General features: G+C 43.8%; 2 protein-coding genes across 7 annotated transcripts; one reads left to right on the forward strand and one right to left on the reverse strand.

Annotated features, from left to right (window-relative positions):
- Positions 1 to 134,307: 134,307 nt before the first annotated feature.
- Positions 134,308 to 224,044, reverse strand: apip (APAF1 interacting protein). Of its 4 annotated transcripts, none has more exons than XM_068045923.1 (7): positions 223,870 to 224,044; positions 216,320 to 216,520; positions 198,272 to 198,372; positions 149,965 to 150,082; positions 139,312 to 139,447; positions 134,750 to 134,917; positions 134,308 to 134,658 (listed from the first exon to the last, which is right to left on the reverse strand). In XM_068045923.1, the coding sequence occupies exons 2-7, from the start codon at positions 216,360 to 216,362 to the stop codon at positions 134,559 to 134,561; spliced, it is 666 nt and encodes a 221-aa protein (XP_067902024.1). In that variant the 5' UTR covers positions 216,363 to 216,520; positions 223,870 to 224,044; the 3' UTR covers positions 134,308 to 134,558. The 4 variants fall into 4 exon arrangements, with proteins under 4 accessions (XP_067902024.1, XP_067902023.1, XP_067902021.1 ...); XM_068045922.1 differs by having other exon boundaries at positions 216,320 to 216,530; XM_068045920.1 differs by lacking the exon at positions 216,320 to 216,520 and adding an exon at positions 157,885 to 157,933 and having other exon boundaries at positions 223,831 to 224,041.
- On the forward strand, positions 223,969 to 481,675 carry pdhx (pyruvate dehydrogenase complex component X). 3 transcript variants are annotated; one of them, XM_068045918.1, is made up of 11 exons: positions 223,969 to 224,130; positions 255,416 to 255,499; positions 271,651 to 271,751; positions 329,717 to 329,916; positions 330,417 to 330,515; positions 385,055 to 385,223; positions 410,606 to 410,753; positions 435,178 to 435,236; positions 440,286 to 440,444; positions 479,988 to 480,052; positions 481,282 to 481,464. In XM_068045918.1, exons 1-11 carry the CDS (start codon positions 223,989 to 223,991, stop codon positions 481,370 to 481,372), a joined length of 1,317 nt encoding a protein of 438 aa, XP_067902019.1. In that variant the 5' UTR covers positions 223,969 to 223,988; the 3' UTR covers positions 481,373 to 481,464. The 3 variants fall into 3 exon arrangements, with proteins under 3 accessions (XP_067902019.1, XP_067902018.1, XP_067902020.1); XM_068045917.1 differs by having other exon boundaries at positions 223,970 to 224,130; positions 481,221 to 481,675; XM_068045919.1 differs by lacking the exons at positions 223,969 to 224,130; positions 255,416 to 255,499; positions 271,651 to 271,751 and adding an exon at positions 326,153 to 326,235 and having other exon boundaries at positions 481,221 to 481,675.
- Positions 481,676 to 576,716: the final 95,041 nt, after the last annotated feature.

The raw sequence follows: 576,716 nt of genomic DNA on the forward strand, positions 1-576,716 counted from the left end.
CTATCTCCCTGTGACCATGGTTTCTCCTTTCTCTCTGTGACTCTGGTTTCTCCTATCTCTTTGTGACCTTGGTTTCTCCAATCTCTCTGTGACCATGGTGTCTCCTCTTTCTCTGTGACCATGGTTTATCCTATCTCCCTGTGAACATGATTTCACCCATCTCACTGTGACCATGGTTTCTCCTGTCTCTCTGTGACCATGGTTTCTCCTATCGCTCTGTGACTATGGTTTCTCCTATCTCTCTGTGACCTTGGTTTCTCCTATCTCTCTGTGACCTTGGTTTCTCCAAGCTCTCTGTGACCATGGTTTCTCCTATCTCTCTGTGACCATGGTTTATCCTATCACCCTGTGACCTTGGTTTCTCCTATCTCTCTGTGACTATGGCTTCCCCTATCTCTCTGTGACCTTGGTTTCTCCAATCTCTCTGTAACCATAGTTTCTCCTTTCTCTCTGTGACTATGGTTTCTCCTTTCTCTCTGTGACCTTGGTTTCTCCAATCTCTCTGTGACCATAGTTTCTCCTATCTCTCTGTGTCCATATTTTCTCCTATCTCTCTGTAACCATGGTTTTCTCTTTCTCTCTGTGACCTTGCTTTTCCCTTTCTCTCTGTGACCATGGTTTCTCAAATCTCTCTGTGACCATGGTTTCTCCTATCTCCCTGTGACCATGGTTTCTCCTATCTCTCTGTGACTCTGGTTTCTCCTATCTCTTTGTGACCTTGGTTTCTCCAATCTCTCTGTGACCATGGTTTCTCCTATCTCTCTGTGACCATGGTTTATCCTATCTCCCTGTGACCTTGGTTTCTCCTATCTCTCTGTGACCATGGTTTCTCAAATCTCTCTGTGACCATGGTTTCTCCTTTCTCACTGTGACCATGATTTCTCCTTTCTCTCTGTGACCATGGTTTCCCCTATCTCGCCGTGACCATGGTTTCTCCTATCTCTCTTTGACCATGGTTTCTCCTATCTCTCTTTGACCATGGTTTCTCCTATCTCTCTGTGACCATGGTTATCTCCTTTCTCTCTGTGACCATGGTTTCTCCTATCTCACTGTGACCATATTTTCTCCTATCTTTCTGTGACCATTGTTTCTCCTTTCTCTCTGTGACCATGGTTTCTCCTATCTCTGTCTGACCATGGTTTCTCCTATTTCTCTGTGACCATGGATTCCCCTTTCTCTCTCTGACCATGGTTTCTCCTATCTCTCTGTGACCATACTTTGTCCAATCTCTCTGTGACCATGGTTTCTCCTATCTCTCTGTGAACATGGTTTCTCCTGTCTCTCTTTGACCATGGTTTCTCCTTTGTCTCTGTCAACATGATTTTTCCTATCTGTTTGTGACCATGGTTTCTACTTTCTCTCTGTGACCATACGTTCTCCTATCTCTCTGTGACCATGGTTTCTCCTATCTCTCTGTGACTATCGTTTCTCCTATCTCTCTGTGACCATGGTTTCTCCTATCTCTCTGTGAACATAGTTTCTCCTATCACTCTGTGACCTTGGTTTCTCCTATATCTCTGTTACCTTGGTTTCTCCTATCTCTCTGTGACTATTGTTTCTCCGATCTCTCTGTGACCTTGGTTTCTCCAATCTCTCTGTGACCATCGTGTCTCCCATGTCTCTCTGACCATGGTTTCTCCTTTCTCTCTGTGACCATAGTTTAACCTATCTCTCTGTGACCATGATTTCTCCTATCTCTCTGTGACCATGGTTTCTCCTATCACCCTGTGACCTTGGTTTCTCCTATCTCTCTGTGACCATGGTTTCTCAAATCTCTCTGTGACCATGGTTTCTCCTATCTCACTGTGACCATGATTTCTCCTTTCTCTCTGTGACCATGGTTTCCCCTATCTCGCCGTGACCATGGTTTCTCCTATCTCTCTTTGACCATGGTTTCTCCTATCTCTCTTTGACCATGGTTTCTCCTATCTCTCTGTGATCATGGTTATCTACTATCTCTCTGTGACCATGGTTTATCCTATCTCCCTGTGACCTTGGTTTCTCCTATCTCTCTGTGACTATGGTTTCCCCAATCTCTCTGTGAACTTGGTTTCTCCAATCTCTCTGTGACCATAGTTTCTCCTGTCTCTCTGTGACTATTGTTTCTCCTATCTCTCTGTGACCTTGGTTTCTCCAATCTCTCTGTGACCATCGTTTCTCCCATCTCTCTCTGACCATGGTTTCTCCTATCTCTCTGTGAACATTGTTTTTCATATCTCACTGTGACCATGGTTTCTCCTTTCTCTCTGTGACCATAGTTTCTCCTATCTCTCTGTGACCATGATTTCTCCTATCTCTCTGTGACCATGGTTTCTCCTATCTCACTGTGACCATCGTTTCTCCTATTTCTCTCTGCCCATGGTTTCTCCTATCTCTCTGTGACCATGGTTTCTCCGATCTCTCTGTGAACATGATTTCTCCCATCTCACTGTGACCATGATTTCTCCTTTCTCTCTGTGACCATCGTTTCCCCTATCTCGCCGTGACCATGGTTTCTCCTATCTCTCTTTGACCATGGTTTCTCCTATCTCTCTTTGACCATGGTTTCTCCTATCTCTCTGTGACCATGGTTATCTCCTTTCTCTCTGTGACCATGGTTTCTCCTATCTCACTGTGACCATATTTTCTCCTATCTTTCTGTGACCATTGTTTCTCCTTTCTCTCTGTGACCATGGTTTCTCCTATCTCTGTCTGACCATGGTTTCTCCTATCTCTCTGTGACCATGGATTCCCCTTTCTCTCTGTGACCATGGTTTCTCCTATCTCTCTGTGACCATACTTTGTCCAATCTCTCTGTGACCATGGTTTCTCCTATCTCTCTGTGAACATGGTTTCTCCTATCTCTCTTTGACCATGGTTTCTCCTTTGTCTCTGTCAACATGGTTTTTCCTATCTGTTTGTGACCATGGTTTCTACTTTCTCTCTGTGACCATACGTTCTCCTATCTCTCTGTGACCATGGTTTCTCCTATCTCTCTGTGACCATGGTTTCTCCTATCTCACTGTGACCATCGTTTCTCCTATCTCTCTGTGAACATAGTTTCTCCTATCTCTCTGTGACCTTGGTTTCTCCTATCTCTCTGTTACCATGGTTTCTCCTATCTCTCTGTGACTATGGTTTCCCCTATCTCTCTCTGACCTTGGTTTCTCCTATCTCTCTGTGACTATGGTTTCTCCTATCTCTCTGTGACCTTGGTTTCTCCTATCTCTCTGTGACCTTGGTTTCTCCAATCTCTCTGTGACCATGGTTTCTCCTATCTCTCTGTGACCATGGTTTATCCTATCACCCTGTGACCTTGGTTTCTCCTATCTCTCTGTGACTATGGCTTCCCCTATCTCTCTGTGACCTTGGTTTCTCCAATCTCTCTGTAACCATAGTTTCTCCTTTCTCTCTGTGACTATGGTTTCTCCTTTCTCTCTGTGACCTTGGTTTCTCCAATCTCTCTGTGACCATAGTTTCTCCTATCTCTCTGTGTCCATATTTTCTCCTATCTCTCTGTAACCATGGTTTTCTCTTTCTCTCTGTGACCTTGCTTTTCCCTTTCTCTCTGTGACCATGGTTTCTCAAATCTCTCTGTGACCATGGTTTCTCCTATCTCCCTGTGACCATGGTTTCTCCTATCTCTCTGTGACTCTGGTTTCTCCTATCTCTTTGTGACCTTGGTTTCTCCAATCTCTCTGTGACCATGGTTTCTCCTATCTCTCTGTGACCATGGTTTATCCTATCTCCCTGTGACCTTGGTTTCTCCTATCTCTCTGTGACCATGGTTTCTCAAATCTCTCTGTGACCATGGTTTCTCCTTTCTCACTGTGACCATGATTTCTCCTTTCTCTCTGTGACCATGGTTTCCCCTATCTCGCCGTGACCATGGTTTCTCCTATCTCTCTTTGACCATGGTTTCTCCTATCTCTCTTTGACCATGGTTTCTCCTATCTCTCTGTGACCATGGTTATCTCCTTTCTCTCTGTGACCATGGTTTCTCCTATCTCACTGTGACCATATTTTCTCCTATCTTTCTGTGACCATTGTTTCTCCTTTCTCTCTGTGACCATGGTTTCTCCTATCTCTGTCTGACCATGGTTTCTCCTATTTCTCTGTGACCATGGATTCCCCTTTCTCTCTGTGACCATGGTTTCTCCTATCTCTCTGTGACCATACTTTGTCCAATCTCTCTGTGACCATGGTTTCTCCTATCTCTCTGTGAACATGGTTTCTCCTGTCTCTCTTTGACCATGGTTTCTCCTTTGTCTCTGTCAACATGATTTTTCCTATCTGTTTGTGACCATGGTTTCTACTTTCTCTCTGTGACCATACGTTCTCCTATCTCTCTGTGACCATGGTTTCTCCTATCTCTCTGTGACCATCGTTTCTCCTATCTCTCTGTGACCATGGTTTCTCCTATCTCTCTGTGAACATAGTTTCTCCTATCACTCTGTGACCTTGGTTTCTCCTATATCTCTGTTACCTTGGTTTCTCCTATCTCTCTGTGACTATTGTTTCTCCGATCTCTCTGTGACCTTGGTTTCTCCAATCTCTCTGTGACCATCGTGTCTCCCATGTCTCTCTGACCATGGTTTCTCCTATCTCTCTGTGAACATGGTTTTTCATATCTCACTGTGACCATGGTTTCTCCTTTCTCTCTGTGACCATAGTTTAACCTATCTCTCTGTGACCATGATTTCTCCTATCTCTCTGTGACCATGGTTTCTCCTATCACCCTGTGACCTTGGTTTCTCCTATCTCTCTGTGACCATGGTTTCTCAAATCTCTCTGTGACCATGGTTTCTCCTATCTCACTGTGACCATGATTTCTCCTTTCTCTCTGTGACCATGGTTTCCCCTATCTCGCCGTGACCATGGTTTCTCCTATCTCTCTTTGACCATGGTTTCTCCTATCTCTCTTTGACCATGGTTTCTCCTATCTCTCTGTGATCATGGTTATCTACTATCTCTCTGTGACCATGGTTTATCCTATCTCCCTGTGACCTTGGTTTCTCCTATCTCTCTGTGACTATGGTTTCCCCAATCTCTCTGTGAACTTGGTTTCTCCAATCTCTCTGTGACCATAGTTTCTCCTGTCTCTCTGTGACTATTGTTTCTCCTATCTCTCTGTGACCTTGGTTTCTCCAATCTCTCTGTGACCATCGTTTCTCCCATCTCTCTCTGACCATGGTTTCTCCTATCTCTCTGTGAACATTGTTTTTCATATCTCACTGTGACCATGGTTTCTCCTTTCTCTCTGTGACCATAGTTTCTCCTATCTCTCTGTGACCATGATTTCTCCTATCTCTCTGTGACCATGGTTTCTCCTATCTCACTGTGACCATCGTTTCTCCTATTTCTCTCTGCCCATGGTTTCTCCTATCTCTCTGTGACCATGGTTTCTCCGATCTCTCTGTGAACATGATTTCTCCCATCTCACTGTGACCATGGTTTCTCCTTTCTCTCTGTGACCATAGTTTCCCCTATCTCGCCGTGACCATGGTTTCTCCTATCTCTCTTTGACCATGGTTTCTCCTATCTCTCTTTGACCATGGTTTCTCCTATCTCTCTGTGACCATGGTTATCTCCTTTCTCTCTGTGACCATGGTTTCTCCTATCTCACTGTGACCATATTTTCTCCTATCTTTCTGTGACCATTGTTTCTCCTTTCTCTCTGTGACCATGGTTTCTCCTATCTCTGTCTGACCATGGTTTCTCCTATCTCTCTGTGACCATGGATTCCCCTTTCTCTCTGTGACCATGGTTTCTCCTATCTCTCTGTGACCATACTTTGTCCAATCTCTCTGTGACCATGGTTTCTCCTATCTCTCTGTGAACATGGTTTCTCCTATCTCTCTTTGACCATGGTTTCTCCTTTGTCTCTGTCAACATGGTTTTTCCTATCTGTTTGTGACCATGGTTTCTACTTTCTCTCTGTGACCATACGTTCTCCTATCTCTCTGTGACCATGGTTTCTCCTATCTCTCTGTGACCATGGTTTCTCCTATCTCACTGTGACCATCGTTTCTCCTATCTCTCTGTGAACATAGTTTCTCCTATCTCTCTGTGACCTTGGTTTCTCCTATCTCTCTGTTACCATGGTTTCTCCTATCTCTCTGTGACTATGGTTTCCCCTATCTCTCTCTGACCTTGGTTTCTCCTATCTCTCTGTGACTATGGTTTCTCCTATCTCTCTGTGACCTTGGTTTCTCCTATCTCTCTGTGACCTTGGTTTCTCCAATCTCTCTGTGACCATGGTTTCTCCTATCTCTCTGTGACCATGGTTTATCCTATCACCCTGTGACCTTGGTTTCTCCTATCTCTCTGTGACTATGGCTTCCCCTATCTCTCTGTGACCTTGGTTTCTCCAATCTCTCTGTAACCATAGTTTCTCCTATCTCTCTGTGTCCATATTTTCTCCTATCTCTCTGTAACCATGGTTTTCTCTTTCTCTCTGTGACCTTGCTTTTCCCTTTCTCTCTGTGACCATGGTTTCTCAAATCTCTCTGTGACCATGGTTTCTCCTATCTCCCTGTGACCATGGTTTCTCCTATCTCTCTGTGACTCTGGTTTCTCCTATCTCTTTGTGACCTTGGTTTCTCCAATCTCTCTGTGACCATGGTTTCTCCTATCTCTCTGTGACCATGGTTTATCCTATCTCCCTGTGACCTTGGTTTCTCCTATCTCTCTGTGACCATGCTTTCTCAAATCTCTCTGTGACCATGGTTTCTCCTTTCTCACTGTGACCATGATTTCTCCTTTCTCTCTGTGACCATGGTTTCCCCTATCTCGCCGTGACCATGGTTTCTCCTATCTCTCTTTGACCATGGTTTCTCCTATCTCTCTTTGACCATGGTTTCTCCTATCTCTCTGTGACCATGGTTATCTCCTTTCTCTCTGTGACCATGGTTTCTCCTATCTCACTGTGACCATATTTTCTCCTATCTTTCTGTGACCATTGTTTCTCCTTTCTCTCTGTGACCATGGTTTCTCCTATCTCTGTCTGACCATGGTTTCTCCTATTTCTCTGTGACCATGGATTCCCCTTTCTCTCTGTGACCATGGTTTCTCCTATCTCTCTGTGACCATACTTTGTCCAATCTCTCTGTGACCATGGTTTCTCCTATCTCTCTGTGAACATGGTTTCTCCTGTCTCTCTTTGACCATGGTTTCTCCTTTGTCTCTGTCAACATGATTTTTCCTATCTGTTTGTGACCATGGTTTCTACTTTCTCTCTGTGACCATACGTTCTCCTATCTCTCTGTGACCATGGTTTCTCCTATCTCTCTGTGACCATCGTTTCTCCTATCTCTCTGTGACCATGGTTTCTCCTATCTCTCTGTGAACATAGTTTCTCCTATCACTCTGTGACCTTGGTTTCTCCTATATCTCTGTTACCTTGGTTTCTCCTATCTCTCTGTGACTATTGTTTCTCCGATCTCTCTGTGACCTTGGTTTCTCCAATCTCTCTGTGACCATCGTGTCTCCCATGTCTCTCTGACCATGGTTTCTCCTATCTCTCTGTGAACATGGTTTTTCATATCTCACTGTGACCATGGTTTCTCCTTTCTCTCTGTGACCATAGTTTAACCTATCTCTCTGTGACCATGATTTCTCCTATCTCTCTGTGACCATGGTTTCTCCTATCACCCTGTGACCTTGGTTTCTCCTATCTCTCTGTGACCATGGTTTCTCAAATCTCTCTGTGACCATGGTTTCTCCTATCTCACTGTGACCATGATTTCTCCTTTCTCTCTGTGACCATGGTTTCCCCTATCTCGCCGTGACCATGGTTTCTCCTATCTCTCTTTGACCATGGTTTCTCCTATCTCTCTTTGACCATGGTTTCTCCTATCTCTCTGTGATCATGGTTATCTACTATCTCTCTGTGACCATGGTTTATCCTATCTCCCTGTGACCTTGGTTTCTCCTATCTCTCTGTGACTATGGTTTCCCCAATCTCTCTGTGAACTTGGTTTCTCCAATCTCTCTGTGACCATAGTTTCTCCTGTCTCTCTGTGACTATTGTTTCTCCTATCTCTCTGTGACCTTGGTTTCTCCAATCTCTCTGTGACCATCGTTTCTCCCATCTCTCTCTGACCATGGTTTCTCCTATCTCTCTGTGAACATTGTTTTTCATATCTCACTGTGACCATGGTTTCTCCTTTCTCTCTGTGACCATAGTTTCTCCTATCTCTCTGTGACCATGATTTCTCCTATCTCTCTGTGACCATGGTTTCTCCTATCTCACTGTGACCATCGTTTCTCCTATTTCTCTCTGCCCATGGTTTCTCCTATCTCTCTGTGACCATGGTTTCTCCGATCTCTCTGTGAACATGATTTCTCCCATCTCACTGTGACCATGATTTCTCCTTTCTCTCTGTGACCATCGTTTCCCCTATCTCGCCGTGACCATGGTTTCTCCTATCTCTCTTTGACCATGGTTTCTCCTATCTCTCTTTGACCATGGTTTCTCCTATCTCTCTGTGACCATGGTTATCTCCTTTCTCTCTGTGACCATGGTTTCTCCTATCTCACTGTGACCATATTTTCTCCTATCTTTCTGTGACCATTGTTTCTCCTTTCTCTCTGTGACCATGGTTTCTCCTATCTCTGTCTGACCATGGTTTCTCCTATCTCTCTGTGACCATGGATTCCCCTTTCTCTCTGTGACCATGGTTTCTCCTATCTCTCTGTGACCATACTTTGTCCAATCTCTCTGTGACCATGGTTTCTCCTATCTCTCTGTGAACATGGTTTCTCCTATCTCTCTTTGACCATGGTTTCTCATTTGTCTCTGTCAACATGGTTTTTCCTATCTGTTTGTGACCATGGTTTCTACTTTCTCTCTGTGACCATACGTTCTCCTATCTCTCTGTGACCATGGTTTCTCCTATCTCTCTGTGACCATGGTTTCTCCTATCTCACTGTGACCATCGTTTCTCCTATCTCTCTGTGACCATGGTTTCTCCTATCTCTCTGTGAACATAGTTTCTCCTATCTCTCTGTGACCTTGGTTTCTCCTATCTCTCTGTTACCATGGTTTCTCCTATCTCTCTGTGACTATGGTTTCCCCTATCTCTCTCTGACCTTGGTTTCTCCTATCTCTCTGTGACTATGGTTTCACCTACCTCTCTGTGATCTTGGTTTCTCCTATCTCTCTGAAACCATGGTTTTCCCTTTCCCTCTGTGACTATGGTTTCTCAAATCTCTCTGTGACCATGGTTTCCCCTATCTGCCTGTGACCTTGGTTTCTCCTATCTCTCTGTGACTATTGTTTCTCCAATCTCTCTGTGACCTTGGTTTCTCCAATCTCTCTGTGACCATCGTTTCTCCCATCTCTCTCTGACCATGGTTTCTCCTATCTCTCTGTGAACATGGTTTTTCATATCTCACTGTGACCATGGTTTCTCCTTTCTCTCTGTGACCATAGTTTCTCAAATGTCTCTGTGACCATGGTTCCTCCTATCTCACTGTGACCATGGTTTCTCCTATCTCTCTGTGACTATGGTTTCCCCTATCTCTCTCTGACCTTGGTTTCTCCTATCTCTCTGTGACTATGGTTTCACCTACCTCTCTGTGATCTTGGTTTCTCCTATCTCTCTGAAACCATGGTTTTCCCTTTCCCTCTGTGACCATGGTTTCTCAAATCTCTCTGTGACCATGGTTTCCCCTATCTGCCTGTGACCTTGGTTTCTCCTATCTCTCTGTGACTATTGTTTCTCCAATCTCTCAGTGACCTTGGTTTCTCCAATCTCTCTGTGACCATCGTTTCTCCCATCTCTCTCTGACCATGGTTTCTCCTATCTCTCTGTGAACATGGTTTTTCATATCTCACTGTGACCATGGTTTCTCCTTTCTCTCTGTGACCATAGTTTCTCCTATCTCTCTGTGACCATGATTTCTCCTATCTCTCTGTGACCATGGTTTCTCCTATCTCCCTGTGACCTTGGTTTCTCCTATCTCTCTGTGACCATGGTTTCTCAAATCTCTCTGTGACCATGGTTTCTCCTATCTCACTGTGACCATGATTTCTCCTTTCTCTCTGTGACCATGGTTTCCCCTATCTCGCCGTGACCATGGTTTCTCCTATCTCTCTTTGACCATGGTTTCTCCTATCTCTCTTTGACCATGGTTTCTCCTATCTCTCTGTGACCATGGTTATCTCCTATCTCTCTTTGACCATGGTTTATCCTATCTCCCTGTGACCTTGGTTTCTCCTATCTCTCTGTGACTATGGTTTCCCCAATCTCTCTGTGAACTTGGTTTCTCCAATCTCTCTGTGACCATAGTTTCTCCTATCTCTCTGTGACTATTGTTTCTCCGATCTCTCTGTGACCTTGGTTTCTCCAATCTCTCTGTGACCATCGTTTCTCCCATCTCTCTCTGACCATGGTTTCTCCTATCTCTCTGTGAACATGGTTTTTCATATCTCACTGTGACCATGGTTTCTCCTTTCTCTCTGTGACCATAGTTTCTCCTATCTCTCTGTGACCATGATTTCTCCTATCTCTCTGTGACCATGGTTTCTCCTATCTCACTGTGACCATCGTTTCTCCTATTTCTCTCTGCCCATGGTTTTTCCTATCTCTCTGTGACCATGGTTTCTCCGATCTCTCTGTGAACATGATTTCTCCCATCTCACTGTGACCATGGTTTCTCCTGTCTCTCTGTGACCATGGTTTCTCCTATCTCTCTGTGACCATACTTTGTCCAATCTCTCTGTGACCATGGTTTCTCCTATCTCTCTGTGAACATGGTTTCTCCTATCTCTCTTTGACCATGGTTTCTCCTTTGTCTCTGTCAACATGGTTTTTCCTATCTGTTTGTGACCATGGTTTCTACTTTCTCTCTGTGACCATACGTTCTCCTATCTCTCTGTGACCATGGTTTCTCCTATCTCTCTGTGACCATGGTTTCTCCTATCTCACTGTGACCATCGTTTCTCCTATCTCTCTGTGAACATAGTTTCTCCTATCTCTCTGTGACCTTGGTTTCTCCTATCTCTCTGTTACCATGGTTTCTCCTATCTCTCTGTGACTATGGTTTCCCCTATCTCTCTCTGACCTTGGTTTCTCCTATCTCTCTGTGACTATGGTTTCTCCTATCTCTCTGTGACCTTGGTTTCTCCTATCTCTCTGTGACCTTGGTTTCTCCAATCTCTCTGTGACCATGGTTTCTCCTATCTCTCTGTGACCATGGTTTATCCTATCACCCTGTGACCTTGGTTTCTCCTATCTCTCTGTGACTATGGCTTCCCCTATCTCTCTGTGACCTTGGTTTCTCCAATCTCTCTGTAACCATAGTTTCTCCTTTCTCTCTGTGACTATGGTTTCTCCTTTCTCTCTGTGACCTTGGTTTCTCCAATCTCTCTGTGACCATAGTTTCTCCTATCTCTCTGTGTCCATATTTTCTCCTATCTCTCTGTAACCATGGTTTTCTCTTTCTCTCTGTGACCTTGCTTTTCCCTTTCTCTCTGTGACCATGGTTTCTCAAATCTCTCTGTGACCATGGTTTCTCCTATCTCCCTGTGACCATGGTTTCTCCTATCTCTCTGTGACTCTGGTTTCTCCTATCTCTTTGTGACCTTGGTTTCTCCAATCTCTCTGTGACCATGGTTTCTCCTATCTCTCTGTGACCATGGTTTATCCTATCTCCCTGTGACCTTGGTTTCTCCTATCTCTCTGTGACCATGGTTTCTCAAATCTCTCTGTGACCATGGTTTCTCCTTTCTCACTGTGACCATGATTTCTCCTTTCTCTCTGTGACCATGGTTTCCCCTATCTCGCCGTGACCATGGTTTCTCCTATCTCTCTTTGACCATGGTTTCTCCTATCTCTCTTTGACCATGGTTTCTCCTATCTCTCTGTGACCATGGTTATCTCCTTTCTCTCTGTGACCATGGTTTCTCCTATCTCACTGTGACCATATTTTCTCCTATCTTTCTGTGACCATTGTTTCTCCTTTCTCTCTGTGACCATGGTTTCTCCTATCTCTGTCTGACCATGGTTTCTCCTATTTCTCTGTGACCATGGATTCCCCTTTCTCTCTGTGACCATGGTTTCTCCTATCTCTCTGTGACCATACTTTGTCCAATCTCTCTGTGACCATGGTTTCTCCTATCTCTCTGTGAACATGGTTTCTCCTGTCTCTCTTTGACCATGGTTTCTCCTTTGTCTCTGTCAACATGATTTTTCCTATCTGTTTGTGACCATGGTTTCTACTTTCTCTCTGTGACCATACGTTCTCCTATCTCTCTGTGACCATGGTTTCTCCTATCTCTCTGTGACCATCGTTTCTCCTATCTCTCTGTGACCATGGTTTCTCCTATCTCTCTGTGAACATAGTTTCTCCTATCACTCTGTGACCTTGGTTTCTCCTATATCTCTGTTACCTTGGTTTCTCCTATCTCTCTGTGACTATTGTTTCTCCGATCTCTCTGTGACCTTGGTTTCTCCAATCTCTCTGTGACCATCGTGTCTCCCATGTCTCTCTGACCATGGTTTCTCCTATCTCTCTGTGAACATGGTTTTTCATATCTCACTGTGACCATGGTTTCTCCTTTCTCTCTGTGACCATAGTTTAACCTATCTCTCTGTGACCATGATTTCTCCTATCTCTCTGTGACCATGGTTTCTCCTATCACCCTGTGACCTTGGTTTCTCCTATCTCTCTGTGACCATGGTTTCTCAAATCTCTCTGTGACCATGGTTTCTCCTATCTCACTGTGACCATGATTTCTCCTTTCTCTCTGTGACCATGGTTTCCCCTATCTCGCCGTGACCATGGTTTCTCCTATCTCTCTTTGACCATGGTTTCTCCTATCTCTCTTTGACCATGGTTTCTCCTATCTCTCTGTGATCATGGTTATCTACTATCTCTCTGTGACCATGGTTTATCCTATCTCCCTGTGACCTTGGTTTCTCCTATCTCTCTGTGACTATGGTTTCCCCAATCTCTCTGTGAACTTGGTTTCTCCAATCTCTCTGTGACCATAGTTTCTCCTGTCTCTCTGTGACTATTGTTTCTCCTATCTCTCTGTGACCTTGGTTTCTCCAATCTCTCTGTGACCATCGTTTCTCCCATCTCTCTCTGACCATGGTTTCTCCTATCTCTCTGTGAACATTGTTTTTCATATCTCACTGTGACCATGGTTTCTCCTTTCTCTCTGTGACCATAGTTTCTCCTATCTCTCTGTGACCATGATTTCTCCTATCTCTCTGTGACCATGGTTTCTCCTATCTCACTGTGACCATCGTTTCTCCTATTTCTCTCTGCCCATGGTTTCTCCTATCTCTCTGTGACCATGGTTTCTCCGATCTCTCTGTGAACATGATTTCTCCCATCTCACTGTGACCATGATTTCTCCTTTCTCTCTGTGACCATCGTTTCCCCTATCTCGCCGTGACCATGGTTTCTCCTATCTCTCTTTGACCATGGTTTCTCCTATCTCTCTTTGACCATGGTTTCTCCTATCTCTCTGTGACCATGGTTATCTCCTTTCTCTCTGTGACCATGGTTTCTCCTATCTCACTGTGACCATATTTTCTCCTATCTTTCTGTGACCATTGTTTCTCCTTTCTCTCTGTGACCATGGTTTCTCCTATCTCTGTCTGACCATGGTTTCTCCTATCTCTCTGTGACCATGGATTCCCCTTTCTCTCTGTGACCATGGTTTCTCCTATCTCTCTGTGACCATACTTTGTCCAATCTCTCTGTGACCATGGTTTCTCCTATCTCTCTGTGAACATGGTTTCTCCTATCTCTCTTTGACCATGGTTTCTCATTTGTCTCTGTCAACATGGTTTTTCCTATCTGTTTGTGACCATGGTTTCTACTTTCTCTCTGTGACCATACGTTCTCCTATCTCTCTGTGACCATGGTTTCTCCTATCTCTCTGTGACCATGGTTTCTCCTATCTCACTGTGACCATCGTTTCTCCTATCTCTCTGTGACCATGGTTTCTCCTATCTCTCTGTGAACATAGTTTCTCCTATCTCTCTGTGACCTTGGTTTCTCCTATCTCTCTGTTACCATGGTTTCTCCTATCTCTCTGTGACTATGGTTTCCCCTATCTCTCTCTGACCTTGGTTTCTCCTATCTCTCTGTGACTATGGTTTCACCTACCTCTCTGTGATCTTGGTTTCTCCTATCTCTCTGAAACCATGGTTTTCCCTTTCCCTCTGTGACCATGGTTTCTCAAATCTCTCTGTGACCATGGTTTCCCCTATCTGCCTGTGACCTTGGTTTCTCCTATCTCTCTGTGACTATTGTTTCTCCAATCTCTCTGTGACCTTGGTTTCTCCAATCTCTCTGTGACCATCGTTTCTCCCATCTCTCTCTGACCATGGTTTCTCCTATCTCTCTGTGAACATGGTTTTTCATATCTCACTGTGACCATGGTTTCTCCTTTCTCTCTGTGACCATAGTTTCTCAAATGTCTCTGTGACCATGGTTTCTCCTATCTCACTGTGACCATGGTTTCTCCTATCTCTCTGTGACTATGGTTTCCCCTATCTCTCTCTGACCTTGGTTTCTCCTATCTCTCTGTGACTATGGTTTCACCTACCTCTCTGTGATCTTGGTTTCTCCTATCTCTCTGAAACCATGGTTTTCCCTTTCCCTCTGTGACCATGGTTTCTCAAATCTCTCTGTGACCATGGTTTCCCCTATCTGCCTGTGACCTTGGTTTCTCCTATCTCTCTGTGACTATTGTTTCTCCAATCTCTCAGTGACCTTGGTTTCTCCAATCTCTCTGTGACCATCGTTTCTCCCATCTCTCTCTGACCATGGTTTCTCCTATCTCTCTGTGAACATGGTTTTTCATATCTCACTGTGACCATGGTTTCTCCTTTCTCTCTGTGACCATAGTTTCTCCTATCTCTCTGTGACCATGATTTCTCCTATCTCTCTGTGACCATGGTTTCTCCTATCTCCCTGTGACCTTGGTTTCTCCTATCTCTCTGTGACCATGGTTTCTCAAATCTCTCTGTGACCATGGTTTCTCCTATCTCACTGTGACCATGATTTCTCCTTTCTCTCTGTGACCATGGTTTCCCCTATCTCGCCGTGACCATGGTTTCTCCTATCTCTCTTTGACCATGGTTTCTCCTATCTCTCTTTGACCATGGTTTCTCCTATCTCTCTGTGACCATGGTTATCTCCTATCTCTCTTTGACCATGGTTTATCCTATCTCCCTGTGACCTTGGTTTCTCCTATCTCTCTGTGACTATGGTTTCCCCAATCTCTCTGTGAACTTGGTTTCTCCAATCTCTCTGTGACCATAGTTTCTCCTATCTCTCTGTGACTATTGTTTCTCCGATCTCTCTGTGACCTTGGTTTCTCCAATCTCTCTGTGACCATCGTTTCTCCCATCTCTCTCTGACCATGGTTTCTCCTATCTCTCTGTGAACATGGTTTTTCATATCTCACTGTGACCATGGTTTCTCCTTTCTCTCTGTGACCATAGTTTCTCCTATCTCTCTGTGACCATGATTTCTCCTATCTCTCTGTGACCATGGTTTCTCCTATCTCACTGTGACCATCGTTTCTCCTATTTCTCTCTGCCCATGGTTTTTCCTATCTCTCTGTGACCATGGTTTCTCCGATCTCTCTGTGAACATGATTTCTCCCATCTCACTGTGACCATGGTTTCTCCTGTCTCTCTGTGACCATGGTTTCTCCTATCTCTCTGTGACTATGGTTTCTCCTTTCTCTCTGTGACCTTGGTTTCTCCTATCTCTCTGTGACATTGGTTTCTGCTATCTCTCTGTGACTATGGTTTCGCCTACCTCTCTGTGATCTTGGTTTCTCCTATCTCTCTGTAGCCATGGTTTTCCCTTTCTCTCTGTGACCTTGGTTTTCCCTTTCCCTCTGTGACCATGGTTTCTTAAATCTCTCTGTGACCATGGTTTCTCCTATCTCCCTGTGACCATGGTTTCTCCTTTCTCTCTGTGACTCTGGTATCTCCTATCTCTTTGTGACCTTGGTTTCTCCAATCTCTCTGTGACCATGGTTTCTCCTATCTCACTGTGACCATGGCTTATCCTATCTCCCTGTGAACATGATTTCTCCCATCTCACTGTGACCATGGTTTCTCCTGTCTCTCTGTGACCATGGTTTCTCCTATCTCTCTGTGACGATGGTTTCTCCTATCTCTCTGTGACCTTGGTTTCTCCTGTCTCTCTGTGACCATGGTTTCTCCTATCTCTCTGTGACCTTGGTTTCTCCTATCTCTCTGTGACCTTGGTTTCTCCAATCTCTCTGTGATCATGGTTTCTCCTATCTCTCTGTGACCATGGTTTATCCTATCTCCCTGTGACCTTGGTTTCTCCTATCTCTCTGTGACTATGGTTTCCCCTATCTCTCTGTGACCTTGGTTTCTCCTATCTCTCTGTGACCATAGTTTCTCCTTTCTCTCTGTGACTATGGTTTCTCCTATCTCTCTGTGACCTTGGTTTCTCCAATCTCTCTGTGACCATAGTTTCTCCCATCTCTGTGTGTCCATATTTTCTCCTATCTCTCTGTAACCATGGTTTTCCCTTTCTCTCTGTGACCTTTCTTTTCCCTTTCTCTCTGTGACCATAGTTTCTCAAAGCTCTCTGTGACCATGGTTTCTCCTATCTCCCTGTGACCATGGTTTCTCCTATCTCTCTGTGAATCTGTTTTCTCCTATCTCGTTGTGACCTTGGTTTCTACAATCTCTCTGTGACCATGGTTTCTCCTATCTCTCTCTGACCATGGTTTCTCCTTTCTCTCTGTGAACATGGTTTTTCATATCTCACTGTGACTATGGTTTCTCCTTTCTCTCTGTGACCATTGTTTCAGCTATCTCTCTGTGACCATGATTTCTCCTATCTCTCTGTGACCATGGTTTCTCCTATCTCCCTGTGACCTTGGTTTCTCCTATCTCTCTGTGACCATGGTTTCTCAAATCTCTCTGTGACCATGGTTTCTCCTATCTCACTGTGACCATGATTTCTCCTTTCTCTCTGTGACCATGGTTTCCCCTATCTCGCCGTGACCATGGTTTCTCCTATCTCTCTTTGACCATGGTTTCTCCTATCTCTCTTTGACCATGGTTTCTCCTATCTCTCTGTGACCATGGTTATCTCCTTTCTCTCTGTGACCATGGTTTCTCCTATCTCACTGTGACCATATTTTCTCCTATCTTTCTGTGACCATTGTTTCTCCTTTCTCTCTGTGACCATGGTTTCTCCTATCTCTGTCTGACCATGGTTTCTCCTATCTCTCTGTGACCATGGATTCCCCTTTCTCTCTGTGACCATGGTTTCTCCTATCTCTCTGAGACCATACTTTGTCCAATCTCTCTGTGACCATGGTTTCTCCTATCTCTCTGTGAACATGGTTTCTCCTGTCTCTCTTTGACCATGGTTTCTCCTTTGTCTCTGTCAACATGGTTTTTCCTATCTGTTTGTGACCATGGTTTCTACTTTCTCTCTGTGACCATACGTTCTCCTATCTCTCTGTGACCATGGTTTCTCCTATCTCTCTGGGACCATGGTTTCTCCTATCTCACTGTGACCATCGTTTCTCCTATCTCTCTGTGACCATGGTTTCTCCTATCTCTCTGTGAACATAGTTTCTCCTATCTCTCTGTGACCTTGGTTTCTCCTATCTCTCTGTGACCATGGTTTCTCCTATTTCTCTGTGACTATGGTTTCCCCTATCTCTCTCTGACCTTGGTTTCTCCTATCTCTCTGTGACTATGGTTTCTCCTACCTCTCTGTGATCTTGGTTTCTCCTATCTCTCTGAAACCATGGTTTTCCCTTTCCCTCTGTGACCATGGTTTCTCAAATCCATCTGTGACCATGGTTTCCCCTATCTGCCTGTGACCTTGGTTTCTCCTATCTCTCTGTGACTATTGTTTCTCCGATCTCTCTGTGACCTTGGTTTCTCCAATCTCTCTGTGACCATCGTTTCTCCCATCTCTCTCTGACCATGGTTTCTCCTATCTCTCTGTGAACATGGTTTTTCATATCTCACTGTGACCATGGTTTCTCCTTTCTCACTGTGACCATAGTTTCTCCTATCTCTCTGTGACCATGATTTCTCCTATCTCTCTGTGACCATGGTTTCTCCTATTTCCCTCTGACCTTGGTTTCTCCTATCTCTCTGTGACCATGGTTTCTCAAATCTCTCTGTGACCATGGTTTCTCCTATCTCACTGTGACCTTGGTTTCTCCAATCTCTCTGTGACCATGGTTTCTCCTATTTCTCTGTGACCATGGTTTATCCTATCTCCCTGTGAACATGATTTCACCCATCTCACTGTGACCATGGTTTCTCCTGTCTCTCTGTGACCATGGTTTCTCCTATCGCTCTGTGACTATGGTTTCTCCTATCTCTCTGTGACCTTGGTTTCTCCTATCTCTCTGTGACCTTGGTTTCTCCAATCTCTCTGTGACCATGGTTTCTCCTATCTCTCTGTGACCATGGTTTATCCTATCTCCCTGTGACCTTGGTTTCTCCTATCTCTCTGTGACTATGGCTTCCCCTATCTCTCTGTGACCTTGGTTTCTCCAATCTCTCTGTGACCATAGTTTCTCCTTTCTCTCTGTGACTATGGTTTCTCCTTTCTCTCTGTGACCTTGGTTTCTCCAATCTCTCTGTGACCATAGTTTCTCCTATCTCTCTGTGTCCATATTTTCTCCTATCTCTCTGTAACCGTGGTTTTCCCTTTCTCTCTGTGACCTTGCTTTTCCCTTTCTCTCTGTGACCATGGTTTCTCAAATCTCTCTGTGACCATGGTTTCTCCTATCTCCCTGTGACCATGGTTTCTCCTATCTCTCTGTGACTCTGGTTTCTCCTATCTCTTTGTGACCTTGGTTTCTCCAATCTCTCTGTGACCATGGTTTCTCAAATCTCTCTGTGACCATGGTTTCTCCTATCTCACTGTGACCATGATTTCTCCTTTCTCTCTGTGACCATGGTTTCCCCTATCTCGCCGTGACCATGGTTTCTCCTATCTCTCTTTGACCATGGTTTCTCCTATGTCTCTTTGACCATGGTTTCTCCTATCTCTCTGTGACCATGGTTATCTCCTTTCTCTCTGTGACCATGGTTTCTCCTATCTCACTGTGACCATATTTTCTCCTATCTTTCTGTGACCATTGTTTCTCCTTTCTCTCTGTGACCATGGTTTCTCCTATCTCTGTCTGACCATGGTTTCTCCTATTTCTCTGTGACCATGGATTCCCCTTTCTCTCTGTGACCATGGTTTCTCCTATCTCTCTGTGACCATACTTTGTCCAATCTCTCTGTGACCATGGTTTCTCCTATCTCTCTGTGAACATGGTTTCTCCTGTCTCTCTTTGACCATGGTTTCTCCTTTGTCTCTGTCAACATGGTTTTTCCTATCTGTTTGTGACCATGGTTTCTACTTTCTCTCTGTGACCATACGTTCTCCTATCTCTCTGTGACCATGGTTTCTCCTATCTCTCTGTGACCATCGTTTCTCCTATCTCTCTGTGACCATGGTTTCTCCCATCTCTCTGTGAACATAGTTTCTCCTATCACTCTGTGACCTTGGTTTCTCCTATATCTCTGTTACCTTGGTTTCTCCTATCTCTCTGTGACTATTGTTTCTCCGATCTCTCTGTGACCTTGGTTTCTCCAATCTCTCTGTGACCATCGTTTCTCCCATGTCTCTCTGACCATGGTTTCTCCTATCTCTCTGTGAACATGGTTTTTCATATCTCACTGTGACCATGGTTTCTCCTTTCTCTCTGTGACCATAGTTTAACCTATCTCTCTGTGACCATGATTTCTCCTATCTCTCTGTGACCATGGTTTCTCCTATCTCCCTGTGACCTTGGTTTCTCCTATCTCTCTGTGACCATGGTTTCTCAAATCTCTCTGTGACCATGGTTTCTCCTATCTCACTGTGACCATGATTTCTCCTTTCTCTCTGTGACCATGGTTTCCCCTATCTCGCCGTGACCATGGTTTCTCCTATCTCTCTTTGACCATGGTTTCTCCTATCTCTCTTTGACCATGGTTTCTCCTATCTCTCTGTGACCATGGTTATCTACTATCTCTCTGTGACCATGGTTTATCCTATCTCCCTGTGACCTTGGTTTCTCCTATCTCTCTGTGACTATGGTTTCCCCAATCTCTCTGTGAACTTGGTTTCTCCAATCTCTCTGTGACCATAGTTTCTCCTGTCTCTCTGTGACTATTGTTTCTCCTATCTCTCTGTGACCTTGGTTTCTCCAATCTCTCTGTGACCATCGTTTCTCCCATCTCTCTCTGACCATGGTTTCTCCTATCTCTCTGTGAACATTGTTTTTCATATCTCACTGTGACCATGGTTTCTCCTTTCTCTCTGTGACCATAGTTTCTCCTATCTCTCTGTGACCATGATTTCTCCTATCTCTCTGTGACCATGGTTTCTCCTATCTCACTGTGACCATCGTTTCTCCTATTTCTCTCTGCCCATGGTTTCTCCTATCTCTCTGTGACCATGGTTTCTCCGATCTCTCTGTGAACATGATTTCTCCCATCTCACTGTGACCTTGATTTCTCCTTTCTCTCTGTGACCATGGTTTCCCCTATCTCGCCGTGAGCATGGTTTCTCCTATCTCTCTTTGACCATGGTTTCTCCTATCTCTCTTTGACCATGGTTTCTCCTATCTCTCTGTGACCATGGTTATCTCCTTTCTCTCTGTGACCATGGTTTCTCCTATCTCACTGTGACCATATTTTCTCCTATCTTTCTGTGACCATTGTTTCTCCTTTCTCTCTGTGACCATGGTTTCTCCTATCTCTGTCTGACCATGGTTTCTCCTATCTCTCTGTGACCATGGATTCCCCTTTCTCTCTGTGACCATGGTTTCTCCTATCTCTCTGTGACCATACTTTGTCCAATCTCTCTGTGACCATGGTTTCTCCTATCTCTCTGTGAACATGGTTTCTCCTATCTCTCTTTGACCATGGTTTCTCCTTTGTCTCTGTCAACGTGGTTTTTCCTATCTGTTTGTGACCATGGTTTCTACTTTCTCTCTGTGACCATACGTTCTCCTATATCTCTGTGATCATGGTTTCTCCTATCTCTCTGTGACCATGGTTTCTCCTATCTCACTGTGACCATCGTTTCTCCTATCTCTCTGTGACCATGGTTTCTCCTATCTCTCTGTGAACATAGTTTCTCCTATCTCTCTGTGACCTTGGTTTCTCCTATCTCTCTGTTACCATGGTTTCTCCTATCTCTCTGTGACTATGGTTTCCCCTATCTCTCTCTGACCTTGGTTTCTCCTATCTCTCTGTGACTATGGTTTCACCTACCTCTCTGTGATCTTGGTTTCTCCTATCTCTCTGAAACCATGGTTTTCCCTTTCCCTCTGTGACCATGGTTTCTCAAATCTCTCTGTGACCATGGTTTCCCCTATCTGCCTGTGACCTTGGTTTCTCCTATCTCTCTGTGACTATTGTTTCTCCAATCTCTCTGTGACCTTGGTTTCTCCAATCTCTCTGTGACCATCGTTTCTCCCATCTCTCTCTGACCATGGTTTCTCCTATCTCTCTGTGAACATGGTTTTTCATATCTCACTGTGACCATGGTTTCTCCTTTCTCTCTGTGACCATAGTTTCTCAAATGTCTCTGTGACCATGGTTTCTCCTATCTCACTGTGACCATGGTTTCTCCTATCTCTCTGTGACTATGGTTTCCCCTATCTCTCTCTGACCTTGGTTTCTCCTATCTCTCTGTGACTATGGTTTCACCTACCTCTCTGTGATCTTGGTTTCTCCGATCTCTCTGAAACCATGGTTTTCCCTTTCCCTCTGTGACCATGGTTTCTCAAATCTCTCTGTGACCATGGTTTCCCCTATCTGCCTGTGACCTTGGTTTCTCCTATCTCTCTGTGACTATTGTTTCTCCAATCTCTCAGTGACCTTGGTTTCTCCAATCTCTCTGTGACCATCGTTTCTCCCATCTCTCTCTGACCATGGTTTCTCCTATCTCTCTGTGAACATGGTTTTTCATATCTCACTGTGACCATGGTTTCTCCTTTCTCTCTGTGACCATAGTTTCTCCTATCTCTCTGTGACCATGATTTCTCCTATCTCTCTGTGACCATGGTTTCTCCTATCTCCCTGTGACCTTGGTTTCTCCTATCTCTCTGTGACCATGGTTTCTCAAATCTCTCTGTGACCATGGTTTCTCCTATCTCACTGTGACCATGATTTCTCCTTTCTCTCTGTGACCATGGTTTCCCCTATCTCGCCGTGACCATGGTTTCTCCTATCTCTCTTTGACCATGGTTTCTCCTATCTCTCTTTGACCATGGTTTCTCCTATCTCTCTGTGACCATGGTTATCTCCTATCTCTCTTTGACCATGGTTTATCCTATCTCCCTGTGACCTTGGTTTCTCCTATCTCTCTGTGACTATGGTTTCCCCAATCGCTCTGTGAACTTGGTTTCTGCAATCTCTCTGTGACCATAGTTTCTCCTATCTCTCTGTGACTATTGTTTCTCCGATCTCTCTGTGACCTTGGTTTCTCCAATCTCTCTGTGACCATCGTTTCTCCCATCTCTCTCTGAACATGGTTTCTCCTATCTCTCTGTGAACATGGTTTTTCATATCTCACTGTGACCATGGTTTCTCCTTTCTCTCTGTGACCATAGTTTCTCCTATCTCTCTGTGACCATGATTTCTCCTATCTCTCTGTGACCATGGTTTCTCCTATCTCACTGTGACCATCGTTTCTCCTATTTCTCTCTGCCCATGGTTTTTCCTATCTCTCTGTGACCATGGTTTCTCCGATCTCTCTGTGAACATGATTTCTCCCATCTCACTGTGACCATGGTTTCTCCTGTCTCTCTGTGACCATGGTTTCTCCTATCTCTCTGTGACTATGGTTTCTCCTTTCTCTCTGTGACCTTGGTTTCTCCTATCTCTCTGTGACATTGGTTTCTGCTATCTCTCTGTGACTATGGTTTCGCCTACCTCTCTGTGATCTTGGTTTCTCCTATCTCTCTGTAGCCATGGTTTTCCCTTTCTCTCTGTGACCTTGGTTTTCCCTTTCCCTCTGTGACCATGGTTTCTTAAATCTCTCTGTGACCATGGTTTCTCCTATCTCCCTGTGACCATGGTTTCTCCTTTCTCTCTGTGACTCTGGTTTCTCCTATCTCTTTGTGACCTTGGTTTCTCCAATCTCTCTGTGACCATGGTTTCTCCTATCTCACTGTGACCATGGTTTATTCTATCTCCCTGTGAACATGATTTCTCCCATCTCACTGTGACCATGGTTTCTCCTATCTCTCTGTGACCATGGTTATCTCCTTTCTCTCTGTGACCATGGTTTCTCCTATCTCACTGTGACCATATTTTCTCCTATCTTTCTGTGACCATTGTTTCTCCTTTCTCTCTGTGACCATGGTTTCTCCTATCTCTGTCTGACCATGGTTTCTCCTATCTCTCTGTGACCATGGATTCCCCTTTCTCTCTGTGACCATGGTTTCTCCTATCTCTCTGAGACCATACTTTGTCCAATCTCTCTGTGACCATGGTTTCTCCTATCTCTCTGTGAACATGGTTTCTCCTGTCTCTCTTTGACCATGGTTTCTCCTTTGTCTCTGTCAACATGGTTTTTCCTATCTGTTTGTGACCATGGTTTCTACTTTCACTCTGTGACCATACGTTCTCCTATCTCTCTGTGACCATGGTTTCTCCTATCTCTCTGGGACCATGGTTTCTCCTATCTCACTGTGACCATCGTTTCTCCTATCTCTCTGTGACCATGGTTTCTCCTATCTCTCTGTGACTATGGTTTCTCCTACCTCTCTGTGACCTTGGTTTCTCCTATCTCTCTGTTACCATGGTTTCTCCTATTTCTCTGTGACTATGGTTTCCCCTATCTCTCTCTGACCTTGGTTTCTCCTATCTCTCTGTGACTATGGTTTCTCCTACCTCTCTGTGATCTTGGTTTCTCCTATCTCTCTGAAACCATGGTTTTCCCTTTCCCTCTGTGACCATGGTTTCTCAAATCCATCTGTGACCATGGTTTCCCCTATCTGCCTGTGACCTTGGTTTCTCCTATCTCTCTGTGACTATTGTTTCTCCGATCTCTCTGTGACCATGGTTTCTCCAATCTCTCTGTGACCATCGTTTCTCCCATCTCTCTCTGACCATGGTTTCTCCTATCTCTCTGTGAACATGGTTTTTCATATCTCACTGTGACCATGGTTTCTCCTTTCTCTCTGTGACCATGATTTCTCCTATCTCTCTGTGACCATGGTTTCTCCTATTTCCCTCTGACCTTGGTTTCTCCTATCTCTCTGTGACCATGGTTTCTCAAATCTCTCTGTGACCATGGTTTCTCCTATCTCACTGTGACCTTGGTTTCTCCAATCTCTCTGTGACCATGGTTTCTCCTATTTCTCTGTGACTATGGTTTATCCTATCTCCCTGTGAACATGATTTCACCCATCTCACTGTGACCATGGTTTCTCCTATCTCTCTGTGACCATGGTTTCTCCTATCGCTCTGTGGCTATGGTTTCTCCTATCTCTCTGTGACCTTGGTTTCTCCTATCTCTCTGTGACCTTGGTTTCTCCAATCTCTCTGTGACCATGGTTTCTCCTATCTCTCTGTGACCATGGTTTATCCTATCTCCCTGTGACTATGGTTTCTCCTATCTCTCTGTGACTATGGCTTCCCCTATCTCTCTGTTACCTTGGTTTCTCCAATCTCTCTGTGACCATAGTTTCTCCTTTCTCTCTGTGACTATGGTTTCTCCTTTCTCTCTGTGACCTTGGTTTCTCCAATCTCTCTGTGACCATAGTTTCTCCTATCTCTCTGTGTCCATATTTTCTCCTATCTCTCTGTAACCGTGGTTTTCCCTTTCTCTCTGTGACCTTGCTTTTCCCTTTCTCTCTGTGACCATGGTTTCTCAAATCTCTCTGTGACCATGGTTTCTCCTATCTCCCTGTGACCATGGTTTCTCCTATCTCTCTGTGCCTCTGGTTGCTCCTATCTCTTTGTGACCTTGGTTTCTCCAATCTCTCTGTGACCATGGTTTCTCAAATCTCTCTGTGACCATGGTTTCTCCTATCTCACTGTGACCATGATTTCTCCTTTCTCTCTGTGACCATGGTTTCCCCTATCTCGCCGTGACCATGGTTTCTCCTATCTCTCTTTGACCATGGTTTCTCCTATGTCTCTTTGACCATGGTTTCTCCTATCTCTCTGTGACCATGGTTATCTCCTTTCTCTCCGTGACCATGGTTTCTCCTATCTCACTGTGACCATATTTTCTCCTATCTTTCTGTGACCATTGTTTCTCCTTTCTCTCTGTGACCATGGTTTCTCCTATCTCTGTCTGACCATGGTTTCTCCTATTTCTCTGTGACCATGGATTCCCCTTTCTCTCTGTGACCATGGTTTCTCCTATCTCTCTGTGACCATACTTTGTCCAATCTCTCTGTGACCATGGTTTCTCCTATCTCTCTGTGAACATGGTTTCTCCTGTCTCTCTTTGACCATGGTTTCTCCTTTGTCTCTGTCAACATGGTTTTTCCTATCTGTTTGTGACCATGGTTTCTACTTTCTCTCTGTGACCAGACGTTCTCCTATCTCTCTGTGACCATGGTTTCTCCTATCTCTCTGTGACCATCGTTTCTCCTATCTCTCTGTGACCATGGTTTCTCCCATCTCTCTGTGAACATAGTTTCTCCTATCACTCTGTGACCTTGGTTTCTCCTATATCTCTGTTACCTTGGTTTCTCCTATCTCTCTGTGACTATTGTCTCTCCGATCTCTCTGTGACCTTGGTTTCTCCAATCTCTCTGTGACCATCGTTTCTCCCATGTCTCTCTGACCATGGTTTCTCCTATCTCTCTGTGAACATGGTTTTTCATATCTCACTGTGACCATGGTTTCTCCTTTCTCTCTGTGACCATAGTTTAACCTATCTCTCTGTGACCATGATTTCTCCTATCTCTCTGTGACCATGGTTTCTCCTATCTCCCTGTGACCTTGGTTTCTCCTATCTCTCTGTGACCATGGTTTCTCAAATCTCTCTGTGACCATGGTTTCTCCTATCTCACTGTGACCATGATTTCTCCTTTCTCTCTGTGACCATGGTTTCCCCTATCTCGCCGTGACCATGGTTTCTCCTATCTCTCTTTGACCATGGTTTCTCCTATCTCTCTTTGACCATGGTTTCTCCTATCTCTCTGTGACCATGGTTATCTACTATCTCTCTGTGACCATGGTTTATCCTATCTCCCTGTGACCTTGGTTTCTCCAATCTCTCTGTGACCATGGTTTCTCCTATCTCTCTGTGACCATGGTTTATCCTATCTCCCTGTGACTATGGTTTCTCCTATCTCTCTGTGACTATGGCTTCCCCTATCTCTCTGTGACCTTGGTTTCTCCAATCTCTCTGTGACCATAGTTTCTCCTTTCTCTCTGTGACTATGGTTTCTCCTTTCTCTCTGTGACCTTGGTTTCTCCAATCTCTCTGTGACCATAGTTTCTCCTATCTCTCTGTGTCCGTATTTTCTCCTATCTCTCTGTAACCGTGGTTTTCCCTTTCTCTCTGTGACCTTGCTTTTCCCTTTCTCTCTGTGACCATGGTTTCTCAAATCTCTCTGTGACCATGGTTTCTCCTATCTCCCTGTGACCATGGTTTCTCCTATCTCTCTGTGACTCTGGTTTCTCCTATCTCTTTGTGACCTTGGTTTCTCCAATCTCTCTGTGACCATGGTTTCTCAAATCTCTCTGTGACCATGGTTTCTCCTATCTCACTGTGACCATGATTTCTCCTTTCTCTCTGTGACCATGGTTTCCCCTATCTCGCCGTGACCATGGTTTCTCCTATCTCTCTTTGACCATGGTTTCTCCTATGTCTCTTTGACCATGGTTTCTCCTATCTCTCTGTGACCATGGTTATCTCCTTTCTCTCTGTGACCATGGTTTCTCCTATCTCACTGTGACCATATTTTCTCCTATCTTTCTGTGACCATTGTTTCTCCTTTCTCTCTGTGACCATGGTTTCTCCTATCTCTGTCTGACCATGGTTTCTCCTATTTCTCTGTGACCATGGATTCCCCTTTCTCTCTGTGACCATGGTTTCTCCTATCTCTCTGTGACCATACTTTGTCCAATCTCTCTGTGACCATGGTTTCTCCTATCTCTCTGTGAACATGGTTTCTCCTGTCTCTCTTTGACCATGGTTTCTCCTTTGTCTCTGTCAACATGGTTTTTCCTATCTGTTTGTGACCATGGTTTCTACTTTCTCTCTGTGACCATACGTTCTCCTATCTCTCTGTGACCATGGTTTCTCCTATCTCTCTGCGACCATCGTTTCTCCTATCTCTCTGTGACCATGGTTTCTCCAATCTCTCTGTGAACATAGTTTCTCCTATCACTCTGTGACCTTGGTTTCTCCTATATCTCTGTTACCTTGGTTTCTCCTATCTCTCTGTGACTATTGTTTCTCCGATCTCTCTGTGACCTTGGTTTCTCCAATCTCTCTGTGACCATCGTTTCTCCCATGTCTCTCTGACCATGGTTTCTCCTATCTCTCTGTGAACATGGTTTTTCATATCTCACTGTGACCATGGTTTCTCCTTTCTCTCTGTGACCATAGTTTAACCTATCTCTCTGTGACCATGATTTCTCCTATCTCTCTGTGACCATGGTTTCTCCTATCTCCCTGTGACCTTGGTTTCTCCTATCTCTCTGTGACCATGGTTTCTCAAATCTCTCTGTGACCATGGTTTCTCCTATCTCACTGTGACCATGATTTCTCCTTTCTCTCTGTGACCATGGTTTCCCCTATCTCGCCGTGACCATGGTTTCTCCTATCTCTCTTTGACCATGGTTTCTCCTATCTCTCTTTGACCATGGTTTCTCCTATCTCTCTGTGACCATGGTTATCTACTATCTCTCTGTGACCATGGTTTATCCTATCTCCCTGTGACCTTGGTTTCTCCTATCTCTCTGTGACTATGGTTTCCCCAATCTCTCTGTGAACTTGGTTTCTCCAATCTCTCTGTGACCATAGTTTCTCCTGTCTCTCTGTGACTATTGTTTCTCCTATCTCTCTGTGACCTTGGTTTCTCCAATCTCTCTGTGACCATCGTTTCTCCCATCTCTCTCTGACCATGGTTTCTCCTATCTCTCTGTGAACATTGTTTTTCATATCTCACTGTGACCATGGTTTCTCCTTTCTCTCTGTGACCATAGTTTCTCCAATCTCTCTGTGACCATGATTTCTCCTATCTCTCTGTGACCATGGTTTCTCCTATCTCACTGTGACCATCGTTTCTCCTATTTCTCTCTGCCCATGGTTTCTCCTATCTCTCTGTGACCATGGTTTCTCCGATCTCTCTGTGAACATGATTTCTCCCATCTCACTGTGACCATGATTTCTCCTTTCTCTCTGTGACCATGGTTTCCCCTATCTCGCCGTGAGCATGGTTTCTCCTATCTCTCTTTGACCATGGTTTCTCCTATCTCTCTTTGACCATGGTTTCTCCTATCTCTCTGTGACCATGGTTATCTCCTTTCTCTCTGTGACCATGGTTTCTCCTATCTCACTGTGACCATATTTTCTCCTATCTTTCTGTGACCATTGTTTCTCCTTTCTCTCTGTGACCATGGTTTCTCCTATCTCTGTCTGACCATGGTTTCTCCTATCTCTCTGTGACCATGGATTCCCCTTTCTCTCTGTGACCATGGTTTCTCCTATCTCTCTGTGACCATACTTTGTCCAATCTCTCTGTGACCATGGTTTCTCCTATCTCTCTGTGAACATGGTTTCTCCTATCTCTCTTTGACCATGGTTTCTCCTTTGTCTCTGTCAACATGGTTTTTCCTATCTGTTTGTGACCATGGTTTCTACTTTCTCTCTGTGACCATACGTTCTCCTATATCTCTGTGACCATGGTTTCTCCTATCTCTCTGTGACCATGGTTTCTCCTATCTCACTGTGACCATCGTTTCTCCTATCTCTCTGTGACCATGGTTTCTCCTATCTCTCTGTGAACATAGTTTCTCCTATCTCTCTGTGACCTTGGTTTCTCCTGTCTCTCTGTGACTATGGTTTCCCCTATCTCTCTCTGACCTTGGTTTCTCCTATCTCTCTGTGACTATGGTTTCACCTACCTCTCTGTGATCTTGGTTTCTCCTATCTCTCTGAAACCATGGTTTTCCCTTTCCCTCTGTGACCATGGTTTCTCAAATCTCTCTGTGACCATGGTTTCCCCTATCTGCCTGTGACCTTGGTTTCTCCTATCTCTCTGTGACTATTGTTTCTCCAATCTCTCTGTGACCTTGGTTTCTCCAATCTCTCTGTGACCATCGTTTCTCCCATCTCTCTCTGACCATGGTTTCTCCTATCTCTCTGTGAACATGGTTTTTCATATCTCACTGTGACCATGGTTTCTCCTTTCTCTCTGTGACCATAGTTTCTCAAATGTCTCTGTGACCATGGTTTCTCCTATCTCACTGTGACCATGGTTTCTCCTATCTCTCTGTGACTATGGTTTCCCCTATCTCTCTCTGACCTTGGTTTCTCCTATCTCTCTGTGACTATGGTTTCACCTACCTCTCTGTGATCTTGGTTTCTCCTATCTCTCTGAAACCATGGTTTTCCCTTTCCCTCTGTGACCATGGTTTCTCAAATCTCTCTGTGACCATGGTTTCCCCTATCTGCCTGTGACCTTGGTTTCTCCTATCTCTCTGTGACTATTGTTTCTCCAATCTCTCAGTGACCTTGGTTTCTCCAATCTCTCTGTGACCATCGTTTCTCCCATCTCTCTCTGACCATGGTTTCTCCTATCTCTCTGTGAACATGGTTTTTCATATCTCACTGTGACCATGGTTTCTCCTTTCTCTCTGTGACCATAGTTTCTCCTATCTCTCTGTGACCATGATTTCTCCTATCTCTCTGTGACCATGGTTTCTCCTATCTCCCTGTGACCTTGGTTTCTCCTATCTCTCTGTGACCATGGTTTCTCAAATCTCTCTGTGACCATGGTTTCTCCTATCTCACTGTGACCATGATTTCTCCTTTCTCTCTGTGACCATGGTTTCCCCTATCTCGCCGTGACCATGGTTTCTCCTATCTCTCTTTGACCATGGTTTCTCCTATCTCTCTTTGACCATGGTTTCTCCTATCTCTCTGTGACCATGGTTATCTCCTATCTCTCTTTGACCATGGTTTATCCTATCTCCCTGTGACCTTGGTTTCTCCTATCTCTCTGTGACTATGGTTTCCCCAATCTCTCTGTGAACTTGGTTTCTCCAATCTCTCTGTGACCATAGTTTCTCCTATCTCTCTGTGACTATTGTTTCTCCGATCTCTCTGTGACCTTGGTTTCTCCAATCTCTCTGTGACCATCGTTTCTCCCATCTCTCTCTGACCATGGTTTCTCCTATCTCTCTGTGAACATGGTTTTTCATATCTCACTGTGACCATGGTTTCTCCTTTCTCTCTGTGACCATAGTTTCTCCTATCTCTCTGTGACCATGATTTCTCCTATCTCTCTGTGACCATGGTTTCTCCTATCTCACTGTGACCATCGTTTCTCCTATTTCTCTCTGCCCATGGTTTTTCCTATCTCTCTGTGACCATGGTTTCTCCGATCTCTCTGTGAACATGATTTCTCCCATCTCACTGTGACCATGGTTTCTCCTGTCTCTCTGTGACCATGGTTTCTCCTATCTCTCTGTGACTATGGTTTCTCCTTTCTCTCTGTGACCTTGGTTTCTCCTATCTCTCTGTGACATTGGTTTCTGCTATCTCTCTGTGACTATGGTTTCGCCTACCTCTCTGTGATCTTGGTTTCTCCTATCTCTCTGTAGCCATGGTTTTCCCTTTCTCTCTGTGACCTTGGTTTTCCCTTTCCCTCTGTGACCATGGTTTCTTAAATCTCTCTGTGACCATGGTTTCTCCTATCTCCCTGTGACCATGGTTTCTCCTTTCTCTCTGTGACTCTGGTTTCTCCTATCTCTTTGTGACCTTGGTTTCTCCAATCTCTCTGTGACCATGGTTTCTCCTATCTCACTGTGACCATGGTTTATCCTATCTCCCTGTGAACATGATTTCTCCCATCTCACTGTGACCATGGTTTCTCCTGTCTCTCTGTGACCATGGTTTCTCCTATCTCTCTGTGACGATGGTTTCTCCTATCTCTATGTGACCTTGGTTTCTCCTGTCTCTCTGTGACCATGGTTTCTCCTATCTCTCTGTGACCTTGGTTTCTCCTATCTCTCTGTGACTATGGTTTCTCCAATCTCCCTGTGATCATGGTTTCTCCTATCTCTCTGTGACCATGGTTTATCCTATCTCCCTGTGACCTTGGTTTCTCCTATCTCTCTGTGACTATGGTTTCCCCTATCTCTCTGTGACCTTGGTTTCTCCTATCTCACTGTGACCATAGTTTCTCCTTTCTCTCTGTGACTATGGTTTCTCCTATCTCTCTGTGACCTTGGTTTCTCCAATCTCTCTGTGACCATAGTTTCTCCCATCTCTCTGTGTCCATATTTTCTCCTATCTCTCTGTAACCATGGTTTTCCCTTTCTCTCTGTGACCTTTCTTTTCCCTTTCTCTCTGTGACCATAGTTTCTCAAAGCTCTCTGTGACCATGGTTTCTCCTATCTCCCTGTGACCATGGTTTCTCCTATCTCTCTGTGAATCTGTTTTCTCCTATCTCTTTGTGACCTTGGTTTCTCCAATCTCTCTGTGACCATGGTTTCTCCTATCTCTCTCTGACCATGGTTTCTCCTATCTCTCTGTGAACATGGTTTTTCATATCTCACTGTGACCATGGTTTCTCCTTTCTCTCTGTGACCATAGTTTCTCCTATCTCTCTGTTACCATGGTTTCTCCTATCTCTCTGTGACCATGGTTTCTCCTATCTCCCTGTGACCTTGTTTTCTCCTATCTCTCTGTGACCATGGTTTCTCAAATCTCTCTGTGACCATGGTTTCTCCTATCTCACTGTGACCATGATTTCTCCTTTCTCTCTGTGACCATGGTTTCCCCTATCTCGCCGTGACCATGGTTTCTCCTATCTCTCTTTGACCATAGTTTCTCCTATCTCTCTTTGACCATGGTTTCTCCTATCTCTCTGTGACCATGGTTATCTCCTTTCTCTCTGTGACCATGGTTTCTCCTATCTCACTGTGACCATGTTTTCTCCTATCTTTCTGTGACCATTGTTTCTCCTTTCTCTCTGTGACCATGGTTTCTCCTATCTCTGTCTGACCATGGTTTCTCCTATCTCTCTGTGACCATGGATTCCCCTTTCTCTCTGTGACCATGGTTTCTCCTATTTCTCTGTGACCATACTTTGTCCAATCTCTCTGTGACCATGGTTTCTCCTATCTCACTGTGAACATGGTTTCTCCTGTCTCTCTTTGACAATGGTTTCTCCTTTGTCTCTGTCAACATGGTTTTTCCTATCTGTTTGTGACCATGGTTTCTACTTTCTCTCTGTGACCATACATTCTCCTATCTCTCTGTGACCATGGTTTCTCCTATCTCTCTGTAACCATGGTTTCTCCTATCTCACTGTGACCATCGTTTCTCCTATCTCTCTGTGACCATGGTTTCTCCTATCTCTCTGTGAACATAGTTTCTCCTATCTCTCTGTGACCTTGGTTTCTCCTATCTCTCTGTTACCATGGTTTCTCCTATCTCTCTGTGACTCTGGTTTCCCCTATCTCTCTCTGACCTTGGTTTCTCCTATCTCTCTGTGACTATGGTTTCTCCTACCTCTCTGTGATCTTGGTTTCTCCTATCTCTCTGAAACCATGGTTTTCCCTTTCCCTCTGTGACCATGGTTTCTCAAATCTCTCTGTGACCATGGTTTCCCCTATCTGCCTGTGACCTTGGTTTCTCCTATTTCTCTGTGACTATTGTTTCTCCGATCTCTCTGTGACCATGGTTTCTCCAATCTCTCTGTGACCATCGTTTCTCCCATCTCTCTCTGACCATGGTTTCTCCTATCTCTCTGTGAACATGGTTTTTCATATCTCACTGTGACCATGGTTTCTCCTTTCTCTCTGTGACCATAGTTTCTCCTATCTCTCTGTTACCATGGTTTCTCCTATCTCTCTGTGACCATGGTTTCTCCTATCTCTCTGTGACCATGGTTTCTCAATTCTCTGTGACCATGGTTTCTCCTATCTCACTGTGACCATGATTTCTCCTTTCTCTCTGTGACCATGGTTTCCCCTATCTCGCCGTGACCATGGTTTCTCCTATCTCTCTTTGACCATAGTTTCTCCTATCTCTCTTTGACCATCGTTTCTCCTATCTCTCTGTGACCATGGTTATCTCCTTTCTCTCTGTGACCATGGTTTCTCCTATCTCACTGTGACCATATTTTCTCCTATCTTTCTGTGACCATTGTTTCTCCTTTCTCTCTGTGACCATGGTTTCTCCTATCTCTGTCTGACCATGGTTTCTCCTATCTCTCTGTGACCATGGATTCCCCTTTCTCTCTGTGACCATGGTTTCTCCTATCTCTCTGTGACCATACTTTGTTCAATCTCTCTGAGACCATGGTTTCTCCTATCTCACTGTGAACATGGTTTCTCCTGTCTCTCTTTGACCATGGTTTCTCCTTTGTCTCTGTCAACATGGTTATTCCTATCTGTTTGTGACCATAGTTTCTACTTTCTCTCTGTGACCATACGTTCTCCTATCTCTCTGTGACCATGGTTTCTCCTATCTCTCTGTGACCATGGTTTCTCCTATCTCTCTGTGAACATAGTTTCTCCTATCTCTCTGTGACCTTGGTTTCTCCTATCTCTCTGTTACCATGGTTTCTCCTATCTCTCTGTGACCATGGTTTCTCCTATCTCCCTGTGACCTTGGTTTCTCCTATGTCTCTGTGACCATGGTTTCTCAAATCTCTCTGTGACCATGGTTTCTCCTATCTCACTGTGACCATGATTTCTCCTTTCTCTCTGTGACCATGGTTTCCCCTATCTTGCCGTGACCATGGTTTCTCCTATCTCTCTTTGACCATAGTTTCTCCTATCTCTCTTTGACCATCGTTTCTCCTATCTCTCTGTGACCATGGTTATCTCCTTTCTCTCTGTGACCATGGTTTCTCCTATCTCACTGTGACCATATTTTCTCCTATCTTTCTGTGACCATTGTTTCTCCTTTCTCTCTGTGACCATGGTTTCTCCTATCTCTGTCTGACCATGGTTTCTCCTATCTCTCTGTGACCATGGATTCCCCTTTCTCTCTGTGACCATGGTTTCTCCTATCTCTCTGTGACCATACTTTGTTCAATCTCTCTGTGACCATGGTTTCTCCTATCTCACTGTGAACATGGTTTCTCCTGTCTCTCTTTGACCATGGTTTCTCCTTTGTCTCTGTCAACATGGTTTTTCCTATCTGTTTGTGACCATAGTTTCTACTTTCTCTCTGTGACCATACGTTCTCCTATCTCACTGTGACCATGGTTTCTCCTATCTCTCTGTGACCATGGTTTCTCCTATCTCTCTGTGAACATAGTTTCTCCTATCTCTCTGTGACCTTGGTTTCTCCTATCTCTCTGTTACCATGTTTTCTCCTATCTCTCTGTGACCATGGTTTCTCCTATCTCCCTGTGACCTTGGTTTCTCCTATGTCTCTGTGACCATGGTTTCTCAAATCTCTCTGTGACCATGGTTTCTCCTGTCTCACTGTGACCATGGTTTCTCCTATCTCACAGTGACCATGATTTCTCCTTTCTCTCTGTGACCATGGTTTCCCCTATCTCGCCGTGACCATGGTTTCTCCTATCTCTCTTTGACCATGGTTTCTCCTATCTCTCTTTGACCATGGTTTCTCCTATCTCTCTGTGACCATTGTTAGCTCCTATCTCTCTGTGACCATGGTTTATCCTATCTCCCTGTGACCTTGGTTTCTCCTATCTCTCTGTGACTATGGTTTCCCCAATCTCTCTGTGAACTTGGTTTCTCCAATCTCTCTGTGACCATAGTTTCTCCTATCTCTCTGTGACTATTGTTTCTCCGATCTCTCTGTGACCTTGGTTTCTCCAATCTCTCTGTGACCATCGTTTCTCCCATCTCTCTCTGACCATGGTTTCTCCTATCTCTCTGTGAACATGGTTTTTCATATCTCACTGTGACCATGGTTTCTCCTTTCTCTCTGTGACCATAGTTTCTCCTATCTCACTGTGACCATGGTTTCTCCTATCTCCCTGTGACCTTGGTTTCTCCTATCTCTCTGTGACCATGGTTTCTCCTATCTCTCTTTGACATTGGTTTCTCCTATCTCGCCGTGACCATGGTTTCTCCTATCTCTCTTTGACCATGGTTTCTCCTATCTCTCTTTGACCATGGTTTCTCCTATCTCTCTGTGACCATGGTTATCTCCTATCTCTCTGTGACCATGGTTTATCCTATCTCCCTGTGACCTTGGTTTCTCCTATCTCTCTGTGACTATGGTTTCCCCAATCTCTCTGTGAACTTGGTTTCTCCAATCTCTCTGTGACCATAGTTTCTCCTATCTCTCTGTGACTATTGTTTCTCCTATCTCTCTGTGACCTTGGTTTCTCCAATCTCTCTGTGACCATCGTTTCTCCCATCTCTCTCTGACCATGGTTTCTCCTATCTCTCTGTGAACATGGTTTTTCATATCTCACTGTGACCATGGTTTCTCCTTTCTCTCTGTGACCATAGTTTCCCCTATTTCTCTGTGACCATGATTTCTCCTATCTCTCTGTGACCATGGTTTCTCCTATCTCACTCTGACCATCGTTTCTCCTATTTCTCTCTGCCCATGGTTTTTCCTATCTCTCTGTGACCATGGTTTCTCCGATCTCTCTGTGAACATGATTTCTCCCATCTCACTGTGACCATGGTTTCTCCTGTCTCTCTGTGACCATCGTTTCTCCTATCTCTCTGTGACTATGGTTTCTCCTTTCTCTCTGTGACCTTGGTTTCTCCTATCTCTCTGTGACATTGGTTTCTGCTATCTCTCTGTGACTATGGTTTCGCCTACCTCTCTGTGATCTTGGTTTCTCCTATCTCTCTGTAGCCATGGTTTTCCCTTTCTCTCTGTGACCTTGGTTTTCCCTTTCCCTCTGTGACCATGGTTTCTTAAATCTCTCTGTGACCATGGTTTCTCCTATCTCCCTGTGACCATGGTTTCTCCTTTCTCTCTGTGACTCTGGTTTCTGCTATCTCTTTGTGACCTTGGTTTCTCCAATCTCTCTGTGACCATGGTTTCTCCTATCTCACTGTGACCATGGTTTATCCTATCTCCCTGTGAACATGATTTCTCCCATCTCACTGTGACCATGGTTTCTCCTGTCTCTCTGTGACCATGGTTTCTCCTATCTCTCTGTGACGATGGTTTCTCCTATCTCTCTGTGACCTTGGTTTCTCCTGTCTCTCTGTGACCATGGTTTCTCCTATCTCTCTGTGACCTTGGTTTCTCCTATCTCTCTGTGACCTTGGTTTCTCCAATCTCTCTGTGATCATGGTTTCTCCTATCTCTCTGTGACCATGGTTTATCCTATCTCCCTGTGACCTTGGTTTCTCCTATCTCTCTGTGACTATGGTTTCCCCTATCTCTCTGTGACCTTGGTTTCTCCTATCTCTCTGTGACCATAGTTTCTCCTTTCTCTCTGTGACTATGGTTTCTCCTATCTCTCTGTGACCTTGGTTTCTCCAATCTCTCTGTGACCACAGTTTCTCCCATCTCTCTGTGTCCATATTTTCTCCTATCTCTCTGTAACCATGGTTTTCCCTTTCTCTCTGTGACCTTTCTTTTCCGTTTCTCTCTGTGACCATGGTTTCTCCTATCTCCCTGTGACCATGGTTTCTCCTATCTCTCTGTGAATCTGTTTTCTCCTATCTCTTTGTGACCTTGGTTTCTCCAATCTCTCTGTGACCATGGTTTCTCCTATCTCTCTCTGACCATGGTTTCTCCTATCTCTCTGTGAACATGGTTTTTCATATCTCACTGTGACCATGGTTTCTCCTTTCTCTCTGTGACCATAGTTTCTCCTATCTCTCTGTGACCATGGTTTCTCCTATCTCTCTGTGACCATGGTTTCTCCTATCTCCCTGTGACCTTGGTTTCTCCTATCTCTCTGTGACCATGGTTTCTCAAATCTCTCTGTGACCATGGTTTCTCCTATCTCACTGTGACCATGATTTCTCCTTTCTCTCTGTGACCATGGTTTCCCCTATCTCGCCGTGACCATGGTTTCTCCTATCTCTCTTTGACCATAGTTTCTCCTATCTCTCTTTGACCATGGTTTCTCCTATCTCTCTGTGACCATGGTTATCTCCTTTCTCTCTGTGACCATGGTTTCTCCTATCTCACTGTGACCATATTTTCTCCTATCTTTCTGTGACCATTGTTTCTCCTTTCTCTCTGTGACCATGGTTTCTCCTATCTCTGTCTGACCATGGTTTCTCCTATCTCTCTGTGACCATGGATTCCCCTTTCTCTCTGTGACCATGGTTTCCCTATTTCTCTGTGACCATACTTTGTCCAATCTCTCTGTGACCATGGTTTCTCCTATCTCTCTGTGAACATGGTTTCTCCTGTCTCTCTTTGACAATGGTTTCTCCTTTGTCTCTGTCAACATGGTTTTTCCTATCTGTTTGTGACCATGGTTTCTACTTTCTCTCTGTGAACATACATTCTCCTATCTCTCTGTAACCATGGTTTCTCCTATCTCACTGTGACCATCGTTTCTCCTATCTCTCTGTGACCATGGTTTCTCCTAACTCTCTGTGAACATAGTTTCTCCTATCTCTCTGTGACCTTGGTTTCTCCTATCTCTCTGTTACCATGGTTTCTCCTATCTCTCTGTGACTCTGGTTTCCCCTATCTCTCTCTGACCTTGGTTTCTCCTATCTCTCTGTGACTATGGTTTCTCCTACCTCTCTGTGATCTTGGTTCTCCTATCGCTCTGAAACCATGGTTTTCCCTTTCCCTCTGTGACCTTGGTTTCTCAAATCTCTCTGTGACCATGGTTTCCCCTATCTGCCTGTGACCTTGGTTTCTCCTATTTCTCTGTGACTATTGTTTCTCCGATCTCTCTGTGACCATGGTTTCTCCAATCTCTCTGTGACCATCGTTTCTCCCATCTCTCTCTGACCATGGTTTCTCCTATCTCTCTGTGAACATGGTTTTTCATATCTCACCGTGACCATGGTTTCACCTTTCTCTCTGTGACCATAGTTTCTCCTATCTCTCTGTTACCATGGTTTCTCCTATCTCTCTGTGACCATGGTTTCTCCTATCTCTCTGTGACCATTGTTTCTCAAATCTCTCTGTGACCATGGTTTCTTCTATCTCACTGTGACCATGATTTCTCCTTTCTCTCTGTGACCATGGTTTCTCCTATCTCACTGTGACCATGATTTCTCCTTTCTCTCTGTGACCATGGTTTCCCCTATCTCGCCGTGACCATGGTTTCTCCTATCTCTCTTTGACCATAGTTTCTCCTATCTCTCTTTGACCATCGTTTCTCCTATCTCTCTGTGACCATGGTTATCTCCTTTCTCTCTGTGACCATGGTTTCTCCTATCTCACTGTGACCATATTTTCTCCTATCTTTCTGTGACCATTGTTTCTCCTTTCTCTCTGTGACCATGGTTTCTCCTATCTCTGTCTGACCATGGTTTCTCCTATCTCTCTGTGACCATGGATTCCCCTTTCTCTCTGTGACCATGGTTTCTCCTATCTCTCTGTGACCATACTTTGTTCAATCTCTCTGTGACCATGGTTTCTCCTATCTCACTGTGAACATGGTTTCTCCTGTCTCTCTTTGACCATGGTTTCTCCTTTGTCTCTGTCAACATGGTTTTTCCTATCTGTTTCTGACCATAGTTTCTACTTTCTCTCTGTGACCATACGTTCTCCTATCTCTCTGTGACCATGGTTTCTCCTATCTCTCTGTGACCATGGTTTCTCCTATCTCTCTGTGAACATAGTTTCTCCTATCTCTCTGTGACCTTGGTTTCTCCTATCTCTCTGTTACCATGGTTTCTCCTATCTCTCTGTGACCATGGTTTCTCCTATCTCCCTGTGACCTTGGTTTCTCCTATCTCTCTGTGACCATGGTTTCTCAAATCTCTCTGTGACCATGGTTATCTCCTATCTCTCTGTGACCATGGTTTATCCTATCTCCCTGTGACCTTGGTTTCTCCTATCTCTCTGTGACTATGGTTTCCCCAATCTCTCTGTGAACTTGGTTTCTCCAATCTCTCTGTGACCATAGTTTCTCCTATCTCTCTGTGACTATTGTTTCTCCTATCTCTCTGTGACCTTGGTTTCTCCAATCTCTCTGTGACCATCGTTTCTCCCATCTCTCTCTGACCATGGTTTCTCCTATCTCTCTGTGAACATGGTTTTTCATATCTCACTGTGACCATGGTTTCTCCTTTCTCTCTGTGACCATAGTTTCTCCTATCTCTCTGTGACCATGATTTCTCCTATCTCTCTGTGACCATGGTTTCTCCTATCTCACTGTGACCATCGTTTCTCCTATTTCTCTCTGCCCATGGTTTTTCCTATCTCTCTGTGACCATGGTTTCTCCGATCTCTCTGTGAACATGATTTCTCCCATCTCACTGTGACCATGGTTTCTCCTGTCTCTCTGTGACCATGGTTTCTCCTATCTCTCTGTGACTATGGTTTCTCCTATCTCTCTGTGACCTTGGTTTCTCCTATCTCTCTGTGACATTGGTTTCTGCTATCTCTCTGTGACTATGGTTTCGCCTACCTCTCTGTGATCTTGGTTTCTCCTATCTCTCTGTAGCCATGGTTTTCCCTTTCTCTCTGTGACCTTGGTTTTCCCTTTCTCTCTGTGACCATGGTTTCTTAAATCTCTCTGTGACCATGGTTTCTCCTATCTCCCTGTGACCATGGTTTCTCCTTTCTCTCTGTGACTCTGGTTTCCCCTATCTCTCTCTGACCTTGGTTTCTCCTATCTCTCTGTGACTATGGTTTCTCCTACCTCTCTGTGATCTTGGTTTCTCCTATCTCTCTGAAACCATGGTTTTCCCTTTCCCTCTGTGACCATGGTTTCTCAAATCTCTCTGTGACCATGGTTTCCCCTATCTGCCTGTGACCTTGGTTTCTCCTATTTCTCTGTGACTATTGTTTCTCCGATCTCTCTGTGACCTTGGTTTCTCCAATCTCTCTGTGACCATCGTTTCTCCCATCTCTCTCTGACCATGGTTTCTCCTATCTCTCTGTGAACATGGTTTTTCATATCTCACTGTGACCATGGTTTCTCCTTTCTCTCTGTGACCATAGTTTCTCCTATCTCTCTGTGACCATGATTTCTCCTATCTCTCTGTGACCATGGTTTCTCCTATCTCTCTGTGACCATGATTTCTCCTTTCTCTCTGTGACCATGGTTTCCCCTATCTCGCCGTGACCATGGTTTCTCCTATCTCTCTTTGACCATGGTTTCTCCTATCTCTCTTTGACCATGGTTTCTCCTATCTCTCTGTGACCATGGTTATCTCCTTTCTCTCTGTGACCATGGTTTCTCCTAACTCACTGTGACCATATTTTCTCCTATCTTTCTGTGACCATTGTTTCTCCTTTCTCTCTGTGACCATGGTTTCTCCTATCTCTGTCTGACCATGGTTTCTCCTATCTCTCTGTGACCATGGATTCCCCTTTCTCTCTGTGACCATGGTTTCTCCTAACTCTCTGTGACCATACTTTGTCCAATCTCTCTGTGACCATGGTTTCTCCTATCTCTCTGTGAACATGGTTTCTCCTATCTCTCTTTGACCATGGTTTCTCCTTTGTCTCTGTCAACATGGTTTTTCCTATCTGTTTGTGACCATGGTTTCTACTTTCTCTCTGTGAACATAGTTTCTCCTATCTCTCTGTGACCTTGGTTTCTCCTATCTCTCTGTTACCATGGTTTCTCCTATCTCTCTGTGACCATGGTTTCTCCTATCTCCCTGTGACCTTGGTTTCTCCTATCTCTCTGTGACCATGGTTTCTCAAATCTCTCTGTGACCATGGTTTCTCCTATCTCACTGTGACCATGATTTCTCCTTTCTCTCTGTGACCATGGTTTCCCCTATCTCGCTGTGACCATAGTTTCTCCTATCTCTCATTGACCATGGTTTCCCCTATCTCGCCGTGACCATGGTTTCTCCTATCTCTCTTTGACCATGGTTTCTCCTATCTCTCTTTGACCATGGTTTCTCCTATCTCTCTGTGACCATTGTTAGCTCCTATCTCTCTGTGACCATGGTTTATCCTATCTCCCTGTGACCTTGGTTTCTCCTATCTCTCTGTGACTATGGTTTCCCCAATCTCTCTGTGAACTTGGTTTCTCCAATCTCTCTGTGACCATAGTTTCTCCTATCTCTCTGTGACTATTGTTTCTCCGATCTCTCTGTGACCTTGGCTTCTCCAATCTCTCTGTGACCATCGTTTCTCCCATCACTCTCTGACCATGGTTTCTCCTATCTCTCTGTGAACATGGTTTTTCATATCTCACTGTGACCATGGTTTCTCCTGTCTCTCTGTGACCATAGTTTCTCCTATCTCTCTGTGACCATGGTTTCTCCTATCTCCCTGTGACCTTGGTTTCTCCTATCTCTCTGTGACCATGGTTTCTCCTATCTCTCTTTGACCATGGTTTCTCCTATCTCGCCGTGACCATGGTTTCTCCTATCTCTCTTTGACCATGGTTTCTCCTATCTCTCTTTGACCATGGTTTCTCCTATCTCTCTGTGACCATGGTTATCTCCTATCTCTCTGTGACCATGGTTTATCCTATCTCCCTGTGACCTTGGTTTCTCCTATCTCTCTGTGACTATGGTTTCCCCAATCTCTCTGTGAACTTGGTTTCTCCAATCTCTCTGTGACCATAGTTTCTCCTATCTCTCTGTGACTATTGTTTCTCCTATCTCTCTGTGACCTTGGTTTCTCCAATCTCTCTGTGACCATCGTTTCTCCCATCTCTCTCTGACCATGGTTTCTCCTATCTCTCTGTGAACATGGTTTTTCATATCTCACTGTGACCATGGTTTCTCCTTTCTCTCTGTGACCATAGTTTCTCCTATCTCTCTGTGACCATGATTTCTCCTATCTCTCTGTGACCATGGTTTCTCCTATCTCACTGTGACCATCGTTTCTCCTATTTCTCTCTGCCCATGGTTTTTCCTATCTCTCTGTGACCATGGTTTCTCCGATCTCTCTGTGAACATGATTTCTCCCATCTCACTGTGACCATGGTTTCTCCTGTCTCTCTGTGACCATGGTTTCTCCTATCTCTCTGTGACTATGGTTTCTCCTATCTCTCTGTGACCTTGGTTTCTCCTATCTCTCTGTGACATTGGTTTCTGCTATCTCTCTGTGACTATGGTTTCGCCTACCTCTCTGTGATCTTGGTTTCTCCTTTGTCTCTGTAGCCATGGTTTTCCCTTTCTCTCTGTGACCTTGGTTTTCCCTTTCTCTCTGTGACCATGGTTTCTTAAATCTCTCTGTGACCATGGTTTCTCCTATCTCCCTGTGACCATGGTTTCTCCTTTCTCTCTGAGACTCTGGTTTCCCCTATCTCTCTCTGACCTTGGTTTCTCCTATCTCTCTGTGACCATGGTTTCCCCTATCTCGCCGTGACCATTGTTTCTCCTATCTCTCTTTGACCATGGTTTCTCCTATCTCTCTGTGACCATGGTTATCTCCTATCTCTCTGTGACCATCGTTTCTCCCATCTCTCTCTGACCATGGTTTCTCATATCTCTCTGTGAACATGGTTTTCCCTTTCTCTCTGTGACCATGGTTTCTTAAATCTCTCTGTGACCATGGTTTCTCCTATCTCCCTGTGACCATGGTTTCTCCTTTCTCTCTGTGACTCTGGTTTCCCCTATCTCTCTCTGACCTTGGTTTCTCCTATCTCTCTGTGACTATGGTTTCTCCTACCTCTCTGTGATCTTGGTTTCTCCTATCTCTCTGAAACCATGGTTTTCCCTTTCCCTCTGTGACCATGGTTTCTCAAATCTCTCTGTGACCATGGTTTCCCCTATCTGCCTGTGACCTTGGTTTCTCCTATTTCTCTGTGACTATTGTTTCTCCGATCTCTCTGTGACCTTGGTTTCTCCAATCTCTCTGTGACCATCGTTTCTCCCATCTCTCTCTGACCATGGTTTCTCCTATCTCTCTGTGAACATGGTTTTTCATATCTCACTGTGACCATGGTTTCTCCTTTCTCTCTGTGACCATAGTTTCTCCTATCTCTCTGTGACCATGATTTCTCCTATCTCTCTGTGACCATGGTTTCTCCTATCTCTCTGTGACCATGGTTTCTCAAATCTCTCTGTGACCATGGTTTCTCCTATCTCACTGTGACCATGATTTCTCCTTTCTCTCTGTGACCATGGTTTCCCCTATCTCGCCGTGACCATGGTTTCTCCTATCTCTCTTTGACCATGGTTTCTCCTATCTCTCTTTGACCATGGTTTCTCCTATCTCTCTGTGACCATGGTTATCTCCTTTCTCTCTGTGACCATGGTTTCTCCTATCTCACTGTGACCATATTTTCTCCTATCTTTCTGTGACCATTGTTTCTCCTTTCTCTCTGTGACCATGGTTTCTCCTATCTCTGTCTGACCATGGTTTCTCCTATCTCTCTGTGACCATGGATTCCCCTTTCTCTCTGTGACCATGGTTTCTCCTAACTTTCTGTGACCATACTTTGTCCAATCTCTCTGTGACCATGGTTTCTCCTATCTCTCTGTGAACATGGTTTCTCCTATCTCTCTTTGACCATGGTTTCTCCTTTGTCTCTGTCAACATGGTTTTTCCTATCTGTTTGTGACCATGGTTTCTACTTTCTCTCTGTGAACATAGTTTCTCCTATCTCTCTGTGACCTTGGTTTATCCTATCTCTCTGTTACCATGGTTTCTCCTATCTCTCTGTGACCATGGTTTCTCCTATCTCCCTGTGACCTTGGTTTCTCCTATCTCTCTGTGACCATGGTTTCTCAAATCTCTCTGTGACCATGGTTTCTCCTATCTCACTGTGACCATGATTTCTCCTTTCTCTCTGTGACCATGGTTTCCCCTATCTCGCCGTGACCATGGTTTCTCCTATCTCTCATTGACCATGGTTTCTCCTATCTCGCCGTGACCATGGTTTCTCCTATCTCTCTTTGACCATGGTTTCTCCTATCTCTCTTTGACCATGGTTTCTCCTATCTCTCTGTGACCATTGTTAGCTCCTATCTCTCTGTGACCATGGTTTATCCTATCTCCCTGTGACCTTGGTTTCTCCTATCTCTCTGTGACTATGGTTTCCCCAATCTCTCTGTGAACTTGGTTTCTCCAATCTCTCTGTGACCATAGTTTCTCCTATCTCTCTGTGACTATTGTTTCTCCGATCTCTCTGTAACCTTGGTTTCTCCAATCTCTTTGTGACCATCGTTTCTCCCATCTCTCTCTGACCATGGTTTCTCCTATCTCTCTGTGAACATGGTTTTTCATATCTCACTGTGACCATGGTTTCTCCTTTCTCTCTGTGACCATAGTTTCTCCTATCTCTCTGTGACCATGATTTCTCCTATCCATCTGTGACCATGGTTTCTCCTATCTCACTGTGACCATGGTTTCTCCTATCTCTCTGTGACCATGGTTTCTCAAATCTCTCTGTGACCATGGTTTCTCCTATCTCACTGTGACCATGATTTCTCCTTTCTCTCTGTGACCATGGTTTCCCCTATCTCGCCGTGACCATGGTTTCTCCTATCTCTCTTTGACCATGGTTTCTCCTATCTCTCTTTGACCATGGTTTCTCCTATCTCTCTGTGACCATGGTTATCTCCTTTCTCTCTGTGACCATGGTTTCTCCTATCTCACTGTGACCATATTTTCTCCTATCTTTCTGTGACCATTGTTTCTCCTTTCTCTCTGTGACCATGGTTTCTCCTATCTCTGTCTGACCATGGTTTCTCCTATCTCTCTGTGACCATGGATTCCCCTTTCTCTCTGTGACCATGGTTTCTCCTAACTTTCTGTGACCATACTTTGTCCAATCTCTCTGTGACCATGGTTTCTCCTATCTCTCTGTGAACATGGTTTCTCCTATCTCTCTTTGACCATGGTTTCTCCTTTGTCTCTGTCAACATGGTTTTTCCTATCTGTTTGTGACCATGGTTTCTACTTTCTCTCTGTGAACATAGTTTCTCCTATCTCTCTGTGACCTTGGTTTATCCTATCTCTCTGTTACCATGGTTTCTCCTATCTCTCTGTGACCATGGTTTCTCCTATCTCCCTGTGACCTTGGTTTCTCCTATCTCTCTGTGACCATGGTTTCTCAAATCTCTCTGTGACCATGGTTTCTCCTATCTCACTGTGACCATGATTTCTCCTTTCTCTCTGTGACCATGGTTTCCCCTATCTCGCCGTGACCATGGTTTCTCCTATCTCTCATTGACCATGGTTTCTCCTATCTCGCCGTGACCATGGTTTCTCCTATCTCTCTTTGACCATGGTTTCTCCTATCTCTCTTTGACCATGGTTTCTCCTATCTCTCTGTGACCATTGTTAGCTCCTATCTCTCTGTGACCATGGTTTATCCTATCTCCCTGTGACCTTGGTTTCTCCTATCTCTCTGTGACTATGGTTTCCCCAATCTCTCTGTGAACTTGGTTTCTCCAATCTCTCTGTGACCATAGTTTCTCCTATCTCTCTGTGACTATTGTTTCTCCGATCTCTCTGTAACCTTGGTTTCTCCAATCTCTTTGTGACCATCGTTTCTCCCATCTCTCTCTGACCATGGTTTCTCCTATCTCTCTGTGAACATGGTTTTTCATATCTCACTGTGACCATGGTTTCTCCTTTCTCTCTGTGACCATAGTTTCTCCTATCTCTCTGTGACCATGATTTCTGCTATCCATCTGTGACCATGGTTTCTCCTATCTCACTGTGACCATGGTTTCTCCTATCTCTCTGTGACCATGGTTTCTCAAATCTCTCTGTGACCATGGTTTCTCCTATCTCACTGTGACCATGATTTCTCCTTTCTCTCTGTGACCATGGTTTCCCCTATCTCGCCGTGACCATGGTTTCTCCTATCTCTCTTTGACCATGGTTTCTCCTATCTCGCCGTGACCATGGTTTCTCCTATCTCTCTTTGACCATGGTTTCTCCTATCTCTCTGTGACCATGGTTATCTCCTATCTCTCTGTGACCATGGTTTATCCTATCTCCCTGTGACCTTGGTTTCTCCTATCTCTCTGTGACTATGGTTTCCCCAATCTCTCTGTGAACTTGGTTTCTCCAATCTCTCTGTGACCATAGTTTCTCCTATCTCTCTGTGACTATTGTTTCTCCGATCTCTCTGTGACCTTGGTTTCTCCAATCTCTCTGTGACCATCGTTTCTCCCATCTCTCTCTGACCATGGTTTCTCCTATCTCTCTGTGAACATGGTTTTTCATATCTCACTGTGACCATGGTTTCTCCTTTCTCTCTGTGACCATAGTTTCTCCTATCTCTCTGTGACCATGATTTCTCCTATCTCTCTGTGACCATGGTTTCTCCTATCTCACTGTGACCATCGTTTCTCCTATTTCTCTCTGCCCATGGTTTTTCCTATCTCTCTGTGACCATGGTTTCTCCGATCTCTCTGTGAACATGATTTCTCCCATCTCACTGTGACCATGGTTTCTCCTGTCTCTCTGTGACCATGGTTTCTCCTATCTCTCTGTGACCATGGTTTCTCCTATCTCTCTGTGGCCTTGGTTTCTCCTATCTCTCTGTGACATTGGTTTCTGCTATCTCTCTGTGACTATGGTTTCGCCTACCTCTCTGTGATCTTGGTTTCTCCTATCTCTCTGTAGCCATGGTTTTCCCTTTCTCTCTGTGACCTTGGTTTTCCCTTTCTCTCTGTGATCATGGTTTCTTAAATCTCTCTGTGACCATGGTTTCTCCTATCTCCCTGTGACCATGGTTTCTCCTTTCTCTCTGTGACTCTGGTTTCCCCTATCTCTCTCTGACCTTGGTTTCTCCTACCTCTCTGTGATCTTGGTTTCTCCTATCTCTCTGAAACCATGGTTTTCCCTTTCCCTCTGTGACCATCGTTTCTCAAATCTCTCTGTGACCATGGTTTCCCCTATCTGCCTGTGACCTTGGTTTCTCCTATCTCTCTGTGACTATTGTTTCTCCGATCTCTCTGTGACCTTGGTTTCTCCAATCTCTCTGTGACCATCGTTTCTCCCATCTCTCTCTGACCATGGTTTCTCCTATCTCTCTGTGACTATGGTTTCTCCTACCTCTCTGTGATCTTGGTTTCTCCTATCTCTCTGAAACCATGGTTTTCCCTTTCCCTCTGTGACCATGGTTTCTCAAATCTCTCTGTGACCATGGTTTCCCCTATCTGCCTGTGACCTTGGTTTCTCCTATTTCTCTGTGACTATTGTTTCTCCGATCTCTCTGAGACCTTGGTTTCTCCAATCTCTCTGTGACCATGGTTTCTCCCATCTCTCTCTGACCATGGTTTCTCCTATCTCTCTGTGAACATGGTTTCTCCTATCTCTCTGTGACCTTGGTTTCTCCTATCTCTCTGTGACATTGGTTTCTGCTATCTCTCTGTGACTATGGTTTCGCCTACCTCTCTGTGATCTTGGTTTCTCCTATCTCTCTGTAGCCATGGTTTTCCCTTTCTCTCTGTGACCTTGGTTTTCCCTTTCTCTCTGTGACCATGGTTTCTTAAATCTCTCTGTGACCATGGTTTCTCCTATCTCCCTGTGACCATGGTTTCTCCTTTCTCTCTGTGACTCTGGTTTCCCCTATCTCTCTCTGACCTTGGTTTCTCCTATCTCTCTGTGACTATGGTTTCTCCTACCTCTCTGTGATCTTGGTTTCTCCTATCTCTCTGAAACCATGGTTTTCCCTTTCCCTCTGTGACCATGGTTTCTCAAATCTCTCTGTGACCATGGTTTCCCCTATCTGCCTGTGACCTTGGTTTCTCCTATTTCTCTGTGACTATTGTTTCTCCGATCTCTCTGTGACCTTGGTTTCTCCAATCTCTCTGTGACCATCGTTTCTCCCATCTCTCTCTGACGATGGTTTCTCCTATCTCTCTGTGAACATGGTTTTTCATATCTCACTGTGACCATGGTTTCTCCTTTCTCTCTGTGACCATAGTTTCTCCTATCTCTCTGTGACCATGATTTCTCCTATCTCTCTGTGACCATGGTTTCTCCTATCTCTCTGTGACCATGGTTTCTCAAATCTCTCTGTGACCATGGTTTCTCCTATCTCACTGTGACCATGATTTCTCCTTTCTCTCTGTGACCATGGTTTCCCCTATCTCGCCGTGACCATGGTTTCTCCTATCTCTCTTTGACCATGGTTTCTCCTATCTCTCTTTGACCATGGTTTCTCCTATCTCTCTGTGACCATGGTTATCTCCTTTCTCTCTGTGACCATGGTTTCCCCTATCTCACTGTGACCATATTTTCTCCTATCTTTCTGTGACCATTGTTTCTCCTTTCTCTCTGTGACCATGGTTTCTCCTATCTCTGTCTGACCATGGTTTCTCCTATCTCTCTGTGACCATGGATTCCCCTTTCTCTCTGTGACCATGGTTTCTCCTAACTCTCTGTGACCATACTTTGTCCAATCTCTCTGTGACCATGGTTTCTCCTATCTCTCAGTGAACATGGTTTCTCCTATCTCTCTTTGACCATGGTTTCTCCTTTGTCTCTGTCAACATGGTTTTTCCTATCTGTTTGTGACCATGGTTTCTACTTTCTCTCTGTGAACATAGTTTCTCCTATCTCTCTGTGACCTTGGTTTCTCCTATCTCTCTGTTACCATGGTTTCTCCTATCTCTCTGTGACCATCGTTTCTCCTATCTCCCTGTGACCTTGGTTTCTCCTATCTCTCTGGGACGATGGTTTCACCAATCTCTCTGTGAACTTGGTTTCTCCAATCTCTCTGTGACCATAGTTTCTCCTATCTCTCTGTGACTATTGTTTCTCCTATCTCTCTGTGACCTTGGTTTCTCCAATCTCTCTGTGACCATCGTTTCTCCCATCTCTCTCTGACCATGGTTTCTCCTATCTCTCTGTGAACATGGTTTTTCATATCTCACTGTGACCATGGTTTCTCCTTTCTCTCTGTGACCATAGTTTCTCCTATCTCTCTGTGACCATGATTTCTCCTATCTCTCTGTGACCATGGTTTCTCCTATCTCCCTGTGACCTTGGTTTCTCCTATCTCTCTGTGACCATGGTTTCTCAAATCTCTCTGTGACCATGGTTTCTCCTATCTCACTGTGACCATGATTTCTCCTTTCTCTCTGTGACCATGGTTTCCCCTATCTCGCCGTGACCATTGTTTCTCCTATCTCTCTTTGACCATGGTTTCTCCTATCTCTCTGTGACCATGGTTATCTCCTATCTCTCTGTGACCATCGTTTCTCCCATCTCTCTCTGACCATGGTTTCTCATATCTCTCTGTGAACATGGTTTTCCCTTTCTCTCTGTGACCATGGTTTCTTAAATCTCTCTGTGACCATGGTTTCTCCTATCTCCCTGTGACCATGGTTTCTCCTTTCTCTCTGTGACTCTGGTTTCCCCTATCTCTCTCTGACCTTGGTTTCTCCTATCTCTCTGTGACTATGGTTTCTCCTACCTCTCTGTGATCTTGGTTTCTCCTATCTCTCTGAAACCATGGTTTTCCCTTTCCCTCTGTGACCATGGTTTCTCAAATCTCTCTGTGACCATGGTTTCCCCTATCTGCCTGTGACCTTGGTTTCTCCTATTTCTCTGTGACTATTGTTTCTCCGATCTCTCTGTGACCTTGGTTTCTCCAATCTCTCTGTGACCATCGTTTCTCCCATCTCTCTCTGACCATGGTTTCTCCTATCTCTCTGTGAACATGGTTTTTCATATCTCACTGTGACCATGGTTTCTCCTTTCTCTCTGTGACCATAGTTTCTCCTATCTCTCTGTGACCATGATTTCTCCTATCTCTCTGTGACCATGGTTTCTCCTATCTCTCTGTGACCATGGTTTCTCAAATCTCTCTGTGACCATGGTTTCTCCTATCTCACTGTGACCATGATTTCTCCTTTCTCTCTGTGACCATGGTTTCCCCTATCTCGCCGTGACCATGGTTTCTCCTATCTCTCTTTGACCATGGTTTCTCCTATCTCTCTTTGACCATGGTTTCTCCTATCTCTCTGTGACCATGGTTATCTCCTTTCTCTCTGTGACCATGGTTTCTCCTATCTCACTGTGACCATATTTTCTCCTATCTTTCTGTGACCATTGTTTCTCCTTTCTCTCTGTGACCATGGTTTCTCCTATCTCTGTCTGACCATGGTTTCTCCTATCTCTCTGTGACCATGGATTCCCCTTTCTCTCTGTGACCATGGTTTCTCCTAACTCTCTGTGACCATACTTTGTCCAATCTCTCTGTGACCATGGTTTCTCCTATCTCTCTGTGAACATGGTTTCTCCTATCTCTCTTTGACCATGGTTTCTCCTTTGTCTCTGTCAACATGGTTTTTCCTATCTGTTTGTGACCATGGTTTCTACTTTCTCTCTGTGAACATAGTTTCTCCTATCTCTCTGTGACCTTGGTTTCTCCTATCTCTCTGTTACCATGGTTTCTCCTATCTCTCTGTGACCATCGTTTCTCCTATCTCCCTGTGACCTTGGTTTCTCCTATCTCTCTGTGACTATGGTTTCACCAATCTCTCTGTGAACTTGGTTTCTCCAATCTCTCTGTGACCATAGTTTCTCCTATCTCTCTGTGACTATTGTTTCTCCTATCTCTCTGTGACCTTGGTTTCTCCAATCTCTCTGTGACCATCGTTTCTCCCATCTCTCTCTGACCATGGTTTCTCCTATCTCTCTGTGAACATGGTTTTTCATATCTCACTGTGACCATGGTTTCTCCTTTCTCTCTGTGACCATAGTTTCTCCTATCTCTCTGTGACCATGATTTCTCCTATCTCTCTGTGACCATGGTTTCTCCTATCTCCCTGTGACCTTGGTTTCTCCTATCTCTCTGTGACCATGGTTTCTCAAATCTCTCTGTGACCATGGTTTCTCCTATCTCACTGTGACCATGATTTCTCCTTTCTCTCTGTGACCATGGTTTCCCCTATCTCGCCGTGACCATTGTTTCTCCTATCTCTCTTTGACCATGGTTTCTCCTATCTCTCTGTGACCATCGTTATCTCCTATCTCTCTGTGACCATCGTTTCTCCCATCTCTCTCTGACCATGGTTTCTCATATCTCTCTGTGAACATGGTTTTTCATATCTCACTGTGACCATGGTTTCTCCTTTCTCTCTGTGACCATAGTTTCTCCTATCTCTCTGTGACCATGATTTCACCTATCTCTCTGTGACCATGATTTCTCCTATCTCTCTGTGACCATGATTTCACCTATCTCTCTGTGACCATGATTTCTCCTATCTCTCTGTGACCATGGTTTCTCCTATCTCTCTGTGACCATGGTTTTTCCTATCTCTCTGTGACCATGGTTTCTCCGATCTCTCTGTGAACATGATTTCTCCCATCTCACTGTGACCATGGTTTCTCCTGTCTCTCTGTGACCATGGTTTCTCCTATCTCTCTGTGACTATGGTTTCTCCTATCTCTCTGTGACCTTGGTTTCTCCTATCACTCTGTGACATTGGTTTCTGCTATCTCTCTGTGACTCTGGTTTCGCCTACCTCTCTGTGATCTTGGTTTCTCCTATCTCTCTGTAGCCATGGTTTTCCCTTTCTCTCTGTGACCTTGGTTTTCCCTTTCTCTCTGTGACCATGGTTTCTTAAATCTCTCTGTGACCATGGTTTCTCCTATCTCCCTGTGACCATGGTTTCTCCTTTCTCTCTGTGACTCTGGTTTCTCCTATCTCTTTGTGACCTTGGTTTCTCCAATCTCTCTGTGACCATGGTTTCTCCTATCTCTCTGTGACCATGGTTTATCCTATCTCCCTGTGAACATGATTTCTCCCATCTTACTGTGACCATGGTTTCTCCTGTCTCTCTGTGACCATGGTTTCTCCTATCTCTCTGTGACTATGGTTTCTCCTATCTCTCTGTGACCTTGGTTTCTCCTGTCTCTCTGTGACCATGGTTTCTCCTATCTCTCTGTGACTATGGTTTCTCCTATCTCTCTTTGACATTGTTTTCTCCTATCTCTCTGTGACCTTGGTTTCTCCAATCTCTCTGTGACCATGGTTTCTCCTATCTCTCTGTGACCATGGTTTGTCCTATCTCCCTGTGATCTTGGTTTCTCCTATCTCTCAGTGACTATGGTTTCCCCTATCTCTCTGTGACCTTGGTTTCTCCAATCTCTCTGTGACCATAGTTTCTCCTTTCTCTCTGTGACTATGGTTTCTCCTATCTCTCTGTGACCTTGGTTTCTCCAATCTCTCTGTGACCATAGTTTCTCCCATCTCTCTGTGTCCATATTTTCTCCTATCTCTCTGTAACCATGGTTTTCCCTTTCTCTCTGTGACCTTTCTTTTCACTTTCTCTCTGTGACCATGGTTTCTCAAATCTCTCTGTGACCATGGTTTCTCCTATCTCCCTGTGACCATGGTTTCTCCTTTCTCTCTGTGACTATGGTTTCTCCTATCTCCCTGTGACCATGGTTTCTCCGATCTCTCTGTGAACATGATTTCTCCCATCTCACTGTGACCATGGTTTCTCCTGTCTCTCTGTGACCATGGTTTCTCCTATCTCTCTGTGACTATGGTTTCTCCTATCTCTCTGTGACCTTGGTTTCTCCTATCTCTCTGTGACATTGGTTTCTGCTATCTCTCTGTGACTCTGGTTTCGCCTACCTCTCTGTGATCTTGGTTTCTCCTATCTCTCTGTAGCCATGGTTTTCCCTTTCTCTCTGTGACCTTGGTTTTCCCTTTCTCTCTGTGACCATGGTTTCTTAAATCTCTCTGTGACCATGGTTTCTCCTATCTCCCTGTGACCATGGTTTCTCCTTTCTCTCTGTGACTCTGGTTTCTCCTATCTCTTTGTGACCTTGGTTTCTCCAATCTCTCTGTGACCATGGTTTCTCCTATCTCTCTGTGACCATGGTTTATCCTATCTCCCTGTGAACATGATTTCTCCCATCTTACTGTGACCATGGTTTCTCCTGTCTCTCTGTGACCATGGTTTCTCCTATCTCTCTGTGACTATGCTTTCTCCTATCTCTCTGTGACCTTGGTTTCTCCTGTCTCTCTGTGACCATGGTTTCTCCTATCTCTCTGTGACTATGGTTTCTCCTATCTCTCTTTGACATTGGTTTCTCCTATCTCTCTGTGACCTTGGTTTCTCCAATCTCTCTGTGACCATGGTTTCTCCTATCTCTCTGTGACCATGGTTTGTCCTATCTCCCTGTGATCTTGGTTTCTCCTATCTCTCTGTGACTATGGTTTCCCCTATCTCTCTGTGACCTTGGTTTCTCCAATCTCTCTGTGACCATAGTTTCTCCTTTCTCTCTGTGACTATGGTTTCTCCTATCTCTCTGTGACCTTGGTTTCTCCAATCTCTCTGTGACCATAGTTTCTCCTATCTCTCTGTGACCATTGTTAGCTCCTATCTCTCTGTGACCATGGTTTATCCTATCTCCCTTTGACCTTGGTTTCTCCTATCTCTCTGTGACTATGGTTTCACCAATCTCTCTGTGAACCTGGTTTCTCCAATCTCTCTGTGACCATAGTTTCTCCTATCTCTCTGTGACTATTGTTTCTCCTATCTCTATGTGACCTTGGTTTCTCCAATCTCTCTGTGACCATCGTTTCTCCCATCTCTCTCTGACCATGGTTTCTCCTATCTCTCTGTGAACATGGTTTTTCATATCTCACTGTGACCATGGTTTCTCCTTTCTCTCTGTGACCATAGTTTCTCCTATCTCTCTGTGACCATGATTTCTCCTATCTCTCTGTGACCATGGTTTCTCCTATCTCCCTGTGACCTTGGTTTCTCCTATCTCTCTGTGACCATGGTTTCTCAAATCTCTCTGTGACCATGGTTTCTCCTATCTCACTGTGACCATGATTTCTCCTTTCTCTCTTTGACCATGGTTTCCCCTATCTCGCCGTGACCATGGTTTCTCCTATCTCTCTTTGACCATGGTTTCTCCTATCTCTCTTTGACCATGGTTTCTCCTATCTCTCTGTGACCATGGTTATCTCCAATCTCTCTGTGACCATCGTTTCTCCCATCTCTCTCTGACCATGGTTTCTCCTATCTCTCTGTGAACATGGTTTTTCATATCTCACTGTGACCATGGTTTCTCCTTTCTCTCTGTGACCATAGTTTCTCCTATCTCTCTGTGACCATGATTTCTCCTATCTCTCTGTGACCATGGTTTCTCCTATCTCTCTGTGACCATGGTTTCTCCTATCTCACTGTGACCATCGTTTCTCCTATTTCTCTCTGCCCATGGTTTTTCCTATCTCTCTGTGACCATGGTTTCTCCGATCTCTCTGTGAACATGATTTCTCCCATCTCACTGTGACCATGGTTTCTCCTGTCTCTCTGTGACCATGGTTTCTCCTATCTCTCTGTGACCATGGTTTCTCCTATCTCTCTGTGACCTTGGTTTCTCCTATCTCTCTGTGACATTGGTTTCTGCTATCTCTCTGTGACTATGGTTTCGCCTACCTCTCTGTGATCTTGGTTTCTCCTATCTCTCTGTAGCCATGGTTTTCCGTTTCTCTCTGTGACCTTGGTTTTCCCTTTCTCTCTGTGACCATGGTTTCTTAAATCTCTCTGTGACCATGGTTTCTCCTATCTCCCTGTGACCATGGTTTCTCCTATCTCTTTGTGACCTTGGTTTCTCCAATCTCTCTGTGACCATGGTTTCTCCTATCTCTCTGTGACCATGGTTTATCCTATCTCCCTGTGAACATGATTTCTCCCATCTCACTGTGACCATGGTTTCTCCTGTCTCTCTGTGACCATGGTTTCTCCTATCTCTCTGTGACTATGGTTTCTCCTATCTCTCTGTGACCTTGGTTTCTCCTGTCTCTCTGTGACCATGGTTTCTCCTATCTCTCTGTGACTATGGTTTCTCCTATCTCTCTTTGACATTGGTTTCTCCTATCTCTCTGTGACCTTGGTTTCTCCAATCTCTCTGTGACCATGGTTTCTCCTATCTCTCTGCGACCATGGTTTCTCCTATCTCTCTGTGACTCTGTTTTCTCCTATCTCTTTGTGACCTTGGTTTCTCCAATCTCTCTGCGACCATGGTTTCTCCTATCTCTCTGTGACCATGGTTTATCCTATCTCCCTGTGACCTTGGTTTCTCCTATCTCTCTGTGACCATGGTTTCTCAAATCTCTCTGTGACCATTGTTTCCCCTATCTCGCAATGACCATGGTTTCTCCTATCTCTCTTTGACCATGGTTTCTCCTATCTCTCTTTGACCATGGTTTCTCCTATCTCTCTGTGACCATGGTTATCTCCTTTCTCTCTGTGACCATGGTTTCCCCTATCTCGCCGTGACCATGGTTTCTCCTATCTCTCTTTGACCATGGTTTCTCCTATCTCTCTTTGACCATGGTTTCTCCTATCTCTCTGTGACCATGGTTATCTCCTTTCTCTCTGTGACCATGGTTTCTCCTATCTCACTGTGACCATATTTTCTCCTATCTCTCTGTGACCATGGATTCCACTTTCTCTCTGTGACCATGGTTTCTCCTATCTCTCTGTGACCATACTTTGTCCAATCTCTCTGTGACCATGGTTTCTCCTATCTCTCTGTGAACATGGTTTCTCCTGTCTCTCTTTGACCATGGTTTCTCCTTTGTCTCTGTCAACATGGTTTTTCCTATCTGTTTGTGAACATTGTTTTCTACTTTCTCTCTGTGACCATACGTTCTCCTATCTCTCTGTGACCATGGTTTCTCCTATCTCTCTGTGACCATGGTTTCTCCTATCTCACTGTGACCATCGTATCTCCTATCTCTCTGTGACCATGGTTTCTCCTATCTCTCTGTGAACATAGTTTCTCCTATCTCTCTGTGACCTTGGTTTCTCCTATCTCTCTGTTACCATGGTTTCTCCTATCTCTCTGTGACTCTGGTTTCCCCTATCTCTCTCTGACCTTGGTTTCTCCTATCTCTCTGTGACTATGGTTTCTCCTACCTCTCTGTGATCTTGGTTTCTCCTATCTCTCTGAAACCATGGTTTTCCCTTTCCCTCTGTGACCATGGTTTCTCAAATCTCTCTGTGACCATGGTTTCCCCTATCTGCCTGTGACCTTGGTTTCTCCAATCTCTCTGTGACCATCGTTTCTCCCATCTCTCTGTGACCTTGGTTTCTCCTATCTCTCTGTGAACATGGTTTTTCATATCTCACTGTGACCATGGTTTCTCCTTTCTCTCTGTGACCATAGTTTCTCCTATCTCTCTGTGACCACGATTTCTCCTATCTCTCTGTGACCATGGTTTCTCCTATCTCCCTGTGACCTTGGTTTCTCCTATCTCTCTGTGACCATGGTTTCTCAAATCTCTCTGTGACCATGGTTTCTCCTATCTCACTGTGACCATGATTTCCACTTTCTCTCTGTGACCATGGTTTCCCCTATCTCGCCGTGACCATGGTTTCTCCTATCTCTCTTTGACCATGGTTTCTCCTATCTCTCTTTGACCATGGTTTCTCCTATCTCTCTGTGACCATGGTTATCTCCTTTCTCTCTGTGACCATGGTTTCTCCTATCTCACTGTGACCATATTTTCTCCTATCTTTCTGTGACCATTGTTTCTCCTTTCTCTCTGTGACCATGGTTTCTCCTATCTCTGTCTGACCATGGTTTCTCCTATCTCTCTGTGACCATGGATTCCCCTTTCTCTCTGTGACCATGGTTTCTCCTAACTCTCTGTGACCATATTTTGTCCAATCTCTCTGTGACCATGGTTTCTCCTATCTCTCTGTGAACATGGTTTCTCCTATCTCTCTTTGACCATGGTTTCTCCGTTGTCTCTGTCAACATGGTTTTTCCTATCTGTTTGTGACCATGGTTTCTACTTTCTCTCTGTGACCATACGTTCTCCTATCTCTCTGTGACCATGGTTTCTCCTATCTCACTGTGACCATCGTTTCTCCTATCTCTCTGTGACCATGGTTTCTCCTATCTCTCTGTGACTATGGTTTCCCCTATCTCTCTCTGACCTTGGTTTCTCCTATCTCTCTGTGACTATGGTTTCTCCTACCTCTCTGTGATCTTGGTTTCTCCTATCTCTCTGAAACCATGGTTTTCCCTTTCCCTCTGTGACCATGGTTTCTCAAATCTCTCTGTGACCATGGTTTTCCCTATCTGCCTGTGACCTTGGTTTCTCCTATCTCTCTGTGAATATTGTTTCTCCGATCTCTCTGTGACCATCATTTCTCCCATCTCTCTCTGACCATGGTTTCTCCTATCTCTCTGTGAACATGGTTTTTCATATCTCACTGTGACCATGGTTTCTCCTATTTCCCTCTGACCATGGTTTCTCCTATCTCTCTGTGACCATGGTTTCTCAAATCTCTCTGTGACCATGGTTTCTCCTATCTCACAGTGACCATGATTTCTCCTTTCTCTCTGTGACCATGGTTTCCCCTATCTCGCCGTGACCATGGTTTCTCCTATCTCTCTTTGACCATGGTTTCTCCTATCTCTCTTTGACCATGGTTTCTCCTATCTCTCTGTGACCATGGTTATCTCCTTTCTCTCTGTGACCATGGTTTCTCCTATCTCACTGTGACCATATTTTCTCCTATCTTTCTGTGACCATTGTTTCTCCTTTCTCTCTGTGACCATGGTTTCTCCTATCTCTGTCTGACCATGGTTTCTCCTATCTCTCTGTGACCATGGATTCCCCTTTCTCTCTGTGACCATGGTTTCTCCTAACTCTCTGTGACCATATTTTGTCCAATCTCTCTGTGACCATGGTTTCTCCTATCTCTCTGTGAACATGGTTTCTCCTATCTCTCTTTGACCATGGTTTCTCCGTTGTCTCTGTCAACATGGTTTTTCCTATCTGTTTGTGACCATGGTTTCTACTTTCTCTCTGTGACCATTCGTTCTCCTATCTCTCTGTGACCATGGTTTCTCCTATCTCACTGTGACCATCGTTTCTCCTATCTCTCTGTGACCATGGTTTCTCCTATCTCTCTGTGACTATGGTTTCCCCTATCTCTCTCTGACCTTGGTTTCTCCTATCTCTCTGTGACTATGGTTTCTCCTACCTCTCTGTGATCTTGGTTTCTCCTATCTCTCTGAAACCATGGTTTTCCCTTTCCCTCTGTGACCATGGTTTCTCAAATCTCTCTGTGACCATGGTTTTCCCTATCTGCCTGTGACCTTGGTTTCTCCTATCTCTCTGTGAATATTGTTTCTCCGATCTCTCTGTGACCATCATTTCTCCCATCTCTCTCTGACCAAGGTTTCTCCTATCTCTCTGTGAACATGGTTTTTCATATCTCACTGTGACCATGGTTTCTCCTATTTCCCTCTGACCATGGTTTCTCCTATCTCTCTGTGACCATGGTTTCTCAAATCTCTCTGTGACCATGGTTTCTCCTATCTCACAGTGACCATGATTTCTCCTTTCTCTCTGTGACCATGGTTTCCCCTATCTCGCCGTGACCATGGTTTCTCCAATCTCTCAGTGACCATCGTTTCTCCTATCTCTCTGTGAACATGGTTTTTCATATCTCACTGTGACCATGGTTTCTCCTTTCTCACTGTGACCATAGTTTCTCCTATCTCTCTGTGACCATGATTTCTCCTATCTCTCTGTGACCATGGTTTCTCCTATCTCACTGTGACCATCGTTTCTCCTATCTCTCTCTGCCCTTGGTTTCTCCTATCTCTCTGTGACCATGGTTTCTCCGATCTCTCTGTGAACATGATTTCTCCCATCTCACAGTGACCATGGTTTCTCCTATCTCTCTGTGACCATGGTTTCTCCTATCTCTCTGTGACTATGGTTTCTCCTATCTCTCTGTGACCTTGGTTTCTCCTATCTCTCTGTGACATTGGTTTCTGCTATCTCTCTGTGACTATGGTTTCGCCTACCTCTCTGTGATCTTGGTTTCTCCTATCTCTCTGTTGCCATGGTTTTCCCTTTCTCTCTGTGACCTTGGTTTTCCCTTTCTCTCTGTGACCATGGTTTCTTAAATCTCTCTGTGAACATGATTTCTCCTATCTCCCTGTGAACATGGTTTCTCCTTTCTCTCTGTGACTCTGGTTTCTCCTATCTCTTTGTGACCTTGGTTTCTCCAATCTCTCTGTGACCATGGTTTCTCCTATCTCTCTGTGACCATGGTTTATCCTATCTCCCTGTGAACATGATTTCTCCCATCTCACTGTGACCATGGTTTCTCCTGTCTCTCTGTGACCATGGTTTCTCCTATCTCTCTGTGACTATGGTTTCCCCTATCTCTGTGTGACCTTGGTTTCTCCTATCTCTCTGTGACCTTGGTATCTCCAATCTCTCTGTGACCATGGTTTCCCCTATCTCTCTGTGACCATGGTTTATCCTATCTCCCTGTGACCTTGGTTTCTCCTATCTCTCTGTGACTATGGTTTCCCCTATCTCTCTGTGACCTTGGTTTCTCCAATCTCTCTGTGACCATAGTTTCTCCATTCTCTCTGTGACTATGGTTTCTCCTATCTCTCTGTGACCTTGGTTTCTCCAATCTCTCTCTGACCATAGTTTCTCCTATCTCTCTGTGTCCATATTTTCTCCTATCTCTCTGTAACCATGGTTTTCCCTTTCTCTCTGTGACCTTGCTTTTCCCTTTCTCTCTGTGACCATGGTTTCTCAAATCTCTCTGTGACCATGGTTTCTCCTATCTCCCTGTGACCATGGTTTCTCCTATCTCTCTGTGACTCTGGTTTCTCCTATCTCTTTGTGACCATGGTTTCTCCTATCTCACTGTGACCATGATTTCTCCTTTCTCTCTGTGACCATGGTTTCCCCTATCTCGCCGTGACCATGGTTTCTCCTATCTCTCTTTGACCATGGTTTCTCCTATCTCTCTGTGACCATGGTTATCTCCTTTCTCTCTGTGACCATGGTTTCTCCTATCTCACTGTGACCATATTTTCTCCTATCTTTCTGTGACCATTGTTTCTCCTTTCTCTCTGTGACCATGGTTTCTCCTATCTCTGTCTGACCATGGTTTCTCCTATTTCTCTGTGACCATGGATTCCCCTTTCTCTCTGTGACCATGGTTTCTCCTATCTCTCTGTGACCATACTTTGTCCAATCTCTCTGTGAACATGGTTTCTCCTATCTCTCTGTGAACATGGTTTCTCCTGTCTCTCTTTGACCATGGTTTCTCCTTTGTCTCTGTCAACATGGTTTTTCCTATCTGTTTGTGACCATGGTTTCTACTTTCTCTCTGTGACCATACGTTCTCCTATCTCTCTGTGACCATGGTTTCTCCTATCTCTCTGTGAACATAGTTTCTCCTATCTCTCTGTGACCTTGGTTTCTCCTATCTCTCTGTTACCTTGGTTTCTCCTATCTCTCTGTGACTATTGTTTCTCCGATCTCTCTGTGACCTTGGTTTCTCCAATCTCTCTGTGACCATCGTTTCTCCCATCTCTCTCTGACCATGGTTTCTCCTATCTCTCTGTGAACATGGTTTTTCAGATCTCACTGTGACCATGGTTTCTCCTTTCTCTCTGTGACCATAGTTTAACCTATCTCTCTGTGACCATGATTTCTCCTATCTCTCTGTGACCATGGTTTCTCCTATCTCCCTGTGACCTTGGTTTCTCCTATCTCTCTGTGACCATGGTTTCTCAAATCTCTCTGTGACCATGGTTTCTCCTATCTCACTGTGACCATGATTTCTCCTTTCTCTCTGTGACCATGGTTTCCCCTATCTCGCCGTGACCATGGTTTCTCCTATCTCTCTTTGACCATGGTTTCTCCTATCTCTCTGTGACCATGGTTATCTCCTTTCTCTCTGTGACCATGGTTTCTCCTATCTCTGTCTGGCCATGGTTTCTCCTATCTCTCTGTGACCATGGATTCCCCTTTCTCTCTGTGACCATGGTTTCTCCTATCTCTCTGTGACCATACTTTGTCCAATCTCTCTGTGACCATGGTTTCTCCTATCTCTCTGTGAACATGGTTTCTCCTATCTCTCTTTGACCATGGTTTCTCCTTTGTCTCTGTCAACATGGTTTTTCCTATCTGTTTGTGACCATGGTTTCTGCTTTCTCTCTGTGACCATACGTTCTCCTATCTCTCTGTGACCATGGTTTCTCCTATCTCTCTGTGACCATGGTTTCTCCTATCTCACTGTGACCATCGTTTCTCCTATCTCTCTGTGACCATGGTTTCTCCTATCTCTCTGTGAACATAGTTTCTCCTATCTCTCTGTGACCTTGGTTTCTCCTATCTCTCTGTTACCATGGTTTCTCCTATCTCTCTGTGACTATGGTTTCCCCTATCTCTCTCTGACCTTGGTTTCTCCTATCTCTCTGTGACTATGGTTTCTCCTGCCTCTCTGTGATCTTGGTTTCTCCTATCTCTCTGAAACCATGGTTTTCCCTTTCCCTCTGTGACCATGGTTTCTCAAATCTCTCTGTGACCATGGTTTCCCCGATCTGCCTGTGACCTTGGTTTCTCCTATCTCTCTGTGACTATTGTTTCTCCGATCTCTCTGTGACCTTGGTTTCTCCAATCTCTCTGTGACCATCGTTTCTCCCATCTCTCTGTGACCATGGTTTCTCCTATCTCTCTGTGAACATGGTTTTTCATATCTCACTGTGACCATGGTTTCTCCTTTCTCTCTGTGACCATAGTTTCTCCTATCTCTCTGTGACCTTGGTTTCTGCAATCTCTCTGTGACCATAGTTTCTCCTATCTCTCTGTGTCCATATTTTCTCCTATCTCTCTGTAACCATGGTTTTCCCTTTCTCTCTGTGACCTTGCTTTTCCCTTTCTCTCTGTGACCATGGTTTCTCAAATCTCTCTGTGACCATGGTTTCTCCTATCTCCCTGTGACCATGGTTTCTCCTATCTCTCTGTGACTCTGGTTTCTCCTATCTCTTTGTGACCTTGGTTTCTCCAATCTCTCTGTGACCATGGTTTCTCCTATCTCTCTGTGACCATGGTTTATCCTATCTCCCTGTGACCTTGGTTTCTCCTATCTCTCTGTGACCATGGTTTCTCAAATCTCTCTGTGACCATGATTTCTCCTTTCTCTCTGTGACCATGGTTTCCCCTATCTCGCCGTGACCATGGTTTCTCCTATCTCTCTTTGACCATGGATTCTCCTATCTCTCTGTGACCATGGTTATCTCCTTTCTCTCTGTGACCATGGTTTCTCCTATCTCACTGTGACCATATTTTCTCCTATCTTTCTGTGACCATTGTTTCTCCTTTCTCTCTGTGACCATGGTTTCTCCTATCTCTGTCTGACCATGGTTTCTCCTATTTCTCTGTGACCATGGATTCCCCTTTCTCTCTGTGACCATGGTTTCTCCTATCTCTCTGTGACCATACTTTGTCCAATCTCTCTGTGAACATGGTTTCTCCTATCTCTCTGTGAACATGGTTTCTCCTGTCTCTCTTTGACCATGGTTTCTCCTTTGTCTCTGTCAACATGGTTTTTCCTATCTGTTTGTGACCATGGTTTCTACTTTCTCTCTGTGACCATACGTTCTCCTATCTCTCTGTGACCATGGTTTCTCCTATCTCTCTGTGAACATAGTTTCTCCTATCTCTCTGTGACCTTGGTTTCTCCTATCTCTCTGTTACCTTGGTTTCTCCAATCTCTCTGTGACCATCGTTTCTCCCATCTCTCTCTGACCATGGTTTCTCCTATCTCTCTGTGAACATGGTTTTTCAGATCTCACTGTGACCATGGTTTCTCCTTTCTCTCTGTGACCATAGTTTAACCTATCTCTCTGTGACCATGATTTCTCCTATCTCTCTGTGACCATGGTTTCTCCTATCTCCCTGTGACCTTGGTTTCTCCTATCTCTCTGTGACCATGGTTTCTCAAATCTCTCTGTGACCATGGTTTCTCCTATCTCACTGTGACCATGATTTCTCCTTTCTCTCTGTGACCATGGTTTCACCTATCTCGCCGTGACCATGGTTTCTCCTATCTCTCTTTGACCATGGTTTTTCCTATCTCTCTGTGACCATGGTTATCTCCTTTCTCTCTGTGACCATGGTTTCTCCTATCTCACTGTGACCATATTTTCTCCTATCTTTCTGTGACCATTGTTTCTCCTTTCTCTCTGTGACCATGGTTTCTCCTATCTCTGTCTGGCCATGGTTTCTCCTATCTCTCTGTGACCATGGATTCCCCTTTCTCTCTGTGACCATGGTTTCTCCTATCTCTCTGTGACCATACTTTGTCCAATCTCTCTGTGACCATGGTTTCTCCTATCTCTCTGTGAACATGGTTTCTCCTATCTCTCTTTGACCATGGTTTCTCCTTTGTCTCTGTCAACATGGTTTTTCCTATCTGTTTGTGACCATGGTTTCTGCTTTCTCTCTGTGACCATACGTTCTCCTATCTCTCTGTGACCATGGTTTCTCCTATCTCTCTGTGACCATGGTTTCTCCTATCTCACTGTGACCATCGTTTCTCCTATCTCTCTGTGACCATGGTTTCTCCTATCTCTCTGTGAACATAGTTTCTCCTATCTCTCTGTGACCTTGGTTTCTCCTATCTCTCTGTTACCATGGTTTCTCCTATCTCTCTGTGACTATGGTTTCCCCTATCTCTCTCTGACCTTGGTTTCTCCTATCTCTCTGTGACTATGGTTTCTCCTGCCTCTCTGTGATCTTGGTTTCTCCTATCTCTCTGAAACCATGGTTTTCCCTTTCCCTCTGTGACCATGGTTTCTCAAATCTCTCTGTGACCATGGTTTCCCCTATCTGCCTGTGACCTTGGTTTCTCCTATCTCTCTGTGACTATTGTTTCTCCGAACTCTCTGTGACCTTGCTTTCTCCAATCTCTCTGTGACCATCGTTTCTCCCATCTCTCTGTGACCATGGTTTCTCCTATCTCTCTGTGACCATAGTTTCTCCTATCTCTCTGTGACCATGATTTCTCCTATCTCTCTGTGACCATGGTTTCTCCTAACTCCCTGTGACCTTGGTTTCTCCTATCTCTCTGTGACCATGGTTTCTCCTATCTCTCTGTGACTATTGTTTCTCCGATCTCTCTGTGACCTTGGTTTCTCCAATCTCTCTGTGACCATCGTTTCTCCCATCTCTCTGTGACCATGGTTTCTCCTATCTCTCTGTGAACATGGTTTTTCATATCTCACTGTGACCATGGTTTCTCCTTTCTCTCTGTGACCATAGTTTCTCCTATCTCTCTGTGACCATGATTTCTCCTATCTCTCTGTGACCATGGTTATCTCCTTTCTCTCTGTGACCATAGTTTCTCCTATCTCTCTGTGACCATGATTTCTCCTATCTCTCTGTGACCATGGTTATCTCCTTTCTCACTGTGACCATATTTTCTCCTATCTTTCTGTGACCATTGTTTCTCCTTTCTCTCTGTGACCATGGTTTCTCCTATCTCTGTCTGACCATGGTTTCTCCTATCTCTCTGTGACCATGGATTCCCCTTTCTCTCTGTGACCATGGTTTCTCCTATCTCTCTGTGACCATACTTTGTCCAATCTCTCTGTGACCATGGTTTCTCCTATCTCTCTGTGAACATGGTTTCTCCTATCTCTCTTTGACCATGGTTTCTCCTTTGTCTCTGTCAACATGGTTTTTCCTATCTGTTTGTGACCATGGTTTCTACTTTCTCTCTGTGACCATACGTTCTCCTATCTCTCTGTGACCATGGTTTCTCCTATCTCTCTGTGACCATGGTTTCTCCTATCTCACTGTGACCATCGTTTCTCCTATCTCTCTGTGACCATGGTTTCTCCTATCTCTCTGTGAACATAGTTTCTCCTATCTCTCTGTGACCTTGGTTTCTCCTATCTCTCTGTTACCATGGTTTCTCCTATCTCTCTGTGACTATGGTTTCCCCTATCTCTCTCTGACCTTGGTTTCTCCTATCTCTCTGTGACTATGGTTTCTCCTACCTCTCTGTGATCTTGGTTTCTCCTGTCTCTCTGAAACCATGGTTTTCCCTTTCCCTCTGTGACCATGGTTTCTCAAATCTCTCTGTGACCATGGTTTCCCCTATCTGCCTGTGACCTTGGTTTCTCCTATCTCTCTGTGACTATTGTTTCTCCGATCTCTCTGTGACCTTGGTTTCTCCAATCTCTCTGTGACCATCGTTTCTCCCATCTCTCTCTGACCATGGTTTCTCCTACCTCTCTGTGACCATACTTTGTCCAATCTCTCTGTGACCATGGTTTCTCCTATCTCTCTGTGAACATGGTTTCTCCTATCTCTCTTTGACCATGGTTTCTCCTTTGTCTCTGTCAACATGGTTTTTCCTATCTGTTTGTGACCATGGTTTCCACTTTCTCTCTGTGACCATACGTTCTCCTATCTCTCTGTGACCATGGTTTCTCCTATCTCTCTGTGACCATGGTTTCTCCTATCTCACTGTGACCATCGTTTCTCCTATCTCTCTGTGACCATGGTTTCTCCTATCTCTCTGTGAACATAGTTTCTCCTATCTCTCTGTGACCTTGGTTTCTCCTATCTCTCTGTTACCATGGTTTCTCCTATCTCTCTGTGACTATGGTTTCCCCTATCTCTCTCTGACCTTGGTTTCTCCTATCTCTCTGAAACCATGGTTTTCCCTTTCCCTCGGTGACCATGGTTTCTCAAATCTCTCTGTGACCATGGTTTCCCCTATCTGCCTATGACCTTGGTTTCTCCTATCTCTCTGTGACTATTGTTTCTCCGATCTCGCTGTGACCTTGGTTTCTCCAATCTCTCTGTGACCATCGTTTCTCCCATCTCTCTCTGCCCATGGTTTCTCCTATCTCTCTGTGACCATGGTTTCTCCGATCTCTCTGTGAACATGATTTCTCCCATCTCACTGTGACCATGGTTTCTCCTGTCTCTCTGTGACCATGGTTTCTCCTATCTCTCTGTGACTATGGTTTCTCCTATCTCTCTGTGACCTTGGTTTCTCCTATCTCTCTGTGACATTGGTTTCTGCTATCTCTCTGTGACTATGGTTTCGCCTACCTCTCTGTGATCTTGGTTTCTCCTATATCTCTGTAGCCATGGTTTTCCCTTTCTCTCTGTGACCTTGGTTTTCCCTTTCTCTCTGTGACCATGGTTTCTCCAAACTCTCTGTGACCATGGTTTCTCCTATCTCTCTGTGACCATGGTTTATCCTATCTCCCTGCGAACATGATTTCTCCCATCTCACTGTGACCATGGTTTCTCCTGTCTCTCTGTGACCATGGTTTCTCCTATCTCTCTGTGACTATGGTTTCTCCTATCTCTCTGTGACCTTGGTTTCTCCTATCTCTCTGTGACCTTGGTTTCTCCAATCTCTCTGTGACCATGGTTTCTCCTATCTCTCTGTGACCATCGTTTCTCCCATCTCTCTCTGCCCATGGTTTCTCCTATCTCTCTGTGACCATGGTTTCTCCGATCTCTCTGTGAACATGATTTCTCCCCTCTCACTGTGACCATGGTTTCTCCTGTCTCTCTGTGACCATGGTTTCTCCTATCTCTCTGTGACTATGGTTTCTCCTATCTCTCTGTGACCTTGGTTTCTCCTATCTCTCTGTGACATTGGTTTCTGCTATCTCTCTGTGACTATGGTTTCGCCTACCTCTCTGTGATCTTGGTTTCTCCTATCTCTCTGTAGCCATGGTTTTCCCTTTCTCTCTGTGACCTTGGTTTTCCCTTTCTCTCTGTGACCATGGTTTCTCAAATCTCTCTGTGACCATGGTTTCTCCTATCTCCCTGTAACCATGGTTTCTCCTTTCTCTCTGAGACTCTGGTTTCTCCTATCTCTTTGTGACCTTGGTTTCTCCAAACTCTCTGTGACCATGGTTTCTCCTATCTCTCTGTGACCATGGTTTATCCTATCTCCCTGTGAACATGATTTCTCCCATCTCACTGTGACCATGGTTTCTCCTGTCTCTCTGTGACCATGGTTTCTCCTATCTCTCTGTGACTATGGTTTCTCCTATCTCTCTGTGACCTTGGTTTCTCCTATCTCTCTGTGACCTTGGTTTCTCCAATCTCTCTGTGACCATGGTTTCTCCTATCTCTCTGTGACCATGGTTTATCCTATCTCCCTATGACCTTGGTTTCTCCTATCTCTCTGTGACTATGGTTTCCCCTATCTCTCTGTGACCTTGGTTTCTCCAATCTCTCTGTGACCATAGTTTCTCCTTTCTCTCTGTGACTATGGTTTCTCCTATCTCTCTGTGACCTTGGTTTCTCCAATCTCTCTGTGACCATAGTTTCTCCTATCTCTCTGTGTCCATATTTTCTCCTATCTCTCTGTGACCATGGATTCCCCTTTCTCTCTGTGACCATGGTTTCTCCTAACTCTCTGTGACCATACTTTGTCCAATCTCTCTGTGACCATGGTTTCTCCTATCTCTCTGTGAACATGGTTTCTCCTATCTCTCTTTGACCATGGTTTCTCCGTTGTCTCTGTCAACATGGTTTTTCCTATCTGTTTGTGACCATGGTTTCTACTTTCTCTCTGTGACCATACGTTCTCCTATCTCTCTGTGACCATGGTTTCTCCTATCTCACTGTGACCATCGTTTCTCCTATCTCTCTGTGACCATGGTTTCTCCTATCTCTCTGTGAACACAGTTTCTCCTATCTCTCTGTGACCTTGGTTTCTCCTATCTCTCTGTTCCCATGGTTTCTCCTATCTCTCTGTGACTATGGTTTCCCCTATCTCTCTCTGACCTTGGTTTCTCCTATCTCTCTGTGACTATGGTTTCTCCTACCTTTCTGTGATCTTGGTTTCTCCTATCTCTCTGAAACCATGGTTTTCCCTTTCCCTCTGTGACCATGGTTTCTCAAATCTCTCTGTGACCATGGTTTCCCCTATCTGCCTGTGACCTTGGTTTCTCCTATCTCTCTGTGAATATTGTTTCTCCGATCTCTCTGTGACCATCATTTCTCCCATCTCTCTCTGACCATGGTTTCTCCTATCTCTCTGTGAACATGGTTTTTCATATCTCACTGTGACCATGGTTTCTCCTATTTCCCTCTGACCATGGTTTCTCCTATCTCTCTGTGACCATGGTTTCTCAAATCTCTCTGTGACCATGGTTTCTCCTATCTCACAGTGACCATGATTTCTCCTTTCTCTCTGTGACCATGGTTTCCCCTATCTCGCCGTGACCATGGTTTCTCCTATCTCTCTTTGACCATGGTTTCTCCTATCTCTCTTTAACCATGGTTTCTCCTATCTCTCTGTGACCATGGTTATCTCCTATCTCTCTGTGACCATGGTTTTTCCTATCTCCCTGTGACCTTGGTTTCTCCTATCTCTCTGTGACGATGGTTTCCCCAATCTCTCTGTGCCCTTGGTTTCTCCAATCTCTCTGTGACAATAGTTTCTCCTATCTCTCTGCGACTATTGTTTCTCCTATCTCTCTGTGACCTTGGTTTCTCCAATCTCTCAGTGACCATCGTTTCTCCTATCTCTCTGTGAACATGGTTTTTCATATCTCACTGTGACCATGGTTTCTCCTTTCTCTCTGTGACCATAGTTTCTCCTATCTCTCTGTGACCATGGTTTCTCCTATCTCACTGTGACCATCGTTTCTCCTATCTCTCTCTGCCCATGGTTTCTCCTATCTCTCTGTGACCATGGTTTCTCCGATCTCTCTGTGAACATGATTTCTCCCATCTCACTGTGACCATAGTTTCTCCTATCTCTCTGTGACCATGGTTTCTCCTATCTCTCTGTGACTATGGTTTCTCCTATCTCTCTGTGACCTTGGTTTCTCCTATCTCTCTGTGACATTGGTTTCTGCTATCTCTCTGTGACTATGGTTTCGCATACCTCTCTGTGATCTTGGTTTCTCCTATCTCTCTGTTGCCATGGTTTTCCCTTTCTCTCTGTGACCTTGGTTTTCCCTTTCTCTCTGTGACCATGGTTTCTTAAATCTCTCTGTGAACATGATTTATCCTATCTCCCTGTGAACATGGTTTCTCCTTTCTCTCTGTGACTCTGGTTTCTCGTATCTCTTTGTGACCTTGGTTTCTCCAATCTCTCTGTGACCATGGTTTCTCCTATCTCTCTGTGACCATGGTTTATCCTATCTCCCTGTGAACATGATTTCTCCCATCTCACTGTGACCATGGTTTCTCCTGTCTCTCTGTGAACATGGTTTCTCCTATCTCTCTGTGACTATGGTTTCCCCTATCTCTGTGTGACCTTGGTTTCTCCTATCTCTCTGTGACCTTGGTTTCTCCAATCTCTCTGTGACCATGGTTTCCCCTATCTCTCTGTGACCATGGTTTATCCTATCTCCCTGTGACCTTGGTTTCTCCTATCTCTCTGTGACTATGGTTTCCCCTATCTCTCTGTGACCTTGGTTTCTCCAATCTCTCTGTGACCATAGTTTCTCCATTCTCTCTGTGACTATGCTTTCTCCTATCTCTCTGTGACCTTGGTTTCTCCAATCTCTCTGTGACCATAGTTTCTCCTATCTCTCTGTGTCCATATTTTCTCCTATCTCTCTGTACCCATGGTTTTCCCTTTCTCTCTGTGACCTTGCTTTTCCCTTTCTCTCTGTGACCATGGTTTCTCAAATCTCTCTGTGAGCATGGTTTCTCCTATCTCCCTGTGACCATGGTTTCTCCTATCTCTCTGTGACTCTGGTTTCTCCTATCTCTTTGTGACCTTGGTTTCTCCAATCTCTCTGTGACCATGGTTTCTCCTATCTCTCTGTGACCATGGTTTATCCTATCTCCCTGTGACCTTGGTTTCTCCTATCTCTCTGTGACCATGGTTTCTCAAATCTCTCTGTGACCATGGTTTCTCCTATCTCACTGTGACCATGATATCTCCTTTCTCTCTGTGACCATGGTTTCCCCTATCTCGCCCTGACCATGGTTTCTCCTATCTCTCTTTGACCATGGTTTCTCCTATCTCTCTGTGACCATGGTTATCTCCTTTCTCTCTGTGACCATGGTTTCTCCTATCTCACTGTGACCATATTTTCTCCTATCTTTCTGTGACCATTGTTTCTCCTTTCTCTCTGTGACCATGGTTTCTCCTATCTCTGTCTGACCATGGTTTCTCCTATTTCTCTGTGACCATGGATTCCCCTTTCTCTCTGTGACCATGGTTTCTCCTATCTCTCTGTGACCATACTTTGTCCAATCTCTCTGTGACCATGGTTTCTCCTATCTCTCTGTGAACATGGTTTCTCCTGTCTCTCTTTGACCATGGTTTCTCCTTTGTCTCTGTCAACATGGTTTTTCCTATCTGTTTGTGACCATGGTTTCTACTTTCTCTCTGTGACCATACGTTCTCCTATCTCTCTGTGACCATGGTTTCTCCTATCTCTCTGTGAACATAGTTTCTCCTATCTCTCTGTGACCTTGGTTTCTCCTATCTCTCTGTTACCTTGGTTTCTCCTATCTCTCTGTGACTATTGTTTCTCCGATCTCTCTGTGACCTTGGTTTCTCCAATCTCTCTGTGACCATCGTTTCTCCCATCTCTCTCTGACCATGGTTTCTCCTATCTCTCTGTGAACATGGTTTTTCAGATCTCACTGTGACCATGGTTTCTCCTTTCTCTCTGTGACCATAGTTTAACCTATCTCTCTGTGACCATGATTTCTCCTATCTCTCTGTGACCATGGTTTCTCCTATCTCCCTGTGACCTTGGTTTCTCCTATCTCTCTGTGACCATGGTTTCTCAAATCTCTCTGTGACCATGGTTTCTCCTATCTCACTGTGACCATGATTTCTCCTTTCTCTCTGTGACCATGGTTTCCCCTATCTCGCCGTGACCATGGTTTCTCCTATCTCTCTTTGACCATGGTTTCTCCTTTGTCTCTGTCAACATGGTTTTTCCTATCTGTTTGTGACCATGGTTTCTACTTTCTCTCTGTGACCATACGTTCTCCTATCTCTCTGTGACCATGGTTTCTCCTATCTCTCTGTGACCATAGTTTAACCTATCTCTCTGTGACCATGATTTCTCCTATCTCTCTGTGACCATGGTTTCTCCTATCTCCCTGTGACCTTGGTTTCTCCTATCTCTCTGTGACCATGGTTTCTCAAATCTCTCTGTGACCATGGTTTCTCCTATCTCACTGTGACCATGATTTCTCCTTTCTCTCTGTGACCATGGTTTCCCCTATCTCGCCGTGACCATGGTTTCTCCTATCTCTCTTTGACCATGGTTTCTCCTATCTCTCTGTGACCATGGTTATCTCCTTTCTCTCTGTGACCATAGTTTCTCCTCTCTCACTGTGACCATATTTTCTCCTATCTTTCTGTGACCATTGTTTCTCCTTTCTCTCTGTGACCATGGTTTCTCCTATCTCTGTCTGGCCATGGTTTCTCCTATCTCTCTGTGACCATGGATTCCCCTTTCTCTCTGTGACCATGGTTTCTCCTATCTCTCTGTGACCATACTTTGTCCAATCTCTCTGTGACCATGGTTTCTCCGATCTCTCTGTGAACATGGTTTCTCCTATCTCTCTTTGACCATGGTTTCTCCTTTGTCTCTGTCAACATGGTTTTTCCTATCTGTTTGTGACCATGGTTTCTGCTTTCTCTCTGTGACCATACGTTCTCCTATCTCTCTGTGACCATGGTTTCTCCTATCTCTCTGTGACCATGGTTTCTCCTATCTCACTGTGACCATCGTTTCTCCTATCTCTCTGTGACCATGGTTTCTCCTATCTCTCTGTGAACATAGTTTCTCCTATCTCTCTGTGACCTTGGTTTCTCCTATCTCTCTGTTACCATGGTTTCTCCTATCTCTCTGTGACTATGGTTTCCCCTATCTCTCTCTGACCTTGGTTTCTCCTATCTCTCTGTGACTATGGTTTCTCCTGCCTCTCTGTGATCTTGGTTTCTCCTATCTCTCTGAAACCATGGTTTTCCCTTTCCCTCTGTGACCATGGTTTCTCAAATCTCTCTGTGACCATGGTTTCCCCTATCTGCCTGTGACCTTGGTTTCTCCTATCTCTCTGTGACTATTGTTTCTCCGATCTCTCTGTGACCTTGGTTTCTCCAATCTCTCTGTGACCATCGTTTCTCCCATCTCTCTGTGACCATGGTTTCTCCTATCTCTCTGTGAACATGGTTTTTCATATCTCACTGTGACCATGGTTTCTCCTTTCTCTCTGTGACCATAGTTTCTCCTATCTCTCTGTGACCTTGGTTTCTCCAATCTCTCTGTGACCATAGTTTCTCCTATCTCTCTGTGTCCATATTTTCTCCTATCTCTCTGTAACCATGGTTTTCCCTTTCTCTCTGTGACCTTGCTTTTCCCTTTCTCCCTGTGACCATGGTTTCTCAAATCTCTCTGTGACCATGGTTTCTCCTATCTCCCTGTGACCATGGTTTCTCCTATCTCTCTGTGACTCTGGTTTCTCCTATCTCTTTGTGACCTTGGTTTCTCCAATCTCTCTGTGACCATGGTTTCTCAAATCTCTCTGTGACCATGGTTTCTCCTATCTCCCTGTGACCTTGGTTTCTCCTATCTCTCTGTGACCATGGTTTCTCAAATCTCTCTGTGACCATGGTTTCTCCTATCTCACTGTGACCATGATTTCTCCTTTCTCTCTGTGACCATGGTTTCCCCTATCTCGCCGTGACCATGGTTTCTCCTATCTCTCTTTGACCATGGTTTCTCCTATCTCTCTGTGACCATGGTTATCTCCTTTCTCTCTGTGACCATGGTTTCTCCTATCTCACTGTGACCATATTTTCTCCTATCTTTCTGTGACCATTGTTTCTCCTTTCTCTCTGTGACCATGGTTTCTCCTATCTCTGTCTGACCATGGTTTCTCCTATTTCTCTGTCAACATGGTTTTTCCTATCTGTTTGTGACCATGGTTTCTACTTTCTCTCTGTGACCATACGTTCTCCTATCTCTCTGTGACCATGGTTTCTCCTATCTCTCTGTGACCATAGTTTAACCTATCTCTCTGTGACCATGATTTCTCCTATCTCTCTGTGACCATGGTTTCTCCTATCTCCCTGTGACCTTGGTTTCTCCTATCTCTCTGTGACCATGGTTTCTCAAATCTCTCTGTGACCATGGTTTCTCCTATCTCTCTGTGACCATGGTTATCTCCTTTCTCTCTGTGACCATGGTTTCTCCTATCTCACTGTGACCATATTTTCTCCTATCTTTCTGTGACCATTGTTTCTCCTTTCTCTCTGTGACCATGGTTTCTCCTATCTCTGTCTGTTCATGGTTTCTCCTATCTCTCTGTGACCATGGATTCCCCTTTCTCTCTGTGACCATGGTTTCTCCTATCTCTCTGTGACCATACTTTGTCCAATCTCTCTGTGACCATGGTTTCTCCTATCTCTCTGTGAACATGGTTTCTCCTATCTCTCTTTGACCATGGTTTCTCCTTTGTCTCTGTCAACATGGTTTTTCCTATCTGTTTGTGACCATGGTTTCTGCTTTCTCTCTGTGACCATACGTTCTCCTATCTCTCTGTGACCATGGTTTCTCCTATCTCTCTGTGACCATGGTTTCTCCTATCTCACTGTGACCATCGTTTCTCCTATCTCTCTGTGACCATGGTTTCTCCTATCTCTCTGTGAACATAGTTTCTCCTATCTCTCTGTGACCTTGGTTTCTCCTATCTCTCTGTTACCATGGTTTCTCCTATCTCTCTGTGACTATGGTTTCCCCTATCTCTCTCAGACCTTGGTTTCTCCTATCTCTCTGTGACTATGGTTTCTCCTGCCTCTCTGTGATCTTGGTTTCTCCTATCTCTCTGAAACCATGGTTTTCCCTTTCCCTCTGTGACCATGGTTTCTCAAATCTCTCTGTGACCATGGTTTCCCCTATCTGCCTGTGACCATGGTTTCTCCTATCTCTCTGTGACTATTGTTTCTCCGATCTCTCTGTGACCTTGGTTTCTCCAATCTCTCTGTGACCATCGTTTCTCCCATCTCTCTCTGACCATGGTTTCTCCTAACTCCCTGTGACCTTGGTTTCTCCTATCTCTCTGTGACCATGGTTTCTACTATCTCTCTGTGACTATTGTTTCTCCGATCTCTCTGTGACCTTGGTTTCTCCAATCTCTCTGTGACCATCGTTTCTCCCATCTCTCTGTGACCATGGTTTCTCCTATCTCTCTGAAACCATGGTTTTCCCTTTCCCTCTGTGACCATGGTTTCTCAAATCTCTCTGTGACCATGGTTTCCCCTATCTGCCTGTGACCTTGGTTTCTCCTATCTCTCTGTGACTATTGTTTCTCCGATCTCGCTGTGACCTTGGTTTCTCCAATCTCTCTGTGACCATCGTTTCTCCCATCTCTCTCTGCCCATGGTTTCTCCTATCTCTCTGTGACCATGGTTTCTCCGATCTCTCTGTGAACATGATTTCTCCCATCTCACTGTGACCATGGTTTCTCCTGTCTCTCTGTGACCATGGTTTCTCCTATCTCTCTGTGACTATGGTTTCTCCTATCTCTCTGTGACCTTGGTTTCTCCTAACTCTCTGTGACATTGGTTTCTGCTATCTCTCTGTGACTATGGTTTCGCCTACCTCTCTGTGATCTTGGTTTCTCCTATCTCTCTGTAGCCATGGTTTTCCCTTTCTCTCTGTGACCTTGGTTTTCCCTTTCTCTCTGTGACCATGGTTTCTCAAATCTCTCTGTGACCATGGTTTCTCCTATCTCCCTGTAACCATGGTTTCTCCTTTCTCTCTGAGACTCTGGTATCTCCTATCTCTTTGTGACCTTGGTTTCTCCAAACTCTCTGTGACCATGGTTTCTCCTATCTCTCTGTGACCATGATTTATCCTATCTCCCTGTGAACATGATTTCTCCCATCTCACTGTGACCATGGTTTCTCCTGTCTCTCTGTGACCATGGTTTCTCCTATTTCTCTGTGACTATGGTTTCTCCTATCTCTCTGTGACCTTGGTTTCTCCTATCTCTCTGTGACCTTGGTTTCTCCAATCTCTCTGTGACCATGGTTTCTCCTATCTCTCTGTGACCATGGTTTATCCTATCTCCCTGTGACCTTGGTTTCTCCTATCTCTCTGTGACTATGGTTTCCCCTATCTCTCTGTGACCTTGGTTTCTCCAATCTCTCTGTGACCATAGTTTCTCCTTTCTCTCTGTGACTATGGTTTCTCCTATCTCTCTGTGACCTTGGTTTCTCCAATCTCTCTGTGACCATAGTTTCTCCTATCTCTCTGTGTCCATATTTTCTCCTATCTCTCTGTAACCATGGTTTCTCCTATCTCTCTGTGAACATGGTTTCTCCTATCTCTCTTTGACCATGGTTTCTCCTTTGTCTCTGTCAACATGGTTTTTCCTATCTGTTTGTGACCATGGTTTCTACTTTCTCTCTGTGACCATACGTTCTCCTATCTCTCTGTGACCATGGTTTCTCCTATCTCTCTGTGACCATCGTTTCTCCTGTCTCTCTTTGACCATGGTTTCTCCTTTGTCTCTGTCAACATGGTTTTTCCTATCTGTTTGTGACCATGGTTTCTACTTTCTCTCTGTGACCATACGTTCTCCTATCTCTCTGTGACCATGGTTTCTCCTATCTCACTGTGACCATCGTTTCTCCTATCTCTCCGTGACCATGGTTTCTCCTATCTCTCTGTGAACATAGTTTCTCCTATCTCTCTGTGACCTTGGTTTCTCCTATCTCTCTGTTACCATGGTTTCTCCTATCTCCCTGTGACTATGGTTTCCCGTATATCTCTCTGACCTTGGTTTCTCTTATCTCTCTGTGACTATGGTTTCTCCTACCACTCTGTGATCTTGGTTTCTCCCATCTCTCTCTGACCATGGTTTCTCCTATCTCTCTGTGAACATGGTTTTTCATATCTCACTGTGACCATGGTTTCTCCTTTCTCTCTGTGACCATAGTTTCTCCTATCTCTCTGTGACCATGATTTCTCCTATCTCTCTGTGACCATGGTTTCTCCTATCTCACTGTGACCATCATTTCTCCTATCTCACTGTGACCATCGTTTCTCCTATCTCTCTCTGCCCATGGTTTCTCCTATCTCTCTCTGCCCATGGTTTCTCCTGTCTCTCTGTGACCATGGTTTCTCCGATCTCTCAGTGAACATGATTTCTCCCATCTCACTGTGACCATGGTTTCTCCTTTGTCTCTGTCAACATGGTTTTTCCTATCTGTTTGTGACCATGGTTTCTACTTTCTCTCTGTGACCATACGTTCTCCTATCTCTCTGTGACCATGGTTTCTCCTATCTCTCTGTGACCATCGTTTCTCCTGTCTCTCTTTGACCATGGTTTCTCCTATCTCTCTGTGACCATGGTTTATCCTATCTCCCTGTGACCTTGGTTTCTCCTATCTCTCTGTGACTATGGTTTCCCCTATCTCTCTGTGACCTTGGTTTCTCCAATCTCTCTGTGAACATGATTTCTCCCATCTCACTGTGACCATGGTTTCTCCTGTCTCTCTGTGACCATGGTTTCTCCTATCTCTCTGTGACTATGGTTTTTCCTATCTCTCTGTGACCTTGGTTTCTCCTATCTCTCTGTGACATTGGTTTCTGCTATCTCTCTGTGACTATGGTTTCGCCTACCTCTCTGTGCTCTTGGTTTCTCCTATCTCTCTGTAGCCATGGTTTTCCCTTTCTCTCTGTGACCTTGGTTTTCCCTTTCTCTCTGTGACCATGGTTTCTCAAATCTCTCTGTGACCATGGTTTCTCCTATCTCCCTGTGACCATGGTTTCTCCTTTCTCTCTGTGACTCTGGTTTCTCCTATCTCTTTGTGACCTTGGTTTTTTCAATCACTCTGTGACCATGGTTTCTCCTATCTCTCTGTGACCATGGTTTACCCTATCTCCCTGTGAACATGATTTCTCCCATCTCACTGTGACCATGGTTTCTCCTGTCTCTCTGTGACCATGGTTTCTCCGATCTGTCTGTGACCTTGGTTTCCCCTATCTCTCTGTGACCATGGTTTCTCCTGTCTCTCGGTGACCATGGTTTATCCTATCTCCCTGTGACCTTGGTTTCTCCTATCTCTCTGTAACTCTGGTTTCTCCTATCTCTCTGTGACCATGTTTTCTCAAATCTCTCTGTGACCATGGTTTCTCCTATCTCACTGTGACCATGATTTCTCCTTTCTCTCTGTGACCATGGTTTCCCCTATCTCGCCGTGACCATGGTTTCTCCTATCTCTCTTTGACCATGGTTTCTCCTATCTCTCTTTGACCATGGTTTCTCCTATCTCTCTGTGACCATGGTTATCTCCTTTCTCTCTGTGACCATGGTTTCTCCTATCTCACTGTGACCATATTTTCTCCTATCTTTCTGTGACCATTGTTTCTCCTTTCTCTCTGTGACCATGGTTTCTCCTATCTCTGTCTGACCATGGTTTCTCCTATCTCTCTGTGACCATGGATTCCCCTTTCTCTCTGTGACCATGGTTTCTCCTATCTCTCTGTGACCATACTTTGTCCAATCTCTCTGTGACCATGGTTTCTCCGATCTCTCTGTGAACATGGTTTCTCCGATCTCTCTTTGACCATGGTTTCTCCTTTGTCTCTGTCAACATGGTTTTTCCTATCTGTTTGTGACCATGGTTTCTACTTTCTCTCTGTGCCCATACGTTCTCCTATCTCTCTGTGACCATGGTTTCTCCTATCTCTCTGTGACCATGGTTTCTCCTATCTCACTGTGACCATCGTTTCTCCTATCTCTCTGTGACCAGGGTTTCTCCTATCTCTCTGTGAACATAGTTTCTCCTATCTCTCTGTGACCTTGGTTTCTCCTATCTCTCTGTTACCATGGTTTCTCCTATCTCTCTGTGACTATGGTTTCCCCTATCTCTCTCTGACCTTGGTTTCTCCTATCTCTCTGTGACTATGGTTTCTCCTACCTCTCTGTGATCTTGGTTTCTCCTATCTCTCTGAAACCATGGTTTTCCCTTTCCCTCTGTGACCATGGTTTCTCAAATCTCTCTGTGACCATGGTTTCCCCTATCTGCCTGTGACCTTGGTTTCTCCTATCTCTCTGTGACTATTGTTTCTCCGATCTCTCTGTGACCTTGGTTTCTCCAATCTCTCTGTGACCATCGTTTCTCCCATCTCTCTCTGACCATGGTTTCTCCTATCTCTCTGTGACCATACTTTGTCCAATCTCTCTGTGACCATGGTTTCTCCTATCTCTCTGTGAACATGGTTTCTCCTATCTCTCTTTGACCATGGTTTCTCCTTTGTCTCTGTCAACATGGTTTTTCCTATCTGTTTGTGACAATGGTTTCTACTTTCTCTCTGTGACCATACGTTCTCCTATCTCTCTGTGACCATGGTTTCTCCTATCTCTCTGTGACCATGGTTTCTCCTATCTCACTGTGACCATCGTTTCTCCTATCTCTCTGTGACCATGGTTTCTCCTATCTCTCTGTGAACATAGTTTCTCCTATCTCTCTGTGACCTTGGTTTCTCCTATCTCTCTGTTACCATGGTTTCTCCTATCTCTCTGTGACTATAGTTTCCCCTATCTCTCTCTGACCTTGGTTTCTCCTATCTCTCTGTGACTATGGTTTCTCCTACCTCTCTGTGATCTTGGTTTCTCCTATCTCTCTGAAACCATGGTTTTCCCTTTCCCTCTGTGACCATGGTTTCTCAAATCTCTCTGTGACCATGGTTTCCCCTATCTGCCTGTGACCTTGGTTTCTCCTATCTCTCTGTGACTATTGCTTCTCCGATCTCTCTGTGACCTTGGTTTCTCCAATCTCTCTGTGACCATCGTTTCTCCCATCTCTCTGTGACCATGGTTTCTCCTATCTCTCTGTGAACATGGTTTTTCATATCTCACTGTGACCATTGTTTCTCCTATCTCTCTCTGCCCATGGTTTCTCCTATCTCTCTGTGACCATGGTTTCTCCGATCTCTCTGTGAACATGATTTCTCACATCTCACCGTGACCATGGTTTCTCCTGTCTCTCCGTGACCATGGTTTCTCCTATCTCTCTGTGACTATGGTTTCTCCTATCTCTCTGTGACCTTGGTTTCTCCTATCTCTCTGTGACATTGGTTTCTGCTATCTCTCTGTGACTATGGTTTCGCCTACCTCTCTGTGATCTTGGTTTCTCCTATCTCTCTGTAGCCATGGTTTTCCCTTTCTCTCTGTGACCTTGGTTTTCCCTTTCTCTCTGTGACCATGGTTTCTCAAATCTCTCTGTGACCATGGTTTCTCCTATCTCCCTGTAACCATGGTTTCTCCTTTCTCTCTGTGACTCTGGTTTCTCCTATCTCTTTGTGACCTTGGTTTCTCCAAACTCTCTGTGACCATGGTTTCTCCTATCTCTCTGTGACCATGGTTTATCCTATCTCCCTGTGAACATGATTTCTCCCATCTCACTGTGACCATGGTTTCTCCTGTCTCTCTGTGACCATGGTTTCTCCTATCTCCCTGTGACTATGGTTTCTCCTATCTCTCTGTGACCTTGGTTTCTCCTATCTCTCTGTGACCTTGGTTTCTCCAATCTCTCTGTGACCATGGTTTCTCCTATCTCTCTGTGACCATGGTTTATCCTATCTCCCTGTGACCTTGGTTTCTCCTATCTCTCTTTGACCATGGTTTCTCCTTTGTCTCTGTCAACATGGTTTTTCCTATCTGTTTGTGACCATGGTTTCTACTTTCTCTCTGTGCCCATACGTTCTCCTATCTCTCTGTGACCATGGTTTCTCCTATCTCTCTGTGACCATGGTTTCTCCTATCTCACTGTGACCATCGTTTCTCCTATCTCTCTGTGACCATGGTTTCTCCTATCTCTCTGTGAACATAGTTTCTCCTATCTCTCTGTGACCTTGGTTTCTCCTATCTCTCTGTTACCATGGTTTCTCCTATCTCTCTGTGACTATGGTTTCCCCTATCTCTCTCTGACCTTGGTTTCTCCTATCTCTCTGTGACTATGGTTTCTCCTACCTCTCTGTGATCTTGGTTTCTCCTATCTCTCTGAAACCATGGTTTTCCCTTTCCCTCTGTGACCATGGTTTCTCAAATCTCTCTGTGACCATGGTTTCCCCTATCTGCCTGTGACCTTGGTTTCTCCTATCTCTCTGTGACTATTGTTTCTCCGATCTCTCTGTGACCTTGGTTTCTCCAATCTCTCTGTGACCATCGTTTCTCCCATCTCTCTCTGACCATGGTTTCTCCTATCTCTCTGTGACCATACTTTGTCCAATCTCTCTGTGATCATGGTTTCTCCTATCTCTCTGTGAACATGGTTTCTCCTATCTCTCTTTGACCATGGTTTCTCCTTTGTCTCTGTCAACATGGTTTTTCCTATCTGTTTGTGACAATGGTTTCTACTTTCTCTCTGTGACCATACGTTCTCCTATCTCTCTGTGACCATGGTTTCTCCTATCTCTCTGTGACCATGGTTTCTCCTATCTCACTGTGACCATCGTTTCTCCTATCTCTCTGTGACCATGGTTTCTCCTATCTCTCTGTGAACATAGTTTCTCCTATCTCTCTGTGACCTTGGTTTCTCCTATCTCTCTGTTACCATGGTTTCTCCTATCTCTCTGTGACTATAGTTTCCCCTATCTCTCTCTGACCTTGGTTTCTCCTATCTCTCTGTGACTATGGTTTCTCCTACCTCTCTGTGATCTTGGTTTCTCCTATCTCTCTGAAACCATGGTTTTCCCTTTCCCTCTGTGACCATGGTTTCTCAAATCTCTCTGTGACCATGGTTTCCCCTATCTGCCTGTGACCTTGGTTTCTCCTATCTCTCTGTGACTATTGCTTCTCCGATCTCTCTGTGACCTTGGTTTCTCCAATCTCTCTGTGACCATCGTTTCTCCCATCTCTCTGTGACCATGGTTTCTCCTATCTCTCTGTGAACATGGTTTTTCATATCTCACTGTGACCATTGTTTCTCCTATCTCTCTCTGCCCATGGTTTCTCCTATCTCTCTGTGACCATGGCTTCTCCGATCTCTCTGTGAACATGATTTCTCCCATCTCACTGTGACCATGGTTTCTCCTGTCTCTCTGTGACCATGGTTTCTCCTATCTCTCTGTGACTATGGTTTCTCCTATCTCTCTGTGACCTTGGTTTCTCCTATCTCTCTGTGACATTGGTTTCTGCTATCTCTCTGTGACTATGGTTTCGCCTACCTCTCTGTGATCTTGGTTTCTCCTATCTCTCTGTAGCCATGGTTTTCCCTTTCTCTCTGTGACCTTGGTTTTCCCTTTCTCTCTGTGACCATGGTTTCTCAAATCTCTCTGTGACCATGGTTTCTCCTATCTCCCTGTAACCATGGTTTCTCCTTTCTCTCTGTGACTCTGGTTTCTCCTATCTCTTTGTGACCTTGGTTTCTCCAAACTCTCTGTGACCATGGTTTCTCCTATCTCTCTGTGACCATGGTTTATCCTATCTCCCTGTGAACATGATTTCTCCCATCTCACTGTGACCATGGTTTCTCCTGTCTCTCTGTGACCATGGTTTCTCCTATCTCCCTGTGACTATGGTTTCTCCTATCTCTCTGTGACCTTGGTTTCTCCTATCTCTCTGTGACCTTGGTTTCTCCAATCTCTCTGTGACCATGGTTTCTCCTATCTCTCTGTGACCATGGTTTATCCTATCTCCCTGTGACCTTGGTTTCTCCTATCTCTCTTTGACCATGGTTTCTCCTATCTCTCTGTGACCATGGTTATCTCCTTTCTCTCTGTGACCATGGTTTCTCCTATCTCACTGTGACCATATTTTCTCCTATCTTTCTGTGACCATTGTTTCTCCTTTGTCTCTGTGACCATGGTTTCTCCTATCTCTGTCTGACCATGGTTTCTCCTATCTCTCTGTGACCATGGATTCCCCTTTCTCTCTGTGACCATGGTTTCTCCTATCTCTCTGTGACCATACTTTGTCCAATCTCTCTGTGACCATGGTTTCTCCTATCTCTCTGTGAACATGGTTTCTCCTATCTCTCTTTGACCATGGTTTCTCCTTTGTCTCTGTCAACTTGGTTTTTCCTATCTGTTTGTGACCATGGTTTCGACTTTCTCTCTGTGACCATACGTTCTCCTATCTCTCTGTGACCATGGTTTCTCCTATCTCTCTGTGAGCATGGTTTCTCCCATCTCACTGTGAACATCGTTTCTCCTATCTCTCTGTGACCATGGTTTCTCCTATCTCTCTGTGAACATAGTTTCTCCTATCTCTCTGTGACCTTGGTTTCTCCTATCTCTCTGTTACCATGGTTTCTCCTATCTCTCTGTGACTATGGTTTCCCCTATCTCTCTCTGACCTTGGTTTCTCCTATCTCTCTGTGACTATGGTTTCTCCTACCTCTCTGTGATCTTGGTTTCTCCTATCTCTCTGAAACCATGGTTTTCCCTTTCCCTCTGTGACCATGGTTTCTCAAATCTCTCTGTGACCATGGTTTCCCCTATCTGCCTGTGACCTTGGTTTCTCCTATCTCTCTGTGACTATTGTTTCTCCGATCTCTCTGTGACCTTGGTTTCTCCAATCTCTCTGTGACCATCGTTTCTCCCATCTCTCTCTGACCATGGTTTCTCCTATCTCTCTGTGACCATACTTTGTCCAATCTCTCTGTGACCATGGTTTCTCCTATCTCTCTGTGAACATGGTTTCTCCTATCTCTCTTTGACCATGGTTTCTCCTTTGTCTCTGTCAACATGGTTTTTCCTATCTGTTTGTGACCATGGTTTCTACTTTCTCTCTGTGACCATACGTTCTCCTATCTCTCTGTGACCATGGTTTCTCCTATCTCTCTGTGACTATTGTTTCTCCGATCTCTCTGTGACCTTGGTTTCTCCAATCTCTCTGTGACCATCGTTTCTCTCATCTCTCTCTGACCATGGTTTCTCCTATCTCTCTGTGAACATGGTTTTTCATATCCCACTGTGACCATGTTTTCTCCTATCTCTCTGTGACCATGGTTTCTCCGATCTCTCTGTGAACATGATTTCTCCCATCTCACTGTGACCATGGTTTCTCCTGTCTCTCTGTGACCATGCTTTCTCCTATCTCTCTGTGACTATGGTTTCTCCTATCTCTCTGTGACCTTGGTTTCTCCTATCTCTCTGTGACATTGGTTTCTGCTATCTCTCTGTGACTATGGTTTCGCCTACCTCTCTGTGATCTTGGTTTCTCCTATCTCTCTGTAGCCATGGTTTTCCCTTTCTCTCTGTGACCTTGGTTTTCCCTTTCTCTCTGTGACCATGGTTTCTCAAATCTCTCTGTGACCATGGTTTCTCCTATCTCCCTGTAACCATGGTTTCTCCTTTCTCTCTGTGACTCTGGTTTCTCCTATCTCTTTGTGACCTTGGTTTCTCCAAACTCTCTGTGACCATGGTTTCTCCTATCTCTCTGTGACCTTGGTTTATCCTATCTCCCTGTCAACATGATTTCTCCCATCTCACTGTGACCATGGTTTCTCCTGTCTCTCTGTGACCATGGTTTCTCCTATCTCTCTGTGACCTTGGTTTCTCCTATCTCTCTGTGACCTTGGTTTCTCCAATCTCTCTGTGACCATGGTTTCTCCTATCTCTCTCTGACCATGGTTTATCCTATCTCCCTGTGACCTTGGTTTCTCCTATCTCTCTGTGACTATGGTTTCCCCTATCTCTCTGTGACCTTGGTTTCTCCAATCTCTCTGTGACCATAGTTTCTCCTATCTCTCTGTGACCATGGTTATCTCCTATCTCTCTGTGACCTTGGTTTCTCCAATCTCTCTGTGTCCATATTTTCTCCTATCTCTCTGTGACCATGGTTATCTCCTATCTCTCTGTGACCATGGTTTATCCTATCTCCCTGTGACCTTGGTTTCTACTATCTCTCTGTGACTATAGTTTCCCCAATCTCTCTGTGACCTTGGTTTCTCCAATCTCTCTGTGTCCATATTTTCTCCTATCTCTCTGTGACCATGGTTATCTCCTATCTCTCTGTGACCATGGTTTATCCTATCTCCCTGTGACCTTGGTTTCTACTATCTCTCTGTGACTATAGTTTCCCCAATCTCTCTGTGACCATGGTTTCTCAAATCTCTCTGTGACCATGGTTTCTCCTATCTCCCTGTAACCATGGTTTCTCCTTTCTCTCTGTGACTCTGGTTTCTCCTATCTCTTTGTGACCTTGGTTTCTCCAATCTCTCTGTGACCTTGGTTTATCCTATCTCCCTGTCAACATGATTTCTCCCATCTCACTGTGACCATGGTTTCTCCTGTCTCTCTGTGACCATGGTTTCTCCTATCTCTCTGTGACCTTGGTTTCTCCTATCTCTCTGTGACCTTGGTTTCTCCAATCTCTCTGTGACCATGGTTTCTCCTATCTCTCTGTGACCATGGTTTATCCTATCTCCCTGTGACCTTGGTTTCTCCTATCTCTCTGTGACTATGGTTTCCCCTATCTCTCTGTGACCTTGGTTTCTCCAATCTCTCTGTGACCATAGTTTCTCCTATCTCTCTGTGACCATGGTTATCTCCTATCTCTCTGTGACCTTGGTTTCTCCAATCTCTCTGTGTCCATATTTTCTCCTATCTCTCTGTGACCATGGTTATCTCCTATCTCTCTGTGACCATGGTTTATCCTATCTCCCTGTGACCTTGGTTTCTACTATCTCTCTGTGACTATAGTTTCCCCAATCTCTCTGTGACCTTGGTTTCTCCAATCTCTCTGTGACCATAGTTTCTCCTATCTCTCTGTGACCTTGGTTTCTCCAATCTCTCTGTGACCATAGTTTCTCCTATCTCTCTGTGTCCATATTTTCCCCTATCTCTCTGTGACCATATTTTCTCCTATCTCTCTGTAACCATATTTTCTCCTTTCTCGATGTGATCATGGTTTTCTATATCTCTCTGTGACCATGATTTCTCCCATCTCTTTGTGACCATGGTTTCTCCTATTTCTCTGTGACCATGGTTTCTCCTATCTCTCTGTCACCATGATTTCTCCTATCTCACTGTGACCATGATTTATCCTTTCTCTCTGTGACCATGGTTCCTCCTATCTCTCTGTGACCATGGTTTCTCCTATCTCTCTGTGACCATGGTTTCTCCTTTCTCTCTGTGACCATGGTTTCTCCTATCTCACTGTGACCATATTTTCTCCTATCTTTCTGTGACCATTGTTTCTCCTTTCTCTCTGTGACCATGGTTTCTCCATCTCTGTCTGACCATGGTTTCTCCTATCTCACTCTGACCATGTTTTCCCCTTTCTCTCTGTGACCATGGTTTCTCCTTTCTCCCAGTGACCATGGTTTCTCCTATCTCTCTGTGACCATTGTTTCTACTTTCTCTCTGTGACCATGGTTTCTCGTATCTCTCTGTGACCATACTTTGTCCAATCTCTCTGTGGCCATGGTTTCTCCTATCTCTCTGTGAACATGGTTTCTCCTATCTCTCTGTGAACATGGTTTCTCCTTTGTCTCTGTGAACATGGATTTTCCTATCTCTTTGTGACCATGGTATCTCCTATCTCCCTGTGACCATGGTTTCTCCTTTCTCTCTGTGACCATGTTTTCTCCTATCTCGCTGTGACCATGGTTTCTGCTTTCTCTCTGTGACCATGTTTTCTCCTATCTCTCTGTGACCATACTTTGTCCAATCTCTCTGTGACCTTGGTTTCTCCTTTCTCTCTGTGAACATGGTTTCTCCTGTCTCTCTGTGACCATGATTTCTCCTTTCTCTCTGTGACCATGGTTTCTCCTATCTCTCTGTGACCTTGGTTTCTCCTATCTCTCTGTGACCTTGGTTTCTCCAATCTCTCTGTGACCTTGGTTTCTCCAATCTCTCTGTGTCCATATTTTCTCCTATCTCTCTGTGACCATGGTTATCTCCTATCTCTCTGTACCCATGGTTTTCCCTTTCTCTCTGTGACCTTGCTTTTCCCTTTCTCTCTGTGACCATGGTTTCTCAAATCTCTCTGTGACCATCGTTTCTCCTATCTCCCTGTGACCATGGTTTCTCCTATCTCTCTGTGACTCTGGTTTCTCCTATCTCTTTGTGACCTTGGTTTCTCCAATCTCTCTGTGACCATGGTTTCTCCTATCTCTCTGTGACCATGGTTTATCCTATCTCCCTGTGACCTTGGTTTCTCCTATCTCTCTGTGACCATGGTTTCTCAAATCTCTCTGTGACCATGGTTTCTCCTATCTCACTGTGACCATGATATCTCCTTTCTCTCTGTGACCATGGTTTCCCCTATCTCGCCCTGACCATGGTTTCTCCTATCTCTCTTTGACCATGGTTTCTCCTATCTCTCTGTGACCATGGTTATCTCCTTTCTCTCTGTGACCATGGTTTCTCCTATCTCACTGTGACCATATTTTCTCCTATCTTTCTGTGACCATTGTTTCTCCTTTCTCTCTGTGACCATGGTTTCTCCTATCTCTGTCTGACCATGGTTTCTCCTATTTCTCTGTGACCATGGATTCCCCTTTCTCTCTGTGACCATGGTTTCTCCTATCTCTCTGTGACCATACTTTGTCCAATCTCTCTGTGACCATGGTTTCTCCTATCTCTCTGTGAACATGGTTTCTCCTGTCTCTCTTTGACCATGGTTTCTCCTTTGTCTCTGTCAACATGGTTTTTCCTATCTGTTTGTGACCATGGTTTCTACTTTCTCTCTGTGACCATACGTTCTCCTATCTCTCTGTGACCATGGTTTCTCCTATCTCTCTGTGAACATAGTTTCTCCTATCTCTCTGTGACCTTGGTTTCTCCTATCTCTCTGTTACCTTGGTTTCTCCTATCTCTCTGTGACTATTGTTTCTCCGATCTCTCTGTGACCTTGGTTTCTCCAATCTCTCTGTGACCATCGTTTCTCCCATCTCTCTCTGACCATGGTTTCTCCTATCTCTCTGTGAACATGGTTTTTCAGATCTCACTGTGACCATGGTTTCTCCTTTCTCTCTGTGACCATAGTTTAACCTATCTCTCTGTGACCATGATTTCTCATATCTCTCTGTGACCATGGTTTCTCCTATCTCCCTGTGACCTTGGTTTCTCCTATCTCTCTGTGACCATGGTTTCTCAAATCTCTCTGTGACCATGGTTTCTCCTATCTCACTGTGACCATGATTTCTCCTTTCTCTCTGTGACCATGGTTTCCCCTATCTCGCCGTGACCATGGTTTCTCCTATCTCTCTTTGACCATGGTTTCTCCTTTGTCTCTGTCAACATGGTTTTTCCTATCTGTTTGTGACCATGGTTTCTACTTTCTCTCTGTGACCATACGTTCTCCTATCTCTCTGTGACCATGGTTTCTCCTATCTCTCTGTGACCATAGTTTAACCTATCTCTCTGTGACCATGATTTCTCCTATCTCTCTGTGACCATGGTTTCTCCTATCTCCCTGTGACCTTGGTTTCTCCTATCTCTCTGTGACCATGGTTTCTCAAATCTCTCTGTGACCATGGTTTCTCCTATCTCACTGTGACCATGATTTCTCCTTTCTCTCTGTGACCATGGTTTCCCCTATCTCGCCGTGACCATGGTTTCTCCTATCTCTCTTTGACCATGGTTTCTCCTATCTCTCTGTGACCATGGTTATCTCCTTTCTCTCTGTGACCATGGTTTCTCCTCTCTCACTGTGACCATATTTTCTCCTATCTTTCTGTGACCATTGTTTCTCCTTTCTCTCTGTGACCATGGTTTCTCCTATCTCTGTCTGGCCATGGTTTCTCCTATCTCTCTGTGACCATGGATTCCCCTTTCTCTCTGTGACCATGGTTTCTCCTATCTCTCTGTGACCATACTTTGTCCAATCTCTCTGTGACCATGGTTTCTCCGATCTCTCTGTGAACATGGTTTCTCCTATCTCTCTTTGACCATGGTTTCTCCTTTGTCTCTGTCAACATGGTTTTTCCTATCTGTTTGTGACCATGGTTTCTGCTTTGTCTCTGTGACCATACGTTCTCCTATCTCTCTGTGACCATGGTTTCTCCTATCTCTCTGTGACCATGGTTTCTCCTATCTCACTGTGACCATCGTTTCTCCTATCTCTCTGTGACCATGGTTTCTCCTATCTCTCTGTGAACATAGTTTCTCCTATCTCTCTGTGACCTTGGTTTCTCCTATCTCTCTGTTACCATGGTTTCTCCTATCTCTCTGTGACTATGGTTTCCCCTATCTCTCTCTGACCTTGGTTTCTCCTATCTCTCTGTGACTATGGTTTCTCCTGCCTCTCTGTGATCTTGGTTTCTCCTATCTCTCTGAAACCATGGTTTTCCCTTTCCCTCTGTGACCATGGTTTCTCAAATCTCTCTGTGACCATGGTTTCCCCTATCTGCCTGTGACCTTGGTTTCTCCTATCTCTCTGTGACTATTGTTTCTCCGATCTCTCTGTGACCTTGGTTTCTCCAATCTCTCTGTGACCATCGTTTCTCCCATCTCTCTGTGACCATGGTTTCTCCTATCTCTCTGTGAACATGGTTTTTCATATCTCACTGTGACCATGGTTTCTCCTTTCTCTCTGTGACCATAGTTTCTCCTATCTCTCTGTGACCTTGGTTTCTCCAATCTCTCTGTGACCATAGTTTCTCCTATCTCTCTGTGTCCATATTTTCTCCTATATCTCTGTAACCATGGTTTTCCCTTTCTCTCTGTGACCTTGCTTTTCCCTTTCTCCCTGTGACCATGGTTTCTCAAATCTCTCTGTGACCATGGTTTCTCCTATCTCCCTGTGACCATGGTTTCTCCTATCTCTCTGTGACTCTGGTTTCTCCTATCTCTTTGTGACCTTGGTTTCTCCAATCTCTCTGTGACCATGGTTTCTCAAATCTCTCTGTGACCATGGTTTCTCCTATCTCCCTGTGACCTTGGTTTCTCCTATCTCTCTGTGACCATGGTTTCTCAAATCTCTCTGTGACCATGGTTTCTCCTATCTCACTGTGACCATGATTTCTCCTTTCTCTCTGTGACCATGGTTTCCCCTATCTCGCCGTGACCATGGTTTCTCCTATCTCTCTTTGACCATGGTTTCTCCTATCTCTCTGTGACCATGGTTATCTCCTTTCTCTCTGTGACCATGGTTTCTCCTATCTCACTGTGACCATATTTTCTCCTATCTTTCTGTGACCATTGTTTCTCCTTTCTCTCTGTGACCATGGTTTCTCCTATCTCTGTCTGACCATGGTTTCTCCTATTTCTCTGTCAACATGGTTTTTCCTATCTGTTTGTGACCATGGTTTCTACTTTCTCTCTGTGACCATACGTTCTCCTATCTCTCTGTGACCATGGTTTCTCCTATCTCTCTGTGAACATAGTTTCTCCTATCTCTCTGTGACCTTGGTTTCTCCTATCTCTCTGTTACCTTGGTTTCTCCTATCTCTCTGTGACTATTGTTTCTCCGATCTCTCTGTGACCTTGGTTTCTCCAATCTCTCTGTGACCATCGTTTCTCCCATCTCTCTCTGACCATGGTTTCTCCTATCTCTCTGTGAACATGGTTTTTCAGATCTCACTGTGACCATGGTTTCTCCTTTCTCTCTGTGACCATAGTTTAACCTATCTCTCTGTGACCATGATTTCTCCTATCTTTCTGTGACCATGGTTTCTCCTATCTCCCTGTGACCTTGGTTTCTCCTATCTCTCTGTGACCATGGTTTCTCAAATCTCTCTGTGACCATGGTTTCTCCTATCTCACTGTGACCATGATTTCTCCTTTCTCTCTGTGACCATGGTTTCCCCTATCTCGCCGTGACCATGGTTTCTCCTATCTCTCTTTGACCATGGTTTCTCCTATCTCTCTGTGACCATGGTTATCTCCTTTCTCTCTGTGACCATGGTTTCTCCTATCTCACTGTGACCATATTTTCTCCTATCTTTCTGTGACCATTGTTTCTCCTTTCTCTCTGTGACCATGGTTTCTCCTATCTCTGTCTGGCCATGGTTTCTCCTATCTCTCTGTGACCATGGATTCCCCTTTCTCTCTGTGACCATGGTTTCTCCTATCTCTCTGTGACCATACTTTGTCCAATCTCTCTGTGACCATGGTTTCTCCTATCTCTCTGTGAACATGGTTTCTCCTATCTCTCTTTGACCATGGTTTCTCCTTTGTCTCTGTCAACATGGTTTTTCCTATCTGTTTGTGACCATGGTTTCTGCTTTCTCTCTGTGACCATACGTTCTCCTATCTCTCTGTGACCATGGTTTCTCCTATCTCTCTGTGACCATGGTTTCTCCTATCTCACTGTGACCATCGTTTCTCCTATCTCTCTGTGACCATGGTTTCTCCTATCTCTCTGTGAACATAGTTTCTCCTATCTCTCTGTGACCTTGGTTTCTCCTATCTCTCTGTTACCATGGTTTCTCCTATCTCTCTGTGACTATGGTTTCCCCTATCTCTCTCTGACCTTGGTTTCTCCTATCTCTCTGTGACTATGGTTTCTCCTGCCTCTCTGTGATCTTGGTTTCTCCTATCTCTTTGAAACCATGGTTTTCCCTTTCCCTCTGTGACCATGGTTTCTCAAATCTCTCTGTGACCATGGTTTCCCCTATCTGCCTGTGACCTTGGTTTCTCCTATCTCTCTGTGACTATTGTTTCTCCGATCTCTCTGTGACCTTGGTTTCTCCAATCTCTCTGTGACCATCGTTTCTCCCATCTCTCTGTGACCATGGTTTCTCCTATCTCTCTGTGAACATGGTTTTTCATATCTCACTGTGACCATGGTTTCTCCTTTCTCTCTGTGACCATAGTTTCTCCTATCTCTCTGTGACCTTGGTTTCTCCAATCTCTCTGTGACCATAGTTTCTCCTATCTCTCTGTGTCCATATTTTCTCCGATCTCTCTGTAACCATGGTTTTCCCTTTCTCTCTGTGACCTTGCTTTTCCCTTTCTCTCTGTGACCATGGTTTCTCAAATCTCTCTGTGACCATGGTTTCTCCTATCTCCCTGTGACCATGGTTTCTCCTATCTCTCTGTGACTCTGGTTTCTCCTATCTCTTTGTGACCTTGGTTTCTCCAATCTCTCTGTGACCATGGTTTCTCCTATCTCTCTGTGACCATGGTTTATCCTATCTCCCTGTGACCTTGGTTTCTCCTATCTCTCTGTGACCATGGTTTCTCAAATCTCTCTGTGACCATGGTTTCTCCTATCTCACTGTGACCATGATTTCTCCTTTCTCTCTGTGACCATGGTTTCCCCTATCTCGCCGTGACCATGGTTTCTCCTATCTCTCTTTGACCATGGTTTCTCCTATCTCTCTGTGACCATGGTTATCTCCTTTCTCTCTGTGACCATGGTTTCTCCTATCTCACTGTGACCATATTTTCTCCTATCTTTCTGTGACCATTGTTTCTCCTTTCTCTCTGTGACCATGGTTTCTCCTATCTCTGTCTGACCATGGTTTCTCCTATTTCTCTGTGACCATGGATTCCCCTTTCTCTCTGTGACCATGGTTTCTCCTATCTCTCTGTGACCATACTTTGTCCAATCTCTCTGTGAACATGGTTTCTCCTTTCTCTCTGTGAACATGGTTTCTCCTGTCTCTCTTTGACCATGGTTTCTCCTTTGTCTCTGTCAACATGGTTTTTCCTATCTGTTTGTGACCATGGTTTCTACTTTCTCTCTGTGACCATACGTTCTCCTATCTCTCTGTGACCATGGTTTCTCCTATCTCTCTGTGAACATAGTTTCTCCTATCTCTCTGTGACCTTGGTTTCTCCTATCTCTCTGTTACCTTGGTTTCTCCTATCTCTCTGTGACTATTGTTTCTCCGATCTCTCTGTGACCTTGGTTTCTCCAATCTCTCTGTGACCATCGTTTCTCCCATCTCTCTCTGACCATGGTTTCTCCTATCTCTCTGTGAACATGGTTTTTCAGATCTCACTGTGACCATGGTTTCTCCTTTCTCTCTGTGACCATAGTTTAACCTATCTCTCTGTGACCATGATTTCTCCTATCTCTCTGTGACCATGGTTTCTCCTATCTCCCTGTGACCTTGGTTTCTCCTATCTCTCTGTGACCATGGTTTCTCAAATCCCTCTGTGACCATGGTTTCTCCTATCTCACTGTGACCATGATTTCTCCTTTCTCTCTGTGACCATGGTTTCCCCTATCTCGCCGTGACCATGGTTTCTCCTATCTCTCTTTGACCATGGTTTCTCCTATCTCTCTGTGACCATGGTTATCTCCTTTCTCTCTGTGACCATGGTTTCTCCTATCTCACTGTGACCATATTTTCTCCTATCTTTCTGTGACCATTGTTTCTCCTTTCTCTCTGTGACCATGGTTTCTCCTATCTCTGTCTGTTCATGGTTTCTCCTATCTCTCTGTGACCATGGATTCCCCTTTCTCTCTGTGACCATGGTTTCTCCTATCTCTCTGTGACCATACTTTGTCCAATCTCTCTGTGACCATGGTTTCTCCTATCTCTCTGTGAACATGGTTTCTCCTATCTCTCTTTGACCATGGTTTCTCCTTTGTCTCTGTCAACATGGTTTTTCCTATCTGTTTGTGACCATGGTTTCTGCTTTCTCTCTGTGACCATACGTTCTCCTATCTCTCTGTGACCATGGTTTCTCCTATCTCTCTGTGACCATGGTTTCTCCTATCTCACTGTGACCATCGTTTCTCCTATCTCTCTGTGACCATGGTTTCTCCTATCTCTCTGTGAACATAGTTTCTCCTATCTCTCTGTGACCTTGGTTTCTCCTATCTCTCTGTTACCATGGTTTCTCCTATCTCTCTGTGACTATGGTTTCCCCTATCTCTCTCAGACCTTGGTTTCTCCTATCTCTCTGTGACTATGGTTTCTCCTGCCTCTCTGTGATCTTGGTTTCTCCTATCTCTCTGAAACCATGGTTTTCCCTTTCCCTCTGTGACCATGGTTTCTCAAATCTCTCTGTGACCATGGTTTCCCCTATCTGCCTGTGACCATGGTTTCTCCTATCTCTCTGTGACTATTGTTTCTCCGATCTCTCTGTGACCTTGGTTTCTCCAATCTCTCTGTGACCATCGTTTCTCCCATCTCTCTCTGACCATGGTTTCTCCTAACTCCCTGTGACCTTGGTTTCTCCTATCTCTCTGTGACCATGGTTTCTACTATCTCTCTGTGACTATTGTTTCTCCGATCTCTCTGTGACCTTGGTTTCTCCAATCTCTCTGTGACCATCGTTTCTCCCATCTCTCTGTGACCATGGTTTCTCCTATCTCTCTGAAACCATGGTTTTCCCTTTCCCTCTGTGACCATGGTTTCTCAAATCTCTCTGTGACCATGGTTTCCCCTATCTGCCTGTGACCTTGGTTTCTCCTATCTCTCTGTGACTATTGTTTCTCCGATCTCGCTGTGACCTTGGTTTCTCCAATCTCTCTGTGACCATCGTTTCTCCCATCTCTCTCTGCCCATGGTTTCTCCTATCTCTCTGTGACCATGGTTTCTCCGATCTCTCTGTGAACATGATTTCTCCCATCTCACTGTGACCATGGTTTCTCCTGTCTCTCTGTGACCATGGTTTCTCCTATCTCTCTGTGACTATGGTTTCTCCTATCTCTCTGTGACCTTGGTTTCTCCTAACTCTCTGTGACATTGGTTTCTGCTATCTCTCTGTGACTATGGTTTCGCCTACCTCTCTGTGATCTTGGTTTCTCCTATCTCTCTGTAGCCATGGTTTTCCCTATCTCTCTGTGACCTTGGTTTTCCCTTTCTCTCTGTGACCATGGTTTCTCAAATCTCTCTGTGACCATGGTTTCTCCTATCTCCCTGTAACCATGGTTTCTCCTTTCTCTCTGAGACTCTGGTATCTCCTATCTCTTTGTGACCTTGGTTTCTCCAAACTCTCTGTGACCATGGTTTCTCCTATCTCTCTGTGACCATGATTTATCCTATCTCCCTGTGAACATGATTTCTCCCATCTCACTGTGACCATGGTTTCTCCTGTCTCTCTGTGACCATGGTTTCTCCTATCTCTCTGTGACTATGGTTTCTCCTATCTCTCTGTGACCTTGGTTTCTCCTATCTCTCTGTGACCTTGGTTTCTCCAATCTCTCTGTGACCATGGTTTCTCCTATCTCTCTGTGACCATGGTTTATCCTATCTCCCTGTGACCTTGGTTTCTCCTATCTCTCTGTGACTATGGTTTCCCCTATCTCTCTGTGACCTTGGTTTCTCCAATCTCTCTGTGACCATAGTTTCTCCTTTCTCTCTGTGACTATGGTTTCTCCTATCTCTCTGTGACCTTGGTTTCTCCAATCTCTCTGTGACCATAGTTTCTCCTATCTCTCTGTGTCCATATTTTCTCCTATCTCTCTGTAACCATGGTTTCTCCTATCTCTCTGTGAACATGGTTTCTCCTATCTCTCTTTGACCATGGTTTCTCCTTTGTCTCTGTCAACATGGTTTTTCCTATCTGTTTGTGACCATGGTTTCTACTTTCTCTCTGTGACCATACGTTCTCCTATCTCTCTGTGACCATGGTTTCTCCTATCTCTCTGTGACCATCGTTTCTCCTGTCTCTCTTTGACCATGGTTTCTCCTTTGTCTCTGTCAACATGGTTTTTCCTATCTGTTTGTGACCATGGTTTCTACTTTCTCTCTGTGACCATACGTTCTCCTATCTCTCTGTGACCATGGTTTCTCCTATCTCACTGTGACCATCGTTTCTCCTATCTCTCCGTGACCATGGTTTCTCCTATCTCTCTGTGAACATAGTTTCTCCTATCTCTCTGTGACCTTGGTTTCTCCTATCTCTCTGTTACCATGGTTTCTCCTATCTCTCTGTGACTATGGTTTCCCCTATATCTCTCTGACCTTGGTTTCTCCTATCTCTCTGTGACTATGGTTTCTCCTACCACTCTGTGATCTTGGTTTCTCCCATCTCTCTCTGACCATGGTTTCTCCTATCTCTCTGTGAACATGGTTTTTCATATCTCACTGTGACCATGGTTTCTCCTTTCTCTCTGTGACCATAGTTTCTCCTATCTCTCTGTGACCATGATTTCTCCTATCTCTCTGTGACCATGGTTTCTCCTATCTCACTGTGACCATCATTTCTCCTATCTCACTGTGACCATCGTTTCTCCTATCTCTCTCTGCCCATGGTTTCTCCTATCTCTCTCTGCCCATGGTTTCTCCTGTCTCTCTGTGACCATGGTTTCTCCGATCTCTCAGTGAACATGATTTCTCCCATCTCACTGTGACCATGGTTTCTCCTGTCTCTCTGTGACCATGGTTTCTCCTATCTCTCTGTGACTATGGTTTCTCCTATCTCTCTGTGACCTTGGTTTCTCCTATCTCTCTGTGACATTGGTTTCTGCTATCTCTCTGTGACTATGGTTTCGCCTACCTCTCTGTGCTCTTGGTTTCTCCTATCTCTCTGTAGCCATGGTTTTCCCTTTCTCTCTGTGACCTTGGTTTTCCCTTTCTCTCTGTGACCATGGTTTCTCAAATCTCTCTGTGACCATGGTTTCTCCTATCTCCCTGTGACCATGGTTTCTCCTTTCTCTCTGTGACTCTGGTTTCTCCTATCTCTTTGTGACCTTGGTTTCTCCAATCACTCTGTGACCATGGTTTCTCCTATCTCTCTGTGACCATGGTTTACCCTATCTCCCTGTGAACATGATTTCTCCCATCTCACTGTGACCATGGTTTCTCCTGTCTCTCTGTGACCATGGTTTCTCCGATCTGTCTGTGACCTTGGTTTCCCCTATCTCTCTGTGACCATGGTTTCTCCTGTCTCTCGGTGACCATGGTTTATCCTATCTCCCTGTGACCTTGGTTTCTCCTATCTCTCTGTAACTCTGGTTTCTCCTATCTCTCTGTGACCATGTTTTCTCAAATCTCTCTGTGACCATGGTTTCTCCTATCTCACTGTGACCATGATTTCTCCTTTCTCTCTGTGACCATGGTTTCCCCTATCTCGCCGTGACCATGGTTTCTCCTATCTCTCTTTGACCATGGTTTCTCCTATCTCTCTTTGACCATGGTTTCTCCTATCTCTCTGTGACCATGGTTATCTCCTTTCTCTCTGTGACCATGGTTTCTCCTATCTCACTGTGACCATATTTTCTCCTATCTTTCTGTGACCATTGTTTCTCCTTTGTCTCTGTGACCATGGTTTCTCCTATCTCTGTCTGACCATGGTTTCTCCTATCTCTCTGTGACCATGGATTCCCCTTTCTCTCTGTGACCATGGTTTCTCCTATCTCTCTGTGACCATACTTTGTCCAATCTCTCTGTGACCATGGTTTCTCCGATCTCTCTGTGAACATGGTTTCTCCGATCTCTCTTTGACCATGGTTTCTCCTTTGTCTCTGTCAACATGGTTTTTCCTATCTGTTTGTGACCATGGTTTCTACTTTCTCTCTGTGCCCATACGTTCTCCTATCTCTCTGTGACCATGGTTTCTCCTATCTCTCTGTGACCATGGTTTCTCCTATCTCACTGTGACCATCGTTTCTCCTATCTCTCTGTGACCATGGTTTCTCCTATCTCTCTGTGAACATAGTTTCTCCTATCTCTCTGTGACCTTGGTTTCTCCTATCTCTCTGTTACCATGGTTTCTCCTATCTCTCTGTGACTATGGTTTCCCCTATCTCTCTCTGACCTTGGTTTCTCCTATCTCTCTGTGACTATGGTTTCTCCTACCTCTCTGTGATCTTGGTTTCTCCTATCTCTCTGAAACCATGGTTTTCCCTTTCCCTCTGTGACCATGGTTTCTCAAATCTCTCTGTGACCATGGTTTCCCCTATCTGCCTGTGACCTTGGTTTCTCCTATCTCTCTGTGACTATTGTTTCTCCGATCTCTCTGTGACCTTGGTTTCTCCAATCTCTCTGTGACCATCGTTTCTCCCATCTCTCTCTGACCATGGTTTCTCCTATCTCTCTGTGACCATACTTTGTCCAATCTCTCTGTGACCATGGTTTCTCCTATCTCTCTGTGAACATGGTTTCTCCTATCTCTCTTTGACCATGGTTTCTCCTTTGTCTCTGTCAACATGGTTTTTCCTATCTGTTTGTGACAATGGTTTCTACTTTCTCTCTGTGACCATACGTTCTCCTATCTCTCTGTGACCATGGTTTCTCCTATCTCTCTGTGACCATGGTTTCTCCTATCTCACTGTGACCATCGTTTCTCCTATCTCTCTGTGACCATGGTTTCTCCTATCTCTCTGTGAACATAGTTTCTCCTATCTCTCTGTGACCTTGGTTTCTCCTATCTCTCTGTTACCATGGTTTCTCCTATCTCTCTGTGACTATAGTTTCCCCTATCTCTCTCTGACCTTGGTTTCTCCTATCTCTCTGTGACTATGGTTTCTCCTACCTCTCTGTGATCTTGGTTTCTCCTATCTCTCTGAAACCATGGTTTTCCCTTTCCCTCTGTGACCATGGTTTCTCAAATCTCTCTGTGACCATGGTTTCCCCTATCTGCCTGTGACCTTGGTTTCTCCTATCTCTCTGTGACTATTGCTTCTCCGATCTCTCTGTGACCTTGGTTTCTCCAATCTCTCTGTGACCATCGTTTCTCCCATCTCTCTGTGACCATGGTTTCTCCTATCTCTCTGTGAACATGGTTTTTCATATCTCACTGTGACCATTGTTTCTCCTATCTCTCTCTGCCCATGGTTTCTCCTATCTCTCTGTGACCATGGTTTCTCCGATCTCTCTGTGAACATGATTTCTCCCATCTCACTGTGACCATGGTTTCTCCTGTCTCTCTGTGACCATGGTTTCTCCTATCTCTCTGTGACTATGGTTTCTCCTATCTCTCTGTGACCTTGGTTTCTCCTATCTCTCTGTGACATTGGTTTCTGCTATCTCTCTGTGACTATGGTTTCGCCTACCTCTCTGTGATCTTGGTTTCTCCTATCTCTCTGTAGCCATGGTTTTCCCTTTCTCTCTGTGACCTTGGTTTTCCCTTTCTCTCTGTGACCATGGTTTCTCAAATCTCTCTGTGACCATGGTTTCTCCTATCTCCCTGTAACCATGGTTTCTCCTTTCTCTCTGTGACTCTGGTTTCTCCTATCTCTTTGTGACCTTGGTTTCTCCAAACTCTCTGTGACCATGGTTTCTCCTATCTCTCTGTGACCATGGTTTATCCTATCTCCCTGTGAACATGATTTCTCCCATCTCACTGTGACCATGGTTTCTCCTGTCTCTCTGTGACCATGGTTTCTCCTATCTCCCTGTGACTATGGTTTCTCCTATCTCGCTGTGACCTTGGTTTCTCCTATCTCTCTGTGACCTTGGTTTCTCCAATCTCTCTGTGACCATGGTTTCTCCTATCTCTCTGTGACCATGGTTTATCCTATCTCCCTGTGACCTTGGTTTCTCCTATCTCTCTTTGACCATGGTTTCTCCTTTGTCTCTGTCAACATGGTTTTTCCTATCTGTTTGTGACCATGGTTTCTACTTTCTCTCTGTGCCCATACGTTCTCCTATCTCTCTGTGACCATGGTTTCTCCTATCTCTCTGTGACCATGGTTTCTCCTATCTCACTGTGACCATCGTTTCTCCTATCTCTCTGTGACCATGGATTCCCCTTTCTCTCTGTGACCATGGTTTCTCCTATCTCTCTGTGACCATACTTTGTCCAATCTCTCTGTGACCATGGTTTCTCCGATCTCTCTGTGAACATGGTTTCTCCGATCTCTCTTTGACCATGGTTTCTCCTTTGTCTCTGTCAACATGGTTTTTCCTATCTGTTTGTGACCATGGTTTCTACTTTCTCTCTGTGCCCATACGTTCTCCTATCTCTCTGTGACCATGGTTTCTCCTATCTCTCTGTGACCATGGTTTCTCCTATCTCACTGTGACCATCGTTTCTCCTATCTCTCTGTGACCATGGTTTCTCCTATCTCTCTGTGAACATAGTTTCTCCTATCTCTCTGTGACCTTGGTTTCTCCTATCTCTCTGTTACCATGGTTTCTCCTATCTCTCTGTGACTATGGTTTCCCCTATCTCTCTCTGACCTTGGTTTCTCCTATCTCTCTGTGACTATGGTTTCTCCTACCTCTCTGTGATCTTGGTTTCTCCTATCTCTCTGAAACCATGGTTTTCCCTTTCCCTCTGTGACCATGGTTTCTCAAATCTCTCTGTGACCATGGTTTCCCCTATCTGCCTGTGACCTTGGTTTCTCCTATCTCTCTGTGACTATTGTTTCTCCGATCTCTCTGTGACCTTGGTTTCTCCAATCTCTCTGTGACCATCGTTTCTCCCATCTCTCTCTGACCATGGTTTCTCCTATCTCTCTGTGACCATACTTTGTCCAATCTCTCTGTGACCATGGTTTCTCCTATCTCTCTGTGAACATGGTTTCTCCTATCTCTCTTTGACCATGGTTTCTCCTTTGTCTCTGTCAACATGGTTTTTCCTATCTGTTTGTGACAATGGTTTCTACTTTCTCTCTGTGACCATACGTTCTCCTATCTCTCTGTGACCATGGTTTCTCCTATCTCTCTGTGACCATGGTTTCTCCTATCTCACTGTGACCATCGTTTCTCCTATCTCTCTGTGACCATGGTTTCTCCTATCTCTCTGTGAACATAGTTTCTCCTATCTCTCTGTGACCTTGGTTTCTCCTATCTCTCTGTTACCATGGTTTCTCCTATCTCTCTGTGACTATAGTTTCCCCTATCTCTCTCTGACCTTGGTTTCTCCTATCTCTCTGTGACTATGGTTTCTCCTACCTCTCTGTGATCTTGGTTTCTCCTATCTCTCTGAAACCATGGTTTTCCCTTTCCCTCTGTGACCATGGTTTCTCAAATCTCTCTGTGACCATGGTTTCCCCTATCTGCCTGTGACCTTGGTTTCTCCTATCTCTCTGTGACTATTGCTTCTCCGATCTCTCTGTGACCTTGGTTTCTCCAATCTCTCTGTGACCATCGTTTCTCCCATCTCTCTGTGACCATGGTTTCTCCTATCTCTCTGTGAACATGGTTTTTCATATCTCACTGTGACCATTGTTTCTCCTATCTCTCTCTGCCCATGGTTTCTCCTATCTCTCTGTGACCATGGTTTCTCCGATCTCTCTGTGAACATGATTTCTCCCATCTCACTGTGACCATGGTTTCTCCTGTCTCTCTGTGACCATGGTTTCTCCTATCTCTCTGTGACTATGGTTTCTCCTATCTCTCTGTGACCTTGGTTTCTCCTATCTCTCTGTGACATTGGTTTCTGCTATCTCTCTGTGACTATGGTTTCGCCTACCTCTCTGTGATCTTGGTTTCTCCTATCTCTCTGTAGCCATGGTTTTCCCTTTCTCTCTGTGACCTTGGTTTTCCCTTTCTCTCTGTGACCATGGTTTCTCAAATCTCTCTGTGACCATGGTTTCTACTATCTCCCTGTAACCATGGTTTCTCCTTTCTCTCTGTGACTCTGGTTTCTCCTATCTCTTTGTGACCTTGGTTTCTCCAAACTCTCTGTGACCATGGTTTCTCCTATCTCTCTGTGACCATGGTTTATCCTATCTCCCTGTGAACATGATTTCTCCCATCTCACTGTGACCATGGTTTCTCCTGTCTCTCTGTGACCATGGTTTCTCCTATCTCCCTGTGACTATGGTTTCTCCTATCTCTCTGTGACCTTCGTTTCTCCTATCTCTCTGTGACCTTGGTTTCTCCAATCTCTCTGTGACCATGGTTTCTCCTATCTCTCTGTGACCATGGTTTATCCTATCTCCCTGTGACCTTGGTTTCTCCTATCTCTCTTTGACCATGGTTTCTCCTATCTCTCTGTGACCATGGTTATCTCCTTTCTCTCTGTGACCATGGTTTCTCCTATCTCACTGTGACCATATTTTCTCCTATCTTTCTGTGACCATTGTTTCTCCTTTGTCTCTGTGACCATGGTTTCTCCTATCTCTGTCTGACCATGGTTTCTCCTATCTCTCTGTGACCATGGATTCCCCTTTCTCTCTGTGACCATGGTTTCTCCTATCTCTCTGTGACCATACTTTGTCCAATCTCTCTGTGACCATGGTTTCTCCTATCTCTCTGTGAACATGGTTTCTCCTATCTCTCTTTGACCATGGTTTCTCCTTTGTCTCTGTCAACTTGGTTTTTCCTATCTGTTTGTGACCATGGTTTCGACTTTCTCTCTGTGACCATACGTTCTCCTATCTCTCTGTGACCATGGTTTCTCCTATCACTCTGTGAGCATGGTTTCTCCCATCTCACTGTGAACATCGTTTCTCCTATCTCTCTGTGACCATGGTTTCTCCTATCTCTCTGTGAACATAGTTTCTCCTATCTCTCTGTGACCTTGGTTTCTCCTATCTCTCTGTTACCATGGTTTCTCCTATCTCTCTGTGACTATGGTTTCCCCTATCTCTCTCTGACCTTGGTTTCTCCTATCTCTCTGTGACTATGGTTTCTCCTACCTCTCTGTGATCTTGGTTTCTCCTATCTCTCTGAAACCATGGTTTTCCCTTTCCCTCTGTGACCATGGTTTCTCAAATCTCTCTGTGACCATGGTTTCCCCTATCTGCCTGTGACCTTGGTTTCTCCTATCTCTCTGTGACTATTGTTTCTCCGATCTCTCTGTGACCTTGGTTTCTCCAATCTCTCTGTGACCATCGTTTCTCCCATCTCTCTCTGACCATGGTTTCTCCTATCTCTCTGTGACCATACTTTGTCCAATCTCTCTGTGACCATGGTTTCTCCTATCTCTCTGTGAACATGGTTTCTCCTATCTCTCTTTGACCATGGTTTCTCCTTTGTCTCTGTCAACATGGTTTTTCCTATCTGTTTGTGACCATGGTTTCTACTTTCTCTCTGTGACCATACGTTCTCCTATCTCTCTGTGACCATGGTTTCTCCTATCTCTCTGTGACTATTGTTTCTCCGATCTCTCTGTGACCTTGGTTTCTCCAATCTCTCTGTGACCATCGTTTCTCCCATCTCTCTCTGACCATGGTTTCTCCTATCTCTCTGTGAACATGGTTTTTCATATCCCACTGTGACCATGTTTTCTCCTATCTCTCTGTGACCATGGTTTCTCCGATCTCTCTGTGAACATGATTTCTCCCATCTCACTGTGACCATGGTTTCTCCTGTCTCTCTGTGACCATGGTTTCTCCTATCTCTCTGTGACTATGGTTTCTCCTATCTCTCTGTGACCTTGGTTTCTCCTATCTCTCTGTGACATTGGTTTCTGCTATCTCTCTGTGACTATGGTTTCGCCTACCTCTCTGTGATCTTGGTTTCTCCTATCTCTCTGTAGCCATGGTTTTCCCTTTCTCTCTGTGACCTTGGTTTTCCCTTTCTCTCTGTGACCATGGTTTCTCAAATCTCTCTGTGACCATGGTTTCTCCTATCTCCCTGTAACCATGGTTTCTCCTTTCTCTCTGTGACTCTGGTTTCTCCTATCTCTTTGTGACCTTGGTTTCTCCAAACTCTCTGAAACCATGGTTTCTCCTATCTCTCTGTGACCTTGGTTTATCCTATCTCCCTGTCAACATGATTTCTCCCATCTCACTGTGACCATGGTTTCTCCTGTCTCTCTGTGACCATGGTTTCTCCTATCTCTCTGTGACCTTGGTTTCTCCTATCTCTCTGTGACCTTGGTTTCTCCAATCTCTCTGTGACCATGGTTTCTCCTATCTCTCTGTGACCATGGTTTATCCTATCTCCCTGTGACCTTGGTTTCTCCTATCTCTCTGTGACTATGGTTTCCCCTATCTCTCTGTGACCTTGGTTTCTCCAATCTCTCTGTGACCATAGTTTCTCCTATCTCTCTGTGACCATGGTTATCTCCTATCTCTCTGTGACCTTGGTTTCTCCAATCTCTCTGTGTCCATATTTTCTCCTATCTCTCTGTGACCATGGTTATCTCCTATCTCTCTGTGACCATGGTTTATCCTATCTCCCTGTGACCTTGGTTTCTACTATCTCTCTGTGACTATAGTTTCCCCAATCTCTCTGTGACCTTGGTTTCTCCAATCTCTCTGTGTCCATATTTTCTCCTATCTCTCTGTGACCATGGTTATCTCCTATCTCTCTGTGACCATGGTTTATCCTATCTCCCTGTGACCTTGGTTTCTACTATCTCTCTGTGACTATAGTTTCCCCAATCTCTCTGTGACCATGGTTTCTCAAATCTCTCTGTGACCATGGTTTCTCATATCTCCCTGTAACCATGGTTTCTCCTTTCTCTCTGTGACTCTGGTTTCTCCTATCTCTTTGTGACCTTGGTTTCTCCAATCTCTCTGTGACCTTGGTTTATCCTATCTCCCTGTCAACATGATTTCTCCCATCTCACTGTGACCATGGTTTCTCCTGTCTCTCTGTGACCATGGTTTCTCCTATCTCTCTGTGACCTTGGTTTCTCCTATCTCTCTGTGACCTTGGTTTCTCCAATCTCTCTGTGACCATGGTTTCTCCTATCTCTCTGTGACCATGGTTTATCCTATCTCCCTGTGACCTTGGTTTCTCCTATCTCTCTGTGACTATGGTTTCCCCTATCTCTCTGTGACCTTGGTTTCTCCAATCTCTCTGTGACCATAGTTTCTCCTATCTCTCTGTGACCATGGTTATCTCCTATCTCTCTGTGACCTTGGTTTCTCCAATCTCTCTGTGTCCATATTTTCTCCTATCTCTCTGTGACCATGGTTATCTCCTATCTCTCTGTGACCATGGTTTATCCTATCTCCCTGTGACCTTGGTTTCTACTATCTCTCTGTGACTATAGTTTCCCCAATCTCTCTGTGACCTTGGTTTCTCCAATCTCTCTGTGACCATAGTTTCTCCTATCTCTCTGTGACCTTGGTTTCTCCAATCTCTCTGTGACCATAGTTTCTCCTATCTCTCTGTGTCCATATTTTCCCCTATCTCTCTGTGACCATATTTTCTCCTATCTCTCTGTAACCATATTTTCTCCTTTCTCGATGTGATCATGGTTTTCTATATCTCTCTGTGACCATGATTTCTCCCATCTCTTTGTGACCATGGTTTCTCCTATTTCTCTGTGACCATGGTTTCTCCTATCTCTCTGTCACCATGATTTCTCCTATCTCACTGTGACCATGATTTATCCTTTCTCTCTGTGACCATGGTTCCTCCTATCTCTCTGTGACCATGGTTTCTCCTATCTCTCTGTGACCATGGTTTCTCCTTTCTCTCTGTGACCATGGTTTCTCCTATCTCACTGTGACCATATTTTCTCCTATCTTTCTGTGACCATTGTTTCTCCTTTCTCTCTGTGACCATGGTTTCTCCTATCTCTGTCTGACCATGGTTTCTCCTATCTCACTCTGACCATGTTTTCCCCTTTCTCTCTGTGACCATGGTTTCTCCTTTCTCCCAGTGACCATGGTTTCTCCTATCTCTCTGTGACCATTGTTTCTACTTTCTCTCTGTGACCATGGTTTCTCCTATCTCTCTGTGACCATACTTTGTCCAATCTCTCTGTGGCCATGGTTTCTCCTATCTCTCTGTGAACATGGTTTCTCCTATCTCTCTGTGAACATGGTTTCTCCTTTGTCTCTGTGAACATGGATTTTCCTATCTCTTTGTGACCATGGTATCTCCTATCTCCCTGTGACCATGGTTTCTCCTTTCTCTCTGTGACCATGTTTTCTCCTATCTCGCTGTGACCATGGTTTCTGCTTTCTCTCTGTGACCATGTTTTCTCCTATCTCTCTGTGACCATACTTTGTCCAATCTCTCTGTGACCTTGGTTTCTCCTTTCTCTCTGTGAACATGGTTTCTCCTGTCTCTCTGTGACCATGATTTCTCCTTTCTCTCTGTGACCATGGTTTCCCCTATCTCGCCGTGACCATGGTTTCTCCTATCTCTCTTTGACCATGGTTTCTCCTATCTCTCTTTGACCATGGTTTCTCCTATCTCTCTGTGACCATGGTTATCTCCTTTCTCTCTGTGACCATAGTTTCTCCTATCTTTCTGTGACCATTGTTTCTCCTTTCTCTCTGTGACCATGGTTTCTCCTATCTCTGTCTGACCATGGTTTCTCCTATCTCTCTGTGACCATGGATTCCCCTTTCTCTCTATGACCATGGTTTCTCCAATCTCTCTGTGACCATACTTTGTCCAATCTCTCTGTGACCATGGTTTCTCCTATCTCTCTGTGAACATGGTTTCTCCTATCTCTCTTTGACCATGGTTTCTCCTTTGTCTCTGTCAACATGGTTTTTTCTATCTGTTTGTGACCATGGTTTCTACTTTCTCTCTGTGACCATACGTTCTCCTATCTCTCTGTGACCATGGTTTCTCCTATCTCTCTGTGACCATGGTTTCTCCTATCTCACTGTGACCATCGTTTCTCCTATCTCACTGTGACCATGGTTTCTCCTATCTCTCTGTGAACATAGTTTCTCCTATCTCTCTGTGACCTTGGTTTCTCCTATCTCTCTGTTACCATGGTTTCTCCTATCTCTCTGTGACTATGGTTTCCCCTATATCTCTCTGACCTTGGTTTCTCCTATCTCTCTGTGACTATGGTTTCTCCTACCTCTCTGTGATCTTGGTTTCTCCTATCTCTCTGAAACCATGGTTTTCCCTTTCCCTCTGTGACCATGGTTTCCCCTATCTGCCTGTGACCTTGGTTTCTCCTATCTCTCTGTGACTATTGTTTCTCCGATCTCTCTGTGACCTTGGTTTCTCCAATCTCTCTGTGACCATCGTTTCTCCCATCTCTCTCTGACCATGGTTTCTCCTATCTCTCTGTGAACATGGTTTTTCATATCTCACTGTGACCATGGTTTCTCCTTTCTCTCTGTGACCATAGTTTCTCCTATCTCTCTGTGACCATGATTTCTCCTATCTCTCTGTGACCATGGTTTCTCCTATCTCACTGTGACCATCATTTCTCCTATCTCACTGTGACCATCGTTTCTCCTATCTCTCACTGCCCATGGTTTCTCCTATCTCTCTGTGACCATGGTTTCTCCGATCTCTCTGTGAACATGATTTCTCCCATCTCACTGTGACCATGGTTTCTCCTGTCTCTCTGTGACCATGGTTTCTCCTATCTCTCTGTGACTATGGTTTCTCCTATCTCTCTGTGACCTTGGTTTCTCCTATCTCTCTGTGACATTGGTTTCTGCTATCTCTCTGTGACTATGGTTTCGCCTACCTCTCTGTGATCTTGGTTTCTCCTATCTCTCTGTAGCCATGGTTTTCCCTTTCTCTCTGTGACCTTGGTTTTCCCTTCCTCTCTGTGACCATGGTTTCTCAAATCTCTCTGTGACCTTGGTTTCTCCTATCTCCCTGTGACCATGGTTTCTCCTTTCTCTCTGTGACTCTGGTTTCTCCTATCTCTTTGTGACCTTGGTTTCTCCAATCTCTCTGTGACCATGGTTTCTCCTATCTCTCTGTCACCATGGTTTCTCCTATCTCACTGTGACCATGATTTCTCCTTTCTCTCTGTGACCATGGTTCCTCCTATCTCTCTGTGACCATGGTTTCACCTATCTCTCTGTGACCATGGTTTCTCCTTTCTCTCTGTGACCATGGTTTCTCCTATCTCACTGTGACCATATTTTCTCCTATCATTCTGTGACCATTGTTTCTCCTTTCTCTCTGTGACCATGGTTTCTCCTATCTCTGTCTGACCATGGTTTCTCCTATCTCACTCTGACCATGTTTTCCCCTTTCTCTCTGTGACCATGGTTTCTCCTTTCTCCCAGTGACCATGGTTTCTCCTATCTCTCTGTGACCATTGTTTCTACTTTCTCTCTGTGACCATGGTTTCTCCTATCTCTCTGTGACCATACTTTGTCCAATCTCTCTGTGGCCATGGTTTCTCCTATCTCTCTGTGAACATGGTTTCTCCTATCTCTCTGTGACCTTTGTTTCTCCAATCTCTCTGTGACCATAGTTTCTCCTTTTTCTCTGTGACTATGGTTTCTCCGATCTGTCTGTGACCTTGGTTTCTCCTATCTCTCTGTGACCATGGTTTCTCCTGTCTCTCGGTGACCATGGTTTATCCTATCTCCCTGTGACCTTGGTTTCTCCTATCTCTCTGTAACTCTGGTTTCTCCTTTCTCTCTGTGACTATGGTTTCTCCTTTCTCCCTGTGACCCTGGTTTCTCCTGTCTCTCTGTGACCATGGTTTCGCCAATCTCTCTGTGGCCATGGTTTTTCCGATCTCCCTGTGACCTTGATTTCTCCTATCTCTCTGTGACCTTGGTTTCTCCTATCTCTATGTGACTATGGTTTCTCCTTTCTCTGTGTGAACATGGTTTCTCCAATCTCTCTGTGACCATGTTTTCTCTTTTCTCTCTGTGACCATGGTTTCCCCTTTCTCTCTGTGACCATGGTTTCTCCTTTCTCCCAGTCACCATGGTTTCTCCTTTCTCTCTGTGACCATGGTTTCTCCTATCTCTCTGTGACCATGGTTTCTGCTTTCTCTCTGTGACTATGCTTTCTCCTATCTCTCTGTGACCATACTTTGTCCAATCTCTCTGTGGCCATGATTTCTCCTATCTCTCTGTGAACATGGTTTCTCCTATCTCTCTGTGACCATGGTTTCTCCTATCTCTCTGTGACCATACTTTGTCCAATCTCTCTGTAACCATGATTTCTCCTATCTCTCTGTGAACATGGTTTCTCCTATCTCTCTGTGACCATGGTTTCTCCTATCTCTCTGTGAACATGGTTGCTCCTTTGTCTCTGTGAACATGGATTTTCCTATCTCTCTGTGACCATGGTTTCTCCTATCTCTCTGTGACCATGGTTTCTCCTATCTCTCTGTGAACATGGTTGCTCCTTTGTCTCTGTGAACATGGTTTTTCCTATCTCTCTCTGACCATGGTTTCTCCTATCTCTCTGTGAACATGGTTTTTCCTATCTCACTGTGACCATGGTTTCTCCTTTCTCTCTATGACCATAGTTTCTCCTATCTCTCTGTGACCATGGTTTCTCCTATCTCTCTGTGACCATGGTTTCTCCTATCTCACTGTGACCATCGTTTCTCCTATCTCTCTCTGACCATGGTTTCTCCTATCTCTCTGTGACCATGGTTTCTCCGATCTCTCTGTGAACATGATTTCTCCCATCTCACTGTGACCATGGTTTCTCCTGTCTCTCTGTGACCATGGTTTCTCCTATCTCTCTGTGACCTTGGTTTCTCCTATGTCTCTGTGATCTTGGTTTCTCCTATCTCTCTGTAATCATGGTTTTCCCTTTCTCTCTGTGACCTTGGTTTTCCCTATCTCTTTGTGACCTTGGTTTCTCCAATCTCCGTGTGACCATGGCTTCTCCTATCTCTCTGTGACCATGGTTTCTCCTGTCTCTCTGTGACCATGGTTTCTCCTATCTCTCTGTGACCTTGGTTTCTCCTATGTCTCTGTGATCTTGGTTTCTCCTATCTCTCTGTAATCATGGTTTTCCCTTTCTCTCTGTGACCTTGGTTTTCCCTATCTCTTTGTGACCTTGGTTTCTCCAATCTCCCAGTGACCATGGCTTCTCCTATCTCTCTGTGACCATGGTTTATCCTATCTCCCTATGACCTTGGTTTCTCCTATCTCTCTGTGACTATGGTTTCTCCTATCTCTCTGTGACCTTGGTTTCTCCAATCTCTCTGTGACCATAGTTTCTCCTTTCTCTCTGTGACTATGGCTTCTCCAATCTCTCTGTGACCATAGTTTCTCCTATCTCTCTGTGTCCATATTTTCCCCTATCTCTCTGTGACCATATTTTCTCCTATCTCTCTGTAACCATATTTTCTCCTTTCTCTCTGTGACCATGGTTTTCTATGTCTCTCTGTGACCATGGTTTCTCCCATTTCTCTGTGACCATGGTTTCTCCGATCTCTCTGTGACCATGGTTTTTCCGATCTCCCTGTGACCTTGATTTCTCCTATCTCTCTGTGACCTTGGTTTCTCCTATCTCTATGTGACTATGGTTTCTCCTTTCTCTGTGTGAACATGGTTTCTCCAATCTCTCTGTGACCATGGTTTCCCCTTTCTCTCTGTGACCATGGTTTCTCCTTTCTCCCAGTCACCATGGTTTCTCCTTTCTCTCTGTGACCATGGTTTCTCCTATCTCTCTGTGACCATGGTTTCTGCTTTCTCTCTGTGACTATGCTTTCTCCTATCTCTCTGTGACCATACTTTGTCCAATCTCTCTGTGGCCATGATTTCTCCTATCTCTCTGTGAACATGGTTTCTCCTATCTCTCTGTGACCATGGTTTCTCCTATCTCTCTGTGACCATACTTTGTCCAATCTCTCTGTAACCATGATTTCTCCTATCTCTCTGTGAACATGGTTTCTCCTGTCTCTCTGTGACCATGGTTTCTCCTATCTCTCTGTGACTATGGTTTCTCCTATCTCTCTGTGACCTTGGTTTCTCCTATCTCTCTGTGACATTGGTTTCTGCTATCTCTCTGTGACTATGGTTTCGCCTACCTCTCTGTGCTCTTGGTTTCTCCTATCTCTCTGTAGCCATGGTTTTCCCTTTCTCTCTGTGACCTTGGTTTTCCCTTCCTCTCTGTGACCATGGTTTCTCAAATCTCTCTGTGACCATGGTTTCTCCTATCTCCCTGTGACCATGGTTTCTCCTTTCTCTCTGTGACTCTGGTTTCTCCTATCTCTTTGTGACCTTGGTTTCTCCAATCTCTCTGTGACCATGGTTTCTCCTATCTCTCTGTCACCATGGTTTCTCCTATCTCACTGTGACCATGATTTCTCCTTTCTCTCTGTGACCATGGTTCCTCCTATCTCTCTGTGACCATGGTTTCACCTATCTCTCTGTGACCATGGTTTCTCCTTTCTCTCTGTGACCATGGTTTCTCCTATCTCACTGTGACCATATTTTCTCCTATCATTCTGTGACCATTGTTTCTCCTTTCTCTCTGTGACCATGGTTTCTCCTATCTCTGTCTGACCATGGTTTCTCCTATCTCACTCTGACCATGTTTTCCCCTTTCTCTCTGTGACCATGGTTTCTCCTTTCTCCCAGTGACCATGGTTTCTCCTATCTCTCTGTGACCATTGTTTCTACTTTCTCTCTGTGACCATGGTTTCTCCTATCTCTCTGTGACCATACTTTGTCCAATCTCTCTGTGGCCATGGTTTCTCCTATCTCTCTGTGAACATGGTTTCTCCTATCTCTCTGTGACCTTTGTTTCTCCAATCTCTCTGTGACCATAGTTTCTCCTTTTTCTCTGTGACTATGGTTTCTCCGATCTGTCTGTGACCTTGGTTTCTCCTATCTCTCTGTGACCATGGTTTCTCCTGTCTCTCGGTGACCATGGTTTATCCTATCTCCCTGTGACCTTGGTTTCTCCTATCTCTCTGTAACTCTGGTTTCTCCTTTCTCTCTGTGACTATGGTTTCTCCTTTCTCCCTGTGACCCTGGTTTCTCCTGTCTCTCTGTGACCATGGTTTCGCCAATCTCTCTGTGGCCATGGTTTTTCCGATCTCCCTGTGACCTTGATTTCTCCTATCTCTCTGTGACCTTGGTTTCTCCTATCTCTATGTGACTATGGTTTCTCCTTTCTCTGTGTGAACATGGTTTCTCCAATCTCTCTGTGACCAAGTTTTCTCTTTTCTCTCTGTGACCATGGTTTCCCCTTTCTCTCTGTGACCATGGTTTCTCCTTTCTCCCAGTCACCATTGTTTCTCCTTTCTCTCTGTGACCATGGTTTCTCCTATCTCTCTGTGACCATGGTTTCTGCTTTCTCTCTGTGACTATGCTTTCTCCTATCTCTCTGTGACCATACTTTGTCCAATCTCTCTGTGGCCATGATTTCTCCTATCTCTCTGTGAACATGGTTTCTCCTATCTCTCTGTGACCATGGTTTCTCCTATCTCTCTGTGACCATACTTTGTCCAATCTCTCTGTAACCATGATTTCTCCTATCTCTCTGTGAACATGGTTTCTCCTATCTCTCTGTGACCATGGTTTCTCCTATCTCTCTGTGAACATGGTTGCTCCTTTGTCTCTGTGAACATGGATTTTCCTATCTCTCTGTGACCATGGTTTCTCCTATCTCTCTGTGACCATGGTTTCTCCTATCTCTCTGTGAACATGGTTGCTCCTTTGTCTCTGTGAACATGGTTTTTCCTATCTCTCTCTGACCATGGTTTCTCCTATCTCTCTGTGAACATGGTTTTTCCTATCTCACTGTGACCATGGTTTCTCCTTTCTCTCTATGACCATAGTTTCTCCTATCTCTCTGTGACCATGGTTTCTCCTATCTCTCTGTGACCATGGTTTCTCCTATCTCACTGTGACCATCGTTTCTCCTATCTCTCTCTGACCATGGTTTCTCCTATCTCTCTGTGACCATGGTTTCTCCGATCTCTCTGTGAACATGATTTCTCCCATCTCACTGTGACCATGGTTTCTCCTGTCTCTCTGTGACCATGGTTTCTCCTATCTCTCTGTGACCTTGGTTTCTCCTATGTCTCTGTGATCTTGGTTTCTCCTATCTCTCTGTAATCATGGTTTTCCCTTTCTCTCTGTGACCTTGGTTTTCCCTATCTCTTTGTGACCTTGGTTTCTCCAATCTCCGTGTGACCATGGCTTCTCCTATCTCTCTGTGACCATGGTTTCTCCTGTCTCTCTGTGACCATGGTTTCTCCTATCTCTCTGTGACCTTGGATTCTCCTATGTCTCTGTGATCTTGGTTTCTCCTATCTCTCTGTAATCATGGTTTTCCCTTTCTCTCTGTGACCTTGGTTTTCCCTATCTCTTTGTGACCTTGGTTTCTCCAATCTCCCAGTGACCATGGCTTCTCCTATCTCTCTGTGACCATGCTTTATCCTATCTCCCTATGACCTTGGTTTCTCCTATCTCTCTGTGACTATGGTTTCTCCTATCTCTCTGTGACCTTGGTTTCTCCAATCTCTCTGTGACCATAGTTTCTCCTTTCTCTCTGTGACTATGGCTTCTCCAATCTCTCTGTGACCATAGTTTCTCCTATCTCTCTGTGTCCATATTTTCCCCTATCTCTCTGTGACCATATTTTCTCCTATCTCTCTGTAACCATATTTTCTCCTTTCTCTCTGTGACCATGGTTTTCTATGTCTCTCTGTGACCATGGTTTCTCCCATTTCTCTGTGACCATGGTTTCTCCGATCTCTCTGTGACCATGGTTTTTCCGATCTCCCTGTGACCTTGATTTCTCCTATCTCTCTGTGACCTTGGTTTCTCCTATCTCTATGTGACTATGGTTTCTCCTTTCTCTGTGTGAACATGGTTTCTCCAATCTCTCTGTGACCATGTTTTCTCTTTTCTCTCTGTGACCATGGTTTCCCCTTTCTCTCTGTGACCATGGTTTCTCCTTTCTCCCAGTCACCATGGTTTCTCCTTTCTCTCTGTGACCATGGTTTCTCCTATCTCTCTGTGACCATGGTTTCTGCTTTCTCTCTGTGACTATGCTTTCTCCTAGCTCTCTGTGACCATACTTTGTCCAATCTCTCTGTGGCCATGATTTCTCCTATCTCTCTGTGAACATGGTTTCTCCTATCTCTCTGTGACCATGGTTTCTCCTATCTCTCTGTGACCATACTTTGTCCAATCTCTCTGTAACCATGATTTCTCCTATCTCTCTGTGAACATGGTTTCTCCTATCTCTCTGTGACCATGGTTTCTCCTATCTCTCTGTGAACATGGTTGCTCCTTTGTCTCTGTGAACATGGATTTTCCTATCTCTCTGTGACCATGGTTTCTCCTATCTCTCTGTGACCATGGTTTCTCCTATCTCTCTGTGAACATGGTTGCTCCTTTGTCTCTGTGAACATGGTTTTTCCTATCTCTCTCTGACCATGGTTTCTCCTATCTCTCTGTGAACATGGTTTTTCCTATCTCACTGTGACCATGGTTTCTCCTTTCTCTCTATGACCATAGTTTCTCCTATCTCTCTGTGACCATGGTTTCTCCTATCTCTCTGTGACCATGGTTTCTCCTATCTCACTGTGACCATCGTTTCTCCTATCTCTCTCTGACCATGGTTTCTCCTATCTCTCTGTGACCATGGTTTCTCCGATCTCTCTGTGAACATGATTTCTCCCATCTCACTGTGACCATGGTTTCTCCTGTCTCTCTGTGACCATGGTTTCTCCTATCTCTCTGTGACCTTGGTTTCTCCTATGTCTCTGTGATCTTGGTTTCTCCTATCTCTCTGTAATCATGGTTTTCCCTTTCTCTCTGTGACCTTGGTTTTCCCTATCTCTTTGTGACCTTGGTTTCTCCAATCTCCGTGTGACCATGGCTTCTCCTATCTCTCTGTGACCATGGTTTCTCCTGTCTCTCTGTGACCATGGTTTGTCCTATCTCTCTGTGACCTTGGTTTCTCCTATGTCTCTGTGATCTTGGTTTCTCCTATCTCTCTGTAATCATGGTTTTCCCTTTCTCTCTGTGACCTTGGTTTTCCCTATCTCTTTGTGACCTTGGTTTCTCCAATCTCCCAGTGACCATGGCTTCTCCTATCTCTCTGTGACCATGGTTTATCCTATCTCCCTATGACCTTGGTTTCTCCTATCTCTCTGTGACTATGGTTTCTCCTATCTCTCTGTGACTTTGGTTTCTCCAATCTCTCTGTGACCATAGTTTCTCCTTTCTCTCTGTGACTATGGCTTCTCCAATCTCTCTGTGACCATAGTTTCTCCTATCTCTCTGTGTCCATATTTTCCCCTATCTCTCTGTGACCATATTTTCTCCTATCTCTCTGGAACCATATTTTCTCCTTTCTCTCTGTGACCATGGTTTTCTATGTCTCTCTGTGACCATGGTTTCTCCCATTTCTCTGTGACCATGGTTTCTCCGATCTCTCTGTGACCATATTTTCCCCAATCTCTCTGTGACCATGATTTCTCCTATCTCTTTGTGACCATGGTTTCTCCTAACTCTCAGTGACCATGGTTTCTCCTATCTCTCTGTGACCATGGTTTCTCCTATCTCACTGTGACCGTGATTTCTCCTTTCTCTCTGTGACTATGGTTTCTCCTATCTCTCTGTGACCTTGGTTTCTCCAATCTCTCTGTGACCATGGTTTCTCCTATCTCTCTGTGACCATGGTTTATCCTATCTCCCTGTGACCTTGGTTTCTCCTATCTCTCTGTGACTATGGTTTCTCCTATCTCTCTGTGACCTTTGTTTCTCCAATCTCTCTGTGACCATAGTTTCGCCTTTCTCTCTGTGACTATGGTTTCTCCGATCTGTCTGTGACCTTGGTTTCTCCTATCTCTCTGTGACCATGGTTTCTCCTGTCTCTCGGTGACCATGGTTTATCCTATCTCCCTGTGACCTTGGTTTCTCCTATCTCTCTGTAACTCTGGTTTCTCCTTTCTCTCTGTGACTATGGTTTCTCCTTTCTCCCTGTGACCCTGGTTTCTCCTGTCTCTCTGTGACCATGGTTTTGCCAATCTCTCTGTGGCCATGGTTTTTCCTATCTCCCTGTGACCTTGATTTCTCCTATCTCTCTGTGACCCTGGTTTCTCCTATCTCTATGTGACTATGGTTTCTCCTTTCTCTCTGTGAACATGGTTTCTCCAATCTCTCTGTGACCATGTTTTCTCTTTTCTCTCTGTGACCATCATTTCTCCTATCTTTCTGTGACTATGGTTTCTCCAGCTCTCTGTGACCATGGTTTCTCCTATCTCTCTGTGACCATGGTTTCTCCTATCGCTCTGTGACTCTGGTTTCTCCTATCTCTCGGTGACCATGGTTTTCCCTTTCTGTCTGTGACCATGGTTTCTCCTATCTGTCTGTGACCATGGTTTACTGTCTCCCTGTGACCATATTTTCTCCTATGTCTCTGTGACCGTGGTTTCTTGTATCTCTCTGTGACTATGGTTTCCCTGTCTCTCTCTGACCATGGTTTCTCCTATCTCTCTGTGACCATGGTTTCTCCTATCTCTCTGTGACCATGGTTTCCCCTATCTCTCTGTGACCATGGTTTCTCCTATCTCTCTGTGACCATGGTTTCTCCAATCGCTCTGTGACTATGGTTTCTCCTATCTCTCTGTGACCATCGTTTTCCCTTTCTGTCTGTGACCATGGTTTCTCCTATCTCTCTGTGACCATGGTTTCTCCAATCGCTCTGTGACTATGGTTTCTCCTATCTCTCTGTGACCATCGTTTTCCCTTTCTGTCTGTGACCATGGTTTCTCCTATCTCCCTGTGACTATATTTTCTCCTATCTCTGTGACCATGGTTTCTCCTATCTGTCTGTGACCATTGTTTACTGTCTCCCTGTGACCATATTTTCTCCTATGTCTCTGTGACCGTGATTTCTTCTATCTCTCTGTGACCATGGTTTCTCCTATCTCTCTGTGACCATGGTTTCTCCTATCTCTCTGTGACTATGGTTTCCCTGTCTCTCTGTGACTATGGTTTCTCCCATCTCTCTGTGACCATGGTTTCTCCTATCTCTCTGTGACCATGGTTTCTCCTATCTCTCTCTGACCATGGTTTCTCCTATCTCTCTGTGACTATGGTTTCCCTGTCTCTCTGTGACTATGGTTTCTCCCATCTCTCTGTGACCATGGTTTCTCCTATCTCTCTGTGACCATTGTTTCTCCTATCTCTCTGTGACCATGGTTTCTCCTATCTGTCTGTGACCATGGTTTGTCCTGTCTCCCTGTGACCATATTTTCTCCTATCTCTCTGTGACCATGGTTTCTTCTATCTCTCTGTGACTATGGTTTCCCTGTCTCTCTGTGACTATGGTTTCTCCCATCTCTCTGTGACCATGGTTTCTCCTATCTGTCTGTGACCATGGTTTCTTCTCTCTCCCTGTGACTATATTTTCTCCTATCTCTCTGTGACCATGGTTTCTTCTATCTCTCTGTGACCATGGTTTCTCCCATCTCTCTGTGTCCATGGTTTCTCCTATCTCTCTGTGACCATGGTTTCTCCTATCTCTCTGTGACCATTGTTTCTCCTATCTCTCTGTGTCCATATTTTCCCCTATCTCTCTGTGACCATTGTTTCTCCTATCTCTCTGTGTCCATATTTTCCCCTATCTCTCTGTTATCATATTTTCTCCTTTCTCTCTGTGACCATGGTTTTCTAGATCTCTCTGTGACCATGGTTTCTCCCATGTCTCTGTGACCATGGTTTCTCCGATCTCTCTGTGACCATATTTTCCCCATCCCTCTGTGACCATGATTTCTCCTATCTGTCTGTGACCATATTTCTCCAATCTGTCTGACCATGTCTGCATTTATCATTTAACTGAAATGTACTGTTTAAAAAACTGTTTAACTTCCTTTAAGCCTGAGGCACCACTAGTAGGCTCTCTGCTGGACAGCGGCTGTAATTATTTAATTAGGTAGCTACTTTAATTTGGTTTCTGTAACTGCACTAGTGCTGACTCTTCTCTGAGTCCCTGTAGTATAACTAGAGGGGTCGGAGTGCAGCTTCGTCTGAGTGAGAAGCTGGGAGTTTGATGGGATGAGGGAGTCGGGGGAAGGAGGTGTTCCTTTCTTTTTCTCCCTGTTCACCATCCAGTATTCGGTTCTTACTCCAGGGAAAGAAGCTGAAATGTGAGAAACCAGTAAGTATTATTCTTACAATAAATGATTTGTAAAGTTAAGATATGGCAGAGCAGCTCGGCCGAGTGGAATGTGCATCCTGTGGCATGTGGGAATTCATGGATGCACCATGTTTCCTGGATAGAATCATCTCAGGAAGCGTCACCAATTGCAGAAGCTTGAGCTCTGGGTTTTGGAACTTGAGTGGTGGCTGGAGTCACTGCGCTGTATCCGCAAGGCAGAGAACTATGTGGATATCACTTTCAGGGAGGTGGTCACACTGCAGGTTAGGAGCATGCAGGCAGAATGACCACCGGGCAGTCTAAGAGAACCAGGCAGATAGTGCAGGAGTCTCCTGAACTGATTTCGCTCACTCACTGGTTTTCCATTTTGTATATTGGTGAGGAAGATAGTTCCTCAGAGGAGTGCAGCCACAGCCAAATCCATGGCACCACTGGTGGCTCAACTGCACAGGAGTCATAGAGTCGTACAGCGTAGAAACAGGCCCTTCGACCCACCGCATCCATGCCAACCATAATGCCTTTCTATACTAATCCCACCTGACTGCATTAATTCCATATCCCTCTATGTCTTGCTCATTCAAGTACCTGTCCAGATGTCTCTTAAATGTTGCTACTGTTCCTGCCTCCACCACCTCCTCAGGCAGATCATTCCAGATACCCACTATTCTTTGTGTGAAAAATTTACCCCTTTGATCCCCTTTAAACCTCCTCCCTCTCACCTTAAATCTATGCCCTCTAGTTTTGGTCACCCCTACCATGGGAAACAGACACTGGCTATCTAGGAGAAGAGGAAGAAGATTGGAAGAGCAATAGTGATAGGGGATTGATTAGTTAGGGGAACAGCCAGACACTTCTTTGGTGGAAGATGTGACCCCAGGATGGTATGTTGCTTCCCTGGTACCAGGGTTAGGATGTCACAGAGCAGCTGCAGAATGTTCTTCTGGGGGCAAGAGGGTGGGGGGTGGTGGTGGAGGTGGATGAACAGCCAGAGGTTGTGGTACACATTGGCATGAATGACATAGGTCGGAAGAGGAATGAGGTCCTGAAAGCAGATTTTAGGCAGCTAGGAAAGGGATTAAAAAGGAGGATAAAAGCAAAATACTGCAGATGCTGGAAATCTGAAATAAAAACAAGAAATGCTGGAAATACTCAGCAGGTCTGGCAGCATCTGTGGAGAGAGAAGCAGAGTTAACGTTTCAGGTCAGTGACCCTTCTTCAGAACTAGTTCTGAAGTGACTGAGCACATGACTGAAGAATTGATGTAGGAGGGAGGGCATCAGATTTCTGAGGTAATGGGACTAGTTCTGGGGCAGGTGGGATCTGTACAAGATGGAGGGGTTGCACCTCAGCAGGACCGGGACTAGCATCCTTGCAGGGAGATTTGCTAGTGTTGTTGGGGAGGGTTTAAACTAGATTGGCAGGGGGATGTGACCCTGAGATGGAGCTCAGATTGGAGGGAAGCAAAACTGGTAACTGCAATTAGAAAAGTAGTAAGCAAAATTAGAAGACAGACGACGTGAAGGCAAGCATGAAATAGGATCAGAATGCAGAATAATGTTAAAAAGACACAGTTAAGTGTACTCTGTCTGAATGCACAAATCATTCACATCGAGGTAGATGATTTGACGGCACAAACAGAAGTAAATGGGTATGATTTAATTGCCATGACAGAGATATGGTTACTGGGTGACCAGGACTGGGAACTGAATATTCAAGGATATTCGTCACTTAGGAAGGATATGCAAAAGGGAAAAGGAGGTGGGTTAGCACTCTGACGAGATCAGTACATTAATGAGAGAGGATATTAGATTTAAGGCTCAAGATGTAAAATCAGTTTGAGTGGAGTTAAGAAACAGCAAGGGGCAACAAATATTGATGGGAGTTGTTTATAGGCCAACAAACAGTAGTAGCAATGCTAGGCATGGTATAAATCAGGAAATTAGAGGTGCAAGTGACATGGGTAATACAGTAATAATGGGTGACATCAATTTACATGTAGACTGGGTAAACCTAATCAGCACTAATGCTCTGGAGAATGAATTCCTGGAATGCGTACGAGATGGGTTTCTGGAGCAGTACATTGAAGAACCAACTAGGGATTTTGCTCTTTTAGATTTTGTATTATGTAATGAGAAAAGGATAATTAATAACCTTGCTGTAAAGGAGCCTTTGGGAAATAGTGACAATAATGATAGAATTTTCCCCTAAGTTTGAAAGTGATATAGTTCATTCTGACACTAACCATAGAAAAAGTACAGCACAGAAGGAGGCCATTCAGCCTGTTGTGTCTGCGCCGGCTGAAAAAACTAGCAGCCCAATCTAATCCCGCTTTCCAGCACCTGGTCCATAGCCTTGCCGGCCACAGCACTTCAGGTGCATGTCCATGTACCTTTCAAAAGAATTGAGGGTTTCTGCCTCCACCACTGTTCCTGGCAGTGAATTACACACATCCACTACCCTCTGGGTGAAAAAGTTTTTCCTCATGTCCCCTCTAATCCTTCTACCAATCACCTTAAATCTGTACCCCCTGGCAATTGACCTCTCCACCAGGGGAAATAGGTCCTTCCTGTCTGCTCTATCTAGGCCCCTCATAATTTAGTACACCTCTATTAAGTCACCCCTCTTTGATGCTCGACAAACTATCCTTCTAAGGAAGAAAAAGCAGATATATCGAATTCGCTGGAATGTTCAAGACGAGACAAAGTATATTGAGTTGATGGTTGTTAACGACCACTTTATGTTTAAAAAACATCATTTATCAGTGGGCCTCACAAACAACGATGCAAAATTAATTGTGAACATGGCAGATATGATATTCAAAGAACAGCTTAACACCAGAATTGTACTAGTTGCTATGGAAACTGGTCAGTTGACAACAAGTTCACCATTAATTGGAACCCTCAGGTAACTCTATGAGAGTTTATGAAGTACAGGAGAGATTTCGTTAAAGAGAAGTGATGCCATTCATCTATTTTCAGGAACTTCATTTAAAAGGAGCCAGAGTGGAACAGCATACGTTGCGGGAATTTGCACACAATCTAAAGGTGGCCGAGTGAACGAGTTTGGATGTGTTGCAGAAATGGCTGTCACACTTGCTCAGAGCCTGGCCCAGAACCTTGGCATGTTTTCAGATAAGAAAGGAATGAATGGTGATTGCAAGTGTGAAGATAAATAGGCTGGGTGCATAATAGAAGATTCCGGGTATTATCTTGGAAGGAAAGTTTCAAAATGCAACATAGAAGAATACCAGGAATTTTTGAACAATGGTGGTGTTAACTGTCTGTTCAATAAACCTACCTGCCTTCTTGATGCTCCGGAGTGTGGCAATGGATTTGTACAGGCAGGAGATGAAGGTGACTGTGGCTCACCAACTGAATGACACTAGGGCCTTAAATCTGAACAAAGGAAACTATGAAGGTATGAGGAGCAAGTTGGCGAAGGTGTATTGGAAAAATACACTAAAAGATTTGATGGTAGACAGGCATTGGCTAGTACATAAAGAAGTATTACCTGGTCTACAACAAATACACATTCCTCTAAGATACACAAACCCAACAGGAAAGATGTATCATCCATGGCTAACAAAAGAAGTTAAAGATTGCATTAGATTGAAGGTAGTGGCTTATAAGGTTGCCAGAAAAAGTGGTAAGCCCGAAGATTGGGAGCAATTCAGAATCCAGCAAAGGATGACCAAGAAACTGATAAAGAAAGGGAAAACAGAATATGAATTCAAGCTAGCGAGAAAGATAAAGGCAGACTGTATAAGGTTCGTAGGTATGTGAAAAGGAAAAGATTAGCAAGGACAAATGTGGATCCATTGCAGGCAGAGACAGGAGAATTTATAATGGAGAATAGGGAAATGGCAGAGAAACTAACCAATTAATTTGTCTGTCTTCATGGAGGAAGACACAGAAAATCCCCCAGAAATACTAGGGAACCAAGGGACTTGCAAAAACGAGGAACTGAAAGAAATTAGTTTTAATAAAGAGGAAGTACTCAAAAAATTAACTGGATTGAGGTCAATAAATCCCCTGGACCAAATGGGTTACATCCCAGAGTATTGAAGGAGGTGGCTATAGAGATAGTGGATGCATTGGTAGTTATCTTTCAAAATTCTATAGATTCTGGAAAGGTTCTTGCAGACTGGAAAGTAGCAAATGTAAGCGCACTATTGAAGAAGGGAGGGAGAGAGAAACTGAAGAACTACAAACCTGTTAGTTTGACGTCAGTAGTATGGAAAATGTTAGAATCAATTATAAAGGATGTGATAACTAGACACTTAGAAAATAATGAAATGATTGGGCAGAGTCAACATGGATTTATGAAAGGGAAATCACATTTGACAAACCTGTTTGAGTTTTTTGAGGATGTTAGTTGTATCTTAGATAAGGGGGAACCAGTGAATATGGTGTATTTGGATTTTCAGAAGGCTTTTGATAAGGTCCCATACAGGAGGTTAGTAAACAAAATTAGAGCACATGGGATTGGGGGTAATATACTGATATGGATTGAAAATTGGTTAACAGACAGAAAACAGAGAGTAGGAATAAAAGGGTCATTCTCAGGAATGGCAAGCTGTTACTAGTTGGGTATCGCAAAGATTAGTGCACAATCTATATAAATGATTTTGATATGGGGCCAAAATGTAATATTTACAAATTTGCTGATGACACAAAACTAGGTGGGAACATAAGTTATGAGGAGGATGCAAGGAGGCTTCAAGAGAACTTGGACGGGCTCAGTGAGTGGACAAGAACATGACAGATCGAATATAATGTGAATGACTGTGAATTTATCCACTTCAGTAGAAAAAAACCAGAAAAGTAGAGTCTTTCTTAAATGGTGAGAGGTTAGGAAGTATTGATGTCCAAAGAGATCTGGATGTCCTTGTTCATTAGTAGTATCACTGAGACCCAACCTACCCCACCTATGCACCTTCTTACCATATCCCTCAACCCCACTTACCCACCATTTTTCTCAACCCTGCACCCACCTTCTCACCATGATCACTCAATTTCAACTCACCATATTTTTCAATCCCATCTTTCTAGCATGCCCCTCACCCTCACCTATTTACCTTCTCTCCACATCCCTCAACACAATTTACACCATTACATCACTAAACCCCCCACACCTTCTCATTATCAGATCAACCAAACCAACCTACTTGTCTTCTCACTACGTTCAACAATGCCAGTTAACTATCTTCCCACTGTAACACTGAATCCCACCTTACTATCATATCCCTCAACTGCACCAACCAATTTTGTCACTATATCACTCGACCCCAATTACACTCCTTTGATCCATATTAACTCAACCCCAGACAACTGCTTTTTCACCATATCCCTCAACTCAATATCAGCCTTCTCACCATAACCTTCAATCCCAGATACCTGCCTTCTCACCATAACCCACAATCTCAGATATCTGCCTTCTCACCATATCCCTCAACTCCTGGTACCTGCCTTTTCACCAGATCCCACTAGATACCTGCCTTCTCACCATATCCCTCAACTCCTGATACCTGCCTTCTCACCATATCCCTCAACTCCCGATACCTGCCTTCTCACCATATCCCTCAACTCCTAATACCTGCCTTCTCACGATATCCCTCAATCCCAGATACCTGCTTTACCATATCCAATAACCTTTCTACCTGCCATCTCATCATCTCGACCCCACTCACCTCTCTTCATCTTCTTACCATATCCCTCAACTCCACCTAGACCCACAGAGCTGCTAACTCACCATATGCTTAATTCCTTCCTCAAAAATGTATATAAATGTCTCTTGAACCCATTCATTCTATTGATTTCAGTGTCCTTTAACTGGTAATTTATTCCACAAATCTTAGTTTAGTTTAGTTTAGAGATACAGCACTGAAACAGGCCCTTCGGCCCACCGAGTCTGTGCCGACCATCAACCACCCATTCATACTAATCCTACACTAATCCCATATTCCTATCACATCCCCACCTGTCCCTATATATTTCCCTACCACCTACCTATACTAGGGGCAATTTATAATGGCCAATTAACCTATCAACCTGCAAGTCTTTGGCATGTGGGAGGAAACCGGAGCACCCGGAGGAAACCCACGTAGACACAGGGAGAACTTGCAAACTCCACACAGGCAGCACCCAGAATCGAACCCAGGTTCCTGGAGCTGTGAGGCTGCGGTGCTAACCACTGCGCCACTCTTTGGGCGATAGTTCTGGTCAAGTCACTTCTTATTCCTAACTTCCTCATTTTAACTTGTGTCCTTTGACAACCAGGAAAACTAAGTCGTCTAAAAGTTTCCTCTTGTGTAAAGTAAACATCACAACTTTCCTAATCCCTCCTTAAAATTGAAATAAAAGATTGTCGGATGCTGTTCAGATAGCTGATGCCCATTTTTCAGTGCTGAAGCAGAACAAAAAGGTTGAAGAAAGTGAAAATATAACAGGGCAAACAAACCCCATGCCACAAAGGTTGTGCAGTTGCAAATCCATCAGTCACTGTAGAAAATTTTTTCTCAGACATTGCAACAGAGCTTTTGAAACAGATGGTTCCTGTTTCTTCTGGGAATTGAAGTTGCCAAACCCCCAACATGTTGGCATTGCTATTCAACTACATGATCCTTGATCATACTAAATAACACCCCACTGAAAGTGGTTAGCAAATTCTGCTACCTTGGGTCCTTGGTGACAATCTGTCCCTTGATGGAGAGCTCAATACACACAAAAGGAAAGTAGCTACCAACTCAACAAACGCAGATGGGATAACACCAAGCCGACCCTTAGGAACAAGCTTATGGTTTATAAGGCCTGTGTTCTCAGGCGAGGTAGCCGGGGCCAGATGACCCAGTGGGGCACCTAAAGTTCCACTTCAAGGATGCTTGCAAGCGTGACATGAAGGCCCTAAATGTTGACTATCACACCTGGGCGTCATGAGCTGGCGAAAGAGAGAAATGGTGACACATCCTGTGGACTGGTATGCACTACCATGACGACCAGCGGCTACAGCAGCTTGGCAACTGGCACCAACATCAAAAACAACTCACACCCTCACTTGGCAGCTTCTTATGTGGCACTTGTGGCAGAAGCTGCCTCTCAAGGATTGGCCTTCACAGCCATCAGCAAAAGTGCATTAACAGAAGACGACCCACCTAAATGGATTGTTTGCTACGTGTCCATCATCTTTCATAGCTACATGCTCCTTACAAATTAACAGCTGTTTATTAAATGGCATTAAGAAGCTGTCATTTCAGGAACTTTATTCTAACCTTACCCTTTTCCTTTCATCTGCACCATGAATAGCACCTTTGTTTCAGAATCATATTAATTGTAAGCTGCTTTTCTCAAGTTTAATTTTCCCTCTGGCAAATGTGTCACAAGTAAATTATTCGGGTGTGGAAGGCAGTCTAAGACCAGTGTTAACCCACATTATTGGTGAAACGTAATTTCTTGTGGAATAAAAACAAGAAATGCTGGAACCACTCAGCAGGTCTGGCATCATCTGTGGAAAGAGAAGTAGAGTTAACGTTTCGGGTCAGTGACCCTTCTTCAGAACTGACAAATATTAAAAATGTCACAGGTTATAAGCAAGTGAGGTGGGGGTGGGGCAAGAGATAACAAAGGAGGTGTAGATTGGACAAGGCCATATAGCTGACCAAAAGGTCATGTAGCAAAGGCAAACAGTATGTTAATGCTGTGTTGAAAGACAAAGCATTAGTACAGATAAGGTGTTAATGGACTGAATATTGAACAGCAGCAAGTGCTGTTTTTTTCATGTTTGCACTTGCTGCTGACTTTTTTAGATTCACTTGAACATTTATTCCAATCCAGATTCTGTTTATCCTCAAAATCCTGACATGAATGTGACTGTTGCATACATATGCTGGCAAAACACTTAATCAAACCACTAAGAAAATGGGCACCTTGTCCTATCCATGGAATGTTAGGAAAGCGGCCACCTTGCATTGTGCAAATTGGAAATTTGTATCTATGATGATCCTTCAGATAGCCCTGAAAACAGATGAGACTGATGGATATACAGAGCAACAAAAATATATTACTTATATCATTCTCCAGTGAGAGCAGGAACAGTTATGCATCTGATTTAGAAAAGCTGACATTAATTTGACTGTCCTCGGATTGGTCTGATATAAACATATATGGTAGCCTTGTGGTCATTTTACTGCAATAGTAATCCAGCGGCCTGGACTAATAATCCTGTAGAATGTGAGTTCAAATCCCACCATGGAAGTTTGAAAATCTGAATTCAGTTTAAAAGACTGGTTTCAGTGAACATGAAACTGTAAAAACCCAACTGGTTCCTGCCATCCTGGTCTATACATGGCTACAGACCTACACCAAGGTGGTTGAATCTTATCTGCCTTCTGAAGTAGCCTAGCAAGCCACTCAGTTGTATCAAAACAACAGTTCAAGAAAGTGGCCCACCACCACCTTCTCTATATGTCATAAAGGTCTGCTTGGGTCTGCAAGATAAAACCCGACCCGAGCCTGACAGAACCACATCAGACCTGGCCCAAATCCTTCCATTTTTTCCTGCATCCGACCTGACCATCAGTTAACTTACCTTCCGTTTTTCACTTTGTTGCTGATCTGCACAAGATTAAAATAACTGTAACAAAACCACCTTTCTAGTCCAAAAATTAAATTAACAATGGAGCCACTTACTTGTGATAGAACGTGTCCGACCTGGCCCAACCCGAGCCCGAATGTTGGACCTGGAAGTGCAATCAGACCCGACATGTTGTCGGGTTCAGGTCGGCTAGCCTGCCTTTAATATGTCAGCCATGTCAGTGATGATTACCACCCGAAAATGCAAAAATATATAAACAGCATACCCCTTCATTATTTTAAAATCTTAGATTCTAAGCTGATCTGATGTTTTTTGTTCAATTTTTATACTCAGAAAAGCGATGAAGAATGGAATGCCTTTCCTCATATTCAGTGCAGGCAAGGAGAAAATGCAGATACAAAAGCAAGATACTGCAGGTGCTGGTATTTCTGAAATAAAAACAGAAAATGCTGGAACTACTCAACAGGTCAGGCAGCATCTGTGGAGACAACAACAGAGTGAATGTTTCAGGTCGATGACCACAGATGCTGCCAGACCTGCTCAGTATTTTCTGTTTCTATTATAGGAAGAACACAGGGCTGGGACAGCACAAGTCAGATACAAAGTAAAGATTGCTTTAGCCTGGCTTCAGTAATGTGTTTTCTACCCCTGCCATAAAAAAGAAGAGTGCAGCTAAAGTAGACATTGGTCCCTTAGAGGCAGAGGCAGGAGAAATCATCATGCGGAATGAGGAAATGGCAGGGTCATTGAACAAATATTTTGTGTCTGTCTTCACACTGGAAGACACAAGTTCCATACCAGAAATAGGCAGTAACCTAGGGGCTAAAAAGAGTGAGGAAATAATGTCAGCTGAGAAAGAGTATTAGAGAAACTTGAGGGACTAAAATTTGACAAGTCCCCGGGACCAGATGGCCTACACCCTAAGGTTCGAAAGGAGATAGCTGCAGAGATAGTGGATGTGCTAGCTATGATTTTCCAGAATTCCTTAGATTCAGGAATGATCTCGTCAGATTGGAAGTTGGCAAGAAAGGCAGTAGAGAGAAAACAGGGAACTACAGGCCAGTTAGCCTAACATCAGTCATTGGGACGATGCTGGAAACTATTATTAAAGTCTTAACATTGCACTTCGAAAAGCATATTATGATTAGAACAAATCAGCATGGTTTTACTAAAGGGAAATCCTGTTTGACAAATTTATTAGAATTTTTTGAGGATGTAACTAGTAGGGTAGATAAAGGGGAACCAGGAGATGCAATATACCTGGATTTCCAAAAGGCCTTTGATATGGTGCCATATAAAAGATTAATAGGCAAGATAAGGTCTCATGGTGTTGAGGGCAATATATTAGCATGGATAGAGGATTGGTTAACAGACAGGAAGCAGAGAGTGGGCATTAATGGAGCATTTTTAAATTGGTGAGCAGTGAATAGTGGGGTGCTACAAAGATCAGTTTTGGGGCCTGAGCTATTTACACTTTATATTAATAACTTGGATGAAGAGACAGAGAGTAATGCACCTCAGTTTGCTGACAATACAAAGCTTGGTGGAAAGGTAAGCTGTGGGGACGACATAGAGAGGCTGCAAAGAGATATGGATGGGATAAGTGATTGAGCAACATGATGGCAAATGGAGTATAATGTAGGGAAGTGTGAAGTTGTTCACTTTGGTTGTAAAAAATAGAAAAGCAGAATTTTTTAAAAAGGTGTGAAACTGGTAAGTGTTGATGCTCAGAGAGACTTGCGTGTACTTGTCCAAGGAACGCAGAAAGTTAACGTGCAGGTGCAGCAGGCTATTAGGAAGGCAAATGGCAAGTTGACCTTTATTGCAAGGGGATTGGAGTACAGGAATAAAGAAGTCTTACTAAAATTGTACAGAGCTTTGGTGAGACCGCACCTGGAATATTATGGGCAGTTTTGTCTGCACATTTAAGGATATACTTGCACTGGAGGCAGTGCAGCAAAGATTTACTAAATTGGCCCCTAGGATGAGGGGGTTGTCCTATAATGACAGGCTGAGTAAATTGGGCCTATATTCTCTGGAGTTCAGAAGAATAAGAAGTGATCTATTTGAGACATACAAGATTCTGAAAGGGCTTGATAGGGTAGAAGCTGAGAGATTGTTTCCACTGGTCAGGGAATCTAGAACATGGGGACACAGTCTCAGGATAAGGGGTCAATCATTCAGGACTGAGATGAGGAGAAATTACTTCACTCAAAGGGTTGTGAATCTTTGGAATTCTCTACCCCATAGGGTTGTGGACGCTCCATCGTTGAATACATTTAAGGCTGAGATAGAAAGATTTTTGGTCTCACAGCGAATCACAGGATATGGGGAGCGGGCAGGAAAGTGGAATTGAAGCCCAAGATCAGCCATGATTGTATTGAATGGCAGAGCAGGCTCGATGGGCCGTATTGTCTACTTCTGCTCCTATTTCTTTTGTTCTTGTTATATCATTAACTGCAAAATGGAACAAGTACCAGACATCCTTCCATCTCTTTTCAACATAGGATACAGTCTCCATAAACTATTACATGTGTTAAAATCAGACAGCTTCAGTATCAGGAACACAGGCAGACCCAGTACCACCGTATTGGCAGCAAGGTGCAAGACCAGTTACACAGTGCTATTAGAAACACGGCCAGACCCAGTACCATCATGCCATAAGGAACACAGCAAGACCCATGTAATCCCAAGCTATCAGGAACAAATAACAGACCCAATAACATCACGACTGCAAGAAGGTGCCAGAACAGTAACACTGCTGTAGTAATATTGTGTTGTCAGGAAGGTTACAGTTCTAGTAATACCAGCGCCAGTAATATTGTGTCATCAGGAAGTGTCAGCTCCAGTGGTACCACACCATCAGGAACACTACCAGCTCCAGGAATACTGCACATTAGAGAGATATCCAGCCTGAGTCAAATCATGTGTTGTTTTAATTTTATTTGATTATAATCAGACTTAGTGGGATGAATCTTACAAAATAAGTCCAAAATATGGCTGCTGGAACCCAATGACGTGAGGTATGCACCATTTTGGGGTGTGTGCCTCATTTCATTATGAAGGGCCAGGTATCAGCACTGCTCATGCTTGTAATTGGCAGCTCACCTATTTAGGAGGTGGAGGGTGGGAGGGAAAGCTGGTGGAGTTCTCACGATTCATAAGCAACCAGCACCTCTTAAAGGGGATGTGACTTTGCATCATGCTGCCTTTGATCTACTACTAAAGCCACAACACCCTCACTTCTCTAATGGTGCCATGGAGGTCTTGGTGGTAGAAGTAACCAAGGGGAAAGAGGTCTTCTTGCCGACAAACCCGAGCTTCAGGTGTCTGTATTCATACTGACAACATCAGTATTAATTTCTTCCTCACTGACCCATTCTGTAACCAAAGGGTATTATTAGTATTACATCATGACCATTTACAACCCCAGCCCACTCCCACTAATTGCAGTCCAGTTAATTGTTTTGGATTCCACAAAGTCTAACAAAGGGTGCCTTGAACCTTCACTGCAATCATGGTGTGCAAGTATATCTGTGTCCATTACCAGTCTGTCAGTGCCCTCTGGAAGGGATTTTTAAAATCACTATAAAATATGCAAACTCAGTCAAACAGGCAGTTCCTGCCCAGTCATTTTCCTGGAGTTTTCATCCTCCACTCAAATTTTTATGGATAGTTCTCTTGCTGCGCAGAATTTTCTTGATTTGGGAGAGACCTCCAACTCAAAACCTCACGGCCAGGGGAAGATTTCTTATGTTTTCCATTTGCAGGATAATCATAAACTCATTCTTCATACTTAAGGTTGTAACTTTGCCATAAGTAATGAACAGAGGAACATTCCCTCTAGACTTCAGCCACTCTTGATTTGGATCCTTAGTATGCACGATTCACCTACTGGTTTTCCTTTGTGCCTGCTTGGTGAGCTGGTAGGGATCAGCAACTCAACATTTGAGAAGAAACTGCCCAAGTGAACCTATGAAATCGAATAATACAGTGCAGTCTCACTCCCCTCCTCTTTCCCCATAGCCCTGCAAATTATTCTTTTTCAGGTATATAATTAATGTCCATTTGAAAGCTACTGTTGAATCTGCCTTCACCTTTTTTTCAGGCAATGTAACAATTCACTGCATAAAATATTGTCCATCTTTATTCCCTGAATTATTTATCAATGATCTTTAATCAGCATCCTCTGGTTACCAATCCTCTTGCTAGTGGAAAGAGCTTCCTCTCATCTGCTCTATCAAACCCTCACCCCACCCCATAATTTTGAACACTTCTATCAAATCTAATTTTCTCTGCTCTAAGGAAAACAATCCGAGCTTCTCTAGTCTCTCCATGTAACTGAAGTTCCTCAGCCCTGGTACCATTCTGACAAATCTCCTTCGCATCCTCTCCAAGGCCTTAACATTCTTTGCAACATAAAGACAGGATGGGTAAAAAATGTTGACAGGGAGTAGATTTCTGAACCCTTTCTACATCCACAGAACAAATCTACCACTGTTGCAGAGAACAATATTAGCAAGACACGAATACAAAAGCCATATACTCTGGTTCTGACAAAAGTTCATCGACCTGAAACACAGATGCTGCTTGACCTGTTGAATATTTCCAGCATTTTCTGTTTTAATTGACAAAACTCACTGAGCTTCTTTAATAAACACCTGCAGCTTAAAGAGACCTCAAAGGAATGTGCCCAAGTGATCGGTCAATACAAACAGCCATAAATGACTTGGCATTTTTTTTATTGCTATATATCTTCCGGAACAGCTGGCTTTTAAAGAATGCACTGTGAGTTAGGGAGAGAATGCGTGTCGTCAGTACATAGTACCTTCCCCTCCTGAGATTCTTGTACAAAGTGTATGTTTTTTGGGAGGAGAAAGCATGGCTCCTTCTAACGTTTTTGTTCTGTTTTCTCCTTGGTTTATTCCTTCCATTGAAGTGCAGTCTGGAAGCCAGGTGGCCTGCTCCCAGGCCCTGCACAATGTTGATTTGGAAACAGTTTATGGGTATGTGTAAGTACAGTCCAAGGGCTAGACAATCTGATTTCATCCATCTGTTTCTATTCATTGAATCCTCACAGCAGCATTACTGTGATCAAAATCTTGGTGTATGGCAGACAGCGGGTGTGAAGCTGTGGGGCACCACTCTGCACTGCTTCACAATTAAACTTTCTGAAATACAGGTCTGCTATGAAAGCACTTTCCCTCCAAAAAAACCCAATGACAAGAGACAGCAGATTTCAGGTTGCATTGGTACAGGCCCTGAGAGCAAGTTTCCGCCTGCCTTCTGGATTGAGAGTGGGTTGAGAGCATCAAACAAGGGGAAAGATGATGGAATAATTTCAGAAACAGTCATGCTTTACTGCTTTAGGTTTCAACCATGGCTCATTTGGCAGAACTCTTGTTTCTGTGTAGGTTGTGGGTCCAAGTCCCACTCTAGAGAACAATCTATGCTGTTACTCCAGTGCAGTGGTGAGCGAGTGCTGCATTGTTGGAGGTGCTGCCTTTCGGGTGAGACATTAAACTAACATCCTGTCTTCCCACGCAGATGGTCATAAAAGACCCACTGGCACTATTCTGAAGAAAAGGATTTCTGTCTAGTGTCCTGGCCAATATTTATCCCTCAATCAACATCACTGAACCAAATTATCTGGTCATTACCACATTGCTGTTTGTGGGATCTTGCTATAGGAAAATTGGGTATTACGTTTTCTACATTACAAGCACATGTTTTTGTTATCGGGTGTGGGCATCACTTGCAAGACCATCATTTATTCCCTATCCCAAACTGCCCTTGGGAAGCTGGTGGTGAGCCACTTTCTTGAATACAACTGAGTAGCTTGCTAGGCCATGTCAAATACAGTTAAGAGTCAACCACATTGCTGTGGGTCTGGAGTCACCCAGACTGGGTAAGGAGAGCAGATTTCCTTCCCTGAAGAACATTATTGAACCAGATAGGTTTTTACAACAATGTGGCAGTTTCATGGTCACCATTACTGATACTAGCCTTTTATTCCAGATCTACTTAATTAACTGAATTTAAATTCCTAGCTGCTGGGGTAGGATTTGAACTTACATCTCCATATCATTAGTCTGGGCCTCTGGATTACTAGTTCAGTAGCCTAACCACCATGCTATTGCACCCCTAAAAAAAGCTATAAAATGCTCTGGGACGTCCTAAGATCCTGAAAGGCACTACACAAATTCAAGTCTTTCTTTTTAACCTGCCCAAAAAGCTGCACACTTTCTGCAAGACACCTAAGAAGTGGAAAGGCTCCTTGACATCGGTGAAAGCCCCATTAATGAGGAATAGTTGGTCTATTTCCTGTTCAGTACTCATGGGGCGTGTCAGTCATTGCCTAATCCAGTGGCAGCTGAACAGATAGAGTTACAACTACCTTTGAAACGGTGTAATGATGAGATTCCAATCCTGCACATACTGAGACTATCTAGCTGATGAAGACATGTGGTGGTTTCTGCTGGTATCCAGGTTTTGTTATCCATTAATTTCATCGAATTAATGTTCATGTCATCACTATCAGGGGGTAATAACTTCAATACAACAGGAACGTTATTTACAAAGCAAAATACTGCAGATGCTGGAAATGTGAAATAAAAACAGAAAATGCTGGAAAAGTTCAAATACTCAGCAGGTCAGGCAGCATCTGTGGAGACAGAAACAGAGTTCACGTTTCAGGTCGACAAATTTTTGTCTGAAAAGGAAAATGTTGGAGCTGTAACAGATTGTAAGCAAGTGCAGAGGCAGGGAAAGTTGGGGGGTGGTAGAACAAAAGAGAAGGTAGGAGAGATTAAGTGACAAAACAGACAATGGTGCAAGGCAAAAGGAGATGGTAATGGACAAGTAAAAAAGCAAAAGATGGGTCTAGAGGAGGTGTAAACGGCAATAGCAAAATATTTACCAACAGCTGCTGTCCAAAAAAAGGGGCAGAGATTATGATCCGAAATTAGTGAACTCAATGTTGGTTGAGTCCCGAGGGTGGTAAAATGCCAAATCAAAAAATTAGGTGCTGCTCCTTGAGGTCATGTTGAGCTTCATTGGAACATTGCAGGAGGCCGAGGAGAGAGTGGGAGAGGGGCAGAGAATTAAAATGACAGGCAACTGGAATCTCGGGATCATGTTTGTGGATTTTTTTGTTTGTATTCATTCACAGGATGTGGGAAAGGTTGGCAAGGCCAGCGTTATTTGCCCATCCCTAATTTCCCTTAAGAAGCTGATACATACGAATTTGGAGCAGTAGGCCACTCAGCCCCTTGAGTCTGCTCTGCCATTCAATAAGATCATGGCTGATCTGATTGTAACCTCAACTCCACATTCCCACCTACTCCCAATAACCTTTCACCCTGTTGCTTATCAATAATCTATCCACCTCGGCCTTAAAAATATTCAAAGACTCTGCTTCCACTGCCTTTTGAGGGAGAGTTCCAAAGACTCACAACCCTCTGAGAGAAAAAATTTCTCCTCATCTCTGTCTTAAATGAGCCGTCTTTTTGAACCGCTGCAGGCAATCTGGTGAAGATACTCCCACAGTGCTGTTGGGTAGGGAGCTTCAAAATTTTGACCTAGCAACAATAGAGGAACACAATATATTTTCAAGTCAGGATGGTGTGTGACATGGAGGGGAACATGTAGGTGGTGATGTTTCCATGTGCCTGCTGCTCTTGTCTTTTTAGGTGGCAGAGGTCCAGAGCTTGGAAGGTGCTATCAAAGAAACTCTGGCAAGTTGCTGCAGTGCACCTTGTAGATGGTACTGTGTGCCATTGGTAGTGCGAGTGAATGCTTAAGCTGGTGCATGGGGTATCAATCAAGCAGTCTACTTTGTCCTAGATGGTGTTGAGCTTTTGAGTGTTGTTGGAGCTGCACTCATCCAGGCAAGTGGAGAGTACTCCATCACACTCCTGGCTTGTGTCTTGTAGATGGTAGAAAGGCTCTTTGGAGTCAGGAGGTGAGTCTGAACTGAACAGAGGTGTTTCAGAAATCTTTGATCAAAATTAATGTTGCAAAAATATATTTTTCATCTAGCTGTTGGTGCTCATCAGTTGCTGTGCTTGAAGGGGTGACTGGGACCCGGCTGCCAGATTGCTGTGTTAGTGGGTTGGGTTTTATGGCTCAGCAGGCTGATTCATATCCTCATTTCCCATTCTGCTGCTGGTTACTGTAGTATCTGCTTCAGCTCCTGCTCCTTGTTTCCTCTCTTTGTCTGAAACAGCAAATTTATAGCTCAATGCCATTTCTCTGAAGTTTTGGTGCTTTTATAAAAATTGCTGCCTTTTCAGATAAGGCATTGAACTGAGGCCTTATGACCCCTTTCTGGTGAAGGAAAAAGATCCTATGCCACTATTTGAAGAGGAGCCAGGGTGGGCTGGGGTTCTCCTCAGTGTCCTGGTCAATATTTATCTCTTAATCAATGTCAGCAACACAGATTATCTCATTGTTGCTTGTGGGAGCTTGTTGTGCACAAATTAGCTGTCATGCTTCCTACATTACAACAGTGATTACACGTCAAAAGTATTTCACTGGCTGTACAATGCTTTCAGCAATCCTGACATTGTGAAAGGCGTTATATAAATGTAAGTTCTTTCTTTACACATTTCTGAAGATGCAAATATGTGTATACCACTTGATATTGTGTTGCAGAATCTACATTCTCTTGCTGCAGAATTTGGGCTCGCTTATTGCTGAAACTGACTTTGAGGTGCTGCATGTGTACAATACAAGTGGATTGAGGACAGAAATATCTAGGAGAATCCTTGAACAGCCTTGAGGGGCTGAATAGCCTTCTGTTATTCCTATGAGGACACTTGGTGGAAGTGACAGATTGTTGGCACCACCAGCAGACAACTCAGTAATACTACAGCCATTTTATAAAATCCAGGACATATAATATCTGCAAATTTATTTCAAATGATATTAAAAGTATTAAATCCAGGACTAGAAAAGGGTCTCACCATGCATCATAACAGTTCAGGTTGGTTCAGTGTTTGTATGTATGAAGCTACAACTGAATTTCCAGTTAAGTCACAGCTTAGTGTTAGACCCACTTATAACTGATCACAGCAGGATATATATTGATTTCAAGTTAGCTGTAGAAATGACCTTGTAGAATTCAATAACTCACTGATTACTTCCTTTCAGGAGTGCACTTGTAATAAGTGATCTGCAAGATGATTGAATGTTATTGTGCCTAATGAGAGTTTGGCAGTCACTTAGAGCACAGTCCTTGCAAAGGCTATTCTGATTAATAACAAAACACTTAAACTAATTTTGTTGAGTGATGTTCGTGATTAAGAGACCATTGCATACGATTACATAAAACAATCCACACATGGGTATCTGCCGTCCAGTATGAACATTCACTCTTACTGTGGTTCAGCTCTGCTCACACAGTCAGCCAGGTTCTAAAGTCCATGCAGCAAAGAGTGATCAAAGGCACTTGTATCATGTACACAGGCCTTTAGATTTACAGTATAGCCCTGCCTACGATGGGCCAAAGGTATTTCCTGCGGCAGGATCTTAGACAATGCCCTTTTCTTCCACTGGGTGGTGAGATGGGTCGAGGCCGCATTGCTTCATTTGCACGGCAATATCAAACAGATAATCGTAGCACTCGCACCTACAGAGGGAGGAGGGAGACACAGAAGTGAATAGGTTTAATGGACAGTGCTTGGGGACAGAATAACGTAACTCACACAAACTGCACTCACATTGTTTTAGCATTTTGCCACGTCTTCCCCCACACGTAGATGCCATGGCGCCGAACCAGTACAGCACAGGAGTCTGGGTACTCTTCCATAGCACGAGCCATTCGTTCCTTCAGGTCTTTCTCTTCTGGTGTATTCTCTATAATGGGGACCACCAGCAGATCATCATACCTGGCAAATGCAAAACATTACATTTTTATAAAACAAGACAATTTTCCTTGTATTTGAATTTGTGCAATGTCCTGTCAAATACCTTCAACAAGATACAGAAAATTTACGATGCCTACATCCCAAGAATGCGCTTTTAAAAAACTGACAACCTCAAAGATCCAAAAATAACAAGATTATTCTAATTTTAAACAGCATTGACCCCCATTTTCTATAATTCCAAAGAACATCCCAAAACAAGAATAAAGAACTGAGCTTTCAATTCCTATTGCTGATGTGTAGCTATATTGATTGTCTTTCTATTTACAACTTCAGCACTCTTTTGGCTGGGTGTGTGTAACTAGGATAAAATGAACACTGCTCTCGTGCTGAGGCCTGTGATCTTCACCAAATTCAGGCCAACATTCCCTCTGCACAGAGTGTTTACGATGTACTAGATACTTTTGGCCAGCTAGTGGGGGACAAATGAAAGCTAAAATGGCATTAATCAGTTATAGTCATAGAGTTACAGAGCACAGAAACAGGCCCTTCAGTCCACCGTGCCTGTGCCGAGCATCAAGCCTATCTTTTCTAATCCCATTTTCCAGCACTTGGCCCATAGCCTTGTATGCTATGGCGTTTCAAGTGCTCATCTAAATACTTCTTAAATGTTGTGAGGATTCCTGCCTCTACCACCCCTTCAGGCAGTGTGTTCCAGATTCCAATCACCTCTGGGTGAACGATTTTTTCCTCAAATCCCCTCTAAACCTCCTGCCCCTTACCTTAAATCTATGCCCCCTGGTTATTGACACCTCCGCTAAGGGAAAAAGTTTCTTCCTGACTACCCGATCTATCCCCTTCATAATTTTGTATACCTCAATCATGTCCCCCCTCAGCCTTCTTTGTTCCAAGGAAAACAACCCCAGCCTATCCAGTCTCTCTTCATAGCTGAAATGCTCCAGCCCAGGCAACATCCTGGTGAATCTCCTCTGCACCCTCTCCAGTGCAATCACATCCTTCCTATAGTGTGGTGCCCAGAACTGGTACCCATATGCCTTCCTAACCACCTTATCTATCTGTGCCACTGCTTTCAGTGATCTATGGACAAGTACACCAAGGTCCCTCTGACCCTCTGTACTTCCTATAGTCCTACCATCCATTGCATATTCCCTTGCCTTATTAGTCCTCCCAAAATGCATCACCTCACACTTCTCAGGATTAAACTCTATTTGCCACTGCTCTGCCTATCTTACCAGGCCATCTATATCGTCCTGTAATCTAAGGCTTTCCTCCTCATTATTTACGACACCATCAATTTTCGTGTCATCTGCAAACTTACTGATCATACCTCCTATATTCACATTAATATCATATTAATAATCATTAATATAAACTACAAATAGCAAGGGTCCCAGCACCGATCCCTGTGGAACACTACTGGTCACAGGCTTCGAATCGCAACAACAACCCTCGACCATCACCCTCTACCTCCTGTCACTAAGCCAATTTTGGATCCAATTTGCCAAATTGCCCTGGATCCCATGGGCTCTTACCTTCTTGACCAAACTCCCATACGGGACCTTATCACAAGCCTTACTGAAGTCCATGTCGACTACATCAATTGCTTTACCCTATTCTACACACCTAGTCACCTCCTCGAAAAATTCAATCAAATTTGTTAGACATGATCTCCCCCTGACAAAGCCCTGCCTCTCCAAGTGGAGATTAATCCTGTCCCTCAGAATTTTTTCCAATAGTTTCCCTACCACTGATGTTAGACTCACTAGCCTGTAATTACCTGGTTTATCCCTGCTACCCTTCTTAAATAATGGTACCATATTCGCTGTCCTCCAACCCTCTGGTACTTCTCCTGTGGCCAGAGAGGATTTGAAAATTTGTGTCAGAGCCCCTGCAATCTCCTCCCTTGCCTCATATAGCAGCCTGGGATACATCTCATCTGGGCCTGGGGATTTATCCACTTTTAAGTCCACTAAAACTGCTAATACCTTCTCCCTTTCAATGCTAATTTGTTCAAATATATCACAATCCCCCTCCCTGATCTCTACACCTACATTGTCCTTCTCCATAGTGAACACAGATGAAAGGTAATCATTTAAAACCGCACCTCTGTCCTCTGGCTCCAGACACAGATTGCCACTTTGGTCCCTAATGGGCCCTACTCTTTCCCTGGTTATCCTCTTGCCTTTAATATACTTATAAAACTTGGTATTTTCCTTTATCTTGCCCTCCAGTGTTTTTTCATGCCCCCTCTTTGCTCCCCTAATTACTTTTTTAAGTACCCCCCCTACACTTTCTATACTCCTCTAGTGCCTCCGCTGTTTTCAGCACTCTGAATCTGCCAAAAGCCTCCTTCCTTTTCCTTATCCAACCCTCTCTCCCCTGACATCCAGGATTCCCTGGACTTAGTCCTACCCTTCACCTTTATGGGAACATGTTGGACCTAAACTCTCACTATTTCCTTTTTGAATGACTCCCACTGGTCTGATGTAGACTTTCCTACAAGTAGCTGCTCCCAGTCCACTTTGATCAAATCCTGTTTTATCATATTGAAATCGGCCTTCCCCTAATTCAGTACCTTTATTTCCGGTCCATCTTTGCCCTTTTCCATAACAACTTAAAATCTTACAGAGTTATGGTCACTATCCCCGAAATGTTCCCCCACTGACACTTCTACCACTTGTCCAGCTTCATTCCTTAAGATTAGGTCCAGTACTGCCCCTTCTCTAGTAGGACTTTTTACGTGCTGGTTCAAAAAGCTCTCCTGGATGCACTTCAAGAATTCTGCCCACTTTAAGCCTTTTGCATAAGTCTATCTCAGTTAATATTGGGGAAGTTGAAATCCCCTATTATTATTACCCTATTACTTTTACACCTCTCTGAGATTTGCTTACATATCTGCTCTTCTATCTCTCCCTGACTATTTGGAGGCCTGTAGTACACTTCCAGTGTATAGTACAGTACAGTGCAGTACGTTTCTCTGTCAATATAATGGGCTGAAAATTTCCAGCATGCCACCAATGTTGGCGGCGAGCTGCAGAGATGGCGGGGTGCACGTGTGGGATTTGCTCCGCGGAGCCGCTGCGATATTCAGCACAGCGGCTCATTTACATGGCCGAGGCAGAGCACCCCCCCCCCCACCCCCACCCCCACTGCATGGGTGCTGGCACCATTGTTAAAGGGCTTCAAGCCCTTACATTGAATTTGATATTTTAAAGTGAGAGGTATTATAAATTTAAAGTAAAAACTTCAATGAAAGTTTCAAGCCCCTCTCCCATCCCCTCAATGACTAAATAATTTATTACTTGCTTTCCACCCCCCCGCAAAAATTTATCTTATGATCCCGACCTTCCCCCCACCAAAGTTTATTGACTTTCACCTTCAAGCCCTTCCCACCATCCCCTCTACCAATTGCAATAGTTTTCCCCGCTCCCCCACCCCACCCCACCCCCCCGCCTTGAAAACCTACCTGCTCCCCACTCCCAACCAGTATGCCACCTTGGATCTCCGAATGGAGATCCGAAGTCATGGGAGTCCCAGCAACCAACCAGAATATGGCAACAGGATGGCCGACAGGAGCAGGTAGGCCATTAATTAACATCAATTTAAATATTTTAATCCTGCTCCTGTAGCCGAGTGGTGGGGAGGTGGGGGGGGGGCAGTGGGCCGCCATGCTGCCACCGGTAATATGGGGCGAGGTCTTCCCGATGTCGAGAGCTGTGGCGGGCCTCTCCCGGAGGCATTTTCCAGGCTCCCCCCTGCCACGACCCCTGACGTCGGAGGGGGGGGGGGGCTGGTAAAATTCACCCCAGTGTTTTATTAGGCTTGCAGCAGTTCCTGTTGACTTTAGAGGCTGCCATTGCTTTGCAGCCAGTGCCTGCCCAAGCCTTCTTTCACTCTTAGGTGTCCGTGCCAATTTGCTTCACCTCTTCTAACTCTTGACTGTGCAATAGTTATTGGCTTATGCTTCTTCATTGTGCTAAAGGCATTGTCTAAATAACTAACATGTCCTTGACATTCTAGAAATGCAGCTTTTCTAAGCCTTTCTTGCATTCCTGTTACTCCCATTTCACTTCTAAATAAAAATTGTTTGCATTTAGCCTGCAATAAAAATGCTCAACGTAACGGCTGCAATGTGACTGTCAATGCTTTACCAATGAGTGGTCACTGGATTATCACCAGGAAAGGGGTAAAGCTCTGCTCATCCTATCACTTTACGCATGATTTGAATATCGGACAGGTTTGGATGAAAATAAATCTTCCTACCCACTATACCATACGCAAATTACGACTGCAAGTTTAAAAGGAAATAAATATGATACTGCTTGGTTAATTAGCAGGATTCAGTGAAACGCCACTGGATTTGTGTTCAGAGTGACACTCATTGAAGAGTACAATACCTGTAATAGCCTCCGGATTGGCATTTACTGATTCCTTTTATCATTTCTTGGTGTGTAATTTGAAACTCCTTTCCTGGGAAGAGAAGGGTTGCCATGACAGCAGCTTTGGAATGCGTGTGTATGACTGCTCCAGATCCTGTAGAAAAATAATCAGCACTTCATGCATACTCCCAAATACATGGAACTGAACCATCAGCACAACATCTTAGAGAAATGCACAGAACTGGTGTTGATAAATCACTATAGCTGTGATGGCCAGCAATGCCTCAAATTTAAAATTCTCATGTTCATGGCCAAATTGCTCCAGGACCTCTAATTCTGGCCTCTTGCACATCCCTGATTTCCTTTGCCCCACCATTGGTAGCTGTGCCTACAGCTACTAAGGCCCAACGCTCTGGAACTCCCATTCGAAATCTCTCCTTGCTCTCCATTCTTCTCCTTCTTTAAAGTGCACCTTAGAACCATAGAAAAAGGTAATTCAGCCCGTCATGTCCGTGCCGGCCGAGAAAAAAAAGAAAATAGAAACTAGTCGCTCAATCTAATCTCACCTTCCAGCACCTGGTCCATAGCCTTCAGGTGCATGTCCATGTACCTTTTAAAATAATTGAGGGTTTCTGCCTCCACTACCATCCTGGCAGTGAATTCCACACACCCACCACCCTCTGGGTGAAAATATTTTACCTCCTGTCCCCTCTAATCCTTCTACCAATCACCTTAAAATCTGTGCCCCCTGATAATTGACCTCTCCGCTGGGGAAACAGGTCCTTCCTGTCTACTCTATCTAGGCCCCTCATAATTTTGTACACCTCAATTAAGTCACCCCTCAGCCTTCTCTGTTCTAAGAAAAACAACCCTAGCCGATTCAATCTTTCCTCATAGCTGCAACTTTCGAGCCCTGGCAACATTCTTGTAAATCTCCTCTGTACTCTCTCCAGTGCAATTATGTCCTCTCTGTAATGTGGTGACCAGAACTGTATTCAAACAGTGGCCTAACCAGCCTTTTATACAGTTCCAGCATTACATCCCTGCTTTTGAATTCTATACCTCAGCCAATAAAGGATAGCATTCCATATGCCTTATTCACCACTCTATCTACCTGTCCTGCCACCTTCAGGGACCTGTGGACATACTCTACAAGGTCTCTCACTTCTTCTACCCTTCTCAATATCTTCCCATTTATTGTGTATTCCCTCCCTTTATTTGGCCTCCCCAAATGCATTACATCACACGTATCTGGATTGAATTCCATTTGCCACTTTTCCACCCACTGAACCAAACCATTGATATAATTCTGGAGTCCACAGTTATTCTCTTCACTATCAACTACACGATCAATTTTTGTGTCATCAGCAAATTTCCCAATCATGCCTCCCACATTTAAGTCTAAATCATTAATATATACCACAAACTGCAAGGGACCCAACACTGAGCCCTGTGGAACGCCACTGGAAACCGCTTTCCAATCACAAAAACATCTGTCGACAACTACCCTTTGTTTCCTGTCCCTGAACCAATTCCGTATCCAACATGCCACATTGCCCTGTATTCCATGGGCTTTCATTTTACTGACCAGTCTGCCATGTGGGACCTTGTCAGATGCTTTACAGATGCCATATAGACCACATCCATTGCACTACCCTCATCAATCCTTCTTGTTACTTCCTCAAAAAACTCCATTAAGTTAGGAAGACATGACCTTCCCTTAACAAATCCATGCTGACCATCCATGATTAATCCGTGCCTCTCTAAGTGGCAGTTTATCCTGTCCCTTAGAATAGATTCTAACAATTTACCCACCACCTATCTCAGACTGACCAGCCTATAATTATTTGGCCTATCCTTCGCACCCTTTTTAAACAATGGTACAACATTCGCAGACCTCCAGTCGTCTGGTACTTCTCTTGTAAACAGTGAGGATTTGAAGATGATCCTCAGGGATTTTTTTCTCCTATTTCCTCCCTGGCTTCTTTTAATAATCTGGGATGCAATCCATCCGGCCCTGGCGATTTATCCACTTTCAAGAGTGTCAGACCCTCTAGTATTTCCTCTCTCATTATGTTTATCGTCTCTAATATTTACACTGTTCCTCTTTAACTACAAAGTCTACATCAACCCTCTCCTTTGTGAAGACAGAGACAAAAAATTCATTAAGAACCCTGCCCACATCTTCTGCATCCACACATAAGTTCCCTTGTACATCTCTGATGGGCCCTACCCTTTCCTTAGTTATCCTCTTGCTCTTAATGTACTGATAAAACATCGTCGGGTTTTCATTGATTTTACTTGCCAATAATTTTTCATGTCCTCTCTTTGCTTTTCTAATTTCCTCTTTTACTTCACCCCTACACATTCAATACTCCTCTAGGCTTTCTGAAGTATTAAGATTTTTGTGATCATCATAAGCTTTCTTTTTCTGCTTCTCAATATGGCAGTACCACCCTTTATCTTAGTGGGAACATGTCTATACTGTGCCTTTGATTTGCCACTGATTTTCCCTCAAGTAGCTGGATCCTGTCCAAATTCGCCAGGTCGCCTTTCAGTTTCTTAAAATTTGCCTTCCCCCAATTTAGAACTTTTACTCCTGTTTTATCTTTGCCCTTTTCCATGATTATGCTAAAACTTACTGTATTATGGTCACTATCTCCAAAATGCTCACCCACTGCTACTTCCTCCACTTACCCAGCTTCATTACCGAAGACTAAATCTAGAATTGCACCCCCTCTCGTTGAGCTTGTTACGCGCTGGCTAAAAAAGTTCTCTTGAATGCAGTTCAAGAATTTTGTCCTCTCTGTGCTCTTCACACTGTTTGCATCCCAGTTGATATTGGGGTAGCTGAAATCCCCAACTATTACCGCCCCATAGTTTTTGCGCTCAGAAATTTGCCACATATTTGTCGTCTATCTCCCTCTCACTATTTGGGGGTCTATAGTACACTCCTAGTAGTGTGGCTGCCCCTTTTTTATTTCTGAGCTCCACCCATATGGCCTCGTTTAATGATTCATTTAGCATATCATCCCTCCTCAAAGCTGTTATTGATTCCTTAACGAATAATACTACACCCCATCCTTTCTTATCTCCCTCTCTAAAACCTATATCCAGGGGTGTTGAGCTGCCATCCTTGCCCCTCTCTGAGCCAAGTTTCCGTTATAGCAACGATATTGTGATGCCATGTGTCTATCTGTGCCCTCAGCTCATCGGCTTTATTTACTGTACTCCTTGCATTTAAATAAATACCCTTTAACACTGCCAAATTCCTGTGCTGCACACTTTTGAACCTTTGCTTCTTCTGTCTTTCAGAGTCATTCGCGAATTTAATGGCTCCTGTTTCCTGCCCTGAAACTGTCCTATCTAAGACTGCGCTCAGGTTCCCATCCCCCTGCCAAGCTAGTTTAAACTATCCCCAACAACACTAGCAAAGCTTCCTGCAAGGATAATTGTCCCAGTCCTGTTCAGGTGCAGACCGTCCGGCTTGTACAGGTCCCACCTTCCCCAGAACCGGTCCCAATGCTCCAGAAATCTGAAGCCCTCCCTCCTGCACCATCTCTCCAGCCATGCATTCATCTGGTATATTTTTCTATTCCTTAAAACCTACCTCCTTGACCAAGCTTTTTGGTCACCTTTTCTGATGTCTCATTATGTGGCTTGGTGTCAAATTTTGTCTGATTACATTCCTGTGAAACAGCATGGAATGTCTTACGTTAAAGGTGCTATATAAATGAGAGTTGCTGTTTCCTTCCCATGATGACCTGCATACATAAGCAGGTTGACATCGGCTGCACAGTTTTATTGTCTTGGCTGCAGCAGTTCTGTAACACCCAAGTTTATCTAATGCTGCCAGCAATCACAGTTCACTGCCCTTCTTCCCTTTACTGTCTTGGTTCAAGAATTGTACTACATCAATAATGTTCCTTTATGAAAGGAAAACTTGCATTTACACCAGAGACAGGCAGAGTGAGAGAGAGGAGCACGGTGAGAGTGGAGGTTTAAAAAGCATGCCAAAAACCCAGAGTCAGAGACAGGAGACAGACAGAGCAAGAGAAAGGAGCACGGCGGGAGCAGAGGTTTAAAAAGCGCGCCAAAAGCCCAGAGTCAGACACCAGAGATAGAGTGAGAGAGAGAGGAGCACGGCGAGAGCGGAGGAGGGATAAATTGAAAAGAAACATCAGAGTGACGTCAGAATCGACAATGAGGGCAGGGAAACAGACAGCTGCTGGGCTGAGTATACAGGTAAGCTTTTAATTTAATTTAAATCAAACACAGCATAACACTTGATCGATTTATCAGTATATATAAATTAAAAACTAAAGCAAATTTTATAATTTATAATAGAGTGAGAGAGAGACCAGCAGTGAGTGTATTAGTTCAAATTAGGACAACTTAATACATAAGCTGTATTAAATATTATTAGGATTTATCAGTATTTATAAGGTTTACTGATAGTAGTAAGGTTTATTAGTATTGGCAAAGCTTTATTATTATTGGTAATGTCTATTAGACCCACAGAGTGCAGATTAAAAGCTGAGTGTGGAGATTCGAGTTTGGTGAGTGCCGAATTTTGTCAAGGGTGCAGAGGTGCTCCATTTTTCCTTTTTTTTAGTACTCTTTTAACCCTCCAGTATTTGGTTCTTGCTTTGGTGCAGTGGAAGGAGATGTTTGGTGAGTACCTGGTAAGCTGTGACATCACAGGCAAGCAGGTAGGTGATTGGTTTGGGAAGAAGCTACCTGTTTAGTGAGCATTTGGTGAGTGATTAAGGTCCATTCTAATCCTAACGTTTAAAATAGTAAAGGAACTAGTGGTAGGCTTAATGAAATATATAAAAAAAGGAAAATAAAATAAATAATTGAATAAAATTATTTAGTAGTTAATTAAAACACATTAAAGATGGCAGGACAGGTGATGTGTCATGGCTGCAGCATGTGGGAGCTTCTGGATGCCAGTCTGATCCAGGACAAACACGTCTGCAGTAAGTGTTTGTGGCTGGAAGCGCTTCGACTCAGAGTCATTGAACTGGAGCAGCAGATACTGCGACACATCAAGGAAGGGGAAAGTTACCTGGACACTTCATATCAGGAGGCGGTCACACCCCTTAGGATAGGGTCTTCTGATTTGGTCAGTGGTCAGGGACAGGAGAGTGTGGCTGCAGCTGAGGCAGGTAAGGGGACCCAGAGGGCAGGAGTGCAGGAGCCTCAGTCTTTGCGAGTGTCCAACAGGTCTGAGGTTCTTGCAGCTTGTCTGGATGAGAGTGGGGGCTGCAGGGTGGATGAGCAACCTGACCATGGCACCGTGTTACAGGAAGCCATTCAAGTAGCGGGAGAAAAAAGGAATGCAGTGGTAGCAGGGGGCAGTATAGTTAGCGGGATTGACACTGTTCTCTGCAGCAAAGAGCAAGAGTCCAGATGGCTGTGTTGTCTGCCCGGTGCCAGGGTTCTGGACATCTGCTCAGGGCTGGAGAGGAACGTACAGTGGGAGGGGGAGAATCCAGTCGTTGTGGTCTATGTAAGTACCAACGACATAGGCATGACAAGGAAAGTGGTTCTGCATAGTCAATATGAGGAACTAGGCACCAAATTAAGAAGCAAAACCTCAAAGGTAATAAACTCTGGATTGCTACCCGAGCCACGTGCAAATTATCATAGGGCAAATAAGGTTAGAGAAATTAATGCGTGGCTCAAAGCCTGGTGTGGTAGAATGGGGAAATTAACGGCTGTACCGTTGGGACAGTCTACACCTCAACTGTGCTGGGGCCGGTGTTCTAGCAAGCTGCATAACTAGGGAAGTAGAGAGGGTTTTAAACTCGGCGTAAGGGATCAAATTTGGGAAGGTATGGTAAATCAAGGAGCAGAGACAAGGCAAGAGAGAAAGGTATTAAGGTGGGAAATTATAAACAACTGTAACAGGAAATGACACAGCGTACAAATCTAAGAGTAAATCAACAGATAAGGCTAGAGGTTTCAAAAATAATAAAAGGACAAAACTGAAGGCTCTGTATCTGAATGCATGTGCAAATAGAAATAAAGAAGTACGATCTGACAGCCATTACAGAGACATGGCTGCAGGATGGCATAGATTGAGACCTGAATATTGACGGGTACATGAAGGATAGGAAGCTAGGAAAAGGTGGAGGGGTAGCTCTGTTAATTAATGATCATATTAGCTCAATAGAGAAGGATGACCTAAGTTTAGAAGACCAGGATGTAGAAGCAGGTGGGCAGAGATGAGAAATCATAAAGGCAAGAAGTCACTTGTGGGAGTGGTGTACAGGTCACCTAACATTAACCACATTGTAGGAAGGGGTATAAAGGAAGAAATAGTGGCAGCTTGTCAGAAAGGTACCGTGATAATTATGGAGGATTTTCATTTATATATAGACTGGAAAAATCAGATGGGCAGAGGTAGCCTAGGTGAGGAGTACATAGAATGTTTTCGGGGTAATTTCTTGGAACAATACGTTCTGGAGCCAACCAGGTTATACTAGACCTGGTATTGTGCAACAAGATAGGATGAATTAATGACATTATACTTAAGGCACTCCTAGGTAGCAGTGATCATAATATGATTGAATTTTACATTCAGTTTGAGGGAAAGAAGAGTGGGCGCAAGACTAATATTTTAACCTTAAATAAGTGGAATTATGAGGGCAAGAAAGCAGAGCTAGCTAAAGTGAACTGGCAAATCAAGTTAAGGGATAGGTCAATAGAGATGTAGTGGCAGACATTTAAGGGGATATTTCAGAATACACAGAATGGATACAATTCAGCGAGAAGAAAAAATTCCAAGGGTGGGACCCGCCATCCGTGGTTAACTAAAACAGTTAAAGATAGTATCAAACTTAAAGAAAAAGCCTAGATGGGAGGCAGGTCAGAAGATTGGATAGAATATAAAAAACAGCAAAGAATGACTAAAAGATTGATAAGGAAGGTAAAATTTGAGTACGAGAGAAAGCTAGCTAGAAATATAAAGACTGATAGTAAAAGCTTCTATAGATATTTAAAAAAGAAAAGTTAACAAAGTGAGCGTTGGTCCTAAAGAAAGTGAGTCTGGGGAATTAATAATGGATAATAGGGAGATGGCAGATGAATTGGATAGATATTTTGCATCGGTCTTCACTATTGAGGATACAAGCAACATCACAGTATTAGCTGTAAGTTAGGAAATGGAAAGGAGGGAGGAACTCAAGAAAATTACGATCACCAGAGAAATGGTACTGAACAAATTGTTGGAGCTGCGGACTGACAAGTCCCCCGGTCCTGACAGACTTCATCCTAGGGTGTTAAAAGAAGAGGCTAGTGAGAAAGTTGATGTATTAGTTTTAATTTTCCAAAATTCTCTAGATTCGGGGAAGGTTTCGTTAGATTGGAAAATAGTGAATGTAACTCTTTTATTCAAAAAGACAGGGAGACAGAATGTAGGAAACTCCAGGCCAGTTAGCTTAACATCTGTCTTAGGAAAATGTTAGAAGCTATTATTAAAGATGTTATAGCAGGGCATTTAGAAAAATTCAAGGTTATCAGGCAGAGTCAACATGGATTTGTGAAAGGGAAATCATGTTTAACCAATTTATTGGAGTTCTTTGAGGGAGTTACATGTGCTGTGGATAAAGGGGAAACGGTGGATGTATTGTATTTAGATTTCCAGAAGGCATTTGATAAGGTGCTACATCGTTTATCATGAGGGGAATTGAATACAAAAGTAGGGAGATTATGCTTCAGCTATAGAGGGCATTGGTGAGACCACATCTGGAGTACTGTATATAGAACTGGTCTCCTTATTTAAGGAAGGATGTAAACGCGTTGGATGCAGTACAGAGGTGGTTTACTAGGCTAATACCTGGAATGGGCGGGCTGTCTTACGAGGTAAGATTGGACAGGCGAGGCTTATATCCACTGGAATTTAGAAGAGTAAGAGGTGCCTTGATTGAAACATATAAGATCCTGAGGGGTCTTGACAGGGTGGATGTGGAAAGGATGTTTCCCCTTGTGGAATAATCTAGAACTAGGGGTCACTGTTAAAAAATAAGGGGTCACAGAGGGTCGTGAGTCTTTGGAATTCTTTTCCTCGAAAGGCGGTGGAAGCAGAGTCTTTGAATATTTTTGAGGCAGAGGTAGATAGATTCTTGATAAGCAAGGGGGTGGAAGGTTATCAGGGCTAGGTGAAAATGTGGAGTAATCAGTTCAGCCATGAATTTATTGAATGGCGGAGCAGACTCGAAGGGTCGAGTGGCCTACTCCTGCTCCTAATTCGTATGTTTGTACGTATGTTCGTATGTAACACTTTTAGTATAATACTGTAAATGTCTCAAGTCAGGAGGAAAAGTTTAGGAAAGCTAGATAGAAGAGATGAATTTGAAATGAATAGGAAGTAACTGAAGTAGTAGACAGGAGAATAACTATGGGTAATATTAGCTAAAATCAAAGCGCGTGGAATTGAAGGCAAAGTATTGACCTGGTTAGGTGATTGGTTAGGAGATAGAAGACAGAGAGTTGCGATCATGGATATGTACTCAAATTGGAAGCAAGGGCCTAATGGTGTCCCACAAGAACCATCGCTGGGGTTTCAATTATTCACTACATTTATGAATGACATGAGTAACACAATAGAAGGCTGGATACTGAAGTTTACCGAACACAAAATAGTTTAGAGAGGAACCTAAAATTACAAAGAAACATCGACAGATTAAGCGAATGGGCAAAATTGTGGAGTAAGTGTGAAGTCATCCATTTTGGACCAAAAATGGCAAGACCCAAGTATTATTTCAATAGTAAAAAGCTAGGAACAGTGGACGTCCAAAGAGATTTATGGGTCCATGGATATAGATCACTAAAATATAGTGGTCAGGCGCAAAAAAATGAAAAAGGTTAATGGAATGACAGGCTGGAATATAAACGGGAGAAAGTTTTTCTGCACCTGTACAGACCACATCTGGTGTGCTTGTACAGCTCTGGGCCCTCAGAACGGATATATTGGCCTTGGGATAAAATGCAGCACAGATTCACCAGAATGCTATCAGGGCTCCGAGTGAAATTATTCCGAAAGATTACATAAACTGGGCATTATTCCCTGGAATATAGGTAGTTAAGGGTTTTAGGATTTTGAAAGGTGGATAGAAAGAAACCTTTTCCCCTGGTAGGGGAGTCCAGGACAAGGGGACATAACCTTAAGTCAGAGACAGGCCATTCAGAAAGGAATTTAGGAAACACTTCTTCATGTAAACGATGGTAGAAATGCAGAACTCCATCCCAAAAAAAGGAATAGCTGTTAGCTCAATTAATGATATTAAAACTGAAATCGATCGATTTTTGCTAGGTAAGATTATAAAAGGATATGAAGCCAAAGCAGGTTGATGGAGTTAAAAAAAGATCAGCTATGATCTTATTAAGAGGTAGAACAGGCTAGATGGGCTGAATGGTCTACTTCTAATACTATAAAATGTTCTTAATAGAGAGGAACAGAGGAGATTTCAAAGAGTAGGACCAAGATAGCTGACGGGTAGAAAGGAAGCGGATGCAGAGAAGGACAGTGAGAGGAACAGAGTCTTCAGGGATCATGAAGAGCTAGAGTATTGGAGGAGATTGTATAGGTACGAGATAGCGGAGAAAAGCCAGGCAAGGATTTGCATTTGAGGTCATGGATTTGAACTGAATGTGTTCGTGAATAGGGAGGAGTCAATGCAGGTCAGTGAAATCAAGGGTGATGGGCAAGCAGAACTTGGTGTCAGACTGGATATGTGTGGCAGATTTGGACAAGTTGGAGTTACGAGAATGGACTTTGTGAAGTTAGCAAGGAGAGTATTGAGCAGTCAACCCTGTAGATGAAGAATGTGTAAGGGTTTCTGCAGCTGAGGGTTTGAGGAGGAGGCAGCGGCAATCAATGTTGTGAAATTGGAAATAAAGCCGTCTTGGGGATAGATAGGATGTGGAGCGCAGGGTTGGACAGAATGGTAGGATGTGGGCTGGGGACAAAAAGAGGAAGAAGAAGCTGCATAAATGGTTTTGATCCTAGAGACAAAAACCTGTGTGCTGTTAGAATTAAGCATGAAAGAAGGGGTGGCAGCTGATCAGTGAAAATGGAACCAGGTTTGCATAAGTTTGATAGACTATTATATTAATTTTCACATTCTTGCACCAGCGCAAACTGAACCTGATGGGATTTGCTGCCTGGACTAGGTTGTATGTCTCTGTCAGCAAAATTGTTTCAACATTGAAGGGGAGTCTGCATTTGCTGCATTATAGTTGGTGCCTTAATGGTGTGTGAAACATAATACTGTTGGGATTTGCATATTGCTTTGCATATAAAATTATTCTCAAAATATATTCATTATATATTAGACCACCTTCAACTTGACTAACTGGTCAGAGATGGAGAAGCTGAATTGTTTAGGCTGTTACACCAAAGTGGGGGCATTCTATCTCCAAGGGACTGGGCTGGAGGACAGCATGTACACTCCAATTCAGAGCGTGTCCGCTCCAATTCAGAGGCAGCATGTACTAGCTCACATGTTTTATACATTGAAAACAAGAGGCAGCATGAACTCTCTCATGGCATATGCAAACCAAATGAGAGAAAGCATGTCCTCCCACACAATGTGTACATTCCAATTCAGAAGCAGCACGTAACACAAGTATTCTGAAGGAAGTTGTGTATGGACTTCTTACCTCGCATGGTGTATGCATTCATAAAGAGAGGTGTGCATTGACTTTTCTTTAGCTTCTTTGACGGTGGAGGGCCAGAGATGTCACATCCTTTGATGTCACAGACAAACATATCATCACGCTGCAAGGGAGTCAGTGGAATTTAGGAGCACTGAATTGAACAGAGACTGTTAAGCACCATCACTTAGGACAGAGAACAGTGAGAGTTAATTCTGATCTAGTACTAACTGCCAGCCTGCCTGCTGGGCTGGTGTCTCAGAGTGGTAGGAGCTGAACTCTTACCAACAATATACATTCTGTGCTTTATGGTTACTGATTCCTCCCACACAGTTTTACATTTTTCAACAAAAGGAAAGAGCAAGTCAGAGGCTTTAACTTCATTCAGTTATGGAGCAGTAATTTGCTGAATTAGTAACCCTACAACCATCATAATAGTCATTCACTGTAAAAAACACAGCAGTGCAACAGTTGGGACCTAAAAGGCTTTGCAGGATTTCTGCCACTATTAGTGCCTAATTGCTTAAAAAATAAGCAAATTACTTAAATGAAACATGCTCTTAGGAGTATATGACAGACCGATGTGGAGAGAAATGCTCAATCTCCCTCAGTTTGGATTTTTGATCACCTGTGTTCACCAATCACCAATGCAGAACAACTTTAAACAAACATAAACCATTGAGATTTGGACTGGCAGACTTTTCAAATTATCTGAAGCTGATTCACATTAATCATGATCTCAGTGGCAGATTGGACTAAGTGCCCCGCACTTGAAGCTGGCAGTTATTTAACCCACACAATGTCAACAGTATATGAGTGTAAAATGCTGCATATAACTAACCAAACAGTGTCATAAAGTATCAGCTCTTCACTCTGCTATTAACAGATGATAGTTTATGAAGTAGGAAAAGGAAATTATTTTAAAATATATTTCAATATTTGATTATTGCAGATGACAACATTCACTTAGAGAAGGGACCTGTTAACAGAACTGGTTAGATATACATTGATGCAGATTTTGCAGTATAAATGACAGTAAGGCTATCAACACAAACCATTATTAAAGCATAGCTCAGACAGCAACTTCTGGTACCGCACATTTGCAGTTAAACTGCTGTATATAATTATATCAGCGATTATCAGGAAGATTCTGTCCAAGTTGCCCTGCTCCTCCAGAAGCTTCGCTATATCACAGAATCACTGAATTATTACAGTGCAGAAGGAGGCCATTTGGCCCATCATGTCTGTATCAGCTCTTTGAAAGAGCAATTCACTCAGTTCCATTCCCCTGCCTTCTCCCCCTAACCCTGCACATTCTTCCTTTTCATGTAACAGACTAATTCCCTTTTGGATGCTTCAATTGAACCTGCCTCCACCACACTCTCAGGCAGTGCATTCCAGAACTTAACCACTCGCTGCGTGAAAGTTTTTCTTCATGTCACTTTTGCTTCTCTTACAAAATACTTCAAATCTGTGCTGTCTCCTTCTCGATCCTTTCATGAGTGGGAACAGCTATAATAGTATCTCGCCAAGAGACCTGGCATTGAAATATATGGAAAGGCATGAAGTGGTGATACTTATATGGTAAATAACACTAAACTTGCCACGAAAAGTCAGGATTTGCCCATTCTAGTGTAAGTAAATTTTTAATGGTGTGATAAGTCTTAAATACTGCCAAACAATCTTTCTGGCAATGAAAATTAACTTTTACAAGTGTTGGGTCTCATTTCTTCAGAATTTAATCATTGTCGGAGACTTCATCCAATCTTTCTTTCTCTCTCTTTTTAATTTTCTTTCAGTACCTGATTTGATATTGAATTCATTATGCCACTTCTCACCTCCTGGTTCAGACTATTTTCTGCTCAGTAAGGATTCTTCCATCTGATTGGTTAAGGAGATGCACAATTGCTTGGCCTGTTCATACAGGTCCTAGATCCCCTGTAGAGGTTGCTGCACTGAAATAGCTCTCCAATTACATGTTCCAGTGCAAAATCTCACAGAAAGTCTGTGGGCAATTCCAAGTATAACAAATGGCTGGCACTGTTCATTTACCACTGACCTTAAAATCCAGGCTATAGTTACTTCCTTCCCAGAAGCAAGAGTGCTACTACTGAGTCAAGAGATGTTGTTTGTAAATCCATCGCTGCTTTTGAGCTGAAATATTTTAATGGCTCACTGTCCTTGTTCCCCGCCTCCCTCTGAAGCAAAAATATATTGTGCAACAGAAAAGAAGCATCGTGAACCAATCAGTACTGGTGCCACTCAGATATATTTCACTGTGTTGCTTTTCCGCACCCCAGAGTTTATTGATGATACATCCCAAATCCCAAAAGGCCAGAATATACCAGTTTCTCTCCTCACTGCACTGTTATCCTCTGCTAGATTAATAGATTGCCTCTGACTCCACTCCTACCCCAGTTTATTAATTGTCTCCTCCCCCTGATGTGCCTCCTTGGCTGTTGGCTGTTATTCCTTTTGTAGCCACCTGCTTCCCTGTCATCATCAAATTCCTCCCCACTGAGAAACTTTTCTGATCTTGTCTCAGATTAGCAGAAATGGTTACTGTGTAGTCACCAGAACTGAATACAGTACTCCCAAGTAGAAAGTCTCGGTATAAACTCTATAGGTCTGTACTCTTGTTCTCACTGTATCCCAAAATCCTTAATGTTGTTTTAAAATTGTTTTGCCATATTGAAATTGACAAGTCAAAGCATTATTCCCAAGACTATTTCTAAACCTCCCTCTGTCAGTTTAATCCCATTTGTTGGATGCTTATGCCCCACATCTTTCTGATCTTTGTATCAGCTTTAAATCCAGTTTGGGTATTCTCTGCCCAGTTGTATGAGGACCTAAATCTTTTGACTACAAGTTTGACTCTACTGATCTTTCTATGTTAGTGTCATCAGAATACTTGACTAGTGTTGACTTATTTTTGGTATCTGGGTTATGCATACAGATGATAAATGACAGGAACCCAAGTAATCTTGCCAACTGAAGGCTCTTTAATCTCTCATGAAGTTTCTCTCCAGCAATAGGCCTGTCTTAAACAGTATTACAGAAAGGTAGTAAGTGGTGTGTATGGCTTCCGCTTTGCACCTCTCAACTGACTGCAAATTGTGTTTTGTTAAAAATGGTGTTTAGTCCCTGAGTGTTTAAGGGTCAAATAAACAGACAAACAACAGGTTTTGCCGTAAGATAAAAAAAATAACTATTTTTAAACAATTCCCGAAATGGTCACAACCTTACCCACGCATGCATTCACACACACATGCACCCACAAGAATAGATAGATAGAGAGAAAAGGGTAGGATGCAATTAAAGTCTGAATTACTGTACAAGAGTCCGTTGCTTGAACAAAAACCTTCAGATTTTCTTTCGGGAGGAAATTTATAATGGTGTTGTAGGCCTGAATGCTCCTTGTATTGGAATTGATGAAGTGTTATAGTCTTCTGTGGTTAAAACTCAGCCCAAATGTGTTGGTGTGAATCCTGGTTTACTTTCACAGATGGAGAGTCCCAAAGTCACCTTGTAATTTCTCTGCTGCAGTGATTGTTCAAGTTGTTATTCAGCAGGTTCTTCTCCTTAGCTGGACCGTATCTCACAGTGTTTGGCTGGAACTGGTTACTGTGGTCTTTTGTTGATTTCCCCTCTCTCCAGTGATCTACCTTTTAAGGTAAAACCTCATCACGCTTGAGTGTCTGTCAGGTGACAAAGGGCCCTCTCCTCTCGTGTGACCATACAATGGTCCAGGATATGGAAACCATTGCTATCCTTTGACATCTGGATGGGGACCATTCTGTTTGAGTGATGCTACTTCAACTCTATTTATCTTGGTTTGGGCTATGGAGTCAGTCTGTCTACAGAACCTTTGTGAGTCCCATTTCGGTAGGTAGCGATCATTAACATGAAATGGTTTACATTCTATTTCAGTAATGTATCTTCCCCAAAGCTAATTCAGACACAAAAATAAAAGCAAAATAATGCGGATGCTGGAAATCTGAAATAAAAACAAGAAATGCTGGAAATACTCAGCAGGTCTAGCAGCATCTGTGGAGAGAGAAGCAGAGTTAAAGTTTCAGGTCAGTGCCCCTTCTTTAGAACTGGCAAATATTAGAAATGTAAAAGGTTATAAGCAAGTAAAGCAGGGGTGGGGCAAGAGATAACAAAGGAGAAGGTGTAGAAAGGACAAGGTCACAGGATAGCTGACCAGAAGGTCGTGGAGCAAAGGCAAACAATATGTTAATGGTGTGTTGAAAGACAAAGCATTAGTACAGATAGGGTGTTAACGGACTGAAAATTGAACAGCCGCAAGTATAAACATGAAAAAAAACAGTGCTTAAGTAAACTGAACAAACTAAGATGAAATAAAATCAAATAAACACAAAAAAAAATTTTTAAAAAGGAAAAAGAAAAAAATAACCTAAAATAAAAGTAAAATGGGGGGCCCGTCATGCTCTGAAATTACTGAACTCAATGTTCAGTCTGGCAGGCTGTAGTGTGCCTAATCGGTAAATGAGATGCTGTTCCTCGAGCTTGTGTTGATGTTCACTGGAACACTGCAGCTATCCCAGGACAGAGATGTGAGCATGTGAGCAGGAGGGAGTGTTGAAATGGCAAGAAAATGGCAAGCAACCGGAAGCTCGGGGTCCTGCTTGCGGACTGAGTGGAGGTGTTCCGCAAAGCGGTCACCCAGTCTGCATTTGGTCTCCCCAGTGTAGAGGAGACCACATTGTGAGCAGCGAATACAGTATACTACATTGAAAGAAGTACAAGTAAATCGCTGCTTCACCTGAAAGGAGTGTTTGGGGCCTGGGATAGTGAGGAGAGAGGAGGCAAATGGGCAGGTATTACACCTCCTGCTATTGCAGGGGAAGGTGCCATGGGAAGGGGACGAGTGGTGGGGGTGATGGAGGAGTGGATCAGGGTCTGTCTCCACCTCCATCCCACACCAGGGCGGTCTGAGGGCTCTCCGCTTCTTCCTTGAACAGAGGCCCAACCAGTCCCCATCCGCCACCACCCTCCTCCGCCTGGCTGAACTTGTTCTCACATTGAACAACTTCTCCTTCAACTCCACTCACTTCCTTCAAGTAAAAGGTGTTGCTATGGGTACCCACATTTAGATTTTTAGATTTAGAGATACAGCACTGAAACAGGCCCTTCGGCCCACCGAGTCTGTGCCGACCATTAAATATCCATTTATACTAATCCTACACTAATCCCATATTCCTACCACATCCTCATCTGTCCCTATATTCCCCTACCACCTACCTATACTAGGGGCAATTTATAATGGCCAATTTACCTATCAACCTGCAAGTCTTTTGGCTGTGGGAGGAAACCGGAGCACCCGGAGGAAACCCACGCAGACACAGGGAGAACTTGCAAACTCCACACAGGCAGTACCCAGAATTGAACCCAGGTTGCTGGAGCTGTGAGGCTGCGGTGCTAACCACGAGGCCACTGTGCCGCATGGGTCCTAGTTATCCCTTTTTGTGGGATATGTCGAACATTCCTTGTTCCAGTCCTACTCAGGCCCCCTCTCCCAACTCTTTTTCCGGTACACTGATGACTGTATCGGTGCCATTTCCTGCTCCCACCCCAAACTGGAAAACTTTATCAACTTTGCTTCTAATTTCCACCCTTCTCTCACCTTTAGAGGTCCATCTCTGACACTTCTCTTCCCTTTCTTGACTTCTCTATCGCAATCTCTGGGGATAGGCTGTCTACTAATATCCATTATAAGCCCACCAACTCCCACAGCTACCTCGACTACACTTCTTCACACCCTGCCTCCTGTAAGGACTCCATTCCATTCTCCCAGTTTCTCTGTCTCCGACACATCCGCTCTGATGATGCTACCTTCCATATCAGCGCTTCTGATATGTCTTCCTTTTTCCTCAACCGAGGATTCCCCCCCACTGTGGTTGACAGGGCCCTCAACTGTGTCTGGCCCATTTCCCGCACCTCTACCCTCACCCCTTCCCCTCCCTCCCAGAACCGTGACAGGGTTCCTCTTGTCCTCACTTTCCACCCCATCAGCCTCCATATCCAAGGAATCATCCTCCGTCATTTCCGCCACCTCCAGCGTGATGCCACTACCAAACGCATCTTCCCCTCCCTTCCCCTGTCAGCATTCCAAAGGGATCGTTCCCTCCATGACACCTTGGTCCACTCCTCCATTACCCCCACCACCTCGGCCCCTTCCCATGGCACCTTCCCCTGCAATCGCAGGAGGTGTAATACCTGTCCATTTACCTCCTCTCTCCTCACTATCCCAGGCCCCAAACACTCCTTTCAGGTAAAGCAGCCATTTACTTGTACTTCTTTCAATGTAGTATACTGTATTCGCTGCTCACAATGTGGTCTCCTCTACATTGGGGAGACCAAATGCAGACTGGGTGACTGCTTTGCGGAACACCTCCACTCAGTCCGCAAGCAGGACCCTGAGCTTCCGGTTGTTTGCCATCTCAACATTCCCTCCCGCTCTCATGCTCACATCTCTGTCCTGGGATTGCTGCAGTGTCCCAGTGAACATCAACGCAAGCTCGAGTAACAGCATCTCATTTACCGAATCGGCAAACTACAGCCTGCCAGACTGAACATTGAGTTCAATAATTTCAGAGCATGACGGGCCCCCCATTTTACTTTTATTTCAGGTTATTTTTTTATTTTTCCTTTAAAAAAATTTTTTTTGTGTTTATTTTATTTTATTTCATCTTAGTTTGTTCAGTTTGCTTACCTACTGTTTTTTTTCATGTTTGTACTTGCGGCTGTTCAATTTTCAGTCCGTTAACACACTATCTGTACTAATGCTTTGTCTTTCAACACACCATTAACATATTGTCTGCCTTTGCTCCACGACCTTCTGGTCAGCTATCCTGTGACCTTGTCCTATCTACACCTTCTCCTTTGTTATCTCTTTCCCCACCTCCACTTTACTTGCTTATAACCTTTTACATTTCTAATAGTTCTGAAGAAGGGGCACTGACCTGAAACGTTAACTCTGCTTCTCTCTCCACAGATGCTGCCAGATCTACTGAGTATTTCCAGCATTTCTTATTTCTAATTCAGTCACAGTTAATGAATTTTGTCTTTGCAGACAGGCTTGCTAATTGACAGTACAAGAGGGATCACCTGACCACTACTCTATTTTGTCTGTGGTACAAATGTGCCCATTTTCTTGTGGTTCAGTTCAACAGTTGATTTTTATCTCATAATTCCTCCAGTTCATTGTTTATTTCATCACAGCTACTTCTGAGCATAGCAATAACCACTACCATACTACTACCTAAGGGGAAAATTCCTACAGCAAAATTTGAGAACTGCAGATAAATATTAATGGCTAATGTTACCAGCCATGGTTCAGTTGGTAGCACTCTTGCCTCTGAGTCAGAAGGTTGTGGGTTCAAGTCCCATTCTGGAGACTTGAGGACATAATTTGGGCTGACATTTTATCGCAGTTCTGAGGGCATGCTGCACTGCAAGAGGTGCTATCTTTCAGATGACATATTAAAACAAGGCCCATTCAGGTGGATTTAAAAGATCCCATGGCACTAGTCAAAGAGAGCAGGTGTGTTCTCCCTGGTGTTCTTGCCAATATTTATTCCTCAACTGGTAATGCGAAAACATGAAATAAAAACAGAAAATGCAGAAAATATACAGTCGGTTTGGCAGCATCCGTTGACATGGAAAAAGAGCTAACTTTTGAGGTCTATGACCTTTCATAAGAAGTCTTTTTCGTGAAACTGGTCATTATCACCTTGTTGTTTGCGGACCTTGCTGCGTGGACATTGGGTGCTACTTTCCCAACATTACAACAGTGCCTACACTTCAGAAGCACGTTTGGACATCCTGAAATCATGAAAGTTATGACATAAATGCAAGCCTTTCTTTCTTTTTCTTTACCACAACAAATTCATTATATACCTGGATCCTCTCCTTCTGAACACCCGATGGAGCAATGTAGATTTCATTCCTGAAAAGGAAAATATTTAGTTTCAGACTTCAAAGAAACAAGTACTTAACACAGATTCAGTGCATAGCACAGAGACAGAATAGGTAAAAACAAGTGCCAGCAACAGAGCTTAACACAGAAAGAGAGAGAATAAAAGATCCTTATTGTCTTAATCCTAAAAAATCAAGAATTCAAGCTGTGATTTTATCTGGTTTTACAGGCTCTTTTTGCATGGGATAATCCTCAACAAAGTATAACAGGTCTTGGGCTATATAAAAAAACTACTGAGGAACAGCAGATCTCAGTCAGGCCAGTTCAGGATCCAAATCACTGAATTTTGTCAGAGCAGTTTTAGAATCCTGACAGTGTGCTGTGATGAACACATAAACTAACTGGTTGAAATCTGTTGGAAGGAAACAGGTTTCGTTGCCATTTCTCCTTTCAATCTATGATCCTCACAGGGCAATTTTATTTTATTAGTATCTGCACCAGAGAACATGAAACCCTGTGGAACAGAATATTCTAAGCTGCCAATCTTAATTATTCAAATGCAAAGTTCTAAATCAGGGAGTGATATTGTTCGGCACACTGCACAAATAGCTCATAGCTGGTTCAATACCCAGTATAATTTAAAGGATACAGACCAGCAGGCTGACAGATGGCATCTCCATGCTACAGCCCATTCACTACAACACTGCAGAGAAGTGGGTGCACTGTTAGTCTTCTATAAGATCCATCTGGAGCAGCACAGTGAGAATGGGCAGACCTGAATTTCTAGGCCATAGAAGAAAAAAAGCTTGGTAAATCTTTATAAATACTGATTAGGCCTTAGCTAGAGTATTGCATCCTATTCTGGGCACCACACTTCAGAAACGACATCAATGCCTTAGAGAGTGCAGAGGAGATTTACCAGATGCCAGAGATGAAGGACTTCAGTTCTGTAGAGAGACTAGAAAAGTGGAGATTGTTCTCCTTACAGTGGAGATGGTTAAGGGGAGATTTGATATAGGTGTAAAAAATTGTGAGGGATTTTGATAGAGTAAGGAGGAACTGTTTCTGCTGGCAGAAGGCCCGATAACTAGAGGTCACAGATTTAATATAATTGGCAAAAGAACCATAGGTGAGAGGAGACGACTTTTACTATTACATAGCAAGTTACTGTGATCTGGAATGCACTGCCTGAAAGTATGGTGGAAGCAGATTCGATAATAACTTTCAAAAGGGAATTGTGTAAATACTTGAAGTGGGAAAAAATTGCAGGAATTTGGGGAAAGAGCAGGTGAGTGGGATTAATTGGATAGCTCTTTCAAAAAGCTGCCAAAAATATGATAGGCTGAATGGCCTTCTTCCGTGCTGTATGATTCTATGATTAGACAATGTCCCAGACACTACCATCACCATCCTCGGGTAAGGACAGACCCAGCAGAGGTGGCGGCACAGTGGTATACGGTCGAGAGGCAGTTGCCCTGGGAGTCCTCAACATCGACTCCGGACCCCATGAAGTCTCATAGCATCAAGTCAAACATGGGCAAGGAAACATCTTGCTGATTACCACCTACCACCTGCGGCACAGTGGCGCAGTGGTTAGCACCGCAGCCTCACAGCTCCAGGGACCCGGGTTCGATTCTGGGTACTGCCTGTGCGGAGTTTGCAAGTTCTCCCTGTGCCTGCGTGGGTTTCCTCCGGGTGCTCCGGTTTCCTCCCACATGCCAAAGACTTGCAGGTTGATAGGTTAATTGGCCATTATAAATTGCCCCTAGTATAGGTAGGTGGTAGGGAAATATATAGGGACAGGTGGGGATGTGATAGGAATATGGGATTAGTGTAAGATTAGTATAAATGGGTGGTTGATGGTCGGCACAGACTCGGTGGGCCGAAGGGCCTGTTTCAGTGCTGTATCTCTAAAACTAAAAACCCTCCCTCAGCTGATGAATCGGTACTCTTCCATGTTGAACAACACTTGGAGGATGCACTGAGGGTGGCAAGGGCACAGAATGTACTCTGGGTGGGGGACTTCAATGTCCATCACCAACAGTGGCTCGGTTGCACCACTATTGACCGAGCTGGCCGAGTCCTAAAGGACATAGCTGCTAGACTGGGTCGGCAGCAGGTGGCGAGGGAACCAACATGGGGAAAAAACATACTTGACCTCGTCATCACCAATCTGCCTGCTGCAGATCCATCTGTGAGTGGCCACCACACAGTCCCTGTGGGGACGAATCCCGCCTTCACATTGAGGATACCCTCCGTCGTGTTGTGTATGGCTAGTACAGATGGCCTGTACCGGATCAGGATCCCAAGAAAACTGGGCAGTGAGAGTTCTACTTTGGATTACGTGTCATCTTTAGTGCGAGTAAGCTCTCTGGTTGAGTCTCACTTCTCTGATGTAATCACTGTTAACACAGATGTGTCTGGAAATATAATCGGTGTTTCCAATTTAACTGTTCCTGGGTCCTGCAATGGAGTGGAGGTGGAAGATGTGGATCTGGAAGTATTTAACACAACTGTGCAACTAATGCAGCCAGTTTAAATGGGATAGATTTCGAACAGATCTATCAATGCAAAACTGGGCATCCATGAGGCACTGTGGGCCATCAGCAGCAGAAAAATTGTACTCAACCACAATCTGTAACCTCATGGCCCAGCATATCCCCCATTCTACCATTACCATCAAGCCAGGAGACCAACTCTGGTTCAATGAAGAGTGCAGGAAAGTATGCCAGGAGCAGCACCAGGCATACCTCAAAATGAGGTGTCAACCTGGTGAAGCTACAACCTAGTTCCACTTGTATGCCAAACTGTGTAAGCAATATGTGATGGACAGAGCTAAGCGATCCAATAACCAATGGATCAGATCTAAGCTCTGCAGTCCTGCCACATCCAATCATGAATGGTGGTGGACAATTAAACAACTGGAGGAGGTGGCTCCACAAATATCCCCATTCACAATGATGGAGGAGTTGAGCACATCAGTGCATAATATAAGGCAGAAGCATTTGCAACAATCTTCAGCCAGAAGTGCCGAGTTGACGATCCATCTTGGCCTCCTCCTGAAGTGCCCTGCATCACAGACACTCGTCTTCAGCCAATTCAATTCACTCCACGTGATATCAAGAAACGACTGAAGGCACTGGATACTGCAAAGTCTATGGGCCCTGACAATATTCCGGCAATAGTACTGAAGACCTCCAGAACATGCCGCGCCCCTAACCAAGCTGTTCCAGTACAGCTACAACACTGGCAACTACCCGGCAATGTGGAAAATTGCCCAGTATATCCTATACACAAAAAGCAGGACAAGTCCAATCTGGCCTAATTACCGCCCCATCAGTCTACTCTCAATCATCAGTAAAGTGATGGAGGTGTTGTCGACAGAACTATAAAGCAGCACTTGCTTAGCAATAACCTGCTCACTGTTGCTCAGTTTGGGTTCTGCCAGAACCACTCAGCTCCTGACCTCATTACAGCCTTAGTTAAAACATGGACAAAAGAGCTGAACTCAAGATGTGAGGTGAAAATGACTGCCTTTGACATCAAGGCAACATTTGACCGAGTATGGCATCAAGGAGCCATGGCAAAACTGGAGTTAATGGGAATCGGAGGAAAACTCTCCACTGGTTGGAGTCATACCTAGCACAAAGGAAGATGGTTGTGGTTGTTGGAGGTCAATCATCTCAGCTCCAGGACATCACTGCAGGAGTTCTTCAGGGTACTGTCCTAGGCCCAACCATCTTCAGCTGCTTCATCAATGACCTTCCTTCAATCATAAGGTCAGAAGTGGGGATGCTCACTGATGACTGTACAATGTTCAGCACCATTCACGACTCTTCAGATAATGAAGCAGTCTGTGTAGAAATACAGCAAGACCTGGACAACATCCAGGTATGGGCTGATAAGTGGCAAGTAACATTCGTGCCACACAAGTGCCAGGCAATGATCATCTCCAACAAGAGAGAATCTAACCATCTCCCCTGAACATTCAATGGCATTATCATCGCTGAATTCCCCACTATCAACATTCTGGGGGTTACCATTGACCAGAAACTCAACTGGAGTAGCCATATAAATACTGTGGCTACAAGAGCAGGTAAAAGGCTAGGGGTTCTGCTGCGAGTAACTCACCTCCTGACTCCCAAAGCCTGTCCACCATCTACAAGGCACAAGTCAGGAGTGTGATGGAATCCTCTGCAATTGCCTGGATGGGTGCAGCTCCAACAACACTCAAGAAGTTCGACACCATCCAGGACAAAGCAGCCCGCTTGATTGGCACCCCATCTACAAACATTCACTCCCTCCACCACCGACGCACAGTGGCAGCAGTGTGTAACATCTATAAGATGCACTGCAGCAACACACCAAGGCTCCTCAGACAGCACCTTCCAAACCCTCGACCTCTACCACCTAGAAGGACAAGCGCAGCAAACGAATGGGAACACCACCACCTGCAAGTTCCCCTCCTAGCCACACACCACCCTGACTTGGGACTATATCCTTGTTCCTTCACTGTGGCTGGGTCAAAATCCTGGAACTCCCTTCCTAACAGCACTGTGGGTGTACCTACCTCACATGGACTGCAGCGGTTTAAGAAGGCAGCTCACCACCACCTTCCCAAGAGCGATTAGTGTTGTGCAATAAATGCTGGCCTAGCCAGTGATGCCCACATCCCATGAATGAATAAAAAAAACAAAGTGACTCCTGACAACGCAGCGGCCTGCTGACGTCTTCAGATTGCTCCAAACTGCGCACATGCGCAGCTACATCTTGCCAGGACGAAGTGGCACATGCGCGTGATGACATCATCACACAGCGCCAACGTCATTGCTTATCCGTGCCTGGTCCATCTTTGCGCATGCACGATAAAGCGTCATCGGGTATCCAGACCCCCCACTCGGCTGGAGGAAGCGGCTGAATGGGAGGCTTTGAGGCTGGAGCTCTCCCTCCTCGGCAACTTGCTCCAGGCCTCGACGCTTCCTCCCCTCAGCCGCTCGCTCTAGACCTCGCTGCTCCCCACCACTCCCCTAGCCGATTCCGGCTGCTCGCTCCCCCCCACCCCGGTTGAGGGGGGGAAGCATCCGGTGGGGAGGAGGGGGAGAAAGCGAGTTGTCGAGGGGGGGACGCGGCCAGTGGGGAGGAGGAGGAGAAAGCGAATTGCCAGTGGGGCGGGAGCGAATAGCTGCGTTCGGGTGAAATCAGTCCTGGTTAGTATAAACGAATCACATAACGAATTGGCAGCACATTTTATACTCTGCCCGATTTTCTTTTCCATCTATCAGGGCGCCAATTCACTATCTTCCAATGGAAATTCAATCATAAAAAATAGGATTACTGGAATATTAAATGGATCTGAGGATTACAGTTAGTATCCTATAACTGCATAGCATATTACAGGGCTTCCATCCAATTTAATGTAAGGTTAGTTTGCTAGAACGATCTAGCCATAAGCATTTCCTGTGATAAACTGAGCCGCGCCATCTTTAATCTTGGCAGCTGCCAGAATGTCGCAGACACTGACGTTCCAGTTGAAGAGCTTGCATCTGCACATGTGCAAGTACTGCACCACCTAATGGTTGCGTTGTCAGCAAATGCAGCCTAAAAATTATATAACGAGCACAAAGTTGAAGTGTGAACATGAAATGTAAAGTGGGAGCACAAAATATAGGGACATGAACGAAATAGCGGTTCAAAATATGGAAAATAAAAGTACTGGCGCAAATAAATGTAAATAAGGATGAAACCAGTTACATAGAATATACAGCACAAAAATAGGCCATTCAGACCAACAAATTCATGCATATGATTAGGCTCCTCTTGAGCTTCCCCTCAACCTTCTTCACCTAGCTCTATCAACAAAACCCTTTATTCCCCTCTTCCGCTTATGCTTATCTAGCTTCCCCTTGAATGCATCGATACAAATTACTTCAATTACTCCCAAGTTCCACATTCTCACCACACTCTGGGTAAATAAGCTTCTGAATTCCCTATTTGATTTCTTGGTGACTAACCTATATTAATGGCCTCCAGTTATGCTCTTGCCACAACTGGAAACACTCTATGTCTACTCTGTAAAAACCTTTCAGAATTTGAAAAACTTCTACTAAGTCACCCCTCAACCTTCTCTTTTCAAGAGAAGACACCTAGACTATTCATCCTTTAGGCATAACCTCGCAACTCTTATATCATCCTTGTAAACCTATTTGTGCCCTCACCCTCTCCACTGCCTTTTTATAATGTGAAAGCCAGGGGGGTGCACAGTATTCCAAATGTTGTTTAACCGAGGTTCGACATAAATTTAGCATAACTTCTTTACTTTTCAATTCTCCTCCTCTAGAAATAAACCCTGTTGCTTGGTTTGCTTTGGTTATGACCTTATTGACCAGCGTTGTAACTTTCAGTGATTTGTGCATATGCACTCCAAGATTCCTATGCTCCTCTACACCATTTAAATGCTTATTTTCCAAATAATATGTGGCCTGCTTATTTTTGTTTTCAGAATATAATACCTCACAGTCATCTATGTTGAAATTCAATTGCCATTCAAATGACATATTAGAAGTAAAAACAGCATGGTGATGTAAATTAGACCATGGCAAAGAGAGATACCACAGGAAAGAATTCATCTGGACCAAATCATCATGTCTCAATTCCTTCCTCTCCATTATCCTCCATAAATGTGTAAATCTGCATGATTTTTCATGACTGGCTTTAACAGCTTAAATTTGGCCATTTATAAATATTTTGCCAATGTTCATGAAACATTTTTAGATAAGAGAAATTAATTTAAACTTATTTTATATGTTTCTACATAGCTGCCTTTTGAGATCTCCGTTCATTACATTATTTATATTCATCTGGTATTCGTCACACTATACTGGTACCTCACTGATAGACTCGGTACTGAAATCATTGAAAGGGGTGTGAAGTTGAGGTACTTACCCACTAGTTAACTAATAAACACTGCAAAAAAAGTTGGGGTTGGTGTATTTAGATGCATGTAAAGTTTTAATAGTGTGATCAGTCATAATTACTGCCAATCTACTTCCTTGGCACTGAAAATTTATTTTTACAAGTGTGGAGTCCCAGAGCTTCAGAATTTAAGTAGTGTTGCAGATGCAAATTAAAAAAAAACTTTTACTTTTTCTGTCTCTTTTCTCTCTCCTAATCCTATCTTTTGTTCCCTTTCTTTATTTTGCTGTCTGTACATAATTTAAATGTAATCTATACTTCCTGGTTCATATTTTTTTGATTTAGACTTTGCAGGGGGAATGTTATGTTGTCTGTCACAGAGGATTTGGTGGCATGCGGGGTGATATAAGGGAGGTTTTTTTCGGAATCCTGACAGTGGGACATTTCAGAGGAATTAAGTTGGCAATGGGTTTGCAGCATTCCAGGTTCCCCCAGCACGGTAGCGGATTGCAGCTTTGCATTCATTTAAATAATATGAATACTCATTACCCTACATATAGTTATGATTTAGTCCTACCTGTTACTTTGTTAATTGTGTATCAATTGTTTGATTACATGCAGGTGGAGGGTTTTAATTGGGGTCTTGCTTGAGCACTTATAAGCAGACACTTACTGAAACTGGCGGGGGGTTTTGAGTGAGCAGCTACATGTTTGTAATCCTTCTCCTCTGTGGAATAAATGTGAAACTGAGTAAAGATAGGCTCCAGCATTATCCTTCCGGAATTAGCTTTCTGGAGTTTAACATGGTAGCAGAGGATGGTTGTCTAAAGCTGAAGGTTGGAAACTAGGAATTTTTTTTATGTAGAAAACTAAAATCTCACGGGCTATTGTGGAAAATATGGCAGAAAGCAAGTGTAAATTGTCAAGGTATGATTACTTGTCGATGTTCTCAGAGTCTGAACCATATGACCAGTGGAAGAATGAAATGGATGTCTGGACACTGGTTATATCTCCACCAAAGAGGAAACAAGGTATGGCCTTGGTGTTGTCACTTCCTACCAAAAATAAAATCACAAGTGTTTTGTGAACTGGATGCTCATCAGTTGGATATTGAAGAAGAGTTGGATCTTCTGTTAGAATTATTCGATGAAATTTGCAAGAAAGATGACCTATTCAATGCGTATAATGCATGGTCAGACTTTGATAGATTTCGAAAAACAGATGGTTATTCAGTGGAGGAATATATCATGGACGTTAACAGACTATAGAAGATTGAGGAAACTAAATTTGGAGATCCCTGATTCAGTGTTCGCATTTAAATTGCTAGATTGTGCTAGGATGTCGCATTTGGGCAGGCTCCTGCTTCTAACTGGGGTTCGGTTCTTCGACAAAGACTCCCTGTTGGATCAAATGTCTGCTGCCCTAAAGAAATTCCCGGGGAAAGTCATTTCCTGCAGCCCTGGTAGAACAAATAGGGAATCCTGTGGTGACACTAAGAATGGAGGACTCAATGTTTACTAGATTTTGAAATAATCCAGATACTGGAATCAGAAACAGGAAGAGTTAAAGACAGGAGGATTGAGGATGAAAGCACTTTTAGCAGGTCTGACAATTACAGTGGAAGACAGAATTGGAACAGCAATCATAGGCGAATGAATCCCAGGAATGCCCAAGAAGCAGTTAATAGGTGCCTCAGATATGATTCAAAGTATCATTACCTGCCCTAAGTGGAGGGACAGAGTCCTTGAAATAACACACGACCCAGAGAATTCTGAGGCAGAAGAGGAAGATACTGATGAATCTGAACAAATTGTACTAGTCACAAAGAGTTTTAGTCCTGTGATGAATATGACAGTTGTTGATTTGTTCAACTGTGCTATACTGGATGGTGCTTGTACATCGACAGTATATGGAACTGATCGGTTACAATGTTATCTGGATTCACTTAGTAATGAGAATCAACGCAAGGTTAAGGAGTATAAAAGTACTACCAGCTTTAGGTTTGGTGATGACAACACATTGAAGTCACTGAAGAGAGTAGTAATTCCATGTAAAATAGCTGGAGTAAGCCACTTTATCAGTACTGATGTAGTCTCTTGTGAGGTACCTTTACCATTGAGTAAGCCTTCAATACAAAAGGCACAAATGAAACTTGATATGGAGCATGATAAGGCAATTATTTTTGGAAAGTCAGTGAATTGCTGTTTATCCAGTCAGGGCATTATTGTAACCTGTTAACAAAACCTGATATTTCTACTCAGTGTTAGAACAGTATTAATGGCATCAGGTGATAAGAACCATAGGGATAAAAAGCAAATTGTCTTAAAGTTACACAAACAATTTGCTTATCCTTCTTGTCAGAGACTAAAAACCGTGCTAAAGGATGCAGGTGCAATTGATGAAGAGTATACGAGGATAATAGATGAGTGAAAAGTGTGAAACCTGTGATAAGTACCAGGGGACACCATCACATCCTACTGTCAGCCTTCCATTGGCACATGGCTTTAATGAGGTAGTTGCCAAATTGCCATGGATTTAAAGGACAAAGACAAGAATATTTTCATTCTACATTTTATAGACCTAGAAACTAGATTTAGTCTTTCTACAATAATAAATAGCAAGGACAAAAGGATGATTATAGACAAAATTATGGAGAAATGGATAGGGACTGGACGTGGGGCACCAGCTAAGTCTCTGACTGATAATGAAGGGGAATTTACCAATGACGAGTTCAGAGACATCTGTGAAAACATGAACATTATGGTGATGAATACTGCAGCTGAAAGTCCTTTCAGCATTGGGCTCTGTGAAAGGAATCACATAGTGGTCAATGAAATGTTACATAAAATCTTAGCTGACCAACCGAACTGCAGGTTGACAATTGCCCTGGCGTGGGCGGTTTGTACGAAGATTTTGCTTCAAATGGTTGGAGGATTTAGTCCCTATCAATTGGTTTACCGGTGGAATTCCAAATTCCCTTCTGTACCATGCGACAGTCCTCCTGCTCTAGAAGGTACTACAATTAGTTCCATTTTTTCAGCACATTTGAATGCTTTACATGTGGGGAGATGAGCTTTCATCAAGGCTGAATTCTCTGAGAAAATTCAGAGAGCTCTAAGGCATCGTATAAGGCCATCTGAGGTGGAATTTAATTCAGGAAATTTGGTGTATTATAAAAGAGAAGTTCATGAATGGAAGGGCCCTGGTAAGGTCATTGGTCGTGATAGTAAGAGAGTAGTTATCAAGCATGAAAATCTAACTGTTAAGGTTCATTCCTCGTGAATGATTGGGGTTGATTACAAAATCTCAGAATCTGAGCATTTGATAGAGGGAAACGATGCACGTCGTACCTCAAGTGCTCATGTTTTGTGATGAAGGTGCTGAGGAACAAAATGAGGTAGATCAAGGGTTGGATAGTAATGTGAGGGAGCATGACGTTCAATAAAGGACTATCGCATTCAAATGACAATTGCCCCAAGTAGGTACTCAAGTGACATTGTTACATAAGTGCTTCTGTCTTTCTTTGTAAAATATGTTTTAAGAAATTATAGTTGAATTTTGGACATTGAATCATCTGGAGATTGCTGAACTTTGTGGGTGCTTTTCTTACAAGAAAGGTCAACAGAAGGTTGAGCAGTAAACACGTTCTTACTGGAAGGCACATGTTTGTAAAGAACCTAGCAAGGGCTTGCCCTGAAGAGCAATTTGCTTATTGACAAGTCAGGATTTATGGCTGTCACAGGATTTGCCTCCGGAAAAGGTTGGTTTCATTTTGAACTGTTAAAGCCAGTTGGTTTGGCTAAAAAAGACAGTTGGAGTTTGATTATTGACCTGCCAGGAGAACAGAAGAAAAGCCAGCCCATCTTTTTCTCTTGAAAAGCAAATCCTGCATCAAGTTGTACTGTTGCCTCCTGTATTTGAAGAAATTCTGAATGTTTGCAGAAAACCTTGCATTTTTAAAGAAGTTTGCATCGAAAGTGTGAGAATTGAAAACTTTGTTGCTGCACACCTGAGAAGTCTTCTGTAGCTGAATCTCTTTGAATGCCTACCCAAACAGACCATCAACATCGCCTGGAAAGAACTGTTCTAGGAAGATTCATGGCAGCCACCTATTTGCCTTTGGGTCACGTTGCCAAAACAAAGGACTTCCATATCTTCCCTTCAGGATAAGTTTTTTTTATTACTTCTCTTTCTTTGTAACAGCTGTAAACAAAAATCCCTTTATTTGTTGCTAGTTAATGGGTTGTGTATGTGAGTGTCTGTGTGAGGGCTGAGATAAAGTAAGGGGCTTTAATATTTCCATTTGTGCGTATGTTTTACTTCATTATTGGTTAAGACTTGGTTTATAACAAAGGGATAATTTAGTTGTTTATGAAAGAAACCTGGCTCGTGTGCTTTATTCTGGGGACAAATAGAGTATCTGATTGACTGTTTCGGTAAGTGGGAAAATTTAAATATATGTTGTCACCTGTGGAGAAGTGAGACTGAATTAACAGTGCACTCCTCCTGCCTCGGTCGTAACAGCATATATTCCAGAGGGGTCTAATAGATGGAGGGATGCAACAATGGTGAGGCATGCAGGAAAATCTACAGGCAAGTTTAAATATTGGTTAAATGTTCAAGATGATGGCCAAGAAGCAAGGTCCATAAACTGGCAAAATGGGGTGAAAGAGTGGAGGGTAAGAAAGCGCGCTGTAAGTTCCAACAGTGGGTCTGGAAGTGACTCTTGCATTAAGGAAGCGATCACGCAAAGGAGAAGGAGCCTCTGATAATGTACAAGGGAGATCCTCTAGCAGTAGTCCCCAAAGATATCAAAGTGCTGTTACGACCGAGGCGGGAGCAATGCACTGTCAATTCAGTCCAATTGCTCCACAGGCATATTATTAAAGTTTCCCACCTACCGGAAATTAGCCAAATTAAACATTTTTATTAACCCCCAGAATAAACATACCAAACCAGGTATCTTTAAACAACAAATTAACTATTTATTAATAAACCAAATCTTAAACAATACTGAAATAAATCTATGTCTGAAAAGCCTTTAAAACTTCTTATCCCTCCTAAGCCTCATGTTCATACACAAAATTCAAAAACCAATGGTCAACCAGTTTTAAAAATGATGTTTTAAATTAGAGCTGTTTCTTAGGAATAAATAAATAGCTGGGTTGTAAGTCCTGGTGGGTTGTTTCCTGGATCAGTGAGATGTCCCAGAGTCGAATAGTCAAATGCCACTCGAAGTCTCCAGGCAAGTTTGATGAATAATCTGTAATGGACAGGCATTCACAGCACTTCAGCTGCAGTAGGCGTCACACAGCTCTTTCAACAAGGAGTAGAACAACAGACCTATTTAGATTTTTGAATTCGCAGTTTATCAGTAGAAACTTTACTGAGTTTCCCGAACTCCCAGAAACACAAAAGACAACAGAAAGTCACTCCTGAGGCAGAGACCTCTTAAAGACTGGAAGTAAAAAGGAATTTGCCACCTCCAATAATGCAAAGATTCCTTTCCAGGGGTCTTTTCCTCTTCAGGCGAAACACAGCCTGTAGGCTAATGTAGATTTTCTGCTGAGACAAAAATCTTTCTTGCAAGGAGAGCATGCTTTGCTGGTCTGCCAGATCAAGCTGGTTCTAGCCAGTCTTTACACACAGACAAACTGATATAATATGGCATGTGACCTCTCTCTTGCTGTTGCCCAGGAAACAGGCTTGCAGCTCGCACGCACTGTTCCCAGAAGAACAAACAACTCTCAGTCTTAAAGGCACACAGACTCCCTTTAGTTTCTTTTTAAAAAAAACTTCAATTTTTTTATTCGTTCAAAGGCCAGCACTTATTGCCCATTCCAAATTGCCCTTGAACTGAGTAGGTATGATTTCATTTTCATTTTGTTCATCCATTTGGAAGTTGAACAAATTGACGACCTGCTGACTGCAGGGTGGGAAAACCAAAAGCTGTAGGCTGCAGATATGGAACCTTGTGGTCAGTCCTGGAAAATTGGCTGGGTGAGGTGGGAGAAGCTAAAATTGAGGCCCAGGTCAGTCAGTAAAGCAGCAGGAAGGAAGGCTGCAAAAGTATACAAGACTGCAGAATCAGCTGCGATTAAATAAATCCTCCACCGTCGACTGAACAGATAGCCAAGTGAATCTAAGGGTCGAGGATAAGGAACAGTATCTCCAAGTGGATTTGTTTTTTTTAATATTCATTCATGGGATATGGGCAAAGCTGGCAAGGACAGCATTTATTGCCCATCTCTTATTGCCTTTCCGAAGATGTTGGTGAGCCACCTTCTTGAACTGCTGCAGTCTATGTGGTGTAGGTACATCCAGAGTGCTGTTACGGAGGGAGTTCCAAGATTTTGACCCAGTGACAGTGAAGGATCGATGATATAGTTTCAAGTCAGGATGGTGTGTGACTTGCAGGGGAACTTGCAGGTCCTTTTTGCCCACTGCCCTTGTTTGTTTAGGCAGTATAGTGGGTTTGGAAGGCGCTGTCGAAGGATCCTTGGTGAGTTGCTCCAATGCTTCTTGTAGATGGTCCACACTGCAGCCTCTGTGTGCTGGTGGTGGAGGGAGTGAATGTTTAAAGTGGTGGATGGGGTGCCAATTAAGTGGGCTGTTTTGTCCTGCATGGTGTTGAGCTTCCTTAGTGTTGCTGGAGCTGCATCCATCCAAGTAAGTTGAGAGTATTCCATTACACTACTGACTTGTACCTTGTAGTTGATGAAAAGGCTTTGGAGAGTCAGGAGGTGAAATAACCACCACCAAATTCCCAGCCTCTGACCTGCTCTTGTAGCCACAATATTTATGTGGCTAGTTCAGTTAAGTTTCTGGTCAATGGTAACCCCACTGATGGTGGGAGATTCAGCGATGGCAATGCTGTTTACTGTCAAGTGGGTAGTTAGACTCTCTCTTGTTGGTCATTGCTTGGCACTTGTATGGCATGAATGTTACTTGGCACAATCAGCCCAAGCCTGAATACTGTCCAGGTCTTACTAAGCAGTCCTGGGAGAGAAAGAAAACCAGGAACACAGGGGGCCCTCTTCTAGTCAATAAGGAAGGTGTTGTGAGCAACAGCGAGACCCGGAGATCTGTGTGTTTCCATTGTACTAAAGCAGGGCATTTAAGAGCTGACTGCTGGAAATTAAAGGGAAAACCCACTCAGTGAAGACAGGGAGTTGATGGAAAGCACAACAGAACAAGCTGTGGCTTTAACTGCACTAAGAGTGAGACCCAGGAAGTCTACCGCTGTAAGTGCAGGAGAATTTATTAGGGTTTCTGAGGGTTCTCAGGGTTGTGTCTGAAGGGAGACCGTAGGGATTGTCCCACGTTTGCCTGTAAATAGGGTTGACCTGCTCCTCGGTAATGATCTGGCGGGGGTGAAGGTGGTAGCCCCCCCAGTAATGAAAGAAAGACCACAGGAGGTCAGAGAAACAGGGCAGCGGCAGGAGACAGACCCCTGCAGTTTCCCTGAATGTGTACTGGATCAGGCCATGATCAAATCAGCTCCTCCAGAGGAGACTGCATTGACACTGCAGGCAGATGACCATGAGGTCTGCCTGTTCGAGACTTTCTTCAGAAAGTTAGGAGGCCCAGGGAATGAATTAAATGGACTTTCCCTAGCTGAGGCTCAGCGAGCCGACTGAATATTGAGGGAGTTCGCAGAGGCTGCCCAGTCTGAAAGTGAAGCAGAGGGAGTCCCTGATTGATACTATTTAAAGAATGAGGTACTGATGAGGAAATGAGTTCTCCTCACAGACCTGTGAGCAAGGAGTGGGCAGTAGTTCACCAGTTAGTGGTGCCGCAGAGAAATATTAAGAAGGGACCATGAGACGACAATGGCTGTACATGCCGGTATACGGAAGACCAAAGCCTCCATAAGACAGCAGTCTGACTGGCCAAAACGCCACAAATATGTGGTGGAGTACTGCAGGAGTTGCCACATGTGCCAGGTTGAGGGGAAACCCCAGGCTACAGTGAAACCTGCATCCCTAAGTCCTGTACCCGTGTTAGGAGGGCCCTCCAGCAGACGGCTGATGAACAGGAAGGGACCTCCACTGAGAACAAAGAAGGGACAGGTAGGTACAAGGCTGGCAAAAGGTTAGACAGAGAAGGGGAAAAAGGGACCAAGAGGGCAGGTTAACGGAAGTCCAGTAGGAATCCCGGAAGAAAACCCCTACTGTCCGGTTAGCCAACCCCGAAAAATGTGACAAGTTAGACCCCACATCCTCCTACGTAAATGCAGACACTTGACGCACCCCACTAGAATTGCTAACAGCATTTACAGGAACCTGCAGAGACAAAGAAAGACTTCTTGGGGGGCAGAGAAACCGTGAGGGTGATGACTCACTTAGTCAAAGTCCCACAGGGGAGTGCAGTAGAGTCTGCACAAATACCTGCAGGCAGGAGTGTCCTCTGGGACAAAGGGGAGATTAGCAAAGAATCCACACCCACAGTCAGAAAAAAAACAAACCACCCATTCCTGAAGTGAAAAGCCTTTGCATGACTCACCAAAGCACTGAAAAACAGTTGAAGATAAACCCACCCATTGCTACTCTCTTTAAAAAAAAAACTCTACCTCAACAGGAACAAAGACCTGAGGCAGCCATGAAAATGGGCACACAGAATAGAAACTTCCCAAAGCAAAGCACATGTTTATTGGGATGCCAAAAAAGGAGCAATTAACCCAGCACTGTTTGTTTGAGTTCGTACACACAGTTTGGGCAAAAAGCAGAATGGTCCTGGACTGAGATCTCTCTGGGCTGGTTCGCCACAGCCTCTCCTGTCTGCCTGCTCCCATCTCTTTCTTGCAAGCCTCTGAATGCACTGAAGACACATGAATCCCAAGAGAGAAAAGTCTTCTACAGCAAACAAGGATTAAGCAGAATACTGGGCCCCAACGAAAAGCAAGATCTACTTACAATCAAGGACTCTACAGTGAGCTCGAAGAACTGTAACAAAAACTCTTCAGATATTGCCTCAAACTTTTCCACTTTATTTTTCTTCTGCTCTTTTCTGTCTCTATTTGCATGTGTATATCACGTATGCATGCTAGCGTGGGCGCATCGTGTAGCTGTAGGCGTCAACCAAATTAGAGTCTAAGTTTAATAAATTTCAGCTTTTCTTCTTCAAACCTAAGAAAGCCTGTTTGTACTGCTTTCTTTGACTTATAATTGGCAACAGTGAACAAGGATTCACCAAGGGGGAGCTAAAAAAAACGTGGTGTATTTAAAATTAAACTCTGTTATAGTTAGACCAGGTGAAGGCTGAGAGGGCCCCTTGGACACCTTTCTCACCTGGTTGTAACATTATTAATAAGATTAGGGCAGAATTTAAAATTGGGAGCCGGGCATATGGGACCTTTAAATATATCAGTTTAGATATTAAGCAGACTAAGTCTGGAATAATGTAAAATCAACAATCCCATTTAGAGAGTGTTACTCCCATCCCGATTAATCGTGTTAGGTCATCACAGAAACACGATGATATATCTAAAAGAGACTTAGCAATTGTGAAGTTTGATTGGTCAATTAAACTCGCAATGCTCTCAGATTAGGCCTGATGCTAGTTTTGATTTGCTGGAGTTAAGCACAATGATGAAAGATCCAAAAGTTGAGAATGTTTTAATGGCAAATAAAACATTAAAAAAATTAAATCTGGAGAATGTGTACTAAAGTTCCCATCCTTAGGTGACCCAAAGAACATGAAGCTAACAATTTTTAGTGATGCTTCATATGCTAATCTTGCTGATGGGTATTTGAGTGCAGCTGGTTTCATAATATTTCTGATGGGTGAAAATGGGAAATGTTGTCCTTTAGCTCGAGAGGTTAAGAAAATAAAACAGGCCGTTAAAAGCACTTTAGCTGCAGAAACACTGGGTCTTGTGGAGGCAATGGATATGCGGTTCTATTTGTCAAATATTTTGGGCAAAATTCTGAACAAGGGACATACTAAAGATAGGATACCCATTGAATGTTAAGTGGATAATCGATCTTTGTGGGACAATATACACTCAACAAAAGGTGTGAGTGAGAAAAGACTATGTATTGACTTTGCTGGATTGAAACAAATGGTGGAGAGAAAGGAAATCTCCAAATTTAAATGGGTAGATGCAAGTCCTCAGCTATCCGATTATTTCACAAAAGGAAATGCTAGTACAAAGAAATTGTTCAGGGTGCTAGAGGAGGGGTGTCTCACAACATAATACGTTGTAACCAATATGGAATTTATTCTGAAATGTTCTTTGAGTATGTCAATAATTTGTACATAATATGGAATTTATTTTGAACTGTTGTTTGAGCATATTAATCCACATTGTATTATAAAAGAAAGAAGGGAATCTGTTAATGTGTTAATTGTGTATCAATTAACAGGGATAAACCAGGTAATTATAAGCCTGTGAGTCTAACGTCAGTGGTAGGGAAATTATTGGAAAAAATTCTGACAGACAGGATTAATCGCCACTTGTAGAGACAGGGACTGATCAGGGATAGTCAGCATGGCTTTGTCAGGGGGAAATTGCGTCTAACAAATTTGACTGAATTTTTCGAGGAGGTGACTAGATGTGTAGATGAGGGTAAAGCAGTTGATGTAGTCTACATGGACTTCAGTAAGGCTTTTGATAAGGTCCAGCATGGGAGATTGGTTAAGAAAGTAAGAGCCCATGGGATCCAGGGTAATTTGGTAAATTGGATTCAAAATTAGCTTAGTGGAAGGAGGAAAAGGGTGCTGGCCAAGGGTTGTTTTTGCGAATGGAGGCCTGTAACCAGTGGGATACCGCAAGGATTGGTGCTGGGACCCTTACTGTTTGTAGTATACATTAATGATTTAGACGTGAATATAGGAGGTATGATCAGTAAATTCGCAGACGACACGAAAATTGGTGGTGACGTAAATAGTGAGGAGGAGAGCCTTAGATTACAGGGCGATATAGATGGGCTGCTAAAATGGGCAGAACTGTGGCAAATGGAGTTTAATCCTGAGAAGTGTGAGGTGATGCACTTTGGGAGGTTTAACAAGGAAATGGAATATACGATGGATGGTAGGACCCTAAGGAGTACAGAGGGTCAGAGGGACCTTGGGGTGCTTGTCCATAGATCACTGAAGGCAGCAGCACAGGCAGATAAGGTGGTTAGGAAGGCATACGGGATACTTGCCTTTACTAGCCAAGGCATAGAATATAAGAGCAGGGAGGTTATGATGGAGCTGCATAAAACACTGGTTAGGCCACAGCTGGAGTACTGTGTATAGTTCTGGTCACCACACTATAGGAAGGATGTGATTGCAATGGAGAGGGTGCAGAGGAGATTCACCAGGATGTTGCCCGGGCTGGAGCATTTCAGTAATGAAGACAGACTGGATAGGCTGGGGTTGTTTTTCTTGGAGTGGAGAAGGCTGAAGTGGGGCCTGATTGAGGTAGACAAAATTATGAGGGGCACTGACAGGATAGGAAGAAACCTTTTCCCTTAGCGGAGAGGTCAATAACCAGGGGGCATAGATTTAAGGTAAGGGGCAGGAGGTTTTGAGGGGAGGAAAAAAATTTTCACCCAGAGGGCGGTTGGAATCTGGAACACACTGCCTGAAGTGGTGGTAGCTGCAGGAACGCTCACGACATTTAAGAAGTATTTAGATGAGCACTTGAAACGCCATAACATACAAGGCTACTAGCCAAGTGCAAGGAAATGGGATTAGTTTGGATGGGTGCTTGATGGTCGGCGCAGGCGTGTTGGGCCGAAGGGCCTGTTTATGTGCTGTAAAACCCTGACCCTAATTGTTTCATTATATGCAGGTGGAGACTGTAAATTGGGATTTTACTTGAGCATTTATAAGCAGACACTTACTGAGACTTGTGGAGGGTTTTGAGTGAGAAGCTACATGTTTGTAATTCTTTTACTCTGTACAATAAATCTGAAATAGAGTAAAGATAGGCTCCAGCATTATCCTTCCGTAACAAGCTTTCTGGAGTTTAACACGACCCGCCAGATTAAATGAATGGCGAGCGATATTCCAATGACACTGCTCACGAACGTTTCTACGTAGCGTGCAACAGTCGGATTTCTGTCGTTGAGTCTCGGGACTGTGCTTTTCTCTTTTTAACTCATCTGCTAAACTAACGCCAGCATTGGAATGGAATTTTCCTCCAGGCTCGGCACCAGCAAGGGTGAATCATCTCGGGATGGCGCTGATGGCATGGGTGGGGGCTTATTTGGAGCAGCAGGTGAGGGTAGTCAGGGAGGGAAAGGTGGGGCTGATCGGGTGCATGAAGGAGCAGGGGAAGGTAGTCAGGGAGGGAAGGGTGGGACTTATCTGGTGCATTGAGGAGCAGGGGAGGGTAGTTGGGTCGGGAAGGGTGGAGTTGATCGGGTGCATCGAGGAGCAGGGGAAGGTGGAGTGGAGTGTCCAGATTGTCGAATGGTTGATGTTGATGGTGAAGATGCATTTTGTCGGCTGCAGGGGTGATGGGTGGATTACATCAGTACAGTGCAAAGATACACGACAAGGGCCTAAATGGAAGGATGAATGCTGTTGACGTTGGGGGCAAATTGAGGGTACTGCCTAGCAGAGGGAATGCTCACAGTCAATGGGGGCAAACGGATTCTGTGGGGGGGGGGGGGGGGGGAGGTCAAGACTAATGGGTAGGTATTTGACAGCTTCATATGGAGGGGAATGGGACTCGGCAACAATGGTCAGTTCGATGTGAGGAGGTTCAAGGATAAGAGTCAGCAATGGGGGCATGAGGTCTTATTCATCTCAGCAATCTTAACGAAGCATTGCTGCACTTTCATGTGATTGGCATTTGAAATCATCTATGGGCTATGATGAATGCGACTACACACCACCGCAAGCAGCATTAAGTTATGACTGTAGAAATCAAAAGTAAGGCATGACAGTATTGGAAAAAGTTAATGATCATCAATAGTAAAACAGCCATCATTGAAGAGAGAAGGCTCAAATTCCAGTGAGATATGGACACTGGACATCTCTTAAGATGCTTTGCAAGCATCACTGCGTTCCTGCCATAGACCTCCAAAAAAAATCTGTATTTCCATCTGTAAACAAGCAAAACATGACTAAATATTGACCAAAATTTGCATGAAATAAACATTTTTGATAAATCTTTGCAATCGTGACAACTTGTACAGTGCCCATGCCACCTTCATGATCAAAACAGTTTCAATTTCCTTTTTCTCCCACTATGTTTAGGTGCTATTACGACATTAGCAGCTGCGGTGGAGGCAGTCTGCTCAGTGCACTGCCCCATTGCTGTGGAAGACCGTGGCGGGCGTCCTCTGGTGCAGCGGGGCCTTGATGGCTCCATCCTACTGGGGGTGTGCAGCAATGGTGCTTAAATATCCCCTGTGTGCTCACCTGCTGGAGATAAGGGGGTCAATGTCAAGGGGGAGGCTGAGACGCCACTTACCCAGGGGGTGCCCTGTGAGAAAGGCCCCAGGGCAGCTGGCACACGCACCTCCTCCATCTGTGTGCACAATGATGCCTGCCTGTCTCCCTGAGGGGAAAGGGCACCTGGAGGAGGTCCAGGCTCCTCATCCCCCCTCTTGCTTAGACTCTGCTGCATGAAGCCCATTTTAACAGCGATGAAGAGTAGGTCAGATCGCATATGGCTCAAGTGCTAAACCAGACTCATGACAGAGTTTGCCACACTCTTGACTGAGGAAGCCTATGCTCAAATTCCTGGGACATGGCAGACGTCATGGCTTGCATGCACTCCTCCATGGCACGTGCAAAGCCATGCATGACCTCAGGCATCTCTGATATATTTTCCACATGGCTTTGCTACACATCCAGCAGACTTCTTGTAGCAATAAACAGAGGATCATCATGAGCGTGAAGCTGAGCAGGGGCCTGGTCCCCAGCAGTCCTCCAATTGTCAGGGGACCCGGCTGGCACATACTCCCTCAGCTGCTGGCACGTGCACACCAGATTGTGACCCAGATTATAATCTTAAACCCTCGCAGACTGTGTGGATGTATTTGCGCTGGCGAAGGTGGAAGAAGAGGCAGGTGACAGTGCACCCTCTGGGACACTGGCTTCTTATTCCTCGCCAGAGGAGGAATCTTGGACCACGTGGCATTCTGTAACTCAAGTGTGGGCACGTGCAGTGGAGACACAAACAGAGGCAATTTAAGCATGTGCTTCACATGAGTTCACACAAATTACTTCAGTTTCCACATATGGCTGCAAGAGCAGAGATGACACTTCTTCCTTACGCCTTGTAGCTCCAGCCTCGCCATTTCTGCTCGCCCTGCCTCCGTCCTCTCTCATGATCTCCGAGGCCTCCTCCTGAGACATGGTCAGCAGCCTTATGCCAGGGACCCCTCTGCCCGTTCTAGCACATTCACTTTGGTTGTGGCTTCGTTTATCCTGCAACAGACACTGCTGATTTAATGACGTGGCAAATGATGTATCACAATTATTGCATAAATCCAGCAACATCACTCACTCTGCATTAGCTTTCGCATGACACATCCAATCTCACAACCCATGCCAATTGTTATCATTTAGTGAATGGCACCAAGGATGCTCGTGCATCCACTGCATTCCTTGCATATCCTCTGCCTTAAAGACACGAAGCCATGGGAGAAAACAATGGAGCAGTCTCGCCAGGACCATTTACTCTCGCTGATCTGAGCAAGACATTGATTCGCTTGCAGCACTGCAGCCATGTTGTACAACTTACCCCATGGTACGAGACCTCCTCTGCTCCCTCCATCCAGGCTGCCTAGGTGAGGTGGGAGGGTCTTCCGCCTTTCCCTGATGGCCTGGAAGAGAACCTGCAGGGAGGCATCACTGAACCATGGGGCAGGACGCTGCCTACTCGCCGCAATGAGATTCACTTTGGCTGTACGGAAAATAAATGATATGAAGTTGATGGTGACTTTCACAAAATAAGAGAAGGAAAAACATTTTGATTTAAGTAAAAGCTTCCGTTTAAGTAAGTCTGAAGATACTTACATGACAGGAAGGCTGCTGCTCCTTGAGGCTGCAAGACAGAATGTTTTATGTCTGTGGCAATCATGGTGCTTGAGGCACTGACGGTTGGTTCCAACAATGAAAGGTTGCCCCCACTGCATGATCCCACATGTTCCCCATGCCCTTTACCACATGGCTAATTTAAATACAAAATTGCATGGGAAAAAGAATTTGCGGCGGGAGCGGAAGTTACAACAACTTCCAGTCCCGCTATCAGGAACGCCGGGCACTCATAAGATTCCACCCTGCATGTCTCAGTGAAGATTCTTCAAACTGCCTGGTTGATGAGCCATGTTGTTGCTTGCCCTGCTCAGACATCACTGATCCCCTGTAGATGGCATAGCAAAGGATCAGACACTCAATGACAGCAAGTTATCCTCAACAGCCCAGAGAAATTCTGTGGGCGGCTGAGCACTGTTCCTTCAGCACTGACTGCAAACTCTGGGCCTTTATCTTTACAACACCACTTATTGGTGCGGTGCCTTTCGAATCTTGTGATCACTCAATTTTTTTTTACAGTATGTAGATTGTAATCGCAGTTGAATCATATTTTTAAATTCAGTTTAGTATTAATCACTCCAGTTATCCATGGAACTCTATTTTTTTGATGCACCACCTTTTTGTCTTAAATAAATATATTGACCTCATATTTGAAGATTCCCAACTGCAGATCCATTGCTCTTTTTGCTAGCTTTTCTGCTTAGATAATCTGGGGCAGAATCCTTTTTACCTCACTCTACTTTGAACTTTGCCCTTTCCCAGTCCAACACTGTTATCCTTGACTCTTCATTACGTCTTTCGATTCTTACATTCAATCTAATTATGTTGTGGTTCTCCTACTCTCGCACCAGTTATTTACTTCACTTAATTTCTGAGAACTAAATCAAGCAATGATTCTTTTCTTGTTGTACTGGAAACATATTGGTCTAAGCAGCAGCCTTGGATGTCATGTTGACCACTTTGACCACAGATATTATCCTGATCACAGGCGATCTTGGGATAGTTAAAAATCACCCAGTATTATTGTCTCTGTTCTTGCATGTCTCTATGAACTGACTACAGCTCTGTCCCTCTATCTCATCTCCACTGTTTGAAGACATGCAGTGCACACTGAAAATTGTACAATTCCCCTTTATATTCCTTAACTTCACTCGTATGGATTCTACCTTAACACAACCTTAGAACTAAAGAGATTGTGCACATTAATAAATAGCTGACAAGAAATGCCAATAATTCAACTTTATATTTTGTTGATAGCCATGGTCTGCGAATATTTCTCACTGAATTACAGCCTATAAACTTACTGCCGGCGCTCCTTAATTAGAATAGAAAAGGAAAGGACTTGCATTTATATTACACCCTTCATGATGTCAGGATGTCCCAAAGAATTTTACAGTCAATTAAGTACTTTTGAAGTGGAATTACTGTTGTAATGTAGACAACGCAACAACCAATTTGATCACTGCAAGATCCCACAAACAGCAACTTGTTATCACAATGCTGGTTATATTGGCCAGGGCACTGGAGAGAACCACCTTGCTCTTCTTTGAAATTAATCCATGGGATCTTTTACATCAAGCTGAGAGGGCATACAGAGCCTTGGTTTAACATCTCATCCAAAAGATTACACTTCCCACAGTGAAGCACTCCCTCAGTATGAACTGGAGTGTCAGCCTGGGATTACATGCTCAAGAACATAAGAACATAAGAAAAAGGAGCAGGAGTAGGCTATTCGGCCCCTCAAGCCTGCCCAGCCATTCAATAAGATGATGGCTGATCTTCCCCAGACCTCAACTCCTCAAATCTTTAGAGTGGGGCTCGAAACATGACCATCTGACTCAGAAGGGAGCTTCTTACCACTGAGGCACAGCTGTCACATTCTTGTATACTTATATTATGTACAAATATACACATATGGCTCTGGCATATATCATGAGTCACACTGTGTAACCAAAAGTATATAAGGCAAGATTTAGGTTGCTTGAATGGTAAAATATATAATCTCTTATTAGCATCATGTCCAGTCTGAGACTCTTGATAAATGAGCTACTGATGCAAAAATTATACCTGGCCCCTCCATCTGATCCTGTCAGGATCATGTGACTTTTACCACTTCACAAATACCTGTACCGTGCAAACTTACTGGGAGCAGTTTATATTTTTAAATTACAAAAATTCAGATTGTCAATTGGTTTGGCATTCAGATAAAGAAAGCCGCCCTGAATACTGTGTGCAGTACCATGGGAGCAATTTGCATCAAGTCGAAGCTTGTTAAACTTCTTAATAATACAGCACTGGTAATCACGCAGTTATTTACGAGAGATGAACTTAGATGCAACCCTGTTATGTGATAGTCTTTTATAAGTCCCTTTAACCCTACTGCACTGAACATACAGGAACTCTAAAACAGTCACACGCCAAACATTTAAATTCCTGAGCTTTAAGGGAATTAACAAAAACACAATGCTGATAGAAGTGCAATTCAAAGTACCCATAACATACAGAAAATAAAGGGGTTTGTAACATAAAGTAAAAGTGTATTGACTCAAGTTGCCATGTAATGTAACAGGTGATATCAATACTTTTTTAAATTCATTCTTGGGATGTGTCACTGGCAAGGCCAGCATTTGTTGCCCATCCCTAATTTCCCTTAAAAAGGTGGTTTTTCTGTAGCAGTTTAACACAACTGAGTGGCTTGCTAGGCTATTTCAGAGGCCAATTCAGAGCCAACCAAATTGCTGTGCTTCTGGAGTCACATATAGGCCAAACTGAGGAAAGAGCAGATTTCCACCCCCTGATGGACATTAGTGAGTCAGACAGGTTTTTATGACAATCCTGTAGTTTCATGATTATTATTAATGAGACTAGCATTTTATTTCCAGATTTATTAATTAAAAGAAATTAAAATCCCCCAGCTGCCTGTGCAGGCTGCCATTTTTGTTTGCTTGCTGTCACTCAAGACGGCGGGAATGTTAAATCCAGCCTGCTGTATCTTCTACATGAATTCCAATATCCACCTTTACATAAGCAGAACTAAAACAGGGCGAGCTGAGGTGGGATTTATATTTATGTCCCAAGGATGTATCTCAAAAACAGCTTTTACGAACAAAAAACTGAATATATTTAAATTAAATTTGCATGGTTATGGGGAAAAGCAGGGTAATAGGATGCATTGGATAGCTCTTTCAAAGGGTTGACTCAGGAATGATGGGAAGAATGGCCTCGTTCTGTGCTGTATCGCTCTATAACATGGCATGTCATTAAAATACACTCTAAACTTGTTAGCTGCGATTTCCTTGGCTGAATAGCTGACTGTTGCATTCTTCAATGATCCATTTACCAAGTGAGGAAGATACCTGTGACCTTTCATTTAATCCATTGTCCTGCTGGCATCCACTTCACCATATGTGTCAGTGCACTTCCTGCTACTGTTCAGCCTCAAATAATAAGATTTTTCTATTCTAGGTTCTGGTGCTGTATAGCTTAATGTGAGAGTAATTCTCATAACATAGTCATCAGTGGGATATGGGAGGATGGAGTAAGACCTTGACTTTTGACTGGGAAGCAGCATTACTGAGCATCAGAGTAATAATCATTTGTCCCAGTTTAATCAGGACTGCTCTTAGATGTAGAGCCAATCATTCTGAGTCAGGATCACTGGAAGCACAAATTGTAATTCTGACTGAAAATGAACCTCTCGAAATTCCTGTTGAGCTTTGAATCAGTTTACATCCAAGATTGACAAGTAAAGATCTCAAGAGACAATAAACAGGGGAAAACATGAAAAAAGGAAAATAAATTAAAAGGAAAGAGAAAAGAGCCTGAGGAAAGTGGGAAACCATAAAAAGCATCACAACTTGTAATTGGTATTGGTGCCAGTGACAAACTCAGGACTCTCTGTCTTCTTTATAGATTAGTCCTGAATAAATAAACAATCACATCTCTTTTCACTCCCATTCAGTCCAGTCACAGGCCTGATACAGTACAGTCCTTCCTACAAAACATAGGGCTTTAAACTAAAAAACTGGGAGATGGAAGGGGTCAGGTGAGGGGAATTTTAGAAATGTCAAGGCCATGGAGCAGTGTAGCTATTTGGGTAAAGATAAGCAGTGTGTGACAGGAAGGGACAGAGAGTTTAATGGTAAATAGTGCATCAGTAAATAAAGTCAAAACGGAATAATGGCAAAAAATTAAAATTAAAGGCACTTTAGCTGAATGCATGAAGCATTCATAATGAGATAGACAAACTAATGGCACAAAATAAAGATAATTGTGTTTGATCCAATAGCCATGACAGAGATGTGGCTGCATGACTAAGGTTGGAAACTAAATGGTCCATTTCGAAAAGACAGGCAGAATGGAAAAGGGAGATGACATAAGGACAGTAGTGAGGAAGGATCTTGGCTCAGAATGTTAGGAAGTAGAATCAGTACGAGTGAAGATAAGGAAAAAACGAGGGACAGACAACACTGGTGGGAGCAGTTTACAGGCCTGCTATCCGTAGTTACACTGTTGGACAGAGTGCTAATCAAGAAATAACAGGAGCATGTTACAAAGGTAATGCAATAATCATGGGGGACTTTAATCTTCATATAGGCCAGACAAATCAAATTGGCAAAGGTAGTATGGAGAACAAGTTCACCAAACGCATTTGAGATAGTTTCTGAGAACTGTCCAACCCTGAAACCAACCAGGGATAAGGTTATTTTAGATCTTGTATTATAGCACAGAAGGCCATTCAGCCCCTCGAGTCCATGATGACTCTGTAGAACAATCCAGTCAGTCCCATTCCCCTGCTCTATCCTTGTAGTCCTGCAGGTTTATTTCCCTCATGCGCCTAACCAGCGAGTTCCAGGTCAGTGCCACTCACAGCGTAAAAAAATTCTTCCTTACATCTCCCTGTATCTCTTGTCCAAGACCTTAAATCTGTGTCCCATCTTGAAATCCTTTTAGCTCTTCTGGGTACATATTCATGGCAGCATAGATAAATCGATATAAAAGCTGCGTTGCTGCAGGGTGATAATTTTCAGGGAGAAAAATATTTCTGAAACCAGCCAATGAGGGACAGATGCAGAAGGAAACTATGTGTTACAACCAGGTGAGAAAGAGGTCTAGGGTTCCTTTTCAGCCTTCAGCTGGTCTTACTGTAACAGGGTTAGATTTTTAAACAGTGTTTTTAGCTTCCCCTTGGTGAATCCTTGTTCACTGCTTTCCAATTATAAGGCAAAGGCTTTGTTAGGTTTAAAGAAGGAAGATTGAAATTTATTAAAACTTAAACTCTAATTCGGTTGACGTATACGGATACACAACGCGCCTTCACTAGCATGCATATGCAATATACACATGCAAATAGAGACAGAAAAGAGCAGAAGAAAGGTTTGAGGCAATACCTGAAGAGTTTTTGTTATGGTCTTCAAGCTCACGGTATAGTCCTTGATTGTAGGTATTTCTTGCTTTTTGTTGGGGCCCTGTATTCTCCTTAAACCTTGTTCACTGTAGCAGACTTCTCTCTCATGGGGTTCATGGGTCTTCAGTCGGTTTTTGGAGATCTGTGAGAAAGAGATGGCAACAGACAGGAGAGGCTGTGGTGATCCAGCCACGAGAGATCTTCTCAGTCCAGGAGCAAATAGCTTTCTGCCAGTTCAAACACTGTCTCTCCAATTTAAAATCTCAGTTCAAACTCTGCAACAGCCAATTAACCATGTGAATAAACTGGTCAGACCCCATCTGTTTGTGGATTGAATTGAAGCAGGGAGTAGATCCTTTGTCTACAAGCACTCTGTCTGTAAATATGCAAAAATGTCTTTCTCGCCAGGGCTCTGGCAACCCTTGTAACAGGCGTTCTCTTTTCCCAGCAACAATCTGAAATTTAATGTACATGTGGCAAAATTAATATGCCTCATTCTTGGCAGGTGGGGGCCTGCAAGATATATGGAACCAAACAAATGCACCTGAATGATGCTTCCAGAGTACGGTATTTTTCGGTGAGATCTGTTTTGCTGAAAATAGGTTGCTTTCAACTGAAAGCAGATTCCACAATGTTTTATGGGTAATTTAAAGAAAAACTTTCAGGCATTTTCATGATGCATGTTGAGGATTTCTTATGAGGTGGTCGTGCAAAATCTGAAAAATGTGTTATTAATAAGATTAGAGTAGAATTTAAAATTGAGAGTCAGGCTTCTGAGGCTTTTAAGTATATTGGTTTAGATATCATGCCGAGTAGGTCTGGAATAACTTAAAATAAACAATCCTATTTAGACAGTGTTACTCCCATCCCAGTTATACACGCTAGGTCATCACAGAAAGATGATGCTTTATCTAAAGAAGAGATAGAGCAATTGTGAAGCCTGACTGATCTGCTGAAGTAACTGGGCATTCAGACTGGACCAGATGCAAGTTTTGATGTGTTGGAGTTACTATGATGAATCATCCTAAAGCAAAGAATGTTTTAAGGGCAAATAAAACATTAAAATAAAAAATCTGGAGAAATGTGTACTTCAGTTCCCATCCTTAGGTGACCCAAAGAACATGAAACTAGTGATTTTTACAATGCTTCATACGCTAATCTTCCTGATGGGTATTCTAGTGCAGTTGGCTTCACAATATTTCTGACGAGTGAAAAAGAGAAATGTTGTCCTTTAGAAAATAAAAAATATAAAATGGGTCATTAAAAGTACTTGTTGAATTAGAAAACTGATAGTAAAGGATCCTATGGAGAATATGACAGAATTTCACATTAAATTTGAGAATGGCAAAGGTCTTAAATTTAAATGAAGCCAATTATGAGGAGTGAGTTGGTTAAGGTTTTTTGGAAAATAGATTAAAAGATATGGAGGTGAATAAGCAGTGGCAAACATTTAAAGAAATAATTCAAAATTCCCACCAAAAATACATTCCATTGAAAAACAAAAATTCCATGGGAAATGTGATCCATATGTGGCTTGCTAAGAAGTTAAGATCAGTATTAGATCAAAACAGTATTAGATCAGACTTATAATGTTGCGAACAAGTAGTAAGCCTGAAGCTTGGAAGAATTTTAGAAATCAGCAAAGGACATCTAAAGAATTGATAAAATGGAAAAAAAATAGAACGAGTAAACTACCAAGAAATATAAAAATAGATTGCAAGAGCTTCTACAAGTATGTGAAAAAGAATAGAACAGCCTGTTGTTCCCACAGAGGCTGAGACAGGAGAAATTATAATGGAGAATAAGGAAATAGCAGAAATGTTAAACAAATATTTTGTAATTGTCTTTACAGTAGAAGACACAATAAGCATAACAAAAATTGTGGGGAAGACGTTCAAAGAGACCGTTTTCCGACCACCCCCCACCACCCCCCCACCGCCGCCCTACATAAAGGGCGGCGGAGGCGGGAGCGGGTTGGGAAAGCCTCCTGGAGCCTCCCCTTCCATTTTATGCCATCCCCCCACCACCATCCCATTCTTTGGGGTGTCGCAAAATTCTGGCCACACATAAAGTCACATTTAGTTTAGAAAGCATGGTTCTGATCGCTGTACTACTTGGTTAAATCAATGAGATTCTTCTTTGTTTCTGTATACAATAATGAGACTAGTTTTAGGCAATAAATGTTGTGTTCCCAAAGTCATCTATGCCCTGAAAACAAATGGTAATAAAGGTAATCAGGTGAGCAAGAAGTTATTAAAATATAACATATAATATAGTTCTGATCCAGTTCTGATGAAGGGTCACTGACTTGAAACGTTAACTCTTCTCTCTCCACAGATGCTGCCGGACCTGCATTTCTTGTTTTTAATTCAGATTTCCAGCATCTGCAGTATCTTCCTTTTATTTTAGAGCTATAAGTTATTGTTACGGTTAGATTTGCACCTGTCAGGCAAACTCCCCATCTGCCAAGACTGAGGCACACATTATTTCGCCACATGAACAAAAACTTAAAATTGCAAGCCCTGGCTGCAAGGACATTTGCATAGTTCCAGACAATGTTGAAACAATGGGGACCCAGTAGTTGCTTCCCCAATACACAGAAATGGTCAGACCAGTTTTTGTCACATGATTAACTGGCTGTTGCAGAGTTTTGAACTGAGAGTTTTAAATTGGAGAAAACAGGAACTGAGACAAAGCCATGTGCTCATGGAGTAAAGATCTCTCCTGGAACTGAGGCAAGAAGACCTCTCCCCTGCCTGCTTCCATCTCCTTCCCACAGAACTGAATCTTGTGAAAACACATGAAACTCAAAGAGAGAAAGGTTTCCTACGTGAACAAGGTTTTAAGAAGACCACTAGGTGCCAACGCAAAGCAAGATTACTTACTAAAGGACTACAGTGAGCTTGAAGCACCGTAACAAGATATTGGCTCAAACTGTTCCACCTTATCTTTTCTTCTCTTTTCTGTTCCTATTTGCAAGTGTGTATCGCATGTGCACCCCAGCATGGGTGCGTTGTATATCCGTAGGCGTGAACCATATTAGAGTTTAAGTTTTATGTTTCAATAAAATTTCATCTTTCTTCTTTAAACCTGAGAAATCCTGTGTGAATTGGTTTATTTGTCTTATAATTGGAAAACTGTGAACAAGGATTCACAAAGTGGCAGCTCAAAAAACAGTGTGTTTAAAATTAAACCCTGTTATAATAAGACCAGGTGAAGATAGTAACAGACCCCTCGACACCTTTCGCACCTGGTCATGACAGAAATTGGGTGCTAGCGTCCGGATTGTTACCCACAGACGAACGAGTGAAATTGGAAGTGGGAAGCCAAATTGTTCCCAATCAAAAAGAGCAAATCAGTACAGGTTTTCTTGTGGTTGTGTGTGATTGAATACTAACATGTCTGTAACTGAAGCTAGTGGCTCCCCAAGCCAGGGTGAAGTAACTTGGGATAGGTTAAAAGCACCGTCTATGGAGGAGTTGAGAAAAATGGCTGAGCAGTGTGGGATCACTGTACGTGGCAAGGCTAGGAAGTCTGAACTCCTAAGGCTAGTGGTCAACCATTTTTCCCTTGAGTATGAAGAAGCAGAGGCAGTGTTAGAAGTAGACACAGAGAGGGGACTGCTAGCAAAGATACAATTGGAGCAAAGGAAATTTGAATTATAAGACAGGGAAAGAGGAAGAGAGAGAGACAGGAGAGGGAGAAAGAAAGAGCCTTTCAAAAGGAATGTGAAGAAAATGAAAGGCAGGAGAGAGAGAGAGAGAGAGAAAGACAGGAGAAGGAACGAGAGAGAGGGAAAGAATATTCTGGAAGGAATGCGAAGAGAGTTACAGTGGCTTGAGTTAACTAGGGGGTGACCGAGTAACCTTAGTGAAAGCATGGCCAATATGGAGGAGCAGAATTCAGGGCTGGATACAAAATTGCTAAAACTCGCTCAATTAATTCCAAAGTTCAATAAGGAAGATGTGAAAGTATTTTTCGTGTCTTTCGAGAAACTGGCAAGGCAGCTAAAATGGCCAGCTGAGACCTGGTCTCTTTTACTGCAAAGCAAACTAACCAGAAAAGCTCATGAGGTTTATTCCCTGTTGCCAGATGAGAGCTCATCCAATTATGAACTGACCAAAAATGCTATCCTCAAGGCATATAACTTAGTACTTAAAGCCTATCGCCAAAAGTTTAGAACCCTCAAAAAGCAAGCCAATCAAACTTATCTGGAGTTTGAAAGAAGTAAGCAGCTGGCTTTTGACTAATGGCTGAGGGCTTTAAAAATACAGCTCAGCTATGAGACTCTCAGAGAAGTAATTATGTTAGAGGAATTTAAAAACTCTCTCCCATTCTCAATAAAAACCCACGTAGAGGAGCAGCGGGTTCAGGGAGCCCGGCAAGTGGCCGTTCGGGCTGATGAGTTTGCTTTAATTTATATGTCTGTTTCCCAGGGGAGAACCTTTCCTAATCACCCCCACAAATCTGAAAAGGACAAAAGGTAGGAAGGTGATATACGCCCAGGCAGTCCTGGAAGAGAAAGGAAAGCAGGAGACACAGGGGGCCGTCCTCCAGCCAAAGAGGAAGATGCTGTGAGCAAGAGTGAGACCCGGAGACCTGCGTAGTTTCATTGTAATAAAGCAGGGCATTTAAAAGCTGACTACTGGAAACTAAAGGGGAAAAAAACCAGTAGGGTTAATCAAGGCACACCCACTCAGTGAAGACGGGACCCTGATGAAAAACTCGCTCAAGCTGTGGCTTTAACTGCAGTACGAGTGCAACCCAGGAAGCTTACTACAGCCAGTGCAGGAAAAGTTAATAGGATTCTGGAAGGTTATCAAGGTTTTGTCTTTGATGGGGAAAAAAACCCATTACCCTCAAGTGGGGCAAACAAGCCCATAGTGACTCTCAGGGACACAGGGACAACTAGATCCCTTTTACTGGGTAAAGGCCTGACCTTTCCCCCAGAGAGTGCAGTGAACATCAAAATGGTGGTGAATGGCATTTGAGGGCAGTGTATGCCTGTACCGGTACACCAGGTGCACCTGGAGTGCGACCTAGCTTCGGGGCTGGTGACTGTGGAGGTTGTCCCTAGTTTGCCAGTGGATGGGGCTGACCTGCTCCTGGGTTATGATCTGACAAGAGTGAAGGTGGTAGCCCCCCCAGTAGTGAAAGAAAGACCACAGGAGGTCAGAGAGATAGGGCGGTGGCAGGAGATAGCCTCCTGCAGAGTCCTTGAATGTGTAGTGGATCAGGCCATGATCAAACCAGCTCCCCAAGAGGAGAGTGCATTGGCACTGCAGGTAAATGACCATGAGGTCTGCCTGTCCAAGACTTTCTTTGGAAAGTTAGGAGACCCAGGGAATGAATTAAATGGATTTGCCCTAGGTGAGGCTCAGCGAGCCGACTCAGTATTGCAAGAGATAGTACAGGTTGCCCAGTCTGAAAGTGAAGCAGAAGGAGTCCCTGATTGATACTATTTAAAGAATGAGGTACTGATGAGGAAATGGAGTTCTCCTCACAGACCTGAGAGCAAGGAGTGAACAGCAGTTCAACAGTTAGTGGTGCCACAGAGGTACCGGGGAGAAATAGTAAGAAGGGCCCACGCAGTTTGACTGGCCAAAACTCCACAAGGATGTGGAGGAGTAGTGCAGGAGTTGCCACATGTGCCAGGTTAAGGGGAAACCCCAAACTACCGTGAAACCTGCACCCCTAAGTCCTGTACCAGTGTTAGGAGGACCCTCCAGTAGAGGGCTGGTGAACTATAAAGGCAGGTTAAAGGAAGTCCGGGAAGAATCCCGGATGAAAACACCTACTGTCTGGTCAAGCAACCCGCAAAATGTGAAAAGTTAGACCCCACATCCTCCTATGTGAATGCAGACCCTAGAAGCACCCCACCAGAGTTGCTAATAGCATTTACAGGAACCTGCAGAGTCAAAGAGAGACCTCTTGGGGGCAGAGAAACCATGAGGGTGATGCCTCATCGAGTCGAAGTGTCACAGGAGAATGCAGTTAAGTCTGCATAAATACCTGCAGGTAGGAATGTCCCAGAGAACAAACGGGAGAGTAACAAAGACTCTTCCCCACAGTCAGAGTAAAAGGGAACCATCCATCCCCTGAAGCCAGAAGTCTTTGCATGGATCAGGGAGTTCAGGATAGACCCAACCCCCCTACGAACTCTCCTGAGAAAAAAAAGAAATTAAAGCAGCCCTGGCACCCAGAACAGACCATTTTTTAATGAGTTTTAAGATTGTGAATGAATGGAAATGAATGAGAGGAATGCATGGTTTTCTTTCTGTATCTTACATTTCTCTCAAACTCTGTAATGAAATGCGCTGTTTTTCTTCAAATCGCATTTCATTCGCCTGGGTGTGGAGGTGTCAGGCAAACTCCCCCACCTGCCAAGACTGAGGCACACATTATTTCACCACATGAACAAAAACTTAAAATTGCAAGCCCTGACTGCAAGGACATTTGCATAGTACCAGACAATGTTGAAACAATGGGGACCCAGTAATTGCTTCCCCAATACACAGAAGTGGTCAGACCAGTTTTTGTCACATGACTAACTGGCTGTTGCAGAGTTTTGAACTGAGAGTTTTAAATTGGAGAAAACAGGAACTGAGACAAAGCCAAGTGCTCATGGAGTAAAGATGTCTCCTGGAACCGAAGCAAGAAGACCTCTCCCCTGCCTGCTTCCATCTCCTTCCCACAGAACTGAATCTTGTGAAAACACGTGAAACTCAAAGACAGAAAGGTTTCTTACGTGAACAAGGTTTTAAGACAACTACTGGGCCCCAACGAAAAGCAAGACTACTTACAAAAGGACTACAGTGAACTTGAAGCAATTAACAAGATATTGGCTCAAACTGTTCCACCTTATCTTTTCTTCTTCTCTTTTCTGTCCCTATTTGCATGTGTGTATCGTGTGTGCATGCTAGCGTGGGTGCGTTGTATATCTGTAGGTGTGTTGTATATCCGTAGGCGTGAACCGTATTATAAGTTTTAAGTTTTAATAAAATTCCATCTTTCTTCTTTAAACCTGAGAAAGTTTGTGTGAATTGGTTTCTTTGTCTTATAATTGGAAAACTGTGAACAAGGATCCACAAAGGGGGAGCTCAGAAACCAGTGTGTTTAAAATTAAACCTTGTTAATATAATAAGACCAGGTGAAGATAGTAACAGACCACTAGACACCTTTCGCAAATGGTTGTAACACACCTAAGAATAAATTACAGGCTCAAATTTAATCAAGGGATTCAAATGGTTGATATATAGAATATCGGACACTTGGGACTGAGTTACAGGCTGAAATCTATTTAAGGGATTCAAATTGTTTATTTGGGAGTGAGTTACAGGCTGGACACTAATTGTGGAGTTCAGGTTGTTTACGTATAGAATAAGAGGTACCGATGAGTGAGTTATAGGCTGGAATCTAATTGATGGGTTCAGATAGTTTATATATAGAACTGGTGGATTTCCTGTGGTGTTGCCCAAAGATAGTCAGGATAAAGCTAATTTCCCTCTGTGTATTAGTGAAGCAGCTAGTATGGATATGGATAACTCTGAGTGCTAATGAAGCTCTATCTAGTAGTGAAAGTGTGCAATTGCAGGAACAACTTTGTATTACAGTAATGATGCTCAAATGAGTGTGTGGCATGCGTAACAAATCTATTAGATAATGGTCTGGATTTTCCACTAAGTGGCAAATGAATGGTATTAGCTATTCATTACATCTACACTTGTCCACAGACTTACTGTGGGTTTGTTCAATGCGATTTAGAGTTATTAGAGAACCAAAAGACAGCAACGCCCTCTATAGGGTATCTGGGACCTCTGAACAGGGCAAGAAAAGTGTGTCTCCTTAACCAATCAGATTGAAGAATCCTTACTGAGACATGCGGAGTCTAAGCCAGGAACTGTAAGTTAGAATATTAAATTCAATGCCAAAACATGTACAGAAAGCAAAATAAAGAGAAGGTAAGAATTATAGGTTAAGAGAAAGAGATAACAAATACAAAATTAAAAAGTTTAATTTTTAAATTTAAAAAAAACTCCAACAATAATTAAAATCTGAAGGAAAGGTACTCCAAATTTCTGTGCCAAAGAGGTTCTTTGGTTATAATTAAGATTAATCACTCTGTTAAAAATCCACATGAATGGACAAGCCCCAACTTTTTCTGACATGTTTACTGGATATCAAGTGGGTAAATACTGCAGCTTCACGTGCTTCATGTATATGATAGAATCTCTCCCACCCTCCGCCCTACCACAGACCTTCCTTTTTGTTCTTCTTCCCCCCTTCCATTACCTCAAAATCTATTACATTTCTAGCCTTTGCCAGTTCTGATGAAAAGTCATCGACCTGAACTGTTAACTTTCTTTCTCTCTCCACAGATGCTGCCAGACCTGCTGAGTATTTCCAGCTCTTCCTGTTTTTATTTCTGATCGAGTAGTTGGGCTTCTGGTGTAAAGCATGACAATACAGCTTCCATGTAAATTTTGAAGACTTATGCTCCAGAACTAGTCATGCCCTTAGCCAAGCTGTTCCAGCACAGCTACAACATTGGCATCTATTGACAATGTGGAAAATGGCCCAGGGATATCCTGTCCACAAAAGGCAAGACAAATCCAATCCGGCCAATTATCGTCCCATCAGTCTACTCTCAATCATTAGCAAAGTGATGGAAGGTGTCATCGACAGTGCTATCAAGTGGAACTTAGCAATAAACTGCTCACTAACGCTCAGTTTGGGTTCCGCCAGGATCACTTGGTTTCAGACCTCTTCACAGCCTTGGTTCAAACATGGGCAAAAGAGCTAAATTCCAGAGGTGAGGTGGAATTACAGCCCTTGATATCAAGGCAGCATTTGACCAAGTGTGGCATCAAGGAGCCCTAGCAAAATTGAAGTTAATGGGAATCAGGGGGAAAACTCTCAACTGGTCAGATTCATAACCAGCACAAAGGAAGATGGTTGTGGTTGTTGGAGGCCAATCATCTCAGCCCCAGGGTATTGTTGCAGGAGTTTATTTTTATTCGTTCATGGGATGTGGGCGTCGCTGACTAGGCCAGCATTTATTGCCCATCCCTAATTGCCCCTGAACTGAATGGCCATTTCAAAGGGCATTTCAAGAGTCAACCACATTGTCACATGTAGGCCAGATCAGGTAAGGATGGCAGATTTCCATCCCTAAAGGACATTAGTGAACCAGATGGGTTTTTACAACAATTGACAATGGTTTCATGGTTACACTAGACTAGCTTTTTAATTCCAGATTTTATTAATTGAATTCAAATTTCACCATCTGCCGTTGGTGGGATTCGAACCCACGCCCCCAGAGCATTAGCCTGGACTTCTGGGCTACCAATCCAGTGACATTACCACTACGCCACTGCCTCCCCCACACAGTAATGTCCTAGGCCCAAGCATCTTTAGCTGTTTCATCAATGACCATACCTCTAACATAAGGTCAGAAGTGTGGATGTTCACTGACGATTGTACAGTGTTCAGTACCATTCACAACTCCTCAAACACTGAAGCTGTCCATGCCCACATGCAGTAAGACCTGGACAACATTCAGGCTTGGGCTGATAAGTAGCAAGTAACATTCGTGCCACACAAGTACCAGGTAATGACCATCTCCAACAAGAAAGAATCTAACCATCTCTGCTTGACACTCAATGGCATTACCATTGCTGAATCCCCTCACCATCAACATCCTGGGGGTTACCACTAACCAGAAACATAACTGGACCATCCATATATATACTGTGGCTACAAGAGCAGGTCAAAGAATGGGAATTCTGCAGTGAGTAACTCACAACTCACCTCCTGACTCCCCAAAGCCTGTCGATCATCTACATGCACCTGTCAAGAATATGGTGGAATGCTGACCACTTGCCTGAATGAGTGCAGCTCCAACAACACTCAAGAAACTTGATACCATCAAGGACAAAGCAGCCTGTTTGATCAGGGCCCCATCCACCACCTTAATCATTCACTCCCTCCAACACTGGTGCACAGTAGCTGCAATGTGCATCATCTATAAGATGCACTGCAGCAACTCGCCACGGCTCCTTCGAAAGCACCTTCCAAACCCATGACCTCTACTACCTAGAAGGACATGGGCAGCAGATGCTTGGGAATACCACCACCACCACCTGCAAATTTCCCTCCAAGCTGCACACCATTCTGACTTGGAATTATACCACCACTCCTTCACTATTGCTGTGTCAAAATCCTGGAACTCCCTCCCTAAAAACACTGTGGGTGTACTTAAACCACGTGAACTGCAGTGGTTCAAGAGGGCAGCTCACCACTACCTACTGAAGGGAAATTAGGGATGGGTAACAAATGCTGGCCTTGCCAGGGATGCTCACATCACATGAATGAATATAAAAAAAAAATTTGGCATTGATTTTTACACAGTCATCTCTGGGGTTATCCTGCAAATACATTTTGATAATCAATTTACTTAATATATTGAGATGTAAGGATGTATTCACTAAAGGTTTAACATGTTTTTGAAATCTTGATGACATGACTCACTTTTAAACCAATGATATATATCCAATGAAGCAGAAAAGCAACAAACACTAGATGGTGCTCAAAGGCTGTAACTTCAGTACAGCTGAACGCAATGATCCAAATCAGCCCAATTATGTGTCACGGATGTCACAACATCACATTAAAAAGAACTCCTGGGAAATTGACAAATACACTAATTCTCTCAGTCAGCGGAAAGGCCTTTGAATCGTACGTGACATAGGGCACAATCAAGCCATGTCGGTCTTTTGGGGGTGCAAGCTATGATCCCCATCAGTGATGCCATGCCAATGAACCAGCTTGTTCAGGCTGGCACTAGGCAAAACTTATCATTAAAAATGTTTCCTAACTAAAAACGTGAATATCTACTGCCTAAATATCTGAGTCATATCTTGAAAGCTAGTTAATGCTGCACTGTTTTATATGAATGTGTCTAACTCATTCATTATGGTTCTAAAAATTAAAAAAAATTAAAATTCTGGTGGACAAGGAGATCAGAGGATGAGTCAACCCACGCAGATCTGAACACTTCCATATGACAGATTTTCAAGACATTTTTCAGAAAGTCTCAACCTTTTCTTTTTAAAATAATGAGAACGATTGAAATGATATGATTGAAGCAAGCAACTTGGAAATGAGCACAGGACTTGAGGGCATAAATATAAAATTCACAAGCCTGAATTAAGGTTACTGGTTAGCTAGACTCGGAGTGAGAGAAACACGCTCTCAGAGAAATTAGGTGGTTCAGGTCAAATGATATCTTCAAAGGGATGCTGAATTTATGTCTGTTGAGAAGAAACATTTGAGATTAACTGCTTGTTTTTTTTGCTCCAGGAAGTAACATATTGTTCATTACAAAAAGATTATCAGGTGGGGTAGGCATTTAGTGCATTATAAAATCACACAGGGATTTTGGATGGAGTGGGCTTGATGAGTGAATGGCATTGCAGCATTCTACACTTTATTATTTTCTCATCTGGCAGAATAGTGCCTGCTGCCAGGGGAGAGAGGAGAGAAGAGGAAAACAGGAAATGTGTTTACAACCCAGAGATATTTAGCAAGTTATTTTCCTTTCCTACAGAAAATACATCCAATTCATGACATTGACCTAATTGTTATGGTTCAGGACTTTTCCCGACACTGTATTTGTGTTCACATCATTAAGAGCTTCTACTGGCAGATCTGCTTCTCCAATGATTCAAAGCTTATAACCTCATGCACAGAGCAAATGGGTTTAGTGCGCCTCAAGGTCTCTATCCTTTTATCAATGCATTTTGCATTGAAAGTCACACATGTTGCCACCATGCCCTCTTGTCCTCTGATAACAAAGGACAAGGTTAAGAATACTTCAATAGCCCAAAAGAATGAAACTTATTTTTGCAGAATTGGTTTCCTACATAGTACAACAAACTGCAAGATTTCCTAATATGCCTTTGAGACATCTAAAACTGACCAGAACTCAAGAAATGACTTACACCCTGCAGGATATATCTCAGTCGAAACAATCAAGTCAGATCTAAGGTGACCTTCCGAACTCAAAATGTTCCTTTGAAGCAGCCTCTGATTGTCTCCAGTAATAATATTTTCATCTATCACCCAAATGAACGTGTACAGTATTGGTCTCCGTATTTAAGGAAAGATGTAACTGCTTTGGAAGCAGTTCAGAGAAGGATAACTAGACTAATACCTGGAATGGGCGGATTGTCTTATGAGGGAAGATTGGACAGGCTAGGATTGTATCTGCTGGAGTTTAGAAGACTAAGAGGTGACTTGATTGAAACAGATAAGATCCTGAGGAGTCTTGACAGGGTGGATGTGGAAAGGATGTTTCCTCTTGTGGCAGAATCTAGAACTAGGGGTCACTGTTTGAAAATAAGGGGTCACCCATTTAAGACAAAGATGAGGAAAAAAATTTTCTCTCAGAGGGTTGAGAGTCTTTGGAATTCTCTTCCTCAAAAGGTGGTGGAAGCAGAGTTTTTGAATATTTTTAAGGCAGAGGTAGATAGATTCTTAATAAGCAAGGGGGTGAAAGGTTATTGGGGGCAGGCAGGAATGTGGAGTTGAGGTTACAATCAGATCAGCCATGATCTTGTTGAATGGCAGAGAAGGCTTGAGGGGACGAGTGGCCTACTCCTGCTCCTAATTCGTATGCTCATATGTATAATCAGAGGTGGGTTACCTTCCCTTGATGCTGGAAGCTACTTTTCAGACAGAAGTTGTCTACTTGTCTCACTTTCCCCTTCTACAGAGACAAAATAAATCTTTCCAAACTGGTGCTAGCAGAGAGCCTGTTTACATTCTTAACATCTGGCCTAATATCCATATGAAAAGATGTAATACAGAAATGTGACAGTCTGAAGCAAGATTAAATTGTTTCTGCCATACTAATGAAACACAAGTACAGAATTGTATTTACATTTCATAGAGTCTGTTGTGAGGAGGAATACTTTTCATAACCACCCTTCAATGCTGTGTATAGTATGTACAGAAACTTCCATAGGTTCTCTGGACAACCCTCTCTCTCCCTTCAAACTCACCCATACTTCAGGCTGATACCTCCACCAGTCCCGGTTACCCAGCCCAAAAGATAGAACTGCTTGCAGAGCTCTGGAATCAGGTTCCGTGGATGTTCTTTGTCCTAAAGAAACAATTGAAGATCTTTTAGTTTCTGGAATTATCCAGTTAAAAGGCTGTGTGGTGTAGTTAAAGATAATAGGCGGAAGCCCAGTTGAAGGAAGCTGCATGAATACTAACATATGTATTTATGAATGCTATAAAATTACTATAAAATGCTATAAAATAAAAGTGCTTTATTTTGGGCATCACCATTCCCCCCCATGCCTCCACATAGCACCTTGATGGGACTTCCCATTCTTAAATGAGCAGTGATGAGCTGTTACAGTCCCAATCTGCCAGAAGCTCCACTTCGGCTATTGGATGAAGCATTGGAGCCAAGATTCCCAAAACACACCCGGCTTACAGAGATTCAGGGACTCCACAACCCCATAATGCAACACATCTTACAGCCTTACTGCCTGGATATTGGAGGTAAGCTTAAAAATTTATTAAATACTGTATTTTTATATGTGATAACTTTTTCACAACTTCATTTTGACAAGATCAGCTCTCCAGGACTGGCCTGATTCATGTCAGGCATGTCTCCTGCTTGAATTGGTTTTTCCCATGGGATTTATGCGTTGATAATTTGTTTGGCTATCCAATTGATTTAAAATTATTTTAAAACTATTTCTTCATGCTTCAATTCACTTTATATATAGAGTATATATTTTGAATTTCAATACATATTGAATGCTGCTCATTTCCAATTAATTTTAACATTTACTTTAACATTTTCCCCAGGTCTATTTGATTACTGACTTAATATTTTACTACTGACTAAAATTTTATATTTTACCATTGATTCCCTAGCCAGCGGAAAAGCCCCTGGGAAGGACAGCATTACCCCTGAAATAATCAAGAGTGCCAAGCCTGCTATACTCTCAGCACTACATGAACTGCTATGCCTGTGCTGGGACGAGGGAGCAGTACCCCAGGACATGCGCGATGCCAACATCATCACCCTCTATAAAAACAAAGGTGACCGCGGTGACTGCAACAACTACCGTGGAATCTCCCTGCTCAGCATAGTGGGGAAAGTCTTTGCTCGAGTCGCTCTGAACAGGCTCCAGAAGCTGGCCGAGCGCGTCTACCCTGAGGCACAGTGTGGCTTTCGTGCAGAGAGATCGACTATTGACATGCTGTTCTCCCTTCGTCAGATACAGGAGAAATGCCGTGAACAACAGATGCCCCTCTACATTGCTTTCATTGATCTCACCAAAGCCTTTGACCTCGTCAGCAGACGTGGTCTCTTCAGACTACTAGAAAAGATCGGATGTCCACCAAAGCTACTAAGTATCATCACCTCATTCCATGACAATATGAAAGGCACAATTCAACATGGTGGCTCCTCATCAGAGCCCTTTCCTATCCTGAGTGGTGTGAAACAGGGCTGTGTTCTCGCACCCACACTTTTTGGGATTTTCTTCTCCCTGCTGCTTTCACATGTGTTCAAATCCTCTGAAGAAGGAATTTTCCTCCACACAAGATCAGGGGGCAGGTTGTTCAACCTTGCCCGTCTAAGAGCGAAGTCCAAAGTACGGAAAGTCCTCATCAGAGAACTCCTCTTTGCTGACGATGCTGCTTTAACATCTCACACTGAAGAATGCCTGCAGAGTCTCATCGACAGGTTTGCGTCTGCCTGCAATGAATTTGGCCTAACCATCAGCCTCAAGAAAACGAACATCATGGGGCAGGATGTCAGAAATGCTCCATCCATCAATATTGGCGACCACGCTCTGGAAGTGGTTCAAGAGTTCACCTACCTAGGCTCAACTATCACCAGTAACCTGTCTCTAGATGCAGAAATCAACAAGCGCATGGGTAAGGCTTCCACTGCTATGTTCAGACTGGCCAAGAGAGTGTGGGAAAATGGCGCACTGACACGGAACACAAAAGTCCGAGTGTATCAGGCCTGTGTCCTCAGTACCTTGCTCTACGGCAGCGAGGCCTGGACAACGTATGCCAGCCAAGAGCGACGTCTCAATTCATTCCATCTTCGCTGCCTTCGGAGAATACTTGGCATCAGGTGGCAGGACTATATCTCCAACACAGAAGTCCTTGAAGCGGCCAACATCCCCAGCTTATACACACTACTGAGTCAGCGGCGCTTGAGATGGCTTGGCCATGTGAGCCGCATGGAAGATGGCAGGATCCCCAAAGACACATTGTACAGCGAGCTCGCCACTGGTATCAGACCCACCGGCCGTCCATGTCTCCGTTATAAAGACGTCTGCAAACGCGACATGAAATCGTGTGACATTGATCACAAGTCGTGGGAGTCAGTTGCCAGCATTCGCCAGAGCTGGCGGGCAGCCATAAAGACAGGGCTAAATTGTGGCGAGTCGAAGAGACTTAGTAGTTGGCAGGAAAAAAGACAGAGGCGCAAGGGGAGAGCCAACTGTGCAACAGCCCCAACAAACAAATTTCTCTGCAGCACCTGTGGAAGAGCCTGTCACTCCAGAATTGGCCTTTATAGCCACTCCAGGCGCTGCTTCACAAACCACTGACCACCTCCAGGCGCGTATCCATTGTCTCTCGAGATAAGGAGGCCCAAAAGACTTTACATTTATCATTTCCATTTTAAACTCCATTAAACAGTATTAATATGATTTTTATGATTTCAGTGAGGTTATCTAATTTATTGATTTTTCATTGATTATTTGATCTAGATGGCATCTTTCATTAATTGTATCATTTTAGAATCTTGCTAATTATCGGTTAAGTGCATTTCAGATAACAAGAGCAATGTCATGAGCGAATAACACTATGATACTTTTGCACAGGATATAATGCAAGCATACTGAACTATCATCAGCAGCTTCACCAGGACATCCGCTATCAACCTCACGAGAACGCAGCAAGGCCGAGAAAGCGGAGGTCCTCCCGAATTTATTTATTTATTCGTTCATCGGATGTGGGCATCGCCCATCCCTAATTGCCCTTGAACTGAGTAGCAGGATTTAATTTTCATTTTGTTCCTCCATTTCCCATTTGGGAGTTCGACAAATTGACAACCTGCTGGCTGCAGGGTGGGAAAACCAAGAGCTGTAGGCTGCAAACAGGGACCCTTGGGGTTGGTCCTGGAAAATTGGCTGGGTGGCGTGGGGGAAATTAAAATTGAGGCTCAGGTCAGTCAGTAAAGCAGCAGGAAGGAAGGCTGCAAAAGTATACAAGACTGCAGAATCAGCTGCGACGAAGAAATAAATCCTCCACCGTCGACTGGACAGATAGCCAAGTGAATCTAAGGGTCTAGGATAAAGAACAGTCTTTCCAAGTGGATTTGTTTTTTTTATATTCATTCATGGGATATGAGCAAAGCTGGCAAGGACAGCATTTATTGCCCATCTCTTATTGCCTTTCCGAAGATGTTGGTGAGCCACCTTCTTGAACTGCTGCAGTCTATGTGGTGTAGGTACATCCAGAGTGCTGTTACGGAGGGAGTTCCAGGATTTTGACCCAGTGACAGTGAAGGATTGGTGATATAGTTTCAAGTCAGGATGGTGTGTGACTTGCAGGTCCTATATACCTACTGCCCTTGTTTGTTTAGGCAGTATAGTGGGTTTGGAAGATGCTGTCGAAAGATCCTTGGTGACTTGCTGCAATGCGTCTTGTAGATGGTCCACACTGCAGCCTCTGTGCGCTGGTGGTGGAGGGACTGAATGTTTAAAGTGGTGGATGCGGTGTCAATTAAGTGGCCTGCTTTGTCCTGCATGGTGTTGAGCTTCCTGAGTGTTGTTGGAGCTGCATTCATCCAAGTAAGTTGAGAGTATTCCATTACACTACTGACTTGTACCTTATAGTTGATGAAAATGCTTTGGGGAGTCAGGAGGTGAGTTAACCACCACCGAATACCCAGCCTCTGACCTACTCTTGTAGCCACAATATTTATGTGGCTGGCTCAGTTAAGTTTCTGGTCAATAGTAACCCCATTGATGGTGGGAGATTCAGTGATGACAATGCTGTTTACCGTCAAAAGGGTAGTTAGACTCTCTCTTGTTGGTCATTGCCTGGCACTTGTGTGGCATGAATGTTACTTGACACAATCAGCCTAAGCTTGAATACTGTTCAGGTCTTACTACACGTGGGCACGGACTGCTTCATTATTTGAGGAGTTGCAAATGGAATTATCAGCTAACAGCCCCATTTCTGCCCTTACAATGGAAGGAAGGTCACTAATGAACCAACTGCAGATGGTTGAGCCTTAGACACTATCCTGAGGAATTCCTGCAATCATGTCTTGGGACTGAGATGATTGGTCTCCAACAACCACAACCATCTTCCTTTGTGTTAGTTAAGACTCCAGCCAGTGATTCCCTTTGACTTCAATTTTACTAGGGCTCCTTGATTGCCACACGCAGTCTAATGCTGCTTTGATGTCAAACACAGTCACTTTCACCTCACCTCTGGAATTCAGCTCTTTTATCCATGTTTGGACCAAGGCTATAATGAAGTCTGGCAGATCCCAAACTGAGCTTTGGTGAGCAGCTTGTTGGTGGGTAAGTGTCGCTTGATAGCACTGTTGATGGCACCTTCCATTACTTTGCTGATGGTTGAGAGCAGACTGATGAGTGCTAACAGGCTGGATTGAATTTGTCCTGCTTTTTGTGAACAGGACTCACCTGGGCAATTTCCACTTTGATGGGCAGAATCCAATGTTGTAGCATACTGGAACTTAGCTAGGAGTGTGGCTAGTTCTGGAACACAAGTCTTCAGCACTACAGTCGGAATGTTGTCAGCGCCCAAAACTTTTGCTGTATCCAGTGCACTCAGCCGTTTCCTGATATTATGTGGAGTGAATTCAATTGGCTGAAGATTACATGGGTACGACCATACGAACTAATAGCAGGAGTAGGCCATTCAGCCCCTCGAGCCTGATCTGCCATTCTATAAGATCATGGCTGACTGGACTCAACTCCACTTTCCGGCCTATCCCCGATTGGCATCTGTAATGGAGGGGGACTTCAGCAGAGGGTCTTTATTAGTGATTTGTTAGTGTATGTGTGTTTTCTTCATCTTTGCAATGGTGCACAACAGAAGTTGAACTGAGTATGTGGAGGTCATGTGGCATATCTGGGGCTGAATTTTACAGAATCCCTTGAGATGGGTTTGGAGGTGCAGGGGGGCCCATAGAATTGCGACAGGAGGCGGAAGGACCATCGCCTCCCCATTGCAACGCAATTTTGTCAGGAACTGGATAGGCCGAAGACGGCCTTCCCGCTCAGCCAATTGAGGCCCTTAAGTGGCCTATTACCAGCCACTAAAGGGCCTCGTCCTGTCGCCGCTGCCCTCGCCAGGCAAACCTGCACCTCCCTCCCCCTGCACTAAATGCCCACCCTCCCCCCCACAACTTGCCAGGGCCTGCTGCTCTGGCCCAAGCGACCCCACCTCATTCACCTAGGGTCCATGCTCCAGAGCTGGGTTTGGATCCACGGCCTCTTGCAGTACCAATAACTCCCAGTGGCGCTGCTGATACTACTGAGCTGCCAGCCCTGTGAGTGGCCAGCAGCTCTTGGAAGCAGGACCCCCGTCTTTAAAGGGACGGGGATCCTGGTGTTGGGCACTTCTATGCTAGAGTGTCGGTAGATCGCACCAGGGGGCCACTGAAAAGCCAAGGCAGGGTTCCTCTCGCCTTTTTGGTCCAGTGCCATGGCGCCCTGCCGAGGGGACAAAATCCAGCCCCTATTGTTCTGTACGTTTTACCTAATGTGGAATGATGTAGCTTACAAATCAAACCAAACAATATTAACTCAGTCTGCCTTTGGAGAGATTAAAGGAGTACACTTGTTTAAGACATGGAGATCCCCTCTAATTGCAAGGGTGTTTCAGTATTCTGTTTCCAGGTGCTGCTACATTGCTAGCAGACAGGGCAGTGGGAATCAAATACCATAGAAAAGCAGGCATGCAACCCACCAAAAGCAACGACTAAATGCCACTGAACTGGAGTAGATACTTGCGGCAGACCTGAGTTTGTAACACCCCACCTCATGTGCACACATGGAATTGAACTGATGAACAAGACAGTTCCAGTGGTAGGAAACAGGACGTACCATATATAACAACAGGTGTCTCATGTTTTGATGCTCTCTAAATAAGCAGGAGTGATTTGTAGAGTTTTTTTGAGCTGAAGTAGCAACCATTATAGGTCAGAAAAGGACAGCAAGAAAGAACTGGGAGCTTGTCCAGCTATTGAACACTGCAAAAAAGCTGGCTTATTCTGGTTTGGTTATATTAAGAGGATAATTGTGAAAAAGGTAATCTATCTGTTTGTATTGGATGTCAGCTAAAGAATTGGAGAATCCACAGGATTCCCAACGATAGAATGAGAGTGCAGAGGAGAAAATGGAGCAACGCACTCCAGCTCCAAAAATAATAGGAGGTAATACTTAGGACAGCGTGTTCAGTTTCAGCCATGCTTCATCGGGTCATGTTGGTGACCCTGCAATCAGGGAATGCTGCTCTGAGTCAGTTCTTGAAGAAAATCAGGCCTCACTGAATGCCAAGGCGGTGCAGAATCCATCAGAGTGACAGCAGCATCAAGTCTACTGATTATCACATGTCTGGAATTATTAAAAATTCTTTCAAGGGATGCAGAGAAGTGTGAAGTGAATCATTTTGACAGGAAGAACATGGAGAGACAATATAAAATAAAGGGCGCAATTTCAAAGGGGGTGCAGTAGCAGAGAGACCTGGGTATGTACGTGCATAAAATCATTGAAGGTGGCAGGAAAGGTTAAGAGAGTGGTTAATAGAGCATACAGTATCCTAGGCATAGAGTACAAAAGCAGGGAAGTTATGTTAAACTTGTACAGTATACTGGTTCGGCCTCAACTGGAGTATTGTGTTCCGTTCTGGGCGTCACACTTTAGGAAAGATGTGAAGGCATTGGAGAGAGTACAGAAAAGGTTCACAAGAACGGTTCTGGGAATGAGGAACTTCAGGTATGTGGATAGATTGGAGAGGTTGGGACAGTTTTCTTTGGAGAAGGTTGAGAGGAGATTTGATAGAGGTGTTCAAAATTAGGGGGGATCTGGACAGGGTAGATAAGGAAAAACCAGCCCCATTGGTGGAGGGATCGCGAGAACAAGAGTACAGATTTAAGGTAATTGGCAAAAGAAACAATAGCGACATGAGGAAAAACTTTTTCACACAGTGCGTGGTTTGGACATGGAATGCTCTGCCTGAGAGTGTGGTGGAGGCAGATTCAATCGAAGCTTCAAGAAGGAATTGGATTGCTATCTGAAAAGGAAGAATGTGCAGCGTTACAGAGAGAAGGCAGGAGAGTGGCACTAGGTAAACTGCTCTTTTGAAGAGTTGGCGTAGACACAACAGGCCAAATGGCATCCTTCTGCGCTGTAAGTATTCTGTGATTCTATGGGGGCGTCAGTGATAAGGCCAGCATTTGTTGCCCATCCCTAATTTTCCTTGCGAAGGTGAAGGCGAGCAGTTGAAGACATAGAAACATAGAAAATAGGAGGAGTAGCCCATTCGGCCCTTCGAGCCTGCTCAGCCATTCATTATGATCATGGCTGATCATCCAACTCAGTAACCTGTTCAAGCTTTTGCCCCATACCCTTTAGTCCCTTTAGACCCAAGAGCTATATCTAACCCCTTCTTGATAACATACAAAGTTTTGGCCTCAACTGCTTTCTGTGGTAGCAAATTCCACAGGCTCACTACTCTCTGGGTGAAGAAATTTCTCCTCACCTCAGTCCTGAAAGGTTTACCCCGTATCCTTAGACTATAACCCCTGGTTCTGGACTCCCCCACCATCGGGAACATCCTTCCTGCATCTACCCTGTCAAGAATTTTATATGTTTCTATGAGATCCCCCCTCACTCTTCTGAACTCCAGCAAATATAATCCTAACCGACTCAATTTCTCCTCATGTGTCAGTCCCGCCATCCCAGGAATCAGTCCGGGAAATCTTTGCTGCACTCCCTCTTTAGCAAGAACATTCTTCCTCAGATAAGGAGACCAAAACTGCACACAATATTCCAGGTGTGGCCTCACCAAAGCCCTGTATAATTGCAGCAAGACATCCCTGCTTCTGTATTCGAATCCTCTCACTATGAAGGCCAACATACCATTTGCCTTTTTTACCGCCTGTTGCACCTCCATGCTTACCTTCAGTGACTGGTGTACGAGAACACCCAGGTCTCGCTGCATATTCCCCTCTCTCAGTTTATAGTCGTTCAGATAATAATCTGCCTTCCTGTTTTTGCTACCAAAATGGAGAACCTCACATTGATACACATTATACTGCATCTGCCATGCATTTGCCCACTCACTCAACTTGTCCAAATCACCCTGAAGCCTCTCTGCATCCTCCTCACAACGCACCCTCCCACCCAGTTTTGTGTCATCTTCAAATCTGGAGATATTACATTTAGTTCCCTCATCTAAATCATTAATGTATATTGTGAATAGCTGGGGTCCTAGCACCGATCCCTGTGGTACCCTACTAGTCACTGACTGCCATTCGGAAAAAAAAACATTTATCCCTACTCTTTGTTTCCTGTCCGCCAACCAATTTTCTACCCATCGCAATACACTACGCCCAATCCCATGCGCTTTAATTTTACATGCTAATCTCTAACATGGGACTTTGTTGAAAGCCTTCTGAAAGTCCAAATAAACCACATCCACTGGCTCCCCCTCATCAACTCTGCTAGTTTCATGCTCGAAGAATTCTTGTAGATTTATCAAGGATGATTTCCCTTTCATAAATCCGTGCTAACTCTGTCCGATTCTACCACTGTTCTCCAACTGTTCTGCTATAAAATCTTTGATAATGGACTCTAGAATTTTCCCCACTACCGACATCAGGCTGACTGGTCTATAATTCCCTGCTTTCCCTCTACCTCCCTTTTTAAATAGTGGAGTTATATTAGCTACCCTCCAATCTGTAGGAACTGTTCCAGAGTCTATGGAATCTTGGAACATGACCACCAATGCATCCACTATTTCTAGGGCCACTTCCTTAAGTACTCTGGGATGCAGACCATCAGGCCCTGGGGATTTATCAGCGTTCAATCCCATCAATTTCCCCAACATCATTTCTCTACTAATACTGATTTCTTTCAGCTCCTCTGTCTCACTAAGCCCTGTGTTCCCCAACAGTTCCCCAACATTGATACTTACACAAGTCAAAGAGCATCCCAACACAGCAGAGTGCCACCCGTTATTTGAAACTGAACAAGTGCAGATAGTTGCCTATATCAAAAAGGTGGCATTTTTACTTCACAATCTTACACATTTGAACAGTGACACAAATTCCATTTATGCAATGTAGTGGAGTTGAAACAAAATGTGGCAGTGACGAGCAGTAATTCATCCAACTATCCAACCTAATCCCTTTGGATCAAAGAGTTGTTCATTAACCATGTCTAGGAATGATGCCAGAAAGAAGCAGCATGCAGATGAGGAAGAGGTGGAGAAAGCAACAGATGCTTGAGGGACTCTCATGGTCATAGTGTGAGATTGAGGAGAAAAATCATTGGTAGAGGAGCTCTGGCCATGATCAGGTATGTAAGACTGGAAGCAAGCAAGGGCAATTCCCCTGAATTGGGCAATGTAGGATTTGGAGGATGATGGTGGTCAACCAGCTTAAGGGCTGCAGAGATGGCAAGGATAATGCTCACGGTCACAGAAAAGGTTTTTCTGACTTTGAATGAGCCATTTTGATGCTGTAGAAGGGTGGTAACTTGATTAAAAACATGGAATTGCAGGAAAGTTGGCTAAGATCCGGGAGCTAAAAACACATTCAAGGACATTGAAGCAGAAAGGGAGGTTGAAGATTGCATGATAGTTAATGAAAATAGAGAGATCAAGAATATGTTTTTGAGAGAGTGCTGAAGACAGGAGTTTTGAAAGGGAGAGGACAGGAAATCATTAATGATGATAGCTAGCAGTCATGGACTTGAATGGGAGTTGCATGATCTGCAGTTTTTGGGAATGGGGTTGAGGGAGTAGGAGGTGGATCTCATGGATGAGATGCAATTGGAGAGGGCATGAGGAGATGGAAGAGTGAGGGGTTAAAGACTAGGATAGGAAGGGAGTAAGCAATATGGTAACAGGGGAGAAGGAGGGGAAACAGAATAAGCTGCTTAACTAATGGTCTTTAACTTGCTGAAAAAGAAATTTATGAGCTCCTTGGTGTTAGAGGTGAGGGTGGAGGGGCAGGGAAGAGAGGTTTAAGGAGATGATTGGCAATGGTGGAAAGGAGCCCCAGATTAACAAGGCTCCCCAGGATGAATGAAACAACAAGCAGTCCTGGTAGAGGAATGTGGGGCCTGGAGTGATCTGGCAGTGGATGGCTAAGCTAGTCTTGAGTCATTTATATTTTTATTTATATAAATGACTTAGATGAAGGGACCGAAGGTATGCTTGCTACATTTGCTGATGACACAAAGATAGGTAGGAAAGTAAGTTTTGAAGAGGACATAAGGAGGCTACAAAGGGATATAGATAGGTTAGGTGAGTAGGCAAAGACCTGGCAAATGAAGTATAATGTGGAAAAATATGAAATTGTCCATTTTGGCAGGAAGAATTAAAAAGAAGCATATTATCTAAATGGTGAGAGATTGCAGAGCTCTGAGATACAGAGGGATCTGGATGTCCTACAGCATGAATCTCAAAAGGTTAGTATGCAGGTACAGCACGTAATTAGGAAAGCTGATAGAATGTTATCGTTTATCGCGAGGGGAATTGAATACAAAAGTAGGCAGGTTATGCTTTAGTTATACAGGGCATTGGTGAGACCACATCTGGAGTGCTGTGTGCAGTACTGGTCTCCTTACTTAAGGAAGGATGTAGATGCATTGGAAGCAGTTCAGAGAAAGTTTATTAGACTGATACCTGGAATGGGTGAGCTATCTTATGAGAAAAGATTGGACAGGCTAGGCTTGTATCCACTGGAATTTAGAAGAGTGATTGAAACATATAAGATCCTGAGGGGTCTTGACAGGGTGGATGTGGAAAGGATGTTTTCCCTTGTGGGAGAATCTAGAACTAGAGGTCACTGTTTAATGAGGAGTAATTTTTTCTCTCAGAGGGTCGTGAGTCTTTGGAATTCTCTTCCTTAAAAGGCGGTGGATGCAGAGTCTTTGAATATGTTTAAGGCAGAGTTAGATAGATTCTTGATAAGCAAGGGGGTGAAAGGTTATCGGGGAGAGGTGGGAATGTGGAGTAATCAGTTCAGCCATGAACTTACTGAATGGCGGAGCAGGCTCGAGGGGCCTATTCCTGCTCCTAATTTGTATATTTGTAAGAGTCTGCACCCTTTGGACTTGAGGGAGTGAAGTTTGAGGGTGAGAAATTTGGGTCTGAAACTAGTGTCTTAAACTAAATTAAAGGTAATTACAAAGGTATGACGATGAGAGTTGGCTACAGTAGACTAGGAAAAATAGGTTAAAAGGTAATATGGTAGATAAGCAGTGGCAGACATTTAAGGAGATATTTCATAACTCTCAACAAAGATAATATACCATTGTTATGAATGCTGGACTTAGTAGCATGATTATGTTTTAAAAACTGTGATTTTTAATGTAGTTTAAGATGGAGTCAGAGAAGTCAGATGACCTCACATCAACTCTGCTTAAAGATCTTGGTTACCAAGACAACAGAGAACCCAGATCCAAGACCTTTTTGGAAAACAGATACCGCAGGGTTTAACACATGAAGAACAATGGGTTTCACCTTCTCAGACTTTCAGATCGCAAACAAGGAGTCAGTGGTTTTGAAAATCTAAGCATGAATTGCAGTTGCTAACACCTGGAAACAACGAAAAGCCCGATGGCTCTGCTGTAGCCAGACTTGTGACCTCTGCATTTTGGAAAAGACAACTGGCTATTGCGTTTTGATTCCAGATAAAATCAACAGATTTTCAGGAGGCAGGCAGCAGTAAGGAAGACTAGAGGAAGAACAGCAGTGGTAGCCTCAGAGAGGAGAATCATAGAAATCATACAAAGTTTAAGGCACAGAAAGAGGCCACTTGGCCCATTGTATCTGTGCCGGCCAGAAAACGATCCACCTATTCGAATCCCACCTTCCAGGATTTGATCCGTAGCCCTGCAGCTTACGGCACTTGAGGTACATATCCAGACTCCTTTTGAATGAGTTGAGGGTCTCTGCCTCAACTACCCTTTCAGGCACTGAAAGTGAAAAAGTTTTTCCTCATCTCCCCTCTAATTTTTCTACCAATCACTTTAAATCTGTGACCTCTCTGCTAAGGCCCCTCAAAATTTTATACATTTCAATCAGATCTCCCCTCAGCCTTCTCTATTCCAAGGAGAACAACCCCAGCCTATCCAATCTTTCCTCATAGCTGCATTTTTCCTGTCCTGGCAACATCCTCATAAATCTCCTCTGTATCCTCTCTATTGCAATTACATCCTTTCTGTAATGAGGTGACCAGTACTCAAGTTGTGGCCTAGGTTCCAGCACAATCTCCCTGCTCTTGTATTCTATACCTCGACTAATAAAGGAAAGGATTCCATATGACTCCTTAACCACCTTATCGACTTGTCCTGCTACCTTCAGGGATCTGTGGACATTCACTCCAAAGTCCCTTACTTTCTCTACACTTCTCAGTATTTTCCCATTAATCGTGTATTCCTTTGCCTTGTTTGACCCCCCCAAATGCATCATCTCATACTTCTCCAGGTTGAATTCCATTTGCTACTTTTCTGTCCATCTGACCAGACCATCAGTATCTTCCTGCAGCCGAGAGCTATCCTCCTCGTTATCTACCACACGGCCAATCTTTCTGTCGTCCGCAAATATCTTGATCATGGCCCTACATTTACGTCCAAATCGTTGATATACACCACATAAATCAGGGGACCCAGTACTGAGCCCTGCGGAAGGAACGCTACTGGAAACAGCCCTCCAGTTGCTAAAACAATCAACAATTACCCTTTGTTTCCAACCACTGAGCCAATCCCACGGGATTGTATTTTTTTAACCAGTCTGCCATGTGGGCCCTTGTCAAAAGCCTTGCTAAAATCCATGGAGACCACATCAACTGCAATACCCTCATCTATCATCCTTGTTACTTCTTCAAAATATTCGATCAAGTTAGTCAAACAAGATCTTCCCTTAACAAATCCATGCTATCCTTGATTAACCTGTGCCTAAGTGAAAGCTTATCCTGTCTCTCAGAATAGTTTCCAATAATTTGCCCACCACTAAGGTTAGACTGACTGGCCTGTAATTATTCGGTCTATCCTTCGCTCCCTTTTTAAAACAGAGGCACAACGATAGCAATTTTCCAATCCTCCAGCACCACACCTGCATCCAGTGAGGACTGGAAAATGATGGTCAGACCCTCTGCTATTTCCTCTCTTGCTTCTTTTAACTGCCTAAGATATACTTCATCTGGCTCTGGTGATTTATCAACTTTCAAGGATGCTAATCCCATTAATACTTCCTCTCTCCCTATGTTTATCACATCCTTCACACTCTTCCTCCTTAACTACAATATCTGCATCGTCCCTCTCTTTTGGGAAGATAGACACAAAGTATCCATTAAGAACCATACTAATATCTTCTGCTCCTACACATAGGTTACCGTTTTGATCTTTTATTGGCTCTACTCTAGCCTTAGTTATCCTCTTACTCTTAATGTATTGATAAAATATCTTTGGGTTCACCTTGATTTTGCTTGCCAATATTCTTTGATGCCCTCTCTTTGCTTTCCTAATTTCCTTTTTGATTTCACCCCTCCACTTTCTATACTCCTCTTGGCGTTTTGCAATATTGAGTTCTCGGTGTTGGACATAAGCTGTCCTTTTCTGCCTTATCTTACCCTATAGGCGACTTGACATCCTCGATGTGGCCGTCTCAACCTTTTACTTTCTGGGAACATGTTTACCTTGAACCCCCTGAATCTCCCCTTTGAATGCCTCCCACTGTTCTGACACTGATTTACCTTCAAATAGCTTTTCCAGTCCACTTTCACTAAATCAGTCCTCAGTTTAGTAAAATTGGCCTTGCCCCAGTTGAGAACTCTAACTCCTGTACTATCGCTGTCCTTTTCCATAATTATGTTAAAACTGACTGAATTATGTTGAGGAAGGGAAAACCTGCTCTCAGAAGACTGATACAATGAAAGGCTGCAAAGAACTGATCCCGTTTCGAAAGTTGAGATTTGCGGAGAAGTAAAATACCAACAGGATCATCGGAGGTCACCTTATTCATGGAAGTCATGTCAAAACAGCTCAGGAGAAATGAGAAAAGAGGACATTAACTTTGAGAACGTTCTGGGAGGTCTAATCCATTGCAACTGGGAAGAGTTTGGAACTTTTAGCTGCAAAGGTTTTCCCATCAAGGGGGACTGTGTAGCGTATAAGTGTGCTGTGAGGTTTTCAAGTGTTTACTAAGAGAAACAAATACCTTTCCCTGTAACTTTTCAATCTGCTGGGACCTTTCCAGGATCTTGGGAATTTTTTAAGATTACAACCAATGCATCCACTATCCACACAGCAACTTCTTTTAAGGCCTTAGGATGCAGGCCATCGGGTCCAGGGGACTTGTCAGCTTTTAGTCCCATTAGTTTTCCTGTTTAGTTTAGTTTAGAGATACAGCACTGAAACAGGCCCTTCGGCCCACCGAGTCTGTGCCGACCATCAACCACCCATTTATACTAATCCTACACTAATCCCATATTCCTATCACATCCTCACCTGTCCCTATATTCCCCTACCACCTACCTATACTAGTGGCAATTTATAATGGCCAATTTACCTACCAACCTGCAAGTCTTTTGGCTTGTGGGAGGAAACCGGAGCACCCGGAGAAAACCCACACAGACACAGGGAGAACTTGCAAACTCCACACAGGCAGTACCCAGAATTGAACTCGGGTCACTGGAGCTGTGAGGCTGCGGTGCTAACCACTGCGCCACTGTGCTTTTACTTTACCTGATACTTTACCTCTAGTACTATTTAGTTAATGGGGATTTCTTTCTAGTTTAGTTGTTAGAATAAAAGTCTTTAATACGTGAAATTGTGTGTAATTCTTTAAATTAGTCTGGAGAGTTCATATCTCTTTTTTAACGTTAACGGTCTCACTGAGGTCAGAACACCATTAAGAAAGACTCTACAAGAAGGCTGCACCATCCATGGCTAACTAAGGAAGTTAAGGATGGTATCAAGTTGAAAGAAAAGACATACAATGCTGGGAAGATTAGTGGTAGGCCAGAAGATTGGGAAATTTTAGAAACCAGCAAAAGACTGAAAAATCGAGGGAAAAATTAGAATATGAGAGTAAACTAGCAAGAAATATAAAAACAGTAAGAGCTTCTACAAGTATAAAAAACAGAATAGAGTAGCTGAAGTAAATGTTGGTCCCTTAGAGCATGAGACTGGGGCATTAAGAATGGGAAGCGAGGAAATGGCAGAGACTTTGAACAAGTATTTTGTATCTGTCTTGACAGAAGATTACACAAAAAAGTCCCAAGAATTGTAGAAAATCAAGGGACAAAAGGGAGAGAGGAACTTAAAATGATCACTTTCACAAGAAAGTACCAGGAAAACTAATGGGAATAATGGCTGACAAGTCCCCAGGACCTGGCGGCCTGCATCCTGGGGTTTTAAAAGAAGTGGTTGCAGAGATAGTGGATGCATTGGATGTAGCCTTCCAAAATTCCCAAGATCCTGGAAAGGGCCAGCAGATTGGAAAACCACAAATGTAACATCCCTATTTGATAAAGGAGACAGAAAGCAGGAAACTATCGGCCAGTTAGCCTAACAACTGTTACTGGGAAAATGCTGGAATCCAGGATGAAGGAAGTAGAAAATCACAATGTAATCGAGCAGAGTCAACATGGTTTTGTGAAAGTTAAATTGTGTTTGACAAATTTATTGGAATTATGAATGGGCCTAATGCTATCTTTTTCAGCCCTGAAAAATGCCCAGTCTACCTCAAATTACCCTGAAAGGGTAATGTATCCCAAAAATTTAAGTAACAGGTGAAGCTAGCTATTTCACGCCGCTACTTCGCAGTAGCAACACGTGGTGTTCACCGCTAACAGGATGCTGCCGTCAATCCAAAAAGACGTTCTGCCTATCATACAAATGAGTAATGTGATATATGAATTTCAATGCCAGTGTGATGCTAGGTATATAGGTTGTATCAAACAACATGTCCCTTCCGCTGTTCACAACGGGTAAGGTACAGGCCATACCCAACCAGCCCGTGCTTGCACAATTCAAAACACAGCGCCCAGCAATAGACGTGACTCCACAATTGGACAACATTTGCTAAATAATCCAGTGCTCTAAGAATTACGCTGACAACCAATTTAAGATTGTCAGTAGGGCTCGCAGTGTGGTGCATTTGCGTATACTGGAAGCTGCATATATTAGTACACAGAGCCCTGTTCTTTGCAGAGAGAAAGAACATGTACAAACATTGTGCCTGTTTCAGCTGAACAAAATAAGTGACTGCCATTCACTGGTTCATTCCTCAGGGCAATACCTTGAACAGAGTCAAGCTGCCTGGTTTAAATTTCAAATAAGGCTTGGCAGTTAACCGTCAGTCACTGTAAACTGGTGCATTCTCCATGGCAATGCCTCTACCAGAGCTCACTTGTCAACCAATCTGCATTTTCTTCTCATGCAATATAAGTAGTTGTTTTCCCTTACATTGGTTATTCTTGTACATTGTCCTGCAGAGTGCAAGATGAAAAGCTTCGACAACATGTCCCTATTTTCAGCAATACTCTTCATGTGTCAGTGGATCAAGATTGGGAACCTTGGCAGATTTTCTGGTGACACCCAGGCTAATTATAAGCTGCTTCAATACTATGCAAGGGCTTTGCTAGCATCACTGGTTCCCCATTCACTTATTTTGCTTAGCATTCTGCAACCTGAAGCTAAACCTGTCAGATCTGTTATGGTCAGCTGCAAAGACAACCCAGGTCTCCTGCCCTTAGTGAATTCTGGCAAGTTTACCTGTGAATGGCAGATGGCTATGTGGGATCTCTGCTTTGAGAACTGGCAATACTGGCAGTTACCATATATAAAGTTATAATGTCCCCACTGCTGTCAAAGTCCCGTCTTCACATCGAGAATACCCTCCATCTTGTTGTGTGGCACTACCACCGTGCTAATTGGGATAGATTTCAAATAATCTAGCAACTCAAAACTGGGCATCCATGAGGCGCTGTGGGTCATAAGCAGTAGAATTGTATTGAACCACAATCTGTAAGCTCAATGGCCCAGCATGTTCCACTCTACCATTACCATCAAGTTGGGGGATCAACCCTGGTTCAATGAAGAATGCAGAAAGGCATGCCAGGAGCAGCACCAGGCATAACTAAAAATGCGGTGTCAATCCATGAAGCTACATCATGCCAAACAGCAGAAGCAGCATGCGATGGACAGAGCTAAGCGATCCCACAATCAACGGATCAGATATTAGCTCTGCAGTCCTGCCACATCCAGTTGTGAATGATGGAGAAAGGTACTGGATGCTGCAAAGGCTATGGGCCCTGACAACATTCCAGCAATAGTACTGAAGACGTGTTCTCCAGAACTTTCCGTGCCCCAAGCCAAGTTATTCCAGCACAGCTACAACACTGGCATCTATACGACAATCTGGAAAACTGCCAAGGTATGTCCTGTACACAAAAAGCAGGACAAATCCAATCCAGTCAATTACCGCCCCATCAGTCTACTCTCCATCATCAGCAATGTGATAGAAGGTGTCATCGACAGTGCTATCAAGTCGCACTTACCTGCTCACTGATGCTCAGTTTGGGTTCCACCAGGGCCACTCTGCTCCTGACCTCATTACAAACTTGAGCCAAACATCCAAACAAAAGAGCTGTACTCAAGAGGTGAAGTGAGAGTGGCTGCTCTTGACATCAAGGCAGCATTTGACTGAGTACAGCATCAAGGAACCCTCACAAAACTGGAGTTAATGCGAATTGGGGGAAAACTCTCCACTGGTTGGAGTCATACCTAGCACAAAGGAAGATGGTTGTGGTAGTTGGAGGTCAATCATCTCAGTCCCAGGACTTCACTGCAGGAGTTCCTCAGGGTAGTGTCCTCGGTCCAACCATCTTCAGCTGCTTCATCAATGACCTTCCCTCCATCATAAGGTCAGAAGTGGGGATGTTCGCTGATGATTGTGGAATGTTCAGATTCGCGACTCCTAAGACACTGAAGCAGCCTGTGTTAGATGCAACTTGGACAGATAAGTGAGAAGTTACATTCGCAACACACAAGTGGCAGGCAATAACCATCTCCAACAAGACAGAATCCAACCATCTCCCCTCGACATTCAATGGCATTACCATCGCTGAATCCCCCACTATCAACATCCTGGGGGTTACATTGACCAGAAACTAAACTGGACCAGCCCTATAAATACTGTGGCTACAAGAGCAGGTCAGAGGCTGGGAATTCTGCAGCAAATAACTCATCTCCTCACTCCCCAAAGCTTGTCCACCATCTACAAGACACAAGTCAGGAGTGTGATGGAACACTCCCCACTTGCGTGGATGAGCACAGCTCCAACAACACTGAAGAAGCTCAACACCATACAGGACAAAGCAGCCCACTTCAATATTCACTCCCTCCACCACTGATGCACAGTGGCAGCAGTGTGTGCCAACTATAAGATGCACTGCTGCAACCCACCAAGGCTCCTTCGACAGCACTTCCAGACCTGCAGCCTATACCATCTCGAAGGACAACGGCAGCAGATGCATGGGAACACCACCACCTGCAAGTGCCCCTCTAAGCCACACACAATCCTGACTAAGAACTATACCATCATTTCTTCACTGTCGCTGGGTCAAAATCTTGGAACTCGCTTCCCAATAGCACTTTGGGTGTACCTACACCACATGGACAGCAGCGGTTCAAAAAGGCAACTCACCACCACTTTCTCAAGGGCAAATAGGGATGGTAATAATTGCTGGCCAGCAACACCCACATCCGATGAAAGAATAAATATTTTAAAAAAGCGCTACATTAGTTGAGGTCAGGTAATTCAGCACAGACAAGGAATACAACTTGGGGCATCTGTGCTTATGTAGTAGCCATTTGCAATCTAGAACTGATTAATGTTCACACAGGGAACTCTACATTCACAGTAACTAATTACATGCTTTCATTTGTTGTATAGGAGATACGTACAACTCCCAAGGAGTTACAGATTTCAACTTTAACAGAACCAATTTTAAGAATAAATTTACATTTGAGTTTCTAACTGCAAGGATCCATAATTCCTACCTGTCACATTTTATAACAAACACTTTAATAATGGAGCCATTCCACCCCATCTTAAAATAGCTGTCAGCACAACCGAACAAAGACACAGATGTACTTTTGCCAACATTATTCTTGAAGCAGCTCATTTTCCCTCTTCCTTTTTCAAGAACATGGCATATGGCATAATTGTACACTGCCCTGTCCCCTGGGTCTCAACACACACTTTCTGAATCTCACAACTGTCAATTGTAACGATAATTTTTTGAAGGGAGTACGTCGCTCCTACAGATCAATTACTATGTGTCACGGTGCTAAAACATTTCTTGCAATTATCCTCTTGCGTTATTACAGCAATTACAGCTCTGCACTCAGAGCACTGAAATGCTAAAAGTTGATTCAAAGGAGTTGTAACACCTGCCACTGGCAGGCTGTGCAGAATCGGCAGCACAACAACTTATCTTCCCAATAGCATGACTTAATTGGGCCACAATTCTGCAACAGAAACCTGTAATAATCATCCTAATAATAATAATGATCCAGCACTTCTTTTTTTTTTAAATCACTGTTGTTATGCAATCCAACTGTTTTGATAAACTTTCTGATAAATTGTTTGTTTGCTAGAAAGCTGATGCTGAAGCTGCACAGCTCAGTTTCCCGCCTTCCTGTGGTGGTGCCGTCAATACCTGCATGGAACTGACATTTCCAAGCTTCCCACCGCTTTGCATCTCCGAGGCCTCCTTGAAGTGCACCATTAGAAGAAAGGCTACATTGTGAATTCTGCCAAAGTCCAGTTTGGACTTAATGAAAGGTGATAACTCTTATCCCAGTTGGAGCTACATTATTTTATAATAACCATCCTCTAAAAAAATTAATGACCCTGTTTTGATTAAAAGTCTTAGGAACACAACAACAAAATGTCCGTGTGGTCTTGATTTCATCAAATGCTGTGCTTCTACATCAATCAGAGTTCTAAATCTCCTGGGAATTTGCTGCTGAAAACAAAACTCAGTGAAACAGTAATTATATGAGCACAGAAACAGCAGAAGACCTGACAGTCCCTCGAGCTTATTCAGCCGTGACTGATCTGTATCTTAACTCCAACCACCTGCCTTGGCTCCACAACCTTTTATATCCTTGTCCAGCAAAAATCTATCAGTCTCAGATTTAAAATTGTTAATTAATCTTGCACCTACTGCTTTTTGTGGAAGAGCTTCACCTTTTCTGTGAAGAAGTTTTTCCTAATTTCTGTCCTGAACGGCCTGATGCTGATTTTAAGGTTATGTCCCCTTGTCCGAGACTCCCAAAAAGCAGAAATGTTTCTATCCACCTTATCAATTCATTTCAAAATCCTAAAAAACCTCAATCAAACTATCTCTTAGCCATTTATATTTCAGGGAATACAAGCCTAGTTAGTACAATCGCTCCTCATAATTTAACCCATCGAGTACGGGCAACATACTGGTGAATCTGCGCTGCACTCCTTCCAAGGCTAATATATCCCTTCTAAGGTGCAGTGCAGTGCTTCAGATGTGGTCTAACGAGGGCTTAGTATAGCCGTAGCAAAACGTTCTCCCCTTCATATTCTAGCCCTCTAGTTATAAAGGCTAACATTTAATTAGCCCTTTTGATTTTTTTTGCACCTAACTATATTTTAGTGATCTGTGTACATGGACCCTGACTCTCTTTGGACTTCCACTGTTCCAAGCATTTCATCATTTAAAAAATTACTCAGATTTATCCTTTCTCAGTCCAAAATGGATGCCCTCACACTTAGTGCAGACAAATCCATCCAACACAGTTTTGCCTACTCACTTAATCTACCAAAGTCTTTTTGTAATTTTATATTCCCATCTACACTACATACTGCACCACCAATCTTTGTGGCATTGGCAAACTTGGATATATGGCTGTCTAATGTGTTATCTAAGTCGTTAATAAATATAGTGAATAGCTGAGGGCCCAGCACAGATCCCTGTGGGAAACACTAGTCCCTGCTTTCTAATTCAAGTATATGCCCCTTAACACTGCTCTCTGTCTTCTATTGCCTAACCAGGTTGATAATTTGCTTTCAATTCCATGAGCTTTGATTTCAGCTAATCTTCTTCTTCTTCTTTGGCCTCCTTATCTCGAGAGACAATGGATACGCGCCTGGAGGTGGTCAGTGGTTTGTGGAGCAGCGCCTGGAGTGGCTATAAAGGCCAATATTAGAGTGACAGACTCTTCCACAGGTGCTGCAGAAAAAATTGTTTGTCGGGGCTGTTACACAGTTGGCTCCCCCCTTGCGCTTCTGTCTTTTTTCCTGCCAACTGCTAAGTCTCTTCAACTCGCCACACTTAAGCCCCGCCTTTATGGCTGCCCGCCAGCTCTGGCAATCACTGGCAACTGACTCCCACGACTTGTGATCAATGTCACAGGATTTCATGTCGCGTTTGCAGACGTCTTTAAAGCGGAGACATGGACGGCCGGTGGGTCTGATACCAGTGGTGAGCTCGCTGTACAATGTGTCTTCGGGGATCCTGCCATCTTCCATGCGGCTCACATGGCCAAGCCATCTCAGGCGCCTCTGACTCAGTAGTGTGTATAAGCTGGGGATGTTGGCCGCCTCGAGGACTTCTGTGTTGGAGATACGGTCCTGCCACGTGATGCCAAGTATTCTCCGGAGGCAGCGAAGATGGAATGAATTGAGACGTCGCTCTTGGCTGACATACGTTGTCCAGGCCTCGCTGCCATAGAGCAAGGTACTGAGGACACAGGCTTGATACACTCAGACTTTTGTGTTCCGTGTCAGTGCGCCATTTTCCCACACCCTCTTGGACGGTCTGGACATAGCAGTGGAAGCCTTTCCCATGTGCTTGTTGATTTCTGCATCTAGAGACAGGTTACTGGTGATAGTTGAGCCTAGGTAGGTGAACTCTTGAACCACTTCCAGAGCGTGGTCACCAATATTGATGGATGGAGCATTTCTGATGTCCTGCCCCATGATGTTTGTTTTCTTGAGGCTGATGGTTAGGCCACATTCATTGCAGGCAGCCGCAAACCTGTCGACGAGACTCTGCAGGCACTCTTCAGTGTGAGATGTTAAAGCAGCATCGTCAGCAAAGAGGAGTTCCCTGATGAGGACTTTCCGTACTTTGGTCTTCGCTCTTAGACAGGCAAGGTTGAACAACCTGCCCCCTGATCTTGTGTGGAGGAAAATTCCTTCCTCAGAGTACTTAAACGCATGTGAAAGCAGCAGGGAGAAGAAAATCCCAAAAAGTGTGGGTGCGAGAACACAGCCCTGTTTCACGCCACTCAGGATAGGAAAGGGGTCTGATGAGGAGCCACCATGTTGAATTGTGCCTTTCATTTTGTCATGGAATGAGGTGATGATACATAGTAGCTTTGGTGGGCATCCAATTTTTTCTAGTAGTCTGAAGAGACCACGTCTGCTGACAAGGTCAAAGGCTTTGGTGAGATCAATGAAAGCAATGTAGAGGGGCATCTGTTGTTCACAGCATTTCTCCTGTATCTGACGAAGGGAGAACAGCATGTCAACGGTCGATCTCACTGCACGAAAGCCACACTGTGCCTCAGGGTAGACGTGCTCGGTCAGCTTCTGGAGCCTGTTTAGAGCGACTCGAGCAAAGACTTTCCCCATTATGCTGAGCAGGGAGATTCCACGGTAGTTGTTTCAGTCACCGCGGTCACCTTTGCTTTTATAGAGGGTGATGATATTGGCATTGCGCATGTCCTGAGGTACTGCTCCCTCGTCCCAGCACAGGCAAAGCAGTTCATGGAGTGCTGAGAGTATAGCAGGCTTGGCACTCTTGATTATTTCAGGGGCAATGCCGTCCTTCCCAGGGGCTTTTCCGCTGGCTAGAGAATCAATGGCATCACTGAGTTCCGATTTTGTTGGCTGTACGTCCAGCTCATCCATGACTGGTAGAGGCTGGGCTGCATTGAGGGCGGTCTCAGTAACAACATTCTCCCTGGAGTACAGTTCTAGGTAGTGCTCAACCCAGCGGTCCATTTGCTTGCGTTGGTCAGTGATTGTGTCCCCTGATTTAGATTTGAGGGGGGGCGATCTTCTTGATGGTTGGCCCAAAAGCTCTCTTAATGCCATCATACATTCCTCTGATGTTTCCGGTATCTGAGGCCAGCTGAATATGACTGCATAGGTGTTGCCAGTAGTCATTTGCGCAGCGCCTGGCTGTTATTTGTGCAGTGCTTCTGGCTGCTTTAAGTGCTACGGATGTTAACTTGCTGGGGGTTTTCTTGTAGTTCAGCAGTGCATTGCGCTTAGCGGCTATGACAGGTTCCAGCTCTTCAAAATGAGATTGAAACCAGTCTGCATTTCTCTTCACACGTTTGCCATAGATGGTCAAAGCTGACTCATAGTTGGCGTCTCTGATGTGGGCCCACTTGGTCTCTGCATCCCCTGTGGGAGTGTTTTGAAGGGCTTTTACAAGTGAATTTAGAAATTTTTGTAACAGCTGTGGATAGGAAATTCTGCTCGTGTTGATGCGTGGGTGGCCCTTCTGCTTGGAGTGATGCAGCTTCTTTGGTTTTAGCCTGAACCGATTGTAGATTTCTCTCTTCGTTGAAAATTCAGTTGAAGACAGTGGATCACTTCGAATTCATTGCTGTATAAAATGTAGACGCAGAATTCTACAGCATGGCCCATCCCCTCTGGTTTGCTGGAAACAAGCTTCTTAGTGTCTCTCTTTCTCTCTCGGCTGCCTTTCAAGGTAAAGATGTGTTACATGTCGCCTCCTGGTAGCAGTAGTTCTGGTCTCTCCCTCATGTTGATCGCACAATGGCCCAGGACGTGACTACTTCACACCTTCTTTGTTTCAGAAGAACTATTCAATTCAAAAGGGTCTCTTGATGGGTTGAGGATGAGAATAATCCTGCTACGATGTCTCCACTTCACACTTTCTTTGTTTCAGAAGAACCCATTCAATTCTGGAATATTTTAGGATGGGTGCAATTGACACCTCTTATCTTTGAAGATTTCCCTTTGTCCATCTCAGACAGTTTGAACATACTAAGGCCAAGTCCTTTTCCTTCAACTGCCATTTCGGAGCACAATAGTCACTTCTTTTAAACGGTCCATTTTTGAAAAAAAACAAGTCAGTTTCATAACTCTTCAGGTTTTGTCCATAATTTTTCATCGTGACAAAAGCAAAACTATAAGGACGTTTGCCAAGATTTTTAATTTAAGCAGGATTATTTTCTAACAGTATTCCCGGAAGAAATTGCTGCAGCTCCAACCTGGATACAGTCACCTTTCACTGGTATTTGGCAGAATCCTTGATGTCACCTCTTTTAATGGCACATTTCAAAGAGGTCTCGGGGATAATATAGTGTGGGGAAGCTTGGAAATGTCAGTTCTGTGCTAGCACCGCAGGAAGGAAGGAAGGCAGAAAACAGCTCATCCAACACATAATGGCAGAATTGAAAAAAGTCACCTGGATTATAGATAATTGGGAAGCACAATTAAAAAGGACTTGCATTTATATGTTGCTTTTCATGACCGCTGGATGTCTCAAAAGCACTTTACAGCCAATGAAGTACTTTTGAAGCGTAGTCACTGTTGTAATGTCGGAAATGCGGCAGCCAAATTGCACACTGCAAACTCCCGCAAACAGCAATGTGATAATGACCAAATAATGTTTTTTTCTGCAATGTTGATTGAGGAATAAATATTGGCCAGGACACCAAAGATAACTTCCCGATAACTTCTTCATCGAAATAGGTGAATGGGATCTTCTACATCTATCTGAGAGCAGCTGGGGCTCAGTTTAACGTCTCATCTGGGAGACAGCACCTTTAACAGTGCAGCACTCCCTCAGGGTCAGCCTGACTTTTGTGCTCAAGTCCGGCAGTGGGACTTGAACCCACAACCTTAGAACTCAGAGAAAGCTACCAACTGAGACATGACTGACATTCACAGAGATAACAGCAAACTTTAAAAGCTGTTTTCTACACTGTTTAATACAATAGTGTGTGGGTGACCGAGCAGTGCGAGTATAGACAGGCCTCCTGCTGGCTGTGTGCTTCAGGCGGTGAAACTGCAGCCCAAGGCCGGGGCCTTCACCCCCTCCCCTCGCTGTCCGACACTCTCTGTCAAGACTCGGTGCCGTCAAATCCTGTCCCACTTTACTGTTGCCATTTGTGGGTTTTTATTTTGAGTGAGCCACCTAGATAATTCTAAAATACAAACCGACTCAATGTGACTGAGATTAGACAGGCAACTTCAGCATACAGCCTACCTGCTGTAGGCCCAAACCCAGACCCTGCCCCGGCCTCACCTCCAGTTCCATCCACTTTACTCTATGAAGTTGTCTTTGTAAATTGTATCCAGAGAGGCAGCTGCGGGCTCCGGGGACAGTAAAGGACCCGCCTCTCCGTCCCGCCCCGCCCCGTCACTATGACACTTTCCGTCATGGCCGCTTCCTTGCTCGGCTCCCTCCGTGTCCTTGGCGCGGCCCTTTCGCCCCGAAACCTCCCCATCGCTGCCGCCCCGCGCCTTGGCCGCTGCCGGTACCTGGGATCCAGCCGCCAGTTGCTTGGTGAGTGTCAGCGCTTGAGGGGATCCGGGAGGGGGACGGGGGACAGAGTGAGGATGGGGGAGATGGAGGGGGACATGGGGAGGGGGACGATGGGGAGGGGATGGAGCACAGTGGGGAAGGGATTGGGGACAAGGGGATGGAGGACAATGGCAGGGGATGGGGGACAAGGGGATGGGGACATGGGAGAGGAGAAGGGGATGGAGCACAGAGGGAAAGGGAATGGGGAAGGGATTGGGGACAAGGGAATGGAGGACAATGGCAGGGCATGGGGGACAAGGGGATGGGGACATGAAGGGGAAGGAGACGGGGGGTGGGGGAGAGGACATGGAGGGGAGAGGGGGACAGGGTCATCGTCATACAGTATAGAAACAGGCCCTTCGGCCCATTGTGTCTGTGCTGGCCATCAAGCATCTATCTATTCGAATCCCAATTTCCAGCACTTGGCCCGTAGCCTTGTGTGCTATGGCATTTCAAGTGCTCATCTGAATATTTCTTAAATGTCGTGAGGGTTCCTGCCTCTACCACCCCTTCAGGCAGTGTGTTCCAGATTCCAACCATCCTCTGGGTGAACATTTTTTTCCTCAAATCCCCTTTACACCTCCTGCTCCTTCCCTTAAATTTATGCCCCCTGGTTATTGACACCTCCGCTAAGAGAAAACGTCTCTTCCCATCTACCCTATCCAGGCCCCTCATAATTTTGTATACCTCAATCAGGTCCCCCCTCAGCCTTCTCTGCTCCAAGGAAAACAACCCCAGCCTATCCAGTCTCTTTTTATAGCTGAAATGCTCCAGCCCAGGCAACATCCTGGTGAATCGCCTCTGCACCCTCTCCAGTGCAATCACATCCTTCCTATAGTGTGGTGCCCAGAACTGGTACCCATATGCCTTCCTAACCACCTTATCTACCTATGCTGCTGCCTTCAGTGAGCTATGGACAAGTACACCAAGGTCCCTCTGTACTCCCTAGGGTCCTACCATCCTTCGTACATTCCCTTGCCCTGTTAGCCTCCAAAAATGCATCACATCACACTTCTCAGGATTAAATTTGTTTTGCCACTGCTCTGCCCATCTTACCAGCCCATCTATATCATCCTGTAGCCTAAGGCTTTCCTCCACTCTGTTTACAACACCACCAATTTTCATGTCATCTGCAAACTTATTGATCATACCACCTATATTCACATCTAAATCATTAATGTACACTATAAACAGCAAGGGTCCCAGCACCGTCCCTGCGGTACACCACTGGTCACAGGCTTCCAATCGCAAAAACAACCCTCGACCATCACCCTCTGCCTCCTGCCACTAGGATCCAATTTGCCAAATTGCCCTGGATCCCATGGGCTCTTACCTTCTTGACCAATCTCCCATTCTGGACCATATCAAAAGCCTTACTGAAGTCCATGTAGACTACATCAACTGCTTTACCCTATTCTACACACCTAGTCGACTCCTTGAAAAATTCAATCAAATTTGTTAGATGTGATCTCCCCCTGACAAAGCTATGCTGACTATCTCTGATTAATCCCTGCCTCTCCAAGTGGAGATTAATCCTGTCCCTCAGAATTTTTTCCAGTAGTTTCCCTACCAATGATTAGATTAGATTAGAGATACAGCACTGAAACAGGCCCTTCGGCCCACCGAGTCTGTGCCGAACATCAACCACCCATTTATACTAATCCTACACTAATCCCATATTCCTACCAAACATCCCCACCTGTCCCTATATTTCCCTACCACCTACCTATACTAGTGACAATTTATAATGGCCAATTTACCTATCAACCTGTGTTCGACTCACTAGCGTGTAATTACCTGGTTTATCCCTACTACCCTTCTTGAATAATGGTACCACATTCGTGATCCTCCAGTCCTCTGGCACCTCTCCTATGGCCGGAGAGGATTTGAAAATTTGTGCCATAGTCCCTGCTATCTCCTCCCTCGCCTCAAATAGCAGCCTGGGATACATCTCACCTGGGCCTGGGGATTTATCCACTTTTAAGCCTGCTAAAACTGCTAGTAGCTCCTCCCTTTCAATGTTAATTTGTTCAAGTATATCACAATCCCCCTCCCTGATCTACACCTACATCGTCCTTCTCCATAGTGAACACAGATGAAAAGTAATCATTCAAAACCTCACCTACGTCCTCTGGCTCCAGACACAGATTGCCTCTTTGGTCCCTAATGGGCCCTACTCTTTCTTTGGTTATCCTCTTGCCCTTAATATACTTATAAAACGCCTTGGGATTTTCCCTTATCATGCCCGCCAGTGTTTTTACATGCCCCCTCTTCGCTCTCCTAATTACTTTTTAAAGTACCCCACCCTACACTTTCTATACTCCTCCATGGCCTGCGCTGTTTACAGCACTCTAAGTCTGCGATAAGCCTCCTTTTTTTTTTCTTTATCCAATCCTCTATATCCCTTGACATCCAGGGTTCACTGGACTTATTGGTCCTACCCTTCACCTTTACAGGAACATGTTGGTCCTGAACACTCACTATTTCCTTTTTGAATGACTCCCACTGGTCTAATGTAGACTTTCCTACAAGTAGCTGCTCCCAGTCTACTTTGGCCAGATCCTGTTTTATCATATTGAAATCAGCCTTTCCCCAATTCAGTACCTTTATTTTCAGTCCATCTTTGTCCTTTTCCAGAACTCCCTTAAATCTTAGAGTTATGGTCACTATCCCCGAAATGTTCCCCCACTGACACTTCTACCACTTGTCTGGCTTCATTCCCTCGGATTAGGTCCAGTACAGCCCATTCTCTTGTAGGACTCTCTATGTGCTGGCTCAAAAAGCTCTCCTGTATGCATTTTAAGAATTACGTCCCCTTTAAGCCTTTTGCACTAAGACTATTCCAGTTAATATTGGGGTAATTGAAATCCCCTACTATTATTACCCTATTATTTTTACACCTCTGAGATTTGCCTACATATCTGCTCCTCTATCTCTTCCTGACTGTTTGGAGGCCTGTAGTACACTCCCAGCCTAGTGATTACCTCCTTTTTTGTTTTTAAGTTCTACCCATATGGCCTCATTTGGGGGGGAAGGGAACGGGGGGTAGGGGCGAAGGGGACGGGTAGGGGTGTGGGGGACGGGAACGGGGGGTAGGGGCGAAGGGGACGGGTAGGGGTGTGGGGGACGGGAACGGGGGGTAGGGGCGAAGGGGACGGGTAGGGGTGTGGGGGACGGGAACGGGGGGTAGGGGCGAAGGGGACGGGTAGGGGTGTGGGGGACGGGAACGGGGGGTAGGGGCGAAGGGGACGGGTAGGGGTGTGGGGGACGGGAACGGGGGGTAGGGGCGAAGGGGACGGGTGGGGGGGGACAGGTATGGGTTTGGGGGACGGGAACGGGGGGTAGGGGTGAAGGGGACGGGTGGGGGGCAAGGGGGAGGAGGACAAGTGGGGCGAAGGGGACAGGTAGGGGACGGGTGGGGGTCAAGGGGGAGGAGGACAAGTGGGGCGAAGGGGGCAGGTAGGGGATGGGGTGGGGGTGAAGGGGTGAGGGGGGCAGGAGGGAAGTGGGAGAGGTGGGTGGGGGTGAAGGGGGGCCGGGTATTGGGTTGAAGGGGACAGGTAAGCGGGGGATGAAGGTAGATAGGAGTGATGGTTTAGAAAGGGGAGGAGGATGGGGATAAAGAGGGGGAGGGGGATGGGGGTGAAGGGGGAACAGGGAGAAAGTGGGGTTGGAAGAGAGAGGAGGTGGACGGGGGTAGGGAGAGGGGGGTCGGGAAGGGGGCAGTGTGGTGGGGTGAGGGGGGCCGGGAAGGGGGCAGTATGGTGGGGAGAGGGGGGCGGGGTGGGGGAGGGGCAAGGGGGCAGGTGGGTGGCGGATGACGGAATGGGGGTGGGGTGCAGGAGCTGGGAGACGGGGAAGGAGGAACGGGGAGAGGAGGGGACGGGGAGAAGTGGGGGGAGGGGGCACGGGGAGAAGTGGGGGGAGGGGGCACGGGGAGAAGTGGGGGGAGAGGGCACGGGGAGAAGTGGGGGGAGGGGGCACGGGGAGAAGTGGGGGGAGAGGGGACGGGGAGAAGTGGGATTGGGAACAGGGAGAAGTGGGGGAAGGGAGACAGGGAGAAGTGGGGGAAGGGAGACAGGGAGAAGTGGGGTGAGGGTGGTATAGAGGGAGGTCGGGGGAAGGCAGAGAAGTGGGGGAAGCTTGTGGGGAGTAGGGTACAGGGAGAAGTGGGGTGGGCATGGAGAACTGGGAGGTGGGGGAGAAGTGCGGTGCGGGAGGAGGGGGAGAAGTGGGGGAAGGGGGTCAGGGAGAAGTTGGGTACGGGGGGACAGAGAAGGGGGGCCGGGGGAAGGGGAGGGAGAATTGGAGGGAGGGGGAGAGGCAGGGCGATGCGGGGAAGGGGTCAGGGAGAAGATGGAGAGGGGGAGGGAGACAGGGTGAAGGGTGGGCGGGGGGCGCGGAGAAGGGGAGGGAGAATTAGGCAGGGAGAATGGGGCTGGGGAGAGGTGAGAGTGGGGGCAGGGGAAAGGGGGCAGGGGAAAGGGGACAGCAAGAATGGGGGTAGGGCAGACTCGAAGGTACAGGGAGAATGGGGGGAAGGGAAAGGGAGCAGGGAGAATGGCAGTAGGGAGGCAGTGCGATTGGGGGCAATTGGCAAGTGGGGGGAAGGGACAGGGAAAATAGGGGAGTTAGCAGTGGGAAGGAGTCAGGGAGATTGGGGCCAGTTGGCATGGGTTAAAGGACAGGGAGAATGGGGGGAGTGGGAAGGGCAGGAGGGGACAGGGAGAATGGGGGGAGTGGGAAGGGCAGGAGGGGACAGGGAGAATTGGGGGAGTGGGAAGGGCAGGAGGGGACAGGGAGAATGGGGGGAGTGGGAAGGGCAGGAGGGGACAGGGGGAGTGGGGAGGGGTTGGGAGAATGGCAGCACAGGGAGAGTACGGGTGGGGAAGGCCTAAGACAATTTGGGGGTGAGGTACAGGCACCCTCGGAGGGTGGGACTGGGGGAGATGGGATGAGGGAGTTACAAATGCTCTTGGTTGGTGGGGCGAAAAGGAAGGAACAAATGCTCTTGGGGGGGGTGGGGGGAGGGAGGGATAAGCACCCTCGGGTGGGGTTGGTGGATGTTAACCTTTCTCAGACACAGACCCTAAGTAATCTGTTGAAATAGAATTATGGGTGCCTTCTTCAATTTCAGTATAGTCCTGTTGATGTTCCAGGTTGTGTATTATATGTGGCCAAACAGTTCTCCTAAAACATTGCTCAGAAAGGCCATTCTTCAATCTGTACAAAGTCCAGGACGAGGTTACGATGTGGATTGATGGCAAAAATGGAAAACAGATGCAGAGAGGGAGAACGCCACTGATCTAGAGGCAGAGCCAGCCTCACAGTGGATCCTTGCTTTACCAAAGTCCTTCAGATGAGGACCTAAATTAAGCAGGCAGGCATCAGAAACCCTGGTACACAGCATTGTACTTGGGTGATGAGAACATGAGGATAGCTTCTACTTGCACAGCTGTTCTAACATGCTGGAGGCTGATAAGGAAACTGAGATTTTAGATGAGAGTTGCTGGAAGGTGTTAACTGCAAGCTTGGTTTGAGAACACGATATCTAGGATTCAGTATCTGCCTTGATTAGGTTGCAGAGAGAGAAACAGCTGCTGCTGAAGCTCCAAACCTCTAACTGGAGCAATAAAAGCAAAATACTGCAGACGCTGGAAATCTGAAATAAAAACAAAAATGCTGGCGATAGCAGGTCTGGCAGCATCTGTGGAGAGAGAAGCAGAGTTAACGCCTCAGGTCAGTGACCTTTCATCAGAACCTTTGCCAGTCCTGATGACAGGTCACTGACCTGAAACATTAACTCGGCTTCTCACTCCACAGATGCTACCAGACCTGCTGAGTATTTCCAGCATTTTTTGTTTTTATCTACAACTGGAGCAACCAGCTTTCAACAGATTATGTATGATGTGTGTTTTTGTTGTGGCCAGGAGCTTGCTGGCACTGGACTCAGATTTAATGGTGAATTGAATTACCTTTATCAAAGCTTTGGTTAGGCTCCAGCTGGAGTACTGCATCCAGTTCTGGTCACCACGCTTCAGGAAGGCTGTGAGGGTCCTTCAGAGGGTGCAGAGGAGATTTACCAGAAAGATTCCAGGGATGGAGGATTTGTAAACCGTGGCGCGGAGTCAACTCCCCCTTGGCCCCTTTATTCCCTTCACCCACTTGATCCTGGCCGTCACGTGGGACTAAGTCCTCTTAATTCAGGCTCAGGCTGGGTGTTTGGAATATTGGGGTTACGGGAGGGCCTCCACCTAATCCACCGGCTACGGTTAATGGCTTAGTACAAAGAGGAGGAAACTCAGTCCTTTCTTTAACTATCAATTTAGTTTATTCACGTTGTTGTACAGTGTAAGAATAAGGCTTATACACTTCGTTAGACAAAAGCATGCAACTCAAACTGGGTTATACAGTTAATAACAAAGCTAACAAGAATTGATAAGCACACCCACTAGGTTCCTCTGACCTTTCCCTGACCTAGTCACAGAAAACAAAGGATAATACCCGAAAAAGGGGAGAGCTGACGCTGGTCTGGCGTTCCGTTCTCTCTCACCTTTACGTCGTCGCCGCGTTGCTCACGCAGGGTCTTCCACTTCCGCGATGGTTGGTCTCTGGAGTTTCTCGCTGGCTCTATGCCTGAGATTCTCCATACTTATTCTCTTTCTTATCTATTTTTATTTTAGAGATACAGCACTGAAACAGGCCCTTCGGCCCACCGAGTCTGTGCCGACAAACAACCACCCGTTTTATACTAACCCTGCAGTAATCCCAAATTCCCTACCACCTACCTACACTAGGGGCAATTTACAATGGCCAATTTACCTATCAACCTGCAAGTCTTTGGCTGTGGGAGGAAACCGGAGCACCCGGCAAAAACCCATGCAGTCACAGGGAGAACTTGGAAACTCCACACAGGCAGTACCCAGAATCGAACCCGGGTCCCTGGAGCTGTGAGGCTGCGGTGCTAACCACTGCGCCGCCCCTATGTCTGTGTCTCTTCAAAACTGTGCCGTCTCTTTCCTGTTGGTTTAGGCCTGCTCACCTCGTTCGTATCTTCTCCTTATTGGCCCAGGCCCAAAGACCCCGGTATCACACCGTGTCCAAATAAGCTCTATTCCTGTGATCTCTCCCTTGTCTGTCACATAAATTAATTAGTTCAAACTGCTTTTTACCAGCACAGGCCAGTGGCTGAACTCAGGTTACTTTAGTTCACAAGCAATCCAACAGTGTCTGAGCTCAGGTTACTTTAGTTCACAAGTAATCCAACAGTGTCTGAGCTCAGGTTACTTTAGTTCATGAGCTATGCAACAGTTTGGAACAGACTCTGTACTTTTTGCTGCCCCTGGCCAACAGATTTTAGTTACAAGGTTAGGTTGGAAAAGCTAAATTTGTTCTTTTTAGAACAAAGGAGATTGAGGGGAGGTTTAATAGTGCACAAGATTATGATAGACTTAGATAAGTTAGACGAGGAAAAACTGTTCCCATTGACAAATGCTACAAGGTCTTGGGGACACAGATTGAAAGTTTTGGTCAAAAGATACAGGGGGAATATGAGGAAGCGCTTTTTTTTACACAGCAGGTGTTAATGACCTGGAACTCGCTGTCCACAAGGGTGGTGGAAGTGAAGACGATCAATGACTTCAAGAGGAAGTTGGATGACCCCAGAGAAATAGACTTGCAGGGCTACGGGGATCGGGGTGGGGAGTGGGACTGACTGCATAGCTCTGTGGAGAGCTGGCATGGACTCGATGGACCAAATGGCCTCCTTCTGTGCCGTAAGATGACTCTATGCATTGCTCACCTCGCTGCCCGTGAGAAGTGCTAGATACCTGCTCTCCACTGAGCGAGAACTCAGACCTGTTCTTGTAAGTTGTATAATGATGAGCTAATTGCTATTTTCCTTGGAAGCTGGGGAGGCAAGTGGGGTCTTTTTGGTCTGAGTTGGCTCTTAGACTTGACTCCCTGTGTACATCAACATCGGATTAGTAGTCTTATTTATATTGGAGTACATCAGAGACCAAAAATAATTTAGTTGTGTATGTATTGTGTGTGTGTATATAAAGCAACAGAAATCAAAGTTGACAAGGCTATTCAACCCAAATCAAATCTCTTCAGTCCCCTAGTTGTTGCTTTGTAGCATCCAAGTGCATTTAGGACATCGCTGTTACCTTTGTGTCTGCCATTTACCTGGATGATCATTCTAAACATCCTTCACTCTTCAAAGGGGAAACAAGCTCTTACTGGTTTCAGGTTTTCATTCGTTTAAATTTATGTCCTCTAACCCTAACTTCATGACTCACTTTTGAAATCATATTCTGGGTTCATCTTGTTATTATTTGACAAACCTCAGGTTTTCCCCATTCGTTCTCGACAGTCGAACTCGAGTTTCTCAAATCTTTTCTCAAAGTTTCTCCTCTTTACACTTGGAAAGGAAGAGGAACAAGAATAATCCTTATAGATGTATAGCATATCTGTTTTTTGTTGTGTGGTGGCAGCATGATCTGACCAGTGTACTGTAAAATCTCATTATAACCAATAAATATTTGTATCCTGTTTAATGACAGGATGGGGGCATGGTTGCATGGCGAGGAGAGTCTAGGCTTCAGACTAGATAGAGTAGGATAGCAGAATTAATAAAACTGATGGAATAAAAGCACCAGGCTTAGCAGAAACGATGAGAAAATATTACCAAAAAGTTAGTGAGCGATTTAAAAAAAACTGTTGTAGAAGCTTCTAGGAATATCTAAAGTTAAATGGGAAAACTAAGAAAAAGAATAAAGCTCAACATTAAAAATCATTGAAAATCAAGTGATAGGTGTGTGAATTTACAAAGTATTTCAACCAAAACTGGAGTTCAAAGCACTAATAACATAGTAGCAGACTTCACAAGGATCTATACAGACTGGTGAAATGGGGCAGGCATGGTAAATGAAATCTAGTGCAGTGATTCATTTTAACGGGAAGAATGTGGTGAGGCAGTATAAAATAAATGGTACAATTTTAAAGCGTGTGCAGTAACAGAGACCTGGGAATTTACATACACAAGTCTTTGAAGGTGGCAGGATAAGTTGAGAAGGCTGTTTTTTTTTCAAAAAAGCATGGGATCCGTGACTTTATAATAGAGGCATAGAGTACAAAATCAAAGATGATATGCTAACACTTTATGAAACATCGGCCCAGCTGGAGTATGGTGGCCAATTCTGGGCACCACACTTTAGGAAAGATATTATGGCCTTAGAGAGGGTGCAAAGGAAATGTACTAGAATGGTACCAGGGAATGACTTCAGTTGCCTGGAGTCTAGAGAACTGGGCGATGTTCTTCTTGGAGCAGAGAAGGTTAAGGGGAGATTTAATAGAGGTGTTCAAAATCATAAAGTGTTTAGGTACAGTAAATAAGGAGAAACTTTCCCGTGGTAGAAGGAATGGCAACCAGAGAACACAGATTTAAGGTAATTGACAAAAGAACCAGAGGCGACATGAGGAAAAACATTTATGCAGCAAGTTATGAAGTGGAATGCACTGCCTGAAAGTGTGGTAGAAACAGATTCAATAATAACTTTTAAAGGGAATTTGGATAAATACTAGAAGTGGAAACATTTCAGGTTTATGGGGTAAGAGCTGGAACAGGCATGATGGGACAAGTGGCCTCTTTCTGTACTTATCGTTCTGTGGTTCTAACTATGAGGATAATGATACAGCAGCTGTTACAGGAACTTGGCTTAAGTTTGGACAGGACTGGAAAAACATTTCCTGGAGTTGCACAGTTGTGTTGGCTGTATTGGTAAAGTATTCTATCTGAGTATGCTGGGACATTATAGGGGTTGTGTTAAGGCTAAATTCATATAGAGTGTAGGAGTAAGAATGGAAATGGTACATTTACTGGCCACCCAGCAGTGACAATGTGATAGAGAGTGAGATTTGTGGACAGTTTAGCAACATGTACAAGAACAGGACAATAATATTAGGTGTTTTTTTTAGATTATCCCTGAACATAGTGTTGTAAAGGCAACGTATGTTGTCAAAATGGGAATACTATAGAATGCATCCAGGACTACTCCTGGATTGGACTGTTTCTAATCCAACAACAAAAGGAGCATTGCTTGATTTAGTTCGAGGATATTAGTGGCATAAATGAATAATAAGCTTCAATTGCAGGAAACTGAAACTAGGACAGAAAGTCCTTGAGCAGGCATCGTGTCAATTGGCATCTATGGAGAATCATAGCGTCACAGAGAGATACAGCACCGAAACAGGCCCTTCGGCCCACCAAGTCCGTGCGGACAATCACCCATCCATTTTATACTAATCCTACATTAATCCCATTTCCCTCCCACATCCTCACCTCCTCTCAATTCTCCTACCACCTGCCTACACTAGGAGCAATTTACAAAGGCCAATTTACCTATCAACCCGCAAGTCTTTGGCACGTGGGAGGAAACCGGAGCACCAGGAGGAAACCCACGCGGTCACAGGGAGAACTTGCAAACTCCGCACAGGCAGTACCCAGAACCGAACCCGGGTCGCTGGAGCTGTGAGGCTGCAGTGGTAACCACTGCAGAGAGAACAGATAGGGCAACATTTCTGAAGAAGTGAGCTTTTAGATAGAACCAGAAGAGGAGGAAGGGAAAGGCAAGAACAATAAACAAAATGGAAAGACAGTATTGATAGATTGGCTATTAAACAATGTACCAGATTATCATTGTCAGGAGGTAGAAGTAGTGTTAAGGAAATTGGAGATATTAACTAAAGAAAAAATCCATGAATTGCTAAGGCAGTGAGAGGCGGATCTTTGGAAAGGTGAGAAAACCGGACAAGTTGAAAGCTAAAGCCTGCAGATCAGGTCTGAAATTAAAGCAAAGTGCTGACACAGCACAATGTGTCTGCCACTCCCAAAACGATTAAAAGCACAGGCCTACACTGAAATTGTAGTCCCCTTCCCACCGTTACCAATACTGTGTTCTAATGAAGGATCTCCATCCCGTACATTAACCTCCTTCCATTCCCCAAGGCACCAACAATTCCCCTGCTGTGCAGAAACCAGAGGATATAGTTAAAGTCCCGTTACTAAATGTAATGTTTAAACCAGCGGATTGCTAAGTGCCCAGAACAGATATAAGATGCTGTTCCTGAATCTTGTGTTCAGCTTTGTTGGAACAATGCAAGAGACCAAATTTGGACTGAGAAATCAGAATGGGATTAAAGGAGGGGACAGTGTTAAAGTGGGAACCACAGGGAAGACTGCATCACACATGCCAACATGGGTGAGATTCTAAACGAGTACTTTGCATCGGTATTCACCGAGGAGAGGGACATGACGGATGTTGAGGTTAGGAACAGATGTTTGATTACTCTAGGTCAAGTCGGCATAAGGAGGGAGGAAGTGTTGGGTATTCTAAAGGGCATTAAGGTGGACAAGTCCCCAGGTCCGGATGGGATCTATCCCAGGCTACTGAGGGAAGCGAGAGAGGAAATAGCTGGGGCCTTAACAGATATCTTTGCAGCATCCTTAAACACGGGTGAGGTCCCAGAGGACTGGAGAATTGCTAATGTTGTCCCCTTGTTTAAGAAGGCTAGCAGGGATAATCCAGGTAATTATAGACCGGTGAGCCTGACGTCAGTGGTAGGGAAGCTGCTGGAGAAGATACTGAGGGATAGGATCTATTCCCATTTGGAAGCAAATGGGCTCATCAGTGATAGGCAACATGGTTTTGTGCAGGGAAGGTCATGTTTTACCAACTTAATAGAATTCTTTGAGGAAGTGACAAAGTTGATTGATGAGGGAAGGGCTGTCGATGTCATATACATGGACTTCAGTAAGGCGTTTGATAAGGTTCCCCATGGCAGGCTGATGGAGAAAGTGAAGGCGCTTGGGGTCCAAGGTGTACTAGCTAGATGGATAAAGAACTGGCTGGGCAACAGGAGACAGAGAGTAGCAGTGGAAGGGAGTTTCTCAAAATGGAGACGTGTGACCAGTGGTGTTCCACAGGGATCCGTGCTGGGACCACTGTTGTTTGTGATATACATTAATTATTTGGAGGAAAGTATAGGTGGACTGATTAGCAAGTTTGCAGACGACACTAAGATTGGTGGAGTAGCAGATAGTGAAGGGGACTGTCAGAGAATACAGCAGAATATAGATAGATTGGAGAGTTGGGCAGAGAAATGGCAGATGGAGTTCAATCAGGGCAAATGCGAGGTGATGCATTTTGGAAGATCCAATTCAAGAGTGAACTATACAGTAAATGGAAAAGTCCTGGGGAAAATTGATGTCCAGAGAGATTTGGGTGTTCAGGTCCACTGTTCCCTGAAGGTGGCAACGCAGGTAAATAGAGTGGTCAAGAAGGCATACGGCATGCTTTCCTTCATCGGACGGGGCATTGAGTACAAGAGTTGGCAGGTCATGTTACAGTTGTATAGGACTTTGGTTCGGCCACATTTGGAATACTGCGTACAGTTCTGGTCGCCACATTATCAAAAGGATGTGGATGCTTTGGAGAGGGTGCAGAGGAGGTTCACCAGGATGTTGCCTGGTATGGAGGGCGCTAGCTATGAAGAGAGGTTGAGTAGATTAGGATTATTTTCATTAGAAAGACGGAGGTTGAGGGGGGACCTGATTGAGGTGTACAAAATCATGAGAGGTATAGACAGGGTGGATAGCAAGAGGCTTTTTCCCAGAGTGGGGGTTTCAATTACTAGAGGACACGAGTTCAAAGTGAAAGGGGAAAAGTTTAGGGGGGATATGCGTGGAAAGTTCTTTACGCAGAGGGTGGTGGGCACCTGGAACGCATTGCCAGCGGAGGTGGTAGATGCGGGCACGATGGAGTCTTTTAAGATGTATCTAGACAGATACATGAATGGGCAGGAAGAAAAGAGATACAGAACCTTAGAAAATAGGCGACATGTTTAGAGAGAGGATCTGGATCGGCGCAGGCTTGGAGGGCCGAAGGGCCTGTTCCTGTGCTGTAATTATCTTTGTTCTTTGTTGTTCTTTGTATAAGAGTTATTTGGCAAACAGGTCACCGAATCTGTATTTGGTCATCTCAATGTAGCGGAGACTGCACCATGAGTGGTGAATATACTGTAGTAAAGTAGAGGAAGTACATGTGAATTGCTGTCTCGTATGGAAGGAGTGTTAAAAGTCCTGATTGGCGCAGTAGAAAATAAATGATCAGGTGTTGTCTCCTCTGTATTTGCATGGGAATATGCCGGGGCAAGGACCTGTGGAAATTGGGGTGGTAGAAGGGTGAATCATTATGCAATAAAATGAAACAGCTATTTGAGGGAAAGAGATATGTTGGGTAGTGGGAATGTGCTATAGGTGGCAGTAATAACAGAAGACAATTGTATGAGGAGACACTTGAGATCCTGGGACTATTTCCACGAGAACAAAGATGGTTAAGAGGAAATATAATGGAGATTTTTTAAAATTATCTATGATCTTGATAGGGTGAATAGGGAAAGACTGTTCAGTTGGGTCTGTGACAAAGGGTTACCAATGTAAAATTGTCAGATTATGAGGAGAGAGGTGAGGAGAAAATTTCTTGTACATACAGGGTTGTTGGAAAAGGAAGAACTTTACCATAAAAGCAGAGACCGCCTTTGCAACTCTTAACTGAAAAATGAATAAACATTTGAACGGAAATGGGGAGAGACCAAGGGAGTTATATTAGTTTTGGATTGCTGTAGCAAAGCACCAACACAGACATAATAGGTGAAATGACCTTACAACAAGACAAGAAAGATGGGCAGGAAAAGATTTACTGCTTCATCTGGCCTGCCCCCGACAGTTGCGATGCGTTATCCATTATAATGCATATACTTACCATCTGACCCAGAGCCAGGAAATCTCCTGGGAGAGGTGAAAAAACAGATAAATTCCACAAGTTCCATCTTGTAAAGTAGCCTCTAATGTGATGCCTTACCAAAAGCTTTCTGAAAGTAGACAATATCTGCTGGATTTCCCTCATCTGTGACCTGGTAATTCCTTAAAATAAAATCAAAATGGCAAAACACTACGTTTTTGGAAACTGTGTTGGGTAGCCCAGATGTGATTCTTTCAGTCTAAATAATCGTATAGTGTATCCCTAAGAGCATCTTACCTATTACTGATGTCAGGCTAATGAACCTATAGTTGGTCTGCCTCATTGCCGAATAGCATAAGTTTATTCAAGGAGAGGCTAGATAAACATGAGGGAGAAAAGAATAGAAGGTTATGCTGCTAAATTTAGATAAAGGAGGAAGGAGGCTTGTGTAGAGCGTAAATGCCAATATCAACTAGTTGCACTGTATGACCTGTTTCTGTGCTGTCCATTCTATGTAATTCTTTACTAAACTCTAGCCTATATGTTGTGCCTGTTACAATTATGCTAATTTTTAATCTGTTTATTTGTCTATTACATTTAGTGGTGAGTTCCCTGTTGTGTTATGTTGTTTGGAGTTTGCTTTGTTCTTCATGTAACAGAAATGGGAAGGGGTAGTTGGAAGATGTCTGCTGCAGTCGTGAGATGCAGCAACAGTAGTGGAATTCTTAGCTGTTGAAACCTCCCAATGAATAATGCCACTTGAAAATTTATTTTGTTACTTTTGAGATTGCTGTCATGCCTCAGATGAAATGTGCTAAATGGTGTGACAAGTAAAGTATAATCTTTGTTGTACTTAAAAGGCTCTTCAAACTTGTATGTACATTAAATAAGGAAAACACTTTCTATGGAGGGATAATTTTTCAGAGTATTGTTTTATCTGGATGTCTTGTCGTCAATGGGTATGTTGCTTGATTTCAGAATATAGTGGTTATGAAAGTTCTCAATAGGTTTGTTATAAATAGTCATTTTCATGATAGAAGAGATGAGATCATGGGGTCAGCTCTATCACATAACTTTGGCCAAGATGGGCTATTTCCAGTTCCCAGGAATAAAATCTTATTATTTATTTATTGATACAGCACTGAAACAGGCCCTTCGGCCCACCGAGTCTGTGCCGACCAACAACCACCCATTTATACAAACTCTACAGTAATCCCATATTCCCTATCACCTACCTACACTAGGGGCAATTTATAATGGCCAATTTACCTATCACCTGCAAGTCTTTGGATGTGGGAGGAGACCGGAGCACCCGGAGAAAACCCACGCAGACACAGGGAGAAGTTGCAAACTCCGCACAGGCAGTACCCAGAATTGAACCCGGGTCCCTGGAGCTGTGAGGCTGCGGTGCTAACCACTGCGCCGCCCCAGCCATGTTAAATTGTTAGCTTTCAGTGACTTATTGACAAGGACACCCAGGTTCCTTTGTACATCTACACTGTCTAATCTCTTCCCATTTAAGAAATATTCTGCACATCTGTTCCTCCTACCAAAGTGGATAACCTCACATTTTTCCACATTATATTCCAAGTTATTAGGTAACTTGTGTTTAATACCTTTATATTTCAAAACCATATGCATTCAAGTAGTGGACTACATCATCTGTGATACTACAGTGTCTAACATAGACATAGGAACATAGGAGCAGGAGTAGGCCATTCAGCCCATCAAGCCTGCTCCACCATTCAGTATGATCATGGCTGATCATCCACTTCAATGCCTTTTTCCCACATTATCCTCTTGTGTCATTTGTATTTAGAAATCTGTCAATCTCTGCTTTAAATATACTCAGTGACTGAGTTTCCACAGCCCTCTGGGGTTGAGAATTCCAAAAATTCACAACCCTCTGAGTAAAGAAATTTCTCCTCATCCCTGCCCCCTTATTTTGAAATTGTGTCCCCTGGTTCCAGACTCCCCAACCAGGGGAAACATCTTACCTGCATCTACCCTGTCTATCCCTTTAAGTATTTTGTAGGTTTCAATGAGATCACCTCTCATTCTTCGAAACGCTAGAGAATACAGGCCCAGTTTTCCCAATCTGTTTTCATAGGACAGTCCCGCCATCCCGGGAACAAGTCTGGTGGACCTTCATTGCACTCCCTCTATGGCAATAATATCCATCCTAAGGTAAGGGGACCAAAACTGCACACCATACTCCAGGTGCAGTCTAACCAAGGTTCTATACAATGGAAGCAAGACTTCACTACTCCTGTACTCAAATCCTCTTGCGATAAGACTACCGTTAGCCTTCTTAATTGCTTGCTGCACCTGCATGTTAGCTTTCAGTGACTTATTGACAAGGACACCCAGGTTCCTTTGTACATCTACACTGTCTAATCTCTTCCCATTTAAGAAATACTCTGCACATCTGTTCCTCCTACCAAAGTGGATAAACTCACATTTTTCCACATTATATTCCATCTGCCACGTTCTTGCCCACTCACTAAATCTTTCCAAAGCTCCTTGAAGCTGTTTTGCATCTTCCTCACAACACACATTCCCACCTAGTTTTGTGTCATCCGTGAACTTGGAAATATTACTTTTGGTTCCCACGTCCAAATCATTAATATATATTGTGAGCAGCTGGCACCCAAGCACTGATCCCTGCGGTATCCCACTAGTCACAGCCTGCCATTGCGAGAATGACCCATTTATTCCTACTCTGTTTTCTGCCTGTTAACTAATCCTTAATCCATGCCAATATATTACCTCCTATCCCATGTGCTTTAATTTTGCCAACCAACCTCTCGTGGGGGACTTTATCAAAAGCCTTTTGAAAATCCAAGTATACCACGTCCACCAATTCCCCTTTATCAATTCTGTTCGTAACATCCTCAAAAAACTCCAACAGGTTCGTCAAACATGATTTCCCATTCATAAATTCATGTTGACTATGCCCAATCAGATCATTATTATCCAAGTGTCCATTTATCACATCCTTTAGAATAGATTCTAGCATTTTCCCAACGACTGATGTAAGGCTAACAGGTCTGTAATTCCTTGCGACCTTCTAATCTGCAGGAATCGTTGCAGAATCTATAGAATTTTGGAGGATGATCAACACATCCATTTTCTCCATAGCTACCTCTTTCAACACTCTGGAATGTAGAATATCAGGTCCTGGGGACTTATCAACCTTCAGTCCATGAATTTCTCCAATACAACCTTCTTACTAATACTAATTTCCTTCAGTTCCTCATTTCACATGGCAGCCAGTCTGCTTGCATTTCCCTGTGTAAGGAATGACTAGAAAATCAAGAAAGGCAGGACTAGGTTGCAAAGTTCAGTTGAAGCTCCTTGCCTTAACTCAATTCTCAAATGGCAGGCCTGACACAGAGAAAATCAACATGTCAACTTATTTCATTGTTCTTTATTTAAAAAAAAATATTTCTGATCAATATTCAATTTTTAATAAACTTCCCTGGATGTCAGTCTCTTACATCTTTACTTGCTGTTGAATCTGCTCAGATGATGATGTGGAGGTGGAAGTAGTCAGTCTTGATGCACATCGCTGGGAAACACCAGTTGTCACATTTTGCCAATCGGACGGCATTCCCTTTTCCCAACTGTCTGTTTCCTACCTCCGAACTAATCACCAACCCCTTTCACAATATTCTCTCCAGTTCTTTGTGCTTATATTTTTGCTCCTCTCTTTTGGGAAACCTTATTAAATGCTTTCTGGCAGTCCATGTAATTGAAAATACAAAGCTCAGCGTGTACCAGGCTTGTGTTCTCAACATTCTCCTTTACCAAAGTGAAGCAAGGACAACTTATGCAGATCAAGAAAAGCTGCTGAACAGCTTCCACCTCCACTGCCTCAGACGAGTATTGGGCATATCCTGACAGGACAGAGTGCTGAATACAGAAGTACACCAACGCGCAGGGATCCCTAGCATGTTTGCACTCTGAGTCAACGGTGACTCCGTTGGCTGGGTCGTGTGCACCAAATGGATGATGGCCACATCCCCAAAGACATGCTGTATGGCCAGTTTGCTATCTGCATGTCTGCATGAGACCAACATGTTGCCCACGTCTGTGGTACAAGGATGTCTACAAGCGAAGCCTCAAGTTGACCGGGATTGGAGTCGATGCACGAAAGTCCTTGTTGCTAACGGGAGTGCCTGGAGACAAGCAGTCAGGAAGGGTGTGGAAAAAGCAGAGGACAAACGAAACAACCAGGTAGCAGTAAAGAGAGCCTGGTGGACGGAAAAAGCATCACTCGACGTCGGGCCAATGCCATTCATCTGTGCCAGCTGCGGAAGGCATTGCCACTCACAAGCCGGCTTCTACAGCCACAACAGACTATGTTCAATCCAGAAGTGACATAACCGGGCACAGTCCATCATCTTCTGAAACGACAGATGCCATCATCTTCTTCAGTCGATGTAGACAACATCCATAGACAGTCCCCTGTCTGCCGCCTCCAATCTGATTCTTCTATCCATGCCTAACATTTTCAGTTCCACTCATGGGAACTTGATCATGTCCATTCTGAGACTTTAATTATGGGGGATATTTTAACCTCTACACTGTCCTCCACCCATCCTGTCTCCCCACCTCCAGGACTAGTGGGACGGTGTTTATAGCGGCAGAGGGTTAAATTGTTAAAAAGGAAAAGCTGACCCAACCCATCGCGAACACGTCTACATTCGGTTTAACTTAGGTGGATTTGGTGTCAGTCGAGTAACCCTGCTCTTGTATGTGGGTTGGTAGTTATAATATTTAAAAGAGCCTCTATGCCTCAGATTTTTGCCTCCAGAATGGATTTCCCAGGACTCGGGAGCTAAACGGAGCTACCAAATCCTGCAGCCAAGTGCTTCTCCAGCACTGCTTGTGGGCCAGGACAATCAGGAGTGCTTCCCCCACTCCTCAGGCAAACCTGATGCACTCTTCTGACCAGCCCCAGGGTCTTCACACCACTGCATCCCCTTCCCACTTTCCTTCAACCACCGCCCCCCCCCCCCACCCCCCGCCACCACTGAGATTTCTCCCTCCGCTGCACTCTGAAAACCCGCAACCCCCCCACACAAAACAACCACAACCCATGTTTCTCTTGATTGCTGGAGACTGTCCCTGGCTGCTGTCTTGTACTGGAGGCTTTCTTGCCCATTAGCTGGCCAGCCTCTTAATCTGGCAGGCTGTTGTGCAAGAAACCAGGTTTTAAAAAAGTTTTAAATTCTGCAGCACCTTGGTATTTGCAGCATTGCCAGGTTTTCTGATCGTTGACAGGAGCCCCTGCTCTTCCCCGCGCCCCCCCCCAGCTTCCCCATAAATATTAGGGACCTTATCTATGTTTAGCTGATTATACCTATTTTCTTTGTTTCTGAATTGGTTGTATTGTACCTGGAGAATGTTACTATGTTAAACAACTATTTGCTTCTAATATCATTTATAAAACACGCCAATAATTATCAAAATGTACTGCCCTGAAACAGCAAGTTAAATTCACACCTCCGTTTCAGTACAACTGTAGGGAGAATACGTCTGCTGTGGTTGGGTGAGAGATGTCTCTATCAGCTGTGATGGTGATTGAGAGGTAATTAGGTTAGTTTGACTCAGTGCGCCTGTGAGCTGTGTGATAATAACTGGGCAGTCTTATTGTTTCTGATATTATTTGTACAGACCTGTTGAGCTCCATGATTGTAATGGATAATTTCTGTTTGGACTCACGTCCTCTTTTACACATTGACAGGTTGGAGTAATTTACTCAATTCTGTTTTGAGACCCAAATAATAACTAAGTAGGATTTAATTAACAATATTGTCACACAAGTGCAAAAAGATTTTTTCACAGCAGATGATGGAAATGGTACCTTGTAAGCAATTTGAACATAAACCGGCAGTGCAATATCCTGCATTTACGGGAGACTTGACCAAGAAACCAAAATTGCTGCACTCATTCCTTTGTAAATAATGTAAAAAAAAAAGCAAGACTTGCATTTCCATAGCGCCTTTCACAATCTTAGGAGGTTCCAAAGTGCTTTACAACTAATGAACTGCTTTTGAGGTGTACTCACTGTTGCAGTGTTGGAAATGTGGCATGCACACAGCAAGGTCCCCAAAACAGCAGTGTGATAATAGTCAGATAATCTGCTTTTTTTTTAGTGATATTGGTTGAGAGATAAGTATTGTCAGGACACGAGGAAGACCTCCCCCTGTCCTCTTCGAAAAGGGATCTTTTATGCCCATCTGCGAGCTTAATATCGCAACTGAAAGACATCGGCTGGAATTTTATGTTGAGGCGTAGGCCCCGCCCACCAGCTAAACAGTTGGAGGCGAGCCCACGTTCACCGGGCCTGGAAGACGCGCTGCAATTTTACGTGGCTTTAGGCCCTTAATTGCCTTGGTTGGGCCTTCCATCCCTCTGAGGCAGGAAGTCCTGCCTCCCTAGAGCTGCTGACCAATCAGAGGACCAACAGCTCTTCAGTCCCAGCTGGCCGCCGGGAACGGTGGCTACTGCTGGGATTTTACCCAGCAAGAGGATCAGCATGGATGCTGGCCCCGAAAAAGATGATTAACGTTTTGGGCCTCGCTGGGGACAATCGGCTGGGCCCCGGCAAGGGGGGTCGGGGTCGATTGAGAGGGCGGTGGAGAGGTTTTCCAACAGGGGCAGCTTGTGCCGCTTGGGGTTGGGGGAGGCCCTCCATGCGACACAGTGCCCCGATCAGGAGGGCACCCTCCCCAGCCGGCAAGGCGGTCGCCAGGTTTAACCGGGTGGCCTACCCAGGTTGCAAAGTGCCTATCCGCTGCTGGTAATATACCAGAGGCGGCGGGAGGACGCTCTTAAGTGGAAATTAATTGGCCACTTAAGGGCCTCAATTGGCCTGGGGTGGGTGGGCTGTTTGTCATCTCCCCTGCTGCTGGTAAAATGGTAGCGGTGTGGGTAAGCGACAGGAATGACAGCGCCCACCCCCACCCACACAATTTTATGCCCATCCCCGCTCCCAGCTTGCTCCTCGGGTGAGGGGAGGGTGTAAAATTCCAGCCATCATTTCTGAAAGCACAGCACTCCCTCTACTGCACTGAAGAGTCAGCCTAGAGTGTGTGCTCAGGCTGTTCTAGAAGGAACTAGTTTAGTTTAGTTTAGAGATACAGCACTGAAACAGGCCCTTCGGCCCACCGAGTCTGTGCCGACCATCAACCACCCATTTATACTAATCCTACACTAATCCCATATTCCTACCACATCCCCACCTGTCCCTATATATTTCCCTACCACCTACCTATACTAGGGGCAATTTATAATGGCCAATTAACCTATCAACCTGCAAGTCTTTGGCATGTGGGAGGAAACCGGAGCACCCGGAGGAAACCCACGCAGACACAGGGAGAACTTGCAAACTCCGCACAGGCAGTACCCAGAATCGAACCCGGGTCCCTGGAGCTGTGAGGCTGCGGCGCTAACCACTGCGCCACCCCACTAATGTAGGTCATATGATTGTGCAGGTTCTGTGCTGGAATGGACAACTGATTCAACCGTAAAGGTGAAGAGTAGAACCAACAAATCTAGGGAGCCCTGGATGTCAAGGGATATAGAGGATTGGATAAAGAAAAAAAAGGAGGCTTATGGCAGATTCAGAGTGCTGTAAACAGTGGAGGCACTAGAGGAGTATAGAAAGTGTAGGGGGTACTTAAAAAAAATAATTAAGAGAGTGAAGAGGGGACACGAAAAATCACTGGCAGACAAGATAAAGAAAAATCCCAAGGCATTTTATAAGTATGTTAAGGGAAAGAGGATAACCAGGGAAAAAGTGGGGCCCACTGGGATCAGAGAGGCAATCTGTATGTGGAGCTGGAGGACATAGGTAAGGCTTTGATTACTTTTCATCTGTGTTCACTATCGAGAGGGATGATGTAGGTGTAGTGATCAGGGAGGGAGATTGTGATATACTTCATCAAATTAGCATTGAAAAGGAGGAAGTATTAGCTGTATTAGCGGGCTTTAAGGTGGATAAATCCCCAGGTGAAGATGAGATGTATCCCAGGCTGTTATGTGAGGCAAGGGAGGAGATAGCAGGGGCTCTGACACAAATTTTCAAGTCCTCTCTGGCCACAGGAGAGGTACCAGAGGATTGGAGGTCACCGAATGTGGTACCATTATTTAAGAAAGGTAGCAGGGATAAACCAGATAAGCAGGCCAGTGAGTCTGACATGAGTGGTTGGGAAACTATTGGAAAAAATTCTGAGGGACAGGATTAATCTCCACTTGGAGAGGCAGGGATTAATCAGGGATAGTCAGCATGGCTTTGTCAGGGGGAGATCGTGTCTAACAAATTTGAGTGAATTTTTCAAGGAGGTGACGAGATGTGTAGATGAGGGTAAAAGCAATTGATGTGGTCGACATGGACTTCAGTAGGCTTTTGATAAGGTCCCGCAAGGGAGATTGGTCAAGAAGGTAAGAGCCCATGGGATCCAGGGTAACTTGGCAAATTGGATCCAAAATTGGCTTAGTGGCAGGAGACAGAGGGTGATGGTCGAGGGTTGTTTTTGCGAATGGAGGCCTGTGACCAGTGGGATACCGCAGGGATTGGTGCTGGGACCCTTACTGTTTGTAGTGTACATTAATGATTTAGACATGAATATAGGAGGTATGATCAGTAAGTTCACATACAACATGAAAATTGGTGGTGTCGTAAATAGTGTGGAGGAAAGCCTTAGATTACAGGACGATATAAATGGGCTGGCTGGTAAGATGGGTGGAACAGTGGCAGATGGAGCTTAATCCTGAAAAGTGTGAGGTGATGCACTTTGGTAGGACTAACAAGGCAATGGAATATACAATGGATGGTAGGACTGTAGGGAGTACAGAGGGTCAGAGGGACCTTGGGTTGTTTGTCCATAGATCACTGAAGGCAGCAGCACATGTTGATAAGGTGGTTAGGAAGGCATATGGGACACTTGCCTTTATTAGCTGAGGCATAGAATATAGGAGCAGGAAGATTATGATGGAGCTGTATAAAATGCTAGTTAGGCCACAGCTGGAGTCTTTGTTTTATTCATTCATGGGATGTGGGCATCGCTGGCCAGGCCAGCATTTATTGCCCATCCCTAATTGCCCTTGAGAAGGTGGTGGTGAGCTGCCTTCTTGAACCGCTGCAGTCCATGTGGGGTAGATACACCCACATTGCTGTTAGGAAGGGAGTTCCAGGATTTTGACCCAACGACAGTGGAAGAATGGCGATATAGTTCCAAGTCTGGATGATGTGTGACTTGGAGGGGAACTTGCAGGTGGTGGTGTTCCCATGCATTTGCTGCCCTTGTCCTTCTAGTTGGTAGAGGTCGCGGATTTGGAAGGTGCTGTCTAAGGAGCCTTGGTGCATTGGTGGAATGCATCTTGTAGATGGTACACACTGCTGCCACTATGCGTTGGTGGTGGAGGGAGTGAATGTTTGTGGATGGGGTGCCAAACAAGCGGGCTGCTTTGTTCTGGATGGTGTCGAGCTTCTTGAGTGTTGTTGGAGCTGCACCCATTCAGGCAAGTGGAGAGTATTTCATCACACACCTGACTTGTGCCTTGTAGATGGTGGACAGGCTTTGGTGGTCAGGAGGTGAGTTATTCGCCGCAGGATTCCTAGCCTCTGACCTGCTCTTGTAGCCACGGTATTTATATGGCTACTCCAGTTCAATTTCTGGTCAATGGTAGCCCCTAGGATGTTGATTGTGGGGGATTCAGCGATGGTAATGCCATTGAATGTGAAGGGGAGATGGTTAGGTTCTCTCTTGTTGGAGATGGTCATTGCCTGGCACTTGTACAGTCTGTTTACAGTTCTGGTCACCACATTATAGGAAGGATGTGATTGCACTGGAGAGGGTGCAGAGGAGATTCACCAGGATGTTGCCTGGGCTGGAGCATTTCAGTTATGAAGAGAGACTGGATAGGCTCGGGTTTTTTTCCTTGGCGAGGAGAAGGCTGAGAGGGGACCTGATTGAGGTAGACAAAATTAAGAGGGGCATTGATAGGATAGATCGGAAGGAACTTTTTCCCTTAGTGGAGGTGTCAATAACCAGGGGGCATAGATTTAAGGTAAGGGGCAGGAGGTTTAGAGGGGATTTGAGGAAAAAATCTTTCACCCAGAGGTGGTTGGAATCTGGAACACACTGCCTGGAGGGGTGGCACAGGCAGGAACCCTCTCAACATTTAAGAAGTATTTAGATGATCACTTGAAATGCCATAGCATACAAGGCTACGGGCCAAGTGCTGGAAAATGGGATTAGATTGTATGGGTGCTTGATGGTCGGTGCAGGCGCGTTGGGCCTGTTTCTGTGCTGTATAACTCTATGACTCTATGACTCTATTATCTCATGCTGAACCACAGTATCGAAGATAGGAATAGAGAACTTCTAGGACAAGGGCTTTCATCTACTCAAGGTGTCGTGTTCCAGAATAGGATCTTTGAGAAATTAAATTGGCTCTCGGTCAGTATGAGTAGATCACTTGTACTACATTCTGAGTGACATGAAAGTGTTGAATGTGGGAGCAATGTCAGGCTGTTCCAGCCAGTTACGTCCAAACACGTGATGCTAAAAGTCTATCTCCCAATTGTTGTGTTTGTTTTCTGAAGGAATCTGTTAGATGATGTGAACTATTAATAATGATTCACTGCAGTTAGTTATCATGAATAGTGAAGTATCAGTTCACTGTAAATGATGCTAACACCCATGGGCTGATGGTGGATTTCGCAATTCTGAGATTTCTAAGAATAATTCTATCTTCTAGATTTTTAAAAACATCTTTGTGAATTTTGTACTCACACAAGTGAGAAATCTTAGAGCTGGCACATGGAGTACTTCTGACATATAATACTCCAAGCTCAGCTGTAGCAGGGTTACATTCAGGCTAAAGTTTTGCTTACCCTAGCTTCCGAAGAGCACCCTTTTGTCCCCAAACTTTTCCACTTCCCACCTCAGGCATCCTCCAGCCTCTTTGAGCAGGGCTGTTAATCAGTGCTGGATTAGGTGAAGTCTTGTAGTGTGGATCCAGGCCTTCCACAAACTGGATTGTGAGCGTTCAAATTTATTTCACATGGCCAGACCCTTACAGCTAACAAAGGAGGCCTTCATCCATCAGCCTGCATTTGAACTCTAGTCTTAGATGTGAAAAGTCAGTGCTTGACCCTTTGCACCACTTACCCTCCTCTTCCATAATACTTTTATTGTGAACACTGGACTTTGTAACATGACGATGCTTTAAAAAAGTTGTGATTTTTAAAAAGTTGAAGATGGAGTTTATGAAGTCGGGTGAGCCCACATCCACTCTGCTAAGGACAAGACAGAAATCTTGACTACCAGGTCAATGGAGAACACAGATCAAAGAATTTATTTTTGGAAAAAAAAGGTGTAGAACACCTAAAGAACAATGGATTTCACTCTTCCAGACTTTCGGATTGTAAACAAGGAGTCTGAGATTCTGAGGATGCAAATGTACTAGGCACCTGTTAATGCCTGGAAACAATGGAAGGCTCAGATGGCTCTGTGAAACCAGACTTCTGGACTTTGCATATTAGAAAAGGGCAATGAACTATTGACGTTTGGTTCCAGATAAAGTGAATGGATTTTCTGAAGGCAGGAAAGGAAAGCAAGCAGGAGTGGCAGCCTCAAGAGAAAGTGAGGGAATGCCTGCTCTCCACAATCTTTCGCTGTCTCAGTATTCTCGAAGACTTGAACTTGTTTTGAAAGTTGAAGTTTACAGAGAAGTAAAAACCCAACAGGATGACCAGGAATCGCCTTATGCATGGACGTCCATGTTGAAAGTGCTCAGAGAAATGAGCAAAGAGGACATTGACTTTGAAAAAAGTTTGGGAGAGCAGTTGGGAGGTGTTTGGGACTTTTAACCACAAAGATTTCACCATCAAAAAGGACCGTGTAATGTCTACGTGTGGTGTGAAGTTTTCAAGTATTTTAATAAGTAAAGAAAATGCCTTTCTTTGTAATTTGGGATATCGGCTACTTACAAAATACTATTTAATGGGATTTCTTTTAGTTTAGTTATAAGTCTTAAAACATGAAACCTAAAAATGTAATCCTTTAAATTTGTCTGGGGGTTCTTATCTCTTATTTTTAATGTTAATGGTCTCACTGAGGTTGTAACATTTTCAATCGTATAATTAAAAAGACCAGGCCAGCAACACTCCAAATCAAGGTCTGCCTTTGTGGGATAGATCCACTGTCAACCATAATGGAGAAAAAGCAAAATATTCTTCATTTCTTCATTGTGTTTCATCCGATTCAGTTTCTATGATTTTGCAGGACTGTGCCGGCTGACTAATGCACGCAGATGGCAGTTACTAATGTAACATTGCAACAGCTGTTGTTCTCATTGCTAGAAACAGCTATTTTAGATAGATCTGAATTTTGTTCAAGCAATGTTATAAATGACTCTCAATCAACACCCAGCAGCATTTTGCATTAGCAAAATGGGAAAATTAATGTGTTGCTAAATTCTGTGGATTACCTGGTGGGCTGAGCAGGATATGGAGATTCTGTAGACTTGTTAGCAGCTCTGCTAGACCACTGGAAACAGAAGCTGATGGGAAAGTTACCCCAAAGTGACAGAAGGAAGAAAACCCGTCGCGAGGGAAAAGTCAGAACAAACTTATTTATTTACTTAAGTCAATCCATTGATTTATTCCTGGTTTAAAAAAAAAAATTAATCAGGTGTGTGATTATTCAGTCATTACTCAACTAGTGAACGATTATTTGTACAAAACAATAATTTATTCTATCCAGCCTGGAATTTCATTATGCATTTCATTATATAACACTTTAAGGCTTGTTAGTTGGTGTATCTTCATGATCAAAGTCAATGTTTATATGTGTAACATTCCAGACAAGGACTACAAGAAATACAAAGATAGGTTTAGAATGGATGTATGTAAACGCACAAAGTGTGTTGGCAATGCTGGTGAGCTATAAGGACAAATAGCTGTGTGGGAATATAATGTAGTGGCAATAACGAAAACATGGCTTAAAAATGATGAGGACTGGGCACTTAATATTCACGGACACTAAGTGTTCAGAAAAGATATGGAAGGAAAAAAGGGAGGTTGGGGGGGCAGTAGTGATTCGTGAAGACATTGTAGTGTTGGAAAGAGAAGATGTCCTGAGGCAACAAGGACAGAATCCATTTGCTTAGAGTTGAGAAGCAAAAAGGATATGATAACGATACTAGGGGTATGCTATAGGGCTCCAAATAGAGAGAGAGAGGAGCAAATTTGCAGGGAACTCACTGAGATGTGCAAGAACTATAGAGTGGTGATACTGGGGGACTTGAATTACCCAGATATTGATTGGGATAATGCCAGAGGAAAGGATAAGGAGGGAGAGGAATTTCTGAAATGTATTCAGGAGAACTTGTTTGATCAATATGTTCTCAGTCCAATTATGAAGTGTCTATGAGGGAACACTTGGGTAAGAATGATCATTGTATCATAAGGTTTGGATTAGTAATGGCGAAGAGCAAAGAACAGTCTAAAGTAGAACGTCGAAATTGGAAGAGGGCTACTTCAGTGGGATGAGAGGGGTGCTAGCCAGGGCAAGATGGAGCCAAAGACTGACAGGAAAAGCTGTAATGGAACAATGGGTGATCTTTAAGGAAGAGAGGTTTCATTTATAGTCTAAATACTTTCCAACAAGGTAGGGGAACCAAAGCCAGGGCTTCATGGATGACGAAGGCGATAGAGAATATGATGCAGCACACACCCTCTTTTTTTTTTTCATGTTAGGTGAATTATTTAAACAAGTACCAGACCAAATACAGTAAGTTGAGAGGGGAGGTGAAGAGGAAATTGAGTGGCAAAAAGAGAATATGGGAATAGAATGGCAGTTAAGATAAAAGGGAGCCCCAAAATCTTCTACCAGCATGTAAAATAGTAAGCAGGTAGTAAGAGGTAGGGTAGGGGTGGGGGTTCCTATTAGGGACAAAGAGGGTGATATATACTTAGAGGTGCAGGGCAAGGATAGAAGACTTATTGAGTACTTTATACTGGTGTTTACAAAGGAAAAGGCTGCTGACAAAATATTGGTAGAAGCTGAAATGGTAGAGGTAGTGAATGGGGTGAGAATTGACAGGCAGGATGTACTAAAAAGACTGGCTATGCTTAGAGTGGATAATTCACCTGGTCTGGATGGCTTGCATTCCAGGTTGCTAAGGGAAGTGGGAGTGGAGATAGTGGAAGGGCTTGCCATAATCTTTCAATCTTCCCCAGATAAGAGGGAGGTGCCGAGGATTGGAGAGTGGCAAATGTGACATCCTTATTCAAGAAAGGGTATGAGAACTTTCCTAGTAACTACAGGCTGGTCAGTTTAACATCAGTGGTGGAAAGGGTTTTAAAAACAATATTCAGGGGGAAAAAGTCAACAGGCACTTAGAAAGGTTTGAATTCGTTAAGGAGAGCCAGCATGGATTTGTAAAAGGCAGATTGTGCTTGACTAATCTAATAACATTTTTTGATGAAGGAACAGAAGGTTGATGAAGGGAATGTGATAGATGTTGTCTGTATGGATTTTAAGCAAGTGATTCACAAAGTACAACATTAAAAGTTTGTTAACAAAATTGACATTCTTGGAATAGGAGGGTCAGTGTCAGCTTGGATAAAAAAATTGGCTTAAGGACACAAAACAGCGAGTCGTGGTAAATGGTTGTTTTTCAGACTGGAGAATGGTAGGCAGTAGTGTTCTCCAAGGGTCAGTGCTCAGACCACTTTTTTTTATAATCGATTTGGATATTGAAACAGTAATATTTCAAAATTTGCCAATGATACCAAACTTGGAGGTATGGCAAACAGTGAGGATGATATAAATCGACTACAACAGGACATAGATAAGCAAACAGAATGGACAGACAAATGGCAGATGGAGTTTAACATAAAGGAGTATGAGGTCGTGCATTTTGGCAGAAGGGATGGGGGAGGCAATATAGACTTATTGGCACAATTCTAAAGAGTGTGCAGGGACAGAGGGACCTGAGGTTCATGTGCATAGACTGTTGAAGATGGCAGGTCCTAATGAGGGTAATTAGCAAAGCATATGGGATCTTGGGCTTCATAAATTTGTGTTTAGTACAAAAGCAGGGAGGTTATGCTGAACCTTTTCAAAGCTCTGGTTAGGCCACAACTAGAGTATTGTGTCCAGTTCTGGTCACGAGACCTTAGGAAGGATGTGAGGGTCCTTCCGAAGATGCAGAGGAGATTTACCAGCATAGTTCCAGGGATGATTGTAGCACAAGGTTAGGTTGGTTAAGCTGGAGGTGTTGTCCTTGGAGCAAAGGAGGTTGAGAGGAGATTTAATTAGAGATGTAGAAGATTATTAAGGGTTTAGAAAGGTAGATAAAGAAAAGCTGTTCTCATTATCAGATAGTACAAAGACTAAGGGACACAGATTTAAGGTTTTGGGCAAGAACTGTAAGGGGAATGTGCGGAAGAACTTTTTTTTTCATTCATACATGGGCAGCACAGTGGCGCAGTGGTTAGCACTGCAGCCTCACAGCTCCAGTGACCCGGGTTCGATTCTGGGTACTGTGTGTGCGGAGTTTGCAAGTTCTCCCTGTGACCGCGTGGGTTTCCTCCCACCGCCAAAGACTTGCAGGTTGATAGGTAAATTGGCCGTTATAAATTGCCCCTAGTATAGGTCGGGGAATTGAGGGAAGGTGGGGATGTGGTAGAAATATGGGATTAATGTAGGATTAGTATAAATGGGTGGTTGATGGTCGGCACAGACTCGGTGGGCCGAAGGGCCTGTTTCAGTGCTGTATCTCTAAAATAAAAAAAAAATAAAAATGTGGGCGTCGCTGGCTAGGCCAGCATTTATTGCCGATCCCTAATTGCCCTTGAGAAGGTGGTGGTGAGCTGCCTTCTTGAACCGCTGCAGTCCATGTGGGGTAGGTACACCCACAGTACTGTTGGGAAGGGAGTTCCAGGATTTTGACCCAGTGACAGTGAAGGAACGGCGATATAGTTCCAAGTCAGGATGGTGTGTGACTTGGAGGGGAACTTGCAGGTGGTGGTGTTCCCATGCATTTGTTGCCCTTGTCCTTCTAGTTGCTGGAGGTCGCGGGTTTGGAAGGTGCTGTCTAAGGAGCCTTGGTGCATTGCTGCAGTGCATCTTGTAGTTGGTACACACTGCTGCCACTGCGTCGGTGGTGGAGGGAGTGAATGTCTGTAGATGGGGTGCCAATCAAGCGGGCTGCTTTGTCCTGGATGGTGTCGAGCTTCTTGAGTGTTGCCATCCAGGCAAGTGGAGAGTATTCCATCACACTCCTGACCTTTGCCTTGTAGATGGTGGACAGGCTTTGGGTAGTCAGGAGGTGAGTTACTCGCTGCAGGATTCCTAGCCTCTGACCTGCTCTTGTAGCCACGGTATTTATATGGCTTTTTGCAATGAGTGGTAATGACCTGGAACTCGCTGCTTACGAGGATGGTGGAAGTGGTAATGATGAATGATTTCAGAGGAAATTGGATGGGCACTTGGAAATAAACTTGCAGGGTTACAGGGATGGTGTGGCAGAATGTGACTGACTGTATTGCTCTGCAGTGAGCTGGCATGGACCTGATGGGTCGAATGGCCTCTTTCTGTGCCATAATGACTCCATGACGAATTACATTTACAATTAGTTTGTTAGTTGTGATTCTTAATAAAAGCCTTGCTGCACTTAGCAGTATTCAGAAAAACAGGTAAGGAGCAATAAAGTATGGATTTAAGACAAATCTACAGGATTAAGCTAAACATTAATATAGAGAAGGTTCTAAGTAAGGTGGCAAAAATGCTGGCATTCATTATTAAGGACTGAAGTTCCAAAATGTTTAGCAAAGTTGCTAACTGTTCGCTTTTCATGCAGTCAGTCATCTTTTGTAGGCCTGGGATGTCATTGAATGACAGAACAGGTATCAGATGTAAAATGTCCTACTCCTGAACCTATTGTGACAAGCAGCAGATTTCCAAGCCCAACACAAACTGCACGACCTAGGGTTGGAAAGGCTGAATATCTGTGCTTAAAGTGAGAGGTTGGATATTATGCCTCACCTATGTCTCCCTTCATATTCTCTGTCTGACACATTTCCCGAATTTTCAATTCAAATCTATTTGGAGGATTTAGCTGATCGTAACCGTGGAGAGAGAGAGATTTTGGGATAGGGCAAAGGAACAGCAACATTTCACAGAAAAACAACTGAGCTGTTGAATGTGATCCCGAAACACTTTACAATTCCCAAAAGTCCAATGTAATAAAGAGGAATTTAATTTGTTCAGTTGCTTTGGTCATAGGTCTGTATTTAGTTCTGTTTCTCAGTTCGACTTTGTTTATTTGGGTTGCTGAAGCTGTTAGTGGCTTTTCTGAGTTTTGTAGGTTGATATACCTGAGTGTTTTGCAAAAAAGCAATGAGTGTTTAATGAATTTTTTTCCGTCTCACGTAGGTGTTGCTCCTTTCAAAGTGTTGATGCCTGCATTATCACCAACAATGGAAAAAGGGAATCTTGTAAAATGGCTGAAAAGGGAAGGTAAGGCATGATATTCGTGGCTAAATCTCATAGAACAAGAAGTCTTTAAAATAGAGAAATGAACAGTTTTTGAAGTTTGAAGTAGCATTTGTGTCCAATGGCCTCTTCTCTTCTTCCTATCTCCTAACACACCAAGCTTTTGGGATCATTGAGAAGCAATGAGTTTTGAATCAAGATGGTGCAGATTCCTATTCTTCAAAGTTGTCAGTGTACTGTTCTGAAGCTGTTGAGTATGCCTGTGTCTTCTGACCGGGGTGGGAAGAGTCATAGAGTTGTACAGCATAGAAACATCCAGATACCTACTATCCTTTGTGTGAAAAATTTACCCCTTTGATCCCCTTTAAACCTCTTCCCTCTCACTTTAAATCCATGCCCTCTAGTTTTGGTCACCCCTACCATGGGAAACAGACTCTGGCTAGCTACCCTATCTATGCCTCAGTCCTTTAAGTTCAATGTGGAGTCTTTGGTTGCCAGTAAGTCCTGCAATTCGTTGGGGCCCAGTGCATGCTTCAACTTGTTTCGATATCGGAGTCTTTTCTCTCTTGAGGTTTGCGTGTCTTCTGTGGGTCCGGTGGCTTGGGAGAAAGCGAGAGAGACAGCCAGGAGAGAGGCTTTCTTGTTCCAGCTTGAGTTGCAAACTCTAGTCATCTGTCCCTTTCTGTGTGGCACAATTCAACTCCAAGTTGGCCAGCAGATCAGTCATGTGACTAACTGGCTTAACCACTCCTGCCTTTGTGGATTGTATCATTTTAGCAATCCCTGGAATGCTCTTCCTTACACCTTCAATGTCTGCTGCTCAAAATCCATGTGGGTGTGCACTGTTTTTCTCCAGTTTCACTTCTCCATAGGTCACAACATCACAGAATCGTTACAGCGCAGAAGGTGACCATTCGGCCCATCGTGTCCGCACCGGCTCTCCGAAAGAGCAACTCCCTCAGTTCCATTCCCCTGCCTTCTCCCCATAACCCTGCACATTCTTCCTTTTCATATACCTGGCCAATTCCCTTTTGAATGCCTCAGTTGAACTTGCCTCCACCATGTGTTCTCTGGCAAGCTTTCCAGGAGAAATGTGGCATCAGGGGTTTTAGTTCCCACACATTGGATTTTGCCGTGCTTCTCAAAGATGTGGAGAAAAGATGAGTTGGTCTTCTCTTTTAGCAGGCTGACCTCCAACTGGCTCAAAACAGTCCACAGCCCAAACAAAAAGTCAAAATATCCTGACCACCAAAACTTGAGACAAGTGACTTCTCTGTAAATATTTCCAATAGCCAACAAGGCTACTGATTATTTAGTAATTCTGGACTCTTCCAGTAATTGTTTTAAAAACAAATCTGGTGTCCTTTCAGTGACCTTTTTAAAAAAAAACACATCCATGGAATCGCTTCTATTCTAAAACACGAGTCCTTAAAAAATGGAAGCACTTTCATAATATATATAAAATGTATACACACATATAATGTGTGTCTAAATTAGAGAACATCTTCTAGCATTATTAGTTTTATGTATTATGTACAGCACAGAATCAGACTATTCAGTCCAAACAGGTCCATACTAGTGTTTAAGCTCCATGCGCGCCTCCTCCCACCTTTCTTCATCTAACCCCATCAGCTTATCCTTCTATTCCTTTCTGCATCATGTTTATTTAGCTTCCCCTTAAATAGATCAGTGCTATTCACTTCAGTTCCATGTGGTAGCACTTTCCACATTCTAACCATTCTCCGGAGGAAACCCACGCAGACACAGGGAGAACTTGCAAACTCCACACAGGCAGTACCTAGAATCGAACCCGGGTCCCTGGAGCTGTGAGGCTGTAGTGCTAACCACTGCGCCACTGTGCCGCCCGACTTGAACACAAAAATCAAGGCTAACAGGGCAGCGCAGTATTGAGGGAGCGCTGCACTGTCGGAGTTGCCGTCTTGTGGATGAGACATCAAACCGAGGCCCCATCTGTTGTCTCAGCTGGATATAACAGATCCCATGGCACTATTTTGAAGAAAAGCAGCGGAGTTAGCCCTGGTGTCCTGGCCAATGTTTATCCTTCAATCAACATCACAAAAAACAGATTATCTGATCATTGTCACATTGCTGTTCATGGGAGCTTGCTGTGTATAAATTAGCTGCAGTATTTCCTGCATTACAACAGTGACTACACTTCACAAGTTCCTCATTGGCTTTCACATCCGAACGTATGAATTAGGAGCAGGAGTAGGCCATTCGGCCCCTCGAGCCTACTCCGCCGTTCAACAAGATCATGGCTGATCTGATTGTAACCTCGACTCTGCATTCCCACCTACCCCCGATAACCTTTCACCCCCTTGCTTATCAAGAATCTATCGACCTGTGCCTTAAAAATATTCAAAGACTGCTTCCACTGCCTTTTGAGGAAGAGAATTCCAAAGACTCATGACCCTCAGAGAAAAAATCTCCTCATCTGTGCCTTAAATGGGCGACCCCTTATTTTTAAATAGTGACCCCCTAGTTCTAGATTCTCCCACAAGGAAATATCATTTCCACCTGCACCTTGTCAAGACCCCCCAGGATCTTGTCTGTTTCAATCAAGTCACCTCTTACTCTTCTAAACTCCAGCGAATACAAGCCTATCTTGTCCAACCTTTCCTTGTAAGACAACCAGCCCATTCCAGGTATTAGTCTAGTAAACCTTCTTGGAACTGCTTCCAAAGCATTTACGTCTTTCCTTAAATACGGAGACTTATACTGTACACAGTACTCCAGATGCTGTCTCAACAATGCCCTGTATAACTGAAGCATAACCTCCCTACTTTTGTATTCAATTCCCCTCCCAATAAATGATAACATTCTATTAGCTTTCTAATTACTTGCTGTACCTGCATACTAACCTTTTGAGATTCATGCCCTAGGACATCCCGATCCCTCTGCATCCCAGAGCTCTGCAATCTCTCACCATTTAGATAAGATGCTTTTTTATTCTTCCTGCCAAATGGACAATTTCACATCTTTTCACATTATATTCCATTTGCCAGATCTTTGCCCACTCACTTAACCTATCTATATCCTTTGTGGCCTCCTTATGTCCTCTTCACAACTTACTTTCCTACCTATCTTTGTGTCATCAGCAAATTTAGCAATCATACCTTTGGTCCCTTCATCCAAGTCATTTGGATGGGCGGCACAGTGGCGCAGTGGTTAGCACCGCAGCCTCACAGCTCCAGGGACCTGGGTTCGATTCCGGGTACTGCCTGTGTGGAGTTTGCAAGTTCTCCCTGTGTCTGCGTGGGTTTTCTCCGGGTGCTCCGGTTTCCTCCCACAAGCCAAAAGACTTGCAGGTTGATAGGTAAATTGGCCATTATAAATTGTCACTAGTATAGGTAGGTGGTAGGGAAATATAGGGACAGGTGGGGATGTTTGGTAGGAATATGGGATTAGTGTAGGATTAGTATAAATGGGTGGTTGATGTTCGGCACAGACTCGGTGGGCCGAAGGGCCTGTTTCAGTGCTGTATCTCTAATCTAATCTAATTATTTATATAAATGGTAAAAAGCTGAGGCCCCTGCATTGATTCCTGCGGCACATCACTCGTTACATCTTGCCAAACAAAAAATGACCCATTTATGCCTGCTCTCTGTTTCCCGTTAGCCAGCCAGTCTTCTATCCATGTCAATATGTTACCCCCTACACCATGTGCTTTTATTTTCTGCAGTAACCTTTGATGTGGCACCTTGTCAAATACCTTCTGGAAATGTAAGTACAATACATCCACCAGTTTCCCTTGATCCACAGCAGTTATTTCTTCCAAGAACTTCAATGAATTGATTAATGATTTCCCTTTCACAAAACCATGTTGACTGCCTAATTACCTTGAATTTTTCTAAGTGCCCTGCTTTAACATCTTCAATAATAGCTTCAAACATTTTCCCTAAGGCAAATGTTAAGCTAACTGGCCTGCAATTTCCTGCTTTAAGTCTCCCTCACTTTTTGAATAAAGGAGTTACACTTGCTATTTTCCAACCTAATGGAGCCTTCCCCCGCATCTCGGAAATTTTGGAAAATTAAAACCAACGCATCAACTATCTCACTAGCCACTTCTTTTAGGACCCTAGGATGAACTCCATCAGGACCCGGGGACTTGTCAGTCCACAGCTCCAACAGTTTGCTCAGTACCACTTCTCTGGTGATTGTAATTTTCTTGCGTTCCTCCCTCCCTTCCATTTCCTGGTTTACAGCTATTTCTGGGATGTTGCTCATCTCCTCATTAGTGAAGACTGTTGCAAAATACCTGTTCAATTTATCTGCCATCTCCTTATTTTCCCTTATTAATTCCCCAGACTCACTTTCTATCGGACCAACGTTCACTTTAACTTTTATTTTTTTAAATATCGATAGAAAGTCTTGTTATCTGTTTTTATATTTGTAGCTAGCTTTCGTACTTTAATTTTTCCCTCCTTATTCTTTTAATCGTTCTTTGCTGTTCTTTACATTCTGTCCAATTGTCTGATGTGCCACCCATCTTTGCGCAGTTATATGCTTTTTCTTTAAGTTTGATACTATTTTTAACTTTTTTAGTTAACCACAGATGGTTGGTCCTCTCCTTGGAATTTTTCTTTCTCGTTGGAGTGTATCTATTCTGTACATTCTGAAATATCCCCTTAAATGTCTGCCACTGCATCGATATTCACCTGGTCCTTAACCTAATTTGCCAGTTTAATTTAGCCAGCTCTGCCTTCATGCCCTCATAATTGCCCTTATTGAAGTTTAAAAAAACTAGTCTTGGACCCATTCTGCTCTCCCTCAAAATAAATGTAAAATTCAGTCATATTATGATTGCTGCTACCTAGGAGTGCCTTCATTATGAAATCATCAATTAATCCTATCTTGTTGCACAATACCAGGTCTAGTATAACCTGCTCTCTGCTAAAGCGCTTTGAGATGTCTTGTGGTTGTGAAAAGTGCAATAGAAATTAATTTTTTCCTTACGTCTTCGGATCATTAGTTCAGGCCCCTGGTTTATGAGTCCGGTAACGTAACCTCTATTGCTGTTCCCTGTGACCCTTGGACTTTTCCAATATTCTCCTGGCCTGCCTCTCATCCTCGACTTTCCATAAATTTCAGCTTATGCATATCTCTGCTGCATTTATCTTATTACACAAGAAGCCCTGAGCTTGTTGATCTACGTCGGCTCTGAATCCACTAATGCCTAAAATTTAACATTTTCATCTCCATGTTTAAATCTCTTTTTATCTCTGTAACCCTGTCCCAAATTTTCTGGGGAGATGGAGAGATTTAGGGAGAGAATTCCCAAGTGTAGGTCCTGGATGAGTGGAGGCATGGCCACCAATTCTGAGGTACAGGGAGGTAGTGGTGCACAAGAGTCCAGAGTCAGAGGAATGGAATGTTTATAGGGGTTTGAGGGTTGGAGGAGTTTACAGAGATAGAATCGATCCGAGAAATGATTTAAACATGAGATTGAGAATTTTAAGTGGGAAGCGTGGGGTTTCAGGAGCTAATGTAGGACAGTGAGGATATGGGGGCTTGATATGAATAGCAGAAATCTAGATGAGCAAAATGTTTGTGGAGGATGAGCCAGAGAGCATTGGAATAGTCTACTCTGAAGATGTTAAAAACCTGGATAAGGATATCAGCAGCATGTGGTCAAAGAGGCAGGGGTGAATCAAAAATCATAAAATGGTTACAGCACAGAAAGAAGCCATTTGGCCCATCGTGTCCATGCCGGCTCTCTAAGAGCTAGTCCCACTTACCCACCTTTTTCCTTGTCGCCCTGTAATTTTCTTCTCTTCAGATAATTGCTGGCATGGACTCAATGGGCCTAATGGCCTCCTTCTGTACCATTATGAATCTCCGACTCTAATTGTCCAATTCCCTTTTGAAAGCCTCAATTGAATCTGCCACTCAGGCAGTGCATTCCTGATCCTAACCACTCAGTGCGTAAAAAAGTGACTAGATGATTTACATAGGTCTTCGGCATAGAGAGGATAGGGGGTCGGAAACTCATCTGAGGGTCTATTAGGGCACTGAGAATGCAAATAGTTTAGTGCAGCTTGAGACGGTGGCCAGGGAAGGGAATGAAACCAGTGGTGACGGAATGGAGTTTGTGATGGGTGCTGAAGACACTGGCTTTGGCCTTGCCAATTGCTAACCTGAACTGGGGACTTTACTGCGATAGTCTTGTGCAGAAATCTCCTGAAGCAGATGCGTGATTCTGAGCATGAAATAGGGAGAGGAAATGGTCACTTGGTAAAACTGTAATGCAGGATTGCTTACAGCTGGCTGGAACTAAGTGTCCTGGCCAGCTGTGTAATACACTTAGCCTGTTGTACTGCTGTGGCAACATTATTTATGGGACTTTCTCTTGAAAGTAATGAATTCTAATCGGTGTTTTGGTGTTATTGTGAACCGCCTTTGTGACTATGAGTCATGTGTTAACATTTTTTTTATGTTGGAACTGTTACCCTGTTGGCAGGTGATAGGAAACTTGCATTCTGAATGGGGGCGGTGAGCTCATGAATCTGTTTAAGTCCTGTAACTGAGCTACATACTTGATGAATGAGGTGTGGTGTTTCACAACTGATGGTGTTAATTTATCTCTGTCTACTGGTGGGGCCTGAATGCCAGGTGACAAATGTTGCATGTTATTAAAATGTATTCTGCATTTGCAGTGTTCATAAACTGGATCATTCTTCTTAAATGCCAGCTTAAAGCAGCTGACAACAATCACACAGTTATTTTAAAAAGAGGGATACAGCATTGTAGCCTTGTTCAAGGACAAACCTAGCTTGTTCTGCACTTGGATTTCAAATTATTAACCCAACTTACTCAGCAAGGCTTGCATAATAACAAATTGGATGAAAACTTTGACTGGCATTGATAGCCTGGTTCTGTGATTTAGTATGAACAAGAACATTAATCTGAGTTCTAGTACTGATGGAAGCTATTGATGTAGGTAGTCTTTTTCAGGATTTACTTCCCTTTTCTCCTGCCCAAAAGTTAAAAGCCAGTGGAGAACATTCAGCATTGTCATCAGTTGTAGGTAATTAAAAGACAAAGAACAAAGATGATTACAGCACAGGAACAGGCCCTTCGGCCCTCCAAGCCTGCGCCGATCCAGATCCTCTCTCTAAACATGTCGCCTATTTTCTTAGGTTCTGTATCTCTTTTCTTCCTGCCCATTCATGTATCTGTCTAGATACATCTTAAAAGACTCCATCGTGCCCGCGTCTACCACATCCGCTGGCAACGCGTTCCAGGTGCCCACCACCCTCTGCGTAAAGAACTTTCCATGCATATCCCCCCTAAACATTTCCCCTTTCACTTTGAACTCGTGTCCTCAAGTAATTGAAACCCCTACTCTGGGAAAAAGCCTCTTGCTGTCCACCCTGTCTATACCTCTCATGATTTTGTACACCTCTATCAGGTCCCCCCTCAACCTCCGTCTTTCTAATGAAAATAATCCTAATCTACTCAACCTCTCTTCATAGCTAGCGCCCTCCATACCAGGCAACATCCTGGTGAACCTCCTCTGCACCCTCTCCAAAGCATCCACATCCTTTTGATAATGTGGCGACCAGAACTGTACGCAGTATTCCAAATGTGGCCGAACCAAAGTCCTATACAACTGTAACATGACCTGCCAACTCTTGTACTCAATGCCCCGTCCGATGAAGGAAAGCATGCCGTATGCCTTCTTGACCACTCTATTTACCTGCGTTGCCACCTTCAGGGAACAGTGGACCTGAACACCCAAATCTCTCTGGACATCAATTTTCCCCAGGACTTTTCCATTTACTGTATAGTTCACTCTTGAATTGGATCTTCCAAAATGCATCACCTCGCATTTGCCCTGATTGAACTCCATCTGCCATTTCTCTGCCCAACTCTCTAATATATCTATATTCTGCTGTATTCTCTGACAGTCCCCTTCACTATCTGCTACTCCACCAATCTTAGTGTCGTCTGCAAACCTGCTAATCAGTCCACCTATACTTTCCTCCAAATAATTAATGTATATCACAAACAACAGTGGTCCCAGCACGGATCCCTGTGGAACACCACTGGTCACACGTCTCCATTTTGAGAAACTCCCCTCTACTGCTACTCTCTGTCTCCTGTTGCCCAGCCAGTTCTTTATCCATCTAGCTAGTACACCTTGGACCCCAAGCGCCTTCACTTTCTCCATCAGCCTGCCATGGGGAACCTTATCAAACGCCTTACTGAAGTCCATGTATATGACATCGACAGCCCTTCCCTCATCAATCAACTTTGTCACTTCCTCAAAGAATTCTATTAAGTTGGTAAGACATGACCTTCCCTGCACAAAACCATGTTGCCTATCACTGATGAGCCCATTTTCTTCCAAATGGGAATAGATCCTATCCCTCAGTATCTTCTCCAGCAGCTTCCCTACCACTGACGTCAGGCTCACCGGTCTATAAGACTGCAGGGAATCCAAATTTAATTGGTCCATTTGTGCATGAAAACAATTTCTAATGTTTGCTGAAAGTGAAATAGTTCTGACCCAGTAATTACAATAAAGAGACAGTCTAAAAGATTAAATACCCTGTACCCACAGAACTGTTGAACCCTAGGCTGGTCTGATCTCCAACTTGTCGAAGTGCTGAGTTTAGTCTGTTTGTGAATACAGTTCCGTTGGGATCACTGTGATTGACTGACAGCTGGTGACTACTAGTTCATACAGTGCTTCATTTAATAACATGCAACTTAAAATAGATTTTATACAGCTTGGAAAAAAAGGTTTTATTATAAACACTTGATCCTACACAAATCTTTCCGCTTTCAAAGTGGGCGGCACAGTGGTGCAGTGGTTAGCACCGCAGCCTCACAGCTCCAGCGATCCGGGTTCAATTCTGGGTACTGCCTGTGTGGAGTTTGCAAGTTCTCCCTGTGTCTGCGTGGGTTTCCTCCAGGTGCTCTGGTTTCCTCCCACATGCCAAAGACTTGCAGGTTGATAGGTTAATTGGCCATTATAAAGTGCCCCTAGTATAGGTAGGTGGTAGGGAAATATAGGGACAGGTGGGGATGTGGTAGGAATATGGGATTAGTGTCTTCTTCTTTGGCCTCCTTATCTCGAGAGACAATGGATACGCGCCTGGAGGTGGTCAGTGGTTTGTGAAGCAGCGCCTGGAGTGGCTATAAAGGCTAATTCTAGAGTGACAGGCTCTTCCACAGGTGCTGCAGAGAAATTTGTTTGTCGGGGCTGTTGCACAGTTGGCTCTCCCCTTGCGCCTCTGTCTTTTTCCTGCCAACTACTAAGTCTCTTTGACTCGCCACATTTTAGCCCCGTTTTTATGACTACCCGCCAGCTCTGACAGGTGAGGATGTGGTAGGAATATGGGATTAGTGTAGGATTAGTATAAATGGGTGGTTAATGGTCGGCACAGACTCGGTGGGCCGAAGGGCCTGTTCCAGTGCTGTATCTCTAAATCAAAAATCAAATCAAATCAATATTGTGAGTGGAGTACTCCATACGTTTCAACATAATAACAGTATAAATGTAGATATTATGGATTCTTTGTCTGCAGTATTTAAATTCTATTCAAACTATGCAGAGTTTAATTATTTCCTTTATTCTGTTAAGGCTGATAATTGCTTTCGAAAAAGTGTTTAATTTTCAATTGGAATTATTGAATGCAGCAGTATGGAATTTACCCCAATGTTCTGTGTTTAATACCCTAACAACCAGCAGTGTAACTCCCTCCGTCTGTACCTTTATGATTGACAAACCCTCCTGTAAGAACCCATTGTCTGTTCCCAGAACATCCTGCTGGTCACATTTTTATTGAGAATAATGTCCTCCATAAACAGGCTTTACGTAGGAAGTGTTGTGGCCAAGGGAGGGGCTTTACAGACATGTTGGATATTTGGAACAAAGGTCACTGACCTCCATACACTTAGGCCACACTGACTGCTGTTGCTCTTCTGCCTTCTTGTGTTACAAATTTGGTCTGATGGGTTAGGAAGCACTCCAAGAACTGTGCTTTGTTTTACATTTTTTGTGTTGGCACTTGTGAGGAGAATATTTAAATCCATTTGAACTTTAAAACCACTTCAGGACTTGAACACAAGAATCAAGGTTGACACTGCAGCGCAGCACTGAAGGAGTGCTGCATTGTTGGAGGTGCTGTTTTTGGCACTATTTCAAAGAAGAGCGGGGGAGTTATCCCTGGTGACCAGGCCAATATTTATCCCTCAATTAACATCTCAACAACAGATTATTTGGTCATTATCCCATTGCTCTTTGTGGGAACTTGCTGTGCAAAATTGGCTGCTGTGTTTTCTACATTATAACAGTGACTGCATTTCAAAAATACTTTGGCTGTAAAGTGCTTTGGGATGTCTGGTGGTCATAGAGCCGTTTGAGTACCTGAAACTAAAAGTTATTGGCATTATAATCCCTCAGAAGGAAAAAGCACCTTCTTTGCTCCAGTCAGTAGAGGGCAGTGCAACCTCATTTTGAAACAACTAGTTGGTGGTGATTGTATCAATATGATCGTCTGTGCATTTTAAGTTTTCTGTTTATATTAACACTTATTATGCAGCAAAAGGGGGATTAACACTGGTGTAATATTACATCTGAGCAATCATGAAACTTCCCATGATCACATGATACATAGCTGCTCACTGAACCTGCCCTGACCAGTGGAACTGGTGATAAAGCATTAAAATCTTTTAAACGATCTTCCCAGAATTCAAATTATAATGTTAAGTGCTGAAGTTTATCAGCACTTTCATTGTCGAAGTGGGAGACCACATTGGTATGAGAACCAGTTTGTATAACCTTTGGTTCTGAATGGCAGTTTCACTCTGGTAACTTTGTTGCTGGTATGTTATGGTAGCTGTTCTATTTGTATAAATGGGATATCCCACACAGAGCCACATAATATCTGTTGATGCTCTTTTGAACTTTGAGAGTGAGCTTCCATGGAGGCTGTAACAGATAGTCCAGTACCAGCTACAAGGGCAACCTTTCTCAATAAACTTCACTGAAATATGAATCTATATCACTGTTGTATAAATTATTCAGTGCATTCGCACTTGAGTAGATGTAATGTAGTGCAATCGCACTGCAGTATAAGTTACATAGGGAAGTCACACTCCAGTATCAGTTATTCAGTGCAATATCACTACTTTTGAGTTATGTAATTCACAACAGGTGCATCCTGTCTGGGAACTTGATACATTTTCGTAAAGTTGTAAGAGCTGTATTTATTATCTGAACTACTTGATGAGCTCTAGCCTCTCTGCATTCTTGAGCTGCTGCTGCTGCCCTGCTTGCATTGCATTCCCAAAGTGCCAAATCAAGGTAGGCACTCCTGACTTTCTACCCATTCTCAAGTTGCCAGTTGAATTGCTTGAAAAGCAGCCGCAACTTTACTCTTCGCTGGCTGAACTATGTAATCCGGTTCAAGTTGGAGTCATAGAGTTATACAGCACGAAGACGGACCCTTCGCCCAACGCGTCTGTGCCGACTATCAAGCACCCATCCAATCTAATCCCATTTTCCCGCACTTGGCCCGTAGCCTTGTATGCTATGGCATTCCAAGTGTTCATCTAAATACTTCTTAAATGTTGTGAAGGTTCCTGCCTCTACCACCCCTTCAGGCAGTGTGTTCCAGATTCTAACCATCCTCTGGGTGAAAAGGTTTTTCCTCAACTCCCCTCTAAATCCCCTGACCTTAAATCTATGCCCTCTGGTTTTTGACCCCTCTGCTAAGGGAAAAAGTTTCTTCCTATCTATCCTATCAATGCCCCTCATAATTTTGTATACCTCTATCAGGTCCCCCCTCAGCCTTCTCCGCTCCAAGGAAAACAACCCCAGCCTATCCAGTCTCTCTTCATAACTGAAATGCTTCAGCTCAGGCAACATCCTGGTGAATCTCCTCTGCACCCTCTCCAGTGCAGTTACATCCTTCCTATAATGTGGTGACCAGAACTGTACACAGTACTCCAGCTGTGGCCTAACCAGCGTTTTATACAGCTCCATCATAACCTCCCTGCTCTTATATTCTATGCCTCGGCTAATAAAAGCAAGTGTCCCATATGCCTTCCTAAGCACCTTATCTACCTGTGCTGCTTCCGTCAGTGATCTATGGACAAGTACACCAAGGTCCCTCTGACCCTCTATACTCCCTAGGGTCCTACCATCCATTGTATATTCCCTTGCCTTGTTAGTCCTCCCAAAGTGCATCACCTCACACTTCTCGGGATTAAACTCCATCTGCCATAGCTCTGCCCATCTTACCAGCCCAACTATATCGTCCTGTAATCTAAGGCTTTCTTCCTCACTATTTATGACACCACCAATTTTTGTGTCATCTGTGAACTTGCTGATCATACTTCCTATATTCATGTCTAAATCATGAATGTACACTACAAACAGTAAGGGTCCCAGCACTGATCCCTGCGGTACACCACTGGTCACAGGCCTCCATTCGCAAAAACAACCCTCGACCATCACCCTCTGCCTCCTTCCACTAAGCCAATTTTGGATCCAATTTGCCAAATTACCCTGGATCCCATGGGCTCTTACCTTCTTGACCAATCTCCCATTTTCGACCATATCCAAAGCCTTACTGAAGTCCATATAGACTACATCAACTGCTTTACCCTCATCTACACATCTAGTCACCTCGACAAATTCAATCAAATTTGTTAGACACAATCTCCCCCTGACAAAGCCATGCTGCGTATCCCCGATTAATCCCTGCCTCTCCAAGTGGAGATTAATCCTGTCTCTCAGAATTTTTTCCAATCATTTCCCTACCACTGATGTCAGACTCACAAGCCTATAATTACCTGGTTTATCCCTGCTACCCTTCTTGAATAATGGTACCAGATTCGCTGTCCTCCAGTCCTCTGGTACCTGTCCTGTGGCCAGAGAGGATTTCAAAATTTGTGTCAGAGCCCCTGCTATCTCCTCCCTTGCCTTACATAGCAGCCTGGGATACATCTCATCTGGGCCTGGTGATTTATCCACCTTTAAGCCCGCTAACTCAGCTAATACTTCCTCCTTTTCAATGCTAATTTGTTCAAGTATATCACAGTCCCCCTCCCTGATTACGACATCTGCATCGTCCCTCTCCATAGTGAACACAGATGAAAAGTAATCATTCAAAACCTCACCTCTGTCCTCTGGCTCCACACACACATTTCCTCTTTGATCCCTAAGGGGCTCCACTCTTTCTATGGTTATCTTCTTGCCCTTAATATACTTACAAAACGCCTTGGGATTTTCTTTTATCTTGACTGCCAGTGTTTTTACATGCCCCCTCTTCGCTCTCCTAATTACTTTTTTAAGTACCCCCCCCTACACTTTCTATACTCCTCTCGTGCCTCCACTGTTTTCAACACTCTAAAGCCTCCTTTTCTTTCCTTATCCAATGCTCTATATCCCTAAACATCCAGGGTTCCCTGGACTTATTGGTCCTACTTTTCACCTTTACAGGAACATGTTGGACCTGAACTCTCACTATTTCCTTTTTGAATGACTCCCACTAGTCTGATGTAGACTTTCCGACAAGAATCTGCTCCCAGTCCACTTTGGCCAGATCCTGTTTTATCATATTGAAATCTGCCTTCCCCATTGAGTACCTTTATTTCTGGTCCCTCTTTGTCCTTTTCCATAACTACCTTAGATGTTACAGAGTTATGGTCGCTATCCCCGAAATGCATCCCCACTGACACTTCTACCACTTGTCCGGCTTCATTCCCTAGGATTAGGTCCAGTACTGCCCCTTCTCTTGTAGTGTCTATTCAAAAAGCTCTCCTGAATGCACTTTAAGAATTCCGCCCCCTTTAAGCTTTTTGCTATCCCCTCTAATATAGGGGATGTTGAAATCCCCTACATTTATTACCCTATTATTTTTGCACCTCTCTGAGATTGTAGTTGCAGTGACTGTAACTGTTACTTCTTGAAGTGCTGTTCATGTCTAATATGTTTCTAACCTCTTGTGTAATGTGTGTTTATGGATGTTTGTATGTGTCGGGGAGTGGGTGAAATGGCTTAATTTCCTGGGATGGTAAAGGGCTATGCACATTCAATCATACTGCTCTCTATTGCCTTGGAATAGGAATTAAGCCACGTTGAATTGCCAGCTGTAGTAGCATATATTGCTAGAGGTTTCATCATGTGAGTTGCTGGCTCCAACTGATCCACAGTCAGAGCCTTTTTCTCATCCCCAATATTTTTATAACTAATGAATTAAAATGCTCAAAGAAAATGAAAAAAATATGCATTTATTAATGCTGCTCTGATTTTTCTCCTGGGTTGCTTGCCAGTAAGTAATTTTTAATTCCTGAAGGGTTGACAACATTAATGAAGATCAGTGAAGTTATTTGCTCCAACAATGTTATCTGTGCATCATTTTTGTAGCTGTTCACTGGCTATGTACCTGTGGAACTTAGCAGTTTTAAACTCATAATACTAGTATTCTGAGAATAGTGTGTATTTTGATCCCAATAATATTGGAAATGCATATGAAAGTAGCATTATGGAGGACTTCTTATGTGTATCTTTTTTGGGATCTGGAAGTGTTTGTTGTAGCTAAACATCCAGACCATATTTAAGAATGTATGGTGCTAATGGTACTACTAAGCTGGTGGTAATATGATTCGGGGATATTCACGAATGCACAGTCCTGGTGGTAATACTGATGTTTCTGATATGAATTTATGTAAAAAAGTTCAATCTTTATTTGGTTGCTGGGAGCCAGAAAGACATTCATTTAACCGCTAGCTAGATTGGAACTTACTGGAACTCCATTTAAATGTACTGTTTAGTAATCAGAAGCAAATCTATAACCTTGTGCCCAGTGCTTCACAGAATTAAAGAGCTCCTCAGCAGGACCAATGTTTTGATGTGTTGCAACCAGGGTGAGAAATAGAAAGCTTTCCATGATCTCATGCTTGGTAGTATTCATTGAGAATTGTTTTTCAATTGCCCTGTTATCTCTGGCCAAGGACTTGAAAAAATAGAGATTAAGCTGTTTGAACAGACAAATTGTGACTTGAACAATGCAAGAAGTATGAATTGTTCCCAATGTGGCATGCACTTGACATTCAGCCATGAGAGCAAAATGATGGGTTTGGTGTCAAATGGGGATAAAGTAAACTATTTGGTGTCCCTTAAATGGCCTGATATCCTGTTTTATGCTACACAGCTAATGAGAATCTTTGTTGTGAGACAAATCCGATCCTGTTGCTAATTTGGTGCTTTAACATTTTGCCCTCACAGCATCCAAACCAAAACTTAAATACAAAATATATATTGATGCTTATCACCGGTTCTTTATTTACCTTTATCTTGGGTTTTGGGTCTTCCACATGCACACACTGCTGGATGTTTGGGGTAAAAGCAAGTGGCCTCAGTGTTTACTTGACAGCCTTCTCACCTTTACTCCCTCAATGTTCAGTATCAAAGCTGTGCGACATCAGTATGTTAGCCATCCCCTTTCCTGCTCTTCCGTTCCCTTCCCCATATTTTTTCACTCTGCTCTATGTTTTCACATTGAATAATTGTGAAATGATAGCTTTGAAAACACTATAAGCAGTTTTAAAAAAAAAGTTAGTTGTGCTTTTATCAGAAAGTGGTTATGCAGTAGTGGAACCACCTCAATTTATTATATTTACTGCTCGTGATGTATTGCTGATTAGTAACTAGCATCTTTATCAGTTGTAAAAGAAATGTTAACCTTAGCTAGTGATAGCATTGATGCCTTTGAGTCAGAGGGTCATGGGTTCAAGCCTCACTACAGGACTTGAGTACATAATCTAGGCCTTCACATCAGTACCGTACTGAGGGAGTGCTGCACTGTTGGAGGTGCCATCTTCTGAATAAGATGTTAAACTGAAGCCGCATCTGCCTTCTCAGGTAAAAGATCCTATGGCAGTATTCAAATAAGAGTAGGGCAGTTCTCTACAGTGTCCTTGTCAACACTTACCTCTTAATTAATAGCACCAAAACAGATTATCTGGAGATTTATCTCATTGCTGTTTGTGGGACCAGTCATGTGCAAGTTGGCTGTCATACTTGCTTACTGTGCTTTGAAACAGCCTGAGGGCATGAAAGGTGCTATATAAATGCAAGTTCTTTATAACTTAGCAACAGGTGATATTTCCGATATCCTTTTTCCTTTTTCCAGGTGAAACGGTTAATGTTGGTGATGCCCTGTGTGAAATTGAAACGGACAAAGCTGTCGTTACCTTGGACTCGAGTGATGACGGTGTGCTAGCAAAAATCATGGTAAGAAAATTAATTTCCTATCAAGAGAGTCATTCATCATCCATACTCACAAAGCATGGTAAATAGGTACCAGCTCAATTCAATGTTGTGCAGTTCAAGGACAAGGAAAGGAGGCTGTGAAAATTGAAGGATAGAGTTAGACTTTTCTCAGCAGCTGCTAATGAATGAAATTGGCAGACCTTGACTCTATGGAGATCAATTGCTGGTTGAACTGCTTGGAATTGATGAAGGAAAGTGTGTTGAAGAGGTACACCTGCAATTCGGAGGTTTTGATGTTACCACAGTTTTTCGTTCTGTCTTCATATGCAACTCCTCCAGCAAGAGTTGTATTCAGGTGCTGAAAAAGTTAATAGTCTGCCTGGGTTGATGTCAGATCTGGATTACAAAATGGGAAATAAATGGAACGTTTTATGAAATAAGCAGCTGCCTTCATGAACCTTAGGAGATTTATGGTTTTCCTCTAGGTTACCAGAGGGTGTGGCAGAAAAGTGCTGACATCAATCAGGATTTTACAGAGAAAGGCATGCTTTATTTAGATGTTGCTGCTGATTTCTGTTGTCTCAGTGGTTTTGGTTACATGGGCCTACATTAATCTGGCTTATTTCTCATTAATTTCTCTGTCCGCTATCATTTATCCTGCACTTTAATTAAATGGAATTACCAGTAGTTTTAAATGAAGTCTGTAGGCCTTGGTAATATTCACAAAATTAACAATAACGTTCTATACTTGCTCAGATGCAGACTGTTCTACACCCATAAATGGGTCGTATTGATTTTATTTTTCTTGGAGTCTTATTGATGATTGGAGGAAACTATTTCAGCCTATAATGTGTACAGGAAAGATTTATTGAATGTATGCTGATCAGTTCTGGAATCTGCTGACTTAGTGCCTGAAGGTAGAAGCTAACAGTGCCTACTACCAAACAAAACTTGATTAGTATATAGACTGGTTTGTAATTTTCAGCTATACTTAACTAAATAATGCATAAGGAGCCCTTAAATATATCACCCAGGGAACTGATTCTTAAAATGAGGAATGTCATTGGCAAATCTGTCTGAAGTAACGGCATAATTGCTCTGAGATTTATTGACATCTCCGAAGTCCTGGCAGTGTTAGGGATAGCTTCTCCAGTCCTACAGTTTGCTGCATGACCTATTAACACAAGCAATGAATTGACTGCGCTCCTTCAACAGTTCAGTGAGAAATCCCTTTATAGCGTTGTAAAGATCAGGAAGTTCCCTGGTTAAATTTCTACAAAATTTCTCCTGCTTTTCTGCATTAATGTTTTGCACCATGGACCCTGTCGCTAGGTTTTCCATTGTAAAAATAAAAATTGCTAATTAATATATTTCAGAGCATTGAATAACTGAGGTATCTCAATCTAATATAGTAACAATCTTCTGCATGCACTTCCTGTGTACAAACCCTTACTTCCTATTGTCACACTTTTGTATCTCAATTTTCCATTATTGATGGTGGCGAGGTGCGTGGGAGGGGTTGTTGGAGAAAAAAAACAGCGGAAGGTAAGGGGGACCCAACAACATAGTTACCCTGGCTGGAGGGATTGGGAAGGTGAGGTGGAGAGGGTGGACAGCATGGGTGGTGGTGGAGGGATGGCATAGGAGGGATGGTATAGGGATGACATGATGGGGATGAAAGGAATAGGATGGGTATAGCATGAGAGGGTTGTCATGGGAAGGGGATTTAAATAAGTACTGTTAAAATAAAGAAACTAATTTTGCTGGAAATGTCTTGCGGGTCTCTGCTAGTTTAGAATGAAAACAGAACTTATCATGTTGTAATTAAACCTTCTCAGCAGTGGTGGCACTGCAGTACCTTGGTTTAGCAGATCTTCCTGTAAAATGTTTCTGCTCCAACCAACTGCACATTTCTGCTTTCCAATTTGCTATGTGTTGCTATTTAACTGTTTTATAAAACCGAATTACTATATCAGAGTAAGGATATGTGAATTTAAAATGGGAACAAAACTAACTGTACACACTGGACAAATTATCTCCTGCCTTTACCATTGTTTAGCTAAAGACGACACTTGGTCTGCACTGCCTGTGTCGACGGCTACGGGAAATCAGCTAGCGCATCAGAATTTGGAGAACAGGGCTGTGCAGCTTTAATATTGCCAATAGACTCTTCATTACTGTTTTCCATTCTGCACTTAGTATAGGATTCGAGGCTAGTTTAATAGAGTTTGATATATAAAATGCTTACTATTCATGAATGAGTGTTGAATATTTTGCAAAGTTTCCCAAAGCATCAAGAATTTTTGGTTGATGTTGTTTGGCTTTGATCTCTTAGCATTTTTAGAATGTGCTTCTACTCCCTTCCCCCAACCTAAAACAATGTATTTCTTGTGGGCATTTTTTTTTATGTAAAAGGATGTTCCTTAAACAGAAAATACTGGAAATATTCAGGTCTGGCAGTATCTGTGGAGCGAGAAACAGAGTTAGCATTTCAGGTCTGTGACCTTTCATCAGAACATTATTTTTAATGGCAAAAGTAAAGAAACAAAAGATGTGTCTAGAGGAGGTGTGGATGGCAGGATCCTGAATAGCTGCCATCCAAAAGCAAGGAAAAGAATAAAAGAGAGAAACGAGAGAAAAAACAAACCAGCAAAGAAAAAGGAAATAAAATGGGGACAGGGCTTACAATCTAAAATTGTAGAAGATTGAATTAGAAGCCTGTAAAGTGGCCATATTCAATAAGTACGTCCCTTGTATAGAATCTCACTTAAAATATTTGACAAATAGAATCCCATATCCACTGCCTTCACAAGAGCCAGTGTTTCTGCAGTCAGGGTACTTCCCAAGCTAAAAGATAACATTTTCCATTCTTACCCATAAGAAATATTATAAAACCAGCTGAACTAGAATATCCATCAGGAAGATCCACAAGTGAAGCATTGTAAAAATCACTAGTTTCATGTGCTTTGGGTCACCTAAGGATAGGAGCTTAAATACACATTTCTCAGAATTTTTTTTATTTTAATGTTTTATTTGCCCTTAGAACACCCCAAAATCGAGACTGTTTTATCATAGTATTTAACTCCAACACATCAAAGTGAGCATCTGGTCTACTCTGAGTGCACAAGTTCAACTGACCAATCAAGCTTTACAATTGCTCTAAAATAAAAGCAAAATACTGCTAGTTCTGAAGAAGGGTCACTGACCTGAAACATTAACTCTGCTTCTCTCTCCACAGATGCTGCCAGACCTGCTGAGTATTTCCAGCATTTCTTGTTTTTATTTGCAATTGCTCTGTCTCTTCTTTAGAGATAACATCATCATCTTTCTGTGATGACCAAGCACGATTAACCGGATTGGGGGTAATTCTCTCTAAATAGGATTTTTCATTTTAAGTTATTCCAGATCTACTCTGCTTAACATTGTGACCAATATATTTAAGCCCAGAAGCTTGACTCCCAATTTTAAATTCTAGTCTAATCTTATTTACCAATAAAACATTGTGGAATCTGCTTTCAGTTGAAAACAACCTATTTTCAGCAAAACCGATATCAGCAAAAAATACAGCACCCTCGGAGCATCATTCAGGACATAGATACATTTGTTTGGCTCCATAGTTTTCCTTCTGCAACTGCTGGCTCATTGTGTGGTTTCAGAAACACTTCTCTCTAAGAAGTATTGCCCTGCAGAAATGCAGCTTTTATGTCGATTGATCTATGATGCCATGAATATGTGATCAAAAGAGCTAAAAGGATTTTGAAGATGGGATACAGATTCAAGGTTTTGGACAACAGATACAGGGGGAATGTAAGGAAGAACCTTTTTACGCAATGAGTGGTAATGACCTGGAACTCGCTGCCTACGAGGATGATGGAAGCAGAAACGATCAATGATTTCAAAAAGAAATTAGATAGGCACATGAGGAAAATAAACTTGCAGGACTACAGGAACAGAGCAGGGGAATGGGACTGACTGGATTGCGCTACAGAGAGCTGGCATGAACTCGATCGGCCGAATAACCGCTTTCTCTACTGTAATAACTCTGTGACTTCTGGCCAAAGAAGGGGGTGCAAAGTCGACAGTGACAGAAGAAGAGCTCAGCATGATGCTGAGCTCGAAATTCATTGAGGTGGGGGCATACGCGGATGAAGCTGAGGCCTTTGCTAAGGACAGATCGTTTAGGGTCAAATAGGGGAAAGTCAGAGGGTATTGCGAATACACAGCAAGGGATAGGTTTGGAAGAAGGGATGGGTCCTGCTGAGCATTCCCAGCATTTTCTGTTTTTATTTCAGATTTCCAGTATCTGCAATATTTTGCTTTTGTTTTTTAAACAGCTTGGTTGACTACATCATGGGTTAATGTTACGACCAGGTGAGAAGGGGCCCAGGGGTTCCCTCTCAGCCTTTGCCTGGTTTAACCGTAACAGGGTTTAATTTGAAAACACTGTGTTTTTAGCTCCCCCTTAGTGAATCCTTGTTTAGATTTTTAGATTTAGAGATACAGCACTGAAACAGGCCCTTCGGCCCACCGAGTCTGTGCCGACCGTTAACCACCCATTTATAATAATCCTACACTAATCCCATATTCCTACCACATCCTCACCTGTCCCTATATTCCCCTCCCACCTACCTATACTAGGGGCAATTTATAATGGCCAATTTACCTATCAACCTGCAAGTCTTTTGACTGTGGGAGGAAACCGGAGCACCCGGAGGAAACCCACGCAGACACAGGGAGAACTTGCAAACTCCACACAGGCAGTACCCAGAATTGAACCTGGGTTGCTGGAGCTGTGAGGCTGCGGTGCTAGCCACTGTGCCACCCAAATTGTGCACTGCTCCAATTGTAAGGCAAAGAAATCAAACAGGTTTCCTTAGATTTATCAAGAAAGGTAGAAGTTTATTAATCTTGAACTCTAATCCAGTTAACGACTACTAAAGCATGGCTACATGACCCGAACCCAACCAGACCCAACGACAATTGTTGGGTTTGAGTTGGGTCTCTCTTCTGGGTCTGGCATTCGTCCTCGGGTCCGCTCGGATCGGGCCTGGCCGAGTAAGACACAGTGCTGCCTTTTGCTCAGGGAGGGAAAAGCTTCAAAATTTGAACAGCCAGGATGTCAAGACAGGAAATGTGTATCCAGACTTCACACTAGTTTGCAGTGAGTGAGTGAACATCTCCATTCCATCCAAGAAAGAGCACAAGCTCTTTGATATAATCAACTTCATTCCAGTAGTCGGATTAGGTCAGGCATGGGAAAAAATCAAAGGACTCAGGCCGGGTCGGGTTCGGGTTGGATGTGGTTCCTTCAGGCTCGAGTCGGGTTTCAATTGCATACCCGAGCAGGCCTTTAACAACTACGAATAATGCGACGCGACCGTGCAAGAATGCACACGCAATAAATACACACGCAGATAGAGACAGAAAAAGTGGAAAAGAATAAAGGGGAAAAGTGTGAGACAATATCTGGTAGTTCCAGTCCTTTAGGTTCACTGTGGAGCCTTTGGTTGCCGGTAACTCTTGCCATTTGTTAGGCCCAGTTCAGGCTTCAACTTGTCTTTTCTCTCTTGAGGTTTACGTGTCTTATTATTGTATGGTATTACCTTAGCAGTCTCTGGAATGCGCTGCTTTACACCTTCAATGTCTGGTGATCAAAATCCATTTGGATTAATTGGAGCAGGGAATAGTCCTTTATCTCCACAAGCAGCTGGTCTTAGGATGCAAATATCCTTCCAGCCCAGTGTCTGGTGATCTTCAAACAAATCATTTCTTCATTCCAGCAACAGTTTAAAATTAATGTTCAAAAGACAAAATAAATATGCCTCATTCTTGGCTGGTGGGGGTCTGCATGACAGTTAACCTTACGAAGTGCAGAGTAATTGTTCTATGTAATAGTAATTGAGAGTTAGTGTTTTAAACTAGGTTAGACCCATGTCACATCGTTACAGCAAAATTATAGTATGCCAATAACAATTTAGACTTGTGGAGGATCTTTGACATATAAAACTTTCTGAGGCAACTGAACAGGGCAGTATTAAGGGGAACAGAATGCTGAACTAGTGGAGAGGGTTTAGATGGGATGTTTTTAAATGCTGATTTCATTTCCATAGACTATCAAGTCAAGCATGTTGGTATAAGTGTTCCAACAATTCAGTAGCTGAAGAAAGATATTATGAAAGCCCCATTGGGGAACGTGGCAGCTCTTCTAATGGATACAACCTGTAAGTATGCAGCCTACATCTTCTAACTGGCCACAGTGGCAATGGTGAATCACAAAGACCCACATAGTCATTTGCAGCATATCTGATCATTTCTATATCTGAAGTGATTGAGCTTTACCCACAGAATGTAAGGAAAGTCAACATCAGGAGGATAAACTATTAGATCTGTCACTAGGATCTGGAGATGACAAAGAACAGTTTCACAGTCAACTGAGGAACAGAGATTAAATTTAGAACCATAGAAGGAGCAGATATGGAGAAATGGGTAGTTATCTCAGAAACCAGTGGAGGAATGGAGAACAATCCAGTAATGCACTGGAGGAATGGAATAGCATCCATGGAAAACAGGAGCAGAGGAAAAATGATGGCATAATCCAGGACATCAGAGAAGTGGAATCCAATTGAGAAGTTAGTGTCAGGAGTATTGGTTGAATCCAGGAGAGCAGTTGGGGAGCCAAGGGCACCAGGAGGAGGACCCAAACTAGGACCCTGGAAAGGGCAAGATCCAGCCCAGAAGACCAGTGGGCAAAGGAAAGCAATGTACTTTAGACTGGGAAGCAGGGGAATAGCTTTCAGTGTAGAAGTCAACACAGTCAGCAAACTCATAGGGCATTGACCAACAAATCTATAGTACAACAGTTAGCCAATCCATAGTATCTCAGTCAGCAAATCCATAATACAAAAATCAGCAAACTTATGGTCCACTAGTCAGCAAATCCATAAAATATCAACTTTTAGTATACCATTCAGTGAACTTGTGATCTACCAGAAAACCCATTGTACATCATTATCTCAGGATTTTTGTTCAGGTCTGAAATAATGTTCATATATCATAGAGAATTTCAGGTGGATGAGATAGACAGTAGCTGGATATTCACAAGTCAATTATCTTCCCTGTACTGAACATTCAACTGTAAATCACATGGGGAGGGGTGAAGCTTGAACTGTATGCAGTAAATACACATATTTTGCTAGGCATACCAGTTGAGGCATTTTGGAAGGCTGTTTTCAGTTAACTTTGTTGGTCAAACTTCTGATAAATGATTACTAGAGCCTTTCAGTCTGCTACTCGTGTCTAATGACTACAACACATGATACTCCACATCTTATAAATGTCTAAAATACAGTATTTTAACAAACACACATTGCTTTCACATGTTACATGGTGATTCAATGACCTCAACTGTATTACCCTCACTATAAATTGTAGCCAATGGCGAATGGATTGTGATCGCAACAAAATCTTGGAAGATAATGGTAAAGTACTGTGGTCACTGTCAGTATAAGTGGCGTGAGGAATATGCCAATAACAATATCATGGAGAGAGGGCGGACAGAATGTGTAGGATGAGGTGGGATATAGGACTGGTAGTCAGGATCTCTATGTAGGTGGGGACAGCAGAATTATGGAATAGAACAGAACTGGACTGCAAGGGTCTGAGAAATTGGGGGCAGCAGGTTGATATGTGAGCAGATTGGGGTTGAGCTAATTAGTTATTTTTAAGATAATTTATTTTGCTCCCAAAAACTAATCATTGCAAAAGTTTGATTAGGTGTCTGGAGCAGTGTTTGTGGAAAATCAAACCTACATGTGATTCACATGTAAAACATTCAATGTAATCAATTGTCAGTTAACAGCAGAATTGTTTTTAAAACTGTGGCATTTCCTCACTTAAAGCCAACCTGGGGGATCCTCTAGATCTGGTAATAGTTCTGCTAAATATTCTTGCTAAATGCATACTCATACAGCATACCTATAAAATTTCACAGACTTAACTGCTGTATAGTAATTCACCATTCCACATTGTGTATTCTTGTGACTTTGGAAGTCTAATCAAGTTGTGAAAGTTTCTTGGGAAAATTAGGAAAGTTAGTTGCAGTTTGTATAGTGACGGGGCTGATTTTGACAGCTGCTGATGAATCAGGAAAGTCAGGGTTTCAGACTTTATTGCATGTTGTTATTTTAACAAACAAATTGATTATATGTCAGAGGTGGGAATGAGAGGCTTTAAACATGTCCTTGGAGCTTGATGACTACATGACAGATTAAATTGATCAGAGTTTACTGAAAGCAGCACATATAAACAGAGTTAAACTAAAGCACCGTATTGCTGTTCTGTTGTCTGCCACAATATCAGACAGTTGTAAAATACAATATTTATTGCAGTGGTTTTGGGAAGCTGAGTGATTAAAAGATGGATCTACTCATAGATCAGTTACTTTTTAACATCTTTGGTTAAATGTGAAAACATTTTCATGTTTATATTGAGTGCTGAGCAGACAGTCAAGTAAGCGTCCATCATTTATAGTAAATAGCAAACAGTTTGGGGAAAAAATGTAGCATGATTGAAACATTGAAATGTGATATGATCAACCAATCCTAATATGAGAGCCTTGCTGACTTTGCAGTGGTGCAATACCCTGTTCTAAACATCATTATCATTACATTGTAAAAAGGCATGTTCATTCACCAGAATGTTTGGCCTGAAACACCAGAGCTCCTGGGATTTGATTTTACCTCTGAGTGACTTTTGCAGAAGTAAAATTTCACATAATTGCAAGCCAGCTGGGAAATTAAAATATGCAGCCATTGTTGAAAGCGATAATTAGATGTTTCCGAGGGAGACGCAAGGCTGTAATTTAATCAGTTAAGTCACTGGAACCCTCGTCCCCGTCATTGAACTGCATTTTTTGACTCTGTTCTATATAGTAATATCTGAATGTATGTGTTTTCAGGGATAATATAACTGTTGCTTTGTTACTCCTCGGTGTGACCAGTGCCTGCTTGATCTGATTTGGAAAATGTTTTGAATTGCCATTTTTTTTCAATAAGGTCCAATGTGTTTCAGAGCTGGAAGTGATAATCTGTGTGATTTTAATGGACTCGAAAATCAGCTTGTTCTGATGTGCTGCTTTGCCAGTAGTAGCTTTAAGACCTAACTCAAATTGGTAAAATAAACCATGTGACTTTGATTCATAAGCTCCAGTGGCTAACTGTGTGACAGCTTGTCTTAGATTATCCAACTCTGCGCAGTACAACAGGGTACATAATACAGTGGACAGTTCAAATACCAGTCCATTCTGTGATGAATTGCCATTATTTTCCCTTTGAACAGTCATTTTTTTCTAATGTTCATGCTACTTGTACCTTTTGTTGCATTTCATCACCTTCTGATTACATTTTTCTGTTGATTTTACCTTGACTAAAACTGCAAGTACTGGTTCTGACTTCTCAAAAATGTAATTGCTCTGCACCAATTCCTGCATTTTGCCACTTCTAATTCCAAAGGCTATCTACAGGACCCCTTAAGAAGAATACTGAAAACTGGCACAATACTTGACTGAAAGAAATGAGCAGCACTTCGAAAGCAACAGTGCCAAAGATTGCATTCACTGAGATCTAAGGAGGCTTCAGATTTGTCTTTATCTCTGTCCTTGTGTTTTCATTCTCTAGTCTTCTGGTGAAAAAAAACTATCTAAGATTTTGTGCCTGTCATCTTCAACAGTAAATCAGTGAGTTGTTGTACTGATGTGATGGCATAATACAGTCTGATGTGCAAGCGGGTAGAAATGTTTAGTACAGATCCAGACTTATACCTGGCAAAGGATACATGAAAAATTAATCCTAATGCCAATCCAGGTACTTGTGAGTTACGTGCACACTTTGCCTTAACTACATCAATGCAAAGGCAACAACTTCCATCGAAGAATTTAAAGATCTGAAGTCCTTGCTAATTGCTTTTGGGGCATTTATGTAAGCACGTTTTTAAGTTTTCTGACCTCCTTCCTGATTTCAAGAGGCAAGCACATCTTGAATGCGGAATGTCTTCAGTTTCTGACACTAGCTGGATGAGCCTTTACAGCACCATGGTATTTGTTGCCAAAGGATGGAGCATGGATGGGCAGTTTGCAATACAGAGGATCAAAAGCAGATGCTACAGAATGGCTGGAGGGTTACACAAGACAAATACATTATCAAAAATAAATTGGAGGCCCTGGCTGAAGGCCTTTTGCCATTGTCAATTGCAAAGAATGAAATGCTCAATTACCAACCCCTTTCAGCTTTGCTGTGCTTGTCACGTAATTGGGAACTCTGTGTTGATATTATGGGTTAAGAACACCAATGACTGCCACATTTTACCCCTCTGCTCAAGTTGTACAGAGACGAAAAACAGAAGGCGATATAGAGAGTCAGAAAACTGCAAAGGCAGTCAGGAGATGAGGATGCAGTAGTGAAACTAGAGGTTATCAAACAAGTTCACCCACTGACATGGGGATGTGTAGCATATCCATTAATTTGTATTATTAGGTAGATGGTAAACTTACAACACAGAAGGAGGCCATTTCCATCCATCGTATCTGTACCGGCCAAACGAGAGCTATCCAGCCTAATGCCACTTATCAGATCTTGGTCCTTAGCCCTGTAGGTTACATTACCTCACATGCATATCCAAGTATTTTTTCAAACGCAATAAGGGTTTCTGCCTCAACGACCCAACAACCGTGAAGGAGCGCCGATATAGTTCCAAGTCAGGATGGTGTGCGACTTGGAGGGAAACTTGCAGGTAGTGGTGTTCCCATGCGTCTGCTGCTCTTCTGGGAGGTAGAGGTTGCAGCATTGGAAGGTGCTGTCGAAGGAGCCTTATAGAGTTGCTGCTGTGCATCTTGTAGATGGTACTCACTGCTGCCACTGTGCGTCAGTGGTGGAGGGAGCGAATGTTTAAGGCGGTAAATGGGGTGCCGATCAAGTGAGCTGCTTTGTCCTGAATGGTGTCGAGCTTCTTGAGTGTTGTTGGAGCTGCACTTATCCAGGCAAGTGGAAGGTATTCCATCACACTCCTGACTTTTGCTTTGTAGATAGTAGACAGGCTTTGGGGAGTGAGGAGGTGAGTTGCCGCAGCATTCCCAGCTTCTGACCTGCACTTCTAACCACAGTATTTATCTGGCTTATCCAGTTTAGTTTCTGGTCACTGGTAACCCCCAAGATGTTGATGGTGGGGGCTTAATGATGGCAATGCAGTTGAATGTCATGGGGAGATGGTTAGATTCTCTCTTGTTGGAGATAGTCATTGCTTGGCACTTGTGTGGCGTGAATGTTACTTGCCACTTATCAACCCAAGCCTGAATGTTGTCAAGGTCTCACTGCATGTGGGCACGGACTGTCAGTATCTGAGGAGTTGTGAATGTCACTGAATACTGTGCAATCATCAGCGAATATCCCCACTTCTGACCTTGCATTGGAGGGAAGGTCATTGATGAAGCAGCTGAAGATGGTTGGGCCTCGGGCACTACCCTGAGGAACTCCTGCAGTGACTTCCTGGGCTGTGATGATTGGTGTCCAACAGCCACAACCATCTTCCTTTGTGCTCGATATGACTCCAACCAATGGAGAGTTTTTCCCCTGATTCCCATTGACTTCAATTTTGCTAAGGCTCCTTGATGCCATACTCGATCAAATGCTGCCTTGATTGTTACAAAAGTGCTTCCATTATTTGTTAAATTTTTTTGAGGACTTGTTTTTTAAAACTGAAAAGATTCCATGGATTTTTTTTTTACAAAGTTCAATGAAAGGATACTTGAGATGTTGTTTGACAACAACCTTTGCTAGAAATCATGTGCTTTAAACTCAATAAACAACAGAAACCTTGGTGATCTGGGGAATATGTTTACAGAGAAGCCACATGTCAAGGTTTATGGAGGTCAGGAGGTTGACTTTCTATTTGGAGATTGTTTTCAGCTCAGTTGGGGTGTGGGCTGTTTTTGAAGACAGTTGGTGTTTTGCTTTCCAAGGCAAAAGAAACCCCAGCTCATTTTGCCTGCACCTCTCAAAGTGACCCTGAGAAGGCCAGTGTGTCAGCTCCTCTTTCCTCCTGTCTTTGGGGAAAACCCAGCGATTCGAGTGTGTGTTGGCTGAAACTCCTGATGCCACCTGTCCTGGAAAGCCTACCAGATGATTTCTCGACATCTCCAGAACATCTCCAGACTAAAAGGGACAACTGATTTCCTTCCCTATCTTTTTTTTTTCCTTCAAGAATTATCAAGTATTTGGCCAAAGTAATCTGTTTTTTTTGTCTTTTTGCAACAAACCTTTGCAGAGAGAATTTCAGTTTTTTTTCTCTGTGTGTGTGTGTGTAATATTAAAAGGGAATTTTCATATTTCAATCTGTGCCTTAATTTTATTTATTTTTATTTTTATATAGAGATACAGCACTGAAACAAGCCCTTCGGCCCACCAAGTCTGTGCCGACCAACAACCACCCATTTATACTAACCCTACAGTAATCCCATATTCCCTACCACCTACCTACACTAGGGGCAATTTACAATGGCCAATTTACCTATCAGCTGCAAGTCTTTGGCTGTGGGAGGAAACCGGAGCACCCGGTGAAAACCCACGCGGTCACAGGGAGAATTTGAAAACTCCGCACAGGGAGTACCCAGAATTGAACCCGGGTCGCTGGAGCTGTGAGGCTGCTGTGCTAACCACTGCGCCATTTTATTCTGGGGTAAAGAGTAGAGTACATGATTGACTGCATCGGTAACTGGGTAAGCATTTAAATATATGTTGTGACCTGTGGAGAAGTGGAACTAGAAAAGACAGTGCACTCCTCCTGCCTCAGTTGTAACATGATGTATATGGTTAATATTAGAGAATTATGAAAAGCTGAGTTGTACTGATTGAATTAGTTGAGTTCCTTCATCACTGCTGATTTGTAAAATATAGCAGCTTAACGAATTGTATCTGGCCCCATTTTACCAAGTGCTTTCTTGGTCCACCTTCGAATGGTTTGGAGAAGCACAAGTGAGAGCACATACAAAAGACACAATATCCAGTTTGGCTGTCAAAGGAGACATGATGCTAAATCCCTATCACATAATTAGTTACAAGTAGAGCAACAGCAGCACCTAAATGATGTGAGATCTGATTACACGAGTGGTTATCACCGCTAAGCCAAAGAAGGTATTTACCACAGACATAAATTTATAATAGCCGCTAATGGCCAAAACATGATTACTGAAGTTTTTAATGTTCATGATTTCTTCAGGAATATTATGTAACCAATCAATTCTCCTACAAGAAGACCATGAATAATGACCAGCAAGTGTTCCCTACTTTCACAACTCTTTCAGAGTGAAAACTCTTAATTCGCTGCCTATGTAACTGTTTTGACATGGGATCACTAGTAGATGAAATCCGATGTAGTTCTGAACCTTCAATGCTTTGCTCTTGGTGCGATAGTGGTTTTGCTGACAAGTGCACAATCGCAGACCTTATCTATTTTCAGAACTCCCATGAGAGAGTGCAGAAGCTGCATTGTGTATACCTCAATTAAGAATTCTAGTTATAAACCCAGAAGCCAGCTCATACCTTTCGTGATTGATGAATTTTTCTTCCTTGAAAGCGCTAGCCGATTTCCAATTCATTTATCGTTTGTGTTTGTTGCTGGGTGAAAAAGATTTACATGTTTAGAGAGATATAAATTCAAAATAAAAAGAAATCGAGAAGATATATTAACATTTGCATTAAATTTGTTTAAGAGAAAATCAGTGAGAATCATAGTTAAGTTTGGGTGGCGCAGTGGTTAGCACCGCAGCCTCACAGCTCCAGCGACCCGGGTTCAATTCTGGGGACTGCCTGTGTGGAGCTTGCAAGTTCTCCCTGTGTCTGCGTGGGTTTCCTCCGGGTGCTCTGGTTTCCTCCCACAGCCAAAAGACTTGCAGGTTGATAGGTAAATTGGCCATTATAAAGTGCCCCTAGTATAGGTAGGTGGTAGGGGAATATAGGGACAGGTGAGGATGTGGTAGGAATATGGGATTAGTGTAGGATTAGTATAAATGGGTGGTTAATAGTCGGCACAGACTCGGTGGGCTGAAGCGCCTGTTTCAGTGCTGTATCTCTAAATCATAAATCAAATCAAGTACATTTGCCTTTTACAATTGCAGCACTTAATTTTTTTCTTCAATATACGCTGAATTTTTGCCTTTTTGATTTTTCTAAATCTCTCTTACTTAATTTTGAAGAAAGTATTCTGAAAACCCTGGGAATTGTTTCCAGGAATAGAGGTCAGGGACGTGGAGCTCATAGTATTGATATTGCCGTTGCTGCCAAAAGCTGTGATTTAGAATCAGTCAATATCTCTCTTCCACGGTATATCATTTTTATTACTGTAATCTGCCACTTTGCTGCTCTATTTTCTTGCACTTGTTCAAGGACCTTCCCATCAGTTAGTCTTGTCTAATTATTTTCCTACTTTTGTAACCCCCAACTCAAACACCTCCTGTTTTCAAGGTCCAGACCATATAATGCTCTTACTTTTTAATCACCAACCTGATTTGATTGTTGCAGAGCTACAAGCTCACATTAATAAAGCCGCTCTTGCTATTTCTATCCTTTGTTTAATATAATCAGCCATCTGTTATCAGACTGCCCAATAAACAATATGATGGACTTGCCCTTTATCCATAATCACTTTAAGGTCAGTTTCCTACTTCAGATTCATTAATTGTGACAATTAACTTCTAACCTTAGCTGAGCCATCTTGGGAAGACAGCAAGTGAAGGTTTACAAGCTTTAGAGAGATATTGAGGTTTGAAGGAGTATTGTGCTGATGGAGATGTCTTCTTTCAGATGAGTGGTTAAGTCAATTCTCATCTGTCTATCCAGATAAATGTTAAAATGCCCCATGGATTTATTTGAAAAGGAGCAAAGGCATTTTCCCATTGTCCTCACCTAAAAAAAAAAATATGATTAACTGGTAATTCCTCTTACTTGCAGATTTCTCTCTCTACACGGAGAAGGAAGAGGAAACTGCAGGGCCCTTTTTACAAAACTCAGTTGCACTAACAGTGACTGCAGTTGTTCACCTTCCTTGTAAAGGAGAATGACTTGTAGTTAACATAGGGGTAAGAGAGCAGCAAACAGAAAAAACACATTTCTAAAATGAGGACTAGAGAATTGCAAATGTTACCCCCTTGTTCAGAAAAGAGTATAAGGATAAGCCCAGCAACTACAGGCCAGTCAGTTTAACCTGTGTGGTGGGGAAGCTTTTAGAAACAATAATTCGGGACAAAATTCAGTCATTTGGACAAATGTGGATTAATTAAGGAAAGCCAAAATGGATTTGTTTAGGGCAAATTGTGTTTATACTGACTTGATTGAGCTTTTTGATGAGGTAACAGAGAGGCTTGTACAGTTGATATTGGTGTACGTGGACTTCCAAAAGGCATTTGATAAAGTGCCACATAACGGTCTTGTCATCAAAGTTGAAGTCTGTGGAATAAAAGACGATAGCTGCATGGATATGAAATTGGCTGAGTGACAGGAAGCAGAGAGTAGTAGTGGTGAACTGTTGTTTTTTGGACTGGAGGAAAGTATGTAGTGGGTTTCCCCAGGGGTCAGTGTTGGGACCCCTGCCTTGCTTGATTATCTATTAATGACTTAGACTTGGGTATACAAGACAAATTTCAAAATTTGCAGATGACACAAAAGTTGGAAGTATTGTGAACTGTGAGGAGGATAGCGATAAACTTCAAGAGGACATAGACAGGCTGGTGGAATGGGCAGCCAAGCGACAGATGAAATTTAATGCAGAGAAGTTGGGAAGTAGAATGAGGAAAGGCAATATAAAATAAGGGTACAATTCTAAAGGGTGTGCAGGAGCAGAGGGACCTGGGGGTATATGTGCACAAATCATAGAAGGTGGCAGGGCAGGTTGAGAAAGCGGTTAAAAAAGCATGCAAGATTCTGGGCTCTATAAATAGGGGCATAGCGTACAAAAGCAAGGAAGTTCTGATAAACCTGTAGAAAAGACTGGGTTGGCTTCAACTGGAGTTACTGTGTGCAGTTCTGGGCACCACACTTTAAGAAAGATGTGAAGGCATTGGAGAGGGTGCAAAAAAAGATTCATGAAAATGTTTCCAGGGATGAGGAACTTCAGTTACATGGATAGATTGGAGAAGCTGGGCTGTTCTGCTTGAAGAGAGGATTAAAAGGAGATTTGATTGAGGTGTTCAAAATGAAGTCTGGACAGAAACTGTTCCTGTTGGCAGAGGATTGAGACCCAGAGGACACTGATTTCAGGTGATTGGGAGAAAAAAAGCAATGGAGAGATGAGGAAAAACTTTTTTTTATGCAGCGAGTGGTTAGGATCTGGAATGCGCTGCCTGAGTGTGTGGTGGAGGCAGATCCAGTCAAGGCCTTCAAAAGAGAATTGGATAATTATGTGAAGAGAAGAAATTTGCAGGGCTACAGGGAAAAGGCTGGGGAATGGGACTAGGTGAGTTACTCTTGTAGAGAGCCAGCAAGGGCATGACAGGCCAAATGGCCTCCTTCAGTGTTACAGCCATTCTGTGATTCTATCATTGACGCTGGGTTATATAACTTACTGCTTGAAGGGATAAAATCGGTCATTGGTAATGTCCCAGTGGGGGGAACAGCCTGCAGGAACTCGTTTCATGTGGGAAGAGTGGTCCCTGTGTGAGGTGAAGGGTGCATGTGGAATAGTACTCAAACCACAGTACCTTTCATTTCCATCGTGCCTTTAATGTTTAATGTAGTTCTCAAGGCTCTTCACAGGAGCATAATTGGACAAAAATTGACATGAGCCAAAGAAGGGAATATTAGGACAGGTGACCAAACACTTGGTCAAAGAGGTAGGTTTTAAACAGGCCTAAAGGAGGAGAGCGAGGTGGAAGCTAAGAGATTTGGGGAGGCAATTCTAGAGCTTGGAACCTATATGTTTGAAGATATGGCCTTCACCCCAATAGTGGGGTGAAGGTTATGGGGATCATAATTGGAGGAATGTAGATTCCTCAAAAAAACAATAGTCAACTCTAGGAGAGATGATGGGAAGAAAACTGGGTTAAGAAAATCAACAACAGAGTTTAATTGCAGCTTTTATTAAGCTTCTTTTATATACGATCATTGTTTAGAGTCTTGTGCAAATGCAGTTTTGTCAGAAGGAAGACTCTGACAATGGATGTAGAAATTATCATTCACAGCTGTTGAGAGTGAGGTTTGTAGCAGTTTGAGGAGCAAAGATCTGAGCCGCAGATGGTCTCTGTGTGTGGTCTTAGCTTGGGAACATGATTCTGACATTAAACCAGCAGCATCAGTTGGTAAAACACTAGTTACATTTGGAGTTGGTCCAAGATGAGTCCTAAGGGTAACTTTTTTCAGTAAAATAATTTATTTAGTGAAACATTAATAGAACGTGAAATCACTGCAGCACAAAGCCTGTGGACTGCATCCCTTGACTATAAAGATGTAATTTAAATAGTTTTTGACCATTTATGAATCTGAAAACCTTTTTAACCTCAAAATATTATGCTATTTGAAAGTGTTATTGACAGTTCCGCGAGATGTTCTTCCTAATGTAAGTATTACTTTAACTTGGTTGTCCCACAAAGGCTTACAAGTCTCTTCTACCAGTCGAGAGAAATCCTGAGAGGGAGTTGCACTTGCAGTGAAGACTCATCTTTCCTCCTGGAATGCACAGATAGGTGTGGAAATCCTAAACCGTCTGTCACTCAATGCTCCAATACAGGCTGCGCTGAGGACCATTCCACCTCCTAATGGTGATTTAAATTTGATGAACAACAGAACTTGCTTCGAAAAAAATCATGTTATAATCATGGAGCACTCTAAAATGATTCATTAGATTTCTAAGCGAAATTTTGTAAAATTTTTTTAAAAAGTTTTTTGGAATATTTTAGCTTCTCCCTTCACCCAATGTGTATAACCCAATCTTTAATTTGCTGTATGTAAAAAAAAAAAATTAAAAGTGATCTTAGTTTCCTGTTTGGGTGTCTGAAAATCCTTTAATGTGAAAGGCTGCTTGGACAGCTTGATAACATCACTGCATCTCCATGTTGAGGGTGCCCAATAAAGAGCACTGCAATCAGTTGCAGTATTACTGCACAGTGATAGAGGTGACATTCTTGCCAGAGTAATTGCTAGATTTCTCAGTGCAACTTGCTTCAAGGTCACTAGCGAGTGTCCTTGCTTTGCCACTGACTGCAAAATCCAAGCCTTTGCCTCTGAAAAAAAGAGTTATCAGAACAATTTATGGGAATCTGCTGGCACCACTTGTCTCAGGATAAAGTATAAAATAGCAGCAATTATGTGTCGCTCCTTGTGACAGCTTTAATATTGAAACATTGAAACTTAACACTCAGTGCCACCTACAGGAGCACCAGGTACTGCAGGTACTTACAATCTATTTTCAAATAAGCACCAGCCCCTCGTATGAACTTAATATATAATAGGCTGATGACAAATATTATGTCGATCGTAGATAACCTCTTGCATTCAGTGATCACTGCTGTAAATAAAGCTGATATCTCTCTCACTTATGTTATGAGATACTGTGACCTAGGTGTGTAATAATGGGACACCACCCATTACTTAAACTGCATACTGTCTTCATGTGTACTTTTCCAATTTTATGATAAGTGGTCTTTAGCTGGCTTAGTTTAGAAACAAAATGTTCAACTACTTTATTTTACAATCAGGAATTTACTGTATAAGTAACAGTTACAAGCCTCGCTGACTTCAATTTAATTTCTTTCCTACCTCACAGTTAAGTGGGCCAAATATACAACATTGAATCATACCCTGGGTCTGGTCAGCACTATTACTAAGTTGACCTACCTGGGCCTTACTTGATTCTCAGCAGCCCCACCAAGCATCCTTTAACATGTGGGTTTTTATTCTCTTATTCCATGTCTGAAAGGAGGTTGGGGGATTGTTTGTTTTCTGGAGGGTTTGCCAGTAGAGTTGCCAATCAAACCTGTTCTTCACAACCCCCACCCCTTGAAACTAGCTTTATGTAAAGCTCAACTGAGACATCCCAACTCTCTGAATTCTAAATGTTTGTTGATAATGTACAAGTCAAGATAATGACGCCCCTCTTGTCCTCGATCTCAGGGCAATGGCTGCTGATGAACTTATTGTTCCCCTCTTTGTCACAGTGGTTCCGACATGTGGCTGAAAGGAGGGTTTTAAACTTTTGTGAATTCTAAAGGAACGTTTCAACATCACTTCCAAATCCAATCCTGTGCATGAAACAAATGGTTGAAGATCCCAAATATTTTTAGTTATGTTTCCACACAGAATTAGAATTGTTGTTTCAATTGAATATATTTATAATCTTCATATTTTGAATATAAAATAGAATATTTACATCTTATAATTGTAAAGCAATGAAATCTAATTTATTTAAACTTTTATGTTGCATGTTTGTAGAATTGCAGATATCCAATTTTTATGTATGACATATAATATGACATTTAATATAATGAGCTACAAGACAGCCCCCAGCGAGTTAACATCCGTAGCACTTAAAGCAGCCCAAAGCGCTGCACAAAGAACAGCCAGGCAGTGCGCAAATGACTGCTGACAACACCTAAACAGTCATATTTAGCTGCCCTCCGACACCGGAAACATCAGAGGAATGTATAATGCCATTAAGGGAGCTTTTGGGCCAACCATCAAGAAGATCGCCCCCCTCAAATCTAAATCGGGGACACAATCACTGACCAACGCAAGCAAATAGACCGCTGGGTGGAGCACTACCTAGAACTGTACTCCAGGGAAAATGTTGTCACTGAGACTGCCCTCAATGCAGCCCAGTCTCTGCCAGTCATGGATGAGCTGGACGTACAGCCAACAAAATTGGAACTCAGTGATGCCATTGATTCTCTAGCCAGCGAAAAAGCCCCTGGGAAGGACGGCATTACCCCTGAAATCATCAAGAGTGCCAAGCCTGCTATACTTTCAGCACGCTACGAACTGCTTTGCCTGTGCTGGGACAAGGGAGCAGTACCACAGGACATGCGCGATGCCAATATCATCACCCTCTATAAGAACAAGGGTGACTGCGGTGACTGCATCAACTACCGTGGAATCTCCCTGCTCAGCATAGTGGGGAAAGTCTTCGCTTGAGTCGCTTTAAACAGACTCCAGAAGCTGGCTGAGTGTGTCTATCCTGAGGCACAGTGTGGCTTTCGAGCAGAGAGATCCACATGCTGTTCTCCCATCGCCAGCTACAGGAGAAATGCCGTGAACAACAGATGCCCCTCTACATTGCTTTCATTGACCTCACCAAAGCCTTTGACCTCATCAGCAGACGTGGTCTCTTCAGACTACTAGAAAAGATCGGATGTCCACCAAAGCTACTAAGTATCATCACCTCATTCCATAACCATATGAAAGGCACAATTCAGCATAGCGGCACCTCATCAGACCCCTTTTCTATCCTGAGTGGCGTGAAACAGGGCTGTGTTCTCGCACCTACACTGTTTGGGATCTTCTTCTCCCTGCTGCTCTCACGTGCGTTCAAGTCTTCAGAAGAAGGAATTTTCCTCCACACAAGATCAGGGGGCAGGTTGTTCAACCTTGCCTGTCTGAGAGCGAAGACCAAAGTACGGAAATTCCTCATCAGGGATCTCCTCTTTGCTGACGATGCTGCATTAACATCTCACACTGAAGAGTGTCTGCAGAGACTCATCAAAAGGATTGCGGTTGCCTGCAACAAATTTAGCCTAACCATCAGCCTCAAGAAAATGAACATCATGGGATAGGACGTCAGAAATGCTCCATCCATCAATATCGGCGACCACGCTCTGAACGTGGTTCAAGAGTTCACCTACCTAGGCTCAACTATAACCAGTAACCCCTCGATGCAGAAATCAACAAGCGCATGGGAAAGGCTTCCACTGCTATGTCCAGACTGGCCAAGAGTGTGGGGAAAATGGCGCACTGATACGGAACACAAAAGTCCGAGTGTATCAAGCCTGTGTCCTCAGCACCTTGCTCTACGGCAGCGAGGCCTGGACAACGTATGTCAGCCAAGAGCGACGTCTCAATTCATTCCATCTTCGCTGCCTCCGGAGAATCCTTGGCATCAGGTGGATGGACCGTATCTCCAACACAGAAGTCCTCGAGGCGGACAACAACCCCAGCATATCCACCCTACTGAGACAGTGGCGCTTGAGATGGCTTGGCCATGTGAGCCGCATGGAAGATGGCAGGATCCCCAAGGACACATTGTACAGTGAGCTCGTCACTGGTATCAGACCCACCGGCCGTCCATGTTTCCGCTTTAAAGACGTCTGCAAACGTGACATGAAGTCCTGTGATATTGATCACAAGTCGTGGGAGTCAGTTGCTAGTGATCGCCAGAGCTGGCGGGCAGCCATAAAGGCGGGGCTAAAGTGTGGCAAGTCGAAGAGACTTTGCAGTTGGCAGGAAAAAAGGCAGAAGTGCAAGGGGAGAGCCAACTGTGTAACAGCCCCGACAACCAATTTTATCTGCAGCACCTGCGGAAGAGTCTGTCACTCTAGAATTGGCCTTTCTAGCCACTCCAAGCGCTGCTTCACAAACCACTGACCACCTCCAGGCACTTACCCATTGTCTCTCGAGACAAGGAGGCCAAAGAAGAAGAAGAATATAACGTCCTGCATGTATGTCTTTCCTAAGCCAGTGTTGTGAATTACTATATAGCAAGTGCCAGAAATGAGACAATTTATTTCTATTTGGACGGCACAGTGGCGCAGTGGTTAGCACCGCAGCCTCACAGCTCCAGGGACCCGGGTTCGGTTCCGGGTACTGCCTGTGTGGAGTTTGCAAGTTCTCCCTGTGTCTGTGTGGGTTTTCTCCGGGTGCTCCGGTTTCCTCCCACAAGCCAAAAGACTTGCAGGTTGATAGGTAAATTGGCCATTACAAATTGTCACTAGTATAGGTCGGTGGTAGGGAAATATAGGGACAGGTGGGACATGTTTGGTAGGAATATGGGATTAGTGTAGGATTAGTATAAATGGGTGGTTGATCTGCACAGACTCGGTGGGCCGAAGGGCCTGTTTCAGTGCTGTATCTCTAATCTAATCTACATGCAACTGTTATGAGAGACGCACATACTTATGTATGCAAATAGAATACAGTAGGCGCTGAGTTTTATTTATAGAGGTGCAGTACCTGAGGGAAATAAATTTATTCATGTGCACTATTTACTTCATGCAGTCCATCAGTGGCAGAGCTTTCAGCTGCCATGCCCTTACAGTCTGGAGGGTTTCCTCCTAACATCACCTTGCTAGATCTTTCCCCATCTTCAAAGCCTACTTTGATCATATCTTTGTCACTCTGTTTCCAACTCTTCTAACTCTTGTCTGATGTCTGTCATTTCCTCATCTCGCCTTGTAAAACACAGGAGATGTTTTGCTAAGTTAAAGAGGCTATGTGGTGGTGGGTTGTTGTACTCAATTCCTTCAAAAAATTTGAGTCATAGAAACTCTACTCAGCCACACATCCAAGCAGAGACATATCTATAGCGTCCCAAGAATTTTAATAATATAAATGGAGTCCTCTTGTTGGTGGCTTTAGGTTTCTTTAGCTATGATGCATACAAAGAAGATAAATGTCATTTAGATTATTTTTAATGCCTTCAGTAATGTTCCCCATGATTGCCCCATCAGGCACCATTTTGGGTCACAAAGAATTCTACCTTAGTCATTCTGGATAATTGCCTGGAATATCTGTGGAGGCTTTGTAGCAGAGGATTGGTGGAACCTCTGGAGAAATGCCCATTTACACCACTCCTCTAGGATTCCTGCCAGAGTTATGATGAGAGATGGCGAAAACCCTCCAGAAATCCTCCCCACTAAGTTTAAGTCAAAATGGTATGATCTTTAAACAGCTCTAAAACATGTGATAATGCACTACTGTCTTGCACTAAGGAGAATATAGCCATAGAAAAATTATGGCACCGAAGGAGGTCATTCAGTCCATCGTGTCCGTGCCGGTCGAAAAAACTAGCCACCCAATCTAATCCCACCTTCCAGCACTTGGTCCATAGCCTTGCAGATTACAGCACTTCAGGTGCACGTCCAGGTACCTTATAAAAGAATTGAGAGTTTTTGCCTCCTCCATCATTCCTGGCAGTGAATTCCAGACACCCACCACCCTCCTGGGTGAAAAAGTTTTTCCTCATGTCCCCTCCCTGGTAATTGACCTCTCCGCTAGGGGAAACAGGTCCTTCCTGTATATCTATGCTCCTCATAACTTTATATACCTCAATTAAGTCACCCCTCAGCCTACTCTGTTCTAAGGAAAACAACCTTAGCCTATCCAATCTTTCCTCATCGTTGCAACTTTCAAGTCCTGGCAACATTCTTGTAAATCTCCTCAATCATTTTTATTCTGAGTGTTCAAGATGTGGCCTGTAGGCAAGATGCAGCCATCAAGGGCTTGGGCATCAGCTTAAAAGGCTTCTACTACTTTGGATCCACTTGTTTGACTTTCATGGACCTGGTGATTTGGGATGATCTGTTCTCAGACTTTGAACTGTATTGATGGCAAAATTCTAAAAAGCATTTGTAACTTATTTTGGGAGAGTGCTTTATATAAGTTTCACTACACAAAATTAGTTTTAATTTAGCAATCATGGTCGTTAGATAACTGCCTAAAAGAAGCAAGTCTTTGCTAGGTAGATACTCTACTGAGGAACACTTTCCAGTTGCACAGCTCTCCATAAACTGCATGAATTTAACTAGGTGCTGTATATGTGGTAAATTTTATCTTTGTTAACTGAATTTCTTTAATGAGCCCATAGTGTTTTCCAGCAGCAGGATGCATTTTTCTTGCCAGTGTGTCAGTCTAGTGGGGGAGTTGCAAAGAGAGAACTGATTGGAGATGCATCTGCAATGTAGCTCCTGACCTGTGCTCCCGATGATTATGGCTCCCTCCTCGGAGGGTGAAATTACCCATCTTAGCTATTGTTCACTAACTTGCACTTTAAGTTGCCATTTCCTGCTACTTCTACACTGTAGTTAAATTGTTCTAAAATCAGAAATCCTTCTTTAGGAGCAGTATTAACTGTTTTTGCACTTGCCTCTGTTAAGAATTGCTGCCGCTAATCTAATCTATGCAGTTTTACCATAACAATGATGGAGTGCCCTTGTTCAGACTGAAGGAATTCATCATCTCTCAGCTTCTCTTGGGAGAATCTGAACCTGTCACGAGAGGTGGTGAGGTCTCTAACTTGACAATTTAATATATGGTACTAAGTTTACACTGTGCTGAGAGCTGATTGCCTTGGGAGTTTAATAATATTTTAATGTTGCTTCATTATTTGGTGTTCTTTTAGATTCTGAAGCTCAGAAAGCTAGTGGAGCCCTTATACCTGCTGTACAGACTTGATGCCAGGCATAGGATGCAGAGTGGGGAAATATCTTTACCCCCCCAACAAGTTTGAAGGGATGCCATTCACAGTGATTGAGTGTAGTTCACAAGTGATTTGAGATGTATCTATCTATATCAATTTTTAAAAACTAGATATTATACTTAAATTTATAAGTAGTAAATTTCATTTGCCATTTCCCATGCCTTTTTGGGCCTTGGCTTCACCCCTGACAGTTTCACTGAGCGGGCAGACCCTAGTGGCTTCCTCACTCAGTCACCAGTTGAAATCCCATCGGAGTCCTGGTTACATCATAACATCCTGATTTTCAAGTGGAAAGGAGACTCTTGCCTAAGGGAGACAGAAACTGAATGTGTGAAAGAAAGAGATGTTTATCGAAGAGAGCAACAGAAATGATGGAGAATAAAAATGGCAGTGCAGTTTTTGCTGAATTACTGGTATCCATTCAGGGAAATGTTTGGTGATACTTCACCTGATTGGTGAATCCAATCTCAATTGTTTTTTTCAAATTTTTAGCGGCAGCGTCTATTTTTGCTGCTCTTCCTGATGTTGCATTGCAGAAAATTTGACGAAGTTTACAGTGAACTTGAGCGATTTATGCAGATGAGAAGTGACAGGGATCCTTACAGTGTCTCCAGTAGAACTCCACTCAACACATCCTCATGGTCTGATGCTACACTTATTTTTAATCTAAATCTCCAGATGTGCCTTATTCTATCCCGTATTTCCATAGCATTTAGTTTAATTTCATTGGAACTTGTCAATATTTTAAATAAACTGTCGAGGAGATCTTCAATACTGGCAAATTGTGCATCCCAGGTCATTGTTTTCCATCAGTTAAAATATATCATAGGAAATTCCACCATCTGTAGCATCCTTAGGATAGGTTCATGAAGTTCCTTAGACAAGATCTTGTTCAATAATTCCTTTGGGGCTCTTTTCATTAAGGTTAGGAGATTATTGGCTGTTTTGATAGAGGTGTTTAAAATTATGAAGAGATTGGACAGAGCAAGTAGAAAGGGACTACTTCCAATTAATGAGAAGACATGGTTAAAGACTGAATGAGAGAGATTTGGGACAGACAGCAGGGAAAAACTTTTATGCATATGGGTTGTGAGGCTGTGGAATGTATTATTGGAGTTAGTAGTTGTAAATTTTAAGGATAGGTCTGTGGTAGTAGGAAAAGGAGATATAGAAACAGAGTAGGCACTTTCAGAATGTGGTTCCTGTGGAGGATAAACACAAACATGGACAGCATGGGCTGAAATAGCCTGTTTTTGTGTTGTGTACTCTATAATTTTATAGACATGCTCCTCCAGCCTCCCCTGGAATGATTTGGTTATTTTACCTGTTATCAATGTTAGGTTAATAGGCCAGTAGTTATACAAGTCAGAGTAAGTGTCCTTTTTAAATATTTTCAAGTTTGCAGTTAATTATTTTTCTTCAAGAAAGTAACTTGTCTTTTCTCCACGCTTTTTGATAAAACCTGCGTTTTAAATCAAAATGCAGTAATGTTACTTCAAGAAATTAGCATGGATGGTTCACTCATTATAGAACCATAGAAAAATTATAGCACAGAAGGAGACCATTCAGCCCATCGTGTCTGCGCCGGCTAAAAAAAAAACTGCCACCCAATCTCATCCCACCTTCCAGCACCTGGTCCATAGCCTTGCAGGTTACAGCACTTCAGGTGCATGTCCAGGTACCTTTTAAATGAGTTGAGGGTTTCTGCCTCCACCACCGATCCGGGCAGTGAATTCCAGACACCCACCACCCTCTGGGTGAAAAGTTTTTTCCTCATGTCCCCTCTCATCCTTCTACCACTCACCTTAAATCTGTGCCCCCCTGGTAATTGACCTCTTCGCTAGGGGAAACAGGTCCTTCCTGTCTTCTCTATCTAGGCCCCTCATGATTTTGTACACCTCAATTAAGTCACCCCTCGGCCTCTTCTGTTCGACGGAAAACAACCCCAGCCGATTCAGTCTTTCGTCATAGCTGCAACTTTCAAGTCCTGGCAACATTCTCGTCAACCTCCTCTACTCTCTCCAGAGCAATTATGTCCTTCCTGTTATGTGCTGACCAGAACTGTACGTAATACTCCAACTGTGGCCTAACCAGCATTTTATACAGTTCCAGCATTCCATCCCTGCTTTGGTATTCTGTACTTCGGCCATTCCATATGCCTTCTTCACTTTATCAACCTGTCTTGCCACCTTCCAGGACCTGTGGACATGCACTCCAAGGTCTCTCACTTCCTCTACCCCTCTCAATATCCTCCTGTTTATTGTGTATTTCCTTGCTTTGTTTGCCCTCCCCAAATGTATTACCTCACGCTTCTCCAGATTGAATTCCATTTGCCACGTTTCCGCCCACTCAACCAAACCATTGATATCATTCTGGAGTCTACAGCTATCCCCTTTACTATCAACTACACAGTTAATTTTTGTGTCATCAACAAATTTCCCAATCATGCCTACCACATTTTAAGTCCAAATCATTAATATATGCCACAAACAGCAGGCGACCCAACACCGAACCCTGTGGAACGCCACTGGAAACTGCTTTCCATTCGCAAAAACTTCCGTTGACTACTACCTTTTTTTCCCTGTCACTGAGCTAATTTTGGATCCAACTTGCCACATTCCTCTGTATCCCATGGGCTTTTATTTTTCTGACAGTCTGCCATGTGGGACCTTGTCAAATGCCTGACTAAAATCCATGTAGACCTCATCAATCCTCCTGGTTACTTACTCAAAAAATTCAATTAAGTTAGTAAGACATGACCTACCTTTAACAAATTCATGCTGACTATCCCTGATTAATCTGTGCCTTTCTAAGTGGCAGTTTATCCTAACTCTCAGAATTGATTTCTAAGAATTTGCCCACCACCGAGGTCTGAATGACCAGCCTATAGTTATTTGGCCCTATCCCTCGCACCCTTTTTAAACAATGGTACAAAGTTCGTAGACCTCTAATCCTCTGCTACCTCACTTGTATCTCGTGCGGATTTGAAAATGATCCTCAGAGCATCTGCAATTTCCTCCCTGGCTTCCTTTTAACAACCTGGGATACAATCCATCCAGCCCTGGTGATTTATCCACTTTCAAGGATGTCAGACCCTCTAGTACTTCCTCTCTCATTATGTTTATCGTATCTAATATTTCACACTCCTCTTCTTTTGCTACAATGTCTGCATCATCCCTCTCGTTTGTGAAGACAGACAAAAAATTCATTAAGAACCCTACCCACATCTCTGCATCCCTCATGAGTTCCCTTGTACATCTCTGATAGGCCCTACCCTTTCCTTAGTTATCCACTTGCTGTCACTGTACTGATAAAACATCTTTGGGTTTTCCTTAATTTTACCTGCCAATAATTTTTCATGACCTCTCTTTGCTTTCCTAATTTTCTTTTTTACTTCACCCCTTTTTTACTTCTGTACTCCTCTCGGCTTTCTAAAGTTTTTTGTGACCGTCATAAGCTTTCTTTTTCTGCTTTAACTTACCCTGTAAGCTTCTAAACAACCAAGGGGCTCTAGATTTGGCCGTACCACCCTTTATCTTTGTGAGGACTTGTCTACACTGTGCCTGTAGTATCTCGCTTTTGAATGCCTCCCACTGGTTTGCCACCAATTTTCCTTCAAGTAGCTGTATCCAGTCTACTTTTGCCAGATCACCACTCAGCTTTGTAAAATTAGCCTCCCCCCAATTTAGAACTTTTACTCCTGTTTTATCTTTGTCCTTTTCCATGATTATGCTGAAACTAACTATTATGGTCACTATCTCCAAAATGGTTACCCATTGCTACTTCATCCACTTGCCCAGCTTCATTTCCGAAGTCTAAATTGAGAATTGCACCCCCTCTCATTGGGCTCGTTACATGTTGGCTAAAAAAGTTCTCTTGAATGCAGTTCAAGAATTTTGTCCCCTCTGCTCTTCACACTGTTTGTATCCCAATTGATATTAGAGTAGTTGAAATCCTCAACTATTATTACCCTATTGATTTTGTACTCAGAAATGTGCCTACATATTCTTTTATCTCCCTCTCACTATTTGGGCATCTATAGTACACTCCTAGTAGTGTGGTTGCCCCTTTTTTATTTCTGAGCTCACTCCATATGGCCTCATTTGATGATTCATTTAGGATATCATTCCTCCTCACAGCTGTTATTGATTCCTTAACTAATAATGCTATGCCCCATCCTTTTTCCCCCCCCCTCTCTATCCTGCCTGAAAACTCTCTATCCAGGGGTGTTGAGCTGCCATTTTTGTCCATCTTTAAGCCAAGTTTCTGTTATAGCAATGATATTGTGTTACCATGTGTCTATCTGTGCTCTCAGCTCATTGGCTTTATTTGCTATACTCCTTACATTTAAATAAATACCTTTTAATACTGCGAAATTCCTGTTCTGCACACATTTGTTTCTTCTGTCTTTCAGAGTCCCTCACTAATTTTCTGCCTCCCTTTCCCTGCCCTCAATTTGTCCCATCTGAAACTGCCCTCAAATTCCCATCCCCCTGCCAAATTAGTTTAAACCATCCCCAACAGCACTAGCAAACCTTTGGGGTATTATTTGTGCTTCAACTTCCGAGTTTTGATTCATATGTATAGAAGTGCGTCCAGGGTCTGTACAACTGGGAGAAGAACACCCTATTTATTATTACTGTCCTTTTCTTTCACCAAGTGTTTCTATGAGAAAATTGGTCAATAACAGGTAATTTTCTTTCTGAATTGAACCTTCTAGTGCTTCTTGGAATAAACGTGACTCCTGTCACTCAGCTGGTTAGCAGTATAAATGATATTAAATAGAAAGTTTGTTTTTTTAAATCAAATTCAAAATCTTAGTTTGGCCATGATTAATTATGCACACAGGGGCCTAGGCTTTCCAGTAGGGGACATCAGTAGGGGCTTCCCAACTCCTCGGGGGAATCATTTCAGAACACGAGGTGGAGACTTGGAAAGCTGTGCATTGATATCAGTTAAAACTGGGATTCGTGCTTGAGCCTCCTGATCGGTTAGTGCTCCCAACCTTTCGGCTGCAGCGTGTCAATAGAACTTGAACTTTCTAAAGGATGCTGCTTTCGAAGTGGATGCAGTTTTCAAAGAGCCGGCACAGGTATAATGGACAGAATGGCTGCCTTCTGTGCTGTAAGATTCTAAGCACTGTTGGAAATTTGCAGGTTGAGTGTTCATAAAGTGCTGCAATAATACAAGTTGCCAAAATCAGATCTCACGTGGGAGGTGTTCTTCAACGCTCCGATCGGTGCTTAAAATATATCTCATTATCATTCTATGACTGCTGATTGCTGCCTTCATTCATTTTACATCATTAACATTGCATGAATTATGTGGAGTATTTCTGGCCAAATAAATGGTTCCGATGCGGAGTCTCATTATTTCTGTTACAGCACATCTGGCCACTGCAGTGTTGTTTTGTGTGAAGCAGCACGCTGTCATCACATCTGAAAAGTAAAGAGAAAAAATAAGCTGGTGGAGTTTGAGCATCTGTGTTTTGCAGCCAATTCTGGGCTGAATTTGAATAAATGCCCATTTTGCACTTTCTTGCATTTAAGCAAGGCCAGAGAGGTGTAAACTTTCACTGGCCTGCATAGAATCTTACAGTACAGGAGGTTGCCATTCGGCCCATTGTGCCTGTACCTGCTGTTTGGTAGAGCTATCCAGATTGTCCCATTCCCCTGCTCTTCCCCACAGCCTTGCAATATTCTCCCAGTCAATTATTTATCTTTTGAAACTTCTAATTGAATCTGCTTCCACTACCCCTCCCCCCACCATTTTCGCACAGTGCACTCCAGATCCTCATAACTCTCCATGTAAAAATACATTTTCCTCATCTCATCTCTTGCTCTTCTTTCAATTTCCTTAAATCTGTGTTCTCTGGTTCTCTGGTTATTGACCCTTCTGCCATTTTTCCTTATTTACTTCCATAATTTTGAAAACCTCTGTCAAATCTCCCCTTTGTCTATAAGGAAAACAACCTCAGTGTATCATCATTTTTTTTTCTTTCATTTGGAACTGATAGAAACAGACCATAAGGTGTAGGAGAGAAACATTCCTTTTACCAAGTTGCTTCGCTCAAATAAAAATGTTGTGGATCCCACCTCCTATCACTAGAGGGAGGCCTGACAGCATCTGAAGGCCTCAATGCAGGATTATGACACTGCAACATCATAACACTGATAAATAAAACTGGCAAAATGCTTGAGGGCACCAACATTTTTGATAGATCCTGAATGCACAAACATTTCCCACTTCTCTGCTGTCCCTTTTAGGTCATAGGCAATAAAAAGTTGTGGAAACAAATGGCAGTGGTGGTCAGATGTGTTGTGCATGAAGGAAAACAGTGCAAAATGGATTTTAAATTGACATTGACATCGGACCACATGAAGTCTCATGGCATCAGGTCAAATGTGGGGAAGGAAACTTCCTGCTGATTACCACCTATCACCCTCCCTCAGCTGATGAATCAGTACTCTTCCATGTTGAACAACACTTGCAAGAAGCACTGAGGGTAGCAAGGGTGCAGAATGTACATCACCAAGAGTGGCTCAGTAGCATCACTACTGACTGAGCTGGACATGTCCTGAAGGGCATATATCTGCTAGACTGGGCCTGTGGCAGGTGGTGAGAGCCAACGAGGGGAAAACCTACTTGACCTCGTCCTCACCAATTTTTGTATGGGTGATCACTGCACAGTCCTTGTGGAGACAAATTCACGTCTTAACACTAAGGACGTCTTCCATCATGTTAAGCGGTACTACCACCATGCTAAATGGGATAGATTTAAAACAGATATAGCAGCTCAAAACTGGCCATCCATGAGGTGCTGTGGATCATCAGCAGAAACAGAATTGTATTCAACCACAATCTGTAACCTTATGGCCTGGCATATCTCCCACTCTACCATTACCATCGAGCCAGGGGATCAACCTATTTCAATGAGGAGTGCAGGATAGCATGCCAAGAGGTGCAAACCTGGTGAAGTTACAACACAGGACTACATGCATGTTAAACAGCAGAAGTAGCATTCAATAGAGCAAAGTGATCCCACAACCAAGGGATCAAATCAAAGATCTGCAGTCCTGCCACATGCAGCCGTGAATGGTAGTGGACAGTTAAACAACTAACCAGAGGAGGAGGCTTCACAAACATCCACAATGATGGTGGAGCCCAGCACGTCAGTGCAAAAGACAAGACTGAAGCATTTGGAACCACCTTCAGCTAGAAATGCCAAGTGGATGATTCATCTCAGCCTCCTCCTGAGGTGCCTAGCATCACAGATACCAGTCTTCAGACAATTTGATTCACTCCATGTGATATCAAGAAATGCATGATGGTACTGAATATTGCAAAGGCTATGGGCCCTGACAACATCCTGGCTGTAGTGCTGAAGAATTGTGCTCCAGAACTAGCCATGTCCCTAGCCAAGCTGTTCCAGTGCATCTGCCCAACAATGTGGAAAATTGCCCAGGTATGACCAGTCCACATAAAGCAGGACACTTTGAATACAGCCTATTACTGCCCAATCGGTCTACTTTCAATCATCAGCAAAGTGATGGAAGGTGTCATCAACAGTGCTACCAAGCAGCTCTTACTCAGCAATAACCTGCTCACCGATGCTCACTTTCGCATCTGTCAGGACCACTCAGCTCCAGCCCTCATTACTTGGTCCAAACATGGACAAAAGAGCTGAATTCCAGAGGTGAGGTGAGAGTGACTGCCATTCACATCAAGGCAGCACATGACCAAGTGTGGCATCAAGCAGCCCTAGCAAAATTGAAGTCCGTGGGAGTTGGGGAAACTCTCCACTGGTTGGAGTTATATCTAGCACAAAGGAAAATGGTTGTGGTTGCTGGAGGCCAATCATTCCACTCCAGGATGTCGCTGCAGGAGTTCCTCAGCATAGAGTCCTAGGCCCACCCACCTTCAGCTGCTTCATCAAATGCCTTCTCACCAGCATATAGGTCCGAAGTTGGGATGTTTGCTGATGATTACACCGTGTTCAGTGTCGTTTGCAAATCCTCAGATACTAGAGCAGTCTGTGCTCACATGCCCACATTCAGGCTTGGGCTGAGAAGTGGCAAGTAACATTTGTGCCACATAAGTGCCAGGCAATGACCATCTCCAAAAAGAGAGAATCTACCTATTCAATGGCATTACCATTGCTGAATCCCCCACCATGAACATCCTAAAAGTTATCATTGACCAGAAACTTAATATGACCAGCCATGTAAATACCGTGGTTAGAAGAGCAGGCCAGAGGTTGGGAATTCTGCAGCGAGTAACTCGCCTCCTGTCTCCCCAATGCCTGTCCACCATCTACAAGGCACAAGTCAGGAGTGTGATGAAATACTCTCCACTTGCCTGGATGGGTGCAGCTCCAACAACACTCAAAAAGCTCAATACCATCCAGGACAAGACAGCTGGCTTAATTGGTACCCCATCTAGCATCTTAAACATTTGCTCCCTCTACCATTGACGCACAGTGGCAGCAGTGTGTACCATCTGCAAGATGCACTACAGGAACTCACCAATGCTCCTTAGACAGCACCTTCCAAACCCGTGGCCTCTACCACCTAGAAGGACAAGGGCAGCAGATGCATGGGAACACCACCACCTGCAAGTTCCCCTCCAAGTCACACACCATCCTGACTTGGAACTATATCGCCATTCCTTCACTGTCGCTGGGTCAAAATCCTGGAACTCCCTTCTGAAAAGCACTGTGGGTGTACCTACACCACACAGACTGCAGCGGTTCAAGAAGGCAGCTCACTACCACCGTCTCAAGGGCAATTAGAGATGGGCAATAAATGCTGGCCTTGTGGTGTCACACATCGCGTGAATGAATTTTCTTTTAAATCTCAATTGTAAGAAGTACCGTAATAACTAGGTTAACTTACCCTACTCTCAGTGGCTGTGGGGCCCAGGGACCTACACATTGAGCAAGGAAAAAATTAAGGTAGATTTGTCACTATGCCACTGTCATCTCCCTACATTTAATTTAATTTAAAGATACAGCACTGAAACAGGCCCTTCGGCCCACCGAGTCTGTGCCGACCATCAACCACCCATTTATACTAATCCTATACTAATCCCATATTCCTACCACATCCCCACTTGTCCCTATATTCCCCTACCACCTACCTATACTAGGGGCAATTTATAATGGCCAATTAACCTATCAACCTGCAAGTCTTTGGCATGTGGGAGGAAACCGGAGCACCCAGCGAAAACCCACACGGTCACAGGGAGAACTTGCAAACTCCACACAGGCAGTACCCAGAATTGAACCCGGGTCGCTGGAGCTGTGAGGCTGTGGTGCTAACCACTGCGCCACTGTGCCACCTTTGGTACAAACTTGGGAGCAGGTGATATGTTGCCTGAGGGAGCCAAAGAAAGAACAAAAAATACAAAGCATCATGGATCTCAATAATGCAGTGTGTTACGTAGCAATATAAACGGTGTCTGATAGAACGATGTAACATAATGAAATTTAGTATCATTGTTCATTTAAATCATATGACAGCTGCTGACCCTGTCTGCCATGGCATTTTTTGCTGTAAAAACAATCAAAACTAGAAGTTAAAACTGACAAAAAAAATTCTGATAGCAGTGCTCCTCATACCTTTGGGGTATATCTCACTATTCTGTGCCATTTGCTTCCTGGGAAAAGTATGCACGTCACAGTGTTTCTTCTTGAGTTACTGCCCCTGCAAAGCATTCCAGTAACCTCACACCTCTGATTACCCACCGGGTATGGCACACATTCCAGCTGCAACTTACAACGTGAACTCTTGTGTGACATCTACAAAAGGTTTCATACTGAAAGCAGTCTTCATACAACCTTGATTCCTGGCCCTTTAATCTTACAGGATGTGGACTTGGGTGCTACTCACTGGGGTCTTGACATTTCCAATCTGAGCATTGATAATTTCATCCTGTTCCATCTTTTTCTCCTAATTGCTCACTTTCGCATAAGCATACAGCATAGCACACAATATGTTTGGACATAAACACTATTTGAAGTGATGTCCTTCAGCCAGTGACTTAGCAGATGTTCCTCTTCTATTTGTCACTGTCCCATAAGGCCTAGTTAGAAGTCAGACTAATATTCTCTTCACCTGTCACCGCACAACATGGTGACCTGTACTCCAGGGATTAAGATCAACCATGGTCGTGTTGAATGGCGGAGCAGGCTCAAAGAGCCAGATGGCCTACTCCACTTATTTCTTATGTTCTTAAGGTGGTGAGTTTGAGCAGGGAGCATCATGGAGCACATGGTGTGACAATGGCCGAGCAGGAGCCCGCTCACACTGAGTTGGTCAAGTCCTTCCTCAGTTCAAAGGACCTAGCTACAGAAGCTGATTGCTGTTTAAGCTTGCCTGTCTACTGGATTCATTTGAGGCTGCCCAAAGCACACTGCAAGGTGTGGGTGCAAGTGTTGTAGGAATCTTCAAGCTGCTTTGTGATCGGGCAGGCAGGCTTTTTCAGTCTGCAGCCGCTGTTGCAACTCCACAGGCACCTGAAGCAAAGCTACGAGTTGCAGATGTCCAAAGCACCGTTTCATTATCTTTGATTGCTGTTATAGAGGCCGTGAGCCTACAGCATGTTCTTTTGTCTAGCTTCTCAAGCTGGCAGAGCAGATAAAGAGAAGCCACTATGTGGGACTTCACTGTCCTCATTACTGTTCAGAGGCCCACTCCATAGAACTGAACTCCATAGCCATTGCTGAGGCATCAGCTAATCTGCAGTTTTTCACACCCCCACACACTCGCTGGCAACTCCAGCCTGAATCTTTCTGGCCTCCCTCTGTGTACAAAACAAATTCTGGAGGTTTAGTGAGAGTGAACATAACTGGCATTCCAGGGCACCATCTGTAACAAGCTGAAACATTTTGATTATTTGAGAATGCAGAAAACCTGACAGCATTGAATGGTTGTGGGATAGTAGTAATGAGTGGAGACTACTGAGATTTAGATATTTAGAAATGAGATGATCTCAAGTATATGTAAAGCAGTTCCATGGAATGTACCGTTTTTAAGATTGGAGCAATGGAAATATTGCACTCAAGGCCTTAATTTTCCTTTCATCACCTGGCTGTTTAGATCAGATCCCTTGCACGAGTAACAGCACAGTAGAGGCCTGCTCAGGTCTGCAAATGAAACCTGACCCGAGCCCGAGTCCTTTCATTTTTTCCCGCGCCCGACCCGACCCCACCACCGGAATGTTCAGTTCACCTAGCTTCCGCTTTTCACCTTTTAAGCTTGTGCAGAGAAGCAACAAAAACTGTAACTGGACTTGAGAGGTTATTTATAAAATACATGAAGATTGGAGCCATGTACCGGACGAGAGAGTGTGTCCAACCCGACCCGAGCCCGAATGCTGGACCCGGAAGAGCAACCGACCCGAACCTGACACGTCGTCGGATCCTGTCGGGTTCTGGTCGGGTAGCCATGCTCTACAGCACAGTGATATTTGAAATGCTCTATTTTCTATAACTCTCAGTGGCTAACATCAAAGCAAGCTTGGTAGAAAACTAAGTAGATTTGGACCCCAAAATGGTCAGGTTTCGTTCTTTTCATCTGGAGTTCAGGAATTGTGCATTGTTTTAACATATGTGGTTACAAGTCAGAACCACATGTTCCAAAATCCTCCACATGAATGCAATGCCATACTTGCACTTTTGTTTTATCCCTGTACTGTTGCCTCTATTTATTCCCTGTGGAAACGATCAACAGAGAGTGTGTAAGGGTGGCCCAAGGCAACTCAACCCTGTGACCCCCTACCTGTTGCAACATATTGCTCGTCTTGACACTGAATAGCTTTCAAAATGTAGATAATGATGGACACAAACTCATGTCCTGCCCTTTCCCTGGTACAGAGTGCCTTGTCTTCGAAGCATGGTGGTATTGTGCAACTTAAGCTCTTAGGATGATTTTTCTTATGGAATTAGTTGGGATAAGGAACGGTTTTGTCATGAAAGTGTGTCTTTAGTTTTCAAACCTGGGGACAAATGAGACCGGATGTTAACAACAAAAATAATGAATGGTTTCATTCTACTAATCTTAGAAATAGGATTTTTGTCGCAGATTGCAGAAGGCGAGATTGTTTGTGCTAAAAGGAACAGTGTAGCAATTTGTTGAAAAGCTCCCCAGGGCTCTAATCCCTGAATAACTCAGCTGTCGAATTGCAATTTGTTGAGACATTCCTCAGCTGGAGCTGTGCTGAGAATCCTGGATAGCGTCAGTGAGTGTAGGAGGTGTGTGCTGTTGACGAACAAGGCTGAGACACAGTGAATGGGGATGGAATGATACATCTTTATCACTGCCTATTTTAGTGAGCAAAGGTAGTTGTCTCACAAAAAAGAAAAGCAATTCAGCCATAACCAAGGGTAGATCATGTTAGCAATGGATCCATATTCCTTTGTTGCTGGTGGAGCTCAGTATTAAAGAGAAAGAATTACTGTTAATTTCATTCTATTTACGTACAAACTTCTGAGCTGCTGTAATAAGTTGATACTTGATAGTTACACAGTAACGATAAAGAATAACACCAGTACTGAGAGGCTATAACAATTAGGAAAGACTGAACAGGCTGGGACTTTTTTCTCTCTAGAAAAGAGAAAGCTGAGGGGTGACCTGATTAGGGTTTTCAAGATTATGAAAGGGTTTTATAGGGTAGACATAGAGAAGACATTTCCACTTGAGAGACCAGAACTAGAGATCATAAATATAAAGATAATATAAAACACCAATAAATCCACTAGGAATTCACGATAAACATCTTTACCCAGAGTGGTTAGAATGTGGCACTTGCTACCACTGGAGTAATTACAGCGAACAGTGTAGATGCAGTTAAGAGAAAGCTAGGCAAGTACATCAGGGAGAAAGGAATAGAAGGATATGATGGTAGGGTTAGATTAAGTAGGGTGGGAGGACACTCGTGTTGAGCATAAATATCAGCATAAGAATGTATAGTGTTGTCATGGGTTTTATTCTTGTACCTCACCATTCTTGGAGTGCAAGAGCAGCTGAACCAGCCCTTTGTAAGTGGAGCTCCTAATCTGCAACAGATGAGGCCATAGTTGATGTCCTTGACTTATACATCTCCTGTTACAGGCCTCAGTGAGAATGGGAATTCACTGTGTGAGCAATCACATCCATATCCACAAACCCACTAACAACAAGGCAACGTATTGATGTGTGCACCCGTTACTCTACCGGGTCACTCTGTTGTGGAGGTTTAGTATTGTATAGCTGTGAAGTGAACATCTTAATGAATCCCGGTGGATAAACATTTACCAATGCCAAAGGAAAAATCTGTAGAAACTATGGGAACAGAAAACATTAGAAATGCACAGATTTGATCATACTGCCTGCACCTCCCAACACCCACAGGAAAATGAAGGAAGTGGCACTGCGTAAAAATACAAGGTGGAATCACAGTGGAAAATGACCCCTATCTATTTCTGTCCAGTTCTTCTGGTTTTGCACCTGGGCCCTGATCAGAATTTTTTCACTTTTCAGATGTGGACAGATCTGTTATGTTTTCCTGCATTTATAAAGTTAGCGAGGTTCAGCACAGGGACAGGCCATCAGCTCTGTGCTGCTGCTTTTCTCCACATGAGCCACCCAGTCTAATCCCACTCTCCTCACTCTACATGCTCTTTAGCATTCTTCTCTTAAACAACTATCTAATTGCCTTTTAAAAGAATTACTGGGCTGTGCTGTGTTTGAACAACATTTTGTGCCAGAATATTACACAAGATTTTTTTCCAACTGTCCTTTTAATTGTTTTTTGTGACCATCTTGCTGAACAGTGAAAACGATCACATTTTATTTTATAATAGCTCTTTGTAATCTTGGAGGCATCTTAGGTCATCCCAAAATTTTTGTGAAAAACAGCCCAAAAGTTTATCTTCCTAAACTTAACCCCTCATTCTTTGTTGTTCCCTTTACATAGATTGTTGCCATTTAGTTATGAGCATTGCATGTTTATTTATATCTTTCAGGTTTGTTTTGCATTTATTTTCAGATACTGACAGTATTTTTTTTACATTCTTACAGATGTGAGGCAGACAGTGGAAAATGATTCAAAATGACACAGTTCACTTACTAGGTTTACACCCAAATTGTTATTGATCTTGCACGTAATCTTACTAAGCATGAAAAACATAATAGAGTGTGTAATGAAGAAGCCACTTAACCCATGGATTTGGCTTCGTGGTAACATACCATTGACTCTACCCAATATCTAATTTCATTATAGAGCAGACCATCTGCAGGTGAAAACTCACTCACTGCCGAAGAAAATTCATAGAATTATAGAATGGTTTCAGCACAGAAGGAGGCCTTTTGGCCAGCTGTCTAAGAGCAACTCACCTAGTCCCACTCCCCTGCCTTTTTTCCATAGCCCTGCAGGTTTGTTGTCTTCAGATAATTATGCAATTCTCTTTTGAATGAACCTGCTTCTATCACAGTCTCGCGCAGTGCATTCCAGATCCTAACCACTTGCTACATGACAAGGATTTTCCTCATGTTATTTTTAATTATTATGCCATTCATCTTAAATTGGTGTCCTCTGATTCTCGCCCCGTCTGCCAATCGGAACAGTTCCTCTCTCTCTACTCTGTCCAGACGCTCATGATTTTGAATACCTCTATCAAATCTCCGCTCAATCTTCCCTTCTCTAAGGAGAACAGCCCCAGCTTCTCCAATCCATCCATCTAACCGCAGTCTGTTATCTCCAGAACCATTCTTGTAAATCTTTCCTGCATCCCCTCTAATACCTTCACATCCTTCGTAAAGTATGGTGACCAGAATTGAACAAAATACTGCAGTTGATACTGAACCAGCGTATTATAACTTAAACACCAGGGCCAGAATTTTACGCCACCCCAGCGAGGCAGATGGTGGGGGGTGGCGTAAAATTGAGTGGGATGCTCCAGGCGGCCTTCCCGACCCCCTCCCACCTCTGCCCCACTTTATGTGGGGTGGAGGGGGGGGCGAAAAACAGGCCACCCGCCCCAGGCCAATCAGGGCCCTTAGGTGTCAATTATACACGTGGCAAGCGGGCATCCAGGAGACATGAAAGGCCGCCCAGTGAAATTTGGCAGCCTCTCAGTGCACCGGGCGGGCTGGGGGGTGGTGCCTGACAATTGGGCATGGGGTGCCTGTTTGAGGGCTTCCCTCGCCTCCCGAACCACCCCCAGGACTCAAGACACCCCCCTTCCGCCCCTCAAATGACCACCCTTGCCTCGCCGGAGCACAACCGATTACCCCCCGGCGAGGCAAGCCAAACTTACCTGCAGTCCTGGCTCCATGTCCTCGGCTGGGCTGCAGTCCCAGAAGTGGCCACCGCTCCCGGTGGCACTGCCGGCAGCTCAGTGAGGCGGGACATCCCCCCTCAAGCATGTGGAAGTCCAGCCTCTGAACAGGTAAAGCCCAGGGACCCATAAAATGCGGGACGAGTCCCCGGGCTAGGCGGAAGCGGGGTCGCCCCTGAATTTTACGTCGGTGGCCAGCTCCCATCCGCCCGACGTAAAATCCAGCCCCATAACTTCCTTGCTTTATTACTCTTTGCCTTTAATTATAAAGCCTTATTAACTGCGTTCTCACCCTGTCTTGCCACCTTCTGTGATTCGTGCATCTATACCCCCCAGATGCCTCTGCTTCTGTATCCCCTTTAGAATTGTATCCTTTACATTGCTTTTCCTCATTCCTCATACCAAAATGCATCACATCACACTGTTGAACTGTTACTGTTGAGCCTGTCGAGACAGAAGTCTTGTTTTTGAACAAGTCAGTTTAATAACTTATTAAAGAGCACTGCAAAATGCAGAAAGAGTTAATCGTTACCTCAATTTCCATGTGGTTTAAGTGCTATCTTCTTGAGTCTGTTCTGTTCCATGCCGTTCAGTTCCATTCTATTCCAACCGTTCGTGCGTCTGTTCTGATCTAACACCAAGTGTATTCTGTTCTGTTCCAAACTTGTTCTCACAGTCAGTGGCTACACTACTCATTTTTATACCTAATTAATCGCAAAACCACTCCGTTATCACACGGGTACCGTACCAATGATTATCTGCTTATATATAATTAATTTCTACAAATTAAACAGAGATGTGTCAGGGCAGTAGGCACTATACTGGCCCTGACACTGCAGCTTCAGCAAAGCTACCACTTCACCCTGATAACAGTAACAATTTTTTTTTTGGGTTAAAAATATATTACTCCCTATGCTAGAAAAAATGAATAGAAGTACAATATCATACTGGCCTTCGCAACAGAATCTCAGTGGTCTGCAGTCATTTTCCATCATGTTAGTATGGCAAGAGCAGAAACATTTGTGATGTTGCACAGCAGTACACGGTTTGTAATTTTCTATTTTCATTCTCGGGTTGTGGTGTCGTTGGCAAGGCCGGCATTTATTGCCTATCCTTAGTTGTCTAGGTGGCGGGCTGCCTTCTTGAGCTAATGAAGTCAGTATGATGAAGGTGCTGCCACAGTGCTGTTAGGTAGACAGTTTTGGGATCTTACCCAGCGATAATGAAGGAATGGTGATCTCTGTCCAAGTCCGAATGGTGGATGACTTGGAGGTGATGGTGTTCCATGCACCTACTGCCCTTGTTCTTTTGGTGGAGGTTTTGGGTTTGGGAGGTGCTGGTGAAGAAGCCTTGGTGAGTTTCTGCAGTGCATCATTTAGCTAGTACACACTGAAGCCACAGTGTGCTGGTTATGATGGGAGTGAATGTTTAAGTCTTGTACTGAGTAGTTTTGAGCTGCTTGAATGTTGTTGCAGGTCCATTCCCCCAGTCAAATGGTGAGTATTTCACACTCCTCACTTGTTCCTTGTCATGGTAGAGAGGCTGTGGGAAGTCGGGAGGTGACCTTCTCACAACAGAATATCCAGCTTCTGACCTGCTCTAGGAGCAAAGTCATGAATGTGGTTTGTCCAATTCAGTTTATAATCAATGGTGATCCCTAAGATGATGATGGGGACTTGGAAATGGTTATGGCTTTGAATGTCAAGAGGAGGTGCTCTGTAGTTGGAGATGGTCATTGTGGCAAGACTGTTACTTGACACTTACCAATCCAAGCCTGGATGTTTTCCGGGTCATGCTGCATGCAGGCATGAACTGCTTCATTATCTGAGGAGTTGCAAATGGAGCTGAACACTCTGCAATGATCAGCGAACAGCACCTTCCTGGGAAGGCTGAACTGCGAGTGGTGACGACTGAAGAGTTGTGCATTTGCTTTGTGGCCTTACCTTAATGCCCTTACCTTTTTTACCCCTTGGCCATTTCGCTGATGGTTGTTGTTGGTGTCACTCTGGAAAATATTGAATTGTCCAGGATATTTACGAAGCTCCTCGTCGAGGATTATACTATGCACTCCCAAATAACCTACCGTGTGTTTGCACCTGTATATGTGAACAAATAGTTGCAAGTGGATGGGTGCTTCAATGATAGCAACATTTATATTACACCCTTAATGTAGTACAACGTCCCATGGCACTTCGCATGTGCTGTCAAACAAAATTTGGCACTGAGCCACGTAGAAATATTAGGACAGGTGGTGAAAAACTTGGTTTTAAGTAACGCCTTAAAGAAGGAGTGGTGGGGAGGTCTGGGGAGGGAATTTCAAAGTTTAAGGCTTAGACATCTGAAGACACGGCTGCTATTAGGAATGGGGGATGCAAAAGAGGCTAGAATTGGGGAAACACAGTTCCTGGAGTATTGTAGGGCTGGAGAGTTTGGAACACAAGGTTGAGAAGTTTAAAATTAAGGCATTGCTAAACTGAGAGCCATTGTAGGTCAGCGAGCACAGAGGTGATAGGTGAATGGGACTTGGTACAAATTAGATATGGACTGTGGAGTTTGCAAGTGAGCCTGTGTGTGTGTAAATTATTAAAGGCTGTTACATGAACATGCCTGGTGTTGTGAAAGGAAGTTGATGTAGGCTAAGTGCTGTTTATATTTAATTGTACAGACCATACTGTAAAATGGTTTTTATGAACCAATAATAATCTGAACCTAGATTAGTACAATTACCTTTACCTATATGACTCAGGAGAAAATTCAGTTGATTCTTGAATAAAAATCTGTTTTACTTGGCAAATGATTCAAAAATCTTAGCTCTTGTCAAAATACCCATCTACTACTAGTTCTTTGAAAGATTTCAGGATCATGATTAATTTTTTTTTTTTACTCTGTTGTTGACATGAGATTGGTGATGGTGCACTTCATTATGCATAAAAGGCTTTGTAAAATCATAGATTGATTACAGCACAGAATGAGGCCATTTGGCCCATTGAGTCTCTGCTGGCTCCCTACAAGAGCAATTTAGCTAGTCCCACTCCCCCACCCTTTCTCTGTAGCCTTGCAACTTTTTTTTCCCCCTTCAGGTACTTATCTATTTCCCTTTTGAAGGCCACGATTAAATCTGCCCACCATCATCCTTTCAGGGAGTGCATTCCAGATCGTAACCACTCGCTATGTATTTATAAAAGAAAAGTGTTTCCTCGTGTAGCCTTTGGTTCTTTTGCCAATCACTTTAAATCTCTGCCCTCTGGTTCTTGGCCCTTCTGCCAATGGGAACAGTTTCTCTCTCCCTCTCTACTCTGTGTAGACCTGTCATGATTTTGAACATCTCTCTCAAATCTCCTCTCAACCTTCTCTTCCCAAAGGAAAACAACCCCAGCTTCTCCAATCTATCCTGCATTCTCCCTAAAGTTTTCACATCCTTCCTAAAGAATTGAACACAATACTCCAGTTAAGGCTGAACCAATGTTTCAAACAGGTTCATCAGAATTTGCTTGCTTTTGTACCCTATGCATCTATTTATAAAGTCCAGAATTCCATGTGCTGTTTTACCTGCTACCTTCAACGATTTGTGCACATGTACCACTGGGTCTCGCTGCTCCTGCATCCCCTTTTGAATTGTAACAATTAGTTTATATTGCCTTTCCTTGTTCTTCCCACCAAAGCGTATCACTTTGCACTTCACTACATTAAATTTCATCTGCTCATTCCACCAGCCTGTCTGTGTCCTCTTGAAGTCTATCACTAACGTCCAAGTTTTATGTCCTCTCCAAATTTTAAAATTGTACCTTGTACATCGAAATCATTAATATATATCAAGAAATGCAGTGGTCCTAGTACCCGCCCCTGGGGAACCTCACTTTGTACCTTCATCTAATCCGAGAAACAACTGTTCACCGCTACTCTGTTTCTTGTCACTCAGCCAACTTTGTATCCATGCTGCCACTGTCACTTTTATTTCATGGGCTTTGACTTCACTGGCAATCCTATTATGTGGCACTTTATCAAACACTTTTTGGAAGTCCATATGCACCCCATCAACTACATTGCTTTTATCATCCCTATGTTACCTCATCAAAAAAACTCAAGCAAGTTGGTTGAACGATTTGCCTTTAACAAATCCATGCTGGCTTTCCTTAATTAATCCATACTTATCTAAGTGACTGTTAATTTTGTCCTGGATTATTATTTCTAAAAGCTTTCCCACCACTGAGGTTAAACTGGCCTGTATTGCTGGGCTTACCCTTACACCCTGTTTTGAACAAGGGTGTATCATTTCTCCATGCGTAGGTCTCCTTTTTTGTCCCTAATTACTCCTCCTCTTACTACCCTTTTACTATTTACATGCCTATAGCAGACTTTTGGATTCCCTTTATGTTAGTTGCCAGTCTCTTCTCATACTCTTTCTTTGCCTCTCATTTCCTTTTTCACTTTCCCTCAGAACCTTCGATATTCAACCTGGTTCTCACTTGTATCATCAACCTGACATCTGTCATAGGCACCCTTTTTCTGCTTCATCTTACTCTCTATCTCTTTCGTTATCCAGGGAGCTCTGACTTTTGATGCCCTACCTATCTCTTCTTGGGAATGTAGTTAAACTGTACCCGAACCATCTCCTTTTTAAAGATAGCCAATTGTTCCATCAAGGATGTGGAAGCTTTAGAGAGGGTGCAGAGGAGATTTACCAGGATGCTGCCTGGACTGGAGGGCATGTCTTACGAAGAAAGGTTGAGGGAGCTAGGGCTTTTCTCATTGGAGCGAAGAAGGATGAGAGGTGATTTGATAGAGGGGTACAAGATGATGAGAGGCATAGATAGAGTGGATAGCCAGAGACTTTTTCCCAGGGCGGAAAGGGCTATCACCAGGGGGCATAATTTTAGGGTGATTGGAGGAAAGTTTCGGGGAGATGTCAGAGGTAGGTTCTTTACACAGAGAGTGGTGGGTGCGTGGAATGCACTGCCAGCGGTGGTAGTAGAAGCAGATACATTAGGGACATTTAAGTGACTCTTGGATAGGTACATGGATGATAGTAGAATGAAGGGTATGTAGATAGTTTGATCTTAGAGTAGGTTAAAGGTTCGGCACAACATCGTGGGCTGAAGGGCCTGTACTGTGCTGTACTGTTCTATGTTCTATAGTTTTGCCTGCCAACCTTTGATTCTAATTTACCGAGGACAGATTTGTTCTCAACTCATTGACATTGGTCCTGCATCAATTAAACATTTTTACTCTAGGTTGCTCCTGGTTCTTTATAGCTAGTTCAGACCTTATGATACTATGATCACTGTTCCTGTAATGTTCCCCAACTGACTTGATTCACTTGACCCATCTCATTCCCCAGAACCAGATCCAGCAATACTTCTTCCTCTTCGGATCAGAAAGATACTAATCAAGACAATTCTCCTGAATGCACTTCAGAGACTCTTCCCTCTCTCTGCCCTTGAAACCATTATCTCGGTCTATATTAGGATAGTTGAAGTCCCCCCATTATCACTACTCTATAGTTTTTGCACCTCTCTGTAATTGCCTTGCAAAGTTACTCCTCTATATCTTTCCCACTAGTTGGTGACCAATAGAATACACCCAGCAGTGTAATGGTACCTCTACTTTTTTTAACTCTAACAAAATAGATTTTGTCCTTGACTCCTCCAGAATGTCCTCTCTCTCCAATACTGTAATATTCTCTATCAATACTGCTATCCCTCCTCCTTTCTTTCCTTCCCTATCTTCCCTGAACACATTGTATCCAGGAATATTTAGTATCGAGTCCTGCCTTTTTCGAGCTGGTATTGCCATGGCATCATATTTCCATGTCGCTATTTGCACCTGCAACTCACCAACCTTATTTACCATGCTTTACACATTTACATAGACACACAGTAAACCTAATTTATATCTTACTGAATTCCCTTTTAGTCTGACCCCATGTAATATGTTACTATTTCCTACTCTAGTGCTATCTGTCTCTCCCAATCCTTATTTCTCCTTTCTAATGCTACATCCTGGTTCCCATCCCCTTGCCAGGTTAGTTTAAACCCTCAATACCTCTCTCAGTGATCCCCCGATTTCAGATGGGACATCAGAGGATAAGCAGTAGATAAGCTACGTGCCAATTCCTAATTGGAAAAAATATAGGTTACAGTAGAGCAATGATTATGGTTCTGGGCCAGTAATCCAGCCGTCATGAGTTCAAGATCTCACATAGCGAATAGCAAAATTCAGTTCAATAAATATGCTAATATGTGAGCCGTGAAGCTGAGAGATTGTCATAAATCCCATCTAGTTCAGAGTATGGAACCTGCCATCCATACCCAGTCTGCCCTGCACGCAGCTTCAGTACCACACTATGTGGCTGATTCTTAATGGCTTCTGAAATGTCATAGCAAGCCACACACCTGTTTAAATAAAATCACTACCCAATCACATTACCAGGGTAACTAGGAATGAACAATAAATGCGGCCTTCCCAGCACCGCCTATATCCCAAGAATACATTTTCCTTTAAAAAGGATTTTGATCAGGGTGCCATTCGCAATTACTTGGAGGAGAGAGCAACCTTGGAGAAAACGGCATGTAAGATAAATTTTCCTGATAAAAGGCCACTGTAAATTTCAAGTGAATCTTACACCAGCAGAAACCTCAGAACGATAAACTGATACAGCACAGAAGCTGATCATTCAGCCCATCTTGCCTGTACCGTCTCTTTGAAAGTGTTATCTAACTAGTCCCACTCCCCTGCTCTTTGTCTTTTTTGGCAAGGTGCATACCAGCTTACATATAGAGGGCATCATCCATGTCAAAAGATCTAAATTTATTTAGATTTATTAGAGATCTATTTAGTGATTTATTTCATGAATGCTGGCATTGTTTAAAACATCATGTTCACTTAATGGCAATTATTAAATACTTGATGTATCAACTTGACGCTGTGGATGTTCACTTGAGTTTAGATTGAATTGCTGAACAGGTTACAACAAATGACTGCAAATCCTTTTATTTAAAAAATCTTCAGTTTATGGAAATTCTTATCCAGGCAGATTACTTCTACTCAAACGAGCTGCAGGGTTCATCAGGATTGAGCTGTCCAAGTGCCCGAGATGGAAATAGAAAATGCTGAAAATACACAGCAGGGCCATCAGCATTTGAAAAGAGAAACACAAATTAACACTTGTGTACCGACTCGGAGCAACAGAGGTCTGTCAAAACTCAGATAGCCAGGTCATGAAAGATGAAACACTGGAGCCTAATCTTTCTTCATTTGCAGACTTTTATTTACAGAGACACACATTGCATATCATGCAGCTCCAACAAAATGGAGCCTCTCTTTCAGCCTGTTCTTATATATGTGAGCAAACCCACCACCTGCAAACAATTAATGCCGGCGTAGTGGTAATGCTACTAGACTAGTAATCCAGAGACCCATGCTAATCTGGAGACACTGGTTCAAATCCCACCATGGCAGCTGGTGGAATTTAAATTCAACTAATTAATACATTCAATTACTTGATTTTTAAAAAAATCTTGAATTGAAAGCTACTCGCAGTAATGGTGACTATGAAGCTACCATCAGCACTGGAAACGACAATGGTAAACCCAACCCTTTCACTCCTGCAAAACCCTCCTTACTAACACCTGGAGGCTTGTGCCAAAATGGAGAAAGCTGTCCCACAGACTAGTCAAGCAACAGCCTCACATAGCCATACTCACAAAAACATACCTTACATCTAATGTCCCAGACTCGTCCATCATCATTGTTGGGTATGTCCTATCCCACTGGCAGGACAGACTCACCAGATCTGGCAGCACAGCGGTATACAGTCAGGAGGGAGTTGCCCTGGGAGTTCTCAGCATTGACTATGGACACCACAAAGTCTCATGTCATCAGGTCAAATATGGGTAAGGAAACCTCCTGCTGATTACCACCTACTGCCCTCCCTCAGCTGATGAATCAGTACTCCTCCATGTTGAACATCACTTGGAAGAAGCACTGAAGGTGGCAAGAGCACAAAATGTACTCTGGGTGGGGAACATCAATGTCCATCACCAAATGTGGCTTAGTAGCAGAATCACTGAATGAGCTGGCCGATTTCTGAAGGGCATATCTGCCAAACTGGGCCTGCGGCAGATGGTGAGGGAACCAACAAGAGGGAAAAACCTACCAGACTTTGTCCTTACTAATCTGCCTGTTGCAGATGCCTCTGTGCATGAACATATTAGTAGGAGTGACTACCGCATAATCCTTGTGAAAACAAAGTCCCGTCTTCACACTAGGATACCGTCCATCGTGTTGTGTGGCACGACCACCATGCTAAATGGGATAGATTCAGAACAGATCTGGCAGCTCATAGCTGGGTATTCATGAGGTGCTGTGGGCCATCAGCAGCAGAATTGTATTCAACCACCATGGCCTGGCATATCCCACGTCTACCAGTACCATCAAGCCAAGGGATCAACCCTGGTTCACTAAAGAGTGTCGGAGAGCGTGCCAGGAGCAGAACCAGGCGTATGTAAAAATGAGGTGTCAATCTGGTGAAGCTATGACATAGGACTACTTGCATGCTAAACAGTGGAAGCAGCATGAAATAGACTGAGCTAAGTGATTCCATAACCAACAGATCAGATCAAAGCTCTGCAGTCCTGCCAGTCGTGAATGGTAATGGACAATTAAACTACTAACCAGAGGAGAAGCCTCCGCAAATATCCCCATCCTCAATGATGGAGGAGCCCAGCACATCTGTGCAAAAGTATAGACTGAAGTACTTGTGACCATCTTTAGCCAAAAATGTCAAGTGGATGATTCATCTCGGCCTACCCATGAGGTCCCCAGTATCAGCCAATTTGATTCACTCCATGTGGTATTAAGAAACTGGATACTGCAAAGGCTGTGGGCCCTGACAACATTCCGGCAAAAGTAATAAAGACTAGTGCTCCAGGACTAGCCAAGCTGTTCCAGTACAGCTACAGCACTGGCATCTATCCGACAATATGGAAAACTGCCCAAGTATATTCTGTCCGCAAAAAGCAGGACAGCTCCAGTCAGGCCAATTACAGCCCCATCAGACTATTCTCGATCATAAGCAAAGTGATGGGAGGTATCATCAGTAGGGCTATCAATCACCACTTAAACAAGCACATGCTGCTCACTGAAGCTCAGTTTGGGTTCTGCCAGGACCACTCTGCTCCTGACCTCATTACAACCTTGCTCCAAGCATGGACAGAAAATCTGAATTCATGAGGCGCGAGTGATTGCCCTTGATATCAAGGCAACATTTGACAGTGTGTGGCATCAAGGAGCCCTTGCCAAATTGAAGTCATTGGAAATAGAGGGGAAAACCCTCCACTGGTCAGAGTTATACCTAGCACAAAAGAAGATAGTTGTGGTTGTTTGAGGGCAATCATCTCAGCCCCAGGACATCACTGCAGGAATTCCTCAGGGTAGTGTCTTAGGCCCAGCCATCTTCAGCTGCTTCATCAATGGCCATCTCTCAATCATAAGATCAGAAGTGGGGATGTTTGCTGATGATTGTACGATGTATCCAGTGCTGTTCACAACTCCTCAGATACTGAAGCAGTCTGTGTTCGTATTCAACAAGACCTGGACAACATTCAGGCTTGAGCTGATAAGTGGCAAATAATATTTGCACCAAACAAGTGTCAGGCAATGACCATCTCCAACATCTAAGCATCTTCCCTTGGCATTCAACAACATTACCATCACTGAATCCCCCACTGTCAACATCCAGGGGTTACTGTTGACCAGAAACTGAACAGAAACCAGCCATATAAATATTGTGGCTACAAGAGCAGGTCAGAGGCTGGGAATTCTATGGTGAGTAACTCACCTCCTGACGCCCAAACCCTGTTCACCATCTACATGAAATACTCTCCACTTGCCTGGATGAGTGCAGCTCCAACAACACTCAGGACACTCGGTACCATCTAGGACAAAGCAGCCAAGTTGATTGGCACCCCATTCACTTCCTCCACCACTGATGCACAGTGGCAGCAGTGTATACCATACACAAGAGGCACTGCAACAACTTGCCAAGCCTCCTTTGACCACACCTTCCAAACCCGTGACCTCTTCCACTAGAAGGACAAGGGCAACATTGTTGGCACATCACTGTCTGCATGTTCCCCTCCAAGCCACACACAATCCTTATTTGGAAATATATCACCGTTCCTTCACTGTCGCTGGGTCAAAATCCTGGAACTCCGTTCCTAACAGCAAAGAACAAAGAAAATTACAGCACAGGAACAGGCCCTTCGGCCCTCCAAGCCTGCGCCGATCCAGATCCTCTATCTAAACCTGTCGCCTATTTTCTAAGGGTCTGTATCTCTTTGCTTCCTGCCCATTCATGTATCTGTCTAGATTCATCTCAAAAGACGCTATCGTGCCCGCGTCTACCACCTCCGCTGGCAACGCGTTCCAGGCACCCACCATCCTCTGCGTAAAGAACTTTCCACGCATATCCCCCCTAAACTTTTCCACTCTCACTTTGAACTCGTGACCCCTAGTAATTGAATCCCCCACTCTGGGGGAAAAAGCTTCTTGCTATCCACCCTGTCTATACCTCTCATGATTTTGTACACCTCAATCAGGTCCCCCCTCAACCTCCATCTTTCTAATGAAAATAATCCTAATCTACTCAACCTCTCTTCATAGCTAGTGCCCTCCATACCAGGCAACATCCTGGTGAACCTCCTCTGCACCCTCTCCAAAGCATCTACATCCTTTTGGTAATGTGGCGACCAGAACTGCACGCAGTATTCCAAATGTGGCCGAACCAAAGTCTTATACAACTGTAACATGACCTGCCAACTCTTGTACTCAATACCCCGTCCGATGAAGGAAAGCATGCCGTATGCCTTCTTGACCACTCTATTGACCTGCGTTGCCACCTTCAGGGAACAATGGACCTGAACACCCAAATCTCTCTACATCAATTTTCCCCAGGACTTTTCCATTTATTGTATAGTTCACTCTTGAATTGGATCTTCCAAAATGCATCACCTCGCATTTGCCCGGATTGAACTCCATCTGCCATTTCTCTGCCCAACTCTCCAATCTATCTATATTCTGCTGTATTCTCTGACAGTCCCCTTCACTATCTGCTACTCCGCCAATCTTAGTGTCGTCTGCAAACTTGCTAATCAGACCACTTATACTTTCCTCCAAATCATTTATGTATATCACAAACAACAGTGGTCCCAGCACGGATCCCTGTGGAACACCACAGGTCACACGTCTCCATTTTGAGAAACTCCCTTCCACTGCTACTCTCTGTCTCCTGTTGCCCAGCCAGTTCTTTATCCATCTAGCTAGTACACCCTGGACCCCATGCGACTTCACTTTCTCCATCAACCTACCATGGGGAACCTTATCAAACGCCTTACTGAAGTCCATGTATATGACATCTACAGCCCTTCCCGCATCAATCAACTTTGTCACTTCCTCAAAGAATTCTATTAAGTTGGTAAGACATGACCTTCCCTGCACAAAACCATGTTGCCTATCACTGATAAGCCCATTTTCTTTCAAATGGGAATAGATCCTATCCCTGAGTATCTTCTCCAGCAGCTTCCCTACCACTGACGTCAGGCTCACCAGTCTATAATTACCTGGATTATCCCTGCTACCCTTCTTAAACAAGGGGACAACATGAGCAATTCTCCAGTCCTCCGGGACCTCACCCGTGTTTAAGGATGCTGCAAAGATATCTGTTAAGGCCCCAGCTATTTCCTGTCTCGCTTCCCTCAGTAACCTGGGATAGATCCCATCCGGACCTGGGGACTTGTCCACCTTAATGCCTTTTAGAATACCCAACACTTCCTCCCTCCTTATGCCGACTTGACCTAGAGTAATCAAACGTCTATCCCTAACCTCAACATCCGTCATGTCCCTCTCCTCGGTGAATACCGATGCAAAGTACTCGTTTAGAATCTCACCCATTTTCTCTGACTCCACGCATAATTTTCCTCCTTTGTCCTTGAGTGGGCCAATCCTTTCTCTAGTTACCCTCTTGCTCCTTATATATGAATAAAAGGCTTTGGGATTTTCCTTAACCCTGTTTGCTAAAGATATTTCATGACCCCTTTTAGCCCTCTTAATTCCTCGTTTCAGATTGGTCCTACATTCCCGATATTCTTCCAAAGCTTCGTCTTTCTTCAGCCGCCTAGACCTTATGTATGCTTCCTTTTTCTTCTTAGCTAGTCTCACAATTTCACCTGTCATCCATGGTTCCCTAATCTTGCCATTTCTATCCTTCATTTTCACAGGAACATATCTCTCCTGCACACTAATCAATCTCTCTTTAAAAGCCTCCCACATATCAAATGTGGATTTATCTTCAAACAGCTGCTCCCAATCTACATTCCCCAGCTCCTGCCGAATTTTGGTATAGTTGGCCTTCCCCCAATTTAGCACTCTTCCTTTAGGACCACTCTCGTCTTTGTCCATGAGTATTCTAAAACTTACGGAATTGTGATCACTATTCCCAAAGTAGTCCCCTACTGAAACTTCAACCACCTGGCCGGGCTCATTCCCCAACACCAGGTCCAGTATGGCCCCTTCCTGAGTTGGACTATTTACATACTGCTCTAGAAAACCCTCCTGGATGCTCCTTACAAATTCTGCTCCATCTAGACCTCTAACACTAAGTGAATCCCAGTCAATGTTGGGAAAATTAAAATCTCCTATCACCACCACCCTGTTGCTCCTACATCTTTCCATAATCTGTTTACATATTTGTACCTCTATCTCACGCTCGCTGTTGGGAGGCCTGTAGTGCAGCCCCAACATTGTTACCGCACCCTTCCTATTTCTGAGTTCTGCCCATATTGCCTCACAGCTCGAGTCCTCCATAGTGCCCTCCTTCAGCATAGCTGTGATATCCTCTTTGACCAGTAATGCAACTTCTCCACCCCTTTTACCTCCCTCTCTATCCTGCCTGAAGCATCAATATCCTGGGATATTTAGTTGCCAATCGTGCCCTTCCTTCAACCAAGTCTCAGTAATAGCAATAACGTCATACTCCCAGGTACTAATCCAAGCCCTCAGTTCATCTGCCTTACCTACTACATTTCTTGCATTAAAACAAATGCACCTCAGACCACCAGTCCCTTTGCGTTCATTATCTGCTCCCTGCCTACTCTTCCCCTTAGTCACGCTGACTTCATTATCTAGTTCCTTACCGGCTTTAGTTACTACCTCCTTACTGTCCACTGACGACCTCATTTGGTTCCCATCCCCCTGCCACATTAGTTTAAACCCTCCCCAACAACGTTAGCAAAAGCACCCCAAGGACATTGGTTCCAGTCCAGCCCAGGTGTAGACCGTCCAATTTGTAATAGTCCCACCTCCCCCACAACCGATCCCAATGTCCCAAAAATCTGAACCCCTCCCTCCTGCACCATAGCCACGCATTCATCCTGACTATTTTTTCATTTCTACTCTGACTAGCACGTAGCACTGGTAGCAATCCTGAGATTACTACCTCTGAGGTCCTACTTTTTAACTTGGCTCCTAACTCCCTAAATTCTGCTTGTAGGACCTCATCCCGTTTTTTTACCTATATCATTGGTGCCTATGTGCACAACGACAATTGGCTGTTCACCCTCCCCCTTTAGAAGCACTGTGGATGTACCCGCACCAAATGAATTGCAGTGGTTCAAGAATGCAGTTCACCACCCCCTTCTCAAGGGAAATTAAGGATGGGCAACATATGCTGGACTTGGCCGTGATGCGCACATCTCATGAACAAACAAAGAAAACCACCTGGCTGGGCCAGCATTTATTACCCATCCCTAATTGCCCTTGAACTGAGTGGTTTGTTGTTGGTCTGGAGTCACATGTAGGCCAGACCAGATAAGGATGGCAGATTTCCTTCCCTAAAGGACATTTGTGAATGTTTTTTTTTACAACAATTGACAATGGTTTCATGGTCACCATTCCAGATTTATTAATTGAATTCAAATTTCACCATCTGCCGTGGTGGGATTCAAACCCATGTCTCCAGAGCATTAAGCTGGGTTCTGGGTTACTAGTCCTGTGACAATACCATTACGCCACAGCCTCCCCCTATGTCCAATTGACATTAATGAAGGGTCTACGCTTGAAGCTTTAATAAATCTTGCCTCCTGTCTTGCTTTTACGTCTGATTTCCAGCATTTCAAGTGTTTTTCATCTTGTTACCAGTGAGACTGTGCTTTTCCTCCAACTTGTGGAGCAGCATTGGTGTGGAATTATCAGTGGACTGTTTATTTACCCCAATAGATAATAGGAACATAGGAACAAGAGTAAGCTATTTCAGCCCGTTGTGCCTGCTCTGCCATTCATTGGGATCGGAGAGCCTTTGCCCTATATCTTTTAATACCTTTTGTTAACAAAAATCTATCAATCTCAGTTTTAAAAATAGTAATTAATCGAGCATCTAATGCTGGTTGCAGCAGAGAGTTCTCAACTTCTACCACCTTTTGCATGTAGAAGTGTTTCTGGTGCATAAAGTGAAAATATAATTAAGCATGTTTTTAAACTCTCGTTTTGTATTTGTATTCAGACAGGGAAACTTAGTTCTCAGAAGCTTGATATGACAGGGCAAGGTTTCCTTGGCAAAATTACCTATTACTTCACACTTTTTGTCCAAGCTTTGAATACCCAGTGCTAAAGGTCATGAATGCTGTTGTTGTTCAGTAGATGAGATTTGGAAATGTCAAGGCAAATGGTGAAAAACAGCTTTTACAGCAGTGTGTGAGTACGGAATGAAAGCAGGGGGCAGCTCCAGGAGGGCTTTAACTGAAAGTGGGGGACACACATTAGGACTGGCAATTCTTTGAAGAAGTACATCATTATTTTTTTTTTGGCAAGTGCTAAGAACTGAGAGTTCTGTATCTCGTCAGTTAACTCGTTCATGTCAGTATCCCTGTAGCTGCCTCAACCAGTCAGCTCACGGCTATCACAGTTCACCCACTAACCAACCTGCAGCTGGTTACCACCTACAGCAGGGGAGGGTTCAGGCTCCCCAGGTCATGGGAGCAGCAGCAATGCAATTGCAAATAGGAACGAAGGCATGATTCGGAGAGGCAGTGACATAACCGAGAACAGCTGGAAGGAGTGAAAGAATTGAGAGTCAGAAATGCGAGATGTCCAGTTAGGTTTTTACCATACAGCTCGCAGTTAATACAAAACTCCCACTGAGAGCTGGAGGCTTGTACAGAGATTTACTTTAAAAGCTGACTAGTTCTCACCTTTCTCTCACTCCCACTTCTCCCGTCTGTCGTCCTGCCACTTCTCCTGCTTCCGATTCTGTGGTGGGAAACAAGTACAATGCCAATTTCCACAGAATCTCAGAGCATTGAGCTTCTTATAAGTTTTTTAAAAATTTATGTAAAAGACTTTGAGAGATTTCGATGTGATGAAGTACTTTTTAAATTAAATATTACCACAGTTTCAGACCAGAGATATTAAGACTGTTATTGAAACATTTTAATTCATTCACTGAGAAAGAACATAATTCCTGATTTAATCCAATTAATAAGTTTTTTGATATCTCATTCTAAATTCTGAACTCCTCTTGAATACTGCACTTCATACTTTAGAGCTTGTATTGTTTACTAAAGCCTTTTAAATACTTGAGTAGTTGGTCACCTGACTTTCTCATTGTTATAGATCTGGTTTGTTTTTTGAAGGACTCCATACTGAAACTTGTATCATGGCTGAATGTGTAGATCATTGTTGTGCGCCACCATTAGTAAGCTAAGCAACTCAGAATCCCAAACATCACTGGCAGTTGTGGGGGTAGTGGAGAAAATCCAGGGCAATTGCATAAGCTATTCTCCTTGCAGCTGCAGGCCATTTCCCAGCAGGTACTCCCCTCACTGACACCGTCTGTTTTAATCAGGAGCGGGTTTTAAGGTGTTAACACCAACACTTGTCTATATCCACCTACCTAACCATGCAGGGATTTCCAACTAGTTATTGTAAAGTTGCCCTTATGCTCAGCATTTGGTCTTCCATTACATTGTGCTTTAATTGACTACTTTTAAACCATGCTGGTGAGCAGGATGCATGCTAACTATAAGACTAGCAGTTAGTGTAACCAGGTGGGCTCAGTGTTGGACAGTTGACAGAAGCAGGACACCAGAACTTTTAAGTCACTGTTGAATAAAATAGGAAGTGTCAATGAGGGGAGAACTGACAGAGAAAATGGCATTGTCAGGTGAAATTTGTGGGATACCAATTTATGACAAATCACATCCTTTAGATAGTGTAATAGATATGGACTTCAGTTCATACAGTAATACATGCAGTTTTCGTCCAGGCAGTGATAGATATGGGGCTTCAGCCTGTAGTCTAATACATGCAGCTTCAGGGCGTACTGATACCCTTATTCAAGAAAGGTTATAAGGACATTCCTAGTAACTACAGGCCAGTCAGTTTAACAACGGTGTGGGGTAAGGTTTTAGAACCAATGAGAGGGACAGAAACAACATGCACCTGGGAAAGGTTAGACTTAATTAAGGAGAGCCAGCACAGATTTGTAAAAGGCAGATGCTTGACTAATCTAATTGAAGTTACAGAGAAGGTTAATGAGGGAAAGCAATGAACTTAGTCTACATGAATTTAAGAAAGCAATTGACGAAGTAACACAAAAAAGGCTGGTTAACAAAATTGAGGCTCATGGAACAGGAGGGTTAGTTTCAGCTTGGATAAAAAATTAACTTAAGGACTGAAAACAGAGAGTCATGGTAAATGGTTGTTTTTCAGACTGGAGATTGGTAGACCATGGTGTTCCCGAAGGGTCAATACTAGAACCACTGTTTTTTTGATGTATATAAATGACTTGGATATTGGAATACAGAGTACAATTTCAAAACTTGAGATGATACCAAATTTGGAGGTGTGGCAGACAGTGAGGATGATACCAGTGGACTATAATGGGACGTAGAGAGGCTAGCAGAATGGACAGACAAGTGGCAGGTGGAATTTATTACAAAGTGTAAGGTGATGCATTTTGGCAGAAGGGTTAGGGAGAGGCAATATAGACTAAATGGCACAGTTCTAAAAAGTGTGCAGGGACAGAGGGACCTGGGGATTGATGTGCATAGATCTTTGAAGGTGGCAGGACATATTGAGAGAGTAGTTAGCAAAGCATATGAGATCTTAGGCTTCATAAATAGAGGTATTGAGTACAAAAGCAGAGACGTTATGCTGAGCCTTTATAAAACTCTGGTTCGGCCACACTAGAGTATTGCGTCCAGTTCTGGTCACCAAACTTCAGGAGGGATTTAAGGGTCCTTCAGAGGGTGCAGAGGAGATTTACTAGAATGGTTCCAGGGATGAGGGATTTTAGTTACAAGGTTAGGTTGGAGAAGCTGGTTTTGTTCTCCTCAGAGCAAAGGAGATTGAAGGGAGATTTGATAGAGATGTACAAGATTATGGCAGGTAGACAAAGTAAAGTTGTTCCCATTAACTGATGTTACAAGGACTAGGGTTACACAGACTTAAGGTTTCGAGCAAACAATTTGGGGGGGGAATGTGAGGAAGAACTTATTTAAACTTATTTAAAGGGTGGCACAGTGGCGCAATGGTTAGCACCGCAGCTTCGCAGCTTCACAGCTCCAGCGACCCGGGTTCGGTTCTGGGTACTGCCTGTGTGGAGTTTGCAAGTTCTCCCTGTGCCCGCGTGGGTTTCCGCCAGGTGCTCCGGTTTCCTCCCACAGCCAAAGACTTGCAGGTTGATAGGTAAATTGGCCATTGTAAATTGTCCCTAGTGTAGGTAGGTGGTAGGAGAATGGTGGGGATGTGGTAGGGAATATGGGATTAATGTAGGATTAGTATAAATGAGTGGTTGTTGGTCGGAACAGACTCGGTGGGCCAATGGGCCTGTTTCAGTGCTGTATCTCTCTATGACTCTAAACAGCGCGTGGTAATGACCTGGAACTCGCTGCCAACGAGGGTGGTGGAAGTGAAAACGATGAATGATTTGAAAAGGAAATTGGATGGGCACTTGAGGGAAATAAACGTGCAAGGCTACGGGGATAGAGTAAGGGAATAGGACTGCTTGGATTGCTCTACTGGAGGCCAGTATGGACTTGATGGGTCATTTGGCCACCTCCTGTGTCATTATGACTCCAGGATTCTGACCATGATTCTTTATGGGGCTTCGTCCATGCTGTAATAGATGTGGGACTTCAATCTGTATTTAAACTTTTGATTTTTGTGTCTGCAGGTGGAAGAAGGCACAAAGGATGTAATTTTGGGATCTTTAATTGCCCTGTTAGTGGCAGAAGGTGAGGACTGGAAGCAGGTAGAAATTCCCACTCAAACAAGTGCTCCATCACCTGTTCAGACTGTGTCTGCACCGAAGGAACCAGCAGCACCTCAGGCACCAGTCTCCAGTAAAGTACATCGTTTAGCTAGCAATGAAGAGTAAGTATGCAGCAACTGAGCCTACTATCATTGTATATCTCATACAGTATGTTGGAGGAAGTCTATTTAAGTCTAAAATTACATTCAGCTCAGTAGATTTGTGATTTTTAGAAAAAAGACTTGTGTTTATATAGCATCTATTACAACTTCAGGATGTCGCAAAACTTTTTTTTTTACAGCATTTTTGAAATGTAGTCATTGTAAATGTAGGAAATATGCCAAATTGTGCACAGCATGTTCCCATCAATAGGAATGTGATAATGACCAATTAATCTGTTTTTGTATGTTCACTTGAGGGATAAATATTGTCCAGGACACCAGGGAGAATTCCCCTCGTCTTCAAAATTGTGCCAAGACCCTTTTACATCTACCCAAGAGGGCAGCCAGTTCAACATCTCATCTGAAGGACAGCACCTCCAACAGTGCAACACTCCCTCAATACTGCCCTGGAGTGTCACTGTGGATTATCTGACTTTTGTTTTTCCTGTTTTTCTTAATAGAATCCGTTTAAGTCCAGCTGCCCGGCACATCCTAGAAACACACGGGCTTGACCCGAACAGCATTGCCCCTACTGGACCAAGGGGAATCTTCACAAAAGAGTAAGTTGGAATATAATAGCCATGGGTAGAAAACTGCTCAGATTAAGCTGTGTGCTGTCGGGGTTTGGTAACCGGGCCATGCTGCATGCAGATGGCTGACAAGTCAGACAGTGTGGTAGTACATTGTGCTGATAGAGGGAAATGTTTTAACATATAGCAACATGGCAGTGTGATGTTAGATATATAAAAACTATATTCAATACAACATAGTGCTAAAAAATGTTTTAAGTCGCTTGCCAGTGAATAGGACTGCTTAAGAAGTAACACTAAGGAACTGTTATTTGAACTTTGAACCAAAATAATCATTCTATAGCTTTGCACGTGAAGAAGTTGAGTTGTGGATAACAAAATGAGTTGCATCAGAAAATTGCTAATGTTATTGTAAAATGAAGTAAAATAAAATTGGAATGCAGAAGGAAAAAGTAAAGGAAAAGGCAGATAATATGTCTGCTGCAAGGTTTGAGAGAAAAAGCAGCAAGGTGCCAGGGGCAAGGCCTAAACTGCTCCAGAAGTCAGGAGGGACGGTGGGCATGTCACCAGAGGCCTAAACCACAGAAGAGTTTGGAAAGGAAGCCATGCTGCTGAGCAAAGGACCAAGACCCAAAATACTGCAAGGGTAAGGAAACTAACTGGGCACATGACTAGACACCTAACATGAAATGTTCAGGCGGAAGATACAATCAAAGAAAACTATGGAAGCTGAAAGGAGGCCACAATAAAGAGCAGGAGGTGAACGCAGTCAAAAAAAGAAGAGGGAAACCCAGGACAGAGGATTTAGAGGGCGAGGGGAGGCCAAAATGCATCTATGAGGTCTGGGTGGAAACAACAGTTACAAATTTATAAAAATATATTACATGATGAAACATTTTAAGAGGTCAAATATTTACCTGCAAGCAGAGCAGGAAAACAAGATGGTGAATGGATTGACAGGCACTTCAAAGCTGCTGCATCACACCACCTGTTGGTCAGCCCGTACTATAACGTTACAGAGAAGTGTTTATGTACAGGATTTCCATTCTAAATGTTTACAGACCAGTTTCAATGCTGAACCTTGGCATGTACAATCTTTTAATTTTTATCCATGGTTCAATGTAATAATGTCTTTTATATAATTTTGAGTGTAAAAATATCTTGGAACTGGTATTATAAACTTGCTTTTTGGGAAGTTGTTAAAATATATCATATTGAGTGTTCTTGCTCTGTTTGTGGTTTTAATCCTTCTGTTAAGCATTCATAAGATACCAGGTAAAGTCCTCACATATCATCTGTTGTTTAATAAATGCTGAGTGGTAAATAAGTTACTACAAGATTTTCCTATTTACACGTGGGACTTGCACAACTCAGGCACTGGCTGACTGATTTGAAAATTGTCTGTCAGTGACCTACTTATTGGTAAAGGCAAAGCTCTCCTTAATCCCAGTGTAAGCAGCTTTATAGATGTTGACCCAAGAGAAACCTTTTCCATGCCAATCCTATAGCTCACTCCTCTTTCCAGGATAGTGTGAATCCCAGCTTAGAGCAGGCTCCACAATGCCTTTTAAGAGGGCTTCTCTTTTGGCCCCAAGACTTTCTCAGTTTTACTTTGTTTTATGCTTTAAAGAAATGCAAACCATACCTGGTTAGTAATGTGCAAAGGTATGTTCAGGCAGCCATTACCATAAATGAAGCATCAGTACTTAAATCAATACTTTTATACTAGGCATATGCAGAAACTGGAAAGGGGTCAAATCTAATTTTAATGGGTCGCCTGCAGGGGATCAACAAATTATTTACTTGTATCAACCAATATACGAATAGACAGTCACCATCACTACTTCTATGATGTATGTGGCTTTTATATTCATACATTCTTTTTGTCTCGTGCACATGTGCATGCATATATATGTGTATAAACGTACAATTCTGTACCATCAAAGTATCTAAAGTATTAAAATTAAACAGTTTTCTTCATTCTGCTCAGGAAAATCTTGAAACTATTTGATAGCTTTTTTAATTTACTGACGAATATCCTCAAATAACCAGAGCATAGCATTGCTGTCAATGATTACCTACCTGCAAACACATTTCTGATCTAATGACAAGAGAACTGAGATGATCCCAGGAAGGAATACTGAAAGCAATGTTACTGGACTATTTTGGTAGTGAGCTGCAGATGGTGTGTTTTAATGTCCCATTGTCTCAATAAGATGCTTTTTAGCTGGTTGTTAAACACATGCATGGCATTTATTTGTAATTTAGATTCAAGCCTCAGCTGTCAGTGAGAGCAGAAGCAAGTTCCGATGCATTCTGGAAATGACGGCTTTCGCAAGCCTGCAGGTGGTGTTAAAGGAGAGACAGACTGGGCCAATAGCTATAAAGAGATCTGATTAAGATTTTTTTTCTGTTCAAGAATATTTTTGTTGAGCAGAAGTTTGATTGATGTTTTCAGACAAATCACAATTGCCTGACCCTGATTTCGAACAAGTATATGGAAATTAAAAATGTATAAAATACAGAATTTTTATATTTTCTTGTAAGTGCAGGAAAGTGTATTTAAAAAAATGTGTCCCTGCTATCTTGGCTTGCATGTGAAATGTAGGCCATCTGAGTGTTTTGCATTTGTACATTTACTACCTACCCACCATCAGTGTAAATTAGAACGAAGTTGTCAATCTCATTGTGAGGCAGCAAGGATGGAGGGTGCAGCACATGGTCGTTAGGGGTTGAGATGGGAAATTGATGGGGTAATTTACTCTGCATTTAACTTGTACCAAACAATGACCTGGGAATGCCACTGGGGCAATGTAGAGGGCAGTTAGTGCATGCCATACCTGACCTTGAAGACCCTGATACCAACACCAACTTTCAAAACTGAAAATTGGCTCCAGTACAAGAAGATTGTTTTAGAGAGTGTTATTGGTTGCATAATGGTTGGGATAACCAGTGGACAAGAATTACTGAGGGGGAGATGAGCCAAATAAAAATTCCTGCAATAAAAAAATTCATTATTTTTGAGTTCTTTACACATACCTAACCTCAAACACTGAACATGCTGTAACTGATGATACCAGAACCTTGCTATCACTCAATAATAAGTAGATATTTGTGACGGTAACTTCTCCCAGGTAGGTGCTGAACCCCCTGAATCTTATACTAATCTTATGCATGCTGCGGCACTGCCCTGGATGAATGGCAGTGGCTTCAGGGAGCAGGAGCCTGCTGTCCAGCATTCATCTTCCCATCCCTGCAACTCTGCCAATGTCCTTGCTATTGCCTATCACCCAGCCAGCCCAGACTGTTGCTGCCCATGCAGTATTGATGCAGTCCACAGCTGGGCTTTCTAGGCCCAGTGCTGCTCAAAGTCGTCCTCCTAGGCCATATCCACTGAAAGTCAGCAGCCTTGCACCAGCTGCACTGCCCCACTGGGCTAGCACTGTATAGGAGCACTAGGCTGGCAAAAGCACATGGAAGATGGGCATTAAGTGAATGCACGAGGGAGTGTAGTTGACCTTTTTATGCAATATGCCATGATTTCATTTATAAATTTGGTTTGAAATGTTTTGTTTTGTAGTGGACTAATTTTTGTGTTGTGACCAAGAGGTCAATGTGATGGTCACTGACAGAGTAGGTAAGGCAAAGGTAGGACTGTTCGTGAATGGTGAATTGGGCTGAGGTTACTGGTATTGCACTCAAATTAGCTGTTCATGTACAGCCTGGACAAAATGGGGATATCTCAATTGCCACCTGCTTTCCTGTTCCTAGTGCTGTTGCTCCTCAGCTTCTTATGTGATAGCTGGTGACCATCTCTGTCTCCTCGTGATGGCTAGATTTGTGCAGCATGCAGCAGACCACCATGAATCTTGATTCCTCCTTAGTTGGGTACAGCAGAGCTCCTTCTGAGTGGTCCATGTAATTGAATTGTTGCTTCAGCATGCTGTTCTCTTTCTTCGGCAGTCCCTTGGGATCAAGGATGACTTGCTTCCACACCAGGTCAAAGGGTTCTGAGATGGCTGATAAGTCCAATGTGTGATCTGTAGACTCTGCCACATGAGAGGCAGGTGGTGATTGAAAGGTCAAGTAGATGAGTAGTTTGGGGGTTTATGCGTTCCCTCTGATGCCTTGACTTCACCTCTGTATGTTCCCAATGATGTCCCTCGAGGTGTACGATGCCTTCCCGAATGAGCTTTCTTCATCTGGGACGGTCACGAGTCAGGGATTCCCACGAGTCAACAGGAATGTTTGATCTCTTCAGGGATGCTTTGATGGCATCTCTAAAGCATTTCTGCTGTCCTCCTGGGAGTCTCCTGCTGCAACCAGGTTCTGAGTAGAAGAGCGGCTTCGAGAGTCTGGTGTCAGGCATGCAAACAATGTGATTAGGGCCCTGATGCTGAGCAGGTTGACTTGGGAGAGGATGCTGCTGTTGAACCGCCTTTCTTGCCACTGGATTTGGAGAAACTTGCAGAGGCACCTCTGGTGGTACTTCTCCAGTGCTTTAAGATGCCTGCAGCAGGTTGTCCAAGTCTCCGAATCATACAGGAGTGCATGGATCACTGCTGCTCGGTAAACCATGATTTTAGTCTCGGGTTTAAGATCCTGATCCTCAAATACTGTCTTCCTCAATCAGCCAAAGGCTGAGCTGGCACTTTGGAGGCGATGATGAACCTCATCGTCTATGTCTGCCTTCGCTGAGAGGAGGTTCCCAATATATGGAAAATGTTTGGTGAAAGACCCATTTTTTTTCATATGCTTTGGAGAAGGAGTCAAATGATCTGGAGCTCAGTTTCAGAGTGAACACGCACACAAACATCATCTGCATACTGAAGCTCAACGACTGAGGTTGAAGTGATTTTAGTTTTAGATTCCCCATTTGTTCTGTAGATTATCTCCATGCCTGCGGTTAGTTTGCTGGAAGTGAAGTGTAGCATTGCAGCAAGGAAAATGGAGAAGAGGATTGGTGCGTGTTGCTTCACCCCGTTCTTAATGAGATAGCATCTGCGGTGGTTCTGTTGATGAGGATTACGGCTTGCATGTCGTCGTGAAGTAGACAGAGAATGGTGACAAACGTCTGAGGGCAGCCTAATTTGAGCAGGATGCTCCATAACGTTGAAAAAGGCCATGTACAGCATTTGGTAATGTTCCCTGCATTTCTCTTAGACTTGCCACACAGTGAAGATCATGTCTGTGGTGCCTCTCGATGGACAGAAACCACACTGCAACTTCGGAAGGAGCTCTTCAGTCACCGGAAGGAGGTGATTGAGGAGGATCCTTGCAGTGATCTTCCCTATGGTAGACAGTAGGAAGATTCCTCTGTAGTTGCTGCAGTCGGTCTTGTCTCCCTTCTTGAATACAGTCACGATCACAGCGACCCTGAAGTTCCCCAGCAAGCTCTCCCCTTCCCAGATGAGGGATGAGAGGTTGTGTTGTCATGCCAGGAGTGTATATCCAGCTTGCTTCCTATTTCGGTGGAATTCTGTCTGCTCCAGAGGCTTTGTTGTTCTTCAGCAGTTGAATGGCTTTTTCGACCTCGCTCCGGACTGGGGTAGCACCGAGACTGAGCCGGGCAGGGTTTTGAGGGATAGAGTCATGGACATTCAAGTCGAAGACAGAGTATATCTTTGAAATGCTTCCTCCAGCAAGCATTGGCTGTCTCCCTGTCCTTAATGAGTTCTGCTCCATGCTTGACTCGCAGCGGGGTGAGTCCTTGGGCCATAGATTGCCTTGACAGCACTGAAGAAACGCATGTTCTTGGTGTCTGCAAGTTTCTGGATCTCTCTCTCTTTTTCTGCCCACCATTTGTTTTTAATGTCCAGGGTTTATGCAACACCACTGCCTTCAGGAGCCTGTAGGATTGCTGCTTTGTCTTGGATATGCGGTGAAAATTCCAGTCTGTGAAGGCTTAGCGCTTACACTCGATTAGTATTACTTGTCAAACCAGTCACAATACTTCCTAGTGGAGAAGCCAAGAACCGCTTTACATTTGCTTGTTATGGCGACTTTTAGGGTTGACCAGGTACTAATGGCACACAGCAGCTCCTGGTGGGTTGGAGGTTGCGAGATTGGCAGGAAGATGCTGACTGAGAAGGGCTGCTTTAGCGGAATCTTTGAGGCCTTCAATGTTAATTTTCTTGCGGCATTGCTTTTGTTGCTTCTGCTGCTTGGGGGTGGGGGGTGCTAGGCTGATGGAGATGATAAATCGGATGAGGCGGTGGTTGGTCCAGCAGTCGTCAGTACCTGGCACAGCGCGGGTGATGTGGACATCTCTGCGGTCCCTCGCTCAAACGATGATGTAATCGAGTAGGTGCCAGTGTTTGAATTGTGGGTGTTGCCTTGAGATCTTGTGTTTGTCTCGTTGTCAGAACAGGCTGTTAGTGGTCTGTCACATTTCTTGTGGCAACATGGCTCTTATGCTGTGTGCATGGTTTGCAAATGGGAGTTATGAGTCATGTCAAATAGACCTTGTCGCCCTGGAGCCACTCTGTTGTTTGCTTTGGTGGCTCAGGAGCAGCTGGCACAGCAGACTGCTGTCGAATAAAGGCATCATGACTACTGCCAGGATACTGGGCATTGACCTTTATGATGCACGGCCTATGGTTACATACCAGCTGAAAGTTGAGGGAATAGAATCCCTTTTGGTTTTGGTATATGGCAGAGTTGACATGCAGTACACTTAAGGCAAAGTGTGTGCCATCACTGGCACCTTGCACCATAGGGAAGTTTGCAAACCTAGCAAACCCTTGTGCATGCTCCACCTGCTTGCCTCTGGCAAGAGAGAATGAAATGAAGTTAGCTGTATTTGGAATCTGAAACATTCAGTTCAAATCCAGCATCTGCAGTATTTTGCTTTTATTTTAGCTCTATTTGAATTCACTTATGCGACAGTGGACAGTACATTATGACATGTTGCTAATACCTCTAGCTCCAGTCTTGAAGGAGCCAGACATGCAAAGGTCCATTGCCCTGGTCACCTTTACAGCTATCGGAAATGCGATCCTTGCCCTACTATGAGGTTGGTGTTATGGCTGCAGCAGATGGCAGATTTCAGTAAGAACCTCCTTAGTGTAACGCAGACAACTCGCATACTGTTTGTTGCTGAAATCCGAGTGGGAGAAATGCTCCCTGAACATCTGGGGTACATAGGGCCTCCTGCTGAGAGCCCTTCACCCTCTCTTACTCTTCTCTCTCCTCCTTCCTCCCTCTTCCAGAAACATGTCCTATTCTGTGTGGCCTTTGCTGATTCTCCCAGTCATGCTGTATACCTACCAGTGCACCTGCGTCTGGGGGCAACTGGTTTGTGCGGAAGTCTTGAGGTCAACAAAAGTACAACAGCACCTGCTGCACCACTTCCCTTAGACTTTTGAAACTTGAAACAACAATGCTAAGCGTAGAAAACGCACAGAATTGTAGCAACAGCCAGAAAAAAAATCCACCAAAAACTAACACTTAAGTATTTGCTAATCCCTTTAAATACTGCCGGTGAGGGTTCTTTCCTGCAACTTAATACACGTTCAGCTATGTGAGCTTGAAAGAGGGCACAACTGGAGCTTGAGCTCTAAAATAACAACGCTGGCATCAATTCAACTTTGCACATTGATTAACATCAGCATCTGTCTGCTCTGCATACTTCTGGCGGATGTTCACCACGCACCAAAAAGTGTGTGTGTGTCGCCATAGATGCCACTTTGGAGCTCTAAGGGCACTTGGAGCACTCAAAAGTGGGCACTACTGAGCCCAATTTCTCGCCCAATCCAAATTGGGTGGGGCGGGGTGGGGTTTGGGTCACAGTAAACTATAAGTGCAAAGTTTCAGCAGTTTACTGATATGCTGCAAACTCAGTGTGTTATATCTTGAGCGTACTCTCCAACATGCTGTCATTTTTAATAATGTACCAGTTTTTACAGCATTCTGGAACAGAGAAATAATGTATAGTTTCATAGTAGTATAACACTCCAATTATAGCGAGAAAAATGGAATATTGAAATCTGAAATTCAAACCAGAAATACTGGAAATACACAGCAAGTCAGTCAGCATCTGAAAGAAAAAGGCGGGTTAACGTTTTGGATGTACCTTTTTTCTTAAAACTCCTACATACCCTGCTGTATGTTGTAATAAATGCAGCGTCATTCCAGGTTACTAAAACCTACGAGTGTCCAGTTACTTATGTGAAAAAGGAGGTAGTTGAGACAATGGACGGGCTAAAAATTGATGAAGAGGAAGTATTAGAAAGGCTGGCTGTACTTGCAGTTGATAAGTCACCAGGGACTGGATCAGTTGCATCCGAGAATGCTGAGGGAAGCAAGGATAGAAATCGCGGAGGCACTGGCCACAATCTTCCAATTCTTCTTGGGGGTAGTGCCAAAGAACTGGAGAATTGCAAATGTTGCAGCATTCTTCAAAGAAGGGCGTAAGAATAAGCCCAGGAACTGCAGACTAGTCAGTTTAACCTCAGTGATGGGAAAGCTTTTAGAAACAATAATCTAGGACTAAATTAACAAGTTACTTGGACAAACGTGGATTAATTAAGGAAAGGCAGCACAGATTCATTAAAGCCAAATCATGTTTAACTAACTTGAATGAGTTTTGTTGATGAGGTCACAGAGAGGCTTAATGAGGGTAATGTGGTTGATCTGGTGTACATGAACATCCAAAAGGCATTTGATAAAGTGCCACGTAACAGGCTTGTGAATAAGTTTAAAGCCCATGGAATAAAAGGGACTTTGGCAACATGGATACTAAGTTGCATGAGTGACAGAAAACAAATAGTGGTGCTGAACAGTTATTTTTCGGACTGGAGGGAGGTAGATAGTGATGTTCCGCAGGGGTCAGTGTTAGGACCCCTGCTTTTCCTGATCTGTAGTAATGACCTAGACATGGGTGACACAAAACTTGGAAGTATTGTGAACAGCGAGGAGGATCGAGAGAGACTTCAAGAGGAAGAGCTAGTGGAAGGGGCGGACACATAGCAAATGAAATTTAATGCAGAAAAGTGTGAAGTGATACGTTTTGGGGGGAAGAACAAGGAGAGGCAATATAAAATAAAGGATACAATTCTAAAGCGGGTGAAGGAGCAGAGAGATCTGGGGTATATGTGCACAAATCATTGAAGATGGCAGGGCAGGTTGAGAAAGCGATTAATAAGGCATCCAGGATACTGGGCTTTATAAATAGAGACTTAGGGTACAAATGCAAGGAAATTACAGTGAACCTTTACGAACCCTGGTTTGGCCTTAACTGGAGTATTGTATCCAATTCTGGTTACCACACTTTAGGAAGAATGTGAAGGCATTAGAGAGGGCGTGGAAAGGACTTAGGAGAATGGTTCCAGGAATGAGGGACTTCAGTTATGAGGATAGTTTGGAGAAGCTGGGGTTGTTCGCTTTGGAGAAGAGAGGGTTGAGAGGAGATTTGCTAGAGGTGTTCAAAATCATTTGCTATATGGACAGAGTAGATGGGAAGAAAACGTTCCCAATGTGGAAGGGTCAAGAACCAGAGGACAGCATTTTAAGGTGAATGACAAAAGAATTAAAGATGGCATGAAAAACCTTTCTACGCAGCAAGTGGTTCGGATCTGGAATACACTGCCTGAGAGTTTGGTGGCGGCAGATTCAATCATAGCTTTCAAAAAGGTATTGGATAATTATAAGAGAAAAAATTTGCAGGGCTATGGGGAAAAGGCAGGGTAGTGGGACAAGCTGAGTTGTTCTTGAAGAGCTGTCAATGACACGATGGGCCAAATGGTCTCCTCCTGTGCTGTAACATTCTCTGATTCTATGACCTTTTTCTCCATCCTGAATCCATTTCAAGGAATGCTATTGACCCCCCCACCACAATATGGATGACTAGCCAGTCTCTGCAATATGCCCCCTGGACATAAACCATTATAAATTAAACAGTGTTTTTAAAAAAAAAAGTCACAATAAAATCTCTACTCTTAATTGAAAAAGTTGCTGTGATAAATTATCCAAATCGATATCAACCGGCCAATGCATTTCATTAATGAAGTGACTAACCCAGTATTTTGAAGGGTGGAGACAGAGGAGAGCAAGTTCCAACGTGATGGGTTAAAGAAGTTATATAATGTAAGGAACTTAATCTGTTGCAGATAACCGAGCCCTGTAGGATCGTAATTAATACTCTGTTGAGTAATGCAATTTACCACAGGGAAAGTTAAGTCCTTGTGGGATAGGATTGGGAATGACTCCATAATCCCATTATTTCTTTATATTTTGTGTTTGTTATTCCAGAAATATTGCTGTTTGTTTTTAGATTTTTACATACCGTCACCCTTTAACGAACTCAAGTTGATGGCCAGTGCAGTTTGGTCTGAATAGGATAAGTGGCTATTTTTCTGTTTTAAGATCGTAATTCCATTAACTGCAAGTGCATAAAAGGCAGTTAAACTGTTCTGGGATGTTATGAGGAAGAGTTTTAGACAACAGAGGTTTACTGATACACCATGAAGAAGGCATTGTTCAACAAGAAAACAGACCGCTAATGCCCAAGATGACCAACCTCTCCTGGTCAGGCCAAATTGTATTGTTGGCCTATTGGTACTGTACTTTCCACATTTGAACAGTAGGTGGCAAGACCATGCCATTCTCACTGTTCCCATATCATAATTCGTTAAATCCCACTTTCTCGATGAGTTTACCAAAAGTACTATGTCTGAAAATTCCCTTTTAGTTAATCAACCTTCTTGCTGAACTAAAAATGTGATGGAAAATTCATTATTTCTAATCAGCCCAGTAGACAGACTGACTTCCATTTTCTCAGTGGGCTATGGGTTTAGATACACTTATTGACCCTTCAGTATGGATAGCAAGAAAAAGAACAAGGGAATAAATGTTCCCCCCCCACCCCGCCCCCCACAACTAGTTTCACAGTATGTTATAAAATTTAATAATGAAATAGGAGTGAGCCCAAGATTACACTTTTGTCTCAGGGCTGAGGTTGAAGATTAAACTCTCTCATCTGACCCCAAGTGGGATTTCTTACCTGAAATCACTTGCAGAATCTACTTTCTGTACATAGGAACAGGAGTGGGCCAATTAATTCCTCCAGCTTGTCCCACCATCTAATAAGATCATGGCCGATCCGCGTCCTAACTCCATATACCCACCTTTGTCTCATATCCCTTAATAGTTTAGCTAACAATAATCTTACCAATCTCAGATTTAATATTACAATTGTTCGAGCATCAATTGCCATCTGCAGAAGGCAATTGTAAACTTCTACTGCCCTTTGTGTGTAGAATGTTTCCTAATTTTATTCCCGAAAGGTCTGGCTCTAAGATTTAGACTATGCCCTCTAGTCCTAGGCTCCCAATCAGTGGAAATAGTTTTTCTCTATCTACCCTGTCTATTCCCCATAATATCTGAAAACTCGAATCAAATCACCCCTTAATCTTCTAAATTCCATGGAATACAACCCGAGGTTGTGTAGTCTCTCTTCATAATTTAACCCTTGCCGTTCAGGTATCATTCTGGTAAATCTATGCTGCACTCCCTCCAAGGCCACTGTATCCTTCCTAATGTGTGGTTCCCAGAAGTATTGACAGTACTTCAGGTGTGTTCTAACCAGGACTTTGTATAGCTGAAGCATGGCTTCTATCCTCTTGTATTCTAGTTCTCTAGCTATAAAGGCCAGCATTCCATAAGCCTTTTTGATTATTTTCTGTATCTGTTCATGGCATTTTATTGATGACCCCCAAGACTCTTTGGGCCCCAACTGTTTATAGCTTTTCACCATTTGGAATGTACCCTGTTTTATCCTTCTTACGTCCAAAATAGATAACCGTACATTTGCCTACATTGAAATCTATTTGCATAATTTTGCTCATTAACTTAATCTATCAATATCTGTTTGTAATTTTATGCTTCCATCCACACTGCTTACAATGCCACCTATCTTTGAGTCATCAGCAAATGTACATATATGTCATCTGTCATCTAAGTTGTTAATAAAAAGATGGCTAGTTTAGGCCCCAACACGGATCCTAGTGGGATGCCACTAGTTGCATACATTGAGCAAAGAGCAAGTTCACTCATGCCCATTGAATGACTTTCATCTCTGAAGGTTTTGACTTTTTATTCATTTCATAAGATGTGAGCATCATTGGGAAGGCCAGCATTTGTTGCCCATCCCTAATTGCCCTTGAGAAGGTGGTGGTGAGATGCCTTTTTGAACCACTGTAGTCCATCTGGAGTAGGTACACCCACAGTACTGTTAGGAAGGGAGTTCCAGGATTTTGACTCAGCAACAGTGAAGAAAATGCGATATAGTTCCAAGTCAGGATGGTGTGTGGCTTGGAGGGGAACTTGCAGGTGGTGGTGTTCCCACACATTTGCTGCCCTTGTCCTTCTTGGTGGAAGAGGTCATGGGTTTGAAAGGTGCTTCGAAGGAGGTGTGGTGAGTTGCTGCAGTGCACCTTATGTATGGTATACACTGCTGCCACTGTGCATCAGTTGTAAATGGGGTGCCGATCAAGTAGGCTACTTTGTCCTGGATGGTATTGATCTTCCTGAATGTTGTTAGAGCAGCACTTATCCAGGCAAGTGGAGAGTATTCCATCGCATTCCTTATTTGTTCTGACCTTATGATCAAGGGAAGGTCATTGATGAAGCAGCTGAAGATGGCTGCGCCTCGGACACTACCCCAAGCAAGTCTTGGGGCTGAGATGATTGACCTCCAACAACCACAACTATCTTCTCTTGTGCTAGATGTGACCATTGACGACTGGATATAGCAGGACTGCAGGTCTTTGATCTGATCCATTAGTTGTGGGATCGCTTCGCTCTGTCTATCGCATGCTGCTTCCGCTGTTCAGCATGTTTGTAGTCCTGTGTTGTAACTTCACCAGGTTGACACCTCACGTTGAGGTATGTATGGTCCTGCTCCTGGCATGCCCTACTGTGTTGGTCCCCTGGCTTGATGGTAATGGTAGAGTGGGGGATATGCCGGGCCATGAGATTGCAGATTGTGGTTGAATACAATTCTGCTGCTAGCTGATGGTTCGCAGCACCTCATGGATTCCTGGTTTAGAGCTGCCATATCTGTTCTGAATCTATCCCGTTTAGCATGGTGGTAGTGCCACGTAACCTAATGGAAAGTATCCTCAGTGTGAAGATGGGACTTCGTTTTCACAAGGATTGTGCAGTGGTCATGCTAATACGTTCATGGACAGATGCATCTGCAACAGGTAGGTCGGTGAGGACAAAGTCTAGTAGATTTTTCTGTCTTGTTGGTTCCCTCACCACCTGCCGCAGGCCGAATCTGGCAGATATGTCGTTCAGGACTCGGCTAGCTCGGTCAATAATGGTGTTAACGAGCCACTCTTGATGATGGACTTTGAAGTCCCCCACCCAGAGTACAGTACCCTTCCCACCCTGAGTGCTTCTTCCATGTGGTGTTCAACATGGAGGAGTACTGATTCATCAGCTGAGGGAGGACAGTAGATGGTGATCAAGAGATTTCCTTGACCATGTTTGACCAGATGCCATGAGACTTCAATGGGTCCAGAGTCAATGTTGAGAACTCCCTGGGTAACTTCCTCCCGACTGTAGACGACTGTGCCACCACCTCTGGTGAGTCTGTCCTGCTGGTGGGATAGGACATACCCAGGAATGGTGATAATCATGTCTGGAACATTGGATGTAAGGTATGATTCTGTGAGTATGTCAGGCTGTTGCTTGACTCATCTGTGGGACAGCTCTCCGAATTTTGGCAAAATGTTAGTAAGGAAGACTTCGCAGAGTTGACAGAGCTGTGTTTGTTGTAGTCGTTTCCAGTACCTAGGTCGATGCTGGGTGTTCTGTCTGGTTTTATTCCTTGTCAACTTTTATGTTGTGGTTTTTGTACAACTGAATGGCTTGTCAGGCCATTTCAGAGGGCAGTTAAGAGCCACATGTTGGCCAGACCAGGTAAGGTCGGCAGATTTCCTTCCCTAAAGGGCATTAGCGAAATGGATTCTTCGAATAATTGATGGTAGATTCATGGTCACTATTACTGAGGTTAGCTTTCAATTCCAGTTTTTTTATGAATTAATCAAATGTATTAAGTAATTGAATTTAAACTCCACCAGCTGCCATGGTGGAATTTGAGCTCATCTCCCCAGAGTATTATCCTGGATTTCTGGATTACTTGTCCAGTGACATTACATGGGGGAGGTGGTGGCGTAGTGGTAAAGTCACTAGCCTAGTAACCCAGAGCCCCAGGTTAATGCTCTGGGGACATGGGTTGGAATCCCACCACGGCAGATGGTGGAATTTGAATTCAATTAATAAATCTGGAATTAAGAAGCTAGACTAGTGATCATAGAAAGAGGCCACTTGGTCCATCGTGTCTGTGCCAGTCGAAAAACTTTCCACCTGCTCTAATCCTACCTTCCAGCATTTGGTTCATAGCCCTGTGGATTACGGCACTTGACGTGGATATCCAGACTCCTTTTGAATGAGTTGAGGGTCTTTGCATCAACTACCCTTTCAGGCAATGAGTTCCAGACCCCCACCCACCCTCTGGGTGAAAAAACTTTTCCTCAACTCCCCTCTAATTTTTCTACCAATCACTTTAAATCTATGCCCCCTAGACACTGACCTCTCTGCTAAGGTAAATAGACCCTTCACCTCCACTCTATCCAGGCCCCTCAAAATTTTGTACATTTCAATCAGATCTCCCCTCAGCCTTCTCTGTTCCAAGGAGAACAACCCCAGCTTATCCAATCTTTCCTCATAGCTACATTTTTCCAGTCTTGGCAACATCCTGGTAAATCTCCTCTGTATCCTCTCTAGTGCAACTACATCCTTTCTGTAATGAGGTGACCAGAACTGCACACAGTAGTCAAGTTGTGGCCTAACCAATGTGTTATACAGTTCCAGCATAACCTCCCTGCTCTTCTATTCTATACCTCGGCTAATAAAGGAAAGGATTTCATATGCATTCGTATCAATCTGTCCTGCTACCTTCAGGGATCTGTGGGCATTCATTCCAAGATCCACTCCACTTCCTCTACACTGTTCAGTATTTTCCCATTAATCGTGTATTCCTTTGCCTTGTTTGACCTCCCCAAATGCATCACCTCGCACATCTCCGGGTTAAATTCCATTTGCCACTTTTCTGCGCATCTGACCATCAATATCTTCCTACAGCTATCCTCCTCGCAATCTACCACTCGTCTGCAAACTTCTTGATCATGCCCCCTAAATTGACATCCGAATCGTTAATATATACCACAAAGAGAAGGGGACCCAGTACTGAGCCCTGTGGAACGCTACTGGAAATAGTCCTCCAGTCGCTAAAACACCCGTCAACAATTACGCTTTGTTTCCTGCCACTGAGCCAATTTTATATCCACCTTGCTGCATTTCCCTTGGGATTTTTTTTTTAAACCAGTCTGCCATGTGGGACCTTGTCAAAAGCCTTGCTAAAATCCATGTAGACCACATCAACTGCACTACCCTCATCTATCTTCCTTGTTACTGCTTCAAAAATTTTGATCAACTTGGTCGGACAAGATCTTCCCTTAACAAATCCATGCTGACTATCCTTGATTAACTTGTGCCTTTCTAAGTGACAGTTTATCCTGTCCCTCAGAATAGATTCCAATAATTTGCCCACGACTGAGGTTAGACTGACTGGACTGTAATTATTTGGTCTATCCCTCGATCACTTTTTAAACAGAGGTACAACGTTAGCAGTTCTCCAAACTCCGGGACCACACCTGTATCCAGTGAGGACTGGAAAATGATGGTCAGGCCCTCTGCTATTTCCTCTCTTGCGTCTTTTAACAGCCTAGAGTGCATTTCATCCGGCCCTGGTGATTTATCAACTTTCTAGGATGCTAATCCCATTAATACTTCCTCTCTCCCTATGTTTATCACATCCAATACTTCGCACTCCTCCTCCTTAACTACAATATCTGCATTGTCCCCGTCTTTTGTGAAGTTAGACGCAAAGTATTCATTAAGAGCAATACCAAAATCTTCCACCCCTACACATAGGTTACCTTTTTGGTCTTTTATGAGCGCTAATCTCTCCTTAGTTATCCTCTTAGTCTTAATGCATTGATAAAACATCTTTGTGTTCACCTTGATTTTGCTTGCCAATATTCCTTCATGCCCTTTCTTTGCTTTCCTAATTTCCTTTTTGATTTCACCCCTCCACTTTCTATACTTCTCTCAATTTTCTGTAGTATTGAGTTTTCAGTGTCGGACATAGCTGTCCTTTTCTGCCTTATCTTACCCTGTAGGCTCCTTGACATCCATGGGGCTCTAGATTTGGCTGCCTCATCCTTTTTCTTTGCGGGAACATGTTTACTCTGAACCCCTTGAATCTTTGTATGCCTCCCACTGCTCTGACACTGATTTACCTTCAAGTAGCTGTTTCCAGACCACTTTCGCTAAATCACTCCTCAGTTTAATAAAATTGGCCTTGCCCCAATTGAGAACTCTTATTCCTGTTCTATCTCTGTCCTTTTCCATAATTATGTTAAAACTGACTGAATTATGATCACTACCACCAAAATGCTCTCCCACTACCACTCCTTCCACCTGCCCATCTTCATTTCCTAAAACTAAGTCTAAAACTGCACCCTCTCTTGTTGGACTTGCGACACACTGGCCAAAAAGGTTCTGCAGGATGCACCTCAAGAATTCTGCTTCTTCAATTCCTTTCACTCTAAAACTATCCCATTTCATATTGGGGTAGTTAAAATCCCATACTATTACTGTCCTATTGTTCTTGCACTTCTCAGAGAATTGCCTGCATCTCTGCTCTTCTATCTCCCTGACTGTTTGGGAGTCAATAGTACACTCCCAGCAGTGTGATTGTTCATTTTACGTTCCTTAGATCAATCCATATGGCCTCATTTGAAGAACCTTTCAACACATCATTCCCTCCTCACAGCTGTAATCGTTTCTTTGACCAAAATTGTCACTCCCCCTCCTTTCTTAGCCCTCTCCCTATCGCATCTTAAAACCATGTAATCGGGATTGTTGAACTGCCATTCCTGTCCCTCCTTAAGCCATGTTTCTGTAATAGCTATATCATACTGCCACGTGTCTATCTGTGTCTTCAGCTCATCTGTTTTATTTGCTATACTCCTTGCACTGAAGTAGATACCCTTGAGCACTGCCAAACCATTGTCAATTGTTGTAAAAACCCATCACAATCACTAATGTCCTTTAGGGAAGGAAATCTGCTGTCCTTACCTCGCCTGGCCTACATGTGACTGCAAACCCACAGCAATGTGGTTGACTCTTAACTGCATTCTGAAATGGCCGCACAAGTCACTCTGTTGTATCAAACCGTGACAAGGCCTAAGAAAAGGAATGAAACCAGACGGACCACCAGGCAATGACCTAGGCCCAGGAAATGACAAAGGCAAACCCAGCCCTATCAACCCTGCAAAGTCCTCCTTACTAACATGTGGGGGCTGTCACACAGACTAGTCAAGCAACAGCCTGACAAAGGCATACTTATGGAATCATACCTTGCAGACAATGCCCCAGACACCATCATCGCCTTCCCTGAATATGTCCTGTCCCACCGGCAGGACAGACCCACCAGAGGTGGCGGCACAGTTTAGGTTTACAGTTAGGAGGAAGTTGCCCAAGGAGTTCTCAACATTGACTCCGGACCCCATGAAGTCTCACGGCATCAGGTCAAACATGGGCAAGGAAACCTCCTGCTGATTGCCACCTATCGTCCCCCTCGGCTGATGAATCAGTGTTTCTCCATGTTGGACATAATTGGAAATTGGAAGAAGCACTCAGGATGACAAGGGCACCGAATGTACTCTGGGTGGGGGACTTCAATGTCTATCACCAAGAGTGGCTCGTTAGCACCACTACTGACTGAGTTGGATGAGTCCTAAAGGACAGAGCTGCGATATTAGGTCTGCAGCAGGTAGTGAGGTAACCAACAAGAGGGAAAAATCTATTTGACCTCATCCTCATAAGTGTACCTGTCGCAGATGCATTTGTCTATGACAGTATTGGTAGGAGTGACCAGCACACAGTCCTTGTGAGACCAAGTCCTGTCTTCAAGCTGAGGGTACCCACCATCATGTTAAATGGAAGAGATTTAGAACAGATCTAGCAACTCAAAACTGGGAATCTATGAGGCACTGTGGGCCATCATCAGCAGCAGCAGAATTGTATCCAACCACAATCTGTAACCTAATTGCCTGGCATATTCCCCACTCTACCATTACCATCAAGCTGCTGAACAACTCTGGTTCAATGAAGAGTGTAGGAGGGCATACCAGGAGCAGCACCAGGCATACCTAAAAATGAGGTGTCAGCCTGTTTAAGCTGCAGCACAGGACTACTTGCATGCAAAAAACAGCGGACGCAGCATGCAATAGACAGGGCTAAGCGATCCCACAACCCACGGATCAGATCTAAGCTCTGCAGTCTTGCACATCCAGTTGTGAATGGTGGTGGACAATTAAACATCTGACAGGCGGAGGAGGCTCCAAAAACATCCCCATCTTCAATGATGGGGAAGCCCAGCATATCAGTGCAAAAGGCAAGGCTGAAGCATTTGCAACAATCTTCAGCCAGAAGTGCAGAGTAGAAGATCCATCACGGCCTCCTCCTGAGGCCCCCAGCTTCACAGATGCCAGTCTTCAGCCAATCTGATTCACTCCTTGTGATATCAAAAAACAGCTGAAGGCACTGGATACTGCAAAGGCTATGGACCCTGACATCATTCTGGCAGTAGTACTAAAGACTTATGCTCCAGGACTAGCTGCGCCCCTAGCCAAGCTGTTCCAGTACAGTTAGAACACTGGCATCTACCTGGCAATGTGGAAAACTGCCCAGGTATGTCCTATGCACAAAAAGCAGGACAAGGCCGACCTGGCCAATTACCACCCTATCAGTCTACTCCTGATCATCAGCAAAGTGATGGAACATATCGTCGACAGTGCAATCAAGTGGTACTTACTCAGCAACAACCTGCTCACTGATGCTCAGTTTGGGTTCCGCCAGAGCCACTCAGCTCCTGACCTCATTACAGCCTTGGTCCAAGCATTGACAAAAGAGATGAACTCAAGAAGTGATGTGAGAGTGACTGCCCTTAACATCAAGGCAGCATTTGACTGAGTATGGCATCAAGGAGCCCTAGCAAAACTGGAGTCAATGGGAATCGGGGGGAAAACTCTCCACTGGTTGGAGTCGTACCTAGCACAAAGGAAGAGGGTTGTGGTTGTTGAAGGTTAATCATCTCAGTACCAGGGCATCACTGCAGGGGTTCCTCAGGGTACTGTCCTAGGTGCAACCATCTACAGCTGCTTCATCAATGACCTTCCCTCCATCATCAGGTCAGAAGTGGGGATGTTCACTGATTGCACAATGTTCAGCACCATTCGCTACTCCTCCAATACTGAAACAGTCTGTGTCCATACACTGCAAGACCTGGACAACATCCAGGTTTGAGCTGACGTGTAGTACGAATGTTGCAGTTAAGTGCCAGGCAATGGCCATCTCCAACAAGAGAAAATCCAACCCAGCTCCCCTTGACATTCAATGATATTACCATGGCTGAATCTCCCACTATCAACATCCTGGGGGTTACCATTGACCAGAAACTGAACTGGACCAGCCATATAAGTACTGTGGCTACAGGAGCTGGTCAGAGGTTGGAAATTCTGCGGCAAGTAACACACCTCCTGACTCCACAAAGACTGCCTACCATCTACAAGGCCCAGGTCAGGAGTGTGATGGAATACTCTCCATTTGCCTGGATTGGTGCAGCTCCAACAACACTCAAGAAGCTCAAAACCATCCAGGACAAAGCAGCCCGCTTGATTGGCACCCCATCCACAAACATTCACTCCCTCCACCACCGACGCACGGTGGCAGCAGTGTGTACCATCTACAAGATGCACTACAGCAACTCACCAGTGCTCCTTTGACAGCACCTTAAAAACCCACGACCTCTGCCACCGAGAAGGATAAGGGCAGCAGATGCATGGGAACACCACCACCTGCAAGTTCCTCTCCAAGCCACACACCATCCTGACTTGGAACTGTATCGCTGTTCAATCACGGTCGTTGGGTCAAAATCCTGGAACTTCTTTCCTACCAGCACTGTTAGTGTACCTACACCCCAAGGACTGCAGCGGTTCAAAAAGGCAGTTCACCACCATCTTCTCAGGATAATTAGGGATGGGCAATAAATGTTGGCATAGCCAGCGACGACCGCATACCATGAACGAATAAAAAAAAATTACCACTACACCACTGACTCTATGTGTTTAGTCTTCTTTGGTCTCCTTATCTCGAGAGACAATGGATAAGCGCCTGGAGGTGGTCAGTGGTTTGTGAAGTATACTCCAGATTAAGAAGTAAAAAGTCATTTATACCTGGTGGAAAATAGAAATAAATCAACTGACATTTTCATTTGTCAAAATTGTTATGAGGTGAATCAGGCAACACAGTCTCACCCAGAAAACAGTCAAGTTTTTTAAAGAACATTTCATGGATGTCTATCACCTGCACCATGTGACAGTAGCTACCCTGCAAATGTTTACTCACTAAACAGTTAATATTTAGTTCTGGAGCCTAAGAGCTTTCAACAGTGGTGGATGGGGGTTCAGGGGTGGGTGGTCTCCCTTTTGCATCTTGTAGGAACAGGAGTCCTTGAGATCTTTTGGAGAGCTGAGGTATTTTGTGCGTTATAGGCTACAGTGATGCGGTAGTTATACCCAGTGACCTTAGAGGGAACTGTAAGCTCAGCTTTTGTAACTGCTGTGTATCTGAACAATGCAGTGTAACGTACAGCTCCAATTTGACAGATTACTCAGTGACTGTACCACCCAAGCTTATTTCAACCAGTACAATCCGTTTCCCAGAGAGCATTTTTTTTTAAATTAAGGTTTTTAATTTTTCTGCATGGTTGTTAATTTCCATTTTGAAGAAGAATTCTCTTGAAATATATCTATTGTGTGCATAATTTAATTTTATCTAAATGTTCTGCTCATTGTGATCAACTGCAAATTATTCCTTGTTAATCTGTCTGTAATATTAATCCTCCTTTTGTGATGATCTTGAATGCATTAGTGACCTGAAGTATGCCAGCAACCAGTGTTTGGATGGAGAACTGAAAGTGGTAGAAAAACAGACCCAAATGTAGAGAAGCATCACTGAAAAATGTGCCAGAGTATAATTAACAAGTTATTAGATTACAGTATCATGATCACTTCCTGGTATTCATTGTTCTCCACAAGATCAGGAAGAACGGAGTCCATCCTACTCTTTCCAATAATGCTTTGTAACTTAAGGATTGAAGTGATGCCTGAACCCTCATTTAAAGACTCTTCATTCTCTTTGAGTTTAATTTTGGGAGATACTATTCTTTGTGCCTCAGTTGGTGACTTATGTGAATCTTTCATTTCCAACCGGAAATAATCATCTGAGGAAAAAGGCAGTATGAATTTAATTTACGTGTAGATTGAAAGTTCTGTTCAGGAGGGGCATTCAAAGAATGGATCCATCCTCAATCCTATTGGAGAGCATGCTTCAAAAATTAAAGCAAAAATGTCAAACTTAAGATGATTATAAGCCATAAAGCTTCATGTCCAACCGTTCATACAGCAGTGGAATGCTGACAGTAATACATTATTTAATCTATACTTTCTTCTTGTGCTTGTAAAGGTTGAAGGTCATATACTTTCGCTGGATCGTGATCAAGAACAGAAACACTGGCTCTTATTCTTTCCCCTATGTAGGTGAGGGACAGAATAGTTCTCCCTCCGCTATCCTAGCTGAAGTCAGCTAACTCATCACAGACTGGGGATCCAACCTGGAACATTCCTACTATGTATGGCACGATGCCACATCATGCAGAACACTTACCTATTGAGCTATTAGCTGGTGTGAGATGAGGTTCAGTTCTAAACATTGAGGAGCTCTGGAATTAAGCATTTTGTTAGCTGCTGGTAGCTAGAAATGGATAGCTCTTTCCCATCAGACCTAATATTTTGTTGTTTCCCTTTGCCTGCTGGCTTCTATCATTTTATAAATCATCGTTTTGTTTAAAGTTTTTTTCCCCAATTTTACCGTCGACCTGCTCCAGTGCATAGGAGCAATGCAGAACTCAACTTGCTCCTAATCTGTGAAATGGCTATATACTGTCTGATACTTACTCCCCTGCAGTCCATGCTCCACACTGCAGTTTCATTTCTATGACTCTAAGATAATGGGGCCTTGGTGTATGTCATAGTTGACTCACTTGGCCTAATACTTATACAATAGCATAACCCAGGTGTAACAATGTGTCCCCTTTGACACAGGCTTCATGGACCAGCTTGTCGCTCTTGTCTTTCATTTTGTATTCAGTTTGATCCACTGTACAGAATTTCATATGATTCGCACAGATGTATGAGAGCACCATTGTATTTGTGGCATCTGTTTATTTTTCTTGATTGTAAATATGTATAACATATTGTTTAGTTCCTTGAGAGCTCGACATTAGAGAATTAATAGAAGCATTGATTTTGATACCTTGAGGTTGAAGCAGGACAACAGTTTATCTGAAATCTTTATTCATAATAAAAGCCAGAATATCTCTGGCTACAAGAGATTGGCACAAAAAATTTGCGAGAAAACAAATGATATTTGTCAAAGACTCGTACTCAATCCTAAGTCTTTCTTAGATTGGGTATCTGTTTCATTATGGGCTTTCTTGGTATGTGCATGTTAATAGTTTTAATTGATTTTTGGAATTCATATTCCTATTTAATTGTAAATAAATACATTGCTTTGCAGACTAAATCAGCCAATTGTTTTCACTATTTTGAAGCGTGTTTGATAGCATAAAGAACTAGAATTATACAACACAGAAAAGGAGGCCATTTGGCCCATCATGCCTGTGCCAGTTCTCGAAAAGAGCTATCCAGTTAGCCCCACTCCACTGCTCTTCACTAAATCCCTGCAAATATTTTCCTTTTTAAGAAGTGCAATTCTGTTCTGAAAGTAACTATTGAATCTCCTTCTACCACCCTTTCAGGCATGCATTCCAGATCATAACTCGCTAAGTTTTTGAAAAAATCCCTCGTGTCTCTCCTTCCCCCCCCCCAGCCTTAAATTTTTTGCCAATTATCTTAAAACTGTGTCTTCTGGTTACTGACCCTCCTGCCACTGGGAATAGGTTCTCCCTGTCAACTCCATCAAAACCCCTCATAAAAGTTAGGAATCAAAATTACTTCAAGTGGGTAATTATTAATCTCTCATGTATGTAACACTGAAAGGACAGCGTACAGAAAGCTTCCAGTTCCAATTGGAACTGCTGTTACACTATTGAAAGACAAGACTGTTCGACCAAAAAACTCAAATACCAAGTGCAAGCCTGGTTGTGAGAAAGGCAGTTGCGAGAATCTTTTTTATATAGTACAAATGAAAAGTGAGGCATAGTGTAACTGGCAGCAGAATTGTGACTAATGTCAAAACTCATTAGCTACAGCTTCCTGGTTTCAACTTGTATGGGCACCGGAGAGTGAAGCAGCCGCTCCACAGATGCTGCCTGACTTGCTGAGTATTTCCAGTACTTTCTGTTTTTATTTCAGATTTCCAGCATTTGCAGTATTTTGCTTTTATATAAGATTTTCATAGTTCTTTGTCTTGAAAATGTCGGTTCCTTTCCTCCAATATTTCTCAATTCAGAAGATGATTGTTGGTAATAACCTCAGTTGCTATGCTACCTGACATCATGGTCCTAACTGATCTCCCCGTCCAGAATTTTTATACTCTCAGTACAGAACTCTGAAAGCTTCATTTCAGTATATACTTAAAGTTAAAAGAGTAAATATATTCACAATGCTGTCTCGGGCTTTGAATGCTGATTGCAGTTTCTAAGCTCACTAATGCAGTGACATTATCCAGTTGTCAAAAGAGTGTTCACTTTGTAATAGTTTCAGCCATCTGTTGTATATGGCCTTCTGCAATAAATGCTATATGGGCTGTCCTCACCAGATGTAGCTTCATCACAATGCAGTATGCCTGGTTATTTGTACACTTCCTCATAAGTGCAAAATCAACAGTTTTGTAATGTCTTAGGAAATCTAAACCTTGTTTATCCGATAAACAGTTTGCTCTAGTATACACGTAGGTGAACAAATCTGAAAGCAGGGCACCTGTTGCAAGCCTACCTTCTATCTTTGTTCATCACACATTATATGAAAAATGTATATCTGCTAGATTCCTGTGCTTTAAACAGTAACTTCATTGTTGAACCTGAGTAAGCTAAGAAAAGGGACCATGCTAACAAAAAAACAATGAGTGTGTGAGGTAGCTGGGGCAAGAAGCAGACCACCAAGAGCAGAGATGACCAACCGATTATTCCTGGTCAGTCCAATCTGAAATATTAGCCCATTTGTACTTTCCACATTTTGGCAGTAGGTGGCAAGACCACTCCATTCTCAGAACTCTCACATCGCAATTCGTAAAATTCCACTTACCAGATTTCCTGATGAGTTCACCAAAAACGGTAAGTCTGAAAATTCTTTCCCATTTAACCCTCTTGTTGAACTAAAAACGTGACGGAAAATTAACTCACATCTTTCATAAATGACTTGTCCTCCCGTTCCTGCATCATTAACTCTGGTGCATCCTGTTATCTATCCATGGCCACCTCCTATTTCCCATCAACTCTCTTCCCTGGAGTGCAGTGGAGGCAGGGTCATTGGTTTTAAGGCAGAGGTAAACAGATTCTTGACAAACAAGGGAATCAAAGGGTATCAGTCGTAGGCAGGAAAGTGGAGTTGAGTCCACAAATGGAACAGCCATGATCTTATGAAATGGCAGGGCAGGCTCGAGGGGCCGAATGGCCTACTCCTGCTCCTAGTTCATATATTCATATCTACGTTCTGTCTCTCAGCGACAACATCCAAAAACATGTCAGTTTCCATATGAATGCTGACAAAACCCAGCTCAAACGCACTACCACCTCTCTCGACCCTCCCACTGTTTCTAAATTGTCGGATTGTTTATCCAACATCCAGTACTGGATGAGCAGAAATTTCCTTCAATTAAATATTGGGCAGACTGAAGCCATTATCTTCAGCCACAAACTCTGCTCCCTTACCTCCAACTCCATCCCTCTCCCTGGCAACTGTCTTAGGTGGAACTGGACTATTCGCAACCTTAGTGCCATATTTGACCCCAATATGAGCTTCTGCTCATTACTAACACCATCTGTTTCCACCTTCTAACCCTGCTTCAACTCATCTACAGCTGAAATCCTCATCCATGCCTTTGTTACCTCTAGACGTGACTCATCCAATGCAGTCCTGGCCCACCTACAACTTTCTACTCTCAGTAGACTTGACATCATCCAAAACTCTGCTCCTGATGACCTAACACGCACCAAGTCCCATTCACCAATCACCCCATTCTCAATGACCTGCATTGGCTCATGGCTGAACAAGGCCTCGGTTTTAAAATTCTCATCCTTGTTTTCAAATCCCTCCATGGCCTCATCCCTTCCTATCTGTGTAATCTCCTCCAGCCTTACAAACCCCGCAAGATATTTGTGCTCCTCCAATTCTGGCCTCTTGAGCATCCCCAGTTTTAATTGCTGCACCTTCAGCTGCCAAGGTCCAAAGCCCTGCAACTCCCTCCCTAAACCTCTCCACCTCTACTTTGCTTTCCTCCTTTTCGGCTCTCCTTAAAACCGACCTCTTTGACCAAGCTTTTGGTCATCTGTTCTAATATTTTCTTATGTGTCATATTTGCAAGTTCTCCCTGTGTCTGCGTGGGTTTCCTCCGGGTGCTCCGGTTTCCTCCCACAAGCCAAAAGACTTGCAGGTTGATAGGTAAATTGGCCATTATAAATTGCCCCTAGTATAGGTAGGTGGTAGGGAAATGTCAGGACAGGTGGGGATGTGGTAGGAATATGGGATTAGTGTATGATTAGTATAAGTGGATGGTTGATGGTCGGCACAGACTCGGTGGGCCGAAGGGCGTGTTTCAGTGCTGTATCTCTAATCTAAACTAAACTAAAAAAATTTTGCTCTATAATGCTTCTGTGAATTGCCTTCGGATGTGTTATTACATTAAAGGCACTATATAAATACAAGTTGCTGTTTCAACAGCAGTTTCTTATTTTTAAAAAGCTCAATACTTGTACACAGAAAGTAGATTTTGAATGTGATTTTAGGGAAGAGCATTATACAACTAAAACATAACTTATGCTTCTTTGTATTCCAGCCCCTTTGAGATGGTGGTAAATATTCCATTAGCCTTTCAAATTATTTTCTGTACCTGTTAATTTGTTTTTACTGATTTCTGTACATGGACCACAGTTCCGAACACTCGCAATTTAGAAACTACAGTATTTTGATCTACCTTTTCTAGGTCCAAAATGGATGCCCTCATATTTTTGCACGTTGAACTCCATCTGCCACAGTTTTACTCATCACATAGTCCCTCGATCCTACGCCGCCATTCAATACGATTATGGCTGATCTTCAGCCTCAACTCCACTTTCCTGCCTATCAAGCTGACCCCCCACCTGCCAAGAATAAGGCATATTAATTTTGTCATATGAACATTTATTTTAAACTGTTGCAGGAGTGAAGAAAGGACTTGTTAAAAAAAAATCACCAGACACTTGGCTGGAAGGACATTTGCATAGTAACAGACAGTGTTTGTGGAGACAAAGGGCTCTTCCCTGGTCCACTTAACCCACAATGGAATTTGATCACCAGGCATTGAAGGTGTAAGGAAGAGACTGCTAAGGTGATACAATCCACAAAAGCCAGGACTGGTTAAACCAGCTGGTCACATGACTAACTGGCTGGTCCAGGGTTTTGTTTTGAACTAGCTACAGAGAGTTTGAACTCAAAAACTGTTTGCTGCTGAACTGTAAAGACCTTTCCTGGCTGGCTCGCCACAGCCTCTCCTGTCTGCTCCCATCTCTTTCACACAAGTTTCTGGACCCACTGAAGAGACGTGAACCTCCAAAGAGAGATAAGTCTCCTACGCTGAATACTGGGCCCCGACGAAAAGCAAGACCAACCTACAATCAAGGACTCTACAGCGAGCTCGAACAGTAACCAAAACCATCTTCAGATATTGCCTCAAACTTTTCCACTGTATTTCTTCTGCTCTTTTCTGTCTCTGTCTGCATGTGTGTATTGCGTATGCATGCTAGCGTGGGCACATCGCGTATCTGTTGGCGTCAACCGAATTAGAGTTAAAGTTTCATAAAGTTCAACCTTTCTTCTTTAAACCTAAGAAAACCTGTTTGGCTGGTTTCTTTGCCTTACAATTGGAAAGCGGTGAACAAGGATTCACTAAGGGGGAGCTAAAAAATGGTGTGTTAAAAATAAAACCCTGTTGCAGTAAGACCAGGTGAAGGCTGAGAGGGAACCCTAGACTCCTTTCTCACTTGGTCGTAACACTGCCCAATTCCCAAATCCCTTGATTCCCTGAGAGATCAAAAATCTGTCTATCTCAACCTGGAATATAATCAACGATGGAGCATCCACAACACTATGGAATGCAAATTTCCAAAGATTCACAACCCTCTGAGTGAAGTATTTCTCCTCATCTCAGTACTAAATGATGGATTCATTATCTTGAGACTGTGCCCACCTGTTTTAGATTCCTCAGCCAGGGGAAACAACCACCGTGTCTACCCTGTCAAGCTCCTTCAGAATCTTGTAAGTTTCAATGAGATCATCTCTCATTCTTCTAAACTCCAGGGAGTATAGGCCCAGTTTACTCAGCCTCCCATCAGAGGACAACCCTCTCATCCCTGGAACCAATCTGGTGCATCATTGGTGTACCGTCCCCAATGCAAGTATGTGGAGACCAAAATTGTGCATAGTGTTCCAGGTGTAGTCTCACCAAAGCCGTATACAATTGTAGCAAAATTTCCTCACTCTTGTACTCCAATCCCTTGCAATACAAACTAACATGTCATTTGCCTCCCTAATTGCTCACTGTACCTGGATGCTAACATTATGTGTTCCTTGTACGAGTATACCCAAGTCTCTCTGAACATGAACATTTAGAATGAAAGCAAAATACTGCGGATGCTGGAAATCTGAAACAAAAACAAGAAATGCTGGAATCACTCAGCAGGTCTGGCAGCATCTGTGGAAAGAGAAGCAGAGTTAACGTTTCGGGTCAGTGACCCTTCTTCGGAACTTGAACATTTAGAAGTTGCACGCCTTTTTAAAAAAAAACTGATTTTCTTTTTTGTTCTTACTACCAAAGTGTATAGCCTCGCAGTTCCCCACATTATACTCCATCTGTCAGCTTGTTTCCCACTCACAACCTGTCCATATCTTTGCAGCTTCCTCACAGCTTACATTCCACCCAGGTTTGTATTGTCAGCAAACTTGGATACATTACTCTGGGTTGCTTTGTCTAAGTCGTTAATGTATATTGTAAATAGTTGAAGCCCCAGCACTGATCTTGATGGCACTCCACTAGTTACAGCCTGCCAAATTGAAAATGCCCCATTTATCCCTACTGTTCGCTTCCTGACCATTCCAATGACCTAACCAATCCTCAATCCATGCTAATATATTACCCCCAACTTCATGAATCCTTAACGTATTAATCTTTCATGTGGGACTTTATCAAATTCCTTTTGGAAATGCAAACATACTACATGTACTGGCTCCTCTTTGTTTACCCTACTAGTTACATCTTCACTGTCAAACATGATTTTCCTTTCGTAAAACCATGTCGACTCTGTCTGATCATACTATGATTTTCTAAGTGCATTGTTAAAACTCCCTTAATAGATACCAGCATTTTCCCCAACAATTCTCTCTAAATCTAAATCTAAATCTAAAATTGTCAGGCTAACTGGCCCTTAGTTCATGTTTTCTCTCTCCCTGTTAATCCTCAGGCTTACTACTACTACTTATAAGCCTCTTCTTTTAATCTAATACAGCTTCTCTAATAAGCCACAGATGAATCTTTCTCATTGAGTTTTTGTTTTTAATGGAACGGATTTTTGTTGAAAATTTTGTATAATTTCTTTAAATCTTTCCGACTGTTTATTGACCCACATATCTTTTAGTCTATTTAACCAGTCGACCATAGCTAAGTCTCCACTCAAACCTATGTAATTGGCTTTATTTAAGTTAGGTTTGTGATAGACTGTGGTAGAGAAATCCATAACAGATTTTTCAACTAGTACGTCAAGGAAAGGGAGCTCATTTGACTGCTCCATTTCAAAGGTGAATTTGAGCGCAGGATGGAGCCCATTAAGACGCGCAAGGAAATTATTGCATGCAGCTGTGGATTTTCAGCAATTCTCAAATTTATTAGAGTTCTTTGAGGATGTAACTACCAGGGTGGATGAAGGGGAACCAGCAGATGTAGTGTATTTGGATTTCCAAAAGCCATTTGATAAGGTGCCACATGAAAGGTTACTGCACAAGATAAGATCTCATGGTGTAAGGGATAATATATTAGCATGGATAGAGGATTGTCTAACTAACAGGAAACAGAGGGGCGGCGCAGTGGTTAGCACCGCAGCCTCACAGCTCCAGCGACCCGGGTTCAATTCTGGGTACTGCCTGTACGGAGTTTGCAAGATCTCCCTGTGACCACCTGGGTTTCCTCCGGGTGCTCCGGTTTCCTCCCACATGCCAAAGACATGCGGGTTGATAGATAAATTGGCCATTGTAAAAAAAAAAATTGCCCCTAGTGTGGGAAGGTGGGGATGTGAGAGGAAAAAATGGAATTAATGTAGGATTAGTATAAATGGGTGGTTCATGGTCGGCGCGGACTCGGTGGGCTGAAAGGCCTGTTTCGGTGCTGTGTCTCTCTATGACTCTATGAGAGTTGGGATAAATGGGTCTTTTTCAGGTTGGTAAATTGTAACTAGTGGGGTGCCACAGGGATCACTGCTGGGGCCTCAGCTATTTACAATCTATATTAATGTCTTGGATGAAGTAACCCAGTGCATTGTAGCCAGATTTCCTGGCGATACAAAGATAAGTAGGAAAGCAAGTTGTGAGGAGAACACAAAATGTCTGCAAAGGGATATAGATAGGTTAAGTGAGTGGGCAAAAGTTTGGCAGATGGAATATAATGCGGGAAAATGTGAAATTATCCATTTTAATGGGAAGAATAGAAAAGCAGAATATTGCTTAAATGGGGAGAGACTATAAGATGCTGTGGTAGAGAGGGATTTGAGTGTCCTCGTATATGAATCACAAAAAGTTAGCATGCAGGTACAGCAAGTAATTAGGAATGCAAATGGAATGTTGGCTTTTATGGCAAGGGGGCTGGAGAACAAAAGAAGGGAAGTTTTGCTACAACTGTGCAGGGCATTGATGAGACCACACCTATAGTACTGTGTACAGTTTTGGTCTCATTTAAGAAGGGATATAGTTGCATTGGAGGCAGTGCAGAGAAGCTACACTTGGTTGATTCCTGGGATGAAGAGGTTATCTTATGAGGAAAGGCTTAGCAGGTTGGGTCTATACTCATTGAAGTTTAGAAGAATGAGAGGTGATCTTATTGAAACATAAGATTCTGAGGGGCTTGACAGGGTAGATGCTGAGAGGACATTTCCTCTCATAGGGGAATGTAGAGCTAGGGGTCACCGTTTCAGAATAAGGGGTCTCTCACTTAAGACGGAGATGAGGAGGAATTTCTTCTCTCAGAAGGTCGTTAATCTTTGGAATTCTCTACCCCAGAGAGCAGTGGAGGCTGGGCCATTGAATAGACTCAAGGTTGAGTTAGACAGGTTTTTGATCGACAATGGTGTCAAGGGGTATGGTGGAGGGCAGGCAGGAAAGTAGAGTTGAAGCCATGATCAGATCAGCCGTGATCTCACTTAATAGCGGAGCAAGGTCAAGGGACTGAATGGCCTATTCTTGCTCCTACTATGTTCAAACCCTGATGCCAGGGGTTCTCGCATTAACTTGGTGTCATCAGCAAACTTGGATATATAGCTCTTTATTCCTTCCCTTAAGTCATTTATGAATATAGTGAAATGATGATGCCCCAGTACAGATCCCTGGGGCACCAATGGTCATATCTTCCCAATTATCCCTACTCTCTGTCCCCTATCTCCTAATCAGTTCCCTATCCATGTTGAAAAGTTGCCTTCAATTCCATGCGCTTCCATTTCTGCTAACAGTTTCTTGTGCAGAAATAGTCTCTAATTTATTGATAAGGCTGAATTGTGGTGGAAGATTCTGTGGTCATCTCATTAAGATGAAAATTAAATGAGTTTCTGTGCACTATTTATTCAATCAGACAGGCATGATGAACAGCTCCAAACTGAAGAGATTAAGTAGCAATTGGATGGGAGAAACTGGTAGGATAATGGAGGAGATGGCTCAGCTCTGAAGTTGCTAAAGTTGAGATTCAGACCAGAGAACTGCAGAATGCCCTAAGTAAAAGTTGTGTTGAGCCTGTGTGGAATAGTATAGGTGGGTAATTATGGAAAATTGAAGTGGGAATGAGAGGGGGAGTTCAATTTAGGACCCTCAGTGAGGTCAGCATTACATTTGCTGATACAGCATGGTTCTTCTAATGCTTTGTCACTGCTTGCCTGAAATGCATTTCACTCAGCAATTGATCACACCTTTCCAGTTTTCTGAACATTACATGTCGGCTGCACATTAACTGTGTCTCTGTCGTGGTAGAATACCTACTTGACTTTCACATGTTGGTCATAGAGTCATAGAGCACAGAAACAGGCCCTTCGGCCCAACGCGTCTGTGCCAACCATCAAGCACCCATCCGAACTAATCCCGTTTTCCCGCACTTGGCCCGTAGCCTTGTATGTTATGGAGTTTTAAGTGCTCATCTAAATACCTCTTAAATGTTGTGAAGGTTCCGGCCTCTACCACCCCTTCAGGCAGTGTGTTCCAGATTCCAACCACCCTCTGGATGAAATAAATTTTTCTTTAACTTACCTCTAAACCTCCCTTTACCTCTCTCTGCCCCACTTAGTTTTGTTAAAACCTGTTAAGAGGATAACTTCCAGTTTTGACAGAGGGTCTATAACTGAAATGTTAGCCTCTCTTTTTTTCTTTGCAGATGCTGTGTATTTCCAGAAGTTTCTGTTCTTTCTTTAGATTTTTCTTTCTATTTGTGTGCAGTTTGCTTTGTGGTTTGGCTAAAAGTTGTTCTTCATTCAAAAAAAAAAATCAAAAACTTGACAAGTTACAGTGTGGTAGGTGCAGTGCCTGTAGGCTGATGCACGGAATACCTCCAGCTGATGAAAGTGTAGATTTCAATTAACAAAACTGTTATAATCTATCCCAAGATTTTTAGTTTGTATTCCCAGCCAAAAGGCAGATCACGCCTCAAGAACTGAAATTGACATCTTGCTTTGTGCCATGAATGAAATGGAATAGCATGCTAAGGGCAAATGTTAATAATTTATGTAGAATCATGAACCACTCTAAGTATTTTGATGTCAGGCCACTACATTCCAGATAAATCTAATGGCCTGGCATTTCTGCTCAGTTACAGATTATTTTTCAGTACAATTTGCCTGTAATTGGCGTAACCAGTGCAAAAGATTGTGGAATTTTAAGCACGGATTATGTTCGGTGAAACTCGAGTTTTCATGCTTTTTGCACTGACTAACAAAATGTTATGCCAGAAGCAGGTCCCACCCACAAAACTTTGGATGCCTCCAGGGTGAATTAATCACCATTGGGAGTTTCCATCAATTGTATTCACTTCCAGGCCTTCAAGGAGGCTCCAAAAATTAAACTCTTTTGGGTGCAAGGACACGAACAGGAACATTTTAATTTATCAAGAAACTGACTACTGTTACCAGGAAATATTTTTGAAAAGTAATTTTTAATAATTTAAAATCAAGTTACTTACAGGTGGAGAATTGACTGATTAAAATTGCTTATTTTTTGTGATAAAGCTATTTTCTGCTGGATTAATCAAACTACACCTAGTTATCACTAGGAATATTTTGTAAAGCAAAAATTTTTGTTACTTTTAAAACATTGCCTGGCTCATGGCAGATCTAGCGTTCGACAATATGCGAATGAGTTTGGGGGGAAGAAACACTTCTCAAACCAAATGCAATTTGCACCCGTTTCACCAATTGTGCCCACAGTGGAAACTCCACCGTAATATTCATATTTATTTACAAGTAACCAGCACAAAATCAGAAAAACACAGCAAAAGCCTATCAGTGCAGTAATTATATAACATGTAAACCGTATTAAACCAGCAATCAAGACTGATGAAATGTTACATGGACGATGACTCCACAAAGCTCTTAGCTGTTTCACATTGAATACCTTATGCAAGGTGGGGAAATTAAACCCCAGGGTGCTGTGTATTCAATGACTACCTGTCTTATATTTTGATGTAGAAGCAGACAAGTTTTGAAAATGCAGCATAGTCTTCTCAATGATGAGGGAAGTAAGTTATTAATTATTTCTAACTTCTAAGCAGATCAGGAATGAACAGTCACCTACTGCCTGAAAGCTAACTTACTTTTGGTACCTTACTGCAATAGAAGCCATTTTTACTAGCTTTGTGGGGGGGGAAAAAAATCATTAAAGGGGGGAGGCAGTAGCAGGTGATTAACATTAAACAGGCATAATGAGCGCTATTTGAATTATACTGCGGAATTAGATCCAAGTTGAAGCTCATGTTGCTAACAAAGTACAGGCAAAAATCCATTACTTGAATTCATATTAAATTATTTTGTGATCTGATAGTTTTGTAGAGGAAGAGGGTGTGTGCAGCGTGCTAAGGATATGGGTTACTCATTTATAAATAGTTTTTATTTTTACAGAGAAGTTAAAAAGAATTTGTTCTTCAATAGCGACCTGTGATGACATGTATCTGCTTCCTCTGTGTTAAGTTCCTTTCTGAAGTGCTAAACCTCATATTTGTGCTATAAAGACTTAGTTGTTGTTTGATCAGCAAAGTAAAAGTTAGCATCTTGAATAGAAAACTAGGATTTGGTTATAACATCCTTTACTGCAGAAAGCAGTGACCTAGATTAACTTGCACTATTATTTCTATTTTTTGTATGCTCACAAATAATATAATTTGTAAGTACCCCTTGTCGATCTCCATCAAATCATCCAAAACTGTAATACAATTGATTATTTTGCATATATAGTATATATATATCCCTTTGTCTCTCATAGAGTTCTACAAATAGGAGTAGGAGTGGACCATACAGCCCCTCGAGCCTGCTCCACCATTCATTATAACCATGGTTGATCTTCTGCCTCAACTTAGCTTTTCCACCTGCTCCCCATATCCCTTTATTCCCTGAGAGACCAAAAATCTATCAGTCTCAATCTTAAATATACTCCATGATGGAGCGACCACAACCCTCTGGAGTAGACAATTCCAAAGACTTGCGACTCTGTGAGTGAAGAAATTTCTCCTCATCTCAGTCCTAAATGATCGACCCTTATCCTGAGGCTGTGTCCCTGTGTTGTAGATTTCCCAGCCAGGGGAAACAACATCTCAATATCGACACTATTAGCTTCAGTCTCTCATCCAAGGAGCTAATTTAGAGAACCTTTGCTGTACCACTTCCAGTACAAGTATATCCCTCTTTAGCTATAGAGACCAAAACTTCACACAGTGCTCTAGGTGTGGTCTCACCAAAGCCCTGAACTATTGTAGCAAAACTTGCTTATTGTATTCCAATGTGATTGCAATAAAGGCCAACATGCAATTTGCCTTTCTAATTCCTTGCTGTACCTGCAAGCTAACTTGCTGTGTTCCTTGTGCAAGTACACCCAAATCTCTCAAAACATTAACACATCCAAGTTTCACACCTTTTAAAAATATTCTGCTTTTCTATTCTTACTACCAAAGTGAATCATCTCACACTTCCCCACATTATACTCCATCTGCCACCTTGTTGCCCACTCACTGAACCCGTCTGTACCTCTTTGCAACCTCTTTGCATCCTGCTCATAGCTTATATTCCTACCAAGCTTTGTATCATCAGTAAACTTGGATACGTTAGTCTCAGTCTCTTTGTCTAAGTCATTAATATAGATTGTAAATAGCTGAGGCTCCAGCACTGATCCTTGCAACACTCCACTAGTCGCAAGAGGAAGTAAGTCAAACACTAGAGGGGTTTAAAATTGATAAAAGAAGTAGTATTAGGCTGTCTGTACTTAAGGTGGATAAGGTGCCAGGGCCGGATGAAATGCATCCAAGGATACAGAGGGAAGTGACAGTGGAAATCGTAGAGGCGCTAGCCATAATTTTTCAATCTTCTTTAGACTTGGGGGGTGGTGACAGAGGACTGGAGAATTGCAAATGTTACACCCTTGTTCAAAAAAGGGTGTAAAGGTAAGCAGAGCAACTACGGGCCACTCAGTTTAATTTCGGTGGTGGGAAAACCTCTAGAAAAAGCAATTTGGGACAAAACCCATAGGGCGGCGCAGTGGTTAGCACCACAGCCTCTCAGCTCCAGTGACTCGGGTTCAGTTCTGGGTACTGCCTGTGCGGAGTTTGCAAGTTCTTCCTGTGACCGCGTGAGTTTCCGCCGGGTGCTCCGGTTTCCTCCCACAGCCAAAGACTTGCAGGTTGTTAGGTAAATTGGCCATTGTAAATTGCCTCTAGTGTAGGTAGGTGGTAGGAGAATGGTGGGGATGTGGTAGGGAATATGGGATTAATGTAGGATTAGTATAAATGGATGGTTGTTGGTTGGCACAGACTCGGTGGGCCGAAGGGCCTGTTTCAGTGCTGTATCTCTAAATAAATAAAAACCAAGTTAATTAAGGAAAGCTAGCATGTATTTCTTAAGGGAAAATCATGTTTAACTAACTTGCTGGAGTTTTTTGAGGAGGTTGATGATGGTAGCTACTGTCTCATGGTGCAGATGATAGGCATGCTTGAAATGTTCTTTAAAATGCTGGACTGTTTTCTGGGTGAGTCTGTGTTGCCTGATTCACCTCATAACCATTTTGACAAATGAAAATGTTAGTTGATTTATTTCCATTTTCTACCAGCTATAAATGGAACAGCTCCCTCTTTTCCCAGTACTGGTGCATCATTCCAATGATTATCATTCCTAGTTCTACCTATGTCGTTGGTTCTTAAATGGACCGTGACAACTGGATTCTCCCCTTCCCACTGCAAGTTTGTTTCCAGCGCGACGAGATGTCTTTAACCCCTGGCACTGGGCAGACAACACAACCTTTGGAAGTCCTGATTGTGGCTGCAGAGAACGTTAATTATCTCCCTGACTAGCACTACCAGATTCATTTTCAATCCCCCCTCTTGAATGGCTTCCTGCACGATGGTGCTATGGTCAGCTTGCCCATCTGCCCTGTTGTCCTTGTTCTTATTCACACAGGTAGCAAATGCCTCTTTCCTTTTGGTCAAAGTCAAGTCCCGAGGCTGCTCTATCACTACATCCTAGTTCCCCATACCTGCCTGACTTGGAGTCAAGCCCTCCTGTGCCTGACCATTGACGAACTCTAAAGTTCTACTTAACCTAAGGGGTGTGACTGCCCCCGGAGCAAAGTGTCCCAATAACCCACTCCCTGATGTCCTGCAAATTCTACAGCTTAGATACCAGCTCAACAACTCTGAGCCAAAGTTGCTCAAGCTGCGGATACTCTGATATGGTTGTCCAGGATCTCAATGCTTTCCTCAAACTCCAACATATTGTAGTGAAGGCAGACTACCTGCCCTGCCATGTCTGTCCAACCTTATTAATTAATTTATTTGATTAGTTAATTAGTTACTAATTTAGTAAAATAAAGTAATTTAAAGTAAAGCAAGTTACAGTATCTGAGCTTGGAGGCACAAGAAAAACACTTACCTGTCACTGCAGGTAAAACAAAGAATAAAAAGCAGCATTTTCTTTCCCCCTCGGCACTGAATTCTCTCTTGCACCAAATTCCAGACTTTAACATTCTGTTTATGATGCTTTCTGTTTCCCGATCACTCTGTGCTTTACATTCCCTACATTTGTCTCTCTTTATCTCTCTGTGTCTCATGTATATATATTACCTTAATATCCCAGCCTCGATTATACTTACCGTGTCATCATCTTTGAACAATGCATCCAGGAAGAATATTTCTAATACAAAGAGCTTGGCCCGCAATATGCGGTTGTAATGACAGCGAAACTGTCGGCAGTCACCATTATTGTGTAAAACTGAGAGCAACTTCTGGCATATGCACATGCACAGTTAAGTGTGGAAATACAGAAGTTGCTGTCAGTGATACCCTGCTTCACCACAGGGTGTGCTGTTGCAGTTTTCACTGATGCAGTCAGCACAAAATCATCTTTGCCTGAAACCTCAACTTTTTACACACTATTGTCACTCTAAAAAACCGTTGAAAAAGTTAAACCTTGTTGAATGAGATGTAACTCATTTTTTAACAATGCAGTAAGCCATAATTAGTCCTGAACAACCTCGCTGGCCCTAAAAACCTAATTTAGAAGTCTGGAGTGTCATTCCCTCCATTCTGCGATAAATTCCATAGATTATTAAAATAATTTGTTTTGAAGTTTGAGATTTCAGGTCCTACCTTAATCCCATGTATATGTCGCAATCTTTATTTCATTCTCTGTAAAATGATTAAGAAGTGAATGATGATCAGTGCTTTTTACTTCCTGGTTTTCAATCTGATTGGCTGTTCAGCCTGCTTGATGATTTCACTGTTTCTGGATGCCAGAGATGGCACCACAATGAAATTGGCATTGGAATATTGGAAATAGATGCCACAGAGCTTGCTAAATCTTTGTGGGCAATTTACTGCAAGGTCACTGGCGAGCGCCGTTCCTTCGCAGTTGACCATAAAATCCGGACCATTATGTCAACATTTATCATTCTAAAACAGTCTGTCAACATTTTCCTGTCACACTGTAGTGATATTCATCCACAAATAAGCGATGCTGCTGTAGTACCTCCTCCCTCCCCCCCAACCCCCACCCTTTCCCCACACATCTCCGAGCCATTCTGTTTCCTGTAAGTCTCTGCCTCAAAATGGTTTATTTCTGGCCTGTCTATTTGCTCCCTGCTCTATCTTCCCAACTCAGACCTGTTCTGGGCTCTTCACTGTCTTGTGTGCTGCTGGATTCCGGCACTGACCCTACAGTAGTCTGTCGGACCTGCTGAAGTCTCTGTTGCCCTCCTCTCTGCCAAAATATCTCTCAGCTCCCTGTGTCACTCACATCTGCAATCTCTTGTATGAATGGTCCAGCTGCTGTCTTGGCCCTGGCCACAGCCCCATTGAGTCCTCTCTGGTCTGCTGGCATTATTTCTTCTGTTGCTTCATGGACTCTTCTGCCCTGGTGTTTTACAATTTTCCTTTGCTGCTTCATGCCCTCCCCATTGCATCACCCTATTCTGCACTGTCCCACTGCTCCCTCAGGCCATTCACCCCTCAAGCTTTCTGGCTCACATGTTCACTTCCAGTTCCCCACCTAATTAACACCAATGCAGTTCACCCCGGTCCCAGCAAGCTCCTCCTCCTTACTGATTTGACAGCAGGGAACAGGTAACTTTATTTTTCCTTAAGTATTTATAGTACCTTAAGTGCTTTAAAGACAGAAATTGCCAGGTTCCAGTCTTAAACTGGCAAAAGAAAAAGAGCTTGTCAGGAAATATTGGGGTTCACATTAGGCTGCTGGAAGTGGAGAAAGAGGACAGGAGAGGGGTGTTTCGATGAAGTTTCACTTGTATAAGGCGGTGGAGCTTTGTGATCAGACTAATAGAGGAAAAGGATGGGTCTGAAGGGGATACGGAGCTGAAGATAAGGGGCAGGGAAAGGCATGTGGATTGAGGAGATATGGGGAATGTGAGCTGATTGAGTAAAGGAATGGTGGCTTGTGAGGAGAGGATCCTGGACCTGACTGAGAAGATGGGGAAGGAGAGATGGGCAAAGAGTATGTTAGAGATTAAGATTGAGGTATAGTTAATCCATTTTATGTGGAAAAACCATTTGTAATAGTTCCATTTTATATTAGCATTGGATTGTTCTAATCTCACGGATACATCTATATGTTCTTGCTGTTCGCATAAATTGATAAGGTAGGTTGTTCCTGAGACCCATACTATGGAGCCTTTGTGAGTCTTGAAATGCTGAGCTAATAATACCTAAGGTACAACCAAGAGTGAGTCATGGAGGTGATGTAATGTCATTTTAGCTGAGCTTAAAAGCAAGACCATTGTGTTGAGGGGTTGGGAAATGAAGGAGGGAGACATCTGGAGGGCTGAACTCACCTGCATGAACCATCCTTTGTAACCTCGATGCTGGTTGTGAGTACATATGTAACATCAGATCTTTAATAAACCTTCACACATTTGACTGCATGTTGAATTTATCATTGATATAAAGGCACAGGACTGCAGTCTTTGTCTACATTATTACAAAACTTGCATTCCAAACATAAATGGTGAGGGGAGGAAGGGATGGAAGAATGTGTGGAGATAATGCCAAGGAAAATGGGTTGCGAGCTTGATGCAATGGAGAATGGTAGGAGAGGTGAGTCAGAAGGGCAAGTGGAGAGCAACAGGAAAGGATAAAGTGGTTGGGCCCATGAAAGGAGCCACCAAACCACATCCATTCCAGAAAATGGAACCTGCATTGAGTCATTTGCAGCACAGCAGGAGGCCATTCGGCCAATCGAGTCCATGCCTGCTCTCCACAGCACGATCTAGTCAGTCCCAATCTCCCACTCGATCCCTGTAGCCCTGCAAGTCTACTTCCTTCAAGTGCCATCCAATTTCCTTTTGAAGTCATTGATTGTTTCCACTTCCACCACCCTTATGGGCAGTGTGTTCCAGGTCATTACCACCTGTTGCATTAAAAAAAAGTTCTTCCTCATATTCCCCTTGCATCTCTTGCCTAAAATCTGCAATCTGTATCCCTAGTCTTTGTATCATTAGTTAAAGGGAACAGTTTTTCCTTATGACTCTTCACTTGCCATCCCACTTTCTTGACAGAAAACAGATGTTCCTGCAATCAGTTACAAGGCATTAAGTCAATGAAATGCTTCTAATGATTGCAACTTCCCAAGTATTGTCGGATATCCGAGTCTTCTCATTTCCATTTTCAAAAACACTTTGATCAGTGCTGTACACTTTGGGACACGAGCAGAAACCCATGGCTTTGCTCAACGGTCTCCATATTAACCTTCAGAGGGAAAACACATTTATTTATTAGAGTTTATTAGACAGCTTATGTTACAAGAGGGTGAGTAGAGTTTGTTAGATCCCCAGGTGTGTCCTCCAATAATGTATCATCTGAAAAAAAAACCCAGGACATTTCAAAAATGCATCAAACAAATATTCCACATCTTTAGATGAGGAACTGAAATAAATTAGTGTCAATAAAGAGGTAGTACTCGAAAAATTAATTGGATTGAAAGTTGATAAATCCCCTGGACCAGATGAGCTACATCCCAGAGTATTGAAGGAGGTGGCTGTAGAGATAGTGGATGCATTGGTGGTTATCTTTCAACATTCTATAGATTCTGAAAGGATTCCTGCAGACTGGAAAGTAGCAAATGTAACGTCACTATTTCAGAAGGGCGTGAGAGAGAAAACGGAGAATTATTGACCTGTTAGTTTGACGTCAGTAGTAGGGAAAATGGCAGAATATTATAAAGGATGTGATAACTGGACACTTAGAAAATAATATGATTGGGCAGAGTTAACATGGATTTGTGAAAGGGAAATCATGTTTGACAAATCTGTTGGGAATTTTTTGAGGATGTTACTTGTAGCATAGATAAAGGAGAACCAGATGTGGTATATTTGGATTTTCAGAAGGCTTTTGATAAGGTCCCACACAGGAGGTTAGTAAATAAAATTAGAGCACATGGGATTGGGGTAATATACTGCGATGGATTGAGAATTGGTTAACAGACAGAAAGCAGAGAATAGGAATGAACAGGTCATTCTCAGGCTGGTACTGCAAGGATCAGTGCATGGGCCACAGCTGTTCACAGTCTGTATAAATGACTTGGATATGGGGACCAATTGTAACATTTCCAAATTTGTTGATGACACAAAACCAGAAGGGAATGTAAATTGTGCGGAGAAAGCAAGGAAACTTCAAGGGGATTTGGACAGGCTAAGTGAATGGGCAAGAACATGGCAGATGGAATATAATGTGAATAAGTGTGAAGTGATCCACTTTGGTAGAAAAAACAGAAAGGCAGAGTATTTCTTAAATGGTGAGAGGTTGTGAAGTGTTGATGTCCAAAGAGCCCTCGGTGTCCTTGTTCATGAGTCACTAAAATCTAGTATGCAGGTGCAGCAAGCAATTAAGGCAGATAGTATGTTGGCCTTCATTGCAGGGGAATTCGAGTACAGGAGTAAAGATGTCTTGCTGCAATTGTATAAAACCTTGGTGAGACCATATCTGGAGTATTGTGTACAGTTTTGGTCACCTTATACTTGCCATATTGGGAGTGCAATAGAGGTTCACCAGACTAATCCCTGGGATGGCAGGATTGTCTTTTGAGGAAAGATTGAGGAAACTGGGCCTGTATTCTCTAGAGTTTCGAAGAATGAGAGGTGATCTCATTGAAACTTACAAATTTCTTACAGGGTGGACGTGGATAGGATGTTTCCTCTGGCTGGTGAGTTTAAAACAAGGGGACACAGTCTCAGAATAAGGGGTAGGTGATTTAAGACTGAGATAAGGAGGAATTTCTTTACTCAGAGATTAGTGAATTTGTGGAATTCTGTACTCCAGGAGGCTGTGGAAGCTCAATCATTGAGCATGTTAAAGACAGAAATCGATGGATTTCTGGATATTAATGACATCAAAGGATATGGGGATAGTGGTGAAAAATGGCAGAGAGGTAGCTGATCAGCCATGATCTGTTTGAATGGCAGACCAGGCTCAATGGGCCGAATGGCCTACTCCTGTTCCTAATTTCCTATGATCTGTCCTTACATTACCAGCCAATACTTCTTAATCGATGAGGATACGTAATAGAATGAGTGACAGTGGACAACTTTAGTCTTATTCCTCGTGCCAGAGACTTCGGCACCTTTTCATGGATTGTGAGCTGCTATACACATCCTGGGCAAAATCTAAGACTTGGCCATCTACTTCCATAGGTGCTTTATGAGCGACGCATGAGGCAGTTGGTTGAAAGCCTTGGAAAACAATTAAAGTGGCATTACAAGATTCTGTGATGTCTTTAATAAAATCACAGCCCGCCCTGCCCCCCCCCCCCACCCCCACCTAGGCAATGCTCACAAGAACAAAGTTCAATGTTACTCTTTTTGATTACGCTGTGACCCTGCAACACATCCGATATGCATGCTGAAATAATTTGCAGTGCTATTTATAGCCACAAGATTCCTGCCTTGTTTTTGATCTCACTGGGAGCATGCTCTTGGATAGAAACTACAATTCTGTTCTAGAACACTGTAGCTATGCATGTACATGAATCAAATAAAATCCTATTAACCATCTTGATGGACAGCCGCAAATGAATCAGGTTCTGGACGTTACAGACGTACCTGTTGAACTCAGCGAGCCTCTATACATCTTTCCTGCAATCATTGTTTGGCCAGATATTATTTTAACTCAATGATCAAATAGTGCAGGAATTTTAAGGAATATGTTCTGAAATATAATGAATTGCCAAAGAATATTCCATGAACATTTTTTTTTAATTTTATAGGTATTGCTTTTTTTTATTAGTCTATAGAAAAACTTTGATGTGGTGAACTTAGAAGAGACAATGGGTCTGGCATTGTAACTTGGACTGAGTTGGTCACTGCTGAGTCAGGATGAGCATAAATTTAGGAGATTTCAGTTTTTGTTTACTTTTTTTCACTAAAGAAAGGTGTGAGAGATGAGTGTCCCTCCATATATTATCTCTCTTGGCAAGGACTCAATGGGATGAATGGCCTCCGTCTGTGCCGTAAATGACTCTGACTGTTTCTCTCTCTCTCATGGAGAAGTTTCTGAACCAAGCAATGTGAGCGAGCTGTATTAACCTGTACACTTCAAGTTGAAAACCCCTTGGGCTAACAACTATCTTCACTAATGTTAATCACACTCGGAAAGACCTGCATGTTTAGGCCTGCTGTTCTTCACTAAACTTGGCTATAATGGAAGCATAATCTCATGCCTTAATTCACTGTACTCATTAGAGTTTGAAAAATCTGATACACTTAAAAGATGTAGCCTTCCTTAATTGGCATTGCTGGCAGTACATTAGCTCACATTGCACTTCCTCTACTAGCAGGCTTATCAGTTTAATAATAAATCTCTAGAACAATAATATTGCTGCCCCCTTGCCAGGGCTGCAGTTTTCAGTGAGCAAATGCATTTTTCCTGCCCACCTGTAGTCTGATCCCACTTCACAGGCTGACCAGGGCACAGTGGCATCTGCCACTTCAACTGATCTGATATAAGTCTGTAATACCCAAGCTGGAGCAATGCTGGGCCTGTTAACTGGTTCTTTTAGAGTGAACTCCAGAGCGATAATTGTACAATATATCCTCTTTTTTAAAAAAAGGCAGAAGCATATAGAAGTAGAAAAAAGGAATAAGGTGCATAATATGAGTGTTGGACAGTACGGAGAAGGGAGTAGTTCCATATTAGCAGCGGACTGAGAAGAACTACAAGGAATGCAAAGACGGGATTACAATGCATGTATGTGCACACACAAAGTGTGGTGTTAAGGTGGTGAGCTACAAGCACAAATAGCATTGTGGGAATATGATGTAGTGGCAGTAATGGAAACAAGTCTTAAAAATGGTGAGGACTGGGCACTTCATATACAAGGATAAAAAGTTGTCAAAAAAGATAGAGAAGGAAAAAAGGGCGGTGGGGTGGCAGTATTGATTAGGGAAGACATTGTAGTGTTGGAAAAAAGGAATGTCCTTGAGGGGGCAAAGACAGAATCCATTTGGTTAGAATTGAGAAGCAAAAAGCTACTGGGGCTATCTTGTCAGTCTCCAAATAGTGAGAGAGAGATAGAGGAGCAAATCTGCAGGGAAATCACAGAGATGAACAACTACAGAGTGGTGAAGTAAAAACAAAAAGTGCTGGAAATACACAGCAGGTCTGGCAGCATCTGTGGAGAGAAGCAGAGATAACATTTCAGATCAGTGACCTTTCATCAGAACTGGCAAAGGTTAGAAATGTAATAGGTTTTAAGCAAATAAAGCAGGGCTGGGGGAAAAGAGAACAAAAGGGAAGGTGTGGAAAGGATAGAGGGTCAGAGAGATTAACTGACAAGGAGGTCATGGGTCAAAGGCAAAGTGTGTGCTAATGGGTGTGGTGAAAGACAAAGCATTAGTGTGGGGAGGGTGTTATCTGACAATAATGAACAGCCCTAGCCAAAAGCACAAACATGAAAAAAAACAGTGGGCAGGCACATGGTAAAAAAAAAATGAATGATGAAACAAACTAAAATGAAATGGTTGATAAAGCCCTCAACCGCATCCAGCCCATTTCCCTCATTTCTGCCCTCACCCCTTCACCTCAGTCCCACAACCGTGATAGGGTTCCCCTTGTCCTCTCTTTCCACCCCACCAGCCTCCACATCCAAAGGATCATCCTCTGCCATTTCCACCACTTCCAGCGTGATGCCACCACCAAACACATCTTCCCCTCCCGTCCCCTGTCAGTATTCTAAAGGGATCGTTCCTTCCGCAACACCCTGGTTCACTCCTCCATTACCCCCGACACCTCGTCCCATTCACAGTGCACCTTTCCCTGCAATCGCAGGAGGTGTAATACCTGCCCCTTTTACCTCCTCTCTCCTCACTATCCAAGGCCTCAAATACTCCTTTCATGTGAAGCAGCAATTTATTTGTTGTACTTTCAATTTAGTATACTGTATTCGCTGCTCACAATGTGGTCTCCTCTACATTGGTGAATCCAAACGCAGGAGGAACACCTCCACTCAGTCCAAAAACATGACCCCGAGCTTCCTGTCAGTTGCCATTTCAACACCCCCCCCCCCCTCCCCTCCCCCGCTCTCATGCCCACATCTCTGTCCTGGGCTTGCTGCAGTGTTCCAGTGAACATCAACACAAGCTCGAGGAACAGCGCCTCATTTACTGATTAGGCACACTACAGCCTACCGGTCTGAACATTGAGTTCAATAATTTCAGAGCATGACTGGCTGTTTTTTATTTTTTTTAAATTTTTATTTCATTTTAGTTTGTTTCATCGTTTTTTTTTACCATGTGCCTGCCCACTGTGCTTATCATGTTTGTACTTTTAGCTAGGGTTGTTCATTATTCTGACATTTAACACCCTCTCTGCACTAATGCTTTGTCTTTCACCACACCATTAGCACACTCTTTGCCTTTGCCCCATGACCTCCTTGTCAGTTAATCTCTCTGACCCTCTGTCTTATCAACACCTTCCCTTTTGTTCTCTTTTCCCACACCCCTGCTTCAATTGCTTAAAACCTATTGCATTTCTAACCTTTGCCAGTTCTGATGAAAGGTCTCTGACCTGAAACATTAACTCTGCTTCTCTCTCCACAGATGCTGCCAGACCTGCTGAGTATTTCCAGTGACCTTTGTTTTTATTTCGGATTTTCAACTTCTGGAGTATTTTGTTTTTATTACAGCGTGGTGATATTGCAGGACTTTAATTACCCAAATATCAATTGGGATAATTTTAAAGTAAAGGGAAAGGAAGGAGAGGAATTTCTGAAATGTGTTCAGGAGAACTTCCTTGATTAGTAAGTTCGCAGCCCAGCTAGAAAGGAGGCATTGCTCGATCTGGTGCTGGGAAATGAGGTGGACCAAGTGTCTTTGGGGTTGTATCTGGGTAAGAGTCATAGAGCTTTACAGCACAGAAACAGGCCCTTCAGCCCAACGCGTCTGCGCCGACCATCAAGCACCCGTCCAATCTAATCCCATTTTCCCGCACTTGGCCCGTAGCCTTGTATGCTATGGTGTTTCAAGTGCTCTTCTAAATACTTCTTAAATGTTGTGAGGGTTCCTGCCTCTACCACCTCTTCAGGCAGTGTATTCCAGATTCCAACCACCCTCTGGGTGAAAAGGTTTTTCCTCAACTTCCCTCTAAACCTCCTGCCCCTTACCTTAAATCCATACCCCCTGGTTTTTGACACCTCCGCTAAGGGAAAAAGTTCCTTCCTATCTATCCTATCAATGCCCCTCATAATTTTGTATCCCTCAATCAGGTCCCCTCTCAGCCTTCTCCGCTCCAAGGAAAACAGTCCCAGCCTATCCAGTCTCTCTTCATAACTGAAATGCTCCAGCCAAGGCAACATCCTGGTGAATCTCCTTTGCACCCTCTCCAGTGCAATCACATCCTTCCTATAGTGTGGTGACCAGAACTGTACACAGTACTCCAGCTGTGGCCTAACCAGCGTTTCATGCAGCTCTAACAAACTCCCCCTGCTCTTATATTCTATGCCTCGGCTAATAAAGGCAAGTATCCTGTATGCCTTCCTAACCACCTTATCTACCTGTGCTGCTGCCTTCAGTGATCTATGGACATGCACCCCAAGGTCCCTCTAACCCTCTGTACTCCCTAGGGTCCTACCATCCATTGTATGTTCCCTTGCCTTGTTAGTCCTCCCAAAGTGCGTCACCTCACACTTCTGAAGATTAAACTCCATCTACCACTGCTCTTCCCATCTTACCAGCCCATCTATATCGTCCTGTAATCTAAGGCTTTCTTCCTCACTGTTTACGACACCACCAATTTTCGTGTCGTCTGTGAACTTACTAATCATACCTACTATATTCACATCTAAATTATTAATGTACACTACAAACAGCACGGGTCCCTGCACCGATCCCTGCGGTACCCCACTGGTCACAGGCCTCCAATCGCTAAAACGACCCTCGGCCATCACCCTCTGCCTCCTTCCAGTAAGCCAATTTTGGATCCAATTTGCCAAATTACGCTGGATCCCATGGACTCTTATCTTCTTAACCAATCTCCCATGCGGGACCTTATCAAAAGCCTTAATGAAGTCCATGTAGACTACATCAGCTGCCTTACCCTCATCTACATATCTGGTCACCTTCTCAAAAAATTCAATCAAATTTGTTGGACATGATCTCCCCCTGACAAAGCCATGTTGACTATCCCTGATTAATCCCTGCCTCTCCAAGTGCAGATTAATCCTGTCTCTCAGAATTTTTCCAATAATTTCCCTACCACTGATGTTCGACTCACTGGCCTGTAATTACCTGGTTTATCCCTGCTACCCTTCTTGAATAATGGTACCAGTCCTCTGGTACATCTCCTGTGGCCAGAGAGGATTTGAACATTTGTGTCACTGATAATCATATCATAAGGTTTAGACTGGTAATGAAGAAAAACAAAGAACAATGTAAGTTAGAACGTCTAGATTGGAAGAGGGCTAATTTCAATGCGATAAGAAGAGATCTAGCCAGTGTAAAATGGTACCAAAGACTGACCGGACAAACTGTAACAGATGAATGGATTATCTTTAAGGAAGATATGCTTCAGGTACAGGCTAGGTACATTCCAACAAGTGTAAAAGGTAAGGGAACCAAAAACAGGGTTCCTTGGTTGACAAGGGAGATAGAGATTATGATGAAATAAAAAAGGTGTATGATGCATGTCAGGTGAATTCTTCAAGTGAGAACCAGGCCAAGTACAATAAGTTGAGAGGAGTGGTGAAAAGGAAAATTAGATTGGCAAAGAGAAAATTTGAGAATCAAATGACAGTCAACATAAAAGGGAACCCAAAAACCTTCTGCCGGCATGTAAATAGTAAGCGGGTAGTAAGAGATGGAGTGGGGCCTATTAGTGGCAAACAGGGTAATATATGCTTAGAGGTGCAGGGGCAGTCTAGAATATTTATTGAGTATTTTGTATTGGTATTTACTAAGAAGAATCTAACAAAATATCGGTAGAAGCGGAGAGAGTAGAGGGAACGGATCGGATAAAATTTGGGAGGCAGGAGGTACTGGAAAGGCTGGCTCTGCTTCGGGTAGATAAGTCACCTGGTCTGGATGGCTTGCATCCCAGGTTGCTAAAGGAAGTGGGGGTGGAAATAGCGGAAGGGATTGCCATAATCTTCCAATCTTCCCTAGATATGGAGGAAGTGCGAGAGAATTGGAGTGTAGCAAATGTTACATCCTTATTCAGAAAGGGTGTAAGGACAGTCCTAGCAACTGCAGGCCTGTCAGTTTAACATCAGTGGTGGTTAGGGTTTTAGAAACAATAATCAGGGGGAAAAAATCAACAGGCACTTGGAGACGTTTGTATTAATTTAAGGATAGCCAGCATGGATTTGTAAAAGGCAGATCATGCTTGACTAATAATTGAATTTTTTGATGAAATAACAGAGAAGGTTGATGAAGGGAATGCAGGCGATGTTGTCTGTGTGGATTTTAAGAAAGCGTTTGATAAAATATCACATAAAAGGCTGGTTAACAAAATTGAGGCTCATGAAATAGGAGGTCCACTTGGATAAAAAGATTGGCTTAAGAACCAAACAGAAAAGAGCGAGTCATGATAAATGGTTGTTTTACAGACTGGAGGATGGTAGACAGTGGTGTTCCCCTAAGGGTCAGTGCTAGGACCACTACCTTTGTTGCTTGGATCTTGGAATACAGAGTAGAATTTTTAAATTTGTCAATGATACCAAACTTGGAAGTATGGAAAACAGTGAGGATGATACAAATGGACTGCAACAGGGCAGATAGGCTAGCAGAATGGGCAGACTAGTGGCAGATGAAATTTAATAGACAAGTGTGAATTGATGCATTTTGGCAGAAGGAATAGGGTGCGGCAATATAGACTTAATGGCACAGTGCTGAAGAGTGCAGGAACAGAGGGACATGGGAGTCCATGTGCATTAATCTTTGAATGTGGCAGGACATATTGAGAGAGTGGTTAGCAAAGCATCTGGGATCTTGGGCTTTGTAAATAGAGGCATTGAATACAAAACAGGGAAGTTATGCTGAACCTTTATAAAGCTGCAGTTAGGCCCCGGCTAGAGTGTCCAGTTCTGGTCACCACATTATAGGAAGGATGCGAGAGTCCTTGAGAGAGTTCAGAGGAGATTTTCCAGAATGGTTCTAGCGGTGGGTGATTTTAGTAACAAGATTAGGTTGGAAAGGTTGAGGTTGATCTCCTTGGAACAAAGGAGATTGAGGGGAGATTTGCTAGAGGTGTACAAGATTATGACAGGCTTAAGTAAGTTAGACAAGGAAAAACTGTTTCCATTAACTGATGGTACTAGGACTAGGGGACACAGATTGAAAGTTTTGTGCAAGAGATGCAGGGGGAATGTGAGGCAGAACGTTTTTATGCAATGAGTGCTAATGACCTAAAACTTGTTGCCCACGAGGGTGGTGGAAGCAGAGGCAATCTATGATTTCAAAAAAAAGTTGGATGGGCATTTGGAGGAAACAAACTTTGCAGGGCTGTGGGGATCGAGTGGGGGAGTAGGACTGACTGGATTGCTTTGCAGAGAGCTGCATCAACTCATGGACTGAATTGCCTCCTCCTGTGCTGTAAATGACTCTGTGACTGTATGCCATTTCTTTTAATCCTTCTCTTTGTGTTGCTTTTGGGGCTAGGTTGATGGTAAAGAAAGACTGTTGGGGGAGAAGAGGCAGTGTTCAGCCATAATATAGATTAATTGTTGTGACAGTCTGCTTCTGAGTCATGAAGAATAGCAAATGGCATTTATATTGCACTTTCAAATTAGAAAAAAGACACTTAAGAAGTGTAATCAGCCAAAAAAGGGGTTGCCAGAAGGGTGTTAAAAAGCTTGGTCAAAGAGTTTAGTTTCATGGAGGGTCTTAAAAGAGGAGAGGGAGATGGCAAGAAGGAGATGTTACGGACAGGTCGAAAATGGTGTGGGTGGCTTCCACTTTTCACCTCTCAACTTACTGCAGATATTGTTTTTAAAAACTAGTGTTTTTAGTCCCTGAGTGCTTAAGGGTCAAATAAACAGATAAACGACAGTATTATGCCCTGCAATGACATAACATGTATTCCTAATTTTTAAGATACGAACTTTACTCAATGTGGATTCTTTGAAATTGATTTTTCTTTTTTTTAAAAAAGTGGACAATATGCTGCAAAGATGCCTACCAAAGGTCAGATGACCTAGCCTGTGTATTCAAAAACTGCCTCACTGTCTTGAAAGGAGAAAAGGATACATGTCAGACTAAGAGGTGTCAACTATATCCATCTTGAAACCATCAAGAGACATTCTTGAATTGAATGGTTTTTTTCTGAGACAAAGAAGGTGTGAAGTAGCCACATCCTAACAGAATGGCACCCACCCAGACATCAATAGATAGCCATGGATTCCACATCCTGGTCCATTGTGTGGTCACACCAGGGGAGAAGGCTTTGTGTCAACTAATAGAAACTCTAATGTGATGGATTTTGATCTTAAAAGATAGCCCTCTGGAGAGAGAGGCGAGATCACAACGTCACAGAAAGTGGTTCAGCGATAGGCCACCTCCAGTCTGAAGTCTTAACGACCAGAAATCTACAACACCTCAACAAGTTCAAGACAACGAACACCCAGGCCTGCACCTTTAAAAGAAACTGTGCTTATGAGAAGATTCAACACTTTTACCATAAACCACAAACACCTACTTCACTTTGAACTACATCCTACCCTTTTCTCTCTATCTATCTATTCTTGGGTATGTGTGGATGAGTGTGGGTATGTATGGATGAGTGTGTATATGTGCGTGAGTGAGTGAGGTTGCAACCATTTCAAGAGTCATGTAAAAAAGTTATCTTTTGTTTAACCTACAAGAAGAGCTGTAGTTTTTCTGTTTATTTGACCTTAAAAAAACACTCTGGGTCTAGCACATCATTTGAAACAAAACATGACTGCGGTCATTTGGGAGGTGAACAGTGCGAACCACCCACACGCCTTACCACCTGTCCGTAACAGACAGGATATCTCGTAGGTTTACAAAAAGATAACTATCTATTAAAGAATACCAGAAAATGTTCGTAACCTCACCCACTCATGCATTCACACGCATGCGCACAAGAAAATATAGAGAGTAGAGGGTAGCATGCAATTGGAGTCTGATTGTTAAGAGTGTTCACTTTGAAACCTTCTTGGTTTTCCAGATGGAATTTTTAACAGCCTTGCAGGCCTGAATATGCTTGTCCTAGAATTGATGAAGTGTCACAGACTCTTTTAGTTAAAACTCAGTTCAGAGTTGGTGGTGGAAGTCCTGGTTCAATTTCTCAGATAAGCTTTCAAGGTCACCTTGCAATCTCTCTGCCACAGTAGTTTAAAGATAGTCCTGGAAGGGCTCGTTGCTTAGCTGGATCAATCTCTCCGCTTCTCTGGCTGGAATGGTTTTCTGACTCAGTTTCTCTGAGAAATCTCTTTAAGAAAAATCTTTATCAGGCTTGGTTTCGGTCAGGAGACTTAAGACACCCATCCCTGGAGTGTTCACACAATGTTACAGGAAGTGGAGACTATTGATACATAATGGCATCTGAATGTGACCCATGTTGATAAACAGGTGTTATTTGACACCTATTGTCATGGCCTTAGCTTCTGAGTCAGTCTGTCTGCAAATGTGTTTGCTCGCCCAATTTTTGATGATAGAAGTCGTTAGCATGGAATGGGCTGTTTTACATGTCAGTGTGCCTCCTCAAGGCAATTCCAGATGTTAATTATGGGCCTGTCTTGAACAGACAAACGTGTTAATTGGCAGTACAGGAGAGGAATCACCTGACCTTTCCCTCCATGTTGCCGGGTATCAGTATCCATTTTCCTGCAGCTTAGTTCAACAGTTTAATTTTATTTCATAGTTCTTCCAGTTCTTTTCATGAACTTAGAGCATGGATCAGTACTTGGAGCTACGATGTTGTGGCCATTACGGAGACTTGGATATCACAAGGGCAGGAATGGATGTTGGATGTTCCGGGGTTTAGATGTTTCAAAAGGAATAGGGAGGGAGGTAAAAAAGGTGGGGGAGTGGCATTGCTAATCAGGGATAGTATCACAGCTGCAGAAAGGGAGGTCGTCGAGGAGGGTTTGTCTACTGAGTCATTATGGGTGGAAGTCAGAAACAGGAAAGGAGCAGTCACTTTGTTGGGAGTTTTCTATAGACCCCCCAATAGCAACAGAGACATGGAGGAACAGATTGGGAGGCAGATTTTGGAAAGAACGGAACAGGAGCAGACAGGATGGGAAAATATTTAATTGGGGGAGGGGGAATTACAATGCTATTAGGCAGGAACTGGGGAGCATTAATTGGGAACAGTTGTTCTCAGGGAAATGCACGACAGAAATGTGGAGGTTGTTTAGGGAGCACTTGCTGCGACTGCTGGATAGGATTGTCCCGATGAGGCAAGGAAGGGATGGTAGGGCGAAGGAACCTTGGATGACAAGAGATGTGGAACAGCTTGTCAAGAGGAAGAAGGAAGCTTACTTAAGGTTGAGGAAGCAAGGATCAGACAGGGCTCTAGAGGTTTACAAGGTAGCCAGGAAGGAACTGAAGACTGGACTTGGGAGAGCTAGAAGGGGACATGAAAAAGTCTTGGCGGGTAGGATTAAGGAAAATCCCAAGGCATTCTATACTTATGTGAGGAACAAGAGGATGGCCAGAGTGAGGGTAGGGCCGATCAGGGACAGTGGAGGGAACTTGTGCCTGGAGTCGGAGGAGGTAGGGGAGGTCCTAAATGAATACTTTGCTTCAGTATTCACTAGTGAGAGGGACCTGGTCGTTAGTGAAACAGGCTGATATGCTCGAACAGGTTGAGGTTAAGAGGGAGGATGTGCTGGAAATTTTGAATGATATGAGGACAGATAAGTCCCCGGAGCCAGACGGGATATACCCAAGGATATTACGGGAAGCGAGGGAAGAGATTGTCGCGCCTTTGGCGATGATCTTTGCGTCCTCACTGTCCACTGGAGTAGTACCAGATGATTGGAGGGTGGCAAATGTTGTTCCCTTGTTCAGGAAAGGGAATAGGGATAACCCTGGGAATTATAGACCAGTCAGTCTTACGTCGGTAGTGGGCAAATTATTGGAGAGGATTCTGAGAGACAGGATTTATGATTATTTGGAAAAGCATAGTTTGATTAGAGATAGTCAGCATGGCTTTGTGAGGGGCAGGTCATGCCTCACAAGCCTTATTGAATTCTTTGAGGATGTGACAAAACACATTGATGAAGGAAGAGCAGTGGATGTGGTGTATATGGATTTTAGCAAGGCGTTTGATAAGGTTCCCCATGGTAGGCTCATTCAGAAAGTAAGGAGGCATGTGATACAGGGAAAGTTGGCTGTCTGGATACAGAATTGGCTGGCCCATAGAAGACAGAGGGTGGTAGTAGATGGAAAGTACTCAGCATGGAGCTCGGTGACCAGTGGATCTGTTCTGGGACCTCTGCTCTTTGTGATTTTTATAAATGACTTGGATGAGGAAGTGGAAGGCTGGGTTAGCAAGTTTGCCAATGACACGAAGGTTGCTGGAGTTGTGGTTGTGGATAGTGTGGAAGGCTGTTGTAGGTTGCAATGGGACATTGACAGGATGCAGAGCTGGGCTGAGAAGTGGCAGATGGAGTTCAACCTGGAAAAGTGTGAAGTGATTCATTTTGGAAGGTCGAATTTGAATGCAGAATACAGGCTTAAAGACAGGATTCTTGGTAGTGTGGAGGAACAGAGGGATCTTGGGGTCCATGTCCATAGATCCCTTAAAGTTGCCATCCAAGTTGATAGGGTTGTTAAGAAGGCGTATGGTGTGTTGGCTTTCATTAACGGGGATTGAGTTTGAGAGCCGCGAGGTTATGCTGCAGCTCTATAAAGCCCTGGTTAGACCACACTTGGAATATTGTGTTCAGTTCTGGTCGTCTCATTATAGGAAGGATGTGGAAGCTTTAGACAGGGTGCAGAGGAGATTTACCAGGATGCTGCCTGGACTGGAGGGCATGTCTTACGAAGAAAGGTTGAGGGAGCGAGGGCTTTTCTCATTGGAACGAAGAAGGATGAGAGGTGACTTGATAGAGGGGTACAAGATGATGAGAGGCATAGATAGAGTGGATAGCCAGAGACTTTTTCCCAGGGCGGAAAGGGCTATCACCAGGGGGCATAATTTTAAGGTGATTGGAGGAAGGTTTCGGGGAGATGTCAGAGGTAGGTTCTTTACACAGAGAGTGGTGAGTGCGTGGAATGCACTGCCAGCGGTGGTAGTAGAAGCAGTTACATTAGGGACATTTAAGCGACTCTTGGATAGGTACATGGATGATAGCAGAATGACGGGTATGTAAGTAGTTTGATCTTTGAGTAGGTTAAAGGTTCGGCACAACATCGTGGGCCAAAGGGCCTGTACTGTGCTGTACTGTTCTATGTTCTATTTCATCACTGTTTGTGGGTGTGAGAGAGGAGTTTAGGGAGGGAATTCTAGGTTGTGGGAGGTAAAATAAATAAACACAAGGAGCATAGCTTTCCTGCTCCCCTCATCTCACAATCTGCACATCAGCCTAGTAACTGAGATTTCAGAAATTTGTGAAACATAACTCAGGTGCACAATGCTGTCGTGTACTGTTGACAGCTGCAGTCATCATTCATAAAGAATGTACAATGGAAAGTATAAAAGATACCTTTTAACATTTAAATGAGTAACTTGCACTGAGGACCTTGATATTTTTACAGGGATGCCTTGATTATGTTGAACGCAAAAGGTACCATGACATCACCCAGGACATCAGCCACTGCCCCTGTGCAACCCCTTGTGAAGACTACTCAAGCAACATCAAGTGCCCCTGCATACCCCAGACCCTCTTCACCACCAGTCTCCATTCCAGGACAGGCATTAGCTCCGGTAAGTTTCTCGGAATCAAAACTGATAAAATTGAAGAAAATATCTTCAGGAGGGACATCATTTGCCTTGTGTGAGAACTTGATCTGCTCTTCGCATTGGTACTGGAAAACGCTTACAAACCTTAATGATCATTTATGGGTATTAATATTAGTTATCCCAGTGGATAAAAGTAACAATCACCTTCACGTAGAAATAATGTACGTAAGCTCCACAGAGTATCTGTTATTTATGATGCCTTGCGGAAGTACATTTTTCCAAATTATTCTTCAAGGAATCTTATTGTGCATTAACTAGTTGTAATATTTCCCTACATTACAACAGTGACTACACAACAAAAATGTTTTGGAGTGTCCTGTGTTTATGGAAGACACTATTAAAACAAAATCACTTTCTCTCCCGTCTCACACCCTCCCACCCCCTCCCCACTCTCCCCTACCCCATCTCTCCCCTACCCCATCTCTCCAATCCCTCCCCTCGCGCCCCTCCCCCTCGCAATGTGCTTTGAAGGCCACCTTGTACAACCAGACAGCTCTTCTTAAAGGCAGGTGTATCTTAAAGGAAAGGAACACAAAAATATTGCTGCATTGTCAGAGGGATCCATAGACATAGTGCCAGTGGGTAGGAGGAGAGATGCCATGAATTCATGGGGGACAAGGAGACACTCGAGGGTGACTCTGAGAGGGAAGTGGCAGCAAGTGGCAAGAAGGTCAACTCGGGGAGTCTAGACCTGAGGACGGCAGCAGTTCAAGAAGGCAGCTCACCATCAAATTCTCAAGGGCAATTAGGGATGGACAATAATTGCTGGCATTGCCAGTGACGCCCATATCCCCTGAAAGAATCTATTTTTAAGTCTGATGGCCTCACATGGGTAGTCAGTGTCAGTGAATGCATCTTCACAAGGCATCTCCCACCCACCACAATACCATCCTCTCACCTTGCTCAATAAACCAAACCTCCATCATTCACTCATCAACATTCCCTGGTACTCAGGACTCACACCTAACCTCCAGATACTCCACCTCTCCCTCATACACCTACCAATGCTGCCAGCCTTACACCCACCTCTGGCTGCCTCCACATATCTGCAACTATTCAGCTGTGGCAAGCACATTTCCCAAGCACAATGCTACACAACCACTGGCATTTAGCCCTCTCTCTTTCAGGAAAGGTGGCACACAATAGAAGGAAGCAGAGTAGAACTGGCGAAGGGATAAGGACACCAGCATCTCCTAAGCCCTACAGGGGAGATGGTTCTGTGCCATATGGCAATGGCATATCCAACATCACTGAGAACATTGAAGATATCAGTATGTTTCTGCCTTATGCCCCTTCTCAATTTCCAGCACATCCTCATCCTGCTATGAATAAAGCTGTTGATGGTGTGACCATAGACCATTTGATTCCCAACCCACCCCACCTGCCACACCAATCTTCCACTTCTGAATTCCTGCCTGTGGACACCTGAGAGCTGCCACCTACCCAGCCACAGCAGTCCCAGGAGGAGGGAAAACAGCAACATAACAGCACTAATGAAAATGCCCCATCACTGATACTCTCAACCACCATTCAGATACTGGCACTGCACATATTTTGGAGGTTAGTATAGCATAGGGATCAGCAAGTGGTGAGTCTTCTGGGCACGAGTGGCTTGCACCCAGGCCAGGGGTAAAGGATGGTTCAATTGCTAGTTCACCAGATAGGAGAGCGCTGATGGACGTGCACACAGAAATGTTGGGTGCATTGGGAGGCCTGCCAGACAGCCTTTTGTCACTGTCAAAGAGCCTGGAGGAGTCCGGTTGTGGTCCAGAGCTTGCCATTTCCACAGCCTCTTCACCATCTCCCTGCCATGCTGGAGACCCAGAAATACTGCCACTGCTGCTCATAAACCTGTTGCAGCCTTTGTGTGGATAGGTCACCTATTCCTCTGCCCCCCACATGAGGATGTGGCAACAGTCAGGGCTGAACTTGATCAGCGCTCCGTGCTCTGCGGCGGCGCACTGTGAAGTAGCTGGCCTTCCGACTCGGAGGTGCCGTCGCACAGCCCCCGTGATATTATGTGCGGGGGCTCATTTAAATGGAGGGAGTGGAGCAGGCGCCCCCGATGACGTAGAGGAGGCAGCCGCTGCATCCCTGGCAACGGCGCCACCGCGCTGCTGATGGCGCAATTTTTAAAGGGCTTCAAGCCCTCAGGATATATTAACACATTTAAAGATGCCAGTGTGATTAAAAAATATTAATAAACATTTAATTTAACATTGCATCCCCTCTCCCAACCCCGCCCCCCACATTGAGTCCTGATCACATAAATTGACCTATTCCCCCAAATACACTTCTGGAAATTCCAAAATTCCCCCCTGCCGAACTTGAGTATCTTTTATCCTCAACCCCTTCCCACCATTCCCACAACTAATAAGAATAGTTTTCCCCACTCCCTCCTCCCACCCTGATAATTTTATTCCTCCCCCCACCCCACCAGTGTCTCGCCTCGGAAATTCCGAAGGCGCGCAGGTTGTAGCTGGTTGGCCGTAAAATTAGCGTGCTGTCGGCAGGTAAGTTCATTTGCATTCAATTATCCATGTTTTAATGAAGGCAAATGAAGGGGGGGCCTTCTCAGTGTCATGGGTCGTGGCAGGCCGCTCCTCCTAGCATTTTGCCAGCCTCCCCACCACGACCCGCGACGTCGAAGGGCTGATAAAATTCAGCCCTCTCTGATTAATCCAGGGACTCACCAAAACACCTCCAAAAACACTCCAGAGTATTTCCAGACAATTTGCTGAACAAAAAAATTCAAAAATATAGCTTACCTGCAATCAGGGTGCCTGGTCCTTTAACACAACTACATGACCCATCTTGCACCTTCACACATGTTTTTTCTTGATTAAATAACACAGATCTGCCTGGACATTGGTTGAACAAATTTGGAATCCTGGTGTCACATCAGTCGGTTGTGTTGTGCGATGTCAGGATAACATTGACTCAGAGCCGTCTTCAGCACGCAAGGAATGCACTTGCATGTGCCCTCAGCTGGCAAAACACCATGCAGGAAGCAGCCATGGGCACAGGGGACACTGGTTGAGCGCCACAAAGCCTATCGGTGCAGCGCAATCAATTCCACGTCCAACATGTTTTAACTCATGTTCTGCAATCTTAGTATGCAGGAAGTTAAGACAAGGAATTCAACAGAACAAGAGCAACTTGCATTTATATGGCACCTTTACATAGTAAAACCTTCCAAAGCACTTCACAGGACCGTTATCAAACAAAATGTTACACCAAACCACATGAAGAGATATTAGGGCAGGTAATGAAAAGCTTGGTCAAAGAGGTGGGTTTTAAGGAATGTCTTAAAGAAGGACAGAGAAATGCAGAGATTTAATGAGGGATTTCCAGAGGTTAGGCCGAGGCAGCAGAAAGTACAACCGCCAATCGTGTTGCAATTAAATTCAAGGACGCTCAAGAGACCAGAATTGGAGGAGGTCAGATATCTTGGACAGCTGTGGGACTACAGGAGGTTACAGAGATGATGCCAGGATCCCTTGGAGGAATTTGAAAACAAAGATGAAAATTGTAAAAAATCAAGGCATTACCTCATTAATGTAGGTCTACGAGCACAGGAGTGATGGGTGAACAGGACTTGATGCAAGTTTGGATACAGACAGCAGAGTTTTAGATTAACTTGGCTTTATGGAGGGTAGAATGTGGGAGGCAATGTGCTAGAATGATCAAGTCTTGAGGTAACGAAGGCATGGATGAGAATTTCAGCAGCAGGTGAGCTGAGACAGGGGTGGAATTGAGTGATGTTACAGAGGTGGAAATAGGCAATCTTATTGATGGCATGGATATGTGGCCGGTGGTCCATCTTGGGTCAAATACAACACCAAGGTTGCAAGCAGTCTTGTTCAGGTTCAGACAGTTGCCAGGGAGAGGAATAGCAATTGGGCCTGAAGACAATGACTTCAGTCTTCGCAATATTTGCTCACATACTGAGCAACTCTATATTCTGCTATTATTTTCATAGATTGGCCCATCCAGGTTATTTTTTTAAAGACGTTGCATTTTTATAGAATGGATATATTAGCTGGAAGTACTTCTATCAGTGACATATTAAAGTAGATACCCATCACACAGACCTCCTTTTTCTTCAAGATCATCAATGGTTTCTTGGCCTACATAGATTTTATATACACAGTTAAATACAGTTGGTCTGAAGTGCAATAATTCATCTTGAAGAAAATCCAGTTAAACCCACATATGCAGCTCTGATACAATCAAATCCTGATAAACATACTGCTATTTTTCTAGAAATGTTATGCTTGGAACAGGATTATATTTTGATCAGAATTCCTGTAACCTAGAGATAAAAAAATAACAAATTCATAAATCTGTTCACTGTAACCCATGGAATTACAGAACTAACATTCAGTCTAAACAAAAATGAAAATAATTCACCAAATCCTCAATTTTATATACTATAAAATGCATTGCTGTTATTATTTGAAATTGAATACTTGATTGTCAATATTTAGTTTAAAGGTAAATTTACATTTGTATAGCGCCTTTCACAACCTCAGCGCATCCCAAAGTGCTCTACAGCCAATTAAATAGCTTTGAAGTGTGGTCAGGTAATGTAGGAAATGTGGCAGCCAGTTTGCAAACAGCATGGCTCCATAAACAGCAAAGTTACAGTTACCAGATAGTCTCTTTTTTAGTGATGTTGGTTGAGGGATAAATATTGGGCAGGACACCAGAGAGGACTGTCCTGCTCCCCTTCAAAACAGTGCCATGGAATCTTTTATGCTCGTCCAAGAAATTTAATATCTCATCCAAGATGCAGCACCTCCGATAGTGCAGCACTCAGTACTGCACTTCATTATCAGCCTAGATTAGATGCTCAAGTCTCTGAAGTAGGACTTGAACCTGCAACCTTCTGACTCAGAGGCGAGAGTGCTACAACTAATCTAAGGCTGAAACGAAGTACTAATGAGCTGATCATCTATTTTGTGCTTGCTTCAGGAGAGTGTATATGTAATGTGTCAGCGGTGTCACATTCAAAGGTAAAACTGATTAAAAAGCATAATTTTGATTGCATGTAGTACTGATGTTGAAATTGGGAAATAGATAGCAGTACAAATAGAAAAGAAATGGATCAGTTGAATAATTGAAGAGAGTTCCCTAAAGCACTTTGTCTTCAACGTAACATGGAACACATAATGCTCGTTTTAGTTATGAGTAATGAAACAAAAATAGTGATCTGGTAGGAGGGAAGCATCTTCTGAAAGGGGATAACACATTGGTGAATTAGGTGTCAGCGTAGAACAGGAAAAGGGATGGTCACAAACCATACTTTTGGACTTAAAACAGCTAATTTTGACGAAATAAGGAAGGAATTGACAACAATAGGGTGAGATAAATTATTTATGAAACGACAGCCCAATAGTGGAATGTAGGAAGTAACAAAATATCACTGAAAGCAAAAAAAGGTATTTCTGAGTAGATACCACCATGCTTTATAAGAATGGTTAGGATTGCTGGGTCAAAATCCTGGAACTCCCTTCCTCAGGAGTAAGGGGCACACGAAGAGGAGACTTTGCTTAAGTGAGACGCAGTCAGAGTGTGAAGGTGGGAATTGAATGCCAAGGGGAAAGACGTGTTCCTTTTTCAGCCTCCAGTCGCTGTAGAAGACGCAAGTTGCTTCTCAGAAATAGAGGGCAAACTTGAGACAGTGACGTCACAAGAAAGCTGTAAGGTGATTGGTTGGTGAGTAACTGCTGCTAGGGAGCATCTGTAAATAGTAGGTTAGTGCACTGCTGTTAGAGTGCATGTGTTAATAGCTGGAAATCTCAAAAATGTAAAATAGAAATTAAAATTTAAGTAGCTACCTTCTAATTAAGTAAGGCACACAAGCAGAAGGGAAGTAAGCTGAATCTACTGCTCTGATTCATTACGTGGCAAGGTTTATTGTATTACTAAGGTTTAAATTAGTACAGTAAGTGCTGGTGAGGAGAGGCATTCATTTAAATAATTAATTAGTTATTTAAAACGCAATCAGGGTGGCAGGGCAGTTGATGTGTTGCAACTTCAGTAAGTGGGAGCCCGTGGACACCAATGTGATCCACAGCAAACATGTCTGCAGTAAGTGTCTACAGCACGAGGAACTTCAGCTCAGAGTAGATGAGCTGGAGGCCAAGCTACAGACACTGCAATGCATCAGGGAAGGGGAATTTTACCTGGACACTTAGTTTTAGAAGGCAGACACACCCCATTGGATAGCATCTTCTGATTTGGTCAGTGGTCAGGGACAGGAAGATGTGACTGCGAATGAGGCAGGTAAGGGGATTGAGAAGGTAGAAATTGCAATTGTCCAACAGGTTTGAGGTTCTTTCAACTTATATGAATGAGAGTGAGGGCTGCAGAGTGGATGAGCAAACTGACCATAGCACTGTGATACAGGAAGCCATTCAAGTGGGGAGGGAGTAAATAGGAATGTAGTGGTAGTAGGAGATAGTATAGTCAGGGGGTTAGACACATTTCCCTGTGGCCAAGAGCAAGAGTCCAGAATACTGTGTTGCTTGCCCAGTGCCAGGGCTCAGGACAGCTGCTCAGGGCTGGAGGTTGGGAGGGGGAGGATCCAGTTGTTGTAGTCCATGGGGTACCAACGAAATAGATAGGACTGGGAAAGAGGTTCTGCATCGGGAGTATGAGCAGTTAGGGGATAAATTAAAAAGCAGTACCTCAAAGGTAATGAACTTAGGATTATTACCTGAGCCACGAGCAAATTGGCCTAGGGTAAATAAGATTAGAGAGGTGAATATGTGGCGGAAAGATTGGTGTGGGAGAAATGGGTTTCGATTCATAGGGCACTGGCAGCAGTACTGGGGAATGTGGGAGCTGTACCATTGGGATGGTCTTCACCTGAACAGTGCTGGGGCCAGTGTTGTGGCAAATCTTATAACTGGGGCGGTAGAGAGAGCTTTAAACTAAATAGTGGGGGTAAGGGATCATGTGAAAGGAGATGTGATAAATCAAAGGGAAACAAGGTAATAGAGCAGGGAGAGCGTGGAGGCAGTGGGCCTGCAACAGAACACAGCGGAGAGGGAAAGGATATGAATACTGAATGAGGCTCAGGGCCTGCAGTTACCTGGGAGAGAGCAGAGGCACACTGCTACAGCTGCAGCTTCTACAGAGCGCCAAGATTGAAAAAAAAATCAAACAGTCACATCACTGGAAAGTCATAAGTGGATTGGCTGGTGAGTATTGCGGCTTCGGGACTGAGGCTAAACAACCGTGAGTTTAAAAAAACATTAAAAGTATTAACTATTAATAGCAAGTAACAAGTGAGTAGTTGCTGAGTCTTGTCTTGTATTTTTACATAAGGTGTATTAAGTATTAGTTGGGTTTATCAGTATTAATGTGGTTTATTAATAGTAGTAAGGTTTATTATTATTGGCAAAGCTTTATTAGCATTGGTAAGGTTTATTACCAGTGGTAAGGTTTATTAGCAGTAACTAACTCTGGAGTGCACCTCCTGTGCTATGTGGGAATTCCAAGACACTTCTCCTGTCCTGGATAACCATTTCTGTAGGAAGTATCAACAGTTGCAGCAGCTTGAATTGCAGGTTGCAGAACTTGAGCAGCAGCTGACGATACTGTGGTGCATCCGTGAGGGTGAGAGCTATGTGGTAGCATGTCTATAGATGTGGTCACCCTGAAGCTTATACACAAGGAGACAGGAAATGGATGACCACAAGATAGTCAAAAAGAAACAGGCAGGTAGTGCAGGAGTCCCTTGAGTGCATCCCACTCTGCAACAAGTATTCAGTTCTGAATACTGATGAGAGATGGTTCATTGAGGGAATCCAGCCAGAGCCAAGTCCATGGCAGCATGGGTGGTTCAGCTGTACAGGGGAGTGCAAGGAAGACTGGTAGAGCAATAGTGATAGAGGAGTCTATAGTTAGGGAAGCAGACAGGTATTTTGTGGCCTCAGTCATGAATCCAGAATAGTATGTTGCTCCCTGGTGCCAGGGTCATGGATGTCACTGAGTGGTTGCAGGCATTCTGGAGGGGGAGGGTGAACAGCCAGAGGTCGTGGTCCATACTGATATCAACAAGTAGGCTAAGAAAAAGGATGAGGTCCTGCGGGCAGAGTTTAAGGAGTTAGGAAAATCATTAAAAAGCAGGACCTTAAAGGTAGTAATCTCTGGATTGCTCCCAGTGCCACTTGCCAGTGAGCATAGAAATAGGTTAGAGCAGGTGATTGTTGGCTGGAGACATGGTGCAGGAGGGAGGGCTTTAGATTCCTGGGGCTTTGGGACTGGTTCTGGGGGAGGTGGGACCTGTACAAGCAGGACGGTTTGCACCTCAACAGGGCTGGGACAAATATCCTTGCGGGGAGATTTGATAGTGCTGTTGGGTAGGGTTTAAACTATTTCGGCAGGTGGGTGAGAACCTGAGGGTGAATTCAGATGGGACAAAATCAGAAATGAAAATGTAAGGCAGAAAATTAGTGAATGAGTCTGGAAAGCAGAGGAAACAACGGTTAGGAAATTTAAAAAAAAACATTTGGCAGCGCTCAAGGGTGTATGCTTCATTGCAAGGAGTACAGCAAATAAAGCAGACGAGCTGAGAGCACAGATAGAAATGTATGATGATATAGCTATTCCAGAAACATGGCATAAAGAGGGACAGGAATAGCAGCTTAACATTCCTGGTTACATGGTTTTCAGACAAGATAGAGACGGGGATAAAAAAGGATGGTGTGGCAGTTTTGGTCGAAGAAACAATTATAGCTGTGAGGAGGGATGATATGATAGAAGGATCATCAAATGAGGCCATATGGTTTGAGCTGAAGAATAAAAAGGGGCTGTCACACTACTAGGAGTGTACTATAGACCCCCAAACAGTCAGAGATAGAAGAGCAAATATGTAAACAAATCTCTGAAAAATGCAAAAACAATAGGGCAAGTCATGTTGGATTTTAACCACCCCAATATTAACTGGGATAGTTTTGTATGAAAGGCATGGAGGGAACAAAATTCTTAAGGTGCATTCAGGAGAACTTTTTTAGCCAGTATGTAGCAAGTCCAACAAGAGAGGGTGCGGTTCTGAATGTGGTTTTAGGTGATGAAGCTGGGCAGGTGGAAGGAGTGGCAACGGGAGAGCATTTTGGTGCTAGTGGTCATAACTCAGTTGGTTTCAACATAATTATGGAAAAGGACAGAGATAGAACAGGAGTTAAAGCTCTAAATTCGGTAAGGCCAATTTTACTAAGCTGAGGAGTGATTTAGCAAAGGTGGACTGGAAACAGCTACTTGAAAATTAATCAGTGTCAGAACAGTGGGAGGCATTCAAAGGAGATTCAAGGGGTTCAGAGTAAACGTGTTCCCACAAAGAAAAAGGTTAGAATGGCCAAATCTAGAGCTCCCTGGGTGTCAAGGAGCATACGGGTAAGATAAGGCAGAAAAGGGAAGCTTATGTCAGATACCAAGAACTGAATGCTGCAGAAAGCTGAGATGGGTATAGAAATTGTAGGGGCAAAATCAAAAAGGAAATTAGGAAAGCAAAGAGAGGTCATGAAAGAACATTGGCAAGCAAAATCAAGGAGAACCCAAAGATGTTTTATCAACACATTAAGAGTCAGAGGATAGCTAAGGAAAGAGTAAGGCCCATAAAAGACCAAAAAGGTAGCCTATGTGTAGAGGCAGAAGATGTGGGTATGGTTCTAAATGAATACTTTGTGTCTGTCTTCACAAAAGAGGGGGACGATACAGGCATTGTATTTAAGGAGGAGGAGTGTGAAATATTGGATGTGATAAACATAGGGAGAGAGGAAGTATTAAGGGGATTAGCATCCTTGAAACTGGATAAATCACCAGGGCCAGATGAAATGTACCCCAGGCTATTAAAGGAAGCCAGGGAGGAAATAGCAGATGCTCTGATCATCATTTTTCAATCCTCATTTTCCACTGGATGCTTCCAGAGGATTGGAGGACTGCTAATGTTGTGTCTTTGTTTAAAAAGGGAGCAAGAGGTAGACTGAATAACTACAGACTAGTCAGTTTAACCTCGGTAGTGGGCAAATTATTGGAATCAATTCGGAGAGATGGGATTAATCAAGGACATTCAACAAAGATTTGTTAAGGGAAGATCATGTCTGACAAGCTCGATTGAATTTTTTGAGGAGGTAACAAGGAAGAGTGATGAGGGTAGTGCAGTTGATGTGGTCTGCATAGATTTTAGCAAGGCTTTCAACAAGGTCCCACATGGCAGATTGGTTTTAAAAAAAACACGGGATCCAGGGAAATGCAGTAAGCTGAATGCAAAATATGCTCAGGGTGTTTTTGCAACTGGAGGGCTCTTTCCAGTGGGGTACCGCAGGGCTCAGTACTAGCTCCCCTGATTTTTGTGTTATATATGAATGATTGGACTTAAATGTAGGGGGCATTTTTTTTTTTAGAGACACAGCACTGAAACAGGCCCTCTGGCCCACCGAGTCTGTGCCGACCATCAACCACCCATTTATACTAATCCTACACTAATTCCATATTCCTACCACATCCCCACCTGTCCCTATATTTCCCTACCACCTACCTATACTAGGGGCAATTTATAATGGCCAATTTACCTATCAACCTGCAAGTCTTTGGCATGTGGGAGGAAACCGGAGCACCCGGAGGAAATCCACGCAGACACAGGGAGAACTTGCAAATTCCACACAGGCAGTACCCAGAATTAAACCCGGGTCGCTGGAGCTGTGAGGCTGCGGTGCTAGCCACTGTGCCGCTGTGATCATGATGTTTGCAGATGACACAAAAATTGGTCACGTGGTTGATAATAAGGAGGAAGCTGTAGACCGCAGGAATATATCAATGGACTGGTCAGGTGAGCAGAAAAGTGGCAAATGGAATTCAACCCAGAGAAGCGTGAGGTGATGCATTTGGGGAGGTCAAACAAAGCAAAGGAATGCACAATAAATGGGAGGATACTGATAGAGAAAGTGAGGGGCCTTGGAGTGCATGTCCACAGATCCCTGAAGGTAGCAGGACAGGTTGATAGGGTGGTTAAGAAGGCATTTGGAATAATTTCCTTTATTAGCCAAGGCATAGAATATAAGAGCAGGGAGGTAATGCTGGAGTTATATAAAACACTAGTTAGGCCACAACTTGAGTACTTTGTGCAGTTCTGGTCACCTCATTACAGTAAGAATGTAGTTGTATTAGAGAGGAGATTTACGAGTATGTTGCCAGGACTAGAAAATTGCAGCTATGAGGAAAGATTGGATAGGCTGAAGTTGTTTTCCTTGGAACAGAGGAGGCTGAGGGGAGATCTGATTGAGGTGTACAAGGTTGTGAGGGGCCTGGATAGAGTGGATGGGAAGGACCTATTTACCCTAGCAGAGGGGTCAGTGATTGGTAGAAGGATTAGAGGGGAGGTGAGGAAACACTTTTTCACCCAGAGGGTGGTGGGGGTCTGGAACTCACTTCCTGAAAGGGTAGTAGAGGCAGAAACTCTCAACTCATTTAAAAGGTGTCTGGATATGCACCTGAAATCCCATAACCTCCAGGGATACGGAGCAAGTACTGGAAAATGGGATTCGGCTGGGTGGTTCGTTTCTCAGTACACGATGGGCAGAGTGGCCTCCTGTGCCGTAAATTTTTTTACATTTTCTAAATATTCTAAATATCGGAAAGGGAGGAATGTGTAGGGATGTGGAGAGAGGGCGGAGGAGTGGCAGTATGTGAATTGCTTCTTAGGAGGATCAGCATGGACACGATGGGTTGAATGGCCCCTTCTATGCTGTAATGATTCTATGATTCAGGGTAGCAATTTGGGTAATGATAACCAGAGTGTGACAGGAAGGGATAGATGGTAAGACATAAGACTGCACCTGCAGATAAGGCCAAAGATTGCAGAAATGGTAAAAGGTTGGAGTTAAAGGCTCTGTGTCTGAATGCACTCAGCATTTGTAACAAAATGGATGAATTGTTAGCACAGAAAAGAAATAAATATGTATGACCTGATAGCCATTACAGAGATATGGTCTCAAGGTAACCAAGGCTGGAACCTGAATATTGAAGGATATTCAACATTTCGAAATTTTAGGAATCTAGGAAAAGGTGGGGGATAGCTTTGTTAATTAAAGATGTCATTAATGCCAATAGTGAGAAATTACCTTAGCTCAAGAAGAGCAAGATGTAGAATCAGTTTGGGTAGGAATAAGAAAGGTAAGAGGGCACTTGGAGTAGTTTATATACCCCCTAACAGTTGCTACACTGTAGAACAGAGTATTCAGGAAGAAACACATGGGGCGTGTGAGAAAGGTACCGCAATCATCCTGGGTGATTTTAATCTACATGTAGATTGGGCAAATCAAATTGGCAAAGGTAGCCTGGAAAATGAGTGTATTTGGGACAGTTTCTTAGAGCAGTACGTTCGAGAGCCAACTAGGGAGCACGCTATTCTGGACTTGGTAATGTCCAATGAGACAGGAATAATCAATAACTTAATGGTAGGATTAGTATAAATGGGTGTTTGATGGTTGGCACAGACTCGGTGGGCCGAAGGGCCTGTTTCAGTGCTGTATCTCTAAATAAATAAATAAAAAGCAGGACAAATCCAATTCAGCCAATTACCACCCTATTAGTGTACTCTCAATCATCAGCAAAGTGATGAAGCTGTCGTCGACAGTGCTACCAAAAGCCTCTTAAACGGCAATAACCTGCTCACCGATGCTCAGTTTGGATTCCGCCAGGGCCACTGAGCTCCAGACCTCATTATAGCCTTGGTCCAAACATGGACAAAAGAGCTGAACTCCAGAGGTGAGGTGAGAGTGACTGCCCTTGACATCAAGGCAGTATTTGACAGAGTGTGGCATCAAGGAGCAGTAGCAAAACTGAAGTCAATGGGAATCGGGGGACCTCTCTCCACTGCTTGGAGTCATATCTAGCACAAAGGAAGATGATTATGGTTTTTAGGGGCAAATCATTTCAGTCCCAGGTCATCACTGCAGGAGTCCCTCAGGGTATTGTCCTAGGCCCAACCATCTTCAGCTGCTTCATTGATGGCCTTCCCTTCATCATAACATCAGAAATGGGGATATTTGCTGATGATTGCACAGTTTTCAGCAGCATTCGCAACTCCTCAGATACTGAAACAGTCCATGCCCATAGGTAGCAAGACCTGGACGACATTTAGGCTTGGGCTGATATGTGGCATGAATGTTACTTGCCATTTAAGTGCCAGGCAATGACCATCTCCAACAAGAGAGAATCTAACCATCTGCCCTTGAGATTCAATAGCATTACCATTGCTGAATCTCCCACCAACAAGCATTGACCAGGAACTGAACTGGACCAGCCACATAAATACTGTGGCTACTAGAGCAGGTCAGAGCCTGGGAATTCTGCAGCAAGTAACTCACCTCCTAACTCTCCAAAGCCTATCCACTATCTATAAGGCACAAGTCAGCAGTGTGATGGAGTACTCTCCACTTGCCTGGACGAGTGCAGCTCCAACAACAATGAAGAAGCTTGACTCCTGCTAGACAAAGCAGCCCACTTGATCGTCCACCATCTTAAACATTCACTGCTTCCATCACCAGCACACAATGACGTAGATGTTACACACTGCTAAGATGCAGTGCAGCAGCTCACCAAGGTTGCTTCGGCAGCACCTTCCAAACCCACAACCTCTACCACCTAGAAGGGCAAGGCCTATGGGAACACTATCACCTGCAGTTCCCCTCCAAGTGACTCACCATCCTGACTTAGATGTATATCACCATTCCTTCACTGTCACTGGGTCAAAACCCTGGAACTCCCTCCCTAAATGCACTGTGGGTGTACCTGCACCATATGGACTGTAGCAGTTCAAGAAGGTGGCTCACCACCACCTTCTCAATGGCAATTAGGGATGGGCAATAAATGCTGGCCTTGCCAGAAATGTTCACATCCTGTAAACGAATGAAAAAAAAATTGAATTTTGTAAGGACTCTAAGCAAATAAGTAAAGGGCAGCTATGCTGAATAATTATTTTGTGTCAGTCTTCCCTGTAGGGGAGAAAGATAATATACTTGACATCCCAGGGAAACGATTAAGAATTGAGGACTGGATGCTCTTCAGTATATAAATGAGAAAAGGGTATTAGAAAAAAAATTGTGGTCGCAAAGACTGACAAATCCCTAACACCTAGGGTTCACACGCTAGGTTTTTAAAGCAAGTAAGTGAGGAAATTGCAGATGCTTTAGCCATAATCTTCCAAAGCCTTCTCAATTCAGGAATTGTCCCTTTAGATTGGAACATTGCAAATGTAACTCCATTATTTAAGAAACCTGAGAATCCAGGAAATTGTAGACCTGTTAGTATAACATCCGTTTGTAGGAAGCTATTGGAATCTATAATTAAGGATGAGTGACTGGGCACTTCGAGAAATTTGAGCTGATTAGAGATAGCCAACATGAATTTAAAATGGATAGGTCATTTCTAACGAACCTAATTGAATTTTTTGAGGAAGTTTTTAAAGTAGTAGACAGGGGAATGACCAGGGATATAGTTTATCTGGATTTCCAGAAGGCATCAGTTCCACATAAGAGGCTGTTGACTAAAATTAAGCTCATAGAATTAAAGGCAAATTATTGACCTGGTTGGGAGATTGGTTAAGTGGTAGAAGGCTGAAGGGAGTAGGAGTAATGGGTATGTACTCGAATTAAAAGTATATGTCCCATGTGCCTGCACACTTTTTTCATGTTTGTGCTTTTGGCCAGGGCTGTTCATTATTCTGTCATTTAACACCCTCTCTGCACGAACGCTTTGTCTTTCAGCACACCATTAACACACCCTTTGCCTTTGCCCCATGACCTCTTCGTCAGTTATTCTCTGTCCTATTAACACCTTCCCTTTTGCCCCACCCCTGCTTCATTTGCTTAAAACCTGCTACATTTCTAACCTTTGCCAGTTCTGATGAAAGGTCACTGACCTGAAACGTAAACGCTTCTCTCTCCACAGATGCTGCCAGACCTGCTGAATATTTCCAGCATTTCCTGTTTTTATACACTAAAATATAGTGGTCGGGTAAAAAAAATGATCAGAAAGGCAAATGGATTGTTTGTTTTTACATTTGGGGGAGCTAGAATATGAGGAAGAGGAAGTTTTTCCAAAAGGTATAAAAAGCCCTGCTTAGATCATATCTGGGTATTGTGCACAGTTCTGAGTGCTGCACCTTAGAAAAAATCTATTGACTTGGAAGGACTGCAGAATGTTAGCAGGGCTCACAGGGTTAGATTCTGAGCAAAGATTACATAAATTGGGTTTATATTCCCTGGAATATGAAAGATTAAGGGCTGGTCTGATGTATTTAGGATTTTGAAAGGAACTGATAGTTTAGATAGAAATTTCTTCTGCAGATGGGGAAGGGAGCCAGGCCATTCAGGAAGGATGTGAGGAAATACTTCATTGATTTAAAAAAAAAATGCGTGGTAGAATTGTGGAACTCTCCTACCAAGAGCAGGAGATGATGGGCCAAATTAATCATTTTAAAACTGATATAGATGGATTTTTTTGCAAGCCAAAGGTATGAAGGCATATGGAGCATTTTCTGCTATTTCATGTTTCCAGCATCTGCAGTATTTTGCTTTTGTAGGAGTAAATGCTTGCTTTTCTGGTTAGGAAGATGTACATTGTGGTGGGCTTTTGTACATTGTTTTAGGACTTTTATTTTCCAAGAAAGGAAGGAATGATGTCAAAATAAGGCAATAGAGCTGTCATGTGTTACAGCAGCCCTTTAACTCCATGCAGCAACTGTACTGCCATGTAACTTTGGATTTTCCCATGTCTTTATGCACCAGGTGAATGATATGGCATTGTCAACATTACTTCTTGAATTATATTTCAGTATTCAGGGGAAGCAGCACGTATTTAAATTCCTCATGCTGCATTTTTTTAAGAATACCCTTTGGTACAACATACCTTTTGGGGGATATGAAGTTTGTACATTTGGAGGTTACAGAATTTGAACTTTTCTGCTTTGTAGGTTCTTCTGTTACTTAAATGGGAGGATCATACTTGGCTTTGATGATCCTTGCAGTCAAATAGCATGCTCGGCTCACGTATGTAACAGCTATTGATCGTTGTATCCAAAGGTGCAGGGGATCTATGGAAACATAATACACCAAGAAATTCACTGATAACTTTGATTAAGTATCCCCATCCCCACCCTCCAAGTTGATGATGTCTTAGCATACTTAATCTACATCCTGGCCATAGACATAGTGAAGTGGGCAGATGGGTGGCAGGTATAGTTCATTTAAAAAGAAAATTGAAGCAGTACATTTGGGGGAAAAGAGCAGTGAACGGAAACTGTTGCTGAGCATCATCACATGTAGTACAGAATATGAAAACAGTTACTAGAGATTTATTCAGACACCACTTTGAGTATTGATGTGAGTTTTAAAGGCATTAACTTAAGTAGGTTAGTGTCAGCTGTGGCTCAGATGATAGCATACTTACCTCTGAATCACAAGGTTCTGGGTTCAAGTTCCACTGCAGGACTGGAACACAAAACTCAAGACTGACATTCCATTGCAGTACTGAGGGAGTACTGCATTGTCAGAGGTGCTATCTTTTGGGTGAGATGTTAAACTAAGGCCCTGCCTGCCTCCTCAGGTGGATGTAAAAGATTCCATTACACCATCTCAAAGAAGAACAAGAGGGGAGTTAACCCCAGTGCCCTGGCCAATATTTATCCCTCAATCTACATCACAAAAACAGATTATCTGGTCATTATCACATTGCTGTTTGTGGGAGTTTGCTCTACGCCAATAGGCTGCCACATTTCCTACATTACAACAGTGACTACACCTCAAAAACGCTTCATTGGCTGTAAAGCTCTTTGAAATATCTGGTGGTCGTGAAAAGCTCTATGTAAATGCACGTCTTTCTTTTTAGGTTGAAGTGGCCTTGGAAGGGATGGGGAAAAGTGGAGTCCAGGAACAATACCCCCAGGATGAGACCTGGAATGAAGGGACGAAACAGAATGAGAGATGCATAAACTTGAGTTATGTCCCACAGAAATGGGGGATATATGGGGTAAATTAATTGATGTTTAAAATAATGGGGAATAACCCCTCCCCCTAGTGGAGGCATTCAAGACAAGGGGACATGATCTCAAAACAGCATTGTCAGTTAAAGGTAAATTCAGTAAAAAGGCCCTTCACACAAAGGGTTGTGAGAATGTGGAATGCATTGCCCAGATTGCCATGCATACAACGACTTTGTATTTGTTCAGTGCTCCTCTTTTGTAAAGTTGAGTTAAGAATGGAAAAAACAAAAAAAGGGATGAAGGCAATTATTGAGGTAGAGTGGGGTGAAGCCGTGGAGGTTTAATTGTAAGAATAAGGACTATGAAATTGATTGATAGGGGAACAGGGTTGGTCCTCAGGGGTAGTCACTTGAGATGTTTAAAACAGAATTAGATAATAGCAAGCTATTCATTTATTGGAGTTCGTTGATTGAATTTGGAGCAGGCCATGTTATTATTTATACTAACTGTGCACTTGTATTGTGCTGGGTGAGTGTTGAGTAAATTGAGAATTATGGAGTTTGGATGTTGGGTAATCAGTCAGTTGAGTGTGTTGAGATTGTCATCAAAAGACCTGCAAATTGACTTCCCGATTGAACTGTGAGGCCTGTTGGGGACTGGGTGGCCAGTCAAGAAAATAGAAGGTAATTTCTATTACAGGAACAGTAATGGATTGATGTTAGGAAAAGGGAGTTCCCATTCGGTCAGCGGAAGAGGCAAATGCAAGACTTATTGAAGCCTTATCTAAGGCATGGAAGTAATTGTTGGGGGAGAATACCGAGATGCTCTACCTCTAAAGTGAAAAAAACATGATATCAAGCTCTCTCATTTGGGATAGCTGTGGAGTCTCAGTGAAACACGGTGTTTCGAAGCCAGAGAAACAGCATTTCATCCGAGGTATTTATCTAACCAAAAGTCTCGGATGTAGCAGAGCTTTATTTAAAACCTTGCTCCTTGAAGTCATAATTAGCTGGCCACTAAGGGAGCTCTATGCATTCCACCAGTTTTAAAATATTATTTTTGGAATGCAGCTAAATAATGTGAAAAATACGAATACTTCACTACAGGATCTTGTCTATCGATCTTGTTTATCACTGTTAAACACTAGCCCGCGCTGCTCCCAATATACATCAAGCTTTGAAGATCTTGTCTACACTAGCCCGTGAAGATCCTGATAGTATGAGCCTGCAGTTAGGTTGAATTAACCTCAAAAGTCTATCCATGCTTGTAACATTTTGCATGCAAATTTCCTTATTGCATTTTTCCTTCATTTAAAATAACCCTCTTCAGGAAGAAATTTTTGCCAAACTGTCTTTGGTTAGGGTAAAAACATGGGAGAGAGGGGATGGCATTAGAGGAGTAGCATGGGAAGAATTACTGTATTTTAGATGAGCACTTGAAACGCCACAGCATACAAGGCTACGGGCCAAGTGCAGGAATATGGGATTAGAATAGTTGGATGCTGTACGGCCGGCACAGACACGATGGGCCGAAGGGCCTGTTTCTGTGCTGTATAACTCTATGACTCTAATGGGATGGGGATGGCATAGGAGAGGGGTGGATGCGATGATGGAATTGGATAAGTGTACTAATTGGACCGCAATTGTTTTGCAGGAATCTGCTACTTGTAACATAACTGGCATCATTGTATTGTAAACAAATGGAAAACTGCCAGGCACTATTCATAGAAATTACATGCGCTCACATTTCCTTAGTTTAATTCTGTAACATTTCCTAAAGTAACACGAGGGATAAACCTTCCACTCCCTTCAGTTGTTCAGCTATAATGATATATTCCATTGGTATTTTTGTCTTTAGAGCTGTCAGCCAGCCAGCCAGCCAGGTTTGTAGGCAGGAGTGAGGCCTCAAGGCTGCTGTTTGACTGGAGCCCATGGTCCTCACAACATCTACACAAACTAAATTTAAGCAACTGCAAAAAACCTGGAATTGTCATATTTGAGTAATTACAGCAGTAATTAAACAGGATCGGAAGTTTGCTCTCAAGCTAAGATTACTTGAGAAGTACTTTCAAATTAAATGAAGGAAATGTGAGGTAATGCAGCTTTAAAAGAAAACAAAAACATTGCAAAAAAGAAATATGATTATAAAAAAATTCTAGATTCGAGCATTTAAAATTTGTAACAGGGGTGGCCTTGGTCCAGTGACCTTCAGAAATGTGCATCACTGCAGCCTGGCATAGTAGTTCTGCTGTGCTGTTTGTTAGCTCCTGGATTTATGCTGTAAAGGTTTCCAACAAAGACCGATTAGCTCCACACAGGTGCTAATTTATGGATGGCATAATTAGTGCAAAGGCCATGACTCTTACAATGAAGAAAATTCCTCAGTTTCATCGCTGAAGAAAACTGGATCATAAATTAAAATCAATAGCACATAAATGACCAGACTTTAATTTCACTACAGCTTTCATCAAAGAATTTGAGATTTTGTTTCTCAGAAAAAAGTTCTGAAATGAAGGTTGTGTCTGACAAACTTGATTGACCCTCCTCATTACCTCCTCAAAAATTCAATGAGGGTAGTGCATTTGATGTAGTCTACATGGATTTTTATCAAGGCTTTCGACAAGGTCTCACATGGCAGACTGATCAGTAAAGTAAGAGGCCATGGGATGCAAGGGCAAGTGACCAGTTGGACCCAAAATTGGGTCCGTGGCAGAAAGCAAAGGGTAAAGGTTGATGGGTGTTGTTGTGACAGGAAGGTTGTTTCCAGTGGAGATCTGTAGGGTTCAATACTAGGTTCATTGCTTTTTCTGATATATATCAATGCTTTAGACTTAAATGTAGGGGGCATGATTAAAAAGTTTGCAGATGATACAAAAATTGATCACGTTGATAGTGAGGAAGAAAGCTGTAGAAACTGTAGCTGAAAAAAGATATCAATGGACTCGTCAGGTGGGTAGAAAAGTGGCAAATGGAATTCAATCTGGAGAAGTGTGAGATAATGCATTTGGGGAGGATAAACAAGGCAAGGGAATACACAACAAATGGCAGGTATCTGAGAAATATAAAGGAACAGAAGAACCTTGGAGTGCATGTCTACAGAACCCTGAAGCTAGCAGAAGTAGATAAGGTGGTTAAGAAGACACAAGGAATGCTTTCCTTTATAGAATATAAGAGCAGGGAGGTTATGCTAGAACTGTATAAGACACTACTTAAGCCACTTCCGGAGTACTGTGTACTGTTCTGGTCACTGCATGACAAAAAGGATATGAGGGTATTTACAGAGGAGATTTATTAGGATGTTGCCAGGAATGGAGAATTTTATCTGAGTAAAGATTGGATAGAGTGGGGTTGTTTTCTTTGGAACAAAGGAAACTGAGGGGAGATTTAGTTGAGCTGCATAAAATTATGAGGTGCCTCGATAGAGTGGATAGGAAGGACCTATTTCCTTTTGCAGGTATATAGTCGGGGGGCACAGATTTAAAGTAATTGGCGGAAGGATTGGAAGGGAGTTGAAGATTTTATTTTTCGCTCAGAGCGGATGGGGATCTGGAGAGAGCTGAAAAGTGGGATTAGGTTGGTGAGCTTTTTTGTTTGGTCAACACATCGGTGCGATGGGCCAATGACCTCCTGTGCCTTAAAGTTTCTGTGTTTTGAAAGATATTTTGGACTGTATGGTACCTAACTTGTATTACTCAATGTAGAAACATGTGTGAGATGGCTGTATCCTGCATCCTTGTATAACCTGCACAGATGCAAGATGGTGAGGGCCTTTCCATTTTCCAGATGCAGGATAACACTCGGTCCACAATGGATGGCGTGATGCTGATGTATTCAAGGGTTGTCTTAAACCAAGATAGTGAAAGCTCAAGTCGTTTATCGACTCAACCACTTGATGCTCTAAAACAGGCTCCACAGTGGGATTATATTGTACAACATCATAATGATGCATTTTGACTTCCAGCACTGCTGTGCCTGTCAAACTAAACTTCTGTATTTTAATCCTTTATTTGCACAATGCATTGATAAAGATTATGTAGTGCCCATTAACTTCCAGTAGACAATTCTAGTAGTCTTTCAGATTTCTGTGCACCATAGTATTTGCGGAGTAAGCAAGTATAATCGACTGATACGAGTAAGCTCATGTTCATCGTCAAAATGCTGTGGAGATCTGTTCAAGTACTACTTCAGAGCATCCTTTCCTGTGAAATATCTGGATAGAACCCAAAGTGCATTTTCACACTTCTCCGGATTGAATTCCATTTGCCACTTTTCTACCCACCTGACCAGTCCATTGATATCTTCCTGCAATCTAGTTTTCTTCCTCACTATCGACCATGTGATCATTTTTTGTATCATCTGCATATCATGCCCCCTACATTTTAAGTCTCTTCATTAGAGAAAACAAATAGTAACATGATTATATCTTCTGTGAAAGTAAAATGTTAAGTGAGTACCACAAATCGAATATTTTTATTTCCCAGCAATAAAGTCTCTTATATAAAAGCAGAAAATGCTGGAAATCCTCAGCAGGTCTGGTGACATCTGTGGAGCGATAAACAGAGTTGACTTTTCAGGTCAATGGCCTTTCATCAGAACTGGAAAAAGTTAGAGATAAGATAGGTTTTTTAGTAAGTAAAGGTCGGGACGGGGGGAGGTATGTAACAAAAGGGAAGACCTGGAAGACAGGAGAGATTAAACGACTAAAGGGCTTATGGTACAAGGCCAAAGCGAGTGTAATGGGACAAGCAAAGAGATAAAAGATGCATCTAGAGGAGTTGTGAATGTCAGAATCGTGAACAGATGCCATAAGAAAGCAAAGGGGAAAGAAATGAGGGAATCAAACCAAAACCAACAAAGAAAAAGAAAAGAAAATGGAGCAGAGGTTGCAATCTAAAATTATTGAGTCCAGAAGACTGTAAAGTGTTCTCAGAATGCACAACTTCTCTAACTCCATTCACTTCCTCCAAATAAAATGTGTTGCTATGGGTACCCACATGGGTCCTAGCTATGTCTGCTTTTTGTGGGATATGTGGAGCATTTTTTTGTTCCAGTCCTACTCAAGCCCCCTCCCTCACCCCTTATTCCAGTACATTGCTGACTGTATCGGTGCCATTTCCTATTCTCGTCCTGAACTGGAAAATTTCATCAACTTTGCTTCCAATTTCCACCCTTCTCTTGCCTTCATATGGTCCATCTCCAACTCTTCCCTTCCTCGACTTTGTTATCTCCATTTCTAACTACACCTCCTCACTCTCTGCTTGTTATAAGGACTCTCTTCCATTCTCCCAGGTTCTCCGTCTCCATCGCATCTGTTCTGACTGTGCAGCCTTCTTTGCGAGCATATATATATTGTCTTTTTTTCTCAACCGAGGAATACCCCTCACTGTGGTTGATAGGCCCCTCGACCGTGTCCATTCCATTTCATGCACTTCTGCTCTCACGACTTCTCCTTCCCTCCCAAATCCTTCCCCTTGTCTTCACCTTGCATGCCACCGGCCTCCGCATTCAACAGATCATCCTCCAACATTTCTGCCACCTCCAGTGTGATACCACACCAAGCACATCTTCCCCTTCCCTCCCCTTCAATTTCAGCATTCTGAAAGGACCCTTCCCTCCATGACACCCTGGTCCACTCCTTAGTTACCCCCAACACCCCTTCCCAAGAGCAGGAACTACAATACCTGCCCTTTTACCTCCTCCATCCTCAGCGTCCTAGGCCCCAAACACTCCTTTTAGGTGAAACAGTGATTTACTTTCAATTTAGTGTACTGTGTTCAGTGCTTCCGATGTGGTGGTCTCTACATTGGGAAGACCAAACACAGATTAGGTGATGGCTTTGTGGGACACCTCCATTCAGTCCGCAGGCATAACCCCGAGCTTCCAATCGCCCGTTGTTTTAATTCTCCGCCTTGTTCCCCTTGACCCTTTCTGTCTTCGGCCTCCTGCAGTGTTCCAAGCATGAGCTTGAGGAACAGCAGCTCATCTTTCGACTGGGCAGTTAACAGCCTTCCGGATTCAATGTTAAGTTCAACAATTTTAGCTTGTAACCTCTGCCCCTATTTTGTTTCCATTTTTCTTTGCTGGTTTTGGTTTTATTCGATTGCTTCTCTCCCCTTTTTTTGCTTTCAGATGGCAACTGTTCATGATTCTGCCATTTACACCACCTCTAGACAAACCTCTTGTTGCTTTACTTGTCCCATCACTACTCCCTTTGACCTTGCACCATGAGCCCTTTTCTCATTTAATCTTTCTTTCCTTCCCCACCAACCCCCCACCCCCCCCCCCCCCCCCCCACCATCACAGACCTTCCCTTTTCTTCTGTTGCCTAACATCCTCACTTTCACATGCTTAAGATCTGTTATATCTCTAACTTTTCCCAGTTCTGATGAAAGGTCATCGACCTGAAACATTAACTCTTTATCTCTGCACAGATGTTGCCAGACCTGCTGAGCATTTCCAGCAGTTTGTTTTTATTTGATTTCCAGCATGTGCAGTATTTTGCTTTTGTAATAACATCTCTTACCTTGGTGAGCACAAAATTCACACCATTTTTTTAAAATTAGCAATTAATTGCCCAGTATAACAGCCAAACTGCATTCGTGTACGCTTCCCAATAGCCTCAGTGCCAGCTAAGAAATATAGAGTTCCCAGACCTCTGCTAATGACCATGGGTATCTGTCCATTTTTTTTCTGTTCTCTAAATGTGGATTTTACTGGCAAAGCCACATTTATTGCCCATCCAAAGTTTTTAAGCCAAATGGGAGGGCACTAAGAATAATATGGGACAGGAGCCATGGCTGGGCTAGACTGGTTTGGGGTGGCAGATTGCCTAGTAACTAGCATTAACTGTAGAATGTACAAACAGTGCATCGGAATGAAGAAAGTACAAAATAATATTTACCCCTTGCACTTACCAAGCTTGTATCTTATTTAGCTTTTACCTTTTGATTGGGGCTCTGTGATTTTAAAAATACTAAAAATATTTTGGAAAATGGCATGTAAAAATACATATGGCAAATTGCAATATTTTATTAAGATTCTTCAGTCACCCATTGATCTGAGTTTATCTGGAAAAAACAACACTATGTACAGCTGTGCATTCAGACTAATGTGGAGTTAGGTTTTGAAGTTTGCTTTTCTTTGCAGCTTGACTAATTAAACAAGATATTTCTGATATCATTTGGGGTTTTTTTGGATTTAAAATTTTTGTCATTTCTCTATATCCCCACATTAATTGGATAGGCTTGAGTGGTCCAGTAAGAATCGCTGCCTCAGCCAGTCTTAGTCTGGGGAACTGAAAAAGAATCCTGAATGTGAGCGCCATCTGAAATACTGATATGTACACGCTTGACATGGTGGCTTCCAAACCATATTATGAATATGTGTCCTTTTATGCTCTTGATTATCTTGCACAGAAGGGATTGAATGGTTTAAATAAAGCAGGATTGTAAAGGTTGAGCAAAGTTGTTGGGGATTCAAATCTGAACCCAATTTTGGCATTGCCTTTCAGATATTAAAATTAGGTTTTAAATTTTGGGAAAAATCTGATTCAGATTTGTCAAAGATGCAGTCAGATAACTTGCAGCTTTTGATGAAATGTGTTTGTAGCTTATGTTTGGTTGGCATGGCCAAATTCAGATGCATCCTAATATATGTGAATTAGCACAGTTCTGAACACTGATATGTGGATCCAGCAGGGCACAGTCTAGAGCTTAGGGGCTACACACATGAAGACAATGGCAATCTTCCGTGGCACTGACTTTCACACTACCAACCTAAGTTTGAGTGTCAGAAGGTCATGGGTTGAAGCCTGGCTCCACAATTTGAACACATAACCTAGCTGCATTGTCAGCTGCAGCGTCTTTTGGATGAAAGGTGCTACCTACCTGTTTAGATTGATGTAAAGTGTCTTTTATGGGCATATTTCGAAGAACAGGGAATTCTATGGGTATGTTGGTCAACATTCATCCTCATTCAACACACCAAAACAGATTAGCTGATCATTCATCTTAATGCTGTTAGTATACTTTGCTGTGTGCAATTTGACTGCCATTTATTTTTTCTTCATTCATTCGTGGGATGTGAGCACCTCTGGCAAGGCCAACATTGCCCATCCCTAAGTGCCCTTCAGAAGGTGAGCCACCTTCTTGAATATGACTAAGTGGCTTGCTAGGCTATTTCAGAGATCAGCAAAGAGTTAACCACCTTGACTATTTAACAGCAGTGACTACACTTAAAATAATGTATTGGCTGTGAAGCACTTTGGAACATTCTGTTGGTATGAAATGTGTTGAATAAATGCAAGTTATTTCTTTTATTTAGCAATTTACATTGTTTCCTATTACTTTCAGGGCACATTTACTGAAATCCCAGCTAGTAATGTTCGGCAAGTCATTGCACGGAGGCTAACAGAGTCCAAGACTACCATCCCTCATTCATACGCCAGCATCGACTGCAACATTGAACAAGTCTTAAAGACGAGGAAGCAATTAGCCAAAGGTGGGTTTTGCTATTAATTTGATATTACTGTCAGAAAGACATGGCTTCTTTTTCATGTGTCCCTCCACAGCCATTTCTGTCATCTAAACCTTGCAGAACACGTGACACTAATGTTGTAAATGTAAAGTAAAAACAGAAAACACCTCAGATCAGGAAATGTGTGAAAGAGAAAAGTCAGTTAATATTTGCATGGGACTCACCATCAGCACTGTGAACCAGTCTTTCTGATTCAAACAGTGAATATTGTGCATCTCTGGCATTTTCTATTCTTTTTCTAGAAACACTGATGATTAAAGGAATATTACCACCAACCAAATAACGTAGGACATTTTCTCAGCTTTATCAGCACAACCATGAGGTGTAATGCATATCGTCTGTGCTGTAACAGCATTTCCTTGTCAGCAATGCCATTAATTATAAAGTAGCAGATTTTCTTCTTACTTTTCCCTTTCTGTCTTTCTCCCCTCCTCTTAAGCCAATATAGCAGGGCATCTAACAATGTCTCCCGTTATTTGGACTTGTCCCTGCACCCTTCAGCCCAAAGCATTTTTGCCCACTAAAGGCTGAAGTTTTATCCTGAGGCAGAGGCGGGTTTGGAGGCAGTCAGGCCATTAATTTCTCACTAATGGCTGGCATGCTGGCATGTTACCACCTCTGGCCTGCATCCAGGGAGGCAGCTTCAGTGGGGTGATGGCTACCTGTCCAGCAGCAGCGGCCAATTAAAGTGCCCATTGAGGGCGCTCTTCACATGCCATCTGGATTTTCCAGATGGTAGACAGTCATCCTGAAATGGCTGGAGCCTTTAGGCGGAATGGTGACAGCTTCCCAGTGGCAGGCCGGGGTTGGTAGGTGCCAGTGGCCCATCCATGCAAAGCAGCCCAGCATGGATCCAATGGGCTTCAGGGTTACAGCCACAGCTACAGGTCATCCTCTGAAGGGATTGCCTCTCCACTATGACGTTCTGGTAGCTGTAGCAACAGTATATTTTGTACCATTTACAAGTCTTTGGAGTGCACCTCCAGTTTGAGGTGCCTTTGCGGTCCCCCACCTACAGAGGCAGCGGCCATCTCTCCTGGTGGGGCTGCTGACCACCCAGAACCTCGGTCACTCCAATTGACCCTCCTTGCTGTGGAGTCCGTCTGTCATCCTTAATTGGACAGGGTTCCCAGAGGCAACCTCGGGATCAGGACCCTGGAACCACAATTCAGCCCTAAGTTGCTGAAAGTGCGCTAATAACAGCGCACTGAGGGAAACGGGGCATCCGGGACCTGAGTGGGCAACCAACAGGATTTCTTTTTAATCAATGAGATTTAACTATTGGGAAATAAACAGAGGAAGGACTGAGAAGGAGGGCGACTTAAAGGCGAATTCAATGTCACATCAGAAAGTATAGAGAGGTATAGAAAGAGGAGAAAAAGAGCATCGGAAAGACTGGATTAAGAGAGAGAAAGAAAGACAGTTAAAGTCTTTTCCAAAAAAAATTAACACATCATATTGTTAAAATGGTACTTAGGCTGGTAATTACTAGCTCTACATATCTGCAGTAGATTTAGTTCATATCTACTGCAAAAAAACACCATTCAATGCATATCAATGAGATGAAGCAGATAGTGAAATGCCATATTCACAAAACTAACAGCATAACGGTGCAACTCGGACAGCAACGTTTAGATATTTACATTTCACCAGGAATCTGCTTCTTGAAGTTGCCATACCATTTATGCATAAGTAATGGTATATTAGTCTCTCAGTTATTTTGACAGCAATTTGTGGCTTAATATTTACTATAGTGAGAATTTACTCCTGAGGATCAGCTTCTTTGAATGTGAGCAGGCGATTTTTGTGTCGGAGAGGAAAGTATACTATTTTTTTCTGCAATTGTTCTGAAAGAGGTTAGAGCCCTGCAGTTTAAAGCCTGGGGCTTGTGTTTGAATATACCTCAGAGTCATGAGTCAAAGTGGTTTCTCTTTGGCTGTAAGTTTGGATGTTTTATTCAGTTGCCAGTGCGTTTAAATTGACAGCACAAAACACCATATAAGTTGGCTTCAGCTGATGGGTATGACTGATGCAGTCTGTTGCTCCTTCCATTAAGCTGTTCAGTCAAATTGCTCATCATTTCAACCTCAAAAAAAGGTGTAAATATGCATTTTTAGCCACATGACACATATTGAAGCAAAGTGTAGAGGTAGCCAGGAGCAGCATTCATATTAAATAATGTATGTTAAGAGGGGTTTCCCACACATGTGTCACTGTGCTCCCACTGCCTAGAATAAGGAATCTCTTACCATTTTAACAAAATCTTCAAGCAGTAATTCCATTTGAATCAGGTGCCTGGGTCTTAAATGATACAGCATTCCTGTCATAAAACAGTGTAACAAGAACAATTTATTATATGTCGCTAGTTTGGAGAATAATGAATAAGGGGGAGTGACTGATTACCAAATTATAATCTGTCTCATCAAGGGAATTAGATGCCAACCTGCACCAAAAGCTTAAAACTCAGGTGGTTTACATGGTCATTGTAAACCTGAGATATAGCTACTCTCTGCCAGATAAATGGTTGTGCCAAAATATTTCAAGCTTATTGAATGCAGTCTAGAATGATCAACAGAAAACAAGAATCAACATAAATTATAAGACTTCAATGTATCTTGGGGTTTAGGTGATTCTCATAACTGCATTTCTGCCAGTCACGAATCATATAGTCTCACTTTACTTGAGAAGTGCAGGATGGATGCCACTGTTCCACACAGTACACCTTCTATTTATTGTATGGGAGAATATTTGTGGCACAGCCATCCAGCTGTCACAGAACGATTAGCGTGTCCCTCAACAGAAATGTTGCAGTCAAAGACCTGCTGATTATGTGCAGAATTTCTGTTGGTTTAGACCCCTAGTTGGAAGGCAAACCTTGTTTTCATTGAATCCCATTCACCAGCTCACCCTCAAAGTGCTGAATCTCTTCTTCAGGTCAAAGCAGTCAGTTTTTACTGTACTGTTGTTTAGAGTGCAGAACGTTTACTGTGTTTTCCTTCCCTTTCCTTTCTTTTCAATTGGAAACTTTTAGGAGCTCCTGTTAGCTTCGCAAATAGTAATCCTTTAGCAAAGGGAATCAGTCAAGGCAGTAACTTCACTGAAAACTAGAAGGGAGAAGGCAAATTCGACCTACCATGTGTGATGTTTCAGAATTTTCTTCCTGCTTGGTCGCCTCAAGCTACCTTAGTATAATTTGGTAGAAACTAATGTATGCAGTCCTCTGGAGAATTAAGGTGCTCTTTCCCTTCCCCACTTGGACGCACAAAGCACAAATACACCTCTTACAGCTGAAGTAATGTTCAGCGTTCCAGTAGGTTTAACAACAGCTGCATACACGTTGATCTGGACAGGGTAAAGTGACTTTATTTGTACAATGAGGCTCTCGGCTTTAAATCTGAGGGGAAGGGAAGAGCGTTCATTTGCTGAATCTGGGTCCATGCCAGAGACAGGAGCACTGTTTTATCTGGGGAAAAAAGGAACCTTCACTTCTATTTAAATCTGACTGTTTTGTCAATATCAAAGTAATTATTATATTCTTCCCAAATATAAAAGCAGAATAATTGTGCCACAGTGTATTATGTAACAAATCCACTGAAGACTAGGTTTACAAAAAGTTGTGGCATCTTTACAGCTGCCTGTCTAATATTTCACCTTCCAAGTTAAAACATTGCAATTGTTGAGAACTAAACAAATTTGAATAATCTTCCCTCCCCTATCTCATTACCAGAATGTGGGAAGGAAACCGAAGTGAGCTAGCTCACAGAGACTTCCCTGTCTGAAACTGCTGGCAGCTCAAGCCTGCTGAGGGCCACAGCTGCCACAGACCATTGGAGCTTCATTCATATCCAATAAGCAAGTTTAAACACTTTCAATCCTCACCACCTTTCTTCCAAGAAAAAGGAAAAATAAAACAAAATATTTTCCCACGCAAATCCTATTGCACAATTTCATAGTCTCTAATCAAGATAATAATCAGACTTGTGGATCACGTGGTCTTGCCTTATTTATCAAATTCAGGTCTGCAGTTACTGACCATTTGCTGAGCACCTGTGCTGCAATTTCAGCAGTATCTGCACAGGACTGTTCTTACATTTTTAACTGCACCCTCCCCCTCTCTTCCCCCCCCTCTCCCCCCCCCCCCCCCCCACCAAACCCCGGGCAATGCCATGCATTGCACTAACGTACAGGTTGCAAAGGACCATAGCATTAGACTGTAACAATGTGTGTTCAAAATATTTGGATAATAAAGGTTATGTGTGGCCATCGATGGCATGTTCCTTGGTTCAGTGCACCTCCCCTCTTGCACATGTCCTTTATTTAAGATGGAAATGCATTAACAATCCCAAAGAGTTGCGAAGATTATGCTAGTTGAAGTGTTCTAATAGGATTTAATACTGGAGTCATTGGCTTCTGGTACTGTACAGTCCACATAAGCTGCTTTGTTTAATCTCCTATTGCGAGCATGAGAGGTATCACAGAGCCAAGTTAATCATTCTGCTGCTAAATAACCTTTACATTTTTTTAGTGTTCATTTTTTTCGCTATTATATGCACCAGTTATTTTCAATCCATTTCTAATACTGAATATTGCATTGCTGATCATCAACTTGCATTTATATTGCACCTTTAATGAAGAAAAACATCCCATGGAGTTTCATAGGATTGTAAGAAAATCAATAAAGATTAAAAGAAAGTGTTGAGTCCAGTTGAAGGGACAATTATGCACCAGATTAAATCTGTACAACAACAACAAACATCATGGCTGAGATTTTCTGTGGCTCGCTGAGGTGGGATTGAAGGTGGCGGTGGGGGGGGGGTGGTCACGAAGTATTGGGCTGGGGGTGGGTGGGTGGCAGTGGCGGGGGGGGGGGTGCGGCGGCGCCACAGGGGGCCCGTCATCCAGCGATCTTCCTGGAGGCGGGGAAGGCCGACAATGGCTTTCCCACCCAGAAGCCAATTGAGGCCCTTAAGTGGCCTATTAAGGGCGGCTTCCTGCAGCCATTGGGATCTTAACGCGTAAAACGAGGCACCCTCCCTGCGGGCTTGGTGAGAGCGTCCCTCCTCCGTGGGCAATCTGTGGCCCACAGAGGACCCTCGCCAGGAGCCAGTTTATCCCCCCGGGACCCCCCCGGGAACTGCATGACCACCCCCCACTCTTAGCTTGGACTGGACCGGCTTGAGCCGTCGACAGGCGCACCTGGGAGGAGGCGGATCGGGAGCAAGACCGACAAAAGAAAGAGCGGGGCTCAAGGCCTACATTTACCTTGGACCGGAGCATCGGCAGGCAGACCTGGGAGGAGGCGGGTCCGGAGCAGCGGTGGCAGTAGGCAGGATCTTGAACTCTGTTTCCATGCGCTGAGTTTCAAAGGAGGAAAAGAAGACTTACAGTGACATCACGGGATGTAAGCTGATTGGTTGGGTAAGTAACAGCTGTTAGTGCCTGCAAATAGCTTAAAATAATCAGGGGAAAGTTCTTTTTTTCAAAAAAAACTCAAACCTACCTTGTAAGTGATAAGGTTAGTTCTACTAAAGAGTGTTTTTTTAAAATTAGTGTAATTTATTAATAATTACTAGTAATTATTACAAATGTTTTTGATATACTAAGTAGTGGTTTTTAGGGAATCAAGGTCCCTAAGTGTAAATAATCTCAAAGTTTTGAGTAATTTGAGGAAATAAATTAAGGGTAAGTCATGGCAGGGCAGCTCAGCAGCGTGGAGTGCTCCTCCTGGGCAGTGTGGGAAGTCAGGGACACTTCCAGTGTCCAGGGCGAACACATGTGCAGGAAGTCTCTCCAGCTGCACCTACTCGAAATCCACATTTCGGATCTGGAGCAGCGGCTGGGGACACTGTGGAGCATCCACAAGGCTGAGATCATCGTGGATCGCACGCACAGGGAGGTGGTCACACCGCAAGTAAAGACTGCTCAGGTAGAAAGGGAATGGGCGACTGCAAGGCAGAGTAGAAGAACTAGGCAGGTAGTGCAGGAGTTCCCTGGGTCCATCTCCCTCTCTAACAGATTTTCCAATTGGTGACTGTTAGGGGAGGTGGCTTCTGAAGAGAATGCAGCAAGAGCCAAGTCTGTGGCACCATGGGTGGCTCAGCTGCACAGGAGGGGAGGAAAAAGAGTGGGAGAGCTATAGTGACAGGGGATTCAATCATAAGGGGTACAGACAGGCGTTTCTATAGCTGCAAACGTGACTCCAGGATGGTGTGTTGCCTCCCTGGTACTCGGTTCAAGGATGTCACGGAGCAGGTGCAGGATATTCTGAAGGGAGAGGGTGAACAGACAGAGGTCGTAGTTCACATTGGTACCAACGACATAGGTAGAAAGAGGGATGAGGTCCTGCAACAAGAATGTAGGGAGCTAGGTAGCAGATTACAAAGCAGGACCTCAAAGGTTGTAATCTCTGGATTACACCCAGTGCCACATGCTAGTGAGTATAGGAATAGGAGGAGAGAGCAGATGAATGCATGGCTGAAGACATGGTGCAGGAGGGAAGGCTTTAGGTTCCTGGATCATTGGGTCTGTTGCTGGCGAAGGTGAGCCCTGTACAAGTTGGACGGCTTGCACCTGAACCAGAACGGGACCAACATCCTTGCTAGGAGGTTTGCTAGTGCTGTTGTGGGGGAGAGGTTTAAACTAATCTGGCAAGGGGATGGGATACAGAGCGGAGGTACAGTAGGGGGTGATGCACAGCCAAATATAGAAGAGAAATTAAGTCAGTCTGGAAGGCAGAGCAAATATAGACCTGTTAAGGCACATGCAAATAATGCAAGGCTGGATTGCATCTATTTTAATGCAAGAAGTCTTACAAGTAAGGCAGATGAATTGAGGGTGTTGATCAACACATGGGAATATGATATTACTGCTAACACAGAGCCATGGTTGAGGGAAGGGCACTGACAGTTCAGTATCCCAGGATATAGATTCTTCAGGTGTGTTGGGGTTGGGGGGGTGGGTGTAAAAGAGGAGGTGGCATTGCACCATTGATCAAGGAGTCAATTACTGCAGTAAGGAGGGATGATATCTTAGAAGGTTCATCAAATGAGGCCATATGGGTAGAACTTCAAAACAAAAAGGGGGCAATCACTTGGCTGGGAGTGTACTACAGGCCCCCAAATAGTCAGGGAGAGATAGAGGAGCAGATATGTAGGCAAATCTCAGAGAGGTGTAAAAATAATAGGCTAATAATAGTAGGCGATTTCAACTTCCGCATTGTTAACTGGGATAGTCTTAGTGCAAAAGGCTTAAAGGGGGCGGAATTCTTAAAGTACATGCAGGAGAGCTTTTTGAACCAGCACGTAGAAAATCCGACAAGAGAAGGGGCAGTACTGGACCTAATCCTAAGGAATGAAGCTGGACAAGTGGTAGAAGTGTCAGTGGGGGAACATTTCGGGGATAGTGACCATAACTCTGTAAGATTTTAAGTTGTTATGGAAAAGGAAAAAGATGGACCAGAAATAAAGATACTGAATTGGGGCAAGGCCAATTTCAATATGATAAAACAGGATCTGGCCAAAGTAGACTGGGAGCAGCTACTTGTAGGAAAGTCTACATCAGACTAGTGGGAGTCATTCAAAAAGGAAATAGTAAGAGTTCAGGGCCAACATGTTCGCGTAAAGGTGAAGGGTAGGATCAATAAGTCCAGGGAACCCTGGATGTCAAGTGATATAGAGGATTGGATAAGGAAAAAAAAAGGAGGCTTGTGGCAGATTCAGAGTGCTGAAAACAGCGGAGGCCCTAGAAGAGTTTAGAAAGTGTAAGAGGGTACTTAAAAAGTAATTAGGAGAGCGAAGAGGGGGTGTGAAAAAACACTGGAGGGCAAGATAAAGGAAAATCCCGAGGCATTTTATAGATATAATTAGGACAAGAGGATAACCAGGGAAAAATTAGGGACCAAAGTGGCAATCTGTGTGTGGAGCCAGAGGATGTAGGTGAGTTTTAAATGATTAGTTTTCATCTGTGTTCGCTATGGAGAAGGACGATGTAGGTGTAGAGATCAGCTCGAACAAATTAGCATTGAAAGGGAGGAGATATTAGCGGTTTGAGCGGGCTTCAAAGTGGATAAAACCCCAGGCCCAGATGAGATGTATCCCAGGCTGTTATGTGAGGCAAGGGAGGAGATAGCAGGGGCTCTGACACAAATTTTCAAATCCTTTCTGGCCACAGGAGAGGTGCCAGAGGACTGGAGGACAGCGAATGTGGTACCATTATTTAAGAAGTGTAGCAGGGAAAAAACAGGTATTACAGGCCAGTGAGTCGAACATCAGTGGTAGGGAAACTATTGGAAAAAATTCTGAAGGACAGAATTAATCTCCACTTGGAGAGGCAGGGAATAGTCAAGGAGACTCAGCATGGCTTTGTCAGGGGGAGATCATATCTAACAAACTTGATTGAATTTTTCGAGGAGGTGACTAGATGTGTAGATGAGGGTAAAGCAATTGATGTAGTCTACGTGGACTTCAGTAAGGCTTTTGATAAGGTCCCACATGGGAGATTGGTCAAGAAGGTTTCCAGGGCAATTTGGCAAATTGGATCCAAAATTGGCTTAGTGGCAGGAGGCAGAGGGTGATAGTCGAGGGTTGTTTTTTGCGATTGGAGGCTAGTGACCAATGGGGTACCGCAGGGATCAGTGCTGGAACCCTTACTGTTTGTAGTGTACATTAATGATTTTGATGTGAATATAGGAGGTATGATCAGTAAGTTCGCAAATGACACGAAAATTGGGGGTGTTGTAAATAGTGAGGAGGAAAGCCTTAGATTACAGGACGATATAGATGGGCAGAGCAGTGGCAAATGGAATTTAATCCTGAGAAGTGTGTGATGCATTTTGGGAGGACTAACAAGGCAAGGGAATATACAATGGGTTGTAGGACCCTAGGGAATAGAGAGGGTCAGAGGGACCTTGGTGTACTTGTCGATAGATCACTGAATGCATATGGGATACTTGCCTTTATTAGCCGAGGCATAGAATATAAGAGCAGGGAGGTTATGATGGAGCTGTATAAAACGCTAGTTAGCCCACAGCTGGAGTACTGTGTACAGTTCTGGTCGCCACACTATAGGAAGGATGTGATTGCACTGGAGAGGGTGCAAAGGAGATTCACCAGGATGTTGCCTGGGCTGGAGCATTTCAGCTATGAAGAGAGACTGGATAGGCTAGGGTTGTTTTCCTTAGAGCAGAGAAGGCTGAGGGGGGACCTGATTGAGGTATCCAAAATTATGAGGGGGGTAGATAGGAAGAAACTTTTTCCCTTAGCGGAGGTGTCAATAACCAGGGGGCATAGATTTAAGGTAAGGGGCAGGAGGTTTAAAGGGGATTTGAGGAAAAAATCTTTCACCCAGAGGGTGTTTGGAGTCTGGAACACACTGCCTGAAGGGGTGGTAGAGGCAGGAACCCTCACAACATTTAAGAAGAATTTAGATGAGCTCTTGAAATGCCATAGCATACAAGGCTACGGGCCAAGTGCTGGAAAATGGGATTAGAATAGATAGGTACTTGCTGGCCGTCACAGACACGATGGGCTGAGGGGCCTGTTTCTGTGCTGTATAACTCGATTAGTCTTTTCAAAGGTGCAGGCCTGAATGTTTGCAGTCGTGATCCTGCTGAGGTGTTGTAGATTTCTCGTAGTTAAATTCAGACAGGAAGCAGTGGATGCTTTTTATGTTCTCTGCTACAGCAAGTTGAAGTATCGTATCAGCAGCAGGCGTTCTTCCTTATGCTGGACCGATCTCTCAGTCTTTGGCTGGAACTGGCTTTCTGTGGTCTTTTCTTGATCTCTCTCTCTCTCTCTCTGTCTCTCTCTCTGTCTCTCTCTCTGTCTCTCTCTCTGTCTCTCTCTCTGTCTCTCTCTCTCTCTCTGTCTCTCTCTCTCTCTCTGTCTCTCTGTCTCTCTCTCTCTGTCTCTCTCTCTCTGTCTCTCTCTCTCTGTCTCTCTCTCTCTGTCTCTCTCTCTCTGTCTCTCTCTGTCTCTCTCTGTCTCTCTCTGTCTCTCTCTGTCTCTCTCTCTCTGTCTCTCTCTCTCTGTCTCTCTCTCTCTCTCTCTTTCCGCCCCCCCGAGGGCTACCTTTTTCAGGTAAAAATTCATCACATTAGAGTCTCTGTCAGATGATACAGGGTCCTCTCCCCTGGTGTGATAACACAATGGTCCAGGATATGGAAACCACTGCTATCTTGCTGTCTGGAGCCATTCTATTACAATGTTGCTACTTGTGGAGTCAGTCTGTCTTACAGCACCTTTGTTAGTCCCATGTTGTAGATAGGAATCACTAATATGTAATGGGCTCCTTTCAGTTTCAAAGGGTTTTCCCCAGAGCTAATTCATATGCAATTAATGAGTTTTGCTTTTGCAGACAGGCTTGTTGATTGCCAGTGCAGGAGAGGTCACCTGACCAATACTCCATTTTGTCTGTGGTACAGATATGCCCATTTTCTTATGGTTCAGTGTAACAATTGACTTTTTATTGTCATAATTCCTCCAGTTCATTGTTTATTTCGTCACGGCACCTTCCGAGCATGACAGTCTGGAGGTGACAAAGGATGTATAAGGGATTCAGTGGTGGAGTGAGTCGGAAGGACAGAGGTGGAAGTGAATGGCCTGTGTATGAAGAAGATATGGGGTTGAAGATGGCAGTGTAATATCTCTCTCTCTCTCTCTCTCCCTGTCTCTCTCTCACACACATTTTGATAGTGTATTCACCATGTAAACAACCCAATTAATATTTAATCAGATTTCATGAAAGATTTTTCCAGATGGATAAAAATTGTGTGTGTGTTTTGTGTGTAGACATTGATGTACATATCTCACCAGGTTCTCCAGCATGTACAAGGTCATTGAAATCTCCTCAATTGAAATTTTCTTTTGATGTTAACAGGCACATATATGAAATACTTGCATCAATAAAAGCCCCAGGCTTACAGTCCCCGCTAACCCCACCCCCCGCCAAAAACTCCAGTCACCCATCTCCCTTTCAGTCTTCTTGTTGCATGCACTAATCCCAAATGAAATGGCAGGTGACTTGCTGCCTGACCTCTGCTAGTGCTGCTATGTAATGAACTGCCAAGAGATACTCAATGACTTCTGATCTTTGCTCTCTGTGGAAGTGCCTATCCAACCAGCACAGAAAAATCTCCATAACGATGAGGCTGACTCCCACTCCAGTGTGGTGCATTCCAGATGGACAAGGCATTTAGGATATGATGGTATAGCACTGGTACCACCCATCATCTCACAGAATTGGGGATCAACTAAAGACATCCCTAAAGATGTGTCCTGCCATCCAACAGTGTTGGAGATGGGGTGAAAGTGCGTGGCTAGGAGGAAAAGGGTTACTGTCAAACACCAGCTTTCAAGTTGGGCTGAGAAAGTACTCACTTGCCTTTGGCTCCTGGTTAGTGCTTACTGAAGTTCTTTCTGTTTCATCTCTTCGGAGTACCGACATCCACTATAATCCCTTTGAAACCACATTACCGCAGACTAGCCCTTGCTGTTCTTATTTCTGGAGCTGCCTGCTCATGTTTAACGCTGCTCAGACGAGCTGAACAGAGAGGGTTTTCAACACAGATTTGGCTGTTCCTGACTTGTATGGAAATAAAGAGACTTTTCCATTGTATGACATTTTAAGTGCTTCCTCTTTAATCAATAGCCATGTATTGAAGTGATAACCATTTTGTGTTGAGCATACACTTAATAAACAGCTCAGTCTCTATGTTTAGAGACCATTCATTGTCCCAAAACACTCTTAACTATGTAATATTTGAGTACAAATTAGTAAATTAATGAAGAATTGCATTTAGAAACAGGCCCTGATTATGTTACTAAACAGTTCAAACTCAGAATTCACAATGCCACTTAAAATGCTTCCGTAGTCGACTGCTACTGATAATCCTCTGTGTGAGCCTGGAGCAAGCACTTGCCAGCATTAGCAAACCCTGTACCCCACACACTACAGCCAGCGTGTGACCCTGTACCCCACACACCACCGCCAGCGTGTGACCCTGTACCCCACACACAACAGCCAGCGTGTGACCCCATATCCCACACACCACCGCAGTATGTGACTCCGTACCCCGCACACCACAGCCAGTGTGTGACCCCGTTCCCCGCACACCACAGCCAGTGTGTGACCCCGTTCCCCGCACACCACAGCCAGTGTGTGATCCCGTTCCCCGCACACCACAGCCAGTGTGTGACCCCGTTCCCCGCACACCACAGCCATTGTGTGACCCCGTTCCCCGCAGACCACAGCCAGTGTGTGACCCCGTTCCCCGCACACCACAGCCATTGTGTGACCCCGTTCCCCGCACACCACAGCCAGTGTGTGACCTCGTTCCCCGCACACCACAGCAGTATGTGACCCCGTACCCCGCACACCACAGCAGTATGTGACCCCGTTCCCCGCACATCACAGCCAGTGTGTGATCCCATTCCCCGCACACCACAGCCAGTGTGTGATCCCATTCCCCGCACACCACAGCCAGTGTGTGACCCCGCTCCCCCGCACACCACAGCCAGTGTGTGACCCCGTTCCCCGCACACCACAGCCAGTGTGTGACCCCGTTCCCCGCACACTACAGCCAGTATGTGACCCCGTACATCGCAAACCACAGCAGTATGTGACCCCGTTCCCCGCACACCACAGCCCGTGTGTGACCCCGTATCCCACAGCCACCAGCCTGCAGAATATCCAAAAACTCAACTATAGCTTCTTTAAATGTCTGATTTACGTGACTTCCCTTCCATTTACAATACGTTGTCTCCACCATCCATCTGGTTTAAAGAAAATTCTGTCAAGCAGCCTTAGCCAATTCGCATGCTACATGCCCTTTCAGTGAATGGAATACGAGTCAATCAAAAGCTACTTGCAGTAAAGCAAGTAAACTCATTCTGCCTCTTTTCAAACTTCTTTCAGTAGTCATGTTAGTTTCCAATTACTCCAATATATACATATACCCCTAAACATACAACTTGTGTCATAGTAAACACATGCAAAATTCAGCAACTGTCAAAAAACAAACACTTCCCAGCAAACCTATCCATCTCCCACAGGGCTCTTCTCTCTCATGGGCCTTCTGCTCTGATGGTGGAGCTTGGATCACTCATCTGGTCCCACCTGATTTATTTTGGGCCTCTGCTGGTTTTTGTAACTTGTGCACATGCATGCCCTTAAACCCAGTCAAGTGGGAAAAGACCATCCCTCCTCTCAACCACATTGAAATTCCCTCCTGTACCTGTTGGGCCCATTCTCAGGCCAGACTATCCTAATCCTGCCTCCTGGCAAGCACTGCACTGCTGCATCTTGGTGGTAGGTTCTGCAACAACCAGGCCATATTCCCATTTTCTCCCAATGCTACCAGGCTCTACCCCTTGAGTATTGCTAGACGCAAATCCTCCTCTACAAGTGTCACCGGATCCCAGCTGTCCCTTATTGATGGAAATAACACAAGTGTGTAGCAGTCATAGAGAAAGAAGCAAAGGGAAAGGCAGAGGACGGACTAATGGTGAAATATTGGTAGCAAAGTTAAAACTGGACACACACCTTCCAAATCATGCTCCCTATCCCTGGGCTTGTGTTGGTGCATGTTTCCAGGGTGTGATCGTGTTTCTCTCTTTCTATCAACTCCAAATATAGAAATTTTAGAACACTTTCACAGTCAATAAATTCTTAATTTTTAAAGGAAACTATTTCCTAAAGTTATATCATTGGATACTAATGTTCAAATTCCTAGTAGGTTTGTCTGAAATCCCTTTCTTTTTTAAATACATTATATTAGAATCCTTTGGTATGATTTTAGGGCCTATGCCAATTCTATGATGCTGGTCAATACTGCTTCTGAATTTGATGTTCAGGCCTGGGCATGTTTTTAGCAATTGACTGAAAATTGGCAGGAACGTAGCACATTATCAGAAACAATTAGAATGAAAGTTTGCTGCACAGTTCAAAAGATGAACAGTAAAGAACGAAGAAAGTAAAATCTATGAGTAATCACAGAAACAGGGCGTGTTACAGCATAGAAACAAGCCATTTGGTACATCATGTCGACACTGATGTTTCTCTCCACTTGAGCTGCTTAGTCTAATCCCAGGTCCCTGCTCACTTCCCATAACATTTAAAATTCCTCTTCTTATCAACCAAGCAGCAAATTCTCTCTTCTAAGAATTTATGGATTCTGCTTCAAGAATTAATTTTTGCAGAGAATCCACATTCTAATTACCCTCAGCGTAAAGAAATTCTAGCTTCCCTTTAATTCAATTATATTAAGTTAATGTTCCCTTGTCACTGTCTCACCAATCAGTGGGAACAATTTGTCTCTATTCACCTTATCATAAAGCTTCATACTCATAAAACCCTTTCATGTCACCCCTGAATCTTCTCCGTTGCAATAAAATAAAATCCTAACTTCTCAAAATCGCCCTTCGTCAACGTAATTTTTCATTTCTGGTAACATCCTAGTGAAACTAAACTGCACCTTTTCCATTGCTTTATATTCACCTTATAAGGTACCCAAAAATGCACACTATGTTCCAAATATATTATTTTTCTATATCAAGCTGAGTCTACTTGCTGCTAGCGTATGCCCTTTTGCAGTATTTCACTGCCCTCAAGACAGTTTGCTATACCCTCCCAACTTTGGTGTCATCAATAAATTTCAATACTATTGTCTAAATTCCTACATCCATATACATAGTAAGGGGAACAGCCCACTGCAGACCTCTGTGCTCCACTCACTACATCCATCCAGTCTGAGAAATTCCCTTTTACCCCAAACCTTATCTTTCTCCTGTCCAACCATGGCCAGAATTTTACATTGGGCAGGAGGCCCAGCCCACTGGCCGAAAAGTTGGCGGCGAACCCACCTCGGCCAGGCCTGGGGAGCCATGCAGGGATTCTTTGCTCTCCAAGCCCTTAATTGGCCTTGCGCAGGACTTCCACCTCCTTGAGGCAGGAAGTCCTGCCTCATGAAGCTGCTGGCCAGTCAGCGGGCTAGCAGCTCTTAGTCACAGCAGCACCACTGGGAATGGTGGCCACGGCTGGGACTGCATCCAACCAATGGCAGCAAGAGAGACAACAGCCCGGGAAAGAAGGTAAGTTTATGGGGCCTCGTCGGGGATAATCAGCCAGGCCCCGGCGAGGCCAGGTTAAATACCAGCGATTGTGGGAGGAGGCCCTTAAGTGGCAGTTTCATGCCACTGCTGCCCCGCATAAAATTGCAGCGCGGCAGGAAGGCGTCAGGGACGGCACCCACCCCCTACCTCCCACTCAATATTACAGCCTTCACCCATCCTCCCCCACACCACCAGCCCCCTCATGGGGGGGGGAGGGGTGCTGTAAAATTCCAGCCCATCTTTCTATCCATGTGGCCACATCCCCTTAATTTCATCTACTTTGTTGTAGGTCTCTTGGGTGTCTTATCCAGTGTTTTTTGAAAATGCATATGAAGCAGATCCACTATTTTTCAAAAGTAAAAACAGAAAATGCTGGCAATACTCAGGTCAGGCAACATCTGTAGCGAGAGTTTTAATTTCAGGTCAATGGCCTTTCATCAGACGGGTTAATTAATATCTTCTACAATTTATATTCTATTGTTAATACACATCTCTCTAAAGTGTTTACAAATGTCATCCTCAATTTTCTTTACATTGTGCAGTGGTCTCCAATAATGGATCACTTACTAATCCTCAAGTCAATCCAAAGGGATTCTGTTCAAACAACCTCTCTATTTAAATGCTTAAATTCCATTGCTATGCTATTATTTCCAGTTAATATTTCTACCCCTTCTTCCTTTATCCTTCCCTATCTCTCAATGCAAATGTACTCATTTTCAATTTCCTACCTTCCATAGCCTTAAATTGAAAGAGACCAAAGAAATGCCTGAGCTAATTATACTGTTTAGAAAATGTAACGCAAGGCTTAAAGTCCCATAGCTGGATATATATTTAAGATAGATATAGTATTCCAGCCCAGCTGTTATGGTTGACAAGGTTATAACACAACCAAATCAAGATGGTGTTAAGTGAGAGTGAAGCCTTTTTGCTTTGTGGACCTGATCCAAACCCCATCTTCATGCATTATCCAGCAGTTACTGCATAATCCAAGGTGTGCTTAGATGGCATTGCAAGTGGGTACAGGTTGAAATCTGCTTGCAACGATGGAATTATGTAAATATCCATCATGCTACCCATATCCTAACTTGCACTAAAGTTCCATTCGCCCATCATCCCTGTGCATCACATTGGCTCCTGGTCGATTTTAAAATTCTCCTTGTTTTCAAATCGCTCTATGACCACACCCCTCTCCATCTCTGTAATCTCCTCCAGCACCATAACCCTTCAAGATATCTGCGTTCCTCTAATTTTGGGCTCTTTAGCATCCCTGATTTTAATTGCTGCACCATTGGTGGCTGAGCCTTCAGCTGCCTCGGCACTAAAGTCTGGAATTAGCTCCCAAAACCTCTCTACCTCTCTTGCCTCCTTTCTTAAAATCTACCTCTTTGAACAAACTTTTGGCCGTCTAATATTTCCTTATGCGGCTTGGTGTCAAATTTTGTTTATTAGCACTCGTGTAAAGCACCTTGGAGAATTTTACTACATTTAAGGTGCTATGTAAATGAAAATTGTTGTTATAATGCGGCAGCAAGGATTAGGTCATAAAGGGGTTTACCAGTTAGGAGAATGAAAACCCTCAGGAGTATCATGTCATGTGACCAGAATGGTCAGTGACACAGAAACACTTCAAGTAATATGATACCTGAAATCAAGACAGTTGCTGTAGGTACTACTGCAGGCCTAGTATGTTGTATAGAAAACAACATTCCGCTATATATTATATTGAGGGTAATGCTGACCTTCCATGTTTTTTTGGAATATCCATTACTTTGTCGTTGAAAAAAAAAACTATTTCAGAGACTGGAGCAAGTACCCTGTGCAAGATAACTTTGATAAGTAAGGAGCTTGGGGCTGTAACACCTAACTAGAAATAGCGAATTGACAGCCCGTTTCAAACTTCGCTCCAGTTAAATCAATTAAAAAGAAAATTGAGCAGTGTGTAAAATGGGCTACCGAATCGCTAACACCCGTTTTGCATTACCACCCTCGACAACTTTCACCATCTTGTATTTTAGGCTTAAAACATACAGAACTGTATTCTGCTGGAAAAAGGTCAATGTATTAGCGAACTGATCAAACTAGTGACCTCAGTTAGGCTCCTTATTGCACTGTGAGGGGGGCTTTCCTAATAGTGCTGCTTTCTTGCTTTGTTCAAACAAGCACTATTTAAAGACAGAAAAATAAAAGATGCACATGAAAGAGCTCATCAGATCCTAGCTCTTCACAGAACCTTAACTACTGTTAATCCTGTCCCATTTAATCAAAAGACCACAGAACCATCAGTTTAAAAGCAAAATTTTTAGGAACTGTTTGACATTGGAAGCAGTTCTGGGGCACAAGGCACCTATTCAAAAGGGACGAGTTACTTCTCAACAGGACTGGGACCAATGTCCTTGTGGGGAGGTTCGCAAGTGTGGTTGGGGAGGGTTTACACTAAATAGGCAGGGGGATGGGCACCAGGGTATAGAAGTAGAAATCAGGAATAAGATTCACATAGTGAGAGTGTTGGATAGTAATTGAGAAGGGAACAGTACCACGTTAAATAGGACCAGAATAAGAAGGACTTAAAGTCAGGTTTACAATGCATGTATGTGAACACACAAAGTGTGGTGAATAAGGTTGGTGAGCTGCAAGCACAAATAGTCATGTGGGAATGTGATGTAGTGGCAATAACAGCAACATTGCTTAAGAATGAAGACCGGGCACTTAATATTCAAGGATACAAAGTGTTCAGAAAAAATAGGGAAGAAAAAAAGGGAGGTGGTGTGGCAGTACTGATTGGGGAAGACATTGCAGTGATGGAGAGCTAGGATGTCCTTGAGGATGCAAGGACAGTATTCATTTGATTAGGGTTGAGAAGCAAATGATCAAGTTTCTGGGGGTATTCTGTAGGCCTCAATAAGAGAGAGAGATAGTGGAACAAATCTGCAGGGACATCGCAACGATGTGCAAGAACTTTAGAGTGGTGATTTTGGGGGACTTACTTACCCAAATATTGATTGGGATAGTATTAGTGTAAAGGGATAGGAGGAGAAGAATTTCTGAAATGTGTTCAGGAGAACTTCCTTGTCCAGTATGTTATTGGTCCAACTAGGAAAAAGGCATTGCTGGATTTGATGTTGGGGAATGAGGTGAACAAAGTGGACCAGGTGTCTGTGAGCTAACACTTGGGGAAGAGTAATCATCATTTCACAAGCTTTAGACTAGTAATGGAGAAGAGCAAGGAACAATCTAAAGTAGAACATCTAAATTGGAAGAGGGCTAACATCAATGGGATGAGAAGGGACCTAGTCTGGATAAAATGGAACCAAAGACTGACAGGAAAAGCTGTAATGAAACAATGGGTGCAATTAAGGAGGAGATGCTTCCGGTATAGGCTAGGTACATTCCAACAGACACGAAAGGTGGCAAACCAAAGTGAAGGTTCCATGGATGATGAGGGAGATAAAGAATATGATGAAACAGAAAAGAGGGTGTATGATGCATGTCAAGTGAGCACCAAGTCAATTACATTAAATTGAGAGGAGAAGTGAAGAAGAAAATAAGCCTGGCAAAGAGAGAACATAAGAACAGAATGGCAGTCAACAGAAAAGAGAAAACAAAAATTTTCTAATGGCATATAAATTGTAAGCGGGTAGTAAGAGGTGGAGTGGAGCGTATTAGGGACAAAGAAGGTGATATATGTTTAGAGGCACAAGGTACAGCTCGAATACTTAATGAGTACTTTGTATTGGTATTTACTAAGGAAGAGGATGCTGACAAAATATCAGTCGAAGTGGAGATAGTAGAGGCAATGGTTGGGGTGAAAATTGAGAGGCAGAAGATACTGGAAAGGCTGGCTATGCTTAGAATGAATAAGTCACCCGGTCCGGATGTCTTTCATCCAAACTTGCTAAAGGAAATGTGGGTGAAGATAACCGAAGGGCTTACTATAATCTTCCACTCTTCATCAATGGTGGGTAAACTTTTGGAAACAATAATCAGGAACAAAATCAACAGGCACTTGGGGAGGTTTGAGCCAGCACGGATTTGTGAAAGACAGATCATGCTGGAATAATCTAATTGATTTTTTTGATGTAGTGACTGAGAAGGTTGATGCAGTGGATATTGTCTATTTGGATATTAAGAAATTGTTTGACAAAGTACACATAAAAGGCTGGTTACCAAAATTAAGGCTCATGGAATGGGAGGGTCAGAGTCAGCTTGGATAAAAGATTGGCTTAAGGACAGAAAACAGCAAGTTGTGGTAAATGGTTATATTTCAGACTGGAGGATGGTAGACAGTGGTGCTCTCCAAAGGTCACTGCTTTTTTTGATGTATATAAATAAATTGGAGATTTAAATAGAGAGTAAAATTTTGAAATTTGCTGATGATACCAAACTTGGAGGAGTGACAAACAGTGAGGAGGTTACAAATTGATTGCAAAAGAACATAAATAGGCTAGCAGAATGGGCAGTCAAATGGAATTTAATTACGAGAAGTGTAAGGTGTTGCATTTTGACAGAAGAGATGGGGAAAGGTCATATAGACTCAATGGCGCAGTTCTAAGACCTGGGGGTTCATTTGCATAGATGTTTGAAGGTGGCAGGCCATATTGAGAGAGTGGTCAACAAAGCATAAGGGATCTTGGACTTCATAAATAGAGGCATCGAGTACAAAAGCAGGGAGATTATGCTGAAACTTTATAAAGCTCTGGTTAGGACACAACTACAGTATTGCATCCACTTCTGGTCACCACACTTTAGGAAGGATATGAGAGTCCTTGAGAGGATACAGAAGAGATTTTCCAGAATGGTTCTAGGGATGAATGAGTTTAGTTCATGGTTAGGTTGGAGAAGCTGGGGTTGTTCTCCTTGGACCAAAGGAGTTTACAGGGACATTTGATAGAGGTGTACAGGTTTTATAAGATAGACAAAGAACTGTTCCCATTAGCTGATGGTACAAGAACTAGGCGACAAAGATTGAAGGTTTTGGGCAAGAGATGCAGTGGTGATGTGAGAGAGAACTACTTTATGCAGCAAATGGTAATAACCTGGAACTGGCTACCTACGTGGGTGGTGGAAGCGGAGACAATCAGTGATTTCAAAAGGAAATTGGATGTACATTTGAAGGAAACAGGCTAGGGGATAGAACGGGGGAATGGAACTGACTGGATTGCTTTATGGACTGGCATGGACTCGATGGGCCAAATGGCCTCCTTGCGTGTCAAAAATGACTCTCTGACTCTATTTAGTTAAGCATCAAATTTAGGTTCCACTGGTGAAGGCTGATTTTTACTCACGTGCTTCAACTGGCATCTGAAATTATTTCTCTTACACAACACTGTTTGTCTCTCTTGGCTGGTGGTAGTTCTCTTGCCTAAAAGTCAGAGGGCTGCAGGTTCCATCCAGACGCTCGAGTGTGGTGCTGAGGGAGTGCTGCATTGGCGGACGTGCTGTCTTTTGGATGAGATAAACCTGTTAGGTGGATGTAAAAAAAAAAAAAAATCCCATGGCATTATTTCAAAGAAGATCGAGGGAGTTCTCCTGGTGTCCTGGCCAACCATTTATAGCTGAACCAGCATCACTGAAAACATTTATCTCACTGCTGTTTGTGGGACATTGCTTTACATAAATTGGCTGCCACGTTTCTCTACATTATAACAGTGACGAGATTTCAAAAGTGCTTAATTGGCAGTGAGGTGCTTTGGGATGTCCTGAGGTTGTCAATGGTGTTCGATAAATACAAATTCTTTGCTGCCTAACCCTCCTCGTATGTTTTTCCTACCCCTGCACAGTCACTTTGAGTGCACCCCAGAGCCAATCCTTCGCCTACCTTCTATTCCTCATTTATATATTACCTTTCAATAACACTATCCACGGGAATGGGTCAGCTTCCACATGTTTGCTGATGACACCCAGCTGTACCTCCACTATACTACATGGCCACAACTCTACTATCAGATTAAATAAAAACAAAAAGTGCTGGAAATACTCAGCAGGTCTGGCAGCATCTGTGGGGAGAGAAGCAGAGTTAACATTTCTGGTCAGTGACCTTTCATCATAAATACTACTATCAGATTGTTGTCTGACATCAAGCCTTAGATAAGCTGGAACTTTCTCCAACTTAAAAGTGACCAGTCCAAGCCATCTGTTTGGTTACCACCAAAATTTCTGTACCCTGGCCCAGGTATGTCCAAGCTGCAGTACCTGGGCTATATCCACTCCTAAGCCTTGACACCCAGGCAACTTGGTTCTATTTATGCTATTTAATTCTATATATTTCTTACTTTCCAGTTAGTCCTTTTGGAATTGCATGGGCCTGGAGGTTTGGTACAGGCTGTTCTCAGCAGTGTGACGTCATTGCTGGATAAATGTTAAATTCTGTAGATTCAAAACTTGACATCTATGTAAATTAATGGGAAAATGGCTCTCAGCTTCACTTGCAATCAGGGAGGCTCCTCAATACATATCCATGCCATCTATGAAGACAAAAGCTTGGACACCTCTACCCTATCCCCGACTTCATTCCCCTTCCTGTCTAATCGCTCAGTTTGAGCTAGACTGTGCATAACCCAAATGTTCTGTTTAACTCTGAGCTGAGCTTCAAGCCCTAAATACAATCCATCATTCAGACTGCATGCTTCCAGTTCCACAGAGTGCACTAACTCCACCCTTAATTCACAGCGACAAAACCCTCACCATGATTTTATCTCCAGACTTGACTTCTCTACCACTCTTCTTGCAAGCCTCCAGAGCTCTACCAGTCTACATAAGCGTGAACTTGTCCAAACTCTACTACCAAGAGCCTGTCCCACACTACATCCAACTCAATAATCACCCCCAGTCTAGCCAACCTCTGTAGATTCCCTATACCCTAACAGGGCAGGTTTAACGTCATTTTCTTCATTTATAAATCTCTTTTCAGCCTCACCTAACCTCCGCAATCTCCTCTAGCTTTTCAATCCAGCCTGTGCTATTCAGTCCTCCTGTGCATCTGAACACCACCATTCATGGCAGAACCTTCAGTCATCTTTGCCCTACTCTTTCCCTAAACCCCTCTGCCCGATCAGGAGGGCCCCACCCCCAGCCCACAAGGAGGCTACCTGGTTTTACCAGGCGGGGTTCATGAGGCTTTCACCATCCGGCCGGCTGCCGAGAGTAAAATACCTGCGGCGATGGGAGGAGGCCCTTGAGTGCCAGTTAATTGGCCACTTGAGGGCTTTGATTGGCCTGGGGCATGCGAGCCATTTCTCGCCGCCACTACCCCGCTTAAAATTGCAGCAGGGGAGGGAGGGATCGGGAACAGCCCCCTAGCCCCCCCATCTCCCACCTCCCCACTCTATTTTACGCCATCCCCCGACACCAGACCGCTTGTTTGGGAGCCGTAAAATTCCGCCCTTGACCTTTATTGCAGTGGGGATGAGGTATAAAAGTAGGGAAGTCTTGCTACAACTGTACAGGGCATTGGTGAGAGCACATCTAGAGTGACGTGTATAGTTTTGGTCACGTTATTTAAGGAGGGCCATACTTGAATGTTCACTCGGCTGATTCCTGGGATGAGGAGTTTGTCTTATCAGGAAAGGTTTAGCGGGTTCGGCCTATACTCATTGGAGTTTAGAGGATTGAGAGGTGATCTTATTGAAACATATAAGATTCTGAGGGGCCTTTACAAGGTAGATGCTGAGAGGATGTTTCCCCTCATGGGGAGTCTCAAACTAGGGGGCACAATTTCAAATTAAGGGGTCTCCCATTTAGGACGGATATGAGGAGAATTTCTTCTCTGAAGGTTGTTAATCTTTGACATTCTCTTCCCCAGCTACGACATTGAATATATTCAAGGTGGAGTTAGACAGAGTTTTTTGATTGACAAGGGAGTCAAAGGTTATTGGGGCAGACAGGAAAGTGGAATTAAGACAACAATCAGCACAGCCATGATCTTATTGAATGGCGGAGTAGGCTTGAGGGGCTGAATAGCCTGCTCCTGTTCCTATTTCTCCTGTTCTTATAAGTCTATTCATACTGTTGAATGTCCATTTCTCCTCTTTCAAATGCCTTTGGAACGTCATTAAATTAGAGGTGCTAAACAAATACAAGTTGCTATTCTAAAAGTTCAGATTTGAGTGTGCTTCAGGAACCACCTAATGTTCAGCATTCATCCACCATGCCAAACAGTTATTGGTTGTTCCATTTTCTCTCTTCCCCACCACCCGCTTCCCCCACCCTCACCCATTCCTACTAATGTATATTGGGAAGAATGGTCAGATAAGCACATGAAAGTCAAAGAAGATGGAGGGTAAACGCTGACATGGACTGGTTGGGCCAAATGCCTGTTACCATGCTGTAACTCAAGTGGATTTCCAACTTTTCCTAACTGGATTGAAGCCCAAAGGGATCAGTTTAGTTGATGTTTGCACTCCTGAACACATGTTGTGCCCTGTCGTTGTGCTGGTTGAGGTAAGGTACCTCAGTACAGACAGGGATCAAACAAGTGTCCATCTTGGCCTGTGCAGCACATGGATTACTGGGTAAACTCTTTGAGCTCTGGGAACAAGGAAAGTATTCAATATGACTGACAACTGAGGAATTGCTGTTCAGGATAGATCCTTTCCCAAAACATTGGAAGGCGCCTCCCAGAGGTAAACAAAGTGAGAGAATCACTTCCATCAGCGAGCTCTGTAAAATAAAGCCCGAATGGAGGGCAGTGAAGTGAGAAAGCTCAGGGAAAACACAGAAACTGGGAAGAAAGTGAGTAATCCAGCTGGCAGATGAGCAGAAGGACTTCATTTACTGCAGTAAAGCACAGAAGACATGCTTACACTATGGAGCTCAGATCTATGATATAAATATGTGTATCTTCAGCCTGCATTAAGGAACAGTTATTTTCACTATATCCTGACCAGAGACCTATCTGAACTACAAAGTGTTTTTTTAGTGGTTTTGAAGCATCTGCAAATATTATTTTTCCCATAAATATTTTTTGAAAAATATTGTACAATTTGAACAAAATTTGAATATATCACAAGTGCCTTCGTTCACACTAATGTTGGTTCACAGATTGTAACTCAACTAATTGCGTAGAAACTTTAGCACAGTAATGTCCTTAATCCTCAGAAAGCCGAATGTATATTACATCTGCCAGGATACTATTTGCAGCAACAGAGGAGGGGTCTGTGCAGGATTGTCAGAATGACATTAGCATTCCACTGCCCTTTTTTAAAACAATGAACTAATGAAAAGCTGCATTTCTGTCACAGTTAAACCCCTCCAGTCTCATTGCTTTTTATTGTGTTTTGTTTTAGATGATATCAAGGTCTCAGTGAATGATTTCATTATCAAGGCAGCTGCTGTCACACTGAAAGTAAGTGGACTCTGAAAGAGGAATAATACAGTTTAAAAGACTCACTTCACATCAGCAATCGTAATGTCATTCAGAGTCTCATCATGGACCTGACTAGAGTAAACTGATGCCCCCGAGCCCAGAGACATGAGTTGAATAACGTAGAGCTGATAGGACCAGTTACAATGCCAATACGTACATGTACATGAGCTGTGACCCTGCTTTCCTAGGAATGAGGGGTATACAGTTAAGATATTGCCACTCTGTGTTTCAAACCCTGACTCAACCTACAAAATAACAGAAACAAGAGCAGAGAATGCTGGAAATACACAGCAGGTCAGTCATTATCCATGGAGCAAACAGAGAGGTCAAAGCTCATGAGTTCCAACGAAGAATGTGGCCCAGGAAGGTTGATCCTGCTGTTCTCTCTCATGAACAATGCTGGCCAATCTGCTGTGTGTTTCCAACATCTTCTCTTACTTCAGACTGCTTACATTTGTAGATTTTTTCTTTGTGCCTTAAACAATTGGTCGAACAACAGCTAGCCTCAATAATTGACACCTTAAGAACATAAGAGATAGGAACAGAAGTAGACCAAATGGCCTGTCGAGCCTGCTCCGCCATTCAGTATAATGATGGTGGATCTTCGGCTTCAACTCCACTTTCCTACCCACTCCCCATCTTCCTTGATCCCCTGAGAGGCAAAAATCTGTCTATCCCAGCCTTAGATGTATTCAACGATGGAGCATCCACAATCCCTGGGGTAGAGAATTTCAAAGAGTCACAACCCTTAGAATGAAGAAATTTCTCCTCATCTCAGTACTAAATGATGGGTCCCTTATCTTGTGATTGTGGCCCCGCCATGTTCTAGATTCCCCAGCCAGAGGAAGCAACCTCTCTGTCTACCATGTCAAGGCCCCTTCAGAATCTTGTACTTTTCAATGAGATCACCTCTGATTCTTCTAAATTCCAGAGAATATAAATCCAATTTACTCAGCTTCTCATCATAGGACAATCCTCACATCCCAGGGACCAATCTAGTGAATCTCCATAGTGCCGCCTCCAACCTAAATATATCCTTCCTTAAATATGGAGACCAAAACTGCGCGCAGTACTCCAGGTGTGGTCTCACCAAAGCCTTATGCAATTGTAGCAAAACCTCTGTATTCATGTACTTCAATCTCCTTGCAATAAAGGCTAACATGCATTTGCCTTCCTAATTGCTTGTTGTACCTGCATGCTAACGTTCTCTGTTTCTTGTACAAGTACACCCAAGTCCTTCTGAATATCAACATTTACAACTTTCACACCTTTTACCACCATATCTTTTAGTCTAATGACCCAATCAACCTTAGCCAGCTGTCCCCTCATACCTAAGTAATTCATTTTGTTAAAGCTTAAGGTTCATGTTTGGGTCTAGAGTATGTCGCTTTCAAACCTAATATGGAATTCAATTGTATTATCACTTTTTCCCAGCGTATCTTTTTCTGTGAGATTACTAATTAACCCTGCCTCATTGCACAGTACTAGATCTAAAATAGCTTTATTGCTAGTTTAGTTCCACAAAGTATTGTTCCAGGAATGTCACAAAAGCATTCTACAAACTCATCTTCCAAACCACCTTTACCATCTTGATGGTCCAGTCTACATTAAGATTAAAGTCCACCGTAATTGTTACATTGTATTTATTACAAGCTCCAATAATTGCTTTCTTAATGCTATGTCCAACAGTGTAACTGCTGTTAAGGGAACTGTAAACTACTCCCACCAGCATTTTCCGACCCTTACTATTCCTAATCTCCACCCATACTGATTCTACTTCCTGATCTTCTGAACCAATATCCTTTCTCACTACTGTCCTTATGTCATTCTTTACTATCAGGGCTACTACTCTTCATTTTCCATTCTGTCTGTCTTGTAAGCAGGAAGCTATCTGTGCCAACCCTGAAAGACTTTTTTTTCCACAAATGATAAACTTTATTTATAACATTTGTAAAAATACATTACAAAATTCAAATTGGATATCTCATGAAGTGCAATACAAATCAGTTTCTTTCAATATAGGTTCAGGCTATATTTGCATCACATACCAAAACATTCTGTGCCCTGAAAGGCAGCAAACAAATGGCATTGCATAGATTTTAAAAGCGAAGCACATGCTATAGTTGTGCCCTGAGGAAGGTTATACTAATGAGCTGTTAAAATAATGGTGAGTGACTAAATATTCTAGTTCCCCAAAGTAAGCAGATGATTCTGTACAGGTCAGATTTTACAGAGCAGCATAACTTCTCCATTTTCTTGCAAGTACGCCCATATGTAAAATGTGTATGCAACTGGAGGTGAGTAACATACAAGGAGACCCAGTAAAGAAGAATAAAATGCTTGCCTAATTGAAAAATAAATCAAAAGTATTTGTGGTTAAAGGGATCTTAATAATGAGCTTCTTTTTATAACTGCTGCCATGCAACAAGGTGGTATTATTAAATTACACTCAAAAAGTAAGTAATTTGTTATGGAGGAGCATGTAATTGCATCTTGCTGGCTAATGGAGTGAGGTGGGAACGGAGTGAAAGTAAGGATTTCTAAAATGGGAATTTGGCCGGCATGGGACTTCAGTGCAGAATGGGAGGGAGGTGTTAAGCAAACCAGCTGATGTTACAGGAAAGTAATATAAACATTGGCATAGACTAAACTAACCAAACCTAAAAATGGCAGCACAGGAAGGGACGTTGACGTGTCATTGCTGTGATGTGTGGGGGATTTAAGCATTAGGTGTTGACATATTGAAAAAGACATATACTTGGGTCTAATGAAGTAGATAAGAAAGGAGGCAGTGTGGCAATATTGGTTAAAGAGAGAATAAGACTGTACAGAGGGGTGATGTCGACAAGGAAGGGATAGAGGAAAAGTTGATATGGTTGGAGCTCAAAGATGAAAAAAATTACTTGTCACAATCCTCCAAATCATGGGACGGAAATGGAAGAGGAAATCTGCAGTCAGGTTCAAAAAGATTTTGATCATCCACTCAATGATGGATCAGAGAAGGAGAAAATTGTTTACAGGGCTCTTTCTGCAAACAGTAGGGTGCAGGAATTACTATATCTGTTTGAGTAATGAAATGGGTCAGATAGATAAGATAAGTGATGGTGATAAAAGTATGATGAGGTTTAAGATCAACCAGAAAGTGTAAATTCTGACAAAAAGTAAAAGACCAGATTGGATTAGGACAGATTTCAGAAAGATGAAGCAAGCTAGCTGAGGTTAGGTCAAAGTGGACATTGGCACACAGGAATGTAGAGCAACAGTGAAAGGTTTTTAATAAACCAATTATGAAGGTGCAGAATAAATAGATTCCATAAAAAAGGAAACTACCAGTAGTTTTGGATTCCATGGATAAATAGAGGTTAATGTCAAAATGTAAATTTGTCAAAAAACATCATAAGGAGCAGTAAAGTATTTTACAAGTATATCAGAGAATTGTTTAAAATAAGGTGAGACCCAAGAGAAGAGAGGATTTTCAATTTGTTGATCAAAAATATCAGAGATATTTACTAAGTATCTTGCATTGATATTTATCAAAGAGAAGGATAGTAGAGAGGATGGGAATTCTGAATTGTTTGAGAATGAGATAAGCAATATGATGATGAAAAAAGAAAATTTCTGATAAATTATGCTAAAAGAAGACACAGCATCAGGGCCTGATGGGATACATTTTAGAATCCTGGGGGTGTTGAGGGAAGAACTTGCCTAGGCCCTAGAAATTATATTTGAAGGCTCTACTAAGTGTGGATGTATTCAGGAGGACTGGATAGTGCCTCGTATAGTGCTCATTTTTTAAAAGGGCAGCAAAGCTAATCCAGATAATGATAGGTCAATTAGCTTAAATTTTGGAGTCTATAATTAAAGATGAAATTACCACACATCTCGATAAAGAGAAAATAGTTACAAGTGTCCAACACATATTTCAAAGGGAATATTCATGCTTTATAAACCTTATCGAATTACTTGAGTTACAGACCTGGTAGATGGGGGAAATGCAGTGGATGTAGAGTACATGAACTTCAAGAAATCCTTTGACAGGATACTACCTGAGAGATTACTGGAAAAGATTAATGGGTATGGTATTAGTGGGAGGATCACAAACTAAATTCAAATTTGGTTAGGAGGATGATAAAGAGCAAGAGGTAAGGGCAATTTTTCAAATGGCTGGATGTTCCACAGGATTCAGTATTGGGAGTGATGTCAAAATTTGCAGATGATAGGAGATATAGCAAAGAGATAGTCATAAGATGGGAAATGGGCTAAAGTGGCAGATTGAATTTAATATCAATAATGTGATTTATTTTGGTTAAAAATACAGTACAACGCAGATACAGAATGGAATTAGGCTGGGTGTTGTGGAAAAGAAGAGAGATTTGGGGGCATGGATTCACAGAATATTAAAGAAAGCACAGTAGGTTGATAAGGCTGTTTTAGACAAACAAAACAAATGGAATTCTAGGTTTCATTACACTAGGTCACAAGGTATAGTATATAAAAGCCAAGAGGGAATGCTGAGCATATTTAAAACTGAATAAAACCTCAGTTAGAGGATTGTGTGGAATATTGAGCTTCAAACTATGGGAAAGATATTGAGGCTTAAAGAGTACAATGTGTATTCACTAGAATACTGCTTGGCGTGAGGAAACATAAATACTAAAATAGACTTGGAAAAACTGGGCCTTTTTCAATAAAACAATGCAGATTATCGAACAATGCAGAAATGTTTCAGGATAGGAGAGAGTAGATAGAAGCAGACTGTTGGCAGTAGTTAAGGGGTGGAAATGAGGCCTTAGATGCAAAATTAAGCATGAAAAGATTTAGACCATAATTCCACAGCCACTGAATCTACCACAAAGAAACCGACTGAGGGCAAATTGTCTCTATTTTTAACACAGGCATTTTACTCTGCATCTGCATTTGAATTCTCTCTCTGACAGCTGTGTCTTTTTTTCTCCACTCTCGCATGCCCTCCGCCCCCACCCTGCCCCTTACACCCTCACCTTTTCTCTCACTGAAATTCTTTTCAAGCAAATGCCAGATGTGAATTCCACCTGGAGAAACGAGGGCCCTCGTCAGCTTGGCTCTATTGACATCGCAGTGGCGGTTGCTACGGAACGTGGCCTCGTTACGCCAATCGTGCGAGATGCTGCTACCAAGGGAATAGAGGAAATCTCAACTATGGTCAAGGTAGGAGAAGAGGGCCCCTGTGGTGAGAATGAAGTGACAGAAATCACAGTGTATTTAACCCTTCCACCACCACATATCTTAACGTGGTGATCTAAGCAGCCTGCCTTCTAGATGGCATTGATGCATTATCTTAATAATTTTAGCATACTAAAGAAAACCAGTTGATAGAAATTCAGCACAGGATGATTGTTGCTTTCTTTTAATATTTACCAAGAGCAGCATTGACTTTTGGAAGGGTAATGGATGTCAAGTACCAAAGCTGTTCAAGGTTTGAGGCCACTTGCAAAACGTTTTGCACCCCACTTCACTTCATATCTCAACTTCTTATTTATACTGTATGAGTTTAACATTGCTCTGCACCAGTGCTAAACTTGTAGGGCAAATGAACCTTTCTGATACCTGTACTTAGCTGGGATGGCCTGGGGCAGTGCTGAGCGGGGAAACATAGGTGACGGTCCAAAATTGTCAATGTACTCGGAAGTCTATCTCTAGCCAACCCACTCAGCCAGGGAAATAGAGTAAAATGACAAGAAGACAAATTACCAAATGATGGAGTTATTTAGTTAAAACAGTTATGTGAAAAGATCTACATAATTTTTATTTAATGATTAACAAAAAGTTATGGAATAAAGATAGTATCAGATAATTCTGCATGAGGTATTACAAGTGTATTTTCATTGGTTTGAGATTTTATTGTTTTGGAAGGATGAAACTTAATCTTGTCAAGAAGAGGGATGTTAATCCTGGGTGGTGGAGCAATACCATGTTTCAGGTACCCACGATAAGCATCAATAATCCTGAGTCAAGCATAATACAAGTTAGATGTACAGTCAAATTTCCACTAGAGCGGCACCTCTCACTGCACCAAGGTGACAATTTCTGCTTCCCACACCAACCATCATTTGGTCTTGGAGTGAGATTACTGATCTAGTGCCAAACGAGGAAAAATTTGTACTGGCAACCCTCCAGTCATCAGGCACAACTTCCATATCGAAGAATGTTTGTCAGATTGTGGCCAGACCCTCTGCTATTTCCTTCTCAATTTACCTCAGCATCTCGGATCTGTGCCCTCAGGCCTTGGTGCCTTTGCACTTCTCACTAATTCCGATTTGTTCAGTACTGTTTCCTTATAGTTTAATTCCCCCAAATACACTCATAAAAACATAGAAGAAACGAGCAGGAGTAGGCCATTCAGCCCTTCAGGCCTGCTCCACCATTCAAAAATGATCATGGCTGATTGTCTAATTCAGTACCCTGTTCCCGCTTTCTCCCCATATCCCATGATCCCTTTGGCATTAATAAATATATCCTTCTCCTTCTTGAATATATTTAATGACTTGGCCTCCACTGCCTCCTGCGGTAGAGAATTCCACAGGTCCGCCACACTCTGAGTGAAGACATTTCTCCTCATCTCGGTTCTAAATGGCATCCCCCGTATCCTGAGACTGTGACACCTGGTTCTGGACTCCCCAGCCATCGGGGAACATCCTCACTGCATCTAGCTCTTCTGTGACCACCAAAGCAAAGTATAAATTTAATATCTCTGTTATTCATTCTTTTATCCTCCATTAGATTTCATGTCTCCTCTCTAATCAGTCTACTTTTTTTAACTTTTTGTGCAATTATAAAATTCTTTCTTAACCAATGTTACCTGCCGATTTCTGGTTTATACCTCCTCAGCCTTTCTAAACTTTTTTGTCTCTGCATTTGTTGCATTCAACTTTGTTTCCTGTTGTTGTATTACATTTGATTTCTTGTATGTCTCTTTCTTTAAGTCTCAGTTTAACTTATTTTCTCTAATTTCTAATCATCTGTTTTCTGTTGTTTGCACCTTGTCATTTTTACTAATTTTTCAATTCAGTTTATTTGGACTACTTCCCTTTTTAATCTTATACCTTTATGTTGACAGTCCCCTCGCCAAAGACCTTTACCATTGACTATTCCCTAGCCAAAGACCTTTACCATTGACTATTCCCTAGCCAAAGACCTTTACCATTGACTATTCCCTAGCCAAAGACCTTTACCATTGACTATTCCCCAGACAAATACCTTTACCATTGACTATTCCCCAGACAAATACCTTTACCATTGACTATTCCCCAGACAAATACCTTTACCATTGACTATTCCCCAGACAAATACCTTTACCATTGAATATTCCCCAGACAATTGCTTTTACCATTGACTATTCCCTAGCCAAAGGGTGGTGCAGTGGTTAGCACCGCAGCCTCACAGCTCCAGGGACCCGGGTTCAATTCTGGGTACTGCCTGTGCGGAGTTTGCAAGTTCTCCCTGTGACCGCGTGGGTTTTCGCCGGGTGCTCCAGTTTCCTCCCACAGCCAAAGACTTGCAGGTGATAGGTAAATTGGCCATTATAAATTACCCCTAGTGTAGGTAGGTGGTAGGGAATATGGGACTGCTGTAGGGTTAGTATAAATGGGTGGTTGTTGGTCGGCACAGACTCGGTGGGCCGAAGGGCCTGTTTCAGTGCTGTATCTCTTTAAAAAAAACAAATTTTTTAAAATAAATAAATAAATAAAATAAAAACCATTGACTATTCCCCAGACAAATACCTTTACCATTGAATATTCCCCAGACAAATACCTTTACCATTGACTATTCCCCAGACAAATACCTTTCCCATTGAATATTCCCCAGACAAATACCTTTACCATTGACCTTGCCAAATGCCTTCATCACTGTTTTCCTTCTCCTTTTTAATTTTTATATCAAACCTAACTACATTCTGGTTATAATTTCCCAAATATTTCCCTACCTTTATTTTACCTGCACATACCTCGAACTTCCCTCTGTCTGTTTGAGAGTTTTACTCATTTTAGTCTATCCTCCTTTTGATGCATTTTTCTGTCTTATCTCGCTGTTCCTTCTAGTCTTAGTTTGCTTACTCATCTATTTTATTTTCCTTTCCCCCACCATATTAGTATAAAACCTTACATTGCACCAGTTACTCTCCCAGCAGGGACATTGATCCCATCCTGGTACAGGTGAAACCCATCCATCCTTTGTGGGATACTCATGCCCTGGAACTGGTCCCAGTGTGCCAGGACTCTGAAACCTTCCCTTATACACCATGTCTCCAACTGTGCATTGAATTCCTCATCTTCCAGTTCCTAAATTGATTAGCACGTGGCACTGGAAGTAATACTGAGATTACCGACCTGGACATCTTGCTCTTCAATCTATCCCCTAACTAGTGAAACTCACTTTGCAGAGCTCCAATAGTATTTCTCCCTGTGTCATTAGGTTCAACATAAGCTTTGACATTTTCATTGTGCCCTTTTCCTCTCTCTCATCTTTTGCACCTGCTCCATGTTATCCCATACCTGATCTCCTAGGAGATGCGTATCGTTCTAGTCCCTTGATTGTGACTGTAGAAGGATCTGTCTGTTCCCCAGACTCCGGAATCCTCGATTACTACTGCATTTCCACACTTCACTCCTCCTCCATTGGCGCCCACTTACACCACGGTGCTGTGGATTTGGTTGTGGTTGCCACTCACTAAATTGCTGCTGACAGGTATTCAGTACCCGTTTGTCAGTTGACTGCTCTGAGGTGATCCCCGCACTGCCTTCATGTTCACTCTTCCAGTCCTGATGGTTGGTCAGTCAGTTTCCTCTCTCAGATGCCACTCTGCTTGAAGGATGACACGAATGGGCGACAGTGTTGCCATATGCTTCTCAAGCACAGGCACATTAAACCTCAGTGCAGACAGTTGGAGACACTTCCTGAATATGTGGTCATCACAAGCAAACAAAGCATCCAGGATCGCCACATCAGGGCCTCGGCTATCTACGCATACCAACCTAAACCCTTCACTGTTAACCATTTAATAAAACAAAAGACAACACCTCAGTGCTTTAAACCTCAAGTACATTTGTATCATTTCTTAAAAAAAAAAGTGTTTATTTTCAAGTTGCTGAAAAAGATAGATCCTGGTGCAGGACAATTCCACAAATAAATTAACCTGTTCTTAAGTGGCATTTATGGCCCAGAGATTTTGTAAATGTACCATTATTTTATTGTATGTGGCTCAAATCCTGTGTAATGACTCGAGCTGCACTCAGCATTACTATCTGAGTACAGTGGAGAGGTGGCATTTTTAATATGGGATATGAGGTGCCGTTTGGGGAATGGGTCATGCACCCAAGGAGATGCTGAAAGTTATTGTTTATGGACCAGGAAGTTTTTAAGTCTATATTAATGAACCCCTACATCAAACGTTTATCGCAGTCTCTACCAACAATGGCTGTGTGACTGTGACACCTTTCCAACTGATCTGTACTTTGCCCTTTCTAATGAGTGTTGTCAAATTTTGAGCAACTGAGTTTCCAATACAATTAGAATATCTGGAACTTTCTACACTCGTGATGGACCTAGGAATGTAAAGCAGGAATTCGCCATGAGTGGAAATTCAATGAAATGTAAAGTTCACTGGTGTTAGCATCACTGTGCAAAATAAAACTGGAAGGGTATTCAGTGTAGCTGTGTTTATAATATGCTGCCGTTACCATTTATCATTGACAAAGCTCTGTATTTAAACTCTGTTCAAGTCTCTCCAATCCAGCTTCCGCCCTACTCATTGCTCTAAGGCTATCTCTACAAATTAACAACCGAATAGATGTGGTTGCCTTAAAGGGGCAGTTAATTTAAACAAAACTTCACCTTGTCAACAGAATATGAATGCTTTATAAGGGCAGGAGCATTATATCCATTTACGATATGCAAAGTGTCATGAAGACCCCATCTGCCAAAAATGAGGCATATTAATTTTATCATATGAAACATTAATTTTAAACTGTTGCTGGACTGAAAAGATGACTTGTTTAAAGAGATCACAGCAGTGGCTGGAAACATTTGCATTCTAAGAGACAGTTGCCTGGAGAAGACAATGAAACTGCTCCCTGATCCAATTCACCTAAACGGACTAACCTCCTGGCCCAGGTTTGGTTTTGGATTGTGTTCACAGAACAGTTTGAGTCAGACTGCAATTTGAAAACAACAGAGAAGGAAGGTCTCTCAACTCACACAAAGACAGGGACCCCTGGAAGGAAACTAAGCCTCAAGACAGAAAACCATCGAAATAAGTTTGAAAGTGCACTGGGCCCCAACGAGACGGCAAGATTGAACTGCAAAGAAAGACTTTACATCAAACTCAAAGGACAGTAAATGAACTCCAGCTATTGCTTCAAACCTTTCCCCTTGATTCATTTTCCTTCTCTGTCTCTATCTGCGTGTGTGTTTATCGCGAATGCATGCTAGCGTTGCCGTGTTGTATATTCTTAGTAGTTTTAACCGAATTAGAGTTTTAAGGTTAATAAACTTACATCTTTCTTGTTTAAATCCAAGAAAACCTGTCTGGTTGATCTCTTTGCCATTACAATTGGAGAGCAGTGAACAAGGATTCACTGAGGGGAAGCTAAAAACACAGTGTTTAAAAAAGTAAACCCTGTTACAGTCAAACCAGGAAAGTCTGTGAGGGAACTCCTAAACCCCTTTCTCACCTGGTCGTAACAGAAATTTGGGGGCTAGCGTCCAGATTCGACCCAGAGAAATGAGAAATTGGAAGTGGAAAGTCAAATTGATCCAATCAAAAAGAGAAAAGATTTCAATACTGATTTTCTTGTGGTTGTGTGTGCTAGAGGGCTCTTAAAGTATAGCTCAGCTAAGAAAATCTCAGAGAGGTAATTCTGCTACAGGAATTTAAAAGCTCTCTCCCAATCCATAAAGACACATGTAGAGGAACAAAAATTTCATAGAGGCCGGCAAGCCGCAGTTCTGGCTGATGAGTTTGCTCTCATCTATAAGTCGGTTCCCCAGGGCAAAACCTTTCCTAGTCACCCCTACAAATCCGAAAAGAACAAAGGGTGGGATGGTGATAGAAGCCCAAGCAGTCCTGGGAGAGACGGAAAAGCAGGAGACACAGGGGACCCTCCTCCAGCCAAAAAGGAAGGTGCTGTAAGTAGGAGTGAAACCCGGAGACCTGTGTGCTTCCATTGTACTAAAGCAGGTCATCTGAGAGCTACTGCTGAAAACTACGGGGAAAGCCTGTAGGGTTAATCAGGGCACATCTGCTCAGTGAAGGGGAAGGGACCCTGATGGAAAGCACAGCTGAACAAGCTGTGGCTTTAACTGCAGCAGTAATAAGGCCCAGAAAATGTACTGATAGGTGAAGGAAAATTTAATAGGATTCCTGAAGGTTATCAGGATTTTGTGTCTGAAGGGAGAGTAACCCCATACCTCTCGAGTGGGGCAAACAAGCCCATAGTAATCCTCAGGGACACAGGGGCTGCTAGATCCTTTTTTTTCCCCCCAGAGAGTGCAGTAAATACCAGAATGGTGGTGAATGGCATTCGAGGGCAGTATACACCTATACCTTTACATCAGGTGCACTTGGCGTGCAACCTAGTTACGGGACCGGTGACTGTAGGGATTGTCCCTCATTTGCCTGTCGACAGGGTTGACCTGCTCCTAGGTAATGATCTGGTGGGGGCGAAGGTGATAGCTTCCCCAGTAGATAAAGAGAGACCACAGGAGGTCAGATGGAAAGGGCAGTGGCAGGAGCCGGTCCCCTGCAGTTTCCCTGAATGTGTAGTGAGTCAGGCCATGATCAAACCAGCTCCCCCACAGGAGACTGAATTGGCACTGCAGGCAGATAGCCATGAGGTCTGTCTGTCTGAGACTTTCTTTGGAAAGTTAGAAGACCCAGGGAATGAATTAAATGGATTTTCCCTAGCTGAGGCTCAGCGAGCTAACCCAGTATTGAGAGAATTAGCACAGGTTGCTCAGTCTGAAAGTGAAGCAGAGGGAGTCCCTGATTGCTATTATTTAAAGAATGAGGTACTGATGAGGAAGTGGAATTCTCCTCACAGATCTGAGGACAGTGAGTGGACAGTGGTTCACCAGTTAGTAGTGCCGCAGAGCTACCTGAGAGAAATATTAAAAGTGGCCCATGAGATTACTGTGCCTGTACATGTGGGTATACCAAAAACCAAAGCCCGCATAAGACAGTAGTTTGACTGGTCAAAACTCCACAAAGATGTGGTGGAGGACTGCAGGAGTTGTCACGTGCCAGGTTGAGGCAGACCACAACCTACAGTGAAATCTGCACCCCTAAGTCCTGTATCTGTGTTTGGAGGACCCTCCAGCAGAGGGCTGGTGAACTGTAAGGGACCCCAGCCAAGAACAAAAGGGGACAGGCAGGCACAAGGCTGGCAAAAGGTTAGAGAGGAAAGGGGAAGAACAGACAAAGAGGACAGGTTAAAGGAGATCCGAGAGGAATCCCAAATGGAAACCCCTACTGTCTGGTCAGCCAACCCCGAAATGTTTCAAAAATTAGACCCCACATCCTCCTTTGTAAATGCAGACACTAGAAGCACCCCACCAGAGTTGCTAACAGCATTTACAGAAACTGGCAGAGACAAAGAAAGTCCTCAAGAGGGCAGAGAAACCGTGAGGGTTATGCCTCACCGAGTTGAAGTGCCGCAGGGGAGTGCAGTAGCATCTGGACAAATACCTGCAAGCCAGAGTGTCCCAAGAGGGCAAAATGAGGATTAGCAAAGAATACACCCCCACAGTCAGGAGAATAGGAACCAGCCATCCCCCGACGTGAAAAGTCCTTGCATGACTCATCAAAGTACTGTAAGAGAGTTTAGAATGGATCCACCCACTACTGACTCTCGTGAGCAGACCTCCAACTTAGGGCTAATTAAATCTAACCCTCCCCCTGCAGACCTCAACAGGAACAAAGACACCCTAGGCGGTCATGGAAATGTGTAAACAAATAAATTTCCCCAAAAATCACATGTTTATTGGGATGCCAAAAAGGGCAGTTTAAAGCAGCATTACCACAAAGAAAAGACAGGCGGTAATAATTTTAAGGATTTCTGAAAGAATGAGAATGAATGAGAGAGATGCATGTGTGTTTTCCTTCACTTACTCTTCTCTCCATTCTTTTTTAATGAAATGGTCTTCTAAAATCACATTTCATTCCGCTGGGTGTGGAGGTGTCATGAAGACCCCACCTGCCAAGAATGAGGCATATTAATTTCGTCATATGAAATATTAATTTTAAACTGTTGCTGGACTGAAAAGTTGACTTGTTTATAGAGATTACAGCAGTGGCTGGAAACATTTGTATTCTAAGAGACAGTTGCCTGGAGAAGACAATGAAACTGCTCCCTTACAACTAACCCAAATGGATTTTGATCACCAGACACTGAATGTGTAAAAAGCCAGCATTCCACCCCCACCCCCTTACTGAGGGTGTCTGCTATGATGGAGAATCCACAAAAACGCAGGAGAGTTTTTTTTTTTAAAAAGCAGTTAACGTGACTATCCTGCTGGCCCAGGTTTGCTTTGAATTGTGTTCACAGAACAGTTTGAGTCAGACTGCAATTTGAAGACAACAGAGAAGGAAGGTCTCTCTCTCTCTCTCTCACTCTCACGCAAAGGCAGGGACCCCTGGAAGGAAATTAAGCCTCAAGACAGAAAACCATCGAAACAAGTTTGAAAGTGCACTGGGCCCCAACAAGACGGCAAGAGTGAACTGCAAAGAAAGACTTCAAATCTGTTACGACCAGGTAAGAAATATGTCTAGGGGTCTTTTGCTATCTTTACCTGGTCTTAGTGTAACAGGGTTTAATTTTAAACACACTGTGTCTTGAGCTCCCCTTTGTGAATCCTTGTTCACAGTTTTCTAATTATAAGACAAAGAAACCAATTCACACAGGCTTTCTCGGGTTTAAAGAAGAAAGATGAAATTTTATTAAAACTTAAAACTTAAACTGTAATACGGTTCACGCCTACGGATATATGACACGCCCACACTAGCATGCACACGCGATACATGCAGATAGGAACAACAAAGAGAAGAAAAGATCAGGTGGAACAGTTTGAGGCAATATCTTGATGTGGTGCTTCGAGCTCACTGTAGTCCTTTTTGTAAGTCGTCTTGCTTTCATTGGGGCCCTTCTTTATTTCTTCTTTTCTTTTGGGCCTCCTTATCTCGAGAGACAATGGATACGCACCTGGAGGTGGTCAGTGGTTTGTGAAGTAGTCTTAAAACCTTGTTCAAGTAGGAAACTCTACCTCTTTGAGTTTCACGTGTTTTCACAAGATTCAGTTCTGTGGGAAGGAGATGGAAGCAGGCAGACAGGAGAGGCTGTTGTTCTTGCTTCAGTTCCAGGAGCGCACAGTGTTCTGTCTGTTCAAAATCCTTTGTTGGAAGTTCAAATTCTCTGCAACAGCCAGTTAGTCATGTGACTAAAACTGGTCTGACCACTTCTGTGTACTGGGGAAGTGACGACTGGGTCTCCATTGTTCCAACACTGTTAGTACTATGCAAATGTCCTTCCAGTCAGGGCTCGCAACTTTAAGTTTTAATGTTCATGTGGTGAAATAATGTGTGCCTCAGTCTTAGTAGGTGGGGGGAGTTTGCCTGACACATCAAACTCAAAGGACAGTGAATGAACATCAGCTGTTGCTTCAAACCGTTCCCCTTGAATCGTTTTCCTTTTCTGTCTCTATCTGCGTGTGTGTTTATCGCATATGCATGCTAGCGTGGTCGCGTCACACATTCTTAGTAGTTTTAACCGAATTAGAGTTTTAAGGTTAATAAACTTACATCTTTCTTGTTTAGATGTAAGAAAACCTGTCTGGTTGATTTCTTTGCCATTGCAATTGAAGCACAGTGAATAAGAATTCACTGCGGGGAAGCTAAAAACACGGTGTTTAAAAAAGTGAACCCTGTTATGGTCAAACCAGGAATAGGCTGAGAGAGAACCCCAGGACCCCTTTCTCACCTGGTCATAACACAATGTCATAGGAAGTGTGCTTTTTTTTAATGAATGTTAAAACCTTGTACTTTGTCTCCAGAAATACTGTGTGTTATTGTTCTGAATTTAAAACAGAAAATGCTGTAAATACTCAGCAGTAAGGTCCTATGAAAAATCATTGACCTGAAACATTAACCCTGTTTCTCTCTCCATGGGTGCTGCCTGTCCTGGGTATTTCCAGCATTTTCTGTTTTTATTTCAGATTTCCATTATCCCCAGAATTTTGCTTTTGTTTTTATGTTATTGATCTGCTCTTTGGAGATTACAAAACCCACCTGTGACCTCACACGTGAGTTATGAAATGCTTCCCAAAGACAGTAAAGTTATGCATTGCTTTTCAAAAAGCAGTAGAGTGGTGTAATTAAATAAGCATGCTGTATTCACACAGATTGTTCTGAAATCATCTGAGGGGCGCTATCGGGACACTTATTGGTGTACCTCAGTCCTGGCTTATTGCTTTGTTTTATACTTTAAAGCGAGTGTTTTTATTTACTCTGATTACACTCCTGTTAAGCACTTTAGGAGTGCTGCCCACATCCTAGCTCCTACAGTGATGAGTTAATTTCACTTGGATATCCAACTGTGCTGGAGTTAAAAGATGTTACTGTCAGTGGGTTTCTACATTATGTAAAGCTGAACTGAATTCATTTTTCATAAATACTATTGGCTAAGAATATTTATGCATTGCTTTATCTCAGAATATAAACTCAAATCTTTGCAGTGCTGCATACAGCTTACTTAATAAGTATATGCCAGTTTCTATCATTTCCTATATTCCATTAGCACTTGTGTCTGTGGATATTAAAAGATTAATTGTCTGTAGTAAGTCTGTAATCACACAATAGTGCAGACCAATCAGATTCTAAATAACTAAAGCCCACTTCATGCCAACTTAATGTTATTTGAAGAAAAATAATAAAATAAAGTTGGGAACATGTTGCCGAACTAACTGAATTGCTGACTTCATTTTTTTTTTCAACTTCCTCACTGAGGAAATAAACAGAAAGCAAAACCCAGTGCACCAACCAGCCTAGAAGAAGCAACTCGCCTCTCAATATGAACTAAAATAACAGCAGAGAATGAGCTCACAGAGATGTGATTTGGAGACAGATGTGCGGATTTATATGGGTTGGTTTCTTGCCTGTCCTCGCTCCCAAGTTCAGCAGGGTCAAGTAAGACCCTCACTCCATGTAAATCTATGTCAACTAGTGTACGTACTTGAATAAAATGGACAGGAGAAATGTGCTAGAAACTGAGAGATAGGAAACTTCAGCATGTCATTTATGGAAAAATTTTGGCAATCAACACAACTGCATCGGAGGAGCCTTGGACTGTGTTTATACTCCCATGAATACTCCTCGACTTGCTTAACTTCCTGAGGAGATGATAACCACAGATGGAAGAGGAGAAAACTCTGAAACAACTTCTTGATCAGTTAAAACTCCCCCACATCCTGCTGAATGGGACTGTACTTGCCTGGTCCTGTTCTTACCTATCCAGTCGTAGCCACAGAAGCATCTGCAATGATTTCTCTTCCTTTTCACACATAATTACCTTGGTCCCTCTGATTTCTTATCTAGATGCTGCCCTTTGGCAACATCATCCGCAAATACAACATCAGTTGAACATGTCCACTGACAACACCCAGCGCTACCTCACCACTACTTCTCTTGACCCCTCCAGTATCTCATGACTGCTTGTCCAATACTGAATGAGCAGAAATTTCCTCCAACTAAATATTGGGAATATAGAAGCCATTGTCTTCAGCCTCCACCACATGCTTCCTTCCCTAGCCACCAAATCCATCTGTCTCCCTGGCAACTCTCTGAAGGTGAGCCAGACTCTTCACAACTTTGGTGTCGTATTTGACCCCAAGATGTATTTCCGACCATCACTTCGACAGTCTGTTTCCATCTCCAAACCATCGGTCAACTCCGCCCCTGTCTCAGCTCACCTGCTGCTGAAACTCTCATCTCTGCCTTCATTACCTCGAGACTTGACTATTCTAATGCACTCCTGGCTGTCCACTCATCATCTACCCTCTATAAACTTAAGCTCATTCAAAACTCTGCTGTCTAAGTCCTAACTCGCACCAAGTCCCATTCATCCATCAGTCCTGCACTCGATGACCTACATTAGTTACCAGTTAAGCAACACCTTAATTTTAAAATTCTCTACCTTGTTTCATATCCCTCCATGGCCTCTCCCCTCCCTATCTCTGTGACCTCCTCCATTCCTGCAACCCTCTGAGATATCTGCACTCCTCCAATTCTGGCCTCTTGCACATTTCGCCCCCCCCCCCCCCCCCCATTTTAATCGCTCCAAGGCCCTAAGCTCTGTAACTGGCTGCCTGAACCTCTTCACCTCTCTACCTTTCTCTCCTTTAGGATGCTCCTTAAAACCAACCTCTTTGACCCAGTTCTGATGAAGGGTCACTGACCTGAAACGTTAACTCTGCTTCTCTTTCCACAGATGCTGCCAGACCTGCTAAGTATTTCCAGCATTATTTGTTTTTATTTCAGATTTCCAGCATCTGCAGTATTTTGCTTTTATCTCTTTGACCAAGCACTTGGTCGTCTATCCTAATATCTTGTTATGTAGCTCGGTGTCGGATTTTGCTCAATAACGTTCCTGTGAAGAGCTTCAGGAATTTTTGCTGTGTTAAAGGCACTATATAAATGCAAGTTGTTGTTGGATTTGTTCCTTTCAGCAACATTGAGCTGCAGATCCCAAGAAATCTTGAGTGATAAAGTTCCTTTAAATCATTTTCTGTTTCGTGGAATATTTTATCGCTGTTCGCATTCAATTTCTTTCATAACCAGGTACATGTGTAATTCATTTTGCTGCTGAATAGGTTAAACTCTGCCGCAGGCAGAACTTGTGCTTAGCCAGTATTGTATATGACTCAGGTTCTGTGAAATTAGTAAGAAATGGAATCTTGCAGGAGCTTGCTATGAATATCATTAAAATGCCCACACAATTATTCTTAAAAAAGGGGCAGTAGACTTGTGAACTTTGAGCAGGAGCTCCTGCCGACATGACAGTACCAGGTGATATTGTTTGAGCTAAGCAGACTATGATTAATGCTGTCCATTTATTTGCAAAGCTGAACATTTTGGCATAAGTCCTTTGTTTAAGGTATTTGTGTGTACTTATCTTACCCTTCCCTCCCTAACAGTGTTGTCACTAGGATTCCATTGAAGTGTAATGGTGGATATGTGTGATTTTTACACTCATATTTCAGTGAATCAATACAGTAGTGGATGGCATTTTGGTGCTGTGTCAATTTTAACTGAAAGCACCATCCTAGATTTTGCCACTTCTGACTTGAGCTTGTCGTAAAAAAAAAATTTGAAATGCTACAATACTGTGTTGAAGTTTTGGTGCTTAAAGTAGTGGTGGCAGAATTGACATGATGAAATAAAAGTAACACACAAGAGTTGTCTTGGTTTAACTGTGATTTCTTTCCTTCTTGTATCACATTGGTGACACTCTGCCAAATATGGCAATTGGAGTTCCATTCATGTAGCTTTTGTAGAGGTGTGGTATTGGACAAACTCCTCACCACCTGTGATCAACTATTCCTATACACTGGGGGTGGGAGCCCAATGCATATGTTGCTGAGAAGTCTCGGATTTAACTAGGGATGTAGTTGGCACGATGTGAGTATATTCCATACACACGCACTTTTATTTTCAAGGGAGAAGTGTACAGTCACTTTTCAGCCACAAAAAGTAGTGGCACGTGCTTCACAGCTCTAAAATTAGGAGGGATGAAAGGACACCCAGATACCCCTATCCAGGTTAGCTCAGGCCCGCAAGCTCCCATCCATACTTCTTCTGGCCCCGAGCTTCCATTTGGCTTCCCGAGCTCCCATCCACAGTCCCTCTGCATCCTGAGCTCCCAACTAGGTCCCCGAGCTCCCGTCAAAGTCCTGTCTGGCCCCGAGCTCACATCCAAGGACCCTCAGGTTCCAAGTTTCCCCCAGGCTTCCTCCCGCTCCCAAGCCTCTGTCAATCACAGCAATGTGAGCAGACAAATTATTGGAGAAGTCTGAAAGGCCATGACAGTTGTTACAAAAGACTGTGTAGGTTTTATTATTTGAAAGGATTTGCAGATGAATAAAATAAAGTGTCATTGAAAACAAGCTAAGTGAATGAATATGTTTAAATATCTAATTTGTTTTACAGAGTAAATAAGGGAATTGATGTTCACCAAAACTGAAACATGTTTATTGTCATGAAAATTTAGAAATACATCAAGAAACTAATGTATATTTTGCTAATAACTTGCGATAATTATAGTTTTCTGTTCAGGGGATTATCTTGTAGATAAATGTAAATTACATTCTGCTGCAAAACGTTTTGAAATGCTCCAAACGTGTCAAGAATGAAGAGGGCTATGCAAAGCACCACAGTCGGAGGAATGGAAATTTTGAGGGTTATAGGGTTGGAGGAATTAACAGATACATTGAGACAAGACTATGAGAGGATTTAAGCACGCGGACGAGAATTTTAAATTGGGCAGGTGGGGATATGTGGAGCCATTGTAGGTCAGCAAGGACATGTGTGATAGGTAAGTGAGACTTGTCACAGAGCAGAGTTTTGCATGAGCTAAAATTTTGGAGGCTGGTGGATGAGACACTATTCAGGAGAGGATAGAAATATGCCTGTCTAGAGGTGACTGCATACATGAGAGGTTTAGCAGCATAAGGGCTAAGATAGGGGCAGAGATAACAGGTGTTACAGTGGTGGAAGTGAATGATCATGGTGATGAAGAGGACATGGGGTTGGAACCTTAGCTCAGGATCAAATAGGACACCTCGTCCTATGTGGCATGGTTCATTAAAAGCTCTTTTGTCTTCTCCACCTTATATTCCACCTCTTGTTTCTCTACTTTATTTTCCTTTCATAGCTGGCTTCCCTTCCTCTTTCATTCCCTCCCACCCTCAGATGGGCAGAGGCGGGTGATGTTATGGAGGTGGACGAAGGCGTCTTAGCTTTGTAGAGTTTATCGGGTCAGGGTCAAGTGGGGCATTGAGATTGCGGAAATTTAAACAGACAGAAGAGGTACAGAGGGATTAACACAGAGACAGGGAAAGGCAGCAGAGAGATCCACATGGAGTAAGAGAGAGGGTAGTGGGCTAACAGAAACACAGAAATGGTCCAGTCATAGGGAGGAAAGTAGAGAGAGAGACAGACAGTGAGTAACGGAAACAAAGATAAATGAGGCACTGGAATAGAATAACTGGAAATGGAGAGTAACAGACACTGTGAGAGGGAAATAGAAAGGGTGAGAGTAACAGGAGACAGTAAAACAAACATCTATGGGCCATAACCTTAACTGACTAGGACATACCAGGTGTCTGACGTGGACACAAGTCACAAAAATAATGATGTGCCCCACACCCAGAAGGACAAGTGCTCCACAAGCAGCCCGAGTGTACCCTGAGCTTTGCAGTTCTGTGGCCAGCCCTTGTGTTCTTTCAGTCTCTGAACCTGACCTGATGGATAAGCAAAGTTCTTGCAGACAAGTGCAAGACCTCAATGAGAAAATAAAATAGTACCATCAGCTTTGTACTCCCCAGAAAAACTTGTGATTGGTTCGGTCGTAAAAACAATCAGAAAATATACTATGGAACTGGTTTTTGGAGGCTAATCGATGGCTGGTTACACACTTCTGGGACCTGTTTGGTTGAAGCAGCTATCCATCTTAAGCCTTAATAATGTCGATATTTATAGATCTTTGTTTGTCTTAGATTCCATGTGATGTTACTCATGAGATCTGTGACTCCTTCAATTCTGGCCTCTTGTGCATCTCTAATTTTAATTGCTCCACCATCAGCCATCATGCTTTCACTACTTAGGCACTAAGCTATGGAATTCCCTCCCTAAACCCCTCTGCCTCATTTGACTCTCTCCTTATTTAAGTTGTTCCTTAAAACCTTCCTCTTTGACCAAGCTTTTGGTCACATGCGTTAATATCTGTTTAGGTGACTTGGTATCAAACAATTGCAGGGATATGGGAAAAAGAGCATGGGAGTGGGACTAATTGGATTGCTCTTTGAAAGAGGCGCACAGACTCAATGAGCCAAATAGATCCTTTTACTATCCTGTGATGCTCCTGCGAAGCACATTGGGATGTTTTGTGATATAATTGCTATATAAATGCAATTTGTTGTTCATGGACAGTAGGGGTGTGGAGCACAGTGTATGTGACCCACACAGAACTGATGTGTCCAAGGCAGCCATCTCCAGAAGCTGGTCTGATCACCATAATTCACCACTAACAGAGCCCAGGGAAATACTGCTTATACATCAGTGCCAGTCACCACACGCAGACTTCTGTTTTCAAATGGAACAGAAAGAATTTTAATGAGCATTTTTGAACCTTTTTTTTTAAACCTAAGAATTATTTGAAGATTGAAACAGATTTGCAAGCTTCTGAAGTAGTGCACTTCAGTAAGTGGCTGGTATGAGCAGCTGGTTGCAGATATTTAAACTGAAATTTATATTCTTTATACAAAGTGGGATTTTTGTTTCTTGAGCTGCTTCTGACGTGGGAGGTTGGATAGGGATGGATTTCAACACGGTTCCCATAAAATTGTTGTGAACTGGCATTAGCAGCTGCTGTGATCATAAGTTCACCATTTCTGTGTGTGTCCCAGCTGATGAAACTATCCTTTTCAGCACAGTTTCTTACACCAGTAGGATATCTGAACTGGGTCACCTGAATTGGTATTATCCCAGAGTCAGAGGCCCCACTAAGTTGCCTGAGAGGCACTATATAAATGCATTTAAATCTCGATTGATGTGTGGCAGAGCTCCCAAACTGTGAGACTGAGCTCGGCTATGCAGTCCAAGAATGCCAGACCTTTATACGAAACTACATGCATACCAAACAATGCTGTCTACTGGGAAACATCAGAGAATCTAGATCACGTACCAACGACGTTGGTCTGTTTCTCATCCTGGAAACAGCAGTGCATATTCTGGATATGAAATACTACGGGTTCAGTTATGTACGTTTGCTATTCCCTCTCTCTCGCTCTCATTTCTTGGACTGTTTTTCCTCCTCCCAGCCATCCCACAGGCTCATTCATCCTCAGTCGGTTACCAAGTCACTTCTCCATAACAGTGTCATCAGTGTTCCCTGGGTATTCAACCTTCAGGAGCCTTGCCAGCTGCCTGAGTTAAAAAGATGTTGTTTCTGTTTTGTTTTTGCTTGCTTGCTTCTCTGTTTCCTTCCCTGCCCCCACTCCTCCTCCACCCATGGTCCCACCTAATGAAATCTGAAATTGCCCATAACGAGCTGATAGACTGGCAAGCTAGTTAGTGCTGAGACGTGAAGTAGCCCTGCAGTGCATTCATGAGTATTTTGCAGGCCCACCCTGAAAATTTCCTGTTTCCTTCTATTTTGTTTGAGCAGTCGGATCCTCCCAGAACAAATGGGAATGGTGGGAGATGAGTGAGGATTAGTCCCAATGGATGGTTTTAGGGACAATATTACAAAACTAAAACTTACTTTTATTAAATATGTTTTTTCCCACCTTCACCCTTTTTGGCAGGGGAGGGGAGTCATCAGACTATCACCGATTGACCATAACTCTGTCGATGTGTCCACTGAAACTGACAAATATCCAGATTGAGAGTTTACTTGAATGCTTTAGCCCCAAGACCGAAAGAACAGCAAGTAGCAGGATATACTGAACATCCACTTCCCCTCTCCCAATAGACTGCCAGTGAGTTTAAGTGAATGAGTGTGGTTTCAGTGTAACAGTAGAGGGGGTGGGCACAGTACTGACCAGGCAGAAGCGGATTGCAGAAACAATGGAGTAGAGCACACATTTAAGTTTGCTATCGCTGTTTCATCAGGAGATTGTGTAGCTACAGTTTGATTTCTGTTGCTATTCACAGGCAAATAGCAATGCTTCAAACAGAAGGACAGGTATAATGGTCAAGCCCATTGAACACTGAAAATGGTTCACTTGTTCACCCTGTCCTCCCAACAAAAAGTCATATGCTTGAGAATCTGTTCAACAGTTAGGGGGCAAGAGAAGGAGACAGAACTATCAGAGAGGGTGACATACTTCAGCAGTTGTACAGGAGGGGACATGACTGGGTGACACCTCAGCGAACCTCCAGTGTTGAGCATTCCAACCTGCCAGGGGTTGAAAAGATGTCTGATTTCACCTCCCGAGTGAGAAGGAATTCTTATATTACACCCTGCTGAGTAAGCCAATGTTAATCTGTGCACATATCACAATATCAAGTTGAAGCTGTCTAGCAGTGTAATTGTATTGAAATGTCAGTAGCATTGTTTGTTTTTAAATTAATAGAATAAACTTAATTACACTAAATAAAGATGCAGAATGGCAGAAAGGCCTGGAACCCAATCTTGATGTCATGCCGAGGAAACTAGACAAAACCCCTCTCAATTCTACAGACTGCCCCCCGGACATCCACAATCCCCCGGACGCCCCCGCCCACACCCCCCCGACGCCCACACCAACCAACGCCCACAACCCCCCTGACGCCCACAATGCCCCCACCTCCCCACGCCCTCCCCGACCCTGACACAACACCCACAGCATCCCCACCCCCAACACCCACAATGCCACGTCCACACACCCTGGACACCCACGCGACCCCCCCCCCCACCATACACACTCCCCCAACACCCACACCCCCCCCCCCCGCAGACACACCCCCAGCATGCAAACAAGCAAGCACATATGCCCTAGCACATGCATGCAGGCACACACACACACCCCCAACACACATACATGCAGCCCAAGCGCACACATGCTCCCAACAGGCACTCACTCTGCCCATGTGATGACACCGAAAGCTTTCTGGAAAAGAAGCTCATATTCTTAAAGTAAATAATTCTCTGTGATGACCTGCCCTGTGATTTCCTGAATGTGATTTGGGAGATTGTACCTCGAAGTGGCTCGAGGTAGTGGACCAGATTCCCTCCCTCACTGAGCTGTTAATTCTACACTAAGTTTCTGTTTGCAGAAGATGTCAAATGGAGAGAGGGTGAGTATAAAGTGATCACCATTTGTAACATTAGGATTGTTTGTTCATTTTTAAATGAATAAATCGTTCTGTTACGGAAGTTGCTGGAGTATTCTTGTAAAATAGTGTAGAGCATGGCTACTTGACCCGAACCCAACAGGACTCCAGGTCAGGTCGCTTTTCCGAGTCCGGCATTCGGACTCAGGCCAGGTCAGACACGCTCTGTCACCACCTCCGGTAAGTGGCTCCAATATTAATGTACTTTTGGACTAGAAAGGTTGTTTAGTTACATTTTCTATTAAGCTTGTGCAGATAGGTAACAAAGTGAACAACGGAAGCTAGGTTAACTGATGGCCGGGCCGGGTCGGATGTGGTTCTGTCGGGCTTGGGTTGGGTTTTATTTGCAGACCCGAGCCGGCCTTTAAAATGGTGGTCACATTTTGCAGATGATGATAGGTGTATTGCAATGTGATGTAATGAGTAACTTGCCGAAAGAAAATGTTAAACAATCGGCAGAAAATGCACAGGACGAGTGATGAGCAGCCTACCCGCAGGCCTCTGCTAACAGGGTACACAAGAGTGAGATGGATTCACTTGTCATCTCTCACTCTCTCCCATCACTTAGCGCCAGCTGCAGAATGTATGGCTGAAGTTAGTGGCTCCTGTATGGGCTAGACTGACAGGCATGAGCCTGTTTCTTACTGCTTTGTGTTCTGCTGCCCTCCAATCTACCCAGAATAGGCGGGAAGCACGAGGAGATTCTAGACCACAGTCCTGTGTTGTCAGGTCTGGCAGGCAGTGGATCTTTGTAATATGAGTCAACGTTCTCACACAAGTGTCTCTGTATTATCATTGAAATACTAAAATAAATGTCTAGCCAGATAATTGTGGATAATTATTCCAGTCAAATCAACCTTTCTTTGCTTTATGTAAAGCACAGTGTATTGAAGCTGTCTCTAAAGTTTTATTTTATTTCCAGTTGTTTTAATAACAGTTGGCTCCTTGTTATTTCATTTTGGGTAAAAAAAAACAGGCATTGACAAACCAACTGACCTAATCTGATCATGAATTCTTCAGTAAAAATGAGTTCTCAGAATGAATTCTAATGTGTTACTGCTCATTAGAAACATAAAGTGGTTACAACACAGAAGGAGGCCATTTGGCCCGTCGTGTCCAAGTCAGCTCTCTGCAAGAGCAACTCAGCGAGTCCCACATCCTCACCCTATCCCCATAACCCTGTAAGATATTTTCTCTCCAGATGCTTATCCAACTCCCTTTTGAAAGCAATAATTGAATCTGCCTCCACCACACACTCATACATTGCACTCTAGATCCTAACCACTCGCTGCTTGAAAAAGTTTTTCCTCATTTCGCCATTGGTTCTTTTGCCATTCACCTCATATCCATACCCTCTGTTTTTCGTCCTTCCGCCAATGGGAACAGTTTATCTCTCTCTATCTGGACACTCATGATTTTGCACATTTCTATCAAATCTCGTCTCAACTTCTCTTCCCTAAGGAGAACAGTCCCAGCTTCTTCAATTTATCCACGTAACTGACGTCCCTCATCCCTGGAACCATTCTCGTTAATCTTTTCCGCGCTTTCTCTGAAGACTTTACATTCCTCCTACAGTGTGGTGCCCAGAATTGTACACAATACAGCAGTTGAGGCTGAACCAGAGTTTTATAAAATTTTATCATAACTTGCTTGCTTTTGTCCTCTCTGCCTCCCTTAGACAAGGAGACCAAACTGCGCACAGTTCTTCAGGTGTTATCTTACCAAAGTCCCACACAATTGTAGCAAGACTTCCTTGCTCTTGTACTCCAGTCCCCATGCAATAAAGGCCAACATGCCATTGGCCTTCCTAATTACTTGCTGTACCCACATACTAACTTTGTGTTCCTTGTGTGAGTACACAACTCTGAACATCAACATTTAAAAGTTTCATGCCTTTTAAAAAATATTCTACTTTTCTATTCTTATTATCAAAGTGAATAGCCTCACACTTACCCACATCACACTCCATATGCCCTTGTTGCCCACTCACTTAACTTGTCTATATCTCTTTGCAGCCTCTTTGTGTCCTGCTCACACCTTACATTCCTACTTAGCTTTGTATCGTCAGTAAAGTTGGATACATTAGTCTCGGGCTCTTCATCTAAATCATTAATGTAGATTGTAAATAGCTGAGGCCCCAGCACTGATCCTTGTGGCATTCCGCTAATTACAGTCTTCTATCTTGAAAATGCTTAGATTTTCCATATTCTCTGCTTCCTGTCCATTCACCAATCCTCCATCCATGTTAATATATTACCCCCAACTCCATGGCCCTTATCTTTCATGCCTTTTATTTGGCATCTTATAGAATGCCTTTTGGAAATCCAAATCGATTACATTTACTGGCTCCCCTTTACCTAACCTACTAGTTGCACCCTCAAAAAACTTTAATGTTTGTCAAACACAATTTCTCTTTCATAAAACCACATTGAGGTTGTCTGATTTTCTAAGTACATTGTTAAGATTTCCTTAATAATAGGTTCCAGCATTTTCCCAATGACTAACGTCAGGCTAACTGGCCTGTACTTCCGGTTCTGTGATTGCCTTTAAGATCTTAGTATGCTAATGAACTGAGTACCAGGATGCAGTCATGCGACTACATGCCTTTCTCACTCTGTAACTGGAGCACCAAGAGGCAACTCCTGTAAATAGCTCTGTACTGTAAATACTTGTTAGCTGTAAATAGGCCTGTTTGAGATTTTCAACTACCTGAACTCCATGCATTCATAAATTTTTTTTTCATGGGATGTCGGCGTCGCTGGCCAGGCCATCATTTATTGCCCAAAACCTAATTGCCCATGAGAAAGTGGTGGTGAGCTGCCTTCTTGATACGCTGCAGTCCATGTGGCATAGGTACACCCACAGTGTTATTAGGAAGGGAGTTCCAGGATTTTGACCCAGCGACAGTGAAGAAACAGTGATACAGTTCCAAGTCAAGATGGTGTGTGGAAGGGAGACTTGCAGGTGGTGGTGTTCCCATGCATCTGCTGCCCTTGTCCTTCTAGTTGGTCGAGGTCTCGGGTTTGGAAGGTGCTGCTTGAGTAGCCTTGGTGAGTTGCTGCAGTGCATCTTGTAGATGGTACATACTGCTGTCACTGTGCGTCGGTGGTGGAGGGAGTGAATGTTTGTGAACAGGGTGCCAATCAAGCGGGTTGCTTTGACCTGAATGGTGTCGAGCTTCTTGAATGTTGTTGGAGCTGCACCCATCCAGGCAAGTGGAGAGTATTCCATCATACTCCTGACTTGTGCCTTGTAGATGGTGGACAGGCTTTAGGGAGTCAGGAGGTGAGTTACTCGCTGCAGGATTCCTAGCCTCTGACCTACTCTTGTAGCCACGGTATTTATATGGCTACTCCAGTTCAGTTTCTGGTCAGTGGTAGACCCCAGGACGTTGATAGTGGGGGATTCAGCGATGGTAATGCCATTGAATGTCAAGGGGAGATGGTTAGATTCTCTCTTGTGGGAGATGGTCATTGACCTTCACGAATGTTAATTGCCACTTATCAGCCCAAGCTTGGATATTGTCCAGGTCTTGCTGCATTTCTACACAGACTGCTTCAGTATCTGAGGAGTCACGAATGTGCTGAACATTGTGCAATCATCAGCGAACATCCCCACTTCTGACCTTATGATGCAAGGGAGGTCATTGATGAAGCAGCTGAAGATGGTTGGGCCTAGGACACTATCCGAGGAACTCCTGCAGTGATGTCCTGATGAGATGATTGACCTCCAACAACCACAACCATCTTCCTTTGTGCTAGGTACAATTCCAACCAGCGGAGAGTTTTCCCCTTGATTCCCATTGACTCCAGTTTTGCTAGGGCTCCTTGATGCCATACTCGGTCAAATGCTACCCTGATGGCAAGGGCAGTCACTCTCACCTCACCTCTTTTGCTCCCTCTTTAGCTCTTTTGTCCATGTTTGCACCAAGCTTGTAATGAGGTCAGGAGCTGACTTGCCCTGGTGGAACCCAAACTGAGCGTCACTGAGCAGATTATTGCTAAGCAAGTGCTGTTTGATAGCACTGTCAATGACACCATCCATCACTTTACTGATGATTGAGAGTAGACTGATGGGGTGGTAATTGGCCGGGTTGGACTTGTCCTGTTTTTAAAGTTGCATCAGACAACATAAAAAGCTTCTCATTACATGGTGGGATACACTTCCCTGTTTTCTTTCTCCCTCCTTTCTTAAATCTGCTAGGACCATTTGAGTCTGTAGAATTTTGGAAATATCTCTGCAGCTACCTCTTTTAGAACCCTCGGATGTAGGTCATCAGGTCCTGGGAATTTGCTGACTTTTAGTCACTTAAATTTTTCCAGTACCTTTTCTCTGCTGGTATTAATTACTTTAGGTTCCTCAGTCAGGGGACACGGTGGCATAGTGGTAATGTCACTGGACTAGTAATCCAGAGACCCAGGTTACTGCTTTGTGGACATGGGTTCAAATCGCACCATGGCAGATGGTGAAATCTGAATTCAATTAATCTGGTAATTTAAAAAAGCTAGTTTAATGGTGACCATGAAACCATTGTCAATTGTTATAAAAACCTATCTGGTTCAGTAATGTCCTTTAGGGAAGGAAATCTGCCTGCCGTCCTTACCTGGTCGGCCCTAAATGTGACTCCAGACCCACAGTAATATGGTTGACTCTTAAAAATGCCTGCTGAAATGGCCCAGCAGCCCAGCAAGCCACTCAGTTCAAGGACAATTAGGGATGGGCAATAAATGCTGGCTTAGCCAGCAATACCCACACCCCCCCAAAACAAATTTTAAAAAATCACTCTTATTAGCCCCTCGATTACCCTCTACTTCTGATATGCAACTATCTGCTTCTTCCTTCATAGATACACAGGGAATTTACCGAGAGAAAACATTGACAGGACTTTTATTTTTAACAGTGCAAATTATTTCTAAAGTCAGCCAGAGTTCCCTGTTCTGTGACTTCTTCTGAAAATTGTGTACATCGCGTTAGGACAGGATCAGACTCAGCAATGATGACTCCCACAATTGAATAACCTGCCAAAGCTCATTGTTTACATTAATCTGTAGTCAATTTGATGAGGTGTTGACAGAGATCAAGCTTCCTTGGAACTTAGTCAGAACCTTCGGGACAAGAGAGAAGAAAATTGGATGAAAGTGGAAACATTGTTGTTTTCCAATGGAACATTACAATCTGTTCTCTTGTTCCTCACCCCCACGCCCTCCATGTGCACAGTCAATGATTCACAATTACAGACTATGGCTGGAAGTCGATCCTGTTATATGGCAAAAGCAAAATACTGCAGTTGCTGGACCTCTGAAATAAAAACAGAAAATGCTGGAAATACTCAGTGGGTCTGGCAGCATCTGTGGGGAGAGAAGCAGTTAACATTTCAGGTCGATGACCCTTCCGAACCTGAAATGTTAACTCTGGTACTCTCTCCACAGATGATGCCTGACCTGCTGAGCATTTCTAACATTCTCTGTTGTTATACCTGTTATCTGGCAGGCTGGTTAGATAGAACTTTTGTTTTATATTTGGACTTTATATATATATCTAGTGTTTCCGTATGATTGAGCACTTGAAGCTGTGTGTACCTGTGAGCATGTACCTTACTTCTGATCATTTTGTTGCAAGGTCACATCGAATATTCAGTGGAATTTTTAATAACTACATGCACCTCTTTAAAATCATCATCCTGATGCTTCTTAAGTTAGACTGAGCCCAAGTTTCTCTCGACTTAGTCTACTCAGTTCCCTCACATTAGGATCAGCCTCATGGCTCATGTTTCTTAACAACAGCAGTATTCAAAGTGTTCTCTGACCAAGCTACATTAAATATGATCATTGCTTCCTCTGACTTCTATTTTACTGTTTTACATATGTAGCTCAACATTCTTTGTTGATTTTTATTCGCTCATGGGATGTGGGTATCAGTGGCTAGGCCAGCATTTATTACCCATCCCTAATTGCCCTTGAACTGAGTGGTTTGCTAGGCCATTTCAAAGAGCATTTAAGAGTCAACCACATTGCTGTGTGTCTGGAGTCACATGTAGGCCAGACCAGGTGAGGACAGCAGATTTCCTCCCCTGAAGGATATTCGTGAACCAGATGACAATCGATGTTAGTTTCATGGCACCATTACTGAGACTAGCTTTCAACTCCAGATTTGTTTGATTCATTCATTGAATTGAAATTCCACCAGCTGCTGTGCTGGAATTTGAACCCGTGTCCCTGAGGATTAGCCTGGACCTCTGGATTACTGTTCAGTGACATTACCATTACACCACAGTCTCCCCTCTCTGCATTAGTAGGACATGTTTACTGTCAAGTCTGCTAAAGCTGCTATGCCTCTTTCAATTTCATCCTTAACCATTTAATAACATTCATGGAGTGCATATGTGTTATCTATTTTTCCTTCATATGTGTAGCACTTGGCACTGATTTGCATTAAATACATCTGCCATTATGCTGTCCACTTATATTTATCTAACTCATTGCGGAATTTGAGTTGCTTCCTTTGAATCTCATACTCTTCCTAGTTTGAAGTCATCTGCATTGGCCACGGTGCATTGAGTTTCTAAATCCAGGCCATTTAAGTAAATTAGGAATGGTACTGAGTGCAGCTCTGAGCCCTAGGGCATCCCACCCAGTAGTCCCCCACTATTCTCCTCCCACCACTCCCCCCCCCCCCCCCCCCTCCCCCACCAACCAACCCTGGCGTAACTTCTGTAATGAATAGTTGTTGCTTCCTACTCTTCGGTCAAATTTTGAAATTCATTCCCAGATTTTACCCTAAATCCCCCAATCCCACAACTTTGTATTTAGTTAAACAGCCTTTCATGTGGAAGTTTGTCAAATGTGGTTTTGGAAGCCTGGGCAAATATTGAATCAGTGCTGATCTTGGGCCTCTTTGTGAACTATTGGTGTTACCTTAACAGGAATAAAAGACAAAAATGTGAACTAGAAAAAAAATTACCATCCAGACACCAGTTTGCCTTTTTTATTGCTCAGTCTCTCCTAATTTCTGTGATATTTTTCTTTTTAAAAAAAAATCTCCTGGTGCAACAAATCTTTACAGGGAAGTTGAAGTAGTGTCAACATTACCTCATGGAACACAGTATTACACGGATGATGTCTGCTAAGGGCGACTGCTCAGGATTGAATGCTAGAGATGTGGGGAGAAATTAATATTGCTCCATGGAATGCCTCAACCAATCAGAATTGACTTGCCAACTAATCAGCACCTTTTTTCTCATGTGGTGTAAATTGTTGCTCCCTTTGAAATTTGGCATTCTCGCATCTGTCCTGATAAGTGCAAGAGGAAAAGTTTTGACAGCATGTCTTTTTTTCAGCAATGCATAAGTTCTATACTACCGAGCGACGATATGAATGTTCCTGATTACCTCTAGCGTCCAGGGAGTGAGGAATGCTCCCTCAGGAGACTGAATGTGTGGAGTAAGATCTATCATTCTGTAACAGAGTGTGCAGCAAGAGCAGCCCTGACAGGCCTAATGGGCTTAATGGGCTTTTCTAATACAGCCTCCTCCACTTATACTATCGACACTTATCATGGACAGCTGCTTATATCAGACCATTTATGGGTGGCAATTACAAAGGTGCCACTTTGTTAATCCCCTGTAATTACTGATTTACACACGACTTCAGACCACCCTTCTAATTGTGCAATGTTCATTTTATACACACTGGGAATTTCTGTGTCAAACTGTTACAAGTCAATGTGGAGTTGTACGGTCACAGAAACAAAGCTATTGAGGGTTATAGTATCAAAAAGAATCACTGCAACCTCCCTACTTTTGTCTTCAATTCCCCTCTTAATAAACGATAATGTTCTATTAGCTTTCCTAATTGCGTGCTGTACCTGCATACTAACCTTTTGCGATTCATGCACTAGGACACCCAGATTGCTCTGCATCTCAGAGCTCTGCAATCTCTCACCATTTAGATAATATGCTTCTTTTTACTCTTCCTGCAAAAATGGACAATTTCACTTTTTCCCACATTATACTCCATTTGCTAGATCTTTGCCCATTCACCTAACCTATCTATATCCCTATGTCCTCTTCACAACTTACTTTCCTGCCTATCTTTGTGTCTTCAGCAAATTTAGCCAACCATACATTCTGTCCCTTCCAAGTCATTTGTATAAATTGTAAAAAGTTGCTGCCCCAGCTCTGATCCTTGTGGCACACCACCCGTTAGATCTTGCCAACCAGAAAATGATCCATTTATGCCTACTCTCTGTTTCCTGTTAGCTAGCCAATCTTCTATCCATGCCAATATGTTACCCCATACACCAAGAGCTTTTATTTTCCGCAATAACCTTTGATGTGGCACTTTATCAAATGCCTTCTGGAAATCTAAGTACAATATATCCACCAGTTCCCCTTTATCCACATCACATGTAACTCCCTCAAAGAACTCCAGACATGATTTCCCTTTTACAGAACCATGTTGACTCTGCCTGATTACCCTGAATTTTTCTAAATGCCCTGCTATAACGTCTTTAATAATAGCTTCTAACATTTTCCCTTTGACTGATAAGCTAACTGGCCTGCAGTTTCCTGCTTTCTGCCTCCCTGTCTTTTGGAAACTTCCCCAAATCTAGGGAATTTTGGAAAATTAAAACCAGCGCATCAAATATCTCTCTAGCCACTTTGTAGACCCTAGGATGAAGTCCATCAGGACCCGGGGACTTGTCAGCCCGCAGCTCCAACAATTTGCTCAATACCACCTCCCTGGTTATTGTAATTTTCTTGAGTTCCTCTCTCCCTTCCATTTCCTGATTTACAGCTGTTTCTGGAATGTTACTTGTATCCTCTCTAGTGAAAACCAATGCAAAATACCTGTTTAATTCACCTACCATCTCCTTATTTGACATTAATTCCCCAGACTTGCTTTCTATAAGACCAATGCTCGCTTTGTTAATTCTCTCTTGAATATCTGTAGAAACTCTTACTATCTGTTTTTATATTGCTAGCTAGCTTTCTCCCGTACTCTAACTTTTCCCTCCTTATTAATCTTTCAGTCATTCTTTGCTGTTTTTATATTCTGCCCAATCTCCTGACCTGCCATCCATCTTTGCGCAATTATATGCTTTTTCTTTAAGTTTGATATTATCTTTAACTTTTTTAGTTAACCACAGATGGTGTGTTCCCCCCCCCCCCCTTGGAATTTTTCTTTCTCGTTGGAATGTATCTATTCTATGTATTCTGAAATATCCCCTTAAATGTCTGCCACTGCATCTCTATTGACCTATCCCTTAACCTAATTTGTCAGTTCACTTTAGCTAGCTCTGCTTTCATGCCCTCATAATTGCCCTTATTTAAGTTTAAAATACTTGTCTTAGACCCACTCTTCTCTCGATCAAACTGAATGTAAAATTCAATCATATTATGATCGCTGCTGCCTATGGGCGCCTTCGCTATGAGATCATTAATTAATCCTATCTTGTTGGACAGTAGAAGGTCTAGTATAGCCTGCTCACTGATTGTCTCCAGAACATGCTGTTCGAAGAAACTATCTGGAAAACTTTTTATAAACTCCTCATCTAGGCTACCTTTGCCCAGTGGCAGCTAGCTGGCCAATTGTTTCCAAGCCAACCGTTGCTCACGGTCCCAGATGAAGGTGTGGAGGAAGCAGAAGTGGAAATTGCTCAATCTAATTCTTTAATCAGAAAAAGGTGCAAGTTCAAACAGGCAAGTCTGCGTCAATTAGAACAAAAGGCAAGTAACCCAAAAGCACTATTTGGGGTGGGGTTGTAGATTTTTTTTAAAAATACAATTCACTCTTCGCTCTGCTTGAAGATCCAGAATTGTGCTTTTAATAATTAAAAGACAGTGCACAAGGGTATTGAAAATGAATGTGGCAGCTTGCCCAAGTTGAGTTATTACCAGTAGTTGAATCCTGCCAGCAGTTCTTGGTATGACTGAGTTCAAGCTGAAGCCTGAGCATTAACATCCATATACAATTGAGGGATTATCTTGTATATTAAGAGGCCAGGTGTCAGCCAACACCGACCTGTGAGCTCCTAGCAATAGATATGGTTGCTGTTACTCTTGCAGATTAAAGCTATCTTACTGCTATAAATACTTTTGACTCTTTCCATAGATTTTGAACAAAAGTTTTGACAGTGACGACATATGTCAATCATTCCTGCCATCCAGAAGCTTTTGCAGTGAAGCAAAGGTCAAATTAGCACCACATACAGTATTTAAATTTCTCAGTGCTAAACTCAGTCTGTTCTTTGCACCCAATCATTTCTCCATTCATTGTAGTGGGACTGAGACTTTGATAAAGGCAAGCTGTTCCTCAATGCAAATTTAGAATGCAAGTTTAGTATTGCTGTAAGTGATTTCCACTTTACACTGCCGCCAAATTTGAAGTGTTAACGTGTAGTCAGGGTCCAATCTGACTCCCTGGAAGAGGGAATCTCGCACCATATGGAGTGCAAAACTGTGCAGTGTCAAATCTGGTTTACAAAGTACTCAGGAGTATGTTGAACACCTTCCACCCTGCATTCCCCACAAACACTTCTTAAACCTTGCTGACCTTAATTTCAACATTTAGAAATTCTTCTGTTCCCAGCCTGAACAATTGCATTTTAACTGCTAGAAGGCAGCTCTTGACATGCATGAATTCAGGTATGCATAGAGCTGTCTGGAGTAGAGAATTCCAAAGATCCAAAACCCTCTGACTGAAAAAATTTCTCTTCATCTCAGTCCTAGATAATCAACCCCTAGTTCTAGACTGTCGAGCCAGAGAAACAGCCTCTCAGAATCTTATATATTTCAATCGATTATCTCTCATTCTTCTAAACGTCAGAGAATATAGACCCATTCTGCTCAACTTTTCCTCATAGGAACCTCATCCCAGGAATCAAGCTAGTGAACCATCATTGTATCCCCTTTAAGGCAAGTTTATCCTTCCTTGGGTAAGGAGAGCAAAACTGCACAGTACTCCAAGCCAAAGCTCTGTTAATTGCAGCAAAACTTCCTTACTCTTATACTCCAATCCTCCTTGTAATAAAGGCTAACGTACCATTTGCCTTCTTGATAGCTTGCTGTACTTGCATGTTAACTTTTGTAATTTGTGTATAATGATCCTCAAATTCCTCTGAATACCAACTAGTTTATTACCTTTTAGAAATATTCTGCTTTTCCATTCTTCAGACCTAAGTGGATAATTTCACATTTCCTCATTATACTGCATCTACCACCACCTTGTCCAAACGCTAAACTGGTTTATGTCCCTTTGCAGCTTCTCCGTGTCCTCCTCACAGCTAACTCTCTGATCTAGATTTGTATCATCAGCAAACTTGGACATGTTACATTTGGTCCCCTCATCTCAGTCATTGATACAGGTTGTAAATAGTTGAGGCCCAAGCACTGATCCTTATGGCACTCCACTGGTTACAGCCTACCAACCTGAAAATGACCCTTTTATTTCTACTCTGTTTTCTGGCCATTCTGTCCATAAGCCTGATCTTGTGTAAGAGCTGCAGCATAAATGACCCCCTACAAACGTGAGGTGCATTCCACAGATTGTTAGGGGGTTATAAAAGAAAAAAAACTTGCATTTATATATGGCCTTTCACAACCGCCAGACATCCCAGAGTGCTTTACAGTCAAAGGAGTACTTTTAAAATGTAGCCACTGTTGCAATGTGGGAAATGCAGCAAGCTGCCACAAACAGCAATGTGATTGTGACCAGATAATCTGTCCTTGTGATGTTGATTGAGGGATAAATATTGGTCAAGACACTGGGGAGAATTCCCCTGCTGTTCTTCAAAGCAGTGGCGCAGGATCTTTAACGTTCGCCACAAAAATGCTTCTGATATGTCTTCCTCTTTCCTCAACCGAGGATTCCCCCACCACTGTGGTTGACAGGGCCTTCGACCATGTCCGTCCCATTTCTCGCACTTCTGCCCTCACCCATTCCCCTCCCTCCCAGAACCGTGACAGAACCTTTGTCCTCACTTTACACCCCACCAGCCTCCACATCCAAAGGATCATCCTCCACCATTTCCGCCACCTCCAGCATGATGCCACCACCAAATACATCCTCCCTTCCACTCGCCTGTCAGCATTCCGAAGGGATCATTCCTTCCATGACAGCCTGGTCCACTCCTCCATCACATCACCTTCAACACCTTGTCCCCTGCCCACAGCACCTCCCATGCAGTTGCAGGAGGTGTAATACCTGCCCTTTTACCTCCACTCTCCTCACCATCCAAGGCCCCGAACACTCCTTCCAGGTAAAGCAGTAATTTACTTGTACTTCTTTCAATTAAGTATACTGTATTCACTGCTCACAATGCTCACCTTAGGGAGACCAAATGCAGATTGGGTGACCGCTTTGTAGAACACCTCCGCTTGTTCCGCAAGCATGACCCCGAGCTTCTGGTTGCTTGCCATTTTAATTTACCACCTTGCTGTAATACCCACATTTCTGTCCTTGGCCTGCTGCAGTGTTCCAGTGAACCTCAAGCTCGAGGAACAGCACCCCATCTTCCAATTAGGCACTCTACAGCCTTCTGTGCTCAACATTGAGTTCAATAATTTCACACCTGGTCTTAAAATTATTTTTCATGTTTTTGCTTTTGGACAAAGCAGTTAATTATTTTGCCATTAATGCTATTTCTGGATAAATGCTTTGTCTTTTACTACAGCTATTACCATTCCCTTTACCTTTTGTTCCATGGCATCTTTATCTTTTAATCTCTCCCACCCTCTGCCCGATCACAGAGTTTCCCTTTATTTTTCTTCCCTCCCCCCTTTCACTTGCTCAAAACTTATATTTCCAAACTTTGCCCGTTCTGATGAAAGGTGAAAGACCCTTTTGTCCCATCCTCTCCTCCCCACTTTCCCTGCCTCCATATTCGCATAAAAGCTGTTACATCTCTAATTTTTTCCAGTTCTGATGAAAGGTTACAGACCTAGAACATTAACTCTTTCTCTTTTCACAGATGCTGCCTGAACCTGACCTGCTGAGTATTTCCAGCATTTTCTGTTTTTATTTCAGATTCCCAGCATTTGCAATATTTTGCTTTTATTGTAGTGTAGTAATCCAGAAGCCTGGACTATGTTCTGGAGACATGAGTTCAAATCCCTCCAAGACAGCTGGAGAATTTAAATTTGGTTAAGTAAATAAATAAATCTGAAATAAAAAGCCTGTATCGGTAATGGTGACCATGAAACTACCAGATTGTAATAAACTATCTGGTCCACTGATGTCCTTTAGGGAATGAAATCTGTCATCCTTACCCGGATTGCTCCAAGTGTGACTCCAAACCTACAGAAATCTGATTAATTCTTAACTGTCCTTTGAAATGACTTAGCAAGCCATTTGGTCATATTCAAAAAGGCAGCTCACCACCACCTTCTCAAGGGCAGGTAGGGATTGACAATAAATGCTGGCCTTGCCAGTGAAGTCCACTTCCCGTGAATGAATAATTAAAAAAAGGAAAGAAGGATCAACTGATTGACGTTTTGAATGCTTGTTGGAACTTTGAGAGTGGCTTTGCTTTATTTGTCTCTGCTTCATAGCAATATGCAATAGAAGTAATGGTAGAAAACTCCATGCAAATACCAGCCTTGTAAAAATGATCTTTCTGCAACAGGTCAGACAGCATCTGTGGAAAGAGGAACAGAGTTAATGTTTCAGGACTGTGACCTTTCATCAGAACTGGAATAAGTTAGAGATGTAACAGGTTTTAAGCGAGAGGCAGGGAAAGCAGGGAGGAGAGGATGGGACAAAAGGGAAGGTCTGTGATAGGGTGGAAGACAGGAGAGATTAAATGACAAAAGGGATGATGATTCAAGGCAACAGGAAATGATATTGAGACAAGTAAAGAAACAAACGATGGTCTTGAGGTATAAGTGCAAAAAGCAGAATCATCACCAATAGCTACTTTCTAAACAAAAATGGAATCGCAAGTAATGATCTGAAATTGTTGAACTCAGTGTTGAGTCCAGAAGGCTGTAAAGTGCCTTAGCGAAAGACAAGGTGCTGTTCCTCAAGCTTACATCGAGCTTCATTGTAACAGTGTAGTTGGCGGAAGACAGAGAAGTCAGTGTGGAGCAGGTTATTAAAATGGAAGGCAACCGGAAGCTAGGGGTCACACTTGTGAACTGAAAGGACGTGTTCACAAAGCTGTCACCCAATCTACTTTTGGTCTCCACTGTAGAGGAGACTGTATTGTGAGCAGTGAACACAGTATACTAAATTGAACAACTACAAATAAATTGCTGTTTCACCTGGAAGGAGAGTTGGGCCCTCAGACAGTGAGAAGGGAGGAGGTAAAAGAACAGGTATTGCATCTCCTGTGCTTGCATGGGAACGTACCGTGGCAAAGGGAGCGGGTGTTGGCTGATTTAAGAGTGGACTAGAGTGTCACGAGGGAATGTTCCCTTTGGAATACTGGAAGGGGAGGGGAAGATGCGTTTGGTGGTGGCATCACACTGGAGGTGGCAGAAATGTTAAAGGATGATCCATTGAATGTGAGGGGAAGGAGTGAGAGCTGAATTGTGGGGAATAGAACGGATACGGTCAAGGACCTGTCAACCACGGTTAAGTGGAAGCCCTAGTATGGATGGTGGCATTGTCAGGACAGATGCGACAGAGAGGGAGAAACTGGGAGAATGGAATAGAACGCTTAGAGGAGCCAGCGTGTGAGGGTGTAATCTGTGTAACTATGGAAGTCAGTGGGCTTATAGTAGATATTGGTTGATTGATAACGTATCTCCAGAATTGAGGACAGAGAAGTTGAGGAAGGGAAGGGAATACTTGGAGGTGGACCATGTGAATGCATGAGAATGGTGAAAATTAGAAGCAAGGTTGATGAAGTTTTCCAGTTCAGGGTGAGTGCAGGAAATGGCACTGATACAGTCATCCAAGTACCAGCAAAAGATATGAGGGAGGGGACCCAAGTTGGACTGGACAATGAAATGTTCCACATATCCTACAAAAAAGCAGGCATAGCTACGACCCATGCGGGTACCCAGGCTAACACCTTTAATTTAAAGGATGTGAGTGGAGTCAAAGCAGAAGTTGTTCAGTGTGAGAACAAGTTCAGCCAGGCAGAGGAGGGTGGTGTTGGATGGAGACTGGTTGAGTCTCCATTCAAGGAAGGAACAGAGAGCCCTCAGACCATCCTGGTAGGAGCTGGAAGTGTAGAGAGATTGAACGTTCACGTTGGAAAGGAGACAGGACCAGGAAGCTGGAAACTGTTAAAGTTGGAAGAGTTGCAGATGCAGCTGGGAAGAGACAAGACAAGGAGATATACAGCACTGGCTGTTTTGATATGGCAGGCAAACCATCAAAGTGAAATTCTTATTAGATATAGGAACTGCTGTGTTACAGCCGACTCTCTGTCTGGGTAATTCCAGGAACTGTGTTTGTGAAACCTCCTCAGCAGAGCACCACCAGGCCTACAGTCTGGGTTTGCAAATTGTAGCAGAACCATGCTTGCAGATGTGAAACTCTGATTTCCTTGATTTAATTATATACATTCAAAGGAGAGCGTGGGAGTTTCCTGATGTCCTGGCAAGTATTTATCCTTCAACCAACTTAGCCTCAACAGATTATCCAATCATTTGCCTCACTGCTGTGTGTGGAATACTGCTGTTCACGAATTGGCTGCACATTTCCCACATCACAACAGTCAAACGTCAAAAGACCTTTATTGGCTATAAAGCACTTTGGGACACCCTAAGATTGTGAAAGATGCTGTTTAAATGCATGTTCCTTTCTTTCAATTACACAGTGAATCGCCATTAACAGGAATATAAAAGCAAAATATTGCAGATGCTGGAAACCTGACATAAAACAGATAATGCTGGAAATAGCAGGCTAGGCAGCATCTGAGGCAACTTTGAGGTATATTGACCTTCATTGTGTAGGCAAATGCAGCAACCATTCTGTAGTAACAATGTCCCACAATTAGCAATAAGCTAAATCATTAGTTAACCTGTGTCCTGCTAGAGGCCAAGAAACTGGGAGATCTCCCTGCTCTGCTTCATACAGCTCCTTGGGCTCTTCAGCATCCAACTGAACCAACAGGATAGGTACATGGAGCCTCGGTTTAACATTTCTCCACAGAATGACAACTCTTGACAGTTTTAGATCAAACCAACAACCTTCTAACTCAGAGAAGAGCACAACTAACTGATCCAGGCGACACTTTGTGACCAGTGTTTGCATGTTTCTATCTTGAATGTAAAGTAATTAGCATTGCTGTAAGGCACGCAGCATGTTAACATGCCAGTGGCCTGCATTGTATAGTGCCATGATGTGGTTTCATGCACCCAATCCCCCATGGATAAGACCAATTGCTACATTTCTGGTTTCAGTCTTATGGTTGCATCTTTTCAGCCATGCCGATGAGTGAGTAACTAAACGCTAAAGCAAGATAAATTCCATGGTTTTCCACTAAATCTGCAAACCCAGTTACTCCTAGCTAAACTCCATCTGACTTCTTTAAGCACCCAAATTCAATCTCCCTCACACCCAGCAAAACTCTCCCTCTGCGATTTCAGAAATGTCAGAGATCTAGTGTGATGAATTCTGAACTTAATAAAATTATAAGCCAGTTCTTTAGAATGTTCTAGATTGAGGATTTTTCTCCAATTGCCACCTTTCTTGTCTTAACTCTGCAGCAACCTGTCTAACTTGACTAAGGTTCTTACAGTATTGGCAGTAAGGTTAGGTTAGCCCACACAAACCAGTAGAATAGCCAGTATCAATCTCTTCAGACGTCTTATCCGAGTCCCTCTGCCAGTCCCCTGCTCTTGTATCCAAACTAATTGCCGTTACCATGGATACAGCATTCTTGGGTAGATTATCTCTTGGCAGATTAATTTAGGAGCTTTGTGTGTTCCTGAATGGTATTTCAGAGCTGTTGACTTTTTTTTTAAAGAAATAATTGAGGAGTTTTCCAGAAACAGTTTGCTGCAGTAAGGTTGAAGTGATGGCCTCTGAGACTAAACTGTGATCACTGAGAGCCATGACAATGTGAAATGTAAGCTTTCAGAAAAAAAATTTAAGCATAATCTTATTTGAAAATTTTAAACAATAACGTGTGAAGCATTTCACACAAAGCTTTATAGGAAATAATGCAGTTTGAATTACTTCACTTAGATTTTAAACTTTTGACAATCGCCCGAAATGCAGCAATGGTACCAGTGTCAGAAAGGGCTGCTGCCCCAATCCTGGGCCACCAACCAGTCACGATGTTTATTTAAAAGGAAAGAGACTAATAAAGATGTATGCTGGAGCAGGAGTTTCACTGTATCGGGGTCTTGCTGAGCATTGTGAGATTCTCTAGTGCAGGATTTTCGCTATCAGCGGGCTGGCCGACAGTGAAAGACTTGCATTGAATTTCTCTATCACGACTGCTTGGCTGTGAAAGACATACACTGGAATAAATGTTCACTCAGGAGCTGAATGCATTATCAACTGAATGACTGAGAGACATGCAATACAAAGGCTAGCCAACCCAGAAGGCAGACCTGGATCAATATTTAAAAGTCAAAAGACAAGTTGAGGCATCTTAGAACCACAGCAGTTGACAATATTTTTATTGCATCCTAAAGTGCTTTCCAAAATACAAGCCGTACTTGAATATGTTGGTAAGGAAACCTGTCTGTTTGCAGACTCGGGTGGATTGCTGCTGATAGTCATTAGTTTCTGCAGGTCAATAACATGCTCAATAGGGCTGCTAATCTGTCATACAAAGGATTAGCACTCAAATCCTCATTCTAAAAGGGGTTTTAGTTCATTGTCACAATGTTAGTTCATCAAGTTACACATTAAGTGGATGGGGCTTAATAAATCTTCCCCCTCGCTATAAACAATATGAGTTCACTATAATTAGGTTACACTGTGCCATGCTGAACAAGTGAATATTTATCTCTGTCAGCCTTGAGAAGAATGACTGAGAATTTATTGTGTTAGTGGATGATCCAGTCGTTCTAAACCTAGTATGTGAATCATTTCACTGACAGTCTATGATAGACTTATTGTTGAGATTGCTTAGTAAGAAATGCCATTCAAATATTTGTATTTCAAACATTGGGAAAAGAAAATACTTGATGGAGACCCGATGTAACGTTTAGTGACAATAGGCAGCAGAAGAGGGAACACAATTCCCAGGCAGCATTTGAGAGATATAAAAGCACTTTCCCTCTTAATGAATAAAATAGTCTGTACTCTTTAAAGGTTACATTAGCAGCATGATAAAAGAACATTTGAGTATGTGTTTAAAGTATGTGTGGTTATGGTATATCATGGGCTGGCAATCAGCAACATCCCCCTTAAACCCAGGCAACACAATCTTTAGGAAAGTGCTTCACATACTGCAGTGAGGCTCCAAACGCTGCTTTGACACATGGAAGGCCTGTGGGTGTGGGGAGGTGGGCGAGGCTGGAGGTGGTGGTGGTAAAGTTGAGCTGATGGATACCAAGCAACAGGTTTTTTAAAGGGCTAGATAAAGGTGAAAATTGATAACGGTCACCTCCATGAACAGTGAAAAAGCATTAAAGGAACAAAACAGCTAAGTCCAGCAGTGTAAAGGTACACTAAAGATACCTGACCCAGAGAAACCTCCAAAGTGGAATGGATGAAATGGCAGGTGGAGGGGAAAAATGGTCAAGAAAATGGGGCTTCATCTAAAGGCTGGGGTCATTAAAGTCACCATTCCAGACCATAGGGTGGCCACAGGGAATCACACTTATGGACCAAAAGGAGACACTCAGCAAAATGGTTCAATCTAGGGTTGGACTCCCCAGTGTACTGGGGTGTGCTCTGTGAACTGCAAATACCGCATTCATGTCTCATAATGGAGTGTAAGAGGTGAGTGAATATATGTTATAGCTGGCAGAGTGTCAGAGAACGGGTAGTCGTAAGTCGGGGTGTTGGAAGAGTGAATAAAACTATCCCCGAGGGAACGTTTCCCCAGAAAGCCAAGCAGAAGTTGAAGATGTGCTTGGTGGTGACCGTGTTTCAAGTGGCTCTAATGGCTGTAGATGATGTGGAGAGTAATGAGATGGAAGCTAAGGACTGGGATACCCTGTCTACGTGAGGGGAGAGGCAACAAATAGGATAGACATGATCGAGGGCCCTACCAATGGCAGCTGAAGGAATACCTCAACTTAGGAAAAGGGAGGAGATTTCAGAAGCTCCGGTGCAGAGTGGAGAGACTGGATAAAGTAATGGTGATGTTACAGGAAGCAGGATAGGAAGAAACATAATTCAAGTAGCTGTGGGAGTCGGTGGGCTTGTAGAGATGTCTCGGGGAAAATCTATTAGCAGAGATCTAATGAGTAAGCCCAGGAAGGGATGAGAAAGAGGTGGGCCACAAAAAATGGCGGGTGGAAATTGGAAACATAGTCAATGAAATTCTCCAGATTGAAGCAAGCAGAAATTAGCTTCAGCAGTGTGATCAGTGTAATGGAGAAGAGGTGTTGAAGAGAGTCTTGAGTAAAATTGAAACAGAGTTCCATATATCCTACCGAAAGACAGGCATAATTGGAGCTTATACAGATTTTCAAAGCAACAATTTTCATCTGAAGGACGTGAATCGAGTTAAAAGAGAAGCTGTCAGGGTGAGAACAAGCTCAGCCGAGCAGAGGAGGGATTGGGTCACTTTTCAGTAATGCAGTGGTGAGCTCAGAGACCATCCTGGTGCCGTACAGAGATCCTGTACATGCATACTGACAAAATGAATAGGAGATACATTATGAAATGGTCAAAGCAGCACAGAGCATCACAGGTGTAGGTATGGAGAGAATGGATTAGGGGGAAAGAAAAGTGTCAAGTTGAGAGGGGACTACCTCATCGGGTATGTAGGGGCATTCCTGCTTGAAAACTGGAGAGGAGATAGAAACGAATTGTACAGGTTGCAGATTCCAGTGGGATTGGTGGCGGGTGAGGTATGGAGGAAGATGATGAGATGAAATTAGTTGCAGTTGCAGCTAATGAGTTGCAGTTCAAAGGGAGATGCAGAGGGGAGTCAGACAGTTGATCTTGAGCTGCACCCAAGTATAGGTGCTTCCACCACTCAGCCTTCGCAACAGGTTTGTTGATGATGGAGTTGGAACTGAAAGAATGAAGAGCTGCAAGTGGAGAGTGATATTGCTCAGGGTCCTTAGGGTGACTACTCACACCCTCATGGCCATTATTACAGTAGTCCAGATCCATGAGGCCATTGTGCAGGTACTTCACTAAGATTCTGTTTTGTTGAAGTGAGATGGCACTGGTGTGATCTGGATTTGTAACAGCCAAAAACAATCCAAAAGTGAAGTTTCTCACCAAGATCCTTCAAGCTGTCGATTTTATTTTCCATTCAGTTTCTGAACAGTGTGCTTACCCAGAGATTGAATGCTGTCCTTCAATTTGTTCCTTTCCTTCGTGCAATCTGACTGATTTCAGTTTAGGTCATTTTGTTAGTTGTCTGGGCAAATTGTGTTCACAAGAAGTTTGTGATGTTACTGAGAGTACACAGAGAAACAATTTGCACTTTGGTTGCTGGGGAATTCTCTCTCCAGCAGATGCTGCACCTCAGAAGTAATGTAAAATGAATTAACAATTATGTTTATAATTCCATTCCAGGCACTTGCAAAGAAAGCAAAAGCAGGAAAGCTGCTACCAGAGGAATATCAGGGGGGATCTTTCAGGTAAAATACCAGCAACTCTGCACTTTTATCTTTATAAGTATACTTTTAGTTACAGGATTTTAAAGCAGTGGGAGCATGCAGTTCTGTTGAGTTAGGGCATGTTTGTTTCTCCTGGAGCCTTTTCTTACACTTTTGTTTTCAGTCTTTTATTGGCTATAGACACACTGTTGGTGGTAAGCGAGTCCATGGCCTGTATAAAGTTTGCCTCATTACCAAAATGAGACAGCCTGTCCAACATACTTTGCATATATTGCGAGTTGTCTGGGTGATTTGTGCTTGGTAGTCCACCAGTAAAGGTGTTCTGCACAGTCCAGAAGCTAACTACTCTTGGACTGTTACAGAAATGAAGCAGGCACTGCTCCTTTGAAGATAACACAGCCATCCCAATGTAAGAAAGTGTAAGTGTACAAACAATATAAAATATGCACTATGTTTTCCCTTCTGATGGTTTTCTAATGAAGCAGACACTCAGCTATAACCCCTTAAACCCAGGCAAGGTGCTCTTTTGGTAGGATACCGAATTACATTGCTACCTCTCCCTAGCAGTTAAAGCAATAGAGATGCATGTAATATATTTTGGACCCTGATTGTCTATAGTTTCAGCTGTGAATTATATCTCAACCCATTTGCAGAGCTTACATAAAGCTTCTGTGCAACGCCATTACAAATGAAGGACCACTCATCTTAAATTTTGTCTATTTAATTCTGGCACAGGGTAAATATAAGGCAGTTTACTGGATTTAACAGCGGCAGCATCAAAGCTAGCTTGGCTCCATTGAGGATCGCCTTGATGAGCACAAAATTCAAAACATAAATAAGTAACGTTGTTGGTGACTGACACAAGCAAGTAACTGACAGGAGCTGTTGACTGATGACAGATAGGTGGGTGGACGTCGGACATGATCAACACAAGGAAGTGACTGACATAAGCGGGTGACTGATGACACCAGCAGGTAACTGACAGGAGCTATTGACTGACAACAGCACGTGTGTGGGTGTCTAACATGAGCGGGTAACTAACCACACAAGCAGATAACTAACAGGATCTGGTGACTAACAACACAAGCAGGTAAATGACAGGAGCGGGTGACTGATTATACGTGGCTAGGTGTCGAAGGCTCAAGTGGAAATGAAGATGGTAATTTTCTTCGTGTTTTGTTTTTTGCAGCATCTCCAATTTAGGAATGTTTGGAATCAGTGGTTTCAGTGCTGTGATTAACCCCCCTCAGGCTTGTATCCTGGCCATCGGGCAGTCACGCCATGATCTGGCAGTTTCTGAAGATGATAAAGGGAACCCCAGTCTCTGCCAGAAGGACATGATGATGGTCACTCTGTCCAGTGATGGCCGTGTGGTGGATGATGAACTTGCATCACAGTTTTTGGAGAACTTCAAGCTTAACCTGGAGAACCCAAAACGATTAGCTTTGTTCTAGGTCGCCATGGCTGAGCTTCACTTTACAAAGGATTTGGGATGTTACATGGAAGGCATCACAAAATGTACCTGTGATGCACAGAGTGTTTATTTTATTGTTAGTGTTGTAAGATTGCAAGGTAATATCTACCCTGCCTTGACTGCTACCTGGATGTAAGGCCAAATAAAACTTCTGCTAGTTATTTATTTAATTTGCATCTTCATCTCTTTATTATAAACACTGCCTGTCTTCAGGCACCTCCTTCTGCTTTGGGAAGAAATGAGAGGCAAGCAGGCCAGTGAGCACCAGTCTCCACCAGTTCAACAGTGTCTGGAATGCATAGCTGGAAGAGGATCAGAGCATTGGACATCCCCCACCGCATCCTGCCCACCCGCCACCCCACCCCCCCCAACCCCGACGCGCATCCCGCGTAATGTACCCGTCTCAATGGGTAAGATATCCTGCTAAATGGACAAACATTTATTTATTGAAGGTGGTTATTATGTGGCCTGGCAGTCAGTCCTTTGGTAGTTTTGAAATGCTAGCTGCTCAGCTGTGTAAAGTTACATGGGATAATTGCAAAAAGACAGCTTTGTTTCCATTAGATTATATCTGCTTCCCTACTGTGGTGCCTTCATGCATCTCACAGCTACTCCAGTCGAGTGGTAGGATGAGCATCAGTGAACCTGTTCTGTGTGCTTCACCAATGCTGCCTGTAACCACCAGGAGACACACAAGATGATTCTGCCCGTCATGGCACAGCTAAAGTGAGCAGATTATGAGTGGTCCAGTGATCTATTCAACTTCATCACCATAGCAATACTTCATCAGTAAAATTAGGATTTCGAAGTGTATTGAGTTTGTATCTGGCAAACCTCACCGATTCAGGCTTATGGAAATGGTAACTCAGTGACCTGGTTCATTAGAGAAGAGAATAAAATTTACCATGAATTATCACTGGATTTTTAGCTGGTATTTTCATTCTGGATTAGCAATCACAAGTGTGTACAAATTATTCTAGACACAATTATTCAGAGATTTTTTGAAAAAAAGTGTATAATTTTTGAGGTTGTGCAAGCCTTCTGAAAGCCAATTCTAGAACCAAAGAGGGTCACAGCACCGAAGAAGACCATTGGGCCCTTTGCTAGATCTGGCTGGGCAACATCAAGCTCTTCTGGGTGACACTCTCCTCTGCCAAAACCATATGCTACTCTAAGATCATCTTGGAAGGCAAAGATAATTTTCTCCACCACCAACCGTCTCATTAAAGCTTTTTCCTCTGACTGCTCCACCCTTACTTCCAACAAAAAGTACAAGGGGCTCATAGAATTTGCCCACCAAGATAGAGACCATCCATTCAGCTGCCTCTGTTTCCTCCCTTTCCTTGCTACCCTATTAAATTCCACCCCCCAAGCTACACTCTAACCCCCAAACCTCCATCTCTCTCTGATTTATCTCCTGTCTGTCCTATGCCCTTTCATCAAACCTACATTGTAATTATCAATCTTATTCCCACTAAACTGATAAACACCCAACTTCCTTTCCAAACCTCCATGCCATCTGACATTGTAAATGATTAAAATCATACAATGGCCTCCTGTGCAGTGCATTCCAGATCCTAACCATTCGCTACATAAAAAGGTTTTTCCGCATATTATCATTGGTTCTTTTGCCATTCACCTTATATGAGTGCCCTCTGGTTCTCAATCCTTCTGCCAATGAGAACATTTTCTCTCCATCTACTCTGTCCAGTCCCCTCATGATTTTGAACACCTTCATCGAATCTCCCTTCAACCTTCTCTACTCTAAGGAGAACAATCCCAGCTTCTCCATTCTATCCACATAATAGATGTCTAGTGTCTTCACATTGATCCTAAAGTGTGGTGCCCAGAATTGAACACAATACTCCATTTGAGGCCAAGCCAGTGTTTTATAAAGGTTTATCATAACTTCCTTGCTTTTGTACTCTATGCCTCTATTTATAAAGGCCAGGATCCCATATGCCTTTTTAACCACTTTCTCAACCTGCCCTGCCACTTTCAATGATTTGTGCACATGTACCCCCAGGTGTCTCTCTTCCTGCACTCCCTTTAGAATTGTATCCTTTAGTTTATATTGCTGCTCCCCATTCTTCGTCCCAAAATGTATCATTTCACATTCTTCGGCATTAAATTTAACCTGCCATGTGTCCACCCATTCCACCAGCCTATGTCTTTTTGAAGTTTATCAGTATCTGTCTGAAAGTTCACAATACTTCCAAGTTTTGTGTCATCTGCAAATTTTGAAATTGTGCCCTTTACTCCCAAGTTTAGGTCTTTAATATAAATATCAGGCAATGCGGTGGTCCTAGTACTGACTCCAGTCTGAAAAACAACTGTTCACCACTACTTTTTGTTTCCCGTCACTCAGACTATGCTGCCACTGTCCCGTTCGATGGGCTTGAACTTCGCTAACAAGCCTGTTAAGTGGCACTTTATCAATGCTTGTTGGAGGTCCATGCACACCACATCAACCCTTTCTTGTCTCATCAAAAAACTCAATCAAGTTAGCTAAACATGATTTGCCCTTAACAAATCCATGCTGGCTTTCCTTAATTAATCCACATTTGTCCAAGTGACTGTTAATGTTGTCCCAGATTATCATTTCGAAAAGCTTTCCCACCATCGAGGTTAAACTGACTGGCCTGTGGGTGCTGAGATTATCTTTGCACCCTTATTCAAAAAAGGTGTGACATTTGCAATTCTCCAGCCCTCCAGCACTACCCCTGTATCTGAGGAGGATTGGAAGATTATAGCCAGTGCCTCCACAATTTCTTTCCTTGCCTCAATAACCTCAGATGCATCCCATCCACTCCCGGTGACTTATCAACTTTTAAGTACAGCCAGCATTTCTTATACCTCCTGTTTATCTGGGGACACTATATCCCTTCCTTTCAAAACCTATCAACTCCCCATCAAAAAATTCACCCTTCTCTCATATTGGAAGCTACCATCCCAGTGTGTCTATTTGAACGCAAGAAGTGTCAGGAATAAGGGTGATGAACTTAGAGCATGGATCAGTACTTGGAGCTACGATGTTGTGGCCATTACGGAGACGTGGCTATCACAGGGGCAGGAATGAATGTTGGATGTTCCGGGGTTTAGATGTTTCAAAAGGAATAGGGAGGGAGGTAAAAGAGGTGGGGGAGTGGCATTGTTAATCAGGGATAGTATCACAGCTGCAGAAAGGGAGGTCGTCGAGGAGGGTTTGTCTACTGAGTCATTATGGGTGGAAGTCAGAAACAGGAAAGGAGCAGTCACTTTGTTGGGAGTTTTCTATAGACCCCCCAATAGCAACAGAGACATGGAGGAACAGATTGGGAGGCAGATTTTGGAAAGGTGCAGAAGTAACAGGGTTGTTGTCATGGGTGACTTCAACTTCCCTAATATTGATTGGAACCTCCTTAGTGTAAATAGTTTGGATGGAGCAGTTTTTGTCAGGTGTGTCCAGGAAGGTTTCCTGACTCAATATGTAGATAGGCCAACTAGAGGGGAGACTATGTTGGACTTGGTGCTTGGCAACGAACCAGGCCAGGTGGCAGATCTCTCGGTGGGAGAGCATTTCGGTGATAGTGATCACAATTCCCTGACCTTTACTATAGTCATGGAGAGGGACAGGAGCAGACGGGATGGGAAAATATTTAATTGGGGGAGGGGGAATTACAATGCTATTAGGCAGGAACTGGGGAGCATCAATTGGGAACAGATGTTCTCACGGAAATGCACGACAGAAATGTGGAGGTTGTTTAGGGAGCACTTGCTGCGACTGCTGGATAGGTTTGTCCCGATGAGGCAAGGAAGGGATGGTAGGGTGAAGGAACCTTGGATGACAAGAGATGTGGAACAGCTAGTCAAGAGGAAGAAGGAAGCTTACTTAAGGTTGAGGAAGCAAGGATCAGACAGGGCTCTAGAGGGTTACAAGGTAGCCAGGAAGGAACTGAAGAATGGACTTAGGAGAGCTAGAAGGGGTCATGAAAAAGTCTTGGCGGGTAGGATTAAGGAAAATCCCAAGGCGTTCTACACTTATGTGAGGAACAAGAGGATGGCCAGAGTGAGGGTAGGGCCGATCAGGGACAGTGGAGGGAACTTGTGCCTGGAGTCGGAGGAGGTAGGGGAGGTCCTAAATGAATACTTTGCTTCAGTATTCACTGGTGAGAGGGACCTGGTCGTTTGTGAGGACAGCGTGGAACAGGCTGATATGCTCGAACAGGTTGAGGTTAAGAGGGAGGATGTGCTGGAAATTTTGAATGATATGAGGACAGATAAGTCCCCGGGACCAGAAGGGATATACCCAAGGATATTACGGGAAGCGAGGGAAGAGATTGCTGTGCCTTTGGCGATGATCTTTGCGTCTTCACTGTCCACTGGAGTAGTACCGGATGATTGGAGGGTGGCAAATGTTGTTCCCTTGTTCAAGAAAGGGAATAGGGATAACCCTGGGAATTATAGACCAGTCAGTCTTACGTCGGTAGTGGGCAAATTATTGGAGAGGATTCTGAGAGACAGGATTTATGATTATTTGGAAAAGCATAGTTTGATTAGAGACAGTCAGCATGGCTTTGTGAGGGGCAGGTCATGCCTCACAAGCCTTATTGAATTATTTGAAGATGTGACAAAACACATTGATGAAGGAAGAGCAGTGGATGTGGTGTATATGGATTTTAGCAAGGCATTTGATAAGGTTCCCCATGGTAGGCTCATTCAGAAAGTAAGGAGGCATGGGATTCAGGGAAAGTTGGCTGTCTGGATACAAAATTGGCTGGCCCATAGAAGTCAGAGGTTGGTAGTAGATGGAAAGTATTCAGCATGGAGCTCGGTGACCAGTGGTGTTCCACAAGGATCTGTTCTGGGACCTCTGCTATTTGTGATGTTTATAAATGACTTGGATGAGGAAGTGGAAGGCTGGGTTAGCAAGTTTGCCGATGACACGAAGGTTGCTGGAGTTGTGGATAGTGTGGAAGGCTGTTGTAGGTTGCAACGGGACATTGACAGGATGCAGAGCTGGGCTGAGAAGTGGCAGATGGAGTTCAACCTGGAAAAGTGTGAAGTGATTCATTTTGGAAGGTCGAATTTGAATGCAGAATACAGGCTTAAAGACAGGATTCTTGGCAGTGTGGAGGAACAGAGGGATCTTGGGGTCCATGTCCATAGATCGCTCAAAGTTGCCACCCAAATTGATAGGGTTGTTAAGAAGGCGTATGGTGTGTTGGCTTTTATTAACAGGGAGATTGAGTTTAAGAGCCGCGAGGTTATGCTGCAGCTCTATAAAGCCCTGGTTAGACCACACTTGGAATATTGTGTTCAGTTCTGGTCGCCTCATTATAGGAAGGATATGGAAGCTTTAGAGAGGGTGCAGAGGAGATTTACCAGGGTGCTGCCTGGACTGGAGGGCATGTCCTACGAAGAAAGATTGAGGGAGCTAGGGCTTTTCTCATTGGAGCGAAGAAGGATGAGAGATGACTTGATAGATGGGTACAAGATGATGAGAGGCATAGATAGAGTGGATAGTCAGAGACTTTTTCCCAGGGTGGAAAGGGCTATCACCAGGGGGCATAATTTTAAGGTGATTGGAGGAAGGGTTCGGGGAGATGTCATGGTAGGTTCTTTACACAGAGACGGTGGGTGCGTGGAATGCGCTGCCAGCGGTGGTAGTAGAAGCAGATACATTAGGGACATTTAAGCGACTCTTGGATAGGTACATGGATGATAGTAGAATGAAGGGTAGGTAGTTAGTTTGATCTTAGAGTAGGTTAAAGGTTCGGCACAACATCGTGGGCCGAAGGGCCTGTACTGTGCTGTACTGTTCTATGTTCTATATGTTCTATCTCCAAGCTTTCTTTTCCCCACAACATCCTTGGATGCCTAGGTCTCTCAACGCTACCAATTTGAATCTTTTCAATCAGTTTTCTGCCTTTTCTACAGCACCCAAACAGCTCTATACAAAATCATGAATGGTGTCCTCTGTGATTATGGTGCCTGATCCTTCCTTGTCATCCTCAACCTATCTGCCCTCTTTAATGGGTTGACTATATTTTTCTCCTCCAACACCACTCCTCCATCATTTAACTTAGTGGGAAGGTTTTTGCTTGGCTCCACTCTTACCAACCTGATCATAACCAAAGGCTTCTGTTTCCACTACCGTACCATCACTGCAAAAAATCTCTCCAGGATCTATCCCCTGGACTCTCCTCCTCTTCTACCTGCTACTCTTTAGCGCTTTCATTCACAGACATGGGATCATCTTCCACACATATGCTGACGACACCCAACTCTATCTCTCTGCCATCAATCTCAACCACTTCATTACCTCTATCCTATCAGACTACTTGCCAATTTCCAGTCTTACATGAGCCTTAACTCCTTCCAGTTCAACATCAGGAAGACCAAATCCAACATCTTTGTCCTCCACCATAAACTCCATACTCTCATCCACAACACAATCTCCGCCCTGTGTGAAACCAGACTGTTCACAGTTTCAGTGTCCTATTTGACTTCAAACTGTGCTTCCAGTCTCTATCACAAACACTGTCTTCTTCATAACACTGCAAAACCCCAACCCCCACCCCTCCCTCTGCCCATCTGCAGCTAAAACCCACTCCTTTATTACAGCCACACTCAACTATTCCAGTGCTATCCCAGTTGAACTCAGATCGAACACCCTCCATAAACTTAGATTCATCCAAAACAAAAATGCATTATCCTTTCATGTAACAAGTCCTGCTTACCCCGTTCTTACTGATCTACATTGCCTTCTGGGCCCCAAGCATCTCAAATTTATAAATCTTGCCCCCAAATCACAACTGCACTCTTAAAATCCTCACTGTCTATCCTTGGACACTCCTTTCACCACAACATTTCTGCAGCTACTGATTTGCTCAACCACACCCTCACCTCCACCATTGATGCCCAAGTCTCCATTAAACCCATTACTCTCTCTCACCCTGGCCGGTCCCCTGGTACCTCTTTCGCATCCACTCCCTTAAGTACAAGGAATGCAGAGTTAAATGGGTATGGTGGACAACAGGTTTAGCCATTCACCTGCAGAACTGGCTGGACCATGTAAAGCACTATTAGATCCTGCTGTCTTCTGCAAAAACTGCTTACTATTCCAGGATAATCCTGGAATGCAAAGATAACCCCTGTCTTCTTTTCTCGAGTGCAAGCCATCTTCTTAACTACCTCTCCATGTCTCCTTCAGCCTCACCTCCAACGAGTGCGAGAAGCTCAAGGGTTTCTTTGTCACCGAGATTAAGAACATTCCATCAGCTACCTCTGCCACTTCCTTCCATTCCTATAGCCCACTGGGCCAAACTCCTCTAAGGCTTCCCCTAGCCCTAACCCTGAATTTACATCTTTGTCTAGTTTCTCTCCTATCTTCCGTCTGAGCTCATCTTGTCCATGAGACCCACCTCCTGCTCTTTTAACCCTATTCGCATTAAATTACTGACCATCCAAATTCCCTTCCTGGCCCCAGTGTTAGCTGGCACTGTTAACAGTTCTCTCTCATCAAGTCCCGTCCCCCTCTTTTAAAACTGCTGCCATCACCCCTTACCTCAACAAAACAACCCTTGACCCCTTCTCCTTGCAAATTACCACCCCATCTCCAACCTTCCTTCCCTTTCCAAAGACCTTAAACTGGCACCTCGGAAATTCGTGTCCATCTTTCCAGGAACTCCATGTTTGAATTCTTCCAATCAGGTTTCTGCCTCTGCCACAGCACCAAAACAGCTGCTATCAAAGTCACAAATGACATCCTTATGAGTGTGACAAAGACAAACTATCCCTCCTCATCCCTCTTAACCTGTCTGCAGCCTTTGACACAGTTGATCCCAACATCCTTCTCCAATGCCTCTCCACTATCATCCAGCTGGGTTGGACTGCATTCACCTGGTTTCATTCTGAGTTATTTAATCATAGCCAGAGAATCGCCATCACTGTCATCTGAAAGTCAGTTTCCACATGTACGATCCCAACACCCAGCTCTAGCTCACCACCTCCACTCTTGACCCAACCACTGTCAATAAATTGTCAGACTACTTGACATCCAGTTCTGAATGAGCAGAAATTTCCTCCAAATATTGGGAAGACTGAAGCCATTGTCTTCAGTCCCACCATAAATTTCACTCCCTCACCAATGGCTCTATCCCTCTCCCTAGCAACTGTCTGAGGCTGAACCAGACTGTTCATAACCTCAGTGTTGACCGTGAGATGGGTTTCCAACCACATATCTGCACCATCACTAAAACTGCCTATTTTTTACCTCTGTAACATCACCCGACTCCACCCCTGCCTCAGCTCATCTGCTTCTGAAATCATCATTCATGCCTTCAATACCTCTAGACTTGACTATTCCAACACATTCCTGACTGATCTCCCACAATCTACTCTCCGTAAACTTGTCATCCAAAGTTCTGGTGCCCATGTCCTAACTCACACAAAGTCCCATTCACCCATCACCCCTGTGCTCGCTGACCTACACTGGCTCCCGGTTCAGGAACACCTCGATTTTAAAATTCTCATCCTTGGTTTCAAATTCCTTCATGGCCCTGCCCCTCCCTGTTTCTAAACTCCCTCAGCCCCACAATGCACCGAGATATCTGCGCTCCTCCAATTCCAGCCTCTTGAGCATCCCAGATTTTAATCGTTCCACCATTGGCGGCCATGCCTTCAGCTGCCTAGGCCCTAAGCTCTGGAATTCCCTCCCTAAGCCTTTCTGCCTCTCTACCTCACTTTTCTCCTTTAAAACACTCATTAAAACGTACCTCTTTGACAAAGCTTTTGGTCATCGGCTTTAATATCTCCTTATGTGACTTGGTGTCATATTTTGTTTTATAATGCCTCTGTGAAGCGTCTTGGGACATTTTATTATGTTATATAAATAAAAGTTTTTGTTGTTGTTTGCTTTAAACTCTATGACCTTGCTGCACTTTTTCTCTGTCACTTCCTCCTGCACCATGAACCCCCTCCCGAACAGTCCATTCATCTAACTCCAACCCCTTGTGCTAGCCCCCCTTCAGCCATCAGTGGCTGTGCTTTTAATTGCATAGGCTTCATATTCTCCACTTCCACTTCTATCTCCTTTTCCTCCTTTAAGACTCACTTGGAACCCCACCTTTTTGACCAAACTTTGGGTCACCCCTCCTTACATCTCCTTCTTTAGTTCAACATCTATTTATCCCTTAGTGCCTCTGTGAAGTGCCTTCAGGCATTTTTCTATGTTCAAATTACTATATAAATAAAAGTTGTATCTGCATTGGTTCCTTTGTTAGAATAATCCAGAACTAATTTCAATGCCCCACTCTCTTCCCATAGCCCTGGATCTTTCTCTGCTTCACACATTTATCCAATTTTCCTTTAAAAAGATGCAATGTTCTCTGCCTTAGCCACTCCTTGTCACAAAGGATTCTACACCCCAATAACCCACCGCTAACCTTTCACAACTGTAAGAATTATATATTGGAGGTGCTTAGGGCCCAGAAGGCAGTTCAGGTCTGTGGGGAGAGGGGTCAGCGGTGTGTGGGACTTGGTGCATTAAAGGACACGGACTTCTGGGTTTTGGATGAGCTGAAGTTTAGGGAGTCATAGAGTCATTTACAACACAGAAGGAGTCCATTTGACCCATTGAGTCTATGCCGACTCCACGGAGCAATCCAGTCAGTCCCACTCCCCGGCTCAATCCCCGTAGCCCTTCAAGTTTATTTCTTTCAAGTGCCCATTCAATTTCCTTTTGAAATCAATGATTGTTTCTGCTTCCACCACCCTCGTAGGCAGCAAGTTCCAGGTCATTACCACTCACTGCGTAAAAATGTTCTTCCTCAGATTCTCCCTGCATCTCTTGACCAAAACTTTGTATCTTAGTCCTTGTATCATCAGTTAATGGGAACAGTTTTTCCTTGTCTACCCTCTTTAAGCCTGTCATAATCTTGTACACTACTTTGCTCCAAGGAGAACAACCCCAGCTTTTCCAACCTAACCTTGTCACTAAAATCCCTCATCCCTTGAACCATTCTGGTAAATCTCCTCTGCACCCTCTCAAGGACCCTCAAATCCTTCCTTAAAGTGTGGTGACCAGAACTGAACACAATACTCTAGTTGGGGCCTAACCAGAACTTTATAAAGGTTCAGCATAACTTCCCTGCTTTTGTACTCAATATCTCTATTTATGAAGTCCAAGATCCCACATGCTTTACTAACCACACTCTCAATATGTCCTGCCACCTTCAAAGATCAATGTACATTCACCCCTAGGTCCCTCTGTTCCTGCACACTCTTCAGAACTGTGCCATTAAGTCTGCATTGCCTCACCCTAACCCTTCTGCCAAAATGTATCACCTCACACTTGTCAGTATTAAATTCCATCTCCCACTTGTCTGCCTATTCTGCTATCCTATTTGTTTCCTGTCGCAGGCTGTTCAAATCATCCTCACTGTTTGCCGCACATCTAAGTTCAGAATGATCGACAAATTTTGGAATTCTACTTTCTATTCCAATATCCAAGTCATTTATATATAGCAAAAAAGCAGTGGTCCTTGCTCTGATCCTTGGGAAACACCACTTTCTACCATCCTCCAGTCTGAAAAGTTTACCATGACTCACTGTTTTCTGTGCTTAAGCCAATTTTTTATCCAATTGGACGCTGACTCTCCTATTCCATGAGCCTCGTTTTTGTTAACCAGCCTTTTATGTGGTACTTTATCAAACACTTTCTTAAAATTCATACAGACAACATTCCCTTCATCAACCTTCTCTGTTACTTCATCAAAAAATTCAATTAGTCAAGCATGATCTTCCTTTTACAAATCCATGCTGGCTATCCTTAATGAACTCAAACCTTTCCAAGTGCCTGTTCATTTCTTTCCCTGATTATTATTCCTAAAATTTTACCCACCATTAGTGTTAAACTAACTGGCCTGTGGTTGCTGGGACGGTCTTTACACCCTTTCTTGAATAAGGGAGTCACATTTGCCACTCTCCAATGCTCTCGCACCTCCTCCATATCTGGGGAAGAATGGAAGATTATGGCAAGCCATTTCGCTATCTCCAACCCCACGTCCTTTAGCAACCTGGGTTGCAAGCCATCCGGATCAGGTGACTTATCTACCCTTAGCATAGCCAGCCTTTCCAGAACCTCTTTCTACCCGCTTACTATTTACATGCTGGTAGAAGATTTTTGGGTTCTGTTTTGTGTTGACTGCCATTCTATTCTCATATTCTCTCTTTTCCAATCTTATTTTCCTCTTCACATCCCCTCTCAGCCTACTGCATCTGACGTGGTTCTCACTTGAAAAATTCACCTGACATGCATCATTTTTTAAATCATAATCTCAATCTCCCTCATCATCCAATAAACCCTGTTGTTGGTTCCCTTACCTTTTGCCCTTGTTGGAATGTACTTAGCCTGTACCTGAAGCATTGCTTCCCTAAAGATCACCTATTGTTCCATTACAGTTTTTCCTGTCAGTCTATGTTCTCATTTTACCCTGGCTAGATCCCTTCTCATCACAGTGATATTAGCCCTCTTCCAACCTAGACGTTCTACTTTGTATCGTTCCTTGCTTTTCTGCATTACTAGTCTAAACTTTATGGTACAATAACCAAATTCTCCCTGACAGACACTTGGTCCACTTGGCCCACCTCATTTCCCAGCACCAGATCCAGCAATGCCTCCTTTCTAGTTGAGCTGAGAACATACTGATCAAGGAAGTTCTCCTGAACACATTTCAGAAATTCTTCTCCCTCCTTTCCCTTTACTCTAACATAATCCTAATCAAGAATAGGGTAAAGTCCCCCAATATCACCACTCTGTAGTTCTTGCACATCTTTGTGCAAGATTAGCTCCTCTATCTCTCTCTCACTATTCGGAGGCCTATAGAATACCCCCAGTAGAGTGATCATATTCTTTATGCTTCTCAACTCTAACTAAATGGCTTCTGTCCTTGCCCCCTCAAGGACATCCCCTCTTTCCAACACTACATTTTCTTCCCTAATCAGTACTGCCACCCCACCTCCCTTTTAGCCTTCTCTATCTTTTCTGAAGACTTTATATCCTTATATATTAAGCTTCCAGTCTTCACCATTTTAAGCCATGTTTCCATTATTGCCATTACATCATATTCCCATATTGCTGTTTGTGCTTGTAGCTCACCCACATTTGCTAAATAATCCACAGTGTGCTAAGAATTACGCTGACAACCAATTTAAGATTGTCAGTCAGGCTCGCAGTGTGGCACATTTACACATACTAGAAGCTACATATATTAATACACAGGGCCCTGTTCTTTGCAGACATAAAGAACATGTATACACATATTCAGCTAAACAAAATAAGTGACAGCCATGCGCTGGTTCATTCCTCAGGGTGATGTCTTGACCAATCAGAGTCAAGCTGCCTGGTTTAAATTTCAAACAAAGCTTGGCAGTTAACTGTCAGTCACCATAAATCAGTGCATTCTCCATGGCAATGCCTCTACCAATCAGCATTCTCTTCTCATACTGTATAAATTTGTTGCACTCCCTTACATTGGTATTCTTGCGAATTGTCCTGATGAGTGCAAGACGAAAAGCTTCGCCAAAATGTCTGTTTTCAGCAATACACACATGAAGTGTCCTGAAGTTTCCACGTGGTGCAGAAATTGCAAGCAATAGATGTCAGCTGCCTATCCATGATGTGAAAAAACCCTGTATTCCTCTTTAACAATCTGGTTAGTACCCAGTTTAAACTATCAATTTTAGTTAACACCCCCAAACCTGTTCTGTGCTTATACTCTGATTAAATCACTTACAGTTACACTAACCTGACTGAATATTTTTAATTTCCCAGCTCCAATTTGAACCAATAGCCTGGTTTAGAGAGGGAAAAGAGAAAAATAGTCACTCAGCAATCACTTATCTTCTGCCCTGTGACATCATGATTTGATTTACTTTAGAATGCAGTCGGTCGATTCTGAAGCTGCGCATCTCCCCCCAGGCCCACTCCTTTATTCTGCAGCCCTCTCACTGTGCTCACCCCCAGGCTCACTCCTTTACTCTGCAGCCCTCTCACTGTGCTCTCCCCCAGGCCCACTCCTTTATTCTGCAGCCCTCTCACTGTGCTCACCCCCAGGCTCACTCCTTTATTCTGCAGCCCTCTCACTGTGCTCTCCCCCAGGCCCACTCCTTTATTCTGCAGCCCTCTCACTGTGCTCACCCCCAGGCTCACTCCTTTACTCTGCAGCCCTCTCACTGTGCTCTCCCCCAGGCCCACTCCTTTATTCTGCAGCCCTCTCACTGTGCTCACCCCCAGGCTCACTCCTTTACTCTGCAGCCCTCTCACTGTGCTCTCCCCCAGGCCCACTCCTTTATTCTGCAGCCCTCTCACTGTGCATTCCCCCAGGCCCACTCCTTTATTCTGCAGCCCTCTCACTGTGCTCACCCCCAGGCTCACTCCTTTATTCTGCAGCCCTCTCACTGTGCTCACCCCCAGGCTCACTCCTTTATCCTGCAGCCCTCTCACTGTGCTCTCCCCCAGGCCCACTCCTTTATTCTGCAGCCCTCTCACTGTGCTCACCCCCAGGCTCACTCCTTTATTCTGCAGCCCTCTCACTGTGCTCTCCCCCAGGCCCACTCCTTTATTCTGCAGCCCTCTCACTGTGCTCACCCCCAGGCTCACTCCTTTACTCTGCAGCCCTCTCACTGTGCTCTCCCCCAGGCCCACTCCTTTATTCTGCAGCCCTCTCACTGTGCTCTCCCCCAGGTCCACTCCTTTATCCTGCATCCCTCTCACTGTGCTCTCCCCCAGGCCCACTCCTTTATTCTGCAGCCCTCTCACTGTGCTCACCCCCAGGCTCACTCCTTTACTCTGCAGCCCTCTCACTGTGCTCTCCCCCAGGCCCACTCCTTTATTCTGCAGCCCTCTCACTGTGCTCACCCCCAGGCTCACTCCTTTACTCTGCAGCCCTCTCACTGTGCTCTCCCCCAGGCCCACTCCTTTATTCTGCAGCCCTCTCACTGTGCTCACCCCCAGGCTCACTCCTTTATTCTGCAGCCCTCTCACTGTGCTCTCCCCCAGGCCCACTCCTTTATTCTGCAGCCCTCTCACTGTGCTCACCCCCAGGCTCACTCCTTTACTCTGCAGCCCTCTCACTGTGCCCTCCCCCAGGCCCACTCCTTTATTCTGCAGCCCTCTCACTGTGCCCTCCCCCAGGTCCACTCCTTTATCCTGCAGCCCTCTCACTGTGCTCACCCCCAGGCTCACTCCTTTATTCTGCAGCCCTCTCACTGTGCATTCCCCCAGGCCCACTCCTTTATTCTGCAGCCCTCTCACTGTGCATTCCCCCAGGCCCACTCCTTTATTCTGCAGCCCTCTCACTGTGCATTCCCCCAGGCCCACTCCTTTATTCTGCAGCCCTCTCACTGTGCATTCCCCCAGGCCCACTCCTTTATTCTGCAGCCCTCTCACTGTGCTCTCCGCCAGGCCCACTCCTTTATCCTGCAGCCCTCCCACTGTGCTCACCCCCAGGCTAACTCCTTTATTCTGCAGCCCTCTCACTGTGCTCTCCCCCAGGTCCACTCCTTTATCCTGCAGCCCTCTCACTGTGCTCTCCCCCAGGCCCACTCGTTTATCCGGCAGCCCTCTCACTGTGCTCTCCCCCAGGCCATCTCCTTGATCCTGCAGCCCTCTCAATGTGCTCACCCCCAGGCCCACTCCTTTATCCTACAGCCCTCTCACTGTGCTCTCCCCCAGGCCTGCTCCTTTATCCTGCAGCCCTCTCATTGTGCTCACCCCCAGGCTCACTCCTTTATCCTGCAGCCCTCTCACTGTGCTCTCCCCCAGGCCCACTCCTTTATCTTGCAGCCCTCTCACTGTGCTCTCCCCCAGGCCCACTCCTTTATCCTGCAGCCCTCTCATTGTGCTCACCCCCAGGCTCACTCCTTTATCCTGCAGCCCTCTCACTGTGCTCTCCCCCAGGCCCACTCCTTTATCCTGCAGCCCTCTCACTGTGCTCTCCCCCAGGCCCACTCCTTTATCCTGCAGCCCTCTCACTGTGCTCACCCCCTCGGCCCACTCCTTTATCCTGAAGCCCTCTCACTGTGCTCTCCCCCAGGCCCACTCCTTTAACTTGCAGCCCTTTCACTGTGCTCTCTCCCAGGCCCACTCCTTTATCCTTTTGCCCTCTCTCTGTGCTCTCCCCCAGGCCCACTCCTTTATCCTTTTGCCCTCACACTGTGCTCTTCCCCAGGCCCACTCCTTTATCCTGCAGCCCTCTCACTGTGCTCTCCCCCAGGCCCACTCCTTTATCCTGCAGCCCTCTCACTGTGCTCTCCCCCAGGCCCACTCCTTTATCCTTTTGCCCTCACACTGTGCTCTCCTCCGCGGCCCACTCCTTTATCCTTTTGCCCTCTCACTGTGCTCTCCCCCAGGCCTGCTCCTTTATCCTTTTGCCCTCTCACTGTGCTCTCCCCCAGGCCCTCTCCTTTATCCTTTTGCCCTCTCACTGTGCTCTCCTCCTCAGCCCACTCCTTTATCCTTTTGCCCTCTCACTGTGCTCTCCCCCAGGCCCACTCCTTTACCCTTTTGCCCTCTCACTGTGCTCTCCGCCTCGGCCCACTCCTTTATCCTGCAGCCCTCTCACTGTGCTCTCCCTCAGACCCACTCCTTTATCCTTTTGCCCTCACACTGTGCTCTCCCCCAGGCCCACTCCTTTATCCTGCAGCCCTCTCACTGTGCTCTCCCTCAGACCCACTCCTTTACCCTTTTGCCCTCTCACTGTGCTCTCCCCCAGGCCCACTCCTTTATCCTGCAGCACTCTCACTGTGCTCACCCCCTCAGCCCACTCCTTTATCCTGCAGCCCTTTCACTGTGCTCTCCCCCAGGCCCACTCCTTTATCCTGCAGCCCTTTCACTGTGCTCTCCGCCTCGGCCCACTCCTTTATCCTGCAGCCCTCTCACTGTGCTCACCCCCTCAGCCCACTCCTTTATCCTGCAGCCCTTTCACTGTGCTCTCCGCCTCGGCCCACTCCTTTATCCTGCAGCCTTCTCACTGTGCTCTCCCTCAGACCCACTCCTTTATCCTTTTGCCCTCTCACTGTGCTCTCCCCAGGCCCACTCCTTTATCCTGCAGCCCTCTCACTGTGCTCACCCCCAGGCTCACTCCTTTACTCTGCAGCCCTCTCACTGTGCCCTCCCCCAGGCCCACTCCTTTATTCTGCAGCCCTCTCACTGTGCCCTCCCCCAGGTCCACTCCTTTATCCTGCAGCCCTCTCACTGTGCTCACCCCCAGGCTCACTCCTTTATTCTGCAGCCCTCTCACTGTGCATTCCCCCAGGCCCACTCCTTTATTCTGCAGCCCTCTCACTGTGCATTCCCCCAGGCCCACTCCTTTATTCTGCAGCCCTCTCACTGTGCATTCCCCCAGGCCCACTCCTTTATTCTGCAGCCCTCTCACTGTGCATTCCCCCAGGCCCACTCCTTTATTCTGCAGCCCTCTCACTGTGCTCTCCGCCAGGCCCACTCCTTTATCCTGCAGCCCTCCCACTGTGCTCACCCCCAGGCTAACTCCTTTATTCTGCAGCCCTCTCACTGTGCTCTCCCCCAGGTCCACTCCTTTATCCTGCAGCCCTCTCACTGTGCTCTCCCCCAGGCCCACTCGTTTATCCGGCAGCCCTCTCACTGTGCTCTCCCCCAGGCCATCTCCTTGATCCTGCAGCCCTCTCAATGTGCTCAGCCCCAGGCCCACTCCTTTATCCTACAGCCCTCTCACTGTGCTCTCCCCCAGGCCTGCTCCTTTATCCTGCAGCCCTCTCATTGTGCTCACCCCCAGGCTCACTCCTTTATCCTGCAGCCCTCTCACTGTGCTCTCCCCCAGGCCCACTCCTTTATCTTGCAGCCCTCTCACTGTGCTCTCCCCCAGGCCCACTCCTTTATCCTGCAGCCCTCTCATTGTGCTCACCCCCAGGCTCACTCCTTTATCCTGCAGCCCTCTCACTGTGCTCTCCCCCAGGCCCACTCCTTTATCCTGCAGCCCTCTCACTGTGCTCTCCCCCAGGCCCACTCCTTTATCCTGCAGCCCTCTCACTGTGCTCACCCCCTCGGCCCACTCCTTTATCCTGAAGCCCTCTCACTGTGCTCTCCCCCAGGCCCACTCCTTTAACTTGCAGCCCTTTCACTGTGCTCTCTCCCAGGCCCACTCCTTTATCCTTTTGCCCTCTCTCTGTGCTCTCCCCCAGGCCCACTCCTTTATCCTTTTGCCCTCACACTGTGCTCTTCCCCAGGCCCACTCCTTTATCCTGCAGCCCTCTCACTGTGCTCTCCCCCAGGCCCACTCCTTTATCCTGCAGCCCTCTCACTGTGCTCTCCCCCAGGCCCACTCCTTTATCCTTTTGCCCTCACACTGTGCTCTCCTCCGCGGCCCACTCCTTTATCCTTTTGCCCTCTCACTGTGCTCTCCCCCAGGCCTGCTCCTTTATCCTTTTGCCCTCTCACTGTGCTCTCCCCCAGGCCCTCTCCTTTATCCTTTTGCCCTCTCACTGTGCTCTCCTCCTCAGCCCACTCCTTTATCCTTTTGCCCTCTCACTGTGCTCTCCCCCAGGCCCACTCCTTTACCCTTTTGCCCTCTCACTGTGCTCTCCGCCTCGGCCCACTCCTTTATCCTGCAGCCCTCTCACTGTGCTCTCCCTCAGACCCACTCCTTTATCCTTTTGCCCTCACACTGTGCTCTCCCCCAGGCCCACTCCTTTATCCTGCAGCCCTCTCACTGTGCTCTCCCTCAGACCCACTCCTTTACCCTTTTGCCCTCTCACTGTGCTCTCCCCCAGGCCCACTCCTTTATCCTGCAGCACTCTCACTGTGCTCACCCCCTCAGCCCACTCCTTTATCCTGCAGCCCTTTCACTGTGCTCTCCCCCAGGCCCACTCCTTTATCCTGCAGCCCTTTCACTGTGCTCTCCGCCTCGGCCCACTCCTTTATCCTGCAGCCCTCTCACTGTGCTCACCCCCTCAGCCCACTCCTTTATCCTGCAGCCCTTTCACTGTGCTCTCCGCCTCGGCCCACTCCTTTATCCTGCAGCCTTCTCACTGTGCTCTCCCTCAGACCCACTCCTTTATCCTTTTGCCCTCTCACTGTGCTCTCCCCAGGCCCACTCCTTTATCCTGCAGCCCTCTCACTGTGCTCTCCTCCTCAGCCCACTCCTTTATCCTTTTGCCCTCTCACTGTGCTCTCCCCCAGGCCCACTCCTTTATCCTTTTGCCCTCTCAATGTGCTCTCCGCCTCGGCCCACTCCTTTATCCTGCAGCCCTCTCACTGTGCTCTCCCTCAGACCCACTCCTTTATCCTTTTGCCCTCTCACTGTGCTCACCCCCTCAGCCTACTCCTTTATCCTGCAGCCCTTTCACTGTGCTCTCCCCCAGGCCCACTCCTTTATCCTGCAGCCCTCTCACTGTGCTCACCCCCTCAGCCCACTCCTTTATCCTGCAGCCCTTTCACTGTGCTCTCCCCCAGGCCCACTCTTTTATCCTGCAGCCCTTTCACTGTGCTCACCCCCTCAGCCCACTCCTTTATCCTGCAGCCCTTTCACTGTGCTCTCCGCCTCGGCCCACTCCTTTATCCTGCAGCCTTCTCACTGTGCTCTCCCTCAGACCCACTCTTTTATCCTTTTGCCCTCTCACTGTGCTCTCCCCCAGGCCCACTCCTTTATCCTGCAGCCCTCTCACTGTGATCTACCCCAGGCCCACTCCTTTATCCTTTTGCCCTCACACTGTGCTCTCCGCCTTGGCCCACTCCTTTATCCTGCAGCCCTCTCACTGTGCTCTCCGCCTCGGCCCACTCCTTTATCCTGCAGCCCTCTCACTGTGCTCTCCACCAGGCCCACTCCTTTATCCTGCAGCCCTCTCACTGTGCTCTCCCCCAGGCCCACTCCTTTATCCTTTTGCCCTCACACTGTGCTCTCCCCCTTGGCCGACTCCTTTATCCTGCAGCCCTCTTACTGTGCTCTCCGCCTCGGCCCACTCCTTTATCCTGCAGCCCTCTCACTGTGCTCTCCCCCAGGCCCACTCCTTTATTCTTTTGCCCTCTCACTGTGCTCTCCCCCAGGCCCACTCCTTTATCCTGCAGCCCCCTCACTGTGCTCTCCCCCAGGCCCACTCCTTTATTCTTTTGCCCTCTCACTGTGCTCTCCCCCAGGCCCACTCCTTTATCCTTTTGCCCTCTCACTGTGCTCTCCCCCAGGCCCACTCCTTTATCCTTTTGCCCTCTCACTGTGCTCTCCCCCAGGCCCACTCCTTTATCCTTTTGCCCTCACACTGTGCTCTCCCCCTTGGCCGACTGCTTTGTCCTGCAGCCCTCTTACTGTGCTCTCCGCCTCGGCCCACTCCTTTATCCTGCAGCCCTCTCACTGTGCTCTCCCTCAGACCCCTCCTTTTTCCTTTTGCCCTCACACTATGCTCCCCCCCAGGCCCACTCCTTTATCCTGCAGCCCTCTCACTGTGCTCTCCGCCTCGGCCCACTCCTTTATCCTGCAGCCCTCTCACTGTGCTCTCCCCCAGGCCCACTCCTTTATCCTTTTGCCCTCACACTGTGCTCTCCGCCTTGGCCCACTCCTTTATCCTGCAGCCCTCTCACTGTGCTCTCCCCCAGGCCCACTCCTTTATCCTGCAGCCCTCTCACTGTGATCTTCCCCAGGCCCACTCCTTTATCATTTTGCCCTCACACTGTGCTCTCCGCCTTGGCCCACTCCTTTAACCTGCAGCCCTCTCACTGCGCTCTCCGCCTCGGCCCACTCCTTTATCCTGCAGCCCTTTCACTGTGCTCTCCGCCTCGGCCCACTCCTTTATCCTGCAGCCTTCTCACTGTGCTCTCCCTCAGACCCACTCCTTTATCCTTTTGCCCTCTCACTTTACTCTCCCCCAGGCCCACTCCTTTATCCTGCAGCCCTCTCACTGTGATCTACCCCAGGCCCACTCCTTTATCATTTTGCCCTCACACTGTGCTCTCCGCCTTGGCCCACTCCTTTAACCTGCAGCCCTCTCACTGCGCTCTCCGCCTCGGCCCACTCCTTTATCCTGCAGCCCTCTCACTGTGCTCTCCCCCAGGCCCACTCCTTTATCCTTTTGCCCTCTCACTGTGCTCTCCCCCTTGGCAGACTCCTTTATCCTGCAGCCCTCTCACTGTGCTCTCCTCCTCGGCCCACTCCTTTATCCTTTTGCCCTCTCACGGTGCTCTCCCCCAGGCCCACTCCTTTATCCTTTTGCCATCTCACTGTGCTCTCCCCCAGGCCCACTCCTTTATCCTTTTGCCCTCTCACTGTGCTCTCCCCCAGGCCCACTCCTTTATCCTTTTGCCCTCACACTGTGCTCTCCCCCTTGGCCTACTCCTTTATCCTGCAGCCCTCTTACTGTGCTCTCCGCCTCGGCCCACTCCTTTATCCTGCAGCCCTCTCACTGTGCTCTCCTCCTCGGCCCACTCCTTTATCCTTTTGCCCTCTCACTGTGCTCTCCCCCAGGCCTGCTCCTTTATCCTTTTGCCCTCTCACTGTGCTCTCCCCCAGGCCCTCTCCTTTATCCTTTCGCCCTCTCACTGTGCTCTCCTCCTCAGCCCACTCCTTTATCCTTTTGCCCTCTCACTGTGCTCTCCCCCAGGCCCACTCCTTTATCCTTTTGCCCTCTCACTGTGCTCTCCGCCTCGGCCCACTCCTTTATCCTGCAGCCCTCTCACTGTGCTCTCCCTCAGACCCACTCCTTTATCCTTTTGCCCTCACACTGTGCTCTCCCCCAGGGCCACTCCTTTATCCTGCAGCCCTCTCACTGTGCTCTCCCTCAGACCCACTCCTTTATCCTTTTGCCCTCACACTGTGCTCTCCCCCAGGCCCACTCCTTTATCCTGCAGCCCTCTCACTGTGCTCTCCCTCAGACCCACTCCTTTATCCTTTTGCCCTCTCACTGTGCTCACCCCCTCAGCCCACTCCTTTATCCTGCAGCCCTTTCACTGTGCTCTCCCCCAGGCCCACTCCTTTATCCTGCAGCACTCTCACTGTGCTCCCCCCTCAGCCCACTCCTTTATCCTGCAGCCATTTCACTGTGCTCTCCCCCAGGCCCACTCCTTTATCCTGCAGCCCTTTCACTGTGCTCTCCGCCTCGGCCCACTCCTTTATCCTGCAGCCCTCTCACTGTGCTCTCCCTCAGACCCCTCCTTTTTCCTTTTGCCCTCACACTATGCTCCCCCCCAGGCCCACTCCTTTATCCTGCAGCCCTCTCACTGTGCTCTCCGCCTCGGCCCACTCCTTTATCCTGCAGCCCTCTCACTGTGCTCTACCCCAGGCCCACTCCTTTATCCTGCAGCCCTCTCACTGTGATCTTCCCCAGGCCCACTCCTTTATCATTTTGCCCTCTCACTGTGCTCTCCGCCTTGGCCCACTCCTTTAACCTGCAGCCCTCTCACTGCGCTCTCCGCCTCGGCCCACTCCTTTATCCTGCAGCCCTCTCACTGTGCTCTCCCCCAGGCCCACTCCTTTATCCTTTTGCCCTCTCACTGTGCTCTCCCTCAGACCCACTCCTTTATTCTTTTGCCCTCACACTGTGCTCTCCCCCAAGCCCACTCCTTTATCCTGCAGCCCTCTCACTGTGCTCTCCCCCAGGCCCACTCCTTTATCCTTTTGCCCTCACACTGTGCTCTCCGCCTTGGCCCACTCCTTTATCCTGCAGCCCTCTCACTGTGCTCTCCGCCTCGGCCCACTCCTTTATCCTGCAGCCCTCTCACTGTGCTCTCCGCCTCGGCCCACTCCTTTATCCTGCAGCCCTCTCACTGTGCTCTCCACCAGGCCCACTCCTTTATCCTGCAGCCCTCTCACTGTGCTCTCCCCCAGGCCCACTCCTTTATCCTTTTGCCCTCACACTGTGCTCTCCCCCAGGCCCACTCCTTTATCCTGCAGCCCTCTCACTGTGTTCTCCCCCAGGCCCACTCCTTTATCCTTTTGCCCTCACACTGTGCTCTCCGCCTCGGCCCACTCCTTTATCCTGCAGCCCTCTCACTGTGCTCTCCCCCAGGCCCACTCCTTTATCCTTTTGCCCTCTCACTGTGCTCTCCCCCAGGCCCACTCCTTTATCCTTTTGCCCTCTCACTGTGCTCTCCCCCAGGCCCACTCCTTTATCCTTTTGCCCTCTCACTGTGCTCTCCCCCAGGCCCACTCCTTTATCCTTTTGCCCTCACACTGTGCTCTCCCCCTTGGCCGACTCCTTTATCCTGCAGCCCTCTCACTGTGCTCTCCTCCTCGGCCCACTCCTTTATCCTTTTGCCCTCTCACTGTGCTCTCCCCCAGGCCCACTCCTTTATCCTTTTGCCCTCTCACTGTGCTCTCCCCCAGGCCCACTCCTTTATCCTTTTGCCCTCTCACTGTGCTCTCCCTCAGACCCCTCCTTTTTCCTTTTGCCCTCACACTATGCTCCCTCCCAGGCCCACTCCTTTATCCTGCAGCCCTCTCACTGTGCTCTCCGCCTCGGCCCACTCCTTTATCCTGCAGCCCTCTCACTGTGCTCTCCCCCAGGCCCACTCCTTTATCCTTTTGCCCTCTCACTGTGCTCTCCCTCAGACCCACTCCTTTATTCATTTGCCCTCACACTGTGCTCTCCCCCAAGCCCACTCCTTTATCCTGCAGCCCTCTCACTGTGCTCTCCCCCAGGCCCACTCCTTTATCCTTTTGCCCTCACACTGTGCTCTCCGCCTTGGCCCACTCCTTTATCCTGCAGCCCTCTCACTGTGCTCTCCGCCTCGGCCCACTCCTTTATCCTGCAGCCCTCTCACTGTGCTCTCCACCAGGCCCACTCCTTTATCCTGCAGCCCTCTCACTGTGCTCTCCCCCAGGCCCACTCCTTTATCCTTTTGCCCTCACACTGTGCTCTCCCCCAGGCCCACTCCTTTATCCTGCAGCCCTCTCACTGTGTTCTCCCCCAGGCCCACTCCTTTATCCTTTTGCCCTCACACTGTGCTCTCCGCCTCGGCCCACTCCTTTATCCTGCAGCCCTCTCACTGTGCTCTCCCCCAGGCCTGCTCCTTTATCCTTTTGCCCTCTCACTGTGCTCTCCCCCAGGCCCACTCCTTTATCCTTTTGCCCTCTCACTGTGCTCTCCCCCAGGCCCACTCCTTTATCCTTTTGCCCTCACACTGTGCTCTCCCCCTTGGCCGACTCCTTTATCCTGCAGCCCTCTCACTGTGCTCTCCTCCTCGGCCCACTCCTTTATCCTTTTGCCCTCTCACTGTGCTCTCCCCCAGGCCCACTCCTTTATCCTTTTGCCCTCTCACTGTGCTCTCCCCCAGGCCCACTCCTTTATCCTTTTGCCCTCTCACTGTGCTCTCCCTCAGACCCCTCCTTTTTCCTTTTGCCCTCACACTATGCTCCCCCCCAGGCCCACTCCTTTATCCTGCAGCCCTCTCACTGTGCTCTCCGCCTCGGCCCACTCCTTTATCCTGCAGCCCTCTCACTGTGCTCTCCCCCAGGCCCACTCCTTTATCCTTTTGCCCTCTCACTGTGCTCTCCGCCTTGGCCCACTCCTTTATCCTTTTGCCCTCACACTGTGCTCTCCCCCAGGCCCACTCCTTTATCCTGCAGCCCTCTCACTGTGTTCTCCCCCAGGCCCACTCCTTTATCCTTTTGCCCTCGCACTGTGCTCTCCGCCTCGGCCCACTCCTTTATCCTGCAGCCCTCTCACTGTGCTCTCCCCCAGGCCCACTCCTTTATCCATTTGCCCTCTCACTGTGCTCTCCCCCAGGCCCACTCCTTTATCCTTTTGCCCTCTCACTGTGCTCTCCCCCAGGCCCACTCTTTTATCCTTTTGCCCTCTCACTGTGCTCTCCTTCTCAGCCCACTCCTTTATCCTTTTGCCCTCTCACTGTGCTCTCCCCCAGGCCCACTGCTTTATCCTTTTGCCCTCTCACCGTGCTCTCCTTCAGACCCACTCCTTTATCCTTTTGCCCTCACACTGTGCTCTCCGCCTTGGCCCACTCCTTTATCCTGCAGCCCTCTCACTGTGCTCTCCCCCGGCCCACTCCTTTATCCTGCAGCCCTCTCACTGTGCTCTCCGCCTCGGCCCACTCCTTTATCCTGCAGCCCTCTCACTGTGCTCTCCGCCTCGGCCCACTTTTTTATCCTTTTGCCCTCTCACTGTGCTCTCCCCCAGGCCTGCTCCTTTATCCTTTTGCCCTCTCACTGTGCTCTCCCCCAGGCCTGCTCCTTTATCCTGCTGCCCTCGCATTATGTTCTCACCCTAGATCCACTCCTTCATCCTGCCACCGTCTCGCTGTGCTCTTCCGGCTCGCTCCTTTATCCTTCTGCTATCTCCAAGAGGATGCTGGATAGGATAGCATCCAATAAGATTTAGTGACAAATTTAAATTGATAACCGTTTGTCACTGACTCCCCAGCTGAAGCAAATAGTCTTTTCCTATTCACTCTATTCAAAGCCCTTCATAATTTTAAAGCCCGCTGTCAAGTTTCTTCATTCTTTTCTGCTCCAGTGGAAATAGTCCCAGTCTCGCCAGTGTCTTCTCATTATATATCTCTCCTCGCCCTATACTTTCCAACTCTAACATTGACAGTGCTGCTTACACAACAGGTCCTGTACATTCAGAGTTCCAGCCCTGTATCAGCTGAACTGACATTCATCTATCTGAGTGGGTGTGCTGTGTACCTGGTTCATACAGGAAGCATACACTGTACTGAGACACAGTGCTTATGCTGCAGGACTCAACATGAATTATCTATTTTCTTTTATTGAGTCTTCTTCTTCTTCTTTGGCCTCCTTGTCTCGAGAGGCAATGGGTAAGTGCCTAGAGGTGGTCAGTGGTTTGTGGAGCAGTGCCTGGAGTGGCTATAAAGGCCAATTCTAGAGTGACAGACTCTTCCACAGGCACTGCAGATAAAATTGGTTGTTGGGGCTGTTACACAGTTGACTCTCTTCTTGCGCTTCTGTCTTTTTTCCTGCCAACTGCTAAGTCTCTTCGACTCGCCACTCTTTAGCCCCGCCTTTATGGCTGTCCGCCAGCTCTGATGATCACTGGCAACTGACTCCCACGACTTGTGATCAATGTCACAGGACTTCATGTCGCGTTTGCAGACGTCTTTAAAGCAGAGACATGGACGGCCGGTGGGTCTGATACCAGTGGTGAGCTCGCTGTACAATGTGTCCTTAGGGATCCTGCCATCTTCCATGCGGCTCACATGGCCAAGCCATCTCAAGCTCCGCTGGCTCAGTAGGGTGTATATGCTGGGGATGTTGGCCTCGAGGACTTCTGTGTTGGAGATATGGTCCTGCCACCCGATGCCAAGGATTCTCCAGAGGCAGTGAAGATGGAATGAGTTGAGACATGGCTCTTGGCTGACATACGTTGTCCAGGCCTTGCTGCCGTAGAGCAAGGTACTGAGGACACAGGCTTGATACACTCGGACTTTTGTGTTCCGTGTCAGTGCACCATTTTCCCTCACTCTCTTGGCCCGTCTGGACATAGCAGTGGACGCCTTTCCCATGCGCTTATTGATTTCTGCATCGAGAGAGAGGTTACTGGTGATAGTTGAGCCTAGGTAGGTGAACTCTTGAACCACTTCCAGAGCATGGTCACCGATATTGATGGATGGAGCATTTCTGACGTCCTGTCCCATGATGTTCGTTTTCTTGAGGCTGATGGTTAGGCCAAATTCATTGCAGGCAGCCGCAAACCTGTCGATGAGACTCTGCAGACACTCTTCTGTGTGGGATGTTAAAGCAGCATCGTCAACAAAGAGGAGTTCCCTGATGAGGAGCTTCGGTACTTTGGTCTTCGCTCTAAGACGGGCAAGGTTGAACAACCTGCCATCTGATCATTATATATGTCTCCTCGCCCTATAGTTTCCAACTCTAACATTGACAGTGCTGCTTACACAGCAGGTCCTGTACAGAGTTCTGTATCAGCTGAACTGACATTCATCCATTTGAGTGAGTGTGCTCTATACCAAGTTTATAACAGGAAGCTGCACTGAGACACACTGGTTATGCTGCAGGACTCAACATGAATGATCTATTTGCTTTTATTGAGTGCACGTTGTCTAATTCTCGGGATCATCAATCTTAACATCTCACCGATGACTGAGTTACTAGTGCCTTTTTTCCCCATGTTCCATTATTATTGTGACAGGCTGCGAGTTTGGGGTTTCTTTCACCGGTTAATAGTACTCAAAGGTAAGACCCTCTGTTGGCTCCACAGAGCTGATACGCATCACTTATACTATGATTTCTTTAATATTTTGCATCTCACACAGTCCCAGTTACTGAAAGGTTTGATTATTTGTCCAATTCATTTATAAAGATGCACTGTGCCTGAATTACCTTCAAGATTTTGTGTCAATTACAGTTCTCGTTGCCCTCCTCAGAATTAATATTAAGTCAAAGAGGTGAAGCTCCCAGTCTGGAGATTTACTGTGATAAATCATTCGATGGGATTGTGAGGGTACCTCAGTAAAAGAAGCAGATGAAAGGTGCTGTGATAAGCTAATGTTCTGAGTCTATTGTTCATGTTTGAAAGCTGTCAACATAGATCAGAAAGTGCCCTCTTGCTTTACATTTTCAGGTGGCCTGACTAGTAAATTCTGAATAGGTTGTGAGTTGTTTATTTTTTTCACCTGTATTTCAGAGTTGTGCCAGCGGATGTCGAGGCAGTAACGGTAAACCTGTAAAATCGAGACCTCGGGACTCTGAAGCCACCTGTAACTAAAGGAGTCACAAAAGTATTGGTAGTGAATTCAATTCCTACAAACCTGGAATCCACTGTGTACATCTCACGTACAAACAGAGTTACACTAACAATCAAAATGTATTTTTAAAATAAGCCCAGAAAAGAAAAATTTGCATTTATAAAGTACCTTTCACAACTTCAGGATGCCCCAGAGCACTTTACAGCCAATGAAATATTTTTGAAATGCAGTTTGTAATGTAAGAAACGCAGTAGGTGTGCTATAAGGGTCTGAAAGGGTTAATGTTGAGAAAGTGTAATGACTACCTCCTACTATGATGATGTAAGAGATCACATGTGAGAGACACCTAGAGGGAGATGCAGCATGGCTTCAGAGGAGTCGCACAGACTGGTGTGAAGCTGTACCTAGTTATGAAGTAATAAAGAGATAACGGTCAAAGTACTAAAGACTACGGAATCTCTCTAAGCGAAACTAACTAAGGTGGCAGCGTACAAACCAAAAATACAATATGGTGAACAGTGGTGGTTCTTACCATACAACACCTAGAAGAAGAATTTGAAGAAATACTTTGAAGAACGCCGACCTGAAAAAGGCACCAAAACAGCAGACCCAGAGAAGAGGCTGTGAAAGAAGCTCCAAAGCTGCTCCATGGGCATAGGAGGCACGGAGAGTCGGGGAATCGACTTGTAGAGGCATTCAGGCTGTACCACAGAGGCGGATGGTCTATGGAAAAAAAATTCCAGTCCACTGATCCCAGGCTTTGACTTGGAGAACCAAGCAAAAATCAGGGATCTGGTGAGCAACTCTTAAAGAGCATAAAAAATGTTGTTCCTAACAGCACTAGGCAGGCAACACTGGGAAAATCAAAACTCCTTAGCGAGGGTGGATCCAAGATCAGTGCAATTACACTCGGTGACCGGAGCGAGCAAACAGAAAAGAAAGAGGCTTCAAATACTCGATACTCTAAGTGAAGGGAGTAAACAGAGTATAGCAGAAATGCTACAAAACTGTGTGTATAACCAGGAAAAAATAAATCCAAAGTCGTGTGGCGAGATCTCACAGGGCGAAACAGTGGCCATAGTGGGAGTTAACGCAAGGCTGAAAAGTGTGGGAAACTTCCGAAATCAGATGGAAAAATTTAAAAGAGAAAGTAAATCAAATAGAAAGCCAGGGATCTTAAATTCACAATACCAGCGAAGTTTGGACACTTGGAAGGACCAAATCAAACTCAAAATTGGTCAATCCGGTGAAAAAGATTTTTGAGATATAGAATTGCTTCCAAATTGTATGGCCAATCTGAAGCAGAGCAAATTAGCACATTGCTGTATTCCATTGGGGAAATAGCAGATGATGTTACTGCACGAGAAGGCATAAATTTGATGAAGTTTTAAAAGCCTTCGATAACTATTTCAACCTGCAGAGCAATAAGATTCTGGATAGGGCAAAATTTAACAGAAGGGTTCAGAAACCAGGTGAAACAGTTGATGCTTTTATTAATGACCTTTGCAGACTAACTGAAGGATGTAAATATAGAGACCTAAAAGCAGAATTAATAAGACACCGCATTGTAGTGGGTATTGCTGATGAATTCCTATCAGATTTATTGCAGTCTAAAGAAGACCTCACGCTGGACAAAACAATTCGGTTGGTGAAATAAGCAGAGCTCCAGAAAAACAACAGAGCAATCCTGAGAGATGAAGGAAGCTCTTGGTTCAGGAAACCTCCAGCCACCGTACAGTTCCTTCATCAGAGGGCTGTAAAAGAAGCACCAGAAAAGAAGGTACACTGGGAGGTGGGGGTGGTGTTGGGAATGCAAGACGTCATGAAACCCTGCCAGTGCTGTGGTGCCAAAAAGATGCACAGTGTTCTGCAAACAAAGCAGAATGCTTCCATTGTAAGAAAATAGGCATTTTGGGAAAATGTGCCAAAGTAAAATCTCTACTCTCACAAGTCTGAAAGAAAACGTCTTCGAGCATAGAGTTGTTAACAAAGTTGAATAATCTCCATTCAGAGAGAAATCAAAAAACCTCCTTGGTGAGATCAATGATCCTAATCAAACATTTTGGTCTGCAGATATACATGTCAATGGACATATCACCAATTTTAAACTAGATACTGGAGCAAGTGTGACAGTCTTATCAGACAAAGAGCCCTGATTATCAATGCATTACCTGCAACCAACAGAAACTCAGTTATCTGACCCAGGAGGGGTTGAACTGAAAGTTAAGGGAAAGCAGATATTGGAAACACTGTATGTTCTAAGGAAACATGAATTTTCTCTCTTAAGTAGAAGGGCTTGCATTAACCTCCATCTTATAAGAAAAGTAGAAGACGTTAAGCAACAAGAATCCAGGAGTCACTTCTAAAAAGAATTCCCAAATTACTTACTGGTCTAGGAAGACTGAAGACCGAATATAGTATTACTTTTCCAAAAGATACTCAACTAGTATGTTTTCATGCCAAGGAAGATACCTCACCCACGAATGAAGCACGTCCGATGTCAACTAGAAGAGATGACCAGGATGGGAGTCATTTCTCCTGTCACTGAACCTACAGAGTGGTGTTCTGGAATGGTTCCAGTTCCTAAACCCAATGGTAATCTTTGCATTTGTGTCGAATTAACTTATGGCTGTGGCAAGAGAAGTTCATCTGATGTCCTCAGTGAATGAAAGTTTGGCAAAGCTATCCAAAAGTAACATGCTCACGAAGCTTGACACAGATAGTGGCTTTTGCAAAGTTCTATTGGATAAGAAGGCTAAGTTATTGACAACCTTCATTACTCAGTTTGGAAGATTTTGTTTTGACCATCTACCATTCGGTATAACATCAGCCAAGAAATATTTCAAAGAACTATGTCGAACGTTCTACAGGGCCTTAAAGGTGTAATATGCCTTATGGGCGACATCTTAGTTCACGATGAGTCCATTGAAGAACATGACCTGAGGGGTAGAGTGATTTTGAATAGTCTACAAGACAAAGGCCTAACACTTAATGAGAAGTGTGAGTTTTCAAAAATGCCTGTTTGTTTTTTAGGACACATTGTCAGTATCAACAGCATAATGGCAGACCCACAAAAGACGAGAGCCATCAATGAATTCCCACTTCCTACTTCTGTCCAAGATCTTCAACGATTCCATGGCATGGTCAATCAGTTGGCAAAATTTTTACCCAATCTAGCTCAAGTTATTGAGCCTTTGCGACAACTATTAAGGAAAGCTCAAGAATGGTGCCGGGATGCACATCAGGAGCAAGCATTTCAAAGGATCAAGGAGATACTGTTTTCACCGGATATGCTAGCCCCTAATAACCCTTCACTTCCAACCACAGTTGCAGCAGACACCTCATCTACAGGGATAGGGACAGTCCTTTTCCAAGAACAGGCAGATGGAAGTCGGTTTATTATATGTCATGAGCATTGTCTGACACTGAGACGAGGTACGCTGTACTAGAGAAAGAAACTCTCACAGTCATGTGGGCTTGTGAGAAGTTTTCAGATTATATTATCGGCTGAAAGGTTGTCATAGAGACAGACCACAAATCCCTAGTTTCCTTACTTGATGGAAAGCAACTTGCTAGCATGCCTCAGCGAATCCAGAGATTCCGGTTGAGGTTCATATATGAAACGGTATACATTCAGGGCAAGCAACAAATGGCAGCAGATGCATTGTCCAGACCTACCATCTTAACAATAGGATGTTAACTTAATTAATGAGATAGAGTCCTATTCTCAGTTCATTGCATCACAATGGCTGGCAAGTTCAATAAAGCTCCAAGAAATTCGTCATGCTCAGAGGCAAGATGAAGAATGCATCTGTATCTGCCAATATTGCACGTAAGGTTGGCCACAGCAGCTTCCCAGTGATAAGAGGATGAAAATCTTCTTCAAACACAGAAGACACATTTCTATAGTGGATAATATGCAGGTTCACGACCGGCGGCTGGTGATTCCGGTCTCACTCTGGGTAGACATCTTGGGTCATAGGGGTATAACGAAATGTAGAGCACGGGCTCAGTCATCCATGTGGTGGCTGGGAATATCAAGAGATATAGAAGAAATTATTTCTAATTGCCAGATATGTGCAGTGCACAGACAGGATCAGAGGGAACCCCTTATCTCGACCCAATTCCCAACTAGACTGTGGGAATTTCTGGGAATGGATCTATTCGTGTTTAATGGAAAATCCTACCTGATTGTCATCGACTATTTTTCAAGGTGGATCGAGGTCAAACATTTGTACACAACGACAACGGAGACAGTCATTCGCGTGCTACAAGAAATCTTTGCAACGCATCGTATACCTGACCAGAAAGTTTCCGATAATGGACCACAATTTGCAAACGATTACTTCACGCATTTTGCAGAAAATTGTGGATTTGTACATCTTACAAGTTCCCCTAGATATCCACAATCTAATGGTGAAGCTGAGAGAGGAGTCAGAACAATCAAAGCATTGTTAAAGAAAAAAGATGTTCAAACAGCACTCCTATAGAACCATTCCATTACTATGTGGATTAGCATCATTGGAAGAGTTGATGGGAAGGAAGCTTAGAACACAACTTACAATCCTACCCAAAAGGTTACTTCCAGGGCAACAAGTCCAGGATTATCAGAGTTCAACACAGAGAAAAGTCTTACAGAAAGCCTATAATTTTAAAAGAAAATATCATACCAGGAACCGACTGAAGTTGACAGAAGGACAAAAGGTACGAGACCAAGAAGGAGGAATCATCCGGAGAGATGAGAACCAACAACAGTCTTATTTAGTAGATATTTCAGAAGGTACTATAAGAATAAGCAGGTGGAATCTTATTCCTATTCATCAAAGATGCCAATTGGTCATATATTTGGATGAACCAGACGTTGAACCTGAAATTCAGAAAGCATTGGATACTACAAACCTCAATGAAGGCCATCTAAGTCAAGAAACAAGAGTTCAGAGAAAGACTACTGATCTTCCAAATCTGAAAACAACATGATCAGGGAGAGCTGTGAAGCCTCCTGACAGATTGAATCTGTGATATCAGAGACTTGGGGGAGATGGGGTAATATGTAAAAATAAATATAAGTGAATGTATAAATATATGTATATGGATAAAGACTTTGGGGGAGATGTAGTATAAGGGTCTGAAAGGGTTACTGTTGAGCAAATGTTAAGAATACCTCCCACCATGATGATGCAAGCGATCACATCTGAGAAAGACTTGGAGGGAGATGCAGCATGGCTTCAGAGGAGTCACATAGACTGGTGTGAAGATGTACATAGTTATGATGTAATAAAGAGTTTTTACAACCAGGTGAGAAAGGGTCTAAGGGTTTCCTCTCAGCCTTTGCCTGGTTTAACCGTAATAGGGTTTAATTTTTAAAACACAGTGTTTTTAGCTTCCCCTCAGTGAATCCTTATTCACTGCTCCATTTGTAAGTCACAGAAATCAAACAGGTTTGCTTAGATTTAAACAAGAAAGGTAGAAGTTTATTCATCTTAAACTCTAATCCGGTTAACAACCACAAATATGCAACTTGACCACGCTAACATGCATGCGCAATAAACACACACGCAGATAGAGACAGAAAAAGTAGAAGGAATAAAGGTGAAAGGTTTGAGGCAATATCTGATAGTTACAATCCTTTAAATTTAATGTGGAGTCTTTGGTTGCTGATTAGTCTTGCAATTCGTTGGGGCCCACTTCACGCTTCAACTTGTTCTGTTGTTGGAGTCTTTTCTCTCTTGAGGTTTATGTGTCTTCCCTGGGTCTGGTGACTTGGAAGAAAGCAAGAGAGAGAGAGAGAGAGCGGCTTCCTTGTTCCAGCTTCAGTTGCACACTGCCTTCTGAATTTAAACTGCCCTCAATTGGAGCAGGGAATAGTGCTTTGTCTCCATAAGCAGCGTCTCTTAGTATGCAAATGTCCTTCCAGCCCAGTGTCTGGTGATCTTCAAACAAGTCTCCACTCCAGCAATAGTTTAAAATCAATGTTCATGTGACAAAATTAATATGCCTCATTCTTGGCAGGTGGGGAGCTGCATGACACCTCCACACCCAGCAGAATGAAATGCAATTTTTTAAAAGAGCATTTCATTAAAAGGGACTAGAGAGAAGATAAGGACAGGAAAACACACATGCATCTCTCTCATTCATTAAGAACCATAACAATTGTTCTGGCCTGTTTTTTTCTGGGTAGCAGTGCTGCTTTAAATTGCCCTTTTTGGCATCCCAATAAACATGTGGTTTTTGGGGAAGTTTTTTCAGTTTTCACATTTCCATGACTGCCTAAGGTGTCTTTGTTCTCGTTGAGATATGCAGGGGGAGGATTAGGTTTAATTAGCCCTAAGTTGGAGTTCGGCTCAGGGGTGGCGGCAGTGGGCAGTTCCACTTTGAACTCTCTTTCAGTGCTTTGAGGAGTCCTGCAAGGGCCTTACACCTTAAGGGATGGCTGATTCCATTTTTTCCTGACTGTGGGGGTGGATTCTTTGCTAATCTTCCCTTTGTCCTCTGGAACACTCCTGCTTGCAGGTATTTGTCCAGATTCTACTGCACTCCCCTGTGGTACTTCAACTCTGCCGACTTTACCTGCTGGAAGTGCATCCGTCTCCAGCTCCTATCAGACCGTGTTAGGGAACTGGAGCTGGAGCTGGATGAACTGAGGATCATTCGGGAAGCTGAGGGGGTGATAGATAGAAGCTACAGGGATGTCGTTACTCCACAAAACAAAGGCAGCTGGGTAACAGTTAGAGGTGGGAAGAGGTCAGTGCAGGGATCTCCTGTGGTCGTTCCCCTCAACAACAAGTATACAGTTTTAGATACTGTTGGGGGGGGCGGCCTATCGGGGGCAGGCTGCAGTGAACGGGCCTCTGGCACGGGGTCCTGCACTGTGGCTCAGAAGGGAAGGAGGGAGAACGGGAGAGCACTAGTCATAGGGGACTCGATGGTGAGGAGTACCGACAGGCGGTTCTGTGGGAGCAAGCGAGACGCACGGATGGTTTGTTGCCTCCCTGGTGCCAGGGTCCGTGATGTTTGTGATCGTGTCTTCAGGATCCTTAAAGGGGAGGGGGAGCAGCCAGAGGTCGTGGTGCACATTGGCACCAACGACGTAGGAAGGAAGGGTGGCACAGATGTTAGAAGTGAGTTTAGGGAGTTAGGCTGGAAGCTGAAAGCTCGGACGGACAGAGTTGTTATCTCTGGTTTGTTGCCGGCGCCACGTGATAGTGAGGCTAGGAATAGGGAGAGAGCACAGCTGAACACGTGGCTGCAGGAATGGTGTAGGAGGGAGGGCTTCCAGTTCTTGGATAATTGGACTGCATTCTGGGGAAGATGGGACCTGTTCAAACAGGACGGGCTGCATCTGAACCAGAGGGGCACCAATATCCTGGGAGGGAGGTTTGCTAGTACTGTTCGGGAGGGTTTAAACTAGTTTGGGAGGGGGATGGGAACCGGACTTGTAGTCCAGGGACCAGTGGGTCCACTCAGAAAGACAAAGAGTGTAGTGAGGTATTGGGGAAGGTAGCACTGTCGCAGAGGACAGATGGGCACGGAGAAGGGTTGAAGTGCGTATACTTCAACGCAAGAAGCATCAGGAATAAGGTGAGTGAATTGAAGGCGTGGATGGGCACTTGGGACTACGATGTTGTGGCCATCACTGAAACGTGGATAGGTGAGGGGGAGGAATGGTTCTTGGAGGTACCTGGTTATAGATGTTTTCATAAGATTAGGAATGGTGGTAAAAGAGGTGGGGGGGTGGCATTGTTAGTTAGAAATAGTGTAACAACTGCTGAAAGAATTTTCGAGGAGGATCTGCCGACTGAGGCACTGTGGGTTGAGGTCAGGAACAGGAAAGGAGCAGTCACCTTGATGGGAGTTTTCTATCGGCCCCCCAATAGCAGCAGGGAGGTGGAAGAGCAGATTGGGAAACAGATTTTGGAAAGGAGCAGAAGTCACAGGGTAGTAATTATGGGGGATTTCAACTTCCCAAATATTGATTGGCAACTCTTTAGATCGAATAGTTTGGATGGGGTAGTGTTTGTGCAGTATGTCCAGGAAGCTTTTCTGACTCAGTATGTAGACTGCCCGACCAGAGGGGAGGCAATATTGGATTTGGTACTAGGTAATGAACCAGGGCAAGTGATAGAGCTGTTGGTGGGCGAGCACTTTGGAGATAGTGATCACAATTCTGTAGCATTCACTGTGGTAATGGAGAGGGATAGGTATGTGCAACAGGGCAAGGTTTACAATTGGGGGAAGGGTAGATATGATGCTGTCAGGCAGGAACTGAGGAGCATAAGTTGGGAGCATATGCTGGCAGGGAAGGGCACGGTCGAAATGTGGAACTTTTTCAAGGAGCAGATAGTAGGGGCCATTGATAAGCATGTCCCTGTCAGACAGGGAAGGGATGGTCATGTGAGGGAACCGTGGTTGACAAGAGAGGTTGAGAGTCTTGTTAGGAAGAAGAAGGATGCGTATATAAGGTTGAGGAAAAAGGGCACAGGCATAGCTCTGGAGGGATACAAGATGGCCAGGAAGGATCTGAAGAAAGGGATTAGGAGAGCTAAGAGAGGGCATGAAAAATGCTTGGCGGGTAGGATAAAAGAAAACCCCAAGGCCTTTTACGCGTATGTCAGAAATATGAGGATGACTAGGGGGACCGTAGGTCCGGTCAAGGACAATAGCGGGAGACTGTGTGTTGAGCCGGAAGAGATAAGTGAGGTTTTGAATGAGTACTTCTCTTCGGTATTTACGAATGAGAAGGGGTGTATTACTGAAGAGGACGGTGTGAAACAGACTGGTAAGCTCGAGGAAGTGCTCGTTAGGAGGGAAGATGTGTTGGGGTTTTTGAATAACTTGAAGATAGACAAGTCTCCCGGGCCTGACGGGGTATATCCAAGGATGTTATGGGAAGCAAGGGATGAAATTGCAGAGCCGCTGGCAATGATCTTTTCATCTTCTCTGTTGACGGGGGTGGTACCAGGTGATTGGAGGATGGCAAATGTTGTGCCCCTGTTCAAGAAAGGGAATAGGAACAACCCTGGGAATTACAGGCCAGTTAGTCTTACTTCGGTGGTAGGCAAGTTGATGGAAAAGGTGCTGAGGGATAGGATTTCTGAGCATCTGGAAAGACACTGCTTGATTCGGGACAGTCAGCACGGTTTTGTGAGGGGTAGGTCTTGCCTCACAAGCCTGATTGAATTCTTTGAGCAGGTGACCAAGCAAGTGGATGAGGGTAAACCAGTGGATGTGGTGTACATGGATTTTAGTAAGGCATTTGATAAGGTCCCCCATGGTAGACTTATGGAGAAAGTCAGGAGGCATGGGATAGTGGGGAATGTGGCCAGTTGGATTAAGAATTGGCTAACTGATAGAAGGCAGAGAGTGGTCTTAGATGGTAAATACTCAGCCTGGAGCCCAGTTACCAGTGGCGTGCCACAGGGATCAGTTCTGGGTCCTCTCCTGTTTGTGATTTTTATTAACGACTTGGATGAGGAAGTCGAAGGGTGGGTCAGTAAATTTGCAGATGATACAAAGGTTGGTGGAGTTGTGGATACCGAGGAGGGCTATTGTCGTCTGCAAAGGGACTTGGATAGGTTGCAGTGCTGGGCTGAAAAGTGGCAGATGGAGTTTAACCCTGAAAAGTGTGAGGTCGTCCATTTTGGAAGGACAAACACGAATGCAAAATACTGGGTTAACGGTAGGGTTCTTGGGCATGTGGAGGAGCAGAGAGACCTTGGGGTCTATGTGCATAGATCGTTGAAAGTTGCAACTCAAGTGGATAGGGCTGTGAAGAAGGCATATGGGGTGTTAGCGTTCATTAGCAGAGGGATTGAATTTAAGAGCCGTGAGGTGATGATGCAGCTGTACAGGACCTTGGTGAGGCCTCATTTGGAGTACTGTGTGCAGTTCTGGTCGCCTCATTTTAGGAAGGATGTGGAAGAGGGTGCAGAGGAGATTTACCAGGATGTTGCCTGGAATGGAGAATAAGTCTTACGAGGAAAGGCTGAACATTCTAGGCCTCTTCTCATTAGAACGGAGAAGGATGAGGGGTGACATGATAGAGGTTTATAAGATGATCAGGGGAATAGATAGGGTAGACAGTCAGAAACTTTTTCCCCGGGTGGAGCAAAGCGTTACAAGGGGTCATAAATTTAAGGTGAAGGGTGGGAGATATAAGGGGGATGTCAGGGGAAGGTTCTTTACCCAGAGAGTGGTCGGGGCATGGAATGCCTTGCCTGGGGAAGTTGTTGAGTCAGAAACTTTAGGGACTTTCAAACGGCTTTTAGATAGGTATATGGATAAAGGAGAATGATGGGGTATAGATTAAATTGTCCTTGACAGAGGACAAAGGATCGGCACAACATCGTGGGCCGAAGGGCCTGTTCTGTGCTGTATTTTCTATGTTCTATGTTCTATGTTCTATGTTCTAGGTGAGGTCACTCTGATGGTCTCTCTGCCCTCTTGAGGACTTTCATTGTCTCTGCAGGTATCTGTGGATGCTGCTAGCAACTCTGGTGGGGTGCTTCTAGTGTCTGCATTTACATAGGAGGCTGTGGGGTCTAATCGTTCAAACATTTCTGGGTTGGCTGACTGGACAGTAGGGGTTTTCATCTGGGATTCTTCCTGGACTTCCTTTAACCTGCCCTCTTGGTCCCTTTTTCCCTGTTCCTTTCTAACCTGTTTCTAGCCTTGTGTCTGCCTGTCCCCTTTTGTTCTCAGCAGGGGTCCCTCACAGTTCACCAGCCCTCTGCTGGAGGGTCCTCCAAACACTAGGGGGTGCAGATTTCACTGTAGTTTGGGTTTCCCCTCAACCTGGCACATGTGGTAACTCCCACATCTTTGTGAGTTTTGGCCAGTCAAACCTTTGTCTTATGTGGGCTTTGGTTTTTCATACACCGACATGTACAACCACTGTAATCTCATGGGCCCTTCTTACTATTTCTCTCCGGCACCTCTGTGGTACCATTAACTGGTGAACTACTGTCCACTCGTTGCTCTCAGGTCTGTGAGGAGAACTCCATTTCCTCATCAGTACCTCAATCTTTAAATAGTAACAATCAGGGACTTCCTCTGCTTCAATTTCAGACTGGGCAGCCTGTGCTAACTCTCGCAATACTGGGTCAGCTCGCTGAGCCTCAGCTAGGGAAGATTCATTTAATTCATACCCTGGGTATTCTAACTTTCCAAAGAAAATCTCGGGCAGACAAACCTCATGGTCATCTGCCTGCAGTGCCAATTCAATCTCCTCTGAGGGAGCTCGTTTGATCATGGCCTCATCCATTACACATTCAGGGAAAATGCAGGGGATCGTCTCCTGCCATTGCCCTGTTTCTCTGACCTCATGCAGTCTCTCTTTCACTACTGGGGGGGCTACCACCTTCACCCCCACCAGATCATTACCTAGGAGCAGGGCAACCCCGTCCACAGGCAAACTAGGGACAATCCCTACGGTCACTGGTCCCGAAACCAGGTCACATTCCACGTGCATCTGGTGTAAAGGTACAGGCATACCCTGCCCTCCAACATCATTCACCAGCATTCTGGAATTTACTGCACTCTCGGGGGGAAAGGTCAAGCCTTTTTCCAGTAAAAGGGATCGAGTGACCCCTGTTTCCCTGAGGATTACTATGGGCTTGCTTGCCCCACTCGAGGGGTATAGAGTTACTCTCCCTTCAGACACAAAACCCTAATAATCTTCAGGAATCCTATTCAGTTTTCCTGCACTTGCAGCAGTGGACTGCCTGGGTCTCACTCTTACTGCAGTTAAAGCCACAGCTTGTTCTGCTGTGCTTTCCATCAGGTTCGCTTCTTCACTGAGCGGGTGTGCCCTGATTAACCCTCCAAGTTTTCCCTTTAGTTTCCAGCAGTCAACTTTTAAATGCCCTGCTTTATTACAATGGAAGCACACAGGTCTCTGAGTCTCACTCCTGCTTACATCACCTTCCTTTGTGGCTGGAGGAGGGCCCCCTGTCTGTCATGCTTTTCTATCCCTCCTAGGACTGCTTGGGCTTCCATCACCTTCCCACCCTGTCCTTTTCGGATTTGTGGGGGTGATTAAAAAAGGTTTTCCCCTGGAAAACTGACTTATAAATGAGAACAAATTCATCGGCCAGGACTTCTGCCTGCTGGGGTCTATGAGCCTTCTGTTCCTCTACATGTGTCTTTATGGAGAGTGGGAGAGAGTTTTTAAACTCCTCGAGCAAAATTAGTTCTCTGAGATTTTCAGAACTAGCTGTACTTTAAGAGCCCTCAGCTACTGGTCAAAACCAGCAGCTTATTTCTCTCAAACTCCAGGTAAGTTTGATCAGCTTGCTTCTTGAGGGTTCTAAACTTTTGGTGATAGGCTTCCGGTACGAACTCATATGCCCCGAGGATAGCATTTTTGTCAGTTCATAATTTGATGAACTCTCATCTGGCAACATGCAATAAACCTCATGGGCTTTTCCTACTAATTTACTCTATAACAGGAGAGTCCAAGCCTCAGCTGACCACTTTAACTACCTTGCCAGCTTTTCAAAAGACACAAAAAACGCTTCCACATCTCCCTCATTGAATTTTGGAATTAATTGAGCTAGTTTTAACAATATTGTACATAGCCCTGAATTATGCTCCTCCATATTGGCCATGCTTTCATTGGGATTACTCTGTCGTGCCCTAGTTAACTCAAGCCGCTTTAGTTCTCTCTCTTCGCATTCTTTCTGGAAGGTTCTTTCTCTTTCTCTCTCCTGTCTTGCTTTCTCCTCTCTTCTCTCTCTTTTTCTTCATGTTCCTTTTGGAAGGCTCTTTCTTTCTCTCTCTCCTGTCTCTCTCTTTCTTTTTCTCTCTCCTCAAATTCAAGTTTCCTCTGTTCCAATTGTATCTTTGCTAGCAATACCCTCTCGAAGTCTACTGCTAACCCTGTTTCTGTTTCTTCAGATTCAAGGGAAAAATGGTTGGCCGCTAGTCTTAGGAGTTCAGACTTCCTGGCCTTGCCATGTACAGTGATCCCACACTGCTCAGCCATTTTCCTCAACTCCTCCATAGACAGTGCTTTTAACCTATCCCAAGTTACTTCACCCTGGCTTGGGGAGCTACTAGCTTCAATTGCAGACATGTTAGTATTCAATCACACACAACCACAAGAAAATCTGTATTGAAATCTTTTCTCTTTTCTCTTTTTTGATTGGGAACAATTTGGCTTCCCACTTCCAATTTCTCTCATTTGTCTGTGGGTCAAATCTCAGACACTAGACCCCAAATTTCTGATACGACCAGGTGAGAAGGAGTCTAGGGGTTCCCTCTCAGCCTTTGCCTGGTTTAATCGTAACAGGGTTTAATTTTAAAACACCATGTTTTTAGCTCCACCTCAGTGAATCCTTCTTCACTGCTTCAATTTTAAGGCAAAGATATCAAACAGGTTTCCTTAGATTTAAACAAGAAAGGTAGAAGTTTATTAACCTTAAACTCTAATCTGGTTAACGAATTTGAATATGTGACCCCGCTAGCATGCATACGCGATAAACACACACGCAGATAGAGACAGAAAAAGTAGAAGGAATAAAGGGGAAAGGTTTGAGGCAATATCCAGTAGTTACAGTCCTTTAAGTTCAATGCGAAGTCCTTGGTTGCCGATAAGTCTTGCAATTCATTGGGGCCCAGTTCAAGCTTCAAATTGTTCCGATGTAGGATTCTTTTCTCTCTTGAGGTTTACGTGTCTTCCCTGGGTCCGGTGGCTTGGGAGAAAGCGAGAGAGACAGAGAGAGAGAGCTGCTTCCTTGTTCCAGCTTCAGTTGCACACTGACTTCTGAATTCAAACTGTCCTGTGGCTAGTTCAAAAAACCTGGACTAGCCAGTTAGTCATGTGACCAGCTGGTTTAACCAGTCCTGGTTCTGTGGATTGTATCATCTTAGCAGGGCCTGGAATGCACTTCCTTACACCTTCAATGCCTGGTGATCAAAATCCGTTTGGGTTAATTGGAGCAGGGAACAGTCCTTTGTCTCCACAAGCAGTGTCTCTTAGTATGCAAATGTCCTTCCAGCCCAGTGTCTGGTGATCTTCAAGCAAGTCATTTCCTCACTCCAGCAACAGTTTAAAATCAATGTTCAAATGACAAAATTAATATGCCTCATTATTGGTGGGTGGGGGTCTGCATGACAGAGTAAATGTTCGAAGTATTAAAGACTAAGGTATCTATAAGCTAGACTAACTAAGTACATTAGGTGGCAATATACAAACTAAACAAGCAACCGCAACCAAAGTGCGCACAGCAAACTTGTACAAGTAGCAACATCATCCCACCACAGTAAATGAGTGCTAGGAAACTCAGCTTATGTAGAACTGGCCAAAATACCTGGCTTTGTCATACAAACTGTGGTCAGTGATTGTCCAAGACTCTCATTACCATTTTGTGACTCTGATCTTCCACTTCTGCCGGAGACACGCCAGCTTCCTGAACAGTGAAGAAGCCAGTCTATGAATGTACGAACATATGAATAAAGAGTGGAGTAGGCCACTCGGCCCCTCGAGACTGCTCCACCAGTCAACAAGTTCATGGTTGATTTGATTGTAACCTCAACTCCACATTCCCACCTACCCCCAATAACCTTTCACCCCCTTGCTTATCAAGAATCTATCTACCTCTGCCTTAAAAATATTCAAAGATTCTGCTTCCACCGCCTTTTGAGGAAGAGAGTTCCAAAGACTCACGACCCTCGGAGAGCAAAAAATTCTCCTCATCACTGTCTTAAAGGGGCAACCCATTATTTTTAAACTGTGATCCCTAGTTCAAAATTCTTTCAGAAGAGGAAACATCCTTTCCACATCCACCCTGTCAAGACCCCTCAGAATCTTATATGTTCCAATAAAATCACCTTTTACTCTTCTAAACTCCAGCAGATACAAGCCTAGCCTGTCCAACCTTTCTTCAATAGACAACCCACCCATTCCAGGTATTAGTCTAGTAAACCCTCTCTGAACTGCTTCCAGCGCATTTACATCCTTCCTTAAATAAGGAGACCAATACTATACACAGTACTCCAGATGTGGTCTCACCATAACCTCCCTACTTTTGTATTCAATTCTCCTGGCAATAAATTATAACATTCTATTAGCTTTCCTAATTATTCGCTGTACCTGCATACTAACCTTTTGCAATTCATGCACTAGGACACACAGATCCCTCTGCTTCTCAGAGCTCTGCAATCTCTCACCATTTAGATAATATGTTTCTTTTTTATTCTTCCTGCCAAAGTGGGCAATTTCACTTTTTCCCACATTATACTCCATTTGCCAGAACTTTGCCCATTCACTTAACCTATCAATATCCCTCTGTAGCCTTCTTATGTCCTCTTCACAACTTAATTTCCTACCTATCTTTGTGTCATCAGCATATTTAGCAACCATACCTTCAGTCCCCTCACCCAAGCCATTTATATAAATTGTAAGAAGTTGAGGCCCCAGCACAGATCCCTGCGGCACACCACTTGTCGCATCTTGCCAACCAGAAAATGGCCCATTTATGACTACTCTCTGTTTCCTGTTAGCTAGCCAATCTTCTATCCATGCCAATATATTACCCCTACACCACGAGCTTTTATTTTCCACAGTAACCTTTGATGTGGCACCTTATCAAATGCTTTCTGGAAATCTAAGTATAGTACAGCCACCGGTTCCCCTTTATCCACAGCACATGTTACTTCTTCAAAGAACTCCAATAAATTGGATAAAGATGATTTCCCTTTCACAAAACCATGTTGACTCTGCCTGATTAGAAAAAAATTAAGTGCCCTGCTATAGCGTGTTTAATAATAGCTTCTAACATTTTCCCTATGACGGATGTTAAGCTGGCTGGCCCATAGTTTCCTGCTTTCTGTCTCCGTCCCTTTTTAAATAAAGGGTTACATTTGCTATTTTCCAATCTAATGGAACCTTCCCCGAATCTAGGGAATTTTGGAAAATCAAAACCAACGCATCAACTATCTCACTAACCACTTCTTTTAAGACCCTAGGATGAAGTCCATCAGGACCCGGAGACTTGTCAGCCCACAGCTCTAACAATTTGTTCAGTACCACTTACCTGGTGATCATAATTTTCTTGAGTTCCTCCTTCCCTTCCATTTCCTGATTTACAGCTATTTCTGGGATGTTGCTTGGATCCTGTATAGTGAAGACAGTTTATTCTGTCTATATCCAGAATAATATAGAGGCAAGAATGAGTGAACGAAACAGCAGTGCAATCAATGACTTGACAGAACTGAAACTACAATTGCTAAGTATAGATAGTAAAATGGTCTTTCCCAAGATTATGTTCATCGCCTTCAATCCCCTTCAGCTAATTATTTGGTATAATAAGTGTGCAGAAATGTCCCTCTATTCATTAAACTTGAAATTTCAATGGCTTACTATTACTAGACATTGTCAGCAATTGTTATTAATTGCCTTGCATATACTCAATCGAGATTAAGAGTCCTGCTGGAGTCTGGTGTAAGGTCATCAGCCCTTCTGAGATGTCATGCACAAGAGTGCAGATTGAACCCTGAGATTGTGTTTGAGCCTGTGCCCCTCTCCAGTTATAGCATATATAATGATGTAAGAAGGGCAGCCACTTCTCAACTTGCAAGCAGTGTTTCTCCCTTCCTTCCCAGATATAACCCTTGTGTCTGCATAGTGTAATCACTGGAGTACTGTTATCAGATTGCAGCAGCTTATTTGATCCCATTAGAATGTAAATGCTGGACACAGTGGAAGTTTTATCCTATATTAAACTGTTATCTGTTGAGTTCATACTTTCATTTCCTCCCCCTCCTCCTCATTGGAGTTCAGTTCCATGAGCCCCAGTTGCCTTCCAGTACCTTACCCAAGTGGCTACTATTCCCCATGATGGTGATGATTGATAACTATATGAACTAACAAAAGCTGAAACAATCCAAATATTGAGACAGCCATCTAAAGAATGGGACTGTTATTGGATAGTAACAGCAGAGTGTATCATGTACTGTACAGGGGAATTAAGACCAGCGGAGGGACTTGTCCTGAGACTTTCCATTCCTCACATTGAGTTGCTAGACCTTATATTTGTTAGCTCAGTTTTCAGTTTGATGGAGGGTCATGGTAGTGACTGAAAAGGGAGCAGATAAAGGAAAACTTGTAGTGATCCTGTATGTTCCTGGTGGAAATGATGGCAGGGTGTAAAACCCTATCCCATGGGGCACTCTCCTATCTCCATTTGTGTAACAGACTCTCCCTAGTGTATGCATCAGCACTCCCCTTAAATTCATTAATACTATCTGTTTCAATCACTCCACACCTAATTGTGGATAAAATACAACAATCTTCCTTCCAAGTTGTTTGTTCAAATTTATGATAGAAAAGTATGTGTTTAATTTAGAAAAAAACAGTCAGAGACAGTGAGGTGGAAGGGTGGTTTATTTCCTGAAGGAAGTGATACAGATATAAAGGGCAACTAGTGCAGCTTCTGACAGTCCCTGTGAAGGGAGAGCCCTCCATATCACAATAAAGGGAGAGGGAGTTTTAAAGATCCTTCCTCATTTTAAACAGATTAGTTACCTAAAATAGTACTTACTCATTTTGAGTTTATTCAGTTGATCAGCTAAAAATAGAAACTGAAACTTTCCTCCTACTTGCTTTTATAAAAGGTTGGTGTTCTGCTTCATTCCCATAGAATCGTCTCAACAGCTGGGAGTGGCTGGAGGTGGAGACTCCTTCTGGCTCCTACAGGGCCACTCCATGTTTAGTGTGAGTGGAGACTGCTTGTTGTTGCTTCATGTTTATTGAGCTTGATCCCAAGGTACTGCCCTCATTGCTATCCATTCAATCAAATTGGAGCCCTGTGATTCAATATCAGCCATGGCTCAGTAGGCAGCACTCCAGTTACTGAATCAGAAAGTTATGGGTACAAATCCCATTCCAGAGACTTGAGCACATAATCTAGGCCTGACACTCCAGTGCAGTACAGAAGGAGTGCTGCACCACAGGAGGTGCCATCTTTTGGATAAGAGATTAAGTTGAGTTTCCATCTATCCTCTCAGGTGCACTTAGAAGATCCCATGGCACTATTTCGAAGAAGGGCAGGGGAGCTCTCTGTGGTTTCCTGACCAATATTTATGCCTCAACCAGCATCATGAAACTGATTATCTGGTTATTTATCTCATTGGTGTTTGTGGGTCCTTGCAGTTTACAAATTGGCTCTCATGTTTCCTACACTGCAACAGTGACTGCATTTCAAAAAGTATTTTCCTGACACTTTGGTCCTGAGATTGCAAAAGGCACAACATAAATGTTCGTTCTTTCCTTCTTGGATATCTATCCAAACGATTCAACTTGAATCTTGATCCCCTATGGAACTCAAATACTGACCTTCTTTGTCATTCCTATTGAACCTACCAAGTTCAAGCACCAGGCTCTTCATTCATTCAGCTTGACCCATGATTCCAAATGAGTAAAATCATGGGCTCAGTTAATTTTACAGGAAAAATCTTGACTCAGCTCTGTCTATTTTGTTGATTCCATTTTGTTGTTGCTTACTAAACTGAGAATTTTTTCAGTTTTCAGACCCTTAAGCGAGCCAATATTAGGTAATGTGCAGAAACAATGGCCTGAATTTTACCACAGGCTTTGGGACCTCAATGTCAGGGTGAAAAGTGAGTCCTGAGCCTGCATTTGCTGGCAGTGGGACCGCCTCGGGGATGTTACCGCAGGCAGCCTCCTAATTGGCCACCTGTGGGTCTGCCATCCAATTAAGGACAGCGGGTGATCTCCAGATGCTGCTGGCCCAATCTGAGGGCTGGCAAGCTGTAAAGCCTGAGCAGTGACACCGGGAGAGATGTTCAATCCTTGGGCAGCTCGGAGAACATGGGGCACCAGGTAAATAAATTAAAAGTTAAAAATTCAGGGGCCAAGGATCAGAGGGGAAACCCCTCCAGGGAGATCGTTGGGGCCATAGGGGCAGCCTTCCCTGCCTGTCACCCCCTCTTTGGGCCAAGTGGCCTTCAGCACCGATGGCTCCTCGGGCTGCTGCAGGGAGGCTGCCTCCATTAAGCTGGTGGGTCCCTACGTGGCAGAGGGCCGCCCCACCATTGGCAAAATACTGGCAGCCCCTATAAAGCTGCCCTTAATAGGGCCTTTAATTATACAAATCGGCTTCTCTCCTCCTTGGAGCGGGCAGCCAATGTGCCTCACAGCCCACGGCTGGGAAACCTCCCTGGCAGAGGGACTGCATCAAGGAGCCATCCCAGCACAACTCCCTGCTATTTTACTAGCTCGCTCACCACCGTTCATGCCACCCAGGGGCCAGTAAAATTCTGCCCAACATTTAAGTGCATGAGTGGTCAATCTATGGAACTGTATCCCTAAGGAGGCAGTGGAACCAGTTAGTATTAGTTCATTCAAATGAAAATTAGATAGGTAATGTTTTGAGGTAGAGCATATGAGTAATTTGAGACATGATGGGCTGGATCTTGTTGTCCCACTGCCTGGAATAGCGGCAGGTGAAAAAAAATGGCGGCAGCCACGCTTGGGCCCCGTGCTGCTGCGATCTTGTGTCCGGTAGATACTTGCACGACTGCCGGCAGCCCCCATCATGTGGCATGGGCGGCCTCTGCGATGCCACTTGATCCCTGAGCAAGTGCTGGCGCCATCTTTATAAGGTAGCCAGCCCTGCATTCAAGCTCTCCCTGCATTGTCGGGAAGTGGCTGGAGCAGAACGGCCAAGAGTGTGTTCAAAATCTTAGCAGTTTGCAAGCAGCACCCCTGCACATCCCTGTGGCTATGTCGGAGGTCCGAGCAAGGGTGGCCCCATGGTTTACTGATGCCTCCCTGCATACTCTCCTCCAGGCTGCAAGGGAATGGCGGGAGGTGTTTTCCCCAGCAATGGCAAAAAGAGGTCCTCCTGCCTGGACGGAGATCGCAGAGGAGGTTAGCAGCCGTGGGGTCGCCCGAAGAGACTGGGTGCAGTGTCGGAAGAGGGTCAATGACCTCATGTGCTCAGCAAAGGTAAGTGGCACATTTCAAAATTGCTCAGTGAACTGGTTGGCACAGCATGGTACGCCACAGGGTGCCACTGCCATTTCAGAGACAGGGAGGTCAGGGAGGATTAATGCCACATGACTGGCTGCATATGCTCATCAAGTCACCCTCGTTTGTACCTCAGAGCATGTCACATTCATGGCAGAATGAGTCCGTACACCAGGCAAAGCATTCCCCAGCTGTTGATGAAATGCCCATGTTGGTACAACAGTGATGTTGATGTTTGGCAATGTTCAATATCTGTATTCTTGCGCTGCGAAGAGAAGAGGGCCCATAACAGTAAGGAGGCCTGCAGGACCGGAGGTGGGGTGCCAGACCCAAGGCCAGTGTCACAGGCCGAAGAGGAGGCACTGGAGCTAGCTGGGAGACAAGGAGCATGTGCCATTTTGGACGTGGAGCTTGGGATCTTGGTGGAAGAGAGCGATTATTGCCAAACATAGAATTAATCCTAATTACACTTAATAGACAGATGCTATGCTCTCATCATTGGGACATGTGAACCATAATACCTAAATGTCTGTTCTTCACATTGTTTCTTGCAGGGCCTTGGAGACCTTGGGAATGACGAGCCCCTCTGAGGAAGAGATACACTCAGAGGATGCACCACCCCATGACTCTCCTGCACCTTCCACCAGCGCAGATACTCTCACCTCAGTGGGTATCTGATTGGCATTAGATTTGGGGTCACAAACTGGTAAGAGCACCACACACGCATCTGAGCAGCTGGCTGAGGCTGAGACAGCTGAGGCCTCTGATAGTCAGAGGACTGTGGGTGGCCAGGCCCATGCTGAGTCTCAGGATGATGATGAATTTCTGGTCTTGACAGCACAGGGCATGCTGGAGTTGTAAAGAGGGGGTAAGGCAACATCTTGCGGAGGTGCCGGGGGCCATGCGCAGGCTTGAGCAGACGGTGGAGTAGTCCATCCATGCCATGACTGCTGCCATTTCCCAAGCATATGAGCACATGGCTTCATCCATGGAGAGGATAGCGACCCTCATGGAGAGCCACATTCCACAGATGCTCCATAACTGCAAACCATCGCCTTGGCCATCACTTCAGATCAGCAGTGGCAGGGCGAGAAAAGGACCAGAAGCCTGGAGAGTTTTCCCACTCCTAGTCTTTCTCCGGAGAGCAGTGAGGTTCCAATGAGCCTTAAGAGGGAGGAGAGGCTGTGCTCCGCATCTGGGGTCTCCCATCAGGGCAATTCTAGTGTGGACACGGGCTCCTTTGCCCCTCCGCTAATGGGTCCAGCTCCAACAGCCGTGACACCCGAGGACAGTCCTGCACTGGTGCAGGAGGCCCTCAGAGAGAGGCGGGACCCTCCAGGTCTCAGGCACCCAGAGAACGGCCACCGAAATTATCCCAGGCCAAGTGACATCCTGCTCAGCAGCCTGTCTCCAGTCCAAAGGAGCACCCGCAAATGTTTTAAAAAGACATCTTGGCATATATGGTATTCACGGGTGAGATGGCTTTTCTGACCACTTTAGCCTTGCCTGTGTGAATAATGCCTGCTACCATATATTGATTATGTGTCCTCCCATTACATCTTAAGCCTGACAGTACTGTCAATGTAAGCAATAACATCATTGCCATGCTAAGGTGTATGATGTGCTGCATATGATAGAATAAATTATCACAACTTGTCTATGATTTATAAATATTTTACTAACTCTACATCTAAATATTTGACTCCAAAATTCTTAAAGTAAATAATGAAGTGGACGTTTTCAAACAAGCATTGTTCTAATGTGAGATGCCCATCTCGCACATTCCAAGTTCTATTCTCACTCTGCTATTCAGCCCCAGCACAGAATGGACTTCAAGCGTGAATTTAGCTGGATCTCTTTATGCCTCTTAGATGTACTGTAGCCCAGATGTTTATGTTTCAATAGAACTGTGTACACTATAAACTGGACTGTTCAGAGTGCTAAATTTTAATTCAATGTAACAAAAATTGAAATGACCGTGCTCCACTAGAACATTTTTTTCCTAGTTTAGTTTGATTTATCTAAATTTTGTATTTGGTCATTTTGTTGCCTGTTCATCCCACTGACTCAAAATTAACCTCAAACATTTTTTTTCGATGATCAGTCACAGTTGTGACTTGCCCAGCAAAATAACAAAGTATGAATCCCTAATGCCCACACTCCAAAGGAAAACTCCATTTAGGAGCTAAAACATTGAACACCTCATAGAGGTATGGAAGATTGTAAATGATATAGCAATGGTGAACCTGGAATATTACTTTCAATTAAACCATGTGAGCAGAACGAGAGGACACAGGTTCAAACTAGTAAAGGTAGTTTTAGGACGGTAATCAATAAGTGGAATAAACTTCCAAATAGAGTAGAGGAGGCAAATACCCTGTATCATGATGCTGCAAAGGTGGGGAAATTAGGATGTGGCTGGATGGATGAAATTAAAATGGGATGAAAGGCCTTCCTTATGTCTAATTACTTTGTGAACACAGTTCCACTTCCATTTGTGTGCATTATGTAGGGTTTTTACAGCAAATTGTAGACTTCACATACTGTCCTGTCCAGTGGCAGAGCTGAAACACTGAAACACTGGTCCTGGTGTCATCTCACTCAGCTCCCTCCACGATAGAGAGATCAGTGACAGACTCATTAACCTTAGTCTTTGTGCCAACACTAAGTAGCCAGCATACACAGTTAATATGGAATAAAAATAAGAAATGCTGGAAATACTCAGTAGGTCTGGCAGCACCTGTGGAGAGAGAAGCAGAGTTAACGTTTCAGCTCAGTGACCTTTCATCAGAACAGTTAATATGGAGGCGACAGGCCTTTCAGTCAGGCCTTAAACAGTGTAGCAAGCTGAGAAATGCTGGTTCATGAGGTGCTTGATTGGCTGTTGAACCAGTTTTATCAATATGAGTGTAATGTTGTACTCACAGTTAAGTACATGAAGTTCCCTCAATTCTCTCTGACCCGGGAGTATTTGTCCGGCTGACAGTTGCATGCAGTTCAGTTGATCAGTAAACCGCACACAATGCTTTTTGGGGGAAGAAAATCAGGGAAATTTCTCTCCAACACCCCTAGGCGTTCAAAACTATTCCAGGAGAGCCTTCTGGACCTGATTAATAATGGCACACAGTACAACAACAACATGTATTTATACAGCGCCTTTAATGTAATAAAATGTCACTTCACAGGAGCGTTATAAAACAAAATATGGCACTGTTCAAAAGTTTGGTCAAAGTAGTATGTTTTGAGGCGTGTCTTAAAAGAGGAAAGAGAGGTAGAGAGATGGAGAGGTTTAGGGAGGAAATTCCAGAACCTAGGGCCTAGGCAGCTGAAGGCACGGTCACCAATAGTGGAGTGTTTAAAATGAGGGTTGTTCAAGAAGCTGGAATTAGAGGAAAACAGATTTCTTGGAGAGTTGTGGGGCTGGAGGAGATTACAGAGATAGGGAGGAATGAGGCCATGGAGGGATTTAAAAACAAGGATGAGAATTTTATAATTAAGGCAATGTATGACCAAGAGCCAGTGCAGGTGTAGCGTTGGAATAGTCAAGTCTAGGGGTAATAAAGGCATGATGAGGATTTCAACAGCCGATCAGCTGAGACAGGGCAGAGATGAGTGATGTTACGGAGGTTGAAATAAGCAGTCTTAGTGATGGCACGGATTTGTGGTTGAAAGCTCATCTTGGGGTCAAATATGACCCTGAGGTTGCGAGCAGTCTGGTTCAGCCTCAGACAGTTACCAGGGAGTGGGATGGAGTTGGTGGCATTGGAGTGGAGTTTGTGGCGGGGATTGAAGATAATGGCTTCAGTCTTTCCAATATTTAATTGAAGGAAATTTCTGCTCATCTACTATCGGATGTTGGTTAAACAGTTTGACAATTTAAAGACAATTGAGTTGAGAGAGGTGGTGGTGAGGTAGAGCTGTTGGCAGTGTACATGTGGAAACTGACATTGTCTTTTTGGATGATGTCGCCAAGGACAGCATGTAGATGAGAAATAGGAGGGGACCAAGGATAGATCCCTGGAGGACACCAGAGGTAACGGTGCAGGAGCAGGAAGAGAAACTGTTGCAGGAGACTCTCTGGCTATGATATATTGATAAGAATGGAACCAGGCGCAAGCTGTCCCACCCAGCTGGATGACAGTGGAGAGGCGTTGGAGGAGGATGGTGTGGCCAACTGTGTCAAAGGCTGCAGACTGTTTGCAAAGGCTATGGAGGGATAGTTTACCTTTGTTACAGTTACATAGGATATTATTTGTGACTTTGATATTTACCTTTTGTACCAGGTGATCTCCACCCAGCCAGAAACAGGCCCACCTCTCACTTGAAGGAATTCAGTGAATTCACCACACAAGCTGCCAGCTTCTTCCCTATTCTCTGGGAAAAGGACCATGTTTGACATCTAGCCTAGATCCGACATTATACAACTTGAGATTGTGGCCCCTGGTCCTCCCTAAACTATTTAGTTGAAATGGGCGGCACAGTGGTGCAGTGGTTAGCACTGCAGCCTCACAGCTCCAGTGACCCGGGTTCGGTTCTGGGTACTGCCTGTGCGGAGTTTGCAAGTTCTCCCTGTGACTGTGTGGGTTTCTGCCGGGTGCTCTGATTTCCTCCCACAGCCAAAGACTTGCAGGTTGATAGATAAATTGGCCATTGTAAATTGCCCCTAGTGTAGGTAGGTGACAGGAGAATTGAGTGAAAGTAGGGAATATGGGATTAATGTAGGATTAGTATATATGGGTGGTTGTTGGTTGGCACAGACTCAGTGGGCCCAAGGGCCTGTTTCAGTGCTGTATCTCTCTATGACTCTAAGCTGTCTACACAAATGCAATCTTCACCAGTTCCATCCGATTGTTGCCATCTTGACTTCCTGGTTAGGACTGGGGCAGATGGTGCACAAGGCTCTTGCCCAGAACAGGTCAGAGCTTCATTAGTGCATGCACTAGAAGGCAGAACACCCTGCATACCATTTCCTGATGCACAAGTGTGCATAACACAAAATGCAACCCACACCAAGGGAACCTGGGGCTGGATTTTCAACCTGCCACTGTTGATTGTCCACAGCATGTAGAAAATGCCCCATTTTCATTGGAATCGATGGAATTGAAAATCAGGTGGCCAATCCACTAAGTCAGTGGCTAGATGGAAATCAACCTCCTGATAGCTAAGGTTGCCAGTGCAAGAGGAAATTCTTGTAATAGCCAAGGAATGGAAGGGAAAGATCTTTAAGCCATTCATGGGTTGCTTTTGCTCATGTTTCCTCTGTTGCTACTTGGGTTTTCATGAGCCTTTGTACCAGTTGTTGTGTCCCCCAGTGGGAATCCTTTGGCTTGACCTGTTCAGAAGATTAGGAGGACATACAAAAGGAAGTTGGACAGGTCAAGCTGTCTGAGAGGATCTCATTTTCCTCCTGCCAGCACCTAGGGAAAGGTGAAATGACCTGAGCTTGGCAAATGTAGAGCTGGTAGAAGCCAATTTGTTGTTAAACAGGAAGATTCTTCAGAGGTTCTTCAGTCATATCATGTCACCCTTAAAGATGGTACTGTAAAAAAAGGAAGGCATGCCAGTCTGATCAACAAACAATGATTCCTCATTGCTCAACCCCTACCTACTATTTCTGGAATACCTACTAGTCCAAAGATTTTGGGGCCCTGTCTTCAGATCCGGATCAGCAAAAGGGTGAAGGCTCGAGATATGACTACAGCTACTGTACAGTGTTGGGCTGGCAATCCCAAGCCCCCATCCCCACAGGTTTTGAAGCTCTGAAGTCTTTTTAATTTATTACCAACTGAACTTAATAACAAATGCAACATGGTGTCAGAACTGGAAATGATTCACTCAGAAACTCTGATTGTTTTGGAAGGACATACAGAAGGGGCAGGAAAGAACATTTGAAGCCTGGAAGACTGGCTCGCTACAGCCCCATGTGCTTTTCAGCTCAACCATTCTCATATTGTTCTTTAACTTATCCGACTCTGTGACTTCATCAGGCAAAAATAATGAAAACAGAAAATGAAAGCATTAAGCACCAAGAACGCAGCTAACACTCTGAATCTAACATTCAATCTGTTGTATTTTGTTCCTTTTAGCCTCAATGCATATTCCCTGGGTTCAAAGTAAGTGGGCTCAGCATTCTCCAACAAGTAAAAACCAAGGAAAGGCCAAAATCATAGGGAAAGGACATAAACAATAACAACGTACCTTTATATACTGCCTTTAAAGCAATAAAATGTCCCAAAGTGCTTTCCAAGGAGAGTTGTGGAACAAAATTTGACAGCGGACCACATAAGGAGATATTAGGTCGGACGACCAAAAGCTTAGTCAAACAGGTAAGTTTTAAGGAGCGTCTTAAAAGAGGAAAAAGAGGTAGAGACACAGAGAGATGAAGGGAGGGAATTCCAGAGTTTAGGGCCCAGGCAGCTGAAGGCACAGCTGCCAATGATGGAGCCAATGAAATGGAGCAGTGCAGGCAGGCAAAGATTCAGAAGCTGTTATTAATAGTACATGTGAGACACTGGAGGAGAGAACCAGCAAACTTAAATCCATAAGCTTGATTAGTAGAACATTGCTTTAAGCTACCCACGTGTCAACTACGAACAATGTTAGGCCCCATTCCCTCTCAACATCTGTTTTTTTTGAATGTCAATAAATTTGATCTTGGATCATAGCCCGTAAGCAATGCAGTCAATCTTTAGTGCAGGTAGAGAACTGACAACATATAGAGCATGCTGGTATTTGCTTTAAAGAGAGGTCTCCAGGCACCTCACATACAATCAATTACCCTAGAGGTGCAGTATATGTTGTAAAAGGGCCACATAAAGCAATAAGATTAATCTGTTTTGGTGCTGGTGGTTGAGGGTACAACATTGACCAGCACAGTGAGACAGTTTCCTGTTCTCCAAAAAATGCCATGAGGTCTGAACGCCAAGGCAGTTCTTTGGTTTAATGTCTCATGAAAAGACCAGGACCTCACATAATGCAGCACTCAATCAGCACTGAACTGGAGTGTCAGCTTAAATCAAAAATTAATTGGATTGAAAGTTGATAAATCCCCTGGACCAGATGAGCTACATCCCAGAGTATTGAAGAAGGTGGCTATAGAGATAATGGATGCATTGGTGGATAACTTTCAAAATTCTATAGATTATCGAAGGGTTCCTGCAGACTGGAAAGAAGGGAGCGAGAGAGAAAATGAAGAACTATAGACCTGTTAGTTTGACGTCAGTAGTAGGGAAAATGTTAGAATCTATTATAAAGGGTGAGATAAATGGACATTTGGAAAATAATGATATGATTGGGTCGAGTCAATGTGGATTTGTAAAAGGGAAATCATGCTGACAAACCTGTTGGAGCTTTTTGAGGACGTTACTTGTAGCATAGATAAAGGAGAACCAGTGAATGTGATATATTTGGTCACAGGAAGTTAGTAAACAAAATTAGAGCACATGGGTATAATAAAAGCAAAATACTGCAGATGCTGGAAATCTGAAATAAAAACAGAATGTGCTGGAAATACTCAGCAAGTCAGGCAGCAACTGTGGAGAGAGAAGCAAAGTTAACGTTTCAGGTCAGTGACCTTTCATCAGAACTATTATATTAGAGCATATGGGATTGGGGGTAATATACTGCAATAGATTAAGAATTGGTTAACAGATAGAAAGCAGGAATAAACGGGTCATTCTCAGGATGGCAGGCTGTTACTAGTGGGATACCACAAGGATCAATGCTTGGGCCACAGTTGTTCACAGTCTATATAAATGATTTGGATATGGGGACCAATTGTAATATTTCCAAATTTGCTGATGATACAAAACTAGGAGGGAATGTAAGTTGTGAGGAGGATGCAAGAAAGCTTCAAGGGAATTTCGACAGGCTAAGTGAATGGGCAAGAACATGGCAGATGGAATATAATGTGAATATGTGTGAAGTGATTTGGTAGAAAAAACAGAAAGGCAGAGTATTTCTTAAATGGTAAGAGGTTGGGAAGTGTTGATGTCCAAAGAGACCTGGGTGTCCTTGTTCATGAGTCACTAAAAGCTACTATGCAGGTTCAGCAAGTAATAAAGAAGGCAAATAGTATGTTGGTCTTCATTACAAGAAAATGTGAGTACAGGAGTAAAGAAGTCTTGCTGCAATTGTATATAACCTTGGTGAGACCGCACCTGGAGTATTGTGTACAGTTTTGGTCTCCTTATCTAAGGAAGGATATACTTGCCATAGAGGGAGTGCAATGAAGGTTCAACAAACTAATCCCTCTAATGGAAGGATTGTCGAAACTGGGCCTGTATTCTCTAGAGTTTCGAAGAATGAGAGGTGATCTCATTGAAACTTACAAAATTCTCACAGGGTGTGACAGGGTGGATGTGGATTGGATGTTTCCTCTGGCTGGTGAGTCTAAAACAAGGGGACACAGTCTCAGAATAAGGGACAGGCCATTTAAGACTGAGATGAGGAGAAATTTTTTTACTCAGAGGGTGGTGAATCTGTGCAATTCTCTATCCCAGAGGGCTGTGGAAGTTCAATCATTGAGCATGTTCAAGACAGAAATCGATAGATTCCTGGGTACTAATGTCATCAGGGATATGGGGATAATAGGGGAAAATGGCGTAGAGGTAGATGATCAGCAATGATCTGTTTGAATGGTGGAACAGGCTCAATGGGCCAAATGGCCTACTCCTGCTCCTATTTCCTATGATCCTATCATGTGTTCAAGTCCTGAAGTAAGGCTTGAAGGCATAGCCTTTTAGTTCAGAGGCAGGAAGGTGAGCAACTGAGTCAAGTTGACACTTGACACCCCAGGTAATGATTATAGCAAATAGCGTCCAAGTACAAGAAGCAGGTGATAGCCATATTCTAATTGGAGAAACATTGTTGACAAATTCTAATCAAGAAAATGTAATTTGTACAACTTAAAAGAAAATATATGTACTTTATATAATCCAGGCAAGTAAGGAAGGGAAAATATGAAAGATTGAACTGTTGCTGAGAAAGGATGCATGAGAGAATAGATTGTTTCACCCAGACCGGGTGAACATGTGCTATGCCAAATTTGTTTAAAGCCATCAATTGGAAACCTGAATTAAACTTTAAAAAGAAAGTAGGAGACAAAAAACTGTTAAAAAGATCACTGGTAGGAGCTAAAATGGCCACTGCAATTTGCATCCATATACCTTTCACACCAATGTATGGAAGTGGAGACATAAGTCTGGTAACATTTCCAACCAGAACAATGGCTTGAGGAGTTTGAATGAGCTACAGGCCTTGCCTTCATTAACAAGACATTCAAAGTCTTCTTGGAACATTAACACTGGTGGAGATGAACCCTCAAAGTAAATAAAAGTTGTATACCCTCAAAGGATAAACACTGAAACAATGGGACATAACAGAGATTGGAATTCTTAGGCTTGATCTAATGAACAAGCAAAAGAGCGAATACACTGGGCCATCATGTGACAGACCCTCCATCTGGGTGAAAACCTGCAGTTTCTTCTCTCTGCAGGAGACAAGCACCTGAGTTTGACCAGTGCAGGACCCAAGTGGGTCTGTCTGTCTGTTTCTCTCTCTCTCTCTGTCTCTCCTCAGGCCATCCTGCAAGTCTAAACCCTGCCTGCTGGCTGCAAAACATCCAAGTCTATCATTGCTGCAGACAGAGACCCTGGAAGAAAACCATCTGCATCACTGTCTCCAAGAAAACCCTGAACCAGTTGGCCACCTCTACCAGCCAGAAACCTCAGGGCCACGAGTTCAGCTGGAAGACAACTGAATTACCAGACACCACAGACTGTATATTTGTTTTTATTGTTCTGGACTCGAATCCAGCCAATGTATTCCTCTCCACTCTTTAATCTATTTGCGTGCGTGTGATTCTCATGTCTCTGTGAGCTTGTGTGTGTATATGTGAAAGTTGGAGCATGATTTACTATTTTACTTAAGTTGGGTTTTGATTTTAAGTACAATAACGAAATCGCTTTCTTGTTTAATCTCAAGAAAACCTGTCTGATTGGTTCTTTTATGATCATAGCACATAAAGGGTTAAACATTCACTGAATTGCTAAGTACATCCACTGTTTAAATGAAATAAACCCTGTTGCGGACAAACAAGGAGAGGGAGAAGAGGGGAGCCTTTCGACCCCTCCTCACCTGATCATAACAATATTCTGAGCAGAGCTAGGTACCACATTGGAACCCCTTCAGTGTTGTGATATCTTAAAGGAAGTTTATCCTTTGTACGATTTCACCCACCTCCCCCTATGCCTACCCCACCCTATTTCAGAGCACAGCGTGGTGTGTCCTCACAGCACTCTGTGGAGAATGCAATCCGAAGAACAGTACTTACCTGAAGTAGCACCTAAGTGGTATTAATGAAAACATATACTGGTGCCGGGTGACTATAGAGTGCACTACCCAACTATGATGGTGGGGAGAAACTCGATACAATGTTAGAAGTCAGAATACTTACTTCTGATCAACAGTTTAAAGTATGATAGATCACTTTAGCAGCTTTAGTCACTTAAGGAACTATATAAATACAAGTTGTTTACATTGTGAGCACCGAATACACCTGGGTCCTAAAGAGCACAAATCTCTGGTCGTTGCTGGTGAGTTCATCTAGTAGTTTGATTTCCCAATCCCCGTTGGCATGAGCTTTTATACTTGCCCAACTCAATACCCCATGAGTAAGTTTCAGTCTCACATTTGCTTTGAGTTTTCTTTGCTTTGGGGTGTGAGCACTCAATGTATAAAACTGCTTTGCTATTCTAACCGAAATATCACCCGTTTATTTTGGTAATTGCTACCTGTAGTGTCCTAAGTATGGCCCTTATTGATCTGACCCTTGAACAGAACATTACCCTACGGGGACCAATACGCCATCCTCCATCCTCCCAGTCATTGGTGGAGCATGCTGGTGCATCAGCTTATTGCTGCAGTGATCAGCCCACTCTTCACTAGTGCTCAACTAGTTCTGCCTGTTAGACTAACAGACCATAAATGTGTAAATGTCAAGGCAATGATGACAGTCAGATTGAAATGATGAGATGTGAAGGCTGGGGGAGATTGTGGCTCAAGACAGGGTGTTTGTATAAAAATATGATATCTCTGTTGTGTACAGTCAGTCCCACAAGCATTTAACTAGGTAGTAGGGACAGAGTAGAGCCCTGAAGGAAGGGGAAGAGTGACTAGGAATGAAAAAAGCCTACTATTTTAATAATAGCCCAAAAATTAATTAAAATAAAGAGACCAAGGACACCTAGCCCCGTGAAGATGTGAACCTGTCTCCTGACCTACAGCACCACTCTTTTTATTGCATCTGCTTCTGCCACACAACTATTCTCAGTGTAGCTTACAACATCAGCTACACATCTCTTCCACTAACCCATCAGTTTAGCACCGCTGGTGCCTTCCCCTCTGCTGTTCCTTGGAAAACCATCTTGAAAGAAGATACTCCAGTCTTAGGAGAGCCATTGTTTTTGAACAAACCCGAAATGGTCTACTATTTCATTCCTGATTATATTCTGACGAGGTGGACGAGAATAACTTAATATGGCACGTGGCAGGAACAAACATCCCTGTGTCATGCAGGCTCCCACCTGCCAAGAATGAGGCACATTAATTTTGCCACATGAACATTGCTTTCTAAACTGTTACTGGGGTAAAGAAAGAACTTGTTTTAAAAAAAAACAGGCCCTTGACTTTAAAGTCATTTGCATAGTAACAGACAGTATTTGGAAAGGACAAAGGAGTCACTCCCTGCTCCAATTTAATCCACAATGGACTTTTAATTACCAGACTTTGAGGGTGGAGGAGCTCACATTTCAGGTTAACTGCAAAGATGGCCGAATACACAAACAGATGTGACCAGACCAGTTTAGTCACATGATTAACTGGCTGTTGGAGTTTTTTTTTTTATTTTGGACTTGCCACAGAGTTTTGAACTAGCAGAAAGCTCCTGACTCCTGGATTGAGAACATCTCTCTCCTGTCTGCTTCCATCTCTTTCTCACGGAACTGAAGACTCATTGACGACACATGAACCCCAGGAGAGAAAATTTTCCGACAGTGAACAAGGTTTAAGATGAACACTGGGCCCTAACGAAAAGCAGGACCACCTACAAATTAAGGACTGTACAGCGAGCTTGAAGCACAGTAACAAACTCCCTTCAGAGATTGCCTCAAACTTTTTTCACTTTACTTTTCTTCTGCTCTTTTCTAACTCTATTTGCATGTGCATATCACTTATGCATGCCAGCGGGGCGCGACATGTATCCGTAGGCATTAACTGAATTAAAGTTTAAGTTTTAATAAATTTCACTTTTCTTCTTTAAACCTAAGAAAGCCTGTTTGTGCTCATTTCTTTGCCTTATAAATTGGAAACCGATTCACAAAGGGGAGCTCAAAATAAAGTATGTTTAAAAAATTAAACCCTGTTACAATAAGACCAGGTGATAGCTGAGAGAGACCCCTAGTCACCTTTCTCACCTGGTCGTAACACCTGACTATTGTGTTTGGCATCTCAAGGTCCCTCGCTGTTTCTGTTAGCTATTTGTACGCCGATTAAGATCATTATATGTCTTTGAGAACATTTGTACTTGCGTCCTGATGGTAAACATGGGGTCAGTTTGTCAGATTGCTGTGGCTGTGGGGAAGAATAATAAAATGACAGACTTGTTAAATTAATAGTTTGTATCCATTTTCACAGTGGAGGAAGAGAATAAAGTACTAGTGATACAATAGACTAAAAATGACACCAATATTGGTGGTACAGTGGACAGTGAAGAAGGTTGTCTAAGGTTACAACAGGATATAGATTATCTGGGAAAGTGGGCAAGGGATTGGCAAATGGAATTTAATGCAGACAAGTGTGAAGTGATGCATTTTGGGAAGTTAAACCAGGGCAGGACATATACAGTGAATGGCAGGGCCCTGGGGAGTGTTGTTGAGCAGAGAGACCTTGGGGTGCAAGTACATAGTTCCCTGAAAGTGGCAACACAGGTAGACAGGGTGGTGAAGAAGGCATATGGCATGCTTGCCTTCATCGGCCGAGGCACTGAGTACAAGAGTTGGGACATCATGTTACAGTTGTACATAACGTTGGTTAGGCCGCACTTGGAGTACTGTGTGCAGTTCTGGTTGTCGCACTACAGGAAAGATGTGATTAAGCTAGAGAGGGTGCAGAAAAGATTCACAAGGATGTTGCCTGGTTTGGAGGGCTTGAGTTATAAAGAGAGATTGGATAGGCTGGGTCTGTTTTCCCTGGAATGAAGGAGGCTGAGAGGGGACATGATAGAGGTCTATAAAATTATGAGAGGCATAGATAGGGTAGATAGCCAGAGTCTGTTTCCCATGGTAGGGGTAACTAAAACTAGAGGGCATATATTTAAGGTGAGAGGGAGGAGGTTTAAAGGGGATCAAGGGGGTAAATTCTTCACACAAAAAATAGTGGGTATCTGGAATGTACTGCCAGAGGATGTGGTGGAGGCAGGAACAGTAGTAACATTTAAGAGGCATCTGGACAGGTACTTGAATGGGAAAGGCATAGAGGGATATGGAATTAATGCAGGCAGGTAGGATCAGTATACATAGACATTATGGTCGGCATGGACGTGGTGGGCCGAAGGGCCTGATTCTATGATGTACGACTCTATGACTCTATGACTAAATCAAGGAGAGGAGCTTACTGGATTTGATATAAGTTAAAAAAAAAGGATAATGGAGGAAATTATGGGGCTAAAGATAGTCAAATTTCCGAGATCTGATGGTTTTTTTATTTGTTCTTGGGATGTGGGTGCTGCTGGCATGGCCAGCATTCCTTGCCCATCCCTAATTGCCTTTTTGAACCACTGCGGTCCATGTAGTGTAGGTACATTCACATTTATGGTAGGGAGAGAGTTTCAGGATTTTGCCTCCGCGACAGTGAAGGAGCGGCGATATAGTTCCAAGTCAGAATGGTGTGTGACTTGGAGGGACCCATGTATCTGCTGCCCTTGTCCTTCTAGGTGGCAGAGGTCACGGGTTTGGAAGGTGCTATCGAAGGAGCCTTGGCAAGATGCTGCAGTGCATTTTATAGATGGTACACACTGCAGCCACTGTGCACCGATGGTGGAGGGAGTGAATGTTTGTGGATGGGGTGCCAATCAAGCGGGCTGCCTTGTCCTAGATGGTGTTGAGCTTCTTGAGTATTTTTGGAACTGCACCCATCCAGGCAAGTGGAGAGTATTCCATCACACTCCTGACGGTGCCTTGTAGATGATGGACAGGCTTTTGGAATCAGGAGGTGAATTACTCACTGCAGACTTCCCAGCCTCTAACCTGCTCTTGTAGCTAGGGTACTTATATGGCTGGTCCAGTTCAGTTTCTGCTCCATGGTAACCCTCAGGATGCTGATGGACTCCAGAGAATTAAAAGAAAAAGATGAGCATATTGCAGATGGATTCGGTACATTCGGTACATGAAGGGATTTGAACACAAGGATGAGAATCTTAAATTGGAGAAACTAGGGGACATGAAGCCAATATAGGTCAGTGAGAACTGGGGCGATGGAGAGGATAGGCGATCAGAACCTAGAGTTGAATAGGATGGCATGGATACCAACAGCCTGTGTCACTGGCCGAGGGGGGGTTGGAGTTGCTTGCAAGGGTATGGAGTTTGTACCAAGGATCAAAAAATGATTGCTCTGGTCTTGCCAATGTTTGGCTCCAGGTAATCCTGCATTGAAGATAGAAATTATACCCAGCTGAATAATGTTTCATTCCTGCCCATTTTCTAATGTTGAACCAGCAGTGGGAAGTAGTTCTGGTTAGCTCCTTGGTTTTAGCTGGTTATGCTCCAGCAGTACCATGTTGCATACTTGGAGGTCCCTGAGCTTTAGCTCTGTGAACCTGTGCCTAAGGTAAATCACTAGTCTTCACTAGATCGGTCCCTGGGATGAGAGGTTGTGCTATGATGAGTAAATTGGGCTTAAACTGACTGGAATTTTGAAAAACAAGAGGTTATCTCATTGAAACATACAAGATTCTGAAGGGGCCTGACAGGGTAGACACTGAGAGGTTGTTTCCCCTGGCTGGGGAATCTAAAACTCGGGGTGAGGGGAGTAGGGGCGATGGAGACACAGTCTCAGAATAAGAGCTTGATCATTTAGGACTGAGAGGAGGAAAAATATATTCACTGAAGGTTGTAAATCTTTGGAATTCTCGACCCCAGAGGGTTGTGGATCCTTCATCTTAGATAGGTTTTTGATCTCTCAGAGAAACAAGGGATGTGGGGAGCAGACAGGAAAGTGGAGCTGAGGCAGAAGATCAGCCATGATCGTACTGAAAGGCATAGCAAGCTCGAGGGGCTAAATGGTCTACTCCTGCTCCTATTTCTTAAGTTCTTAAATGTGATGTGTCCCTATGGAGTGTGTATATCTGCATGGGCCAAACAGAAATCCTAACTGAGTAGCTTGATTTGGAGACTCTTAAACACGGCGATGGGATTCCCCATGTGTCACACACCTGGCTGACCCAAGGTAAATGGTAATTCCTTGTGGTGCAAGCTGAATTTCATTGGAAGACCTCACTAACTCAGAATACACCACCTAGTTATCTACATACAGAAAACCTGGAGCCAAAGTTTAAGCTAACACTAACCTTTCATCTGATACCTGGTTTTATATTGAACCATGACAGGGACAGAGTGGAATAATATGTTGAACTGCTTTTTCATCTCCTGATCCTGACCTGCAAAGCCTCCAGCCATTCATCTTTCTCAGAACATTTCCTGTGTCCTTATATCTATAGCATCATGGCTTGAACACAACTCAAGCAGATGGGGTGAAAGTCTGCCTCTGAAACATATCAGGTCAAATAGGTCTGTGTGGTAGATTCACTTTCCAATTGACAGGGGTTCAGGACACATAAAGCTCTGTCCTTTAGAACTGGTACAGGCGGACACAAAGGGAATAGATTTCATTGCACGATTTGATTTCAGCAGTTCTGACTATAGCCCAGATCAGCTGGGAGAAATGAATAGTGTTTGTTTAATGAGGAAATCCTGGAAGTGGTGTTTGTTTTCTGTAGTAGCCCTGTATAATATTTACAGTGATTTTCACAAAGTCAGATTTGTGCTTTATCACACTGCTGAGAAGCAGCACTTTGTTACTTAAAGTCGAGGATATACAAGACTGAATAGTTTCCAGTCAATAAACAAATGGCTGCTTAGTGCTTCCTTTCTGTCAAATAAATGAACAAGAGTTGGATTCACATTGAAATTGCAAAAGGAAACAGGCCGTTGCTAAGCATGATTATTTCAGTACACTTTGGCCCCTTCGGAGGCAGTGAGCCGGTGGTCGTGGTAGTGTTTGGTCCCTATGAGGTGGTGAGGCAGCAACCGAAAGAACTGATACATAGAACACTGCCTCCCTGTAAGGGAGAGATGGCAGCTGAGCTTATCACACTGCACATTTCACATTCATTGTGGCACAGCGGCTGGAATCAGCACAAAATCTCAGGCAAACTATCGATAAGAGCATGAACAATCATTTGTTTACGCCATTTAACTTTAACAAATCTTAAATCCTGAATTCCCTTCATTGCTCCCCTTCAGCTATTGTTAATATCCCCCACCCACCCTGCCCCCTGAACAAAAGCTGGAGGGAAACAGGATTGTGCTGTACGATCATGGCTGATCTTCTGCCTCAGCTCCACTTTCCTGTCTGCTCCCCACATCCCTTGTTTCTCTGAGAGATCAAAAACCTATCTCAGATGAAGGATCCACAACCCTCTGGGGTCGAGAATTCCAAAGATTTACAAAGAACAAACAAAGAACAGTACAGCACAGGAACAGGCCATTCGGCCCTCCAAGCCTGCCTAAACTAAAACCTTCTGCACTTCCGGGGACCGTATCCCTCTATTCCCATCCTATTCATGTATTTGTCAAGATGCCTCTTAAACATCGCTATCGTACCTGCTTCCACCACCTCCCCCGGCAGCAAGTTCCAGGCACTCACCACCCTCTGTGTAAAGAACTTGCCTCGCACATCCCCTCTAAACTTTGCCCCTCGCACCTTAAACCTGTCCCCTAGTAACTGACTCTTCCACCCTGGGAAAAAGCTTCTGACTATCCACTCTGTCCATGCCGCTCTTAACTTTGTAAACCTCTATCATGTCACCCCTCCACCTCCGTCGTTCCAGTGAAAACAATCCGAGTTTATCCAACCTCTCCTCATAGCTAATGCCCTCCAGACCAGGCAACATCCTGGTAAACCTCTTCTGTACCCTCTCCAAAGCCTCCACGTCCTTCTGGTAGTGTGGCGACCGGAATTGCACGCAATATTCTAAGTGTGGCCTAACTAAAGTTCTGTACAGCTGCAGCATGACTTGCCAATTTTTATACTCTATGCCCTGACCGATGAAGGGAAGCATGCCGTATGCCTTCTTGACTACCTTATCCACCTGCGTTGCCACTTTCAGTGACCTGTGGACCTGTACGCCCAGATCTCTCTGCCTGTCAATACTCCTAAGGGTTCTGCTATTTACTGTATACTTCCCACCTATATTAGATCTTCCAAAATGCATTACCACACATTTGTCCGGATTAAACTCCATCTGCCATTTCTCCGCCCAAGTCTCCAACCGATCTATATCCTGCTGTATCCTCTGACAATCCTCATCACTATCCGCAACTCCACCAACCATTGTGTCGTCCGCAAACTTACTAATCAGACCAGCTACATTTTCCTCCAAATCATTTATATATACTATAAAGAGCAAAGGTCCCAGCACTGATCCCTGTGGAACACCACTAGTCACATCCCTCCATTTACAACCCTCAGTGAATAGATTTTTCCTCCTCTCAGTCCTAAATGATCAAGCTCTTGTCCTGAGACTGTGTCCCCATCGCCCCTATCCCCCTCACTCCGTGTTTTAGATTCCCCAGCCAGGGGAAACAACCTCTCAGTGTCTACCCTGTCAGGCCCCTTCAGAATCTTGTATGTTTCAATGAGATAACCTCTTGTTCTTCAAAACTCCAGTCAGTTTAAGCCCAATTTACTCATCATAGCACAACCTCTCATCCCAGGGACCGATCTAGTGAAGACTAGTGATTTACCTTAGGCACAGGTTCACAGAGCTAAAGCTCAGGGACCTCCAAGTATGCAACATGGTACTGCTGGAGCATAACCAGCTAAAACCAAGGAGCTAACCAGAACTACTTCCCACTGCTGGTTCAACATTAGAAAATGGGCAGGAATGAAACATTATTCAGCTGGGTATAATTTCTATCTTCAATGCAGGATTACCTGGAGCCAAACATTGGCAAGACCAGAGCAATCATTTTTTGATTCTTGGTACAAACTCCATACCCTTGCAAGCAACTCCAACCCCTCCTCGGCCAGTGACACAGGCTGTTGGTATCCATGCCATCCTATTCAACTCTAAGTTCTGATCGCCTATCCTCTCCATCACCCCAGTTCTCACTGATCTACATTGGCTTCATGTCCCCTAGTTTCTCTAATTTAAGATTCTCATCCTTGTGTTCAAATCCCTTCATGGCCCTATCCTTGTAACCTCCTTCGTCCCCACAACCCTTCTTCCCAAACTCTGTTTCTCTGACTCTGGCCTCTTGTGCATCTCTCATCCCTTCGTCCCATCATTGGTAGCCATGCTTTCAGCCACCTTAGCCCTAAACTCTGAAATTTCCGCCCTACACCCCAATGCCTCTCTATTCTTCTCTTATCTTAAGACCCTCTTTAAAACCCATCTCATTGTCCAGCTTTCGTTCATCCCACCTAATATTTCCTTCTTTAGCTCAGAGCCCATTTTTTGATAATGCCTCTCTGAAGCACTTTGAGACTTTTTTATGTTAAAAGTATTATATTTATGCAAGTTGTCATTGTTATATCAAATTACTGGGTCAGCCCCAGAAAGTTGCCCTGGTTCCATGGGCAGGCATGTCATCATGGAGCCACTTCATACTAAAATGATCCATCTTGTCTATCTCCGCCTTTCTTCCACCCCCAGCACAAAAATGTAGGTTTGAACTCTGACTAAATGCACAGCATGCTGAGTCACACCGCTCATCATACAAGGTGTGAGTGCCACCGCCCTTTGGACCACAGCAAGAAAGCACACCATAACCCATTGAACCCATCAGTTGTGTGTGGCTTGAGATAGGTGCTACCTATATTGCAACCCTATTATGATAGACACCAAGGCGTAGATGTTTGTGTGTGTGCGTGTTTTTGTGCCTGTGTGCTTGCAAGCATGCGCATGCATGGGTGGTGTGAGCGTACCCCTGTGCTCGTTCATACCTGGCCTCCAGATAAAGATTTCTGGCAGCTGTGGACCCAAGTCTCAGAGTTTGTGCAATGGCTGTATGATGACTATTTTCTTTCAGTGGGACACAAGAACATTCACAGGGCAGCTTGCATTGTACTAGCCACCTTTATGCTCTAGGCTTCCAAATCATAGAGTTACATTGAATGCACATGAAAGCAGGCCATTTGGCCCAACCCCTCCATATTGGTGTTTATCCTCTGTGTTGTGTACAAGGCTCATGCATTAACCATCTCATAGGACAGGCTTTGGCAAATAGTCCAAGTGGCTGACTTGCCTGTATGGTACTGAATGACAGGCCAATGCACAGCAGAGCCCTCCCTGCAGAGGGCTACCATGCTGATCGAGGAGAAACCTATGACTGAAACCAGCCCAATCGGTGATTTATCAATGGGTGGGCAGCCTGAAATTTTTGTGTTCCCTTTTTTTTAAATGAATTTTGCATTGACCAGTAAAGCAATGGCACTTTATGAAAAGAAGAACTCTCAGAAGCATTATTCTCTGCTGGGAGAATTGGCAGCCAGACCTCCCTGACAATCCAGTAATAGGACATGCCTTTTGATCTTTGAATAAGAATTTGATGATTTTACAATGCTTCATCATTCCAGAGTGCACAGATATTGCTGTCAACGGTTGTTTAGTGTGGGGTTGTTTTTCAATCTTTGCCACGTCACAGGACATACCAGCGTTCTCCAGGCAATGTTAACACTTCTCTGATGGATGAAGGTGGCCACAATATACAAGCGGTTATTGCAGAGAATAGAAGTAACAGACCTCTTTATTTTCTCTCTGGGTTACCTTCTGCAAGTGAAGGATCCTGGCTGGATTAGCAGAGTCTCGGAGTGTTTAAAGAGTATCTGTAAACATAAGCTGTAAGGAAAGGTAGGGCAATTTGCCAAAGTGTTTAAATTACATTCAACAGAGCTTTGTCTTACTTTTTATATTTTGTCACAGCAGGACCTCGGTGCACAGAGTCCCTGGCCTGGAATTTCCACTTGGTTACGTTGGTTTTTCAGTTCCATTTGCCCAAAATCAACCAAATCAGTGCAAAGATCCAGGAAATTCAAGTGCAAATTATGTCCAGTATTTCTCAGTTTTCCATGATCTTTTGTGGTGGTTTAAGAGGCATCGGGGTAGAAACAAGTCCTGTCCACAAAACTGGTCATGCCTTCAGATTGAATTCATCACTATTGTGACTTTCCTCTAACTGCACCTTTTCGCAGGCCTTCAAGGAAGCTCTAGAAATTAAACTCCTTTCTAGATGCAAGGAGACTAATACGCACATTTTCAAATCGTTTACATATAATTCCTTTAAGTTATTAAGTAGGTAGGTGATAGGGAATATGGGATTCCTGTAGGGTTAGTATAAATGGGTGGTTGTTGGTCGGCACAGACTCGATGGGCCGAAGGGCCTGTTACAGTGCTGTATCTCTAATAAAAAAAAACTGGCTACTCTATACCAATATAACTAGCAAATGGTTCTGCAGAGTTTTTCTTAAGTCACTTTCAGTTATTTAAAATCAGATACCTCACAGATGGTGGACTGGGCACTATAATGAAAAATGATTACTTTTTGTGAAAAACCCACTTCCAGCTGTATGAATTAAACTGGCCCAGGTTACCACTCAAATATATCAAGGAATGTTTTTTAATGCAACAATTGCTTTTAAATTATATTCTAAAATGCTGGTTCGTTGAAGATTTTACATTTGTCACCATGAATAAGTTTGAGTGGAAACTATTGCAAAAAGCACACTTTTGGAAACTAGCACAATTTTGATCGCCAATTGAGCCCAAAGCAATCTTGGCCCCTGTGCTCAGTCAGCATAATATGGATGGTAATATAACTATAATCAACTACTGGGGGATATATAAAGTAATATATAAATTCCCAGGGGATCTGTACAGTGATATCATTATATAAACTCCCAGGGAATTATGTAGAATAAGCTATCAAAATACCAGCCTTGGTTCATTTGGTAGCACTCTTGCCTTTTAGTCAGAAGGTTGTGGATTCACATCCCAATCTAGGGGCTGAATTTTATAGTCCTGCTGCCGGATCTACCTCGCGGCGGCCCAGGATAATGCGCCGGTCAGGCCACCCCACCTCCCCAGTCACGTGGAGGGGGTGGGCTCTGCGACGCAGGCAACGGCGTCAGCTGCCTGTGCGCAGGGGCTGGCGCCATTTTTAAAGAGCAGCCAACCCTGCAGCTCATTTAAATTTTTAAAGTCCTATCCCCTCCAATGTCCCACAAAGAAATCTGTTGCCCCTTCCTCCCCATAACAAATTAATGCAATAGTTTCCCCCTTGCTCCACAAAACACTGACCTGCAACACTTGACCTTCGCCTGCCCCCAAACTGATCAAACTGCAGAGGTCACCCCTTCCTACCTTTCCCTACACTATTAATGGCCATCGCACCCTCCCCCCCCACAAACTGCACTAATGATCCTAAATACCCGCCTTCCCCACATCAGTGGCATCTACTTTCCCTTGACAGGAAAGTGAAGGTGCGTGAGTGCCAGCTGCCACTCTGAAGATCCTGGGAAGAAGGTAAGATTGCTGTTAATTTTATTCATATGTATTCATTTAATTAATTTACATATGCAAAGCAGTGTCCTGTCAGCCAGAGGTGGTGAGCTGGGTGGGGAGTGACTGGCACTGCCACGGAGCCTTGCCGCCACCAGGCAGATTGGGTCCAGCACACCCCGGTGTCGGGATCCATGGCGGGCTGCTGCCAGAACCATCTTCCAAGCCCACCCACCAAGGAGCCTGACATCGGGAGCTCAGTAAAATCCCGGCCTAGGGCTTGATTACAAAAATCAAGGCTGACACTCCAGTTCAGTGCTGAAGGAGTGCTCCACTGTTGGAAGTGCTATCTTTTGGATGAGACGTTAAATTGAGGCCCTCTCTGCCCTCTCTATTGGGTGTACAAGATCCTATGTCACCATTTTGAAGAAGAGCAGGGGAGCTATCCCCAGTGTCCTGCCAATATTTATAACGCAATCAACATCACAAAAACAGATTGTCTGGTCATTATCACACTGCTGTTTGTGGGAGTTTGGTGAGCTAATTTGCTGTCACATTTCCTATTTTTCAACTGTGACAACACTTCAAAAGTACTTCATTGATATAACGCACTTTAGGACATCCTGTGGTAGTGAAAGGCGCTATATAAATGCAAGTCTTTTTTTTTATATAAGATACTAGAGGGCTTCTGATGTCAAGAAAACAGTGGTCATGGGACAAGGTGTTGTATCTCTACCCCTGATCACACTGAATAACACCCCACTGGAAGTGGTTTGAAAATTCTGCTACCATGACAATCTGTCCCTTAATGCAGAGCTTGACACACGTATAGGGAAAGCAGCTATCACCTTTGGCTGACTCACGAAACGCGCATGGGATAACACTGAGCTGGCCCTTAGGACCAAGCTGCTGGTTTATAAGACCTGTGTTCTCAGCACCTTGCTGTATGGCTGTGAAACATGGGTGACTTACATCTACCAGGAAAAGAAGCTCAATAATTTCCATCTTCACTATCTGTGGCGCATTATGGGTATATCCTGGCAGGACAAAATCACAAATGTGGCAGTCCTCTCTAAGGAAAAGCTCCCAAGTGTGTTGGCACTGATCAAACAGAGGCAGCTTCCGTGAATGAGACATGTCCGCAGGCTGGAAGATGGTCGCATACCCAAGGACTGTATGTATGGTGAGGTAACCGGGGTCAGACGACCAGTGGGGCACCCAAAGCTCCGCTTCAAGGATGCCCGCAAGCATCTGAAAGCCTTAAATGTCAACTATCGCACTTGCGAGTCACTAGCTGGCGAAAGAGGTAAATGGTGACATACCATGTGGACTGGTGTGCACTACCATGATGACCAATTGCTACAGCAGCTTGGCAACAGGCACCAACGTCAAAAACAACAACTCACAGTGTCACCTGGCAGCTTCACGTGCAGCACTTGTGGCAGAAGCTGCCTCTTAAGGATTGACCTACACAGCCATCAACAAAGGTGCACCAAGAGAAGACACCCCACCTGAATGGATTGTTTGCTGCTTGTCTATCATCTTGCGTAGGTGGAAGGATGCCAACCAATCCAAGGGTATGGATGTTGATATCATTATATAAATTACCAGGGGTATATGTACAGTGATATAATTACATAAAGTATCGAGTAGTTCATACAATTATATTACATGCACATATTACTTGGTCGTTTATGCAATGATCTGTCTGCTGGCATAATTATATCTAGGCAATGCTTCAATTTTTAATCTATTTTCTCTAAATTTTATTTTGTTCCATTTTCATTCTTCCCTTAAGTTTCATGTTTTTTCTGCTTTCTTTTTGCTCTCTCACACCATCCCCCCCTCCAACCCGGTCCTTTTAAACAGTAAAGTCTGTTCTTGTCCAGGGACAGTAACTCCAATTTCAAGGATCTTTTTAATTCGAAATCTGTTGTAACCCAACAAAATGAAGGTGATGACTGGGCTGTCTCATAGGATACAACGTTTGCCAACGGTTATCCATGTATACATTTAAATGTAAACAGGTAATTTAAGTGCCAAATGATCAACATTTGCAATGGAACAGCCACATGGTTACCAAACGACCTTTTTCTGTCATATTGCTCACTTAGTGACAATCAATACCCAGTATTTTACAGAGACCACATTAGCTTACTGCACAGGTACAGGAGCATAGTGGTTATGTCACTGGACTAGTAATGTAGAAACCTGGACTAATGATCTAAAGGCACGTGTTCAAATGCCCCAAAGGCTGCTGGGGAGTTTAATTTCAATTAGTTAAATAAAACTAGAACATTTAAAAAAAAACTATTATCAGTAATGGTGACCATGAAACTACTGGATTGTTGTAAAAACCCATCTGGTTCATTATAATTGTTACAGAATCGAAGGAGTCATTTGGCCTGTTGTGTCTATGCAGGGTCTCTGCAAGAGAGTGGGAGCTAGTGCCACATCCCCACCCTTTCCCCTTAGCCCTGAAAATTTTCCAATTCCCTTTTGAAAGCCCCAATTGTATCTGCCTCCACCACACTCTCTGGCAGTGCATTCCAGATCCTAACCACTCGCTGCGTCAAATATTTTTCCTCATGTCGCTGTTGGTTCATTTGCCAATTACTTTAAATCAGTGTTCTCTGGTTCTCGACACTTCCACCAATGGGAACAGGTTCTCCCTAACTACTCTGTCTGGACCCCTCATGATTTTGAACATCTCTATCAAATCTTCTCTCAACCTTCTCTTCTCTAAGGAGAAAAGCATCAGGTTCTCAAATCTATCCACACAGCTGAAGTTCCTTAACCCTGAATCCATTAATGTAAATCTTTTTTGCATCCTTTCTAAAGCCTTCATATCCTTACTAAAGTGTGGTGCCGAAAATTAAACACATTTTGGCCAAACCTATGTTTTAGAAAGGGTCATCATAACTTCCTTGCTTTTGTACTCTATGCCTCTATTCATGAAGCCCAGGATCCCATATGCTTTTTCAACCACTTTCTCAATCTGCCCTGTCACCTTCAATGATTTGTGCCCATATACCCCCATGTCTCCCTGTTTCTGCACTTCATTTAAGAATTGTACCCTTTATTTTATATTGCCTCTCCTCAATCTTCCTACCAAAATGTATCACTTCACATTACTCTGCATTAAATTACATCTGCCATATGTCTACCCTTTCATCAGCCTGTCTATGTCCTCTTGAAGTCTATCTCGATCATTCTGACTGTTCACAATACATCCAAGTTTTGTGTCATCCACAAATGTTGAAATTGTGCCCTATACACTCAAGTCTAGGTGATTAATATATACCATGAAAAGCAATGGTTCTATTACCTATCCCTGAGGAACCCCACTGTATAACAGCCTCCAGTCCGAGAAACAATTGTTCACCACTATTCTGTTTCCTGTCACTCAGCTAACTTTGTATCCATGCTGCTATTGTCCCTTTAATTCCATGGGCTTCAACTTTGCTGATAAGTCTATAATGTGGTACTTTGTCGAATGCCTGTTGGATGTCCATGTACACCACATTAACCACATTATCCTCATCAATTCTCCCTGTTAGCACATCAAAAAACTTAAGCAAGTTAGTTAAACATTATTTGCCTTTAACAATTCCATGCTGGCTTTCCTTAATTAATCCACAGTTGTCAAAATGACTGTTAATTTTGTCCTGAATTATTGTTTCTAAAAGCTTTCTCACTACTGAGGTTAAAATGACTGGCCTGTAGATGCTGGTTTTATTCTTATACACTTTATTTGAGCAAGGGTGTTAACATTTGCAATTCTCTAGTCCTCTGGCACTAGCCCCGTATCTAAAGGGGAATGGAAGATTATGACTAGTTTCTCCACAATTTCCACAGCATACGGTCCTGGTGACTTGTCAACTTTAAGTACAGCCAGACTTCCGAAAACCTCCTCTTGATCAATTTTTATCCCATCCAATATTTCAACTACCTTGTCTTTCACTATGATTTGACAGCATCTTCTTCTTTGGTAAAGACAGATGGAAAGTACTCATTTAGTACCTCAGCCAGGCCCTTTACCTCTATGCGTAAAACCCCTTTTGGTCTCTAATTGGCTCCAACCCTCCTCTTTCCACCCTTTCACTATTTATACATATAGAGAAGACTTTGGATTCCCTTTTATGTTAGCTGCCATTCTCTTCTCATAGTCTCTCTTTGCCCTCATATTTACTTTTTCATTTCCCCCATGAACTTCCTATATTCAACCTGGTTCTCATTTGTATTATCAGCCTGACAACTGTCATACACACTCTTTCTCTGTTTGATCTTACTCTCAATCTCTTTTGTCTTCCAAGGAGGTCTGGATTTGTTTGCCCTAACTTTCGCCCTTGAGCGCATGTACCCGAACTATTTCCTCTTTAAAGAACATAAGAACATAAGAAATAGGACCAGGAGTAGGCCATTCAGCCTCTCAAGCCTGCCCTGCCATTCAATAAGATCATGGCTGATCTGTCCCAGGCCTCAACTCCTCTTTCGGGCCTGCTCCGCCTAACCCTCGACTCCCCGAGATTTCAAAAATCTATCTACCTCCTCCTTAAATACATTTAGTGACCTGGCCTCTACAACTCTCTGAGGCAGAGAATTCCAGAGATTCACCACCCTCTGAGAGAAGAAATTCCTTTGCATCTCAGTTTTAAATGTGTGCCCCCTTATTCTGTAATTATGTCCCCGAGTTCGAGATTCCCCCACGAGTGGAAACATCTTCTCAACATCTACCCTGTCAAGCCCCCTTAAAATCTTATATGTTTCAATCAGATCACCTCTCATTCTTCTAAACTCCAATGAATAAAGGCCTAACCTGTTTAGCCGTTCTTGATAAGACAGCCCCTTCATCCCAGGAATCAGCCTAGTGAACCTTTTCTGAACTGCCTCCAATGCTAGTATATCCTTCTTTAAATACGGGGACCAAAACTGTATGCAGTACTCAAGGTGTGGTCTCACCAACACCCTGTACAGTTGTAACAAGACTTCCCTATTTTTAAACTCTAACCCCCTAGCAATAAAGGCCAAAATTCCATTTGCCTTCCTAATTATTTGCTGCAACTGCATGCTAACCTTTTGTGTTTCATGTACAAGAACACCCAGATCCCTCTGTACTGCAGTATTTTGTAGTCTTTCTCCATGTAAATAATAATCTGCCTTTTTATTCTTCCTACCTCACACTTTCCCACATTGAACACCATCTGCCAAGTTTTTGCCCACTCACTTAACCTATCTATAATCCCTTTGCAGATTCTTTGTGTCCTTTCCTATCCTGAGTGGCGTGAAACAGGGCTGTGTTCTCGCACCCACACTTTTTGGGATTTTCTTCTCCCTGCTGCTTTCACATGCGTTCAAGTCCTCTGAAGAAGGAATTTTCCTCCACACAAGATCAGGGGGCAGGTTGTTCAACCTTGCCCGTCTAAGAGTGAAGTCCAAAGTACGGAAAGTCCTCATCAGGGAACTCCTTTTTGCTGACGATGCTGCTTTAACATCTCACACTGAAGAGTGCCTGCAGAGTCTCATCGACAGGTTTGCGGCTGCCTGCAATGAATTTGGCCTAACCATCAGCCTCAAGAAAACGAACATCATGGGGCAGGACGTCAGAAATGCTCCATCCATCAATATTGGCGACCACACTCTGGAAGTGGTTCAAGAGTTCACCTACCTAGGCTCAACCATCACCAGTAACCTGTCTCTAGATGCAGAAATCAACAAGCGCATGGGAAAGGCTTCCACTGCTATGTCCAGACTGGCCAAGAGAGTGTGGGAAAATGGCGCACTGACACAGAACACAAAAGTCCGAGTGTATCAGGCCTGTGTCCTCAGTACCTTGCTCTATGGCAGCGAGGCCTGGACAACGTATGTCAGCCAAGAGCGACGTCTCAATTCATTCCATCTTCGCTGCCTCCGGAGAATACTTGGCATCAGGTGGCAGGACCGTATCTCCAACACAGAAGTCCTCGAGGCGGCCAACACCCCCAGCTTATACACGCTACTGAGTCAGCGGCGCTTGAGATGGCTTGGCCATGTGAGCCACATGGAAGATGGCAGGATCCCCAAAGACACATTGTACAGCAAGCTCGCCACTGGTATCAGACCCACCGGCCGTCCATGTCTCCACTATAAAGGCGTCTGCAAACGCGACATGAAATCCTGTGACATTGATCACAAGTCGTGGGAGTCAGTTGCCAGCGTTCGCCAGAGCTGGCGGGCAACCATAAAGACAGGGCTAAAATGTGGCGAGTCGAAGAGACTTAGTAGTGGGCAGGAAAAAAGACAGAGGCGCAACTGTGCAACAGCCCCGACAAACAAATTTCTCTGCAGCACCTGTGGAAGAGCCTGTCACTCTAGAATTGGCCTTTATAGCCACTCCAGGCGCTGCTTCACAAACCACTGACCACCTCCAGGCGCGTATCCATTGTCTCTCGAGATAAGGAGGCCCAAAAGAAATCCCTTTGCAGATTCTTTGTGTCCTCATCACAACATGCCTTCCCACCTATTTTTGTATCGTCAGCAAATTTGGATACACTACACTCTGTCCCTTCCTCTAAGTCATTAATATAGATAGTAAATAGTTGAGACCCTAGGACTGATCCTTGTGGCACCCCATTAGTTACAGCTTTCCAACCTGAAAAAGACCCATTGATCCCGACTCTGCCTTCTGTGTGTTAGCCAATCCTCAATCCATGTCAACACATTACCCTGAGCTCTTATTTTGTGCAATAACCTTTAATGTGACATCTTATCGAATGCCTTCTGAAAATCCAAATACACTACATCCACTGGTTCACCTTTATCCACTCTGCTTGTTATATCCTTAAATAACTCTAACAAACTTGTCAAACATGATTTCCCTTTCATAAAACCATGTTGACTCTGTTTGATTGCATTAAGTTTTTCTAAATGTCCTGCTATTTCTTCCTTAATAATGGACTCTAGCATTTTCCCAATGACTGATGTTAAGCTAACTGGTCTATAGGTTCCTGCTTTCTGTCTCCCTCCTTTCTTGAATAGAGGTGTCACATTAGCAGTTTTCCAATCCGCTGATACCCTACCGGAATCCAGTGAGTTTTGGTATATTATGACCAATGCCTCTACTATCTCTGCAGCCACTTCTTTTAAAACCCTTGGATGCAGGCCATCAAGTCCTGGCGACTTGTCTGCCTTTAGTCCCATCAGTTTGTCCAGTACCTTTTCCCTTGTGATAGAGATTGCTACAAGTTCTTCCCTCCCATTTACACCTTGTTCATCTATTATTGTTGGGATGTTTATAGTGTCCTCCACCGTGAAGATCGATGCAAAATAATGGTTTAAGTTATCTGCCATCTCCCTGTTCCCTGTTATTAATTCCCCATTCTCATCTTCTAAGGGTCCCACACTTACTTTAGCTACTCTCTTCCTTTTAATATACCCGTAGAAGCTCTTACTGTTTGTTTTTATATTTCTTGCCAATTTACTCTCATAATCAATTTTCTCCCCCTTTATTAGTTTTTTAGTGATCCACTGCTGGTTTCTAAAAAATTCCCAATCCTCTGGCCTACCATTCGTTTCTGCTGCATTGTACACCTTTGTTTTTGATTTGATACTCTCCTTAACTTTCTTTGTTATCCATGGATGGTTCAGCGTTCTCTTCGAGTCCTTCCTTCTGACTGGAATAAATGTTTGTTGAGTGTTATGAAATATCTGCTTAAAAGTCTGCCACTGCTCATCTACTGACTTCCCCTGTAATCTATTTTCCCAGCCCGCTTTAGACAACTCTTTCTCATACCTCTGTAATTGCCCTTGTTTAAGTTGAAGACACTGGTTTGAGACCCGAGTTGCTCACCTTCAAACTGAATTTGAAATTCTACCATGTTATGATCGCTTCCCCCTAAAGGATCCTTACCTACGAGATCTCTTATTTATCCTACCTCATTACACAATACCAAATCTAAAATAGCCTGTTCCCTGGTAGGTTCTGCAACATATTGCTCTAAGTAACAATCCCTGAGGCACTCAACAAATTCATCTTCCATGCTACCCTTGCCAATTTGCTTTGTCCAGTCTATATGCAGATTAAAATCACCCATGATAATTGCAGTGCCCTTCTTACATGCCTCCATTATTTCCTGATTAATATCTTGTCCTACAGAGAGGCAACTCTTCGGGGCCAATAGACCACTGCTACCCGTGAATTCATTCCCTTGCTATTCCTTATTTCTACCCAAACTGATTCTACATCACGATCTATTGCACCTATATCATTACTCACAACTGCACTGATCCCTTCCTTTAATAACAAAGCTATCCCAACTCCTTTTCCTTTCTGTCTATTCTTCCGGAACGTTGAATATCCTTGAACATTGAGTTTCCAGTCCTGGTCATCCTGCAACCACATCTCAGTGATACCTATCAAATCATATTCATTTATTTCTATCTGTGCCGTCAGCCCATCTATCTTGTTACAAATGCTACGTGCATTCAGATAAAGAGCCTTAAGCTTTGACTTTTTACCATTTTTACCTACTCTGGTTCTAATTTCTGCTGTGCTTGTGCTTATATCCTCTGTCCCTTCCTGTCATTCTCTGATTAATGTATGCTCCTTCACTATCCTGCACCTCTGCTCTCTCGTTACTTTTCGACTTTTTAAACTTCCTTTCAATTGAACCCTCCCCCCCACTATTTAGTTCAAAGCCTTATCTACAACCCTAGTTATATGATTCACCAGGACACTGGTCCTAGCATGGTTCAGGTGAAGCCCATCCCAATGGAACAGCTCTCTCTTTCCCCATTTCTCCCACACCAATCCTCATTCCCCAGAATCATATCCAGCCAAAAATTCCTTCCTCATTGGGCCAGAAATATACTGATCAAGAAAATTCTCCTGAACACATTTCAGAAACTGTTCCCCCTTTCTGTCTTTTCCACTTTTGCTATTCCAGTCTGTATTCGGATAGTTAAAGTCCCTAATCATCACTACTCTATAGTTTTTGCACCACTCTCTAAAGGAAATCTGCCATCCTTCCCAAGTCTGGCCTATATGTGACTCCAATTCCATAGCAATGTGGTTGAATTTTAACTGCCCCCTGAAATAGTCTAGCAAACCAGTCAGTTGCCTCAATCTGCTACTCAAAACTATAATAAGAATAAAACAGGATGGACCATCCGGCATCGATCTCTGCGTTGCACAGGCCAAAGGCATACCCAGCCCAGTCGACCTTGAAAAGTCCTCTTCACTAACATCTGAGATTTTGTGCCAAAATCACAGAAAGAATCACAAAATTGTTACAACGCAGAAGGAGGCCATTCGGCCCATCATGAATGCACCAGCTCTCCAAAAGAGCAATTCACTTAATTCCCTTCCCCCGCCTTCTCCCCATAATCCTGCACATTCTTCCTTCTCATATAACAGTCTAATTCCCTTTTGAATGTTTCAATTGAACCTGCCTCCACCACACTCTCAGACAGTGCATTCCGGACCTTAAATTAAAAGCAAAATACTGTAGATGCTGGAAATCTGAAATAAAAACAGAAAGTGCTGGAAATACGTGGCAGGTCTGGCAGCATCTGTGGAGACAGAAGCAGAGTTAACGTTTCAGGTCAGTGACCTTTCATCAGAACGGGCAAAGGTTAGCAAAGAATTAGGTTTTAAGCAAGTGAAGGTGTGTGGGGGTGGGGGAAGTGTTGCAGTGAGTGAGGAAGAGAATAGCCTCATGGACTCAACCTCGAGTTCAACAATTTCAGACCATGACTGGCCTTTTTTTCTATTTTGTTATGATTTTATTTAATTTTTTTAACCATGTACCTGTTTTTTCATATGGACAGAGTTGTTCATTACTCTGGAGTAATGCTTTGTCTTTCACCACATGCCCTTTGCCTTTGTCCCATGACAGCTTTGTTATTTAATCTCTCCTGCCATCTGCCCTATCACACACCTTCCCTTTTGTTCTCTTCCCCACTAAACCCCCCCCCCCCCCAACTTCACTTGCTTAAAACCTAATTCTTTGCTAACCTTTGCCATTCTGATGACAGGTCACAGGCCTGAAAAGTTAACTCTGCTTCTCTCTCCACAGATGCTGCCAGACCTGCTGAGTATTTCCAGCACTTTCTGTTTTCATTCCAGACCTTAACCACTCACTGCATGAAAAAGTTTTTCCTCAGGTCACTTTTGCTTCTCTTACCAATTGCTTTAAATCTGTTCCCTCTCATTCTCGATCCTTTCACAAGTGGGAACAGTTTCTCTCCATCTACTCTGTCCAGACCCCTCATGATTTTGAATACCTCGATCAAATCACCTCTCAGCCTTTTCTTCTCCAAGGAAAACAGTCCTAACTTCTCCAATCTATCTTCATAACTGAAATTCCTCATCCCTGGAACTATTCTCGTGAATCTCTTCTGTACTCTCTCCAAGGTCTTCACATCTTTCCTAAAGTGCGGCACCCAGAATTGGACGCAGTACTCCAGCTGACTCTGAACAAGTGTCTTATACAAGTTCAACATAACTTCCTTGCTCTTGTACTCTCTGCCCCTATTATTAAAGCCCAGGATATTGTATGCTTTATTAACTGCTCTCTCAACCTGTCCTGCCACCTTCAATGTCTTATGCACATACACATCCAGGTCCCTCTGCTCCTGCACCCCCTTTAGAATTGTACACTTTATTTTATATTGTCTCTCCATGCTCTTCCTACCAAAATGAATCACTATCAACATCCTAGGGGCTACCATTGACCAGAAACTGAACTGGAGTAGCCATATAAATACCGTGGCTACAAGAGCAGGTCAGAGGCTAGGAATCCTGTGGCGAGTAACTCACCTCCTGACTCCCCAAAGCCTGTCCACCATCTACAAGGCACAAGTCAGGAGTGTGATGGAATACTGTCCACTTGCCTGGATGGGTGCAGCTCCAGCAACACTCAAGAAGCTCGACACCATCCAGGACAAAGCACCCTGCTTGATTGGCACCCCATCCACAACCTTAAACATTCACTCCCTCCACCACTGCTGTATGGTTGCTGCATATGTACCATATCAAGATGCACTGCAGTATCTCACCAAGGCACCTTCGGCAGCATCTTCCAAACCCACGACCTCTACCACCTAGAAGGACAAGGTGTTAAGAATGCTGGACTTTGTAACATGGTTATGTTTTAAAAACCATGATTTTTAAAAGTTTATGGTGAGTCTGGAAAATCAGGTGACCTCACTTCCACTCTGCTAAAGGACAAGACAGAAATCTTCATTACCAGGACAATAGAGAACACCGATCAAAGACTTTTTAAAAAAACAGAGACTCCAGGTGTAACACCTGAAGAACAATGGGTTTCCCCCTCCCAAACATTTAGGTCATTAACAAGAAATCCGTGATTCTAAAGATGAAAATGTACCAGGCAGCTGTTCACATCTGGGAACAATGGAAGGCCCAGGTGGTTCATTGAAACCAACTTCTAGAGTTTGCATAGTGGAAAAGGATCAATAAGCTATTGATATTTGGTTCCAGGTAAATTTAACAGATTTTCTGAAGGCTGTAAGAAGGAAACCCAGTGGTCGAAGCCTCAGAGAAAGCTGTAAGGAAGACAACCAGCAGTAGCAGCCTCAAGAGGGAGAGAGGGAACACCTGCTCTCAGAAGCCTGATACAGCGAAAGGCTGCAGAGACTGGAACCTGTTTTGAAAGTTGACGTTCATGGAGAAGTAAAGGCTCAACAGGATTGCCAGAAATCCAGGAATCACCTTATTCATGGATATCCAGTTCGAAAGTGCTTGGAGAAGTGAGCAAAGAGGACATTAATTTTGAAAAGGTCTGGGAGATCCAACCCATTGCAATTGGAAAGAGTTTGGGACTTTTAACCACAAAGATTTCACCATCAAAGAGGACTGTGGAATGTCTAAGTGTGGTGAAAGGTTTCTGAGTATTTTAATGAGTGAAGAAAATATCTTTTCTTTGTAATTTGGGGTATCAGCTACTTACAAATTACTATTTAGTTAATGGAGATTTCTTTTAATTTAGTTGTTATAATTGAAGTCTTAAAAACTGAAATCTTGCGTAATTCTTGAAATTGGTTTGGGGGTTTCAAATCTCGTATTTTAACGTTAATGGGCTCACTGAAGTCGTAACAAATGGCAGCAGACGCATGGGAACACTACGACCTGCAAGCTCCTCTCCAAGTCACACATCATCCGGACTTGGAACTTTGATTTTTGGTGTTCCCGTGCATCTGCTCCCTTTGTCTTTCGAGGCGTTGGAGGTCATGTGTTTGCTGCTGCAAAAGCACCTGGAAAATAAAATGGTATACAATCAAATGGTATCTTCTCATTGAAATACATAATTAACCAGTCATTTCCTGCTTGTGTAGACTACTCTTGTCATATTTAGTTTATGCTGCATTTCTCTCCCCCAGGGGCTAATAGAGTTATACAAAGGCCAAAAAAAGGTGAATTCAGCCCGATAAGATAAATTAATGCCTGAAATTAGGTAGCTCCACCTAATTTCAACTTTTGACTGGCTAGATTCTTTTTTGTTTTTACAGGGCATACTTGGTAAGGCAGTCCTTTGGTTTCCAAATGCTCATTCTCTATTCTGCTTCTGTAGCTGTCCCTCCCCACAGTGCTGTGTCCACACTCTACTGCTCAATACCATACAACCACCTGTGTTGTGCAGTGTTACTATTCCACAGCCACATGAGAAAGAAGCTAAGGGCTAAATAATCTCGTCACTGCGATGGAGCAAATCTCACCTCAAAATCCCAATCACCCCCCACATAAATTCAATCCCTCTCCCACAAAACTTCAACCCTCCATTCAAAACTCCAAACACCCTAAAACCACCTCCCATCAAAACCCTAAACCCCTCTTCCCCTAAAATTCCAAACCCCTCTCCCCATCAAACTCTAAACCCCTCTCCCCATAAAAACCCAGATCCCTCTCCTCAAACTCATGCCTCCAAACCCCTCTCCCCAAACCCCTCTCCCCATCAAACCCTAAACCCATCACCCCACAAAACACCAAACCTCTCCCTCAAAACCCCAAATCCCAGACACAAAGATTCCAAAACACACAAACATGGGCACCTGGTCACAATTAGGTGAAGATATTGCACTTGTTTGTTACATATTTCTTTCAAACTGAATACTGCACAGTTTTATCAATAAGATCAAAAAAAGGAGAAAGAAACACGAGGCACTCCAATCAGTGTGGAATTCAAAGACCTCCAACCTGCTTCATAGAAAAGCAGGAGATTGTTGGATTATATAAAATATCATCTCTATCAGGAGAACATGAAAAAGTAGAAGAATGTGTAAATAGTGTATGGCCCACCAAAGGGGAAAGGCGGGAAAATGGACACAATTGGGAAGCAAACCTGTAGATACAGCTTGTCCTTTCTACCCATACATTCTAGTTGACATGCTGTGTACTTCCAACAGTGCCTAATGTTCCCGTTAAGCTGCTTGGCTGTGCAGCAGTCTGGAAGATACCATGCAGGCCTTGTTCTGCGATAAATACTGCACATGCATGGCTGTAAAGGGACCATGCACTGAAAACACTGGCAGTGTACAACTGCTACATTTTAAAAGGAAACGTTGGCAGTGTCTATTTCTTTTGTATTTACAGCATTGCCAACATTTCTTGTTCCTTATCTGAACCGTGCACAGTATGGGTATTGATCACATTTCTGAAATGAGGCCTTTCTGGCTCGAAAAGTGCTTTACACCAGTGTGAAAGTTAAGGATGGATGAGCAAGAACAGCAGACTAGATATCTTGATACTGTTGACTATCTTTAGGTTTGTGGGGACAGCCTGCTGCAGCCTTGAAATTTAAACAAGCAAATAGAAAGTATATTCCCATTAAAGTGTGGACAGTAACAACGGCACTGAACTGTTACTCTATCAGTCAGCTACTCTTAACTCACAACAACAAAATCACAAAATCACACAATGACTGGACTATTATCAGTCCCTGAATCTGAATTAAATGGCTAGGACCAATTCACAGAGTCCCATCTCACCACATCTTCAATGCACAGGACCTGGTATTTATGACTAGCTGATTAGACTGACTAATTCAGCTTTTACCTTCTCCCTCCCTTCTCAAAATCAAAGGCAAGTGGCCCCACTTGAAGTAAATACAACTATTTCCTTTCAAACCTTGTTTCAATTTTTTTATACAGTAATAATTTCACAATTTGTGATGGAATAGGGGTATAGATTTTGTGATGGGTAATACCTAATTAAAAATGCGGGATTTCCACAAAACCACCATCTTCGCTGTCACCTCGTCCTGTTGCAACCATCAAAATGGATGTTGGAGTGTTATGCCACTTCATCACATTGGCATGGACTTGCTTTCCTGCCAATACATTTATTGTGCCAGCCATTTGGATTTTCCAGGCACTGTGGTTATCCAAAAGCTTTTGCAAAGTCCAAAATGCACCTTCGAAATATTAGAAGCCTTTGTAAAGGCTATCAACATTTTATACTTGTACACTCTACTTAGCTCCCTCTACAATTATCCATCACCCATTATAGGTTCCTTCTGAAGAGCTCAAATGCAAGCCTAATATGGACCAAGAGCAGGCCCACATATGTAAATGGTGGTGGCTTCATGACATTAGGCAGGGACAGGCAGGAGGCCTGATTAGAAATGCACCTCAATGGCTTTGAGGTTATATTGGGAAAGAAAGCAGTGGCATTTATATAGCATCTTTCACATCCTCAGCTTCCAAAGCACTTTGCAGCCAATAATGTGTAGTCACTATTATAATTTAGGAAATGTAGCAGTCTATTTGCACACAGCAAGGTCCCAGAAACAGCAATGGGATAATGAGCAGCTAATCTAAAGTTGAGTCATGCTTTGATGAGACAGAGTAGGACATATTCCACAGTAATCCAACTAGAAGGTCCATTTTACAGCAAGAATTATTTTCTTAATTTTGATCTTAAACATTAATAGGTTTTAGAATGAGATCACTTTAACTCACAGATAGAGAAGCTTTCAGATGAGTTTGATTTCCTCCATCCTGACATGACCATAACTAACACTTCCACTTCCCCTTGGCTCTGTTTTCTCACGCTGCACCAGTGCCTGTGCTTGTGAGTGAGGACATTGTTATGGTCAGAATTGTGGTTTCCATCTGTTATTACTGGAACATTTGCAGAAACTTTCAGTGGAAACATTTTCTTTCAACTGCTCTGCTCTGTCCACAATACAAGAGCCTTTATAGGAGGTGTTCAAATGCACAATGTGTTCAAATATTGTATTATACATTATGCACTACTCAGTGCCTTGACATCTTTAGAAATTCTGATTCTTTAAAAATGATCACTTTGCGCAAGATGGAAAATAACACAGGGCTTGGCCCATATGGAAGGGAACAGTATGTCTCCTCCAGTGTTGCTGGATGCTCTCTTTTGGGGTTTTTTGGCGTGGGCACATAGAATTACAAAGAAATGATAAAATCAGCCCAAACACTGTCTTGGTGTTAATCTTCACACAAGCAAGCCCAGTGACATAGGTCACTAACAACTTTCAGTGACCTTGAGTTTTCTCTCTGCAAATATTACCAAACACTGCACACATTTTGTGTGATGCACATTGTTTAACTTGCATTCATCAGTATTAAGTTCCATTTGCCATTTGTATTTCCAACTTCTAGAAATCCTTTTGCTACATTCTTTGTTGCTGTTACTATCTATGTTTTAGTGTCAACAGCAAAGTGGACAAACGTACACTTGGTTTTGATATCTAGGTCATTTGGGCAGGTTATAAATCTGAATCCCAAACATTGACCTCTGTGGGACTCTACTGAACATAGGTCCCCACAGTTTGGTTACAAAAACGCATATATATGTGCCTTTCACACTGAAGCATCTCAAATATCACTGTATATAAAAGGTAGGTGGGAAATTGGATCTGTGATCTCCTGGATCTCATTTTGATGGCCATTATGGATTAGAGAAAAATTTCTCAGATTTTGCCCCTTTGATTTGGCCTAGGATTTTTTTTAAAAATTTGTTTCTTTGCCTCTCCCAGGAGATGACTTAGATGACAGGCTGGATAATACACTGGGAGCCATGATACTCAGTTAGGACAGGCTTGGTGGACCAGCTAGCTTGTTGCTGTCCCTCTTTTCATATGTTTTTTGTTGTATGTTATAGTAAAGTACTTCACACAATTACAAAATTACAAGATAATTACAGGTGAGCAAGTCCATTTTCCACCCTGAAACACCCTGCAGTCTTTTTCAATGCAGCATCCACTCGTTTCTTAAATAATTTTAAGGTTTTCAACACTTTGTCCGACAGTCCATTCCAATTATCAATCACTCGATGAGTCAAGAGGAATTTCCTCATATTAGTCCTAAAGTTGCTTTTCACTAGTTAGAACCTGTTTAATTTAAAGTAGTATTTCCAGGTGAACTATTTCAATTTCTTTAACTATCTTATGTACCTCCCTAAGATCATATCTAAGCCTGAACAGCTCGAGTCTCTCAAACCTTTCCTCATAACTCAAAACCTAACACTAAGGGTCCACCTCATTCCTCTTCCTTGTACTATCTATAACACTTGAATGTCTTGCTTTTGTCTTGACAACGACAACTAGGCATAGGGTAGACTGAGTAAATAACTGTGCAGTTTTCTCATGATTTTCTATGGTTTATATTTAACAGTTTTGGTTTTATAGTTCAACTTTCTATTGACTTCTTTTATTGTTGCTTTGTATTGAATACACTTTGGTTATCTCTGTTTAGGTGAACATATCATGCACCAGGTATTTGAACAACCCCATGTACCTTATGTTGTAGAGCTCTCCATAGTTCACTTGGGATATTACTTATTCAAATATGCAGAGAAGGTTGGCTGCGCATGAATTCACTTTCTGAAACCATGTTAGCTATTGTGTACCATACGAGCATACGAACATATGAATTAGTAGGCCACTTGGCCCCTCGAGCCTGCTCCACCATTCAACAAGATCATGGCTGATCTGATTGTAATCTCAACTCCACATTCCCGCCTACCCTTGATAACCTTTCACCCCTTTGCTTATCAAGAACCTATCTACCTTTGCCTTAAAAATAGTCTGCTTCCATCGCCTTTAGAGGAAGAGAGTTCCAAAGACTCACCACCCTCTGAGAGGAAAAAAGTTCTCCTCATCTCTGTCTTAAATGGGCGCCCCCTTATTTTTAAACAGTGACCCCTAGTTCTAGATTCTCCCACAAGGGGAAACATCCTTTCCACATCCATCCTGTCAAGACCCATCAGGATCTTATATGTTTCAATCGAGTTTATTATTACACAGATTCTCAAGTTTACTCCTGATGATTGATTCCATTCATTTACACAGAATGGAGGTGAGACTAACTGGTTTGTAGTTATCAGTGTCTGTTTTATCCTCCATTTTGAATGTGGGAACCATACTGGATACAATCCCAATGTCCAGTGACTTCTTCATAATTGTTGTCAATAGTTGACAAATCTCCCCTTGTCTCTTTCAACACTCTGTGAATTATTTGGTTTGACCACATGCAACCTGTGTAATTCTTCAGAATATTTACTATCTAATGTTCATCAGTTCTGTTTGCATCGTCATTAGTTTTCATCTTTTGTCTATCTCAGTAATGACATTTGTTAATATTGTTTAGCCTCTGCTGCTATTCTTTTTACACTCCGAACACCTTTAATTTGGTTCTGCATTTTATTTTATATGACCCAGTAAACCCTTATCTTTCTCTCTGTAGGATTTGTAGACATTAATTTTCATCTTTATATCAGATTAATTTATTAGTTAAGCCAATTTGGATCACGTTTATTTAGTATGATTATATTTGTTTACGATTTGAATTTATTCTGCATGTTCAGCATTATTCCTTTAAAGGTACTTCATTAACCCTCTATTGGTATGCTGATAAATGAACTCTCTTGATCTATTTACTTTATTTTATTTAATTTTATCAATTATTTTTTAACTACTTTGTAGGCAAATTTGGGATACAAAATGCCCCCAAAAGCCATGAGATGAATGAACGTTTCATCTCAAACCTAATCATCTATTTTTAAAACCAATTTCTTTTACCAGTCCCAATTTCTGCCCTGAATTCCTGTGACATTGAGCTCCATTAGAAATATTGATTATGAAACTTGTCAAAAGTGTCTGAAATCTTAAATGAACCATTTCATGAGGATATCCTGTCCACTTTATCTATATTCTTAAAGAGGATGAAGAGGTTTGTCAGAGAGGATAATCCCCCTTCTTACTCTATGTTGGCTGTACACTATTAAGTCATATTTGTACATGTAAGTTAATAAAGATCAACTCCTCTCAATAGTCTAAGGATTTAACAAAACATCTTGCCTGTTTTGTGAGCCATGGTTCGACACACTCAGAAATTCATCCTTCTGAAGATGAGAATTTCAAAGAAAGATGGGATTCTCAGGTGGTTGTTCATAGGTTAAACCTCAGTTCATTCCAGGACTGACCAACAGTAACACACCAACTCGTTACACAGTCTGTCAGACAGTAACACAACAACTGATTACACAGTCTGACAGTAACACAATAGCTCATTACATAGACTGTCTGACAGTAACACACAAAATCATTACACGGGCTGACAGTAACAACCAACTCATTACACAGGCTGACAGCAACACACCAACTCATTGCACAGACTGACAGTAACACACCATCTCATTGCACAGAATGACAGTAACACACCAACACATTACATAGACTGTCAGTAATACACTGACTCATGACACAGAATGACAATAACACTTTGTCTCATGACAGGAACACTCTGTCTCATGACAGGAACTGACAGTAATACACCAGCTGATTACACAATCTGATGGTAACATACCAACATGTTACACAGACTGTCCCACACTAAGACATCAACTCATTACACAAACTGACAGTAACACACAAATTCATTAAACAGACTGTCCCACACTAAGATACCAACTCATTACACAGTCTGACAGCAAGACATGAAGTCATTACACAGACTGATGGGAACACACCAACTCATTACACAGACTGACCATATCGCACCAGCTTATTGCACACAGTCTGGCAGTAAAAAAACAACTCATTACTCAGACTGATAGTAACACACCAACTTATTAAACAGATGCACAGTAACACAACTCATGACACAGACTGTCTGAAAATAACAAACTATCTCACAACTCAGAATGACATTAACACAGCAACCTAATGCACAGAATGATAGTAACACAACAAATTTTCATTTACAACATCTTTACATTCCTTTGAGGAACAAAGACCCAGCAGGAAAGATGATCCAACCATGGTTAACAAGAGAAGTTAAAGATTGTATTCGATCAAAGGAAGAGGCTTACCAAGTTGCCAAAAAAAGTAATAAGACTGAGAATTGGGAGCATTTTAGAATTCAGCAAAGGAGGACCAAGAAACTGATAAATAAAGAGAAAATAGAAGATGAAAGTAAACTAGCAAGAAACATGCAGACTGTAAAAGCTTCTATAGGTATGTAAAAAGGGAAAGTTTAGCAAAGACAAACGTGGGCCCATTACAGGCAGAAACAGGAGAATTTATAATGGGGGATAAGGAAATGGCAGAGAAACTAAACAAATACTTTGTGTCTGTCTTCACGGAAGAAGATACAAAAAACTCCAAGGAATACTGGAGAACCAAGGGACTAAGCGAGAATCAGGAACTGAAAGACATTAGTATTTGTAAAAATATAGTACTGGGGAAATTAATGGGACTGAAAGTTGATAAGTCCTCTGGACCTGATGATCTACATCCCAGAGTGTTGAAAGAGGTGGTGGTAGAGATACTGGATGCATCGGTGGTCATCTTTCAAAATTCTATAGATTCTGTTTCCCATGGTAGGGGTGACTAAAACTAGAGGGCATAGATTTAAGGTGAGAGGGAGGAGGTTTAAAGGGGATAAAAGGGGTAAATTTTTCACACAAAGAATAGTGGGTATCTGGAACGAGCTGCCTGAGGAGGTGGGAACAGTAGCGACATTTAAGAGGCATCTGGACAGGTACTTGAATGAGCAAGGCATAGAGGGATATGGAATTAATGCAGGTAGGTGGGATTAGTCTTGATAGGCATTATGGTCGGCATGGACGCGGTGGGCCGAAGGGCCTGTTTCTATGCTGTATGACTCTATGACTCTATGACTCTATTCTGGAACAGTTCCTGCAGATTGGAAGATAGCAAATGCAATCACATTATTTAAGAAAGGAGGGAGAGAGAAATCTGGGAACGACAGACCTGTTAGTCTGATATCAGTAGCAGGGAAAATGCTAGAATCTATTATAAAGAATGTGATGACTGGACACTTGGAAAATAATGGTAGGATTGGGCAGAGTAAACATGGATTTATGAAAGGGAAATCATGTTTGACAAACCTGATGGAGTTTTTTGAAAATGTAACTAGCAGAATAGATAAGGGGGAACCAGTGGATGTGGTGTATTTGGATTTTCAGAAGGCTTTCTATAAGGTCCCACACAAGAGGCTAGTGAGCCAAATTAGAGCACATGGGATTGGGGGTAATATACTGGCATGGATTAAAAATTGGTTAACGAAGAGAAAACAGAGAGTAGGAATAAACAGGTCATTCTCAGGTTGGCAAGTTGTGACCCGTAGGGTACTGCAAGGATCAGTGCTTGGGCCCCAGCTATTCACAATCTATTGCAATGATTTGGATATGGGGACCAAATGTAATATTTCTAAGTTTGCTGATGACACAAATCTTGGTGGGAATGTGAGTTGAGACGCAAAGAGGCTTCAAGGGGATTTGGACAGGCTAAGTGAGTGGGCAAGAATGTGGAAGATGGAATATAATGTAGAAAAATGTGAAGTTATCCACTTTGGTAAGAAATACAGAATATTTTTTAAATGGTGAGATATTGGGAAGTGTTGATGTCCAAAAGGATCTAGGTGTCCTTATTCATAAGTCGCTGAAAGCTAACATACAAGTGCAGCAAGCAATTAGGAAGGCAAATGGTATGTTGGCCTTTATTGTAAGAAGATTTGAGTTCAGGAGTGAAGAAGTCTTGCTGCAATTGTATAGATTCTTGGTGAGACCGCACCTAGAGTATTGTATACAGTTTTGGTCTCCTTACCTAAGGAAGAATATATTTGCCATAGAGTGAGTGCAATGAAGGTTCACCAGACTGATCCCTGGGAAGGCAGGATTATCCTACAGGGATAACCTGAGGAGACTGGGCCTGTATTCTTGAGTTTCAAAGAATGAGAGGTGATCTCATTGAAGCATACATATTCTTACAGGGCTTGACAGGGTGGATGTAGGAAGGATGTTTCACTTGGCTGGGGTGTCTAGAACCAGGGGATACAGTCTCAGAATAAGAGGTAGGTCATTTAGGACTGAGATGAGGAGGAATTTCTTCACTCAGAGAGTGGTGAATCTTTGGAATTCTCACCTCAAAGGGCTGTGGAGGCTCTGTCACTGAGTATGTTCAAGACAGAGATCGATAGATTTCTAGATATTAAAGGCATCAAGGGATATGGAGATCGTGCAAGAAAATGGTGTTGAGGTAGAAGATCAGCCATGAATTTAGCTGAATGGTGGAGCAGGCACGAGAGACTGAATGGCCTACTCCTGCACCAATTTCCAATGTTCCTATGTACCAACTCATCACATGGACTGTCTGACAGTAACGTACCAAATCATTATACAGACTGTCTGACAGTAACACACCATATTCTTAAACAGACTGACATTTAACACACCAACTCATTACACAGACTGACAGTAACACATCAACGCATTACACAGACTGTCTGACAGTAACAAACTAACACATGACACAGTCTGATATTAACACACCAACTCATTACGCAAACTGACAGTTATTATGAATGCTGGACTTTGTAGTATGGTTATGTTTTAAAAACATGTGATCTTTAATGCAGTATAAAATGGACATTCAGAGGAAACAAATATAAAAGCAAAATACTGCAGATGCTGGAAATCTGAAATAAAAACAGGAAATGCTGGAAATACTCAGCAGGTCTGGCAGCATCTGTGCAGAGTTATCGTTTCAGGTCTGTTACCCTTCATCCGGGGCAATTTGTGGCCCATGGACAGCGCCCACTGGGAGCATCTTTATCCCCTGGGACACCCCTCCCCCTGGACTTTACGACCATCCCCCAACCCCTCTTGTTGGGGTCTTCCGGACTGGCCCCAGCGACCCCGCCTCACTTAACTCTTGTCTGGGGTTCTACCACCTGGCTTGGACCCATGGCCTTTGCAATACTGGCAGTGGCCACTGCTCCCGGTGGCGCTGTGGATACTGCTGAGCTGTCGGCCCTCTGATTGGCCGGCAACTCATGGAGGTAGCTCTGGGGGCTGCAAAACTGCAGAGATGGGGCTCCCTTCTCCTTTTTGGCCCAGTGTCGGGAGCTCTGCCTCCTACACAAAATCCAGCCCATGGTCTTTGTGAATTGTCAAAGGCAAATGACAATTGACTTTTGATCTGGATAAACTTGGATAAACTCCAAGGCTTTCCTTGGTCTGGAGTTTAGTTGTTAGAGTAAAAGTCATACAATGTGAAATCTTGTCATGCGATTCTTTAATCAGTCATTGGGAAGTTCATAGCTCTTGTTTTAAAGTTAGCGGTCCCTACTGAGATTGTAACAAACTGGAGGCTCATCTGGGATTCAAATTGTTCATGATTGGGCTGTAAAACGGGTTCGCTGGAATTTTACAGAGTTTAAGCAACCAAGATTTCATGTTTACTTTGGCTGGATTCAGTGGGAAATCAACATATGTACCATTAATGTTCAAGAATTTGTTCAGAGAAAAGGTTTGACTCTCAGTTTATTGCAGCAATTGAACAAGGTTGATTTGTATGCTATAACAGCATAGTGTGAGCTCAGAGGCTACGAAAACAGAGCTAGTCCAAGAGTTGGTTTCTCGCTTGAAGCTTGAGGAAGAAATGAATGTTTCTGCTAGTGTTCAAGTAGAATGAGCCAAAGTAGAGTTAGAGCAGCTGAGGTTGGAAAGAGCAAGTGAAGAAAGAGAAAAGAAAAGAGAGGAAAGGGAAAAAGAAAGACAGGAAAAAGAAAAAGAGAGAAAAGAAAGGGACAGAGAAAGAAACAGACAATTGCAAATTGAAATGAGAAAACTTGAATTTGAAAGAGAAAGGGAAAGGAAAGAAAAAGAAACAGAACAAGAAATGTGAAAACTGGCATTAGACTACGAAGTGAGAATGGAAAAGCTCAAAGTCAGTGGACGTGCACTGGGCATGAAAATTGAGGATGACCCAGATAAAACTCCTCGTAGTTTTGATTTGGCAAAGAATATACACTTGATACTTAAGTCCAGTGAAGTTGGAGTAGTGTTATGACCGCAGTTGGAGGAGTGCACTGTCTCGCTCTAGTCCCACAAATTATATATTTAAAATATTTAAAAATATTTTAACCAATTATGGATATGGCCAATTATATACTTTTATCTATCCATTTCAGAATACAAATCCGCCAACCAGGTTTCTTTAATAAACAAAAAATTAATAATTTATTTATTATAAAACAAGACTTATTCAATAAAGATGCAAAGCTTATTAACACACAGGTTGAACTATGAAAGTATAAATATATTCCCTTCTAAATAACCCAGCACACACACACACATACTGGTTAAAGAAAAAAAAAGAAGCTTTCTCTGCAGAGATCAACTTTAGAAAAACAAAAATACTTTGGCCAAATACTTGTTACTTCTTGAAGAAAAAAAAGGATGAGATATGAAATATTCCAGCTGGCCCTTTGGTCTGGTGTCTGGGTACACATAGTCACTAGACACATGCGGTTGTCACTGGGATCTTTTCAGAAGCAGTTTGTTCAGGGGATGTTGAGGAGTAGTCTTGCATGCTTTTCGGGAGAATTACTGTATCAGTGGGTTCAGCTATCACATTGGATTCTCTGATGATTTTCAACACAGGTGGCAAAGGATGAGTTGGGTGACTCTCTCTTAGCAGGATACACACCAACTGCACTCCAAACAATCCAAGAACAACCAAAACTCCTGACCACCATAAATTTAGGCATGTGACTTCTCTGTAAACAACTCCAAATAGTTCCAGAGTCCATAAGACTCTGGCTGTTTACTTAGCTTGAGACATGTGACTTCCAGTAAGTGTTTGTTTTTAAACAAAGTCCCAAGTGTCCTTCCAGTGACCCTTTTAAAAAATGCCAAGTCCAGCATCTCTTCAGATATTTTCCACAGTTTTTTAAACACAAGTCCTCAAAAAATATTAATAATGGAAATATGTTCATGACAGCAGAAATGTACTTCGCATCATTTGAGAAATTTGCCATGAATCTGGAATGACCTAAATCATCTTGGCCAATGCTGCTATGGAGTGTTTTACTAGGGAAAGCTCTGGGTGTGTACTCATCTCTTTCAGATGAACACTGAAGAGACTATGACAGAATAAAGACTGCTGTTCTCAATTCTTATAAATTGGTACCAGAGGCTTACAGACAAAAATTCAGGAATTTAAATAATAAACTGAACCAGACATATATGAAATTTGCTAGAGAGAAGGAAATGATGTTTGGTAGATGGTATAGGCCGATGAAGATTGAGCGAAACTTTGAGCACCTTAAGGAAGTTGTCCTAATAGAAGAATTTAAAAATCGTGTCCCTTCAGGAATAAGGTCTCACCTGGAAGAACATGAAGTTGGTAGAATAAGGGATACCACAGTAATGACAAATGACCCACAAAAGCAAGAGTTATAGGTCCCAGTTTGAAAACTTTCAAAGAAGTTGGAGAGACAGGATGGTTGATAATGAAAAGAGAACTTTTTCTAGTGAGAATGATGGCAAAAGTAGAGGCAGACACACCTCAGGTTCGTAAAAGAGAAAGCAAGAAGGAAACGTTTGTTTCGAGGGGATCACCATGCTACTTCTGTCACATATTCACAGCCACTGTCTTGACCTTGCCATCTTACATGGTCTTGCTAAATCATCATATCAATTACAGCTAAGGCCATCTCTGATCACTTCCTTGTATCATTCTCCACCCACATCCCTCTTCCAGGCCCCAACCCCACCTACTTCTGTATCCGTCCCTGAATAAACTATCCCTCAATTCACTTACAACTCCACTCTCAACATCCCAACAGTCTAGCCTTTGGCTCTCCATTTGCCACAACATTTCTGCAGCTACTGATTTGCACAATTGCACCCTCACCTCCACCTTTAATTCCATGGTCCCCAATAAACCTATTACTCTCTCTCACCCTGGCCATTCCCCCGGTACAGCCTACATCTCTGCTCCCTTAAATCCAAGGGACGCAGACTTGAAAAGATATGGTGGACAACTGGTTTAACCATTCACTGCCTGATATGGCTGGACCACATAAAACACTATCGGGTCCTGCTATTACCTTGTAAAACTGTTCAATATTCCAGGATCATCCCGGAATGCAAAAATAGCCCCTGGCTTTGTTTCTTTACTGCAAATTGTTTTCTTAAACCCCTTTCCCCACTGCCCTCACTTCCAACAATAAGTTTGAGGAGCTCATGAACTTCTTTGTCATTAAGATCGAATCCATCCAATCAGCTGCCTCTGCTGGGTCCCTCCCTTTCACGAGCCCATTGGGCCAAATTTCTTTTAAAGTTACCCCCTGTTCCAGCCCAAAACCCGCATCTTTCTCTGGTTTCTTTCTTATCTCCCCTCATGTCCTCTCCAAGCTCATCAGGTCCATGAGACCCACCTCCTTCTGCCTTGACCCTATTCCCACTAAACTGCTGACCACCCGACTTACCTTCCTGACCCCATGTCAGCTAATATTGTTAATGGTTCTCTGTCTTCAGGTGTTGTCCCTCTCTCCTTTAAATCTGCTGTCATCATCAACATTCCTTCTAATTTCTTTTGGGGTGTGCGGGTGATTTGTTTACATTTTCTTGCGCGACCACACACAAATGGTAACTTAAAGAGGCTGATTTGTTTGCGGCCTGCTTGGTAACTTTTGGGTTGCTGCACAGCTCAGAAGGAACATTGGTTACTAACCCTCTCTTGATAAAAGCCAATCCTTGACCCATCCCCCCTTGCAAACTACCCCATCATCTCCAACCTCTCTTTCCTCACCAAAGTCTTTAAACATGTCATTGTTTCCCAAACCCATGCCCATATTTCCCAGAACTCCATGTTTGAATCCCTCCAGCCAGGTTTATGCTCCTGCCACAGGACCAAAACTGCTCTTAAATTTGCAAATAGTTTCCTATGTGACTGTGACAAAGGTAAACTATCCCTCCTCATCCTTCTTGACCTGTCTACAGCCTTTAACAGAGTTGACAACACCATCTCCTCCAACACCCCTCTAGCTGGGTGGGACTGCTCTCACCTGGTTCCATTCTTATCTATCTAATTGTAGCCCGATGATCACTTGCAATGCCTTCTCTTCCCATTCCTGCACTGTTACCTCTGGTGTCTCCCAAGGTTCTATCCTTGGCCCCCTCCTAATTCTCATCGACATCCTGCCCTTGGCGACTTCATCCGAAAATGCAACGTTAGTCTTCACATGTATGTTGGCGGCAGCCAGCTCTACCTCACCACCACTTCTCTTGACTCCTCCACTGTTGCTAAATTATGACTCCTTATCAACATCCAGTAGTGGATGAGCAGAAACTTCCTCCAATTAAATATTGGGAAGACTGAATCCATTGTCTTTGGCCCTCAAACCAAATTCTGT

Source organism: Heterodontus francisci, chromosome 14, assembly GCF_036365525.1.
Source record: "Heterodontus francisci isolate sHetFra1 chromosome 14, sHetFra1.hap1, whole genome shotgun sequence".
Classification (NCBI taxonomy): domain Eukaryota; kingdom Metazoa; phylum Chordata; class Chondrichthyes; order Heterodontiformes; family Heterodontidae; genus Heterodontus; species Heterodontus francisci.

Coding starts and splice junctions, on each gene's coding strand:
- apip (XM_068045920.1), bottom strand. CDS start 223,881: ATGGAACTGGAGGTGAGGCCGGGGCAGGGTCTGGGTTTGGGCCTACAG. Junction 150,083..157,884: donor TTCAGAAGGAGAGGATCCAG/GTATATAATGAA, acceptor ACTCCCTTGCAG/CGTGATGATATGTTTGTCTG. Junction 139,448..149,964: donor GAATGCATACACCATGCGAG/GTAAGAAGTCCA, acceptor ATTTTTCTACAG/GATCTGGAGCAGTCATACAC.
- pdhx (XM_068045917.1), top strand. CDS start 223,989: ATGACACTTTCCGTCATGGCCGCTTCCTTGCTCGGCTCCCTCCGTGTC. Junction 330,516..385,054: donor AGGGGAATCTTCACAAAAGA/GTAAGTTGGAAT, acceptor ATATTTTTACAG/GGATGCCTTGATTATGTTGA. Junction 435,237..440,285: donor CAGCTGCTGTCACACTGAAA/GTAAGTGGACTC, acceptor ATTCTTTTCAAG/CAAATGCCAGATGTGAATTC.